General features: G+C 56.2%; 148 protein-coding genes and 1 non-coding gene across 149 annotated transcripts; 75 read left to right on the top strand and 74 right to left on the bottom strand.

The window, feature by feature from the left end:
* Positions 1 to 9,251: 9,251 nt before the first annotated feature.
* Positions 9,252 to 10,037, top strand: PLICBS_009864 (uncharacterized protein; the record flags this gene model as incomplete). The annotated part of the gene is made up of 1 exon (XM_065601733.1): positions 9,252 to 10,037. The coding sequence occupies one exon, from the start codon at positions 9,252 to 9,254 to the stop codon at positions 10,035 to 10,037; it is 786 nt and encodes a 261-aa protein (XP_065457805.1).
* A 9,217-nt stretch (positions 10,038 to 19,254) lies between these two features.
* Positions 19,255 to 20,214, top strand: PLICBS_009863 (reticulon-4-interacting protein 1, mitochondrial; the record flags this gene model as incomplete). Its single annotated transcript, XM_018328741.2, has 1 exon — positions 19,255 to 20,214. One exon carries the CDS (start codon positions 19,255 to 19,257, stop codon positions 20,212 to 20,214), a length of 960 nt encoding a protein of 319 aa, XP_018172675.1.
* Positions 20,215 to 21,281: 1,067 nt separating this feature from the next.
* On the bottom strand, positions 21,282 to 22,001 carry PLICBS_009862 (uncharacterized protein; the record flags this gene model as incomplete). Its single annotated transcript, XM_018328742.2, has 1 exon — positions 21,282 to 22,001. The coding sequence occupies one exon, from the start codon at positions 21,999 to 22,001 to the stop codon at positions 21,282 to 21,284; it is 720 nt and encodes a 239-aa protein (XP_018172676.2).
* A 24,663-nt stretch (positions 22,002 to 46,664) lies between these two features.
* PLICBS_009861 (uncharacterized protein) lies at positions 46,665 to 47,134 on the top strand (the record flags this gene model as incomplete). Its single annotated transcript, XM_065601732.1, has 1 exon — positions 46,665 to 47,134. A coding segment is annotated over one exon (470 nt), but the record flags the coding sequence as incomplete, so codon positions are not given.
* A 1,569-nt stretch (positions 47,135 to 48,703) lies between these two features.
* On the bottom strand, positions 48,704 to 49,054 carry PLICBS_009860 (uncharacterized protein; the record flags this gene model as incomplete). Its single annotated transcript, XM_018328819.2, has 1 exon — positions 48,704 to 49,054. One exon carries the CDS (start codon positions 49,052 to 49,054, stop codon positions 48,704 to 48,706), a length of 351 nt encoding a protein of 116 aa, XP_018172600.2.
* Positions 49,055 to 62,482: 13,428 nt separating this feature from the next.
* PLICBS_009859 (uncharacterized protein) lies at positions 62,483 to 63,230 on the top strand (the record flags this gene model as incomplete). The annotated part of the gene is made up of 3 exons (XM_065601731.1): positions 62,483 to 63,014; positions 63,086 to 63,154; positions 63,223 to 63,230. The coding sequence occupies 3 exons, from the start codon at positions 62,483 to 62,485 to the stop codon at positions 63,228 to 63,230; spliced, it is 609 nt and encodes a 202-aa protein (XP_065457803.1).
* Positions 63,231 to 63,776: 546 nt separating this feature from the next.
* Positions 63,777 to 64,937, bottom strand: PLICBS_009858 (uncharacterized protein; the record flags this gene model as incomplete). Its single annotated transcript, XM_018328592.2, has 1 exon — positions 63,777 to 64,937. One exon carries the CDS (start codon positions 64,935 to 64,937, stop codon positions 63,777 to 63,779), a length of 1,161 nt encoding a protein of 386 aa, XP_018172812.1.
* Positions 64,938 to 73,024: 8,087 nt separating this feature from the next.
* On the top strand, positions 73,025 to 74,281 carry PLICBS_009857 (uncharacterized protein; the record flags this gene model as incomplete). Its single annotated transcript, XM_018328596.2, has 1 exon — positions 73,025 to 74,281. One exon carries the CDS (start codon positions 73,025 to 73,027, stop codon positions 74,279 to 74,281), a length of 1,257 nt encoding a protein of 418 aa, XP_018172816.1.
* A 1,163-nt stretch (positions 74,282 to 75,444) lies between these two features.
* Positions 75,445 to 77,468, top strand: PLICBS_009856 (uncharacterized protein; the record flags this gene model as incomplete). The annotated part of the gene is made up of 2 exons (XM_018328597.2): positions 75,445 to 77,094; positions 77,160 to 77,468. The coding sequence occupies 2 exons, from the start codon at positions 75,445 to 75,447 to the stop codon at positions 77,466 to 77,468; spliced, it is 1,959 nt and encodes a 652-aa protein (XP_018172817.2).
* A 376-nt stretch (positions 77,469 to 77,844) lies between these two features.
* On the bottom strand, positions 77,845 to 78,466 carry PLICBS_009855 (uncharacterized protein; the record flags this gene model as incomplete). Its single annotated transcript, XM_018328598.2, has 2 exons — positions 77,845 to 78,330; positions 78,404 to 78,466. 2 exons carry the CDS (start codon positions 78,464 to 78,466, stop codon positions 77,845 to 77,847), a joined length of 549 nt encoding a protein of 182 aa, XP_018172818.2.
* Positions 78,467 to 80,631: 2,165 nt separating this feature from the next.
* On the top strand, positions 80,632 to 81,142 carry PLICBS_009854 (mitochondrial 37S ribosomal protein uS14m; the record flags this gene model as incomplete). Its single annotated transcript, XM_018328599.1, has 3 exons — positions 80,632 to 80,738; positions 80,855 to 81,026; positions 81,080 to 81,142. The coding sequence occupies 3 exons, from the start codon at positions 80,632 to 80,634 to the stop codon at positions 81,140 to 81,142; spliced, it is 342 nt and encodes a 113-aa protein (XP_018172819.1).
* Positions 81,143 to 81,937: 795 nt separating this feature from the next.
* Positions 81,938 to 83,209, top strand: PLICBS_009853 (RNA-splicing factor; the record flags this gene model as incomplete). The annotated part of the gene is made up of 1 exon (XM_018328600.2): positions 81,938 to 83,209. One exon carries the CDS (start codon positions 81,938 to 81,940, stop codon positions 83,207 to 83,209), a length of 1,272 nt encoding a protein of 423 aa, XP_018172820.2.
* A 1,538-nt stretch (positions 83,210 to 84,747) lies between these two features.
* Positions 84,748 to 85,714, top strand: PLICBS_009852 (Rho GTPase; the record flags this gene model as incomplete). The annotated part of the gene is made up of 5 exons (XM_018328601.2): positions 84,748 to 84,800; positions 84,877 to 84,927; positions 85,023 to 85,072; positions 85,145 to 85,234; positions 85,305 to 85,714. 5 exons carry the CDS (start codon positions 84,748 to 84,750, stop codon positions 85,712 to 85,714), a joined length of 654 nt encoding a protein of 217 aa, XP_018172821.1.
* A 1,118-nt stretch (positions 85,715 to 86,832) lies between these two features.
* On the top strand, positions 86,833 to 87,426 carry PLICBS_009851 (uncharacterized protein; the record flags this gene model as incomplete). Its single annotated transcript, XM_018328602.2, has 1 exon — positions 86,833 to 87,426. One exon carries the CDS (start codon positions 86,833 to 86,835, stop codon positions 87,424 to 87,426), a length of 594 nt encoding a protein of 197 aa, XP_018172822.1.
* A 587-nt stretch (positions 87,427 to 88,013) lies between these two features.
* On the top strand, positions 88,014 to 88,963 carry PLICBS_009850 (uncharacterized protein; the record flags this gene model as incomplete). The annotated part of the gene is made up of 2 exons (XM_018328603.2): positions 88,014 to 88,067; positions 88,124 to 88,963. 2 exons carry the CDS (start codon positions 88,014 to 88,016, stop codon positions 88,961 to 88,963), a joined length of 894 nt encoding a protein of 297 aa, XP_018172823.1.
* A 2,171-nt stretch (positions 88,964 to 91,134) lies between these two features.
* On the top strand, positions 91,135 to 92,752 carry PLICBS_009849 (uncharacterized protein; the record flags this gene model as incomplete). Its single annotated transcript, XM_018328604.2, has 2 exons — positions 91,135 to 91,934; positions 92,047 to 92,752. The coding sequence occupies 2 exons, from the start codon at positions 91,135 to 91,137 to the stop codon at positions 92,750 to 92,752; spliced, it is 1,506 nt and encodes a 501-aa protein (XP_018172824.1).
* Positions 92,753 to 93,608: 856 nt separating this feature from the next.
* On the top strand, positions 93,609 to 95,039 carry PLICBS_009848 (uncharacterized protein; the record flags this gene model as incomplete). Its single annotated transcript, XM_018328605.2, has 1 exon — positions 93,609 to 95,039. The coding sequence occupies one exon, from the start codon at positions 93,609 to 93,611 to the stop codon at positions 95,037 to 95,039; it is 1,431 nt and encodes a 476-aa protein (XP_018172825.2).
* Positions 95,040 to 97,019: 1,980 nt separating this feature from the next.
* PLICBS_009847 (uncharacterized protein) lies at positions 97,020 to 98,963 on the bottom strand (the record flags this gene model as incomplete). Its single annotated transcript, XM_018328606.2, has 7 exons — positions 97,020 to 97,226; positions 97,278 to 97,713; positions 97,772 to 98,014; positions 98,074 to 98,225; positions 98,281 to 98,547; positions 98,627 to 98,739; positions 98,789 to 98,963. 7 exons carry the CDS (start codon positions 98,961 to 98,963, stop codon positions 97,020 to 97,022), a joined length of 1,593 nt encoding a protein of 530 aa, XP_018172826.1.
* A 3,103-nt stretch (positions 98,964 to 102,066) lies between these two features.
* Positions 102,067 to 103,300, top strand: PLICBS_009846 (uncharacterized protein; the record flags this gene model as incomplete). Its single annotated transcript, XM_018328608.2, has 3 exons — positions 102,067 to 102,250; positions 102,300 to 102,664; positions 102,761 to 103,300. The coding sequence occupies 3 exons, from the start codon at positions 102,067 to 102,069 to the stop codon at positions 103,298 to 103,300; spliced, it is 1,089 nt and encodes a 362-aa protein (XP_018172828.1).
* Positions 103,301 to 103,460: 160 nt separating this feature from the next.
* On the bottom strand, positions 103,461 to 105,806 carry PLICBS_009845 (uncharacterized protein; the record flags this gene model as incomplete). Its single annotated transcript, XM_018328609.1, has 1 exon — positions 103,461 to 105,806. One exon carries the CDS (start codon positions 105,804 to 105,806, stop codon positions 103,461 to 103,463), a length of 2,346 nt encoding a protein of 781 aa, XP_018172829.1.
* Positions 105,807 to 107,699: 1,893 nt separating this feature from the next.
* Positions 107,700 to 109,496, top strand: PLICBS_009844 (uncharacterized protein; the record flags this gene model as incomplete). The annotated part of the gene is made up of 4 exons (XM_018328610.2): positions 107,700 to 107,895; positions 107,944 to 109,199; positions 109,251 to 109,349; positions 109,407 to 109,496. The coding sequence occupies 4 exons, from the start codon at positions 107,700 to 107,702 to the stop codon at positions 109,494 to 109,496; spliced, it is 1,641 nt and encodes a 546-aa protein (XP_018172830.1).
* A 951-nt stretch (positions 109,497 to 110,447) lies between these two features.
* On the top strand, positions 110,448 to 112,219 carry PLICBS_009843 (uncharacterized protein; the record flags this gene model as incomplete). The annotated part of the gene is made up of 6 exons (XM_018328341.2): positions 110,448 to 110,476; positions 110,531 to 110,642; positions 110,692 to 110,778; positions 110,831 to 110,981; positions 111,032 to 111,468; positions 111,533 to 112,219. 6 exons carry the CDS (start codon positions 110,448 to 110,450, stop codon positions 112,217 to 112,219), a joined length of 1,503 nt encoding a protein of 500 aa, XP_018173027.2.
* Positions 112,220 to 112,913: 694 nt separating this feature from the next.
* On the bottom strand, positions 112,914 to 114,338 carry PLICBS_009842 (uncharacterized protein; the record flags this gene model as incomplete). The annotated part of the gene is made up of 4 exons (XM_065601730.1): positions 112,914 to 113,150; positions 113,225 to 113,276; positions 113,333 to 114,159; positions 114,240 to 114,338. 4 exons carry the CDS (start codon positions 114,336 to 114,338, stop codon positions 112,914 to 112,916), a joined length of 1,215 nt encoding a protein of 404 aa, XP_065457802.1.
* Positions 114,339 to 117,522: 3,184 nt separating this feature from the next.
* On the top strand, positions 117,523 to 119,395 carry PLICBS_009841 (uncharacterized protein; the record flags this gene model as incomplete). The annotated part of the gene is made up of 5 exons (XM_065601729.1): positions 117,523 to 117,904; positions 118,165 to 118,607; positions 118,662 to 118,983; positions 119,043 to 119,091; positions 119,152 to 119,395. 5 exons carry the CDS (start codon positions 117,523 to 117,525, stop codon positions 119,393 to 119,395), a joined length of 1,440 nt encoding a protein of 479 aa, XP_065457801.1.
* A 442-nt stretch (positions 119,396 to 119,837) lies between these two features.
* PLICBS_009840 (uncharacterized protein) lies at positions 119,838 to 121,655 on the bottom strand (the record flags this gene model as incomplete). The annotated part of the gene is made up of 3 exons (XM_018328345.2): positions 119,838 to 120,577; positions 120,634 to 120,958; positions 121,026 to 121,655. 3 exons carry the CDS (start codon positions 121,653 to 121,655, stop codon positions 119,838 to 119,840), a joined length of 1,695 nt encoding a protein of 564 aa, XP_018173031.1.
* Positions 121,656 to 124,368: 2,713 nt separating this feature from the next.
* Positions 124,369 to 125,196, bottom strand: PLICBS_009839 (uncharacterized protein; the record flags this gene model as incomplete). Its single annotated transcript, XM_065601728.1, has 4 exons — positions 124,369 to 124,511; positions 124,580 to 124,874; positions 124,953 to 125,090; positions 125,155 to 125,196. 4 exons carry the CDS (start codon positions 125,194 to 125,196, stop codon positions 124,369 to 124,371), a joined length of 618 nt encoding a protein of 205 aa, XP_065457800.1.
* A 3,418-nt stretch (positions 125,197 to 128,614) lies between these two features.
* PLICBS_009838 (uncharacterized protein) lies at positions 128,615 to 130,230 on the top strand (the record flags this gene model as incomplete). The annotated part of the gene is made up of 4 exons (XM_018328349.1): positions 128,615 to 128,658; positions 128,712 to 128,781; positions 128,844 to 129,888; positions 129,962 to 130,230. The coding sequence occupies 4 exons, from the start codon at positions 128,615 to 128,617 to the stop codon at positions 130,228 to 130,230; spliced, it is 1,428 nt and encodes a 475-aa protein (XP_018173035.1).
* A 293-nt stretch (positions 130,231 to 130,523) lies between these two features.
* Positions 130,524 to 131,783, bottom strand: PLICBS_009837 (uncharacterized protein; the record flags this gene model as incomplete). The annotated part of the gene is made up of 1 exon (XM_065601727.1): positions 130,524 to 131,783. One exon carries the CDS (start codon positions 131,781 to 131,783, stop codon positions 130,524 to 130,526), a length of 1,260 nt encoding a protein of 419 aa, XP_065457799.1.
* Positions 131,784 to 133,748: 1,965 nt separating this feature from the next.
* PLICBS_009836 (uncharacterized protein) lies at positions 133,749 to 135,714 on the top strand (the record flags this gene model as incomplete). The annotated part of the gene is made up of 2 exons (XM_018328350.1): positions 133,749 to 134,114; positions 134,173 to 135,714. The coding sequence occupies 2 exons, from the start codon at positions 133,749 to 133,751 to the stop codon at positions 135,712 to 135,714; spliced, it is 1,908 nt and encodes a 635-aa protein (XP_018173036.1).
* Positions 135,715 to 136,416: 702 nt separating this feature from the next.
* Positions 136,417 to 137,757, top strand: PLICBS_009835 (uncharacterized protein; the record flags this gene model as incomplete). Its single annotated transcript, XM_065601726.1, has 4 exons — positions 136,417 to 136,477; positions 136,530 to 136,758; positions 136,824 to 137,335; positions 137,522 to 137,757. 4 exons carry the CDS (start codon positions 136,417 to 136,419, stop codon positions 137,755 to 137,757), a joined length of 1,038 nt encoding a protein of 345 aa, XP_065457798.1.
* A 1,671-nt stretch (positions 137,758 to 139,428) lies between these two features.
* Positions 139,429 to 140,864, top strand: PLICBS_009834 (uncharacterized protein; the record flags this gene model as incomplete). Its single annotated transcript, XM_065601725.1, has 6 exons — positions 139,429 to 139,541; positions 139,612 to 139,624; positions 139,687 to 139,746; positions 139,767 to 140,359; positions 140,411 to 140,588; positions 140,640 to 140,864. 6 exons carry the CDS (start codon positions 139,429 to 139,431, stop codon positions 140,862 to 140,864), a joined length of 1,182 nt encoding a protein of 393 aa, XP_065457797.1.
* A 454-nt stretch (positions 140,865 to 141,318) lies between these two features.
* PLICBS_009833 (uncharacterized protein) lies at positions 141,319 to 142,608 on the bottom strand (the record flags this gene model as incomplete). Its single annotated transcript, XM_018328352.2, has 5 exons — positions 141,319 to 141,585; positions 141,642 to 142,114; positions 142,189 to 142,266; positions 142,333 to 142,538; positions 142,592 to 142,608. The coding sequence occupies 5 exons, from the start codon at positions 142,606 to 142,608 to the stop codon at positions 141,319 to 141,321; spliced, it is 1,041 nt and encodes a 346-aa protein (XP_018173038.2).
* Positions 142,609 to 144,425: 1,817 nt separating this feature from the next.
* Positions 144,426 to 146,102, top strand: PLICBS_009832 (uncharacterized protein; the record flags this gene model as incomplete). The annotated part of the gene is made up of 1 exon (XM_018328355.2): positions 144,426 to 146,102. The coding sequence occupies one exon, from the start codon at positions 144,426 to 144,428 to the stop codon at positions 146,100 to 146,102; it is 1,677 nt and encodes a 558-aa protein (XP_018173041.2).
* An 82-nt stretch (positions 146,103 to 146,184) lies between these two features.
* Positions 146,185 to 147,241, bottom strand: PLICBS_009831 (uncharacterized protein; the record flags this gene model as incomplete). The annotated part of the gene is made up of 2 exons (XM_065601724.1): positions 146,185 to 146,813; positions 146,872 to 147,241. 2 exons carry the CDS (start codon positions 147,239 to 147,241, stop codon positions 146,185 to 146,187), a joined length of 999 nt encoding a protein of 332 aa, XP_065457796.1.
* A 697-nt stretch (positions 147,242 to 147,938) lies between these two features.
* PLICBS_009830 (uncharacterized protein) lies at positions 147,939 to 149,137 on the bottom strand (the record flags this gene model as incomplete). The annotated part of the gene is made up of 3 exons (XM_018328356.2): positions 147,939 to 148,372; positions 148,439 to 148,927; positions 149,113 to 149,137. The coding sequence occupies 3 exons, from the start codon at positions 149,135 to 149,137 to the stop codon at positions 147,939 to 147,941; spliced, it is 948 nt and encodes a 315-aa protein (XP_018173042.2).
* Positions 149,138 to 149,886: 749 nt separating this feature from the next.
* PLICBS_009829 (uncharacterized protein) lies at positions 149,887 to 151,160 on the top strand (the record flags this gene model as incomplete). Its single annotated transcript, XM_018328357.2, has 2 exons — positions 149,887 to 150,002; positions 150,062 to 151,160. The coding sequence occupies 2 exons, from the start codon at positions 149,887 to 149,889 to the stop codon at positions 151,158 to 151,160; spliced, it is 1,215 nt and encodes a 404-aa protein (XP_018173043.1).
* Positions 151,161 to 151,370: 210 nt separating this feature from the next.
* On the bottom strand, positions 151,371 to 152,211 carry PLICBS_009828 (uncharacterized protein; the record flags this gene model as incomplete). Its single annotated transcript, XM_018328358.2, has 2 exons — positions 151,371 to 151,545; positions 151,652 to 152,211. 2 exons carry the CDS (start codon positions 152,209 to 152,211, stop codon positions 151,371 to 151,373), a joined length of 735 nt encoding a protein of 244 aa, XP_018173044.1.
* Positions 152,212 to 153,044: 833 nt separating this feature from the next.
* Positions 153,045 to 155,485, bottom strand: PLICBS_009827 (uncharacterized protein; the record flags this gene model as incomplete). The annotated part of the gene is made up of 3 exons (XM_018328359.2): positions 153,045 to 154,298; positions 154,358 to 155,068; positions 155,144 to 155,485. The coding sequence occupies 3 exons, from the start codon at positions 155,483 to 155,485 to the stop codon at positions 153,045 to 153,047; spliced, it is 2,307 nt and encodes a 768-aa protein (XP_018173045.1).
* Positions 155,486 to 160,705: 5,220 nt separating this feature from the next.
* Positions 160,706 to 162,014, top strand: PLICBS_009826 (uncharacterized protein; the record flags this gene model as incomplete). Its single annotated transcript, XM_018328362.1, has 4 exons — positions 160,706 to 160,940; positions 161,142 to 161,197; positions 161,260 to 161,687; positions 161,768 to 162,014. 4 exons carry the CDS (start codon positions 160,706 to 160,708, stop codon positions 162,012 to 162,014), a joined length of 966 nt encoding a protein of 321 aa, XP_018173048.1.
* Positions 162,015 to 162,263: 249 nt separating this feature from the next.
* On the bottom strand, positions 162,264 to 163,958 carry PLICBS_009825 (uncharacterized protein; the record flags this gene model as incomplete). Its single annotated transcript, XM_018328363.2, has 4 exons — positions 162,264 to 162,442; positions 162,514 to 163,216; positions 163,301 to 163,686; positions 163,748 to 163,958. The coding sequence occupies 4 exons, from the start codon at positions 163,956 to 163,958 to the stop codon at positions 162,264 to 162,266; spliced, it is 1,479 nt and encodes a 492-aa protein (XP_018173049.2).
* Positions 163,959 to 166,465: 2,507 nt separating this feature from the next.
* PLICBS_009824 (uncharacterized protein) lies at positions 166,466 to 167,619 on the bottom strand (the record flags this gene model as incomplete). The annotated part of the gene is made up of 3 exons (XM_018328364.2): positions 166,466 to 166,875; positions 166,979 to 167,172; positions 167,303 to 167,619. 3 exons carry the CDS (start codon positions 167,617 to 167,619, stop codon positions 166,466 to 166,468), a joined length of 921 nt encoding a protein of 306 aa, XP_018173050.2.
* Positions 167,620 to 168,221: 602 nt separating this feature from the next.
* PLICBS_009823 (uncharacterized protein) lies at positions 168,222 to 170,599 on the bottom strand (the record flags this gene model as incomplete). Its single annotated transcript, XM_065601723.1, has 6 exons — positions 168,222 to 168,606; positions 168,672 to 169,342; positions 169,390 to 169,685; positions 169,747 to 170,165; positions 170,226 to 170,255; positions 170,583 to 170,599. The coding sequence occupies 6 exons, from the start codon at positions 170,597 to 170,599 to the stop codon at positions 168,222 to 168,224; spliced, it is 1,818 nt and encodes a 605-aa protein (XP_065457795.1).
* Positions 170,600 to 171,252: 653 nt separating this feature from the next.
* On the bottom strand, positions 171,253 to 172,890 carry PLICBS_009822 (uncharacterized protein; the record flags this gene model as incomplete). Its single annotated transcript, XM_018328366.2, has 1 exon — positions 171,253 to 172,890. The coding sequence occupies one exon, from the start codon at positions 172,888 to 172,890 to the stop codon at positions 171,253 to 171,255; it is 1,638 nt and encodes a 545-aa protein (XP_018173052.1).
* A 784-nt stretch (positions 172,891 to 173,674) lies between these two features.
* PLICBS_009821 (uncharacterized protein) lies at positions 173,675 to 174,625 on the top strand (the record flags this gene model as incomplete). The annotated part of the gene is made up of 1 exon (XM_018328367.2): positions 173,675 to 174,625. One exon carries the CDS (start codon positions 173,675 to 173,677, stop codon positions 174,623 to 174,625), a length of 951 nt encoding a protein of 316 aa, XP_018173053.2.
* Positions 174,626 to 174,833: 208 nt separating this feature from the next.
* On the bottom strand, positions 174,834 to 176,356 carry PLICBS_009820 (uncharacterized protein; the record flags this gene model as incomplete). The annotated part of the gene is made up of 2 exons (XM_018328368.2): positions 174,834 to 174,890; positions 174,953 to 176,356. The coding sequence occupies 2 exons, from the start codon at positions 176,354 to 176,356 to the stop codon at positions 174,834 to 174,836; spliced, it is 1,461 nt and encodes a 486-aa protein (XP_018173054.1).
* Positions 176,357 to 177,905: 1,549 nt separating this feature from the next.
* Positions 177,906 to 179,162, bottom strand: PLICBS_009819 (uncharacterized protein; the record flags this gene model as incomplete). Its single annotated transcript, XM_018328370.2, has 1 exon — positions 177,906 to 179,162. The coding sequence occupies one exon, from the start codon at positions 179,160 to 179,162 to the stop codon at positions 177,906 to 177,908; it is 1,257 nt and encodes a 418-aa protein (XP_018173056.2).
* Positions 179,163 to 181,184: 2,022 nt separating this feature from the next.
* On the bottom strand, positions 181,185 to 185,467 carry PLICBS_009818 (uncharacterized protein; the record flags this gene model as incomplete). Its single annotated transcript, XM_018328371.2, has 6 exons — positions 181,185 to 183,486; positions 183,545 to 183,734; positions 183,791 to 184,128; positions 184,191 to 184,749; positions 184,803 to 184,919; positions 184,978 to 185,467. The coding sequence occupies 6 exons, from the start codon at positions 185,465 to 185,467 to the stop codon at positions 181,185 to 181,187; spliced, it is 3,996 nt and encodes a 1,331-aa protein (XP_018173057.2).
* A 3,671-nt stretch (positions 185,468 to 189,138) lies between these two features.
* On the top strand, positions 189,139 to 190,398 carry PLICBS_009817 (uncharacterized protein; the record flags this gene model as incomplete). Its single annotated transcript, XM_018328372.2, has 1 exon — positions 189,139 to 190,398. One exon carries the CDS (start codon positions 189,139 to 189,141, stop codon positions 190,396 to 190,398), a length of 1,260 nt encoding a protein of 419 aa, XP_018173058.1.
* A 394-nt stretch (positions 190,399 to 190,792) lies between these two features.
* PLICBS_009816 (uncharacterized protein) lies at positions 190,793 to 191,467 on the bottom strand (the record flags this gene model as incomplete). The annotated part of the gene is made up of 1 exon (XM_018328373.2): positions 190,793 to 191,467. One exon carries the CDS (start codon positions 191,465 to 191,467, stop codon positions 190,793 to 190,795), a length of 675 nt encoding a protein of 224 aa, XP_018173059.1.
* A 2,556-nt stretch (positions 191,468 to 194,023) lies between these two features.
* Positions 194,024 to 195,582, top strand: PLICBS_009815 (uncharacterized protein; the record flags this gene model as incomplete). The annotated part of the gene is made up of 2 exons (XM_018328374.2): positions 194,024 to 195,121; positions 195,181 to 195,582. The coding sequence occupies 2 exons, from the start codon at positions 194,024 to 194,026 to the stop codon at positions 195,580 to 195,582; spliced, it is 1,500 nt and encodes a 499-aa protein (XP_018173060.2).
* Positions 195,583 to 196,347: 765 nt separating this feature from the next.
* PLICBS_009814 (uncharacterized protein) lies at positions 196,348 to 197,333 on the top strand (the record flags this gene model as incomplete). The annotated part of the gene is made up of 2 exons (XM_018328375.2): positions 196,348 to 196,733; positions 196,793 to 197,333. 2 exons carry the CDS (start codon positions 196,348 to 196,350, stop codon positions 197,331 to 197,333), a joined length of 927 nt encoding a protein of 308 aa, XP_018173061.2.
* A 910-nt stretch (positions 197,334 to 198,243) lies between these two features.
* Positions 198,244 to 199,755, top strand: PLICBS_009813 (uncharacterized protein; the record flags this gene model as incomplete). Its single annotated transcript, XM_018328376.2, has 1 exon — positions 198,244 to 199,755. The coding sequence occupies one exon, from the start codon at positions 198,244 to 198,246 to the stop codon at positions 199,753 to 199,755; it is 1,512 nt and encodes a 503-aa protein (XP_018173062.2).
* A 961-nt stretch (positions 199,756 to 200,716) lies between these two features.
* On the top strand, positions 200,717 to 202,680 carry PLICBS_009812 (uncharacterized protein; the record flags this gene model as incomplete). The annotated part of the gene is made up of 4 exons (XM_018328377.2): positions 200,717 to 200,967; positions 201,019 to 201,289; positions 201,350 to 201,692; positions 201,749 to 202,680. The coding sequence occupies 4 exons, from the start codon at positions 200,717 to 200,719 to the stop codon at positions 202,678 to 202,680; spliced, it is 1,797 nt and encodes a 598-aa protein (XP_018173063.2).
* A 4,802-nt stretch (positions 202,681 to 207,482) lies between these two features.
* Positions 207,483 to 210,181, top strand: PLICBS_009811 (uncharacterized protein; the record flags this gene model as incomplete). Its single annotated transcript, XM_018328379.2, has 6 exons — positions 207,483 to 207,770; positions 207,828 to 207,985; positions 208,045 to 208,239; positions 208,296 to 209,630; positions 209,688 to 209,914; positions 209,970 to 210,181. 6 exons carry the CDS (start codon positions 207,483 to 207,485, stop codon positions 210,179 to 210,181), a joined length of 2,415 nt encoding a protein of 804 aa, XP_018173065.1.
* A 108-nt stretch (positions 210,182 to 210,289) lies between these two features.
* PLICBS_009810 (uncharacterized protein) lies at positions 210,290 to 212,151 on the bottom strand (the record flags this gene model as incomplete). Its single annotated transcript, XM_018328380.2, has 3 exons — positions 210,290 to 210,491; positions 210,554 to 211,475; positions 211,530 to 212,151. 3 exons carry the CDS (start codon positions 212,149 to 212,151, stop codon positions 210,290 to 210,292), a joined length of 1,746 nt encoding a protein of 581 aa, XP_018173066.2.
* Positions 212,152 to 212,791: 640 nt separating this feature from the next.
* On the top strand, positions 212,792 to 214,238 carry PLICBS_009809 (uncharacterized protein; the record flags this gene model as incomplete). The annotated part of the gene is made up of 4 exons (XM_018328381.2): positions 212,792 to 213,068; positions 213,112 to 213,598; positions 213,656 to 213,964; positions 214,031 to 214,238. 4 exons carry the CDS (start codon positions 212,792 to 212,794, stop codon positions 214,236 to 214,238), a joined length of 1,281 nt encoding a protein of 426 aa, XP_018173067.2.
* Positions 214,239 to 216,162: 1,924 nt separating this feature from the next.
* On the top strand, positions 216,163 to 216,627 carry PLICBS_009808 (uncharacterized protein; the record flags this gene model as incomplete). The annotated part of the gene is made up of 1 exon (XM_018328382.2): positions 216,163 to 216,627. One exon carries the CDS (start codon positions 216,163 to 216,165, stop codon positions 216,625 to 216,627), a length of 465 nt encoding a protein of 154 aa, XP_018173068.1.
* Positions 216,628 to 217,586: 959 nt separating this feature from the next.
* On the top strand, positions 217,587 to 217,934 carry PLICBS_009807 (uncharacterized protein; the record flags this gene model as incomplete). The annotated part of the gene is made up of 1 exon (XM_018328383.2): positions 217,587 to 217,934. One exon carries the CDS (start codon positions 217,587 to 217,589, stop codon positions 217,932 to 217,934), a length of 348 nt encoding a protein of 115 aa, XP_018173069.2.
* Positions 217,935 to 218,293: 359 nt separating this feature from the next.
* On the bottom strand, positions 218,294 to 219,376 carry PLICBS_009806 (uncharacterized protein; the record flags this gene model as incomplete). Its single annotated transcript, XM_018328384.2, has 1 exon — positions 218,294 to 219,376. The coding sequence occupies one exon, from the start codon at positions 219,374 to 219,376 to the stop codon at positions 218,294 to 218,296; it is 1,083 nt and encodes a 360-aa protein (XP_018173070.2).
* A 999-nt stretch (positions 219,377 to 220,375) lies between these two features.
* PLICBS_009805 (uncharacterized protein) lies at positions 220,376 to 222,986 on the bottom strand (the record flags this gene model as incomplete). The annotated part of the gene is made up of 3 exons (XM_018328385.2): positions 220,376 to 221,054; positions 221,118 to 221,457; positions 221,516 to 222,986. 3 exons carry the CDS (start codon positions 222,984 to 222,986, stop codon positions 220,376 to 220,378), a joined length of 2,490 nt encoding a protein of 829 aa, XP_018173071.2.
* Positions 222,987 to 225,688: 2,702 nt separating this feature from the next.
* PLICBS_009804 (uncharacterized protein) lies at positions 225,689 to 228,708 on the top strand (the record flags this gene model as incomplete). The annotated part of the gene is made up of 4 exons (XM_018328386.2): positions 225,689 to 225,879; positions 225,935 to 226,012; positions 226,070 to 226,893; positions 226,946 to 228,708. 4 exons carry the CDS (start codon positions 225,689 to 225,691, stop codon positions 228,706 to 228,708), a joined length of 2,856 nt encoding a protein of 951 aa, XP_018173072.2.
* Positions 228,709 to 230,582: 1,874 nt separating this feature from the next.
* Positions 230,583 to 232,197, top strand: PLICBS_009803 (uncharacterized protein; the record flags this gene model as incomplete). Its single annotated transcript, XM_018328387.2, has 3 exons — positions 230,583 to 230,904; positions 230,967 to 231,458; positions 231,509 to 232,197. 3 exons carry the CDS (start codon positions 230,583 to 230,585, stop codon positions 232,195 to 232,197), a joined length of 1,503 nt encoding a protein of 500 aa, XP_018173073.2.
* Positions 232,198 to 236,970: 4,773 nt separating this feature from the next.
* PLICBS_009802 (amino-acid permease inda1) lies at positions 236,971 to 238,947 on the top strand (the record flags this gene model as incomplete). The annotated part of the gene is made up of 4 exons (XM_018328389.2): positions 236,971 to 237,273; positions 237,350 to 237,407; positions 237,488 to 238,608; positions 238,687 to 238,947. The coding sequence occupies 4 exons, from the start codon at positions 236,971 to 236,973 to the stop codon at positions 238,945 to 238,947; spliced, it is 1,743 nt and encodes a 580-aa protein (XP_018173075.1).
* A 5,662-nt stretch (positions 238,948 to 244,609) lies between these two features.
* PLICBS_009801 (uncharacterized protein) lies at positions 244,610 to 246,019 on the top strand (the record flags this gene model as incomplete). Its single annotated transcript, XM_065601722.1, has 2 exons — positions 244,610 to 245,135; positions 245,598 to 246,019. The coding sequence occupies 2 exons, from the start codon at positions 244,610 to 244,612 to the stop codon at positions 246,017 to 246,019; spliced, it is 948 nt and encodes a 315-aa protein (XP_065457794.1).
* An 826-nt stretch (positions 246,020 to 246,845) lies between these two features.
* Positions 246,846 to 248,393, bottom strand: PLICBS_009800 (uncharacterized protein; the record flags this gene model as incomplete). Its single annotated transcript, XM_065601721.1, has 7 exons — positions 246,846 to 246,878; positions 246,938 to 247,366; positions 247,423 to 247,447; positions 247,511 to 247,656; positions 247,712 to 247,786; positions 247,845 to 247,974; positions 248,026 to 248,393. 7 exons carry the CDS (start codon positions 248,391 to 248,393, stop codon positions 246,846 to 246,848), a joined length of 1,206 nt encoding a protein of 401 aa, XP_065457793.1.
* A 1,103-nt stretch (positions 248,394 to 249,496) lies between these two features.
* Positions 249,497 to 251,854, bottom strand: PLICBS_009799 (uncharacterized protein; the record flags this gene model as incomplete). The annotated part of the gene is made up of 1 exon (XM_018325423.2): positions 249,497 to 251,854. The coding sequence occupies one exon, from the start codon at positions 251,852 to 251,854 to the stop codon at positions 249,497 to 249,499; it is 2,358 nt and encodes a 785-aa protein (XP_018176817.2).
* A 537-nt stretch (positions 251,855 to 252,391) lies between these two features.
* PLICBS_009798 (uncharacterized protein) lies at positions 252,392 to 253,705 on the bottom strand (the record flags this gene model as incomplete). The annotated part of the gene is made up of 5 exons (XM_018325422.2): positions 252,392 to 252,867; positions 252,916 to 253,047; positions 253,110 to 253,280; positions 253,350 to 253,465; positions 253,518 to 253,705. The coding sequence occupies 5 exons, from the start codon at positions 253,703 to 253,705 to the stop codon at positions 252,392 to 252,394; spliced, it is 1,083 nt and encodes a 360-aa protein (XP_018176816.1).
* Positions 253,706 to 257,235: 3,530 nt separating this feature from the next.
* Positions 257,236 to 257,895, bottom strand: PLICBS_009797 (uncharacterized protein; the record flags this gene model as incomplete). Its single annotated transcript, XM_018325420.2, has 1 exon — positions 257,236 to 257,895. One exon carries the CDS (start codon positions 257,893 to 257,895, stop codon positions 257,236 to 257,238), a length of 660 nt encoding a protein of 219 aa, XP_018176814.2.
* A 790-nt stretch (positions 257,896 to 258,685) lies between these two features.
* PLICBS_009796 (uncharacterized protein) lies at positions 258,686 to 259,336 on the top strand (the record flags this gene model as incomplete). The annotated part of the gene is made up of 1 exon (XM_018325419.2): positions 258,686 to 259,336. One exon carries the CDS (start codon positions 258,686 to 258,688, stop codon positions 259,334 to 259,336), a length of 651 nt encoding a protein of 216 aa, XP_018176813.2.
* Positions 259,337 to 259,381: 45 nt separating this feature from the next.
* PLICBS_009795 (uncharacterized protein) lies at positions 259,382 to 261,210 on the bottom strand (the record flags this gene model as incomplete). The annotated part of the gene is made up of 4 exons (XM_018325418.2): positions 259,382 to 259,417; positions 259,521 to 260,772; positions 260,839 to 260,989; positions 261,036 to 261,210. 4 exons carry the CDS (start codon positions 261,208 to 261,210, stop codon positions 259,382 to 259,384), a joined length of 1,614 nt encoding a protein of 537 aa, XP_018176812.2.
* A 1,359-nt stretch (positions 261,211 to 262,569) lies between these two features.
* PLICBS_009794 (uncharacterized protein) lies at positions 262,570 to 263,734 on the top strand (the record flags this gene model as incomplete). Its single annotated transcript, XM_065601720.1, has 4 exons — positions 262,570 to 262,809; positions 262,864 to 262,988; positions 263,047 to 263,083; positions 263,132 to 263,734. 4 exons carry the CDS (start codon positions 262,570 to 262,572, stop codon positions 263,732 to 263,734), a joined length of 1,005 nt encoding a protein of 334 aa, XP_065457792.1.
* Positions 263,735 to 265,310: 1,576 nt separating this feature from the next.
* Positions 265,311 to 266,837, bottom strand: PLICBS_009793 (uncharacterized protein; the record flags this gene model as incomplete). Its single annotated transcript, XM_018325416.2, has 1 exon — positions 265,311 to 266,837. The coding sequence occupies one exon, from the start codon at positions 266,835 to 266,837 to the stop codon at positions 265,311 to 265,313; it is 1,527 nt and encodes a 508-aa protein (XP_018176810.2).
* A 485-nt stretch (positions 266,838 to 267,322) lies between these two features.
* PLICBS_009792 (uncharacterized protein) lies at positions 267,323 to 270,532 on the bottom strand (the record flags this gene model as incomplete). Its single annotated transcript, XM_018325415.2, has 8 exons — positions 267,323 to 267,596; positions 267,664 to 267,929; positions 267,991 to 268,062; positions 268,116 to 269,135; positions 269,196 to 269,411; positions 269,471 to 269,592; positions 269,665 to 270,112; positions 270,182 to 270,532. The coding sequence occupies 8 exons, from the start codon at positions 270,530 to 270,532 to the stop codon at positions 267,323 to 267,325; spliced, it is 2,769 nt and encodes a 922-aa protein (XP_018176809.1).
* Positions 270,533 to 273,269: 2,737 nt separating this feature from the next.
* PLICBS_009791 (uncharacterized protein) lies at positions 273,270 to 274,361 on the bottom strand (the record flags this gene model as incomplete). Its single annotated transcript, XM_018325414.2, has 1 exon — positions 273,270 to 274,361. One exon carries the CDS (start codon positions 274,359 to 274,361, stop codon positions 273,270 to 273,272), a length of 1,092 nt encoding a protein of 363 aa, XP_018176808.2.
* A 752-nt stretch (positions 274,362 to 275,113) lies between these two features.
* PLICBS_009790 (uncharacterized protein) lies at positions 275,114 to 275,956 on the bottom strand (the record flags this gene model as incomplete). The annotated part of the gene is made up of 1 exon (XM_018325413.2): positions 275,114 to 275,956. One exon carries the CDS (start codon positions 275,954 to 275,956, stop codon positions 275,114 to 275,116), a length of 843 nt encoding a protein of 280 aa, XP_018176807.2.
* A 1,306-nt stretch (positions 275,957 to 277,262) lies between these two features.
* On the bottom strand, positions 277,263 to 278,811 carry PLICBS_009789 (mevalonate kinase; the record flags this gene model as incomplete). Its single annotated transcript, XM_018325411.2, has 2 exons — positions 277,263 to 278,546; positions 278,623 to 278,811. The coding sequence occupies 2 exons, from the start codon at positions 278,809 to 278,811 to the stop codon at positions 277,263 to 277,265; spliced, it is 1,473 nt and encodes a 490-aa protein (XP_018176805.1).
* A 2,888-nt stretch (positions 278,812 to 281,699) lies between these two features.
* On the top strand, positions 281,700 to 282,329 carry PLICBS_009788 (uncharacterized protein; the record flags this gene model as incomplete). Its single annotated transcript, XM_018325410.2, has 1 exon — positions 281,700 to 282,329. The coding sequence occupies one exon, from the start codon at positions 281,700 to 281,702 to the stop codon at positions 282,327 to 282,329; it is 630 nt and encodes a 209-aa protein (XP_018176804.1).
* Positions 282,330 to 282,665: 336 nt separating this feature from the next.
* On the bottom strand, positions 282,666 to 283,196 carry PLICBS_009787 (60S ribosomal protein eL38; the record flags this gene model as incomplete). Its single annotated transcript, XM_018325409.1, has 4 exons — positions 282,666 to 282,703; positions 282,799 to 282,927; positions 283,050 to 283,083; positions 283,167 to 283,196. The coding sequence occupies 4 exons, from the start codon at positions 283,194 to 283,196 to the stop codon at positions 282,666 to 282,668; spliced, it is 231 nt and encodes a 76-aa protein (XP_018176803.1).
* Positions 283,197 to 284,452: 1,256 nt separating this feature from the next.
* On the top strand, positions 284,453 to 284,525 carry PLICBS_009786. The gene has a single exon. It is a non-coding gene; the product is annotated as a tRNA-Cys (tRNA).
* An 893-nt stretch (positions 284,526 to 285,418) lies between these two features.
* PLICBS_009785 (uncharacterized protein) lies at positions 285,419 to 286,777 on the top strand (the record flags this gene model as incomplete). Its single annotated transcript, XM_018325408.2, has 1 exon — positions 285,419 to 286,777. One exon carries the CDS (start codon positions 285,419 to 285,421, stop codon positions 286,775 to 286,777), a length of 1,359 nt encoding a protein of 452 aa, XP_018176802.2.
* Positions 286,778 to 288,230: 1,453 nt separating this feature from the next.
* Positions 288,231 to 289,286, top strand: PLICBS_009784 (uncharacterized protein; the record flags this gene model as incomplete). The annotated part of the gene is made up of 1 exon (XM_018325407.2): positions 288,231 to 289,286. The coding sequence occupies one exon, from the start codon at positions 288,231 to 288,233 to the stop codon at positions 289,284 to 289,286; it is 1,056 nt and encodes a 351-aa protein (XP_018176801.1).
* A 584-nt stretch (positions 289,287 to 289,870) lies between these two features.
* Positions 289,871 to 291,790, top strand: PLICBS_009783 (ATP-dependent RNA helicase; the record flags this gene model as incomplete). Its single annotated transcript, XM_018325406.2, has 4 exons — positions 289,871 to 290,281; positions 290,341 to 290,830; positions 290,885 to 291,246; positions 291,299 to 291,790. 4 exons carry the CDS (start codon positions 289,871 to 289,873, stop codon positions 291,788 to 291,790), a joined length of 1,755 nt encoding a protein of 584 aa, XP_018176800.2.
* A 643-nt stretch (positions 291,791 to 292,433) lies between these two features.
* On the top strand, positions 292,434 to 294,251 carry PLICBS_009782 (uncharacterized protein; the record flags this gene model as incomplete). The annotated part of the gene is made up of 1 exon (XM_018325405.2): positions 292,434 to 294,251. The coding sequence occupies one exon, from the start codon at positions 292,434 to 292,436 to the stop codon at positions 294,249 to 294,251; it is 1,818 nt and encodes a 605-aa protein (XP_018176799.2).
* Positions 294,252 to 295,871: 1,620 nt separating this feature from the next.
* PLICBS_009781 (uncharacterized protein) lies at positions 295,872 to 296,491 on the top strand (the record flags this gene model as incomplete). Its single annotated transcript, XM_018325404.2, has 2 exons — positions 295,872 to 296,080; positions 296,227 to 296,491. The coding sequence occupies 2 exons, from the start codon at positions 295,872 to 295,874 to the stop codon at positions 296,489 to 296,491; spliced, it is 474 nt and encodes a 157-aa protein (XP_018176798.1).
* Positions 296,492 to 297,598: 1,107 nt separating this feature from the next.
* Positions 297,599 to 298,108, top strand: PLICBS_009780 (uncharacterized protein; the record flags this gene model as incomplete). The annotated part of the gene is made up of 1 exon (XM_018325403.2): positions 297,599 to 298,108. One exon carries the CDS (start codon positions 297,599 to 297,601, stop codon positions 298,106 to 298,108), a length of 510 nt encoding a protein of 169 aa, XP_018176797.2.
* A 3,481-nt stretch (positions 298,109 to 301,589) lies between these two features.
* On the top strand, positions 301,590 to 304,617 carry PLICBS_009779 (uncharacterized protein; the record flags this gene model as incomplete). The annotated part of the gene is made up of 6 exons (XM_065601719.1): positions 301,590 to 302,241; positions 302,602 to 302,820; positions 303,115 to 303,597; positions 303,711 to 303,789; positions 303,876 to 304,306; positions 304,406 to 304,617. 6 exons carry the CDS (start codon positions 301,590 to 301,592, stop codon positions 304,615 to 304,617), a joined length of 2,076 nt encoding a protein of 691 aa, XP_065457791.1.
* A 2,053-nt stretch (positions 304,618 to 306,670) lies between these two features.
* On the top strand, positions 306,671 to 307,224 carry PLICBS_009778 (uncharacterized protein; the record flags this gene model as incomplete). The annotated part of the gene is made up of 2 exons (XM_065601718.1): positions 306,671 to 306,675; positions 306,705 to 307,224. 2 exons carry the CDS (start codon positions 306,671 to 306,673, stop codon positions 307,222 to 307,224), a joined length of 525 nt encoding a protein of 174 aa, XP_065457790.1.
* An 838-nt stretch (positions 307,225 to 308,062) lies between these two features.
* PLICBS_009777 (uncharacterized protein) lies at positions 308,063 to 309,582 on the top strand (the record flags this gene model as incomplete). The annotated part of the gene is made up of 4 exons (XM_065601717.1): positions 308,063 to 308,549; positions 308,658 to 308,673; positions 308,861 to 309,279; positions 309,374 to 309,582. The coding sequence occupies 4 exons, from the start codon at positions 308,063 to 308,065 to the stop codon at positions 309,580 to 309,582; spliced, it is 1,131 nt and encodes a 376-aa protein (XP_065457789.1).
* A 3,764-nt stretch (positions 309,583 to 313,346) lies between these two features.
* PLICBS_009776 (uncharacterized protein) lies at positions 313,347 to 316,009 on the top strand (the record flags this gene model as incomplete). Its single annotated transcript, XM_018325398.2, has 2 exons — positions 313,347 to 314,164; positions 314,248 to 316,009. The coding sequence occupies 2 exons, from the start codon at positions 313,347 to 313,349 to the stop codon at positions 316,007 to 316,009; spliced, it is 2,580 nt and encodes an 859-aa protein (XP_018176792.1).
* Positions 316,010 to 316,645: 636 nt separating this feature from the next.
* Positions 316,646 to 319,033, bottom strand: PLICBS_009775 (uncharacterized protein; the record flags this gene model as incomplete). Its single annotated transcript, XM_018325397.2, has 3 exons — positions 316,646 to 316,768; positions 316,918 to 318,213; positions 318,269 to 319,033. The coding sequence occupies 3 exons, from the start codon at positions 319,031 to 319,033 to the stop codon at positions 316,646 to 316,648; spliced, it is 2,184 nt and encodes a 727-aa protein (XP_018176791.2).
* Positions 319,034 to 320,049: 1,016 nt separating this feature from the next.
* On the bottom strand, positions 320,050 to 321,861 carry PLICBS_009774 (uncharacterized protein; the record flags this gene model as incomplete). The annotated part of the gene is made up of 3 exons (XM_018325396.2): positions 320,050 to 320,210; positions 320,276 to 320,302; positions 320,364 to 321,861. 3 exons carry the CDS (start codon positions 321,859 to 321,861, stop codon positions 320,050 to 320,052), a joined length of 1,686 nt encoding a protein of 561 aa, XP_018176790.2.
* A 10,187-nt stretch (positions 321,862 to 332,048) lies between these two features.
* PLICBS_009773 (uncharacterized protein) lies at positions 332,049 to 334,010 on the top strand (the record flags this gene model as incomplete). The annotated part of the gene is made up of 1 exon (XM_018325395.2): positions 332,049 to 334,010. One exon carries the CDS (start codon positions 332,049 to 332,051, stop codon positions 334,008 to 334,010), a length of 1,962 nt encoding a protein of 653 aa, XP_018176789.2.
* A 487-nt stretch (positions 334,011 to 334,497) lies between these two features.
* PLICBS_009772 (uncharacterized protein) lies at positions 334,498 to 339,954 on the bottom strand (the record flags this gene model as incomplete). The annotated part of the gene is made up of 2 exons (XM_018325394.2): positions 334,498 to 339,803; positions 339,900 to 339,954. The coding sequence occupies 2 exons, from the start codon at positions 339,952 to 339,954 to the stop codon at positions 334,498 to 334,500; spliced, it is 5,361 nt and encodes a 1,786-aa protein (XP_018176788.2).
* A 5,599-nt stretch (positions 339,955 to 345,553) lies between these two features.
* PLICBS_009771 (uncharacterized protein) lies at positions 345,554 to 345,963 on the bottom strand (the record flags this gene model as incomplete). The annotated part of the gene is made up of 3 exons (XM_018325392.2): positions 345,554 to 345,623; positions 345,691 to 345,751; positions 345,843 to 345,963. The coding sequence occupies 3 exons, from the start codon at positions 345,961 to 345,963 to the stop codon at positions 345,554 to 345,556; spliced, it is 252 nt and encodes an 83-aa protein (XP_018176786.2).
* A 1,200-nt stretch (positions 345,964 to 347,163) lies between these two features.
* PLICBS_009770 (uncharacterized protein) lies at positions 347,164 to 348,795 on the bottom strand (the record flags this gene model as incomplete). Its single annotated transcript, XM_018325391.2, has 1 exon — positions 347,164 to 348,795. One exon carries the CDS (start codon positions 348,793 to 348,795, stop codon positions 347,164 to 347,166), a length of 1,632 nt encoding a protein of 543 aa, XP_018176785.2.
* Positions 348,796 to 350,959: 2,164 nt separating this feature from the next.
* PLICBS_009769 (uncharacterized protein) lies at positions 350,960 to 351,865 on the top strand (the record flags this gene model as incomplete). The annotated part of the gene is made up of 1 exon (XM_018325390.2): positions 350,960 to 351,865. One exon carries the CDS (start codon positions 350,960 to 350,962, stop codon positions 351,863 to 351,865), a length of 906 nt encoding a protein of 301 aa, XP_018176784.2.
* A 119-nt stretch (positions 351,866 to 351,984) lies between these two features.
* PLICBS_009768 (mitochondrial 54S ribosomal protein uL1m) lies at positions 351,985 to 352,943 on the bottom strand (the record flags this gene model as incomplete). The annotated part of the gene is made up of 2 exons (XM_018325389.2): positions 351,985 to 352,648; positions 352,699 to 352,943. The coding sequence occupies 2 exons, from the start codon at positions 352,941 to 352,943 to the stop codon at positions 351,985 to 351,987; spliced, it is 909 nt and encodes a 302-aa protein (XP_018176783.1).
* Positions 352,944 to 353,307: 364 nt separating this feature from the next.
* Positions 353,308 to 355,243, top strand: PLICBS_009767 (uncharacterized protein; the record flags this gene model as incomplete). Its single annotated transcript, XM_018325388.2, has 2 exons — positions 353,308 to 353,669; positions 353,719 to 355,243. 2 exons carry the CDS (start codon positions 353,308 to 353,310, stop codon positions 355,241 to 355,243), a joined length of 1,887 nt encoding a protein of 628 aa, XP_018176782.1.
* Positions 355,244 to 356,152: 909 nt separating this feature from the next.
* PLICBS_009766 (uncharacterized protein) lies at positions 356,153 to 357,175 on the bottom strand (the record flags this gene model as incomplete). The annotated part of the gene is made up of 1 exon (XM_018325387.2): positions 356,153 to 357,175. One exon carries the CDS (start codon positions 357,173 to 357,175, stop codon positions 356,153 to 356,155), a length of 1,023 nt encoding a protein of 340 aa, XP_018176781.2.
* Positions 357,176 to 359,265: 2,090 nt separating this feature from the next.
* Positions 359,266 to 360,465, bottom strand: PLICBS_009765 (uncharacterized protein; the record flags this gene model as incomplete). The annotated part of the gene is made up of 2 exons (XM_018325386.2): positions 359,266 to 360,168; positions 360,406 to 360,465. 2 exons carry the CDS (start codon positions 360,463 to 360,465, stop codon positions 359,266 to 359,268), a joined length of 963 nt encoding a protein of 320 aa, XP_018176780.2.
* An 807-nt stretch (positions 360,466 to 361,272) lies between these two features.
* Positions 361,273 to 361,832, bottom strand: PLICBS_009764 (uncharacterized protein; the record flags this gene model as incomplete). Its single annotated transcript, XM_018325385.2, has 2 exons — positions 361,273 to 361,343; positions 361,451 to 361,832. 2 exons carry the CDS (start codon positions 361,830 to 361,832, stop codon positions 361,273 to 361,275), a joined length of 453 nt encoding a protein of 150 aa, XP_018176779.2.
* Positions 361,833 to 362,323: 491 nt separating this feature from the next.
* On the bottom strand, positions 362,324 to 363,354 carry PLICBS_009763 (uncharacterized protein; the record flags this gene model as incomplete). The annotated part of the gene is made up of 2 exons (XM_018325384.2): positions 362,324 to 362,689; positions 362,749 to 363,354. 2 exons carry the CDS (start codon positions 363,352 to 363,354, stop codon positions 362,324 to 362,326), a joined length of 972 nt encoding a protein of 323 aa, XP_018176778.2.
* Positions 363,355 to 364,424: 1,070 nt separating this feature from the next.
* PLICBS_009762 (GTP cyclohydrolase 1) lies at positions 364,425 to 365,609 on the top strand (the record flags this gene model as incomplete). Its single annotated transcript, XM_018325383.2, has 3 exons — positions 364,425 to 364,770; positions 364,850 to 365,154; positions 365,301 to 365,609. 3 exons carry the CDS (start codon positions 364,425 to 364,427, stop codon positions 365,607 to 365,609), a joined length of 960 nt encoding a protein of 319 aa, XP_018176777.2.
* A 1,059-nt stretch (positions 365,610 to 366,668) lies between these two features.
* Positions 366,669 to 372,139, bottom strand: PLICBS_009761 (uncharacterized protein; the record flags this gene model as incomplete). The annotated part of the gene is made up of 4 exons (XM_018325382.2): positions 366,669 to 367,833; positions 367,889 to 371,480; positions 371,558 to 371,606; positions 371,726 to 372,139. The coding sequence occupies 4 exons, from the start codon at positions 372,137 to 372,139 to the stop codon at positions 366,669 to 366,671; spliced, it is 5,220 nt and encodes a 1,739-aa protein (XP_018176776.1).
* A 2,769-nt stretch (positions 372,140 to 374,908) lies between these two features.
* Positions 374,909 to 376,048, bottom strand: PLICBS_009760 (Slx4p interacting protein; the record flags this gene model as incomplete). Its single annotated transcript, XM_065601716.1, has 2 exons — positions 374,909 to 375,671; positions 375,813 to 376,048. 2 exons carry the CDS (start codon positions 376,046 to 376,048, stop codon positions 374,909 to 374,911), a joined length of 999 nt encoding a protein of 332 aa, XP_065457788.1.
* A 393-nt stretch (positions 376,049 to 376,441) lies between these two features.
* On the bottom strand, positions 376,442 to 378,023 carry PLICBS_009759 (uncharacterized protein; the record flags this gene model as incomplete). Its single annotated transcript, XM_018325379.2, has 2 exons — positions 376,442 to 377,860; positions 377,931 to 378,023. 2 exons carry the CDS (start codon positions 378,021 to 378,023, stop codon positions 376,442 to 376,444), a joined length of 1,512 nt encoding a protein of 503 aa, XP_018176773.2.
* Positions 378,024 to 378,388: 365 nt separating this feature from the next.
* Positions 378,389 to 379,699, top strand: PLICBS_009758 (RNA helicase; the record flags this gene model as incomplete). Its single annotated transcript, XM_018325378.1, has 3 exons — positions 378,389 to 378,497; positions 378,550 to 379,590; positions 379,641 to 379,699. 3 exons carry the CDS (start codon positions 378,389 to 378,391, stop codon positions 379,697 to 379,699), a joined length of 1,209 nt encoding a protein of 402 aa, XP_018176772.1.
* Positions 379,700 to 380,446: 747 nt separating this feature from the next.
* Positions 380,447 to 380,761, top strand: PLICBS_009757 (uncharacterized protein; the record flags this gene model as incomplete). The annotated part of the gene is made up of 1 exon (XM_018325377.2): positions 380,447 to 380,761. The coding sequence occupies one exon, from the start codon at positions 380,447 to 380,449 to the stop codon at positions 380,759 to 380,761; it is 315 nt and encodes a 104-aa protein (XP_018176771.2).
* Positions 380,762 to 381,368: 607 nt separating this feature from the next.
* PLICBS_009756 (uncharacterized protein) lies at positions 381,369 to 382,676 on the bottom strand (the record flags this gene model as incomplete). Its single annotated transcript, XM_018325376.2, has 1 exon — positions 381,369 to 382,676. The coding sequence occupies one exon, from the start codon at positions 382,674 to 382,676 to the stop codon at positions 381,369 to 381,371; it is 1,308 nt and encodes a 435-aa protein (XP_018176770.2).
* Positions 382,677 to 384,035: 1,359 nt separating this feature from the next.
* PLICBS_009755 (uncharacterized protein) lies at positions 384,036 to 385,430 on the bottom strand (the record flags this gene model as incomplete). Its single annotated transcript, XM_018325375.2, has 1 exon — positions 384,036 to 385,430. The coding sequence occupies one exon, from the start codon at positions 385,428 to 385,430 to the stop codon at positions 384,036 to 384,038; it is 1,395 nt and encodes a 464-aa protein (XP_018176769.2).
* Positions 385,431 to 386,426: 996 nt separating this feature from the next.
* Positions 386,427 to 387,382, bottom strand: PLICBS_009754 (uncharacterized protein; the record flags this gene model as incomplete). Its single annotated transcript, XM_018325374.2, has 2 exons — positions 386,427 to 387,293; positions 387,350 to 387,382. 2 exons carry the CDS (start codon positions 387,380 to 387,382, stop codon positions 386,427 to 386,429), a joined length of 900 nt encoding a protein of 299 aa, XP_018176768.2.
* Positions 387,383 to 387,967: 585 nt separating this feature from the next.
* PLICBS_009753 (uncharacterized protein) lies at positions 387,968 to 389,914 on the top strand (the record flags this gene model as incomplete). Its single annotated transcript, XM_065601715.1, has 5 exons — positions 387,968 to 387,990; positions 388,046 to 388,251; positions 388,334 to 388,388; positions 388,530 to 389,611; positions 389,907 to 389,914. The coding sequence occupies 5 exons, from the start codon at positions 387,968 to 387,970 to the stop codon at positions 389,912 to 389,914; spliced, it is 1,374 nt and encodes a 457-aa protein (XP_065457787.1).
* A 4,622-nt stretch (positions 389,915 to 394,536) lies between these two features.
* On the top strand, positions 394,537 to 396,353 carry PLICBS_009752 (uncharacterized protein; the record flags this gene model as incomplete). Its single annotated transcript, XM_018325372.2, has 5 exons — positions 394,537 to 394,896; positions 395,014 to 395,289; positions 395,347 to 395,563; positions 395,618 to 396,210; positions 396,270 to 396,353. The coding sequence occupies 5 exons, from the start codon at positions 394,537 to 394,539 to the stop codon at positions 396,351 to 396,353; spliced, it is 1,530 nt and encodes a 509-aa protein (XP_018176766.2).
* A 482-nt stretch (positions 396,354 to 396,835) lies between these two features.
* PLICBS_009751 (mitochondrial inner membrane protein oxa1) lies at positions 396,836 to 399,629 on the bottom strand (the record flags this gene model as incomplete). The annotated part of the gene is made up of 3 exons (XM_065601714.1): positions 396,836 to 397,309; positions 397,373 to 398,290; positions 399,357 to 399,629. 3 exons carry the CDS (start codon positions 399,627 to 399,629, stop codon positions 396,836 to 396,838), a joined length of 1,665 nt encoding a protein of 554 aa, XP_065457786.1.
* A 580-nt stretch (positions 399,630 to 400,209) lies between these two features.
* On the top strand, positions 400,210 to 401,561 carry PLICBS_009750 (uncharacterized protein; the record flags this gene model as incomplete). The annotated part of the gene is made up of 3 exons (XM_018325370.2): positions 400,210 to 400,287; positions 400,348 to 400,763; positions 400,814 to 401,561. The coding sequence occupies 3 exons, from the start codon at positions 400,210 to 400,212 to the stop codon at positions 401,559 to 401,561; spliced, it is 1,242 nt and encodes a 413-aa protein (XP_018176764.2).
* Positions 401,562 to 401,867: 306 nt separating this feature from the next.
* Positions 401,868 to 403,163, bottom strand: PLICBS_009749 (GTP-binding protein gtr1; the record flags this gene model as incomplete). Its single annotated transcript, XM_018325369.2, has 2 exons — positions 401,868 to 402,768; positions 402,952 to 403,163. The coding sequence occupies 2 exons, from the start codon at positions 403,161 to 403,163 to the stop codon at positions 401,868 to 401,870; spliced, it is 1,113 nt and encodes a 370-aa protein (XP_018176763.1).
* Positions 403,164 to 404,007: 844 nt separating this feature from the next.
* Positions 404,008 to 405,699, bottom strand: PLICBS_009748 (uncharacterized protein; the record flags this gene model as incomplete). The annotated part of the gene is made up of 3 exons (XM_018325368.2): positions 404,008 to 404,849; positions 404,932 to 405,062; positions 405,140 to 405,699. 3 exons carry the CDS (start codon positions 405,697 to 405,699, stop codon positions 404,008 to 404,010), a joined length of 1,533 nt encoding a protein of 510 aa, XP_018176762.1.
* Positions 405,700 to 408,661: 2,962 nt separating this feature from the next.
* On the top strand, positions 408,662 to 408,931 carry PLICBS_009747 (uncharacterized protein; the record flags this gene model as incomplete). The annotated part of the gene is made up of 1 exon (XM_018325367.2): positions 408,662 to 408,931. The coding sequence occupies one exon, from the start codon at positions 408,662 to 408,664 to the stop codon at positions 408,929 to 408,931; it is 270 nt and encodes an 89-aa protein (XP_018176761.2).
* A 4,155-nt stretch (positions 408,932 to 413,086) lies between these two features.
* PLICBS_009746 (uncharacterized protein) lies at positions 413,087 to 415,785 on the bottom strand (the record flags this gene model as incomplete). The annotated part of the gene is made up of 2 exons (XM_018325366.2): positions 413,087 to 415,209; positions 415,275 to 415,785. The coding sequence occupies 2 exons, from the start codon at positions 415,783 to 415,785 to the stop codon at positions 413,087 to 413,089; spliced, it is 2,634 nt and encodes an 877-aa protein (XP_018176760.2).
* A 2,065-nt stretch (positions 415,786 to 417,850) lies between these two features.
* Positions 417,851 to 419,296, bottom strand: PLICBS_009745 (uncharacterized protein; the record flags this gene model as incomplete). The annotated part of the gene is made up of 1 exon (XM_018325365.2): positions 417,851 to 419,296. The coding sequence occupies one exon, from the start codon at positions 419,294 to 419,296 to the stop codon at positions 417,851 to 417,853; it is 1,446 nt and encodes a 481-aa protein (XP_018176759.2).
* A 1,647-nt stretch (positions 419,297 to 420,943) lies between these two features.
* On the top strand, positions 420,944 to 422,867 carry PLICBS_009744 (uncharacterized protein; the record flags this gene model as incomplete). Its single annotated transcript, XM_018325364.2, has 4 exons — positions 420,944 to 421,558; positions 421,620 to 421,732; positions 421,794 to 422,466; positions 422,526 to 422,867. The coding sequence occupies 4 exons, from the start codon at positions 420,944 to 420,946 to the stop codon at positions 422,865 to 422,867; spliced, it is 1,743 nt and encodes a 580-aa protein (XP_018176758.2).
* Positions 422,868 to 422,969: 102 nt separating this feature from the next.
* PLICBS_009743 (uncharacterized protein) lies at positions 422,970 to 423,632 on the bottom strand (the record flags this gene model as incomplete). The annotated part of the gene is made up of 1 exon (XM_018325363.2): positions 422,970 to 423,632. One exon carries the CDS (start codon positions 423,630 to 423,632, stop codon positions 422,970 to 422,972), a length of 663 nt encoding a protein of 220 aa, XP_018176757.2.
* Positions 423,633 to 423,999: 367 nt separating this feature from the next.
* PLICBS_009742 (uncharacterized protein) lies at positions 424,000 to 424,878 on the bottom strand (the record flags this gene model as incomplete). Its single annotated transcript, XM_018325362.2, has 2 exons — positions 424,000 to 424,592; positions 424,674 to 424,878. 2 exons carry the CDS (start codon positions 424,876 to 424,878, stop codon positions 424,000 to 424,002), a joined length of 798 nt encoding a protein of 265 aa, XP_018176756.2.
* A 10,232-nt stretch (positions 424,879 to 435,110) lies between these two features.
* Positions 435,111 to 442,704, bottom strand: PLICBS_009741 (type I Iterative Polyketide synthase (PKS); the record flags this gene model as incomplete). Its single annotated transcript, XM_065601713.1, has 5 exons — positions 435,111 to 441,661; positions 441,727 to 441,864; positions 441,922 to 442,102; positions 442,164 to 442,638; positions 442,700 to 442,704. 5 exons carry the CDS (start codon positions 442,702 to 442,704, stop codon positions 435,111 to 435,113), a joined length of 7,350 nt encoding a protein of 2,449 aa, XP_065457785.1.
* Positions 442,705 to 443,556: 852 nt separating this feature from the next.
* On the top strand, positions 443,557 to 444,657 carry PLICBS_009740 (uncharacterized protein; the record flags this gene model as incomplete). Its single annotated transcript, XM_018325357.2, has 2 exons — positions 443,557 to 444,065; positions 444,123 to 444,657. 2 exons carry the CDS (start codon positions 443,557 to 443,559, stop codon positions 444,655 to 444,657), a joined length of 1,044 nt encoding a protein of 347 aa, XP_018176751.2.
* Positions 444,658 to 445,394: 737 nt separating this feature from the next.
* PLICBS_009739 (uncharacterized protein) lies at positions 445,395 to 446,526 on the top strand (the record flags this gene model as incomplete). Its single annotated transcript, XM_018325356.2, has 4 exons — positions 445,395 to 445,514; positions 445,582 to 445,704; positions 445,773 to 445,912; positions 446,025 to 446,526. The coding sequence occupies 4 exons, from the start codon at positions 445,395 to 445,397 to the stop codon at positions 446,524 to 446,526; spliced, it is 885 nt and encodes a 294-aa protein (XP_018176750.2).
* Positions 446,527 to 447,120: 594 nt separating this feature from the next.
* PLICBS_009738 (uncharacterized protein) lies at positions 447,121 to 448,860 on the bottom strand (the record flags this gene model as incomplete). The annotated part of the gene is made up of 3 exons (XM_065601712.1): positions 447,121 to 447,669; positions 447,733 to 448,253; positions 448,290 to 448,860. The coding sequence occupies 3 exons, from the start codon at positions 448,858 to 448,860 to the stop codon at positions 447,121 to 447,123; spliced, it is 1,641 nt and encodes a 546-aa protein (XP_065457784.1).
* A 549-nt stretch (positions 448,861 to 449,409) lies between these two features.
* PLICBS_009737 (uncharacterized protein) lies at positions 449,410 to 450,099 on the top strand (the record flags this gene model as incomplete). The annotated part of the gene is made up of 3 exons (XM_065601711.1): positions 449,410 to 449,545; positions 449,635 to 449,863; positions 449,925 to 450,099. The coding sequence occupies 3 exons, from the start codon at positions 449,410 to 449,412 to the stop codon at positions 450,097 to 450,099; spliced, it is 540 nt and encodes a 179-aa protein (XP_065457783.1).
* Positions 450,100 to 450,523: 424 nt separating this feature from the next.
* PLICBS_009736 (uncharacterized protein) lies at positions 450,524 to 452,097 on the bottom strand (the record flags this gene model as incomplete). Its single annotated transcript, XM_018325354.2, has 4 exons — positions 450,524 to 450,953; positions 451,006 to 451,417; positions 451,485 to 451,766; positions 451,866 to 452,097. 4 exons carry the CDS (start codon positions 452,095 to 452,097, stop codon positions 450,524 to 450,526), a joined length of 1,356 nt encoding a protein of 451 aa, XP_018176748.2.
* An 898-nt stretch (positions 452,098 to 452,995) lies between these two features.
* PLICBS_009735 (uncharacterized protein) lies at positions 452,996 to 455,308 on the top strand (the record flags this gene model as incomplete). The annotated part of the gene is made up of 6 exons (XM_018325353.2): positions 452,996 to 453,506; positions 453,579 to 453,610; positions 453,678 to 454,008; positions 454,089 to 454,543; positions 454,625 to 455,084; positions 455,154 to 455,308. 6 exons carry the CDS (start codon positions 452,996 to 452,998, stop codon positions 455,306 to 455,308), a joined length of 1,944 nt encoding a protein of 647 aa, XP_018176747.2.
* Positions 455,309 to 455,541: 233 nt separating this feature from the next.
* PLICBS_009734 (uncharacterized protein) lies at positions 455,542 to 457,210 on the bottom strand (the record flags this gene model as incomplete). Its single annotated transcript, XM_018325352.2, has 2 exons — positions 455,542 to 457,057; positions 457,122 to 457,210. 2 exons carry the CDS (start codon positions 457,208 to 457,210, stop codon positions 455,542 to 455,544), a joined length of 1,605 nt encoding a protein of 534 aa, XP_018176746.2.
* Positions 457,211 to 458,848: 1,638 nt separating this feature from the next.
* Positions 458,849 to 460,576, top strand: PLICBS_009733 (uncharacterized protein; the record flags this gene model as incomplete). The annotated part of the gene is made up of 1 exon (XM_018325351.2): positions 458,849 to 460,576. The coding sequence occupies one exon, from the start codon at positions 458,849 to 458,851 to the stop codon at positions 460,574 to 460,576; it is 1,728 nt and encodes a 575-aa protein (XP_018176745.2).
* Positions 460,577 to 460,694: 118 nt separating this feature from the next.
* Positions 460,695 to 461,492, bottom strand: PLICBS_009732 (uncharacterized protein; the record flags this gene model as incomplete). The annotated part of the gene is made up of 1 exon (XM_018325350.2): positions 460,695 to 461,492. One exon carries the CDS (start codon positions 461,490 to 461,492, stop codon positions 460,695 to 460,697), a length of 798 nt encoding a protein of 265 aa, XP_018176744.2.
* A 674-nt stretch (positions 461,493 to 462,166) lies between these two features.
* On the bottom strand, positions 462,167 to 463,270 carry PLICBS_009731 (uncharacterized protein; the record flags this gene model as incomplete). The annotated part of the gene is made up of 1 exon (XM_018325349.2): positions 462,167 to 463,270. One exon carries the CDS (start codon positions 463,268 to 463,270, stop codon positions 462,167 to 462,169), a length of 1,104 nt encoding a protein of 367 aa, XP_018176743.2.
* A 1,867-nt stretch (positions 463,271 to 465,137) lies between these two features.
* On the top strand, positions 465,138 to 466,738 carry PLICBS_009730 (uncharacterized protein; the record flags this gene model as incomplete). Its single annotated transcript, XM_065601710.1, has 2 exons — positions 465,138 to 466,523; positions 466,574 to 466,738. 2 exons carry the CDS (start codon positions 465,138 to 465,140, stop codon positions 466,736 to 466,738), a joined length of 1,551 nt encoding a protein of 516 aa, XP_065457782.1.
* A 299-nt stretch (positions 466,739 to 467,037) lies between these two features.
* PLICBS_009729 (uncharacterized protein) lies at positions 467,038 to 468,505 on the bottom strand (the record flags this gene model as incomplete). Its single annotated transcript, XM_018325347.2, has 2 exons — positions 467,038 to 467,431; positions 467,496 to 468,505. The coding sequence occupies 2 exons, from the start codon at positions 468,503 to 468,505 to the stop codon at positions 467,038 to 467,040; spliced, it is 1,404 nt and encodes a 467-aa protein (XP_018176741.2).
* Positions 468,506 to 468,964: 459 nt separating this feature from the next.
* Positions 468,965 to 471,310, bottom strand: PLICBS_009728 (lanosterol synthase (Oxidosqualene--lanosterol cyclase); the record flags this gene model as incomplete). Its single annotated transcript, XM_018325346.2, has 3 exons — positions 468,965 to 469,258; positions 469,311 to 471,023; positions 471,080 to 471,310. 3 exons carry the CDS (start codon positions 471,308 to 471,310, stop codon positions 468,965 to 468,967), a joined length of 2,238 nt encoding a protein of 745 aa, XP_018176740.2.
* Positions 471,311 to 471,930: 620 nt separating this feature from the next.
* PLICBS_009727 (uncharacterized protein) lies at positions 471,931 to 472,522 on the top strand (the record flags this gene model as incomplete). Its single annotated transcript, XM_065601709.1, has 4 exons — positions 471,931 to 472,189; positions 472,252 to 472,318; positions 472,371 to 472,451; positions 472,504 to 472,522. The coding sequence occupies 4 exons, from the start codon at positions 471,931 to 471,933 to the stop codon at positions 472,520 to 472,522; spliced, it is 426 nt and encodes a 141-aa protein (XP_065457781.1).
* Positions 472,523 to 473,673: 1,151 nt separating this feature from the next.
* Positions 473,674 to 474,318, top strand: PLICBS_009726 (uncharacterized protein; the record flags this gene model as incomplete). The annotated part of the gene is made up of 2 exons (XM_018325345.2): positions 473,674 to 473,869; positions 473,945 to 474,318. The coding sequence occupies 2 exons, from the start codon at positions 473,674 to 473,676 to the stop codon at positions 474,316 to 474,318; spliced, it is 570 nt and encodes a 189-aa protein (XP_018176739.2).
* A 953-nt stretch (positions 474,319 to 475,271) lies between these two features.
* Positions 475,272 to 477,933, top strand: PLICBS_009725 (uncharacterized protein; the record flags this gene model as incomplete). Its single annotated transcript, XM_018325344.2, has 2 exons — positions 475,272 to 475,431; positions 475,505 to 477,933. The coding sequence occupies 2 exons, from the start codon at positions 475,272 to 475,274 to the stop codon at positions 477,931 to 477,933; spliced, it is 2,589 nt and encodes an 862-aa protein (XP_018176738.1).
* Positions 477,934 to 478,403: 470 nt separating this feature from the next.
* PLICBS_009724 (uncharacterized protein) lies at positions 478,404 to 479,371 on the top strand (the record flags this gene model as incomplete). The annotated part of the gene is made up of 3 exons (XM_018325343.2): positions 478,404 to 478,516; positions 478,608 to 478,773; positions 478,847 to 479,371. The coding sequence occupies 3 exons, from the start codon at positions 478,404 to 478,406 to the stop codon at positions 479,369 to 479,371; spliced, it is 804 nt and encodes a 267-aa protein (XP_018176737.2).
* A 331-nt stretch (positions 479,372 to 479,702) lies between these two features.
* PLICBS_009723 (uncharacterized protein) lies at positions 479,703 to 480,519 on the bottom strand (the record flags this gene model as incomplete). The annotated part of the gene is made up of 2 exons (XM_018325342.2): positions 479,703 to 480,236; positions 480,346 to 480,519. The coding sequence occupies 2 exons, from the start codon at positions 480,517 to 480,519 to the stop codon at positions 479,703 to 479,705; spliced, it is 708 nt and encodes a 235-aa protein (XP_018176736.2).
* A 912-nt stretch (positions 480,520 to 481,431) lies between these two features.
* On the bottom strand, positions 481,432 to 482,136 carry PLICBS_009722 (uncharacterized protein; the record flags this gene model as incomplete). The annotated part of the gene is made up of 1 exon (XM_018325341.2): positions 481,432 to 482,136. The coding sequence occupies one exon, from the start codon at positions 482,134 to 482,136 to the stop codon at positions 481,432 to 481,434; it is 705 nt and encodes a 234-aa protein (XP_018176735.2).
* Positions 482,137 to 485,219: 3,083 nt separating this feature from the next.
* Positions 485,220 to 486,525, bottom strand: PLICBS_009721 (uncharacterized protein; the record flags this gene model as incomplete). Its single annotated transcript, XM_018325340.2, has 2 exons — positions 485,220 to 486,200; positions 486,268 to 486,525. The coding sequence occupies 2 exons, from the start codon at positions 486,523 to 486,525 to the stop codon at positions 485,220 to 485,222; spliced, it is 1,239 nt and encodes a 412-aa protein (XP_018176734.2).
* A 2,459-nt stretch (positions 486,526 to 488,984) lies between these two features.
* PLICBS_009720 (uncharacterized protein) lies at positions 488,985 to 490,421 on the top strand (the record flags this gene model as incomplete). The annotated part of the gene is made up of 6 exons (XM_018325339.2): positions 488,985 to 489,177; positions 489,252 to 489,271; positions 489,327 to 489,363; positions 489,427 to 489,494; positions 489,575 to 490,047; positions 490,106 to 490,421. 6 exons carry the CDS (start codon positions 488,985 to 488,987, stop codon positions 490,419 to 490,421), a joined length of 1,107 nt encoding a protein of 368 aa, XP_018176733.2.
* Positions 490,422 to 490,803: 382 nt separating this feature from the next.
* PLICBS_009719 (uncharacterized protein) lies at positions 490,804 to 492,985 on the bottom strand (the record flags this gene model as incomplete). The annotated part of the gene is made up of 3 exons (XM_018325338.2): positions 490,804 to 492,554; positions 492,610 to 492,792; positions 492,850 to 492,985. The coding sequence occupies 3 exons, from the start codon at positions 492,983 to 492,985 to the stop codon at positions 490,804 to 490,806; spliced, it is 2,070 nt and encodes a 689-aa protein (XP_018176732.2).
* A 1,843-nt stretch (positions 492,986 to 494,828) lies between these two features.
* Positions 494,829 to 496,269, top strand: PLICBS_009718 (uncharacterized protein; the record flags this gene model as incomplete). Its single annotated transcript, XM_065601708.1, has 3 exons — positions 494,829 to 495,016; positions 495,089 to 495,462; positions 495,518 to 496,269. 3 exons carry the CDS (start codon positions 494,829 to 494,831, stop codon positions 496,267 to 496,269), a joined length of 1,314 nt encoding a protein of 437 aa, XP_065457780.1.
* A 146-nt stretch (positions 496,270 to 496,415) lies between these two features.
* PLICBS_009717 (uncharacterized protein) lies at positions 496,416 to 497,893 on the bottom strand (the record flags this gene model as incomplete). The annotated part of the gene is made up of 3 exons (XM_065601707.1): positions 496,416 to 496,736; positions 496,813 to 496,842; positions 497,240 to 497,893. The coding sequence occupies 3 exons, from the start codon at positions 497,891 to 497,893 to the stop codon at positions 496,416 to 496,418; spliced, it is 1,005 nt and encodes a 334-aa protein (XP_065457779.1).
* A 525-nt stretch (positions 497,894 to 498,418) lies between these two features.
* PLICBS_009716 (uncharacterized protein) lies at positions 498,419 to 500,183 on the bottom strand (the record flags this gene model as incomplete). Its single annotated transcript, XM_018325335.2, has 2 exons — positions 498,419 to 499,799; positions 499,861 to 500,183. The coding sequence occupies 2 exons, from the start codon at positions 500,181 to 500,183 to the stop codon at positions 498,419 to 498,421; spliced, it is 1,704 nt and encodes a 567-aa protein (XP_018176729.2).
* Positions 500,184 to 517,746: the final 17,563 nt, after the last annotated feature.

Raw genomic sequence — 517,746 nt, 5'->3', positions numbered from 1 at the left:
TAACCCTAACCCTAACCCTAACCCTAACCCTAACCCTAACCCTAACCCTAACCCTAACCCTAACCCTAACCCTAACCCTAACCCTAACCCTAACCCTAACCCTAACCCTAACCCTAACCCTAACCCTAAGCGTAAAACGAATTATAGTATTATATATAGTATTAAAGTATTTAAGGGGCAATAGGCTACTAAGGATATTAAAAATATCAGCGACTACCTTTTAAATCCTATCTTAAGAATATATTATAGCTACTTGCCGATGATTTTACGTTAAGTAGGTGCTTTAGAGAATTAGTATTAGAAGGCGGACGTTCGCGGCGATTAATATATAGGACCTAACGCTTCGGTAGCGGCCGGTGTCTGAATGTCTACTTTCTCTTATGGCTAGCTGGCTATGCATAAGGGAAACTCCTAGAGGGTAAGTACCTAGCGGCTAGACCTTTAAGCGCGTAGGAGTAGGCTATGAGATAAGTTAGTGCCCATAGTATATAAAGCCTATATTTCGCTACCGAGCTTCTAGAAGACTGCACTATATATAATAAGGTGTCGGCCTAAATGATAGATATATTACGGCGCCTAGGTGGTACTAATTACGGGATAAAGGGATGGTAGAAGAGCCCGTGCTAAAGAGATACGGATCGCAATTTCTTAGTAGACCGCTCGTCGCTACTTACCGACGGCATATAATATAGGTCCCCATACTATAGCAGCCCTAGTATTGCCGCAATCTTTACCTCTGTATTCCGCCGCATCTAATTAGTAAAGCCTAAATATTGAGGTAGGTACTAGATATCGGTTGTCCTATTACTTTTTAACCCTTAAGATATGTAGTAAAAGGATATTAGGCAGGAATAGGAAATAGCAAGAAGCCGCTATAGTGATAATTCAATACCCTACCTCTACGCGGCCGAACCCGCCCGTTGCGTCACTTCTTTAGTTAGAGATCGTATTCTGCTTAGGAGTGCCAGGCTATCATGTATGGCCGGGCTAAGAATTTTTCGGGTTCCGGCTTTCTCGAAGCAAATCTTCAATTATGGAACGTGCGCATTTGGGCAGTCTCAATGCTGTCGCGAGGCATTCCGGGGTCGTATTTCCTCTGCGTCGATGCCGCCGCAACATCAGCTGCGTGCTCCCGGTCAAGTGAACGAACCAGCATGTGAGAAAGGTGCTTAGTGTAAGCTCCGATCTCGTATCCTTGGTCAGGAGGAGACTCGCAAGTCCTGGACGGCGTCGCTGGCGCGAGGGGCTTGAGATTACGTGGGCTTGAATGAGCGTTGTGTGGGCGTGGCGCGGAAGGGAAAACGTTGCGCGGAAGGGAAAGCGTTGCGTGGAAGGGAAAGCGTTGCGTGGAAGGGAAAGCGTTGCGTGGAAGGGAAAGCGTTGCGTGGAAGGGAAAGCGTTGCGTGGAAGGGAAAATGTTGCGTTGCCTGGGAGATGTGGGTCCAAACCACTTCGTGCGCCCCGGGGTATGGTCCGTGAACTTCAGCGGGTGACAAGCGCCTATTTAGTGCGCCGACCCCGCCAGCACACGTGTACCTGCCTGACATGGCTGGTGCTTCGCGTGCAGGCATGTTATGTCCTGGACCTAACCAAACTCGTATATGTGAGGTTAGCTCCGTGATTGATGCATGTTGCGGAGCAGTCCCGGGAGAGCCTGAACCACATGCAGCCCGCTACTGTACCTTGTCTTCCGGTTCCTGACAAGCAGACCACACGATTGAAGTGTGGTCGGTTGTGGTAATCTGGCTCGCGCAATCAGAAAGAAGAATTTGGATATGGGGCTGTATCTAGATGAGGTGGTAGCATGATACTCCATGCCGCGCGTAGACGGTGTCGTCTAACTCGTGTTATGCTGCTCGCTGATTTGGATTCGCGTGGTCAGGGCTATGTGCTATGCGACGCTGCGGGTAGCCGTCTAGTTCTCGACATGTAGATTACTCTTTTAAGAGCGTGCGACTGTTCTTTTCTTTACGCGGCAGTTACCTACCGATCGTTGGCTGCTAGTCGCGCCGTTTGCCTGTATCTTACTTCATCCGCTCCCTGACGTGGTCGTTTAGTGGCCGGGAATATATAAGGGGATGCGGCGGCTGGGACCCGCTTCGGCCGATGCCTGACCCGCGGACTATTAAGGATAGGGACGTACGCTAACTAATTCTCTTTATATCGCGTTAATAGTATATATCGGTTTCTCGATATTAATATATAGCGGCAACTAGAATTTACTATATAGATCATTGCGAAATAAGGGAAGACTACTTTATCTAGTTTTTGCGTTACGTATAGTAGCTATAGTATATATTAGCTTCGTAACGTACTTATATAGTAATGGCTAATTCCGCTATATAGATTATTGCGGAATGATAGCGGCTATATCGTCTGCCTAAGCTATAGATATTTAGATCTAGTCGCTATATATAGTATAAAGACGGATAAGGTGCTGGTTCGTCTAATTCCTTTATATATATAGCGCCGTCCGGTTCTAGACCTACCGCTCTCTAACGTAGAGCCTATACTAAGCGTAGTTATAGGGGTATATACCGTCTAATTATCGACTATAGTAATATAAAGCTTAATAAGTAGATTACTATAGTATACGCGGTATTAATATAGTATATTCTTCGGGTATATACGCTACGTTAAAGCTTCCTAAGTTAGAGAGTACGCTAGGAGAGGAGCTTTAGGGATAGGGATTCGCTAGTAAAGCATTCCGCTATCTAGGAGTAGGTAGTAAGTTTTATCGTTATCTTCTCTTACTATAATACCGCCTCTTAGCGTAGCTTAAATAGCGCGCTCTAGCTTTAGAAAAGTATTTACTAGCCTATCTCGCCTCCTATCTACGACCTTAAGCCTAGGTAATAGGATCTTATTAGCGCTAGGACTCGTTTCGATACTATATACGTAACCTCTATTTATTTACTTTACGTAAAATGAAATATCTATATCATTTTAGAGGACGTAAAATATAGCGTATGCATACTTTTAGAGAGATGGCTCCGAGCGAGCTATATTAGATATTTACGACTTTATCGTCGATAGTCCCTTAGGAGAATCTACGGGCAGAATCTACTGGCAGAATTTATAGCAGAACCGATTAGTAGAATCTACTAGTAGAATCTACTAGTAGAATCCACTAGCAGGAATCTACTAGCAGAACCTACTAGTAGAATCTACTAGCAGAATTTATAGCAGAACCGATTGGCAGACTCTACTAGCAGAATCCACTAGCAGAATCCACTAGCAGGAATCCACTAGCAGAACCTACTAGTAGAATTAAGCACCCCTACATACTTCAGTAGAAACACTTAATGACGTAGACGGCGCTACTTACGCGCTTAGCAGTAGATGAGACTAAATGCAATCTATAGGCGTGCCTAGCCTACTAATAAGAAGCTTAATTCGCTAGCTACTGCCGTAGCTCGTAGTACGAGTCCTCCGATAGCGATGGTTTATAGGTTGAGGCGACGAACTATATTATCTTCGATAACTTCCGGTATAGTCTTTAACTACGCCAGATCGCGCGCCTGCTATTTATAAGTTTAGTACGGTATAGGATGCACTAGCCGCTAGCTACGGCCGATGTCGTGTTAAGTAGCAGAAAAGAGGATTACGTGCGTTCTACGCTAGGCATTAATGCGTTAAATACTATAGGGCAGCTCACCCGCTAGATCCCGTTGCGGAAACCGCGCCTTCTTAAATAGGATCTACGAACATATAAACTACTATAATATATCTAGCTCGAATATATCTATAAATATATTTACGCTAGCGTTATAATAACTTATTACTATATTTCTTTACCTATAGGTTCCCTATAAATTCCCTATAGATTTCCCGAGCTTATAGGGGTACTATCCGTTTTATAAGCTAATTAAAGTATAGATAAGGGTATTATCTAATTTATAAATTAATTAAAATATATATAATAAGGATACTATTAAATCGATATATACCGATTTTAAGCGTATATTAACTATCTCTACCTTAATAAAACTATTTTCCTTACCGTTTCGTACTCTCGTACTTTATATTTCCTTCTATAAGTAACTAAAATATAAAAAAACTAAAGTATACGATAGATAAGTTATTATCTTATAGTATATTAAAATTTTAAAGCGTATATTAAGGTATAGGGTAGGGAAATAAATCTCTAATAAAAATCCTTTATCGAACTAAACCGAAAATTTTCCTCTAAGTTTTTCCTAAACTACCTCTAACCTTACCCCTACGAGCAGTACTGATTAATATTTATATAAGGGCTTAACGCTATATTATTTCTTATATAGCGCTTATATATAAGAGTACTTAGACGACTTAATAGGAGCAAGCACCCTTTTTCTTCGAAAAGGGCGCTTATAATAGTAGTTAGTTTAATTAGTTACCTATCTACCGCCTGGCACCTCCGCCCGATTAATGCCTCTACTAACGTTAGCGAGCCAGTACAGCAGGTGCAGCACCAGCGCGCGGGACCAGGCAATAGTTCTAGCAAATAGCTCCGGCAAGATCAGCTCTGACAGCACCGGCTCCGGCGGCTCCACCTCTGGCAGCATCACCGCCGGCAGCATCGCTGGCTCTAGCAGCTCCACCTCCATCAGCTTTCGAGGACAAAATTTTCTTGCGGAACTCCTCCATTCCCCACTCTGCTAAATCAACCTCTTGGCTCATAGGACCCAGATGTATAAAGGGTGCCCATATGAGCGGCTCATCTAGGTACTCTTCTTTCAATTTAGAGACAGCGTGGTGCAAGGCCCAGGCAATAGCGTCGTTTCCTACCCCCCCGTGCTTGTCGGTGTGATCGTTCAGGAATTGGTAAAACTCGCGAGCGAGAGTTGGACAAACAAAGTTATAGACTGGCCAGAGCGAAGCAATGACGTGGGGAAATCCAGCTAATTGAAATGCGTTCCCAATTTGGAGACCCTCGTCAAGAAGTTCAGGTACTGATCCATAAGCTGTTGAGCAAGCGGCGAGGAAAGCCAAGACGGACTTATCCGCTACAGTGCTAGATATCTCCTTAACACTGAGCCTTGCTATGACAGGTTCGGATTCTGTAGCAGCCTCATCGAGCAGGATCAGATGACTGCGCGATGGATCAACTACATCTGTCTCGGCGTGAGAGTTGACATGCAAGTAGTTGCAGCTGGGAAGGACGTCAAGCAATTCCGCTTTCACAGCTCGTGACATTTGAACCCACTGGATAAACCGTGCAGCGTCCATGGCACTCGCCGCCTCTACATCTGCGGAAGGCAAGAAGTATTTTCTGATACCCTTAGGAAGTGATGCCCAAGACTTTGATGCCGTACTCACGACCACACCTTTGTTACCCGCAGTTTGAATGCCGCGGCTTCGTGATCGTACATGTTGCAGCATCCGGAAGCTGGCGATATACGAAGAAGTTATTCTTGCAGGTGCTGAGTCTGTAAGATTCCCATTGCTATAATCGCCGGCGGCATGCAATGGAATTTGGGCAAATATCCCCGTGGGAATCCATAGAACCCGTGGCGCAAATGGACAATCGGGGGTGGGAATATGCTCTTTCAGACCAAGGCCGCGACAGATATCCCCCACAATGAAAACCCAAGCAAACTCGAGCATCCGCGTCAGGTAGTGGTTCCGGACGTGGTGCGGTATACTTTGGTTGTGGATGTACTCTAAGAGCGGTTTGAAGATTTGTTCGACCCTTTGTGATCTATGCCCATTGATTGACATCGGCTCAAGAGAATAGAGTGGTATGACACCAACCCTGCCCCTCTTCAGGACGATGGCGTCTGTACGAAAAATGCTTGTATTGAGGACGGTGATATAGTCTTCGTCAGAAAGTTCAGTGATGTGGTGAGGCTCGAGTTTGGTAAGAAAATTGCGAAATCCTGGAACTGTTTCGCGGATCAACTTGACCACTCTATCCAGTCCTTCGATTGCGCTCATGCGGGGATCTGTCCAGGGCTTCTGTGATAGGCCCAGCGGATAGACAAGCTGAACTTGCTGTTCCGACGGACGCATGACTTCTTGCTGAAAATTTCGAAACTCCTCGTACAAATTCGGGGCTTTGCATTTCAGGTCGTCTAGTTCTCCGGAACCGCCGCGCAGATTTGTGGTCAATATCCCCCTTGCTTTTTCCAAGACGTAGAGCGCCTTGAGAGGAGGTACTCCAGCCGTCAGGCCAGCTGAGCAAGCTTCTGACCCAAGACCCGACAGTTGGGATATGATGTATTGTTGCCCCTCGGGGTCAAATTGAACTGCTGAAGCCGACGGTATATTTTCTACGGCTTCCCTGAGACAGTCCCATGCGTCCTCGTAGCGACGAAAGTCGTATAAAATAGCGCCAGCCTCTCTTGCAGCTTTTATCCTTTCTAGAGGTTGGACAACTGGCGACTCAGCACACTTGAGAAGAGTTTGCAAGGCAAACTCGATATCTGAACTATCTCTGTCTCTTTGGAGTAAAATGTGTGACGGTGACTTGTGATATTTTCGAGCGACGATTCTGCCAAGCGTCGTAAGAACTGGGCCTTGTTCGTCCGGCGAGAGATCCTTTAGCTTCGCCGCCTCGGAAGCTAGGTCGGCCGCCTTATTTATGTACTCCTCTGTTATGTCGCCAGTCGCGTCAAATAGCTGGTCAAATTTCTGTGCAAGATTAACAAGGTTGAAGCTTCTCCTCTCGATGTCCACAGACTGTTGGCCGTATAATACTGCCTCCTCGAGATATTTGATTGCGGGGTCATTATAGTTGGCGGAATAATACTTGGCTGACTTCCGCGTGCGTAGATAATAGGAATGCAAGGCGTTACTCAGCTGGTCCAGTAAAACTGCCTTGCTGGAGTCTCGTGTAGGATAGAGACGAACTGCTTCTCTGTGCGCTGATAATGCGGTTTCCAAGTCTTGCGGGCCGGGTTGCCGATCATACCTCAACATACAGTGTAATCCGAGATTGCTGAGGAATATTGCTCTCTGGGTAGGTGAAGCAACGTTTGCCTCCGTAGCCTTCCGGGTATACGCAATGGCCTTGTCGAGTCTCTCCAACCTCAAGGTGCTGAAGTATGATTCACGCAGCAGACCGACAATGGAGTGATAGATATGACAGAAGCTCGGACAATAGATATCCACAAGCTTCTCTGCCTCCATCAAGTGCCCCAGAGCATCCTGGAAGTCCTCCTCATCCTCGACTTTGTGTCGCTGAGACCACAGCCAGAGCCGATCTGCCCGCTTAGCATCCGGGGAATTGACATCTACACCAGGACTAACGTCTTTAGCCCGACGGAGACGTACATCAAATGGCATTGCGCTATGGTGCTCACGGTCTGCAGATAGCCGTGTGTCGAGATCAACTGGAGCCTGCTTGCTGGTTCCAATGTAGAGGTATTGCAGCTTTTGCGTTTGTGCTAGACACCTCATGAGGTTTGCATCATCGTAATGAGACAAAAGTTCCGACGCATTGCCAACATCAATGACATCATTGAACAGGCTCATACTCTCGTGGAGAAAGATTTCGTTATGGTCGTGCATGAAACGTTTGTTGAGAGACAGCATGAGCTGGATTTTTGGCATAGTGTCGTCCTTGTGCGCGACAACATACCGCCCGTAATAAACTGCCCTCGCAATATCATGGAGCTTGCCAGTCGATTCATACTGTTCACGGAAGAAAATCCCGCACTTTGATGCTGTAGCAAAGTGCTCGGGGTGTGTCCAAGGCAGCTGATCCAGCTCGGCGACCAAGCCATAGCGTCTTCTGTCTGGCGCTTGCAATGAACGGAATTGAGCGGGCTCAGACATCTTAAGCACAGGAGAGGCAGTGGACAACTCGCTGCACCGCCATGCACTGGACGGACCCCTGTCCGCTTCTCCACCGCTGCAGGGCCTTGATGAAGAACAACTCGTCCCCCCTCAAAGAAAGGAGAGATAAAACAAAGAGGAGGACCTGAACTGAGCTGAATTGGCCCGGCTCAGGTTTGTTGTCGTCCGTTTGTTACCGCCTGTGATCGGCGCGTCCAAAGTCCGTCCGTCTCTCGCGACCTGGTGCTGGTGCTGCTGGGCTGACGGCGTGCGGGCGCGCGGCGGTGGGAATAGCTCGACGTGCGGGATGGTGTTCCGGTCGATGGTGTGACAGGTCGCTTTAACGGCCAAAGATGCATGAGCAACGTCTCCAGTACGAGTCGGCGGGCGGGCGTGCGCGAACCACTGATGATGATGAGGCACTGCAACGTAACAAACCACCACACAACAACTGCTTGCTCCGAGGTGGCTGCTGCAACTACTGAAGGTGGGAGCTGCTGGTGCTGGAGGTTGCTGCTGCTACCACCACCCGAGCTGAGGCGCGCGAGCAGAGGCACTTGATTTAAGACGAGGTCGTTGGTCGGCGCGCGATGCTGAAGCTGCACCAAGACCAATAAGGTAGCGCTTGATGGGCCCGGTGCGATGCAAGACACACACGATGCTGATGCTGCCGCCCGCGACTCCGCAGACTGCCGACACAGACGGGGATTTATTGTGCGAGTGTCGATGGCCGTGCGCGCAGACGGGTCATTCGCTTGGCGTTGTGTGTGCGTCTCGTCTTGTCTGTTCTTGTCTGCTTCGTTCGCCCGTTGGCCCAGATAGCATGCGATATAATAAGATGCTGGCTGGCGGTGGCTCGTATCACGCCGTCCTGAACCGGGCTTCGCAGCTGCGGATTCCGCTTTGGAATTTGAATATCTTGTTGGTCCCACTGTAAATAGGATTCTTGTCGAGACGCAAAGAGGCGCTATGACGACATGTGTCCTCGCGTCCAAGGCTGCAGCGTCCCGGCACTTGTACAGTCTGTCCTACGAAGAGGGCATTCCCACGACCGATGAGGGTTCCGAGGGCATGAAATGGGGGTACGGTTTCCCCTTCAACGTGTCACCCCAGTCCGAACGATACCAGACCGGTGTCCGATCACAAGACAGCCGACCCTCAGCTGGGCATTTTGGGCAAGGCTTGATTGGTTCGGTGTCTGTTCAGCTGCTGGAACTGCTCGAGCAACCCTCAGATGATCTTAGTACAGTCGAGGCCGGCCCAGTACAGCCGAGACCGGCCCAGTACAGCCAAGACAGTCCCAGCACAGCCGAGACCTCCCCAGTATACCGGTCCAGGCCACACCCCCGCCCAAAGGATTCCGAGGGCCCCAATCGCTCCACGCAATGCGGGGATAGTTATATTCAAGCACAAACTCACATTTTGGAGGCCCCATCCCTGCGGGCTCATCGATATTGGTTTCTTTGCCGTCCCCAACCGACTATACAAACATGGGGAAGACTCTAATTTCCCTACTATCGTTTCCTTTGCCACTGGACGCTCTTGGTCTAGGCCGCCTCATCAACGACCAGAAGGATCCCAGAAGTGGCTTCTTCGATCCCACGATACTTCCAACCAAACCCAAACCTGCCGTCAGTTCTAGCGATATACACAATTTCACTGACATGGTCAAGTCGACCCATGCTGTGGATTTGGAGGCTTCCCTGACGCGATTTGCCTCAGCGTTCCTGCGCACGAAGGCCAAGAGCTTCGACGAATTAAAATCATGCCACGTAAAGGAATACATCCTTTCTAATGCCGACTCGTGGTACGACACCATCATCAGCGAGGAAGCGACACGGCAATGGATCGAGCGCTCCAAGATGCGCGGCAAAGATGTCTACCTCGTGACCGGATATCGAACTCTGCTAGATGCGACGCTCAGCACGAGCAGTTCAAGTGGTGTCCACGGCGGCGGAACAGCCCATGGACCGGTAGGAGCGTTGATAGGAAACCCGGATGACAGTCTTGACATGAAAGGGAAAGCTCAGGTGGATTCAGCTAAGTCTCACAACTTGTCTATGCTCGTTCCAGGGGAGAGGGTCTTTGCAGTGCAATACCTCAAAATCAAATTCAAGACTTTCTCTAGCGACAAGGTGGACTCTGCGTATCTAGCGTCTCACAACCGCTGGATTGAAATGCTAACTGTTCGAGGCGAGGAGGCTGAGAACGACGGCCTTGAAGCCGTGCTTGTTGAAGATTTCGATGATGGTGATGATACCTGCTACAGGTTTTAGAGACAACAATACAGATGCATTCTTATGCATCTGATCTACTGAGAAATATCAATTTAATCAATTCAATCAAAGCTGCGGGAGAAGAGTTGAGTGAATGAATTGAAATACTAGTAAAATCTGCAGCTAATCTCTGACCTGGAGGACGAGTATTCTACAACCTGGGATGACAGTACTGTACAGTAATGTCTCCAAAAAATACTTCGAACACCCGTATTGACATCACATCTTCACGGCTGCTTATTCTGACATCGGCGTCGCAGTGTGGTCACGTAGCACCTGGAGCGGCGTGCAGCATAACTAACTCATTCCGATGACTTCGGGAAATCAAGGGCCTCATCAATCGGTGCCATGATTGTTGAGCTATTGCCAATTGATGTCCTCTACGAAGTGACGGTGATCTGCCGGATCCGGTGATCACCTCAAAATCCCTTAATGAGGGTCATGTGCGTTATCTACATGGGTAGCCGCGGTTGGAAACAGGCCCCGCCCCGAGACAGAATAATAGAGCGGGAGGCCATTGGTAGTAGTTGCAACCGATGGCAGTAATGGTTTCTCCTTCGCCTCGTCTCTAAGTTAGGATACAAACTCCGTCTCAGATCGACCTAACATGGTTGCAGCTCGAAGTTTTGTTGGTTCAGCGTGGCTGGACTGTGTAGGTTAGAGTTGTCAGCTACGTAACAGCTTGGTAATACTCTTCGCCAGTCATCCGCTTCTTTCTAAAAATTGTCCAGCCGGGGCTGCACAGCACAGAAGTTAAGCGGGTCCCAGTCGGCATATTCCGTTGAAGGTAAGGCATAAAGCAATGTATAGAGTTCGCTTATTGAGTGAGAGTGGGAATGGTTGCAGTGATTGACTTCGCTTCATGTAGTGTAAACGAGTTGCGAGTCAGACCGACTAACTGCATATGCTCTACGGCCGCGGCCAGGACCTCGACCCCGCCACGCGAGCCCGACTACAGGTTGCATGCATAGCATACACTGACGCGGCTAGCTGTCTCGCTATAAGATAAAGGGCCTCTATAATCGTCGGCCGTAGAGATGGGCCCCTATTGTATCCTGCGCCCCTCGCGCCACTCCTCTACCAGGTTAAACACGGCCATAGCGTTCGTTATCTCCTACTAACAGACTAGCTTTCCGTGCTTTTATATTTCTCTTAACGACGGTTCAATCTAGAGTCGCTATAGGAATTAGTAACCTTTCTCTCGTCGAGACTAATCCATAGCTTCGGCGTTCGAGGCGGACTAAAGGACCGTCTTACAGCCATTACCCATATGCGCGAGCTATAGTTACGAGTCATTAGTTAAGCCCGACCTAGCCCTGCACGCTCCCTATTGGGGAGTGTAAAGTGGAGTTCCGCGAAGCAGCCAGGCGGAGATCCGCCTTGTTGTTATTACACTTGCCAGCTGCGTGTGTCAGAGGGAGCGCCTGCGGAACAGCTCGGCGGAAATCCGACTAACGTTATCACTAGTATCGCTTCTCTCCTGCCTGTGTCCGCGCTTGCTTGTCGGAGTTTGTGCGGAACGGAGTTTATGTGGGAACGCCAGCGCAGAGGTCCGACTTTCATCCCACCCATTCGACATATAAAGATTGAACTCCGGTTTTACTGTAACGGTGTGAAAACTACAGGGCCTGATTTCTTCATTCCTCTTTTAACTCACGTCCACGAGTCGAACATGTCTATCACGATACGCAAAGTACAATATGACAGCTTCGGCCCGCCTGAACTGCTGTATATCGCGCGAACTTCTATCCCTTCTCTTGCCTCTGGTAGTGTCTTGGTAAAGGTGCATGGGGCGAGTATTGGTGGCGGCGAGTCAGCCATTCGCGAAGGCAAGCTAGCGATTTTTATGGGCAGGAAGTTCCCGGCTGCTGTTGGGGTCGATTTCTCAGGGGTAGTTGAGGCTGTTGCGCCAGGTCCGGTGGGAATTTGGAAGCCGGGAGACAGAGTCTGGGGCGTCATGCCTCATGGTACGTTTGGAGCTCTTGCAGATTTTGTCGCCGTCCCCGAGAGTCGACTTTCTCGGGTCCCCCACAATCTCGGACTCATCGAAGCGGCCGCCTTGCCAGCTGCTGGCACTACCGTGATCAGAGCTTTATCCAAAGAGGCAAATCTGCAAAAAGGTGAACGCATCCTTATCCGAGGCGGTGCCGGCGGTGTTGGCAGTGCTGCTGTTCAGTACGCAAGGTCACTTAGTGGGCAGGTGGTCGTCCTGGCTAGCTCCGGTACCTTTGCCTGGCTGCGACAACTTGGCGCTAACGAAGTGGTCGACTACCGCTCCGTGTCGTTGCAGTCACTTGGCTCTTTTGACGTCATACTCGATGTTGTTGGTACGGATATGAGCACGCTGCGTCAAATGCTCTCGCCTGGTGGTCGGATGGTTGAGCTGGGATTCGATTCCGAGCGTCCTCTGCGGTCGATGCTCTACATGCTCAGTACGCAGTGCCTGGGCAGTCGACGCATACGGGCCTTCTCGAATAATCCGTCGTCATCTGAATTATCCCAGCTGTCTGCGCTCGTTGAAGACGGCGTGATCAAGCCGTTTGTAGATAGAGTTTGGGACATGGAGCAGGTGGTTGACGCTGTTAAGGCTGTTGAACGTGGCGGTGTCCGTGGGAAACACGTTTTACAATTAGCCTGAGGTTAAGTCTATAGAGCATCTCTTTCTGGGTAGAAGAGTTCTTTTAGAAACGCCATTATTAAAGTCGAAGTACATATAGTAGAAGGCACAATGAGTTTCGCATTGTGAATACTTCCAGTTTTAGTAGGCCTGGCATTTAAGGGGTTCGCCGTTACTGGCTTCCAGGTCCACAGAGCCAAAAGTGGCAGAGAAGGTAGTGCGACGCGGGAACGGCGGTCCCGTTACGAGAAACACGCCGGCCCGCTGACCCTCGCCCAGAAGCCAGGACTGGCTCGACAGTAAAGACTCGCCAAACAGCCAAGATTCGCCCAACATCTAAGGTTCACCAGGAAGCCAAGATTCGCCCGACAGCCAAGGTTTACTAGAAAGCCAAGTCTCGCCCGAGGTCAAATATTCATCAGACAGCCAAGACTCGCCTGATATCGAAGATCCACCGGACAGCCAAAGTTCCTCTGTCGGGTAGCCCTGCGTACCCCTGGCCACTTATCCCTCCGCAGCCTCCTGCGCAGCCTCGTCCGCGCCCGTGTAATCCACTCTTGGTAGGTTCAGCGCATTTCGGAGCCGCTCTCGCTTCAACAAACTTATGCCGGTGGGCTTCAAGCCCAGTAGATTAAGTGCCATATTCAGCGAGGCATCCGCCAGCGTCTAAGAGTGAGAAAGCGCTTCTCTTTATATATGCCTTATCTATGTAGCTTATAATATCTTTGCCCGCCGCGGTTTTCCTCCTTTAGGCCCTTACTGTAGGGCTAGCGCTCTTTCCCCAATAAACCAGCAGCCCGCGATAGCCTGATTGACTGCTGCAGCCTAGCAGCCCGCGATGCCTTCAGTCGCCCGCTGTAGCCCGTGCAGCCCGCAGCCGGGCGCTACGTGCGTAGACCGCTGGAAACGCACTGTAGCCCTCCGGCAGACCTATTTTTATTAATTGTAACAGTGGCTCTTAGTGGTCGTAAGGGCCTTAGTAGCAGAGATGTGTGAAAATAGAGAAATGCGTTATGAAAGACTACTCTAAAATAGAACGGCCGTTCTGAAATCCAGGGCGTTCTGATAACTTAAATAGCCACTTCTCTAAGTCAGGAAACTCGTCTAGACTAATGCCATCAGAATCTTTAGATAAGTATAATTAGTATCTATTATAATACAGATATCAAGAGTAAGGCAAGGCGAGTTACTTACTATGAGAGGAAACCCAGCCCCAGCATGCAATATCTGCAATAGTCAGGCGGTCACCGACGAGAAATCCATGAGACGACTTAGATAAGTGCGTCTCCATAGTGCGATAGAGGCGCCGTGTCTCCTGATCGTACCGTTTGATCGGATACTCGATCTTCTCCGCTGCGTATCCTGAGAGCAGTCAGCATCCGGTGGGGTAGCTGTGTGGGATGTTCTTGGCAACGAACTCCTGAAATGCTCGAGTTGCCCTTGCATGGGGCCCAATCCGCCAACCTGCCACATAAGCTAGTAACAGTGTTAACACAGAGTCCAAAGGGATGCATAGAGACTTGCAACGGACCCAACTCATTGTCTCCCAGTGTTCGCGAGAGTCTTTTGGATATGAGATCCTGTGATCTTTATCGTAGCGATCAACAAGGTACTCCATGATAGCCCCACTCTCAAAGACTCGGATCTGCCGCCCATCATAGTATATATCCGTGATTGCTGGAATACGACCATTTGGGTTGATATTGTCGAGGTACCATGGCTCTTTCTGCTCATTCTCCCTTAACTTCATGTGGTGCAGCTACTAAGAGTAAGCGCTTATTCATAGTTTATGACGCTCCAGTGTCACCCAGCATAGCACAGGTTTTCCAGCGTACCTTATACTCTAGTCCAAGCTCCGCAAGCAGGATTGGAACCTTGATCCCGTTTGGGGTTGCCGCGGTGTAGAGTGTAATGTCGGTCTTCTTGCTCATACTGATTGGTTGGCCCTTCTGTATAGAGAAACGCGTCGGACGGGTGACGGAAGATCTACAAAGCACAAACTTGAGCGGGTTGCGGACAAGACTGTTTCGTGCTAACGGGGTTGTCCAAGAGGCCATTCAGTGGGCAGCAACGTCGTTGTCACACCTCAGAGGCCTAGGCTTCAGTCTGTAGAAACTGTGGGAGAATAGCCCGGACCAATGTGTGTTTGGCCCTGGTGGCCATTTTATGCGGGGAGGGTAGTACGCGTGGAAAGGGTGAGTACTGGAATGCGGGATCAAGTTTCTCGGAAACGAAACTCAAAATCGCTAGTTCGCCCTTCCTTTGCGGAGACGGCGCACCTCCGCGGACATCGATTTGCCCGTCTACAAGGCGTATGTACTCGTATCATGCTTGCTTACGGAGTACTCTCACATTGGACGGGCACGTTGGATCTGGGACCCGTTCCTGATTGGCGAAAGTCGGGGTGATTGAGGAGTGGTTCCGCTCGTGTCAATGTGCTGAATGACCTGAATGAAGCTCGGAGACTCTGTTACATCCACACCACCACCACCGGTTGCCGGCCGAGTGACGAAAGGGGATATTGCTAATTGCGGTTTTATCCTCAAGCTGGGGTTGTCTGAATTGCCCATGCGTACGAAGTACTTCGTAGAAATGGCAGACGCTAGCACCGGAAACCCCGCACGGCCACGTCGTGGCTTGCACGACTCACATAAACGTTACGTCACTGGCAGTGCCCGACAAGGCTTGCGGTAGATTTGATGATGCATCACATTGCGTGAAACCATGTCGCGGTGTGGTTGGAATCGGCCCAACTGGAATCAAGTCTGTACCACCCTTGGATGAGCAGGACCATCAAGTCCCGAGTGGATTGCCGCAGCGGCCCGACGGAGCGAGGGATCGGCAACGCGGCGATACCGGGCTGGTGACGCGATGCTTTGTGGACAGGCCCCGAAACATGGCTTGTCCTGAACCATGCGGCTTGTGGCGCACCGGGCGGCTTGTGGCAGGAACCCTCGCCACCCCCCCCCCCCCCCCCCCCCTCTCTGCACAGCTCAGCCGACGTTTCCGTGGAGCTTACTGCAGCAGAGCTCCAGAACGCTAACACCATGAATAAGCCGACGGACCTGGAGCGATCCACTGCAATTTGATGCAAGCCTCGGAATGCCAAGACAGTTCTTGCTGATATAATTAACCGTTGATCAATAATCCCCCATGGAATACCAAAGGCGGTGTAAGACGTTGTGGGAATCATGGTCTTTAGCATGATAGAGGCGACCTGGTACTTAACCAGACACACTGCTGCTATAGACTCAACTCACTATAGTCAAGACTCAGTACAGTGTCCAGTGTCCACGATTGATCTTTCATCAGCTCAGCGCTACACTATTACAGGGAAATATACTCCTCCCATAATCGGCTTGTACATCATGGCTTGTCCCCAGGTCTGGCAAACAATCTACTTTATTCCGTAACTACTGACATAGGAAAATAGTTCACTCTGCATACCGACTTTGCCTCGCAGTGGGCTTATGTTGCGCACCTGGCAATAGACGAGAAAGGATACGATGCCAGTGAATACGATACCAAGCAAGTTGGCCTACGTAAGTAAACTTCTTATCATCTTAACGCATATTTAGGGTAAACTTCTAACTACAGGCAACAGTCCAGGGCGAGAATTTCGCTCCTGCCTACGTCAAAATTAATCCCAACGGCACCATTCCTTCCCTAACATCGCCTTCCCTTACGCAGCCTCTGACAGAGAGTGCGGATATTGCGAAATATATAGATGCTACTCGGCCCAACAGTCCTTTTCTATTCCCAACGGATCCTACGAAGCTGGCGAAAGTCGAGGAGTTGATTTCGCACGTCCATCAGGACAAGCTTTCGACAAACTTGGTCCTGCTGCAAGCTCGTGGCCCAGAAGAATGGGAGGCGAACAAAGCAGGCTCAGTGGAGACCTTCCTCGGCAATCGACAAGAAAAACTCATCACGTACGGTGCCGCAAACCCAGATATACCATTATATGCCTCTCGCACGCCTCTGAACGGGCATATATATGATCTCTACAGGGCCTCCAAGATTGGACCTGAACAGGAAGAGTTCTTCACGGCTACAGAGCAAGGGTACAAAGATTATGCTGCGGGGCTAAGGGAACTCGACTCTATGTTGGTACTCCCCTTCGCAGCTGGCGAAACAGTCACGGCTGCCGATCTACACATTGTGCCTTGGTTGGCTCATGCGATGTGGGCTGCTGGCGGAAGGGAAGTTGGCGACTTTGAACCCCTCACAGCACGAGTCAAGAAATCCGTTCCCGATTTCGAATTCGGCGAGAATACGAGGAGGTGGTGGGCTAATATCTCTGCCAGGGAGAGTTTCAAGAAGAATTACCCCAAGCTTCACTGAGCTTTCGCTTGTTTCTTTTCATCTCCCTCTATATTGACACTATATAATAACTGAGAGGGAAAATATAAGGCTGTCTCTCCACATGCACACACTGTCTCCCACCACACAATGCCGCTCGGTGCAGAGTGGTCTGCTGCGCGACAGGACTCCCGCTATTCGGAGAGTGCGGAGACTGCCGAGAACCGACTCCTGGTCATTGTTGAGTCACGTTCTCTTTGCGTCGATAATGACGATCTCTCTCGCTGCATGCGCAGGAATTAGTCACATGCTATGGCACCGTGAGAACAGGGCGAGGATCGGTGTACCGTGAGGTCCAATGCGTTAAGGACAGACGAAGGTAAATGATCCCAACGGTCAGCATCTTCTGAATTCTCTCCGCGACGCATATGTGACTGAGGTAAGTGGTCGAGTGTCTGCCTGGCGCTAATAATGTCGCAGCTACAGGTTTGTAGTCGAGAGAATTATACATCGACCTCTACAATCCGCTACCTTGCGTAACTGCTCGGAAATTTGGATAAATACTTATATCTGATACGCAAAACCGCTTCTTGGTATAATGTTTTTGGTAATGTGATTGCGATGTGAAAGCCCAACTTGGATATCATTGACCTCTATACTCCTCGTCAATTTGTACAAGTGCCTCGATTCCTCCTTTCTCTACAACCTCAGTGTCTACCACAAAGGTTGCTAGCAACTTAGCAGGTTCCGTAGAACTATAGTTGTCGCTTACTTTATGATGACATCCTGGTGCCTCAAAGAATGTCCCGCCCGCCTCAACTACGAATGTCGGGTCATTGTTCATCTTATTCAGCAAGGTACCTTCGAGAACAAGGGCCGAGACTGAAGCTCCGGCATGTCGATGCGGCGGGGTAGAGGAGTTTGGCGGAAATGTCACTAAGAGACTAACTGAGGACATCCCAGGACAATTGGGCAACTTGTTGTTGAAGGCAAGCTCAGTGATCGGCCGCGGCCGGCTGTTGACGTTCTATTAGCTGCGGCATCTTCCATCGGCGGTACGTTCTGAGCTTTGCTTGCATACCGGCGATCATACGGTGGTGGATCTGGCACGACTCTGCTAGCCATTGCAAATAGGTGAAAAAGCTGGTATGTGAGAAATGCTTGCTGTGTACACCGACAGTAGCAACGATCTGCTACCGCAAACCGTTGACTGGACTCATGGATGCAGGATATGTGGGTGAATAAATATAAACGGTGTCTTGTTAAACAATGGTGTAGCGAACGTCTACTAATCGTACCAGAGATGATTTACATCGGAAGAGTCGGGCTCAGTCGCCTCCTGGTTAACTTGGGTCAAGCGGTCGGGTCGGCGTTCGGGTCGGACACGTGCTGACTGTAAATATGCATATCGTCCTTTCTTGTTTAAGGAAACGATAACTCACGGATGATTAGCCGCACGTAGGGTCTGGTGGATCACCAAGGCGCACACCCTTGTCCAAGGCGGCCCCGGATGCTCGGAGGTGTGGATTGTCGATTTGCAGACGGGGCGGGGCGGCACATCCGGGGGCCGGGGCTAGGTCAAGTGCCCCCAGTTCTATCTTCGAATGGCGGGGTTTCCAGCCGCAGATCCTAACCAACCTGGGATGGTGCCACAATGCACAGCCAGGCTTCGAGCACTGCGACAACGGGCTGGCTTTCCACGGCGGCTGGCCTCGGCGTTGTCCGGGAAAAGGGATTGCTGCTGCCATGACCGCGAAAAGAATCCAGAAGCAATACTGACGTGGCTGCTTAATGTAAAACTTTAGCATGTGGTGATGCCAGCCAACTAACGGACCCGCCGCTCGCCCCGCTAGCGCTGTCAACCTAAAAAGTTGCGTCCAGCTGCGTTGCCCCATCAAAGCCGTCAAAGTCGCCTACAATAGCCGAGAGAAGTCGCTAGTTGCCTTCGCAGCAAGACGATTCATGCGTTGGACGCATGGGAAAATTCATGTCGCATAATTTCGCTGATTGAGCAGGGTAGTTTGGAATCATTGAGATTGCCTGACAGGTTGTAAAGATTCCGGGGCCTTCGGCAGTGCCTGTTCCTCACCGAGACCTCCCACGATTGACGCCTCCAAATCCTCTTAAAACTGGGCATGATTTGCTGCACTTTGCACCTTTGAATGGGATACCGAAAAGCATAAAAGCCTTCACACCTCCCATGAACTGGCTTGACAACTGCAAGTCCCGAAATACAACCACAGCAATCGTCAAGCGCTGCAACTTTGCACGATTTCAGATTTTTTGCACTTCTCTACCATGCAGGCGATACGCCATCACCCACCAGGCGGCACAGAAAAGCTCAAATTCGGCCGGGAAGACATACCAGATATCAAAGATGACGAAGTTCTTGTGAAAGTCCACGCCGCTAGCGTCATCTGGATGGAGCTCTACTGGGACATCTACAAGAAGGAAGATGGTACATATAAAGCCCCTATCCTTGGGGAGGACTACTCAGGCACTATTGCGAAGGTTGGACCCAAGGTACCCCCGCATAGCGGCCTGACAATCGGCTCCGAAGTAATGGTCTTCATGAGCAAGGCATTCCCTACCGACAGAAGCATTGATGGTGGCATGGCTGGCTATGCCAAAGCCCACTTCTCTAAGATGGTCCGTTCGCCTCGAAGTCTAAGCCTCACCGATGCTGCGTCGGTGCCACTTTCCGCTCTCACCGCGTGGCAGGGCCTGTTCGACCATGCAAAGCTTGCCGCTGGACAGACCGTGTTAATTCCGGGAGCGGCCGGTCCGACAGCAATCTGGGCTGTGCAGCTCGCCAAGATGGTTGGGGCTCGCGTTATTGGCACGGCATCGTCTAAGCAGAGTTTCGAGCTCCTCGAATCGTTCGGGGTGGACAAGGTCCTGAACTACAAGGAAGTGGAGCTGGATTCAATTCTTGAGAATGTCGACGTGGTATTCGACACCGTTGGCGGCGATACTGCGAAGAAGGCTCGGAAGGTGCTAAAGAAAGATGGCGTGCTGCTTTATCTTGTGGACCCATCAGGCCTTGATCTGAACAAAGAGCCTGGGCCCAGGGTGGACTTCTTCATTGTTGACATGAATGCGGAGCAGCTAGGCAAGATTGGAAGTTTGATCGACCAGGGGAAGCTCAGACCGGTCGTTGACTCTGTCTTTGAGTTCAACGATGTGGTAAAGGCATTCAAAAAGGGCGAAACAGGTCACGCTCATGGCAAGATTTTGCTCAGAGGGCCTCATGTATGAAAGGGGTCTGCATCTGCGGGGACCTAGCTAAGTAATAACTGGTCTTTAGCAGTGCCCACTACGGCTGATTGCTGTAAGTACCGAATTCTCGCACGCATTCATCGCCCTGGTCTCTTGGGCAGGGCTGGCGGGAATAATTCTGCTCCGGAAATGACATGTCTCTCACCGTACCGTGCCTTTGGCAGAACCCACCACTGTGAAGGGCGAACCTTCTATCGTCCCCAGACCGCCCCAGCTTTCACTACTGTCGTTATGGGATGTTGATTGTCAATGACTGTAGTGACGGGAGATGTGCCTTGTGGCGTCACAACTATTGCTTATGCTCAACAGCAGTTCACTCTGATGACAGCGACGTTAGGTGGTCTCCATCACACCCTCAATACGGATTGTCCCAACTCGACACCATCTTCGGGAGTGTGCCATATCAACGTGACGCGAGGCTCTGGTGATGAGAGCATTCCCTACGCAGCCTCGCGGATGGCATCAGGCTCAGCTTACCGGCGAGATTCTGTGGCTGCTCACTTAGCTCGCGGTTGGTAGGTGCCGTAGCCGTACAACCGTGCTGCTAGTAGTCAACGAAAGGAACGGTACGACGTGGCGTACCCCTAAAGGGCTAGCCGGCGGCATAACTGACAACTTGCAGCACCACAACAGAAGTTGATGAGTACATGTCCAACCCTCCGATCAATCAGAGTGTAAATGACACACCGGAAAAAAGGCGGTCGCATCACTCAGACGCAAACTGAACTCTCGCGACGTCTTCCGCGATGGAACGATACATAGATTTAACTACAGTGTCGACTAACGGCGAAAGCAAATTCGATACCGCTCCAAGCGGGACTGGGGCGATACATCCCGATGTCGGCGAGCGATAGATTAGGGGCCGATGAAGTGCGGCAATATATGGTACCGTAAAACCGATCGCAAGTATGGTTAGATAGGTCCTCGGTCTTAGCTGTGATATGAGACGAAGTCATGGGGATCGTATGTGAGATGTTGTGGGGGCGAGTGCTGAGTACATATATGTCGCGGCTTCCAAATCGGAGGCCATATGCGCGACGCGTCTATTAGGGCCTGGTTTCCTTGCTATGAAAGCCGATGTAGACAGTTGGGTCATTCAGACTCGTTACGAGGTCCGGGCCCTGTATTGACCGGATATCGGACTCGATGACATCCAGGTTTTGCATAGATAGAATGTCGCCTTCCATGGCATACTCGCTCTCAACGAACCCCTGATATAACACGTTGAGCCAGTAAAGCCCGTCATCAGGGTACTCGAAATGTATACTGCCGAGTTCGCTGCTCGGCGGCAAGCCAAACCATTTCTGGGGCTTCTGCTCATCCCGCTTAAGGAGAGAGAAGGAAGCGTCGTTGATGTCTATGGGCCGGTCCGGCTCGGAGCCGGTCGCTACCGAGATAACCGAGTGCAGCGACATAGCGACGCCTCTGTCGTTCCCAGGGGGATTGGACTGATGATCGAAACGTGGCGAAATACCGTCGATGTTGTAGCTTGATTGCTCAAATTCACACGATAGGGTGTCGCCGTCAAACTCCAGTTGAGACGACTGCTGCCGCTTTGGCTGTGGCTTGGTCTGCTTTTCTTCCAGCTGGCAGGCCAGCTCTGCCATTCCGGCCTTGTCCTCGGGAAACACTGAATGTATTGGTAGGTCAATATCTCCGTTGGGACAGATGCATCCGAGCATCTCGGCAATGTTGTGTATGACGGGCTGTCCGCAGGGATTGAGCCCTGGCTCGCCGAATGTCCAGGCCTGTGAGTTGCGGACCATAGTATAAAGCTTATCGATAGTAGCCACAAGTGCTAGTTGAGTGTTCTCGAGCACTTCTGCGTAACTATATTAGCCGCCGAGTCAGTAAGTTGGCATATAAAAGTAGCTGCCTTCAAAAGATTGGACATACCCTTTCGGGAGCTGCTTATATTCCACTTTCTTGCGGATACGCGCTGTACAGACAATAGCGTCGTCCCTGCAACGCGTGCACGGGAATTCAAGATCGCACTGTAGGCTATTAGGACACTGACCCTACTCCCTATATCCCCGAGTAATTAGGGTTGGCTGGTTGGATACCCTGGTTTTCTTCATCCTACACCGCTCGCAAGCCCTTAATACGCGCTTACGTCGGCCATCCCCGCCAGTAGTGTGGGTGCTGTGACTGTTCAGGCTGGGTAGGGTGATCCCCGAGGTCTCTTGTTTAAAGTCGAGTTCTGAGGGCTTACTGGCTTTCCTGCGCGATGTTGACGAGATGGTTTTTCCCCTTTTCCTCAGCTGGTCGCCTCCCACTGGCATCGTCTGTATACCATGTGACGCCATGGCAGGCACATCTAGGTCGCAGGGCCGTGAGATCGGGATATAGTAGGAGCTTTTGAGTGTGGTAGGCTCGTAGTCTGACGCATGGAGCAGCAGAAGCCTTCTGCATGACACACCCACATAGGATGCTGCTCAGTAGTGCTGATCTAATATAGGTGTTAGGGTTAGGGAAAGAGACAGAGAACGTGTTTTATAACATTAAAATATGAGAGGCCAGGGGGCGTAAGGAAGGCAGTAATGAGTTAGTGCCGCGCAATAATAAGTGCGAGATTGATCTAGGGGCATGCCGGTCGAATAAATACAAGAATATCAATTTGGGGCAGCTCGACGTTCGGAACTAGTTGACGGACAACTCGGAAGCCTGGTCATGTAAATACGGGTCGGGATGATGGACAATGCGTCAGACTGAAGGCCATAGTTCCCGTCTTGTGCGAGGGCCGGCTCCGGGCGCCAAGGCGGGTCTTAGGGGTTTAACCAAGTTTTGCCGTTCCGTCCGTGTGTATATGCTTCCCTTAATGTTCCCGCCAATGATTGCCTTCGTCTGGTCCACGCAACTACCTCTAGTTTCCGATGGTTAAGGGAGGAGGGGCGGATGGATATGATAATTCGGCTTAGGACTAAAGGTAACGCTGATTCAGATACTTGGCATTTTTGGCGGGCATGTAAGCTTGGAGAAACATGGGGATAGTCCGGGGACAAGAAGTCTCACAGCGACCACATTCCGCCAAGTGGCGGGCCGATGCAGATAAACAGGTCACCGCTACGTATCAGTGGACTACCGCGAGTACATACCCCTTACAGCATAGCCATAGAGAGGCCATTGTCTACGCGGACCTATAGTGAAAAACGCTGCTATCGCTTCACCCGGCGGGGTGGAGCCCGGCTTCATGGCTGTGCTAGAGTCGGACATCGAATCGACCGTGACGGCAAAAATCAAGTTTGTCGCATGTCATCACTACCGCGAGGCGAAATAGATATCAATGATTCCACATCACCAGCGCAACGATTACAAACCTCCATGTTCAAACCGCTTTTACGAGTGACATGCGTTTTCCCATGCATGAACTTCCTGCCCAAAGACACGATAGCGCCACGGAACGTGTCGCTTCGCTCCAGGCCAATTCGCCCCGGCAGGCAAGCATTGGCGTCGTAGGTAGGTTTAACCTTATGTTAGAGTTGTGCTATATACAACCGACCGCTCCGGGGCAGCTTCTGATTCCTCCGTGATTCGGGTGGTGGGAAGAACCCGCCACCGGCCGCGTCCTGCTCTACGTTTCGTTGCGGCTCAATCGGGCTTCCGGCAGGGGTTGAAAGATCGGCGTGCACGCCTTGGCGCCGAAACTTGCCATCGTCCTCTGCAGGGGCGTCAAGGTTGCGGGGTGATTACCCACAGGCCCACATGCCGGGTGGTGCCGCAATGTCATGCAGCCGCATGCTTCGCTGACCCACCCTCGTTGCGGTTGTGATCCTTTTCGATGCCCCCGAGCATCGACCCAGTTATACGAGTAGGTTATCACTTACTTGAACGGGAAAGGCCAAGCCGTTGGAAATTAACAGGCAAAGTTAGCAAATTCCCGACCCGGTCGCTAACCCGACCGTCGCCCGGTGCCTAGTCTTCTGTTTTAATACGGTATGGCGACCTGCTGCCCGCACTGAACCCTAAGATGCATCTCCCTACTCATGGTCGCTGGCCGCGATATGGGTCCAACAACTGCTGACCACACAGCGCCGGGAACCCTATACCCCAGTTGCAAGGAGTGAGACATTCGACGGCACTGCACCACCGGGAAACGTAGACAATCCCCCGCTGTGGTCGATAGGGCGTTCATCGTAGCGATGTAAATCGTAAATTTACGGCGGGGGATGGCGGGAAGGGGTCGTAAATAGTATCTAGATCTCTTATGGAATGAAACAACAGGCTTCCCAGCGTATTTTCCCTGTCATGGTCAGTTCGAGGCGATTCGACCGAAGGACTTCCTCTTTTACTCGTAGACTACCACACACTACACACGGTGGTAGCACAGACGAGAAAGACGCTAAGCACCATATTGCGTTCTAGTATGATACCAAAGGTATGTGATTCGGGATCTACCATCAGAGATTATATGCGGAGCCCTCAACTGAGACAACAACGCTGGGGTGCGCATTGGTGTATGGATTCAACACCGAAGACACATTGGATTTACCTGGAGGTCTCACTTTTCGTCGCCCCGTTGCGCTCCGGAAGTGTGCCTCGAGCCCCGTCCACTCAGCTGGAGTGTCAACCCACACCTCCCGGGCGTATCTGTCCATCGGCTCAGACTTCCATATTCCAGCTGACAGAGACTCCCTGAAGTCGTCGAATGTGCGGAGTACACGGTCGTGGCTTGCCAGGCTGCTTAAGTAGACTTGGAAAAACAGATCGGCAAACTCTCGTTGGCCTTCAGACGCCAGGACGGATAGGATTGCAACCCAGGTATCGAGTCGCATAGAGCGTAGCATGTTCCATGCGGCTGAGTTGTGAATATGTCGACGCATTGTCGTGAGGACGATGGGTAAGGGCGGCGAAACTGCCTGTTTATTCCGGCAAAGAAGAGCGAGGTAAGTCAGCAGGCAAAGGCACACAATGCACTCGACCGAGTTGGCAGTTGACTCGTGTCCCAGGATCCACCGGACACAGCTATCGATCATGATGGAAAAGAGGTCTTGTAGGTCGAGGGCGTCCCAGCCATAGCTGACAGGCGACGTTATCCAGGCTTCAATATCCTGGTTTAAGCACTCCGCACTTTTTATGATATCAACCAATTCCACATCAAAGCCCAGCCTGCGGCATGTGGATGATAGTGGAGAGGCCACGATATAGAACTGAGATGATGCAGGATAGTTGTAGAGTCGGCCCAGTAGACCGTTTGGCAGCAAGTAGGGTGTTTCGAATGACGCAACCCCTTGGACCGCGGAATGTCTGGCATCGGAGAGGGATGATTAGCGACTTATCACATCACCAAGGTTCCACACAGGTGTGCTGTGAGAGGCCGTAGTCAGCTGCAGAAGGAAAGTTGGGAAAACTTACCGCAGTAAGAAGGATCTCAAAGTCTTGGCATTGCTCATCGAGCCTAATCCTCCGCGTAACCCGATCATGCCTCGAAGCCCACGCATATGAGATCGCATTGCGGTCTCGTCAGGCCGCAGGTGTGTGCCAGCAAGATGTGCGAAGGATGGAAGCAGCAAGTTTTCTTCGACGCATAAAAGATTGAACACAGCGGCAAGGTTATTGTCGCTAAGAGCAGCCAGCGGATCCTCAAGATTCTGCTGTATTGCGACGACAGCCCGAACTCGGTGAAATATGGCCAGCAGTATATATTCAGGAGAGTTCGGCCGCAACATACTAAGTTGCACTGCTGTAAGGCACAGTATGGCGTGCATGAAGGCAGCGTGAGCAAACGATGGAGCTAACCATTGAAGCTGAACCACGTTAGGTTGCAGTATAGCCGCTATAGGGGTAATCTGGGGCGCAATGACGGTTTTAACTAAAGAATATAGTCAGCGAAACACTTAACGCTAACGAGAGCGATACGTCCGAAGACACACAATAGGAGAGAAGAACGCAGGTTCTGGTATCCAGGTTCACCGCGAAGCTGTTGAATGGATCCATTCCTGAGATTGAACGTGACACGAACGACATTGCACACCCTGTGCCTATCTGGCACATCATACACAGTCCCTTGGCGGTTGCTGGTATGCTGACAGCACCACGCGTGCGATGAGGCTGGTCGCACAGCATACACTTCCCCGTGTCATTGTTACGGGGTTCACGTAGCGCTTCTGCGACCTCTTTGTTGCCCACGAGGCCACCAGTCCCCTTGTTAGCAATTGACTTGTATAGATGAGCCAGGAGCTCCGTACCTCTGCCAAGCTGATCTGTCCCGAGTTGGACAGTTGCGGCATCGGACGCCCTAGCGCCCTGCTTGCCAAAGCCGCTCCGTCTGCGGTCGACCAACTTCAGGGTTTTGGTTGACCATGGCTTCTGATTACGGACCTTCCGCATAACAAAGGCCCGTGCTGTGCTGCTAGAGCCCTCATCACCGGACGGCAGGGAGTTCCAGGGGTTAACGAAGAGAAATCGTTTGGACGACATTGAGAGCAATCTTCACGTTCGACCTTCAGTCCGCGTCATTAGTTTGACCGTTCAGACCAATACCTGGATACTCGGTAGTCAGCAAAAGAATCATCAGAGCATTACCCGAATGAGAAGTACCCTATGAGCCGACAACATGAATCGTTCAGCCTTTGACGCATTCAAGGATTTTTCACCGGCGAAGGGCGATGATCCCAGTAGAATCCCGCCCAGTGAGATCTGGAGCGTTCAGAAAACTGCTGGTGCCTGAGGCACCACTCACAATCGTATTGTACTTCGATTCGGGTGATGGCTTTGGTTCCATTTGCGTATCGTTACGGCAGACGAACAAGACGACAGAAACGATGACGGCTGCTTCGAAAGGCGGTCAGAGGCCCACACAGTGAACTCAATTCTGACCGTCGCGAACTGGACCAAGAAGATGACAAGACCCGGCCGACTTACCGCGGCATTCTTCTTGAACCAGGCAGCCTCACACTCCGCAGCGGGTTGCTTGGAGAGATAATTGGTTCCCGATCCTGTAAATGGTCCAATCCACTGGATAAATGCAGGCCGGAGTACCAATACCACTACCGATATGTCTGGCATTGAGAGCGCCCGACCGAAAATGATGGCTGTAGATGCCGAGCGGTGGGCCGTGCACTCCACGTTCTTGTACGTTGGAGTTGAAATCCTACATGGCGTGTACATTAGTCCAGTCACAGCTATGCCCGTAGAGCGGGGTCCGGCTGTCAGCTGACGCGTGAACTCATGAAGCCACCCGTCCCACCTGGCCGATGTCACTCTGGTCACTGACTGATACACCTTGATTTGCCCTCGAACTGCCACTAACGGCTGCTGGGTACGGCGGTCTTCTACTATGATGCGACAATTTCATTTGATCAACCGTCATGATCGTCGCCGACAAGGAACAAAAACTTGCTGTTACTCAGTCAGTAAACTAATATTGGAGGAAATGGTCGATGTGGAACATGAAGCCTGAACATGAAGCTGGATCCCGAAGCATTAACACGGGAGTACTTCGTGCAAGCTCGGGTATTCGGCGACATGCCCTGGCCTAAGTGGGGCGACGGGATGATGTCAGGGGGGTGTGGAGCTGCTTCTCGAAGACGGGCAACTTTTTGCGCCGCATGCAACCATTACGCTAAAAGTTGCCGTGGCGGTGAGTTACGGAGTGAGGACTTATGTCCGGCAGTTTGCTTGCATCCGATTGAACCGAATCTTGAATCACATAAAGCGCAAAAAGTTGCTGATATAACGTGATAGCTTCACTAATGTTTTGAGCTGACCAAGTGCTGCAATCAAACCATTAGCAGAAGTCACCCCATACTCGCTTCGTCCTGCTGTTGATACATAAACGATTATCGTCCAGTCTCCATATCTCACCTACAAGACAAAGGCTTGCATCTTCCCGCTATGTATTCCACCACCCATTCGGGGTTTTGCTAAGACCGCTCCATCGGTTGATCGATGCAGCAGCGACAGCCATGTCTTGGACTGAAGAGCAGTGCACTGTCATCGATATGTCCCTGCCCTTCGTATCAACCTTTCCTTCGACGTCGTCGCCCTCCGCGGAGTCGAACAATTACACACCGCCGCAGGTCGCTGCTCTACATGTAATTCCCCTTCGTCACTCATCCTCCATCTAACATCACCACACCACATTCGGGTTCTCCCTCAGCCGTGTTCTTCATCTCCCGACCGGGCTTGCAGAGCCGTTGTCTTGGGTACACTTTTGAAGTGGATCCAGGGGCTAGGCTTGTGGCAAAACGGCGCGTAACCACGGCTTCTTTCCCAAGCCTCGTTACCGATGTCGCTTGTTTCGACCCACCGTCATGCGCACGAGCGTCGCATCCGTTTCACTAGATACATACACTGACTATGGTCCGTCACGAGTAGGACTTTTCCGAAATGTCCTCCGTTATGGACCCTTTCTATCTCTGCGATACATCTGCAGCCCTCGACGGCGGCAGTGTCAATCGCGACTTTAGAGGGCCGCTGTTCTCGGCAAACCCGTCCACCGTTGCAGCCAGTTATCCCTACTCTCAACATCATAAGCACTTGCAGCACCAACAGGCTGAGCGCGTGGTTCATCAACCCCAACTTGCCGACCCGACGTGCAGTAGCCCGGACGAAATCACGAAGACAGACGCGGGTGCCGACAGTTGCAATAATATGCGGAATGCCAGGGACAAGAGCAATTTGCCACTCATCAAGTTAAAGAGAAGAGCACAAAATCGAGCAGCGTACGTTCTCCGGGTCTCCTACTTCCGAGTATCCACCTGTGCGGCGAGAGCCAGGCTTCATAGCAGTCCTCCAAGAATGCTGTGGAAGCTGCCTTTGTGCATGCGCTGAGACTCTGAGAGATAGTCAGCAAACGTACCGGGATAGAAGAGCAAAGCACGTCAAGGACCTGGAAACCAAGCTTGCCACCCTCCACGCCGCCCAAGAGGATGTGTTGGTTGAGAACCAACGACTCAGGCAGGAAGTTCGGGATTTGTCGAGCAAGATAGAGATTCTGGGTGCAACTTCTACCAAGGCTAAAGGTGATTTAGGCTCAGATGTCACAAGGTCTTCGACGACCACTGGTGGGACCTCTACCCCGAGCCAAAACTGTCTGACCGACTTGAGCTCCGATGACAGGCAACGCCACTACAAAGACCATCCTTACTGCCGCAGAACTGCACCAATACCAGCAGATCGGTTGCTTCAGCCCGGGTCAACTTGGGACTTTATCGTCTCTCATGACCTCTTTCAACGCCGACTTGTTGATGTATGCAGGGTAGCCGAGCTCCTCGTCAGCTGCGCTCGCCGAGATGGCCAATGTTCTGGCTTTCCAGTGGCGGAGATAGTCAATGCTATAGAGCATAGCATAGCAGCCAGCTCGGACGACTTATTATAGACGCTGTCGTTGTCAGCATCCGCTCAGCGTGGACATTTATACGTATGTCGACACATTTTGTTAGTCGACTTTATATCAGGCCATCCGTTAATTTCACTCTCTGCCTAGGGGGTAGCTGTTACTGTCGCCAAGGCACAGCACTACGTGTGTTTACAGAACCCGCACGATGCAATGCAGCTCCAGGAGGTTCTTGCTCCTCAGATACTCCTTACCAATTGACTTATGCCAAACACGGGCTTCGTTGACCAAATCGTCTGACACTTTATCCCTCAGTGCATTCGTCAGAGCATGCATCATTTAATTACCCGATCGCTAGGGTGCGGTTGTCGACACTGCGACACTCGTTGCCATCGGTTGACGTGATTAGCACTTGGCGCCGTTGTGGAACGCTCAGACGACCCCCGAAGTTCCGAACCATGGTCTGCGGCTTTGCGCTCTAACACAGTAACACTCCTCCCACAAGCCATGGCTGCATGGAAGTCTCCGCCCACTCGCAAGCTCTTCCCCGAGGAACTCCAGCGGGATGCCCGACTTACTCCATCACGCGTCAATTACGTCCCTGCCCATCCGAGTATCCGACGTACCTTGCGATCGGAGAACAAAGAGCGAGGGCGAGTTGGTATGTGCTGGGCATTCCGATCGCTCTCACGCGTCGCAGTGTGCGGGCCCTCCGGGGCTGCCAGAGTTAAGCCATGTGGCCTACAAGCCTTACGTGCTTCAACACTTCGACACTGCACGCGCCACACCCCGCACCGTGGCACCGCCTCAACGTCACAATTGCATCAGGGGCAACAAGCAGAATGCTGGAGATTGCGGCGTTGCAGCGCCAGCTCCAGAGGACATGCGTAATGCAGGTCCGAAGCCGTGAACAGGGCTGACCTAGAAGAGGCTTGTTTGGAAGCTGCGCAGAGACTGCCGCTTGCTGCCTGCCGGTGAATTATCGCCTCACATTCGCCACGTTCAACTGCGTCGACGGCGCGGCTGATGCCCCACTTACGGCCGGGTGGCAGGGGGTGGTCGCCCCGTCAGAATTTCCGAAATACGGGCAGCTTTCGCCCCCAACAATTCTCACACTTCTCCAGTTATCGCCATGGGCAGCAGATTTCGGACAGATAAAACTGCCCGCGGGCGTCAGTCCAAATCTCCAACGCTCAGGTAGACAATAGACAGCCCGTGATCTTGGGCATGACTGGTACCCCGGGCTCCACAGCCGTTCGCCCGCTAAAGCGGTGTTGGAACTGCCGAGGTGAGCGACACTCATATGTCTCAAGCTTTCATCGTATCTAAATCCGCTGCAAAGCCCGCAAAAAGTCCTGCGACAGGGCGCAGCCATCCTGCGGTACCTGTTTGCGGAAAGACGAAGAGTGTCTAGGGTATGGCTTGCAGTTATCATGGCCCAGCGCAGCCAACAGCCGGCGTGCTGCTACGAGCTGCCGAACCCACCTGTTGGATGGGGACTATTCTAACGTGGACTTCATCAACACTTTAAGCAATGACATTGCCAGATTCTATGGCGTAAAAGTTGCTAAGGAAGCCTTTGCGAACGTCATCCTTCGGCATTCGCCATACCTATGGTCGCAACAGCCTGCTGTCGCCAAGGGGCTGGAGCTAGTCTCCATGAGCGCCGAGACCTTTGCCCCATTTCTGGTGTCAAACGGTATGGCAGTGAACAGTCTTAACAAGCAACGTTTGTGCTTACTTAAATCCTCTTTAGAGCACAGCCCTGTCTCACGGCTCGTATCCTGCAACTCAAGAGACCTATATGGTCTGCTGGTGAGGATGTCTCTGAGCAATGAGACGGCTCCGTCACTTGCTACGCGCCACGCAATAGCTGCATTGTGTTTTCAGCATCGGGGTATGGATGGTGTGGCTTTATCACACCAGACCCTAGCGATAAGGTCTCTTCAAGTGGCTCTCAACGATCCACTCGGGCCAACCGAAGCATTACAATCTCTGGCCGCCAGCAGACTCCTGAACATCTTCGAGGTTAGCTCCTACGACGTTCATGCCGTTACTCTTATTTCAGCTGACATGGGCCGTAGACCGTCAACGTCAATGCATCTGCCCAGAGTTGGGCATCATTCTTCTGTGGCACGAAGGAGCTTGCTAGAGTCGTCCACGAGTCAATAGGCTTTTCGGATACGGAGTGCAAAATGCTGCTGGATTGGTCCTATTATTGCGATATAATGTATAAGTTCAGCATCCGGCACTGGAGGGGACCACCCGCAGCTGGCAGTCTAATACAATGCCGAAAACTCCATCAGCTGAAAACTTCGGCTATCGTCGTTGCGTCGCCATCAAGACATCATGTGAGTTACATTAGACCTAGCACCTCATCTTTCGGTAGGAACTTCCTGACCTTGTCTAGACTGTTAATTACCTTGGTTACTGTTCAAGTGAACTCCTTGGCATCATTGGCCAAATGATCGACGCTGTGGTCGATCGAGACTACGCAAGACGTCCCGCCAGTATGCACCGAGCTACTATTAGTTGCCTTGAGAATCAACTAGTCACTCTGGAACCCTTCCGCATCAATACCCAAGTCAATTTTCCGGCGGCACCGCATTTCATTGAACTCGGAGAACTCTTTCGCTGCGCTGGATTGATCTACCTACATAGAGTACTCAAAGGAGAGCATCGACACTCTGAACCGGTTTCTCTTCTTCTTGACAAAGCATACAGTCTCCTTCAAGACCTGGAGGTATGCGAAGCGCCCTGGCCACTATTTATCATAGGCATGGAAGCCCGAACGGAGGATGACAGGAAGCTGGTATTATCTCTCCTGGGGGCATCAGTTAAAAGGCGTCCACTGGGTAATCTTGTTCAAGTGGAGCGCATGGTCAAGTCAGCATGGGTCCAGGAAGACCTCGGGGGAGAGCCAACTTTGGATGCGTTGGCTGCATACACCGAGGTGATTAGCGGCGCTCACATACCGCCACCTTTTATATAATAGGCCAGTGTGGCTAATATAGTGTCGGGAGTATTGCCTGTTTACCCCCTCGTGTTTTGCGAGTCACGAAGACGAACTCACAAATACACTCGGACATATGCGAGCAGATAGCACGTGCTACCTTCTGTATTATTGATCAATAGCCTTCCTAACGTTATATGACCATGCGCGGCTAGGTAGATGTCGCCTGTCTCTCAGGATGTTGAGCTAAAGTGTAATATTTGCCTGAGACGCCACCAGTCTAAACAGAACTGATATACAAATGATGTAAACTATTATGGGCTGAAGTAGATGCTCGCTGCGCCAGACTACATGCAACACGAACGCAGGTCTAAGAAGCTACTGAATGATTGCCAAGGCATGCAACGAGACCATGAGGTAATGCTACCCCTAACCGACTCCAAGAGCACTCAAAATCTGGAGGAACACAATACGGGCTCTAGTTCGCCTCGTTGAACTTGTAGACCGTGCCAGACGGACAGTCCCCACCACACTGAAATTGCAACCCTATTAGCTATCCAGCTTGCAATGGAGGTAGCAGGGGCATGTGTTAGAGTGAAACTTACCACCCACGTATAGCTGACATCACAGACGTTCCGGCCGCCGCATTGTCCGGTCTTGGAATTCACGGCATACTAGTAGGTCCCCGGCTTGCCCCCCCCGGGCCTTAGCCGGAAGTGTCGCAGAGACTTGCGGAGCTTTTCAATTGTTAGTTCGCGAGGCTTTTCGCAGTTGCCCTGTTATCTCATCAGCAATATGAAACTCCTTCTGGGGCACATTCAGGATTGGATAAGAATCATACTCCTGGTGGCTGACATACCTTGTTATCAGGGCAACTGGGCTTTGTTGGCTCTTGACAGTTATGACAATAAGTCTTGGTCTCTGCAGGCTCCGGGCAGTTGTGGCAACTAGGCTTGATCACTGTTGCATCGCAGCTGCTGGAGCTAGTTGTCGTGGTACGTGGAGTGGTGGCGGTGGTGCATGGAGTGGTGGTGTGGTTGGCCCTCGTGGGCTCCCAGGTGCTGGTCGTTATTAAAACCTAAGTATTTAGTGGTTGGGTCGGTCTTGGTGGACTCGTAAGTCGCCGATGGGGCATAAAGGGGTTGGGCCGCGGCGACGGTGGCCAGGGCCGTGATAGTAATAGCTATGAACTTTATTATTATAGAAGTGTATAGGTAGTATAGAAGGTGAATGTTGGCTGCTTTATTAGTCTGTATTATGTCTTGCTGTTTGCTAGTAATTGAATCCAAATCTCTAGAGTCGACAGAGCATCTACCTATTCCTCTCAGAACTGTATTCCTTGAGTCATTCAGAACATCGTTCTTAAGGCACAGCCCAGCTCTCGGCAGTAATCAGCGGCAAATACATGACCTATTTCTGACCAGTCAGGCTCGCGGCACGATGCAAGCTAGAGTGGGGTTTTAGGATTTAGCGCGGCATTGGCGGCTGCAAGTAAAACCCCCGCTATATGGCATGAAACCAACATTAACCGTTGGATATCGGGCCCTGATAAACGGCGCGGGGAGCGAGATAACCTCGTCGTCTTATCTTCACTTCGCGATAGACGAGGAGGAGGTAAAACCCAATATCGACCGCCGCCGACTATCACCGAAAGCCCACAGTCTAATTCATAACGTAGAATCTATAATGAGCAATACAGCAGACCCCAGGTTTCGGGAGGTAAAAGTGCGACAAGGCGGAGCACACATTCGCTCAGCAAACTTATTCCGCCTAGACGGTCGCACCATCATCAGTCAGTTCACTCCATAACATACGTATACAATTATCCTGACATAGCGTCATGAGTTACCGGCGGTGCCGGTTATCTCGGGATTGAGGTGGCAGGATCTATCTTGGAAGCTGGGGGAGACGTAATCTGCCTGGACATGATCGAGAAACCACCCGCAGAACGCTGGAGTAGGACCCCAAGTCACCAAATACTAGGTGAATCGCCTTTTGACATTTATCGGATAGACCAGCTCAACGATCTTGCCACGGAGTACGGCGGACAATTGTCTTACCAGCAGCTAGATGTCACTGATACAGTTGCCATCCCAGCAACGTTTGCGAGCTTCACCCCGGAATTGAGGCATCCGATCCGGGGATTCGTTGGTTGTGCTGGAGTGTCTGATAACGACCCTGCCCATACCTTCTCTGTTGAGCGGTTTCGTCGCCTGATGGAAATCAATGTAACTGGCACCTTCGCGGTCGCCCAGGCTGTGGCAATAGAGATGCAGAGGGCAAATGTCAACGGGAGCATGGTCCTTGTGGCCAGCATGAGCGGCACTGTTGTTAATAAGGTAATGGTTGGCCACTCGTTCTGCCTTTTGCGAGTGCCAGTTAGAGTACAAATTGTAGCTAATGGACACTCCAGGGCGTCGACACCACAGCATACAATACCTCCAAATCTGGAGTTCTTCAGCTTGCTCGTTCACTCGCGGCAGAATGGGGTTCACGGAAGGGAATGCCCCTGATTCGCGTTAACTCACTGTCGCCTGGCTACATTCGAACCCCAGCAACTACGGAATCGCTCAGCAAGCCTGGAATGGAGAGTCAGTGGACTGGAGATAATATGCTATATCGCCTCAGTCTTGTGGATGAGTATCGAGGGCCAGTTTTATTCCTGCTTAGTGACGCCAGTGGCTTTATGACAGCTGCTGATCTCAGGGTTGACGGCGGACACTGTGCTTGGTAGGGGTGGGAAATGAGGCGCAACTTAGTACCTCTATACTGTACTTCCTTATATATCAACTCCCGAAAATCAAACAGAGTTAGATGTCATCATTGCCGCCGGGTCATGGTCTAAGAAGCCTGTAGACATTTCCAGACGTACGTATGCGCTTGATATTGAAGTCGTTTGGTTCATCGTATAAAAATGCCATTACTGCCCCGTGCCTGGAAAGTCCATCTAGAACCGTCGAGATTTCATACGCGTAGACCATGGTTGATAGGCCCACGGACATGATATTATTGGATTCCAAGCGGGCCATTCAGCGTTACCTCCAGGAAATCAAGCCACCGCTGGCCGAGACACCCTTTAGTCCGACAATAATTTGCTGGTACGTCCGATGTGACGTAGCTCGGCTTCTCCAATTTGCAACTACCCAATCATCACTATATATGAGCCAACATGATATTGGTAGGATCAGCACAACTCCGACACCGGATTTCCCTTATCGCCCCGCATTCGTATATTGCTGGAGTACATCTCGGTGCAGGTGGTGCCGCCCAGGCGTGGAAGTCCCTACCCGTGTTGGGGGATTTTGTTGTGGATTCTCTCGAGGGCACATTACCGGAGGATTTAGCGAGTACGTGGGATTTTGATACCCATTCCGTGGCAAGAGACGAACCCGTCACTAGAATGGACATGAGCCACGAGAGCCATGGGATGTGGTCCGCAGCCGTCTCTAAGAACAGTGTCGAGGTGGAAGAAGCTGGAGCAAACGAATCGGCCAAGCAGCTGCGCCTGGCGTTTCAAGCATGTCAGGTGGAAGACAACTGTTTCCGTCACTTGGCAACACCGCTGGCAGGTGTTGTAGTAACCAGATTTGTCATCTGACGAGAATTGGATGCTGGTGTTCCCGTTGTCCTTGATGACACCTCCGGAGCTTAATAATTGATCGCGGACATGCGTGTTATTCACTCACATTCTACAGTTGCTAGGTAGTAGTGGGGTCTTATTATGCCGATGCATCCGTATCCGCAGACCCGCTGCGGCTATATCTTTAGCGCTGCCCCGAACGTGGAAGTCGATCCGGTGAGACCAATGGAAGACTGCATGCCCTAGATCGCACTACACCACCTTGGTAGCGCCGGGGTCCAGAGAGCGCCGGAAAACGACGGATCAACTCCTGGCCCTGGGTCATCATTTATTGGGGCTGTCTTCCAAATGTATTACAGAGCGAGGCGTCGGCGCGTTCTTTGCCTCGAATTTACCACGGCAAGTGGATTCGCATCAGGGCTAGTACGATGAACATGGTAGCTCTGAGTCTTGAGCCAACCGCAGTACCGCTTTTATTGCGGGTGCTATGTACATAGAGCGCTGAGGCTGGGCAGAAGTGACAAGTAAAATTTTCTGTGTATGTTCCCATGCTTTATACTGCTATCATATGTCAGCAAGCTTCCCTAATACAGGCCACGGAGGAAGAGGAAGCGAAGCTTCTATAACCGCTATATAAACTACGCGCCTCAGAAGTGTTTCTCTTCATTGGGGCTCCCTTAGGGGCTACGTTAAACTTAGCATTCACAGAATTGAATCGTTGTGGACATCCACCTATTATATCGACTACTATTAGGCTCGAAGGCGACATATCGCACCAGCAGAGAGCTTCAGCGCTTCCGCAAGGCCCTTTTCGTTTCGCCATCCTTATCCAGGAATCTGCAATTCTGGGCAAAACTCGGCGGCACTCTAATTCTAAGTGCCATCAGCTGTACAATGAAGTCACTTCTAATGAAGCTCGACTATTGTCCGCCCCGATGTCAGTGGGACAGCGAGCGCCCAACGCCCCTCAGCTGGGGTCTCTGCATTCTCTTTGCTCTTGTATTTGATGACCCTCAACTATCACGCGAATCAGATTCTAATATTCTGCAGGTTGGGGGCGTTACCCTCGGCAACATGTACTATAACAACCCCATCCTCAACGTCTTGGGTGAAAGTTTCGACGTAGCCCAGGAGAAGGCAGTACAAATTCCTACCTTAATGCAGGCTGGCTATGCCGCTGGGCTCTTATTTCTGTGCCCTATAGCGGATATTATACGACTAAGACCCTTCGTTCTGCTACTTGTCTTCACCACCACAAACACAGTAAGTGCATTAATCCCCAGGCAGTAAGGGTCTCTAATGAACGTCCCTAACTCTTCAAAGTGGCTTGGGCTCTGTCTTACGAATTCGTTCGGCATGTTCCAAGCCTTGTCCTTTCTGACAGCTGCTACTACGGTAACACCTCAAATCATTTTACCTCTAGTCGCCCAGCTCGCCCCAGCTACGCGCCGTGCAACTATGATCGCAGTTGTCTCCGGCGGGTTGTTTACGGGCATGCTCCTTGCACGCATTATTGCCGGGATCGTCACGGAATATGAAAATTGGAGAATCGTATACTGGATCGCGTTCGGCCTGCAGTATCTGATCTTCTTCGCCCTTCTTTTGTTTCTGCCCGACTACCCGGCGGTTAATGCCGACATCAGTTACTCCAAAATTCTCTATACAGTCATAACGATACCATTCCGACAGCCATTGCTAGTGCAAGCCAGCATGATAGCGTTCTTTGTCGGTGCAACATTTATCTCATACTGGACGGTGCTTACATTTCTGCTATCGTCGCCTACTTTCAATCTATCGACCCTAGTAATCGGTCTCTTCGCCTTTGTAGGGATGCCGCCATTCCTTATAAATGCCATCCTTTCGCGCCTTATTACAGATCGCTATCATCCGAGCTATAGCGCGATCCTAGCTATTATTGTCGGTCTCTTTGGAGTTATTATAGGCACCTTTGTCGGAACCTTCTCACTTGCCGGTCCCCTCATCCAAGGCTTGCTCGTCAACCTCAGTTTAATCTGGTCACAGACAGCCAACCGCGCACAACTCGCAACCGTGGAACCATCAGCTAGAAATCGTGTCAACACAGTATATACAGTCTGCACATTCTGTGGTATGCTCATGGGTACAGCAGTTGGAAACAACCTCTATACTCGGGGTGGGTGGCATTATAGTGGTGGAGCAAGTATTGCCTTCCTCGGATTTGCATTCATTGTCGCGGTGATTCGTGGACCTCACGAGAAAGGCTGGATAGGCTGGAGAGGCGGCTGGAGCTGTACCGTGGGAACTTACCAAGCGGGAGAGACAGAGATCGAGCATGACTAGATGCGATGAATGGTTGTAGGACTAAAGTCGTCGGTATTGAGATGCTGGACTGTGGGGAAGTAGTTGTTGGTAGTAAATACTGTGTATGACTCATAAAACCGTTGTCTGACTAGTTATAGGCCCCCTCAACTTGCTTCAACGGCGCATTATGGAGTTGCAGGGTGTGGTTTGCAGGCCCTAGTGAGGATACTTGGGGCCTGCTGAAGCAAGCAGCCACCAAATACGCATATGTGAATGGAAGACTTTAGCATAGAGTCCCATTCTGGGTTGCTACTTACACGAAGCGAAATCCTTTATAGTTTTCTGCCTTGGATTCCTCGCATCGTCTTCTAAACTCCGTCGCACTTCCCGCGTAGCGCGCAATATTCCTGACAGTCTTGCCTTCAACGTTCCTATTAACGCCTGTCATCCAGCTATCAACTTCGTTCAAAAGCCCACGACTGCCCGCATCAATGACATGATTGGTCCAGTCACGGGCCGCTTCTTCTGTCGCCTCAAAATAAGTGTAATGATTGTCCTTGCAGTACTCCAGCATGTCGCAAATAACTTCCACGACATGCTCAATGCTTCGCGTGGCATTGCCATATGGTTGATGAGGTCCGAGCACCATGAGCATGTTTGGTGTGCTTGGCGCTGCAATACCCAGGTATGTCTTTGGCCGGTCGTCTGCCCAGACTTCCTCTTGGTTGATATCAGTCCCTGCCCGCCTGGTGAGTGGACGTCCCCCTCTGCATTCCCACTCGATAGCACTGAAGGCACCAGTAATTGCGTTGAAACCAGTAGCACATATCAGAACATCTATCTCGTGCAAGGCTCCGTCCGAAGTGATGATACCGTGGGTTGAAATCTCTCGGATGGGTCTGGACTTCAGATCCACAAGGTGCACATGGGGCTTGTTGAATGCTTCAAAGTAGCCACTTTCGAGTGGCACGCGCCGCAGGCCAAACCCGTGGTCGGGAATGAGGCTATTTGCAACTGTTGGGTCCTGTACCCGATCGCGGATCTTGCCCTCCATCCAAGTCGTGTACAGCGCATTGGCTTCTCGATCAGTGTAGGTATCGCTGAATACTCCAAGCCATTTGCTGAAGCCTGGTTCATGATAGACTCGCTCCCAGAGAGCAATTCGCTCTTCTTGGCTGACCTCCACGGACTTTCGGGGATCTGCGTCGTGTAGGAAACATGACCAGGTCTCCGAGCAACGTTTAAAAATGTCACCGTATTGCTCGCGGTACCTAACCATTTGATCCTCCGATATCTCGGTATTCCAGAGTGGCGCGGCCCAGTTAGCGGTACGTTGAAATACAGTCAGAGACAGAATGTTGGGGACCTTTGAGAGCGCTGTGGTGGTTTGAATGCCGGTCGCGCCAGTTCCGATGATGCCAATGCGCCGGTCGGCAAAGTCATGGTCGACGTTAAGCGAAGCTGGCCAGCGAGAAGTGTGAAAATATTGCCCCTGGAAGCGATCGATCCCAGGAATTGCTGGCAGTGTCGGGGATGAGAGAAATCCGAGACAACTAACAAGAAATCGTGTCCGTAGTTGGTTGCCAGTTTCATCCGTGACAATCCAGTGCCGTGCTTCGTCGTTCCATTGTGCAGCTTTGACTGTTATATTGAATCGTATGTAATCGTACAGGCCATGCTTTCTTGCAAAATGCCGGATGTACTTGTAAGTTTCGGGTTGCGACGAGAACGTCTCTTTCCAGTGCCATTCGGCGAGCAGCTCTTTGTCGAAGGAGAAGCAGTACGACACCGACTCGGAGTCGAATCGACAGCCCGGGTAACGGTTCCAGTACCATGTGCCCCCGACGTCGGAGCCGGATTCCAGAGCCAGCACACGCCATGACGAGAAGCGATGCTTGACATGGTACAGGCTGCAGATTCCTGAAAGCCCAGCTCCTATAATCAAGACATCGAGCACGTCCTCACTTGTCGCAGCGGCCATGATCCTACAGTCGACGCTGATACAGCTGGGTTCCAGTGCTTCGTACTTCGTTTGGGGATCTTTCATTGTCTGGCTGTTGCTCCTGCGGCAACCAGCGGTCCCGGCCCACCAGCATTTATTCCTCAACTGGCCCTGTCGGGATCAGACTGCGCTCGGCATTCGGCGCCAGTCTCAGGGCCCCACGCGTGACTTTGGACGCCTTCTTTGCTCTGGGAAATTGGGCTTGCTTGTGCACCAAGAGGTACGCAGAGTTCTAGGCGCGCTACGGGTCTCTTGGTGCCACCCCTACGTCCCATATTAATTGATGTGGTTGCGCTTCCATCAAGTTCCCATAATAAATCGAACAAGGAAGGTTTTAGCGAAGCCTGGAGAACCCCCGCAATACCCCGCCAACCCCCGCAGTACCCCGCAATACCCCGCAGGAGAAACCTTCTACTTTTGGCCGTGTGGGGCTTGTGACTGACTGTTCCAGCTGCGTCGTGGTGGAGCAACACCGCTTTGCCTTCGCCGTTCTCCGCTGTGCTCTCACAATTGTGCCCAGCGACCGCACAGGCATAGTGCAGTACAAAAGCTAGTCAATCCTCTTACTGTTTTCGCGGTCTCTATTAATCAACATAGATTGCCTATACGGTTAGTCGCGAATTGCATCGGGGCGTAACGGTCGCTTGTCACTAGCCGCCTCGGTGCTCGTGCGCCGTTTATTTGAACCGTCTTGTCTCGCTTGCAAGCTATCTTTAATACGTCGCTCGACCAACGCAGGCATTTCGGTCGCTCTCGAGACCTTCGTTATCTTGACAGGATAACATCAAGTATGGATGTTTCTGGATATGCCCTGATCACCGGGGGAGCGTCTGGGATCGGCAAAGCCTGCGCTAAAGCCTTTGCCCTCGAAGGTTGTGCAGGCATTGCCCTCCTGGATGTTGACACGGAAGCTCTGGGTGAAGCCAAAATGGAGGTTGAGGGTTGTTTGGAGCCAGGTGCCCGTCGCGAACAATGTCCTATCCTGATCCACAATGTCGACGTCTCCGATGAGACACAGGTTAACAAAATCGTTGAGGAGGTCGCTCAAACGTTTGGCCGAATAGATTATGTTGTGAATGCAGCCGGCATCGCGTTGAAACACGTCGGCGGTACCGCTTTTGCAAAAACTGTCGATTGGAGTCGTACTGTCAATATCAACCTGACCGGGACATTCTTTGTCCTCAGGGCAGCGGCAAATGTCATGCTGCGTCAACGACCTATCATGTCCGACATAGATGGAAGGCCGCTCCAGCGGGGGTCGATCATTAATTTTGCCTCCATCCAAGGTGTTGTCGGTATAGAATTGTCGGCAGCATACACGGCGACAAAGCATGCCGTCATCGGGCTTACGCGGACGGCATCGTTGGACTTCAGAGGTGCTGAAGGCAATGGAAGAACGCGTTGGAACGGCCGTTCCAATGAGGCGAATGGGTGACCCCAAGGAAATAGCAGACGGTGTGCTGTACCTTGCGGGAGGCAGAAGCTCGTTTGTCACTGGATCGGCACTCATGGTGGACGGGGGCTACACGTCAAGGTGATGAGCGGCCTCTCTCTGGTGCATTTTTGCCACGGCAGTTCTTCTTTGGGCAGTGTAATGGCATTTGGATTTGAGTTACTTAAAAAACATCGACATGGGAAGTCTACAAATCTGTCCGACCCTACACCGATAGCCAATCCTGGGCAGGGCTACAAGCCTTTCGCTTAGCCGCTTTCTATAGGCCTTGTCCATGCGGCACCGGAGCACTAGCATACCCAGCCTCCATCCACGTTATACACTGCCCCAGTTACGAAGGATGCTTGGTTAGTAAGTAGAAATACGATGACATTCGCAACTTCGGTTGGCTCAGCTCGACGCTTTTGTATGGTTGCCTGTAAGCTGCGCTTAATGTCGTCTGGATCCTCATTACGAGACATCGAAGTATTGACAGAGCCTATCGCCGTCAGTTTACAAGCAATGACAAAGGGAGGCGCCTTGGTAAATGTCCTGTGGGAATGTCCCTGCAAATTGATGCGCCATACCTGGAGCTACGCAGTTGACCCGGATCTGAGGGTGTTCCTTCGCGCTGTTCGCGAAAGTCCTATAACAGCCGCCTTGCTGGCACAATATGCCGCGTTCCCAGGCTGGCCAAATTGGCCAAATACGCTGGCTGCAGAGACCTATGAACACATCGAGTGTCATAATGTCAGCGTGGCTTTCTCATTGTACCCGCTCAACAAGAATATTTTTGGCTAGGGATGACTGACAATGCTCCCACCTGGACAAACGTGCTCTAGCTCGGCTTTCAGGCAATTGAATATGCCTTTGACATTCACGGCAAACGTAAGGTCCCAATCATCCTCACTCGTCTCTGTGATTCGAGATGCTGGTCGGATGATGCCGGCCATGTTGACAGCACCATCCAATCTTCCAAAGGTCTGAACGGTGAAGCGAATCCATCTAAGAACAGCTTCACCCTTGGCAACATCGACCATTGTGCTGATATGCTGGAGTGGGCCATGTGTGGCAGGAAGAGATGCAAGGGCGGCCTTGAGTTGACCTTCGTTGATGTCGGCCAGAGAAAGAGTTGCGCCTCGAGAAGCAAGGAGCTGTGCCGTCGCCAGGCCCATTCCCGATGCGGCGCCAGTAATTGCTATCTGAATGGACAGTCAACTTGTGTGTGTGCATGTAGAAAGCCATTAAACGGACCACTTTGCCTTGAACGTCAGCCATGATACGGATTCAATTTGCCAGTTGAAGTCGTGCTCGATATCGGCATATCAGGCTGTGGTACAATCCGTGTCCACGGTATAAAACAACTTGGGAATTGTGGCCAGTGGGAGCTAATAAGCAGTTAGACGTTGGCTACAAAACATTCGTTTGCCCGTAAACGGACCCACCTGCTCTTTCTGAAAGAGGAAATGCACGTGTGTGTAGAACGGAGCACGTATCAGTCTTCGGCGCACCGGGTGATCCCGAGTGATTGCGTAAAACTTCACGTGACGAGACAAGCGAAGCGGCGATGGAGCACCATTATGATACGAGAAACTTTAAACAATGTTTCTTAAACTTTCGCAAAATTTAAACTTGTTCGCTGCACGCAATGGCTGATGCTCTTACGCACAGACAAAGTTGCTACTTCCCATCATGTCATTCCGTGAGGGTCCGGGCTGCATGGTACGTGACCGAGTCATCCAAAGTCGTTCAATGTCCTCTAGTTTCCTCATAAATAACCCTAACCCGCTGTGTCGTGCGGAATTATTGAACCAGTTGGAGAACGAAACCCGAACAGCAGCGTCTTCGGCTTCGCCCGCGGCGATGTATGCCGGCCAGAGCAGTCGGCAGTAGCTCTGCCCTAGGCCAATGTCGGTGGACTCGACCCGCAGTAGAAGATTGCGAATCGTAAGTACCTTTTCTTGAACTAAGCTTGAGTCGACTTCGTATACTCGCCGATAAAAGAATATTGCCAGAGCCTGCTGCATGGCATCAACCAAGATATCCAGCAAGCCGCGAGTGGTGGCCGCTTCATCGGTTTGACGGCCGGCCAGGCTCGACCAGGTCGGCAAAAGATTCAGGTTGTTGATGCACTGTTCCACCGCCCTCGCCCTGCGCAAAAACTCCCCCAGGCTTATCGCATCGGGGCAGTCTCGTTCGGCGAGCTCCTTTTCCCTTACGAGTCGAATGACGAGCGAAAGAAGAAGGAGCCAGGCCTCTGGTATACCGAAGATTTCCGGGTACAGAGTCGCTGCCCAAAGACCCGGTATTTCTAGATGAAGGTCGTTTTCACCCTCCTCTCTGCCCTTGACTTTGAGCATCTCTTGGTCAAGATTGTTCCAGCTGCCCAAGCGGAATGAGAGGCTATCTTGGCTGAATGAGGCAGCGCCACTCGACTCAACCGCCATGCGCACTTCTAAACGATGCCTTGAAGTTGTACCATCTCTGACGGTGCTCTCGTACAGGACACGCTCGAATGCGTAACAGTGGTGAAGAAGCCGGACCTTGCGAGATTTGCGCCGGTTAAGCCCCTTCAGACGAATAAACCTCTCGGCCTCCAAGAAGAAGAATTCCGTTCTTTCCGGGTTACAGGAGACCAGTGAGATCTGAAGCATGGTCAAAAGTGCAATCAAAGTCGTTTTGTACTTGGCGGCTTTGGGCAGGGTGTATGCTGAATACAGCATGAGCCTGGAGTGTTCTTGAGCCAGTGCCTCGTACTCGATTGCTTTCGTTAACCACCTCTGGGAGCCAGAAACCCCACTAAGGCTCGCAGCGCTGATAGTGAGGATGCCGTAGAAAGCGCACAAGCTGGCGTGGTCCAGGTTCTCACGCAAAGTGAGCCCGGCCAGGGTGCTTTTCGCGTGCGGGAGGAACAATATGTGCCAAGGTGTTTTGCTGTGCTTAAACGGGGTGAACAAGGCCAGAACTGTCGTTGAATAATGTTTCAGCAGATATACTGCGTCTTCTGGAAGGGGTACAATGGTTCGAATCCCCGGAGGGATCGACGATGGACCTGGTCTTGGAGGAGGGTTCGAATTGGGGCCTATCATGGGGTCAATAGGAGAGCAATCTGGAAGACACATTGACTCAATGGGCAAGAGTTCTAGTTCGAGCAACGCTGCATCATTGAACATTGCCTGGATCTGGCCATTATGGTTTATCGCAGGCTCCCAGCAGCTGGTCGACGGTTCCACCAGTGTGGGTTTCTCGCCGTGCTCAGTATATTCGGCCGGAAGTATTGGATGGTCGCCAGTTCCTTCGAAGGCGGTGTCGGCAGGCCCACAAGGTTCGTCGGAAGCAGGCTCATGACTTTCCACTTCCTCAGAGCTAGTGTCTGGCATTGTCGTCACCGTTGTGTGCATTAGCTCGGGCGTGAGGGAACCGACTAATCTGAAGGCACCAAACGGACCGCGGCAAACTTGAAGCTCGGGAGCCGCCGATGCCTCGCATGCGTCATCGATTCCAGTGATATGCCACAGAGCCAAGTGAGGAGGCACACTTGTAGTAAGCCAATCGCACATGCGAGCTCTTTCTTCGTCATCCAAGAACGGGCGCCGAAAACGCACCGCTCCCGTAGTCGTGTTATCTTCGGACGCAAAGACCAAACTCTTGTCGTACCCTGCACAAGAGACCTTGGACAAATGACACATTAGGCATCTGGGCCGACGTTCATCGCATTTCATCCGCCGGCTCCGACACTTTGCTGCAGTCAGCGCGGTGCAACAAAGCAGAAATCTGGCGATGGACATACTGTGGTGCAGCCACCAAAGGAGCGGGTTCGCCGCCCGCTGCGCGCTGTGTTGCTGGGGCTAGAATGGTGCGCCATGGTCCGAGGGGATCGAATCACATGTGATGCCTTACAAAACAAGTTTTTGGAAGTGCCAAAGGGGAGCGGTTGTGATTGCAAACGAGCGGCCCTGCTGCTGCTGCTTCGTTGCTGTCTGGGCAATTGATGCACACTGTTGGTGGAGCGAGCCGGAGTCACCAACGCCTCGGTGGGGTCAGCAAGGCCAGATCGGACTGTTGGCATCTCGTTATACATGTCCTGACCTGAGAAGTGGACTAACCGCGTTGGCCTTGGTCCGAAGGGGAAACCTGCCCAATTGAGGAGGCGATAGGTTCATTGGCTCGGCGCGTGCGGTGCAATGCAAAATGGATGCCGTTGGTTCTGAAGTTCTGTTGCCGTTGGTGGGGCTGAGTAATGGAAAGACGACTCCCTGAATTCTGACAGACAAGGTGGATGTGCAGAAGCTAGACCACATCGGGGGTGTTGGATAACCTCAGTAAAGAAGCAAGGTGGAAGTCACGTCCAGGGTCCAAGTCCGGAGACCCAGTGCGTGGACAATATATCGATTGCCCTGTCGCTCGCCGAGAGTCTATATCATGCGAGCGGTCCCGTCCTGAGGGAGGCACGCCACTACCCGCGCACACGTTTTCGCACATGGAAAATAGGTCTGTTCCAATTCTCCACAGTCATATCATCCCCAAATGATGATGCTATATTTGCTGACTACATTGCCACGGGAAGCAAATACTAGCTCGGCCATTCTTGCTTGTTCGCTCTTCACGCTGTTGACAATGGCCGCGGCCAAAACTCAAGAAATGACCACAAGGCATCCAGCGGAGAAGGAATACAAGGGCCATGCTGGGACAACACGCTCATCGAATCCTGCCATTGAAGCATGCAATGATATGCATGGCCTTTCCAACGGTACGCCACGCGGCACGAAGAGAAATATCAAGTCACGTCATGCCCAGATGATAGCCATTGGGGGGACGGTTGGGACCGGCTTGTTCGTCGGCTCTGGCCAAGCGCTGGCAGCCGGAGGACCAGCTTTGCTTTTCGTTTCATACTCGCTCACTTCCATGCTTGTATACGCCATTGCCACCGCTGTCATTGAGGTTGCAACGTTTCTGCCGATCCCGGGGGGTTCCATGGCGTATTGGGCGACACGCGACGTTTCTCGATCTCTCGGCTTTGCCCTCGGTTGGCTTTACTTCTACTCCTTCGGCATCCTCATTGCGTACGAGATTACGGCGGCAAGCATTGTCATCAGCTACTGGCCAAACAATATCCACATTGCGGTCTGGATCACTATTCTGCTGGTCGTCATCATCGGCCTTAACCTGTCTCCAGTTGGGGTTTTCGGGGAGACTGAGTTTTGGTTCGCCAGCATCAAAGTCATGATGATTATCGGGCTGCTTATAATATCGCTTGTCCTGATGCTAGGTGGCCGCCCCAGTCACGACCGTCTCGGATTCCGCTATTGGAATGATCCCGGTGCGGTCAAAGCCTACTTGCTCGATGGCACAACGGGACGTTTTACGGCATTCCTGTACGTCTGGGTTTTTGCCGGGTTCTCGTATTACTTCAGCCCCGAACTCATTGTCGTGACTGGCGGAGAGATGAGGAACCCTCGCAAAAATCTCCCAATTGCATGCCGACACTTTATATTACGACTGGCTGTCTTTTATGGATTGGGCAGCTTGGCGATTGGTGTCATCTGTGATTCAACTGCCTCTGGGCTCACTTCCGGGGCTAGCAATGCCAACGCCTCTCCTTGGGTGATTGCGATTCGCAATGCGGGTATCTCCGTCCTACCGTCTATCATCAATGCTGGTATTCTGACCAGCGGTTGGTCAGCCGGCAACTCCTACCTATACCTCTCAAGCCGGTCACTCTACTCACTCTCAGTGGCCGGAAATGCGCCTCGCATATTTTCGCGGTGCAACAGATATGGCTTGCCTATTTATGCAGTTTTGGCTTCTTGCTGCTTTGCTCCGCTGGCATACCTCAACGTTTCCAAACAGCCCAGTATCGTTTTCAACTGGTTTGTTAGCTTGACCAACACAGCTGGCTACACGTCGTGGATTGTTTGCGCAATCATTTTCCTTCGTTTTCGCAAAGCATGCAAAACTCAAGGAGTGTCAGTACCATATCAGTCAAGAATCCAGCCATATGCAGCCTGGATTTGCATCCCGTTGTTCGGGATCCTCTTGCTCGCCAATGGCTTTACAGTTTTTTATCCCGGCCAGTTCACTGTTGCTGGGTTTCTGACCACCTATCTGGGGATCCCCATATTCCTGACATTGTGGCTGGGACATAAGCTGCTGAGAGACAGAAACAGCTCGTGGGTGCATGCCCCGGAAGCAGTGGATCTAGTCTCTGGCTTGAGGGAAGTCGAGGATGAGGCACATCAATGGACTCTGCAAAAGGCCAACGAGTCTCAGAGAGGAAAAAAATGGTGGACAGCCATATTCTATATTTGGCAGTAGTGCTTGGCTGCGCAATTCAGGATCTCAAGCCGATATCCCTTACCATTGGTTATTGGTCTTAGTGATCGGCTGTATAGCAGCGAGCTGCCCAATACTGTTGCCTCGAGCAAGGCTAAATTGAGCGATTAGAACGTGGGGACCGTAAATCCTAAACGCAGGGGGCCGAGCAGATTCAACAAGTCGCTTAAGAAGGGATGGAGTGAATGGCGACACGCAGCCTGTGACACGAGAGAGCCAGCGTAATACGCTGCACAAGAGCCAAAGAGGCTACGTCTACGCACGCTCTCCCATATTTCGACAATGACGCGTCCACAGTCATGTCTCTGCCGCCGGCCTAGCATCGTGCCTCTCTATTCTTGTGGCTACACTTCAAGATATAAGCTTGCGTCTAAATCACATGGCGTCCATGCCTTGTCATTGGCTTTATACCTATTCCTTGTACTTCTATGGATATATTTCTTTACAGGATGGTAATTTCGGACCCCTTCTTCCCCATCAACTCTCCCCTCCTCTCCTTTAGAAGACATGTTCCGTTTATGGCAGCTCCAAACGTCACCAACGCTTCACGGCTCCGTGGCCATGGCCTTGTCGAGGTGTGTGCGTGTTTTGCTCGCTCTCAACACCAGCCCTCAGCTGAAGTTGTTCCAATTCGCTTTGTCATTGCTAGAGTATTGAGACGCGACGTTATCCAAGGTCTTCTGGATGGAATCAATGGCACTGCTGATGTCGTTGGCGGCGCCCTTGAGGCGTTGCACGGACCCGCCAAACTTGAGTTGACCAGCGATCCGCGAAGTCGCGTCGTCACCCGTAACTTGTTGGATCTGCCCCAGGACGGAATTGCGTAAGTTCCCGAGCTGTTGACTTAGCGCCGCAACTTCGGCATAGTTGATTTGCTGCTGGCGAGTAGAGGCGTCCGTGGGAGCGGCAAGCGTCGAGCTCAGCGTGATCGCAAATGCGATGAGAATGCTGAAGGCTTGCATGATAGTCTTTGGAGAGGAACAAAACGATAAATGAGGCACGTGACTTAAGCGGTCGCAGTTCGACTCAGCCAAGAGGATCAATTCACGGTGTGCCGTCGTGCATCTGACTTCTCAATGGAATTGCTCTGACTTAAGTACTACTTCTCAGCCTTGTTCAACTGCTCTTTAAATAGTACCAGGGGCGCAACTTCCCCTACGATAGGCTTCCGACAAGTAGGCGCCACTGGCCCACATTGCAAGCAGGGTGAATCCAGAGCCAGAAATTAATCGGAACGTGCGTGCTCAGCTATAAGCACTAAATATACATAACGGAGTGTCGCATCTTCTGCAGCTTTCAGCAAGGCGCTCTTCGTCGGTGGCGTTCTTGTCCTTGTGGGTACATCACGAAGTTTTACCACCAACCACAATGTTCGTGTCCGAGACCGAGTCACGACTTGTGTCATCGGTATCAATCGGTTCGCACCGGTACGGACTTGTAAATTCGTCTTAAAACTGGAATAGCGTCTCAAGCGCTTTCGTCCGCTCAACCTAGGTTTAATCTCCGTCGATTGCGTCCGAATTTTGCAGGCGTCCTTCTTAGCTGGCAGAGCACTACGAAGTACTCGCACGCTCGTTCACTCTCATAGGTTGAAGATTCAACCGTGGAATGGTTGACCCCTGCAACCAGCCAAGCCATGTCGACAGGGGTTAACCTTGTCTAAGAAGCCGCATTTGTGGAGCTGGCCCCTCATGATTCCTCATCGTGTCAGGGATGTTCATATTGTCGATGCGGCTGAAGCTACGTCGACTGCTGTGAAACAATACCATCATATTATAAGCTTAAAATGAACGTCAGCTCATGGCTCACGATCGTCTTACGCTGTTTGTCTGCACGAGCCTAACCCTATCAGTTACATGCTCCGGGCGTTGCCCAATTTTCTTTGAGTTTTGCTGATCAGGATTCGTGCCCAAATTAAGTAGTACTGCAGGAATTTCCTTGCACAGTATTTCATCATGAAAGGCCAGCGGTCCCAAGATCCAGACGATATCTCAGACCTGTGGCAAGGCAGCAAGAAAGCATCAAACCCTGGGAGCTCATATTGAGTGAAGCCCGGAAAGTTTGACACTCTGACCCCGTTGAAGACGTTGCGGTGCCATATGACATCTTAGGCTGAGTGTGCGTGGAGTCTAAATCGTCGGAAAGGACGTTTGACCACTGATGCGCCTTAGTAAGTAAGGTTTATGCGACAAATCCATTTATAGTACATATTACAGACGGGTATTGCCTCCCTGAATGCCATGCTTGGGGCATATATAGCCAGAAGTGCCGTCGCACTTTAATATTCTATCATTTTCGAAGTCATGATTCACTCCGAGAGGATCTGAGGTCAGCTTACGTGCTGTTCGCGATGGTCCGCAGATTTGTCAGAGTCATGGCACATAGCTGGTTGAGAGCCAGTAGGACTATATGGCAACGGAATTGCGCTGTATCCGGAGGAGCCGGAACACCGTCAGAGGACGCGAGCAATATAACATGTGGATGATGTCCCTGCGAATGCTCACACGAGTCCAAGACCCTTTCCTCAACATTACCCAGGGGTAACATATGTATTTTAGTCGTTTCTAAAATAACGTTTGGGTTAGCCATGTCGGGAGCTAGCATCAATAGCGCCATGGATGCCGCCTACTACGTCGATAAGCAGACCGGGTTTGTCCCTCGACAAATGACTCTCCAAGGGCTTCCGGAGCCCTGGGACATATGGGAGGCTACGTTAGATGGGCTCAAGAGAGGAGCGCTCATGCATAATGACAGTGTGCAATTCCTTGACTCGCACCAGAGAGCACGAGAGGAACTTAAAGCCAAGGCTTGGAGACGTGCGATTGAGGAAGTAGGAAATCGGATCTCGTTCATTTATTCGCTGCTAATCATTGTCTCTAGATGCCAGCATTGTGCACAAAAGGTCTTGCGAGATGCGAAAGATATCTCAGAAGGGCTCGCCATGTCTTGGCTTTCCTCGTTCAGATCCACGCACATACGATCCCCTCAGCAGATCCTGTTGTCATTCCCCGGTCGCTGTGTGTTCCTCTTCTTCGGATGTCTAAGATGCACCAGACCACGACCCCCCTTTTATCACTTACTTGACCACGCTCTGAACAACTGGACGTACATCGAAGGATGCAGCCATAAAGAAACGGCAATGCCATCATGCAATAACGTCACGGCACAGACAACGTTTACCTGAACAGTGGCAGAGAACGAGTTATACATGATCGATATTCGACTAGAGCTTGGGGGCGCCAACGCAGTAGAGGCTATGAGGCTTGCGACCGATGCAATTATTGATCGTGATAATCCCAACGCTGCACAGATTGCGATCTACCTCGGCACGGCAGCCAGGGCCATTGAGAAAATGACCCAAGTCCTCATGAGTACCACGAAGCTTGTGCCGCCTAAAACTTTCTTCCATGAAATCAGTCCATGGCTTCGGGGTTCCGACACTGACCCCCTCGGTAGATTTTGGGTCTGGCAAGGCGCGGAGGACGTGGAAGGCTCAACAGAGATGTTGAAAAAGACAAGCACCCCAACGGCTGCTCAAAGCCCATTGATTCCAGCACTCGACGCTTACCTTGGCTTAGACGAGAGCGAGGAGAAAGCCGGCTTCTTGAACCGCGTTTCCGCTTATATGATCCGGCAGCATCAGACATACCTACAGGAGATCCGGTCTGGCGGGCGTCCGATTCGAACCTTCGTGGAGCCATCGACAATAGACTCGAGTGGAGACCCATTGGTTGTATCAGAATATAATGCAGCTGCAGCGGCGATAAAGCGTTTCAGAGATGCACATTTGATGATCGTATCTAAGTACATCATAGTGCCCGACCGCAAAGCTAAGCCTGAGTTGACGAGGATGGGAAAGGGCGCCGTTACCTCCGCAGCAAGTGGCCAACATCGAGAGGGGGACAACCAAGGGGTCGGGAAACCCGCCGAAGTCGCTTCACTGATCGCAACTTTGAAAGCGTTTAGAGACCAGGCCGCGGCAATGCTTATCGAGTAGTAACATAGACAACCCCTGAAGCGCGGATCGATCGTTAAGGGTCGGTTTGTCGGCTTGGTCGGCATGCCATACTTGGGCAAGTGTTTCGTTAAGGCGTTGGTACGGGCACAGTTTTCTGCTGTTTTCCTCCCCGGCCTCTCTTTCTTTTTTCGCAAAGCATATCGGATCATGAAATAGCACACTAAGCTGAGTCTTTGCAAAGTTCCCATGCGACCGCGTATGCACGTGACGTAAGCCATTCCTTGACGATTTGCTTACTCTCAATTCTCGTGGATCAGCGCCGCCACGACTGTGGATGCATCATCGGGGTTTTAGTGGCTCCTCCACCCAGACTGACCCAGTAGTTAGCTCTAACGGCTCCGAGAATCGGATGTCAGACACAGTAGGTATAAAGACGACTCTGATCCTCCACCACTAGAGCGGTGACGCGCACGCAACACTTGCCAGCCACATTTCGCGACGGGAACATCACCGGCACTTAACCCCGAGCTCAACAAGTCACCCGATGCGAGCGGCTAGACAGCCGCTCTCGGCCAGAGAAATGGCCACAACACCGTTATCACAGCTCATCCATCGGCATCGTCCAGACACAAAGCCCCTCGAAGACCTCTACAAGCATCTGCACCAACATCCAGAACTTTCCAACCAGGAGTCCGAAACAGCCGCCACCATTGTCGCAAGACTTGAAGCAATAGCTCCTGCAGACCTGATCATTAAGTCTGGCATTGGCGGTCATGGAATAGCCGCGACCCTACGCAACAGTGACGGCCCTGTCGTGCTGCTTCGTGCCGATATCGACGCTCTCCCTGTAGAGGAGCGAACGGGCCTGGCTTATGCCAGCACCAAGCGAATGGTTCACGCCCCTACTGGAGTGGAGAAGCCGGTGATGCACGCTTGCGGTCACGATATGCACATTGTATGCTTGTTGGGTGCCGCAGAGGCACTTTTCTCATCACGGAAGCATTGGTCTGGAACTTTGGTGCTGGTCTTCCAACCAGCAGAGGAGCGAGGTACAGGGGCGCAAGCCATGGTGGATGACGGCCTGTATTCCACTCACGGGGTCCCGATCCCCGACATAGTGCTGGGGGGTCACGTCAGGCCCCTGCGAGCCGGCTCAATCGGCACATGCAGGGGCCTTGTCGCTACCAGCGCGGACAGCCTTCGAGTCACGATTCACGGCCAGGGTTCCCACGCAAGCATGCCACATACGTCAGTGGATCCAGTCGTCATTGCGGCCAGCACAATTCTGAAGCTGCAGACACTAGTAAGTCGGGAGACGGACCCAGCGGAATCCAGTGTCGTCACGGTCGCGACGGTGCATGCTGGTGATGCAGAAAATGTGATCCCAGACACGGCCGTGCTGGGCATAGACACGCGTTCAACAACTGTTGCAGCGCGTGAGCGTATAATGAATCGGATTCAGACTATTATTCACGCCGAATCGTCTTGCGCTGGGGCCCCTAAAGTCCCAGAGTTCGAACAGACACGTTCATTCCCACTAACTATCAATGACGAGGCGGTCACGCAGCAGATCGAGCAGGCCTTTGCTGGCCACTTCGGGGAAGGTCCAGGGCAATTCGATAAGTCAATGCCAAGGCTCAGCTTCAGTGAGGACTTCGCCATCTTGGCCACTTCCGTTGGCAAGCCGTATTGTTTCTTCACATATGGGTGCGTCGACGAAGAGTTGTGGGACAGGGCAGAGCGGGAGGGCAGCATTTCACAGACAGTGGCTGCCAATCACTCGTCAACATTTGCGCCAGTCATCATGCCAACGCTGAAAGTTGGAATGGACGGATATACACTTGGAGCGCTCTCGTTTTTGGTGAGTGCCACGACCAGAGCGGCCAGCTAAACCTATCTAAGCTGCGCCGATTGCTGTAGCCAGGCTCGCATCTCGATGCTCTTCATGAAGTAGCAAGCAATTGGATGCCCGTTGCGATAGATTTACCAAGAGTATAATCGCTCACATCATTGCGGACAACGTGAACCAAGATGTCAGTTCAAGCTTCCGTTATGCAGGCCGGCTTCACGTTGACTTTGAGCGTTCGGCTGATGCCACCGATCACTACTTGCAGCTATAAGAACCTGGCTTGTTACAAACCCTGGCTTGCTTAGCTCATAATCACTCAACCTAGTGCAATCACTTGTCCTTGTGATCGAACCAGTCGATCCGGCCCACTGGCAGCCCTTGTCCCGACGATAGTCAAGGTCCCAGCGCCAAGTGCACCGCATGCTAGCCCAAGTTGTTTGGAATCAAGGACATCCTATGGTTTGAGGCCATGGATTGCAGTTTGGTCTATTTCCCTCTTATCAGACCGTACCTAGGCCCACGTGATGGGCATGCGTCGGCCAAAAATCACGCTGTTCCACAAAAGACCATTCCGACTCAGGGCTCTGAAGATATAAGACCTACCCAGCAGCCCACGTTTTAATACGAACTATCTGCATTGCCAAGTCTATACGCCAACATGACCTATCCAAGTGTCAACCTGATTCTGGGCTCAGCCCTTGTTGTTTCCGCCAGTGCGGTACAAACGATCGTGATCAACGCCCCGGGTGTCGATCCAGCGACAAGACCCGGCTGCCTGACTATAACGCCAGTGATGCAAAAGTTATAGTAGCCAGGGATTTCAAGGGATGTTCTCCTAGGACGAGTTACGGAGACTTTTGTGGCTGGAACAATGCATGGGACAACCTTTGGGGTATCCGGGATAACATTTGCAATCACAACTTTGACACTTCCGGAGGGAAAGTTCAATAGGTCTATAACGCATGGGCCGGGTCTGGGGCAGCAGAGATCCAGGTTGGAATGACAAGCAAGTATTGCTGGGGCGGATTCTCGGACATCCTTTGGAACTGTTTTAATAGCGATCGGGGACCTGACCTTCTCCCTCAACGGCACTCAGTGGAACATGGGACAATAGTCACGAGTGGTACTGGTAAGGTGAGCCGAGTTACGAAAGTAGTTCTGACTAACACTGTTCCTACAAGCTGTGGGGTGACGAGCAATTTTTTGCCAGGAGGGATGGCGGAGGATTGTACAATTGCTGCAATAATAATCCTCCGGACTGCGTCAACTCGCATCTTCTGTGAGGGAGGGGAAATGGGGTGCTGCTGCTCACAGACAATGATATCTGTCTTTCTCGTCTATCAGCACTCAATCGGACATTTACTTGAGTTAATCCTTCGAACCAAGTCGAAATTGTACACAGGTAATGATGGTAGGCGCGACCAGCTGTGGGATGTAAGCTAGTGGTAGTTGCAGCATCCAAGCTAATGCAGGTTAGAGCTGCAGTATGAACTTATCGAGGCAGTTCGAGCCGGCTCATGTGGCCAAAGTTGGTTGGGTTCGCAAGAGGATACACGACCTAAATATCCTTGCTCGATCAGGGCCTGTGACCACATAGCCTCATTCTAAAACGCCGACGTCCCAACCGAGCCCATACCATGCAGAACGCGAGAACTCTCAAGGGGGGCATGTGTGGCTCGCAGCCATAGCGCCCCAGGATGTGGAATCATGTATCTAGTCTATCGAAACTTACGCTTCGTCAATCCTCTCTTCCGTGTCGCGACTGCATTCACCCTCATGATATCGGGCCATATGTCTGAGGCTGATGTCTGAAAGTGATCGATCGAAGGCCGTCGGTTGAAGGATTAAGATATGGGTAGCAGCAACAAGCGACCGTATTGAGCGTCAAGAGGACCCGTTCCACATTGACCCGAGCTATCCGACTGTCCAGACGTGTGTCACATGAATTCGAAACGCACAGCGAAAGACAATTCCTCCACAGACGTATCTCGCGCTCATGGCATTCACGAGGATGGGCAGGAATTTCCTGCATGCATTAAAGCCCTCACTTGCCCAAAGAAACTGTCTTAAGGCTTAATTGCTGGTAGCTTTTATAGTATGCGGGTGCTGGTTTAACTCCCTTTGCGAAGTGGTTTTCGCGACAGCACAGCAGTGTTTACACGAAGCCAATTCGCGGGCACCTGACATACCTTAGTTCCAGCCGCTGCACTAGCCTTATACAGGCAGGTCACTGATTCTCCAATACGCACATCATCCTTCCGTCAGCACGTGGTCTATAGTGACATGGCAATCATATTTGGAATCATGGCCACCTTGTCCGAGCGCGAGCCAATACGTGAAGAGGACGATATCCCGTGAGCAGTTCCAAGTGTTTCGAGTAGACGTAGCAGCTTTGTGCGGCGAAGTACACTTAGCAGGTTGACCCGAACTTCGTGGGAGTATAACTGCGCATTCATCTCGTCTGGAGTATGCCTGGAGTCTGTTTCCAGACTCCACGGCAGAGCCACTGCTTTCTTCAATCTATCCTCATTACCTTTATTTCTCGTCAGATCTGCTGCCGAAAATGCAGTTTATTCTCGCGATTCTGACCTTTGGATCACTGGCTATGGCCGCCCCAGTGGATTCCCGTGGGTTTGGATGCCCGCAGTGTCCACCGGACTACCGCATCTCTGTTCCAGAGTAACAGAGCTCAGACGCTGCCGGTGTTTCTGTTGTACGCTTTGCCCATCTCCGTTAGCTTCACCCTCGTCACTCAAACATTCCTTCAGTCTGCCCAGTAGCTTTCCTTCCGGCCTTCGTACCGACTCCGTTGTTCGTAAGTTACCAAGTATAATGGTTTAACAGGACATGGTATGACTGACAGTAATAGATTTGGCCACCAACGACACAGTCCCGGGCATCGACAGTTTCAAGTCCACGGGAACTATCACTGGACGCCAAATTGCGACTACGATATAAGACAATCTCGCCTGGTGCCATACACAGGGAAAACAGATACGTGGAGGTAAATAGGTCATCAGATATGAATGCAATTATTTCCATGAGCGTGACCAGGGCTCTGCTGTACCTTGGCTGCCCTTACCGACCGCAGCTTCATATTCTAATGAGGTCACATTGGTTATACATGGTTGGAGAAGCTAAGTTAGACCTATATAGTAAGCCGATGCTCCACGGCGGCCCACGGCGAGTTCACGGGGGACTTGGTAAACATAAGAATCGAGCTCATCATGCAGTCGTAGCAATACCACGATCCATTGATATTTTTGTCCAGTAGGCTCCAACATGTCCAGTGTTCAACTGGCTCAAGCCTTCATGATTATGCTAGAGTGTATACCGAAATCCATCCAAGGCTGCGACGGGTCTACCGCCACTTGCGGCGCGCTTGTTGGCCCTGCTCAGCTTCCAATCCAGCAGTAGCGTGATGATGATGATGAGAGCACTCGCAGCAATGGTAGCGTACATCCCCGGTCGGTATGTTGGTGAGTCTTGACTGCGAAACACTGTAGTTCCAACGATGCCTCCGATGCCACCGGTTCCAACAAGTGTGGCGGAGCAGAAGGCTCGCTTCCACTGACCTCGAATGTTGTTTGCCTGCCACGTCAAGATGCAAGGCACGTTCGCATTACATGCTGTAGTAGTAATAAATGCACCTAAGTAGCGAACACCTGTATTCTCCACAAAGCCGAGAAGTGGCAGGCCTGGTTCGTTCAGAGAGATGTTAAAGGACTCAGGGCCCACAGAGCTGCGCTCACCTATAAGCAGAAGACAGCCATTGAAAAGAATGAATGGAGACCTGACGCGATATTTATCACTTAGATAAGCAAACAAAAACATCGTCAGTCCAGCGGCGACGTAAGGTGGTGCAACGAGGCACTGCGATGCGGCAACACTAAAGCCCATTCCATTCCGCAGGATAAGAGGAAGAAAGTAAGCAATAGCATAGGTGTTGACCGTTGTAAGTCCAAAAAGAGCCGCAAAGCCCCATATTTTGATGTCCAATGCGTGGGATAAGTATTCGCGGAAATTGAACCTAGACGCTGTCAGTTATACGTGTAGACTATGTCAATGGGTGCAAGGGACAGACTTCTCGGGTGTCGCATCCTGTCGATCTAGCTCGATCCTCGCCACGACGAAAGCCGCCTCCCGGTTGCTGAGATGAAAACCGCAAGTGGTTTCTTTCACGTCCGGGAATCCCAACACTAGGATGTACGCGGCGAAGGCAATGATACAAGTCAGGGTGCCTTGTAGGATGAAAATCCACCGCCATCCAGATATACCGTCTCCCTTCGAATTACCACCACCTACCACGGCCTGGACTCGTCCCCACCACTGTGGCCCAGCCCCACGACCTTCCAACTGTGAGAACCCAAGCGCCAGTATGCCGCTGAAGGCCGATAGAGTTGTTCCGATCATGTAAAAGACGGCATTTCGCTTTTGCAAATCGTAACGAGGATACCAGCAACTCAACAGGTATGCGCAGCCTGGGTGATAGCGAAGGATAAGCAGCGTGCCTGTAACGTCGTGGAACTAGCCGTCGGCTTACCTGGAAAGAACCCAGCTTCACATGCCCCTAGGATAAGCCGCAAGGGAATCAAGTCGGACCAAGACTTCACAAAGCCCGATGCTATTGTGGCTAATCCCCATACGAGCGTAGTTGCTGCCAGAAACGGTTTCGGGCCAATTTTGCGAAGAAGAACCGTAGCAGGCGGTTGAAACAGGACATACGGAACAAAAAAAAGCAGCACTACTAGAGAGTACCGGTTTCCGATCATCTCCAAGTCGACTGACATACCAGCAATCATTGCAATTCCGGTATTGTTGCGGTCCATAAGAGACACAGCGTAGAGGAAGCCCAGAGTCGAGACAAGGCGACAGTCAATGCGGCGTATGATGCTTTTCTGCTCCGCAGGGGTGAATAAAGCAATGCACGACTCGTATTGGGATGCCATGGAATTTGACTGCTCTGTTTTCGCGATTTGGAGCTCGTGATCCTCCACTGAGGGTTCCTTGTGGGATTCCAGGTCGGTAGCCATCGTTGTGGGAAGACGGGAGACTTGTCCCCGAATTCTGTCGTGTTAAAGTCAGGGTTTTGAAAAGACCGTCGTTGCTGTCTACTACCATCGTTACATCTGTTCCTCCTTCTTATATGCGTGGCGGTGTTCGTGTCGAGCCAAGACTGGACGGATCCGAGCCGCACCAACCGCGATCACTTCGTCACGCAAGCCACGACGCGCGCCCAGGCAATTTTGCGCAGCCAGTTCAATTCAAGACTGAAATCGTCGCGCTACCGCTGTCTCACTTCTTGCTTGCCCTGTTTCGGTGGATTTACTCGAAGATGCCTATTGCGTTCGGATTGCCAATTTGATCTCGTCGGATCCGACCGCAGATGTTCCAGGCGCGGTCGACATCATCTAAAGCCTCTTGGTCAGCGCGCTACTAAGACCGTTTAGGCAACGGCTTGGACCTTGCATCGCAAGAGCGTGGGCTTCGCTAGGCTTTTCGCCGCATGGGGGGAAATGGCTCTAAAGTTCAGATAAAGTTGTCTGATGGCGACATCTTTACGCCGTCGGTTCCGATAACACGCACCCCGAACAGGCCGAGGGTTTTGTTCCGTCGCATTTCGCGACTGTCTGATGCAGGGATCTGTGCCATCGGATCCGATAATTACCATAGTAAGTGTACGCGGCCGACCAAGGAAGCCTCGTCATTTAGAGGCTGTGACCGCAGCTTGTGGTGCCCTCGTAAACTTGAAGTGTATGTCTCTAATCGAACCTGATCCTGATCGAAAGATTATCGTAATTCCACCGCCGCAGACGCGACCTAGGCAGGAGCACTTGGAAGCATGTCTTCCACAGGCAGTTTCTGCCTTGAACGTCAAATCTTTGATCCTACGGTCGTTTCCGACGCCTCACGAGCCTTCACCGATCGACTTCAAGTTCAGTCACGGACGGCCACCAGATGGTACGACGTAGGAGCCGCCGAATATCGTCAACTTCGAGCCAATGGCACTACAATACTTCCGGGGACAATTTATCTACCTGACGCTACCGATATCTCCATACCTTCTCGGGATAGAGACCGCTCTATACCATGTCGCATTCTCAGACCACAAACCGAGGCAGTCGTGGACGGCGTCCTCATGCACGTTCACGGTGGTGGCTGGTGTTTGGGTGACGAGAAGTCACAGGACACACTTCTCCAAGATGTTGCAAACGCCCACAACCTGGTCTGCATTTCTGTTGGCTATCGACTTGCACCCGAATTTCCTTTCCCGTCAGGACCGCAGGACTGCTTCGATGTCGCCGAATGGCTTGTTGATCATGCCCAGCAGCGCTTTGGTGCGCCTCTGTGCTTCGTTGGAGGTGAATCGGCTGGCGCACACCTATCCCTGCTCGTGGTGTTGTATATGTTACAGCATGGCATCGGGAGATACTCTGAGTTTCGCTTTAAGGGTCTCTTGCTTCACTATGGATGTTTTTCACTCCGCTGGCTGCCCAGCGTATATGAAGTTTCGAGGCGTGTTCCAAGTCTGGTACTAGATCTGCGGATACTGTCTGCGTTTCGTGATGCTTTCGTCCCGGGCTGGACAGATGCAACCCTCGACAAGGCGGAACTGAGCCCGTTGTACGCAGAGCTTGATAGACTCAGGGGTAAGCTGCCGCCGACGCTGTTCACTTGTGGCACCGAGGACTACCTCCTGGACGACACCCTGTTCATGAGCACTCGTTGGCTGGTTGCCGGTGGCGAGGTCACCGTAAAGATCATACCGGGTGCCCCTCATGGATTCATGTCGTTTCCCAGAGATACCGAGGGTAGTGGCTCTGCGGAAGGAAGAGACATAATGGACAGCTTCCTCGCAGCAAGGATGCACGGCTCTTAGGGGAGTTCCGTAGGAACTCTGCAGGGGCCTCCCCCAGGCTTTATAGAACCATCATACCCAGTATTTCCTCGAACACTGTTGACGATCCAGACGAAAAGCGTGGAGATTTCACTCGCTCCACTGCTGTCCGACGCCCATGCCCGAAGTTTCAAACTCCTTTTCTCGTGTTCTCTAGCTGCAGGTTCCACATCTCCTACATGACTTGCGTAATTTCCGAGAAAAGGTCCTTGCAGCTTCGACTGTACGCCGGAATTTCACGATAAGCTGTCTTGGCTGTCTCGGCTACCCACCACAACAATGTATGTTGCTGATTTCGAAGACGGACCGCTGATCGGCCCACAAAGGGGCCAGGTCAAGTGGCACCTCCCCACCAACAGATCTTGACTTCCCCGCAATCTTTGATGCAAGACGCTAGTCAAAGCGTGGCTTGTCGCCGAGAATCCACCATTTTCCAGATGCTGGACGCCAAAACGCGGGGTAGTTGATCCTCTGGAACATATCGCTTGAAACTCTTCGTGGCCCCTAACAGAATGTCCAATAACACGCCGGACGTGGATGATTCAACGCCTTTATGGTGCATTTCCGCACATGGAAGCGAAATAGAGGCTACGATCTCACAACCCGAGCTACCCCAGCATGTCTCTCAACACAGTTCTGTCTTATTTGGCGTGTGTAGTACCTCGACTGGCTACTTAAGTGTATGCCAAACACCTCATCCTGTTCCGATATTATCTCGCTAGCGCCATCTCATGGTTGAGGTTCGGATCCGTAGTGCGAGAGTTCGGCTCCAGTCGCTTCTTGGCCATGGTCTTGCAGATATTCGACCACAAGATGTACCAGAAAGTCCGTAGTACGGCATCATAGAACTACCGAGACCAGTTTTTGGTTGAACCTCGCGTGATCTCTCGACCATCAGATAGGAGTAAACGTGCCGATGAGGCAGCAAACCTAGCCGACAAAACAACATTCCGTCTGGTACCTCTGAGGCTGATTCTGCCTTCTCTCCGTCAGGAGTCGGTGGGCCTCACCCTGGCAAAAGGACATATGGTTACCTAAGTAAAGTGACCAACATGATTGGGGGATCTTAGGATAGCACAAAGTGGATGCCAGAAACCAAGGGAGCCCATGTTTTACAGGATTGACGCGGGGTAAGTCGTGGCGACTCTATATGCTTGTCGGATCCGAACCAGCAGATCACATGAGCTGGCGCTTGGTAGAATAGGCTTGCCCAAATGCTCCAGAGAGTAATAAATAGCTTGGGCCTACCTTCACGGGTTAGATGGAGATATGACAACTTATGCAAATCGATCCGTCTTTTGCAAACTTCAACGCGACCCCCAACGAGCTCCAGACGCTATCATGCATACCTTCGGCAGCAAGGCCTGCATTGTTTTGGTGGCCTTGTCATCAGTCGAAAATGCCATGGCGGTGGACCTTCCTTCATACAATGTCGACCCAGGTTCCGTATCTGTGTCCGGACTCTCATCTGGTGGCTTCATGGCGGCTCAGCTTGGCATTGCATATTCCGGCACTTTCCGCACCGGATTTGGTGTCTTTGCCGGCGGCCCTTTCGACTGTGCTCGAAATCAGCAGGTCAGTGGCTCTACGTTGCTCATAGACCTGCGCACAGCCTCTCACAAATGCCCCAGTACTCCATGTGTATGAACAACGGGAACCCTAATATCCAAACTCCAACGCAAAACATGAAAACATGGAGCGGAAGCCAGATTGATGATGTAGCGAATCTAAAGCAGCGCAAAATATTCATGGAAGTCGGCACATCAGACTTCACCGTCGGTCCAAACCCCATGAACGCCCTGAAACAACAGTTATCTGGCTTCTCGACGGCAGCAAACACTGCGTTTGTGTCCCGGTCTGGACAGGCACACACCTTTCCCACAGACTTTGACAGCAGTGGCAACAATGCCTGTGGATCTAGTTCGTCGCCATACATATCCAACTGCGGCTACGATGGCGCCGGCGCGGTTTTGAAGTGGATGTACGGCACTCTACAAGCTCGATCCTCTGCCGCCCAGGGAACGTTTGTCAATTTCGCCCAGTCAGGCAAGTACGGGTCTTCTGGCATGGGTCAGACAGGCTACCTGTACGTCCCTAAGTCCTGCCAAGACGGATCAAAGGTCTGCAAGCTGCACGTCTCTCTCCATGGGTGCTTGCAGACTATTGCAGACATCCAGAACAAGTACACGGTGAGCACCGGGTACAATTTGTGGGCAGGTGAGACATGGCGATATTGGCGTGCTATTACTTCGATAAACAGAGTCATGTGTGGCTAACAGTTCGTCAAGATGCAAATGACATCTTGATCCTGTATCCCCAAGCCGTTCACGACTCTACACCTCGACAGGCCTGGCAAGGTTTGCTCCCCAATCCAAACGGGTGCTGGGACTGGGTCGGTTGGTATGGCCAGAATGCAGACCAAAAGGGAGGTGAGAGAGACCCTGAAGCTTCGGGGCCATTCTGTTTGGAGCAACCAACTAAAATACCGGCTAGGCGTTCAGATGGCTGCTATTGTCAACCAAGTAAACCAGATCACCAGCGGCTTCAAGCCAGGTGGTGGAGGTTCTCCCTCAACTACAACCACACCCCTTACCACTTCAACCACTTCTCAAAACTTGCCTACGACAACTGTCACTGTTCCCAAAGCCCCGCTCTATGGTCAATGTGGAGGTTTAGGATGGACCGGGCCAACTGAATGTGAGCAGGGCGTTTGCACGGCATACAGCCCAATCTACGCGCAGTGTCTGTTGCCGGTCTAAAATATGGCATTAGTCGCGCAAGAGGCAATTTTGATGGCTGATTCTACTCTGAGACAGTTCCAGCCTTAAGCCTGTCAGGAAGTGTCTATGTTTCAACACGTGATGGATGGGTACGCTTCTCAGGCTTGACCAAACACACGATGGTTCGTAGACAAAAACCCTGGCGCCGACTATGATTGACAATGCGGCAATCCGTATCTGCCATGGCCAGACTAAAATCTCACGTGGTCCTCTTTTCGTCGGACCAAAGTCCTCCAATACGCCGCCGTGTCGTCTCCACCTTCTCGTCTCCCTGCGCCTTGGCCGCGTCGTATGCCCTGCGGAACACGCCGACGTTCTCATGAAATAGTGGACGCGAGTCAGTCCAGCCCGTTGCGGCGCGTATCTTCTTGCTATCCACCCATTGACTGTGTCCAAAGACGAAGTCGACGCCACTCAGTCGCTGGATCGCCGGTGGGAGCTCGTCGATCGATGCGACAAACGCCACGTCGGTGAAGCCATACTCTATGGCAAGGATAGCGGCAATTTCCTGAAGCGTCTCATAGCGTCGACCAGATATGTTGAACGCCTGACCAGCAAGGGCCGAACGGGCTGGGGTGTGGTCAGGACCCCGGCCGAAGAGGGCGGTAGTGGCGAGCGCGACATATGCATCTGCACAGTCGTCGACGTGGATCCCGTGGATTATGGTACGAGGAGACGATGGAATCTTGAGCACTTCCCCACTGCGTCCCGAATTTGCGACGTAGGCGTCCATGTAGTCGAGGAGCGCACCGTAGTAACTGCCGGTGTAGCCAAACAAGGGGGTTGCTCGCAGAATGGTCATGTCGAAGCCCGCCCCTCCTCCACCGTCCTGCGATTCCTCAAGCGAGCGTGTGGCACCTTTCATGCGCGCTTCAACAAGCGGGTGAGGGATCAAGGGTGAGTTTTCGGTATGAGGCAACAGTTCGGGGTCACCGTGAAGCTTCGTTGCACCGTAGTCCTTGCAGCCGGAGGACCAGAGTACCAATGGCCGAACGGGCGGCTCCGCCGATGACGACGCTGCAGCGATGCTCTTGAGGAATGACAGCATATCGCGCCAGTGCGTGTCCTCTGCGTCGCGACTGAGCTTCGACGGCTCGGTACATATGACGACAATGTCCCAGGTACGCGAGTGCGACAGCACCTTTGCAGCCAGAGCCTCCGGCTCAGACACAGAGCCCACGATGGGATTGACTTCCTCGGCGGCCAGTGCTGGGGCGGCAGACCCGCGTCTAACGATGCCGTGCACGCGGAAGAACGACAAGGGGGGAGTGTGAGCCCGGAGGAGGGCACGGCAAATCGCGGAGCCAAGATAGCCATTTGCGCCGACGACAAGCGCGTTGAGTGGTTTAGACGCGGCCATGTTTGAAGATGCTGATCCAATTGCGAGTCAGTTTTGCAAACACTAGGCAAAGGACAAGACTATAAATGCGGCGCGCTGTCGAAGTGCTCGACCTGCGCTCATCCATCGGGCGCAGCACCACGGCCTGGTCTTGGCAGTCGGAGCTCGGTGTCGGCTCGATTCGACATGCTCAATTAATAAACGGCGCCAGTCCACCGCTGGCGTGCCGGCGCAGATTGCCCCGATACGCCTGTCAATTTGTCAGCCGGGGTCGAAAGCGACCCGTGGTCGTCGTCGGCACATGCATCAGGAGGGATGGTGGTCGTGTTGTTCGAGGCACGCGCGGTCGGGCACTCGCGATGAGACATCGTCATCGTCGCCCGGCCGGGCATAAGCACAATGGTGTCATCTCCGTGGACACGAACCCGCGCTGGGGTTCTGAGGCTCCTTGCTCGCAAAGTTTGGGGAATTGACACGCCAGGGCGGCAGAAAGAGGATGTATTGATAGGAAGACTCTCTTCGGTGAAGAACACGGCGTCCTCAATTGACGACATGGATCGTCGCGGTGCCGTTTTGGAGCACCCGTACTACCACCAATGACCCGCTAAGACGCGCCCTGGCCCTTCGCTCAAACCGCTGCTCTTTCCAGCGTCAAGTCGGACAGCTTATTCACCCTCAAGAACTTGCACAAGAACTTGCACTGAGCACTATACATCGTTTCGGCAGGGGTCAGCAGGTGCGCCTGCGCTTGCGGTCTATGTTTTAACGCGCGTCAGTCTCGCCACTCTCTCACAGCGTGTCACTGGGGCCATTCCGTACCCATGGTGGCGCCCTCGGCGATGCTTTTGGTCTGGGGGGCCGGGCTGCCTTTATCGCCGGCAAGGGTCGACTTCAGAGATGCCAGCTTGCTGGACATATTGCGCGAGCCGTCTGGCGCGGCAATGTGCCCAGATGGCGGGGCGCCAGTGGAAACCGGAGTGAAAGACTCTTTGCCATTGCTTTTACCGTCTTTCTTCCAGCTGGGACTCGCTTCGCCAGGCCCGGTTGCCGCTGCAACGCCCCTTGCCGCATCAGGGTCGGGCTGGGCTTGGTCGGCAAGATATTCCGGGCGAGGCAGGCGCAGATCAAAGTTGCAAAGTTTCTGGAACTGCACTGCCGGCGGGTACTGGGCGCCCTTATCACTGAGCGAAGCGCAAAATTGAGGTCCAAGGCAGTACTTCGCGAAGCGTTCTGCCAAGGGATGCCTGCATTTTTCATCGGATCTGGAGATTCGTACGAGGATTCCTGCCATTCGATTCATCAGCATATGTGTCCCCAGCCATGTCGTCGAAAACAGTTTCTGTAGAACAGGGAGATGGGATTACCACACGTTCCGTGGCACCTAAACTGATCAGTGTCTTTTCGCCAGCCGTAATTAAACATTGATAGATCAAGATTGATGTTTGTCGATGATTGGGGTATATTCTCAAACGGGGCGGGGGGAAGAGTCCTCGTGACTGCGATCTGTCCGCGCTTCATCGGCCTGCCGCTCGCAAGAGGAGCCCCCGCAGCTGCGAGCAAAGCAATGACTGAGGACTGTTTCATATTGACGGTTCTGAGTTTAGTCTATAACCTTGTCACTCGAGCCGACAGCAGAGGAGATCTCGATTCAATACTTCCGGTGCTCGAGCAGAATGGCGAAAAGCAAGTTATTTCTACATGTAAAGGCACAAGGCATAGTTTTCCCATTGACAGTGCTTATGCACACAAGCATACAGAAGAGCCACCAAAGAATGTCAAGCTCAAATAAAACTTAATTCCACGCTATAGGTCAGAAGTCACGCGATGAGTGGATTGCGTCGTTCCTTCATCGTAAGGATCATGTCACGCTTGCGGTTTAATGTGTCACGCGAGCCACGGGCCTGAGGGCTATGAGATACCGAAAGCTCCTGAATTGCGGTTATTATGTACATCATAGTATGTACTGCATATACCAATGATTGTTTGACTGAACTGTCATTATTGCCTCTCTGCCTCGCAAGAGTAAGAATACATGCGCTGCCGCGTACCGTGGTTATGTTCAAACTCCACCCACAGTCATGCGGAACAACCCAGGCCGTATACCGTGCGTAATGTTAAGGTCCTCAAGCAGACAGCCACATGTTCCGTGTCATGCTGTACGACGCTTCAGACCTCAGCATGCAAAGCGGACTGCAAATGGCCTGGCTCGCCACAAGAAAAGGGAGTACGACTTACGGATCCGGGTGCGTTCTTTCTCTTCAGCCGAGGGCTTTGACCTACCTGAAGCCTCTTCAAATCGCTGTCAAAGGCCTGAAACCCTTGATAATGTGTGAAGACGAGGAGCTCGGCCGAACGGATCCAGAGAGATGAGGAATCGGCCCATCTGGGGAGACGATTTAGTAGCTTTTACAGTAGTCCATTCTTGTGCTACTTTGAGTTTTATGTGCATGAGTTGGCACACGGGCTGAAAGGCCAAGAGCAGGTTGGTCTTGTGACGACAAGCGTGTCCTTTTGTCATCGTTAGCTGGCCCAATTTCAGCCGCCGTACATCCTCTGAGTGCCACACTGACGACCGAGACGGCGGTTATTATATATGTCCTGATCTGCATTTTCCAAGGTGACACACTTGCTGCACAATATATTACACATACATCCGGCTTGACGCTCCTGTCCATACATCGTCCGCGCAAGATGCAAGCTAGGACAGTGTCCATCATCATCGCATTGGGAAGATTGTTCACTCATGCCATTGCACAAGATGGCCAGAGAGGTAGCAAACCTCCGAGCAAACCCTCAAATTCCCGAGTCATGGACGACACGATGGGCCCGGCGGGCATTATGTGGCCACCGGACCGACCGTGGTCTGCTGACATGGATACTCAGCCGCCTTGCGGCTCGCGTGCACCATCGGCAAACAGAACCAAGTTTCCTCTGAGTGCGTATCCCCCACAGCTGGAGTGCATGGCGGCTTACGCGTTTCCGTGTCAGCGGGCGGCGCGATTTCACTCACCGGCCAGGATGACTACTACAAAACCCGCATCAGCATCTCTTACTCCAACGGTATGAGCCCTCGTGCAGCAATGTGTGGACCCGAGCCGTGGCTCACTTTCTCATTTGTGGTGGCTTTCGTTCTGACATGGAACCTCCCAGATCCAAAGTCGAACACCGACTTCTCCCCTCTAGTCGACAGCGCAGATATTCACGATTTGGACCCTGGTCACACTTGCGTCAAGATTCCCGATGCGCCCCCGCGAGTCGTGGCCGGCGCAAACGCGACGCTCCAGATCACGTATAAGGCTGACTGGGATGCCCCTCATCTTCAGACTTTCTACGCTTGCGCTGACATTACATACGTGGCGGCGGCCGACTTCAATTTCCGGATTCCCTGCTTCAACCACACTGTTCCCGGTGAGGACAACGAGGCAGCGGCAAAGAGCGTAGGTGCTACGTCCAAACAGTCCGCCGCGGATAATCCGGAGCCGTCGGCGTCTGCGATTGTTGGTCATGGACAGCAGATGGGAGGGGCTGCCATGGCTGGCGCTAAGTCCCTGCACATAGATTCCGGCCACCCCCGCTTTTCGGCCACCCAGAAGGTAGCGCATCCCACACCGCTACTCCAGCTTTAAAGTCACCTAGCTCAACGAATCTAATCTCAATTGTTTTCAAACTTAGGGGAAATGGTCATTAATGCAGAATAGCCAAGTATACGGAGCTAGACGTTACTCTAGCCCTACAGGCAGTTATAAATAGCATGCCCATTAGGTAGGCTTCGAAATCTTAGGGTGTTCTAAGGGCAACTCTTTATGACCGTATGCACGGCTACGAATGCAGAAAAGATGTATTTTCTTCTCTTTAGAGGCTTTCCTAGACGCAAGAGAATTAGCTTACTGAGTGGATTTTTATCTAGGACGCTATAGGGCTCCCTCCTATGCACTCGCAGATCAGGCAGTTCGCATAGCGCATGCTGGCAGTTAAAGGAGACTACATATAGCTCGGAAAACACTAGATGTAAGCTTTTTTGAGACGTAATCCTATAGTTCGGACGCAAAAGTGCTATCATAGAGACTCTACGCGTATTAATGGCGTATCTACCGAGGTAATTCGGCCTTAGTTTAATAATTTCTTCCTTCCCGAGATCTAGGCTATTAAGCCCGAGAATAGGTATAATATGGATGAAGTAGGCATTATGGAAGGACTTAGTGAGAATGGACTGGTCGTTAGTAATGCCGAAAAACGATCTATCTAAAAGAAGACGCCTGGTTCTCGCGTCTAGACGTCGTTTATCGAGTGCGTGTCCGCTATAGGTACCTTCTTGCCTCCCTTAGTAATTTTTAAGGGGAAATCGGTCTAGCAATAATGGTTTCTATAAGATCTTAGTCTTTTTAGCGATTAGCAATTTACTGCGATAAAGAACGGGTAGACTTTAGACTAGACTGCGGTAGAATGGCTAGAAAAGGTATTCATTCCTAGGACCTAGCTATCCGACCCTTCAGAGCGAAGACTGCTTGTATTGGATGGCTACGGGAGCTACGAGATAGTTGACTTTATGTATCTATGCTATCAATATAAGATTCATCTTCTTTTTCTGCCTCCTCATACCTCTCATATATTGCAACCACTCGATTTATCCGTCTTCTCCCCTCTAAAGCACTACTACCGCAAACAGGTCGGGTTTCTCAGCCTTTTAACCGATTTAAGCCCGGTCGGCAAGCAAAACTTTCTTTCCTGCTACTAGAGAGCTCGCGAGCAAGCGCTCACGGCGTCCAACATCAAGGGTAGCTAGAAAGCGACGGGTTTATGGCCGGTATCGGTAGCGAAGCCACTTTTAAGCCCTCTCCTGCTAGAGAACAGCAACAACCGAAAGAAGGGCGGAAAAAATAGTCATAAACAAACCGGGAGCCCTTTTCCTACCAATAAATAGCAATCAGATACATCGCAGATCGCGTAGTCGACTCCGAGGCGGCCCCAAGATCTAAAGGTACAAGTGCTTCAGTTCAATCAGCTTAACGACAATATGCCCACGAAGCGGCTATTATTCAGGAAGATCACAAAAGGGTTTAATAAGAAGGATAGCCTCTTAGCCAAAGCCCAATTACATATCCAGGCTCTAGAAACACAGTTAGCGGCCGTGAAGCCAACGAAGAGGAAGAAGGTAGAAACGAGTCCAAATTCGAGGTTCGCCGACATTAAGGCAGTACGGCGGGCGCAAGCTAAGGTTAATATAGCTAAGAATGAAGACCCTAATGGAACCGAAGCTAAGCTATCTAATATCGGTAACGATTATATCGTAGTGCACGTTGGTGGGCAGTAACAAGCGATTAAATCAATGACCTTGAAAATGGAGCACGATTTTTGAGGTGGCCGATAACAGGGGGTGGCCGGAATCTATGTGCAGGGACTTATCGTTGGCTCGCTGGGTGGTGCCTCTGCGCTGGTGGCCATGGCAATCCTGCACAGGCGGAAGAAGCAGAAGGAGCGCAGTTTGCGGCTTGCGCGCATGGAAGAGAACGCACGCCGTGAGGCTTACCCAGGTGATAAGCCGGCGCCGTAGCTGCGGTCCGGAAGGGGGAGGTCGAAGCATCATGCACCCAGTGATGCTAATGTAGTACTGAATGAGCTCTACGGCGCCTACCTGGACGTCACCGCTGGGTTGTCCGCTCAATTGAGTCGAGTGGCAATTGAAGCGGTACCTGGAAGTAGTCTTGCCGCTGTGATGCCCTGATCTTGCCGCTACTATTGGATGTTACCGAGAGATGCAGAGCTCGACGGGGGCGGTGGTTAGACAGCCGGATCTTGGCGAGATCAAGGAGAAGGAGGGAGCGGATGTCCGTCAGCGGCGACGCTGAGCCAGGCGCCGCGTCCAGCATGCCAGCTTCCGGTTGTCTAATATGGCGGGGGCTTCTGGAGACTGAAGGCGGAGTCTAGGCCGTTTCGCGTAAGACCAAGACGGCTTCAACGGGTCGTCAAGGAGAACAAGCCAGCGAGATCCACCACGTCGCCGATGCGCTGCAGCAATTCGAAACGCACCGCTGAGCTTCCGTGGGTGTTGCTGTTGATGTCGATGTCAATGCCGATATTGTGAGAGGGGGGGCCTCAGCGCATGGATGTGCGTTAGGACTCAGGAGCACGGGCCGACGGGCCCAAGCAAGGCGCGGGCAGACAGACAGACATAAAGATGCAGCAGCGATCAACAAACAAGGCGCGAATTTGGCGACTCGATGGGCGGCGGCGGTTGGACGAGGGGAGCAACAAGCTCGGCACCTCAAACGCCAAGTCGAAAGGACGACTCCCACTCGGCGCGCGGGGACTAGGCAACTTGGGGCTACCGGGGAGAGTCGTCCGGGGAGCCCCGGCCTGGACAGAGCCGCCCGCCGTGGAAGGACATGGTGAGGGACAGCAACGTTTGATGCGGCATTTTTCCGCATCGCCCGTGGGCAAGGGACGGTCTCGTCGTCGTCGTCGTCGTCGCCGCCGCCGCCGCCGCCTCAGGCCGGGGCGAGACAACGGTCAGTCTTGACGAATCCCCAGCCCCAGGATCCGGGAATGTCGCGCCGGTGACGGCGGCAGGGAGAGACGAGGTCACGCGGCGGCCGCGGCTCCAACTCCCAAGGGTGCGCGCGGCCCCGGGCCCGACCGCCGCCACCGCAAGCCACTGGCGTGTGTGTCGTCAAAAGTGGCACGACGGCTGCCTCTCGGAAAGCCAAAAAGTTTGCTCTGGTTGCCCGGCGGCGTGCCGGCCAATGAGGCGGCCCATGATTCTCATCCGCCGAGCGAGCGGACGAATTGCTCGTAGCGATGCCCCCTGCGCCCCTGTGCCGCGATGCTGCCACTGCCGCGCGCCCTCCCAGGGCCTCGGGCTCGCTTCCCGCGGTGGGTGTGTTGAAGCCACGCGAGAAGGCGAGCCAGCCAGCCAGCCGCGGGCCGCTGAAGACGGCGACATGGCGCTGCACACGCGAAGAGTGCCAGCAGTAGCCAGAAGAATACTGCAATCCATCGTCACCTGCAGGTCGTGGACCAAACTCGCGGCGAGGAGGTTGCGCCCGCAGCGACGTGGCATGACTTCATGCGCCCCAGACGGCCGTGCCATGCGCGTGCCCTGCCGTGCTTCGTGCCAGTAGCTTGCAACACGGTCGACAAGCAACGAGCAGCGCGCCCTCGGACTCGGCAGCAAGCCAATGCCCGTTTGCTCTTGTCGTTATGCTTAATCCGAGAGCTGAGCCCTCGTGTCGCACCCGACGACGCATCCCCAACCCATGCGGATCGAGCGCCGCAACACGGTCGTCGGCAAACGTTCCCAGGGTCGCATGTCCCGAGGGCGCCGCCTGTCGGGCAACCATATGCTGTGGCTATTGATGGCACGACGCGGCGGCGACGGCGGCGCCAGGCATGAATCCCTCGACCACCCTCGGTAGACGCCACGAGAGGGTGACGAAGAGCGATCCCGGAAGCAGGGCAGCGACGGAACCAAAGGGAAGGCGCTCGCGCGCCCTGGAAGGCCAAGGCGAAGCCGCAACTAGTTATTATTACGGGTCCAGGCGCATGGCTCCCACCACGTTCCCGGCGCGCCGTCACGGTGGAGCCGCAAACCACCGTTCCGAATATTCCCTGCGCCGGGCCGTTGATATCAGCCCACTCGCTTGTCACCACCGGCGAAATCTCAGCTTCACAACCTGGGCCCCCGCAGGCCCGTCCGATGCCGTGCCTACTGTTGTCGACACACGTACATACATAGCTACATGACTTGCGTCTTTTCTTCCTGGACGCAGCATCTCCGGTTCTCCGGACGTCGGGCGCTCCTCCTACTGTCGACGGGCTCGTGGCGCCCTGTCGTGCGACGTTTGTAATGCGCGCCGGCCGCGGCCTGTGGCGAGCGAGCGAGCGACTTATAAGATGCGAGGGCGACGCTCGAGGGTCCGGCGCCGTTGTCGTGAGGGGTGAGACGGAGTAGACATCTTGGCCTCAGACAGAGTCAGACCAACAGCACACAGCACACAGCAACAGAATAACACACGCGTCTTGCTGTATACACTTCAGTTTCACTTGGCCATCGCGACCAGCAGCAGCAGCAGCAGCAGCAGCAGTATCAGCAGCACCTCCACCGCACCGCAATGGCGCTCACGGCAGAGCAAATCGCCATCGTCAAGTCGACGGCGCCCGTCGTCAAGCAGCACGGGCGCACCATCACCACCACCTTCTATGCCTCCATGCTCGGCGCGCACCCGGAGCTGCTCAACATCTTCTCGGTGCGCAACCAGCACACGGGCGCGCAGCAGGCAGCCCTCGCCGACGCCGTCTTTGCCTACGCCGCGCACATTGACGACCTGGCGGCCCTGCGCGGCGCCGTCGAGCGCATCGCCCACAAGCACGCCTCGCTCTTCGTCAAGCCCGAGCAGTACGCCATCGTCGGCGAGCACCTCGTCGGCGCCTTTGCCACCGTCCTGGGCGACGCCCTGACCGACGACGTCAAGGACGCCTGGATCGCCGCCTACGGCCAGCTGGCCGACGTCTTCATCCAGCGCGAGAAGCAGCTCTACGACGGCTCCGGCCCCGAGTGGCAGTCGTGGCGCAAGTTTGTCGTCGCCCGCCGCCGCGTCGAGTCTGACGACGTCGTCAGCCTGTACCTGCGGCCCAAGGACGGCACGCCCCTGCGCAGCTTCAAGCCAGGCCAGTACGTCAGCGTGCAGGTGCCCGTGCCGGAGCTCGACGGCGTGCTGCAGAGCCGGCAGTTCAGCATCAGCTCCGTCCCGGCCGAGGGCCTGCCGGAGCTGCGCGTCAGCGTCAAGCGCGAGCGCCTCCCCGACGGCGCCACCGCCCAGGACATGGCCGAGGGCCGCGTGCCGGGCCTCGTGTCCAACAAGCTGCACGACCAGTACCCCGAGGGCAGCGAGGTCGAGGTGAGCCCGCCGCACGGCGAGTTCTACTACGACGCCGCCGAGGTGAAGCCCGACGCGCCCGTCGTGCTGCTGTCGGTTGGCGTGGGCGCGACGCCCGTCGTGTCCATTCTCGAGACGATGTTGCGGGCCGGGGAGCGGCGGCCCATCAGCTACATCCATGGCGCGCGGCACGCGGGAGCGGTTCTCTTCGGCGACGAGGTCAGGGAGGCGACGGCCAAGCACGACAACGTGCGGCGCGTCGTCTTCGTCAAGACGGTGGCGGGCGGGGACCGCGTCGGCGACGACTACGACGTCGAGGGCCGCATGGACCTGGCCAAGGTGGGCGAGGAGCTGCACCTCGACAGCCCCGAGGCCGAGTACTACGTCTGCGGGCCCGAGGGCTGGATGCTCGAGACGCGCGACTGGCTCGCCGAGAGGGGCGTGCCGGCCGAGAGGCTGCACATGGAGCTGTTCCGGACGGGCAACCTCTGATGATGGATGGCCACGACGATAGCCTGTTGTGTCTGGTAGGGTACTGGTCGGATTGGCGTTTCGGGCGATTAACAGCGGAGGGTACGGAGTAATACCCCTGATAACTCAACTCGGATGTAGCACAATATCAAGCGTAGATGATGACGAGGAGCGAGATTGCGCAAGTGACATGAACAAGTTTTGGTGTTTTGTCGCGAACAACCTAGGGCGTTGGAGGTGTGCCAGCTGCGGATGCTGCGCGCTGGGCAGGCCTATCGGCGGTGGCCGGAGGGCGGGCATCCTCCCGTCCACGGGCTGGGAGGTCGGCAATTGCCCTGTGCTCAGCGCTGCCCTGCAGGGCTGCTTGTCGATCCGCAGATTCAATCGACACTGGCGGCGGGCATCCGAGACGCAGGGCTGCCACAGGCTCCGGGCTGTCTTCACCTCCAGCGCGCGCGTCGACCCCTACGCCGCCGCGCACAGCGGCTGGCAGCGCTCAAGCCCGCTGATTCCACTGTCCGGGTGCTGTTCCATGAGCTCCACCTAAACGCTCCATCTCTCTCCCCCCCGCCGAACGTTGAGCGATGGAAGCCAGCCACCGGGCGCTCAACTGAACGCCTCACGGCGGCTCGGTGGCGGCGGCACACCATCATTCCTACAGCGCGGCTCCAATCACCAAGTTAGTGGCCCGCCCACGGCGAGTCTGTGACGTCGTCCAACCCATCGTCAGCTGAGGGCCGAACCTACGGCCTATCGCCGAGCGAGTGCACGACGCGACGAACCGTCTGACCGCACCTCTCGCATCCGCTTCCGACCTCTTTCGTCGCCGAGACAATCTACCGCTCTGCTCGCCTATTGCGCCTCGACCGCCTCGACCGGCAAACAATCTCGCCCGGCCTGCGACCTGACCCAAGTCACCCAACCGAACCGAGACGGTGGCGTGCGCGTGTCGCAGCCTCATGGGCATGCATTCCGCACGCACCGCTGCCTCTGGCCCTCGTTGACCTCGTATCGTCTTCTCCTCGTCGCTCGAGGTTCTTCGCATCGCCTTGCTTGAGCTCCTCCTTTGCCTCCCGTCTCCGGACCTCCTCTTCATCCCACGCCGTCGACGTCGCCGACACCACCGCACGCGACCAGCTTCCTCCGTCCGCCTCGAACCTTCGTCCTCCTTCTTGACTTCGACCATGACACGCCCTCCGAAGCCCCGGCCGGGGGTCGGGCCCCTCTCCGGCGCCGCCGCTCCCGGGGCAGCCTCCGGCTCCCGCAGAACCTCCTCGTCCGCCTCCTTCCACGCCGGAGCCCCGATCCCGACCCTCACCACCTTCCGCCGCCTCTCCTCCTCCTCGGTCGTCTCCCCTTCGGTGCACCGCTACCAGACGTTTGCCGCGCCCAAGCTCGCCGTCGAGCCCGCCATCCCCTCGTCTCGCGCCTCCCCCGAGTCGTCTCGCTCGTCGGCCTCGTCCATCTCCTCGGCCGCATCATCCTCTGACGGCGACGGGAGGAGGCACGAGACGCCGCTCCCCGTCCGCCAGCTCCTCCTCCTCGCCTTCCTCTCCCTCTCGGAGCAGACGGCCCTCAACTCCATTTCTCCATACCTCCCCGAGATGGTCGTGTCCATGCCCGGCATCCCGCGAGATGACGTTGGCCTCTACGTCGGCATCCTTGCCTCAGCCTTCGCGCTGGCCCAACTGTCCACCAACTTCCTCTGGGGCTACGCCTCCGACCTGGTCGGCCGGAAACCCGTCCTGCTAGCCGGTACCGCCTTCCTCATGGCCTGCTTCTGCGTCTTCGGCTTCTGCCGCCAGTACTGGCAGGTTGTTGTCGTCCACGTCGCCATGGGCCTGCTCAACGGCAACGCCGCCTGCGTCCCCACCGTCCTCGGAGAAGTCACCGACCGCTCGAACCAGAGCAGAGCCTTCACTTACCTGCCCGTTATATACTCACTTGGCAGCATCACGGGGCCTGCGCTGGGCGGCATCCTCGTCGGAAAGGTGTGGGGCGATGCCTTTCCCTTCCTCGGACCCAACGTCCTCGGCGCCGCCATGCTGGCCGCGAGCGTCGTAGTCGTCGGCATTTGGTTCGAGGAGACGCTTGAGGACAGTGATGCCGACGATGGCCCTTGGCGACCGCAGTGGATCACCGCGCTCACGGCTTGGTTCCGTCGGCCTGCAAAGCGTCCGTCCCTGAACCGCAACTCGTGGAGCTCTCGGTGGCCCACAAATGGCCAGCTGCGCCAGCCGCTTCTACACGCCTCCTCACCGCCTGACTCTGACGACGAGGAACAGGATGAAGACGAGACCGAGGTGGCATCTGGTACTTCTGACTCGGCCGGCAAGCAGCAGTCGCCCTCGTCGTCATCGCCGGGCACACCCCGTGCCGACATGGCCAATGGTGACGGCAATGGTCAGCCCTGGCGCGAGATCCTCAACCGCACAACTCTCACACTTCTCGTCACCTATCTCGTCTTCCAGCTCTCCAACATCTCCTACAACTCACTCTACCCCATCTTTGCCTCCTCGCAGCCACCCACGGGCCGCGGCCTCTCCCCCGGTTTAATCGGGCTCAGCCTGAGTCTGGCGGGGGTAGCCACCATCGTATTCCAGGCTTTTCTGTACCAGCCCCTCAAGGCCCGCATCGGCAGCCTCGGCGCTTACCGGCTGTCTCTCTGGGGCATCGCCCTGAGCATGGTTCTCATGCCCTGGGTGGGATACACAGACGACGAACCGCTCTTTGGCGTCGGCAGCGCAAGGGGCTGGCTGTACGCAGAACTGGGCGTCGTGCTCATTCTGAAGAACATCTGCGCCGTTGGCGGCCTGTCGAGCGTGATGCTCCTCGTACGTCAAAACTCCATTCGAGCTTCGTCACTTGTCGTGACCGCAAGCTAACAGCGTACCCGCAGATTACCAACTCGGCGCCGTCGCATGCCAGCCTCGGTACGCTTAACGGCGTGGCGCAGACGCTCTCCGCCCTCGGCCGCAGCATCGGCCCCTTTGTCAGCGGCGGCCTCTTCACCCTCTCGACGGGCGTGCGCCCCAAGGGTGAGGCTCTTGCGTGGAGTGTCTTCGGCGGGCTCGCGCTCATCGGCGCCGTCGGTGCCCTCTTTATCCGCGGCGACGGGCTTGAGAGCGAGGACTGGGACAGCGAGGAAGAGGAGGACGAAGAGTCGGGCAATGAGCACCGCGGACGACGAAATGATGACAGCGTATAGACGCCATGACGTTACGAAGGATCTATCAGTGCGAAAGATCGTAAAAAGTTATATACGTTTAGAGGCAAATGACTGGGAAAGAGGAAAAGGGGCACAGCATCGAGTCAAGCCCCACGCGAGGCGTCGGCGTTGATGAATCAAGAGTCTGTTCTACCTCCCGTGCAAGCCGTGAAGTATAGGTAGCCAGACGGGCTCAAAGTAGGAACCTGAGCTGGTCCGCGAAATCGCAAACAAGATGTCAAAGCCCATTGGCTCCTTGCGCCAGGCCCCATCGGGCTCCAGCCCAAGAAGGCGTGCTTTTCTCACGCCCTTCCCAGAGAACTCCTTCGCAGCGAAGCATTGCCTCAGTCAATGTGCCTAAGCATGAGCACTTTGGTCAATACCAAGCCGGTGGCTGGTGCCAGTGCCGCAGCATCGTGTCCACGGCAGCCACCCACTCGCCTTCAAAGCACGCCGCCAGCCGGAGCACCTCTTCCTCGGCCGGCTGCCTGCCCGCCCACATCTCCGGGCGCGCCGCCTCCCTCGCCGCGTAGGCGCGCAGGAGCCCGTCGTCGCGCATGCGGCGCAGGCACAGCCAGGCCAGGTTCCAGCTGCGGTTGCTGTCCGGGTCGACGCGCACGCGGGTGTAGGCGTCGCGGACAACCTCGCCGCTGAAGGGGAACGAGGGCGTGAGGCCGCGCAGCTCGGTCAGCAGCTGGTGGCTCGTCACATAGTGGATCCATGCCGCCGTCATAGGCTGCTGGAAGGCACGCGCGTCGGCCTCGTCCTGGCACGCGGCTGCGATACGCTCGATGCGGCAGAGCTCCGTGAGGGTGTTGATGCGGTGTGTTGTGAGGCCCTCGATGAGCTGAAGGGTTGCTGCCTTGGGGGGCGGTCAGTCTGGCGGAACCCTGTGTTGAAACGCAAAGTGAGCTGGAGGTCCGGATGTGACTAACCTGAGGGCGGTCCGACTTGTTGCTGCCCTTGGAGCTCACACTGCCGCTACGGCCAGACGACATGGTGGCTGAAAGCGCTGTGCCGGAGATGCGGTTTCGTCTGAGTTGGCGCGGTGGCTGCTGTCTACCGAACCGCAGAACGGCCACGGACAGGATGTCTTCTTATATATTACAGGGAACTGTCAAGAGTTGAGGCTCCCTTCTCCAGCGCTGCCTCGCCCCCATTCTCACTCGCCTCACGACCAAGGCTGCCGCGCCGGAGCAAGGAGGTGCGCCGATTGGAAGGGCTTGAGTCTCGCAGCTTCGGATGAGCAGACGGAGACTTGAGTCGGGGTCCAGAGGCACCCTACCAGGCTCCGCCAACACGTGGAAATTAGCGGAGGGTTGGTCGTGGGCGTGCGCTGCGTGGGAGCGGACCAAGATATGCCTCGACTAGGGAGCCGCGCCGTGTGTGAGGGTGAGGGTCCTCCTATATGTGCTCATGAGATGTGACGGTTCGGTAGTCAGTAGTCAGACACCCCCGGCCGACTCTAGATGCACTTCTCCTGGGCAGGATACCGCATTGGGGCTCTCGATGCTGGGTATTAAGGCGCTATTCGTTGCATGCATGGCCAAGATGCCGGCCGGCCCCCGTCGGGTGGTTGGCTGGAGCAAGGCGCAGCTGGGAAGAAGCATGATTTGAAGGCGAGCCGTCGAGCTGGGGGGCTCTTACTTGGCAATGCTGGCCACTGACACAGAGGCTCGAGCCGGCAACAAGGTGGCGCAGGGAGCTCATGGCGGGGGATCAAGGACGCCATCGGATACCATGGGTCAAGATGGGTGAGATGCAAGCCGAGTCAGACACGCCAGACGGCAAAGTCCCGGTGGGAGATGCCATGTGCGCCTCTGCCGTCAACGCTCTCCGGCCACAACACACGCTCATGGCTGTCGAGGGACTTCTGGAAGCGAGCAAGACCAGGGCCGGGTCCCCGGAATAGGAATCAGCAACGAATCGAGTGTGGCTGGAGCGAGCTGCCATTGACCGCCTTGACGCGCGAGGGATGTCGATCCCTGCCGCCATGCTTGCCGATAAGCGCCGAGGCGCCGGGCGCCGCTGCTGTTTGGACGTGGTACGAAGCAGAGCAGGCCTGGCTGGGGGAGCTCACGATGCAGGCTGTTGGTGGTTACACGAAGCACGGCGTATTGCTCGCATTCGACACTCATGAGCAGACCCCAAGAGATGCGACTTTCTGTCCTCTCCCTCGTCGGCCTCGACAACGGAGAGAGCTCGTGGCAACGCGGCGGCGCGCTTATTAGATGACGCCGGCGTCGGCTCGCGCTTGTGGGCAGGCGGTGCAGAGTGCTGACGAGTGGGCTCAGGGCGACGGTCTGACAGGGGTGGCGCGGCACAGCCCGCGAAGACTGGGCGGGAGCATCGCGGCGGCTCTTTTTTTTCTTGTCGTTCCACCAACTCAGGCGGAGATCGAGGCGCTGCTCGACTATTCTTGGGGAAACGTCAGTCTCATCTCAGCGCCATCTCGCGCCCGCGTAGCGTAGACACGATGGGGGCAGCGAGGCGGACTGCGTTGCGCGCTCTCCACCCACTGGCGGCTGGCGCGCACGTGGACGGCGTGTCGCGAGCACGAGACACCTTGGTAAGGGACTGGAACTTGGCGTACAGACGCATCGCCGGCGGCTGCAATGCATGCTGCATGGTGGTGGTGGTGGTGGTGCGCGCGTGCAGCTGCCACGCCCGGCGTCGGCTCGGGACGGCGCACTCTTACCGGGGGTCCGCATGCATTGGCAGGCTGTTCGGCCTTGCCGCTGTCGTTGAAGCTGCTGTGGCCGACGCCTGAGGCGGTACGCGCATTGCCGAGCGTCGAGAGCGGCGGTTCCCGGCTTTTGACGTGCGAGAGCCAGCGTGAAGTGCGGCGTGTGAAGTTCCAGGTTGGAGACATGAGCACCAGGTGCGAAGTATTATGTACACACGGCAGGATCAGGTACCTACCTTACGATGAAGTACGGAGTACGTACTTCGGAGCTGCTGGCAGGGTCTGCCACACTTGCACCGCCACGCGAAGCTGTCAGCCTCTCACCACCCCCGCTGAGCCACCACGGATAAACTTCGGTGCCGCAGCCTCCGGGAATCGTCTCCATATTCTTGCTCCGGGTGGCAGGCTCGTCGCGATATCGTCCTCGACCTCGCCCGCCGCCGTTCGCCAACGTCGCAAACCCCGACCACCGCCAACATGTCCATGTTTCGCGCCAAGAAGCTCGACCTGGGCTGCTTCGTCAAGGCGCGAACCATTCGCGACCACACCAAGCGCAAGGTCTTTGAGCAGTTCGAGACCGAGAGGTGTGCATCTTCCTTTTCCTCCCCGTCCCGCCACTCAACTCCCGTCGCATCAACCCCCCGCGCAGCCTCCTTCCGCGTTGACGAACCAATGCTGACCCGGCGTGTCCCTCCGACAGGCAAGCGCTCCGATACATCATCCGCAACACGACGCTCGCGCCGCGCGTGCGCGCCGAGGCCCAGCTGCAGCTCACCCAGATGCACTGCTATACGCGCCCCACGCAGATCCGGAACCGATGCATCATGGGCGGCCAGGGAAGAGGTGTCCTGAGCGACTTTAAGATGACAAGAGTACGGATGCAATACTGCCACTCGACGGTGGCTCCGGGCTAACAGACTCGCAGTTCAACTTTCGCATGGAAGCCATGGCTGGGAACCTGCCCGGCGTGAAGCGGGCAAGCTGGTAGTGCCCAGGGCTGTACGAATACGGAGCGGGAAATCTTGCCTTGTACATTTACGGAGCGTGTATCATCTCAAATAGACCTTCTACCACAACCGATCGGTTGGCCAGACTCTGCGCCGTTTACGGTGCTTCTTCGCCGCGGGTCGGCACGCCCTCCCAGATGATTCTTCACGGTACCCCGAATACTAGTTAACGGTTTCGGGGGCCGGATATCTACGCACTCTGGTCTTGTTCCCATGCAAAGTTTCTGATATCCTATCACCTTCAGCGCCGCGACATTGCTATCAGGGGCAAGCCTCCATCTGCACTCAGGTGGAAGTTAGGCCGCGACCCCCAATCCCACACAACCTCGAGGGCCATTCGTGGTGCGCCACATAGACACCATAGCTATGCGACAACGGCTCTGTGCTGGCTATTTGGTCCTTGCAATGCTGGTTCCAGGCTTCCAGCATCATTAGCCATGTGCTGCCGCGGTGAGACAAGCCGCACAAACTTGCTGCTCAATCGCCCTCGGCTCCAGTCCAATGTCGCATAGAGCAGGCACATAGGCTAAATGTACCTCTTGATTTTATTGAAAGCCTCACAACAAGTTGGCGTGTGCAATTGCCCGTGCGGCCTGAGACTTGTCGACGTTCGAGATTGGCCCCCGAGTTTAGGGTAGGTAAATTGTGAACGGAGAAAAGTGGGGCGAGTGTGACCTCGATTTACCTCCAGCCTCCCACGTTATCGCCACCCCGCTGGTGCCTCATCTCTGCATCAACACCATCGTCATTCCAGCCAGCGCGAACCGACCGTCAAGATGGGAGGCGGAGATCTTAACCTCAAGAAGTCGTTCCACCCGACGCTGCGACGGAACCAGGCAGCCGTCTACGACGAAGAACAGAAAGCCTTGGCCGAGCGCAAGCGCACCCAGCAACGCATCAATGAGATCAAGGAGGAGCGCGCCAAAGAGGAGCTGCAGCGGCAGCTCGAGGCCGCGGGCGGCAAGAAGCGCGTAGACCGCGTCGATTGGATGTACCAAGGTCCGACGGACGGGCAGGCCGGCACGAGCGAAGAGACGGAGGCGTACTTGCTGGGCAAGCGGCGCATCGACAACCTGATCAAGGGCACGGAACACAAACAACTGGAGAAGGCCGCCGGGCAAGAGAGTTTCATGGCGCTGCAGAACGCGAACAGCGCCCGCGATACAGCATCCAAGATCCGCGATGACCCGCTGCTGGCCATCAAGCGGCAGGAACAGGCGGCCTACGAGGCCATGATGAACGACCCAATCAAGCGACGCCAGCTTCTGTCGTCGATGGGCATCGAGGACAAGAAAGAACGGGACCAGGACAGCAGGCACAGAAAGCATCGCCACCGACATCGGAGCCGGGATCGCGACCGCAACCACGACCACGACCACGAGAGACGACACAGGCGGCACAGATCGTACTCACGGTCGCGATCGCCACGACGGCGCCGGCGCGACGACTCGGAGGACGAGTATAAACACAGGCACAGGCGAGCCAGAGATACGGACGAGCGCAGTCCGCCACGACGCGACAGAGACCGATCAGAAGACCGCCACGGCCACGGACATAGTGACTCCCGTCGTCGCCACGAAGACAAGCAGCGGCGCGGATCGGGCTCCGAGGAGCGGCAGCGGCGGAGGAGTCCGTCTTTAGAGGACAGGCGACGAAGCCATGGACGCAGAGACGACGAAGCGAGAGATGGAAGCAGGTACAAGCACCGTGACGCGAGACAGCGGGACGAGAGGCGGAACGGGAACCACCGAGATGGTCGATACCCCCCGAGAGACACAAATGGCGATTCGAAAAAGGACGAGGAAGCGGAGCGGGCGAGGAGGCTCGCGACGATGCAGTCTGCGGCATCGGAGCTGGATCAAGACCGCGACGCGCGGCTACGACAACTGGAGGAACGAGAGCGGGCGGCGCGAGAGGCCGACGACCGGGCGAGGGACCGGGCGGGCGACCGGGGATTCATCAACGGGCTGCACAAGCAGGCGGGCAACATGGCGCTCTCGGAGCGGATGGGGAGAGCGCGGCAGGGATACCAGAGAGACGACGATTAGCTGGCTGGAGGGGAGACCTCGTGTTGGTTGCGCTGGGGTTTGGCATCGATGCGGTTGGGCTGCGAACCCCTGGATCGATTAGGCGTTTTGTCGTGGTCGGGTACCCATGTAGACATGCATATGTCTTGAGGCGGCAACATCGTGGATTCATAACGAATGCCGAACATTTGGGTGGCAGCCATTTCGTGTCGTGATGGGACAGGCTGATGAGGCTATTCGCGACGGGAATTACAGCCATCAGCTGGAGCCAGCCAGTGACGACAGGCTACCCACTACCACGGCCAGGTACAGTACAGGGGACGTAATAACGTGGTTGGAATGCAGACAACCTTACTTGGTCGAGCCAACGGGCCACCCTGCACTTCGTACGTAGGAGTAATCAGAATCCCATTCCCGGGCGCTTCCATGATGCATGCCCAGGTGCAGGTGGTGTCGTGTCTGGCGGGTGCGCTATAAATACGACGGGATCCATGGATGCCCCTCTCAGCGGGCACAGACGGTGAGCCTGGGTCCCGTCCAGGTGGGATTGAATGCAAGTGGCGCCTCCAGGGCGCTGCAGGTACCTCTAGTACTGCTGCAGCGCCCCCAGTGGTGAGATGATGAGCGACGCCAGCCTACGAAGTAGTGGACGCCGGGCAGTGATGGGGCTCTCCACCCAGCGACGGCGCCCGACATCCAGCATGAACCACCTTGCAACTACCTGGTCCGAGCATTTCGGCAGAGGCACTCTGCTTCAGTGACTAGGCGTGACTGACAAAGTGGGCGCTTCCCGCCGTCGTCTTCATCAATTGACCTTCTGCGCCGGGGGCACCCATCGTCATGGGCCTGCCTAGGGTTGCGCAAACGAGCAGTTTGGCTACCAGGCTATTACTAGGTAGTACCTGTAGGTATCCGCCCGGGCGTACACTGCAGGGCAGTGACCACCCAGGCCCAGGGGACAGCCCACCTGGCACCCGGACAGCTGGAAGCCCCCAGGCCCCAGCCCGCCGGGCTCCAGGCTCATGTTAGTGGGCTGCTAGCGGACGGGCTGGATTGGCCCGGACCTGGAACCTCCCGCGTCCAGTCCAGCCCAGCTGGGTCCACCCCGCTGGGTTCAGCAGGGCAGGTTCCATCATCCATTTTGGATTGGATCCGCCGTCGCTCATCCTCCACCTCGTGCATTTCCGACTCCTGGCTTCGATTCGGCCTTTCCTTCACCCATCCCACCGCGCACGCATTCGCCCTCTCTCCACGTCGTGCTCCAGCCGCCGCACCTCGCCCGATTGTCCTTTGTCGCCGCGACATTCACGCTCTCGTTGACCTGCGACCTCGACTGCCGCCGCCCCCTTACTGTCGCTCGACCGGCGTCCGACGACGACGACGACCTTACCATCGTGTCCACTTCAGGGACTTCGAATCTCGAGACCCAACCACTCCCCGCCGTATCGCCGCAGCCTCGGGTGCCCTTCTCGCTCGAGGCACATACAAGAGACGTGGGCTTCCTTCGACTCGCTCATTGCACTTTGCGCGACAACCCTCGGTGACTGCCGACGTTCGCCATGCCTGCTTTATGCGGCGGATCTAAGACGGTCCAGCGCAAGCTGGTGTTGCTGTGGGTGCCCGCCTCGCCGACGCTTATGACAGTCGTGGCCGATGCAGGCAAGCAGAAGCTGACATGCGCACGACAGTGGCGATGGTGCCAGCGGCAAGACGTCTCTGCTCAATGTCTTCACCAGAGGGTGCGTTTCCAACTGCCGACGCGCGTCGCAGATGGCGGCGCCAGGGCCAGGCTCAGGCCCGCGGCGCACTAATGCTGACTGACATTGCATTGCAGCTACTTCCCTACCGTCTACGAGCCGACCGTGTTTGAGAATTATGTTCATGGTGCGTCGTGGAAAGCCAACAAGAGGGTCAGGGGGTCAAGTGGCTGGCAAGGCTGACGCGTGGCGCCAACAGACATCTTCGTCGACAACGTGCACATTGAGCTGTCGCTATGGGACACGGCAGGCCAAGAAGAGTTTGACCGCCTGCGGTCCCTTTCATACGGTGCGCATCACCCCTCGGCGGGCTTCGAGAAGGGACCTGACTTGGTGTACTGACGCAACCCAACCCGCAGACGACACGGACCTCATCATGCTGTGCTACTCGGTCGAAAGCAAAGATTCGCTGGAAAACGTCGAGTCCAAGTGGGTGGGCGAGATCGCCGACAACTGTCCCGGCGTGAAGCTGGTGCTCGTGGCGCTCAAGTGCGACCTCCGCGAGCAGGGCGGCGAGGACGATGACGCCAATGCCGACGCCGGCGGGGAGGGCAGCAATCCGGCCGCCGCGGACGGGCAGCCGCGCGAAAAGGGCCCGACCATCAACTACGACCAGGGACTCGAGGTGGCACGGCGGATAGGCGCGTCGCGGTACCTGGAGTGCTCGGCCATGAAGAACCGGGGCGTCAACGAGGCCTTTACCGAGGCGGCGCGCGTTGCTCTGAGCGTCAAGAAGGAGCGCGAGGATAACAAGTGCACCGTCATGTGAGGGAGCAGGAAACGAACGAGGCCCCACCGGCGTTCCATTACGAAGCAGGGAGGGCACGTACGATGCGACGACGCGGCCCTTCCCCATAATACCTCAAGGATTCCCCTTTGTGTTTTGCGCGGTTTTGTCTCCCCCAATACTCTTTCGATTCTTATGACACTACTTTCTTTTCGCTTCACGCATGTACATACTAGGCGGCGGTTGGCCAGACAGGCAGGGGACAGGGTTTGCGCGTTCTGATCTGCATACATCCGAGGAGAAGAGTGCGCAAGTGGCAGAAGAATGGGAGCAGGAGAAGCGGAAGAGGAGAGGCTAGAGGGGCACTATGTGCCAGGGGCACGTGCGCGAGAGTAGAGACACCGGCGCGAGTTAGGTGAAGGAGGAGAAGAGAGACTGGGGGCGTGTCGTATGCCTTGTAATCTTTTGCTTTGACGAACAGGCGGCCATGGCCAGAGGCGGAGCGAAGGTGCTCGGGCTGCTACTACTACCAACCGTACAAAGTAGGCTTCTGTTTTCCCACCACGGAGGGGCTTAGATGGACGGTGCCTTCAAGGTTGACCCGAGAGCGCAGTCATGCATCCACGAGTCTTGCGGCTCTCCCCCGCACCGCGGCCGCGATGATGCCATCACGATCCGCCGTCGACGTAAGAGTCTTCTTAGTCGTCGTCCAAAAACTTCCTCAGGGTCCGACCCCTGACAGCGCTCAGTTTCAGTGATTGGCCGCGCGCTGTGCGAGGGAGGGCTGCATGCGCCCGGCGCGGTGTGGCTGGCTGGGGTTCGTGGTGGTGAGCAGCGTGAGTGTGCAGCGGTTTGACGTCATGAGGCCGATCGACAGCGCAAACCGGTTTCGACGCCAGAATCGAGGGCCTCCCAACGATGCGGCGAGGCAGCCCAAGAAAGCGAAGGGACTTGGTCTGTGTGTCTCGTCGATGCCGTTGATAAATAAGGGGTCTTCGTGCGTGTCTCTTGGCAGAGGGTCCATGCTTCTTGGCTCTCTTCACGTTTCCACTTGTCCTCCGCAACATTGACAACCAGCCGTTACACTACTACAGACTGCTACGCAGGCCCACGACGACGACAAGGCCATAAACCCAGAAGAACAGAGAACACATAACACGATGCCCCTCTTTGGTTCCAGACGCGAGCCCTCGCCCGAGGTGGTTCCCGTGCACGACACGGCCGCGGCCCCGCGCAAGCACAACTCCCTCTTCCACCGGCACGAGCCGGCCCCGGCCCCGGCGCCCGTGCCGGCGACGACCCACCACAAGACGGGCACCGGCGGCGGACTCTTCCACCGCAACCGCACGCCGTCTCCGCCCGCCACCACCACCACGCACGGCTCCTCCTCTCTCCTGCACCACAGCCGCACGAGCCACTCCATCTCGTCGCGCAGCAGCGCCGACTCCTCGCATCACCGGCACAGCAGCGGCAGCAAGCCGGGCCTGCTGTCGCGGGCCATGGGCCGCCACGGCGATGACGACGTCGACCCGTCGATCCTGCAGGCGCGCGAGCGCGTCATGGACGCGGAGCAGGCCGAGGTGCAGGCCGATCGCGCGCTCGAGGAGGCACGCCTACGGGTGCGCGAGGCCCGTGAGCATGCCCGCCGCGTCGAGGCCGAGGCCGAGGAGGATGCCCGCCGCGCGAGAGTCAAGCAGCGCCACGCAAAGGAGGTGACGAAGCGGGGCAAGGGCCTGGGGCGACACGGCATTTGAGGGATCTGAGAAATCCATGTTTGCCGAGTGTGACGGTTTGCCTGCGTCTTGTCTGAGTTGGGGTGACGGGAAATGTACGAGTGGTGGTTTCGTTGCGTGCGATTCGGAGTTCTCTGCGCCTGATTGATTGACTGAAGAAATGACGATACCTGTATCATAGCAGCGCGCATGACAGATGAAAACTCAGAGTAGCGAAAAGAATAATGAATTCAACATGAAATCAAGTCTACAACTGAAGTCCGTCATTGCCGACAACGTCGCCCCGCGACGGTGCATTGGGAGAGGCTTCGGAGGCTACCCTGTGCCACGCATCATTAGACATGGACGACAGCAGCCAAGAGCGGCACTTGACTTTGGACCCTAGGCCACGAGGTCGAGCTGGTCCAACCGTCGCTGTGGACCCCAGGAACGGTACGAAATACGGCATCATGCACTAGCCACGTAGCCTGACATCTGGCGTTGAGTTCGGGGGCCGGCGGTTACCCCACACTTTTACCTCGGCATGTGTTTGGCGACGTTGGGGCATCCTGAACGCTGCATGAGACGGGGGACTTGAGTCTTGCAAGCACCGTCACACATCCGTCATCATGGCCACCAGCTCGTTGCCTCTCGTCGTCGACGTGTGGGCCAACCCAACGGGGGTACATAAATGCAAAGGCTTCATCAGCGACCCGGAGGGCACGCTGACCTGCGATAGCTTCACATCCCCGAGGTCCAGCGGCTCTTCGAGCAGAGCCATGCAGACCCGTCGCTCTCGGCCCGCCGGCTGAGCCCGGACGAGCTCATCGCGCTCATGGACGAGGCGGGCGTGTCGCAAATCTGCCTCGCGGCGTGGCACCGCCCTGGCGCGACGCTCTTCTCCAACGCCACCGTGGCCGAGTACACGCGGGCCTACCCGACGCGCATCTTCGGCCTCGCGTCGGTGGACCTGCACGACCCGGTCGCGGCGGTGCACGAGCTGGAGCACTACGTGCGCGTCGAGGGCTTCAAGGGCCTGCGGGTGGTGCCGTGGCTGTGGAACCTACCGCCGACGGATGCGCACTACTGGCCGCTCTTCGTCAAGTGCGTCGAGCTCGACGTGCCGTTCTGCACGCAGGCCGGGCACACGGGACCGCTGTGCCCGAGCGAGGTCGGGCGGCCGATTCCGTACGTCGACGAAGTGGCGCTCAAGTTCCCGGACCTCAAGATCGTGTGCGGGCACGTCGGGTACCCGTGGACGGCGGAAATGGTGGCCGTGGCGTGGAAGCACGCCAACGTCTACATCGACACGAGCGCCTGGTCGCCACGCTACTACCCGCAGGAGCTCATGGCGTTTGCCAGCACGACGGGCCGTAAGAAGGTCATGTTTGGGACCAACTTTCCGCAGCTGGGGTGGAAGGCCTGCGTGGACAAGGTGTACAAGCACCACGGGCAGGGGGTGCGGGGGACGCTCCGGAAAGAGGTGCTGGCGGATTTCATGGGGGGCAACGCCAAGAGGGTGTTTAAGTTGCCCGACGTGGCGGCAGCGGAGGGGAAGAAGACGCAGCCGAGGCTTTGATCGTTGACGCGAGTGTTGTCGGTTGTTGTTGATCAGGATGAACGCGAGAAGTGGCTCCATCACCATGACGGGGCATTGCGCCCTGCGTCTGGAGCAGTACTCGGTGTCGGTATAGCACTGCGATAAGACGAGACGAGACGAGACGTGTGGTATCGCTCGTCTTGTTGTTCTGCAAGGGAACAAAAGTGTCGCTCGATCTCGATGCTTGGCCACAAACAAAGGACGCGAGCGCGTGTGCGTGTGCGTGTGCGTGTGCGTATGCCGTCCGTCTGCCGGTGACGCCGTCGCGTGCTGCGCCAGGACCGACATGTGCATTGTCTCGATTCATTCCTTGGTACGAAGTAGCGCGTGTCGTTTGGGCATCGGACCCAGGAGTGACTTGTTAGTGATACTGTACCCATCCAAGTCATCCAAGTGCGACCTGCGTATCTGCCAGGGGCGGCTCGGCAGCCGGTCGGTTTTTGGTGCTGGGAAAGGTTACATTTGTCGACCGATTGCTGCGCCGGCTACGTCACAAGAGCCTGGCGGCGAGAGGCACAGACAGGCGCACGCAGAGGGGATCCATGGCTGTTGATATTAAATCGACGACGCTGTTGATTGAGCAGCGGATGCGACCGACATGGGCGGCCAACGCCAAGCACGACGCGACGAGTCGAGTGTCTCACACAGGCCAGCAGGGGGGGTTCTGTGCCCCTGCAGAAGTCGAGTGTGTGTGTGTGCGTGTGTGCCGGCATTTCCCTCGACGCCCTGCTGGAACTTGAATGGAACCTGAATGGACGGATGGTGGGCGCTGGGACGGCGGTGTCACGGTGTCAATCGAGGCGGGCGGTGGGAGAGGAGAAGGAAGGTGGAGAGATGGGTGTGGATTCATTCCATGCCCTTGCCCAGCCTTGCCCCCTTTTCCTCTCGGGAGCCTGGCGAGGGCAATTCCATCCATCGTGCCTGCCTCCTGTTTTTGCGTCGCACGACGCAGCGGCCAGAGCGGCATCGATACGCAATCGGGACATGGCGCGGCCCCTGACTGGCTGGGTGATTGTGGGACATGCAAGGCACCCGCTGGCCGACGAGATGCGCTAGCCGGAGTCACCTAACCTGCTGGGGGGGGGGGGGGGGGGGGGGGGGGCGCTTCCAATCCAGCGTAGGGGTTGTTGGTTCCTGGCAGAAGCATTTTATTGTCGGTGGTTGCTCGCTCCATTCTTTCGTGGGCGGCAGGCCCACGGGGAGCAGCGCACTAATCGCGCATTATCCCTTCAAGTTCATGAGGTGAGCGCTGGCTTGGCCAGCGCGCAACTGTTCCATGCCCGGGGGTGGTTCGAACTGCAGCACCAAGGCCACCGTAGGTAGCGGAGGTTTCCCGTCCGGGCCTCCCCTGGGGGGGCTTTCAGGACCTAGGTACTGCTAATGCCGGCTCCAAGGTACCTAACTTAGTTGGTGGGGAGGGGGAGGACGGCGGGGAGCCAACCTGGAAGGGGGTCCCGCCGCCAGTACCGCCACCAACTGGAGCCCAGGGACATCCGGCATGGATGGAACCTGTGCCTAGTAGCATCGTTGGACGCCCACTGGAGTCTGCTGGGTAGGGAACGGGCCACACCGCTGGGGCCGCAATTTCCACTCCTGATCGGGTGAGTGAGAGTCCCTGGCGCGCCCTGGGCCATGGCAGAAGGATGGGCGAGACGGCCCGTCGCACGACTCGCTGGCTGCCGGCCTAGGGCGAGACACGGGCCTTGCAGAAGGTCACTGGCCGTGGTTCAATTGGGCCTCCGGACGGCACCTCTCTCCTGTCGCCGCCGCCGCCGGCACCTCCTCCTCCTCCTGGTCTTCTTGCTTCCTCCTCCTTGTCCTGCTCCATTCAACCCATTGTCGCTCCTTTTTGATCGAATTTGCGCCCCCCCCATCTGCCGGAGATCCTCGTCTCCCGGCGTCCGCTCCCTATCTGCTACTTACCGTTGCCGAAAGACCGTTCCTTCACCACATTCCTTTAGTCCCCGACGCATGTACTCGACCGACTGACCACGACCCCGTTTGACCGCTCGCCGGCCGGCCATCGCGTATACCTCACTCCTTTGCCGCCTTTTCCCTCAAATCGACGCCACGCCCTCTGCTGGCTCAGAGGCGGCCACGATCCTCGCCCGAACGACCCCCAAACCAAAACTCCCTCGTCGTTGCCCCCAATGCGCTTCCCCAAGCTCGCCCTCGCGGCCGCCGCGCTGCTGGGCCACCACGTCCGCGCCCAGGTTCACACCGACTGCAACCCGCTCGAGAAGGACTGTCCTGCCAATCCCGCCTGGGGCACATCGCACCTCTTCAGCTTCAACGCCACGCCCTCCAACGACCTCTGGGAGACGACGGCCGGCAAAGTCACCTTCGACGCCGACAAGGGCGCCGGCTTCACCATCACCAAGCAGGGCGACTCCCCCACCATCCGCACAAAGTTCTACTTCTTCTTCGGCCGCACCGAGATCCTCCTCAAGGTCGCCCCCGGCCGTGGCATCGTCAGCTCCATGATGTGGCTCAGCGACGACCTCGACGAGGTCGACTGGGAGTTTCTCGGCTCAAACACCACCTTTGCCACAACAAACTACTTTGGCAAGGGCCGCCAGGACTGGCGCAACGGCGGCGCTCACCCCATGACGGGCATGCAGGACGACTACCACAACTACACGACCGTCTGGACCAAGGAGCAGATCGACTGGTTCATCGATGGCAACCACGTTCGCACCCTTGTCGCGAAGGACGCAAACAACACCGAAAACTACCCCCAGACCCCAATGCGCATGAGCGTCGGCATCTGGGCCGGCGGCGACCCCTCCCTGCCCGAGGGCACCCGCAAGTGGGCTGGTGGCGACACCGACTATGCCTCGGGGCCCTACACCATGTATCTCAAGGCTGCCCGCGTTACCGACTTTTCCTCCGGCAAGGAGTACTCGTACGGAGACAGATCCGGCAGCTGGAAGAGCATCAACATCGCCGCGTGAGTAGACCAACTCCCAGAGGTGTGACCTGGTGTTCCATGGTGTTCCATGACGTGCCACAGGACGACAAGAATGTTGGAGAGCAGCATGCTAACAAGAAAACCCCGGCAGCGGCAACTCGACCGCCTTCGAGGCCCTCAACAAGGAACCTGAAAAGACCGTCAGCGAGAAGTGGGCCGCCCTGCCGTCCGGCACCAAGATTGGCATCTACGCCGGAGCCGGTGGCTTCGTTGCCCTTGCCGGCGGCGCGCTGCTCTTCTACTTCCTTCGCCAGCGTCGCAGGGGCGCCAAGGAAGCCCGCCTTGCCGAAGAACGTGCTGCCGCGGAGCGCCACGAGATGGAGCACTTCCAGAAAAAGGGCATCAACCCCGACGGCTTTTCCGAGTACGGCCACGAGTACGACGCCCACGAGATGCGCAAGGGCGGCTTCGGCGATGCCGACTCGTACCATGTCCCCGAGACGACGGCCGCAGGCCCTTTAGGTGACGGCGCGTGGGGAGCCGCGTCGGCGGCTGGCGGCATGCACGCGCAGAATCATCGCATGGCCAGCCCTGCGCCCTCGGCTCGCGGGCCTGGAAGCCCGCGCGGCTTCGACTTTGGCGTACCGCCCAGCCCGGGTCCGTCTCCTTCGGGGCCCCTGCCATCCCCAAGCCGGAGCCAGATGCGGAGCGAATCGGGGCCGGGTGCATATGGCCGGATGGGATCGCCAGGTCCCCAGAATATGGCGCGCATGCAGAGCCCCGGGCCTCCCCCGGCGCGGAGCTTCACGGACATACAGAGGGGTCCGAGCCCCGGCAATCACCGGGGCGGATTCTGATGAGGACCTTGTACCGTGTCGTGCATATTTTCGATCGGGTTCTGGAAAGGGCGCTTAGGTGTTTTGTGCTCAGGCCGTGACGGCGCTGATGAAGTTGGCTGATTGTCTCTTGAATTGCCTGAATCTGCTCTGCCTGGGCTCTACTTTTGTCTTCTTTTTTTTTTTTATCTTGGGGCTATCTCTGCGATCGAACCTCCGACAAAACAAGCTCTGGAATCGATTTCGTTTTTACGCGCATGATCGCTGCATTTCCAGTGCAAGTGTGAAAGGCGAGGATGGCCGCTGATATTGCTGCGGTGAAGTGCCAGCGTTCGAGACCTAGTCGCAATGTGATCGCTGGACGTCTGAGTCTGAGCTGCCGGGCACCGGCAGGTGGGCGGACACGGCCAGTCGCAGGCTTACATGGGCGGCCCGCCCAAGCAGATTACTGGAGGTAAATCTCGGGATCTGATGCAGCTAACGGTCTCAATTGATGCAGCTAAGCTCGTGGTGGATGGACTACCTGGCTGGTGGGCGGACGTCAGTGGTCGTCCTCGCCATTTATTATACTTTGTTGTTGAAGCCACAAACGCTTGCAGCTCGGCAGCGACGGAACATCGCTCGGCGTCTCAACGGTTCCCCGCACAGCGTGCGTCGAAACTCTTGGTGTGCATTGGAGCTTGATTGATATACAAAGCCGAGTGGGCAGCAGTTGCAGCGTCGCGTCGCGTCCCCCGCTCGTCTCTCTCACGCCCAGTCTCATCAATTCGTGCAGTTCGAGTTGTTGAATTGATATCACATGCCATTCGCGACAGTCCTGACACGATTGCCCCAGAAATCGCTTGGCTCGCTCCTCCTTCGGCGCAGATACATCGCCATGTCTAAAAACTACGCAGCCGTGGTGATCGGGTCGGGCCAGGGCGGCACGCCGCTCAGCATGGCCTTTGCGCAGGCCGGCCACAAGACGGCCTTGATCGAGAGCACCCACGTCGGCGGCTGCTGCGTCAACGAGGGCTGCACCCCGACCAAGACCATGATCGCCTCCGGGCGGGTCGCCTACCTCGCCCGACGCGGCAAGGACTACGGCGTGACCGTGGGCGGCGGCAACGAGGTGCAGGTGGCCATGGAAAAAGTGAGGCAGCGCAAGCGCGACATTGTCGACAGCTTCCGCTCCGGCAGCGAGCGCAGGGTCCGCGACGCCGGCGTCGAGCTCATCAGGGGCGAGGCGAGCTTTGAGGATGACCATACGCTCCGCGTGCGCACCAACGACGGCGCGGAGGCGACGCTGACGGCGGACCGCATCTTCATTTGTGCCGGGGAGCGACCCGCTACTCCCAAGATTGACGGCTTCGACGCATCGTCGTTCCCCCCCGGTGTCGTCCTCAACTCGACGTCCATCCAGGAGCTGGGCGAGGTGCCGTCGCATCTCGTCGTCATCGGCGGCGGCTACATCGGCCTCGAGTTTGGTCAGCTGTTCCGTCGTCTGGGCGCCGAGGTGACCATCCTGCAGCGCGGGAAGCAGCTGCTGCCACGCGAGGACCCCGAGGTGGCCGAGGCAATGCTCAAGATTGTGCAGGAGGACGGCATCAAGGTCCTGCTCAACACGTCGCCGACGGCCGTCCGTGCCGGTGCCGGTGACCGCACGGCAGCCGTGTCCGTCTCCACCACTGGTTCCGGACCGGACGCCGAGCTGCGCGGATCGCACGTCCTCTTCGCCGCTGGCCGCGTCCCCAACACCGACCGGCTCAACCTCCCAGCCGCAGGCATCGAGACGACGGCGCGCGGCCACGTCACGGTCGACGCGCAGCTGCGCACCACCAACGCGCGTGTGTGGGCGCTCGGCGATGTCAAGGGCCCGCCTGCCTTCACGCACGTCTCGTACGACGACTTCCGGCTGCTGCGCGCCAACCTTCTCGAGAAAGCCGCGACGCCGCTGACGGCCGCGGGCCGGATCCTGCCCTACGTCGTCTACACGGACCCGCAGCTGGGCCACGTTGGCTTGCACGAGCACGAGGCGCGGCGCGACCTGGCGCCGGGCCGCACCATCCAGGTCGCCAGCATGCCCATGTCGTACGTGGCGCGCGCGCTCGAGACGGACGAGACGCGCGGCCTGATGCGCGCCGTCGTCGACGCCGACTCGCAACAGATCCTCGGCTTCACCTGCCTGGGCCTCGAGGGCGGCGAGATCATGAGCGTTGTGCAGATGGCCATGGTTGGGCGCGTCAAGTGGACGGCCCTGCGCGATGCCGTCTGGGCGCACCCGTCGCTGGCCGAGAGCCTGAATAACCTCTGGGGCTTCTTGAAGTGACGGACCGGCTCATGAGTTTGAGATGGTCAATGTCTGTCGTGTGTGGCAATTGAAGCCCCCGTGCATGTGCGCGCCGCGCTGTACGGCGACTGGGGACGCCAGGACTCGCAGAGCGCGACAGAAAAGTACAATCGTGAAATGTCAATTAATAAATTTCGACAAACAGAAAGCCACGACTGCTCCATTTCCGTTTCAGCGTTCTTGCGCCCCGCCCGCCCTGTTCGTGGTGTCGCCCCAGACTGCTGGCGAACAGCGCCCAATCTGCCCCCGAAATGCAGCTACATCATTGCATTAGGTGTTCCCTCGCAGTGGTATTGTCATCGTCGCTGAATCAAGTCTTCGCGAACACGCTGCGAGTGGCACAAAGGCCACTGAACGACGCCTTGCGGGCTGAAAGGCGCCGCCCCCGAGCTCTCGCGACGAGGGCCCAACCCTTCCCTCCACAATCTGAAGACCCCAGGGCAGGTCGGTCTCTGCCGAGCCCAAAGATCTCGCCTGTGAATACAGAGTGGTTAAAAACTCACCTGCCTCCCGGCTCCCCAAGCCGTTCTATTCTTAATCGAATTGACCCAACTTGGTGCGGCGCAACATGGCCTGCTCTCAGTCCTGCACGGGCGTCGATCTCGTCTCAGGCAACCATGGAACAGACCAAGCGCGCCCGCCCAGCGCAACATATTCTTGACTCCCATCTCGTGAGTCGTAACAGACTCCGTGGCCAAAGCGTAAAGCAGTTTGTAGCGAAAGCCATAATAAAGCGCCAACTGCCCGAAATGCACTCGATCGTGGTAACAAGTTTCCAGTCAGCGCAATCACCCAAACAACCGTGAACCTCATCGCAACCGCCGGCGGCGATGAGGTGTAACGGTGCAATCCTCGCCGCTCTGGCACCCATCACGCTGGTATGTCACGATAAGAGCTGCGAGTAGACTGGGCGAAGCTCACGATCCGTTTCATTCAGGTGATTGCCCTTGTCCCTGCACAAGCACAACATGACGATGCGCTCCCTTTCTTGGCAGGTTACCCACCATCGCCCGACAGTGGCGCCGCAACTCCCCAGGGCGCGAGAGCGGACATCTACGTGAAGGCCTCCAAGCCGGTTTCGAGCCGTAATTCCGAATCCAAGGCGACTGGCTTCGTTACTTCGCAGCCACAGAACGATGTCCTCTCCCCAGCAGCGACAGAACACCCACCGTCACCCAATAGCCGCCACTCAAGTCCCCAAGCCTCCAGAGCAGACATCTACGTTAAGAGCTTAAAGCCGGATTTGAGCGGAAACCCCGAATCTGCAACAGATGGTGACAGGGTTCCTAGGCCTCATGAGCGGCGAGAATCCAAGTTCTAGGACAAGTACGACGTCAACTGCACATTCAACCCACGACGTCCCCTCGTCTACAACGATGCAATTCAGAAGCACATCGAATGGTTGCAAGGAACACTCGCCAACAACTACTACATGTACTACCCTACAGCTCCTGGCAAATGCAAACGAGAGACGTGCAAGTACGAATCTGCTGTATGGTTGTGCAATAAGGTAAAATACTGCCCACGCTCCTGATCCAAGCCCACTCTGATCAAATCCCTGATGGACCACGTGCGGGCTCTAAAGGCTGACGTGCAGTGAAGAGCGGCCAGACCAGGTACTTGAGTCGGGGGAAATATTTAGGCGAAGGCGCGGACATTGTGCGGAAAAGGTGCCATCCCAAGGAAAAAGACGCCCGAGTTGGTTGGAGGAGAGGTGTGGCGAAACGACGGGGTCGGCATCAGGGTGACGGCCGCTCGTAACTGCGATGGCAAGCCAGAAGTTTATTGGGATGAGGACTGATATCGAATCGATTTACAGCGAGAGAGAGTACTCGAGGTCCACTCGACATCAACCCTGCTTCTATTCCAGGGAGTCAAGGCAGCGACTCATGTCCATAATTCTGTGTACGAGTAGTGAGATACAAGATCGATGCGTTTAGCCGACAGCCGCTCGCTCTACTATGCCGCCCCAGTCGCGCTTTTCTCGACCTCTACGTCTGCCAGTATCTTCTTCACCCTCAAGCTCTCTTTGCGAGGGTTCTTCGCCTCGAAAATTACGTCCAGCTCCTCCAGAGTCATGCCCTTTGTCTCCACGAAGAAAAGGTACATAAAGATCACCTCCAATGAGTCCCAACCAACAAAGAAGACGTAGAACCAGTAGCCAATCTGTTCGGTTGTCAGCATCGTTGCGGTTGACGACTCAGGAGTCCGACTCACGTTCGACAATGCTATTGGCCCCACGAAGGTATTGAGGAAGCCCGCAGCGCCGGCAGTCAGCTTGAACACGCCCATGGACTTGGCCCGCATCTTGTTGCTGACAACTTCAGCGGGGTAGATTGGCTGCATGGGCGTGAAGCCGGCGGAAAAGATGGCGCCAAAGAGGAAGATGAAGACGATGGACACTGTCGAGGCGGTTTCGTTCTTGTAGTCGGTATACCCGGCGGCGCAGCCTGCCACAATGGCCAAGCACACGGTCATGCCGCAAGTGCTCCCAATGAGCATCTTGCGACGGCCAACGACGTCGTGGAATCGGGAACCAGCCGATGCGAACACCCATCCGACAACGGAGTACACGATGTTGAGGACCAGGGCTGTGTCTGTGCTGGTTATGCCGATGCCCTTGAGCATGATGGGGAGGTAATATGATATGATGCTGCGATAGTCAGCGCCATTCCTCGGCCAAAGGTAGCCACGGCACGACAATCACTCACTTGTTTCCACTGAATTGCCCGAACCAGCTAAAAGTGATGTTGAGCATGATACGGTACCGGCTTGACCTCGACTCGAAGAGGACGCGCAGATCAAACAGATCTTTCCAGGTAAGAGCCTTGCTATCCATGGAAGCAATCATTTCCGACATTTGGAGCTTGACTAAAGGATGATCTTGGTCGCCATTAGCGTGGTACTTGGACAGAATCGCTTTGGCCTCTTCATGTCGATCCTTAGCCACGAGCCTAGCTACGTGTCAGTCGCACCGATGCACTGTTGTTGGGTTGCGCCAAAGGGATCGCACCAGCGCGGAGACTCAGGGAACGTCTTGATCACCAGACACACGATCCCGGGGCAGACCATTTGAAGCCACAGTGGGATCTTCCAGTCCAGGTTTCCATGGCCGCTCAGGTGCTTGTGGCAGGCGTAGACACTGGCCGTCGCCAGAATTGACCCCTAGTCATAGTAGGCGTCAGACTGTGCCGAGATGCGCCCGGTTACGGCGACGTACCACATAGTAGAATGTATTGTATAAGCCAGCTACCGTGCCGCGGTAGGCAGCTGGCGCAATCTCGACCAAATACAGCGGCGCGGCGGTATGGGCGCATGTCGCGGCAAAAGACAGGATGAAGCGGCCTCCAATGAGCATGGGGAGACTTGTAGAAAGCGACGTAACGATTGTCCCGATGCACACGCCCAAACACCCGAAGAAGATGTGCCACGTGCGTCCGTACCAGTCAGACATCCAGATGAACAGAGCACCGCACATCTGGCCAATCTTTTGGACGAAGAGCCAAGGGTCAGCCCGATGCCCCGTATGACAAGCCTCGAAGGGCGGACGAGTTGGTGAAGCATACCTGGAAAATGGAAAAGACAAGCCCCGTACTGGCGTTCCCGGTCTCCGGCAGTCCGAAGTAGCTGGTGTAGTTGGGCAGGGCATTAATTGAACCCATCAGGGCGCTGTCAAATCCTAGGCGCATGTAAGTGGCTGTGTGCAATAGCTCGGCGCGCTGTCGTACCGTTCATGGTCGAGCAAAGGAAGATGACGGAGGCGAGCATGTATAGCTTCAGATAACCCGGCCCGCGCGGGTTGGGCTTGTTTGTGGCCATGATGGCCGCATACGTTTCGGGGCTTGGCTCCATGTCCTCGACCTCCTCGAGCGACAGCTTCCGCTCGTGTCGTGTTGGTGCCATGCTGATCTATCAGTGCGTGTTGCCGGTACGATCGCGGCTCGTCTGCGATACATGCGGGGGCCTTTAAGTTGTTCGCTCACACAGGAGTATCCATCAAGTCTATTTATCAATATCATTACGGCCTGCCCGGGAACAGCTTTAATTTAAGCCCTTGCACTCCGTGGGGGTCTATAGTGCGATGTCGTTCCTTCGGGCGAGGTAGCTCTGCGACAGTCTGTCACCGCGCTTACATGTTTCCGGGAACCCCTCACTGCATAGCCGCGACGGCGGCTATTGCTATGAAAGACGATGTGGCTCGACCTGAAGTCGGCAATTGAAGTGCAGATCTTTTGAAAATGGACCTTTTATTTCACATGCAAAGGCACGCCGCATGTCTGATCCCATGATCGCTGCGAATAACTGGAGCGGGACGCGCAGTGGCGCTTTCTAAATGGATCTAAGCTGACCTCTTACAGCTTTGCGCCAAGCTCTCTGTCAACCACGTCCAAACCAGCTTCCCCATCGAAAAGCAAGTCGTTCAACTTGGCCGTGGAGATCTGCACAAAGAATTAGCGTCTTCCTCGATGCTTCCAAGATTGATGTTTATCGCACATGTCTTGGCCCAAGTTCAGAGACGCGGTTCACGCCGAGCAACCGCATAGCGTTCATGGTCTCTTCAGCCAGTACTGATTGTGCGCATGTCAGCTTCTCTTGCCTCATAGACAAGCCACTTAAGTGAAGACACCTACTTTCCAGCGTCCTTTCAACTCCCGCCTGGCCCGCTAGAGCGAGGCCGTATAGCGCCGCCCTCCCGATGCCGACAGCCTTTGCGCCGAGCGCAAGAGCCTTTACGACATCGGTGCCACGCCGAATACCGCCGTCAATCATGACTTCCACCTTGTCGAGTACTTGCGGACAGAACTTTCTAATCTCCAAGAGTACCTGCACTGGACTCGGGGCAGTGTCAAGTGCCCTGCCGCCGTGATTTGACAAGATAATGCCCTTGACCGAGGGGAACTTCGTGGCTGCATACGCATCCTCATGGCACTGGATGCCTTTTAGTACAATTGGAAGACTTGTCTGGGTTGACAGCCACTTCAGAGTCCTTCGCCAAGTGAGGCTACCCTCTGTCCCCCATACTTGTGGAGGGGAAGATCCTGCCATCTCCCCCATCTTGAAACGGACGTCCGCTTCTCTTTTCCCTGGGAACGGGGCATCGAGAGTCAAGACGATAAACCTGATCTGAGGGATTGCTCTTATTTGCGCAAGAGTTCTTTCCGTTGCCGAGATGTCCTTCAAGACGTATAGTTGCCAGGCATAGACAGATTGAGCACCAGCGCCGACGATTGAAGGGACCGATATCGACGCGTTCTTGCTTATAATTTGCAGGGCATTGAAGGTGGAGCATGCAGCTGCGATGCCTCGTTCGCCAGAGGGGTGGGCTAGCTTCGCCATAGCCGCAGGTGATACGAAGATTGGCAGGCCAACGCTCTCGCCTAGAATCATTGTGGAAAGATCGCAGGACGTGCAGTCCACAAAGACCCGTGGACGCAAGGAGATGGATCTGAAGATGGCGCTGTTGTGTCTCATGGTAAGCTCATCATCTGTGCCTGAGGCGTAGTATGAGACAGCTTTCGGGCTGAGTTGGCGGAGCGCGCTTGCCTCCATCTCTGGGAGGCTGAGCATTTGTTCGAGAGGCACCAAAGTTGCCAGGTCTTCTTCATTACCAGCATGTTGACGAGACTTTGATGCGCTGTCAGGAGGCATGTCGGCTGATGAGTGTTTCGCCAATAAGGCACCCATGATCTGGACCGATTCGACGTATTCGTCCAGTATCTCTATAGGATGTACTGAGTCAAAGGAAGCGGTAGCGTCTTGACCAGCGTTCCTCAGGAGAATAGCTTGGCCGCCTGGATGAATTGGAACGAATGCTGTCACCTGCAAGCCAAAGTCAACCACCTGAGTCTAGCTCTACACTCCAGTCTCGCCAGTTCTCTTACATCGTACACCTTTCCATGGATTGCCATCCAGCAGTCTTCTGCGTGGTTATGTAATGCCACTTAATGTTGTTAGAACCTGCCAAGTTTGGCGGAGTTCTCTGTTGGGACCGATTACCTTCGTCTAAAGACCATTGTCGCTCCATGTTTGAGCGCATGGCATGGGTTACCGGATGTGTGCAGATGCTCTGGTGACATTTGACTCCGTGCGGCGCGAAACAGGATTTGGAGCAGTCGTATCGAAGGAATTGCCTCCGTCCCGGACCCAGATCAAAGGCCGAACGGAAATTTGCGTCACGGATGTTGAATCGAGGGATGAGCCGACGGCACTATAAAAGCCCACACTAGTCAACCTTGAAACCGCCGGCCATAGCGTCACAACGTAGGAGGCAATTGATCCACGGCTAATGACGCTCAATGGATTACTGCACAGTTTCTTCTAGTTAACTTACCATAGCAAACTAATATACTTCTCGAGCAGGGGTGTTTAGCGAAGGCCTGGCCTCCGGCGTGCTCCGCATCGCGTTGTCCCTTCGTCGCAAAGTCTGGGGTCCCCGTACGCCCCCACACATACATACAGCGTGAGGTCCCGGCAACGACCCTGATGGGTCTGCCTGCGTACCAGGGCCGCGCGATGAGAGTGCATTTCGTCGTAATCTAAGGTTACTACTTTCATGCCATGGGCTGGTAGTAAGTCCCCGACAACGTCAAGGGCTACCGTGAGTTTGGCCGAGGCGGCCTTTTAAACCGCCGGGTGTGGCAAGACGCCATGCTCGTCTGGTGCTACCCCACAAAGGCATCTACTGTGACTACCGTCAATCCTTTCCCAGAACAGAAAATATGAGAGTGCTTGTCCACTCAGAGGCGACCCTATCGTGCATTATGAAGGATGTGGGAGTGAATCCTGGGGTACACACATGGCACCCCGCACGGCACTTCCACAACCCGGGGGTTAATGAGAGTCAAGACAAGAGCTATGCAACGCTATGCGACGCCTGGGGACTTCACCATGCGGACATGATCGAGCCTATTGCTCATTGATATAAAAGGGCCATGGAACTTCGACTAGAACACCGTCCATCAACCAAGCCCCACTCAAGACAGAAGCATTCAGACATCGGAAGACAATGAAGTTCAGCTCTCTCTTCAACGGGGGGTTGGCTCTTATTAGCCTGCCACTCGCCCTGGCAGCGAACTCCTTTTCGGCGTCAAATCTTTACTATGCTGCGGGATTGACTGTCGACCAACAGCACACGCTCCTGTCTGGTCTCCAAAGTGCCGGAGTCAAGGTGCTGCGAGTGTGGCTTGATGGTAAGTTCACACTCTGTAACACTAAGCTAGCTATAGCTGACAGGTCAAGGACAATCTGGGACTGTCAAGGGCACTCCGATCAATGGCTTCAATGGCCTTGAAGGCAGTAGCCCGGCTAGTTGGGACGACACTGTTCTGAATCGGTTGGATGACTTCATGGCCAACGCCCATGGCTACGGCATCAAGTTGCTTGTGTCGATCCACAGTTACAACGCCCTCGCAGCAAATGTCGACTTCTACGGGAAATGGTACGGAACCGGGGACTTCTATACTAACGGCGACGCCATCCAATACTTCAAGAATCGGATCGCTCATGTCATGGCCCATGTCAATCCTCACAATGGCAAGCCTTGGAGCCAAAGCTCGGAGTACATCTTCGCGTTTGAAGCTCAGAATGAGGCTATGCATGACCAGGTTAGTACACAGCGGGTTCAATTGCTTCTCGTACCTTCACAATGAACGCATTTGATGCAATGTACGTACGGGGGGCGGCGCAGCTAACACCTCCAGGCAAATCCCTCGGCCCTGCAGTCATGGCAGTGCACCATGGCACAGGCAATCAAGGACAACTTGAAGGGCAGCACCGCAATCCTAGTTTCCACCGGTGGTGGTGCCTGGCTGGCTAACTCTCTTTTGGATGGTTACTTCTCCTGCGCCGCGCTGGATGTGCTCGCCATTCATGCTTATGGTGTCGGAGACTTCGCAACAAGCGCGCTCAAACCATACGTGACCCGGGCACAGCAGGCCGGTAAGAAGCTCATCATGCAGGAATGGGGAGCATGCTATACCACCGCATCCAACAACAACTGCAACGGTGGCAGCCCGCTCAACTCCGGTACGCGCGACAACAACATCAAGAACTGGGCGGCCAGCATCACCGCCGCCGGCATTCCTTGGTTCTACTGGCAGATCCTGCCCAACGAGGATCCACACCAGGGATGGGACTACGAAGTCGGTATCAATGGCGTCAACTGGAACTCCTTGAAGGCGGCCGGCCTGGCTGCTGGACAGGCGCAGGCTGCCTTCGACTTCAGTAAATGGCTCCTGTGAGGTGCCTTGGACCATAGACTATGAGCGCCCTATGCAAAGCGTGGTTTTACTGAATGCGCTCTTGAACTCGTCTATAGTGAAAGAAGTCTATCACACACGTCTACTGCTAGTTCCGTGCCGCCCTGCTTGGATACCCTTTCTAGCATGGTAGAGACCAACTCTATAGCGTCTTGATTGAGACTGGAGCATCGCCTTCCAGGCTGCGACCCATTTTCGTGAAGGTAACCTTCCCTGACAGCTGAGAGGTGCCTTTGATGTTCCCATTCTCTTCAGCCACGAGTTGCGTAACAACATCGCCGTTTGCATCAACGATGGCAGCTGCCGCACCAGGTACCACCTGGTACAAACAGACCTCGACATCTGTGGCATAATCGTAAACGGGGCCTGATTGGCCCCGTTTACCTAGGACCAGTATCGTGTTCTCGCGCACATAGAGGGGCAGCGTTCCAAAGCCGTGCTTCTCCTTGAACCAGCCAGGGCCGCTCTTGGTCTCGTTTGTAAAGTAGGATGTCCATGTACCCCTGGGAAGGTAGAACTCGACTTCTCCCGACTCCTCGAAAACGGGGGCGGCCAACAGACGTGAGCCAACCATGAACTGGCGGTCGAGGAACCACGACGTCGGGTCGTCGGGAAACTCGACGGCGACAGATCGAAGAGAGAGTGGCAGGCCATTCTCAATGGATTCCATGGCCTCAGCGTAAAGATAAGGCATGAGGCGGTTCTTCAGCGCTGCCCATTTTGCCAGTGTAGTGGAGCAACCTTCCTCCGACCGGTCATCATCGTCGATGAGCCAAGGTACACGGTACGAGTTGCTTCCGTGGAGCCGGCTGTGGCTGCAGAGAAGTCCCATAGCCACCCATCTCTTGTAGATCCACGGAGGCGGGGAGCCTTCGAAGCCACCAATGTCGCAGCTCCAGAAGGAGAACCCGCTCAGTCCCATAGACAGGCCTCCGCGGACGGATTCGGCCAATGCCTCAGGGGTAGACTCGCAGTCGCCACCCCACTGCAGCGGGAAACGCTGTGTACCCGCGCAGGCAGCCCTAGCATACAGAACAGCTTCGTCTTTGCCGAACCGTTGTTGGAGAGCCTCGTAGACGATACGGTTGTACGCGAATGCGTAGTAGTTGTGCATTTTGTGCGCGTCAACGCTGGAGTCGTGCCATTTGACATCTTCTGTCGGAATGCGTTCACCGAAATCGGTCTTGATCGCATCGACCCCCTTGTCAAACAGCTCATTGAGGCACTTGGTATACCAGCGCACGGCTTCTGGATTGGTAACGTCCAGGAGACCCATTCCAGCCTGCCAGAGGTCCCATTGCCAGACGTCTCCGTTTGTCCGCTTGAGAAGATAGCCTTTAGCTGCCGCGGTCTTGAATGCGGCACCATGCTGGGCGATATAAGGGTTGATCCAGACGCAAACCTTCTTGCAAAGCCCGTCTTTCTTGAGGCGTGAGATCTGGGCTTTCGGGTCTGGGAAACGTTCGCTATCGAAGACAAAGTCTGTCCACGTGAAGGCTTTCATCCAGAAGCAGTCGTAGTGAAAGACGTCGACCGGTGCGCCGCGTTCCTTCATTCCTTCGAGGAATGAGCGCACCGTTCCTTCATCATAGTTGGTGGTGAAGCTTGTCGTCAGCCACAAGCCGAAACTCCAGTTTGGCACTTTGCCGGCTTTGCCCGTGAGAGTCGTATATCTTTTGAGCACCTCTTTGGGACTCGGCCCGTAGATGATGTAAATTTTGAGGCGCTGAGACTCGACGACGCTCTGAACGCGACAGGTTCGTTCACTGCCAATTTCCATGTCCACCTTGCCAGGCGTGTCGATGAAGACACCGTAACCGCGATTGCTCATCCAGAAGGAGATATTCTTGTACGCCTGGTCGCTGGAGGTGCCGCCGTCGGCGTTCCAGAGAGAGACAGCCTGGCCAACTTTGTTCCAGGCACCGAACCGCTCGCCCAGACCATGGACCGACTCGCCCACAGACAATCCTGTCTGCATGAACATGTAGTGCTTGAAGTCCTTCATGTTGGCGAGCTGCATGGGTGTGCTCGGCGCAGGGCTGTAAGCGAATCCGACACTTCGATTGCCCAGGCTGGTGAGGTGATGAGAGCCGTCCGTGCTATGGAACTGAATGTCGAAGGTATGAGGATCAGGATGAATAGTGGCGGAGAGAGAACCGGACTGGAGGGTGGTTCCATTGTCGCCGCGAACAATTTTGCCATTGCTGGCAGGCTTGCCGTCGGGGAAGAGCTCGAAATGAGGACCGTTGTTCTGTGCGCCATCCCAGTGCGTTGCTTCAATGGATATGACACCATCAATCTCGGCGGCAACCTCAAGCGTCAGGGTGGGTTGATTGAGAGTATCACCCCGCGAGTGGATGTGCTTGGTCGGGCACAGCAAGCTCAGCGCCTGTTCATCCTTGCTCGGTGTGATGGTGTAGACATCCTCGGCATACTCAGTTCGTATGCCCTCCGCCGGGAGCCACATGCCATCGCGAAGGCGCACCATGATGGTTGCTCAGGTATGTCAACACGTCTCTGTCGGATTGGACGCTTCAGCTGCAAGCGAGGACACCTGCAGGGGTTCAAGCAAGCTTGGAATCGTCAAAATGCCCTTTGAGCAATAATCACCCGGAGTCAAACGCTTTTTGTGCTTTTCCTGGCGCATAAAAATGTTGTAGGCGTTCTGAACGAACAGCTCGGCCCTATTGGGTTTCTTCCCGGTCATCCGATCGCGAGTGCATTCACCCGTGCTGGTGGCACGACCCCTCTGAGTCTGGAGTCTGCATTGTGCCTCGACTCCCTCGAGGCTCGTCCCGGCACTGCCCCGCAACTCCACTCCCGGCCTTCAAGCGAAGGCTCGCTTGTGCTTAGGTCTTGCTGTGGCGGGTGGAGGCATGCGACTGCAATGGCTTTCATGCAGAAAACATGGCATGCTGCACAACGTTGGTGATGTGGCAATGCACTTCCGGACCAGCCGGTAGCCCATTGGCGAAAGAGCCGCGTTCCGTGGTAAGCTGGGAGCAAAATGATACGAGCATGAGCCCGTCACGGGATCAAGAATACTCTGATTCCATTCTCTGGCCGCGAAGGTCTACTTGGCATTGGAAACACATACAGCCACGGCGTTTGTCTGCGTACGTATTGTCAGTCAACTCAATTCGGTTCTTGGATGCCGGCATTCCTGAAATCATCCACGGACGCGATGCAGCGGGGCCGGCTAAATCCAGTCGCTGCTTGAAGCCCTTCAATTCGCTCGGCAATGCAAGGTATTGTGCCTGAACCCGACTGCCATCCCGCCGATTGCTTAACCGCTGAGAATACCCGGTCGCTGTGGAATGCGGGTGAGGCGGGGGTCAGCACTCAGGGGTGGGCTGACCTGGCCAGGGTATGGGGAGACCTCCTCGTCCCGTACTTGGATCATACGAACCACCGAGCAATGGCTTCAGTGCCCTGTATTTCGGGACAATTTGCCGCGAGAGACCGTTGGCCCCGGCCTGTTGCACGCTATTGATCTCGACCCGTTCTAACCGAGGGACGGGCGTGGCACTCTGCGAGGCCCGGCCAGAGCTGTTCAGCCGTCTTGCTCAACGCTGACACCTGCGTAAGACTCTTGCGACACCTCACCACACAATTCCGAAACTGCGACTCTGTGGCGACAAGGCAAGAACGGTGGCCTGCAGTCCACCTCAAATGCCAATCCTCAATCGATGAGAATTAACTCATCGCAATGCTGATTAGACGACATCATGACTCGGCATTGCCCTGAGTGTCGCCGTTCACCACAATCAGCCGGCCATGCATGATCATGGCAACCGCCACTACACCCATGCTAACCGGGCCTTCTCCACACTCCCAAGACTCCACTGTGCGTCGGCGGCTGGTCTGGCCCATCCAGAGCTGTCAGATTCGGTCAAGCGTAGATCCAACCCCAGATTTTCGTCACCAACCCCGGACTGCGCCTGTTCGTCCTGGACCCTTCCAAGCCTCCTATTGATCCTGAGCCATCACGGTCTCGAATCTGTCACGGCCAAGAGGGACGCGTCAGGGCTCTTTGGAAGAATAGCCGGCAGCTCGACCACACACGGCCAAGCCCTCTTCCTACATAGCAATATATCTCGGAGCGCTTCCCGAATTGCCGGTTAAAACTTGCGGTCCGTCAATCTAATACACGTGAAAGCTGTGCCCGGTGCCGGCTTGCAGGCCAAGCCTCACTTGGAGTGCAATCGTATTGGCTGAAATCAGCGCCACAGCCAGCGACTTCAGGAAGACACGGCGTGCACAAGTATTTCATAAGACTCAACGATAAATACTGACGTGCCTACCCATAGAACTGCACGGGCTCTCCGGCCACCTACCCTCAATTTACTCTTTTGCAGAGCGAGCCTCGCCTCTTCTCAACATGGCTGACACAGGGAAGCCTGCCCCGGAGGACCTGCACGTCGAAACAACTGACGAAGGACTGAGCCATCTACACAATGCTGGGCTTCATGACAAGGCGCTGGCCAACGCTGCACTGGAGGCTACGGTGCAAGAACACAACATCGGAGTGTTCCAGGCCTTCAAGACGTACAAACGGGCCGCATTCTGGTCCATACGTATGTCCCTCCTGGCTCCCCGGAAACGCGTCGCGCTAATCAGACCAGTCATATCGACGACGGTAATCATGGAGGGCTACGATGTCACCCTCTTGAGCTCGTTCTATGGTTATCCTAGCTTCAGAGAGAAATATGGAGATTGGTTGGACGACACGAACGGATATCAAATCTCAGCAGACTGGCAACAGCGGTTCAACTGCCTTGGCGCGTTGGCCAACATTATCGGCGCGATCATGAACGGATGGGCAACTGCTAAATGGGGCCACCGCAAAGTTCTCATGGTAAGCCTTGTCTTCTTGACAGGCTTCATCTTCATCGTGTTCTTCGCCCCGTCCATTGAAGTCATGCTGGCCGGCCAGTTTCTGTGCAACATTCCTTGGGGAGTGTTCGCCACGACTGGTCCTGCATACGCTGCCGAGGTAACGCCACTCGCCATTCGCGGATACTTGACGGCCTACGTCAATCTTTGCTGGTGCATTGGACAGTTCATCTCAGCGGGCGTCTTGAAGGGCCTCGTTGACAACCCTACGCAGTGGAGCTACAAGGTGCCGTTCGCGATCCAGTGGATATGGCCCGTCCCCTTATTCCTGGCTGCCTGGTTTGCACCAGAGTCACCATGGTACCTCGTGCGACAAGGCCAACTGGAGAAAGCCAAGCACTCTCTCGCACGGCTCTCGGAACCTGAACATCAAGTCGATCTTGACGCCACAATTGCCATGATGGTTCACACGGACAAGCTGGAGATCCAGGAGCGAGAAGGCGTCAGCTACTGGGATGCATTCCGTGGGACCAATCGCCGTCGAACCGAGATCGCTTGCATGGGGTTTCTATCTCAAATAACGAACGGCGGTGCGCTGTGCTATAGCGGATCGTTCTTCTTCCAGCAAACTGGCATATCAGCTAGTGCCTCCTATGGGATCAGTCTGGGCGGAACCGGAATCGCTTTTGTTGGCACTCTTATCTCCTGGTTCTACATCTACCGATGGGGCCGAAGAACGATCTGGCTGGTTGGGTTTTCTATTCTTGTCGTCATCCTTTGGATCATAGGGTTCTTGGCTTTGCCAACTCAGACCAAAGGCTTAGCCTGGGGCCAGTCCCTTCTCTGCATCGTCTGGCTAGGGGCGTACTCCATGTCGGTCGGACCCATCATCTACACCCTCGTGGCGGAAATCGGATCGACCCGCCTTCGAACGCAAACTGTGGTGTTGGCCCGCAGCACTTACTATGTCGGCAACATCATCTGTGGTGGACTGATTCAACCCAAGCTGATCTCCCCTGGAGCATGGAACGCCAAGGGCAAGACAGTACGCCTATCTCATTATAGAAGTCCCGGGCACCGCTAACCCTTGCGCCAGGCATTCTTCTGGGCGGTACTCGCCACCCTCACTCTGGTCTGGGGCTACTTTAGGCTGTTTGAGACCAAAGATCGAACATTTGGAGAGATGGATCACATGGTGAGTCTCAGAGACAGGCAAATAAAGACGCACGATCATAACTAACTCTATACACAGTTCCAGAAAAACGTTTCGGCACGGCAGTCCTCAAAGTACAAGATAAACGAAGACGAGGTGTATGCTGCGGAAGAGATGGAACAGAAGTAATATGGCTCTTGGGCATCTAGGCAGCCCGAACAGAGCTAGGAAAGCCATCTCAATATGAACCCTCTAAAAGAAGTTTAGTCAATGCCACGTAGGCTAAGCTTTTGGCCAGGCTCTGGAGAGCAGGTAATTGTAAAGCTTTTCGGCCGTATGCTGATACCCTCCACTGCCTTTGGGCGTATGTAGCTGGCGCGTTCGTGACCCGTTGACATAACACAAACAGAAGGAATATCTTGCTGAGTGCGCTGCGACCACGGGGTTACGGGGCCACTATCGCAGCGTCAACGCCGTTGCAGCACGTCATCTTGGTGTAGTACAGCATAGTGTACGTACGGCAAGCTGATTGGAATTAGCTCAACAGTGAAGCGCACCTCCCCAGGGGTGCGCAGTCGGACGCCCATGTAGCGGTCGGAGCTCGTCGAAATTGCAAGTGCATGGACTTCAGACTCGCCGTCCGTGATCTCGGCCCTCTCTGCCGACTACCGGATTTGAACGAATTGTCGCATCGCCATTCGTGGAGAAAACAGTCGGCCTTAATCAGGCTAAATGGTTGCGATGCTTGCTGTCTTCCATTTTCGGTCCCGTCCGCGTCTCAGAATCGTCTTTGGTGTGGTTGTGACGCACAACAGAAGGTGAGGGTAAGAATTATTGGCTACAGGTGAAGTGCGGGGGAACTCCAACTTCGCAACGGGACAGCTGTTGCCGAAGCCCTGTTCGGGGTCCTGCAGGCGTAATCTGCTGACAGGCTACCTATGATTTGGCCATACTGCGGCAAAGGCATGTTGACACTGGATCTCGGGAAGTCTTTCCGTCTTGGCCAATGCATTTAAGCCTGCTCGCAGCGCCATACGTACCATGTAATGAGCATGCTGAACAGATCTACTCCTTCAGTCTATGAAGCAGCTAGAACATTGACCTTGAGCACCTAGAGCTTGCGTGAAGACGATCAGCACAATGGTGTCCAAGACTAGATTGTACAACTGGTAAGTTCTACGGGAGATAAATAGGAGTGGAAGTGGCTCACAGGAATCCTCCAGGTACATATCGCTGGTTGCAGCGATGGCCATGGTGCTATATGGGTATGATGCGTCGGTCTTCAACTCGGTCCAGGGCTCTGACAACTGGCTCAACTGGTTTGGCCTCGACATTGTTCGTATTTGAGTCGCTGAAAGAGAACCATCCTAACGACCGGTAACAGAAAAACGACGCGTACCTTATCGGCCTGGTCAATACGGCGTACACGATTGGAGCCATCGTTGCCGGATTCTTCATCGGCGGCCCTACCGTGCGACACTTCGTCTTTAGAGCCAAGTCGAGTGATACTAACAATCTTCTAGGCAGATTTTCTGGGCCGAAGATGGGGCATCGGCATAGGCTGTTTTGTCACCATCGTTGCCACATTCATGCAGACGTTCGCGCCTTATCGTGCACTCGGGTGCTTCATTGCTGGTCGAGTGCTAGTTGGGCTGGGACAAGGTATCGCGTTGAGTATGCTTCCCCCAGACTTGTTCTGCGTCATGATGGCTTAGCAATTACAGCCGCTGGACCGGTGTACATCGGCGAAATGGCACCATCACACATCCGTGGCTACATCATGGGTTTCTGGCAGCTTTTCTACTCCGTGGGCTCCTTCATCGCATACTGGATCAACTATGCCTGTGCTAAGCGCCGCCAAAGTCTCGGTGAATGGGATTGGAAGATGGTTGTCATCTTCCAGATGCTCGTCCCGACTCTCATCATAGTGCTCCTTCCGTGGCAACCCGAGACACCGCGCTGGCACATTCAGCGCCATGGTGATGTGGATGCCGCCAAGGCATCATTGAGAAAAGTTCGCGACACTGAAGAGGAGGTGGAAGCAGAGGTTATCACCATTCGAGAGGCAATTGAGTATGAGAAGGAAATCTCAGGTGTCGGCTACAAGGCTCTCTTCAAGGAGCCATCAATTCGCAAACGACTCTTGCTCGCATTTATTCTCGTGAGTACACCAGAGAATCAACTATGGAAAGAAATGGAACCAGCGCTTACTTTGTATGTTGCAGAATATTGGTCAGCAACTCACCGGTCAGGGCACCCTCAACTCCTATAGCACCGCCATCTACAAGAAAGTGTGGCCATCCACAGATACGATCAACCTCATCAATGCGCTGAATGCGACCTTCGGTATCATATTCACTCTGAATGCTGTATGGACTGCAGACCGGTTTGGTCGCCGATGGCTGCTTCTCCTCGGCGCGGGTGGCATGGCACTGTCCATGCTCATTGTCTCCCTAGTTGGGCTGCTAACACCCACGGGAGCGGACGGAACCAAGAGCCAGCCCGCAGGTATCGCCATCGTGTTTGGCCTCTTCCTATTCATCTTCTTTTATAAGCCTTCCTGGGGTGCGACTACCTGGATCTGGACCTCTGAGGTCTTCTCGATGAACGTTCGAGCGCAGGCCGTGGGCATGTGCTCGCAGATGCAGAACGTCGCCAACACAATTTTCCAGCAGTTCTTCCCGATCTTCCTGCAGAAGACTGGGTTGAAGTGTTTGTTCTTCTTTATGGCGATGAACGTCGTTCTCGCTGCCTATGTCTACTTCTTCATTCCCGAGACGCGCCAGATTCCTTTGGAGGAGATGGACGAGCTGTTTGGAGACAAGAATCACACTGTGAAAGGGGCTCAACTGCTGGGAATAGTGAACACACAGACCGAAACGATAGATATCGAGGGGAAGCAGGTTCGGTAGCTGTGGCGACTGCGCTCTACGCTGCGCGTCCACTGGGCAGAATGATGAAGGCTTAGCAGTTGAGCTCAACATAATGAGTGGACGATCCTACTATGGCTACCATGGCGCATAGTTTCGATAGGATGCCGCGCCAAATTTCGAGATGAGTCGCAATTACAGATACTACTCAGCATGCTCCTCAATGACCCTGAGCCATACATGTAATCCCGTTCGTGACTAGGAACTCGGAGCCGTGCCTGACATCTTTGCGTGCATCGCCATACCATTTCTTGGAGAGGCTCCCATTTTGAGCTCTTGGAAAGCAAGATCCCCGATCTTCGTATCCCAGTCAGTGTATGACACTCTTGGCTCCTTGCTGATACTTTCGGGTCTCACAACTGCCTCGAGATCAAACCACCTGACCGTCATTAAAAGGATGATTCGCATTTCGTCCATTGCCAGTTCTTGTCCCATGCAGGCACGAGGTCCTCTCTCAAAGGGACGCCATGCGAACCGATGGGGCTTGGGTCCGTCATATGAGCTCAGAAAGCGATCAGGCACAAAGGATGATGGCTCGACATAATTTTTAGGATCGAAGTGAGTGGCGTGTTGACAGAGAACGATCATCTGGCCGGCCGTCGGGAATGAACGCGATTTGAACTGCAGATTCGGCCTAAATGGTGCGTCAGCAAGCCCAAGAGTGCTCAAAGTCTCATCAAGCCCGCCACTTAACATACTCATTTGGGGGTGACTCGCGGATAGAGAATCCCACGGGGAAGATGCGCAACGTCTCCATGATCACGGCTGACGTGTACTCAAGCTCGTTTGTCTTGGCAGGATTGTCCTGCAATATCTTGCGTGTTGCTGTAAGACTGGGAGCAAATACTTGGTCATGTTCTTGGCGCAATCGTTGCAGAACTTCTGGGTGAAGACCAAGCATCATGTATACAAACTTGGATAACGGGAAGTTTAGCCGAAACAATCTCCCTGCATATCGCCTCTAGAGAGTTTCACGCAGCGTCTTACCGATAGAGTATCCGTCGTGGTTCCATGACCACCAATGAGTAGAGCCTTCAGGCTTAAGCACTTGGTTAGCTGGGGTCAATGTAAGGCAGCTAGTCTTGGGCAACGTACTTATTTACCGCAAGTTCCAAGAAGTCCTGGCCCAGGGGCTGCTCGACAGCGTCACCGTTGTTCTCAATTCGCTCCAGCAGAATCCGGTCAAGAATACTTCTGGCACTTTGCCTGGTTGGGATATTCTTCTCGTTCTTCATGACTCGATATCTCTCCACGAGTCGCTTTTGCAGAAAAATATCGGAGCGCTTGATCGCCTGCCGCCTTGACCACCATGCCTGGATCTTTGTTATAGGATTCCAGCTTTCTCTAATTAGTTGTGATAAGCTCAGTACTGCTCTGAGGTCGTCCAGAATGAGAGACCCAGATCGCTGGGCGTTGAACGAGACTCCGAACACGATGCCACCAATGACGTCGAAACTGAGTTTCGACAGCTCTTCTTCCATAGAGAACACGTCGCCCGCTTTGGCAAGCTCTCGCAATCTGCCATGAAATAGCATAACCTCGTCTGCGATGGTACTAAGAAGTGTCTTGACGTATCTAGGTGTGAATGCAGGTGCCATCATATGGTGTAATTTCTTCCATAGGGGCCCGTTAGTTGCCGCGATGACATTGTCTCCGATCATTGGAGCCAAGAAGCGGTTGACTTCTGGGTGCATCGGATATGATCGGATGGCGGTGACCTGTGCAGCGGCATCGGGTCCGGTAATCACGACCTGCTGGGGCCCAATCGGCCGTAAATCGACATACCAGACATCGGGAAGTGAGTATTTGCGGGAGAGATAGGTGTAGAAGTATTGAGGATGGGTCCCTGCCGGAAACAATTTGACGATATCGCCGAATAACTTTAGATGACCAAACAGAATCGAGTGGCCAGGGGGTTTTGGCTACAATTTTTGGTAAGTCATTAGCATCTAGTGCATCAAGGCCAAGAGCAGCTCGAAGCAATGGATCATGCAGCACATACCAAGTTTGCGTAGAATCTGCGATGCTCAATGAGCTTGAAGGCTGCATACACGATCACGGCCAGGCTTGCCGATGACGCAATGTAGAGGTACGAGGCCATCGTCAATGCTGAGAGTTGCAGGTCGTGCGGCATCAATGGGTTGTAGGGCTGCAAGGCTGACTATGGTCAAGGCGGGTTCGCCGAGGCCATGTCTACCCGCACATGGATTTGAACTTGTATATAGCTGTAGCTGAGGCCGATTATTGAGTTGGAAATTGTTACGACTTCACAGTGGCTCAGCGGACGGCACCAATCTATTTAAATCATCGCAGCGGCAATCCCGGTCGCCCTTAGCGTAAGCTGACAGGCTGCCACCGAACCTGGGCTGGCTGTGTGGGAGGGCTTTTCGCCCTATAAGGCAGTAACTTCAGGCTAGCAAGTCCACCGATTAGGCGATCTAGAGACGAACCAGCGCATGGTAGTAAGCCCGACCTGCGTGGCGGGCAGATCATCAGCGATCCTCGAGGACAACTACCCCGCTGAATGCCCTGGCACCGTGAGGAGAAGTCGCTTGTCGTGGAAAGCAGTCGCCCTGTTGGCCACGTAGTCAAAGATCCTTGACGCTGGGGACCGGACGGCTGGAAGTGGGTGGTCGATATCAACATTCGCAATCGAGGCGCAAGCCAGCTGCCGAATGTGCCAAGATATTGCTCGCGGATTAGCGCCTGTTGGCGCCACACGTTCCGGGGGCCACCCAATACCAAGGCTCTGATTCCACACCACGAAATGGAGCCAGGCTCTTGCGAGGAGTCCAACATCAGCCCCAGAGCATGCACGCTCTGCACTTACATGGAGAGTCTGGTCACCGATGCGTGCCCGAAAGAGAGCAGAGCCTCCTTGCGCGACATCCCCCGCGACATCCCCCGGGCTCACCAATGATGATGCAAAAGACAAGGGGCATGGTCGGCAAGCGCTGTTTGCGTTATGCACTGTCATGGGGTGAAGGCACCCGTGTAAGCACATAAAACTGTCCCCGTACCATGCACAGTGTCTCCATCTTGCAGTGTCAATCTCGGGCTCAAGGGCAGCCGGAAATTGTGGGATGACGTTCAAGCGACGACGGCTACTACGCATATATCACAAAAGCGCATCTCAAACTCGTACATTTATTACATGGTGGCAGTGTCGAACCCTGACTGTGCACATGTGCGGTCACAGCAGATGCCCCTCGCCAGGCACCGATGTGCACCTCGCTCAAGGCCTAGATCTTCTGTTCAACATTGAGCGAGGCAAGAAAATTCCTTTGAACAAATTTGGTGAGACACGGCGCACCTGCTCAGGCCGACTGATGCAATTAAACGGTTGCTGAACCTCATTAGCATAATCTCGCAGCATCAACGCCGGGGCTCAACTTCAAGTCCCTCAGCGTGGGCCACAACGCACTGTTGCATGAGTATCGCGACAGACCATCGGCAAGACGTTGCGCATGTCACTGAGCCTTTCTCTTGCCTGAGTGAGGCAGGATGCACCGGACAGTAGCGGAAATACGGTCGCTCACAAGCAATTATCCTAATTCTTGCCCCAAGTATTCTGTAAAAGTGAGGTTCAGTCCAAGACGTAAAATGTACCATCTAACAACCCAGGCCCAGTTCGGCAAAGTCGGGTGGCTCAAGAGTCGAGCCTGGCCACTGCTGACGCGGGCGGCATTGTGAAACGGCAGGGTTGTGTGCCCGTACCGTTGGTCTGCACGCACTGGCGGCGTGCAACACGAATGGACATGAATGAATATGGTAGCCATTGGACTTGCCATGATACTGATACCTCGCTCGAGCCGCTTCACTTCCGTAACGCACGAAGGGCGGCTAGCGTCGTGCGCGCGCGTTGTCGGTCGGAACGCACGCGAGGCTCAGGGACCGCAAGTATTGGCCCGCTGTGGATGCTTGGTAGTGGTGGCAGTGGGAGCTCCCAGGTGATCGTGAGCGCCGGGGCCGCAATTCCCCACGAGGAGGTTGGAGCGGCTACCCACGCGTGGTCTTCCCGAAGGTTTGACATGAACGCGAGAGCCGCCACCGTTCTTGCATGTTGTTTGTATGCCTTGGGTCCGTCGGGCCTTGAATCCGACACTGCCTGCGACTGCCCCTCCATTGTGCGCAACACGCATAGCGAAAGCTGCCAGCAATTGAGCTGCCCGGCCGACGTTACCCGACTGTTGGGCGTGCCAACTCTGACGTAGAAACACCAGCGCAGGAAACACAGCGTGGCGACATGGAACATAGAAAGAACAAGTATGTCGTTGAGTTGGGAAAGCGTGCATTACTGCGTGCGCAAGGACATGCAGATGGACCCAAGCAAGCGCTTTCATTGTCCCGTCGCCCCGACATCCTCGGATGGACAATCAACACTGGACAATGTCACGGCAGATCGACGAACGTCCAGCGCCAACCCAGTTGCCGGCATAAATGATGAAATAGCGCGAGCAAGCAAGGAAAAGATCGCTCGACTAATAACAAGTCGTACTAGCACGTAGAGTCGCGGGATAAAGTCACGGTGGTGTGAAGGTCCCGGCAATTGGTGAGGGCATCACTGAACGTCTCCAGGAGACCCCATGCGGAGGGCTCGTCAAGAGACAGGGTGCCGTAACCCCGGCTAAATGTCAAAACAGATCTCGACTCGTGCCATGCATGCTCTCCGGGGCATTTACTCGTTCTGCCATTCGAGCCGCGCTCCCCTGGATTTCCCAAACGGGCGAGAGCGGGACACACCACGGCGGTACCCTGTCCAGCATGGCCTGATGCTCAGAGTCAAAGCCCGGGTGCGTGACGTTAAGGATGTTGCCATCGCCTGAGACACAGGCGACCAGGAGAACACGTGCACGGCTTCGATCCCGTCTTTCCGATCCGTCAAGCATCTGCCCAGCCTCCGGTGTAGAGTACACAGGCCGACTTCTGATCGTACCCCGGATTGACCTTTCGTACTCTCCCAGATGCCCCAGCTGCCAACATCGTGACGGTGCGGGCGGGGTTCTTGCTACTGAGGACGAGTCGGGCAACGAGAACAACTGGGGCGTTGTCCTTGCTACACTTCTCGCCGCTCCCACATTGAGTGATCGTGGCTGAGACTGCCACCACGATGCAACCACGACTCAACGTATATAAGCCGTCCCGGAACCACATTCTCAGCGAAGAGTGCAAAACGGCAGTATCACAATATTCGACGCCTGAACATCATCTACACGAACTTGCATCACATCCCCCTTGCCCTCGTCGCCGGGAAGTCAGTCTGACAAGTGAGAACAGTTGCCACAATGGTCAACCTGGGGACATCCAATGCCGCCGCACCAGCCGCCGCGCCCAAATTCGAGCATGTAACGTGGTACAAAGAGCCGCATTTGCGGCGGCTTTACTTCCTCAGTTTCTTCCTGCTCATCGGGTCTGCGACCACGGGCTTTGACGGCATGCTCCAGAACACCTCGCAGCAGATGGACTATTGGAAGTCCTATTTTCCCGAGTATAACGACCCGAACAAACTGGGAATCCTAATCAACATGTACAATATTGGCTCTATCATTGCGTATTTCATCTCGCCGTATATAGTCGACACTTCAGGCCGGAGGCCAGCCATTATGGCAGGCTGCTTTTTCATGATCGCCGGGGCGTGCCTAACGGCATCTGCTCAGAATTTCGGGAGTAAGTTCATGCCCTCTCGCAGGTTCATTAATGGCTTCTATATTTACACCAAGGTAGTGTTCATTGGAGGACGCTTTGTCCTTGGTTTCGGCAACGCGCTATCACAAATTTCCTCTCCGATGCTTCTGACCGAGATCTGCCACCCGCAGCACCGTGGACCTTTAACGACAGTCTATAACTGCCTTTTCAGCGTTGGAGCCCTATGTAAAAAGCACACTCGCCTACAACTTGGTTATTTACAGACTGCTAACGGCACGCAGTTGTCTCGCTGGTCGGCTGGGGTGTCGCATCTATACCTAGCAACTGGTCTTGGCGCTCCATTACCTTCATGCAATGCCTTCCATCCGTCATTCAAATCACAGGCATCTGGTGGGTACCAGAGTCTCCGCGTTTGCTCGTTCATAGGGATCGTTCCGAGGAGGCCCTCGCCATGCTGGTGAAGCATCATGGCGGCGGTGACCCAAATAATGCCACTGTCCTATTCGAGTATCGAGAGATGAAGCAAGCCATCGAAGAAGCCCGCACTAGCAAGGGTTCCGCTAGCTACTTCGACTTCCTAAAGACGAAGGGAAATAGATGGAGGCTGGCAATAGTCATCTCATCCGGCGTCATATCGCAATACTCAGGGAATGCCCTTTTTTCTAATTATATTGACGTAATCTATGATGGCGCTGGAATCACAGAGCAGAACAAGAAGCTAGCGGTAAGTTGCTCGACCTGTTTTGGCTGCGCCATAACTGACCGATCTTGAACTTAGCTATCAGCGGGCAAGACCATAATGGATACGATCATTTCCATCACAGCAGCACTTTACGTCGATAGAATTGGCCGGCGACCTCTATTTCTTACTGGCATTTTTGGTATGGTCGTTGCCTTTGCTTGCTGGACCGTGTGTGGCGCAATATACGAGGAGTCTGGTGTCGAAGGCTCCGACGGTACAATGACCTATAACAACACTGCGTCAGGGTACGCCCAGGTGGCTTTTATCTGGCTATTTGGAGCGTTTTACGATATCGGGTTCGGAGGCCTTCTCGTTTCGTATTCGCTTGAGATTGTACCATTCCACCTCCGCGCGAAAGGTACGTATATCTGAGGCAAGCGGTGTTGGTCTGGAACGTGATGTAATAACCATCCACAGGTCTCGTCATTCTCAATCTTACGATACAGATTGTTCTTGCCATTGGGAAGTAAGCACACGCTTTATGTCATACATCTGCTGCTGCATGTACATGTGCTGACCTCGCCAGCCAAACGAATAAGGTTGCTTGGGAGAATCTTCCCCATCACTGGAATTTTATGCTATTCTACACCATTTGGGACTTTTGCGAGCTCATCTTCGTTTATTTCTTCTACATCGAGACAAAGGGGCCTACTCTTGAGGAAATTGCGCGTATTTTCGATGGCGACAGCGCACCGGCCCCAGTCACCCAAGAAGAAACGGAGAAGGAGGCAGCTCTGCATGTGGACGTCGCGCCCGAGAAAATGATTTGAAGGTAGAACACTTTATATTTTGAACAGTGATTACGGTATGCGCACTCGGAAACGTGAAACGGCGTTGGGAGGAGCCTTTGTGTTGAATGGGCAGTTCGTGATTCTCGAGCAAAACGCGAAACACTTAGTGCAAGGGACAGCAACTCTCGTCACACACCATCCCTGGAACTCGAGGATTGGAGAAAGCAATACGTCAGCTCGCGACGTTATTTAGCCATGAAAGAGCCAGACTGTGATTTGATGATTGACAGTTCGTGGGTCCGGATTATGTCCAGAAATGCAGGTTGCTTGTTCCATATTGCGGTCATGTCCAGGTCGTATTCCACTCATTTGTCTCGCGATGGCATAATGCCTGAAGTCTTATCTTGTCACTCGGCTAGCACATTGGGCATGGATGTTGTAAGTTATTGTACTTGTGTCAAGCCAGCCGTACCTGCCTTGTTCACAGCCTGGCATGGCCAAGAGCGTTGACAACTTCCTCGGCGCCCCTCGCCCCAGACCGGACTGCCCCATCCATATAGCCCTTCCACTCATACGCTGTCTCGGTGCCCACGAAGTGCAACTTGCCATGCGTCGATCTGAGGGCGCTTTCAAGGCGAACCATAGCCCCAGGCGGTGCGGCCGGGCAAGGGCATCCTTGCGCCCACTGATCGAATTGCCACTCATGCTCCTCAATACCCACAGGCTGTGGCGCTTTGCCAGCGGATCCCAGTGTCTTCTCTATGTGTTCCACGACGGCATCAAATCGCTTCTTCTGCGAGAGCTTCGATAGTTGGCGGCCCCAGTCGCCAACACAGAAGCATGTCAGTGAGAACTGGCCAAGCACATCAACGCTCGAGTCTCGTGTGACGGTCACTGGGCCTGCAAAAGATTGCAACATGCCGCAAAGCCCGTAGCCGCGCCACCAAGGGGTCGAATAACGGACCAAGACTTTGTTGGTGTAGCCGAGCCGATTGAGCTGACTTAGTTCGAGCTTATCGGCGGGTAGTTGGGGAGTGAAAGTGATTTCTTTGTACAGGGGCGTTGGGACTGATACAATGACACGCTTGCAAATATACTGCCGTCTGCTGGAGGAGACATATACTGCCGACTGCGTCTGCTCGATGGCTCGGACGGGTGAGCTCAGTGTAATTGTTCCTCGTTTGAGCAGACTTGCAAGACCACTGGAGATGCTTTGAGTCCCTATACGGATCAAGTTAGGTACGAAGTGTCACGATCGGGGACGGGGCAATACAGACCCTTCACCAGACGGAGATATTGACCTCCATCCTTTTGATCCGACCGCATTCGGACCAGGCCACCACCACTTTTGCAGTAATTGAGGAAGAACAGAGCGCTCATTTCCCGTGGCTCCATACCAAGCATAGCTCTTGTCCAGATTCTGGCCGATGCCATGGCTGATTCGCTCGATCCTGTAACAGACCTGACCCAGTCCTCGAAAGTCATGCTGTCGAGGTGGCTACCAGCATGTGCCGGAGAGCGAATGTCAAGGGCCTGGCAAGTCTCCTCGGCCTTGTTGCGCAAGATGATCATGTTCTCGACCCCATTTGCTTCAACTAGTTTCTGCTTCGAAGTCAGAAACATGCCGCTACGTTCTCGGATGTGCGCTGATATGTGTGAGTTTCTTTACCTCAGGCAAGCTTCCATACTTGAACTGTGATAGGCTGCCGTCGCTATCCTCCTGAATCACATTTCCTGTGGTGTTTTGCACCACTGTCTCCAGCCCGAGAGCTTGGACAAGTCGAAAAATTTCTGACTGATTTGTGTCGTTAATCCACGCGGCGCCTACGTCGACGAACTTGCCGGCATCCGTGCGGTCGGTCGACCAGGTCTTGCCCCCTATCCTGTCCCGAGCCTCAACCACTGCACACGAGTACCCCGCCTGCTGCACATCGTACGCAGCCTTGAGGCCGCTCAGGCCAGCTCCAATGACGACAACATCCACCTCTTGCAATGGCTGTTGGGGCAATGAGACGTAGGCTTCAACTTCAAACTTGTATTCGGGCTTGGCCAGCTTCGGCACAGGGGCCAAGGTCGTGGCGGGCCGGTGTCCGTTGAGAAAGTCAATGAGGGGTCTTGCGTGGTGTCTCCTGGTGTGATCGTAGTCGACTATGTAATAGACCAGCTTAACAATGTCAGTGACTGATGCGCCAACCGACTCAAGGCATTTCCTGAGGTTTGTGAAGGCCAGGCGAATCTGTTCCTCGATGTCTTGTGGGACTACGCCTCTCTCGTCGGCGCCGACCTGACCAGCGGTCATGATCACTCGGCCACCTGCGGCCGAGCAGGCCACATGAGAGAAAGTTGGCCGGCTGTCAAAGAGGCCATGCGGGTCAACTGCAATGACGTTTGACTTTGGACGAGATGGAGGAGACATTCTGTTGGTTTGAGTGCGGAGGAATGGAAGACAAGCCCGCAAGTGTGCAACCCAGGTGGCACACCAAATTGTGACGAGGCTGCCATTACACTTTTCTAACTCGGCCAATCTGCGTTTTTAAATAGCCTGCTTTGATACGAAGAACGTCGCATCGCAACTGAGAGTGCGGTCAAGTCTCCGTCCACAGCGCAACTGGTCGTTGGCCCCGGCGTTTGTTGGCCTCGAGTTCCGAGTTGCGACGCGCTCAGCTCCAAGCTCCGCTGGACCGAACATGCTGAACCAGCCTGGCCTAACTCCATTGGTCGCAGTGTCCTCGAAAAGTGGATTTTGACCCCTCCCCTCAGTCCTGTGAACAGCGGGAGTGTGAGAGCCAAGTCGGGGTACTTCAAAGTCGATGTAAATGTACCGAGCGCCGACAATTGTCAATTGTCAGCGTTGACCCTCATCAATTCCGCCGAGCCAAGATGCCTCATGGGCCCGCCCGGAGGCAGCAGATGCACTCGTGTGATGCATGCAGGCGCCGAAAGGTGCGATGCGACCGTGCCGACGTCGCGGAGTCCGCGCCATGTACCGCTTGTTCCAGAGCCAATGCCACTTGCGAGTATGTACAATCCATTCTTATGAACCATCGATGTGTCTCGCGTCCTTGACCTTTACATTGAGAACATTGTATTCTGACTATGCACGCCCGCTGCAGGTTTACGATCGGCTGGCGTCGAAAGAGAAAGGCCAAGTTTCGCCCTGCACCCTCTCCCACGGCCGCATCGCAAGGCGGCAGCAGTGCCGCCAGCGGTCGCTCACTGGTGACGCCCCTGGAATCGGCAGGAACACCACCGAGCGAGCGTTCACCACGAGACGCGACAGAGATTACAAGCAACGATACTCCGAACTCCGAGGAGGCAGTCGCGCTTGGACTGGCAAAGAACGGCCTCTTCCGGTTCTTCAAGGATGGCATCTCGTCTTCCACCTGGAACGTCTTTGACAGCTGGGATCGAATGAGAGTGGTTTATGTCGGCACACATGTGTCCAACATGACTCACCTCATCCACCTTGACCAGCCGAACTCCGCGTGCCTTGTCTTCCCATTCCCGCAGATTCACCCTCCACTGATGTTGAAGCCCGATGTCGCGCAGAGCGGTACTGCCGCAGACATCGTCCAGGATGTGACTTCTCTCCCTGCCAAGGACGTGCGAGACAGCCTCGTCGATTCCTACTTTGCTGACATCAACCCACTTTTTCCCGTCGTTGACGAGGCCGCTTTCCGAGCTCGATACGATGGTGCGGACGGGCAACCGCCGCTGATGCTCCTGCATGCAGTGCTGCTGGTTGGGGCACATGTATCAACACATCCTCACGTAGTGCCAGTGCGCTATATGCTCAAGGCGACTCTCTTTCGCCGCGCCAAACAGCTTTTTGATATGCGCCACGAGAGCGACCGGGTGCATCTGGTTCAAACTGCTTTGTTGTTTTCCTGGCATCTGCAAAATGGCGACACAGCAAGCTCAGGTGGCTATTTCTGGGCCGGCGTGGCCTGTCGCATTGCTTTTGGCATTGGCATGCACAGGAACCTTTCGGTCACCACCATGAGCCCAAATCAGAACAACATGCCCATCGAGGACCGGCGTCATTGGAGGCGCGTGTGGTGGACTTTATTCCAGGTGGATGCACTCTCGGCGCTGGAACACGGGCGGCCACCTATGATTCGGATTGAGGACTTTGACCAGGCGCCCTTGGCGGCTGATGACTTCATTGAGTCCAATGGCGTTCTGAACAGAAAGCTCAATCTCGACTACTGCGCCCGGAATATTGACCTTTGTTACATAGTTCTGGATATCGTCGGTCTCAGTGCGCCGCGCGTCTCCCAGCAAGCCAACCTTGTCGCACAGGCCTCATCACTGAATGCAAGACTGGTCTCCTGGATGCTGGATTTTCCACCATCAGCCAACACCGATACCTTTGCGGACCTGAATTTACGGCTACACTACCACACAGCAGTGCTCCATCTCTACAGACTCATGTCGGATGACGGTCCCTGTCCAGAACGCATCAGGCACGACTATCTAAGCATCGTGAGCGGCTCAACAACTGCAATCATCTCAACCTTTGAGACGGTTCGGGCGAAGAACATGGTTGGCCACTGCCACTTTACTGCTCTTGTAGCATTGACAGCGGCAGCTATACACACATCGAAAGAGATCCAGCGCCAGCTAGGGGACGCCTGTGTACTGGCTGCTCTCAACGATATGCATCTGTTGAACAGGGCATGCCTTGCTGCTGAACACTTGTCCGAATACTGGCCGAATGCAGAAGGGATCAGGAAGGTCTTTCGTAGCCTGCTGGACAGGTTCACGACCATCATCCACAACATTCAACAGCAGAATGACGCAAACCTCATTGAAACGTCCATAGCAAGCGAAGTACCGGAGTTTAGTCTACCTGCTATTCTAGATTCCTTCTGCCAACTGCCTGCGTGGCAAGACGACGACCCTCATTGGAACGCAGTTCCGTTTCAGTCATGATCAAGCTGACAACACAGCTAGCTAGATATGGTTCAATGACAGAGTTGCCATTGTGTCCCTTCTGAATGTCCGGCCTCCTATCCTTGCGATGTAGAACCGTTGTATATCTTGTCAACTTCAGCGGCAACTGCTATCAATTCCTCGTCCTTGTAGGGCGGCTTCACAATCTGCACGCACACCGGCTGGTTGCTCCAGAGCTGGGGGTCGTCTGTGAAGAAACCTGAGCAAAGGAAGCTAAAACACAGAGAACACACAGGGGGGGGGGGGGGGGGGGGGGGGGGGACTCACAGGCTTCCCAGTTCATCCTGTCAAACACATTGTCCTGGGGAACGTAGTCCATATTCTTGGCATCAAGGATTGGGTCGATTTGGAACGTCTTCAGTGGCATGATCACACTCGGGTGGTCCAAGAGGTTCCAGATGGAGAAATAACCCCACCAAACTGGGAAATCGTGAGGGAAGCCCGCCGAGGGTGCGCACGGACAGAGCAAGCCGTCGATCGGCCGCCCTGAGCCGGTGAGGTCTTTCGTGTCAGACCAGGCCCGGGCAAACTGGCGCTTGTACGCCGCTTGCTTGGCGTTCAACTATGAACGAGTATGTTATTAGAAACGGACCAATATCGAGGCACGGGGGGTGAGCAAGGAAGCATGTTGTGTGCTTACCTGGAATAGCTCAGGGACAGTGAGCGCTTGAATCTTGAAAGTGTCCAGGTACCATGAGAAGTTTGGAAGGGTGGGCTCGCCAGCCGATATTATCATGTCCCGAACCTCCTTGGCGCCGGTTTGGAAGTAAAGCTTCCACTATTGCTGGTTAGCGCGCCTGCTATGGATGAACTTAAAGTCCCAACAAATGAAATATACTTACCGTAACTTGCGATGCCTCCCACAGGTCAAATGGAGGGTCCATCTCGATCACTAATTCGTTTGCCAGTCCATGAGTCAATTGAAACACCTTTACTCGCAACCAGGGGCTACGAAGGCTTACCTTTGTGACCAGCAGCTTTCACACTCTCCACGAGCTCACTCAATGCTCGTGCAACTGGAGGCTGCGGTGTGACACAACCGTCCGTTCGAAGAACGCCAAAAACAAGCTTGTCTTGTACCTCGACCTTGTCTCGCCAGGCGAGGGGGGCGGCAGTTGGGTCAAAGCCAATATAGTCATAATGCGTTAACAGTAGCTTCGTTAACAGCCCCAAATCTCTTACGCTATGACAATTTGGTCCACAGGAGACCTTGATTGAGATCTGACCAAGTACAGGGGTGAGGAGTCCTGTTTTGGGTATTCTTTCTGAAGTTGGCCGTATTCCGTAAAGCCCATTGAAGGTCGCTGGGGCCCGAATGCTTCCACCAATGTCGGTTGATGGGCAGAAGGGGGACCCGTGCATGGCCACGAGGGCACCATCTCCGCCAGAGGAGCCACCTGCCGAAAAGTCTCTGTTGAAAGGGTTCTTGGTTCGACCCCAAAGGTTGCTTACTGTTTCGAGCAGCATCCCTGTTTGTGGCATAGTAGTTCGTGCAAAGATAACAGCTAAAGTGTCAGGAAGAAGATGGCGTGAGTGAACCATGACTACGCGCAATCGGGTTCTTATGGCGTGGCATACCTCCCGCGGCTTTAAGGAGCTTCACGATAGAAGCATCGCGTTGGCCCTTGTTGTCCCTCCAGGCCATTAGCCCAAAAGTACCAGCTTTACCCTCTAACTCAAAGGTGTCCTTTAATTTGCTGGTCAGTTGCTGAGTTCCAAGTCCATGTTCGAAGGTGGTCCATCGAGGCCCACCATGACCTACTTTTATGGCGATTGGAAGACCATGTAGCGGCCCAACGGGTTTTCCGGTATCCTTCAAGATGGCATCGAGTGCTGCGGCACGTGCGATGGACTCCTCGTAAAAGTATCCAGTAAGGCAATTTACCTAACACGTAGTTGTAGTCAGTTGAAGACTGCCATGTGCCGATTTGCTTACGCATTGATGCGCGATGGCTGCGCGTGCGCAGAAGGCCTCCGTAGCCTCTACGGCAGTCAGGCTACCGTTTCGTAGCTCCGATACGAGCTGCGTAGCTTCCTGTTCCGTGATGGCTAGCTGCTTCTCTGTTAAGAGTCCGCATTTCACCGGAATGTCACGGACATCTTTCACAGACGGGGCCGGTGTCTCTGCCAGTCGCCAGCGGACAGGAATGGCATCCAGAACAGCCGCTTGGTATGCCGAAGCAACATCCTGCCAGGAATCCATGGGTAGCCTTGGTGTAGAGTGGTGTGAACTGATTATCTTGGCAATGTACGCGAGCTCCTTACAGCACGGAGCAGGGAAAGATCAAAACGCAGTTCTGTTCGCAACGTATAGTGCATGACTACGAAAGAAGTGCACAAATAATACTCGACGTATTAGTACCAAGACACCAAAACTCCGAGGGTCGGAGAAGGTGCGGGGGATGTTTGCATTCGATCCGTTGGTGTGTCGGCCAACTGACTAGTGTCGTCGCTAGGAACTCGGCGTTCGCGTTGCGGCGGTCCGTCAAGGGGCCAAACGTCCATCTCGCGCAGCGAAGTCCACCCGAACGCCGAACGATCTGGCGGTTCATCTTTAGATGCTTGCCAGATAGCTATGTAAAGGGCGTTGCCCCGATGATATGTCTGCGAGCGTACAGCGCTTCAAGCTCGCTTGAGCAACATGGCGAGCAGCAGCCCACGTCGTCAAGACCCCTGCCAACTTCCTTGGGACCCCACCAATTCGGTGTTCCCCTCACGAAAACATCTGCCGAGAACCGAGGGAGCCCCCGCAGATGCAGCTTGGACGTGGGGAGCGGATGACAACCTGGGGAGGCTCAATCTACTGACTCCGTCACGAGTGGTGGCCGCCAAGGCCGAAATTCTGTCGGGCGAGATAGCAAGAGTCGATCTTCCGCTCGACGTGCCAAGGCAGCCAAGCTGGGGTCGGGAACGATTTCGACACACCATCAAGGTAGTCCAGGAAGGTATTGGCAACGATGACCTCTACGAACTGAACACGCAATCAAGCTCACAGTGGGACGGGTTTCGACACATGTCGCACGCGCCGACCAAGACGTTCTATAACAACACAAAGGCCTCCGACATTGCAGGGCCTCATGCCAATGATAGATGCAGCATTCATCACTGGTCGAGCCAGGGGATGACGGGTCGCGGCGTTCTCCTGGACTACCGCTCCTACGCGGAGAGCCAGGGATTTGCTTACAACTCGGCATCTCACCATGCCATTACATATGAAGAGCTTCGCCGGTGTGGGGATTGGCAAGGTCTCGACATCCGCCCAGCTAGCCAAGGGGGTGATATCCGGGTCGGCGACTTTCTCTTCATACGCTCGGGTTTCGTCAGGGACTATTATCTTGCGTCCGATGATGATAACGACGCGATTGGGCTGCGGGAGGAACCTACCTGGGCCGGAGTAAGTCAGGAGCCAGCCGTCGTGGACTGGCTACACGACTGCTACTTTGCGGCGGTGGCTGGCGATGCCCCTGCTTTTGAGGTATGGCCGTCACGAGAATCTTACAAGTTGCATGAGTACTTGTTGGCCTTGTGGGGTGTGCCGATCGGCGAAATGCTTGATTTGGAGAAGGTCAGTGAATTGGCTCGCAAACACGGTCGATGGACATTTTTCTTTTCCAGCGCACCGGCCAATTGCCCTGGTGGTGTCGGCAGCCAGGTGAATGGTACGGCTATATTCTAAGTCAAGCACAGAGTAACACCATCTACTCGTACATACGTACACGTTTCGCTCGCTTGTCCGTGAAACATCTGTGCTCTGTCCGTCGTGCTGTTTCGGCAGACAGCGAGTACGTACTTTGGCTATTCAACGTCAGGTTTGTGTGGCTCTTTGCCGACCCCTCGGCTGTTGGGTGAAACATCTGGCCGGCCAGGAGACGAGATGTGGGCGTGCGGGGAACGTTGCAATATCTCGGAACTCGCCCCTGACTGTGCCTTCGATGAGTTCCGATTGCAGAGTATACATTAAGTCATGGTCAGGTCCCCACCGAACCGGCGAAGGGATCATCAGTAGCACAGCGTCTTCGTCGGCCGCCAGGTGATCTTTTGTTTACACCCGATAGCAGACCTTGACTCTGGCTTGTCTGAGTACTTTAGCTGAGGGGTTTTTCTGGTCGTGCAGATCCAGCCCACTTTGCTACGCAGTCTCGGGTGTCCTGCCAGTAACACTCAACCACCCTGCCGCATGTCTCGGTGGTAATCCCGCGGCGACACACTGATATAATTGTCACGTGTGCGCTCTTCCGCTCTATGTACGACGCCAAATCTGAACATTGTGGACTTGACCCTGTCAAGTCATAACTGGCAACAATGGCCGAAGGAACAACAAAGCTGCCCTTTCTCCGGCGCAACAAGTACGTGGCTCGTATGAGGAGAGCAGCGTCAACCAGTTCTGACCCGAGAATAGCCCGTTCATACAGAACCTGATCGCATCATCATGCCTGTTCTGCAACCCCGGGCTATACTTGGCCATCACCGTACGTCGGGCACGCCCTTCATCATTGGAACAGCTCAGCTAATTCACTCTTGACTTCTATAGCTTCTGGGTGCCGGTGGAGGTCAGGTAACTTCGACGGCCATGGCCAATACTAGCAACGGCGTTCTGTACGGCGTCTTCGCCTTTTCCGCACTTATGGCAGGATCCGTGCTCAATACGCTGGGACCGCGACTGACGATGATGTTTGGCATTACTGGATACCCGCTGTACATCGGAGCGATGTGGTACTATGACACATACAGCAAATTGTGGTACCCAATCGTGGCCGGCGCATACCTTGGACTTACGGCAGGTTGCCTCTGGACTACGGCGGCCTATACAGCAAATGCGTACGCCGAAGAGAAAGACAAGGGCCTGTACCGAGCCATCCAGTGGACCTCAAACATAACCGGATCGGCGATTGGCGCGTCTGTGGCTCTCGGCTTGAGTTGGAATGCCACTTCCCTCAGCGTGCCGCACTCCGTTTACATAACCTTCATAATCATCCAATGCTTGTCTGTCAGTATGGCATTCCTCCTTCTTCCGCCAGACCAGTTGCGGCGGTCTGATGGGACAGCTTTGGCGTCCTTCGAGAAAATCACTCTGTGGGAGTCACTCAAGATGACAGGAAGGCTGTTCAAGGATTGGAGGATTGTCTTGATGATCCCTACTTTCTTCATCCCCGAGATGTTCTTCCCTTTCCAGTCATCCATGAACGCCTACGCGTTCAATCTCAGGACCCGAACGCTGAACTGTCTTCTCAACAACCTTATCCAGATTCCTACCACCATGATTATGGGCCTGCTACTCGACTCTCCCAAGATCAAGAGCCGCAAGAAGCGTGCTATCCTAGGAATCACCTTTGATGCCGTGTGGATAACGGCCGCATATATCGCACAGACTATTTGGCTTGCCAGCTGGAAGTTTGACCGAAAGATTGCCGGTCCTTCAATCGACTGCACAGACCCCGCATACGCAGGCGCTATTGTCATCTACATGGTGTATGCGGCGCAGTACGGCATGTTTCAGAACGTCGTGGTGTACGTGATGGGGACTTTGACCAACGACCCCTACATGTCTGCTTCCATTGCGGGACTTTTTGTTGCCTGTACGTCCTCACCTGCGAAGCTCTACCAAAGTTTAAAAATGCACCAACGTACTTACTCACTTCCTCCGTCTAGGGCTTAGCACTGGTACCGCCGTCTCTTTTGGCGTTGATGCCACCGAGCAGCCATATGAGAATGAGAACGCGGCGTACTTTGCGTTGACTACCTTGTGCTGGCCGATTCTCTACTTTGTGGCGTGGAAGTACACAAGTGATACCAACTACTTCAAGGAAGAAACGGTCATTGCGCCGCTTCATGTTAGGCCTGACAAGGCCATTGAGGGTGCTGGGTCGTCGCATGGAGATGCTGAGGCCCAATTGCCCGACACGAAGAACGACCTGTGAGTCCGGCTCGAGAATGTTGGACATTTGAGATCATGGCAAGATCCCCAGATATGTGACTGGTGCCCGTTGACGTTTGAGCGAGGATGTATATCGCATTGAGCTGGTCTGAACGCATGTATCTATTGAGCAAAGCTGCCTTGTGCTGTGTGCGGCTCATAGCTGATCAAGATTATGGATGGAAATTATCGTTTCACCGAGCCATCTACCTTTGCAAAGCCGCCATGTAGGGGGATCCGACTCAATTCAGCGAACGTGTATTCAGGGAGAGACCCCGACCCCGTGGTGCAACTTCGCTACTTCAATAGCCTCCACATGCGAAACGCACCTGCCTTGGTATGTGAGGTGTCACCCTTGATGAAGGCCTTGACCTTCCTCACTACACCATCACTATCCATCCCAAATCTCGCGAAGTTTTCTGTGCTCGAGCCTGAGTATCCGAACGAATCCATCGCCACTGAGGCGTTGCAGAATCGGGCCCAGATCGTTGATACATATGCTTCCACGGAGATGACGTGCCTTGATGAGGACAGAACCTCTTCCTGGTATTCCAGCGGTTGCTTCTCAAACCGTTCAATGCAGGGCATGCTCACAACCCGTGTCAGTACGCCCTCTTCGTTGAGTCGCAGCGCAGCCTCTGCTGCAAACTGCAGGTCAGACCCACAGGATATCAACGTTACCAGCGCCTTTTGGCCTGCCTTCGGCTCGGATAAGACGTAACCTCCCATCCTTACCTTCCATCGGTCCGTACCAGACAGCCCATGCAAGGGTGGATCACGGGCGAGCGAAATGATAGTCGGTGTTCGTTCCGCCTCCAAAGCGGTGGCCCATGCCCCAATCACCTCCTCCGGGTCAGCGGGGCGGATATACAGCAAGTTTGGCATTGCGCGATACAGGCTGTCCAACTCAACTGGCTGGTGTGTTGGCCCGTTCTGGCCCTCGCCGATGGAGTCGTGTGTGGCGATGTGTACTACCCTGAGGTCGCTCAAGGCACCCATGCGCACTGCCGGGCCTGCGTACAGGTAAAACATGAAGAATGTCGCGGTGACCGGGAGGAAGCAGCCTTGCTGATACGCTGCAATTCCGTTGGAGATTGCCGCCATGGCGTGCTCGCGAATACCATAGCGGATGACCCTACCAGACGGCCGGCAGCGGTCGAAGATCCCATGGGCCGCATCGCTCATGTTGGTGGCATTCCACAGATCCGCTCCGCCCGCGATCATGGCCGGAATGCCAGACATCAAGTGGTTAAAGACGATTCCATTGAACTGTCTGGTCGCCATGAGTGAGTCAGGGACATTGATTGAACCCAGCAGATTACCTGGATGAAGGTCGGCCGCGCCTCGCATACGTTGATCGAGGGCGGCGGCGAGGCCTGGGTGGATCATGGAATATTGGGTTATAAGGTCGTTCCATTTCGTTTCCAGGTCGCTGCCCTTGGTCACAAGCTCCGCGAAGTAATTCTTGGTCGCAGAGGAGATCGTGTGTGTGGTGAACTCTCCAGCTGGACAGTATTGTGCTGCATCCTCTTCAGTGTACGTTCCATGGTGAGACATGGCGCTTCCTGCTTTCGAAGTTCCGTAGCCTATCGTAGTCCGGACATTGACAAAGGTTGGCTTCCCTTTCAGGCTTTTCGCCTCAACCAGCGCCGCGGCAATTCGGGACACAGCAAGTTCCCCGTCACCGTCCAGGACATCGATCACATGCCACCCCAATGCTTTCATCTTCGCATTTGTATCTTCCGACATCGTCCACTCAAGAGGGCCATCACAAGTGATCTGATTGTTGTCGTATATTAAGGTCAGGTTGTCGAGTCCTAGATTCCCGGCAATGGCCGTGGCTTCGCACGCTACCCCTTCCTGGAGACAGCCATCTCCGGTGACGCAGTAGATGTGGGATCCGATCACCTCGTGGCCAGGTTTGTTGAAAGTCGCTGCCAGATTGCGCGATGCGATTGCGAGCCCTACGGCGTTGGCGATTCCTTGCCCGAGTGGTCCCGTTGTCACTTCGACGCCAGGCACATGGATCTCTGGGTGACCAAGACATATTGTCGACTTCCAGTTGCCCGTAGCTCTATCTACAGGCTTCGTACTGGCATACATCTTGAGTTCGTCCATAGACATATGTGGGTAGCCAGAGATGTGAAGCATGACATAGAGGAGGGCAGCTGCGTGTCCATTTGACAGCACGAATCTGTCTCTGTCAAACCACTGATACAACGGCCCACCAGACATCAGCCCGTGACAAGTGAAACGTTATAACTCGACAAGCAACGTACCTCCGGGTTTAGGGGATTATATCGCATAACATGCCTCCAAAGGGAGACCGCAATAGGTGCCATGCCGATCGCAGATCCGCCATGGCCACCATTGTTCTGGCGGCAGAGGTCGATGATGAGTTTTCTAATGTCCCTGACCGCTTGCAGGTCTTCCATGCTACTGCAGGGACCAATCTGATGCAGATTGTCAAATCCCTTCTTGTCACCCATGTTGTATAATGAACCGTGCCACCGAGAGATGAGGAAATGTGAAAAAGGCACCGCAACGAAGTTGGTTGGCATTCAATCGGGCTGGCCGGAAACTGGCTGACGTTGCTCCATCGAACATCGCCTTTCAGAACATCAAAGCATCTCTTATAAGTAGCAATACCTGCGCACGCGCGTGCGCGCGGATTGTGCGGCTCGCGCAGGTCTCGCAGGCGCTGAGCCCGTTCGTCCCAGACGCGGACGGAACCCGGAACCGAACAACACACACCAACGGAACTGACGGGCGCCTCACCGAGAAGAGCTCGGAACTCAGGGCGCCCGACAGCCAGATCTTGGACAGGCACGGTGTTTCTTTCTCGGCATGATGCGACGCGCTGCAATAGCTAGGATTGCTAGCCGACTCTCGGGGGCTCTTTTAACTTGTCTTGCGGCCTTGGGTGTGGCAACGCTAGGTGCGTCACCGAGCGCCGGGAGACTGGACCTTGCAGTTGCTCGCCGAGACTTCGGTATGCTCACGCCCAGAAAAGCGACTAGCTGACCAGTGGGTCGGGCATGGAGCGCAGGATTACACGAAGCAGAAGTCGAACTCTAGTGGTAGTGAGCGGTGGAAGGCAGTGGGCCACGGCCGGGTTGTGATGGCGCTGAGAATCGGCGGACCAGCTGCAATCGGCGGGCCAGCTAGAGGGGAACTCAAGCCGTCCGGTTAGACCCCGAGAACAAGGCGCTCAACGACGGGTTGCGGGATTGGCATATGTTCTGAAACAAGCTACGGCATTGCATTCGTTTATGGGGACGGCGGTACGGGCGGAGAGTTGAGCGCAGGTCGTTGTAGATGGTGTGATTGTGGGGGAGCATTGACGTGCTCACCCTGTGCCATGGCGACACGCTGACCGGTGGGTTTCATGTTCGAGCGAAGCAAATCGCATGGAGAGCATCCAGATAAATATACCAAGGAGTCATTCGCGTGACTTCATGTTGCTGCCCTGATCTCGCGACCAAGCCCATCAGCGCGGTTCTAACAGGTTCATGTTCCATGATGGCGACCTTGGTAGCGGACCCCAGCGACGTGCCTGGCTTTACAGGGACCCAAGCATACAGCCAACCCGATTCCAGCAAAGACACGCGATCCGAGCCCTTGCCGAACAACGGCGCCCGTACCCAGCCCGAAGCTTCCACGATAATCAGGTCTGATTCGAGACTATCCAACGATGCGGACAAGCCCAAGGCCACGCCTCATGCGCAGAACTCAGGGGTCGCAATCATCGACCGCTTCATCGATGAGCCCCGCCAAATAGGTGTTGCCGTCATTGGAGGGGGACTTGCAGGCATCCTAGCTGGCGTTCTCCTACCCACCAAGGTCCCAGGCATTAAATTGACCATTTTCGAGAAGAATGCAGACTTTGTATGGGAACAGTGGCCTGGGTAGGTTCAGTAGTGCATGCTAATCGGTCTCGTCGCAGGGCGGTACATGGCTAGAAAATGTGTATCCCGGAGTGCAATGCGACATCCCATCCCACGTGTATCAGTCGACCTTTGCGCCAAAGAAAGATTGGTCGGATCAGTTCGCCTCCGGAGAAGAGATCAAAAACTATTGGCAGTCCGTGGCTCGCAGATACGACGTTTATCGTCATGCGAAGTTCCATCACCGCGTCGCTGCTGCTACATGGAACGCTGAGAAGGGCAAATGGCGATTGGATGCCAGCAACCTTGAGACAGGGAGCGCGTCTAGCGACGAGTTTGACGTTGTCCTCACCTGCAACGGACGTTTCAACGACTGGCGACTGCCCCAGTACCCTGGGATCTCGGAATATCAAGGCCTACTTCGGCACACCTCCAATTGGGACCCATCCTTCAATCCCGAGGGGAAAAGAGTAGCGGTCATTGGTAATGGCGCAAGCGGTATTCAGGTCGTGGCAAACCTGCAAAAAGTGGTCGGGCGCCTGGATCACTACGCTCGAAACAAGACCTGGATCGCGGCGTCGTGGGCGGGAGACGATCGCACGCTTGAGCCTCAGCCAATTCCAGAAGAGCAGCAAAAGAGCTTCGCGGATCCCGCAACTTACCTTGCCTTTAGGAAACAAATGGAGGACAAGTACTGGCGACGCTTCGAAGCGTTTCTGCGGGGAACGGAAGAAAACACGAAGCTCAAGGCAACCTTTACCGACATCATGAGGAAGCGCCTAGTCAAGAAGCCTGAATTGCTGGAGCACATTATACCAGATTTCTCACCGAATTGTCGCCGTCTCACACCTGGTCCTGGTTACCTCGAGGCTATCACAGAGGACAACGTGGACTTTATTCAGACGCCAATCAAGCGGTTCACCGCCACGGGGATTCAAACCATGGACGGAGTGCACAGGGAAGTAGATGCTGTGTTCTGTGCGACCGGGGCCAAGTCGGACTTAGTCCCAAGCTTCCCCATCCGGGCTGGAGGAAAGGATTTGGGTGACCTTTGGAAGCCAGATGGAGAGCATGGTTTTCCGTACACTTACATGGGGTTAGCCACTCCGGGGTTTCCCAACCTGTTCTTTGTCCATGGCCCTCACGGAACGGGGCCATCTGGCACGGTCCCGCAGAGCGTGGAGACCCAATTGACCTACTTGGCTAAGCTCTTGAGGAAAGTATCAAGAGAAGGGATCAAGTCTATCGAGGCGACATCCGAGGCTACCGACGATTTCGTCGCCTACTCTGACGCGTTCTTCAAAAACACAGTCTTGTCCGATCACTGCAGCTCGTGGTACAATGGCGGTCGGCCTGGGGCTCGAATCCATGGGATCTGGCCTGGCAGCGCCGCACACTTGACCGCTGTCCGACGCGAACCGAGATGGGAGGATTGGAACTACAAATACTTGTCTAGCACGGGCAACAGGTTTCTATGGTATTTTGGAAACGGGTGGACGAGGCGCGAGGCTGATCCGGAGTCGGACATGACTCCATACCTAAAGGCCAGCGATGACATAGACTTGCGGGACATTCACGAGAGCTGGTGGAGTGTGCCGTGAGGGCTTTCTTTCACATATCGGTTCATACAACGCGAAAGAGTCGTGTTCAAGTCCGCCAGCTTCTCAACAGTCCCTGATTATACCCGGGACCAGTCCCGGTGAGTGATGGGCCATATTGTCAACGCCGGGCTTAAGCAATGGAATGGCTATCGTGGTCTGTGGAAGATACACGTGGCCTACCGCCATACGCATTTCCATGCTACTCCTCTTACAGCAGTGCCGGGAGCCATGCCCGGCTTCGACGATGCGGGGACTCGCCAAACCCTCAATGCCCTGGAGGTTAGCCAACGGAGCGACAGGGTTTGGCCGCGCTCACCCTGGAATCAATACCCGAATGACCATGGCGCAGTCCAAAGACGGTTCCGGAACCGGCATTTCATCATCAATGTCATCCTCCGAATCTCGGCTACACACCGAATTCGAGCCCTCTGCGAGCAGTGGCCATGACCCTGAGCGTGCCTTGTTGGCTAGCAGGGATTGCCATGTGGTGCAACTCCGTCGCAATGGCGTGCTCGTGTAAGTCGGAGGGCACATCACTGGAGAGCGGGTCACCACAGCAGAGCGACATCAACGGCTAAATGACTTCTTGTCCCTTATCATGGGGATATTCAGTCGTTGAGTTGATGCGAATTGTCTCTGTTTTGGCAAACTCCCGTCCAAGAAGTCATTACTCCAGGCCGCAAGCAAAGCGAAGACCGCACGATGTCGAACTCCAGCCACAACGACAGCGACTCCACAACGCGGTTAGATGAACGCAAAAAAGGTCATCATTGAAAGACATTTCATCTCCCAAGTAAATGCTCATCTTTTCGCAGTGAAATGGTACCGATCAACCTTCTACAACATCACGATCCTCGGCCTGTGCAACTTGTCGGCGCCTGGAATATGGGGAGCCATGAACTCACTGGGGGCGGGCGGTGCCCAGAGGCCATATCTCGTCAACACCGCCAATGCGCTCACATTCTGCCTCATGGTCGTATCCTGCTGGCTATCCAGCGCCCTAGTGCGGGTGATTGGGATTAAAGGCGCGCTGATATTCGGAACGTAAGGCTTGAACGCTCTAGACGCTCCGTGTAAGTCGCCTGGCCAGTGCTGACGCTCAGGACTAGGCTCGGATACGCGCCGTATGCAGCCGGCCTCTACACAAACAATCGCTTCGGCACAGAGTGGCTTGTCATCCTGGGTGCGGCACTTTGCGGCATCTCAGCCGGCGTGTTTTGGATGGCTGAGGCGGCCATTGCCATCGCCTACCCCGAGCCCTGGAATCGCGGGAAGGCACTCGGTTTCTGGCTGACGTTCCGCGTCAGCGGTCAGATCCTCGGCGGTGCAATCAATCTGGGCCTGAACACGGACCGTGACCAGGCAGGCAAGGTTTCATACACGGTTTTCCTCATCTTTATCGCCCTGCAGTGTCTTGGACCGGCGGTCGCGCTCTGCCTTACGCCTCCCGACAAGGTCGAGCGACAGGATGGCAAAAAGGTTGACCTGTCGATTCTGAACAATCCTTGGTTCGAGATCAAGCAAACAACACGGCTCTTTTTCACGAAGAAGTTCTTGTTGATTGTCTTGTTCATCGGGCAGGCTGTCTTTGCCGAGGCAGTATTCTTCACGTACCTTTCCTGTACGTGCTTGAGAACGACGCGCTTGTTAGATCTGTCACTGACAGCAGATAGTATGGTTCACTGTTAGGGCCCGCGCCTTAGGTTCCTTCCTCTCAGGCATCGTCGCTGTAATTGGCGGCAACATTCTAGGGGTAAGGCGCCAGAATTTCCGACGCTTTTCATTGTCTTTTGCTTTTTGCTGAGAGGTTCGGTGCAGTACTGGCTTGACCGGACACGAGTGCCTCTAAAGGTGCGGGCGCGGTCCTCGTTCTGGACCATTGTGACGCTCCAGGGAGCGTGGTGGGTGTGGGCGACAATTCTCGTCACCAGATATGATCGCACGCATCCGACACACGACTGGTCCAGCGCGGGCTTCGGATCCGGCTTCGCGGTGTTCCTATTCTTGCTGCTTGGCTTTCAGCTAAACTACCTCTTCCTGTGAGTTCGGCGGTCGCCGTCAAGTTTTCGAGGCAGAAGGTACTGATTCCACGATCCCAGCTACTTCATCATACAGAATCTGTCCGAGTCCAAGGAAGAAATCATTCGGTATTCCGCTCTTCTTCGTGGGACAGAATCCGCCTGGCAAGCTGTCAGCTACGGTCTCGAAGCCGTGCCGGTTATGGCGCATGTCGGTGGTGTTTACTTGAACTTTGCACTCTGGGGGCTGGCAATTTTTCCAGCGTGGCTTGTTCTCAGGCGCTTTGGTGCCGCTGGGGAAAACGGCAGTGGCCAGGGCCCTTATAACACCACCCCGGCGAGTGACGGTGATGTTGAGACCGTCAAAGCACCAGCTGGCACGGAAAAGGCTGTTTAGGACCAGACTCGACATGACGCCCTACAGAAATATCATGCTGCATTAGACTAGTCTAAGCGACATTCCCATTTCGTAGTTAGAGATCCCAGTGCCGCACTGTACTGTATCTACACGACTGAATTGGCGAACAGCTCCGTCGCTCCTTCGTTTCCCGATACAAGTAGCTCCGTCGTCACATGCTGTGGTCGGGTACTATTTGCATAATGCTAATCCCGCGCGAGCCAGGCCCCGCGAACCTGATGCGACATGACTTGCAATGGACGCGTGAATGCTTCGAAAACACGCCATTTCGGGGCTCAAGCTAGGCAGCCGCTCAAGCTCCCACAGTGGCCGGGAGCTTCAACCTGGGCGATGGCTTGCGGAGCCCGGCATCGGAGGCTCATCCAGGCGTTCTGGCGAACTTGTCCGGGTAAAAGCAAAATAATTGCAGCCGATCGCCAACATGCCTGATGCCGGGATATGGCAACGAGCTTTGCAAGATGCGGACGAGATTGCGCCATTGCTGGGGGATACTATCTACGTAGTGACTGCGCAGGTCTCCAGCGAAGGGTTGGCCCACTGACTGCGCCGTCCTGCCCCGCACGCAGCGACTCGCAGGCGGGCCAGCGGGCAATCCGCGGGGAGGGTGCGCGGTCCAGTATGCCTCCGCCGTCGAGTATAAGCAGCTCGCAATCTGCCTCCAGTGATCACGCAATTGTTGCATGGACATTCGGCCGACCTTGTCTGGCTTTCTTGGAGTACATCAAGGCACTTGCGAAAAGCGACAAACTCGACAGTAACTCCCGGGTCCAGTCACCCGTCACCGTCTCTGCGCCTGGTCCACCTTCTCAAACAGCACTGTTTCATCCAAGTGTCGCTGCAAGACAGAACGCAAACATGGCGGAAAATACCAATCCCGATGTTGAAAAGAAGAGCCTTATACTCAACGCCTTTGTGATGATGTGTTCGTCAACGCCGTACATGATCTACCACAACACACACCAGTAGCTGACTTGGCTGCAGGCAGTGGCCACCAATCACCGGGGCTATGGCGACATCCGAGTGACAAGTCCTGGAAGTTCAAAGACACGGAGCATTGGGTTGAGCTAGCCAAGCTATTGGATCAGGCGAAGTTTCACGGGATCTTTATCGCAGACGTTCTCGGTGAGGTCAATGTTCAGCATTCAACCGTAACCGTTGAGACCCTTGCCTCGTCTAACCAGATCAGGTGGCTACGATGTCTATTCCAAGTCTCTTGAGCCCTCGATCACCTCCGGAGCTCAGTGGCCTGTAACTGAGCCGCTTTCGGTAATCCCTGCCATGGCGGCAGCAACTAAGAGCATTGGATTTGGCGTCACTGTGTCGACTACCTATGAGCAGCCGTACCATCTCGCGAGAAGGCTTTCCACAGTCGACCATCTCACAAAGGGAAGGTTAGTCGTTGGCTTCATTACCAACATTAAACTCCACGTGGTCGTTTCAAGGATGCTAACATGGGTCTAGAGTCGGGTGGAATGTAAAGCCTCCGCTCATTGCTGTCCCCAGGTCGATTCGTACGCTGACGCCAGGCCACAACAGATTGTCACGAGCTATCTCGAATCGGCAGCAAAGAACCTCGGCCGCACTGAGCAGCTTGGCGTAAGTAGTGAATACTACAGACCTTGATCAAAACGGCCGACTCTGACTACGTCCAGCACGATGAGCGATATGCGCAAGCTGAAGAGTACATGACGGTCATATACAAGCTACTGCAGTCTTCCTGGAGAGATGATGCCGTTTTGCTCGACCGCGAGCGTGGAATCTACACCGATCCGCGCCTGGTACGGAAGATTAACCACGAAGGGAAGTATTTCTCAGTTCCCGGGCCTCACATCGTGGACCCGAGCCCGCAGCGAACTCCCCTTCTGCTCCAGGCGGGCGCCTCGAAAGCCGGCAAGCTCTTTGCTGCCCAACATGCCGAAGCCATCTTCACCTCTGCTCACGCCCCGGCCGTGTGCGCCAAAAACATTGCTGAGATCCGACAAACCGCCAAAGATGTTTTTGGAAGAGACCCGAAGAGCATTAAGGTCCTGGCGCTAGTCACAACCATACTTGGCAGGACCGAGGAAGAGGCTCTGGCAAAGTACAACGACTACAAGCAGTATGCGTCGCTCGAAGGAGCCCTCTCGCTCTTTGGTGGTTGGACGGGCATCGATCTTAATGAATATGGAGATGATGAAGAGCTCCGGCAAGTCGAGAGCAATGCCGTCAGGTAGGTTCAGTCTACAGCGTAGCCTCCATGGCGACGATTAACAGCATTCAGGTCGACCGTCGAGGGCTATGCCAAGTTCTCTCCCGCAAACTCAAAGTGGACAAAGCACACTGTAGCGGAGCACGTTAGCATCGGTGGCAACGGCCCTCTCTTTGTCGGCACTCCATCTCAAGTAGCGGACAGCCTCGAGACATGGGTTCGAGAGGCCGACGTCGACGGCTTCAATCTTGTAAGTCGCTAAGTTCTATTGCTTCTCTTGTGGGGTTTTAACCATGAGTAGGCATACGTGTTGTTCCCCCAGTCATTCGAAGACATCATTGAGCTTCTCGTCCCTGAGCTTCGAAAGAGAGGCTTATTCTGGGATGACTATGCTGTGCCGGGTGGCACTTATCGGGAGAACTTTTACCAGAAGCCAGGGCAAAAGCACCCTCCTGCCGAGCATGTCGCGGCAAAGCATCACTGGGCAGCCGGGGTGGATGCGGACCAGTATCAGGCACCGCAATGAGTACCTCGTTGTGCTCGGACTGGCGGAAGTGGCGTCAACGTGGCAGCGAGTGTCGAGTCTTCGACTGTGGCTGTTAGCCAGCAACAATGAGCGCTAATGCTGGGTCCCCAGGCGCTGGGTGCTCTGCGGTATCCATGTCGCCTTCGAGATCACGTCAGCGCGCATGTACTAGGGCATCGATTCATCTTGTATGAACAGCCTAGTTTCATGGATGACAGTGGGGTCCTATTCCGGGGAAATAGAGAATACGTATACAAGTTGTTGTTGTGAACGTTTTATTGCTTGCCCAAATCCAGTCGGGTCGTGGACTCTGGCGCGCTACAGCTGGAGGGTGCTTTGCAACCCGCCTGACAGTGTCCCCAACCCAGGTTCTTCCGCTGATCCAAACGGGACACGACGACTTCTTTGAACCTCGACGCAGGAGCACAGTCGATTGCTGTATATATCAGATGACTCAAGCCTTGCCTAAAGACTTGGCCGCCTCGTCGACAGCTCGCGGAATCTCTTCTTCCAGACCCGTCTTGCCGAATCGCGGGCTCCAGCCAAGCAGCTCCCTTGCCCGCCTTGCTGAACCTCTAGCATTCGTTCCGTACAGTACGCGACCATGCGACAATGCCTTGTCAGCTTCGTCACCGGGCACCTGATCGACGGCCTTGCCGTCGGGTATGTAGCCCTTGGAGGCGGCTGAGCTGGCGACGCGGCTCGATATCTCGCTGAATGGCTGCATCGTGTCAGAGACCTGTGCGCGATACTCAGTGCCATAACCTGGGGACTTACCAGCTCGCCGACTCCCGTCAAATACAACCCATTCGTATTCCACAGCTGCGAATTTGCTTCGGCGTGGGCGAGCGCCTTTTCAACGAGCGCAACAAAGAGCGACCCAACGTCCTGTACGTGGACGTCTGCCCAGCGGCTCAGGCCCTGGCCGACCTGAACGCCCCGCCCTCTCTGGATCACCGCCTTCGCCAGGTTCGGAATCTGGATGCTTCTCTGGTTGACGGGACCTTGACCTTGGCCGTAGATGATGCCGGGGAAAACGAGAGCCGTGTTTACCTGCGGGCTGCTTGCGGCGACATCGAGCACATAGTTGTCGACTGCGCGGGAGGCGTGAGCCTTGATGACGGCGATGATGTCCGACACGCCGTCGAGGTCATCGAAAATAGCGTCGCTGGGTGACCCTGGGACGTAGGAGGCATCGGCGAGCTCGCCGGCGGCCAGGGCGCTGGCTCCAGAGATCTGTAACCAGTACGCTGCAGCGCGTCAGTAAGAGCCATGCTTCAGTCATCAATTGCAAGTAATAGACTCGCGAGACATCTGGCCTTACCCGGGTTGTCTGCCGATCTCGCCTGCAACGCTTCGTGAATTGTCTGCACACTCTTGAGATGCCCCGTTGCAGCAAGGTCTACGCGGAACCGTCAGCACCAGGCCATTGAGCGCTGTCAGGCGGGGAACATGAGGGGCCGCGTACGAAGTACAATGTCTGCCTGCTTCACCTCCTCCGTTATAACGGCCGCATTGTCAAGGTCGCCGGAGACTGTCTCGACGCTTGGGAAGGCCGCAGATATCGCTTTCGCGCTTTGTTCACTGCGAACCAAGGCGCGGACTCGCACGTCAAGTCGCGCGGCGACCAAGTCGTGCAAGACTTGCCCGCCAATGTACCCCGATGCACCGGTGCTGTCTCGGGTGAGCTTGGTGTCGAGAACGCGACGGGAACTGGACATACTTACATAAAGATTCTCGACATGATGAAGGGGAGTGTTGAAATCGGAGCTGAGCCGTGTTCCAACAGCACTGTAAGAGGGGGCGACGACGTGCCGCTTTATAGCTCCCACGTTCAACCCATCAAGTCTAGTTGATGGGCCATGGCCCCCAAATCTCCTGGCCGTCCCAGGCGAGCCGCGTTCCCAGCCTAACCTGTCGTAGTGGGCGGTAGATCGTGATGCAAGCCGCAATTCTAGCAAGATCTGTAGCTACGTAATGGTGCACATGTCAGCGACCAGTTTTCAGATCTCCAGATGAGGGTTGGCGTGCCGTGTCCAGTTCTTTCTGCTGGACTGCTGAAGCAGCGCGTTGCATTAATAATGTCTCGACGACTCCAGCGCGCCCTGGGCTGAATTGGCCCCGCCATTCCCCCAGAGCATGTCGTCGCAGCTTGGTGGCGGTGGAGACTGCGGCGCGCCCTTGGAGCGGGCCAGGGGAGGAGCGTCGAAGGTGGCCATGTTGAAAGTATGGGGTCATAGCCTTATAGGGTCCATCGATGAGGCGATGTTGGGCCCTTTCGCCGGGTCACGTCTCGGAGTTGTCGTTTCCATTGCGCGCGCAACCGCGGGAGGGTCGCGATGGGAGCTGGTCGGGCCAGTGCGACAGGAGAGCGCATCACCGCTGCAGGTGATCTTGGCATTCCGGGCTGGGCAGTTCTTCCTGCTGCGGATGGCTCTCAAAGCGCCACTTTGAGAACCACGCCCGGGCCCTGCGGCAACGACCGACGTTCAATGAATTGAGTCCCCGAGGCCGGGCCGGAGCCGAGGCAGGGAGCCCGCCCCGAAGCAAGCGGTCGTCAGCGCCGGATTGCATCGACGACACAGTCTCTCCCCTCCGCCCCGCGTCATCTGCTCGCGTCGCCGAGCGCGTTCTGTCGCTCTTCTTCATGCACTTCGTCTGTCTCTACCGAGTCGCTTCAAATGCTATCCCACATGCAAAACACGAACCCCTTCCTCCCCGCGGGAAACGACCTGGAAAAAGCGATGCCGTTACGGATCAGGACATACGTAAGAATGGAGAGTCGGCTTGCGCTGAGTGTTAGGTCCTGAGGGCCGAGGGGCGCGGACCCAGCCCGTATGTAAGTGCTGGCTCCTCGTATCCTCGCAGATCCGACTGAGAGTGAGTATCCATGGTTTGCCAATGAGAGGGTGTCCTGGCTTCATCAGGCACGGCTAACACCATCCATTACATTTCACGGGCCTGTTGGCCGACGAGCCGAGCCTGTATGTTGGCATGGATCATCCTCCTCCAGTTTGCCGCTCCTCTGGCGCCGCGGACCGTATCGCCAGAGCACCGATCACAACCCCGTCCAGCCAACAATACTAATGTAGGTTCTCCTTTTAGCCCAGGATTGCGTGGTGAGCAGGACGGCTTCTCGCTGCGACATGCACCGAGATAGACAAGCTCCCATTGTCCAAGGACCCATGGCCAGACCCCGCGTGCCACCAAATTGGCATTAAACTTGCATTAGTCCTCTCATCGACACCGGCGATGGTCAGACGTCGGCGTACATGCGGCTTCTCCGCATGTTCAAGTGCGGGGGATGAGAGCGGCGTAGCACGATGGTCTGCCGATCTCGCATGGCCCAACGTTGGTCTGACGCTTCCGTGGGGGGCTTCTGTGATAAAGACGTCTTGAACCCCTCTCTCGTGAATCCTTCGTCGGGCAATTCACGCTCGTCCTCGCTGGGGCAGTGTTTCGTTGCGCTGCTTGCGACTGTCTCGGGCGGCCGCGATACTCGTGACGCCGACGACTGGGCCTAATTGCTGCGGGCGACGACTTACACACTACGCACCAAGCATGGCTCACAACATCCAGTCCCAGGACGTCGAGTCCCAACAGCAGGACGACGCAATAAAGCCGCAGGCAACTCACGGAGACGGCACTTCCATCGCGTTCGACGAGAAGCAATCTGATGCTGAAACGCGCAGCCTCGGAACGCTGGAGCGGCGGCTCAAGTCGCGACATGTTCAATTCCTCGCCCTCTCCGGCGCCATCGGCACGGGCCTCTTCGTCGGCAGCGGGCAGGTGCTCTCGCTGGCGGGCCCGCTGTCGGCCTTCATCTGCTACGCCGCGACGGGGTTCAATCTGTACTGCGTCATCGTGTCGCTCGGCGAGATGGCGGCGTGGCTGCCCATCCCCGGTGCGGTGCCCGTCTTCGCCGCGCGCTACGTCGACCCGGCGCTGGGCTTCACCCTTGGCTGGAACTACTGGTACCAATTCGCCATCGGGGTGCCCATCGAGGTGACGGCCTGCGCCGTCGTCGTCGACTACTGGGAAAACAGCCTGCCCAAGGCGGCGCTCATAACGCTCTTCTTCTTCACCATGGTGCTCGTCAACTGCCTCCCCGTGCGCATCTACGGCGAAGCCGAGTTCTTCTTCGGCGCCATCAAGCTCACCACCATTGTCGGCCTCATCATCCTCATGTTCGTGCTTACCGTCGGGGGCGGTCCCTCGCACGAGACCATTGGCTTCCGCTACTGGCGCGATCCGGGACCCATGAACGAGTACCTCAAGGAGGGCAGCCTGGGCCGGTTTCTGGCTTTCTGGAAGGTCTTCATCCAGGCGACGTTTTCGTACGGCGGCAGCGAGATGGTTGTCGTCGCGTCGGGCGAGACGGAGAACCCGCGCCGCAACATCCCCAAGGCCATTCGCCGCGTCTTCTGGCGCATCGCCATCTTCTACGTGCTCTCCATCTTCCTCGTCGGGCTGTGCGTCTCGTCCAAGGACCCCAACCTCCTAAACGCCATCAGCAGCTCTGCCCCCGGCGCCGCACAGAGCCCCTTTGTCATCGCCATCGCCAACGCCGGGATTCGCACACTGCCGTCCATCATCAATGCCGTCGTCCTCTCGTCGGCGTGGTCTGCGGGCAATTCGTTCTTCTATGCGTCGACGCGCGTGCTGTACTCGGCCGCGCTGGACGGCAAGGCGCCTCGGATCCTGCGGTGGGAGCGCTTCGGCGTACCATACGGCTGCGTCGCCGCGACTACGGCACTGAGTTGCCTCGTCTACCTCAACGTCAATAATCGCTCCTCGGAAGTGTTCTTCTGGATCAGCAACCTCAGCGCCGTGAGCACGCTGATCGTGTGGGCGAGCGTGTCGTACACGTACCTGCGCTTCTACTACGGCCTGCGGTACAACGGCGTCTCGCGCGACACCCTGCCGTACAAGTCGCCGCTGCAGCCGTTCCTTGCCTACTTTGCCATTGTGTTTTGTCTCGTGGTCGCCTTCTTCAACGGCTTCGATGCCTTCTTCCCCGGCAAGTTCAGTGCCAAGTCATTTATCCCGCCGTACATCGACATTCCCATCTTCTTGTCTCTGTTTTTCGGGTACAAGCTGGTCAAGAGGACGAGCTTCGTGAAGCTCGCCGACATGGATATTTGGTCGGGCAAGGCTGAGATTGACCGGCTGGAGCCGACGTGGAAGGTGGTCAAGCCGCGCAACTGGCTGGAGAGGATCTGGTTCTGGATTGCGTGAGCTACAAACAGCTGCGCTTTCATTGCTGCGTTGGTTTGTTTCTTGCCGGTGCGGACCAAGTGAGCCTTTGCACCTTACAGTCTTAAGCCTCCTGATCGAAGTCATAGCTGTTGCCAAAGCCGCGGTTCATGTACCTGTCCAATGCTTCATCGCGTGACACCCAATCCACCGGCACTTCCAGCCCCAGCTCGCCTCGGGCCTCCAGGTCCTCAAGCAGCGGCTTCACATCGTCGCCCAATTCCAGCCTCATTCCGTTCCGGTACCACGGCGCAAAGTGTATCATGGCCAGCATAATGCGCACATCCTGCGACGAGTTCGGCATTCCGGCATGCCACAGCCTCAGGTCGCGAATCACCACCGCCCCCCTGTCGATCTTGGGCTGCACCGGCTTGAAGCTGCCGTCCCTCAGCAGTGGCTCCTTGATGCGCCCACTCGCGCGCTCACCGTGAGCGCCTTCTTGCGCCGACACGTCTTGGGTGTGCGTCCCCAGCCAGATTTCCGTAGACCCATTCCGTGCATCCATGGAAATGAGCGGCACGTTCACGACGAGCGCAAATGGGTGCGACGGAAACGCAAAGTCGGCATCCGAGTGGACGGGCTGTCTCTGCGGAGACGCGCCGGGCAGAGGGGGCATTGCGGCGTTGGCAGAGCAAAAGGTCCATTTTGGACGCGGCCCGAGGACAGACGAGGTTATCTGAGTTGCGATGCTGTCTGATTGCACGACGGTTAGTCTGGTGCTACCCACAAGCCTGAGAGGAACGCGACGAACTGGTAAAGATTGACGGAAAGAAGAACTCCGCCACGGGAGGCGCATCGAGCTGCAAGTTGCCCTGGTTGTAGTTGAACGGCCCCTTGTCGCCGCGGGCTTGAAGCTCTCTCGCGTCCTTGACCATGCGCGCGTTGAGAATGTCCAGCTCGGCGTGAGGCGCAACTCCATTCACCACGACGAGTCCGTCCAGGTGGACATGACGGACGGCCCGCTCGAGGTTCCGCGCGTCGAGACGCTTGTTTGCGATCTCCTGCGCGGATGGAGTGATGACGATGGGGAGCCGCGGCGCCGCGGCGGTTGTGTAAGTCGACTTGGTGAGGCCGAGCGACCGCACGGCGGCGCGGCGTGCCAGTGGATAGAGGGACAGCATCTCGACACCCGTTGGAATGGCTCGGCTACTCTTGTATGCCTTGAAAGGATAAGATCGCGGAAAAGGGAAATGGTGTCGTCGTCGCCCTCTTCTTATAGCCAGCAGGTCGCGGTCTCGTCGAGGATGCGATTTCCGCCTGTCGGGTTTGGGTGCTGAAACCGGCCTAGAGGGCTTCAGGGCGCCACCACCCCACGTCTCGCATCTTCAGTTGGCTGTCCCCCTACAGCCACTTACACAGCGGGCGGGCAGCAACAGAGGATATCATCCTCCCGTCGTCGTCCACGCTGCCTTCAAGTCGTCCATCAGCCTCCCCACCGGCCATCCAATAACCCTCTTACAACCCGTCAAGTTGCCCAGGACGCCCTGCCGTACAGCTTCATTCCGAATGTATTTGGCGCCTGTGACATGTCAGCGCGAACATCCCCAAACGTCCGTCAACATCGCTCCGCTGATCTCACTGTAAGATATCGGCCCAAAGGCATTCACGAGCACCGACGGGATGCGCGTCGTAAAGGCAATGGCGCAAATCTCTGAGGCATAGCCATCGAGCAAGTCTTCCCTACTCTGACCGGAAATACTGACCCCGCTGTGCAGAGGCGGGAGATGGGTGAGCCGTTCCGGTAACGCAGATATCGCGAGGATACAGAAAATGGTCAAAAAGTAGTGCATCGCAGACGCTATGAGACTCAGCATCGCTTCACTCGGCAGTGATGGTATACTTACCGTGTGAGTCCTCCAGGAACCACACCTTGGCCAATTCTCCAGCAGCGCCCTCTATCCGACCAAACGGCTTCTGCGCTGCGGACAGGCTTTGGTACCACGCTGTCGTGGCATTCATCAGCTCCATCCATTCTTCGTCCTCGACCGGCCGCTCGAATGCAGCGTTGATCAACCGCCCGAGAATAAGCGACGCGGTGTGGAGATGACCTGGTGGGAGGGCATGTGACGGGACGACGACCTCGCTCAGGTCCATCTTGAGAGGGCAGCCCTCGAACAGGCTAAACGTAATGTCTTCGCGGAGATAGTTCCAGAAGCCTGCCGTGAAGAGCTGGCTGGACATGTCGTTGAGCAATCCGCGGCGCGAGGCCAGCGAGTACGCGCCCTGCAGATGCCGGTTCGGGTCGACGTCCTCTGTCGCAGTCAGTCAGCCATCAGCGCCATGGCAGAGTTCAGATCAAACAGGCATCTCGGCATTACCATCAAGAATCTCATAAGACCGCAGCAGACAAACCGTCGCAAGCGCAACCCCATTCTCCAGCAGTGCGCTCCCCTCCCCCAAGGCAATCAGCCTGCCCACGCACTCAGCGTGATACATCCTCGCAGTGGCCAGGGTCGCCTTCGCCCCAGTCGTCGTCTTGCCGAGGTGCATCGCCGCGACGGCCACCGCCCCGCTGAACAGGAGCGGCTCGTCCAGCGCCAGCCTCGGGACGACGGTGGCGAACTGGCGCGACGGGTCGCCGAGGTCGTACCAGGCGGCGATGGCGGATATGTAGTGATGGAAGGCGCCCGCGACGTCGGCCTGGGCCAGCGCATCGTGGGGACTTGACGCGACGGCGATGGCCGGCTCCGGGTCGGCATGTTTGCGCTTGGACGGGCCGTGCTGGATGAAGGTGACGGGCTTCTCGGAGCGGGTGCAGAACAGGCCCTTGCTGCTGCACAGGCCGCACACCGGGCGGACCTCATCGCCTGAAGAGCTATCAGCGAGATAGTTTCGGTGCTGGTGAGATGCAGACGGACATTTCACCTTGCGCTTGCGACAAGTGTCGCTGATGGCTGCTCAGCACAACCACTGGTCATTAATGGCGGTTGGTCTCACCAGGCTCGTGTGAATGTTAGCAGCGTCCTCGCCATCGGATTCAACGTGAACTCACCTTCTTTGTTATACACACGCGGCATGGCCCATTAGCGCAGAGAGTCGTCGCCGCTCGAGTCTACTGAGGACACAGTTGGGGGGCCATCATCCGGGGAGTTGAGGGGAGACAGAGTGAAGCCCGCAGTGGATGGATGCGAGTTTAAGTCTCAGCTCACCCCACATTCAGCTCCCCCACGAGCAGCCTCTCCTCTTGCCCTCAGCTGTCTCGGCGCCTCAAACAACCGTCTCACGACATGTCGTCCTGCTCCAATCTGAACCGAGGCTGTCTCGGTGCTCTTTTTCAGTCTTTGTATCATTCACTCATTCACCGTCCGCAACGAGCGACCCATCATGCCAAGTAGTTTACGCCTTTAAACTCCAGGCATTGGGGCAGTAGCTCGCCCAAGCTCTAGCACACGTCAGGCGCATGAACCTTGGCGCAACGCATCGCTGGACCCTGCGCCAAGGGCTACACAAGCAAGCAACGACCCAACAGACAGCTGACACATTCATGCAAACACCCACGGCATGAACGCCACGTCCGTGCTGCTTGTTCCCGCGACGATCCCATCCCAGGACATGGATCTCCCTGGTGATTCATGCGCGCCCGGGGTGTTGTGCCACCCACAAGGCTGATTCCCCCACGGGCCACTCGACCCTGGTCCCGGCGCACGTGTCCACCCACTTACACGCCCTGGTGAACACGATATAAACGCGGCAGAGCCCAGATCGTCGCATCCTCGATCATGTTGTCACCCTTCATCAGCCGAGCTCTAGGGCTCGCTCGCACATCATGGCCGGGAACGTGCCACTGCAAGAACTCAGACGCCGTCGCAGGGTCGTCACCTGTCCGGCATGTCGCCAGACCGCCCTCACGGTGCGCATCCGCGAGCCGTATCGGAAAGTCGAGTGCGCAGCCTGACCGTCAGTCTCCCATTCTTTCTCTGAGCTGATATGAGTGACCGCAGTATGTTCATGATGATCTATCTCGGCATCTTGCTCTTTCCCATATATGAGCACTTCCGTGGCCCAGGCGGCGCCTGGGTGACACATTACTGCTCGCGCTGCGGCCTACGGCTCGTCGTCTACCTCTCCGGACCACGGGGTCACTATATCCACGCCAAGGAGGCGACGCTGCAGCCGCTCCCTTCAAGTAACCACAATACAACAGATATGAGGCAGCATCGAGAGCCGAAAAGCGAACGTTCCGGCGTCCGGTATTGTCCATCCCCATTAGGTCCGCCCGGCCCGGTAGACAAATCGTTGATCGCGAATCACACCCACCGCTACCAACATCTTCGAAGCTCGACGACACTCCACGTTGATCCAGACTCTACGGACGGCATTCCCAGTGCGGTGTGGAACGCAGCGAGGACCCAGAAGCTGCATCGCATCGACCGCCTGAACGCCTTCGAGCCCAACGGCGCCTTCCACGCGCGGTTCCTCTGGCCAGGCAAATTCGACGCGTCCGAGCTCATCCCGCGGCGCTGGGCCTTTGCCAACTCGTGCCTTTCCGTGGTCGACGCCCGTACCAGTCGATGTGTCGGTGCGGGCCAGCTCACGCAACAGTCGTGGGACACCGTCATATACCTCCCACGGCAGGACAGCAACAACCCGTCACCGGCCTCGACCCCGCCGTTTCTGTCGTATGACTGTAAAGTTGGCCAAGACAGACAAGTTTTCTCCCGTCAGTGCCCACAGTTCTTCGTGCCCGGCCCGCAGGGCAGCAGCAGCACCCTGCTCTGGACAGTCCGCCGCATCATCACGGCCGACGACGTCGAGGAAGGCCGACCAGGAGGCGCGACGACAGCGCGCCCCAAGCCCATAGCGCGGTTCGTCCTGCTGGACGGCTACGACCGCCTCATAGCCGCAAATGACGGGGCATGGAGCACGAGGAAGAGCTCTGGCGCGGGCTCGGGGACGCGACGCGACGTGCTGCGCGTGTATGCCCCGGCAGACGACGACGGCGATGCACTGGTGGGCGCGGTGGTGACGAGCTATGCGGTGCTGTGCGCGCAGCTGGTGCGGAGGATGCAGTGGAACGACATCCTCAAGAATGAGGACTAGTTGGTTGATGGACTTGTTGCGACATTGACAGTGAGCGAGCTGTTTCTATACGAAGCGTGTATGTGTATGTTGCTCTATCCTCAACGCGCGCCCTGCCATGGATCCAAGCAGGCAGCCCCTCAACGAAGCGTGTATATATGCCTTTCTTTCTAATTTTGCTCACTCTGTCCGCGATTGTCGTCTATGCATGTATGTACTCCAGCGCCCAAGTTAGTTCTTGCTCTCGCCCCTGCACTCCTCCAACTTCCTCTTCTGCACGCCCTGCTCGTCAAAGTTGTCGTCGGCGAGCCACGCGTCGAACCCGTGCTTGACGGCCGGCCACTCCTCGTCCGTGATGCTAAAGTAGGCCGTGTCCCTCTCGCGGCCCTTGACGACCATGTGTTTTCTGCCGTGGCAACATCAGTCATGCTCCTCTCATCCTGCTCTTCATCCAGCCACCCGCCGAAGACAGCGAACATGAAAGTGGGAGAGAGGGCGTTTCAAAAACTCACCGGAAGATGCCCTCAAAGGTGAACCCCAGCCGCCGCGCCGCTTTCAGGCTCCTCGCATTAAAGGCATTCGCCTTCCACTCGACGCGCAGATACCCGAGCGCAAACGCACTCTCCACGAGCAGCGCGTACGCCTCCGTCCCGACCCTGCTCCCCTTCGCCGCGTCGCCCAGGATCACAGACCCAATCTCGATGCGCCGATGCGCCGGCACGACGCTCAGGTACGACATCATGCCCACTGCCTCGCCGCTGCTCTGCTTGACCACGGCGTAGAACTGCGGATCCGTGCCCTTGCTCCACGCCTCGCACGCTTCCTCGCACTCCCGCCCGTCGCGCCACCCCGCCGACATCATGTACGTCCACCGCCAGAGGTTCTCCTCGCCGCCGAGGTGCGCGTACAGCGACGCCGCGTGCGCGCCCGCCGAGAGCGGCACCAGCGACACCGTCTTGCCGACGAGCGCCTCGTGCGGCGGGAAGGGGACCGGCGCGTCGCGGTCCCGCGCGGGGGCCGGGGGGCCGACCGGCTGGCCGTGCTCGAGGTGCTGCTGCTTCTGCTGCGTCATGATGGGCGGAGCCTTTTTGATCGATCGGCACGTTTTCCCGCGTCGGTAGAGGGAAGCCGCTCGTGTCCTGGCTCGCTCAATTGATGAGTGTTGATGAAAGCAATTTGTTGGTTACAGATGGCTCGGCGCTCACCGGGCTTTTGTGGGATCCATCCGGCGATGACACACTGGGGTCGGGCCGGCCTCCGCAATCGGGCGACGACATGGTGCGCCCTTTGCGTGGAGTGAGCACCAGTCCGTCCAAACAAGTGAACGGCAAGCGGCGGCTCTTGTTTGGCAATGTAATGGCACTGAATGGTGTGCTTTGAGCCGACTTCATGCATGCTGCACACTCAACACGATGCTTCACCAATTTCGCGCGCAGTGGCGCGTCCCGTCTGCGACGACTCACCCTACACCGGTCAAGGGGACAAAACTCTCACCTCAACAATCATTTGTGCCTAATAATGCCCGTGCCATTATCTCACAGTAAATGCTACACGCCATATCTGGCGGAATAAGTGCAGACGACAAAGCGTCGCCCGCGCAACGATAGCCGCAAATGCCCATGCCGTGCCGTTTGTTACCTGCCCCAACATGTTCATCAATCACAAAAGCCAACCCGTGACGCCGTCCCAGCAATTGCAAAGTCTAAGTGTGTGTCCCGCCATGTCGTCGCCTCCTTCAGGCTCATCTATGTAACGAACCGATCGTGTACGTGTGGTTCCATCTTGCGCCGCCCGCATGAAATCGTCGCCGTCGAGCACGCCGCGGCTCGTGTTTCGTCGTTTGCCGACGCCACCTCGGCCAGAGGTGGACGCCGCATCAAAGTTCCGCGTCATCTGTCAAGTCCCCTAGAAAAAGAATGAGGCGACAAAAATCAGGCACGTGTACAGTGTCGAAAACGTGAGCTCAAACTCGAACCACGCCGCCTGTCCGCCAAACGCAATCTTCTTGCTCTTGCGCGTCGGGTGCGCCACCAGCGTCTTAGGGTCGCGCTCCAACAACTGCTCGCGGTCCGGCATCATCGGCGGGTCGATGGCATAGGCAACCGGCGTCCAGAGCGAGCTGCAGATGAAGATGAATGTCAACGGCGGCCAGAAGGCGTGCGTGATGAGGCACTGCAGCAGGTCTCGGGTGCTCTCCTGCAGCGCAAAGCAGCGGAACGACGTCAGCACCACCGCCACCAGCGTCAGGTACACAAACGCCAGGTGGAAAATGGCCATGTAGTTGACCAGGATCGCCCAGAGACGGCGCAGCATGTTCTTCTTGAGCACCGGGTCACGCTCATTGAGCGCCGACGCCAGCGAACCTGTCGGCTTGAACGCCTGGACCTCACCGCCGAGCCACTTGGGCAGAACAAAGGCCCGGATCAGGCACAGCGCGATGTAGGGAGACATCCACAGCTGGTAGCGCGAGCCGCGCTGGCCCGTGTGGTAGCCCGCGGGGATGAAAAGGACAAACTCGCACAGTCGGTTCGAAATTGTGGCCGCAAAGCACGTTCGCACGAGCCAGCGCAGCTGCTCCTGCGTCGCGTACGCAACCAGCTGCTTGCCCATGATGAGAATGATGGGGATGGCGAAGAGCGAAATCGTAAGCAGGATCGTATACATGCTGAGCGATGCGTACAGGAAGCCCGAGAAGCGCTGCGCAAACGTCATCTGCCGCACCTTCTCGCCCCAGAGGCAGAACTTGAGCTTGAACGACGTGTCGACGGTTCCAATGGCCCACCGCGTGCGCTGCTTCAGGTGGCTGCCGAAATCCTCGGGGACCGTACCGAACTGGAGAGGCTCATGCACGTAAGCCGTCTTCCAGCCCTTGCCGAGCATGAGCGTCGAGGTGGCCACATCCTCGGCAAGAGACCCGAGCGGGAAGTTGCCGATTTCCTCGAGGGCCTCGCGGCGCACGACGTAGCCGGATCCGGTGCACCAGGCGACGCCGAGCGTGTCCTTGATGGGCTCGATAACGTGGACGAAGAAGTCAAGGCTCTGCGCGAGCGGATCCGACGGAGGCGTGTTGTAGAAGAGCTGGGGCGGGCAGGCGAGAGCCATCTTGGAATCCACCATGAGATGGGGCAAAACGGCGCGAAGCCAGTCACGCTCGGGAATCTGTGATCTGTCAGTATTTACGCAGAAGAACGCACGCATCGCCACGAGGCCGAACTTACCATGTCGGCGTCCAATGCGGCCATGAACTGGCCGGCGCCACCGGGAAGCAGATTCGACTGCTCGAGTCCAAAGTTGAGGTTGCCGGCCTTGAAGTGGTGCGGCTGTCCGGGGATCTTCTCACGGGCCATGTAGAAGAGATTCGGGCACATCGCGCTGAGGCGAGAGCAAGCGGCCTCGAGCGGCGCGGACCTAGCATCGTCGAGAACAATGACGCGAAAGCGGTCGGAGGGGTAGTCCACGTCGCAGGCAGCACGAACCGTGTCCAGAACGAGATCGTCATCCTCGCCGCAGCACGTCACAAACACATCGACTGTGGGAACGTCGGTGCCCTTGAGGCGCAGCCTTTGCCTCCGGCGCTTCTTCATTGACATCATGGTCCAGCTGTTGTGCATGAGCGACGGTATGGCAACGGCGATCTCGACCGCGATGAAGATCCAGGCAGCGGCAAAGGTCGTGTGGTAGTCATTCTGGGCCCAGATGACGCAGGCGATGCGCAAACCCAGATACAGCAGGTACAGGGCCGTGTTGGTGAACGTCAAGACCGGCACCAGCTTGTACAGGTAGCGCTTCCAGCCCTTCCAGATCTCGGCATCGTCGCGCTCGTCAATGACCTGGATCGTGGCCTCGGTCGACGAAACGCTCCAGTCCTTACTGGGCGGGTGCTGCGGGCCACCGGGCAGCAGCGCGGCGAGGCTGATGTGGCTCTGATTCTGTTGAAGGTTTGGTTAGCACTGTCTGCGGCTCGCCCGTTTACAAGGGACGCAGTGGAGTTTATGCAGTCGTACCATGGGCGTCGTGGGACCCGAATCGGCAAACGGCAGGTATCTCGGCGAGGCAGACGAATCGACTGGTGTCTGGTTTCCTGTCCGCCACGACCGCAGGCTCGCACGAGACTCGTGGCCGTCGACCAGCGTCTGCGAATCGGACCGGCCCGCAATGGACGGGGGCCAGCTGGGCGAGACGGTATCCTCGGGGAGCTGGTTGAAAGACGAGGGCCTCGGGTACCGGGCGTTCGGCCGTACTGGCCGCGTGAACTGGGAGTGATAGTCTTCTGGAGGAGATGGCTGGTTTCGGCGCTGGAAGGTGCCGATCTCCAGCATCTCTTCCTCCTCAGGGTAGCCCTTCATGGCGGCGGTAGCGACGCTGCGCAGCGTCCACCGGTGTTTTTAAGCGAGTGGATTGCTGGATGAGACGGCCAGATCAGGGGCGGGAAAGAAGGTTGCGTCTGCTGTGGGAAGCGAACGGAGGAGCTCGACGGAAATTAAAGAGATTGCTGAAGCTGCCGAGCCGGCCGGGCAGGAGGAGCAATCTCAAGGCGGCGATAACGAGAGAGGCCGTGCTGCGAGGAGCTGTACGGCGCAACCGTTGCTCGGTTGAGGCGGAGAAGGAGCAGCAGCAGAGCAGTGAGGCGTGGTGTGGTGTAAGGTGTAACGAACGAATTGGGCGGGAGAAGGAGGTCGAGAGTGCGCCGTCGGGAGCGAGTATGACGGAAGAGGTTTCGGATGGGTAAAAACGAGTGTACCTGGTGAACGAGAGTGGGAGAGGAATGCGTGAGCGTCGACCGAGTGAAAGACGGATGGACTGAGACGGACGGGGTGGACGGAAGCTGCTGGGCGGGCTACCAAGTGCGGTGGAGAGTGGAGCCGCCACTGCGCCTTTGGGGGGGTCCCAGGCAGGTACGGAGCTGTATGAAAGAAAGGTACTTGCTACTAGGTACTTTGAAACGAGCTTTTCCTTGCAGCTGGTGCAGTGCCCAGTGGGCAGCCTATCCGCCGTACAGTGCCGTTCAGAGCTGCACCCTTGGTGAAGGAGACGGGACGGATCCAGTACTACTGTACAAGTCCCTGCGTTGCACCAGTGAGCGAGTGGGTGGTGGCACTGCCCATGCCCGCCTGGGCCGCCTGTGCTGCCTGTCGCGGCGGCGGCGGCGGGCGGACTTCAGCGGCGTCGGCGTGTTCGCATTGGGCGGCCAGTGGGGGGGACCGGCGACCAGCGGCGGGGCATCGAGGTACCCGCAACCTCGACGGGCTGGTTTCGCAACGCCCAGCACAGCGTTCGAACCTGCCAAGTGCGGGTGGAGGTCCCGTCGCCTAGGCGTACCTGGGTACCAGCACTCCCCGGGCAGTCAGCTTCAGCGAAGAGCCCTGCCCGTGTGGCCTGGCTGGCTCACCGGGGCAACATCACCACCACCAAACGAACGACGAATCCCATGAGTTACTGCAGAAGCAGCAGCACGGTCGTCGATGATCTTCCCGTCCCTCGACCACCCGGGCGTCACATCGTCCCGCCTCCCGCTGGCTGGCCCTACCGCCGCCCATTGGCCCGGTGGCACGGCCTGCATAGCGGTCGGGGGGCAACTGGGCGGTTAAAGGCGAACGAACAAGCAGGCAATGCAGGCAAGCAACCAAGCAGGCAAGCGAGAGGGCGCAATTGCTACCTGAATGAGTGACGGAGCGACTGACTCTGTCCACAATGGCAACACGAGGTGCCGCAGGGTGGCGCCGCGGGGAGCAACGCCGAGTTGGGCAAGGCCGTGTCATCCATCATCAGGTGGTGGCCAGACCAGCAGCAGCCCGGCGCGACGCATACGAGCGTCCGATTCACAGCCCAGCCATGTTGATGCGTCCCGTGGTGCCGGCGCTGCCGGGGGGGGCCTCCCAGGGAAGCCAATTCCATCCGTCCAAGCCTGCGGAGAAGTTACCCGCTGGGACAGGCAGACGCTGCGCCGCTGGAATCAATCCACGGCGACTGCAGGGGGGGTTCCTGGTCCTGCGCTCGCGCCCGCTGTCCGAGCTCCCGTCTTTCTTCAGCGCCGTTGACGAGAGCCACGGTGTGGGACGCTGTGTGTTGTTGGTCCACCGAGGCGAGGCAAGGGGCAATGGGCGCATCGTGCGTCGGAGCCAGCGTGGCGGATCGCACGCGCGATGCCCAGATCACGCTGACCAACACAATAAGATCCATGAGCGCGAGAGCGTGCAAGGATTTGGATTCGGATTTGTTGGCTCGGCACGACGCAGCACGACAGCGACAACGTGACGTGAGGCGAAGCAGCCCAGCCCGCCCACCTCGAAAAACGTCCATTCTTGGGAGACGTGCTAGTTGCGGACGGACGTCGTCCGCGCCATTACACAAAGCGACTAATCCGTCCATCCATCTGCCGGAGAATGCTGCGAAAATTCAAACCCAGGTGCTGCTGCCCATGGTGTTATTCTCCTATTCTCCTCTGCTATCCCAATCCTTCAGCCGCAGCCTCTGCCTCTCCCTGACCGGCCGGCGACTGACGGTGGCCGCCGCGGCGGCAACGGCGGGGCGGCTCGTTTACAAGGCCCGGCGGCGACGGATAAGTGAGGTACGTACCCCGTAGCTCCAGACAAATACGATGCAGAGCCGGCGTCCCATTGGGTGGCGCCGCGGCAGCTCGGTGTTTTGGGCGTCTTTGGCTGCACCTTTTTTTAGGCCGGCTGGCAAATTCGTGTTTTTTTTTTTCTTCCATCCATCCATCCACCCATCCACATCTTCTCGACCCCTTGCCTGCCATCTGGAACCCCTCCCCGCCCGCCCGCCGCCCGGGGTGTGCGTCTTGGGTGGTGTGTGTGTGTGCGTGTGTGCGCGTCTGGCCCCATCGCAACGCTTCGCAGCGCAAGCAACGCTGTACCCCTGCTCCCGGCAGGGCTCCCTTGGTCGCCATGGTTCGTTATCCGTCCGGTCCGACTGGGCCAGGCCGCCTCGACGGGCACAGGGGCATGTTGATGCTATGCTAGGTGAGGCTGTGACTTCGTATCAAGCCTGGCTGTCGTCGTCACCTGGACCGTTCGCCGTGCCGCCTCCGCAACGCACCGAAATGCAGTCCATGCATGCCATGCAATGCCATTGCTGTTCCCGTGCGTCCCGCCCCATCCTTCACAGCTGCGTTCCCCTCTTCTCTGGCCCGGCCAAGCTCCAGCTCCATCCCAGCGCGCAGCACGAACGCGGGCTAGCTCCAAACTCTGAGGCAGAGAGCAGAGCTCACAAGGTTCAAAAGCACAACAACCACACGCGATCGTCGCGCGCCCGCCCGTCGGGCCGGCCGCTTCTGGCTGGTCTGGAGGCTGCGGCTACGGAGGCAAAATGCGCAGGGGGGCGGAGACGGCGGCTCTCTCTGGCGGCGGGCATGGTCTGGCACACAAAACACCCGGCCGATGCCACCGGGCCCCATCGCGCGTGGGCACTGGCAGCGCAATCGCCAGCAAATCAACGTGCGCCGCCAACGCAATCGGGACGTGAGGGTCGGTTCGCCGGCAGTGCAGCGCTAGTCAGGGGGTTCGCGTCCAGGCCGAGGCGACTCTGCTGGTGCCAGCTCCATGGCGAGAGTGAAGATGTTGCGACGATTCAGCTGGCGGCGCCTTGGCTGGCAAGCCAGTCTCCTCCTTCATTTCGCGAAGCCCGGTTTTTTTCAGCCGTGGCCGGCCTCGACAGCTGATCTGGGAAGGGGGAGCTGGGCTTTGGCTCGGCCTGGGATGCTCGACGAGGATGCGGTCGCCGTCTGCCGAGCTCACGATCGGCGCCAGACTTAGCACGGGCGCTTGTGCTCGATATGGTTTTCCGCGATCAATTCTTTGATGAGTTGATTCACTGATAGCGGGAGCCCCGTCGAGTCCTGTGATTAAGCCTCATCGAGTGTCTCGGCCAGGCACACGTTTGCGGGTGTCTCTGGATCGGAGACAGCGTCAACGTTGCAGCTGCTGACTGCCGTGTCGCCATGGCGTGCTGAGTCGCGCCACGATGGCCCTGCAGCGTGCTCCATCACACGACAGGAACATGACAGGAACCTGATGGGAACCCGACAAGACAGAGATTGCTGCTGCCCCTGTCTCGTCTTGTTCCTCTCCTGCACGACTCGCTCAAATCTGTCTCGCTCCCGTCTTGCACATGCCCCTTTTCATCTGCCGGCCCCGGTGACGTCGTCGACTGCGGCCGCGGCAGCCCATGTGGCTTCAAGCCCGCAGCCGCCAACCGTCGTCGTTGGCTGCTTGCAGCTTGAGGGCCGGTGCAACCGTCCGCGATCGACACAGTACTCACCACACCGCAACACCGTGCAGCCCAGCACTGTGTGTGCCGCACAGCGCCGTGCACAAGAAAGACCAAGTAATAGACGCAACGAGAGAGAGAAAGAAAAAAAAAAAAGAGGCTGCTGTTACGCTGTTTCCACTCCATCGCCGGCGCCGGGCGTGGCGCAAGCCGCCCAAAAGGGGCAAGGCCGCGCCGCTGGCGGCAAACGGCGATTCCAGTCGGCTTCTGCCAAGCCAAACAGAGTTTCCAGCCGGCGGCCAGTTTCATTCTCGAGCACGAATCGACGTACGGGCCTTTGTTGGCTGGCCACCAGAGTTTTGCGCGCAGCCAGACTGGCCAGCGAGCCAGAGAGCAGAGGATCGGGTGGATGAGGTGGATGAGTGGGTAGCGACCGAAACGCAGTGGCCCCATTGCCCCTCCGGCGGGTCGCTCGGGTGTGGCTCGCTGCTTTGCCTAGCAGCGGCCGTGCCCGGTGCCTGAGCTGGAGCGCTGCACGAGCAGGCAGCCTGTTGCATGCGCTGACGTCGCTAACGAGGTGGTGTGTTGCCGCTGTGCTGCGGCCGGAGTATTGGTGGAGCGCTGGGGCACAGGGCTATTTTGGAGGTATCGTGATCCCCTGGGGCCTGGTCCCGGGTTCCATCGCCGCCAGCTCGCCCTGTAATGTCCCCGCCAGCGATCCGGTTTTAGTGGTATTGGCTCGTACAGGCATGCCCCGTAACGGAGCCCTCAGGCCCCCTTGAGGTACCCTCCCGTAGAGCACCGTAGCAGCTGGACGCCTCAGCAGGGGCACGCGGGCAGGGCAGTGCTCGGGCACCTCCGGTCTGCCCGTCCGGTGAAGAATGGCACGGGGCATTGCCTGGGAACACTCTACCGTTGTGGGGCGGCGCTTCAGTTCTTCCAGCGACCTGACAGAGAAGCACAGTAGGCGCTGCACCTGGATGGAAGTCTTCCGCACACCTCACTGCACTCGCTGCACTTCGTCACGAACCAACAACACCCTTTGACAACCACACAACAAAGACGACGGCGACGACGACGCCCGTCCTCGACGACTGATCGATCGCTCCGGCGCGCTCTCACTCGTTTCGCGCGCCTGCACCCGATTGACCGCTCTCACTGCGTCCTCTCGCTTCTCCTCCTCGGCGTCCGCTCGCTCGATCCGTCCGATCCGCCCTCGCTGCCCGTCCGTTCCACCCGTCGTCGTTCGCTTGCCTCGCTCGCTCGCAACACCAACACCACAAAAGCCTGATCGCCGTGCCTCGATCCAGCGGCGGCAGTCCGCCCGCCAGCTCGCCACCATGCTTCGCTGGCTCGTCAACTTCGGCTTCCTGGCCCTTCCCATAGGTGTCACCATCGGCATCCTGCTCGGCCTCCAAGCACAGCGACACGCCACCGGCGGACCGCCCTTGTTCCAGCCTCCCGACCAGCCTGGCGGCGCGCCCCCCGTCAACAACAAGCTCACCTACGTCCAGTCCTGCAGGAAGGAGGATGGCATACATCCCAAGGTCAAGGATGGCTACCAAGAATTCACACGTGAGTTTTACCGCCCCGTAATCCGGCGCAATGGCCCGATTGTTGCACAGACTCGACGGTGGGCACGTATCCGTGCTCCCTCGTCGCGTCATCTCCTGGCTTTTGGGGATCCGTGTTCTGCATGAACCCGTTCGCCAAGGCGCCCTGGAACCTTGGCCTGTTCGCCATCACAACTTGCATCTTGCTGACCCTTGTTCCCAGTGAATCCCAATCAGTGGGGTACCAAGGCGGGAGACCCCGGCTTTTTGTGCATGAACGTACGTCTCAGCCAGAACCTTCAGCGTTCAGCCTCGCGGTTTGCTAAGATGTTGCGCTCTAGGTGACTACGTTCAACAACCAGACATATCCTACCAAGCACACGGCGCCAGAGTGGACCATCTGGTGGCAGTATGACCCTATTAGCGGCTCGGGAAACAATGTGCACGCCTTCCCCAACGTTAAGGTCGATGGCAACGTGTTCCCGCAGGCCGTCAAGGATGTGTCCCAGATCGACTTCGACATGCAGTGGCGGATGAGACTGGACAATGAGACCGGCCCAACGGACACGGACGCATTGACAAAGGGAAACGTCAACGCCAACGTGGCAGTCGACATGTTCTTGGATACAGACAAGGCCTCGGCGCAGTCGAGCGAAAAGGCCAAGTTCGAAATCATGATCTGGTTTGCCGCCCTCGGTGCGGGAACCAAGGCTGTAAATGAGCAGGCCGGCAACGAGGTTGCAAAGTACACGTTCAACGGCACGGATTTGTGAGTAGCCCCGGGTCACCCTCGTTGCCCTGCAGATTCATTGCCCTTGATGTCCCTTGCTGACCACGGTCCTCCTTCAGCGATCTGTTCGCCGGCAAGAACGGAAATGGGCAGATGGTGCTCACGTGGAAAGCGCAGAAGACCATGGATGACTTCCACGGCAACCTGTACCCCTTCATCGAGGAGATCCTGAAGCTCAAGAACGCCGACTACATCACCGACAGCCACTACCTGGGATACCTCAGTTTCGGCTCCGAGGCGTACTTTTCCGCCGACCCCGTCACATTCCATGTACCATCAATGGCGATTAACGTACAGAAAGCATAATGGCAACGGCGCAATGATTCGATGATTTGGGAGTTTGTGTATTTAATAGAGAACATATCAAGAGCAGCGCATTTTCTTTCATTTTTTTTTTTTTTGGAACGCTTCCGTCTGTGGCGACTGGCCTATGGAGAGTTTGGAGAGATGTAACCCGGACTAATGCTGCGATCACTGACTCTGGCGCGAGCAGCAGGCTTTTTGCTGCGCCTCCCGTGTCATCCGGACTCGGTGGTCATACTAATATGACTTCAACTACGCCGCTTGGATCAGACACCGTCCGCCAGACGGGCCAGAGAGGAAATGGATCTTGGGCTCCATGTCCCGGTCCGACATGCCCTCGAGCGACGACATCTGGGCATCCGGGAAGGTGAGGAAGAAGCGCGCGGTGGCGAGCCGCAGTTCAATCTTGGCGAGGTGTTGCCCGATGCACACTGGGCAGCGTCCGTCAGCAGAGTTCCCGACCATCGTCAACTCAAGCAAAGAGGCGAGGAGCAAGTCTCACCACGCGAGCCGCGGCCAAACGGCATGTACGAGTCCTTCATGGCCTTTGTGGGTTCCGCCCACCGCGACGGGATGAAGGCGTCTGGCTGCGGGAATACGACGGGATCCCGATGCATACTGTAAGCCTGGGTGCTGACAGTCGTGCCCTCGTCGAACCAATATCCCGCCAGCTGGCATCCACCGGAGGGTACCACGCGCGGCAGTCCCGACGGCGCCGCAGAGTAGAGCCGCAGCGTCTCATCAATGACCTTCTCCAGATACGGCAGGTCTCGCAGCTGCGCCTCGGTGTAGTCCTCCGGCAGCGTGCGCAGCTCCTTCACCAGGGCGTCACGGATGGACGGGTGGCGGCAGACGGCCCACGTCAGGTACGTCATGGAGTTGGCCGTGGTGTCGCTCCCCGCGACGATGTACGACTGGGCCTCGTCGCGGACTTCGCGGAAGGGCATCTTCTCGTCCTCCTCGGCCTTGAAGACCTTGGTGAAGAGCGTCTGCTGCACGAACGTCGTATCGTTCTCGACAACGCGGCGGTAGCGGTTGAGCGAGTCTGTCGCGTAGCGCGTCATGTTGCGGCTGGCTTCTACGGCGGCTTGGAAGACGGGTAGGCGGAAGGGCGTCTGGTATGCGAGGCGGACGATGGAGGGGAAGGAGGCGCGAATGGCGCCTATGCGGCCAACTCGTTCCAGCTCATGCGCGTACTCGTTTTTCTACACGGCGTGTTAGTCAGTCCATCAGTCCATCTCGGGATACAGGAGGTGCCAGTCAGTGGGCATTGTTCGGCGGGCACTCACACGTCCAAGCTCGAGCATGCGAAACGAGTCCCCAAAGGTCAGCTGGCCGATGATATCCGTCGCCATAAAGAGCCACCACTTGAGCACGTCCGCGGACCCGCGCGTCTTCATCTCCTCCTCGATGCGCTGCACGGCGAGGTCGGACAGGGCGCGGATCTGCGGCATGACGGCCTTGAGCGACGACTCGGACATGGGCGAGGCGAGCAGCCGGCGGTGGCGCCGGTGGAAGTCGATGCTGACGGTGCTGAACATGGACTCAGACCCGGGCGACACGATGCGCCGGTAGAACTGCGACTTGACAAACGTCTCCTTGACCGTGTATATCGTCTTGACGGCCTCGAGGTCCGTGATGTCCACCTCGTTGGGGGCGATGCGCACGACGGGGCCTTGAACACCACGTCAGTCAGTCGTTCAAGCTCGCCTTGACCATACTGTGAGTGATCTCACCATATTGTTCGTGCAAGGCATGCACGTAAAAGCTCCTCGTTCCGTACAGGAAATGGAGATCAAGCACAAGGCTCGTCCAGTTGGAGTACCACGGTCCGGGGACCTTGGATGCCGACGAACGGGCGACCTGGACGACGGTCCGGGCAAGCACCAGCGCCAGAACCGCCCCGACGAGGGCGATTATGCCGCCGCTCACTGTAACAATAGCCATGGTGTGATTTCTTTCGACTTCTGACCTTTCGTTCACACTCGTCTCTTGGTGGACTGTCGATGGCGATGTTGGGTCTGAATGCTTCCCCTCTGCCTCAACCGTCCACGCAACCCCTCAGAAGACTGTTACATGGGGCGCCTTTATTATACGCCACGGCAACACCACATACGAGTAGTCAACTGTAGCAGCGGCAAGGGGGCCATCGGCCTCTCGTGTCCCGGACATGCCACCCATCACCTGCACGCAGAACAGGGTCCTGGTGGATGGCCGGCGGCATCGTTTGGGGGCGCGACGCGAATGCAACGCCAAACGGGGATTTGGCCGGCACGTCGCTTGTCAGACCTTGTGGAAGCAAAGTCCGGGACAGGAACATCACGAGAGCACGGCGTACGTCATTTCCGGCTCCGACGGCGCGAACGGCCCCCCTTCGGTCTTCTCCAAGCTTCTCTACGTGCCGGGTCGGAGAGTCGGGGACGCGAAGGGTGTCAGTGAGGATGGGATGCGAGAGACGGCGCGAGTGAGTTGCATGAAAGTGGTGCCTCGTCGTGGCGGCGGACCGGGCAGGCAGGCACCATGTGACGCTGCAGTCGCTCGTGGCGGAGGGTCACGTCGTTGTGTAGTACGCGGTGTGCGTCTCGCAAACAGGCGACCCGGCGCGCGCAGTATAGGGGAATTGGATGGAGTGGTCGGTTGTCGAGGCGGCAAGGTCGACTAGCCCGCACGTCTAATACGTGCGTACATGTACGCCATGCGCGATGTGCCGTGCCGTCGGCCGAGAGCGGGAACAATGAGTGCCGAGGGACGGGAAGCGATCGGTCATCGCACAGCACCCCCGCCCGCGGGATCCATAGCGGCATGAGAGAACAACAAGTAGCAGACAAGTCATTGACCATCGTGCATCCTTGGTGTTAGCAACGGGCATTGTTCGATAGGCTGCAGAGGGTTGTCAACCAGTGGAGAGAAGGCGGAAGCGTGGAGACCGGCGGCCGCAGCGGCGGTGGAGGGGACGAGGAGACAGGCTGTAACGCTCTTAACGGCCGATGAGCAGCAGCGCGCGGTGCGAGTGCATGTGCGGGGGCCGGGCGGCAGAGCGGGAGGGCCGGAGGGGCGCAGATCGGCCCGCCGTCACTGTCTTCCATGCAGGTTGATGAATGTTTCGATCTACGAAGTAGGGGAGATATTCCCGTGTCCATGGAGACTCCACGCGGTGCGGGACGTAGCGAGCGGCGGACAAAGTGCGGAGATGCCAGGCCGCCGCGATGGCGATCCGGCTGGGGGTGGGACAGGGCAGAGAGGACAATGGGACAAGGGGGTTGGTCCTGTTGTCGTGCGACGATATCGGTTGAAGTGGTGCGTGAATGAATGGAGAGTTGTTTGCGACTGGAAAGCCTGAAGGGCATGGATAATAATGGGTGATTCTAGCCTGCGGCGGGCGATGCCGGTGTAAGTGGTGTACATGAAGGAATGTGCCGTGCTTCGATTCCGGGCATCTTGGGGAGAGCCGTTGGCCGCCATGCCCACAGAGGGCCAAATACACAAGACCCCCGGATTCTGACGGCCTTTACTATGGAAACCTGCTTTATCCTTGTGAACTCTTGCGATTGGGTGCCAATGTGTGTTTTGAAGTTTGCGAGGATTGACAGTTCCGGCTTTTATCCCGGCTTACACGCGGGACATGGACGCGAGATGACACGGAGCTGCCATGTACAGACACGCAATATTGTGCACGCAATAGATGCCGCGTAGCTTAGCCAAACTCGAGACACCTTTCATGCAAGGGTAATGTATGGCAACGGCCACAATTATTCCCAATCGTGCCTACCGACTGCGCTTCTTCTTTATCACGCACTTCAGGTGCGATGCAGGGTAGCTTGAATCACCAGCACCAAGGATGGCCATGTCTGCCACGAGGAACAGAATTAAACCCCGCAAAGCAGTCTTCAATCACATCAATGACGATTGCTAGCGGCTTAAGAATTGTCCTGTACGACAGCTGGAGGCTGGGCGTCGAGGTTGTGTCGTACTGCCGCGCCCGCACGCGGCGCGCTCGCTGCGTGTAGCTGCCTGCCGCTCGGTGGATACACAGTTACACACGTCACCAGAGCCTGGATGCAGCCCGCGTGCATGACTCGATGGCGGTTTCAGCAGAGACACAATAATAGCGTCAATACTGCTTGTTCCGGAAGGTCTGGCCCCGGCGCCGCTGAGTCAACGGAACAATTGCCGTCTGCTTTCGCCGGTCGTCCCCCGTTGTGCCGGCAACATTGACGTGCGTTGGAATGGGACACCCGCGACATGGCTCGGGTCAAGTGGAGTGTCTCGGTGCTGCGCCTGCGTGGATGACGACAAGGTACAGTAGTATTAATATCAGTACTGAGTTAGTGACACGTACTGTACAGCAACCGAGGAATTCAGAAGTCCGGTCTCCCAGCAGCTTGCCCGGAATTCCATTGTGCCATCATCACCAATGCATCCTGCAGCACGCTCCTGCATTCCGCGTCTATCCGCTAAATGGGCGTCATCGGGGCCACAGGTCCCATGATGCTCTCCCCAAACGCCGCCGCCGTCTTGCCGCAGTCCGCAACAATGTTCTGGCCGTTGACTGCGGCCGCCAGGTCCGACGCCAGGAAGACGCCGAGGCTGGCCACCTCTCCCGGCTCCGGGATGCGGTCGTAGTAGTACGGCGACTTGCCGGCACCGCCCTGCCGCCCGAGCGTCGCGTCGAACTGCCGCAGCGCCTCCTCCTTGCTCAGCGGCGGCGTCTGCTCCTGCGTCTTGCCCTCGGTCGCCGCCTGCGACGTCGCCATGATGCTCGTCCGGATGAAGCCCGGCGCCATGGCGTTGACGCGCACGTGTGTCGAGGATAAGTGCACCGACGCCGACTTGACCATGTGGCTCACGGCGGCTTTGGCGGACGCTGTCCGTCGCGTGTGAGCCAACATCCCTCCTTACATGCAACGTCCAGTAGACGCGCGAGGTCCGCAGGGCGATATCGGACACACACGGTGATGTGAACTTACCATACGAGATGTCGGCCACCCCTCCCGAAACCCCGGCCATCGAGCTGGTGACCACGATGGAACCTCCCGGGCTCGTCTTCTCCGCCGAAAGGTTGCTCATACCCTGGCCGGCATAGCGAATGGCGAGGAAGAAGGACCGCTGCATCACCGCATTGACGCGGTCGTAGTATGCGGCGTTGGTATCCTGCAGCGTCCTGCAGTCGCGCACCGGGGCGCTCAGTCAGCGCCACACGTTTTCACAAGTCGGTGCTCCATCTCGGCGAAAAGGGAGGGGTCGACGAGCCGGTTGGAGATATCAAGAGAGGAGTTCGGCGGCAAACTGACCTGAAGCCTCCAATGCCCGCGTTCGCAAAATAAAAGTCCAGTCGGCCATGGTCCGCGATGGCCTTCTTGACCACGCTAATGGTTTGCTCCTCGGACGACACGTCCAAGATCTGTCCGTGAACCTTGCACGCCGACCCCGCGGCGCGCACCTCTTCTTGTAGGGAAGGGACGTTGGCCAGGGTGAGGTCCGTGGCGTAGACGGCTCGTGCGCCGGCAGCGGCGAGCGAGAGGACCAGGGAGCGCCCGATGCCGTGAGGGGATCCCGCCCCCGTGACGATGCCCACCTTGCCGGCGAGGAGCTTTGAAGAAAAGGCCATGACGACAACGAGCTAAAGCCGAGGCCGGACAGTGAGCCAAATTGAGCAGTTGGTTGTACAATATGTCAGTCTGGGAGATGTTGTTCAACCACCAGACACAGAGCTCTACTCAGTCTGCGGTGCCTGCGTCTTGTGTACGAAGCGCGGTTTCGTTGCGGGGTGCATGAAGCGTCGTCAACAAGCGGGGGAGATTAATAACCGCCAGGCTCACGCTTCGCCTTCAAAGCCAATAGCTTCATGCTCGTTCAGGAACGCTGCGCGAGCCCAACACTCAGGGTCCGGGCTCCAAGAAGAACCCGGACGCTGCCACGGAACCCGCGGCAGCTACGCAATGACTGGGGTCGCGGAAGCCGGACGCCAAGCGCCTTGCCGCACGGCCGGCCACGTTAAAGGGGCAACTGACGATACATGATGGTATTTAATGACTTTATACGATTATATACGGTATGTACGGATGACTGCAGTATGTACTATGGGTGAGTGTTTTGGCTGGCGGGAGAAAATCCGTAGATGAAGACAAGTCGTAGATGGAGTCATTTCGCCAACGCCCATAAACCGACGACAATAGAAGGGGGACTGGCGCAAAGTGCGGCAGCCTGCAGTCAGTTGGCATGGCTGTCAATGCGGCTACCGAGCGTAAAAGACCCCGTGTTAAGCGCCTGGCCACTCCACTCATCCAAGGTGGACTGAAAGTAGCTCCAACTGCAATCGTCAATGAGCGGATTTTGCAAGGATAAGGTGAGCGCGGCATCCAGTTGTGGCGCTGCCCTGCCCAGATCCATGGATCGCGACTCGATGAATGCCTCGGCGATGCGCAGCAACGACTGGCAGAGCTCGTACTGCGGTTTGCACGACTCGACTGTGGAGGCAATCTGCTCGATGGAGTCCAGGACCCTGCGCAACAGCGTGAGGTCGGCGGCATCCGAGTTCCCGATGCAGTGCAGGAACGTCACGATGTAGGGGGTGAAGGAGGTGAACAGCAGGATCCTGGCTGAAGGTCAGCGGGACTAGATGCTGAGCGGCAAACACACGCTGGCGAGGGGATCACCCACCAGTCTGCATACATGGACACCGCATTTGGGCCCAGATTGACCGCACGGGGATAAAACACCAGGTGTGCCTCGAGCCCCTGCTTGGCCGCCTTGAAACACTCAGGCGATATGTCGACAATGGCGTTCGACGAGGTCGCACCTCGATGAAGCAACGTCAACACCGAGTAATACGTGACGTCTACGCCAGAAAAGGTTGTCTTGAATATATGGCTGTGGTAGGCGCTCGAAAAGTCGATCTTGTGCCAATCGGCATACCACTGCCGCAACTTCTCCGCGAGGCTCATCACGATGTGCTGCCGCTCGACAGTGTCGGTGTTGCGCGACATGGGCGAGTACAGCTGCCGGTAGATGTTGGTCTGTATCGACGAAAACTGCACAAAGGACACAAAGGCCTCGTCCCAGGGGGCGCGCTTGGGGTCCTTGGACACGGTGAGAGGCGGCGTATCTACGTCGTACTCTTGGATAATGGGCGCGCGACCAAGTGTCAGCGACAGGCTCGCGTCGGACATGAAGACGTGCCAGAAGAGGCGGCGCATCGTTTCGGACTCGGAGAACGGCAGGTTGTTGAAAGTGTCTCTGCGGTGATAGCCCAGGGCGAGGCAGTGCTTGGCCGCGGCGGAGACGAGGTTCCATTGCAGCATCTTCTTGCCCCGTAACTGCGAGTCGAGGGCCTGTCATCGTCAGCCGTCTGCTGTGGAAGAGGAGTGGATAAGCATACCGCCATGGTCAAGGCCAGCGTATTCTCATACGTCGGAATGGCCGCCAGCTCGTGCGTGTCGAGGCCGGCCTGAAAGTTTGTCCAGCAGATGTCGCGGTATCGCTGTACCTCGTCCGGCGACAGGCCCGAGCCCGGGGTGCACTGCAGCTCCCACATGGAGAAGTAGAGCATGCCGTGGAAGAGCGTCAACTCTCCGGTGGAGAGCGGGTTGACGGGAAAGTAGATGCGCTGGCACAAAGTCTCCAGCTGTGCGAGGTCATGTACGGGGTGGAAGAGGAAGAGCAGCGACTGCGTCTCTGAGGCGACGGAGTCAGCGTTGGGTCTCGCGCGGCAGCTCATTCGAGGCTCTGTACAAACCTCTGAGCACTCTGAACAATCGCAAGACAAATTCCGAGGGTATCAGCTCCATATTGAGCTGGCTTGAATTCTGTTTGCCGCCAACCGGTCGGTCGACGGGTCTTTGCTCCTGTATCACATTGCGCAGCGCCTTGAGCTCATCCATGATCGTAGGCGAGCTGGCGGCTTCGGGCGATGTGAGTTCCGAGATCTGGCTGGCGAGGTAGGCTTGACGACCAAACGACGACTCGCCCTCGAACGGGATCGTGCGGTTCGCGGATGGAACATGGTGACTGGATTGCACCTTTTGAGAGAAGCTTTCGTGTTGGGGCTGTTGCGGCGAGACATCCTGCCTCGCATTCTGTGCCAGGACTTTCTCAAGCGTTTCTTCTAGCCTGGCGAGGCGCTTTTGAAGAGTATCTAGTTCAGGATTGTTGTTGCTGGCGACAAGTTATTAGCCACGGAAATTCGAGGCTCTGAGTGGAAAGGTCACTACTCACTCGCTCTTGGTGGGCGCAGGAGGCAGAGGCCTGTCCGAGACGATCCGCTTCGTCCCTGCCGACTTTGAGTGTCCTACGGCGTGGCAGGGAATACTAGAGGTCACGCAATTGGAGCATGGCACCTGGCGATTGCACCGTATCTGCAGAGGCCATCAATCAACAATGGCGTCCCGGCTTCCGATAAAGACCCTGTCTCGGATCATCACACTGTACTTCGTACCTTGCGGATGCGACAGTTTTGACACTGACGGCGAGCAAATCAGCGGTCGAGACCCTTCAAGTTTCCGTGCCGCCAAGCAACGGAGAGTAGATTGGCATGGGGTTGTTTCGATCTCGAAAACCTGGGGTAAAGCTTACTGCACGGGGTATGACATTGTTGGTTCCCATGGCGCATCATCAAGGGACCACGCATGCATTGATCTTGTGCCCAGATGCCGGTCCGCGTGGTGCGTGGCCGCGGGCTTTCATACCGGGCGGCCGCCCCGGATCTCTGAGCCGCGGGATCCGCGCGTGCCGCGGCGCACTTGGTGTTGGCGTCGGGCCTCGCCGGCGCTGGCGGCGCCACACATTCTCCTGCGGTTTTTGACTTCGGGGTCGGGGTCGGCGGACACTGCGAAACTGCGACCGCGGAACGGGGTGCTGAAAGTTCAGCAAACCTGTGATGGCAATTACAGCGCGGCCCCTGCTGGAGGGACAAGTCTCGACGGGCTCCATGTCACTGTTCAAACCATCCGACATTTGATCTGCAGCATCAAAGCCAGCGGATTGTGAAGTTGGTATACATGTGCTCAAGTTCACATTGGTGATGTACATGCTGCATTCCAACTTTCCCCAAGCTGCAACGAGTGGGTGGATTCGGGTGCAATCTCACAAGCTTCTCTTGTTTGCCTGCCCATGTCATTGTCACTCTGCATCGCAGTTGATGGCTGTGACGCAGCGAGTTACGTGTCACATGAAGAGCAGATTTCGACCTCAAGGATTCTGAGTTGACTTCATAATCATACGTCTCAATTGACAGCGGCCGATGCTAGTTCGATCGCACCACGGTGAACTTGGACCAGTCCTTGAGCGCGTCGTTACAAGCCTCCCACCAGCCCTTGACGCCCCCAAACCAAACCAGCGGCTCCTGTCGCTTCCCGGGAATATTCGAGCCGTTATACCACGACGGCGTCTCGTGATGCAGCACCACCTGGAAGATCTGGTACGAGAGCTCCGCCCAAGCCGCCGCCGCCGCGGGTGACGTCTCGAGAGCGCAGACCCCGTCGTCCTTCATCCGCTGCAGGACCTTGGTCACCCACTCGACCTGAAGCTCCAAAAAGGGCGGCCCGTTTGCGAGCGACGTGGGTGCCTGCGGGCCGTACAGGAAAAAGGCATTAGGAATATCCGGCACCATCATACCTAGATGGGTCTTGATTCCGTCCTTCCACTTCTTCTGCAGGACCACGCCGCTCTTGTCGTGGATGTTCATGTCGTACAGGCTTCCTGTCACGGAATCGTAGCCTGTTGCGAACACGACCACGTCGAGTTCGTGAAGCTTGCCGTCCTCAGTCGTCGCGCCGTTGGCCACAAACTCTCGAATGGGCGTCTTCTTCAAGTCCACAAGCTTGACATTCGGCCGGTCAATCATCTCGTAGTAGTCCATTTCCAAGCTGGGCCGCTTCGCGCAAATCCACTGGAATTGCTTGAGAGGCGCCATGATGTCGCGCTTCTCGGGGTCCGAGATGCGCGCGCGGACCTTGCTCGCCCAGAAGTCGTACACTTCTGCATTGGCTGTCTTGTTCATCATGTAGTCGGGAAACAGCGAGGAGAAGAACGCGTATCCTCCTCTGGCCCAGAGCCGCTCGTACAGCTCATGGCGCTCGTCCCGCGTGAGGTCGTTGAACGAGAACGGGCAGTCGTTGTACGCATAGCAGTGACCGCTTGCGTACTTGGCTTTCTGCCAGAGGCTCCCGTAGAGGCTTTTGAGCTCCTCGGCTTCGTTCCGGGGGATATCGCGCTGGCCCATTGGGATCGCTGTGCACGGGTTGCGCACAAAGACTGTCAGTTCGCAGTCCGTCTTGGCTAGCTCCTGGACAATCTGCAGCCCGGACGCCCCCTGACCGATCACACCAATCTTTTTGCCATTGAGATCGAGGTTCTCCGGCCACGCCGCAGGGTGAACCGCCTCGCCCTGGAAGTCACTGAGCTTCGGGAAGTCGGGGATGTAGCGTTTGTTGCTGCTCCCAGCGGCGAAGATGACATAGCGACATGTTGCTGTTACACCCGAAGCGGTGGTGAGAGTCCAAGTATTTGTTGTTGAGTCATGCTCGACCTTGGCCACCCTGGCGTTGAAGATTGTGTCCTTTCTCAGATCCAGAGTCTTGTCCAAGTGCGCAAAGTAATCCCGAATCTCATCACTACCGGGGAAGCGCTCGGTAAAGGAAAAGTTGTCGTAGACCTGCGGCAGGCCAAGCTGGTAGAGAGGCGTTTCCGAGTCCACTCGCGCGCCCGGATACTTATTGAAGTGCCAGACCCCGCCAAAGTCTTGCCCAGACTCGAGTATCTTGGCTGTGTAGCCCTGGCGCCGGACCTCGTGAAGAGCATAGCATCCTCCGAATCCCGCACCGACGATGATGACGTCTGCGGTGACGGACGTCTCACCGTTCGTGGACGTTGTTGCTGGCATGATTGTGACTCTGGGGGCGAGCAGGTTGACGATGGTTCAGCAACGGTTATGACAGTGCTATAATTCTCGGAAAACACGTTGGTCGAGGAGAATGCTTTCGTCTCTTCTTTGTCACGCTCGGAGCCCGTTGTCCAAATGTATGTAATTATATGTTGTTGGCTCGACGATCCGGCCAACCGCCCAACATGAAGGCTGGTTTCAGGTTTTATCCTGGCCCTTCTTTCGCTTAACATTCGCCCGGGTCAAAGCGAAGAGACAGCATTGGCACAAGTGATCGCAGTGGAACCGCCTCCCATGCCTAGCGACCGCCAACCGTTGGTGTTGGTGTCGTTGGATGCGCGTCGTTCATTTGCATTTGCGCGGGACCCGCGGCGTGAGCTTCGGCCGCGGAGTGCCTGCTCGCGTTGATGGCCCGCCTTGGCCAGCCACGCCAACACAGGCTGATGTGCCGGGCGCACGGAGATGACAAGACACCGCTTTGGTGGTTGCTGCTTCGTCGCTAATCGTCCCTGTGCGCGGGAAGGCCAAAGTCCGTCGGCTTGAGGCGGCGATATGGACGGGCGCGCGGGGTGCAATGCGCATCCCAACCGACGGAGGTACGGAGTACCTTCTGCACTCATAAATGGGAACCGCTGGGAGTACCGAGGCCTCCCAGACGCAGTCAAGTGAAGATCTCCGTCGTTGGTCAATTACACTCTTCCTCTGCAGTCCCTTGCATTTCGCGTCAAGCCAGTAGCACATCAGTCATAGGCCACGAGATAGTCTTACCAGACAGTCCGCCAGGATGATCGACGCTCAGTTCGCCGCGGCCATTGCGCCAATAATGCAGTTCCTGGGCAGCATGGAGCGGCCCAAGGTCCACGACGTCGAGACGAGGCGAAAGGTGTTGGCCGGCCTCGTCCCAGCGCAAAGGCCTGCCATCCCGGACGAGGTCCAACACTCCGCCGTCAGCATCTCTACACCAGACGGAGCGCAGATCCGCGTCCTCCGCTACCAAAAGAAGGGCACAGAGCCTGACTCTGCTGGCCCCGCCGTCATCCATATGCACGGCGGTGGCTTCATCTCATTGAGTGCGGATGTGGGCATCCCCACCGTCTGCCAGTACGTGGTCGCGAGCGGAGTGCAGTTCTTCTCGGTCGACTACCGCCTCGCGCCCGAGCACCCATACCCGACTCCACTGGAAGACTGCTGGACCGCGTTGCAATGGGTCGTTCGCAACGCTGTCGAGTTTGGCGTCGACACCGCCCGTATCGGCGTCATGGGTGACAGTGCAGGTGGGGGACTCGCCGCTGCGCTCGCCATCCTTGCGCGGGACCGTGGCCTCAGCCCGCCGCTGAAGCGACAAATCCTTCTCTACCCGATGCTCGACGACCGAACTGCTGTGGAGACGGAGCCCGGGGAGTTCACCGTGTGGACGCTCGAAGACAACATCACCGGTTGGACGGCATATCTCGGCGACAAGGTTGGAGGAGGCGGGGTGCCCGCCACTGCTGCGCCAGCAAGGGTCGACGATGTGAGAGGGCTTCCACCGCTGTACATGGATATAGGCCAGGCCGACATCTTTACGTTGGAGAATCATGCGTATCTGGGCAAGTTCCTGGCCGCCGGGGTCGAGGCCGAGTTCCATTTATACCCGGGATTGCCACACGGCTTTGACGGACTGGCAAGCCAGCACTTTGCTGCCGTAGCTCTCAACGATAACAGATGTCGCCAGCTCAAGAAGCTGTTCGACTGAAACGGAATCTGCGTTTTGCTTGTCTTCAAATAGCAACGCAGACGCGAGCCAGCAGACGGACATCGCTTCAGCATAACATCCGATCATGGCCAATCGCGGGAAACTGCAACGGAGGCAAGATGCCAGTGAAAGCTATAACTTTTCGCTTCGTGCGCGTCATATCCATGAAAATATACATATATGTCTATCGAATGATGCTGGTCGCTCGCTAACTCCGTCGGCATGCAAAGGGCTCATGAGCAGTTCCATCGCGAGTCATCTTAATCTGAAAACAGCGTCAGCAAACGGCACGCCACTTCCTCCTCGCTGATGGAAAGGGGGACTCACGATGTCGTCAATGGTCGCGTAGGTACCCGCACCTAGCGTCACCACTCCCACGATAAAGGCCAGGATGCAGCCCAAGCTGATGAGGCAGTTCTCCCTGGAGAACCAATGGCCCTTGCAGAGCAGCTTGAACCACATGATAGCAGGGATCCAGAATGAGAATCCCGACACAAACAATGCCGAGGCGAGGGAAAGCAGGTCCGAAAAGATGGGAATTGCCTCAGCAATGACCCACGCGATAATCGTGAACACAGTCACCTCGCCAATCCATGCGGCCCATCCCTTCGACGTGTTGATGTACCGCACAATAGACTTCTTCCACACGCGCCCGTGGATATAGCGCAGCGCCACGGTCGAATTAATCGAGCCGGAAATGAAGATGACGGGGAGGGCAACTCCGAAGGCGACCTTCGAGATGGTCGGGCCCGCCGACAAGAGCGCGGGAGACTGGACGCTATTGCCCACAAAGGCATAGCAGAGCGCGCCAGTCAGGGTATAGATGGCGATCTGGGCAAAGCCGGATGCCCAGATGGACTTCATGTAATGCTTAGGCGTGTGCATCTCGTCCATGAAGGAAAACTGTCCGATCGCAAAGCTAAAGGCAAAGATGATGTTGCTCACAGCGACGAAAGCCTTGGTGAAGCTAACATCCTCCTTGGGCCAGGCGGACCATTCCACCCCTGAGAGGCCACCCGGGGCATCGTGGGCCTGAATGCCAGTTGCGATGATGGTGATGGCGACGGCCGCAAGGATAGATCCAAAGTCGATGTAGCCCAGGATGGCGACCTCGGTGAAGGAGGGCGGAATTGCGAGAATCAGGAGAATGACGGCCGAAATGGCGGAGAAGGCGATGGAGCAGACATGTCCGCCATTGAGGTTGCTCAGCGCGATGCTGCCGGTAAGTGCGTGGGAGCCGACCACCATGACCAGCTCGAGAACGAGGCCAGCGCCAAACAATTCGTAGCCGAAGCGGCCGAAAAGAACCCGTCCGGCATCGGCGTAGTGTGAAATCTCGGGGTACGCCAGTTTGACCTGGCCGACGATGTAGGCCGTGAAGATGGCGAGCATGCCCAGCGTAATGGTGAGGAACACGCCAGGGAACATGCCGAGCGTAGCATACGCCGAGGGCAGGCTGAGGGCGCCAAGGGCAACGGCCTCAACGATGGTGACAATCGCAAGACGCTTCCAGCCAAGGCGATGGAAGTGCGCATTGCCCTCGGCCGCGATCTGCTTCAGCCTGTCGTCGCGGAGCTCGTCGCTCGTCTCGCCAAGGATGTCGTTGTCGGTCGATTCGCCCGAGGCCGGCTGCGCGCGATGGACCTCTGCCGACGGCTTGCGAGTGCTCTCCTGCCCATCCTTGGGGTTCTCGGCGGCACCAGCCGGCGTAGTGGTGATGCGGTCGAGCATGGCGACGGGACCTTCGAGTGAGACCGGGTGGCCTCGTTCGACAACAGAAGCGACGTGGGCGAAGCGTTCACGGCCAGCAACAACAGTGACAGATGCTAGATGGAGTGCGGTTGACGCTAAAGGTGAAAGATGATGGATGGAAAGTGGAAACGAAAAGCACGAAAGCCGGGGGCACGCCAGGAGTTTGTTCACCTCCGGGCTCACCGACCGAGCACCGGCGGTTTCTTCGCTCTCCTTATCAGCCACCCGCCGGATAGACGAGGCAAGAGCCGGCCTGGGCAGGCACGGGGGTCCACATGGCAAAGGCCCTTATCTGTCGTATTTGCTCCGGGTCACGGCTGGCTGGGATGGCGGACGAGCGACGGCAGTCTCGTGATGCTCCTCCACACGTGTAACCTGCCATCGACCGTCAACGCCGCATGCGGCGCTGTCGCACAACGCAGCTTGCCCTTCCCCATGAGTTACACATCACTCCCCCCGCAACCTTTCTGAAGTCTCAGATCCATCGAGCAGGCGCGAGTCCGTATTGCTGGGGAAGCCGCTGGGGAAAAGGCCCGCCGCAGGGACTGACCGGCGAGGTGGCCCTTCGGGCGGAGCGCGTCGCAGTGTTTCCGTGTCGTAATGGATGGAAAGCTTCTAGAAAAGCTTGAGTCATGGCGCGGCCGAGAAAAATTTCGCCCCTGGCGGTGGAGCTGAGGGAGCGGCTTGGGGCCACTCAGCGAGGGCGCGGTGGCCATATGCAGACTTTTGTCCCCGGATCATGCCAGCCCAGATGGGCCGCTATTACGAAGAGGCCGTTGTTGTTTGGCGAGAGAGGGGCCACGGGCGTAATGGAGTGACGGTGCTTATCTCGAGGCTGATGTTGAAGTTGAAGCTGCAGGCCGCTCCCGTAAACATGGCTGTCGCAAACGTTGCAGTTTGAAGACCGCATTCCATCCTCGCTTGACGTCTGGCCTGGGCCGGCACTCGGCACCTGCTCGTCAGCCCTGCAGGCCAGCCAAGCCCAGTCCAAGCGGCCCGGAATCTGCAGGACAGCGGCAGTGGCGTCCTCCAAGCCTGACTGCCAGCAGGTGGAGCCCGGCATTGGGGCGCCTCCCTTCGCCTTCGCCTCCCCTCGCTTTGCTGCCGAAATCGGTAGTGGCTGTGCCGGGTGAGGAAAAACCCTTTCATTCCACAAGCCCCGGCCGTTCTGCCGCTTGCCCGCGGGAGCCGTTCAGCTTGCGTGAACCCCCCAAACCCCCAACCAGCAGCAGGGCACCTTGCCAGTGTCCCCATACGGTCCCAGCGCCGCTTGCCATCTTCCCGGGATCTCTTCATCATGCGATAGGCCGGATAACCAGGTGGTACAGGAACGCCGAGAGCTGGAGACCCCAAGGACCCCAGTCTCCAAACGCCCACTCCACATCGACCCTTAGCGCGGTCATCGCTCCGGCACGGAGGGTATCAACAAATTAAGATTTCGCTGGCAAGCTACCTATTAATGCTGAGCAGCATGATGCACCCATTCCCCTTATCGTACACGTACACGGCAGCCGTGGTATTCCGTCTCTCATATCAACAGTCGCCGAATCTTGATGTTGGCCACGTGCATCACCGCCGCCGCTTGCCGCAGCAGCGAGGATCCCCCCGGCAGGACGACGTACAGCTCCGACGACTGCGACTCGTCGGGATGGAACTTGTTGTTGTAAGTCCGCTTTCCGCCGAGCTGCGCCGAGTCCACCACCCGGTGGAACATGTCGCGAGCCACGCGCGCCTTTAAGCCGTCTTGGTTCGGCATGTCGCCCAGATCGAGGAACGGCTCATGGCCAAGGCATAGGTACGACACGCCCGAGTCGCGAAGCAGCTGCATTGCCGTGACGATGAGCAGGTCGGTGATGCCGCGCGGCGCCGTCGGCGACGCGATGCACGGGTCGAGGTGGAAGCCATTCTTCGCGCCAACGTTTCGCAGTGCGGCGAAACCGTTGACGTGCCCTTCGCGGTCGCTTGTGTAGAGGAAGAAGGTGATGTTCCGTCGACAAAAGAGATCGTATACCGTGACGAATGTTTGCAGGTCCTTCTCTTTCTTGCAGTTGCGCTCCACGCGCCACTGGTCGTAGATGACTTGTAATTGGACTTCCATTGATCGGTCGATGCCATTGATGCCCGGCGCATAAATGCCAATGCTGATGCCCTCGCGTTTCGGATCCAACAGTCGCCGGTTCTGGGCAAGCATCCGCTTTCCTGCACCCTGATTGGAAAGGATCTTGTTGGTCATTGGATTGAGCACCCGCTCTCGACCGAATCTCACTGGGATCCAGTTTCGCTTCTGTGCATACATGGCGAATGTCTCGCTGACGCCCATGAAAGCAATCTTGAGGCGGTTCTTCTTGCGGAACTGGGCAAGTTCCTCTAGCAGCGGCTCGAAGTGCTCCGGCGCAGCCAGCGGGTCTCCAGATACCACCAGTGTCCCGTCTTGGACCGTGTACACGACCGCGCCGTAGCCGTTCTGGCTCGTAAAGGTCTGGTACTCCGGGTCGAGGACTCCCATGTGCGCTGTTTGACTGTGTTGCTGGTATGCTCTGTCGAATTCGTCGCTCTCAAACACATCGAAGAGGGTGCTGTCGCTGGAGTCTGCTCGGCCGGACGAGCCGTCCGACAATATGTCCTGAGATAATGTGACGACGCTGCCATCGGAAGAGAAGCGGCTAGTAGACACAAGATGCTTGGTCTCGTGGCAAGGCAGCATGCGTTGAACAATGTCATGTGCTCCAACATCCAAGCGCGCACCGGGCAGCCTTGGGGTGTCTGTTCGCCGGAAAGTAGCCATTATGGTCGAATTGAACTCGTCAACAACGCGGTTTCACTGTTTAGACAACATGAGAGCCTCAACAGGGGACAAGCTGGTCTCAGCGGACGTATTTATCACCAGCACATCGGCACTCAGGGGGCCCGGACTCTGTCCGGTCCGCAGCCGACAGAGGCGCATCTGATGTGCCGCCAACGTCTAAATGGCTTGCGGGCATCGAGGCTGAGGCGCGGAGATCCAAGTTACTCATACAGATAGGCTCAGCAGGCCGAGTCCGAACAACCGACATTGCGCCTCACGCGAGCTGGCTTGGTACCAATCTCGCAACCGCAAGCACGCGCGACACTGCCACGTAAGAGACGTCACTCGGGCGAGTCCGCTGGCGCGGCCCCAGGGAGCCCGCAACCTTCTGGAAGTCTGGAGGTGCCGTCATGTTCGATGCTAGCGCCATTGGGTCCTTGATACTGCGGGCTGCATGTGCTCGCATGCCCCATCGTGGTCTGTTTAACGGGGGCGGGCTCTGGGCTTCCCTCATTCGGATTTGGAATCTCGTCGGTTTCCTCTTTGAACAAGGTTCTAGATGTCACCAGCGGCCAGCCTTGCGTCGGTCGCATTGCGCAAGATGGGCGCGTGGAAGGGAGGATGACGCGAGCATGGCCGCATCATAACACGAGATACGGCGTACAATTGCCACACTTGCGCACTTCTCAATGGGCCTCAGCCGGGCCCCAATGCAGACCGGACGGATTCTACTCGTTCTCTGAGCGCGACTTCATGTTCAGTTCCGCGTCGCCGATCCGACCGCAACCGCGCATTGCCGCCCAAATTTGAATGCTGTGCCTTCTCGGTCGAGCGCTGTCTCGGGTGTGACGGCCCCGGCGAGTGATGGAAAGGGCGGACGGCCTCGCTCGGTAGATTCCCGAAGAGCCCCCCACAACCACCCAGCGTGGCGGACCTTCGGACTCTCGGTGGCTCCTGAGTCTCGGCACTGCCCTGCCGGCCGGTCCTACGGCGATGGTGTCTCGTTTCCCCAAAACGGCAATAGTTGTGCGAGCTCTCCACGAGGCTGCCGTTCACTCCTGGCGGAGATCAAGCAGGCAAGGAGCATTACAAGCGCAAGCTGAAGCTGACCAGTTGCTATTCCTTTAACTTGGGCTCCAGTCACAACGTACACGACTCGTTCCTGCAATGCGTCTCCATCTGCACCGCATCGACGGCTGCACAGCGCCGGAACCGGGGCGTCGTTCTGGGCACCGTTAGATCTGGGTCGGCTGTGCAATTACGGCGGCGCAACGGCGGCGCAGGGGTGCGAGGTCCACATCAACAGACCAACAAAAGTACTGGTGTGAAAGGTCCTGGTGTGTTGCAAAAGCAATAAGACGGCTGCAATGCGACAGACGCGCTGCGCCCATCTGCCCTTGGCTACTGTCTGCCGTCGAGTCTGCCTCGCGCGCGACTGTACGTTGCTTTGGTGGAGCCGCAACTGATCATCTCGAATCTCGACGCCCTCGCGGGGAGGCTGGGCATTCATCGCCAACATCATGATTCGGATCCCTTTCTCACCGGAATTGAACGCCTTTGATGTTAGCTCCATTGTCACTTCGTGTCAAAGCACACGTGGTCATGACACAGCAAACGCTTTGACGCCAACGCCGAAGTGCCTGGTTCAGTGAACGGATTGAGAGAGGCATGTGCACAACGCTTTACAACGGGCGAAATAAACGACAAAGGCCATGAAGACTATCGATTGGATCGTCGCCCATGTCTGGGGAGGTCTTTGTGCAGCTACCTGTCCCCTCTGCCCGACACTCACAGTTCGGGACAGTCACACGAGGATAATGAGACGCGCGCAGAAAACGTCAGCGCATGACTTTCGCGCAGCTGACCAGCACAGCAACAGGTCGTTGTCGCAATCATCGGGTTATTCTGGCTGCTTGCTTGCCTACTAACTTCGTACGTGAAATGCTGCAGCTTTCCGCCCGACGACGTGGCGCTTGCCTTCTGCTGTCCGCCCTGTCACATTCCAGAAGACGTCGCGCCCATTCAATTTAGCTGCTTCTCAGCCTCGACCATGGCAGTAAACCTGTCGTTGGGCTGACGAAACACGTACTCGTCACCGCGGACAACGCGGTCAACCTCCTCGCGCACGAATGGATACACATCCCGCCACGCGTTCACCCCCATCCAGCAGTCGAGGTGGCCGTATCCCTCGACGCTCCTCCGGCGATATTGCACCCCTGCCCCATCGACACCCGCCGATACGCCAAAAGTCGCAAGTAGCGTGTTGTAAGTCTCGTCTGCAGCCTTGGGGCTGAGAACCGAGCTGTCCGCGCCATTGAATAACAGAAATGGAATCCCCCGGAGCCTCTGAATATTTTCTGGTGTTACGAGGGGCTCGTACGCAGGCGCGTTGCTGGTAACGGCACCGCGCGTGCCCATGTGCATGAGAAGGTGCATGAGATTAACATTGGCACCGCCAAACACGCGATCAATCTGCGAGTGAGTAGCCTCATTGAGGTTGTGGTGGCTCCAACATCGTCCAAATAAGAAGGTAGTGCGGAGACAAACTGCGTTGTTGCACATCTCGTGCCGCTCCTGGGGATACAGCCGCAGGAACTGGTTCAAGACCTGGTGCACAAGTTTGTCGTCGACTGATGTCGAGCAGTCAAAGAATGGGCCTGCCAACTTTGAGAAAAGCCAGTCGAGGGGTATGGGAGACTTGGCTTTGAGCGTGTTCACCGTGCTCCAGACCGGGTTCATGAAGACCTGGCTGCAGGTGATGCCGAGAATCCACTCGGCGGGGATTGTGCCGTCCAGAAGCCCGCAAGCAAATGCCACGGAGCCCATACAGTGGGCGATTGTGTAGATCTTTTGCCGGCCATGTAGCGTGCGTATGATCTCGAGGCACGCCTTGATATCGAGGCGGGCATCATACGTTGTCCAGGAACTGTGCGCCGTCTCCAGACGGCCGATACGGTGGACGGTCACAAAGACGCGGTAGCCGGCGCGCGTCAGGTAATTGACCGCGTTGAATGGGATTGTCGCAAGAGCAAAAATTTGATGGTCGACACTTGCGCCTGGAATCATGAAGAGGTCTTTCACGGGTACAGGCGCGCCGTGTTCGTCTCTGGCGACGGCACAGGGATCTGGCTCCCACATGTGCAGCTTGGAGGCCACTCCATCGCTTGCTACAACGGTAAACGTTCGCGATGGAGGTGTAAAGTTGATGCATCCGACTTGCTCGTCAAGAGGGTACTGTAGCGGCATGAAAGGGGTAAGGAACAGCTGAAGCGGCTGTCGCCACAATCTCTCGAGGTATGTCGATAGCTTGGCCGCTCTGTCGACGAAATTCGCACCGCTTGCTGTCAAAGTCCGTGCGGCAGGTAGCAAGTCGGCGAAGTGAACGTTGATGATGCCCATGGCGATTGGCGATCGGTGCGGCCGGAGATATGGCCCATTCATTTGATTCGTGACAATACACCTCGGCGAGGCCGTCGTGGTCCGAGCAGCGATCATCGCCTTATCGGTGGTCTGGCCTGGGTCCATGCCTGGGTCCGTGATGCTCACGTACAATGTTGTCGTTGCTTGCCATAGCCGTGATGGCCGAAGCGTGATGGATGGGTCGGTGACCTTGTATCCGTGGAAATGGAGTCGTTTCCCGTTAACGCCCAGCATCTCGAAGTCGTAAACCAGCTTTCCGCTGCCGCTTACGCTGTCGTCTGACTCAAAGACGCCGAATTTGCTTCGCAAGATGGTAAAAGGTGAGCCGCGAAGGCTGGGACAGGTAAAGGTGCCCGTCATGATGCCAGGATAGTCTGTTCCGGCGGTGTCTGCTTCAGAGCACGGCACGGTGACACTGACAAATAGCCTCGCCGTCTCGTCTCGGCACTTTCCCAAGTGGTGTGCCAACTCGTACGTCCTTTTGTCGTCGCGTGTGAGAACACGCCCAGGATGCACGAACCCGGACATCAGCTCTGTGAAGCTGACGGTCGGCTCTCTCTGTCCAACAGCATCGCACAGAGAGGCCACCAGTGGCTCAACCGTTCCCCCCTCGGGGAATATTTGTTCACTTCGGCAGATCGGCGGCTTTTCGTACAGGTCAAGAATGCCATTGCGCGTTTTGTCGATGACCAGACCATTCTGCGCTGCGTAATTGGCAACGGCACGCTCCGCGAGAGCGGTAATGGTGGCGAGGGGGTTAACACCCAACGCCCGCGGTATGGCTGCGGCGTCCGTGACCACCAGGCCGGGATAGGTCTCCGCGGTGGCGTTGCCGACAAAGACCTCGCCAACGTGGTTTGTCACGCCACGAGCGCCGGAGCCGTCGCTGGTCATTCCCGCGCCGCTGATACAAACAAGGTCAGCTCTTGAGCCAGCGAAGAAGGAACACGAGCTACACTCACCCAAGGGGATGAACAGTGACGAGCTGTTTACCCATCAGAGAATATAAAGGGGTCGGGATCAACACAGCCCCGATGGCTTCGGAGATTTTGCTGAGAAATGCGTGGACCTTGCGAACTCTGTCATTGCGACCGGCTCCGGCAAAGTTAAAGACGGGCTTGTCGTTCTCAAGGCACAGTGAGCCCTGATTGCCTTTGCCAAAGTTAGGTCCATTTTCACCATGCTGGCTTTATGCGCGGGAAACGTACTGTCGTGCAACATCGCAACAAATGCCTGCGTTCTATGCAGCGCTCCAGTGTTGAAGACACATCCCATGAGAATGCCCTTCAACCAGGCCATGATTGCGTGGAGCCGCTGCGTGAATGTCCTACCGTAGCCAGATTGGAAGGCGGGGAGGAATTGCAAGAGGATCTGGAAGAATGCACCCAGACCCTGTGGAATAGCTCCGTCTTGCACGACGAAGCCATCCAGGGGGTTCGCATGGCCACCTCGGCAGTCTATCATGCTCGTGATTGTCGGCCCAACTGCATTGAAGCGACTCGGTCGTTCTGAGCCAACGGCGTTGACTTCACTCCGGGAATTGTATCTGCGATCCTGTTAGAGTCACATCGCGAGCCCGAATAATGCCCTCAGCACGGGAAGACGAACCCAAAGGCCAGTATGTTGCCGTTCCCACTCATGTTTCGCCCAACCTGGTCGCTCATGCGCAAGCCCATGTCCCTGCTTCGCAGCAGGAGTTCTGTAGTGCCCATGGCTCCTCCTCCAAGGAAAACGGCGTTCTTTGCATAAACCCACATCAACTCGGACCGGAAGTTATGCGAGAACTGTTGGCGATTTCGGCCGTGCCAGGCAAAATAGACAATGTAGCCTCCACGCTCGTCTTGGACTTTCTCAATGTACCTCGCTTCACACTCGCAGAATAGCTCTGCGCCCCAGTTCCAGGCGTCAGCGAGGTATGTCACGAGAGTAGAGGACTTCGACCAGTCGTTAACGCCTGTGCAATCCTGGCCCGACGATGTAGAGGCAGACATGTTGACGCCTGTGCTGTTCGGTCCAGATCGAAAGCGCGTTGTTTGAGGGGCTCTGATGAACTTCTGACCGAGGCCCAATGATTTGGCCTGGCTCTCGAAGACCTTCATCTTGCGCAGCTCTGGCCAATTCGCTGGATACGCCTCCGGCTCCAGGACGTCCCTCACCATATCGTAGTCTGCGCAAACTTGGTCACTATCGGCATAAAAGGCTGACTTTCGACGTGCTTACATTCTGACAAACACCCAGGGTTGTCACGTATCTCCTTCGGCCAAGATGGCATCGCCAAGACCTCCTTGGTAGTCTCGAGGAAGATGTTCCCATTCAACAGGCTGCCGCCTCCCAGGCCTGTGCAATAATTGTGTTAGCGTCAGTCAGACGTGGCACTCAAAGAGCTTTCTCTCACCATTGCACACAAAAACGCTCTGGTCATGACCAAACATGAGGTGGTAGAGCCCAGTGTCTTTGTGGTTGTCGACATCGTGAAGGGTGACTGGCCCGGCTTTGAATCGACCGGACACGTGAAACTCCTTTGAGATCTCGCCGAAGCTAACAGGATACTCTCCTGGCCACTTCTCCCTTCCTTTCTCCAGGAGGCAGACTGACTGGCCGGCCCGCGCCATTCGAGAGGCAGCAACGCCTCCGCCATATCCCGACCCGATCACGACGCAGTCGTAGGATGGAAGAATTAGCTCGACCGGTTTTGAGATGCGAGGAGGCCCCGAGCATTCTGTGCTTGCTCTCTTTCTCGTCTCAGAGCATGGCTGTCGCTGCTGGGCAAAGTACGTGCCGCTGGTGTTCCGCGTTGCTGAATTGGCGTCGGCATCTCCGACCGGGCAGGCCGAGCGCGTGTGCTTGAGGTTTGTGGCACTGTTCTGGTGCCCGATGATCTTCATCGTGTCATGTTGATCGATTCTTCTTGCGTTGAAGAGATGCTACTTGATGATGACGTCGAAGTTTCAGTTGATGTAGCTGACTGGAAAGCGCCAAGCCGTGATATCGTTAAGGAACGGCGCAGACTGACGTGCATAACTGGAACTTCATCACTTGCGCAGAGTAGCAAACATGGCGAACTTAAACATCACTCAGCTGCTTCGTCTTGAGCTGGGCGGGCCCATAGTATTCTTTGGATTCTTCAGTCCAACATGGCTTCAGGCAGGATACCGAGTGCATCATGATGTGTCACAGGTAGCTAGACGACCGTTGTCGCGCACACAGCGCGAGGCGAGTTGGATCCTGTATTGTGGCCATTGTGGGTGACATGCCAGGCCGCAAAGAACATGGACGTTCCATTTGAAATCCCGAATCACAGGTCCCATGGGTTTGTTTGCTATTTGATCCCACGAAAAGAACGGTATGTGCGCGCGACGCCCGCAAGACCCTCCCGTCCTATCAAAGCAAGGGCACATTGTGTGGCACGACTGGGACACTCGGACGAAAGGTCAGTGCGTCGTCGCCGGCGACGGGCCGACGGAACCCAGAGGCTTGGGACAAGCAAGATCCAGTGTTGGGTACGTGCCTACATGTACGTGACAGCCCGATATGGGTGTGCATGTGAGCTTCAAGAACAAGGATAGGCATGGACAAACGTGTGGGAACGAATCACAGGTGATCTAAGCTAAACCTGGCAAGATGTTGAAGGAAAGGCAAACCGCAGGGCACCTGGCGTAGAGGGCGTACTCAGACCGGCCTCTCGCTGGCTCGCGGGTGTGGAACACATCTCAGGGCGCTGACTTCATGGGGTTTCATCCTGACTTCGTATATGAAGTTCAGATGGGCCGCATCTTCGGGAAGTACGCGCTCACTGCAGTCGACCTGTGAAACACCGCAATTCAGTTTATGAATGGCTTCTACCACCATCCAAAATTTTCTGAGGCATGCAGTCGCTCGTAGTCATTCTGTGCGTGGACGGGCAGCTCTGATGATTGAGCCAAAAACGCGGGAAGAACGATTGGCGGGAAAGGAGGCTTACGAAGAGCTGCATTTATTGTGGTGGGCAAACATCACTCGATTGTCGTGCTTATACATCATGTTCCCTGCAGCCAACTCAACATATACGTACCATTCTTGGTAGCGGACGTGGTTGGTTCTTGATGACTTGCAGAATGTGCATGGGCACTTCGTAATGAGAGCCTATCTCCTGATCTCCTGAACAAGTGACCGTTGGGGTGCGGCGGAGTGGATGCGACGCGTCCATGGATATTCAATGGCATGGGCATTCAGAGAGATCAATTCCGTGAAACACATTAGTGGAACTGCTCTCTCAATCGCCCGCCACGTGGAGCTCACGACATTCACACAAAGCGTCCCGATCTACTTTCATTGACAAGCGGAGCAGGCAGACAAGAGTGGCTCCTGGGGCGGCGGGTGGTCCTCGACCCCATTGTTTACGAGAAAACGTATTGACCGCCACAACTCACCAAACTTGCCTGTGAAGCTCCCCTTCAACCTGAGTAACTGCGGGCGTCTGCAGATGGCGCAATCATGCGGTTTTTTTTTTGATCTCTTAAACCGGCAAACTCTGGGAATTATGTCTGGTGATCATGACGATTCCCTGATCGTTACCAGTTGCGCACGAGCGGCTGGCGGCAATGCACCGGCTGCATGGGCTGCGGCAAAGCTCGGCATTCACTAGGCTACCAAGCTATCGCAGAAGTTTGCTCCCTGCCGGCTGATCGGGCGCGTGTTCCCGTTGTAGGTGTGCCTCGCGACCGTTGCGCCAATCTCGCATTTCCGCGTTGGTCCCTCATCAGATGGCCTGAGCAGCAAGGGTCCCCTGTGAGTGAGTGGTCCCACGCTGTTGGCTCCAGTCGACCCTGTTCTCCCGACCGGGAGCGACCGATCTTGTAGGGTCTGTCATGTGCTTAATACGAGAATAGGCTCCGTACATTATCTAAAGCCCGCTGAGTCGGCCATGCCCGTGGGACTTGGGCGGCTGGCAGCCGGGGTCGGGGTTGGGGTGAAGGACCTGTCACACAGGCGGCTCGGGTGGGTGCAAGGGGGGTCAGCATTCGTAAAGCATGGTGATTGCAGGCTGTGCCCGGGCCGCCTTCCCATAGACGCGGAGGTCCAACTGCAGCAATATGGCCCCTGGTGGATCGATGGTTGGGCCCCGTGGGGGCCGCAGTTCAATGTTGCTCAGGAACAGTGACCTCATTGTTGATGATGGCGAGACTTCTACACTCACAGTCAGGACTTGGCATTGTTTTGACGTCACAGATGATGTCTCGATGCTTCTTTTCGAGAGTATTGACAATTGCTCTCCCATATTGTTGCTCCATTGCCTCCATTGCGTCTGGTCGTTCACTTCTTGTCTGGTCAATCAGGAGACCGCCCGGCACGGCAAACAAGGTTGGAAGCTCCCGGCTCCCTCTGACTTGCCACGTTGAGAATACCAGCGAGTCCGTTGCCCGTCACCTAAAAGTCCCCAAAGGAACCGGGGTCTCGGCGGGGCTGCCGCAATTAGCGTCTCCAGGGCAGCACAATATCAGCCCATGCTTCCCGGCTCTACGCGTAGCGGCGTCATCGCGACCTTTCGACGCACATGGCTGGCAGTAGACGAAATTTCGGGCCCGAATATTTTTTTTGGCTCTGCCGCCTCTTCCTTGCATGTGGATGGCTTGCCGTGCCGTTTAATTTTCGTCTTTGGCGTCTTTGCCTTCTGCTTCTGCGCTCAACTGGCTGGCGTAAAAACCCCTGAACATGGCCGGTGAGGCACGGGCGGACTGTAGGTGTCGTGCCGTTAGAGCCGCATGTTGATGCACGCACACTTCATGCTAATCTCGTGGACATCAGGTTGTTGGGGGCCAAGCCACGCAAATTGGCGGTTTCCCAGTGCCGGCCGATTCGTGGTGCATGTACGATGTGGTATACGGGCTCATCTAGCCGTTCATGCGAGAGCCGGCCAGCCGTTTGCATGCCGCTGCATTGAACTTGATCGACTCAGGTAATCGGCATGAAGCGGAGAGGCAACGACTCAATCGATGGTAACGTAACTGCCCGGCGGCTGCGGCCAGACAACGCGACGGAGCCCGCGGCGTCGAGGAACCGAAGCCGAGTGGGGGTTTCCTCATTCTAGAGAGACCAAACGCCGGCTCTCCGCCCATGATCTTCGCCCCGTAATGGCGACGCGCTTAGAGGACCCCGAGGTCCCCAACTGCCCCAGGCATTGCCGAGAATCATACGACGTGTTGGTGGGCCGGACAGTTGGCATTGGCGCCGGAGAGCGCTCCCGCGCGGACGGACGCCCCGGGTCGGCAACATCACAACGTGGCAGTGGGGCCGCAATGCTAATAACTCCATGTCCTTGACCGTCTCGTGGCCTACCGCCATGCTGATTTGCGGGAGTCTGGTGTGCAAATCTGAAGTTTCCGTACTGTGGATTTGGGAAAGGTTTATCGGGGGGCAAACAGTCTGTCGCGTGTTAGTAGGAAATAGTATATAGGTGCCCCATGTTCCTACGTGATCCGCCCATGCTGCGCAGCGAAACAGCGACGAAGCAGCCCCTCTTGCCGTTGTGTTCCCGCCCGTGTTCCCCCCTACACATCAAAGGCCTTGCCCTGTCACAATGGCGTTGACATACAAAGAGAGCCAGAAAATCAGGGCCACGATCCCAGCCCTGACAGAGCACGGCGAGCTGGTTGTCACAGTGTTCTACCGCAACCTCTTGCGCAACCACCCGGAGCTCAAGAACTATTTCAACACCGCCAACCAAGTAAATGGCTTCCAGCCTCGTGCGCTCGCATCCATCATCCTGCAGTTCGCCAAGAACATCAATCACATCTACGAGATTGTGCCAAAACTGGAAAGAGTCTGTCAGAAACACTGCTCGCTCGGCGTTCAGCCAGAACACTACGGTATTCTGGGGAAACACCTCCTCGAATCATTCTCCGAAGTTTTGGGCCACGCCATGACTCCAGAAGCCCTACAGGCGTGGAATAAGGCGTACACAATCCTCGCCAACATGCTTATCGGGCGCGAAAAACAGCTTTATCGCAGCTTCGGCCGGTGGACTGGGTGGCGACAGTTCCACGTGGTCGAACGAGTGCCTGAGAGCGCGGACGTTTGCTCGTTCTTCCTCAGTCCGGTAGACGGGCAACCTCTACCAGACTTCATGCCGGGACAGTACATATCCGTGCGCGTCGACGTCCCTGGAAAGGAATACAAACAGATCCGGCAATATTCCCTTAGCGATGCGCCTCGCGCCGGCTACTACCGCGTTACGATCAAACGTGATGATGGCACCAAGTTTAAGCCTTCCAAAGCGCTTCGTTGTCCGTATGCGCCAAACCCTGGTGTTGTTTCCAATCAACTCCTCGACAGTCTTTTCGCCGGCGACACCATCGAGGCCAGCCACCCGACGGGACAATTTTATCTGGACACCAACAACCTGTCCAGCGAGCCGGTGGTACTCATCTCAGCAGGCATTGGCGCGACGCCAGTCGTGTCAATCCTCAACTACATCGTCGAGAATCAGCCCTCACGGCCGATATCATGGGTTCATGGCGCCCGTACCGAAGTGCCATTCCACGCGCAAATCGCCAAGCTGCAGCGGGAGAAGCCCAACTTCCAGAGCAAGGTGTTCAAAACTCATCTTGCTGATGCAGACCTCGCTGGTGTGACCTACGATTACGACTACCGCCTGGACCTGGCGAAGCTGACCCCGGAGGATTTATGTCTGGCGCGAAGCTCTACAGAGTACTACGTGTGTGGGCCGGAGCAATTCATGCTAGAGACGGCCGATTACTTGCAGTCTCAGAACGTCGACCCTGTGAGAATCAAGTTTGAACTCTTCGCAACCGGAGAGCGAGCTGCTTCACCGTCGTGAAGTGAGACGGGATACGGCAGCATTATGTCAATGATGTCTGGCAATTGGAGAAAAGCGACTACGACCATGCGGCAGAGGACATGGCGATGTTTGCGGCGGACCGGTAATGCAAAATGGGAAGGAACTTATACACGGTACATTTTTATCTGATCACCAAACATATTGGTGGGTTTGAAGCATGTTGGTGGCTCAAGTTTGAGGGCTTCGGCTCTGTACAATGACAGAGTGTATGTATAACGAGGAATAGATCGCTGTGCCCGCACGCGACGGGTAGCGCTGGACATATTTTCGCCCACAATACCAGCTGCGATACCTGCCCAGAATTGATGGTGCCTATCCGAGTGCCCAATCCAGTCGATCAGATGCAATTTGAGAAGCGACGCCTTTGAGAGGCCTATTGCGGTGGGAAGTACAGCTTCTTCTCCTCAATTGCGGCAACTCGCTTGATCGACTCCTTTGCCTCCATCCGTTTGATCAAGCCCGCGTAACGGGGAAACTTATCTAGCGACAGACCGATTTCGCGGCCCCAGTACCAGAAAATGACCAGGTTGTAGTCAACAACGGTCTCTTTTTCCCCAACCGGAAAGACCTTTCCGTCAAGAAGCTTGTCAATCCGGGAGAAGCCAGCGTCGACAAGCGACTTGCCCCGCTCTCGCACCGTTTCGTGAAGATTTTCGTCATTGGTAAACCTGGCCGGCCTGAAGCGCATCCCAAAACCCATGCCGTGAAGCGAACCCGACAGCCACGCAAGCCATTCGAGTACCTTCGCACGTTGAACCAGGCTGTCGCCAGAGAGGCCGCGCTCTGGAGCCAAGGAAGAGATGAGCGTCAGAATAGCTGGCATTTCCGTTATTATGTCCTCATTATTGACTCGTAAAGCCGGCACGTAACCCATGTGGTGGATGGTGTTGCGGTACTCGGCGTTGGTGAGGCTGCCATCGGCGGCGTCGAAGCCATCGGGACCACGCTTGAGGAGAACGGTGGTGAAATCTATGCCTAACTCCTCAAGAATGGCATGAGGAACAAAGGAGCAGGCTCCATTGGCGCGGTACAAAGTCAGCTGTGGCATCGTGAGTCCTTTGAGCGAGTTGACCTCTGGGTCGGTGCCTTGAGCGTGGCTGTGATCTTGGTACAGCGCAGGCTGTCACTCGCATCCGACAAAGCGGCCTTGCTCTTATATCGCACCGACCGTCTATTGACCCCGCGCGAATTCGTAATCCGACTCAATTCAGTGTTCCACGACACGCCCTTCGCGTCTCAAACGGGCAACACCATGACACTGCTGACAAACGATGCCGGCTCTGCCACCTGTCTTGATCTCGATTGCTCACGGCAATCGGTGGTCGATCCTCAGCGTAAAATATTTTAACGCCGAGGCCCTGATATTTCTTGTCCTGTACTACCGTAAGACTTGGTCTTGATGGCCATCACACCGTTGTGTTGCACGAATGATGAGTTCGGCAGAGCCAACACAGGCTTCAGCGTGCGTAGCCCTGGAGCTGCCCCTAAGTAAATGTGGTGTTAGCTCGGCATCCCACTTCAACCGCAACATTTGTGGAGTGGCTTCTTATTAGCGGTCGATCGCTTACAGGTGCAAATGCCCGTCTGACTGATGTCACGGGACCAAGCATCGCCCTGAAAGAAGGAGAATGCGGACTGAAGGCGTTAAACAGGAGGCGACGCAACCTCATTGCTGAGACCATGCGGGTTCCATGTTGGGCGCTGGAAGGGGATCAATGACACGTCGACGACACGGGCGGGGTGGGGAACACACTGCGTGTTAACGGAAGCCCTCAACGGATAAGTGCGACACGGTCGCAAGGCTCCTATAGAGAGCGTAATGTAGTGAGATGTGAGCAAGAGGGTAGCAATCTTAACAACAGCATATTAAAAATGATGCAGCTCAAGGCCACAATCACTTGCTCCTGGAACAGCGGTCGAGGGACAAAACTGGCCCTGGCGCCGCCCTGGATCAACCCTCGGCCTCTACTGCAGTCCCTGTGTACCAATGTCGTCCGCCACAGCTCCAGCCGGCAAATCCAGCTCTGGGCACGCTGGCCACCATTGGGCGGGCCCTCCGTCTGGTCGGAAGATAATACCCGCGCGCAGCCATGACTGTTGGTTCTGCCGTGTCATTCAGACGCGATGAGTGCCTGTTGCTCCAGGGCCTCAGTTGATCCTGCGCCGATTGTATGATGGGAGTTCCCTGCTGACGGCGCGCCATAGCCCGGTATGGGCCAGGCACCGAGTCTGTAAGGTGCGCAGGGTTTTCTCCCAGACCTATCACACCGATGGCGACAAATGCGAAGAGCATGAACAGTAATTGCCAGCGCGTTTCAGGACGCCGCCCGGCAAGCCTAATCCCACTACCCTCCGGAGTAAGTCCCACTGTGTACGACACCCGAATAGGCAACCCGGAACGGTTCAACACAGTGCTCTTAGAGGAAGCAGCTGGTCTTCGAAGCCGACCTCAATCCTCGCAACAGATATCGTAGCAAGTATTAAGACGGACATTTTTGGCGGCCTCGTTAGGTCTCGCGTAACCGGTCCAGAGGCTACCTTATAGCTAGTCGCGAAGACGCCTCGTAGCCAGCCAGTCTCGCAGCTATATTCACGCGATCAATTTTCGCGGCGCAGTCTTCATAGCATAGTCTCCGCAGCGCAATCTTTTATCGCAGCGCAGTCTCGTAGCGCACCTCGTTTCCCTATCAATAATAATTGAACCATTCGATTGTGTTACCCACCGCGTCTCGGTGCCCTTCGAATTGTATGGTAGCACTCATAAGCTTGGGACGACCTGAACTGCCTAAAATGGTGCAGGGCACAGTGGGATTAACTCTGGAGGGCAGTGGGATTAGGGTAGATGCCTTAGAGAGGGGAGGGTCGACTTGCAGGTTGAATTTGGACATGGATGCGCGTTGATCATTTCAGGGAGACCCGAAGGTGCCTAAGACACCGGACAATAACCTCCATGCTTGTGCGTTGAGCGTACATCCTCTCGCTGCAGCGCATCCAGAGGAATGTGCTGTTGGGCCGGCTTGTGTCGTGCCCGGAATTCGGTGAAGTGAGATGGTTCCGGTGACGATGAGCTCACCGGTCTGGGGCTCTCGGCCCGCAGCAGCATCAGCAACCAGGCGTATGGCTGCCGACGCGACCGAATGGAATTGCTTCGCATAATGTACCCAGCACAATGCTTCGCATATGGTTTCTTTTGGCCCCCGTAGATAGACTGAACACGAAACGTGTCGGATGGCCTGAAGCGCACAGTGAGACCCCAAGGGCGCTAGATGCCTGGCTGATGCGCGATGGCGTGCGATGCAGACGCATTGGCGCCATGCCGCCTGGCACTGCGCTGGCATGCCACGGAAACTGGAGCAGGTGCGTCTCCCGTGCAGATGAGAAATCACTCCAATCACGCAAACGCGTGGCCACTTGACGGCAAGATAGGTACGTCTCGCCAGGGGTGAGGTACGTAGCATGTCTCGGGAGCCCAGGACAAGGCATCCGCGGTGCCGAAACAGGGAAGACATGGAACGGTTTCGAACAAAAGGATTGAGGCCGCGCAGCAACTGATAAAGTGTAGCCGCCAGACGGACTTGGAAACAACACATTGAGCCATCGCAAGATGACCACATCGACTGACCCAGAGCGACGGCCGCTTCTGCCGGGCCTCACCAGCTTCCAAAAGAACGGCTCCAACGTCGACATTGAGAGTGAGCCGCCGAATGGCGGCATCCCTTCGCGCGCCGTGGAAGATGATGTGCTTCCCGAGGCATCAACGCTGGGGCGTAATATTACATGGCAAAGCGCCTACATCATAGTAATGTCCAGAGTCATCGGCAGCGGCATATTTGCGACACCGGGCGCCATCTTGCGATCTGTCGGAAGCCCTGGGCTTTCACTACTTATATGGATTGCGGGCGCAGTCATCTCAGCCTGCGGGCTGGCCGTGTCACTCGAGTACGGCTGCATGCTGCCTCGCTCAGGAGGTCAGAAGGTCTATCTGGAGTTCACGTACAGACACCCACGATTCCTCGCGTCGACTCTCGTGGCCATCAACGCCGTGCTCCTGGGACTCACGGCAAGCAACTGTGTCATTTTCTCTCAATACATCCTCTTTGCTTTCAAGGCCGATCATGTCAGCGACGTGGTTCGCAAGCTTGTCGGGGCGGGTCTGTTGACGGTCGCGACCATCATTCATGCTGTGACACCGAGGTTCGGCGTCGGCATCCAAAACGTCCTTGGCTGGGCAAAGATTGGAATTGTTGTTTTCATGGTTCTCTCTGGCATCTACGTCGTCATATTTCGACCCGCGATAGGCGATGACATGAGCCTGGGCCCGACGATTTCCCTCCAAGGATGGGATCATTTATGGCACGGCAGCATATGGAACTGGGGCGCGATTGCGACGGCCCTTTTCCAGGTCTTCTACTCATACGCCGGCCTGGACAACCTCAGCAATGTCCTCAACGAAGTCAAGGACCCGGTTCGTACTCTGCGATCAGCGACACTTACAGCGCTGTTCACCACGTGTGCGATCTTCTTCCTCATCAACGTGGCCTACTTCCTCGTGGTGCCCATTGACGAGATCAGGGAGAGCGGCGAGCTTGTTGCTGCTCTCTTTTTTGAGCGTGTATTTGGAGGGGCCTTTGGCCGGCGATTCTTGCCACTTGCCGTCGCGTTGTCCGCGGCTGGTAATGTCTTAGTCGTCATCTTTGCCATGGTAGGTGGTCGAAGTCCCTCGCTCGTGAAATGCGCTCCAGTATTGACAACATCACACAGGCAAGGCTCAAGCAAGAGATAGCCAGACAAGGCCTCCTCCCATTCTCTGAGCAGCTGTCGTCTACCAAGCCCTTCAACTCGCCACTTGGAGGACTCTTGCTCAACTACGTCCCATCGCTGCTGGTCATTGTGCTTCCGCCGTCCAAAGAGGTGTTCTCATTTATCCTCGAGACCGAGGGCTACTCGGGGCAAATTTTCGGTCTGCTCATCGGAGGCGGCCTGATTTGGCTGCGATTCAAACGCCCAGATCTCAAGAGGCCATTCAAGGCATGGACGTCGGCGGTCGTGCTACGGCTATTACTTGGGGTTGCGCTGCTCGCAGCTCCATTCTTCCCTCCATCAAAACAGCCCGCAGGCGGGTTTTACTACGCGACTTATGCTATTGTTGGTGTCGCCATGTAAGTGTCGCGAGATATGTGCATCGCCATGAAGTATTATGCTAATTCCCACATGCAGTTTTGTCGGCAGCCTGTTGTATTGGTATGTGTGGACGGTGCTGCTGCCTCGCATCCGCGCGTATACTCTAGAGGAGGAGACTGCAGTGCTGCGGGATGGGACAGCAGTGACGAGGATCGTGCACAAACAACGAGTACTGTAAAACTATGGCTGATGCCATGAAAGCGTTCACTTGAGCACATTGAGCTCCAGGCTGTATTTCCATGCGCTCTTCCATTGGTCTACGCAGACAGTGCGGTCTGGTGTCCTCGCAAGTACGTCAATCGTGCTTGATCGCAAGTCACCGGCCGCATTGGGCACTGTGGAGGGCGGGTGACCGTATGTCGTCATTGCCGTACGAATGCCGGATCCGAGGCTGTTGACTGACCCGCGACACGGATTTCGCCCTGCGCCCGATCCGCGTCAGGTCCGGCCGCAGCGCCAACGCTCGATAGCCAGTCGATTTCCAAGCATGATCACCCAGTCCGTGGTGCAGCGTCCGGATTGACAATTGCGCCTTTGCGTTTGACTTCAGCGTCTCCCATTGGCTATGCTTATCAATCCGGTGCGATGAACGTGGTGTCGAGGATGGCGTGCTCGCGGGGTGAACCACCTATATATCAGGCCAATTGAGGATGATGATGGATGGTTATATGAAGGCACATCTAGTACTATCGGCATTCAACGGGTTCTTCGTAGACATCAAAATTCCACCTTCAAGCGACGAGCAACATGGCTGCCACCGCCGTCCACAACCCTGTATCGGTTCCCTCCTTCGCGCCTGGTCAAGGCGACGCTGCATCGCCTCGTCTGGGCCAAAGCGTTAAGAGCCGCGCCGTGCCGAAGCATGATGTTGAGACGGTCCTGAACTACTTCAAAGATAACGAGGATGGCTCTCCTCCCCATCCCACCTACATTGACAGACCGGAGACGTATGATCGTCCGGTGGAGCGACACACCGTGACCATCACCGACATTGCCGGCGACGAGAGCAAGTATACCCTCGACAAGAACGGGTTTCAGATATACAATCGCGAAGCCAATGAGAAGGCTTTCCTGGACGACGATGCGATAAAGTCGGGGTACTACGCGGAAACAGAACAGCTGCTGAAGGATGTGTATGTCATCGATTCAGACGCTCCCTCCGTGGCCGCCGGGGACTAACAACGCGCTGTAGCACAGGTGCTTCGCGGGTCTTCATCTTCGACCATACGATCCGCCGCAAGCTCCCGGAGGCTGGACCGGGAACAAGGACAGCGCGCGGGCCCGTTCAGCGAGTGCACATTGATCAGTCCTACAGCGCAGCCCTGTCCCGCGTCCCTCATCACCTCCCGGAAGATGCCGAGGAACTCGTGAAGGGCCGCGTCCAGATCATCAACGTTTGGAGGCCAATCAAGACGGTCGAGCGCGATCCGCTCGCCGTAGCCGAGGCGAACTCAGTGGCCGAATCAGACCTCGTCGTGACGGAGCTGATCTACCCGAACCGCCGCGGAGAGACCTACGCCGTGCGGTACAACGACGGCCACAAATGGTTCTACAGGTCGGGGTTGTCGCCCGACGAAGTGATTCTTATCAAGTGCTTCGACAGCAAGACGGACGGTCGAGCACGCCGGGTGCCTCACACCGCGTTCGAGGACGCGACTGCAAGCCCCGATGCGCCTGCTCGAGAGAGCATCGAAGTGCGTGCCTTGGTCTTCCACCCGGATGACAGAGACTAGAGCGCCAAATATTCTGATGCGCGAGGAAATGGCAGCATCAGGGCCCGGGAAAGATGATGCCAGCGTCTTTGTTTGATCTCATCTGTCACTCTCTTGATGTGTACTGTATTGTAAACATTGGCATGATTCACAATTCACTCATTCTATGACGTGTGCTGGTCTCGAAAACCGCTGTAGAGGTTCGGCCGCCCAGTGTTCACTGGCATGGCAGCCCTTTGCAGCCTCTCTTGTTAGCTCAGACGGGAACAGTGAAGAACCAGCTGCCGCTACATGTAGCTGACCAGCGCTGCTGGTTTCCGTTCCAAAGAGTGTGTGCATAGCCTTCACGGTCAATCGACGCCCGAGGTTTGGTCTTCAATTAGCTGTTACATCCATTGTCAGCTTCATTGATCCCTCAGTCGTCGGCACTCGACGTATATAATTGAAAGCCATCTCGGAAGCTCGGGTAGTTCCGTGGCTCGACTCGCTTGGTCGTTCGAACACGAGCATTCTAGGTTGGTACGGAATATGAAACTGAAGCTGAGTGACTCGCCGTCAAGATGAACCTATCGGTGAGCATCACAAGTTACCGTCAATGTCACACAGCTACTCCAAAGCTTGATTTACTTCATGGCCTCGGCACGGACTAGCCTACTACGCCAATGCCAAGGACGTCGCGTCGCAAGCCGCGCCTAGGCGGCACTTCAGGACGATCGTCGACAGCGGCACATCAGCCCCTGTCCAAATCAGGTCAATTGAAGCGCCGGCAACGGTTTGTACGCGGATGACATCAATGCCCAGCCAAGTCGAGTCAGCAGCTGTATGAACACTTTGTCCCGTCTATAGTATTTATATGTCTGACCATTTCTGAATGACCCTCTCATTCTCCGTTGTCACGAGTGAGGTGCCAAACTCACAGCCCCGTCCAACAATGTCCTCTCTGGCATGGGAAACCACCCACGGGGTGTCGCAAAGACGGCTCGACGTCCTTGAAGTCTTCTTCAAGCTTCTCTCGGAAAGGGGCGCTCCCATCAACCGCGAACACTGGGCCGTCTCCTTGGCTCTCCAGCTCTCGTTCCCGAGCTTTATCGCGGACCCAACGCCGTACGTTCGCAAGGCCTGGCTTACAACACGCCGCCTGCATCCAACCATTGCAGGCGCCGTGGCTGCTTCATCTAACGACGCGGCTGATCTGAGCGACACCGTTCGCATCCTATCCGTTGGTCCGCTGGATGATGAGGCATGGCTTGCTACAACTTTCAGGACCTTTGCGCCCGGAGAAACCGACGTCACCAACTCCACCAAGCTCCTGGCTCACGGATCGCTTCGACCGTACGAAAAAGCTATGTGTCACTGGATTGCCGCCTCTTCCGAGATATGCATCCGCGCGGCACATTGGCGCATCGACAGCATTGGCATGCTCATGCTGGCACAGACTTTCCTCTCGGCGGTCGCCTCGATCATCCGCCTCGGGTTAGATGCAGACTCCGATACCAACGAGCTTGAGGTGTCAGCAGCCGATGGCTCGCTCACACCGAGCTTGCATGAGCTGGTTTCGGCCCCCGCAGACGAGCAGTCGACCCCTCCGACGTTCAAAGCTCGGGCAGACTCCATGATCCAGGACTTGACTCAAGGTATGCCTAGCATATCAGTTCCTCCTACGCCCGGGTCCGAGTCAGCTGCCCCTGGGGCCACATTGCGTGATACTGTCACTCTGGATGCCACTGTCACTGCCTCGGTCATCGCCGCCTGCAAGGCTCGGGGCATCAGCGTCACCAGCGCCATCCACGCGGCCATAGTACGCGTCGTCGCTGGTTTCCCGCAGCACCCACTCGCGAAGTCTTACGCGGCTATGTGTCCGGCCGACATGCGACGTTACCTGTCGAGCCCGTACAGCGGGGAGGCATACGCTGTAGGATGCTACTGCTCTGGGCAACCTATCTGCATAGCAAGTTTGTACGACGGGAACAGTGGAAATTTAAAGGGTTTTGATGCTATTGCAACAGAGTTCAATAGTGTGTATCGGCGAGATCTCAACAGCATGGCCACGGACGAGAATGGCAACTCGATAAGTATGATGGAGCTTCTCGGTCCCTTCATACGGCGCGCCGCAAAACTGGTCAGCACACCGCCACCGCCTGAGCTGCCACCAGTGCAGAACGCGGATTTGAGCAGTTTTGGCATAATCGAGCGATATCTGCAGCGCGACTTCGCATCAAGTCCGAGTAGCGGGGAGACGCTTGAGCTGTCGGACATGTGGATGGGCGTAGAGCTGGCCGATCGATCAGTCCAGTGCCACCTCTGGACATTTCGAGACCGAATGACGATACAGGCGTGCTACAACGAGAGCTATTACGAGAAAGACTTCATTGCCAAGCTACTTGGGAACATCGTTCAGGAACTCCTCGTCGGTCTCGGTGTTGCGAAACGGTCTCGCGGTTAAGCCTAGTCCGAGAGCCCTAGGACTCGTGGGTCGAGGCGCGTTTACCGCTGTGCGGAGTCAATCACACGCATTGACACGGGAGACTTTCCAATTCGAATCAACTATTCGGTAGAGCGTAAGATTCTCATGATGCCACAGGCTGGCATGGATTTGCAAATCTGTCTGTGGGTGAATGTTGGAGGGCTACCTTCCCAACGCTCAGGTGCGTCGCTAAGATGTGGAGAGGATGGGCTTCAGTATGGGCTTCACGGCCGATTATTACCGGCAGGGTCCATCCATTGGGCTTTTGGTAGCTGCCTCAGCTCAGGGGCTTTCCCGGCACCGACCGGGCCATGTGACGCACGGTTTTTGCTGTCCGCTAAGTCAGTTTATAGCAGTCATGCTTCGGGTCAATTCGGCAACGAGACGGAAATCGTTAGTTCCAATAGTTCGCCTCACTTCCTGGCCAGCACGAAGTTTTCTTTTAACCGTGACCCAAAGGTGGAGTGGGTTGTGTGGACTTTTGGCGATGAAGTGGTCGGAGGAGCGACGAAAAACCCTCTCTTTTCATGTTCCAGGGCTGCCTGCCGGACAGAAAAACAGCGGAACCAGTCGGTCCCTGGTCCTTGGCATTCAACCGTTGGTGTGCCGTTCATCCGCCATCGAATTGGCCGAAAGACTTGGCCATGGACACTTGATGCAGGCTATCAATCAATCAGGTCATCTAATCTTATCAGATTTTGCACTACGGGCCCTACCAGCACGTTTATTCGTGACATCGCAGCCCTAGTCGGTAAACGAGCCCGCTAGTAGTGGGGGTTGGCCGATGGAGCTGACAGAACCGGACCTGGTCGGCCACAGGCTTGTGGACAGGGAACTGTCGGGAATATGTAGAAAAGAAGGACGATCTCCGCGAGATCTTTGAGTGCGATTTCGCTTTTGCGAACTTTCGACATCTGTGCGTGACCTGCTCTGAGAAACCATGGCTGGCTTCTCCAAGTTCCGACCGGGCTTTCGTCGCGCCGCGACAGACGCAGCACCCGAGCCTGTCGTCATTCAAGAGCTCACGAAAGATGAGAATGGTGATGCCGTTGAGACCCAAAATGGCGCTACGGGACCAAACGGAGAGCCGCTGGAGGTTGTCCCCAGCGAAGACGCCCAGCGTGGTGTCCGGGACGTCGAGGCCGTGACTTTGACATGGTCCAAGAAGACGCTGGCTGCGGTCTTCTTCTGGTATGTCCCATTTGCAAGTACTATTAAACGTTGACTGACTGTCTTCTGCAGCATGTTCATGCTGTACTTTGTCAATGCGTTCCAAACCGCGGTTGTGTACAGCCTGATGCCGTATGCGACAAGCGACTTCGAGAGCCACTCCCTCCTCACCGTCATCAACATTGTCGCAAATGCCATGTCTGCGGCAGTATACATTCCTCTGGCCAAGATGCTGGATCTCTGGGGCCGTGCTGAGGGTTTCCTTCTCATGATTGCCTTTGCCACTTTGGGTCTGATCCTCATGGCTGCATCGAACGGCCTCGCTACATTCTGCGCGGCTCAGGTAAGGACTGCAACGGTTCCTTCGGGCAAGGGCTATCACAGCTTCTAACACGCCAGTCAGGTCTTTTACACCGTTGGATTTGGCGGTATGACTTACAGCATCGACGTGATAACGGCCGACACATCGAAGCTGCGAAACCGAGCGCTGGCCTTCGCCTTTACATCTTCTCCCAACATGATCACGGCCTTCGCGGGCCCGAAAGCGTCTGAGGAATTTCTCGCCCATGTCAATTGGCGATGGGGCATTGGGTGCTTCGCCATCATCCTCCCATTCGTCGCCGCGCCTCTCTACATCCTGATGAAGCTCAATCTGCACAAGGCTGAGAAGCAGGGCCTTACGGCGAGGGCGAAGAGTGGCCGCACATTGCTGGAAAATGTTTGGTATTACGTGTTGGAGTTTGACGGTAAGTAGTGCTATTGACTTACCCCGACTCGTGGTCTCTGTGCTAACACGCGACAGCTCCTGGCGTCATTCTCTTTGCGGGAGGTTTGACCGTCTTCTTGCTTCCCTTCACTCTGGCGGACACTGCCCCGAACGGATGGTCTTCCGGCTACATCATCGCCATGATTGTCGTGGGATTCGTCGTGCTGGTCTTATTCGGCCTCTACGAGTCGTTCTTGGCCCCGGTGCCATTCCTCAACGCCAAGCTTCTGACTGACCGAACCGTCGTTGGCGCCTGCATATTGGACGCGACCTACCAGGTCTCATACTACTGCTGGAACACGTACTTCACTTCGTTCTTGCAGGTGGTCAACAACCTCACTGTCGCCGAAGCTGGCTACGTCTCGCACACCTTTGACGTGGTGTCAGGCGTCCTCCTGTTCGCCGTAGGTTTCCTGATTCGCAAGACCGGCTACTTCAAGTGGCTCCTGTTCGTCGCAGTGCCACTGTACATCTTTGCGCAAGGTCTGATGATCTACTTTCGCCAACCCAACGGCTACATTGGCTACATCGTCATGTGCCAGGTGTTCATCTCCGTCGGCGGCGCAATCTTCATCCTGTGCGAGCAGCTCGCCATCCTGGCGGCTGTTGAGCACAGATACGTCGCACCCATCATGGCGCTTCTCTACGTTGCCGGCAATGTTGGCGGCGCTATTGGAAACACCATTTCGGGAGCAATCTGGACCAACACGTTCGAGAAGTCGCTCGAGCGTAACCTGCCCGAGTCGGCCTTGCCTGATATCGAGGATATCTACAACAACTTGGACACGCAACTCAGCTACCCTGTGGGCGATCCTGTTCGGTTGGCAATCCAGCAGGCCTACGGTTACGCGCAGACGCGAATGTTGGCCGCGGGCACCGGCATCATGGCGCTGACGTTCATCTCGGTGCTTCTGATCAGAAACATCAATGTGATCAAGGTCACACAAAATAAGGGCACTCTCTTCTAGAGTAGGAGCCGATTGTCCTGATGGCTAGTTCTCGATGTCATGTATAGTGGTAGGTGACGAACATTTGGGTTTAAATTTTTCACAGTCTGCCTGTACGATAGAGTCAGGCGCTGGGCGCTGCGTGAAAAAGGTGTGGACATACCCGTAGCAACCTCGAGTCAAGGTTGCAATGCAAACTCGATTAGTATTACCGCGACTCGTTGTCAAGACTTAACGGCTTTGTGACTGAAAGATATGGTGCTTCATTGCCCGCCTGCAACTGCGCGTGCGTAACATGCAGGCGGCCATCCTTCAATCGTCCACGTGGTTGAGAGAGGAGGCAACGAAAGCGGTGTGACAGCTGAAGGCACATGTCGTAGGCGCAACGACACGCATCTGACGACAGATGACAGATATTGCAAATACAATGCAGTTTCTCCTCTCTATTGATCTTATACATATCATCAAACCCCAGCAGCAGCCCACATAGAGGCGAGGTTGCTGCACCGTGGACATGGGCACAAGTGCCTGCTACGTATCCGACAACCATGTCGAGAGGTCCAAGCACCGGCATTACCGTGACTTCACAAGGAGCTGCCTTTACCGTGATAACAAGGATCAGTCTGGCGTAAGATCTTCTTTGTCGAAGCCGAGTACCTTCTTACGTACCACCACCCGTTGGTACAGGTAGGCAAATGATACCACATGGGCTGGAGCGGCCTGTCGTTTGTCTCCAGAGGAGGCGAGACTAATGCTTCAAACTCTAGACCATTGGTGGGCCGAGCCATCGGCGCCACCCCTCATCTCTTCAGTCGCAAAGATTCCGCGGCCCAAGATATAGCATGGCTAGGGTTGGCGAGCACGTCTCCAGGATGGGTGGTCAGATATTGCCGTGCATGTGGCAAGACTACTTCCCTCAGTATCGGGCCCAATGGCCATCTGCACCACACCACCGGGCTCGACGCGGGTTTTCAACCTTGACCCATGATCTCAGATAAAGCCCAGATAATTTGAGCTCTTCTTCAGCTGCCTCAGCATATCATCGTTCAGCATATACACAAGTAAGTCTGGTGCCTTACGAGATTATTAAGCGGGGATACCCCAAAGTCCGCGCAATTTGAGTGCCCCCATGCCACTATTCAGCCTTTCAGTTTCTAGAGCCATACTAACAACTACATGGAAGGTGATGGGGCCCATGTGGCACGCCCCTGAATGTATGTATCGCAGGACGGCGCCACTCGCCAGCCCGTGCTGTGGTCGAGGCTTGCAAGACCATGCACGAAGACAGGCATGTCCACAAAACGCTAATGGCAAATAAGCTGTACAAAACCTGGCTTACAGGATCTTTGGCGCCGTGCTTTGGCAATGGGTGTGCGGCCTGATGGCCAGTGATGTGGGACACCAGGTTGGGCGGCCAGGCGGCCGAAGGACTTTCGCCACGCACCTTCGCGGCGCCGACGATGGCAAGACGGCAGGTTTTCCCCGCCAATTGCAAGTGAGGATATATCCGGGGTGAGTTCATGGCACCCGGAAAATTAGACTCCTGGATGAATCCACAATGCCGCCTCTTGCCGGCAAGGCGGTCGCCACAGGCACTCGAGTTGGCTCATGTTGCATTGGACGACCCCAATATGCCTCTGCTCGGTTTCAGCCGCGGCCGGCGGATTCCTTCGCCAAGTGAGCCCTGGCGAATCTTTCCAAAAGTGCCACCATGGTCCCCTGGGCGAATATCAACCCCATGGGGAGGCCTGGGGCATTACGTGATGAAATGTGGTCGGCCTCGACGAGCGGGGAAACCTGCGATGGAGCGGTTGGGGTTAAGTTCAAGCGGGCGTCAATGATGTCAATGATGGCATGATGCGGCGCAGGCGAGCGTTGCAGAATCCGTCACTCAGTCCGCCCTGAGCGACTTGTGGACGTTCTGGAGCTAAATGCAGGGAACTCTTGAAGTCGACAACCGCGGGCATGGCCAATAGCTCCAGTCGTGAGCGAACGATAGGCTCCAGACAGATAGTGCGCCCTGCTCGAGTCTTGACCATCGTCTCCAGACCATATCGCAGAGTACGAGTATTGGCCTTCCAAATGGCACGTCGGGGCCGATAAACCAAAGCTCCTGTCATTTACGGTTAGTCCCACAAGATGCTTCCCGGAACTTTTTCCTGGCTCTGGGCCCAGGTGGGTGTGGCCGCCCCGGCCCATGCCACCACCACATACCGACGAGACTAATTCTAGCTCGCTAGCACGGGTAGTCTGCTGTACGGCACGTCCGTTGTCGGTTGCGTCCGCCTGACCTGCCAATCTGCCTGCCAAAACTGCCTCGGCCTGGCGAGTCCCAGAACTTCTGTCTCGCGCGCGCGCGCGGGCTTTGGACAGCCCATGCCCCATCCTATCTCGGGGGCGAGTGACGGATCTGGCGGCGGACTATCCGGCGCAAATATGGGGAAGGGCCAGCTGCGATGACGGGCCCAACCGCGCGCAGTGGAGTCGTCGGTGAAACTCAGCGGACAATGGATGAATGGGACGCAAGCTGGCCCGCGTGCTACCATTACTCCTGGCAAATCCAGGGACCGCACAGCAGCACAGGCCCTTGGCGTCATAATGCCCACTGATCAGCAAGATTCATGCAAAAGGGATCCTCGTCGCACGTTGGCACATAAGATGGCATATTTGGCCCGTCCCTTTGCGATGTGAATCCAGGGTCCGGCACTCAGGCTGTGAGCCAAGTGCCCAGAGCGCCTCGTGCGCCTCCCGTCGGGAATAGGCGTCGTGGCGGGCCAAGACGCGAGGGGCGTTCAGTCATCTGGGACTCTGGGGCACTGGGGCAGCCACAGCAGATGCCGGTCGTGCCGATGGCCGTCAGGCCGTCTTGGCGAGCGTATGGGCGTTACTTGGCAGTCGCGGCGCAGATGAGGCGAGACTCGCAGACACGGCACAACATCGGGGCACGCGGAGCGGACATGGAACCAAGTTCAACCAACAGCATGAACACTATCCCGTCGAGGGATGGTTCCAAGCACATTGCGAGCAAGCCAACCACGATGTGTCCTTTGGAGTGTGAGGGATGTGTCCAGTAGTACTCCGTAGTGAGCAAAGGTGAGATACAAAGCACTGTTGGGTCCAGGGTCGGTGGAACAGGTGGGTGGCTGGTATGATGGTGTCTCACCCCGCTACTGTAGGCGCCTGCCAGCGGGTGCGTTGCGTTGGGGGCAGCGGCGGATGCGGACGCAATCGTCAACGGATGCGGGAGTGACCGCCCGCGAACGCGACCGGGGAGCAACCCGCCCCGAGTAAGCTCAGCCAGCCCAACAATGGCAGCACACGACTGGGTGGCATGTATGTGGTGACAAGAATAGCCGAGAGTACAGCATCTTCAGGCACATCTGGCCGTCCTTTTTCAGAAAATGTTTTCATGTTGTGTTGCGCAAGCAGGAGACGTTTCATCGACCTCCAGCAATATGAATCAAATTGACGCGTCAATTGTGATGTTTTCGGCGGCGTCTCGCTCCTACCCTGGAGTTGTTGGCTCTGCCATGTCGAAGCTGGTTTATCTTGTTCTGCCGACATCACCACCATCACGCCATTGACAGCGAATGAAGATTGCCCCGTTTGAAGAAGGGATGTCTTGGCAACGGCGTTCTGCACACCTTGATGCCATTTCCCGAATGAGAAGGACGAGATACCAAGAGACCGTCATGCGGCAGGCAATTGGCAAACCCGGCTGCTCGGATCTATTGATACGACGGAGCGAGGAATTCGGCGCACGCTGTATCTAGCAGGAGACAGCCCAAGGCGTCGGCGAAACTCTTTTGCTGGGGACGAAGCAAGGGAACTTTGTACACGCGACAGCTGCCAAGCAACCACCCCCAGCCTGCGGATATGCGCTGGTGACAGACGCACCTGCTAGCAACCCGTACAGTAGCAGCAGTTGCTAACGTTAGTACGAGGAAGCCGCCAGTCGCTCCATGTCTGTCTCATGCGAGCTCCCAGCGCTATCGCGAGTCGCGCCCGCCGCACGCGCGGGAACAAAAGTTCATGCGCCTGCTTGTCCAACGAGACAAGTCGGCTTATCAAACCGTGGTCGGAGAGGGGACTCGGTAGTGTATCCTGCCCCTTCTAGTGGCCACAGCCGGAGGCCCTCGCCTCCGGTGCTAGGGGCGCCATTGGGGGGGAGGCGCGTGGTTGCAGTTCCGCTTTCGGTGACGATCCACGTCTTGGGTGGCAATCCCCCGGCCGCGGCTCCGCACCTTGGAAAGGGGTGCGGGTGCGAGGCCAGGGCCTTTTGGACAATCCACATCTGACCACGCCCGGACGGGCATAGCATCGAACGGGGGCAAAGGTTCCCACGAGCAAACGGGAAGGCGACCATTGCATCGCGAATGGCACGGACCTGACGTGACGGCTTCACATGGACGTGGACAGGAACAGCGCGCGCGCCCGCGGGCAAGCTCAAGGTTCGCCCCCCGGATGGCGCCCAAGGCCCAAGGGGCCGCCCGCCGGCTGCCCCGTCTGGGCACTCTGTCTCGCCTCTCAGCTCCCACCCCCGTCCCCGTGGTGTCGCACACACCCCCGTCCGGGCTCGTCGATCGCCTGTGCTGTGCGAGGTCACAGACGAGAGCGGTGCTTGCAGAGTCGTATCATCGCGCGGGCGGCCCTTGCCAGAGCGCTCGATCTCATAAACGCTCGTTCCCGCACCTGTCTGTGCATGGCTCTTTCCCTTCTCCCATGTCTCTGTAGCGCACATTGTCAGATCGATCCCGGTACGGACCACACTGCGATCAGCACCCTCCAGCTGTGGTGCTGTGAGACATCTACCCACCGCCGCCATGGGCCTCAAGGACAGACTCGGCGTCCGCTCGCGCGAGACGACCGACCCTGACGCTGGTGCTACGACCACCACGGGAGCTGAGATTCTCCCCAGCGTTTCTGCCAACCATGACCCCGACCGCGAGCTGCGCCGCTTTCGCAAGCAGCACAAGTGGGATCCTTTCCTCGACATTGACAAGCTCGACAACATTGACGATGCTCTCGCGTCTGGCAATGCCGAGAAGGAGGCCGCCATTGACGAGTCCTTGATCCAGGAGGACTCGCCGTACCCGGAAGTTCGGGCATCGGTAAGTTGGCTGCCAGGGCTATTTCTGGACAAAGCAGTATCTGACTGGACGAACTAGGTCCCTCCCACCGACAAGGAGATGCCCGTCAACACGGTCCGCGCCTGGGTCATCGGCAGCATTCTTTGCACTATTGTGGCAGCGTGTAACATCCTGCTCAACCTTCGTCGTACTCCCATTTCTATCAACTCCACCGTCGTCCAGTTGATTGCCTACCCGTACGTCCCCCTTTCATGGTGATCTCATTATGGCATCTGTGTCGCTAACGTGGCTCAAGATTGGGTCTCGGATGGGCCAAGTACATGCCCGAAGCCTCGTTCAGGCTCTTCGGCCACACGATCGAGCTGAACCCCGGTCCCTTCAATGTCAAGGAGCACACCATCATCACGATGATGACTGCCGCAGGCAGCAGTATCAGCTACTCGATCGACATTCTTCTTGCACAGGAGATCTTCTATAAGCAGTACTTCAAGTTCGTCTTCCTCTCTAGACGTCACCCCTAGGGACCACGCTGACTCTGTGACTTAGATGGGGATTCCAGATCCTGCTCATGCTCTCGACCCAGGCCATGGGCTTTGGCGTTGCTGGAGTCGCACGCCGATTCCTCATCTGGCCGTCCTCGATGGTGTGGCCTGCGACCCTCATTACGTGTACCGTCATGTACTCTCTCCACGATCACAGGGCGTCCGACCCCTCGCAGACGAACGGCTGGAAGATTGGCCGATATAGCTTCTTCCTGCTCGTCGCTTTGCTGACCTTTGCGTGGGAGTGGTTCCCCTTGGTTATTGCCCCTTTCCTCAGCTACTTCATGTGGGCTACGTGGATTGCGCCCGAGAACGTTGTTGTCAACCAGCTCTTTGGCGGCAACACCGGTCTGGGCCTGATCCCAATCTCTTTCGATTGGTCCAGTGTCACAGCCTTCTTGAGCAGCCCGCTGCAGACGCCTGCTTTCGCTATCGGCAACGTTGCTGTCGGTCTTTTGCTCTCAACACTCGGTGCGATCGGCCTTGCCTATGGCGGACCCGAGTACTATAGGTACCTGCCCATGAGCGCCAACTCCAACTTCGATCGTTTCGCACAGCCGTACAACACGTCTCGCATTTTGAACGCCGACTTCACCGTCAACGAGACCGCCTATAAGGAGTATTCACCTATTCTTTTGGGACCGACCTTCTCGCTGTCGTACGGATTGTCGTTCGCAACGCTGATTTCCACCATCACTCATGTTGCTCTCTTCTACGGAGCTGACGTCTGGCACCGCGCCTGGGATTCGAAGTACGAGGAGCCTGACGTGCATCTCAAGCTCATGCGCCGCTACAAGGAGGCACCTGAGTGGTGGTTCGCTACCATCTTCGTCGTTAGCTTCGCCTTCGGTATGATTGCATGCCAGGTCTGGAAGACGCACCTGCCCTGGTGGGCATACATCATCTGCATCCTTATCGGCGTTGTCCTGTTCGTTCCTATTGGCATGGTCCAGGCTATTACCAACCAGCAGACCGGTCTGAACGTCATCACCGAAATGGTCGTCGGCTACATGATCCCAGGCCGACCCGTCGCCATGATGCTGTTCAAGTCCTGGGGATACATGCTTTCCTACAACGGCTTGACGTACATTTCCGACATGAAGGTTGGTCACTACATGAAGATCCCACCTCGCAGCATGTTTGCTGCTCAGGCATTCGCTGTGATTTGGCTGTCTTTCGTGCAAGTCGCTACCTATAACTTCCTCCGAGGAAACATCAAGGAGATCTGCACGCCTCACCAGACCCAAGGATTGACCTGCCCCAACGCGCGAACATTCTACAATGCCAGTGTCATTTGGGGTGCCATTGGACCGAAGCGAGTCTTCGGTGCGGGCGCGATGTGAGTATTCTCGTCAACTGAGGCAGCAAGATGTGCAAAGTGCTAACGTGTATGCAGTTACTCTTGGACGAACTGGTTCTGGTTCATCGGTTTCGCTATTCCTGTGATCCAGTTCTTTGTCGCCCGGCGCTATCCCCGCAGCTGGACTCGTTACATCATCACCCCGGCCATCTTTGGTGCTGCTGGACAGATTCCTCCCGCTACCCTCTACTTCCTGTTGCAGTGGGTCATCATCGGCCTCATCTTTAACGGTCTGATCCGCCGCAAGTTCTTTGGCTGGTGGAGTACGTGCAATGAATCTACACCCCTTAGTAGAACATTAAACTGACATCTAGATAGGCCGATACAACTATGCCATGTCCGGCGCGCTCGACATTGGCACCGCTCTGTGCACTGTCATTTCAGGCCTTGGACTTGGACTTAGCGAGACAAACTTCCCTGACTGGTGGGGAACCCTCGTCTGGCAGAACACGCTCGACTACAACGGGACTGCGGTCACGAGGCAGTTTATCGAGAATGTGACGGAACCTCTGGGCCCAAGCTCTTGGTAGACGGCGGTACATATCTTGGGAACTTTGTGATGGCAGATTTAATGTAGTTCGCGGAGGAGAGATGAATATGATGCCTTAACGACTGTAACCTTACATACCCTGTGTTTGTTAGTATCGTGCCTGACGCGGCAACCCCGATTCATCGTGTTCCGCATCCCACTGGTCAAGCTCGTTGAGCGGGACTTTGACAAGACGATGCGTGTTGGCACCGTCATGGTCGATCTCCAAGATTTCCGTTCGGATCTTATACTTCCGCCATCTCGGGATGAGATACATCCAAAAGACGTAGTAGATACCGCAAAGTATCATCCTAAGAAGTTAGTGGACGTTCTGGTATGTTCGTCGATGCGTTTGAAGGCATCTGGCACTTACACTCCAATTCCCGTGATGCAGTAAGTGGCGTAAAAGAAAGAGACATCCCCAGCGTAGATCCCGCCCTTTGGTGGCCACCACGGCATGACCAAGATGTAAACTTGGATCAGGTTGAAAAATATCAAGAACCCATCCCACACGCGGAATTGAGACGGCGGGAACTTGTTGCGGCTGCGACGCCGACGCACCAGCCACAGGCCGATGGCCAAAGCGAAGTGGAACATGGCCTCGGGGTACGTTTTGAGGCTGACGACGAAAGTGAACGCGTCCCCGGCTGGCGGAGCAGCAATCATGACAAAGGTCATGGCCCATTTGAGGACGTACGGCCCCAGAGGAGTTCCAAATGGCTTTGTTGAGACCCAAAATGGCGTAAAGGGTAGGACCCCTTGGCGGCCGATCTCGCGAATCAGGCGGGATTGGCCCACTAACACGGCGAGAAGGTTGCCGTACGCGCTCAGCAACACCAGCACATTGAGAGCCGTCTCAGCGCCTCCCTTGCCAAAAACGGTCCTGAAGAAGATAGACGCTGCGATCTCCTTGGAAGCACTGAACTCGGCTTTGTCAACAGCGGCGAAGTATGCAATGTTGCAAAGCACGTATAAAACGGCAACCACCAGAATGGAGAGCAGACCGTGCCTCTTGATTGTAGGAATCGGATTCTTAATCTCGTTGACGACGTTGAAGGCGTTGGAGTAACCAGTGTAGGAGAAGACAATGCTGACTAGAGCTGTGGCCAGGTCGTTGCCGCTGTTAGTCGTGCCCTGGAATGAGTTTTGGAAGTTGTGCCCCGGATGTGACACTCGGGAGACATGGCCACCAAGCACGACGAATCCAGTGATGCTGATGAAGATGAGAGTGAGTATCTTCAGGGCGCCGAGGACATTCACAGCCCAAAGCGAGTACTTGTTGTGGGCGATGACACCTGCAGGTTCAATTGTCAGTGACAGGTCGGGGGAGGCTGGGAGGAGATACGAACAGATGACTGCTAGAGTATACGCAGCGATAGCCACACCCTTCATCTGCCAATCCGTCGGAGTCTGTCCAGCAATGCGCCACAGATATCTCGAGAGCACGACGGCGTTGCTACTACTGAACGACAGAACGACGGATTGGACAGCGAAAGCGATTGGGAGAAAGAATCGTGGCCGCGGGTATGCTTGCTCAAGGTACACGACCTCGGAACCGCTTCGGTTGGGAAAGTAGCTGGCATACTCGAGGTAGACGCCGAACCCAGCAAAGGCCATGACCGCACCGATGGACCAGTAGATCAGCGACAGACCGACCGATCCCGTTGCCTTGAGGATGCTGCCGGGTACCGAAAAGATTCCTGTACCAATCATCTGATTCACGTTGAGAAAGATGATGGTGAGGGATCCGACGTGGTAGCCCAGAGGGGACGTGGACTCAACCGGAGCGCCGACCGCCTCCTGGTAAGTCGCTCCAGATCCATTGCCGCCCTTGACTCTGGTGAAGGCAAGACTGCCATCGTGGACGATATCCGGTTGAGGGTCCGAGTCGTATTGGTACTCCCCGCCCAGCTCAACTGCGGCCGGCTCGGGGCTCGACTTGCGCCGAAACGACGACAACCAGGGGCTCATCGCTGCGAGTGCAGGTCAATGCCACGTTTTGTTGTCGGGTTGCACGAGAAACAGATGACTGCGAGAAAGCCCAGCGTCAAATTAAACTTTTATCATTGTTCAGGCGCCACCGTAGTCCTTATGAGCCGTACTCAATTACCGTGTTTGGGCTTGCTGCTACGCCTACACGTAACGCCAAGGTCTTCTCTCATAGATGCATGCAATGTCGCAACTTGGAAAGTCAGGGTCGTCCCCGCTCCTTTGGCCACATGCGGTCAGGTTCCCCGTTGGTATCGATGATGCATGGCATGTCTGCTTGCCTCAGACGAACACCTCTCCACCAAGATTTGCCTTGGGCAGCTCCCCTCTCGGTTTGGCTCATGCGGCAGATCTACATGGAGTCTTTATACGGCCTCAGTCATTGGTTCATGTTCTCCAAGCCTGTGATAACAGACCTCCCAGTGGCCGCTAGTGCTGGGGGAGACAGCAGTTGCGCCATTTCGAACGCAGATCTCGCGATCGATCCCACGTGGTATATCAAGGAGCAGCCCCTTGGAAAAGCACCCTTGGCCATGTCGCTACCCCGCACTAAGACGAGCATACCGCGGTTATCTCATTTAACAATTGGAATTGCTTGCGCTCCAACGCATCATTGTAAAACATGGCGAAGGTGGCTGTGAACTCAACTGGGCCGCCCGGCCAGCCAGATATTGCATACACGCCAGATTGGGAGAAGTACCAGGCACGGGTCGAGAGGCGTCGCGCTAGCGAAGATCTGGCGCAAACCTTACCTGATGCCTTCCCGGCGAGACTCGATTCGACCCTGGCCTGGGACGGCGCCACTGTCGCCGAGCATTACGACTATGCCTACCATCTGACGGAGGCGGATCTTGGTGAAATCGATGGAGCAGTGGCGCACTTCAAATGCAAGTATTCGAGTTATTCTTCAAATATTTCCGGTGTCGTTCTGACCGGCATCAGCACTGGGAAAGCCCCTCGGCGAGTTGAGCCAGCAAACCTTCCCCCTGCAAGACCTGCATGCAACTCTGCGGGGCGTGTCCAAAGACGTTCATGATGGGTACGGCTTCAAGGTCGTCCGTGGGGTGCCAATTCACAAATACTCGCGCGAGGAAAACATCATCATTTACGCTGGCCTGGCAGCGCATGTCGCTTCCACGCGCGGGCGACAGGACCACCAGTTTAATGGCAAACCCGCCGACGTGGTGCTCGCGCACATCAAGGACTTGTCGCGAGAGTTCGACGCGCAGAGCATCGGCTCACCCGCGTACACGACAGAGAAGCAAGTTTTCCACACCGACAGCGGAGACATCATTGCTCTTTTCGCATTGAGCGCCGCAGAAGAAGGCGGCGAGAGCTACCTGTCGAGCAGCTGGACGGTCTACAACGAGCTGGCCGCAACGCGTCCCGACCTGATCAGGACCCTGGCCGAGCCGTGGGATGTTGACGAGTAAGTTCTTTGTGCGACGCCCAAAAGTTCTTCAGCATGACTGACTGGCTCCAACAGATTCGGCAAGACCGGGCCTCCAGGTTTCACGCGGCGGCCGCTGCTGTACCACCAACCTGCCACCGGCAGTGACCCGGAGCGACTGCTCATTCAGTATGCCCGGCGGGCGTTTGTCGGGTACTGGGGCCTGCCCCGAAGCGCAAACATCCCCGCAAAAACGGAGGCTCAGGCAGAGGCGCTGGATGCACTGCATTATACTGCCGAGAAGCATGCAGTTGCGCTCGAGTTCCGCCCGGGCGATATCCAATTCGCCAACAATCTCAGCATCTTCCACGCGCGGGGCTCTTTCCGAGATTCCGCCCAGAAGCAGTGAGCATCTCCGATAGGACACCACCGTTGTGAATCTTTTCTGCCATCTAACCATTTACTCGCTAGACGCCATCTCGTTAGGCTGTGGCTCCGCGACGATGAGCTTGCTTGGAAGATACCCGAGGCTCTCAAGAGTAGATGGGATCGTGTGTATGAGGGCGTGACGGCAGAGAAGCAGGTGTTCCCACTGGAGCCCTCCATTCGGTCTGCATCTTCGGGAAAGCCGGCACAGCCGATTGTGCAGCAGCCTGCAGCCGTTGCGGCATCTGCTTGAATGGCGTGGAAATGTGTTCCCGCCATTTTTTATGGCACCACGTGGGGGTTGGCTCGGAGAGTAATGCGAAAGGCAGGCAAGCCGGTCGCCAGTGCATGCAAGACAGTTAATACTGCCAATCTCGCAAGTTATCGATGCTCTCACACTGTGGTCCGAAGACGGACGCAGCTCCATGTCATTCGGCTTAGATCAACGCGAACAGGTCAGACACCACGCCACTTTGCCGTTGGCCATGCATTGCAACGCTCCTGTAGTAATAATAGAGTAGTGTTCGCGCTTCAATTGCGCACGTAAGAATGATATTTTATACCCAAATGTTGATGGAAGACTACTCTCAGCACCTTGGAAATGCCCAGCAACCGTGCCCAGGGCGTTGAGGGCTATCAGGCAGAATTGCGCAGGGTCGGGCATTACTATGAGAGGCAGCCTGATGTTCGGACGAACCAGTGCCAATGCCCTGACTTCTGGGCCGGTTTCACGACATCAAAACCCGCCAGCTATGTCCAACATACGAAGCATGTCCTGGTGGTATTGCCGCGGGGCTCGGAGAGATTCTCGGTCATGAGTATGCAACGACCGGCCTATCCAGTGCCTGCGCACTACACGACATGCTTGTGAAGAGGAATGAGACTCCAATCACTCCATTCACCAAGCTCCCGGTAACAGGACCCACTGCCAGGACCCTGTCCACTCACGTTGATGTGACTCTGGGTGATCGACAACGGAACATTGAGGGCACTGCTGCGGCAGGTGGCCTGACATTCTTCTCGGATAGGAGTCAGCATCGCCTCCATGTCAGAATACGTGCACTTGTTGAAATAACTTTAATCGTATACTCACGCGGACGCATTTTTGTCTAGTCTCGTTGACGGCATGGGCCAGTATTCTGATGACGCACTTCGTTCTATTTTAGTAGGCAGGGTACCGGGTCAACCGAGGCCGACGCACAGCGGAAGCCCACAGCCAAACATGGCATTGGAATGGATATGCCCTCCAAGCGGCAAAGTTCCCCGCCACCAGACTGTACGTGTATACGTAGCGGAACCTGACATGAACTGGCACAGCACCGCGGCCATGAGCTTCTGTGTGCCAGTCGCATCGAGGATTACAACCCGTTTCTGAACGCCGCGCGGTATCTAAGGAGGGAACCCAGATGAGAGTCTCCGCATTTTGCACACAAAAGCGAAACTGCCTTGACAGCAGAAGTCCCGGCTGCATGCCGTGAATGGCGTGGTGAGCATTCAGGCGTTCAGCTCGCACGAAACCGCACAGATCTTGCCGACAGAGCCGCCCCGAACGAGCAATTCGTAGTCATGCATGTTAACAAGCTATCCACGTATGCGCGGCGGCGCGTCCTGCCGTCCATGGTTCCACGGGTGGCTGACAGGACAGGTTAGGCTTTCCCCGGACGTTTCTGGACGCGGCAGAGCCAATATTGCGGCGCTCGTGCAGAACGGCCGATCGGGCTGAGCCGTGATGAAGTAATCCCTGCCCTGGGGGCTGCACGCTGAATGGCCACGACGTGCCGTAAGCTCGTATTATGCTCGGCACCTGACTTCATTCTTTCCCGTCACCGTCATTTTGCTGCGTTTACACTTCTCGTATTTTGTGCGCGTTGTGCTTGGCCCGTCGATCTTGTCCGAATCCCCGAATGAGGCTCTCCCCGCAAGGCTTCACGGCTCGAGTAAGCATGCTCGCGCTCGTCGTCTCATTCGCGATTCGACAATGAGTCGGCCCAACACTGAGCCGGCCAGCACAGCGGCGACAATGAGCTGGCTCGAGACGACGAGAGAGCCTGCGCAGTATAAAAAGGGTTCTCGATGTCGTCTCATCTCGACTCCATCTGAAGTAGAAGGCAGCAGCACCTTTGTCTCTACCCTTGAAGCATTCATACCTCGACCAAAGCAAGAACAACAGCTTCAAAATGTTGAACAAGCTCAGCCTCCTTGCCGTTGGTGCCGCTCTGGCCCAGCTCACCTCTGCCGTGGGCAACGCGCGTGTCAAGAACAACTGCCCCTTTGCCGTGACTGCTTGGTCGGTCGGCAGCGACATCTCGGATCCTCACACCCTGAGCACTGGCAAGTCCTACGGCGAGCCTTTCAGCCGTGACCCCAAGACCGGCGGCCGGGCAATTAAGGTGACGATCGATCCCGATGGCCTGTGGACTGGCAAGCCGCAGACCATCTACGCCTACAACCTGGATGGCAACACGGTCTGGTACGACTTGAGCGATGTATTTGGAGACGCTTTCAAGGGCCACAAGCTCAAGGTGGCGTCTGCCGACCCGGCTTGCCCCTCGATCGTTTGGGAGGACGGTGTGCCCCCGGCTGGCAGCCAGGTGAAGAACTGCGGTTCCGGAGCTGATGTCACTCTGACTCTTTGTGCATGAGGTGTCGAGCTGGGCTGAGGCCGCCGTTCGTCGGTAAACTTGTCGGATTCGATGCTTTTGCTTCGGAACTGCCTTGACAGGATAGGATAAAGTTCTGCTCTTCATGTTTTATATTACAACAATGAAAACGACGTTTTTACCTTTACCCTCCCCATTGGCAGAGCCGGGCAGCGCCGGTCTTGCTGATTAAGTCATAAACGGGCAGAGCTAGGCAACATGAAGCTTGGCTGCTTGACTGGCCGGGTGAAGTGATGCGGTCAGGATATGACTGCCAATTGGTGTGGTCGGGGTGGTGCATCTCCCCAGTGCCTTGTTGTGCGGATCGCACAAGCACGTCAGCCGCTCAACATGCTACGTATGTCGTTCAACACTGAGTGTGACGAAGCTCATTCATTTATTAGGTCATCAATTGTTGAGTTGGGCCATGAAACAAATGAGGATGGCATCGCGCTCCTTGTCCCATTGTGATGGTCGCGCATTGTCAAAACGCCGCCAAAATCACGACACCGGCCAAGGTGAGACATTCACTGGCAACGCAACGACCTCAATGTCACCCTCGGCATTTGATCGTACCAGGACTCGGCAGTATTTATAGAGGCAAGATGCAGCCTATAGCGCCAGTCAGTGCCGTCGCTGTTGCCCATTAATTGAGATCAGCGGCCATGGCGCATGGCATCATACACGCTACAATGTCGTCGCGCAGTTGCGCCCTCAGCTGAAAGGACGCGGGAGGCAAACACCACTGCCAGGACGACCTTAGGCAATCACAACTGCAATTATAAGAACTCTCCGCCAGTTTCTGAAGTCCATCGCGTGCTGCACAATTGCTCATTGTTCTTTTTGCTCTGAACATTCTCGGTGTCGTCCTTCGAATAAATCGCGTTGTCACCTTCCTTGCAGCAAGCCGCATTCACACAAACTTACACCAAGTCCTGCACAAACCTCACCACACATCCACGATGAAGTACTTCACTGCCACGCTCTTGGCTGCCCTAGTGGCTGGCGCTGCTGCCGCACCTGCCATCGTTCCTGGTCTTCCCGAAGGGGACTCATCGCTCACCAAGACCTTGACCGATCTTCCCGAGGTTATGAGTGGTCTCACTGGCGGTCTCGGCAAGCGAGACGTGCCCGTTGTCGATGAAATCGTCGACGTAGTCCAAGAGGAGACCGAGGGCACCCCCGTCAAAGGCCGTGATGTCCCTCTTCTTGGCGGCCACTCCGGCCTTCTCCAAGGTCTCGGAGAAACGCTCGACTCCGTCGAGAAGATTGTTCCCGTCCTCGGAGGTCGTTCCTCCGACGCCGAGTAAACAACCATCGCGCACCTACAATCCATCGATGCACCAATAATACGCGAATTGCTGCTTGGTCCGGGTCGCAAACAGAGCGGAAGCAAACATGAATTGATCCAAACCGCGACGCGGAGAGTTTGGCTAGGGACAAAACACAAACTGGAAGGGCAGAATATATTCCGCTTGTACATATCTTCAGTCATTGAACATTTCTTAAATACGTGTAATTAGTCAATATACTGCGCATCCGCAGCGGTTACATGCCCATGCGCATAGCCGCTGTCGAAAGCGTGCGTCCTCCTGATATGATCTTGGGAGGGGACTCGTGAAAAAGAAGCGGCCTGGGCCGCGCATCGCCTGAGTTCGAGTAAAAAGAATTACAGAATATCCTCCGGCTTGACAATGACCCAGTTCTTGTCAGCCGTCACGGGCAACCCCTCTTCTTTTTGCTCCTTAGCATACTGCTTGATCATGCCATTCAGCTGGTTCATGGACTTCTCCTTTCGGTTGATCCAGAGATGTATACCGCCTCGCGCGACGTCGACTCCATGGAACAGCATGGGCCCGTCACTGGCAGGTGTGTCTCCGCCGACAAGGATCGGCTTTCTCCAGTTGCTAATATAAGACAGCACGGCAGCCCACTTTCCAGTTTGCCACGTGTTCGGCGTCCAAAGCGTAGGAGTCATGACAAGATCCAAGGTCGCTGACATGTCGTAGGTGCCGTCGGCAATTTGCGACCGTACGGATGTTATGGCACCCGAGGTTTGGTTCTTCAACAGTAGCGAAACGCCAATGACGTTTTCCGGCTTCATGTTGTAACCGTACTTGGGGTCCGTGACCATCAGTCGCACGAGCTCCTCAGCCGACGCGCTCATGATGTAAACCTCAATCCCATTGTTTTGGAGCTTATTGTACAGCTCGACCTGGCCCCGGAAGATTCGAGGCGGGTTTACAGTCGTGTTTGTCGGCACGCCGTCCACGTATTCCGTTGTCGGGATTGATGAGTTGAGAGCCAGGAGCTCGTCGATGTAGACTTTGAGTTGTCGGAGCGGGATGTTGCTGAACACTTCGGCCGAGAAAGGATAACAGAGGATGTCATCAATGTCGCATAGCCGGTTGTAGTAGCTGTATAGGCTCTCTTTGTATGTGGGTGTGTCTTTGAACGGAATGATCTTGAGAGACGGATCAATCGTGTCGCGCGAGATGACCCCCTTGTTCTCTAAGAACGGGATCATCGACTCCTCAATATCGTACTGGTAGCTCGTATTGTCCATGTCAAACACGGCATAACGTCCGGAGTGCGCATTGGCTGCGATCATGGCATTCAGAGCCCTGGCAGCGGCGGGAGGCCAATGTTTCAGCGCCGGGCCGGCAGTACACTTCTTGGCCGCCGCCGCCGCCGCAGCAGCGGGCCCAGCGAGCGCCAACGACAGCAGCGAAACGAGCGCGAGGGGTGCCATGGCGGAGGACAGAGTCTGGGCCGGGACAATTGTTTGTGGAGAAGTCGGGGTGAGATCGTTCCCGCGTCCCGGGAGCGTGGACACGCGGGTTTATATAATGTGGAATGCTCACAATGAACCCCTGTCACCATGGTGTCCAGAATGTCTCCAACGGTTCATCGGCGTTGGCCCCGAGTAACCTGGGCTCGGCGATTGAGCCGAATGCTGGGGGGAGAGGGGTCGATGGGCCAAATTGGCGCGGCTACAGGAGGGGAACAATTTGGCGCGGCAGGCGGTTCACATTGCAATTGGCTCGATAACACAGATGCGCGTTGGCGTGGCCCTTGTTTGTACGGTGGCCAACTGCTCCCGTACTTCGTAATAACTGAGCGAACCGCACCAGCGCACTGGCCCATGGCGGCGGTCTGACTGCCCGTGGACGCCTGCCGTCTGAATGATGGAAATACTCGAGACGGGCGCGGTCCGCACGGAGTAGGACATCATCGTCAGTTTGGCACACTGACCTGTTTATCACTTCCATCGCTTGAACAGTTAGTGGAGTGGGTGCCCATGTCACTAAGCGAGCCCATCGTGATGAATCCACAGATTACAGGATGAACTAGTCAGCTGTGATCCGCAATCACCTCCACTGGGACACCGACACCCGAGATGCTCAGCGGGCCGAAATGTCCATTGCCAAGCCCCTGCCAATCTGGGGTATTGGTTCCACCGCCCCGTTTCCCTCGCTTCCTGTCCCAGCCACCCAGGACCAGCAAGGTGTCGCGTGAGCAACCGATCGCGGAGAGGGAGGCCGGTTGCCGCGCTGTTGTCGGATCGGCTGCAGGCTGACCTACGTACGGAAGAAGTTGGCAGGATGGTACTGTCAGGCTATGGCACAGTTCAGGCAAGCAAGGACTAAATAAACCACACATTCGCGAAACACCTGACAGCACGTGGCAACGGGTAGAAGGTATGGTAAGGCCAACAATATTGCACAGGCGTAGCCAGAGTGCTCACTGGCTAGCTACTGCTTCCTCCAGGGCCAAAGTAGCTCCGGTAGGCCAAAGAACCGCCAGCGACGCCAGTTTCCACGTCTCTGGCTGATCGTGCGCCATTAGTCTCGGAGTACCGTCCCAGAGTGGGCGGTCTGTCCCGGACGGTTGTTCCCCATTTGCTCTCCTTGCTTCCAAGAGTGAGCACGAGCTCCTTGCCCTCCGTGAAGAAGGAGTGGTCGACCCAATTCTTGTCGTAGCGCTTGCCGTTCAAAGTCGCCTTCTGGATGTAGACGTTCTTGTATGTCGGGTCAAAGTTGACGTTGCGGATCCTGGCTGTTTTCCCCGTAGTGGGATGCGTGATGTTGACGCTCTCAAAGTACGGCGGTATGATCAGGTACACGTTCTGGCCAGGGTTGGGGAATAGGCCCATCATGCTGAAGGCGAGGAACGACCCCATGGCACCGCTGTCATCGTTGCCAGGCAGCCCGGGGGGCGTTGGTTCGAAGAACTTGGGAATGTAGAAGTGGCTCCGCAGTGCCGAGAGCGCAGGGCGCCCAGCGTAGTGGTACTGGAAGACGGTGAGGAAGGCCGGCTCATTGCCGATGTAGGTGATGCCATGGTCGTGAAGGTAGTCCAACCGGCGCACGAAGCCGTCGGATCCACCGTACAGGTCGATAAGCTCCGCTTGGGCGTGTGGCACGAAGCTGCAGCGAATGCATCATTAGCCTTCTTCGACTTCACCTTTATGCAACGTGGATAATACTCACAAGCCGTACTCCCAAATGCTACTCTCAAAAGTCTCCGGGCCATTGTTCTGAAGCGAGCAGACGCTCTTGTCGTCAATGTTGCTGCAGTTGAGCGGATTCTGGTAGCCCCATGTCTGATTCAGGTACCTGGGCTGGAAGAAGCCGGTGAACCCCGTGTCAGTGCCGTTGGGGTAGGCTGAGGTCTGGTCCTCTCGGTACAGGTTCTTCCAATTGCCGCTGGAAGCAATGTACTTTTCCTGTTCGCCTCTCTTGCCGAGGCCGCCGGCAAGCTGCGAAATGCAAAAGTCGTTGTACGCATACTCCAAGGTCCGGCTGATGCTGCGCGTCATGGTTCCGAAGCCTGCAGGACACGGAAACGTCAGAATTGCATGCATAGAGGCAGAGGAATGGGTACTCACCACGGAAGTCGAAATCCTGCACAGGGATGTATCCGAGTTTTTTCCAGGAGTCAATTCCACCGCGGCCGTGGCAGCACCAGTCATATGGTTCGACTTCGGCGTCCTTCTTGACCGCCTCGTACCCCTTGTTCCAATCAATCCCTCCCTTGATGCCCTTTAGGAAAACGTCGGCAAGCACGTTGTCCGCATTGGATCCACCTTGTGTGTATCCTCTGTTGAGGCTCATTCGACAGTCGGGCAACCAGCCGTCGTGCTCGTACGTCGAGATGAGGGAGCGGACCATTTGCTCGACCGCGTCAGGGTCGACAAGGGTAAGGAAAGGGAACTGAGAACGGAACAAGTCCCAGATGCAGTAGAACGAGTCAAAGTACGGCTCACTGCCGCCCCAAAGAGGATTCTCCCCGGTGTAGTTCTGTGGGTTGACCATGGTACGGTAGAAGCCAGAGTAAAAGTTGGTGATGAAGGAGGCATTGACGCCCTTGGTGTCGACGACAATCGGCGACAGCTTCTCCCGCCACGCGTCGGTCGCGTCTTTCGTATGCTTGTCAAAGTCGAAGTCGGGAACCTCCTTTTCAGCGTTGGAGCATGCCTGCTCCTTACTGATGAAGCTGAGGCCCACCCGAACAAGGACGGGGTTGTCTGCATTGGCGAAGCGCACAAAGGCACCGCCAGGCAGGGGGTAGCCGTTGATGCCCTTGGAAATCTTGAGGTCCTTCACCTCGGTGCTCGCGCGGCTGTCGACAAAGATGCCGCTGTCAGCGATCGCCGCCCCGTGGAAGTCCGTACAAAAGTACGCTGTATAGCGGCCTTGACCAAAGCTGGGGGCGAACACGCCGTCGCCTGTAATGCGACCGGAGGTTTCGTCGACGTGAACAGTAGCATTGTCCTGACGAGAGTTGGATAGGTCGGTCAAGTCTTGCAAGATGAGTGGCTTCTGCCCCTGGTCGCTTTTGGAAAAGTTAAAGCGGAACAGAGCAGTGTGATGAGTGGCCGTCATCTCGACACGCGGTCCGTTGTTGAGTGCTATCGCAAAGTATCCGGGTTTCGCCTTGACCGTGTCATTCCCGAAGTGGCCGAACCTGGCCCTCGTGCGCTTCGGGAACGCGCACCGATTGACGTCGTCGTCCGCGCAAGCATTGTAGCCAAAGAGCGGGAAGTTTCCCAGAGACGGCTCGCCGCCGGTTCCCGAGTCGTGCAAGGCGCTGAAACCGGTGACGGCAGCGCCGTCGAGCGTGAAGCCACCCTGGTTGCTGCCGCTGTCCGTGTCGGCGACCGCCTTGGCCACGCCGTACGGCACGGTCGCGCCTGGGAAGACGTTGCCGCCATTGCTTGCGCCGATGAGCTGGTCGACGTACTGCAGAGGGTCGAAGGCAGCAGGCCCGCTTGGAGTCTGGCCCTGGGCGTGTGCGAGAGTCGCGACAAGAAGCGCTGGGAGCCAGCCCATGGCCTTGGCTCTGCAAAGCAGCGTCATTGCATGAGAAGACGGAGATCCTTGACTGCAGGAGCAGAAGAAGTGATAGAAACGCGAGGCAAAAAGGAGCGGGTTACGTGCCAAGGGAGGCCGGGAATGCCAGACGCCGCTTCACCTTTGCACATGCCACAGGGCAGCGAGGGAGAGTCGCTCGCATTTTATCGCCCCGGTGGTATGCGGCCGCCCGCCTCCCCCATCATGAGCCTATTAAAGCCGGCCAACATCTAATGAAGCAAGTCATCTGCCTAGCCGTTTGCCGTGTTGCATCGCGTCGGTCGTGCTGCGGCCTGATCACTCGGTGGTGATTTCGTGGGCGAGATGGTGTTCATCCAGAGTCGATGAGCCGCTTGCCGATCACGATAAGTTGCACCGCGCAGGGGCTCGAGTATGCAATGTATGTACGCCCCTGTGCCGCGGCCGAGCTAGCGCAGGGGCCCGCCACTCGGGCGCGGAGATGGGCTGCATTTCCCGCTGCTCTCTCTGTCCAACACAACGACGGATGACGCTGGGAGATGGACATGGACCGAGATGCGAGGCTGCCGGGCAGGTAAGTTACGCGGCGCTCCGCAGCTGCGAAGTAGATGCACCCTAAGCCCGCCCGCGCCCAGTCACTTGACAATGGCCCATGATATGTACCATACTGTGGCCTTAGCGTGCCCATCGTTGAGGCTTGATCGAAGAGGAAGCTCGGGCGCGGGAGTTGTGGCATCGTCGACTGTCGCGCGCCCGGCTAAGGAGCCCGAAGGCACAGGGGCAGCACCACTCACCAATGCAAGCGGGATCAGAAGAGGCTCACGCGCCATGCCGTGCGCCACCTGACTTTTCGAGACTGCCGTGCCCCGCCTGACCCCTGGGGCGAGCGCTCCGTCACCAACCTGCCGCCCAACCACAACACCCAACTTCCAAGTGTCCAGTCATGAATGGGGACAAGCTCATGCCGCCTTCCTCCTACCGAGAAACTAGACAAATATGTGAAAAGGATGCGCAATCATTCCCGGCACGGCGGGACAGAGAAGCCAGAGCACCTGTATATTGGTTCAAATGACTGAGTCACTGTGCTAAGAGGCGCTGTGCCTGAGATGGCGCTTCGACAATCATGGATGGCTCTCCCAGGGAACGCCTGTCTCCTTGGAAGCAGTAAGCGGTGTAGACGAAAAGGCTGAGGCCAGCGTCTCTTCCACATGATGGACGACTGTTTCATGGTCGAAAGCTGCTCCCGGAATGCGGTGGCCGGTCTGCTTGGGCTCTTTTGTAACTTGAACAGGCGCCGGAGCCCAGCAGTGTCGGCAATAAACCGTCACCCTGCGGCTGTTTCATGCCGACGCCCCAGTCCAGCGCTCCACGTGCCACGGAAGCTCGAGCCTGCCAACCTGCGTCCTTGACTCCTTGCTGTTGGAGGGATGTCGCGTTTTGCAATGCACACGGATTGCCTGTCGCCCTTTAGTCCCTTGAGTCTATTTGCAGTGTCAGTGTGCGACGCAACCGCTCGTCTGGGAATGGCCATCTTGCCATTTTTGGAGAGGAGGATACGCAATCATATTGGATCTCATATAAAGCCTGGCTGCACCGCCCGACTACTAGCTATGGCCATGGCCAGCGTGGGCTTGCGGAACACCCCCGACGCCATGCACGTCTCCATCGTTGTCGCCGGGCTCGCCGCCATGTGCAAGGCTGCCACCACCCCAGCAGCTGCCGCAGGTGGCAACTCCACTGCCGGCCGGGTCGACCGTCGAATTAGCAAACAATTCAACCCTTACACAGGATACAACCCTTACACAGGTCCTCCCCTTCGACCGTCACATGCAGGGTACTCTGCCCCCAATTGGCCTTTATACCACTGCGGCTGCAACAACAAACTCGATGAACGGGACCTTCGACTCGCAAAGCACGGCTTTTATGACCAACTACATGTATCCGGGTCGGGCCTCAAGTTTACCGGCAAATCCATGTACAGCATTAGTGGCTCCTGCGTCGTGTTCGCGTGTCGATGGAATGATACCAACAAGGAGGCGGTGACCACCGACATTATTACCCAGGCTATGATGGACATTTGGGGCCAATGTGGTGGTAACACAGCCGGGACGGTTTCCGTTGTTCACAACGACAAAAAGCCACAGGACGGCTATGGGTTTTGGTTAGGATATATGCGATACGAGAAGGGTCTCGACTTTTGCAAAGGCGCCGACTCTTCGCCTGCACGCGACTGCTTTCGCCGACCGAAAAGCACCCCCATAGCGTCAGCAAAGCAACAGCACGATCCACGATGACGTGCTTTCTGGTGGCCCATTTCATGCCCACGTCAACTGGTCTCCTAAACTAGACTGACATGGTGCCTGTGGCACAGGGGTACACTTTATGTTTGTTGTTTTTCGGCCAGTGCAAGACGACGTTGATAAAATTGTGGCGCTAAAGGCTGTGATATGGACTCCGATATGACTCGGGAAAAGAAGAAATATCCAACGGGTAAACGGGAGACAAGAGACCGTCGGCAACTGCAAGTGCTACGTCACATCACCAGTGCTACCAGCGCATAAGACGCGGGGAAGGACTGCCGATCACGGCCTGCCGGCATTACAAAACCGCGGGCGATCATTTGAACGCCACTTCTTGGCATCTACATAATGCTCTTGCACGAGAATTGAGGAATATTTGCCTGTTCGGTTCGTTTCATCTCTTCTTGCGTTGACGAGGCTCTAAGGATGATGTCGTGCATCTCTGTTGTCGTCGCGATCGCCGCCACTGCGCTGTGGCAGGGCGCCGCGGCTGGCCACACGCTCGATCTCTCAGACCAAGCCTGGCAGTTGCAAAACCTGCCGCTGAACATTTCGGTACCTGGACAAGTGCCTTCGCATGTGCATCTTGATCTACACGATGCTCAGGTCATTGGCGATCCGTAAGTATAGGCAACCAGCAACGCTCGCTTCAAGCCAGGCATCTTACAAAGGTAGTTACTTTGGACTGAATGACTTCAATTTGCGCTGGGTTGCGTTGGCGAATTGGACTTATACGACCAAAATCACAGGCCTGTAAGTGTCGATGCTCCCGGGAAATAATGCACACCTGCCTGACAGCGCGCGGCACAGTAAGAGGGCCAACACGAGCGACGACCTTTTGACCTACATCCTGTTCAATGGCCTCGATACCTTTGCAGATATTTCATTTTGCGGCAAGCACATCGCGAGCACGGATAATCAGTTCAGGCAGTGGCGATTCGACGTTTCCGGCGCAGTAAGGTCGTGTGCTAGCGAGGAGCCAGAGCTGGAAGTGTCCTTCGCGAGTGCGCCGAGCATGGCGGAGTATCTGGCATCGCAACCGGGCGCTGAAACGTGGCCTTGGGGCATAGAGGGCTGGTTCGAGTTCCCACACCGCGCCTTCATCAGGAAAGAACAATCAGACTTTGGCTGGGATTGGGGACCGGCATTCGCCCCTGCAGGAATCTGGCAAAAGGCTTGGATTGTCCAATTGGCGCCGGACGAGGTGTACGTGCCAAACTCTGCATTGGACCTTTACCGCCACGGTCAGATGAACAATTTACCGCCGGACCAGACTGCGGACTGGGTGCTCAACTGCAGCATAGACGCGCTGAACAGCTTCCCAAAAGACGCCGAGATGAGGTTCACGGTAAAAGACGCGACAGGCAGTACTATCAGCACTGGCCACCTCACTAACATCACCAATGCTGGCGACGTCATCACTGGCTCTGCCACACTGGACGCAGAGAAATACAAGCTGTGGTGGCCGGCCGGCATGGGTGCCCAGAACCTGTACAACATCACTGTAGATGTTGTCAAGCAGAACAAGGCACTGGCATCTGTTACCAAAAGAACTGGGTTCAGAACCATTGTCCTCAACATGGGCGAAATAACCGATGAGCAACTTGCGCAGGGTATCGCACCTGGAAACAATTGTAGGTCACAGCATTTGCCCTGCACGGCTGCCCCCAATTAATCCGTCGCCAGGGCACTTTGAGATCAATGGCCACGAGTTCTACGCCAAGGGCAGCAACTTCATTCCCCCAGACGCATTTTGGCCGCGGGTCACGCCTGATCGCATTCGCACCCTCTTCGGATCCGTCGTTGCCGGGAACCAGAACATGCTGCGCGTTTGGGCCAGCGGAGCCTACTCCCCGGACTTCATGTACGATGCCGCCGACGAAATGGGGATCCTGCTTTGGAGTGAGTTCGAGTTCGGCGACGCACTCTACCCCGTCACAGAGGATTTCCTGGAGAATGTCCGCCAGGAAGCCGTTTATCAGGTTCGACGCACAAATCACCATCCCTCACTGGCGCTTTGGGCGGGCGGCAACGAGCTGGAGAGCTTGGAGCTTCCGGGCGTCAATGCCAGCGCCCCAGAAGAATACCATAGGTACCTGCACGAGTACGAGACGCTCTTCATCGAGACACTCCTGCCGGCCGTTTACGGCAACAGCCGCAGCATAACATACATACCAAGCAGCACGGAAAACGGATACCTTTCCTTCAATTGGTCTCGGCCGATCCCAATCATCGAACGGTACAACAACAAGACAGAGGGGTCCTTATACGGCGACACTGATCATTACAACTACAACTACCGTCAGGCTTTCAATATCAGCACATACCCTGTCGGGCGATTTGCCAATGAGTTTGGATTCCACTCCATGCCGAGCCTTGCGACTTGGAGAGAAGCTCTGCCAGAGGATGAGCTCTACTTCAACAGTTCGACAATAATGCTGCGGAACCATCATTACCCCGCCGGCGGGCTCAACATCACAAACTACGATAATTCCAGCAAGGGCATGGCCGAGATGACGCTCGCCGTGACCGAATACTACCCGCTGCCCGACAAGGCCGACCCCATTGCCAACTTTTCGTCCTGGTGCCACGCAACGCAAATCTTCCAGGCCGACTTTTACAAGTCCCAGATCCAGTTCTATCGCGCGGGCTCTGGTGGCCGCGAGAGGCAGTTGGGCAGCCTGTACTGGCAGCTGGAAGACATCTGGCAGGCCCCGACTTGGGCCGGCATCGAGTACTCTGGACGCTGGAAGGTCCTTCACTACGTCGCCAAGGACATCTATGAGTCGGTAATCTTGGCGCCCATTTTCAACCAAAGCTCCGGAATCCTGGATGTGTACGCGATTAGCGATTTGTGGAACGAAGTCAAGGGTTCGGCGACACTCGGTTGGGTAGGTTGGGACGGTCGGCTCTTGAACCACACCATAGGGGAATCCGAGAGCACGACGGGCGTGCCACCATCCCAGGTCGGACAAAAAGACGTGCAATTCACGATTGGCGCAATCAACTCGACACTTCTTACCTCATTTAACATGACGAAGCTTGCCGAATCGGAAAGCTTCAACGCCACGGAGTGTCTATTCGTGGCCAACCTCACCGCCATCGGCACGCCCATAAACAGCGAAGCCACGAAAACGTATCGGCACACAAACACATTCACCCCAACACCGTTGTCATCTGCAGCGCTAGTTGATCCTGGATTGAGTATCGTTCACAAGAAAGGCGACGGCGCATTCGAGGTCACGGCCAAGCAGGGTGTAAGTGCTTGGACGTGGCTCAGCGTCTCTGACAAGGACGCGTCGATTATCGTCTCATTCGAAGAGAATGCTTTTCTTCTGAACAAGGGGCAAACTAAACTGATCAAGTACTCTATCATCAGTGGTAGCTCGCCTGGCTGGGAGGACAGGGTGACTGCAGACAGCATCTACGGGCAGGGGCAGCGGGATTAATTTCTCTAGTTTGTGAGTACTATCTTGCTACCAGCATTTTTCCGAAAGAATCCATAGCCTTTATGTAGAGTCAAATGCTATGTTGTGCACTCCCTCTCCTAAATGAAGCACAAGGGTTGCATCGTGCTCCCCCGGCTGTGACTCAAGATCTCCCGAGGTGACTTCCGAGCCGTTCACCCTGATGACTTCACCCTGTTGTCCACCTCGTTGTACACAAAGTGTCCCACTTGTCCCATTAGGGGCCTGTGTGATGAAAGACACTTGGCTCTTTGCGTTGGAGCTAAGTTTGGACTAGCTGACCTCCAGTCCGCCGTGTGCAGTTAGAATCTCCCCTTTGGCCCACGAAACATCTCCAAAGTCAACTGTCGGACAGATCCTCCAGCGCTTGAAGCCGAGCTCCATTGGATGGACACCTAAAACAAAATTGCCTCTGCTTTTAGTCAGTATCGCTTCCAACGGTGCAGCTGGGCCGACGTACATGCTTGCGGGCGGAATCCATCCATCAGCGCACTGTTGTAGGTAGAGCCAGATCCTCGAGAACATTTTCTCGTGGATTCCGCGGGGTCATGCGACAGGCAGGATGTCAATGAAGCGACCGCCAAGTCACCCACGTATGGATCCTGATCACGTGTGGCGCTATCAAGCAGTACTTGCTTTCCTTCTAAGCTCGGATTGCTGGCACTGCGAGGTTCGGCATCATTTGCTAGAAATACGTCGGTTCCGAGGTCGACGGTGTACACGCCATCGTACCACCATTTTGGTGAGATGTTTATATTTGTTTCCCGCAGACTTATTTTCGGACAGTGTGTATAAACCAACCGCTTCAGATTAGCTTCATCTACCCGGATGTATTGAGATAAGCTTGTTTCAACTTGGGCTGTGCGGGGCCGGGCATTGAGCTTGACCTGCCGTAGCCAACGTCCATTCTCCACGATCATGTGATTCTTGATGTGCCACTTTGCATCCTGCTTTACATCATTGACTACGAGATCTTCCTAGGCGGCTGCTACGTGACCGGTGGCTCGCTATTCCCTTAACATGAACTACGGCTCAACTGGATAAGAGCCTCTCCTCGCCGTCTGGCAAGGTATGTCTTTTGCCGAAGTGAGCCAATGCCTTTTTCCTCGGACGTAATGCGACTAGATGTTGCGTCTCACTTCCTGCAAGCTTCAATAAATTGAATTACGTTCAAGAAGATGCTTTGTACCGTCTGCTGTTTGCCCGGCTCTCAAGAAGCCCGGGTCGACTGACTTGGAGCAAACGCGGTACCTGGGAATCCGTTTGTGACAAGCATGCCTCGCCATGTCCAATCGAGAGAATACTGGGAACAGCCAACATGCGGGGAGAGGGTCCAAGTAATCAGAGTCTATTCGCTCGCACGACGCTCCCCGGGCCTGAGGGGACTGTTGGTCTGCACCAACCTTTGACCTGTTGGACTGTCCCACGCGAGGACATATGGACGGCCAACGCCAACGAATAGCAGACCAGATATCCAATTGGGATGACACCGGTAAGCCGCCTCACTAGAGGATCTGTTGGATTCACCACTTGTAGAGCCGGACAGTCTTGCTCCGATACCTGGCACGGCCCGCGTCGTACAGCATCCAGACTCTGCACAGACGTCGACTCGATGCGGCGGGAGCGTTGCCTCCTAGTCACACCAGGGGTAGACCCTGTACGCCAAGCAATAACAGCTGCGCAGGAGAGCAACCACAAAGGTATGATCCTGACTGTATAGGCTACCAAACATATATAGGCTATAAAGCATGACTACATATAGCACATAATACACCAGGCGTCGCTTTCTGGTCAGAGACGACGGAAGTGTCGGCCTATCTGCAGAATAACTGAGCGCACTTTAGCAGCCTGCTACCATGGATGCTGTCGGCCTCTCTGAGATGAAAGCGCAAGGCTCGACGCCTCCGGTCGAACAGCCCCGGGCGGAGCACCGTGAATGTTCGGCCGTGGAGCAGGCAATCAGCTCGGAATCTCCAAACCATGCCGATCGCATCAAGGAACGAAACCGAATCATACGGAAGCTTGACAAGCACCTTCTGCCTCAAATCTTTGTCATGTACTCCTTCTCTGTACTTGATCGCAGCAACCTCGGCAACGCCCGAATCGCCGGGATGGAGGACGAGATTGACATTTCGGGACGACGGTACGACTGGCTCGGTACAGCATTCTACATTGCATGTGAGAGTCTCCCCATTATCGCAGGAGCGGAAGACGGAAGAGGCTGACATCATTTTCTACAGACATTCTTTCTCAGTGGCTGTGCATCGGCTGGCAGGTCTTCCCTCCACATGTATGGGTTGCATTTTGCGCGTTTGCTTGGGGTCTCGTATCGACCTTGCAGGCAGTGTGTACCACGTGGACTGGACTCATGATCTCCCGAGTGTTCTTGGGTATTATGGAAGCTTGCTATGCGCCTGGAGTTACTCTCTACCTCTCGTATTTCTATCCTCGCGAGAAGGCAGGCTTCCGAGTAGGAATCTTCCTCTCTGGCTCCGCCGCAGCCAACGCCTATGGCGGTGTTTTGGCCTACGGAATATCTCAAGCACGAGGAGCTATTGCTCCTTGGCGGACCCTTTTCATCGTCGAAGGTATACCCACCTGCCTGCTGGCTATTGTGACCTGGTTCTTCCTCCCCGATGGACCCGGAAGCGCACGATTCCTCTCAAATCATGAGAAGGGGATCGCCACGCAGTTCAATGCGCAAGAAATGGGCCCCAGGCCTGGAATAAGAGGTAACCGTCCCCTGATCTCGTGGTTCCAAACAGCTCGCTGACTTGGGCAGCCTTACAAAAGAAGGAAGCTTTGAGGGCGGTACTGGACTATCGCACCTATCTGCCTGCTCTCATGTACTTTGGCTCTAATGTTGCATTTGCATCGCTGCCGCTCTTCTCCCCAACCATTATTTCGCAGATGGGAGTCTTCACGAAGGTCCAGTCTCAAGGTCTATCTGCCCCGCCATACGTCATCTGCTTCCTCATGATTGTCCTTTGCACATCGCTTTCCGACCGATATAAAGTCCGAGGCCCTTTCATCGTTGGTGAGGCGTTGCTCGCCGCTATTGGTTTTATTATCCTCGCAACTACGACAGGTGTGGCATCTCGATACTTCGGGCTAGTTCTGGGGACGCAGATGTTCGTATGCGCTGCGCTTGTGCTGACCTGGGTGAGCAACACCCACGAAAATGACTCGCAAAGAGCGGTCGCCCTCGCTATCTTAGCTACGGGCGGACAGCTGGGCCCCGTGGTCGGGACCAACATCTTCCCCATCAAGGACAAGCCGTTCTACCGAAGAGGCATGTGGGTATCTTGCGGGTCTGCCCTTATTGTGGCTGCCGCTGCCAGCCTTCAGATGTTTGTTCTGCACCGCACCAACAAGAAGTGGGATCGGGAGAATGAGGCCAGGAATGAAGCAGAGGACAACGACCAGGCTGCTGAATTGCAAAAAGACAAGAAATTTCGCTATATCCTGTGACACGGGAGCGCTGACCGCAGGCAACGGCTGGGAGATCTGTCACAAATTGATGTATCCCTTTGAGAGCCTCCGAAAGCCTGCTGAGGAGACAGAGTGCGACGAGGCAAGTGGAGGGCTGGTCTTGAGTTTTCGGCTTCTACAATTTAATAGCGTTTATGAAACAACTTGCAAACGATTCGCGACTCTTTCACTTGCGTACCCGTGACACTGCGCGCACTGCCCGAGGTCCTTGTTTGAGCATTCGAACTAGCCGGTGAAGGTGGCAGGCGTGCCCAAGAAAGCCGACCACTCCAGTGCGATGGATGAGACCGTGATTGAACCCACGGATAATGTGTACAACACGTCCTCGAGGAGCGCAAGGAGCCAACATGCACGGCGCATCAGAAGCCCCGGTGGGTTGGTTGTTTTCTCGCCATCTCCCGGTACCTCGTTGCCAACGACGCTCGTGACTTCTTCCCCCATATGAGCAGTAGAACCGGAATGAGTAGAATGCAAAAGGAAATTGCTGATACCAGGATGTGCATGTCCCTCAGGCCCATGCCGTCGATCCAGGGCGAGAGTGAGAATAGAACTACCACAGAAAGAACGTTGCGAGTAAATACGACCCCGACGAGGGCATTGCCGATGACCTGTTGAGTGCGCGGTTAACTAGGGCTGGAGGGATCTCTCAAGAGGAAAATTCCAGGAGTTGATTGACGTTTTTCTCATCCCCGCTTAGCAGACGAGAGTGGCAAACTTACATCATGGTAGCAGTCCATGGCGTACGACAGAGCAATGCTGCCCGTGACTCCAAGGTTGAAGCCAAAAAGACCAAAGCCAACGGCGAGAAGTGGCCAAGGGGCGGTCTACACAGTAAAGGTCAGCACTGCTGCTCACGCGTGTGCAGTCTGGCCCGCGCAGCAGTGAAGCGTAGCAAGAAATAAAGACTCACATAAGCTAACCCTACTCCAAGCATTAAAACACTGCCAGGCGTGAGAATTGCCGAAGGCAAGGCCAGCCAGAGCCGCATCTCTGGTTCATAGATGCCACCATTTCGTTTCGCCAGCCAGACAATTGACTTGTCGTTAAGGTAACCCCCTATTATGATACCTGGCAGATGTCCTATGAACGGAGCAAGGTTCATCAATCCAACCCCCGATGCAGAGAAATTGTATGGCGGTTCGAACAAATAGATTGCCTGGACAGAGGTCAAGATCGAAAACTCGGCTAAAGCGGTCCCGTACGTGATGGCGGTATACGCAATGGCTGGAAATGTGAAAAGTAGTACAATAGGCTGGAAAAGGTGATGTAGAATAGGCCCCTCTGTGTTGGTGATGAAGGCTAGACGCTGACGGTATGACTTAAGCGGGATGGTCTCGTCAAGAAGAACATTGGACTGCGTTCGTTCGACCAAGCCATATTTGCCCTGGACGGAGGCGTCCGGAGGATCACTGTCTCTCGTCTTCTTTCGCTCAATGTGCATCTTGTCTGCAACTCCGTCCGGCGTCGCGGTGCACGGGACTCGAGCTTCGAGTACAGGCGTATACTTTGACTCCTCAAAGAGAAGCACCGTAAATATCAGACCAACACCAAAGAGGATCACACACCACCACCATATCCACCTCCACCCTTGGTTGTCGACGATGTAGCCGGATGCCACCGGGCCGAGAAAGGCGCCAACGGCAACAAAAAGGAGGTAGCAGCCATTGAGCGCTGCATGGTTGTGGACGAAAAAGAGATCTGCGATGGTAATTTGGACAATAGTCTCGCTTGTCGCGCCGCCGAGACCCGATAGCAGGCTGCTGATCCAAAGGTCTACCGGACGCTTCATCGATGCGAACCAAACGCAGGATGCAAGCTGGATGACGGTGCTGACGATATACGAAGGGCGTCGTCCATATTTGTGCACGAGCGGGACGAAGAAGAAACAGCCGATGGCTAGGCCAGCGTATTGCAAGGCGACGCCGCCGTTCAAGAGACTGACCGAGAATCCGAGCTCATGCTGATACTGCCCCCAAGCTGTATATCCAATGTCGAGCTGGACAAAAGTCATCAAGACATAGAAAGAGACGAGCGCGAAGTTGACACATTTGCGTTTGGTGGACCAGTTCAGGGGGTCGTTGGGATCGGACGTAGGAATTGGATGGAGGATGATTTTGTTGCTAAACTCTTGCACTGCACAGCACTCAGTCAGCCAGCTCGCCCTGAACAATGGACTCGACCGCTCACACGTACACTCTTCAAGGTTTACGGTGCCAGGGGCCCAGAATGAATCATGCTGAACATCATTGGAACGGCCTGTCATGTTTAGTTGAGGCGGTCGGCATGCGCCATGAATCTCCACATTCGCAACGTTAATGGGTACGACCGTTGTCGAGTAGGCGCAAGTTACTCATTCGTATGACAGATTGTGTGGAGGCGAAGGCTTTAAATAAAGACTTTTCCAGCGTGGCATTAGATGCAACATCGCCTTCAAGTTCCGGTGGAAATGCTTGCCGTACCATGGTGCAACTCTGGTGCTGCGACGTGGGCTGCACGGCATCCCACAGTTTATCAGTCACTTCGATGCTGTTAATTCCGTTATCTCGAACCGGGGCCTGCGACACGTCCGTCTCATTGGGCTGCTGCTCGTTTCAAAAGCCACAATGCGGAACTCGGAAACCGGGATCTGGCCGGATGGTGCGTGAAGTCGGCAGCTTCCACGGCATCTGTGTGTCGATGATCGGCCAATTGACGTCTCGAAAGCTCAGCGCACGGACAGGTCATGTCGTGGCGGAACATTGGCGTTCCCCGCAGAGCCATCGTGCAGGTCCGTTGTTCCGAATACAAGCCCCAGCGCCCACCGCGCTTCGACTTGTTACCACCGCGAGCACAGGGAGATCACCACAAGACGAGAGGGTTCTGCTTCAAGTGCGCGGTTTGGCTGATGGTGGGAATTGATGCTTCATATTGTCAAGCAAGGCCCACTGCCACGATTGTCTCATGGTTGCAAGACATCAGGCTTCGGAACTGGGTCCATTTCCGGGGTCAATCGTGGAGACGGGCTGGTTTGCCTCAGTGCTCCACGATCTTCCCCAGCGCAATGCCCACATCCCCGCAGCGACCACGGTCGGCACGCCCACTTGGCTAGTCTTGGCAGGACAGGGTGTCTTTCAGCCGTGTAGCACTCTGTTCTTGCATGGCTGACAGCATCAAGCAACGGTCTTTTCAGCATGTGACCCGAGGCGCACCGTTCGCATTGCCCAGTTTGTTTTGCTGTCGTGGCTGAGGCCATCGCCCTTAGGTGTGCGTATCCGATGTTAACCGCGGACCGTCAGTGTCAGCTCGACCCTCACTCGTGCTCATTTCACCAGGTTTCTGGCGCGACGCAGCTGTCCATGGCTTGTTACCGTGCCGTGGCCTGCATTTTCTTTTCTCTTCTAGCCATCTCTCGCTGGGTTCAAGTACCTGGGATTGTGCAGAGGCTACGTGCACACGCGTTGCGCGATCTGGGCGTTTGCTGATGAGCCAAACAGCGCAGGGCTTAAATTGCGCTCCGGAGGGTTTGGTGCAGTCATTCTCTGCTGTTGCGGCCGGTGTGGAGCCACTGACAACGTTCATTTTTTCCATGCACAGAACGAAGCTGGGCGCTCGGGGACGGCCGAGGTGGCTGACCTAGGGAGCCTCCGCGCCAAGCCCATCGTGCATGCTCGGTCAGCCTCCCGATCCGTGGCTGTTCCTCATATAACTTGCCTTCTTGCTCTCACCTTCAGCCTGCCCTCTCGCAAAGACGTCCCTCAACGCAGTCCGCGAGACCAGGCGCAGGGACTTTGGGAGCCCACGTGCCACTCTACGATAAGCTCGGGCCGATGGTCCACTGCTGCAGGAATCTGGTTGCAAAGGTGGAAACTCTGGAACCTGGGGTGGTGGGAGGGAACCCGCACCGGTTTCTGGTTCATCCATGGAAGGTGGAGAGCGGACCACGCAACTAAACACCAAGCGCACAACCACGTTGGAATCCATGCCAGTCATGCCGTGTTTCCTGCAGCTGCTTAACCAGATGGCAGGTACCAAACATGGGAGGAGCTGGCCGGACGGACTTGACTAAAGCATCTTTAATGCTCCTCGCAAATGACGGGCGGCGAGCTGGCTCACGCGGTCATCCGACGCTACCAAGGTTGCTACAGTGCTAATGTGAGAGGGCGCGGCACTGATTCGCCCGGTCATTTGCTCTCGGCCCCCGTGTCTCCAGTTTTCACGTCTCGTATCTGACGGCTAGATTGGGCAGCGGCCGATGGGCACGCCGTTCGTTGCAAGGAGCATGCGAGCGATTAACCTAGAGATTAAGGCGACGCGACTAGACGTTGAGCAACGCCGGCGACTGGCCAGTCATGGCTTCGCTTCCCGCGCTGGCCCGCCCGGGGCGACTCGCGCGGCCCACTTCTCCATTATCCCCGGGGCCGTCTGATCCGATGGTATCGAACAAAAGTCCCATCTACCAATGGTGCCGCAAAGAGATCATGGTGGTTGCATGTACCAGACTTCAGCTGACGGGACCAGTACCCCGTCCGTCTGCAGGTGGCCACGCTGATCCCGGCCGAATGCAGATCTCCTGATGAATCCTTCCAGAAGCCTGTCTGTTCGGTTCGCCCCCTTAAATAGAGCCATGGAGCGTGTCCCCCGCGCATGTCGCGTCTCTTGGTCTTGGTCCCCCAGCTGCTCCCCCCGTGGCATCTCCCCGTCCTGCCCTTTGTGGTGTAATTCAAGTCAACTTCCTCGCCGAAAGAGTTCCTACTCCGTGGGAAAGCCGCAAACATGGCTGCAAAAGACGAAGTCTTGCAGTCGAGCCCCTCGGATGCCGAGAAGGGTGGCAATGGGGGCACCTATGAGGGCACAAGCCAAGTCATCGGCAAGCAGGAGTCGACCGTCTGCGTTCCTCATGAGAATTACATGACGCGCAATGGACTCAACCTCGATTCTTTCAGGAAGGCTCACTATGGCCTTGGCATCGTTGAGCTGGAGCGGCCCATGCGAGGTCGCCATTTGCACATGATTGCCATTGGCGGCTCCATTGGTGCCGGTTTCTTCGTCGGCTCTGGAGGTGCCCTTAGCAAAGGTGTACGTGTTGAACCATTACCCTACCAGCACAGCGGCCGCTGTGAATTTGCCATCATACGTTGCTGACATTGAAAAGGGCCCTGGCAGCTTGTTTATCGATTTCCTCATTATCGGCATCATGATGTTCAACGTCGGTGAGTTTTCCAGCCTGTGTCTTACAATAGCCTTGTGCCACCACTCTCGGTCTATTGAACACGTGCTGAACTATAGGCAGTGTACGCGCTCGGTGAGCTTGCCGTTATGTATCCCGTGTCCGGTGGCTTCTATACCTACTCTGCCCGCTTCATCGATCCCTCCTGGGGCTTTGCCATGGGCTGGAACTACGTCTTCCAATGGGCGGCAGTCTTACCCCTGGAGCTTACTGTCTGTGGCATCACGATTCAATACTGGAACCCAGACATCTCGGTCGGAGTTTGGATCGCGCTCTTCCTCGTCGTCATCATTATCATCAACGTTTTTGGTGCTCTAGGATACGCCGAGGAGGAATTCTGGGCATCTGCCTTCAAGCTGACCGCAACCGTCATTTTCATGATTATTGCTCTCGTCCTTGTCTGCGGTGGCGGCCCCTCTGGCGGTCGCTATGATGAATACTGGGGCGCCAGACTCTGGTATGATCCCGGGGCATTTAAGAACGGTTTCAAGGGATTTTGCGCTGTGTTTGTCACGGCTGCGTTCTCGTTCTCTGGCACTGAGCTGGTCGGTCTCGCTGCCGCTGAATCCCGCAACCCGGTCAAGTCTATGCCAGGCGCTATTAAGCAGGTGTTTTGGCGAATCACTCTCTTCTACATCCTCGGTCTCTTCTTTGTCGGCCTGCTTATCGACTGCAACGACCCTGCGCTGCTTTCGGAGAGCGCCTACGCTGACCCCAAGGCCTCACCTTTCGTCCTTGTTGGCAAGTACGCCGGCCTTAAGGGATTTGATCATTTCATGAACCTTGTCATTCTCGTTTCCGTCCTGTCGATTGGTGTATCCGGTGTCTACGGCGGTTCTCGCACCCTCACTGCCCTCGCGCAGCAGGGCTACGCACCCAAGCTCTTCACTTATATCGACAAGTCTGGTCGCCCTCTGCCGTCGGTTATCGTTCTCATTCTGTTCGGCTTCGTTGCTTTCGTCAGTCTGAGTGCCTCCGGACCTACTGTTTTCGACTGGCTCCAGGCTTTATCTGGTCTCGCCGCACTGTTCACCTGGGGCTCCGTCTGTCTGGCACACATCCGATTCCGTAAGGCTTGGAAGTACCACGGACATACACTGGACGAAATCCCTTTCAAGGCTGCCGGAGGCGTGTACGGTTCCTATCTCGGTCTCTTCCTCTGCATTATCGTGCTCATTGCACAGGTAAGTACAAGCTTATGTTCTGCTCCACTGCAGCATTTCCTATCAGTAGATTTACGGATGCTAACTGCTTGTTATCAGTTCTATACCGCAGTTGCCGCACCTCCTGGCAAGCCCGGCGTTGGCACGGCCGAGAGCTTCTTCAAGCAGTACCTTGCTGCACCTGTTGTTATCGCGTTCTGGCTGATTGGCTACCTTTGGAAGCGTGAGGGCTGGCTGAGGACCTCTCAAATGGACGTCGATACTGGCCGCCGTGAGCTGGACTGGGATGAGATCAACGCGTACAGGGCCAAGGTCGCGGCGTGGCCTGCTTGGAGACGCGCGTTGAACATCATCATGTAAACTCGACGCCCGATGTAGATTAGGAAGACGTACTTCGTACACGAGATAACCTCTCGCATCCACACATCCACATTGGTCATTGAAGCCAAGTCCGCCAGGTAGTTTCCCTGCCAAATAAATGCCAATATCAGGGCCCAGCCGTCGTACTCTATCACTCTCTTGAAGTACGGTGGATCAGGTCAAATGGTGATACTCATATTTGTCTATATAGTTTAAGCTTTGCCTGCCTGACAGCTCTGCCGCGCGTTATGGAGCATTAACACATGTGTTTTGTCAGTCGCATTCTTGCAAAGCTATTGTAACATTTCGTGCAAATCTTTAGCATGCTGTTGAGCTGCTGACGGGAACTTGACGTTGCATACGCGCAGCCTGTGGATTTGGCGATCGAGTAGGACAGCATCCGGATTCCTGATTTCTCAAATTAGGGCCATGCGACTTGGTCGTTTTCGATCGCAGATCTGCGTGGTGACAGCCTGCCAACATGACAGGGGGCTGTGCCTCGCGGGAGTGATACTTTGGTTAGTTACTTGGTGGAGCGGCCCGGACAGCGTCTCAAACCCACCATTGTGTCGAGGCTTCCCGCCTCCCCGGCGGGCTGGATTGATGGCCTATAGCAAGTAGGCAAATGGCAAAAATTACCGACCAACGTACGAAGAAAATGCGCCCAACCATCCAGCAAGCGCCATCGGCGGCAGATGCTTTGCGCGTACCCAACGATGTTGATTGTTCGGCGGACTTTCAGCTGGACGACGCCTCAAATCTCGCCTGCAGGGGTCCCATCAGCGCCTCACACTGAAAAGGCTCCTCGTGATGGTGGCAGAGCACGGACAAACCCAAGCCCGCTAGCCCCTTTTCGTCGCGGCTGAAGTGAACGGCGCGGGGTTTATAATTGGGAGAATGCCCATGAAACAGAGCAGCTTCGGAATTATGGCTTTTTCGCAACCTACAACAGACGCCAAATATGTCGGTTGAAGAGCGCGCTCAGGCATCAATCCCGCCGCAATGTCTCTCGATTCCCTCCCAGCCTGTGTGAAGAAATGCCTGCAGGACGCCGCCAAGAGCGCCGGCTGCGGCATCAACGATGTCAAATGCATCTGCACTAAGGATGTATCGACGTCAGACGGATCGACGCTCATGAGTTGTGTCATTTCGTCATGCGACACAAGTGATGTTATCTGTGAGTATCTCACGTACCACTGCCTCGTTAGGGCGATCAGCGGTGCCTCTCGTTAATGCCCTCTCAACCGCATCCTAACAAACGTGCACAGCGGCCGGGAGTGACCTGGTGAAGGTTTGCGCGCAAGCCACAGGGACTGCTTCTCCGACTGGCACAACCAACCCGACCGCACTTGCATCAACTTCAGGCACCACGTCGCCAGCTACAACCAGCGCTACGTCTACCAGTACCTCTACTACTACAAATAGCGGAAGGCCCGATGCCGCCGACTCGACAGGCTCGAGCACGGCCCCGACCGCAGGTGCTGGGCCAACGGGCTCGGGAGGGCTCTCCACCGGGGCAAAGGCAGGGATTGGTGTCGGGGCAGCTGTCGTGGTGATTCTGCTGATACTCGGGGCATATCTACTGGGAAGGAAGAAGCGACGAGGGGCTGGTGCAGCGGTTCCTGCGCAACAGGGAAGCCCCGAAAGCAAGATGGACGCCCAGGTGCTATCAAACGAGAAGCCACATCCAGTCACGGAATTGGAGGGGGCGCGGTGGGTTCCTGAGCTGTCGGATCATGGCACACACCAAGTGGTCGAGCTTGAAGCCCATAACCACTACGGCCAACAACCAAGGTATTAGAAAAGACATTCGATGATGATTATATGTACATGTAGTTCTATAGTACAGCATTGTCTTTTCTATCAGTCGAACGAATGCCATCTACGCAGTATAGTCTATCTCGGTTTTGAACGCCCTCTACATGCAGCCACGGTTTTGCGCTCAGTGCAGCACCCAGGCCGTGAACCACTCATTTTCTATACAAACGCCGACCCGTATGCGCTTTCTCGGTTATTATTACCTGCAAGTAGAAGCGAGCAACCCAATTCCCAAGAATGCAGATTCAGAATCGGTCTAGTCGCTCACACTACGCTGTAATATGGCATGGATTTTGCCCTCCAAGGGACCCGGCTGACCCGATCCATTCCTGTCCGGCTCGAGGCTCCATGCCTACCGCGGACTCCAGTTCCGATATGCTTCCCGAGCAGACCAGATCGTAGCGCCGCAGCTACGCCAAGAGCAAGTGCCAGGCAGCCCACGACCAAGGTCCCAACCAAGACATAATGCCGGCTGAGGAAAATGGCGACAGCGGCGTCCCAACTGTGCCAGCTGCTGGCGCCGCCATGGGCAAAGAGCGGCGTTATGATCTTCCCGCGCAGCATATGTGGATCAACGTTGAGTTCCTGATCGCCAAGTATGTATACTCTCTCTGCCTCCGACACGTTCTGGCCTTTTTTCGCTAGATCTTTCACGTAACGGAACCATTCCAGCGATATGTAAAGGCATCCCGTGCTGAGCATGTTTTCCACGTAGGGTATCCGCAACGGGAGTGTCCAACGCAGATTATGGCTAGGGACATGCGCCAAAACCTGGGTGAGCAGGGGATGCCCTAGTTGAGTCGCGATGAAGGCATTATTTATCCCCGCGGGGAAAGCAGCCGGCGTAACCCACGGCAGAGTCACGATGTCTGTCTCGTCGAGCGAGATAAGGCAAGTGACGTCGAGGTCGAGGTAGACGCCTCCAAACGTATGAAGGACTGCATATCTGAGGATATTTGCGCGCTGGATATCCTGGAAATAGCTCAACCAATGAGGAAGAATGTCGGGGTAGTTCGCCGCAAGGAACTCGGTGGCGGTCTCGTCAGTCCATAGGACATGTTGCCAGTCAGGGTGAGCCTCTCGACAGGATTGTATGGCTTGAGCATGTTTTGTAAGATTGGCATTCCCGAGAGCGATTTGGTGAATGATCCTGGGTACATGGATCGGGGGAGTCGGGGATTGGACACTCAGTGAAGTGGCCGACTTTGATAGAAAGGCGTCCGGTGCCGGGTAAGGATGAATAAGGCTTGGCTGGTGTCGTAGGGCGGTTTTAAACGTTGAGAACAGCCTTGCAGTCTCAGCAAGTTCTTGGATGTGGTAGCGCCATAGGTACATCGACATACACCAAGCGGCCAAGGTAACCCATCTTCGGGCCCGCATCGCTGCGAATGAACCTCTGTACAGTATAATGTAGACCAGTTCTCAATGCGGCGCAGTCAAACTCAACGGGCCTCAGCGCTCAATCAATCGAGAGAGCGACGTGTATTTATGAGTGCATCGTTTTTGTTGAGGGCAATGTAGCAGGTTATCATGCCACGTTCCACTGCGGGTTGGGTGACCACCGTATGATGTGGGCTTGGCCAGCGCGCCTCACGTATAGTAACGGAAGGCTCGGTAATGATATACAACTGAGCAGCTTACCCGGCCGAGACGCGTCTCATCGCTTATTTATGGGCAAAAGCGTCTGGCCATTTGTTGGCGTGACTGTAACTAGATGCCTGCTATCGTCGCGGTCTAGCAGTTTTGGGGAAACCCGCGATTGATGTCTGTACTCCGTCGTTTCCGAGGGCCATCATGGGAACATACGATTACTCGCCTGGGAAAGGGCTTTTAGGCCGCCTGAGGAGATCTTGACGGGATGCCTCGGCATTGTGCCTCGTTCTCGGCACGAGGTTTATATTTTCGCACTCCGTCCCAGCCGCCAGGCAGTCGAATCTGGCGGTGCGCTACGCCTTGTCACCTGCGATTTGTAATGCCTGGAACACTACATTGCTATTCCGGTACCGCTTTTCTTTTGTAATATTCTGCGCGCATATAATTGCTCTCGTATCCGGTATCGCGACCAGGTATCAGTGCACAGGTAGCGAACAAAGACTTGAGCGTGCGCCTTGCGCAAGCCTGGCGGCACATGAGATCCGCATGCTCCATGTTTATCGTGCGGATGGTTATCGAGGCAAGTCATTTTTGCGTCTGGCTGGGACAAATGAGTGCGAGATGCTATCGTCGACAGTTTATAGACAGACTGATAACCCCCTATTCTTACATCAGACGCCAGAAACCAAGCGCCCCTATCTAGTTCCCCAGTATTAGAAACGAGAAAACTCATTGACTCTTATGGTGTTCACTCACAGCGCATCGAACAAGCCCGTCGAGACAACATAGCCAAGTTGTGGCTCGGCGCATGTGTCCAACCAACTCGCCTGCATGTACCATTGCCTAGGTTCAATGACAGGCTTTCATCAGCGGCGCCGTCACCGTCCCTCAACCGCTCAAAATCTGCTCTTAGTATGGTTCTCATAGACACCCCTGCAATTGTGTTTCTTGATGAGTCGTGATCAGATGGTATGTCGATGCATCATGCGAACATTGAAACACGCTCCTCGGTGCGACCTTTGGCTGCTCGACCTCCGTCACAACACATTGCCTTGATGAAGTGGAGATGGTGGCTCATAGGGCAGGCATACTGACATGCTCAATGATCGCTGCCTGCGCTCCTGAGCATATCTCCAGTGGCGCGGGAGATACTTTAAATGCTCGTCTCATCCCGGCTACAGCCCCCCGTGTCCAACCGGGGGAGGGTCGGCGAATGATGAGCGGAATCGCTTGCCCATTTGCCTGTGCTTCATGGGGGATCTCCACCCGAACATTCATCATGGCCAGTTCCGAGCCTCTATCATTCTGCTGCGTGTTATCGCTGTATCGGAGAAAAACTTTTAAGCACGACAACAGCTCGAGGCGAGGCGCTGCCATTGGGCAGTTGGTCGTATTCCTCAACAAGAACAAGGTTCGCCTCCGAGTCTGATCAGCGTCCACACCCAACAACATCAAGTCAGGCGTTCCTGAGCATCGTGGGCAAATATGAGATCAGGGGGGATGCAAGTATCGCTGATGGCTGCTAAAGGCAGGTAAAGCTGTCAGCTGCCGCTTCGGGCGCATGAAACGGCAATTGGTGGAAGGTACGGCGAAGCAATGCTAGAGTTGTCGCGACTCGCGATGTCGGTGATGCGGCTCGCCGGAGAAGTCCGCTCGAACACGAGATGCCCTTCATGTGGGGTTTTGCTGTCCTTCCATGCGTGCGCAGTCGTGCGCAGTGGCACAGCCGCATCCGCTTCATGACTTGCGATCCTCGAGCTGCATAAGCGCACACGCAGACCGCCTGAATAAGACAGGAGAGGAACATGAAGTGACCGACAATAGGCCATGCTCGTGCTCGAACAAAAGACAGACCAGATGGGCATCGCAACACACATTTAGACACTTACCAACGATTCAAATCCCTTTTTCTGGTTTCTACTGCACATGGAAGAATTGGGGCGAGGGGGCCAAGGTCGCTGTCGCGGGCGGCGATGCACGCGATGGCCGCCACGGCTGGAATGCGTGGTGACCCAACGAGATGAAGAGTAAACAACGACAAGTTCGCCGGCCAATTGCACTCCCACGAACGTCTCACACCAGTGTTTCACACATTTAGCGATGCCAGGTGTGATTAGGAAGCCTGCCCGTATAACAGCATGCACGTCTCTTCGACGATTCACCCCCGTGTATCGCTGCACTTCGCGATGCTTGTCTCCTAGCACCTGCTTGGGATGCAGAGCCATCACCAAGCCGAGAAGTCGTCGCCATCATGGACCCCAGCAAGCTGACCGAACTGACGCTCCTGTCCAAGTACATCGTCGAAACATACGCGGCCGCTCCGCTGGCACAATTACACTTGGGCGTGGATCAGGATGGCAACTTGAAGCCCTCGGGGCTCACGCTCGTATCCAAATTCTACCCCGTGGGCACCTCCGGCAGCAGCCTCGACGGCAGCTCCGTGACCCATGCAGTGGCCAATTACTCCTACCCACGAAATGACAGTGCGGCGGCGTATACGACCGACCGGCCGTCGACGGGCAAGTCGGCCAGGTCGTCAGTGGGGTCTAATGGGTCGTCGCCGGGCCTGACGGACGATCGTACGATATCCGAGGTGTCGTTCGACGACGACTACCAATGCCATACATATACCTCGCGGCTCTGGGACGGCTTCTGGACCCAAGAGGCCTTGCAGAGATCCATGGAACAGCCTGGGGTGCCGTCCAAGAACCACTATCCAGCCACGATACCACCACCCCTTAACCCTTCCCGGCGACAATTACCTGCAGGCAACCAGGGTCAACCGTGGCCATTACCCGAAAGCGAGCACTGGGGACGCCAGATGTATTCGGCACCTGTTCGTCCGCCATCCCCGCGAACCGAATCGCCAAGTATATACTCCGGCCGGTCAGACACCACCCGATTGTCCCCCGAAACTACATCGAGCGAGGCGGCTTTCCGAAGCCGCCGGGAGCCACCATCGCAGCAGGGCCCACGACCAATCCGCCCTCCGCGTCCAAACCATGGCCTTCTTGCTCCGAGTGGGTATCGCTCTGCCGTCAGTCAGGGACACAATGCTTCCCTGGGTACCTCCGCGCCCAAGAACGTGCATCTTGTCCCGCCTCTGGCCATGAAATCGAGGGCATTGCAACCCATGGCACCTCGTACACGCCGGCCATCCGATGGGCGACCCGGGGCGCTCCATGCACCGAAACCGAGCATGTATAACATGGCGACGTCATCCTGCACCAAACTCGCAGTGCCCGATGTCAAGACCCCTGCCACACGTCGACCGCGTCAACACAAGTCCATGACCGACCTCCTCAACCGTCCGCTGCCCCCACTACCCGAGCCTGACCCAGAACCACGATCAGTGTTTGAGGACGACTCTTCTGACGAAGACCAAGATAGTGAGCGCCACCGCTCTTTCTATCTCTTTCACGGGCGCTCTTCCAGCGACAACCGCCGTCCTTCCAAGAGCACGGGTTCGACCACGACAGGGACAGGACAACGAAACCGGGCCCTCCCTGGGGTCCCGCCTCCCGTGCCGCCAAAGCGACAGCAGCCACACCAGCAGCATCAACAACAGCCGAACTATCATTTCAAGAAACCATCTTCGGAGTGGAAGAGGCAGGATTCCAACGTATTCGGTCGTGTATTTGGACACGCGCAACGCCATTGATGACAGCCCGTACAGCGACACCAACATGAAGCGGGCTCTTTCGACACAGTCAAACTGCACCATTCACTGCATTGTATTGGATCACCGATGTTCCTGTATCAGGCTTCTGCAATTCAAGTCATTTACTTCCAATCTCTTTTCTTCTGCCTCCTACCATTGAGAGTATAGACTTTGGATCGGGCATTGTCTTTGGCGTTCTGGTCTTTCACGAATATGAGACATTCGACCGGCCTGGGCCAGGAACATGTTGGAGTGCAAAGTACTGCTTGCCGAGCATACACGGTAAAAGGGTGCCCGCAGGAGATTTACATGGCGGCACAGCTCGTGAATGAATATACAATTTCGCCCTCGCGCGGTTATTATGCTCCTAGCTCGCCATTCCATCGGTCCCATGTTGGCAGTACTATATTAGTGGCAGTGGGCCATCGGCACCTCGTCGCCCATGGTCGACCCGCCTCGGCCCATTCCAGCGCGTGAGACATCAACAGCTCCCCCAGCACCCGGGGCCCGGGCAATTCGGGTCATGATGCCTTAATTCCCGTGAAGTTCAAGATCGGCCGGCCCTTGTAAAGCTACTTATTGTGCCTGGACGCTGCCCGCCACTCGCAGCTCGGGCCTTGTGAGTGCACATGTGGGCCGCCTCCAGAGATCAGAGGCGGCCCAGCTGTGTCACTACTGACGTCGATGCACAACGATGTTTTCTTCCGCCGACAATTTTTACATCATCTCAATACAACTTCCTATATTTACGAGCGTATATAATGTGAAGCGGTGACACACATGCAATCACACCTGGCTACTTGTCGCTATGAAAATGAAGAGTGCATCAGTCCACACACTGCTTCGGGTTCCAGTCGACCTGCCAACAAGCCGTCAGTAACAACGATCAACTTGTCTTTCCAGACTCGCAGCACTTACAAAATTGTCGTTGATTTCCCGGAGATCCGGGCACCCGAGATTCGCAGCATCCAGGGCGATCTCCTTCTTCAACTGCCTGATGAGTTGCTCCACGCCCTCTTGGCCGAAAATGTTGGCGAACATGAAGGGACGGCCAACGCCGACCGCCTTGACTCCGAGAGCTAGCAGCTTGAGCACATCCGTGCCGTATCGGACGCCGCCATCTGCAAGGATGTCCATCTTCTTGAAGATCTCGGGATCTTTCTGGTGGATCTCGATGGCAACCTCTAGTGATGTTGGTGCTCCATCAAGCTGTCGGGCGCCGTGGTTTGACAGAATAATTCCGGCGACCTTGTACTTGATGGCTAATTGCACGTCTGCAAATGACATGACGCCCTTCAGAATGATGGGAAGTTTTGTCATGGTGGTGAGTTTCACGTAATACTCCCACTGCTACCAGTCAGCAGGCAGTACAAAAGCGCATTCACAACTATAATGTGACGTACCGTGAATGCCGAGTATGAAGAATCGCTGTCGCTCACAGTTAGATAGAGCCATGGGGAGCACGATAAACTGATGGTCGACCACACTTACGCTGAGCCGACGTCATATCGGGCGGCGCGATGCCGATTTCCATCAGCAGCAGAGTCCACTGTGAATACGATGGCTTTTGCACCAGCCTTCTCCGTCCTTCTGATGAGTTCTTCTGTCTCGGTATCATTTGTAGCAGACAAGTACAGCTAATGGTCAGTTAGCACAGGAACTCGGCCTGAGCACTGGTCAGTAAGAAATCACCTGTTGGAACAAGACCTGTCCTTCCGCCTTTGCTTCCGCAATCTCCTCGATGGTGCGAGTCGCAAACAGTGCAGGCTGCGGGCGCATGTCAGCTAAGACTTTGGACTCAGTCGGGCATGGAAGACTGCCGCACCATGTACAGGATGTTCTCTTTGGCGGCAGCCTTGACAAAGTTGATCTCAGCGTTGGGGTGAGCCATCCCAGCCTGCGCGCAGGGGCTGATGTAGAATGGCGCTGAGAAGTTGTAACCCAAGATGGTGGTCCTTTTGCCGCGTCAAAATTGAGTTTCTGAGTGGTCTTGGTGAAGTGCTTACGACAGGGTTGATTCGATCTTGGATATGTCTACCAGGATGCGAGGTCGAAAGGTATACTGATGGAAGATTGCGAGATTTCTGCGGTACGTATACTCTCCAGCGGCGCCATTGCGATAGTAGGTATAGTTACGGGCCGGCAAGCACTTTCTGGCAATGGCCTCGTAGTCCGGAAGACCCTTCGCGATGTTGATATCGGGCAGGCATCCCTCTGCTCCGCCTTGAGACTGGGGCGTTGATGGCACGGGGCATTCGTCGGTTGCATTTTGGCCAAAGAGGAAAGGGTTGAGGCCCGTGTCTGGCTCGTTCAGAAAGGGCCGAGCCGCGAGGGCTCGGGCAGCCAGGACTGCCAACAGGAGAAGCGACCGCATGGTTAGTCAAGGTGACTGCGTAACTACTTATCCGGACATCCCTGGGCCTAGCGTCTGACGAGCAGGCACTTCTTGACTTATATAGCCGCTTCATCTAAGGATCGTCACAGAGGCCATCTGACAGTTGAGCCTATACCCTGGAGCCGTCAATGCGAGTGGAATGCGCTCATCCAATCCGTCGGTGACGCGGTGTCGGCGCCCGTCTGCCAAGCACCATTACGCAGCTTCTCATGCCCTTCTGGGCCAAGATCGCGCGATTATCAGATTCGGCCCGCGTACTCTTAACCCATGTATCCAGGTAGGCGCGAGCGGCCGCCAGCCTATGCCAGCCTGCGCTTGAAGGTGCATGACTCGACGACACGCTGTACACTTGGGTCGATGACTTGGCCGTCCGGTATTTGACCCTGCGCCCACTGCGATGTGCCGCGTGCATTTAGTCAGCGATTGCAGATAGATTAAACGCGGCGTCCGGTGGCCGTCCCCGTTGATGGACGATTCATCCGTATGCGCTACTGCCTTTTTGGGGCAAAAGCAGTTCATGCAAGCCGCGAGTTAACAGGATATTCGCCGGTGGGATGCCGTGGATTCTCCACACATCTCGGAGTGCCGAGCTGATAAACTCGCTGCTGTCCCACTTTGCCCCTTGCTCATCAAGTGTTATGGCAGGGCAGTTCTTGGCTCCCGATCATGCTGGAACTGAGCCGTCACCCGTCTGCACGGCTATTATGAAGATCAAGACGCTGAACCGTCGTCAGATCTACGACGCTGAAGCTTGTACGGTGAATACCTGACTGCGACAGCTGTCTGCGGTTGTGTCACGTATTTCATGGCAGGCAGTATGCCTGTTGCAGGCACCCGTGTTAGATGCTGTGAGGTCTAGCGTATCAGTGTCGGTCGGTTCCATTAACTACCAAGCATTACCTGGCCAACGTCGGCAATTCGAACTAAGAAACAACAGCTCTGTGCGTTCTGAGTTCCAATCGCATGGCGTCATGGCAGTCAACACGGAGCCACAGGAGGCCGTGACCCACGGTCCGCGACATCTGAACGCCATCAAAGTTCTTATGCGCTTTTCGTCCATCCTGACTCAGACCGACATCTGCTTAACAACGACTCGAGTATTTAATCTGGAAGACCCAGCAAAACTTGTCGGCAGCAACCATTTCTTTGGTGACCTCGATTGTCAATTGGCCCGCGTCAGAGATGCTCCATTCAACGTCTCTTTCCTTGTCCATCCCCAGGGCCGTAATCTTGTCGCCAGCCACAATAGGAACCTTGGATTGAATCGACATGGAGCCCTGGGCGGGCTCTTTCAGACTTAGGATGTAAAAGGCGTCGTTTGTCTGTGTAAATCGCAGGTCCACCTCTTCCGGCGTCACGTACCAGTAGGTCGTGTTGAAGATGGCCGCGCCATGGCGATTGATCCAGGTACCGGCCTCGCGCAGGTGGTCCATCATTTTCTGGTGGATAGTCCCGTCCGGACGCGGCCCAACGTTAAGCAGCAGGTTTCCGTTCTTGCTCACAATGTCGACCAGGTTGTGCACCAGCGTTGTGGCGTTCATGTACTCGTCCGCGTTGGTCGCGCGATTGAAGCCGTAGCTGAACGGGTCCATGCCTTGGTTGCTCTCCCACTTTCGAGTCTGCGCAACGCTAAAGGTAGCATACTCGGGTGTGTCGAAGTCTGCGGCCCATGGACTTCCGCATCGGTCGTTGATGGCAACTTGCCTGCCTTGCGATCGCGCCCAGTTGAACCACTCGGCGGCAAAGACATCGGTGCCGTTGGAGGCACCGGCATCGCACCACATTATGTCGGTGTCATACTCATACGCGAGCGTCTTCATTTGAGGAACCATGAGATCGTCGATAAAGTCTCCAATCGGCAGACGCCCGGTGTAAGGCTCGTTCTTTCCTGTGTATGGGTTCCTCGCGATAATGCCGGGGTGCGACGTGGACGTTACCCGATCGAACTGAGTGAACCCGTAGTTGCCCCAGTCGGGGTTGAACCATTCCGGCAAAGAAAAGTACGTCCCGCGCTTCAAATGCGGTTGGTACTTTTTCGCAGCCTCGAACAACTCGCCAAGGAGATCTCGGCGTGGCCCGTAGTGCAGCGACGAGCGGTTAGTGCTGGCTCCCGTGTCGAAATTGGCGAATCCATCGTGATGCTTCGTCGTGAAGACAAAGTATTTCGCCCCAGAGTCGGCAAAAAGGTCTACCCACTCTTTTGGTTCGTACTTGGAAGCCGTGTAGTTCTCAAAAAAGTCATCATAGTTGAGGTCCGGTCCAAAGGTGCGAAGGCGATACGCGTTGAAACCCGATCGGTCTGCCGCGGCGTGCTCCTTGACCCTGGTAGAGTACCACCAGAACCATTCCGCGTAGCTTTCGTAGGGCGTGGAGTTGCCCCATCCAGGAACCGAATACGGTCCCCAGTGGATGAAGATGCCGAATTTCGCGCCATCATACCACTCGGGTGCTTCGTGCTTGACTAGGCTCTTGGATTGGCTGTTCCATTCGCGTAGCCCGAAATCCACATTGTCGAAGCTTGCCTCGATGAGAGGCTGCTTCCTAGCTTTAAGGGAGACCTTTACGGTAGCGCCAGATGCGGTACCCTTGACAGCAACCAGGATCCTCTTTTGGTCGCCGGAGCAGAGCCTCTTGACAATCGCAGGCGTTGGTGTCTTGATTCCACGGCTTTCAATTGCGACAGCCATATTAGAGATGCAGCCGCTTCCAGCGTGGTCTACCACGACCTCGACCAACTGGCGCCCATGGCCGTCGGTATTCTGGGTAGGCCGTACGTGCTGTATCTGGAGCCCAGCAGTCTTTGTCTCCCACAGCGACAGGGAAAACAGATGGAGGCGACCGGTAGTGGTGTTGGTTGTGTCGGGTAGAACAATCCCCTGCAGCCTCTTGCCCGGCTCGAGGATCACCGACCGCTCGTAGATATGAGACGCGTTGTGATTGGTGTCATTGTGCGTGAAAAAATACGGGAAAGTGATTTCTCCGCGTCGGATTGCCAGGAACCACCAGAACGCATGAGCTCTGACCTCGGCCGTCGACGTTGTGTTGTCCGTGTACAGCAAGGTGACGTTGCCCGAGACAGTAGTCGATCGCGTATCCGACACAAGGAGCATAGAAGCCGCAAAGTAGGAGTCCGATGGGTCGACGTCAACTGTCTGCCCTGCGCAGATGACGTTGTCCTTGGCACTCTTGTCGGGATTGTAGCCGGGGAAGAGGTATGAGATGCCCGTGTCGGTGGATTGGTACACGCCATCGACCCCGACCGGGTCGGCGGGATAGGATTCGTTGAGGATGTTAAGGGATGCTTCACCGGGAGATGCGCCGAAGGCCTTGTTATTAAACCATGATCCCAATGGGACGTGTACCGAGCGGCCGTTAGTCCATTTTCCCGAGGTGAATGGGAGAACGGTCAGGACCGCGAACAACACTTTGGGCTTCACCATCGTGTCCGTGCTGGCTGACCATGCAAAAAGGCACAAGAAGTACTACCCGGGCATCTCTCTCAGTGTTTGAGATGGGCGTGACATGAAGGGTAGAGGACCAAATTATATAGTGTCCGGCCGGTCTCGGGGCTTGACTGCCGAAGAGCTCGCTTCAACGTCTACCACTTCCGACGGGTATCAGCACCTGGAATCTCTCGACCCGGCGGATATTGATCTCAATCTACCGACTTGGACTGATAATGCCTGAACGGAGCGCATTAACAGCCGCCAAGGCTCCCCTTGACTGCGGGGACGGAGGGCTTAAACGGCTGCTGACCCCCACGATGGGGCGATGCGCGGGTGTCGATGGCTTGGAAGACCCACGATCTGCGGGGTGTAAGATCATGGTGGGGTTGGGTTGGCGAGGAGCAAGCTTGCCGGCGGCATCATCCGGGGTGTCGACTTAATGTCGTGTACTAGGATAAATTACAGTCTATCTTGGTATCTCGGGAATAAACTTGCCCTTGGCCCCGCGTACAATCGAGGGCTACCGCTGGGCTAAACCCTGACAACCTCAAACACCGTCTTCCCCAGCCCACCCTTGCCCTTGTATGTCAGCTCGCACGCCTCGCGCACCTTGTTGATGTCCCTCAAGTCGACCCTTGCGCCGACCACCGGCCTCAGCTTCCCCTCCTCGACATAGCCCCTCAGGGTATCCAGGTCCTCGCCAGTCGGGTCCAAGAACCAGTACATGTACTCCACGCCCCAGCGCCACGCTCGCAGCTTACGCAGTGAGTCTCCTCCATTGAGGAACACGCGCCCGAACCACGGAATGCGAGGGTTGTCGGGGCGTCTCATGACGCTCGAGGCCTGGAGCGTCGTGGCGGAGGGCTTGGTGGAGATGGATACGATGAGACTCGTCGACGGGACCATGAGGGAGAGGAACTGCATCGCTTGGCCGGTGGTGTCGAAGAAGAAGTCGACCGAGCGTGCGGGAATGACCTCGGCGGGATCTTGCTTGGTGTAGTCAATGACTGGAGACGGTCAGCTTAGGAGCTTCGAGCGGCAGGGCGAGCACCTACTTTGGTCCACAACTCCTTCACCGAGGAGCTCGGGGACCTTGGGAATCTTGGACGTCGACACCGTTGTGATGACCTTGCCGGCATTGAAGACATTTTTGGCGAGTTGGCACGCATACGCACCGGTACCGCTCACTTTAATACACAGGTCAGTACGCCAAGATCGGCCAGCACAAGCTAGAGCATGGCAAACATACATCCTGCCGGTACAAAGACGGTCTTGCCTTCCAGCGACCCCTTGTACTTTCTCAATACCTGCAGCGCCGTGACGCCAGCGAGCGGCAGTGATGCGGCATCGCTAAAGGACAGGTTCTTGGGCTTGATGGAAACGTAGCGCTCGGCGCATTTCACGTACTCGCTCCAGGAGCCTGATGGAGCATTGTTACTGTAGGTTCATCGCCGCTGCCATTCAGCGATCACGGACAGGGGGATCCAACCTCGACCAACCTCGGGCAATCGCGTGTAGACCTCGTCACCGACTTTGAGGCTCTTCACCCCCTCGCCAACCTCGGCGACAACACCCGCGGCATCGTACCCGATCTTATATGGGAATCTTGCACCAAACTCAGCGCACGGTTCGGAGAACAGATTGGTAGGCTACTCACTGTTCCTTGACGGCAATCTTGAAGACTCCGTCCGCCTTCTTCACATCCACAGGGTTAATGCTCGCTGCATGTACCCGGATGACCACGTCGTCTTTTTCCGTGACCGTTGGCCGGGGCACCGTAGAAAGCTCGTAGCGAGACGGGTCTGTGTAGGTGGGCGCCGTGACTGCGAGCATTTCCGCGGCCATGGTTGCGACTGGTTGTACAAATCTCAAGTGTAGATGCGACGCGTCGAGATGGAGTTACTGAAAAGTACAGACACGCGACTGAGGTTGCGGATCCGAGACAAAGGCACCAGGGCAAATATGTATTTGGATTCAATTTTAGTGACCATGGAAGCAAGCCATCGACGTTTGCGACCGCCCACAGCACACAGCAAGGCCCGCCACAGTGGCCGAGGGACGCTGGCGGAGCGGCAAGCCCGAGTGGGGCCGCAAGGCCGATCCCTGCAGGCCCCGAATTCGCCGAACGCCGCCCGTCAATCCCGCAAGCGGACTTGAGGTCGGCGGCAGCGGCGGCCACGGACTTTATCGCAATTCTTTCTTCGAGAAGCTTCACGTCTCGTTGCGCCTCTTCCTATGCTCCTCAGTCTTTAGGTAACAAATTCCAGGCGAATTGCAATCGCATTGTTTCAGTTCCTGGCCTCCACCCGAAGCAGCAATTCTGCCACCCCGTTCTGGCCAGCGCGCAGCGCTGAGGCTCGCCGTATGCACGCCGTCGCCGCCGTCGTTCCCGTCGTCCATACGCGGTCATGGAAGGACCAAGACTTGGATCGGGCGCGAAAGCAGAAGTCATTGAGGAAACCACATAGCGACAAGCCACTTGCTGGAGGCCATGGATGCACTTGTGTCCGGCGCTTTGGCTGGGCCGCTACCTGCACACTGCACAACACCGCGGGTGTCGAATCGCTCGACAAGTCAAGCCCAAAACGACCACGGAATGCGTCCAAGGCATCGCTACCACTAGAACCAGGCGGGCAACCACAGCCCACCCTCGATCCATCAGATCTCATCAGCAAAGGTGAGATGAACGGGGATGTCGTGTCTCATGCGGAGACCCAAATTCTCAATCAGCTTGGGGCGGTTGAGAGCGAGCGTCAGCATCTCTGCGAGTACTTTTACGGCGATGCAGGCGCGGGCGGGGGGCCTCGAGTGCAGGATGAGGCGGAATACCAGAGGTGGCTGTGGCAGTCCTTCAACGAGTGGATTGAGTACATGTACCCCGACGCCAGTCGTGAATGCGACTAGACAATTGGAAGTCATGCGCGATTGCAAAGTTGTTGATACAGCGGGCTGGTGGTGTTCTTCAGGTAACTTGCATTGATGTCTGGTGGTGTTCTCCAGGTAGCTTGCATTGATGTCCCTCTGTCGTAGGGCGAATCCGTCACAACCACGTACCCTGACTACTGCGACACAGTCCCATAGAGCTATCATTGTGATAAGCACATGTCAGTTACTCTACGTCCTTGCCCCATTTCGCTCCTCACGATTGGTGTCGCCGTGTCGCGCAAGGTTGTGACGTAGCATTGCTGGAGGACGGCACGGCTCCCGTAGGCTTCGACAGTTTGTCATGCACTAAAATGCACCAATCTTCAAGCTCAAGCCCCGGTCGCCACCCCGAATCTTCACTGACAAGTCCCGAGGGACAGTGGGTCCGGGAACAGTCCTGGGGCGGCGCGATCGACCCGCGTCCGGCCCCGGGATAGCATTTATAAGCCCCCTAAACCCGTAGGGCGGTGGAACGCTGAGCTTGGCTTGGCTCCCGATGGCTTCTTTTCTACACGGCCGGGCGGACTTCAAGGTGGCAGTGGACTTTGATCGCCGTGCCCAAATCACAGTAGATTGCAAATCACTTTAGCGTTGCTTGATGCCTCGGTTGGCGGGAACTGTCAACCCTCCCAGGGCTGTCCACTTACCGCGGTGAAAAGCGTTGGCGGTGTCGCACACATGAGACCAGACATGTTCACGGTTTCTGTAGGTGCACAACGCGTGAAACCTCCCTGTCGCGTTGCTTGATTCGTGTCTTTCAGTCTCGCTCCAGCTTTCTAACATATCGCCTGGTATCTTTCAGTCGCCCTTAACTTTTCCTCTGAACGTCAATGTAGCGCCTCGCCCAGCGGTTGTGCTCACATTCAAGACCCGCACACTGCAAGGACTCTGCCTCCGTCCAGCTGCGCAAGCCTGCACGAACCCAGGTTATTCGCACTCCAGGGGCACTACACGATCTCTTCCATCAGCCACCTAGAACACATATTGTTCGAAGACTAGACTGCGCAGCCGTCTTCGGGATCAATTACTTACGGCAACGTCGCACTGCACAGACAGCCATACTTCCCTGATACCCAACCTGCCGGAGTCGTGTCTCCCATTGAGCCTCAGCTCCTTGTAGTGGCACATCTGACTATGATGTTCACAGCTCTGTATGGATGTTAGAACCTTGAACATTGAGCAACAAGGTGGATTGACCGCTGGCCAATGACTTACACCGCTCTGCATAAACGCCTGGTTTTGCGCCTCCACGTAGCATTTTGCCTCGTCGGGGTCGAAGAACTCGGGGTGCCTCGATCGCGGGGTCATACTCGTGGGGTTGTATGCTGGCATCGTCGGCCTAGAAGTCCCCTAGCAACTGCGTTTCCTCTGGTGCATTCTTTTCATGGTCATCTACCTCCGTCGGGTGGTTTAAGTACTGTAGAGGAATGACCAGAAGCTCGACCCCTCCACACAGATAGAGAGTCTCCGCTCACGGCATCATCGAAACATTGAGCGCAGTGCGCTACGCACACTGCATGTGATGACCTGTGTCCTGCCGTTTCTTCAAACGCGCACGGTTCCAGAACCGGCGCGGGGCATGACGATACGAGCCTGCACGTCAACGTCGCCAGCCGCCGAAGCCACTTGCAGGCGTTGCGCCACCGCATGCAATGCATGTGTCCCGTGGGCATTGCGGAAAGTCCCGCAAGGACGGTGAAGCACCGCATCAGCAGTGTTCGCTACGGGGTTCCTTGTCGCCCCCTTGTTGGAAAGGTGCGGCGCTTACACAACACATCAATACAGTCAGGCCAGACCGGTTTGGTCGATGCCGCGCGAAGCTATTGGGTATAACACTGGCGGGGGCGTCGTGGCTTGGTCTCACGTTTCTTAACTGGGTGCGTGTTGGTGTGGGCGCTGGCACACCCCTCAATCCAAGGTCTGGCAGTGTTGGTAGGCGCACTTCTCCAACGCTCGGTCCCACGATCCCGAACAGGGCTTCGGACCCGAAAATATAGCGTAACGATGGCTTGTGTGGTGGTCTGTCGCCAAGCATCTCGGTGCTCGGTGTCCGGTGGATGCCATTGACAACATGAACGTGAAGACAGGGGCGGTGACCTAATCACCGATACAGCGCCGGAATATGACGCAAAAGCAGGTCACTCTATTCCTTTCGTTCAAATCGTAGTCTGTCATTTGTCGCAAGCTCATATAGACATCTTCCTGGTGTGCGTAGCAGTATCCTTGCCAACCTGGTGCACGTAGCAGTATCCCGCCAACGAACTCATTTGGACTCCTCAGTGCAGCATTCATCGCACGGCGGTCTTGTCTTCCTCCATTAATCGCTTAAGAGTCATGATTTTCCAATCCGTCACGCCGATTTGTGCCCATCACGCCTGCCTGTTCATGTCGTAACCGGTTCGCCATAAGCAATATGTTTCGCTCCCATCACATCGATCAACGCCCCGCGCTCATTTGACCTGGTACGGCGACATGGTGTAGTCCCAGGCGTTCCACATCCACCGTGCAAACTCGCGGCTCTCCTGGTCGTATGAAGTCTTGTCGACCGGCATCGAGTCCCCGTTGGGGCCGACGCATCGCCGCTTGTAGGGGTGCGCGAGGTTCTCCTGCTCGACGGGGCGAGGCGCGGGCTCGGGCGCGGCCCACTGCTGCTGGCCGTGGAGGAACTGGTGCAGCGACGCCCGCTCGTCGTCCGTCGTGCCGAGGTGGCCCAGGATCCACAGGTGGCCCGACATGTCGTTGACGTCTAATGACTCGAAGAGACGCGCTGTGTTGCACTCGCACCCGTCTTGCTCGGCACCGGTCTTCGCTCCGCCCGGTGACGTTGCGGCGGAATGGTCGTAGCAGGCTGCTGTTGTTGTTGATGATGATGATGATGATGTGCCGCGGCCATGATACGACTCGCCGAAGCAGTTGTGCGAGCTGTCGTCTGGGTGCATCCCGCACGAGCTGCTCATTTGGAGATGGCGCTGGCAGCCGCAGGCGCCTTCGGCAGTGCTGGGGCGCCGATCGCCGCGGACCATGGAGCGGTTGCGGTACGCCTCCATGACAGTCGTTGCGCGCGCGTTCCACAGCGGCGTGTGTTGAACAAGGACTGTTTGCCTAACCATTATGGACGACTTGAAGCTATCCTCGACTGGAGAGGTAAAAACTCGCAAACGTTCGACGATTTGGCAAAGAGAAGTGCCGAAGCTATGTGGCTATGGAAGGGGGCACGGGTGCAGGGGCAGCGGTGTGGTTTATAGAGCAGCCCACCTTGAGCCCCCCCGCGGGGCCCCTCTGATCTTCAACAGTTGGAGATCGGCCTTGCCGGCGACAGACAACATTCTGGGCCTGTTCCAACCTTCAACCGCAGGGTTTCATTGGGCTGTGCCCTGCTGGTTGGCTACATGGCTGGCGGGCTGCCTCATCACGGCCCGCGAAGGTGCTTACTGATCCCCAATGCGGAACAACAAGCACCACCCACGCAGAGCTAACTCCTAACGCCGCTGGGCCTCAAGGTGGGAAAGAAAAAAGAGAGGGGCCAGAGGCCTGGAAACCGAGGGAAAGTTGGGGACGGACGCCGCTCTGAATGGCTCGCGGGCCTTGTGGCGCTTCTCCTGTGGTGAAGAAGGCTTTCGGCACTCCGTCCGTGGCGGCCAAGCGTCCGCTGGCGTCCGACTCCACGCGACCGAGGACCCGGAAATTGCCGTTGGAGGGCAAGCTCGTTCCTCAGCCCATGGGACGCCATCCACGCCAACCTGCATCCCCAGATGTTTCACTTTCCGCCCTGGGGGAACGTGTTCCGCACCGCCCACACGCACGCAGCCTCTGACGTACGAAGGAGGACACACACCAGAACGTCCATTCATTCATGTTGACGCCCCAGCTCTGTTCTCAGCCCGCCATTGACAGACAAGCATGCAGAGGCTCCCGGCCCTGCGCCTCATGCCCCTCGGCGGCTCCATCACGTACGGGCAGGGCTCCTCCCATGGCAACGGCTACCGACAGGCGCTGCGAGAGCTGCTCGTCGCGGACGGGCACCGCGTCCAGATGGTCGGGTCGCGCACCGCGGGGACCATGACGGACAATTGCAACGAGGGCTGGCGGGGCTTCACCGTCAAGCAGATTGAGGCCAAGGCGCGGAGGTCTGTCCCGCGGGCGCTGCCCAACTTGTTCACCGTCAATGCCGGCTCGAATGACTGCATTCAAGACCTGGACCTGCGGTCTGCGAGCCAGCGCGTGACCGATTTGCTCGAGTTTCTGTGGGGGGCATCACCGAATTCCACCATCATACTGTCTACACTCCTCGTCAGCTGTGACGACAAGACACAATCGCGGGTGGTTCGCTGGAATGACGCCCTGCATGAGCTGGTACGGCAGGATGGCTTCCAGAACAAGAGACTAGTGCTCGTCGACATGCACGGCCCGGACGGTCCACAACGCGACGATCTGGCAGACGGGACGCATCCCAACGACGACGGCTACGTCAAGATGGCAAACATCTGGCACCACGGAGTTGGAGTCGCCATGGCCAAGGGGTTCCTGCAACCGCCACAAGCACCATGCTGAAACGGGAGGTCGAGCAGCAGTGGCACACAAAGAGGCTTTTGTTATCTATGCTCGCTTTGTAAAGACAAGGGGGCATTCGTCCTGGCATCATGTTAGCGCGCAACCTTGCATATTTTTGCTGCACGGCATTGTTCGCCGGCCGGCGCAGCCCGCATCCGATTTGATGTGTCAAAATATAACGTACCATAGGAAACAAGGTGGCAAACACTTTAATCTCGTCGGACCGGTCCGTCGCGTGGTGCACCCAGTCCAGCTCCAGAGCCGCCTTGCCAATCATGGCCGCCATCGTCAGCGGCACATACCTGCGCGCCAGACAGTCGTGCGGCCCGGCGCCAAAGACGAGCCAGTTGCGCGTCTTGGACTCTGCGTCGCCCGTGATCCAGCGCTCCGGGTCAAACACGTCCGGGTTCGGGTACGCCTCCGGGTCGTGCAGCGCCGGGTAGCACGACGGCACGACCATGGCGCCCTTGGGCACCGTGTAGTCGGGCGTGACGGGGAAGGCCTTGGTCGCGAGGTACGGCACGAAGATGACGGGCGGGCGGTAGCGCAGCAGCTCCTTGACCACGGCGTTGGTGTAGGGCAGCGACGACTCCAGCATGCCGAGCTCAAAGGGGCGCGTCTTGTCGCCGCCGCGCGCCGCGAGGTTCTCCTCCCGCAGCCGGTCGAGCACGTCGGGCCGCTGTGCGAGGATCTGGAAGAGCCACGTCGTGGCGCTGCTGGACGCATCCTGCGACGCGAAGAGAAACGTGAATATCGTCTGGCCAATCTCCTCGTCGCTGAACTCGCGGATTAGGTTGATTGGCTTCTCCGCCTCCGTCTCCCCGGCGGCAATCTTTTCGTTGTACGCCTTGGACTCCATCATGTGCACCACCCACTGGTCGACGATGCACATGGGCTCCGCCCCAGACGCCATGTTGGCCTTGCACGCGGCGGCACACCTCGTAAACTCGTCCAGCACAGCGTCCGCGATGCGCTTCCCCCGCCAGCACTTCGTAAAGGGGATATACATGGAGAAGGGAACGTTGACGAGCTCCAACGCCGCGGTAACGAGATAAAAGTCGTCGGCAATCTTCTTGACCGCCTCCTGCGAGATGTAGTCGCCAAAGAACGTCCGGCACGAGAGCGCGCAGTTGATCTCCCGGAAGAGCCCCATGAACTTGATGGGCTTACCGCCATTGGCCCTGCTCGCCTCGACAAACTTGTCAAAGTAATCGGCGTAGACGCTCTCCTGCACGGGAAGATAGGTGCTAAGGGCGCGGTTCGTGAAAAGGCCCGTCAGCCCGCGGCGGAACTCGGCGTGGGCCTTGCCGGTGAGAAACACCCACGAGGTCGGGCGCATGATGTCGATGGCGATGGGGACGAGGCAGGGCCGGGCGAAGGCGGGCGACTTGAACACCTTGTGTGCAATGTCCCGGTCCGATGCCAGGACGACGAACCTGTTGGGGGATGTTGTCAGTCGTCCGGAGGCGTGCCTGGTACGTGTAAGAAGGTGGCCGGCTCACTTGTGGAAGACGGAGATGCAGCTGAGCGGCCCGCTGGCGAACTGGGCGAGGTAGGCGTCGAAGTTTGGGTAGAGGGCCTGCAGGAAGGGTCCCATGAACGGGATCTTGAACGTAGGCCCCGCGATGGATCCCTTGCGGATGATGTAGGCGACTGCAAGCGTGAGCCGTTGGTCTGTTGCCATGATGAAATGGCGTACCTTGATCGTATGTCATCAGCACGAGAAGTATCGTGATGGAGATTTGCAGGCCACTCCAGTTCGACAAGTAGCCCGACAGCAGACCATCGACCTGGGGCTGTGTGCCATTGTGCGAAAGGTCGGGCACGCCATTGCCGGCAGCCAGATGGCCGTTAGCTTCTACTACTGTTGCCATGCTGGACTCAAAGGAAACCTTGGGCGTTCTCTCATATGAACGTCTCTAAGCCGAAACGGACGCGGGCTCGAGGGGGTCTTATACATGCCATGGAGCATCAAGAGAACCCCCGGCAACACAGGCGTCAGATGAAGTGGCGTGGCCCTACGGGTTCTGCGCCCGTTCTACCGCCGGAATCATCGCTCATTAAACGAATCACAACACGTCCATATGCCCAACCCGGTGATGATGCACCACTCTTCCCGCCATGCAGCCCTGGCCTCCGCATGTTCGTCTCAGTGGCATATGCCGTAAGCGTACTAGACTCCGGACGAGGGCTCAGGCTTGACTTGGAGGGTTGGAACTTGACGGGATGGATGCATTGGTGGGGTCCCACACTGTTTAAACGCCGAAATCGCCAGGAACCGCCTCTGTGGGTGCGCTGACGGAAACGCCAGCCGGAGCAGCACCAACACCAGCAACAGCCAAGCTTGCAGCACGACACGTTGGGCCCCGGTTCACGTTGCGGAGTCTAGTCCTCTTTGGGGCTAGTCTCCAGACGCCCCTGCCGCGCCGTTGCGACCCGTCTGGACTCTCTGGATGTTGCGTCCGAAACTACGACATGTCACGACTCACCACTACCACCAACATCCAGTCTCTGAGCCGAGCCCTCCGTGCCGCCGCCGCATGTCATCGCGAACGCCTCTCTCTCTCCTTTTTCCCACTTCATCTTTCCCCCCTCCAAGCCATTCAAGCCGTCCGAAAATATCTGCACAGGGGCAGGCCCGGGCGCGACAACACCGCCTGCAACTTGTCCATGTCTTCTTGTCCTCCTCCGGCCTAGCCGCGATGCCCCGTGCTTCACGCCGCCCCAGCTAGAGCCTGGATCAGCCCACGCAGAGACATGCGCGCAACCCTCCGCAGATCTTGCGACGCCTGTGCAAAGGCTAAGCATAGCTGTGACCTGCGCTCTCCGCGATGCTCCCGCTGCATCAGGAGGGGTGTCAGGTGTAATTATGTCAATGAGCCACTGACGGCGTCGGCGCATGCGCCGTCCCCCGCGCGCAACGTGAAGCTTCTGGGTATCAAGCGCACACCTCCGCCCACCAACAACAACGCGGCCCGAACTCTGCCCTCAACGCCCGTGTCCGCCGCTTCTATAGGCGGCTCAATAGGCCTCTTGGCGCCGGCCGACGCGGCGTTTGATCCCTTCGACTCGTATCCGGCAACGAGGCTCCCGCGCGTCCATGTACAGCGCCTCATGCAGCACTGTAATCCCTCCCCCTTCCACGGACCAACTAAGTCACTTCGTCGACAGCGTTACTAACACCATCAGTCTTATCTACGATTGCCTTCCAGTATTACCCGCTAGATCTAAACATGGAGTCCAACCCGTTCGTCGTGGCGTGGTGGCCCCTGGCGCTCGCCGACCCGGCCCTATTCCACGTCTCGATACAGACGGCGTCCCTGGACGAGGAACTGCGAGCGCAGCGCGGGTTTCCCATCTCGGAGCTACTGATGGCGGACTCGGTGTCCCTGGTCCGACGGAAGATTGCGGACTCGTCATTGGCGGTCCAGGATGAGACCATGAATGCGGTGGTGACGCTTGCTGCGATTGAGGTACGCCTTCCATTGACTCATGCAAGCGCATCGTTCTCAATCTCACATCTGTAGCACGGCAAGGGCAACTTTGAAGCGAGTCAGATGCACATCGATGGTGTGAAGCGCATGGTCGACGTCAGGGGAGGCATCAGTCAGGTGAAGCGGACGAGCCCCCTGACGGCAAGGATGGTTCCTTGGTGAGTAGAAAGTATACTTGTCTGTAGCAGTGATTGCCGCGCCACTGACGCAGCGCAGGGTATCTCTGCTCGTAACGGGATCTCCCCAATTCCCAGTTCAGGACGATGATGGTTTTGGAGACGGACTGAGTCCGATAACACAGTGGCGGCTGGCTCCAAGCACTACAGGGTTCGGCACGGGCCCGTTCAGCGATGCGGCCATCGACCACGACGTAGCCCACATCCTCAGTCGCCTACGTTACATATTCGAACCTCTCGAGCAGCCACGGCTGACCAACGCCGACTTGCACGACTTGACATGCTTTGCAGTACACAAGCTCTTGCTATTGCCCGAAACGCCGTCAGGGGGTGGGGCTGGAGAATCGAGCAGGCCCGCAGTATCCGAATGCCTCCGGTACGCCATGGTCCTGTACATGCTAGTCCTGCATGGCACGACATATTACTCTCACGTCCATCTAGTCATGGCCGTGGTACAGCAACTTCAGAAGCAGATCGAAGCGCTGGCCGAGTCGCCGCATCTGCACGGACCCCTGGGAATCTGGGCCGTGTCGGTCGGCATGGCGTCTGCAGCAGACATGGACGACGCCTGCGCGTGGTTCATGGAGCAGGGCCGCTTCCTTGCCCGCGAGCTCGATCTGGTCACTTGGGACGATGTGCTCATGCAGCTGCAAAGCGTTCTTTGGTCGGAGGGGAACGAACCTCTTTTCCGGCGCCAGTGGATCAGACTGTTTGATACGATACCGTGACGCCAAAGAGCTGCTCTTAACATCCCTCGCAATCACACCTTCCGATCCCGAAACGTCGCCCGATCGGCCAGGATAAGGCCAAGTTAACGGGTCACGCTGGAGGGGGACAGGTGGCATCTTCGCCAGGCCATCTTGATCGGGCCTGTCGAGACAACGCATGTTGCAGAACCGTCGGTCAATGGACAATCTACAGCTGCGCACCGAGACACCAAAGAGCATTCGTTGAAAAGCTGGAGTGCAGGCCATATTGCTGGAAGAACACGCGTCTCTGTCACCCAGTAATGCGAACTCATCAGGAGTTGAGCAACCTTTTTTTTAGCAGCAGGTGGTCTCTAAACATCATCATATCGCCGCGCCTCCCTACGACGACACCAAAAAGGGCCGCCGCGCAACGAAAAACCACTACGCATACCACTCCATATCCTGAGTGACTTGTCGCCTCCCGTCCTGCTGCCAACACCCTTCGTCAAGGCCGAGCGGCCACCGCCCTGCTACTGGCACAGCGTCCAGGCATCACTGAACCAGCAGTTCGATCCCTGCGCAGAACACTACCATACATCGCCCACACTGGTCAGTCAACAGGTACATACCGCCTACCAGCAGCCAAGCACGGTGTCGTCGACGCCGCGCACGAGTTTTGTGCAGGAACAAGCAACGTACCTGGCCGTGCGAGCAGGGCATCCAGTAGAAGTTCCGAGCCGGGCATCCGTACTTCGCCGCCTCGGCAGCGTCATGCGACTCAGCGCATATATCCCGGCCACCGACGGTCACGCACATCTACATGCACACCATCAGCGTCTGTCTTGATCCAAGTCAGGGGTGGGACTGTCTGCAAGCTTACGCCTTGAATGCCCGCCGCTTCGACGTTCATTGGGGTTGCGTGGCTGCCGCCACTCAGCGCGAGCAGCACAGGGACGGCTATAAGAGTACGACGAAGAAGCATCCTGGAGTTCGAGTTGGATGAGCAGGCAGGTAGGGTAGGCAGCTAAAGAAGCGCAAAAGGAAAGGTCTTTAAGGGGGGGGAGAGGCAGGGTCTGAGTCGAGTGTTTGGCGTCACTTCTCATACCTCGCATCCTCGTCCTCCCTCACTCTATTTATTCGATTCTCCCATCATGCTCCGTCTCTTCACTTGACGTATTCACAGCTGGCCAGCTGCCCTAGCGGTACGTAAATAGGCAGCCTTATATTAGCAATAGATCGATCGCCGCTTCACAAGTTGTCTGTGCCACAAGCTGCTTCGGTTGTGGTCCGAGCATGTTCCCAGGGTGTTCTCCTGCCCTTGGCTCGCGCCTATGCCAGTCCGCGACGCCGGATCTCAGGCCCCCAGCTACAGTCACGCTGAACCAGTGGTCTAGGATTGTCCAACACTTTCTTGCCATGGCCGAGTGCAGGTCGTTGGCCGGGTGCCACTTTAGGGCCGCAGGAGCTGCATGACATGAAAGACGGGAGAAGACAAGGGAGAAACCAACAGCCTCAAGCCATTGCGGCTAATCCGAGAAGGGACTGCCTGTGACTTGTACGTAAAGCGGCAACCAACTTCACGAGAATTCTCAATGGTCATCATGCCGGACGTGATTCAATTCAAAAACATTCGCAGATTCCCGCCGACGTGCTCCAGGTCCAGCAAAAACGTGTCGTGCCCAAACAGGCTCATCTCCTCGCTCAGTTCCATATGCGTCACGTTGCGGTTGCCCGCCAGGCGCACCGCCTCGGCGACCTCGCGCTGCTGCCACGCCGGGAAGAGGATGTCGCTCGCCACGCCCATGACGAGCGTGGGGATATCCCGCAGAGGGGCGAGGCCGAGCACCAGGTCGTAGGGCGGGCGCGACGAAGACGGTCCGATGGGCCCGTCAGCGTCGACCTGCGACCCGGGCTGCTCCTCGTACGGTGTGGCGGGCAGCGTCAGGTTGCACTGCGCATCGGCGGGCGTGCAGGCACCGGCCGCGATGTCGCGCTGGCGGGCGGCGCGGCGGGCCTGGGCGGCGACTTGATTCTCACGTCCCAGGTCGAACAGGTCCATGGCCTTGCTCACGTAGAGCAGGCTGTTGGGATCGTACGTAAGGCACCACTTCTCGCCGGCGTGGTCGAGGTACGTCTCGATGAGAAAGTCCGGGCACAGGGCCGGGGGCTTGCTGGGGTCGGCCCGCCGCCTGCCGAAGCGCTGCTCCCACTCAGGGCCGGAGCGGTAGGTGACAGTGGCGATCTCGCGGGCGAGCTTCATGCCGGCGTGAGGCGGGATCTTGTCGTAGTAGAAGCCGCGGTTCCAGTTGGGGTCCATCATGAGCACCTGGCGCTGGGTGTGGCGCATGGCAATGCTGTAGGGGTGGCTGCGTGCGCAGCCGCTGATGGAGGCGATGCGGCCGACGCGCGACGGGAAGAGCACACCGGCGGCGAGCGACTGCATGCCGCCCATGCTGGAGCCGACGCTGGCGTAGAGGCGATCGACGCCGAGCCCGTCGAGGAGGCGGAACTGGGCGCGCACCATGTCCTGCATGGTCAGGACGGGGAAGCGCGTGGCATAGCGCTCGCCGTTGGCCGGGTCGATACTGCTGGGGCCTGTCGAGCCGTAGCAGCCGCCGATGACATTTGTGCAGATGACGTGGTACTTGTCCGTGTCGAGGGGCCCGCCAGGGCCGATGAACTTTTCCCACCAGCCGGGCTGCGGGTTCGCGGCCGTCGAGTGGGCGTGTGAAGACGCCGACAAGCCCGTGTGCAAGAGAATTACGTTGGACTTGTCGGCGTTCATCTCGCCCCAGGACTCGTAGGCGATGGTAAACTCGGGCAAGACGCCGCCCCAGTCCAGCTCCAGGGGCTCCTTGCAGTGGTAGGTCTGGGTCGCGCCCGACGTGTACGAGGGTTCGGGCCCGGACCCGGACGACGACGACGACCTGCCAGCCTGGAGCGTCTGAGAGCGCGTCTCCATGGCGTCGAGGCAGGGAAAGGCCATGGCCGGGTTGGATGGCGATGCGCCGGACCGTCGGGCTGGGGCGGCGTGGAAGCAGCGAGGAGCCGCCGCCGCGAAGCCCGCCCTCGCAGGCGTTGCTGCGGCCAGCGACCTCGTCAACCGGCGGGCCGGCGCCGCCAGTGACCGCGAAGACGCCATGGTGATTTTTGGAGTGAATTGGCACGAGCTGGAGCGAGCATCTCGTCGTCTTTAAAGAGGCGTTTGTAATCGTCGACTTCCGGGGGCGATGTCGGGCGGTCCCGCGCTTACTCATCCTCGCACACCATTTCACGTGCCCGCCTCCAAATGTGTCTCTCCTGCCTCAGTCGCCGATACATTCTCTCACTCGCTCACTCACTCACCCACTCTCACTCAGCTTCAACCTCGCCTTCCCTGGCAACGCCACAAAACGCCGCTGCCGCCCGAGCAGCACCCGGCACTCGCCGCATCACTCATCAATCAATCACCAACGAGCCTGCGCATGCTGTGTCCTAACACAGTAACTATTACGAATGACAAACTTTTTACACCCGGTCCTGTTGGAGAACCGCTTCCGCCCGTGTTGAACCTCTGTTGCTTTGCCCCTTCTCCGTTCGTCCAGTCCGTGTCCCGGACCAGGTCGACGACCATCGAATTTCCCGCACTTACAGCCACGTCTTGAAGATGCGCTTGTAAATGACCTTGACAATCTGCACCTCGAGCGAGTAGCCCACGAGCTCCGCCACCAGGAAGCCCACAAACGACGGCGCCGGCCGCGAGAAGCCAAGAGCGGACCGGAACGGCGGCACCCACGGGATGACAAAGCCAATCACCATGATGGCGCACGTCGAAAGCGCCAGAGGCATCGCGGGCCGCGACTGCAGGTAGGGGATCTTGGCCGTTCGCAGCATGTGCACGATGAGCGTCTGCGTGAGAAGTCTGGGTTCGGTCAGCATCCATCTGTCAATCACACGTAGTCGAGGAACGGTCGAGTCGCATCACGTACCCCTGCCAGAACCAGTGTGCCTGGGCCATGCCAACCATGTAGTCGCTGTCGTCCGTCTTCACGCCGTAGTAGAAGTAGTTGAGCGAGTACGTGCACATGTCGAAGACGGAGCTCGTCGGGCCCAGCACGAGCGTGAACTTGAGCAGGTCCCACGAGTCCCAGCGCTTGGGCGTCGTCAGGTACTCTTCATCCATGCGGTCCCACGGGATGGCGATTTGGCTGATATCGTAGAGCAGGTTCTGCATCAGGATCTGCAGCGAAGACATCTGCACACCGCGGGTGTCAGTAAGGAACTCAGGAGCAGCAACAACATGAAGGAAGACGAACCGGTTCATACGGAAGCCAGGCGCTCGAGACGAGAACAGAGAAGACGTTGCCAAAGTTGGACGACGTGACCATCTGCAAGACCAGTTAGCCAAGTCCAGGGCATCAAGTCGCGAGTGCTCCCTCACCTTGATGTACTTGATGGTGTTGCCGTGCGTCAGGCGGCCGACGCGCACACTCGACACGACAATGTCCAGTCCCTTCTCGGTCAGGATCAAGTCGGCGCAGTCCTTGGCCACACTCGCGCCCGAGTCGACCGAGATACCCACGTCCGCCCTCCGCAGCGCCATGCAGTCGTTGATGCCGTCGCCCAGCATCCCCACGCAGTGGCCGTCCTTCTCTCGCAGCGTGCCCACGACCGAAGCCTTTTGCTGCGGCGTCAGCTTCGCAAACACCTTGCACCGACGGACGGCCTCTTCGAAGGCCTCGCCGTCGCCCAGCTGCGCGAGCTCCGGTCCCGTAATGGCCTGGACATCGTCACCCTCGGTCACCTCGGAGGGGCTAACGAGGTGCAGCGCCTGGCACACGTTGAGAGCGACGGCCAGGCTGTCTCCTGTGAGCACCTTGATCTCGACGTTGAGCTCCTTGAGCTGCGCAATGGCCGCGGCGGCGTCCTCCTTGGGCGGGTCGATGAAGGTGAGCATGCCCTCGAGCGTCATCTCGCCCTCGAGCTGGTGCAGGCCGTCCTCGTCGTGCAGCTCCGCGCCCACGAGCTTCTTCTGCGCCACGAGGAGCACACGGTAGCCCTGTCGGTTGAACTCCTCGGCGCGACGCTCAATGTCGAGCTTCTTGGCGACGTCCATGGCGACACAGATGCCGCCCTCGCGCACGCTCGAGCACAGCGAGACCACTTCCTCGAGGGCGCCCTTGACGATGAGAAGATTCTGGCCCGTGACACCGCGGACGACACACGCGCTGCGACGACGTTCGAACGTGAAGGGAATGGCAGCGACCTTGGTGTACTGCGCAACGGGGATAGGCTCGCCGTCGGACCCGCGGTGCGCAACGATGGCGGCATCGATGTTGTTTCCGTTGCTGCCCTGGATATGCGCGTCGACGGTGGCCAGCTGGAGGACCGCCACATTGTCGGCACCAGTGCAGTCAACATGGCTGCAGAGGTGTATCTCGTCCTTGGTGAGAGTTCCTGTCTGTCCAGTGGTCAGCAACCTCCGACAATTAAAACACCACGGCGCAATGGTGGATCGCACCTTGTCACTGCAAAGCACAGACATGGCGCCAATATTCTGAACCGCATCCAGTCGCCTGGCAATGGCCTTCATCTTGGACAGCACGTACGCTCCGCGAGCCAAGTTGCCTTGGACGATGGCGGGAAGCATCTCGGGCACGAGGCCGACGGCAACACTGACGCTGAAGATGGCGGCCTGGCCCCAGTCACTCTTGGTCACTGCGTTGATGACGAGAACCTGTCCCTTGTCAGACACCTTTCGCGCAGCGTGAGAGTTGAAGGGGAGTGGCAACTCACAACGGGGATCATGACAACCATGAAGCCGATGAGCATCCAGCTCACGTTGCGGATACCCTTTTGGAAGGCATTCTTCTCGCGCTTCTTCTCCAAGTCTTTGGCCATGTTGGCAATGAGGACGTCTGTGTGTCATGTCGGGTCAGCTCACGCCCGTCTAATTTCCTTGGCCTTCACCTCTGTCGTCGTCGACTTACCTTTGCCAGTTCGCAGCACAAGTGCGACGCCATTGCCCGAGACCACGCTCGTGCCCATGACGGCAATGTTTTCCTGGTCAAACAGCCCAGTCTCCTTGCCGCCGCCGACGCCGGCGACCTTGGCAACGGGCTCGCTCTCGCCGGTCCACGTCGACTGGCTGATGCGCAGGAAGGTTGACTCGAGGATCATGCAGTCGGCGGGGACAACGGAGCCAGGCGGCAGGTGGATGATGTCACCGGGAACAAGGTCCATCTCGGCGACCGTCTGGACATCGGACGAGTGCGTCTTGCCGGTGACGACATCGACGCTCGGCGGCAGACGGCGCACGCGGACGGGCTTGCTGACGGACGACTGCAGGCGGAAGACCTTGACGTTGCTGCGGTACTCCTGCCAGAAGCGGACACCGACGGAGACGGAGATCATGATCCACATGACGACGAAGCCGGCCTATGTTCCCCATCATGTCAGTCACCCGGGCATCTTTGGCATCTTGGGGGTCCGGCTGGGCAAGCTTACCCAATCTCCACCAGGCATGGCGACCTGAATAATGGCCAGGAAGAAGAGCAGGGCGTTGAAGGGGTTCGGGATGGCGCGCAGAAAGGTCATGATCCAGGAGGGCGCCTTGTGCATGGGCAGGACGTTGGCACCCTTGAGCTCGCGGCGGGCGTCGGCCTCGAACTCGCTCAGGCCGTCGCGCTGCGTCTGCAGGTGGTTGAGGGCCGCCTCGGTCGTCATGCCGGCAAAGGCGCCGAGCACGCTCTCGGCGGAGGCATCGCGCGCAAGCGGCGGCAGCTCGGCCCAGGACGCGCCCGAGGGCCACGAGCCGGTGCGCCGGCCGCTCAGGGACTTGCCGCCGAGGGTGAACATGGTGGACGACGTCGAGGGGTTGGACCTGCTGCGCGTGGAGGCGAAGGCGTCTTCATGCCAGTATAAGCGTGTTTCTGTCTTATTTACCGGAGGTGAGACGACGAGGGATTCTCAAAAAGAGAATGCTGATGGTTTGTGTTGTTGTTTTTCTCTCTACCCTGATCAGATCAAAGAGTCTTTCGTTTTCTTTCTATCTGCTCTTTGCACCAGAGTGTGTGAGTGTTGTGTTTGCCAGGCAAGGGGGGGACCCTATGGCGGCCGGAACCGTGTCGGTGCCAGCGTCGTCGCAGTCGCCGCCACGACTGCGTTTGCAAGTAGGAAGAGAGTAGTCTCCAGCTTCGTGGTATTCGGGGCAGCTCACGTCGCAGTGAGCTACTACAAAGAACAAGCAGAGAGGTATTTGCTTCGAGCCGACGACGCGCTTCGAGCAAAGAATGAAGTGTGACGATTAGACGACAAAAGGTCTTTTGCACCAGGAAGGAGGATCAACGCTGGTATAAGACAATTTTGGCAGCAGAGGTAGTCTCGTACACCGTGGATACACCAGACAAGCAGCAGAGATTGAGCTGGGAAAGCAGCGCAAGGTCGAGTATCGTCAACGCGTGCGATTGGCGGTGATTGATGGGAAGACGAGGTGAAGAGAAAAAAGTCAAAGGTGCAAACTCTGTCCTAGATGGCAAGACAATTCACACGGGATGGGGCAGGCCGAGGGGGAGCATTGTATGTAGTCTTCCGCGTGGCAAGCTATGGCTACAGTACCTACTCATCGGGGCCCTGGTGTCAACAAGCCAGCCGTTGGGGGGGGGGGGGGGGGGGGGGGGGGGCAGATTGCCTCGTTCCGGGCCACCGGTCTCGCCAAGAGGGAATGGGCGGGCGGGCCAAGGGTCTGTCGTGGCCTGATGTCTCGCCAGCCCCAAAAGGCAAAATATCACAGGCCAGTGACTCAAGACACAGCCTCCCTCTCCTCGTCTCGTCTCGTTTGTCGCGCAAATGCCTCATCATCATCAGCGACAACGGGCGGGATCGCATTGCCGCCGTCACATTGTGACGGGGGACGCAGATCCCCGGTCTGGGCGGGCGGGCTAGCTTTGTGTCGTGTCTCGCTCGCTTGTTGCCGAGATAAGCCTGCGGTGTAAGTCGCATTGTACGTGCCCACCAAAAAGGCGTGTAAGTGAACCTAGCATATGATCGCAACGGCAGACACAAATGATGCATGGCCCGACCTCCCACTCCGTCTTTCGTCTCCCTGCTCTCTTTTCCCCCGTGCCTTGTGCGCTTTTTCCTGCCACCCACGCGTGTCGGATGAGAATCCCAGGTCACGACCGCACGACATGGTGTTGTTGCATCCATCGTGGAGGAGGAATTTTTCTGCCCTTCCCCCCCATCCCCTTCCCTTCCCCATCGTGGCAGTGCTCGGATGTTGCCCAGCATCTCGCAACGCACGGTTCATGTCGGCGGCCGGTCCCCACGCCCGGGTCTCCAACCTCTCTCCCGCATTGCCGCAGCGCAAGGAAAGCAGCCAGCAGCTTGGCGCCGCCCCAGGTCCTCCCCTCAAAAACTCCACCCGCGTCGGCTGTCGCAGTCATACAGCACGTACTCGTACGTGAGACGCGGATGCTGCTGCCAGTCTCGAGAGCCAGGCACCACAGAAAAAGTTGCTGCAGCGGCGGCTGCGCGGGCAACGTCCGGCGCCAGAGGGCCGGAACAAGGCGCGCGGCAGGCCCGGCGGCCACCTTGATGGCAGCGGCCGGATGGAGCAGAATGTGGGTATCGAGTGTCTACGGGTGCTGTGCCTTTTTGCCTGCCTGTCTGTCTGCCCGACGGATCGATACGGTGCAGCATCGCAGGAAACAAAAGAACATCGAACATCGTCATCCGATGCCCGTCCGTCTCCACCCGCGCTTCATTCCTTGTCTTCCAGAATTCGCTTCCACTTACACAAGCAGGCTCCTCCTCCAAGGCTTGTCCTCCCACCGCCCTTCTCTCACAGTCACGATCCTCCTGATCCGACGGGCGCGGCTCCATCTACAGCTGCTTCGCCCCGATGCGAACCGGGCATAAACCTTGGCAAGTCTGCGCTCGACTTCTTCCTCATCTTCCTCGTCCGTTTTTTTTTTCTCCTTTTTTTCTTCGTTTCCCTCGATCCTTCACGCGTGCTCGTAACCGCCCGCGGGGCCCGCCCCCGTGGCGCCAAGCGGGTGATGCCCGTCCATTCATTCGGTGGATGACTGGCTACGTTACTAGACAGAAACTCTATCCCAAGCCTCGGGCGTCTGGTGCCTGGGCGCGCGCCAAACAGATGGCACGGAACGACCCGCGGGATAATACATGCGTCAGTCGTATCTGTCGCGCCGGCGCATCGCGTGCTTTTTCTCTCCTTCGATGGTGCTTCTCGGCGCCCAGATCCCGTGTGGCGCCAGCGCGTAACAGAAAGTGGCCTGTGAAGTTTGATACGCGCCCGGTTCCGCATGAAACCAACAAGTCCGTCAGTACAACACAGTTTTGTGGTCCCTTGCAAACAAGTTACAACGATTGCCATTCATCATCTAGCATCATCATCATAAGGCCCTTCCCATGGTGGTATTAGTCACGGGAAGAGTAATAGTCGGTGCACGCGCGTCTTGGCGTCGTCGGCCAAGATGGCTTGGAAGGGCGACTTTTGCTTCCAGACCGGACGCCACCCCAGCGCGCCCGTTGACCGCGGCCCGGAGACCGGAGACACATTTGACACGGTTGGTCACTTGCCGGAAGCCTTTCCGCCGGCCAGGCTCCGCAGCAAGTCGATGGCTCCCGGCGTCTCGTACCACGACGCAAAGTTGTACCCGACCATGAGCAAGGCCTCGTCGCGCGACTGCTGGCCGTAGGGCCCGGCCGGCCGCTCCAGCACGCCCGCGTCGGGCTTCTCCACCAGTATTTTCCAGAAGTGAGGGCTGTACTTGTCGACCGCGTCGTACAGCTTCCTGACCTGCCCGCGTACTGTGTCCGCGAGCCGCGCCGTCTCCTCGGGCCCGGCCAGTAGGACGTCGCGGCGCGCGCCGACCACGCTGCCGACGAGCTGGCCGCGGATGAGCTCAACTATCTCGTCGGGCACGGCGCCGCGCAGCGCCACGCCTGCGTTCTGGATGGCGCGCAGGTCGAGCAGGATCCGCACCTTGATGAGCGTCACGGCCACGGCGTGGCTCAGGGGCAGCCAGGGGCTTCTCAGCCAGCGCTCGGGCGGCTCCTCCAACGCGTTGGCGTCCTTGGTGTCGAGAAACGGGAGACTCATATCGCCCCAGTCAAAGTCGCTGTCCTCGCTCTTGGCCGTATGCCAGCTAATAAAGTCATATGCGTCCTGATCGCGGCCGAGGCGGATGTACAGGCCGGGCACGACCTGGCGCACCCCCATGTTGTCGCCGCGGCACAGGCGCATCATGTCGAGCAGGTGGTCGAGACACATCTGCACGACGTCGACGGGGCCTCCCGGTGTGCCGTAGCTCAGCAGCAGGGCGTCGACGAGGCCGTAGCGGGCGCGCATATAAGGCCGCGTCTCGAGGATGCCCCAGAAGTGGCCGACCTCGTTCTCGAACATTTTCTCGGGCGTGAGCATGTCGCCGGGCATGTCGCGCAGCTTAACGTACTCGCTCTCGTAGTGGACGCGCGCCTTCTTGATGACTTTGCAGGGGATCTTGTGGTCATCGCGGTCGGCCGCCTGGCACTCGCGCCCGCAGTAGTAGACGGCCTGGCAGGCGGTGCAGCGCTTGACGTCGTCGCGGCGGTGGCACAGCTCGCAGGCCCGCGGCGCGAGGCCGTTGAGCTTGTCGAGCTCGGCGTTCATTATGAGCGGCATCTTGGGTGTGCTTCTGCCGTTGCGTGGATGGAGGAAAGGTCAAAGTCAAACGTGGCCCAGACGCGTGCGACAGGAGACGCGTCGCGATTAATTGAACACGGCGCTTTTAGGCGTTAGGTGGTGCTAGTGGTTGTGCCTGGACCCCTGAAGGCTATTATCTCAGCGGAGAGGCACGCTAACTCAGGTTCCTCTAGCACTTACCCCACAGTGAGCCTCTCAACTGCCGGGCCCGTCATCCGAAGCCCGGGGTGGAACACCTGAAGACACCTGGACCCTGCAACACCACCTCCTCAACTCCATCGCCCGCTGGCCATGTTTGAAGTTGTCATCACGGCGGATTCCTCTCCTCGCCCATGCCTTTTGACACATAACGGCAAACGCTCAAGAATACTCTCGAGGACACGAGCTATTACTACCGCAGAGTTACGCAGCCGCCATTCACATCCGCGGTTTGGCAAGACCGAGTCAGACTACGACATCAGTATACCGGGACTTCATCACACTTGCTGCTCTGCAAAGGGTCAAAGGTGCGTCTTAATTGAGAACGAATACTCTTACTCCTGTACAGACCTCACGCATATGGCCAGCCGTCCGTCTTTCGCAAAACGCCAAACAAATGCCCAACAAACGCCATGCCATGCCATCCCATACACCCGGTGAAAACGCCGTCCGTCCATCCAACTTTGTCCGTCCCACGTTTCCAACGCCTACAATGCCGCGCTCTAGGTGAGAAAAAGCACGCCGCGCCGCGCCTAGTCAAAATTAAAGTCGATCGGCTCGGCCGCCTCGCCCTCCAATGTCGTCGGGTCAAAGTTCATCATCTCCTCCATGTCGTCGCCAAAGTCGAGCCACTTCTCGTAGTCAAAGTCCGGCTCCGCGCCCTTGTACGGCTCGCGGAACACGACGCCCTGCAACAGCAGCGAGGGCTTCCATCCGCGCTCGGCGCGCAGGCCCTCGAGCGCCGCCGCCATCTCCTCCATCTTGCCGCTCGCCAGGGCCGCCAGCTCCGGGAGCGCCATGGGCTCGCCGCCCGCGCCCATCTCCTCGATGGTCATCTCGGGCGCCACCCAGCCGTGCAGCGCGTCCATGCCCGTGCCCAGGCACGCGACGGCCACTTCGGCGCCCGGCACGCCCGTCGCGCGCGCCTCCTCGGTGAGTCGGCGCAGCAGCCGCTCCGCGACGCAGCGCCCGCACGCGCGGCCAATCTTCTCCCAGCCGAGCTTGAGCATGCCGGGCTCCAAGGGCGGCTTGGTGCCCGCCGGGACGCTCGCGAAGGGCACGCAGTGCGCGCACTCGGTCAGCGACGAGGGGGCCCAGGTGCTGCGTCGCCAGATGCACGATCCGCAGCGGTCGCACTCGGACGCCTCGTCGTAGGGCGCCGCCGCGTCGAAGCAGCGCTGGCAGAGGATGTGGCCGCACGGGAACACGTACTGGAACTTGCACGGGTTTTCCTTGGCCTCGGCCCGCTCGACGAGGTTGCCGTGGCAGCGGAGACAGGCCTTGGCCCGGTGGTAGATGCGCTGCGCCATGGAGTGCTTTTGACGGAGGCGTCGCTGATTCTTGCTCAATGTCAGTGCCTCCTCTGGAGCACTCATGACGGCGAGCTTCGTCGTGGATCTCTCGCTGTGGACAATAAGACGCACTCACGTTGATCCTTGCGCTGATCGTATCCCAGGCTACCAAAAGGCCGGTCGAATAGATATGTCTTTGCTCGCGTCAGGGCCAGGGTGGTTGACCAGTGCGCTAGATCGTCCTGAGGTTCGCGAAATCCCGATAAATCTCCTTTGCCTGTGCAGTCTGCGTGAGCAACAGCTTCTTGCTCCATGGAAACCGGAGGAAACAAACCTTGTTTGTAGAGGCGATAGTCTGTGCCGCGAGTTCGATGTCGGTATCGACGCTGATAGTGACGATAATGACGATGAGGTCCAGTCAGGCTTCAGGCTTTCTCAGATTCGTGAAGCTTCCAACACACGTTGGTGTTTTCGCTCGCTGTGTTGCGTTTGTTTCGTCTGCTTCCGATCTGTTTTCTTCCCAGGTCGCTCCTTGGATCGAACGGGAGAAGAACGAGGTGGAATCGATCAAAGAAACGAGGAGAGACGGCCGTCAGGGGTAATATATCCTCAGCTCGCGTTTCGTACCGGATATGACTCCTGGTGACTGATTCACTGTCTGCGCGTAGCGTTGTGTTACGTTTGTGAGAATGCAAGAGAGAGGGAGAGTGGGAGAGAGGGCGGGAGAACGCAGGAGAACTGGGGAGAGGTTGCGGGAGTGAACAACGGGAAACGCGTCGCCTGGCCCTCCGCGAGGGACAAAACAAATTCACGCGCGGAGGGGGGACTGGGCTGAACGGACGGAACGGACGGAACATGAACATGAACAGCTGCGCGCGGCTGGCTGCGGTTCGCCCGGGGCAACGCCAGGCAGCCCTCACGGCAGAAGGGCTGGACATGAACAGCTGTGCCCCGCTGTTCGCCCGGTGTAATCACATAGTCCACGGGTTCTTGAACATGAAGATGAGCAGCCACCTGTAGCCAGCTGCGCAGTCACCGTTTGCTCCCCGCCCTCCTGAGCCGTCACTCTCTCCTCGTCAGTAAATCACTGGTGAACACGATCAGTAACTGCATGGCAAACGCTAAGTATATACCTGGAAATTTGAGCGAGCAGTACTTCCATCGTAGCACCGTAAGGTAACCCTCTAGTGATATCCCACCCATACCTAACCATGAGGGTCGTCCCAATCAATCCCATTAGTGACCCAATGACAACACCTTTGCCCTCCCGCCCGCTATTCCTTCCCGCCCAGGAGATGATGATGATGATGATGATGATGATGCGGAGTGGTGGTCAAACCCGGTAATTTCACAGCGGTGGCCGCGCTGCGGTGTCGTGCCTGTGTCCAGACTACCGGTTCTCGACGCGCCAAAACTTCCAGCCCTCGCGCTCGCCGCCGTCGCCGTGGACGCCGACCAGGCTCTCGACGCCCTTGGTCCCCTCGGCATTGAGGAATTTTTCGACATCAATCTCCATGCCGCCCTCTCGGTCCTCCTCGGTGCCGTTCTTCAGGACCGCCGGCCAGAGCACGCCGACGCCATCGCCGCCCAGAGTCGTCTCAAACTTTTGGTAGTTTTCGTCCACAAGCTGCTTCTCGAGCCGGCGCAGCTTCTCCGGAGACACGTTTGGTCGCATGAGTGTGATGGAGCACCCGCCGCCACCGGCACCGGTCAGCTTAGTCCATCCGATGCCCTGGTGGTCGACCAGCTCCCTCACCCTCTCCAGACGCGGATGTGACACGCCCAGCGAGACCAAAAGGCCGTGGTTGATGGTCATGAGCTCGCCCACCCTCCTCAGCGACTCTTCCTCCTCCTCGTCAAAGTCGTCGTGCTCGATGAGCTCGGCCGCGCTTCCGGTGACCTTGTCCATCGCCTCTAGGATGGTGCCCACCAGCTTAGGGTGCGTCTCCTTGAGCTTGAGGACCTTGGCGACCTCGTGCTCGGTCGACTTTGGCTGTCGTGTGTCGACCAGCAGGAGGGAGAGCTCGGGGAAGTCCCACAGCGGTCGCACCGACGGGGGCTCGTTATAGTCTGTCCGCCGAAAGACAACGGCCTTGCCTTGGGTCGCGACGGTGTTGTCCACGCCCGAGGGGTTGCCGTGGATGCACATCTCGGCGACAAAGGCCCACCTGTTGATGCGCTCGATCTGCAGCCGCGCCTCCTCGTGCGGCTGGTCCGGGTGCGGCCCAGACAACGTCCGCAGCTGGATGAGCAGGGCGGCGGACAGACAGACGGACACGGACGCGCTGCTGCCGAGGCCGGCGCTGACTGGTATGGTGGATCGGAGGGTATACAGACATCCGGGGAAGGAGGGCGACCCGAGCGAGAGGAAGAGGTAGAGGAAGGCGAAGGCGGAGTTGCGCTGGACCTTGCGAATCTCATCGGGCAGGTCGGCGCCCACGACGCCAATGTGCGGCTGCAGGGCGGAGACGAGTTCGGGGTCGAGCTCGGTGACGAGGGAGTAGTACGACTTCTTCTTGGAGGGTTGTTGGAAGACATTCCACGGCAAGTCGTCAATGTTCCAGGTATGGATGAGGTCTATGTCGGGGAATCGCAGCGAGACGGTCCGCTTCGACTTGGAGAGAGTCGTGACGTGGAGGTACGAGCGAAGGGAGATGGCGGCGGCAATGGCAGCCTGCAGGGGCGCGTCAGTAACGTCCCAGCGTCGCACAGTCCGGGCCCGACAGCGGCCGGCTTCGTGGGCAGCTCACCTTGCCGTGGACGACCGAGTGCTCGCCAAACACAATGACCTTGCCCGGCGCGGACACCATAAAGGCCGGGGCCATGGGGCTCGATTGCTTGCGGTCCATCTTGAGGCGGTGGGAAAGGGGGCCGTTGCCGTTCACGTACGACGTCCCATTGCTGGAGGAGCCGCGGGAGTCGGCGGCGCCGTTGAGCATCTTTGGCTGCCGGACGGACATTCGGCAACCGGCGTGACGGGCGGATGTGTACTCGCGCAGGTGATGCGACTCGGGCCGGTTCTATCGTATCGCGAGGAGGGAGTCCAGGCGCGGGTCGCGGGTCGCGAGCGAGGTGTCGTCGCAAAGGCGGGGATAGCGGCACCGCCCTTCGTATCAGTCCTCGTGGTGATCGCCTTCTCGTCGTCGTCGTCGTCCTCGCCGCAGTCGTCCTTGGTCACCGTCGGGCACAGGCAATGGGGAATGTAAGTCAGGAGGGGGCCACGCATGGAGGTGGCAGAAGGGAACCTATGGGACATAAAAGTGGTGATAAATGGGGGGCGGTGCAGGGGGTCCGCTGGTCGCTGCAGAGCCACCCACCACCCATGCTGACGGGCATGGCATGGCATGGCAGGCCGCCCGGGCCCAGGCACGGCGCCCAAAAGGGGACCAGGTCGCATTAGGCCAATCCAGCGGCGCCGTCGCGCATCACAGAAAAAATGGAAGTTGCCGTTCCATTCTTCTGTTCTTTGCCCCCGCACTGGTCACGCCCAACAACAGGCAGACCACGGTAAGTCAGTAGCCGAATACAGACACGCATCATCATCACCGTGGCGTTGCACAGAGAGAGAAACAAAAGAGAGCGCCCGCCCCTTCTACAGCACACCTCACTAGTCCTGGAAAGACCTCAATCTGAAGGTCCTGTGTCGCGCCTGCTTGCAAGGGGATCCGGCCGGCCAGGTTTGTAATTGCAGGCGTTCGATTGGGGGCGCTTCCGGGGATGTGGGTGGGCGGCTTTGGTGGAGGAGGAGCCGTAATACTCAATCGCCCGTCCCGTCGTTTGGGCCTCGACACCAAGTAGTCGACGAGGCGTCGTGCTACGCTATCGTATGAGCTGTTTCTTTGCTTGGGACACAATGTTTCAATCCGATGCCCGGCGGGCAAATCAACGGATGCGATGCGCGTCAGCGTGTGTCTCTCTCACTCACTTATGCCGTCAGACATCCATCCACGGTCCTTCCTTCCCCCAACCCACAACCACAACCAGCTGCTGCCACCACACCACCACCACAACCAGCAAACGACGCGTCAACGGCAGCGCCCCCGCGGCCGTCTCGGCAGCGCTAGCGCGAGTTCCTCGACGCCCTCTCCTGATCGCCCCCCCGGCGCCGACGTCCTGGGACTCGGCTGGCTGTCCTGCTTCCCATTACGCACGCCGGCGTCCCGGTGCCGCAGCGGGGGCTGATGCAACACAACGCAACGCAATGCTGCATTGGAAGAGTGCCTGGAGCACCGGCCGCCGGGAGGCCTGCGCTGGCTCGAATGCAGGACCCCATCGTGCGATGGCTGTTGCAGTGAAGAGGCACCGCACGCACACATGGACGATGCTCCACTCCAGACAAGCCCTGACATGTTGTTGCGTTGTTGGCGGCTCGGAGGCATGGTCCGTTATTTAGTTAGTCGTCGTCGCCCAGCGGGCGCATTGTTGGCGGCCGCTCGCTCAGCTGCGCATACGCAAACGGCATCCCATGAAACTCTGCTCCCTTCAGCCCGCTCAGCAGCAGCGACGTCACCCAACTTTCCAATCAACGCACTGCAACGCCGTCGTACGAAGTACAGTATCCTCTGGGTATGAGAGCCCTCTGTACATACGTGTAAATATTGTAGGTCCGCATAAAACGCCTGGGTTTCCACGGGGAAGCTGCCCCGGTGACCCGCGGACGGCCCAACTCAGGCCCGATTCATCAGCATCACAAAACCCAAGCCATCCCGCCGTGGGCAAAAACTCGTGCGACGCGGGAGGCTTGATGCCGCCGACCCAGCAAGGGCCAAGCATCAGATTCGCCCCGGCCGTCGTCGACGCGCGCCTGAATGGTCAGCGAGCGAGGGGGGGATCGAACAGGCACCCGACTCGCCCTCTTTGGCCACCCACGTTCTGACGAGGATGCGGGGAAGCCTATTGACGTCCTGGGACGGCCGCATCTCAGAGTGTAGGTAGAAGGCACCGAATCGGTCCGCCCGTCCATGATGCGCACACTCCCGCTGCTCCGGCCAGCACGCACGTGGGCAGCGTGAACAGGCAGGTCCCAATACCCGCCTGAAACGGAACGCAGGAACGGCAGCAGCAGCAGCAGCAGCAGCAGCAATAATAAGCCCCGGCTGGGCCCGCCTGCGTCCGTGTCAAGTCGTCAACCGCCTCCCGGATGCCGGCATGACCCCACGAGTGCGGCTGGCCGCAGCTGGAGCATCATGGCATTTGGGCCCCGGGCTTTATCAGCAGCTGCTGCTACGGCGGGTGTTGCGTGACGGGACGCCTGGAAAGCAGACGCCACACTGTCCCTCCGCCTCGACGCTCCCGCCTTTGGGCGCTAAAAAAGTCAAACTGCACTTAGCCAGCAAATAGAAGCACCCCGACGGCTCTGCATCCGTTGAACGCTGCGTTGCGAGCGAGCGCGCGGGGTGGGTAGGATGCGCCAACGGCCGCGCTGGGGAGGCGATCTGCTGCTGCTCCTCCTGCTGCTCGGCGGCGGCGTCGTTGCGTGCGAGCACAGCCCTGGAGGCTCAAAGGCAATTGTGTCTGTAGCAGGTGACGGTCGGTGAGGTACCAGAGGCAGCCCCCTCCGCGTGGGCTGCGACGTCATTCCAACGTTGCCTGCGGTAGGTATAACTACCTTGCGGTACCGTCGCCCGGCGCGGCAGCGCCCACACCTTGCGCGTACCATTGATTTGCGACGGCCCACGATACCCATACCTGACTTCACTTTACTTGCGTACCTACGGCTCGCCCGCGTCTTCCTTTCTACTCGTCAGTCAAGCCGCCGTCCGATCGACCCGAGACTCTATAGCGCCAGCAGCAAGCAGCAGCAGCAGCAGCAGGAAACTCGCCCGCGATGCCCGTCACGGAGCTCGCCATCCTCAAGCTGAGGGGCGGCCACGACCAGCTCGAGTTCCTCGAGGCCCTGATGGAGGTGCAGGAGCTGCAGGACGAATGGATACACGAGAACAAGCCGTGCCACCTCGAGCCCAACACCAACCTCAGCAGCATGTACATCGAGGAGGCCGACCCGCCCTCGCTGCTCATCACCGCCCCCTGGGACTCGCCCGAGGCGCACGGCGAGTGGATCCAGAGCCGCGAGAACCAGGACTGCAACGGCAAGCTGTCGCAGTACATCCGCCCGGGCTGCGACTCGGTCCTCATGTTCCACATGGACGCGGCCGGCGGCGCCCGCAAGCAGATGCGCCGCCCCTTTGAGAACCAGCGCAGCTTCAACGTCTGCCGCCTCAGCGTCGACCCGGCCAAGCGCGACGCCCTGCAAAAGGCCTACCGCCACCTCGAGGAGCAGTCGCGCGTCGAGCCCGGCGCCGAGCCCAAGGTCTGGGGCGGCTGGCGGATCGAGAAGTCGGGCGAGAATGAGGACCTGGTCGTCTTTTGGAGCGACGAGGTGCCCCACGACCGCCTCAAGCCCCTCATGAGCTTCACCGACGACATTATCTGTCGCCGCTTCACGCACGTGGTGTAGACGGCCACGTGGACAACGGAGGGAACGCTTGGATCAATGCTGGGATTAGCAACCTGGGGAGGGGAGGGTTCTTTTTCACGGGGGACGGTCGACGATGCTTGGCTTCGATGATATCCTGCGCAGACGGGGGAGGGCAGAGCAGAGCTGGCGTTTGTTGCGTATGTGTATGTGTGTGCCTCAAAATCGTTCTTTTCAACTCTATTCGAGAGCGCGTTCTGAGAACATGAAATGCAAGGTATCCCGAGACGCCTATTCGTGCATGTTTGGTTTCCTCCTCCCACGCCCCAGATTCACCTCCGCCATTTTCGCCCGTCGCTACCGCATGTCGTCGACCCCTTAGTTCTTCTTGGAGGAGACGTCGGCGATGTGCAGGTCTACCAGAAGTGTCAGCAATCTAACGTCCCAAATCAATTGCCTCTGTCGTCGTCGCGGTCGATGACGAGGGCGTAATCGGAGGGGCCGCGCATACTGGGAGGCAGGCTCTGCTTCAACTTCTCGGCCTTCTCGGTGTCCTTGAGCACCAGGGTGTACAGGTGCTTCTGGCAGCGGACCTTGAACTTGACGTTGTTGGCCTTCTTGTTCTTCTTGATCCGCGCGGCTGTATGGGGAAAAAACATCCGTTAGAATTCCTCGTTCTTTTCTTCTCGTTTCGCAATCGTCGGCGCAATTCTCGCGGACTCGCGTTCGCCGGCGGCGGATTCGGGGCAGCAAAAAACCTACAGGAAGCGTCCTTCCGACGGCAGATCTCGATGAACTGGAGACACGCAAAAATGTCAGTACCGCGTCCTGAATTGGCAAAAGGCCGCACCGAGCATAGGCAAGATCGTGAGCCCGTACCTTCTTGATATCAGCGACCTCCTTAGGCATTTTGGCGGTGGTTCGACGGGACTGTTGGGGAGGACAGGGTCTTGAGCAGCGGGAGTTGCGATTTGGGATAGATTTTGGGAATTTCGTTTTGTGTGCGCAGCTTTTCGCGGGGCGGGGCGCACGGGCCACCTGTCTGTGGCTGGGGCGGCTGGCCGGCAAGCCACACCCCGGTGCAGGCAGGCATGCATGCAGGATCGGGGGATGAGTCGCCGCGTCACTGTGGCGTGGCCTCAACGGCGTCCAAAGGTCGACTGAACACCTTTCATGTGAAGAGCATACGTACGTCGAGCAATAAGGCCGGTATATAATCAGCCGGCGAGTACGACGGATCTCCGTTATTCTCGCTTGCTCCATCGCTTCCAAGGATTGAACTGCAGACGGAGAGCCGTTTCACGCACCGCCACACAACTACCCTGTACAAGATGCCGACCGCCATGGATCACGCCATGAAGTCCAAGGTACGTCGATTCAGGGCTCGGAAAGCTAAGACATAGATTGGAGTATTATCTGTGCTAATACGTTGGTCATTGTTGTGTAGAACATGGTTCTAGGTTGGTGTCCTTGGGTGAAGTATCACGAGCTGTATGACTGATATGTCCCAGCTTTCGGTGGAGTCATTGCCGCAGCAGCAGCTTGGACAATCTGGGGAGGCGACATGTTTCCAAGGGAGCCGGACCCTAAAGGAGACCCAGAGACCTGGACGAGAGAGGAAATGAGACGATGGCTGGCGGCGGTACGCGTGCTCCTCGCGCCGAAGACTGATCATATGGTACTGACGATATTGGCAGCGGAACCTTTTCCCCAATGGAGACGACACGAGAGAGGAGCTTCTAGCACGAGTGTTGGCCAACATGAGGGCACCAAGGAAGTGAGAGACACAATAAACACGGTTTATGTCAATCACTCGATCTGGAAGCATGCTTCACGAGCACTGGCGACTGTTTGATGATAGAGAGCACCTCTGCCAAGTCCACCTGGAGCAGCGACTTCAGATCAGGCAGCGTCGTTTCGAGACAGCCACGCACTGAACAGGGGAATACCCATTTTGCACATAATCTTCGGGCCAGTCCATCTTTGGCACCATCCCTCCACGTTGACCCAGCTATGGGCAGCATTGTTCTCACAAGCCCATCGCTGCTGCATGTCGCAGAAAACAGCTGGCTTTTACTTGGTGGAGCCTTGGGGGTGAGGGGCGAGCGCCTTGATGTGGGGAAACCTGGAAGGACTATAAGGGAAAATAGTTCAGCGCTTACCAAGCTCGAGTGACGCAGCGGTTAGCGTGTGAGATTGCAGATCTTAAAGTCGCTGGTTCGAATCCGGCCTCGAGCTTACCAACTTTCTTTTTTTGCGTTTTCTGCCTCTGGCTCTGGCTCAGCTTCCATGCTGGTTGTGGGGGGGGTCTTCTTTTTTGGTGTAGCCGGGTGATGAGTGTGTCCGGCCAGCAATGCAATGGGTTGCAGCGGAGGAGGGCCTGAGTAAGGACAGGCGGTGCATTCGTGACACAGCACCGACAAATCGCAGCCCCTACCTTGGGTGATCCTACTGCGCTGAATGGCGGCGGCGGGTGTCCTGGCGTTGGCTCGCAGCTTGTTTTTGGCATTAAGTTTGGTTGGGCCGCCCATTGTCACCTCCCGTAGCTTTTGGCTGCACCGCTTTTTCGGCGCTGCATGCGCAGCTTGTTGTGAACATGGAACCTACAACTCTGCGCTTCTACACTCTGCCCTGCTTCCTATAACAGCTCATTCCGTCCCTGCTGGCCCCTGCGCATACCGATACTGTTTATCCCATTGCAAGGAGAGGCTGGGATCCGGCGCGCCCGGACCTTGAAGACTGGGGCTGACGGCTCGATCAAATCAACAACGCCGGGGCGGTCCTAGCCGTATTGATCCATCCATCCATCCCATCGCACGTGCCGCTGACGGCAGACGGGCGGCGGTGCGACACCTCAACTGATCAGCGGCGGGCACGGCAGCCTCGACGCTGCTTCGTTCCATTCACTCTCATCTCTGCGCCCCGACCGTCGCCGCCGTGTGCCACGCCCGCCCGCGCCCGCGGTATCATGCAGCGCTGGCTTCGGCGTCCGACGCAGACAGAACCGCCCTCGACGACTCAATCGCACAGCGACGCCGGCCGTCGCCGTACATGACCGCCGCGAGCGTCGTCGCCCGGACAGGCGTGACGGCCACCACCACGACCACCACCGACCGCCATCGACCTCAATCATGGCGTTCCTCGAGGACCCGCGGCTGCGGCAGCGCTGGAACCAAATCGCCCACGACGCCGAGGCCGTGACGGAGAACGCCGCCGCGGGCATCTGGTCCTTCCAGCACAACTACATCAACCCGTGCTTCGGCTCCATCGCCGACTCCATCGAGCAGTGCACGACGGTCTGCCTCGGCGACCCGGAGGAGCGCCTGCGCCGGCGGCGCGAGCGCGAGCGCACCCACGGCGCGGCCGAGTACAGCTTCGACTTCTACGACGACTGGTACGAGGAGGAGAACGGCGCTGGCGGCGGCGGCGGAGGCCTGCTCGGCAGCTGGGGCGGCGAGGACTGGGACCGCCTCCTCGCGGGGACGGGCAGCGCGCGCAAGCATGCCGGCGGCGAGACGACGGAGCAGCCGCGCCGGAAACGAGGCATGAGCTACGGCACCAGAGGCCCTCGCAGGAAGACGACTGAGCAGGACCCGACCATCATCCCCAGCACCCAGCCCATCGGCTTCCTCAGCAAGCTACCGTGGAAGATGGGCGGCACCCTGCGGTACAAACCGAGCGCCGCCGACCTGCAGGAGCATCCCGGGAAGCACGATCACGATCACGGCCACGGGCTCGCCGAGTCGGAACCCCTTCTGGGGCCCGACACCAGCTCGGATTATCGTCCGCTACACGTGGCGCGCCAGCGCAGCGGGACGACTGGCTCCGGGGACACGTCTGATTCGTACCGCTCCCGCGGCGACCTGTTTCCGAGCGACGGCGAGGGCGACGAAGACGCCGTGCCCCTAGACGACGAAGTAACCTACGACATGATACGAAAGGACGACCGCAGCAGTGGCAAGACGTCACGGACGCGCAGCAGCAAAGGCAAGCGACCGGCGGAGGGTCTGGCCACATCGAGGACGGTCTCGAGGACCACGCTGGGTTCCAGCATATCGGGCGAGTCGCCCGAGCTGGACCGCACGTTGAGGTCCCTACCTGTCACGCCCGACGTCGAGAACGTACCGTCACTGGAGGACCTCGAGCGGGAAGAGGAGCGGCTACGACAAGAAGAAGAAGAGGAGGTCGCTCGGAGAAAGGAAGCGGCAAGGCAACTGGCAGCCCAGAAGGGGTTGGGAACCGATCCTGGAAGTCATACCAGACCGGGGGCGAACGCCGACTTCTCCGAAGGAGTGCCCGAACCCGAGCCTCTTGTACATCAGCAGGACATCAACGGGCAAGGCCCGGAAGACCGAGGCCGCAGGAAACCTGATGATGATACCCACACCCGGACGCCAGTAGGAGATGACGTTGGGCGACGAGGTGGCGAGACGAAAGCGGCACCACGGGAGCCCGTCTTCCACGCCGCGCGGCTGCCCAACTTTGGGTGAGGCGGAACAACATTTCGCGTCTTTTTTTTCATTCGATGGTGTATTAATTGGCGGCTGCCCTCGTGCAGGACTTGATTTGATGCAATGCGATGCGATACGGCATGGCTGGCTATGGGCTTGGGTGCCTTGTACGACATGAAGGCACGACGACGACGACACGTGGGGGCGGAGGGAGCACCGCGTTTGATACCATAGCGCGCACATGCTTGCGGAAATGATGAAATAGACGAGTTGGAAATATTGGATCGTTGGTCGTGAGAAGTGCTGCGGCTGGTGCTGCTGCTGCTTGCCGTGTTTGCCGGGCGTCCCGCGCCGTTGAGTGACTGGCGATGGTGTTGGAGTCTTGACAGCTGATGTGAGGTCGGGTGAAGCTCGTGACGGGTCCGTGCTGCGATGCGGTCGGCTGTGCGCCATGTCTCATTGTTGCCGATGCCGCAGGAGACAGTGCATGACATGCTCTCATCACAGAGCAGCTGTTGGCAGGCCACGGTGAATGCACGTACACACGCACTTTGCACGTACAGGCGTATGTATGTACTGTACGCCACCGGCACGTCATGACGGGTTTCATGTACACGCGGCGAGGCGTTGCCGAACAACCTAGAAGAGTGCATGTATAATGGCTGTCGATGGCATGTGGAGATGGTCCGGGCCCCAGCTGCAGCTGTCGTCGTGTGGACAAACAGCCCGCTGGCGAGCGCTTGAGGTGGTGGGTTGGGGGACGCGGTCCGGGGGTTCGGGGCGCTGTCAGCACCCGCCCGGGGGGCGTCACTGACACTGCCGTGGGCTCCAGCTGCCATCAATTGTCCGAACAGCCCTGGGGGCACACCTGTGGACATCAGTGGCTGTCCCCTCCCCCGTGCGCGGGCAGCCGCACCACCTGCACCACCAACGCACGTCGCCAGCGGCCGACCTGCCGAGGCAAAGCCTCGGTTCCCCGCACCCTGGGCCGCCTCCCCCAGCGCCCCCAGGCCCCCGTCCCCGCTCCAGGCTGAGTGTCTGCTGCCCTGGCCCTGAAAGCGGGCAGCGTCCCATGCACGTCTTCAGTGAGGTGCGGGAGCGGCTCGTACGGATTGCGTGGTCACTCCGTCCGCCCCGTTCGCCGATGCGCGCGATGCAACGGGCGTTGCACGAGCAAGTTGTTGAAGAAACCGAACCGCGAACCCTGCTGGGCGGGGCGAGCAATGCTACCTACTTTACTTCATATGATTGCCGCCGTCGCTCGCAACTGCCCTCCTCCCGTTCTGCATCATATTTTGCTCTAATCTTTTCGCACCTTTGATACGTAAGTGTTTTCGTCGCCATCATTGCTCGACTGTCTTGGGCGGCGCTCTAACAAGGAAACAACAGCCAGAACCCACCCCAATATCGTCAAGCCGTTGCGCGCCGCCCTCCTCCTCCCGTCCTCCTTCCACCCACCCCCCTTTCGTCCTCTCAGTTGAAAACAGCAAGCATGGCGCCCTCCGGCCCCATCACGACGCCCTTCACCCAGCTGATGGGCATCAAGCACCCGGTCGTGCTCGCCGGCATGGCGCGCACGTCGGGCGGCGAGCTCGCGGCGGCCGTGTCCAACGCGGGCGGCCTGGGCGTCATCGGCGGGTTCCAGTACACGCCGGACCAGCTGCGCGAGATCGTGGCGGAGCTCAAGGAGAACCTCAAGAGCCCGGACCTGCCGTTCGGCGTGGACCTGGCCCTGCCGCAGATCGGCGGCAGCGCGCGCAAGACCAACCACGACTACACGGGCGGCAAGCTCGACGAGCTCATCGACATCACCATTGAGAGCGGCGCCAAGCTCTTTGTGTGCGCCATCGGCGTGTGCCCCAAGCCCGTGACGGAGCGCCTGCACAAGCACGGCATCCTCGTCATGAACATGGTCGGCCACCCCAAGCACGCCGTCAAGGCGCTCGACGCCGGCGTCGACATGGTGTGCGCGCAGGGCACCGAGGGCGGCGGCCACACGGGCGACGTGGCCAACTCGGTGCTCATCCCGGCCGTCGTCGACGTCGCGCGGCGGTACAAGCCGCCCATGCTCAAGGGGTCCACGGCGCTGGTGCTCGCCGCCGGCGGCATCCACAACGGGCGCGGCCTCGCCAGCTCGCTCATGCAGGGCGCGACGGGCGTCTGGGTCGGCACGCGCTTCGTCGCCTCGGTCGAGGCCAGCAGCAGCGACGAGCACAAGCAGGCCATTGTCGAGTGCGGCCACGGCGAGACGGAGCGCACCCTCGTCATCAGCGGCCGGCCCATCCGCGTCCGCCCCAACGACTACATCCGCCGCTGGCACGCCCAGCCCGAGCGCATCAAGGAGCTGTGCGACAAGGGTGTCGTCCCTATCGAGCACGACCTCGAGAGCGAAGTCGACGACATTGACCTGCCCCACCTCATGGGTCAGGTCGCCGGCTCCATCACAAAGGTGCAGCCCGCGGGCGAGATTGTGGACGAGATGGTCGCCGAGGCCGTCGACACGCTCAAGACGGGCTACACGTACCTGACAGACAAGAGTAAGCTGTGAGGAAGCGAGGCTGGTTGGAATGGACACTGTAACAATGTATATGCGGGATCAGACAGCCAAGCAGGCTTTGAAGGCTTCTTCGCGTGCATTTGCATATGCGGCACGAAGTTTGTTCAACATCTTGACAGTCCGCCGGGCGCTTGAATAGCCCATGAAGAAAAAAAAAGCACAGAAATTGAGACGATTGACGCTACGCATGCTATGGACAATCATAAACAGCCTTTGACATGTGAAGATGATGACACCAAGGGTCAGTAGTGATTCATCGCCAGTGCTGCTGATGGTGTTTTGGCGCAGAAAATCGTTCCCGTCCTCTCCAGTGGATGGACGGACCCTGGCTGCACGGACCAGGTGGCGTCCCACTCGCACCAATACAATTTAATGTGGGGCGCCGCCCGCATGTCCGTCCTCTCTGAGGCGGGCGGCGGCGTGGGAACTTTTTTTTTCTTATCCGCCAGTCTCGCTATCGCCGTCGACCTCAACCACCGCCAACTTTTTTCCTTAGCATCTTGTCTGCGCCAGCGTACGAGCATCTTCGCACCTAAACGACTCGACGGCCGAACGAGATCCACGATACGCACACAATGGGCGACCTCGCCGCCACGAAGAAGCGCAAGCGCAATGGCGTGGACGCTGTCGCCGACGCCGCTGCGGCCACCAAAAAGTCGAAGAAGGTGAAGGCCCCGCCGCCAAAGGAAGTCGAGGAGTCCGAGGAGGAGTCCGAGGACGAGGATGAGAACGAGGAAGAGGTGGAGGGGGACGACGAGGACGGCTCTGAGGGTGCCGACAACAGCCAAGACGAGGATGGGTCGGAAGCGTCCGACGAGGAACAGGGCAGCGACCTCAGGGCCGACAGAGTCCTTCCCGCCGATGCGACGCCGCTGGTGCCCCTTGCCAGCGACTCTCAGACATTCGACGAGTTGAAACTCTCCGACAAGACGATGAAGGCGATTGGGGAAATGGGATTCACAAAGATGACGACGATTCAGCGCAGCGTATGTTTTGCCATCTCCATCGCAGTCAATCCCGATTGCATTCTCTGACTTCTCCACAGGCCATTCCCCCTCTGCTCGCCGGCAAGGACGTGCTCGGTGCGGCCAAGACGGGTTCCGGCAAGACGCTCGCCTTCCTCATCCCAGCCATCGAGATCCTCAGCGCCCTGCGGTTCAAGCCGCGTAACGGCACCGGCGTCATCGTCGTCTCCCCGACCCGAGAGCTCGCGCTGCAAATCTTCGGAGTCGCCCGCGAGCTCATGAAGCACCACTCGCAGACGTACGGCATCGTCATCGGCGGCGCCAACCGCAAGGCCGAGGCGGAGAAGCTGTCCAAGGGCGTCAACCTGCTCATCGCCACGCCCGGCCGCCTTCTCGACCACCTCCTCAACACACCGTTTGTCTTCAAGAACCTCAAGTCTCTCGTCATCGACGAGGCCGACCGGATATTGGAGGTCGGTTTCGAGGATGAGATTCGGAAGATTGTCCAGGTCCTCAAGAACGACAACCGCCAGACGATGCTGTTTTCGGCTACGCAGACGACCAAAGTCGGTATGTGCAAGAAAGAAACCCTGGGTGGGAGAGGCAAACGCTAACACCAAGCAGAGGACCTTGCGAGAATCTCGCTGCGGCCCGGCCCCCTGTATATCAACGTGGACGAGGAGAAGCAGTACAGCACCGTCGAGGGCCTCGAGCAGGGCTACGTGCTGTGCGAGGCCGACAAGCGGTTCATCCTCCTCTTCTCGTTCCTGCAGCGGATGCAGGCCAAGAAGAAGAAGGTCATTGTCTTCTTCAGTAGCTGCAACTCGGTCAAGTACTACGCCGAGCTGCTCAACTACATCGACTGCCCCGTGCTGGACCTGCACGGCAAGCAGAAGCAGCAGAAGCGGACCAACACCTTTTTCGAGTTTAGCAACGCATCGCACGGCGTGCTGATTTGCACGGATGTCGCTGCCCGTGGTCTTGATGTAAGCGTCAACTCTTGCTGAGACGTGTTGAGCGTCAGCTAACCAGGACTAGATCCCCGCCGTCGACTTCATCGTCCAGTTCGATCCGCCGGACAACACGCGCGACTACATCCACCGGGTCGGCCGAACGGCGCGAGGCGCCGACGGCAAGGGCCGCAGCCTCATGTTCCTGCAGCCCAACGAGGTCGGGTTCCTGTCGCACCTCAAGGCGGCGCGTGTGCCGGTGGTGGAGTTTGACTTTCCGACCAAGAAGATCCTCAACGTGCAGTCGCAGCTCGAGAAGCTGATTGGCAAGAACTACTACCTGCAGCAGAGCGCCAAGGAGGCGTTCAAGTCGTATCTGCACGCGTACGCCAGCCACAGCCTGCGGTCCGTCTACGACATCAACAAGCTGGACCTGGCCAAGGTGGCCAAGAGCTTCGGCTTCACGACGCCGCCGCGCGTGGACATTACTCTGGGCCAGTCGATGAGCCGAGACAGGGTGCAGGGCAGGAGGTCGTACGGGAGCCAGCCTCGCCAGGCGACGAGGGGTGGACGGAGGTAGAGGGGGGGAGCCGGTTGAAGATGGGGAAGGGCGAGACATACACTCTCGATGGCTTGATGTCTGGGATACGCCTTGTAGATGCGCGCGCCGCAGATGACGGTGCATAGATGCATATCTCGAACGGCCGACGGCTGCGAATTTGTTGTACTTGGGCGTTGTGGCATTTGCTAGAGGGATTCAAAAAGTAATTTGCACAGACATGCATGGCCTGAGTTTGAGAGACTGCACGGCGACGACGAGATGGTATGCATGTGACACGACTTGAACCAATTGAGTGACCTACGGCGGGAGACGAGATGTGAATGGACGGATGGATGAATTGGATGGATTGAATGAATGAATGAATGTCAGAGGTCGAAAGAAGTAATCTTGATCCTGGGCGCACACCGGCGGCGGGCTCGGCGGGCGACGAGGGGGGCGGAGCACGCGCGGCGCGTCAACCCGTGAGCGTCATCTCGGCTCGGCAGCTGCGAAAACCTCATCAACTCCATACTTCGTGCATCACCGCCGCCGCGCCGTGCCCGCCCTCATTGCATTGTGATTCCAGCGCATTCATTTTTGGTTAGTTCAGACGGAGGCGCGGGGCACGCCGATAAACTACGAGAAGAGTAGAGGATACAGTCGAGGAGGAAGGATAGCGACCATGAGCGGCGACAGCGCCAGCAACGGCGATGGCAAGCCGACCACCACCACCGCATCACCACCACCACCGCCTGTCAGCGCCTCCGCCATGGACGCGCACAACGCCGCCGTCGCGCGCATCGCCGCCCAGGTGCAGTCCTTCCACGCCCGCCAGGCGCCCTTCCGCATCTACCACGGCTCGACCAACAGCACGCGGCACTCCGCCCGGCGCGCCGACAACACCATCGACACGAGCCGCCTCACGCACGTCCTGTCCATCTCCGTCGACGACTCCTCGCGCGGCGGCACCGCCCTCGTCGAGCCCAACGTGCCCATGGACGCCCTCGTCCGCGCCACGCTCCCGCACGGGCTCGTGCCCCCCGTCGTCATGGAGCTCCCCGGCATCACCGCGGGGGGCGGCTTCTCCGGCACGTCTGGCGAGAGCAGCTCCTTCCGCTACGGGGCGTTCGACGCGACGGTGCGCTCCGTCGAGCTGGTGACGCCCGAGGGGCGCGTCGAGCGCGCGGGCAAGCACGGCCCCAAGCAGGACCTGTTCTGGGGCGCGGCGTCGGCGTTTGGCACCCTCGGCGTCGTGACGCTGCTCGAGGTGGAGCTGCGCCCGGCGTGCAGGTACGTCCGCTTGGAGTACTCGCTGGCGAGGGGCGCGGCGGAGACGGTGCGCGTGATGAGTGCGGAGTGTGAGCGCGCGGAGAATGACTATGTGGATGGCATTGTGTTTTCCATGGATGAGACGGTGGTGTGCGTGGGACGGCTGACGGACGAGGTGCATGTGGAGGAGGGCGCGAGTGGCAGTGCCGCAAAGACCAAGATTCGGCGGTTCACGAGGCGGCACGATCCGTGGTTCTATATTCGCGCGCGCGACGTGCTCAAGACGCTGCGCAAGAAGGAGAAGCAGCAGCAATCTTCGCCGTCACAGCAGCAGCAGCGAGACCAACCACAGGAGCCCGCGGCAGCAGCAGCCACCGTCGTCGACACCATCCCCCTCGAAGACTACCTCTTCCGCTACGACCGCGGCGGCTTCTGGGTCGCGCGCTACGCCTTCAACTACTTCATCACGCCCTTCAACCGCGTCACGCGCTTCCTGCTGGACCGCTACATGCACGCGCGCGTCATGTACCGCGCCCTGCACAAGAGCGGCCTCGGCGACTACTACATGGTCCAGGACGTCGGCGTGCCGTACGACCGCGTCCCCGAGTTCCAAGCCTGGCTCGACGGCAGCCTGGACATCTACCCGCTCTGGCTGTGCCCCCTGCGCGTGCGCCGCCCCGGCGGGCCCTCCGCCGCGCACGGCCTGCACGCCGAGTTCGCCGACCCGGACCGCGCGCCCGACCTCATGAACTTTGGCGTCTGGGGCCCCGTGCGGGGCGACCGCCGGGCCGTGGTGGCGCAGAACCGCGCCCTCGAGCAGAAAGTGCAGGAGCTGGGCGGGAAGAAGTGGCTGTACGCGCACGCGTACTACACAGAGGAGGAGTTCTGGGCGCATTATGACAGGGCGTCGTATGATGCGCTGCGGGAGCGCTACGGCGCGGGATACCTCCCCAGCGTGTACGACAAGGTGCGCGTCGACGTCGACGCCGAGGAGGCGGCGAGGAACCGCACTTGGAAGACGCGCGCCAAGGCGAGGGTCAAGGGCGTGTGGCCGTTGCGGGGGCTGTACGGGTTTGCGGCCGCGGCGGTGGGCGCCGAGTACCTGCTGCAGAAGAAGGACAAGGGGGAGGGTGAGAAGGTGACGGAGAAGAAGGCGGAGGCGAAGGCGAATACAGAGCCGGCGGGGGAGGAGCCGAGGAGCGAGCAAGAGGCGGAGACGGAGAAAAAGTAGAAGGTGCCTTTGACAACCGGGGGCTCTCATTTGGAAAGCGTGGTATTGTTGGGCATTGTTCTTCAGGACGAGCGAGCAAGAAGCATGTCAGTTTATAAATTACAGTAGAGCAGGACGAGAGGGAGACGAGAGGCGATAATGGCAGTCGACGACGGGGAAGCTGCCTCGTTTGTATTGCGTTGTGGTATCAGGCCTTCTCGGTCAAGCAGTAGGAGTCTGTTTACCACCGTGACTCACCTTCCCTCTGTACATGTTCCTTCCTTCTGTTTGAATGTCGTTCGTCTCGCACCTCGTGTCGTCTCGTCCCGCACCTCGATCTTCTCGCACCTCGATGGTCCCGCATCATCACTCGTCTCGCAGGACCATCCGCATTTCCCAAATCCAACACCATCTTCCCCAAGCCTCATCATTTTATGTCACAAGTATCATTAACATTATCTTTGACATCATCACTATTCTGTTCTTTTTGGACGATCATCATTCCTACCAACTTTCAGCACCATCAGCCTAAAGCATGGCTTCTTAAGTTTTCACAGAAGAAGCCCTATCGTTTCTGGACGGCCGGCTCTCATCACGGGTCTGGGCTCACGGGGTTTCCCCGTCGGCGTACAGCGAGACGACCTTCGGCGACGGAGAGCAGCCATTTCATTGGGAACCAGCCGCCCGGGCGGCGCCACCAAAGAAGGCTACGGCGGCTGGCCGCAGGACACCGCGACGGGCCTGCGGGCTGTGCAATTGAAGGCATCGCGACATACCGGTTTTGTCTCTCTGGGCGGGATTGGCACCTAGCATGGTGGCCAAGATAACAAGTAGGTGTCCTCCAATTAACTCGTCCCCGACGGCGAACCTGTTGGAACGCCTGAAGCTTACCCTTATCGACTTCAGAAGTGAGGTTGCTCAAGTCATCTGGCGAGCCTGGAGTGCCCGGACGGACAGGGACAATTGGGTCATACACGACACTTGTGACTACGTACATCCGCCCGAGGGCGGGAAGCTTGATGCGGTGTCGCAAGCCGACGACGGGGGTACTGCACTTAATCATCTGGAGGAGAAGAGCTGTTTGAACGTCAGCCCATTGATATTCGGCTGCCACGAGAAAGGGCATTTTCAGGCACCGGCGACAGCAACGACAGCAACGACATTGATGGGAGCAACGGGAGAAACAAGGGCAACGAGGGTAAATTTAGCAGCAAACGCAGTGGTGATGACCAAATAGAAAAGCACCAATGTTCAGACGCCTTTCCCTCGTGTCTCCCGTGTCTCCCGATGAGCCTCATCTCAAACCACAAGCATAACCGGTTGACCATTTGGCCATTTGACCCCTCCTCTCAGGCACCGGCGTCAGGTCACGCCACAAATGGCCGTCCGCTGGATGCTCTGGTGTGGGCTGCGCGCAGTGCAGGCGCGACTGGCTGCGACCCCAGCTCAAAGTGTGGTGCCGGCAGCGTCATGCACACATCATAGCTGGCCCGGCCTGAAGTCATCCAATCGAGATACAAAACAGCGCCTGCTTCAACGTCTCAGCTCCCTCTCAGCTGGCTGCCTTTCGATTTTATCAATCGGGGTTACACTTTTCGTCCTCCGAATCACCACGAAATTCTTGTTCTTGAAATACCCATCATGGCCATCCTCCGAGCATCGAGCGGCGGCCTGCTCCGTGCCGCCGCCGGGCGCCGCGCGGCCCCACCCGGCCGCTCCGTGCTGGCGGCGACGGCTGCGACGACTCCGCGGCTTCACGTCCGCGGTGTGAAAGACGACCTCGGCGGGCCGGGCGGACAGGAGCCCCCGCCGGAGAAGCCCAGCGGAACTGATGCGATCCGCAGGAACTGGTAGCCTCTCCCCCTTCATTCCCCCAATTCCCCCCAGTTCACATTGCTGCCATCGGACTCGCCACAAGAGCTCGCACAGACGCATGCATGTATACACTATAGTGGCTACCGACAGGTATCGCTGACACACGGTCGAAACGAATCAGGGTCCCCCTCGGCGGCGCCGCGCTTCTCCTCGTCGGCGCCTACGCCTACCTCACCGGCGGGCCCACCAAGCCGACGGGCGTGCCCGTCATCCCCCCCGAGACCGAGACGGCCGTGGGCGTCGGCGTCGGCAAGGATGCGAGCCCCGGAGCGGAGCAGCACGCCGTCGCCAAGCTGGCCAAGAAGCTCGAGGACAAGGAGTCGGAGAGCCTGGCGCAGCTGAGCGGCCGCAAGAAGTCTGAGTTTGGGCCCTTTCGATCTGAGTGAGCGGAGGTAACGTGAAGGCGACAAAGGAGGCCCGGTGGGATGAGTACGGGAGGGCAACGTGAATCAACTGCCGAGTTGCGCTGAAAAACTTGACGGGAAGGTTGCGGGCATATTCGGGCGTTTATTGGGAACTACTGTAATTCTAGTACATTTGCATGATGTTTGGTTGCTGGACTTGGCCAGCGCAAGACCCGAATTGAGAAATCGTTTCGTGTTTCGCTGCGGCAGGGCGGCAGGCGTGTGCATGTCCTGTTGATCGCTGCACTGCGTGCTAACAATCGCGGGCGACAAACCCACGAGCAGCAGGCGTCGCAATGCCACGACAGTCGTTGAGACTTGCGCTGTACCGTGCGGGTGGTTCAGGACCCGAAACCCCGAAACCCCGTTCAATTACGAGCACACGAAGTACCTTCATCGCTCATGCTCTCCGTTGGCCAATGTGGCATTACGAGTTACGAGTCGGGGCGTAAGCGGGCAGCCGAAACGGACGAAAATCCCCACGGCCGTTACTCGCGAGTCTTTGCCTCAGCGGATTTTGCGTCGTTATGCAGCGACCAGCACCGCTGCAGCCTGCAGGGCTGCGCCAGTGTTTGGAGGCGGCACTTTGCGCCCGCCCGTCACAAGCAGGAAACATGATGAGGATGCGAACCCAGGAGGGCTGTCTTGTGAGACGGCTTTATTATGTACATGGAAATGGTGGCCTCGGGGACTGAGTCCAACAGTCAGACACCACCAGGCGTACGCCGTCGTGCTGGTCTGCCATTACATGGCGACAACCCCTCCTCGTTCCGCTTCGCATGCGCTTTTAACACCCTTGGCTGAACAATCTTAATCTCATAGGGCGGAGGCTAATCTAGGAGGCTCACTTGCAGATGTTGCCGCCCGGGTTGCGATCGCATTCCGCCTCACCCATGTTTGAGGGGTCAACGGGGCTGAAGCTGAACATGCTGAACCTCGTTATGCTTGCCCGTTATGCACCTACAGCACCGTCAACTTATATAGAGCCGCAACCGTCTAGTCGGGCAAAAGAAAACGATATGAACATACAGAATATTTCACTCAAAGCCAATTCATACCGTTCCATCAAGCAAAACAAAGAAAACATCCATGTCTGACGCCAGCGCACCCCTCATCGACACCATGGGCAACCAGCAGCACCAAACCCCCCAACCACCATCCGGCCTCACCACCACCTCCATCGCCGCCCTCTCCGCCATCAAAATCGCCCTCGGCGCATCCTCCATCCTCGCGCCGCAGCTCGCATACAGCCTCTTCCTCTTCGAGCTGAAGCCCAACGCCGTCGTCGTCGCGCGCCTCTTCGGCTCCAGCTGCGCGGCCCTCGGCGCCGCGACCTGGGCCCTCAACCGGCGCGTCTCCCGCGCTGGCGCCTATCGCCAGGGCGACGGCAGCGGGAGCCGCAACGCTGAACTAGAGGCGGAGCGCCGCGCGGATCTCAAAAAGGTGGTCGCGTTCAACCTCGCCGCCGACTCGGTGGACGTGGTCAGCTGCGTCATCGGGTACTCGGCGGGCATGTATGGCTTGGGCGCCTTTGGTATGCTGGGCGGAGGTTGTGCGGCGCTTGCGCTGCTGGGCGCCGTGGGTTTGAGCGGGCTTTAGATGGAGTGGTTCAAACTGCCGCAAAGGCTGTCCGGCGAGAGGAGTCCCCGTCGAGTTGTTGCACGTAAAAGAGTATTTATGTTAGAAGACAACTTCTTGCCTTGTCGGAGCCTGTATATTTTGAAGTAGAACAATTGAGCTGATTGGAGATTTCCCCAAGTTACTTAGCCTCTATATTCTATACTCTCGTTGCTCTCGTTGCTCTCGTTGCTCTCGTTGCTCTCGTTGCTCTCGTTGCTCTCGTTGCTCTCGTTGCTCTCGTTGCTCTCGTTGCTCTCGTTGCTCTCGTTGCTCTCGTTGCTCTCGTTGCTCTCGTTGCTCTCGTTGCTCTCGTTGCTCTCGTTGCTCTCGTTGCTCTCGTTGCTCTCGTTGCTCTCGTTGCTCTCGTTCCTCCCGTGGCTCCCCAGCGTTCCCCGTCATGGCCCTCCTGGCATCCATCTTGCGCTTACATGTACACCGGTTAGCCTGGCTTAGGCGAGACTGGTGCGCGAACTTTGGAAATGTGGCTTGTATGGCGGAAGCTACCTGCAAGCAGTAACTCTCCTGTTTTGGCTTTAATTGCTACGCGCCCGCTCACACACAAGGAGCAGACCTTTTATGACTCACTGCAGACACTTTCTATATATCAATGCAAGTGGCCGGTTGAAATAATCTGTGCTATGTTCGCGCGCAAACTTCCAGCAAGTCCGATACACGTCGACAAGCTGCACCTGATCCCAGCAGTAATGATGAGGCAAACCATTTCTCTCCGTCGTGAGGACGTCACGGACGACATGCTCCTCGATGCAGCAGCCTTATTCAGCGAGAACTACGGCATCTGGGGCCAGGCCGCGGCTGGCGGCAAGCCAGGCAAGTTCAACTTTACGGGACGCGCTGTGGACGATCCTAACTGCCTTCGACGCAGGCAAGCGAGTCAGAATGAACGCCTCTCGTCTGCGGGAGCAGAGTCTTCCCGATGGGTCCGACAGCATATACACTCGAGAAATAATTGACGGCGTTCTCGTTGGTCATGCGTTTGCCTGTCGATGGAAGTATCAGGATCGCAACGTCCTGTGGGTCACCCAGCTGGTAGTTCGTTCCGACTTTCGCCAACGCCGGATTGCAACTTCCCTCCTTCCGAACTGCCTCGGCGAGAACGATGATGTATTCGGCATCATGAGCTCTCACCCAGCCGCCTGCAAAGCTCTTGCGAAAGCTCTCGGTGGTATGCATGCTCTCGCAGGAATGTATGAATCCTTCTGACGGGACAGCACAGGTGTCTCATGCGCGGACATCCCACTCAACTTTGCCAAGGAGCATGCCCCTGGCGTCCTAGGAAGCTCGCCAATCCAATACATTCGGGACGCCGAGCTTTGTGGAAACGCCTTTGATGCAAAGGATTCAACAGGCATGGTCATAGGAGCAAACTCTCACTTCTTCGTTGACCATTCCGAGCCACTGGAGGTGCTTCGGTCGCTCCAAGATGGGGAATGGCCGCTGGGTGATCTCCCTGAGGGACATGAATTCATGCTTTTGTTTGAACGGCCGCAGCGGAAGCATAGCCACGACTCTTTGCAGCGGCGCTGTTAATAGAAGCGGAATTGCTGAGACGTCAGCTACTCCACGCTTGGCCCCTCAATCCTTCAGGCACTCTCCAACGAAAAGCGGAAGCAGCTAGCCGGCGAAGGCGGGGATCCATGTCTGCGATATAAAATCACAGATCTCCCGTTGGGGCCACGAGACAACGTTACCTTGTCCATAGAGGTTGGCGTGATTGGGTGACCTGGAGGATGCACAGTGTGCCGACAATGGCGGAGCACCGCTTTGCTGCCGAGCGTTGAGTATTCGCGTGCTCGCTATGAGGCAGCTTGACCGCCAGTACATACCGTGCCGTGCACCCGCTCAGTGGACCGGGCTGGGGTCGATACGGACACCGACAGGAGTGAGGCCGTGTGTCAATGGTAGAGCCTGCCCCATAGTTTAGCTTTGGAAGGGCCTTGATAATAGCGAACAGCCATGAGGATGACTCCTTGCATCTTAAGACTTATCTATGAGTGTAGCTATATTGCAACTGGATACACAAGTCTTCCAAAGAGTAAGATAGTAGTCCCCATCAATAATATAGCTAGCTGTTCTCTCAATAGCAAAAATGGCCACGTTGCATGGTTGGGGTACTGGAGTCTCCCGCGCAGCACATGTAGCTTGGCGACAGCCTTTAGCCACAGGCTAGCACGACAGGACGCCGGTGGCCAACTGGGTTTCCATGCCCAGGGCCGCCAATATATCGAGTGCCTAGTCACGACAAGAAGTGGCTTGGCCATCGACGGTACGTCAGGTCAGTTTGGCCACATGCAATTGAGACCGCTTCAACCAATGATGTCCAGAGACGTTAACCTCCCGGCCAAGTCGTACACATACGACGGCGGCGCGAGCACTGTAAGCTACGGATTGACTTGGACGTAACGCAAGAACGTTCTACAATCCCCGATTCGGCCAGAAGCTTCAGGCCGTCAACGGAGAAGCTAGACAAATGCACACCGAGTCTTCCACGCACGTCCCGTGTGCATCAACCTGGACATGGCACACCTCGGTATGCCCTTGTATTGGCTTCAATAACATAAGTTGATGACAGCATCATATTGCCAGCGTATAAACATTAAGTTTCGCTTATTATCAATTGGCATCTCACTTCCCAACGGGGGCAGGTGGTGTCGGTATGCCTTTCAGCTCAATTACATCTTCAGCCTGATTACCGCCTGCAAGCCGAGAAATATAGTTGCTGCCCATGCATGAGGCCAAGAATAGACCAGGGTTTTCAAGCTTGTAGTCAAGTTTGACCTAAGTTCTGCCGTGTAAGCTGCATTGTCCATCGTCTTGGAGTTTATGCCTCTCTTTCATTCGCATACCCCATCCCCTTCACCAGCTTTATCAGGCGTTTTATCACATCTCACTCGAGCTATGGCGGCTGTGAGGCCGTAGAAGTGACATCTGTTAATACCAAGTCCGCTTTTGATCAGAACTCTCTGGCATGAATTGAAGCTCCCGGACGCCTTATGACTATCATGCATTCGAGTAACACCTCGATGGTTTGTATTACTCTACTATTGCTGCTAGTGCAAAGCGTATCCATAATCGCAATGCAATGGCACTTCAGTTGAAGCTTGAGAAGGAGCATTGAAGAGCTCTATTGGTAGACGACACCTGCACGATAAATAAGAGTGCGAGTCTCTAGAAGCAGAAAGTGATACTAGGAACAAGCCGCCAGGGTCTCAGACATTTTCGAGAAGGCCTCGTCTCCAGTTTCTCACCACTCACCTGTCGGCAGTTTCCTGGAAAGCCCATGCCGGCAACCAGACCAACGGTCGCAATGCGGATGCGGATGATGAGCTCAGGCACGCGTCTGCTACTGGCGTGGATCTTTCTGCAACTGTGGGCGAGACAGAGCCATGCCGTGAGACCGACACCAAGCCCGCCACGACGGGAAATGATTTTTAATCACGCCATGGGCGAACACGATGTAGTCTACTTTTTGGCCACGCCTCGACTTGTCCATGGTCCGCTCGTTCATTTTCCGACTACTACGCCCGCGCAAGTGCAGAGGATAGGTGGAATCCAAGACCTAGACGACAATTCTTTGCCCAATTTTATCCTTACCAGTACCGATCTCCACGAGATGCACGCTGAAGGCTCGGGGCACCCAGGTTCGTGGATCTACCAAATTTCCACCGGACCTCATATGGTGCAGATAGAAAACTGGCAGCCCGATCAGGACGCAGAGCCTAGGCACTACATGACTGTTGGAGCCGTTATGTGGTCGCAGATTATGGCATTTGCCGTGACAAACGGAACCGATCAGGTGGATGACCTCGTCTGGCAAAGTAATCCTGAATACAATAGGACTTGGGAGCAGTTTGGCGGCAGCCCGTGGCAGCCGATGTTTGGGCCGGTCGGCCCAGGGACAAGAGAGCAGATGCGTCGGTTTCACCGGCTGGCTCAGGACGACACTGACCCATATGGCGAGTTCCTCGATGAACTTACCATATACCCCAACCCAGCTCTAGACGAGGGACATCGTTATATCATCCGGGCTCTGTTCGACTGGGACCGGAGAATGGAGCCTGAGCGCGGTTTCCCCTTAGCCCGCCTCAATCGCCGTACGTACACAACCCATGCCCGGCAAGGCTGCCTACCAGACTGCTCAGCTCGAGAGCGCACAACTAAAAATGTACAGAGCCTCATGAGATCACGGTGGCCGCTCTGGGTATATACTGGGCCGCCTTGAAGGTCCCGCCACGTCTCCGACTGATTATGGAAGGGGGCCTTCCAACGCCTGACCAAATTGCCCAGGTGCTGAGGTTCTTTGCAGGACCGCACTATTCAGGGCTCAGGTATACGGCGGCGTTTGAAGGCTTTGATCCCAGAGGCGAGTAGAGCCCGGATTGACCTGCAAAGCGCATCAGTGCTTCAGCAGAGACCATGGGCCGAAGCGCCACGGAGTAGCTGACAAGTAGCAGGAGTCAACGTGGCTGAGGAAGGCTGGCTGCCTACTGATGAAGCCCGCAGGAGGCGCGAGGAATGCGAAGAGGAAGTCGGGCGGTTGGTAGAAGAGTTGCTCAATTCGTCTGCTGATGAAAGCGAGGGTGGAGAAGATCACCACGACCGCGGGGTGCCGCAGATGGAAGAACACGCGCGGCGACGTCTTTGCCGCGCATCGTCATCATCCAGCGATAGTGGTAAGTTCCGACAGCTTACGAGTCCCCCTTGTACGCCTCGAACCTTCCCAGTCCCCTTTGCCTCTCCCTCCCAGAAGCTGCCTCAGGCATGGAAGCCCGTTATCTGACACCCAAAATCGTTCTGGATGAATTTAGATGGCTGCATGGACCTGGTCAGGCAAGCTCTGAATGATCAAGCCAGCCCAAGTCACGGCGACGGTCGTGACCGCTCGCGGCTCAGAAGTAATATGAACTGGTTGAAGCACAAGGAGCAGAACCGTCGCTGCCATCAGAGCCAACTTACAACAACGCCAGCGTCTTCCTCGGAGGACGGCGCCGGGGAAGCGAACATGACCTTGTCATATGATGGCCCGACCCGCCAGAGGCAGTGGGCACAGTTCGCGCAGGAGGCGGCCGCAGCCGACATGGACGAGGACACGTTGATGCAGCACCTAGACAGGGGCATCGTCTCGTTCGGACGGCTGTTTCCCAGCCTCTACGAGGCGCTGGTGCGCCAGTTCCCCGCAGTCTACAACGCCCTCCACATCGCGGCCGGGCTTGGCATAAGCTTCCGTGCCTGCAGCCGCGACCCCCTGGGGCCCGGCCCCTCCGGGCAGAGGAAGAGGAAGAAGAGGTCTGACGAGGTTCATGCTCTGGTGCCACGGACGACAAACCGGAACGGCGACAAGTGCCAGGCGCTGCACGACATGGGCAAGCTGTACTCGAACGTCTACGTTTGCAGCGGCATCAGATTCGGCGCCCCGTGCGTGTGGGTTGATGCACCTCTGGGGCATTGCGGTACGTCCCGGGCCGCACGAGCAAGACCTGTGTCGATTCTAACCACCTGTCGCCCTCGAATGTATCGATATTGGTGACACGGCCACGTCTGGAAGGCTAATTGTTCTGTTCAGTCAATCTACCCGGGGAGCTGATGGTGGATGCGTCCTCTTTCCGCCCAAACGGGGCTGCTGGCTCCTGCAAGCTGTACGAGTAAGACTACCTGCCTACCCTACCCGGCTTCGCTACCGAAGTGTACTGCCATATCATCGTCGGGAAGCCTGACCGTTCATCTTCAGCAAGGTGTCTTGTGCGGGACTCGACGTCGAGATCGACGGCCCTGTAGAGTTTTTCGCACCGGGTGGCCAGTCCGCAAACTGGAACGACCGGGCGCGCTCTCTCCGTTGTCACGGCCCTCCGAAGAAAGAACACCGAGATTCCCCGTCCCCGCTCCATGCTCAGGGTCCACCGACCCAGCCGTGCGACATCATAAACAAGTTGACCATTCACTTCGAGATGGGAGGTCATGGCACGTGGGATAGAATCGACGGCGTCATGGAAAAGGCAACCTTTTTGCTAGCATCAGGCCCCCGAGGAGACTACAAGACCACGAGAGACATCAGTCTCCACGAAGCCTTCGGCACCGGCGAAGTGGCCCTGAAGGACATAAATTGGTTTGGCGTTACGTCGACGAAACAATCCCTCCTTGGTATGGCATGGAACATAGGTGGTACGTGAGGTCTTCCTTGAGGTTGTTTCCCTATTACGGCAGGCCAGGAAGCCGAGAGCCGTCGTATTCCTTCCTTACTGAGCGAGGCTGATGTATCAGGCGTCACACTCACCGCGAAATGCGCCGATTCGGATGACGAGATGATCTGGGATAAATACGCGAGCTTCGACAGCGGCTACCTCGGTAGGAACTCTGGCGAAGTCAAGATGGTCTGGGGTGTCCGGATCTATCTGCGCGACTGGCACAATGATGGAGCGGCGGCGGTAGCAAGCCAAAACGTGGAGACAAAGCCCAAGCACGATGAGCACTGAGATCGATGAAGCTGGACGCTTGACCGAGCCACACATTAACACGCACGGAGAGAAGAGAAAGAAAGAAATGCAAATGAACATGGAGTGAGCACCTCTGCGCGACGTTGGACATCGGAACGAAACTTCCATCATTTGATGCATTCATACGACCAGACATCGACGGTCCTTTTTCCCGGCCTTCTAGGCCTTGACGTGCACAGGCATGTCATTCCTCACTATGGGCGCTGATGTAGATTGGTTGAACTTTGACATGGCGATGCTGTGCCCTCGCAACTGGAGTTTTTACGACAGCCGTGTCATGGAAGTTGTGTTATACTGCCTAGCTCCGGTGAGGCGCTACACCAGACGGCATCATGCGAGACGTGGACTTGTTGCTCCGTGTCGGCTGTCCACGTCGTGCTTCAATACTACTTCCTTCACTGCTACTTCTTAGGCTGCTTAAACTCCCGTTGCTGTCTGACTTGCCTTCGCATGAGAATCTGGCGCCTGCATATACGTGCATCCAGGTTGGCGGGGCCACAGCTAAAGACTTTGTGACCATAGCTTGTGTGTCGGCATGCTACGTTGCAAAAGGACCACTCAAAATCTACAAATGGCAATCCGCTATTAACACAAGCATGCATATGAGGTGATTATACTGCCCCTCTTTTGAACTGCAATAACCCCAGCCGCCACGTTGCATAGCCGAAGCTCTGTAAGCGCACCTTGGCAATGGTCTTGTTTTAACAGTAGATGCAGTGACCAACTGGCCATTTCATGCTCAGAGCCGCCAAGCCAAAAGGTCACCAAGGATAGTAAACCAGGAAGAGAGTACCAGGACTTGACATAAACTGCCCATCTGGTCACGTGTCTGAGGTTTCATACACAAACATTTCTACGACAACATTGAAGCGGACGTCGTGTATATTCGAGGAACGTGTTGCGCGGGCAGTCTTAGCCACTGCCAGGCTTTATTGAAGGCACCGAAATAGCGCCTTTGCCATGCTCAAACTCAGTCAAAGTCCTTTGACTCGCGAAGGAATCGCGGCCTGGCCGAAGACCCGCGTCCGGTATCCCACGCGCATCGACAAGGTCCCTATAGAGTGGCATCACATGTTCAACTTCAACGTAGCACGACGCAAGAATCATCATTGTGCTGCTGCCTTACTGCGCAAGCTCCGTGCATATATAGTGTACCTCGTATATGGCTGCAGTGGCGGCCATCCCTCCAGGTCAAGTATGCAACACCGCTATCGTGAACATCCGAAGCTGTATTGGCCCCTCAATACGTGCATGTATTTGTAAGTTGCCTTGGATTGTGATGCTTGTCTTCGACCGGGGAGCTTATACTGCTTAATCAATTACTCCCAAGGCCTCCGACGTATATAATGCATGAAACCTTGCTTCGAAGCGCCCATAGCACTCCGATTTCATCCGTGGACCGGCTATGTGCGTGAGTGAATAGTAGGTCTCGTGCATGACATCTCATGCTCCTTCATTGCTGCCCGTGGTAGTGCTCGACTACAAGTCGTAATGGAGTCAGTTTGAGTTTGGAGCAGGCGGCAAGAAGGGGCCACAAGCAAAGGCGGTGTCTTTTAAATAGGTTGAGAGCCGGCAAGGGGGGAGAGGGTTTTCAGAGCACATGCAGTCTCAGAACCTTTCGAGAAACACCCAACTTCTCACTCACACACGTCAATGGTCCCGAGGGCTTCTTTCAAAAGTCGCGGCAGGCAACTCACAATGCAGGCGATCGTTAAAAGTGCAGGAGACACGGGTCTGCTGTCACTGATATGGATCTCCCTATTGTTGTGGGCTAAGGGCACGTATGGGAATGAGACGCCGGCTATTCCGGCGACCGGGCCATGGGCAGTTGGACCGCCAACAAGGCATTTCATATTCCATCATGGTATGAGCCTACATGACGTTGGCTATCACATCGCGTTACCCGAAGACGTTCAAGATACGCAGACATCGCCGCCGACTTTGACTCCTGCACAGGTATTCAGGAACGGCGGCATCCAACGCCTGGATGAGAACAGGCTACCCGACTTACTCAATGTTTCCACCGACCTTGATGAGGTGCTTCGTCTAGCCGCGAACCGTCCAAGCGGGCAGCCCCAGGGTGCGTGGGTCTACCGAGTGGCCACGGGGCCTCACATGATCAACCTGGCTTCCAACGTGTACGGCGGCCAGGGGCCGAGACATTATTGGACCGTTGGGGCCTTGCTCTGGTCGCAAATTATCGCCTTTGCTGTCACGACCGGGTCAGATAGCGCGGAGGACCTGGTGTGGCAGTCCAACCACGAATATGACAGGGCTTGGGAGGCATTCGGAGCCAGCCCGTGGCAGCCGCTGTTTGGAGCTCTGGGGCAGGACAGAAGGGCGCAGGCGAGGGCATTCTATGAGTTTGCCAGCGATGACACCGACCCTTACGGCGAGTTTCTTGACGAACTGACGACTGACGCGAACCCAATGCTTGATATCGAATCGCGTCTTGTTCTTCGCGCACTGCTCGACTGGGACCGGGCCCAGTTCCCCGACCGCAACTTTCCCTTGGCTAGCGTCCAGCGTCGTATGTATATACACAACCCCGTCTCGCGACAGGGCGGCCGCACCGGCCAGAGCTGACCAGAGCGTGAAGCCCTTACAACCATCACAATGTCGGCGCTGGGGATAGATTGGAGTGGATGGGACATCCCGCTGCGCACCCGGCTGATCATGCAGGGGGGACTCCCGGGCGAACGCCAGATCGGCGAGGTTCTCAGATTCATCGCGGGCTCGCAGTACTCGGGCGCCAGGGTCCAGTCAAGGATGGACGGCGCCGAAAGCGCAGGCAAGTGACGACACCTGTCACATGGTTGTGCCACAGCATGCGGAGCCGCCGGCACCAGGTGTATCAGGGTCGCCGCTGACGAGTAGAGGCAGGAACAAGAACGAACCGGGATACCTGGCTGTCCAACCTTGAAGGGATCAGGAAACGGCAGGAATGCGAAGATGAGGTCGGCCGCCTGGTAGACGAGCTGCTCCGGGAACCAGCAGCGTCGACTGGCCACATGGCGGCGGACGGCGAGCCAGAGGACAAACGCACGACACAACAGTTGCTGGGTCAGGCTCGGACAGGGCTCTGCGTGGCATCGTCAGCAACCGAGTCAGGTACGTTACGCCGCCTCCATCCCCCCCCCCCCCCCCCCCCCCCCCCCCCCCCGGGGCTCCCGTCCCAACCCGGACCGAGTGCTCATCCGTGTGTCGAGCCTCGGCCGCTGACGTCCAGCCACGCTCTCCCGGTGCTGCAGAAGCCTGCATACGCCTCGTGAGGCAGGCCCTAGAGCCCCCCTCGGACAGCATCTTGACTCCATCGCAGCAACGCCGCGACACAAGGCTCCGAAACCAACTGCTCTTGGTCAAGCGCAGAGAGCGGCGGCGCAGATGCCACCAACGCTTCGACACGCCGGCGTCCACCGGCCGAATGAGGGAACCGACGGGCAACGAGGACGTTTACAACGACCAGGACCGCCGCAGCCAATGGACCGACTTCGTGGCGCTGGCCAGCTCCCACATCGCCGAGGAGGAGCTGCTGCAGCAGCTGGACAGAGGCATCGGGCAGTTCGGTTGGCGGTATCCCGCGCTCTATGAGGCGCTGTTTCGTCAGTTCCCCGCCGTATACTACATGCTGGAGCGTGCGAGGACCCTCGGCATAACGTTTGGCTCTTGCATGGCTGGCAGCAGCTCTCGGCGGCAGAGCCACATCAAGAGAGCCGCCCGCGCTCATGCTCTGACGCCGCGGAACGCAACGGCGGGTGGCAATGGCGGCGGCGGCGGCGGCGGCGACGACGACGACGACGCGTGCCCTGCGCTCCTGGTCATGGCCGGGATGCAGCCCACCATGTTCATCTGCAAAGATGCCAACTTTGGCGCGCCCTGTATAAAGCTTGAAGTACCTCCTGGGATGTGCGGTACGTCTCCATGTTCTTTCTCTTTGGACTCCAGCCAGCGTCCTGCCTATCACCCTTCGGGCCGTGGCGCAACATGGAGGGGCTGACTTAACCCTGACTATCTGATAGTTGACATACCCGAGCCGTATACACAACAAGGATCCTCTTTTCAACCGAATGAGGCGGCCGGCTCCTGCATGCTATATGAGTATGACTCGCCCTACCGCCTGTCCAGCCCGGCTCCCCCTCGAGCTACCCGACCCGTCTTCACTCGAGTCGTGCACATTCCTCGCGCGGGAAAATGAAAACTAACCTTTGTTTCCCCTATCCAGCGGACCGCAGTGCTCAGGGCTCAACATTGCCATCACGAGCAGTGTGACGCAGTTCGAACAGGGCCCCGACGACGGTATCAACTGGAACGACCGAGGCTACTCACTCCTCTGCAAAGTGGCCCCAGACCTTGCGCCCGCAGCGCCGCTGCCGCCGCCCATGGCAGAATGCGAGAAAATCAACAGGCTGACCATCTTCTTCAAGCTAGGGAGCTTCGGCACGCCGGACAGACTCGACGCCAACATTGGCGGCGTGCCCTTCTGGCTTGCGACGAATCCCGCGGGGTACCTCAAGGTGTGGAAGACGGTCGACCTCAAGCAGGCCTTCAACAGTGCCAATATTCCCCTCAAGGATATCTCCGCCATCGGAATCCAAGCCACGCAAGAGAAGCTGATATTCTCGCGATCCTTCAAACTGGGCGGTGAGTGCCGAAAAAAAAAGGGGGGGGGGGGGTACAACAAGGCACAACTACATGTAGACGAGGTTCCTGACAAGCACGGGCGACCGACACTTAGGTATCTCACTCGCCGCAACATGTTCGGGCTCCGGCCAAGAGATCGTCTGGGACAGATGGGCCAACTCCGAGTCCGGCTGGATCGGCCGGAGCCCTACCTTGGTCAGCCAGCAGGTCTGGAGCACCAAGATCGCCCTCGGCGAGTGGCACCCATCCGGAGGCTCGAGCCGCGAAGCGTACGGGCCAAAGGTCGGAAAGGACGAGCACTAGCAATGAGAGCACTGGGGCGTCGGCGGATGAGCCTGCGCCCAAATACTTCCTAGTAGGGTAGGCGCTTTAGGACGTAGGGTTCCTATTCGTAGTAATACTTCTCATCTGGACAAGCCGGGAGCATACGGAGTGGCATAGTTGCTGCAGGCTCCGTTCCGCGTGCTTCGAGCTGTCCGTCTCCAACCCTGGTTATTGGTGTTGGTCCACGTCCATGGCATCGGCCAACGTGCGGGTCAAATCCAAGTCAAAGTCACGCAACCCCGTTGCACAGAGGGGGACAAAAAAAGAACAGTAATACAGTACTTACAGTAAGTACAGTACTCTACCTAGGACGACAAAGTACATACTAGTAAAAAACGGGGAGGCTGGAGCCTGCATCTGGGCACCCAGCACAGCGCAGCGCGGCCCAACAGAGAGGGGGGAAGCGGTGATGGTGATGCCCGAACCTGGCGGGTCAACGGGCCCGCGCGGCCCCATGTCGAACGGGAAACGGGGTTTGTTGGCCGGCGGCGATTGGGCTCGTTCCGTCGGACAGCAGGAGGACCCTTGCACCTCGTGATGCCAAAAATCACCAGTCGCATGGAGCGGGCCGGGGCTCGGGTGTGGCTTTGTGGAGTCTGCGATCCCTGGTCCGCGCTCACCGCTGCGATGGTCTGGCTGCGTTGAGACACGACACGACAAGGCAAGACAAGGCAGGCGCACGCACAACACGCAGAGAGAGAGAGAGAGAGAGAGAGACAAAGGGCCATGCATGCGTCGTCCGTCCATCCGTTGGCAGGTCACCCGTCTACGTGACCCCCAATCATCGTGGATGAATGGCCGACGGGATGGGCCCCCCGCCACCGCTCGCGGGCCTCAAATAGCCCTCGCGGCCGCCCCTGGGCTCGTCCTTCTTTCTCTTCTCTTTTCCCCTTCTTCCCTCCCCAGGCGACTTGGCGGGGCTGGTCCATCGGAAGGATGGGCGCCCGCAGACTCAACTTCGTGGCGCTCGTGGCGGTGATGGTGATGGCCAGCGTGGCCGTCGCCAACACCGCTGCGGGCGCCGGCGCGGCGGTCTTGTTCCTCGCGGAGGAGGGCCAGGCCCGGTCGATCTCTCGGCCGCCTGGCCTCCGGACCGTGGAGCTGGCGGCGAGCGACCACCCTTTACTACTGTACGTTGCGACATGTCCTCACTGCGTGTGTGACCTTGTGGGTGTGGGTGCTAACAGGCAGGTGAAGCGGCATGAGTTTCGACTGCATCCTGTCGGATGCCTCGTCGGCCAAGTGTGCCCCGGTCACACGCGGCGGCGGGCCCGACCTAGTTCATTTCTTGGAGCGGGCGTTTGTTTTCGCATCTTTTTACGGAGAGGAGGAGAAGCACGAGGCCCGCCTGGCGCCGGCGACCATGAAAGCTGGTCCGGAGCAACCTGTCGCCCGTACGGCTGCGACTGCGACAACATCATTGTCGCATGGACGCAGGCGCACGGCGGCACTGGTCTTGGAAACGGCTGGACGGAGGCTGGCACCCGGCACGATCGTCGGCTTCTCGGCTGATAGACTGGTTTTGGATGACGACACACGGCTTGAACGACCGGCACCGACGCCGACGGCACAGGCCGCGGGTCCGAGCAGCAGCATGTTCGCAGCAGAGCACGGAGCGAAGAGGAGGAAGATACCGACAGAGGACGACGACGACAATGACGCCGACGCCGACCACGGTCGCACGACTTCCCTAGTACTTTCGGCCCCGTTGGCGGACTGGCTTGGTGGTGGCGCGAAGCAGAGCCCGCACGGCTCTGCGATGGCGCTGCTGCTGGGTCGAGTGTTCGGGCTCGCGGCAGCCCCGAGTGTTGGTGTGGTTCTCTAGCATCGGTGAAGAGGCAGTGTCTGTCTGGGTCACATGGCATCGTACGCATCGCATCGCGCCGTATCGCATGCCGTTGTGACGATCCGCGGGCAGACGCAGGCCTTGGTAGCCATTGCTGGATCAAGTCGCTCTTTACCAATTCAAGTCTCCTTTGTCAAATTCGGAATGGGGCGCAGACTGGTCGCGGCAGCGGAGGGACGAGAGAGTCTCGACGCGAATGTCCGAGGCCGGGATGGCTGCCCCGGCGGCGGTGGTGACGAACGTCGAAGCCGCCGTCGCGTTATGAGATATGCTATATGATGATGCGCACACGAAAAACCACAAAAACAGTAACGATTCTAGAGGCGCAGGGAGGACGTTGGTCGATTAGTTGTTCAGATAGAATGGCGAAAGAGACTGGGTGCTCCTTGCTGCATGAACTGCGCTCGTTTGCGGTCGCCGATGTCGTGAAGTCGTACCGTTGAAATGCCGCGATGCTGGCAATGGCCCTCGAGATTGCAGCTTCTGAATGACTGCCGTCTTCAACAGACACACACAGGTCGAGGTGTTGAAGGAGTCAAGTCGATGGCGCGATGCAGGTGAGAATCGATAATATGGCGGGAGTCGGGACGGGAGTCGGGGAACCGGGGTCAGTGGAGGGGGGCTAAAGGCGGGAGTGCGGGGGGCGTCAGTAGCGGGAATGGGGGCCAGCGACGGTCCGACTTCCGCAGCAGCACCGCCGAGCTGAGTGCTCTGTATTATGGCAGCGTTGTCTTCACCGCAGCCCACCATGTGGGTATACCACAAGGGGACGTGAGGGATGCAGCGCCGTTGTGCCACCGCGACCCGCCCGTGAACAAGCTTAACTTGTCCTCCCGACACGTGTTGGAGGCGCACGTCCGAATCGGCAGTCCGTACGACGCGGCGGCGTTGCACAGCGTGCGGCACAGCACAGCGGCAGCAGCACAGGCTCGTCAGCGGCTGGGCGCGGGCTCATGCCCCGGAGCTGCGGTGCAACCGAGGAGGGCGAATCTCGATCGGCTGGCGGGTGATGATGATAGTGGATGTGTCGTCGAGGCATGGTAGGGGGGGTTATGTCGCTCTCCCTTCGCTCCGCCTCGAGATGGATGTGACGGCTCGTGCGTTGCGTGCGTGCGTTGCGGGTGGATGGGCGGGTCGCCGTGTCGCGTGCCGAACAATGGACGGATGAGTGAGACATGTCGCGCAGCTAGCTAGCTGAAGCTGGTGTCTCTCGCCGTCCGTCTTCTCGTGGGGTGGTGACGGCGACATGTTGTCGATGCTCTCTCCCAAGAATTGACGGAAGGAAGGAAGAACTTGGTCATGTCATTCGGCATGCTTCGGGCCATCGGCCGCCGGTCATCGGGCCCCCAGGGGCCGCTAGCCCGCTGCAGCGGTAGCGCAGGCGGGCGCCCTCCATCTTCTCTCCAGTTTATTCCCACCACGTCAGAGGCAGGTCACTGTACAGCGCAGGCCCCCTCAGCCCTCGTCCGCCAGCACACCTCAGTTGGGTAATTGTCTTGCTCAGCGCGCCTTCCTCAGCGTCCAGGAGTGCCCGCCGCCAAGCCGTCTTTCAGGTGGGCCCGCCCCCCCCATCAGGCCGTTCTGCCGCGTTCGAGGTGCCTGTGATGCCCGTATGCCAGCCCGGCCTCTGCCTGAAGGTCCGGGTGCCTCCACCCGCTGCGCATGTGTGAGTCGAACCGACCGGAGGCACCTGAGCTGAGGTACAGGTACCTTGCCTTGTAGCGCGACAATCCACCGCCCCCCCCGGAGGGAGCAGGCATGAACTCTTCGAAATTCTCCCCCGCCACTCAACCGCCGCTCACGTCTCACCCTCAGACTCGACCGCACACACCGTCACTCGCCGTCACTCGCCGCCCGCCCGCCCCGCGGCACTCGCCCGTGACTCCCGACTCACCCCATGCCCACGGCGACCTCGTTGACGACTGCGCCCACGCGCCTCACCGCGCATCCGCCCGCCCTCGCCGTCCCCTTGCTCCGTCCCCAGAACTTCGCCCCGGCTCGTCGCTCCTCGGCACTCGAGCGACGACCCGAGCCTGTCTCGGTCATGGACCTGGACTCCGACTCGCCGCCTCCCGCCTCAAACCCCCGTGCCTTTGACGCCCACGCCGCCTCGCTCTCTACCTCTGCGTCGTCGGCATCGCATTCCCGCCCCCCGGTCTTGGACGTCGGTGCGGCCGCCTCTCACCATCACCAGCACGGCCTCGCTCATCAGTTCCCGCCCTCGCGCCTCGACGGCGCCTCCTCCTCCCACGGCAACGTCTCGCCCGGCCACCGCCCCAAGAAGTCGCCCTCGACATGCAGCACCTGTCGCATGCGCAAGGTCCGCTGCAACGGCGCTCGCCCCCTCTGCTCCAATTGCCAGCGCCTCGGCTTCCCCTGCTCCTATGACGATGGCGAGTCCGAGGCATGGGGCCTCGCCCTGCCCCGCCGTCGCGTCAAGCAGGCCTGCCTCAACTGCCACAGCCGCAAGGCCAGGTGCTCGGGCCACGAGCCCTCGTGCGATCGCTGCCGCGCTCAGGGGCTGGACTGCGTCTACCGGCCGAGCAAGCGCGCGCGAGCCTCGGCGCGTGGAAGCTGTAGCGATGTCAGGAGCCCCCAGAGTCACGACGACGGCGACAAGGACCGCGACAGGCTCCACGATGATGCCCACGACAGCGACGCTGCCCTGACCGACCGCCAGGGCACCGTCACCCCCAGCAACTCCAACCCCGACGTGTACGTTGCTTTTGTCCCTCTTCTGTTCCTCTTTCCCTCCATCTGATGGATGAGATGGATGCTGACCCTCCACGCCCCTTTAGACCCTGTCCCGACGAGTCCCTGGACGCACTCATCGGTCGCACCCTCGACCAGTACTTTCGCCATGTCCATCACATCCCCATGTACTCCTTCCTGCATCGAGCCTCGCTCATGGAGCAGTACAACGCCGGCAAGGTCGACAAGGCGCTGCTGCTCGCCCTCATCGGCATCACCTCGTGCCTCACCGACATGGGCCCTGGCGTGCGCGAGTATGGCGACCGCTGCATCGACAACGCCGAGGCGCTCGTCTTTGCCGACTACAAGCGCCCCTCGGCCTTCAAGGTTCAGGCCCTCGTCTTCATGATCAAGCACCGCATCCTCTCCAACAAGTTCTCCAGCGCCTTTGTCCTCTTTAGCCTCGCCTCCCGCTACGCCGCCGCCTTGCGTCTCAACTACGACAGCCCCAACCTATGTTTCCTCGCCCAAGAATCGCGGCGCCGCCTCATGTGGTCGCTCTACTGCATGGATTCAGGCATATCCAGCGGCTACCGCGACTTTTCCCTGTGGCGGCCGGAAAAGATTCACGTGCCGCTGCCCTGCAACGAGCGCAACTTTGAATTCGACCTGCCGCAGCCCACCGAGAAGCTGGTGCCCGAGTCGGCCGGGCCGCAGCCCCAGCATCCCGAGGATGTCGGCAGCAACGCCCTGCACATCCGCATCTTTCACACGCGGCAGAAGATCAGCGAGTTTACCAAGGACGTGCTCGTCAGCCGCAACGTCAACACCACCGAGCTGCAAACCACGGTCCTGTCATTGCATAATGAACTCGAGGACTTTGCCAACCGCCTCCCCGCATCATTCCAATTCTCCGAAAACTCTCTCCGCCTGCGAGCCTACTCGCCCCGAATATGCGTCTTCATCATGATACACGTGTGGTGGCGCCAATGCCACTGCGATCTCTACCGCATCGCCCTGTCCGGGTTCCGCGACGCGCTGCCCAAACCGATCCTCGACTCGCTCGACGACAGCTTCATCCAGCACTGCCAACGGCAGTGTCTTGACCACTCCCTCGCCATGGTCAGCATCTTCTCCACCATGCAGAAGCTCGGCGCGAAGCCCGTCGCCGATCTCGACCTCGCGCTGTGTGCGTACCAATGCGCCCGCATGCTCAAGTATGCGTTCCACGTCAACGGCGACAAGTTTGGCCTCACCGCCGACGGCGTCACCGAGCAGGCCAAGGTGTGCCTGCGCACAATTAAGCAGTGCTGCAAGGGGCCCGCCGCCGCGGCCATTGTCGCCGAGCTCGAGTCCCTGATAGCCAGGGGCCTCGGCGCGCCCGCCTCACCAGCCAACATATCCAGCCCCGACACCTTTCGGATCAACGGCATGCCGAACGGGCAGTCATCGGGGCGCAACGCCGTGTTGAGGAGCATCGAGGTTACCGACGACCCAGACGTCGTGTCCCACACCAACGGCAACTTCACCTCGTCGTCCAGCAACAACAACAACAAGATGACCCGGCTGTCGCTACCCGCCGCCATGATAGGTGACCCCTGGGCAGCGGAAAGCACAGGCAACAGCAACAACAACAACGGCAGCAATAACTTCGCCAGCGTCGCCCCGCCAATATCCGACGTGGCCGCCCGCAGCGCAGACGACTACACCACGTCGGAGCTCAACAACGCGTACGAGGGCGCGCTCGACGGGCTGGGGCTCGATAACGGGCTCGACCACGCCATGGGCATCGACCTGTCGCCGTGGCCGCCCACGACGAGCGGCGAGTTTGTGTGGCCCGAGTTTCTCAACGGCGGGGTGGGCGTGTAGCTACCCACGACCTGACTAGTTGACGGGGATCTCGACATGACGTGGATGAGTATCTATCTTGTCTGGACGGGAACAAGAGAGGGAGAAAGGAAGGGCTTGTGTATTTAGGGCGGGTAAGAATCTAGGCGAGCATGGGAAGGACGAAGCTGGATATACCCCCCACACGTCACGATGAACGAACGGAACTCTGTACGAACACGACATGATGATGGGAACACCTACAATAGAGAAAGCGCGCGCGCTGCGTCTTAGAAAAACTATCACAAACGCACTGTTGGCAAAAAAGGAAGTGATCCATATTTCTACACCGGGCGATGATGGAGCCCGTGACCAAAATGCATACATACACAACTAGCTAGGGAAAGGTAGCTAATCCCTGCTGGTCCAGTATGCATGGCAAACACGCACGCAGGCTAATACGCGGCAAGCAAATGCCCCGGAAAGCAAAAGGAGAGACGCACCCATGTTACAAACGCCCCCTACGGCACGCCCAAACCGTTTTTGTGCGCCCGCGTCGCTCGCTTTCGCCCTGTGCCCTGTAGACTGGCACATGAAACCACGACAAAAAACAGCAACGACAAACCGCATCGCCATGCAAACCGTCTAGTAGAACAAACGACAGACAGACATGCACACTCAGAGTTTCACGTGGAACAGGTACCGAAGCTTGACCTGCGCGACGTCGTAGCAGATGTACTCGTTGTAGAAGAGCGTCGTGTTGGGGACATTGGTGTCGCCGGTCTTGATGCCGGGGTCGGGCTGCGAGGGGAGGTATGTTAGCATCGACTGTTGTTACGTGCGGTTTGTTTGCCGGTTCCCGCCTCCAGCGCGTCAGAAGAATGACGAAGTGTAGAGAGAAAGGGAGAAGCGGGAGGGGATGGGGGATTGAAGGAAAGAGCCTGTCTTACCATGCGGATGCCCTTGAGGCTCTCGTGCACCACGCCCGCGTCCTGCCACTTGCTCGGTCCCATGCTCCCCTGGCCGAGGGTGCTCCACATGCCGTTCTTGGCCGCGTCCTCGCCCGCGTGGTAGCTCGAGTGCGTGAGCCTCTGGAGGGGGTCTCCCAGCTCGGCCTCGCAGAGCAGCAGCAGGGCGTGGCCGTTGGAGTTGCCAGAGCAGCAGTACCCGGCCGACTTGGACGACATGTCGGCGAGGTAGATGCCCTTGCCGAACATGTACCCCGAGACGGGCGCCTCGGGGGGCGCGATGCGCAGGCCCTGGCTGAGGATGCCGCCGAAGTTGGTCACGCGCGAGCCGTGCCACAGCAGGCGCCGGTCCGAGGGGATGTTGGCGAACTTGGACTCGCGGAGGCGCAGGTCCTCGCCGCGGCGCTCAATGCGGAAAATGTTCTGCACCTTGTAGCTGTAGCTGTGCGTCGAGCCCTTGGACCCGTTGAGGTAGTCGCGCAGCTGGCCGAACTCGGCGCCGTCGTGCGCGAGCGGCGTCATCTCCTCCATGCCGAGGCTCTGGAACTGGCGGTCCAGCGCGTGCACCTCCTGGGCGCTCCGGCTGCTGCGGTCCATCTTGAGCAGATCGGCGGCGTCCTTCATGTCCGACAAGCTCTCGAGGAGTTCTATCTCCTTCTTGAGCTGCGGGTCACTGTTGATGATGGGGGGCCGGTTGCGCCCAAAGGCGTGCGGGATGAGCGAGTAGTACGTGTTGGACAGGTGCTCCGTGGCGGCGGCCATCGTCATGTCCCACTTGCTCTTCGCCAGCGTTGGATCGTCGATGAGGGCGGCCAGATCCTTGAGCTGCTGGAAGCCGCGCAGGATGGTAGCCTTGCTGAGCTTGCCCAGCGGCAGCTTGTTGGCGTCGTAGTTGAGCGATGCCATGGTGTCCCGGAAGTACGCTTGATTGAATATGATCTCCATGAGGTCCTGGACGGGCTTGGGGAGCGTGCAGTCCGGTGTAGACGCCTCTTCGCCATCCTCTGTCTTAACGCCCGGTTTGTCGTCAGCGTCGTCCATCTCCTCGTCCGAGTCGTCGTCATTGTAGCTGCGCTCGACAAAGGCGTACTTGCCCGGCTTGGGGTTGTCGCCACGCTTATCCCATGGCAGCCCAGACTTGTCCTTGAACTTCTTCTCAAAGTTCTTGAGCGCATCCTGGAATGTGCCGTTGCCGAGGACGGCATTTTGGCCGGCCTCGCCGACACGGCCCCATCGAGTCCACGTCTTGAAAGAGCCGCTGGTGGTTTCCCGCAGGATCTGCAACGTGTCAGGAGATTCATGCAACCCGACCAAGAGATGAGTCTCTGCTTACCTGGAGACGGTAGAATTTGTTGTGGTTGTTGGTTGAGCTCGACTGGTTCAGGGAGGCGTCGTAGATCATGCCCGAGTCGGGATCTACGTAGACTTGGTAGTTGGCGAGCTGGCAGTACTCGTCCAACGGGATCGTGAGGCCCTTTTTCTTCATGAACTGACCCTCCGCCACGACCTTTTCTTCCTTGACGGCATCTTCGTCCGTGACAGCGGCGGCGGCCTTGGCCTTTGTCGTGCCATTGGCCTTTTGCTTCTTGGCCTGGGGCTTTGCGTCGACGTCGTGCGCATCCTCATCCTCGTCATCGGCTGCAGCATTTGCTCTTTTGCTACCGCTGCTGCTGGTACCATTCGTCGCCGGCAGCGCGGACCCCTTCTTCGTCGGCGCCGGAACGTTAAAGTTGGCGTTCGCCCAGAGATAATCGTCGTCCGAGACGGGCTTCCCCTGCTTCTCAGACTCGAGCAGCCACTCGGGCTGGACGATTTTAACGCTGGCGTCTTTGGCGGCCTTGACCTTGCCGTCGTTTCCCTGCCTGTAATCGAGCTGCGTGCACACGAGATGCGTAGCATCCTTGCTCACCGTCTTCATGGCCCGGCCGCCAAGGGTGCGCACCAGGGCCTCGAACGACGTCTGCGTGTGACCCCAGGGCGTGAACTTGCCGCAGAAGCTGACGACGCAGCCGGCGAGGGGCGGCGTCGCGGGCTGCTGGGCCTGGGCCTGCTTTTTGGCGGCGGTGGCGGCCGCGGCGGACCTGCTCCGTGTGGGCATTGTGTGGGGGGTTGTTGAGGATGGAATGTGAGTGACGAGATGAGGCTCTGCGGGAGCGGTGGTGGTGGTGACGATGTCTCGGTTCCGCTGCACAACGTACCTAACGACTGGGTGGAAGACGACGGCGCAACTTTCCTCAAACGCCGAGTAGATGCAATTGAGTGACGGCCAGGCAATTGACCAAACGCACAAAGGAATTGCAGAACACAAGGGGGGAAATGGAGATGAGGAAGAGGCCGTGTTCTGGACAAAGGACGGGGGCTCGTTTTATTTCACGGGCTCAGCTGGGCAGAGCTAACGACAGGTACAGCAAGCTCCGAGGCGGAGGGGACGGGAGGGGCCAGAGCTGCCTGGGGCGGCCGTTTGTGCCACTGGCTCACAGTGGCTCCGCAGCCAGTCGACACCTGAGGTGCCTGTGGGCGCCCCCACCCGTGGCCCCTGGCTTGCCTGGGCCGCCTGCCACCTACCTCAGCTGGCCCGCTTCCACGGCACCGCCTCCAGGCACCAGCGCGCCAAGGCCTCCGCCGGCCGCGCATCATCGTCAGTCCGAGTCGCGAACGTCTCGCGTCGTCACGTGCACCCATCAAACGACGCCGCAACTGATCACCGTCCCACCCCAACATCTTGCCTGATGGTGAAAATCGGAGCGATCCATGGATGCTGCCTGGACGACTCCTCGGTGCGGGAGATGAGCCCATGGCCTGTCACTTCACATCATTCCACAGTTTCCCGAACCTCTGCGACCAAGACGTGGTGCGTATCGTGGCCGACCCCGTGCCCAGGCCGCGGTGGTAAATTATTACATCTCACTCTTGCATCCGGATAGAGCCTGTGGTGACAGCTCACCGGCGCGGCCGCCAATCCCTTGACGCTATCATCGATATCTGCCAGAACACGACCCGGTTGGAGGGTCCCGTCTATGCAACTTTCGTGGTGTTGAACATGCCACCCAGCCGTCCATCCTCTTCCCCATAGCGGTTTCGTGCCTCCATTCCTCCAATGTAACAAGCGCTCGCTCAATAGTCCCATGGGTTCCCAAAGCCGTAGGCGCCCTGCTGCCCCATAAACGCTTCATGCTCCTCCTCTGCCTGTGCCATGAGTTCCTGGATCAGCAACTCCGCCGCGGGTGGTATCGTCCCTGGTGCAAAATCTTCCATCAGCGCCGCCAAGTCCATACCTGCTCGGCAGTATTAGCAACGCTAAACGTGCTTCATCCGTCAACGTCCGTGGAGTCGTCTTCACCGTCGAGTTCCTCCGATTCGCCTGTAGCTGTAGTCCGTGTTAGCCGCCTGTCCCGAGTCCGTACCAGGTCCCGCGCCGCTAGACGTACCATCTTCCAAAGCCGACAGCTCATCCGCGAGATCGTCATCGTCGTCGCCGTCGTCCGAGTGCTCGCTCTCCGGAGTGAGCCTGCGAGGCCACTTAATGTCCAGCAGCGGCGTCACCTCGTCCACAAAGTCCTTCCAGTGCCGCCCCGTGTACTGCGCCTCTACGCCACGGTTCTTGAACGACACGTGGTGCTCCGGCCGGTGCAGGTACGCCTGCTTCAGCGCCCCGAGTTTGATGTGGCGGAGGTCCAGCCCCGAAATCTGCCGTAGCTGGTTCATAAAGTCGGTCCAAAACATGACTCTGGGAGGATCGCTTGGGTCGCTTCCCGGCGGCAGCGGCATCACCAGCGTCATCTTCCACAGCTCCAGCCCGCGCAGCGACGGAGCAAGCTTGCGCAGGATCTTGATCAGTGGCGCGACGGGGACGCTCATCCAGCCGAGGCTGAGGTCCTCCAGCTTGTCCAACGCAGGCGGCGGCGCCGGCATGGCAGCCCTGCCATTGCCGCCCTTGGATCCATTGGGCGTGGCATTTGGGTCCCCGGCAAGCCATGTGAGCAGGTCCGTCATGGCGGTGGGTGAATCGTGGCACTCGTTGATGCGCAGGTCCTTGAGATTCGTGCACTGGCAAAGGAACTGGCGGAGCATGGTGTCGGGTGCCGTCGCGGCGACCTGGGTCCACGGAGCGCTCTGCGCCCTCCAGCCAAGATTAATGGAGAGGTGCAGCCTCTCGAGCCTGTGCAGGACAGGCAAGATGGTGGGCGCGCTGAATTTGGGGATGTTGAAGGCAAAGTCGCGAAGCTGGTTGCCGTTTTTGGCCATGACCTCGATGCCCTTGAGGCTGGTGATGTTGGCAACGCCTAGGGCGTGCGTGACCAGAGCAAACACCTGGCTGCTAAACTGGAAGTTGGTGTTGGAGTTCCAGCCAGCGATTGTCGCCTGACTGAGGCGGATGCCTGTCTCGTCAAAAATAGTCGGCGCACCGTAGCTGGACCACTCGGCGCGGGCGCCCTCTCTGGTGCGCTTGCGAGAATTGTAGTCGCGGATAACGACGCTCTCTAGGTTGGGGAGGTGCTTGAAGGCCTCGACCAGCATGTCGCGGTGGCAGCCCGTGTTCCAGAGACTGAAGTGGTCGGCATAGCGCTGCCTGAACTTGCGTTCCTTGTCGTCGTCGGGCAGCGGGCGCTGGAAGTTGTCGGGGAAGCGGTCCAGGCCGATGTGCAGATGGCGCAGGTGCGGGCCTAACCTGCTTTTTGAGATGTCGATGAGGGCCTGCAGGCTGATGTCTGCAATCATGAACTGTTTGCGAGTGAAGAACTCGTTGGTGAAGGTGACGTAGAGGAGCTGCTCGATGGCGCGGCAGGTGAGGCGAAAGGAGCAGAGGTCCGTGGTCATGAGGTCGTTGGAGATGCGGATAAGGACCTCGAGAGGCAGCTGCTTGATACGACAGCTGCTGGCCGTGTCGCCGGAGCTCCAGGCCGCAACCCAGGTAGGGTCGGCCATGGCTGGCGACGAACGGGCGACGGACGAGCGCCGGCCGGGCGGTGATGGTGGTGCGACAAGTGATCCGGTCAAACAGAATGCGTGCCTCCTATTGGGACGGCGATGACACGATGGCACGTCACTCCAGCGTGAGCGCTCCAGGCTCTAGCGGCGCGGCGCGGGCAGCGACTGGAGACGCACTCGCTTGCGGGGTACCGGCGCGGTCTGGCGGCAGAAGAAACGAGAATGGCGAGGCGCGTCGTGACGATGCATTCAGTCGTTTTAAGACGGGAGCGGACACGAGGATGGCCGGTCGGGCAAGCAGGCCTGGGCGCCAGGCAGCTGGCTGGCGCCTGCTGAGGGGTGGGTATTGATATGGATTATTGAAATGATGGACGGGCACGAAGTGGAGGAGCTCCAACACAGGCCGGCGGCGGGCTGCAATGGTCAGCAGGTTCGTTTTGTTAGGACACTGGCTTCTTCACCGAGCCGCAGCTTGGGCCTCGGGGCGGCCAGGCGAGCACTGGCGACAAAGGGGTGGGAATGCGGCGGGCGCCTGCGCATGGACGCGTTGGCGATGGGGAGACGATGCCCGGGCGTTACCTTTTGATGCAGATGTCGTCGTCGTGTCGTCGTCTCCTCTCCGTGGGCGAGGATCTGCGGATGTGGCAAAGCGGAAAAGGGAAATCGGCCACCTCACCGCAGTGAGCCGGGCACAGGTCAAGGTTATCGGGCTGTGGCCTGTCGCCTGGCCAATCCTGTGGCGCGCATGCCTGGCGCCGGGCACTGAACGCGCCCCTACAGGCGTGGGGTGATGGCCCCGGGGGAGGTCCACAGGGCCCGGGCCGGCTTGCCGTGGCGGGTGAGGTCACTGAGGCGTCACTGACAAACCGCCCGGGCGGTGCTGGAGAGCTTCCAGGTTTCCGGACCCTGTCACCGGATACCACCACAGGCGGGAGGCGAGTCGAGTGTACCTATACAACCTTGAAGGCGCCCCTGCCACCGAAGGTTCCAAATTCTTAACGATGTAAATGCTGCAGGGCCCCATCAAGGCCCCAGCGCACAGCCCCAGACTTTACTACATGTACAATCCAACTGCACCAGGCTTACAGGCCGTGTGCTTGTCATGGATTTAGCCAAAGCGTTTGAGACACATGTCTGACCTTGGAGAGGTACGAACCTACATCGACGACCTGGGAGTGCAGCCTGTGAGTATCACAAGGCAGAACACAACTTAAGGAGCCATCATTATGGCCCGATCCAACGTAGAGCCTCTCAACTCGAGCCAACTGCTCAATGTAATGACTGAGATTTATGTACATAATAGAAACTCATTCGGCTAGCCTTATACTCGGTGCAACCAAATGGGTATGAGCAAGGTGCACATCATGCAGTCCCGCAGCCCGTTCCCGGCTTGGCGGAAATGAGATGATACGAGGCGTGTGAGAGTACAATGGGCGGGCATCCTCTCTCTGTCGGCACCGAGACGCAGAGTTGGATATAATTCACCGCCACCACGCCACCCACCAGGTCGCTGCCGATTGGACCAGCTCATCACCCAGACAAAACCCCGTTGCTCCTGCACGGAGGCATCTCCAGGTTGAAGACCGAGCACGTACATACGACTGGAAGCAGTAGCAAGCCGAACTTCCACGGACAAGTAGTTGGTTGTCCAGTCAGCCGTCGAGACCCTGGTTGAGTTCTGTGCGTTGTGACTTCGCAATGGGATATCCGTCGAATGAAAAACTGCATCGCGATCAAGTGCGGTTCATACCGCCGGGTTGGTGTTGGCGATTTGAGGAACCGGCAAACAGTCTCCATGTCCCTAGGCATCCCGGCCACCTCCCACCCAGGTTCGTTCTGGAAAACCAGGACCCCATCTTCTCGCACGTACCACGAACTTCATGTTGGCTGTCTGTAGGAGAACCTTGACTCACCGAGAACAGGACCTGGCAGCTTCAACCGCGTCACAAAGCTTGAGGGTCAGGTACCACGCGGGACCCCCCCCTCGTTAAACACTTCAAACATGCCGCGAGGCCGTGCCTCAGTTTGACTTACCGACGCGGAGTCTTGACGGAGAGCGAGAACCTCGCGAAGCTCAAGATTTGGCCAGCGGCTGGACGCTTCATGTTGCGATCCTGGAACGTAAACATACATGTCATGTTGGTGAGCCGCAACATTGGGCGGCAAGTCCCGACCAATATTTCCCTTCCAGTCATTCTGAGATCTGTCCGCTTCCAAGGGCCAGGCTCCCTGTAACGGGTGCCCGGCTGCAGGAACCAACAGTTAACGAGGCAGCTTAGATGAGCACTAGCACCCGTGGAGCCAACGCAGATGGCGCACGACTCGGCTGTTGAAGGCCGATGACTCGGGTATTGACGAGTCGCCGAGGAAGCTCGGTGCTTCCAGGGACGGAGTTGGTTGAGCGCCCGAGCCACATTTACCTTCAGATACCAATGTTCAAGCACGGACCAGTCTGCTTCGTGTCTGGTACGGAGCTCTCAAGTGCTCACTTGGAACATTGAATGCGACTGGAGTGAACCAGACCGGGCTCTTCCACTTGACGTCTGGCGCGCAACATGAAGCACACAGCCAACACTTCCCGAGGCTGTCGTCCCATCCCTCCCGGTTCTGACAAGCCACAAACAGCAATGTCGCCCCCCTGCCCTTCAACAGCTGTTTGTCTGCGACGACCAGATCCCTGAGTGTGCGATTGACGGGTGGCTTGACCCAACGCCTAACCCCAAGCCCCCCATGTCCCCCGCCATTCACGCCGGATGGCACCACGGTGATGAATCTCCTGTTGCCCTTTCGGACAAAATCTAACCAGACCAACCGAGGACGGACGACGCTACAGCCGCTCCCTGCCCGCCGTCCCCTCACGCGGGGGAGCTGGTGAGCCCGATTCCTGCTCTGCGGAGCACACAGCGCGGATACGCATCAGAGTTGTTGAGCGTGACACTGCAAACTGCAATCTGTGTTGCTGTAGGATCGTGCTCTTCGTTGTCTATACGCCTTCGATGGATGAGGCCGTGCGGCCTTGCAATGAAGTCTTACGCCGAGTGGCACCGTCGGCTGCCTGAATCACGGCGCCGGGCCTCTCTGCTCGGACACCTCATGGCGCCTCACAACTCCTGTCGTGCTCACCATGATAACATACCCAGATGCCGGGAGGCCACGCCATGTACCAGCCTCAAACCTCCGGTGGAAGCGCAGGCAAGCACGACTCCGACCGGCCTCACCCAACTCAAACGAAATACCCAACGTAACATGTAGGCTGGCCTCAGGCAAACCGATCCTTGCTTTTCTGGCCACAACTCGCCGCGTGGCTGAGATGGAGTGAGTTGGTGACGAAAATGTCTTCCTTCAGGCGTCCAGACAACAAAGCTACGAAAGACGTGCAGCAGCCACAGTGCAGCATACAGTGCAGCACCAACCCACGCGCTGGGCGACGACCACGACATAACAAGTTAGTACTCTTGCTGCGCCGCCATCCCGGTTGCACCTCATCGGGCGGCCAATCAGGCACTGCGACGCGCCTGCGACGCATTGAGTGCCGGAGGCATCTCCAGAGTCCAGATTGCATCTCAGGATGGGGGCCCCGTGATAGGTGCAGCCCCTGGCCATGCCAGCCCACTGGCGAACCTAGTCAAGTCGAATGTGTTGCTGCCAAAGAGGCGAGCATTGGCCGGAAATCTGCCTCGCGATCCACGCGGCCCAGTTGGTGGTGGGAGATTTGATGATGACACGGCGAACACGGTCGGGACTGGGCCGTTTCTGGAAGGGAAGAAGCCACAGAGAAGGTGTGGAGTCTACGGTCCTGCCGCACGAGTACCAAATGTTGGCTCACCGAGGAGATCCTCGAGCTCAAGAGCCAGAGACATTACGTCGACCCACGCATCCAAGCATACCGTGGCACGCCCATCAGGGCCAGGACAAGGATGGGCAGTTGCCGTGCGGAGCGGACGCGCAACATGGGAGCAGCCGGTCTCCATATGTCCACTCTTGCAGGCAAACGACGCGCGCTTGACGCGCCACCACGACAAGCTTTATCCTTCCGTCCATCTCGCAGTTTCGGGAAGGCGCCGCGTTGGAAGAGCCAAGGCCCCGCACAACCCCCTGTACGAAGTACTTTGTTACCAAGTATTTGCTGTGGGAGGGCCGTTCATGAGTGGACATGGAAGGCCGTTGGCCTCAGGCGGGGAGGCGCGCCCCCGAAGGCTGCTGGAGGTCGACGGAGCCCGTGGAGCCCATCAGCCGGCACAGGCCGCCTCGGCGACTCAGGCGATGCCGAGTCGTTGGGTGTTCGCCCCGTTCCGGGTTCAAGTTGAGTGCCCCAGCCAGATGTTCTTCTCAAGCTGTCAGACGCAGGCTGCTTCGGCTCCAGCATACTAGAACCAAGGTTCCCAGGTTCCCAGCCTCCGAGGGCTCACGAGTGTTCGATTGGACGCTGGCGGGAGTTCGCGGGACCCTGTGGCGCTTGTGCCTTCAATCAAGCACGCACACGGCCCTCCAGAGTCAATCCCGACCCGTAACTCTCGTCCCGTCCCTCCCGGCGATGTGGCTGGCTTGCCCGAAGCCGGGTGGCCCCCCACTCCTCCAGACTCCAGAGCCCCAAAGGACCACCGTTTTGCCCTTTGACGGGCCCCTTGCCTCCCCGCCCCATGCCACCCTAGCAGCCGTTTCGTTGTGAGGGCGAAATCCTTGGACACACCCTCTCCAGTCGTGGCGGCGCCACTAAAGACTGCTGACGCGCCCTCTCCAAAGCCCTGACTCCGGCATTCGACCCAGCTTTTCCCTCGCCCTTCCGGACTTAAGTCCTCCTCCAAGCCACGACGCCGGGATTTGACATCCACCCCCCTCCCCACCGGCCCTACGATGCGGGGGACGGCACGTTGGAGAAGAGATCCACAACCGCGGGCACCAACCTGCGGCGCGCAGATCTGCAATCTTTGGAGGAGGACTGTCAGAATGTCCTGGCGTTCGACAGTACTAGCGTTTGAAGTGGAACGGCTCAAGCCGCGTCACGACCATCTGATGTTCTCTGTAATGACGAAGCGCGCCTTGCAGAATGAGTCTGGTGGATTTCAGCATGCTCTACGACGTAACGACAAGCACCGGCAAGTGAGGATCATGGCCAAAGAGCCGGTGCTGCGCGCGAAGACTCCACCGGTAACGATCATTCCGGGAGGGCGAAGTACGCGCAAGTCCGACGACCTGCCACACCAGCCCTTTCCACACAGAAAGGTCGCCAACAGCCAGCCACAAGGGCACGGTCACAGACCTGAGAGTCACGGCGACGGACGTACTGGGGACCCGCCGCGCCCTCGTTCGACGGACATGCCGGGCATTACTTCATGTTGGCTGAGGCGCAGAGAAGCCATAACCAGGTGGCCCGATCCCCACACCAACAGCCAAGCCAGCTTGGTCCGCCTGAGGGAAGTGGTTGAGAGCGTGCGCGAAGTCAGCCCGGTACCCAATCCCCAATCAAGGCCCGCGCTTCCTCATCCATACATGTGCGGCCGCCGTCGAGTCGAGTCGGCCGCGAACAGGCGCGAGGCGCGAAGCGACGCCCTCCCATGGACGACCCCTGCAGGGCGGGAGAACCTGGACAGATCTTGCGCTTACGCCCGACCCTAAGGCGAACGGGTTTAACTCCAAATAGTGCTGAGCCCACCCCCTCAACACCCTCGTCTTGACATTGAAGCTGCCCCGTTGGAACCCACCGGCTGCCTTTTCAGATGGTCAGTGCTGCAGCGCCTCCCGACCCAACGCCACCATTGTCGTGCAGGTTCCAAGTCGTCACGGTCGACGACATGCACCCCCTCACCAGACATCAAAGCCCTGAACCTGATCCTGGTCAACTAGCTGCAGCGGCTCTCCACAGTCGCGACTCGCGAACTGGGATCCGTGCCATAGTTAGCAAGCGCAGGGCCAATGGGGTAAAGGGGCACCCCTGTGATTCGATTCGAACTCGGTCGTGATTGAAGTCAGGCAAACCAAGCCAGAAATGGCACAGTCTATTGTTGCAATCTGGTACGAGGCGCATCCCCCCGTTCCATCTCCAGCAGACAAGGCAACGCAACTCCCAAAGAGGCGCAATTAGTCTCAAGGGTGTCAAGGTGTCTCCCACTGCATGTGTTATCCAGTCCTTAAGCCCCCCCTGATCCCGGCCGGCACGCTCGGTGCGTGCGTGCGTGCGTGCCATGGCTTACATTGAGGCGTCCCTCTGCCACGCAACCGAGTAAAGGATTGTCGAAGCACTGGGGGCGCGGGTTCGCTCAGCATGGGTAGCGACCGGTTGCAAGGACCCCGCCGCTGGTCGAGTCGGCGTAGTGGCAGTCCACCTCGAAGAGACGCTGACGCCTACTTGGCCGCACAAATGGACACTACTTCCACCATCCCTCGTTTTACACCACGCAACAAACCTGTCCACCGAGTGCTCCAACGCACCACTTTTATGGCACTGAGCAGAAATTCGAGTTGGCCGAGCTCAAGTATATAAGATGGCGTCCCGAGCGCTTCCCCAAGTCCAACCAAGCACTTGTTGGTGCGGTACGTGAGGAGATCCTCTCCTGCCTCTGAGCCTTCCTTCCTTCCTTCCCTTCCTTCCTTCAAACTTCCTGCTCCTTTCACCTCTGTCTCGTCCAACATTACATCTCTGCCTTGCTGTCCATACTGTCGTGGCAATGGGCAGCAAGTCGCCCTCGTCAATGGTTGTGGAGACGGGACATGAGCCTACCGTCGATGAGGCGACTGCCAACACTCAGGCCCAAACTTCCGCAGGGTATATCTCTCCGAGTTGCATTAAAGTCATTGTATTGTCTGTCCCTGTACTAAAGCCAAAGCTTGACTAGGGGTTACGGGCAGCAACACACTGCATGTGCATATACCGGCAATGTCGCCTCTGTTCCGGTTGAAGCGGTATCGATGCTCGACCTATACATCCACGAAACAAGGACTAGCGAGATTAGTCTGGCAGAGAGACTCATGCAGTCCAGCAGCCGCGATTGACTGCTGCCATTGGACGCATGTAACAGGCTCGCACGCGTTCCTTCCGAATATGCTGCGATTCAACATCCGCGGCTGCGATTTCAGCTACTCATCACATCCATGTCGGTACCAAGAAGCATCAAAGACGTCCACGAAGTTCTGTCGCGGCACATGCGTCGACCTTGCCGAGTCATCCTCATGCTATCGGGAGTGTGCTGCACGTGTACCCTCTTCAGTAAAAGTAGCAATAAAATCGCCTCAACTCAGCCATGACTTCGTGATTGTTCGTAATGCATGTCATTCCCGGTTGAACTGCCAGAACTTGAACACATACTTCGTTCCTTGTGAAGTGACTTTGAGACCAGCATTCAAGGAGCAAGCGTAGGGGCCGAACATGCTCCATTCTCACCGGTGCCTTGACTCGTGGCTGAGCCGTAATTACTTGCAGCATGCGAACGGTGGTTAAAGGGTCGTCCGCATTCGATATCAGCGACGGTGTAGCCTTTTGGAGACTATGTACCGTGCTCCTTCCGCTCATGCTCAATGGCTCTCCCTGACAGCCCTACAGTTTGCAGTGTCAGCTGAACGGTTGAGGCGCCAGGACGGCGTGTGAGTCGACCTGCCTTTTCCCCTTCTGCACATAGTGGAAGGGGGGTGGGGTGGATGCCAAAAGGCGGCAGAGGAGGTGGATGGGAAATCTCGGAGCCGAGACCGTCGGAGCCGGGACGGGGGGAACAAGTTGGTGTGGAGGTGACGCTTGGCAGACGCCCCGACACGAAATCACATGTAATACAATGTAACATAGCGAGTACCTATGCACTGTATGAAGTTGACCCGGCGTGAGTTACCCCAGCGAGTGCTCGTCTAAGATCAATCACGAGGCCCTGGCCAGAAAGGCAGGCTTGGGGTTGACAAGTCGTGGTCAGCAAGGGTGTTAAAGACCCATGCAAGCGCCAAAGTCAAGCCTTCCTGACTCGCACGCTGCCAGACCCGGTGGTCCCTGCGCCTGCTTTGACTCGCTGCGATACAAGTGGTCGTCGACTCGCGTGGAGCTTGCATGTGATGTGGTGCCTATCAGATACATGTAGATATGCGAGTGCGTGCAATGAATGTTTGAATTGGCTGAGGTCAAAGTGCCTTCTTGCTCGGGGTAGGCAAGACCCCTGTCCCGGCGAACACATCAAGTGCTCCATGTCAGCAGACTCCGTGTCGTCCTCACTTCGAAATCAACTAACCTACCTCGGAGCATGGCTTTCCGTGCTATCACTGAACCAAGAACGCAATACCAAGACCTCGCAGACATCAAATATTGGCTCGCAGGCGTGCACGTCCTGCTTAATTGACCTAGATACAGCCCTCCTACGTCCACGCAGCCACCGAGAGCGATCAACCAACAGACCGTACTTGCATGGATACAGGTTGCCGTCACTGAGACCAGACCCTTACTCGCGCCCCCAGAACTAAGCCAGTACAGGATTTGATGTGCATCTAGGTAGAGCTCCGCCTGGAGCGATTGTGGCAGGAGCCACCGCCTCAGACTTTCGAGAACAGCGGCCTCCTGAACTTTTGCAAGGGTTTCTACATGTACTCCGAAATCGTGCAAATGCCGATGTTTCCATGTCCTCACGGTTGAGGTTCCTCACCGCGCTCTTCGGAATCAATACCCACGCGAGAGAGACGACGGAAGGCGACAGGCTCCGCCTGAGTCCAACACTTCATCGAGTCCAGAACATGACTCTTTCTATTCGAGAGTCACCTTTTAGTGCCTGATATGGTCGTACCAGCGCCTCTTGTCGCCAACCTGCTGACCAGCCAAATGCTGCGCACTTACACGCAGACGGCCACCGAATCTCTGGATCTTATAGGGAGTTTTGTCACCGAACCACGGAATGTGTAATTGGCTCGTCTTGGATTCAGCACAAGTATGCGTAGGGGATGGAGAGGTAAAGGAGCAACATCCTCCTGATCATATCCGTTCAAATGTTGAAACGCGTTGACATGCTACTCTGGGCGGTCTTACACCGCAACTGATCGTTGGAAAATGGAGCTGGCCTACAAATCCAAATCGGCAGAGTCTCCCCGAGGATGGTCGCTCCAGATGTTGTGCACCCCACGGCAGCTGAACCCCGCGTTATAAAGTAAATGTAACACGATGACATTTGTCCTTGTGTTGCATTTCAGGTCAAGGGTTGTCTGAAACATCGTAACTATAACGCACGGCTTGCAACCATGTTTCGTTTGTTCAATGTCAATGAATAGCGAGAGAGCAGAGAAACTCATGTCTTTTACCCTCGTCGAGGGCCTCCAAGACCATCTCCCACAATAGCAAAGTACGGGAACTCACGTTGCAGAAGTGACACGGCGAGTCAGACGTATCGCATGGTACACGCAGCGACGCGTACGAAGGAGAGGCTGGTTGCACTCCCCGATCGGTCGCGGGGTGAGTTACACTACATTGGATACGGTGCACCGCAGCAACATGTACGACAAACCCCGCCCTCAGTATTGAATTCAAATGACATGGACTGAAGCTGTCACCCACAACCGCGAAGCTAACTTCATAGTCTGTCACGTCACAAAAAACTACATCCCTGAAGATCGACGACGCCGGGTTACAACTCCCGCAGCCCCAAGTGCGCTGAGCAGAGACTGGATTCTGCTTCGTGCTTTTAAGCGAGCCGCGTTGCAGCACCCTGTGGCTGTCTGAAAAGTTGCGCTTGAACCAATGAAGGAGGCCGTGGTCGTCGCTCAGCTGGCCTTGACAGGTCGCATTTGCACGCCGGTGAGTCTGCAGCAGCGGCACGCTGCGTATGCAGGAGCGGCATCTGTTCCGCCTTCTCTCATATTTACCCGCTTCCATGGGTGTCTTCCAGAGCTGTGCTGTGACGAGTACACATGCATGCACGACGACAAGAGTGCAGTTTTGCTTTGTGAGAGCGCACGAAGAATCCAACGCAGGCGCAATGAGGGGGACTTGTGTTGCCTTGACAAAGAGGAGGAGGCTCTCCTCGACTCTCCCAAGTATAAATACCAGGACATCCGACGCCCAGAATGAACGAACCTGACCAGACACCAGGCCAGTACACGAGCGGCACAGGAAACGACACTTCAAGGGATCTCTAAGACAACCGATCGTTACAGAGAGCTGCCCAACCTTTTGTTTCGAAACCTCAGTATTTACGACCACGAGAACACTTTAACCCCCAACCGCAACCATGGCCATCACCATCTCTACCACCGCCGTGGACGAAAACAACCACGACTTCGAGTTCGCCCAGCGCGGCCTCGTCGCCACCTTCCAAGACCCCGTCATCATGTCCGACTCCGGCCACACCGTCGTCTGGGACACGCAAGCCTACGACTTCCTCCAGGACTCCTGCCCGGACACGGCCAACCCCTCGCTCTGGCGGCAGGGCCAGCTCTGCAGCGCCACCCCCGGCCTGTACCACGTCGTCGACGGCATCTACCAGGTCCGCGGCCTCGACCTCGCCAACATGACCATCGTGCGCGTGCCCCGCACCAACGGCATCGTCATCATCGACTGCCTCACGTCCGTGGAAACGGCCCGCCGCGCCCTCGAGCTCTACCAGGAGTTCCACCGCGAGAGCCTCGGGGGTACAGATGCAGAGATCAAGGCGCTCATCTACACGCACTGCCACGCGGACCACTTCGGCGGCGCGCAGGCCATCAAGGACGCCGCCGGGCCGGCGAACAACCTCCGCATCCTCGGCCCGGACGGCTTCCTCTCGCACGCCGTGAGCGAAAACATCTACGCAGGGGCGGCCATGTCCCGCCGCGCCGTGTACATGTACGGCGAGCGGCTCGACAAGTCGCCCACGGGGCAGATCGGCGCCGGGCTCGGCCAGGCGCTCTCCTCGGGGACGGGCTCGCTGCTCGCCCCGACGCAGAGCATCACCGCCGACGGCGCGCTGGAGCCCGCCATCGAGGGGCTGGAGATCGTGTGCCAGCTCACGCCGGGGACGGAGGCCCCCGCCGAGGTCAACTTCTACTTCCCGCAGTATCGCGCGCTGTGCATGGCCGAGAACGCCACGCACACGCTGCACAACATCCAGACGCTGCGGGGCGCGCCCGTGCGTGATGCGAGGCTGTGGTCGCGCTACATGGACGAGTCGATTGCGCTGTTCGGCGACAAGTCGGACGTGGTGTTTTCGAGCCACCACTGGCCGACGTGGAACAACAGCTCTGACGAAGATGACGGCAACCTCATCGTGACGTTCCTGTCGGAGCAGCGCGACTACTACGCCTACCTGCACAACGAAACCCTCCGGCAGCTCAACGACGGCCAAACGCCCCTCGAGATCGCCGAGTCCATCACCATGCCCCCCAGCCTCAGCACGCGCACCAACCTCCGCGGGTACTACGGCTCGGTGAGCCACAACGTCAAGGGCGTGTACGACCGGTACATGGGCTGGTTCGACGGCAACCCGGCCAACCTGTGGCGGCACGCGCCCGCCGACGAGGCGGCGCGCTACGTGGCGTGCATGGGCGGGCGGGAGGCTACGCTGGCCAAGGCGCGGGAGTGGCGCGAGGGAGGAGACCTGCGCTTCGCGGCGACACTGCTCAACCAGCTCGTCTTCTCGGATGGCAATGGTAAAGACGTGGCGGCGAGGGAGGAGCTCGCGTCTGTGTATACGGAGTTGGGGAGGGGCGCCGAGAACGGCACCTGGCGGAATATTTACCTGACGGGTGCGCACGAGCTGCTCCACGGACCCGAGGCGGGCACGGAGGCGATGTCGCCCGAGTCGCTCATGGCGTTGAACCTGGATGAGTTGTTCGACACCATGGCCATCCGCATCAACGGCCCCAAGGCAGTGCTGCACAAAGGCGTTACGATCGACTTCATGGTGGAGGGCATGCAAGTCGACCCAAAGATATCCGCCAAGGGCGCAGGATGGCATCTGCGTCTAAGCAACGGGGCGCTGACGGGCCGTGCCGTCGAGTACGTGGCGCATCCAAAGCGGCGAGACAGCAACGTCGACCTCACGGTCTGGGTTTCGCACGTTGGCCTCGTGGCCCTCGTCGGGAGCGCAACGTTGGGCACCCCCAAGAGCCTCGACTCCGTCAAAGCCGTCACCGCCGGAGATGCCGGAGTTTGGGATGCTGTCACGTCCCTCATTGTCGTTCCAAACCCGGCGTTCAACATCGTTACACCATGATATCGATTCAGCATTGATACAGACCAACAGGTCTGTCCATAATATCAGCGCTGGCGGTCGAAGAAGCGTTCTAAGCGTCGCAGTTTGTGGTGACCTATTGCGGCGGCTGGAGGACATGAAGCCAACAATGTCGGCCATACGCAGCGCATGTCACTCAAGTCACCACCCTGCGAACGAAATCCTGACAATTTGCATGTGAGGATGAACAGATCTTCCCGTCATGCCAACGTAGCATCGTCTATCCTGCGTGACCCGTTGAGACAGTACGCCTTGTATATCCTCCGACCCAGTCCCGAGGGTTCAATGACGCCAATGACCCATGCCAGATCCATGCCCGCAATCTATCCGCTTCCGACCTGCCAACAGCCCATGTATATATACGTAGATATCATATAGTGTCCCCGAGCGCGCTCTCTGATATGAACACTCTCCTGCTCGCTCGCTCGCTCGTACATGAACGCATAAATCATGAGCAAATCCGTCAACATCAAGGCAGACCCGCAAACTCGTTCTGCCGCAGGAAGCTCGTCGCCAGCTCGTCGCCGCCCTGCTCGGCTGCTTCCATCCAGTGCACCGCCACACACATGAGGCCCGCGTCGTTCCTGACGTCCCCTTCGTTGGTGCCCATGGCTGGCCCGTCTGCGGGGTTGGCCGAAACGCCTTGTGGGCGCATGGCTCCGCTGCCACCGCCCATCCCGCCCACGTTAGGCCCTCCCATGTTGCCTCGCACTCGTTCACTGCGTCCGTACTTCTCCATGACGACCTGCTTGAAAACCTCCCTGGGTTTGGACAGCGGGAGCGTCGTCCTCTCCACAAACTCGGGGTTCGCCAGGTAGAAGAGAGCCAGCTCACGCTGCGCCGTGGCGTACCCCTCCTTGGCCGTGATCGCCCACATCTTGCCCGCATCGTCCAGCTTGTATGTGCTTGACGGAGGCGGCGGTGTGCCCGTCGCAGAAGGGACCGCCTCTGCCACGGGCACGCCCCCCTCCCCTGCCGATTTGCGCGTGTGCGCACGAGCGGCGATAATCTCGTCGGCCATCTCCACCATGGTCCGACATACCTCCGACTTCACCTTCAGAGCCGCCAACCCCGTGTTCCAAAACGCCTTGCCCTTGTCCGATCTGTCTAGGATGCTGGGTGGGACAAAAGAAGCAATCATCTGAAGGTCGCGGAACAAAGACTTTGGCCGAATGGACGGATCGCGAAAGAGCATCTGCAGTTCCTTTGTGATTGCATCCGTATTCGTCGCACCCCCCGACAAGATGGAGCGCGTTTCCGAGTTAGACTGGCGAGACTGGTAGACCAGGCCCGTCGACGGGAGAGCCGATTGCAGAGCCTGGGAGCGGCGCTCCTTGACGTTATCGATTGTGCCTTCCAGTTGCGCATGGCGGTTGGTGCCTCCGCCATCTTCAACAACGCTCGAGCCAGCATCTGATCGACTCGCTCTCATTCTCTTCGACCCGTTGGACAGCAACGATGCCACGATGAGGTGCTCCAGCTCGTTGAGCGCATTGAGCTTGGCATAAGGGTTCGGGTGGACGGAAAACATGTTGAGTAGTCTTTGAAACGCCTTCTTGAACGGAAAGTCGGGAGCACTTTCTTTTGGCACCGGCCAGCCATGACCATCACCACTGCCGAGAGTTTGGGGATCATGCTCGACTTTCGCCGTTATTTCGGGTGTGGCTGAAGAGCGCTCGCCTGTTCCGTCTCCAACGCCGCGCAGGTTGTTGCAGCTCTTCTTCTTCTCGATGACCCTCGGCCTAGGAGAGCTTTTGCTCTGCCTTTCCTTGTCCCTTCTCTCGGACCGGCGGCGGGCACGTCGATCGAGCGCCTCTTTCCTATCGATGCACTGCTGACCAAGGTTGTCGAACCAGACGTCTGTCTCGGATCCCCGGGCAAGTACAAGGTTCCCAAGGTCGGACAGCAATAAGCTCGTTACCGACTGCCTCAGCTCGTTCAGAAAGCGGCTCTTTTCGTCTTCAGCTCTCAGGGGGAAGACAGTCTCGTTGGACGACGCCGATGTGGTCGGTCGCCCAAAAGAAACACTGGAGCTTGATGGCAGCTGTGAGTGGTACAGTGGTCCCGAAAACGTCGTCGAGAGGTTGGTGAGGCTGGTCGTTGGAGAGTAGGCTCGCGAAGCCATCGAGCCGGGGGACATGGCAGGTTGAAATGGTGACCAGAACGTGCTGGCGGAGTCAATGGTATGGATTGGCGATGCCTTCTCAAAGTATTCCTGGCCGTCCACGATGTCGGAAAGATGAGCGCCGGCTCTGTGGCCACCAGCGCGGGCCGAGTCATGATGGTGCGGGCTGCTAACGCCCCTGAGATCCCGCGCATACGCGCCATGACGGTTCAAGGACGAGTGGAAGCGGCGGTCACCGTCGCTAAGGAGACTCGAATTGTCGTCCGCTGCGGCGGTCTGCTCGCGCTCGCGAATTCGCATCCGGTCGTACACGATCTTATCGCGCTTGTACAGCTCGCTCGACCACAGCACCGGCGCCTCGCGGATCGTTTCGCCAATCAGTTGCGATATGCAGCGGTCGACCTCACAGCAGAACCGGTGGATTCTTTCTTCGCCCTGACAAAAGTTTTCCACATTGTACTGCTGGAGCCACAGCGCAGTCTTCTCGGCTTGGTCGTCGCTGAGCTTGTTCGGCCCGCCCTGCTCTTCAGAGGCTGCCAAGAGGTCCATGACCTGCGATTCGGTGCGGTAGAGGTAGGAGGCGCTGTGCCCGCGAGCAGTGTTTGTCCGCGATCGTTGAAACGAGCTCCACCGCCTGGGCATCCCCATTGTCTTGAGCGCCTGGCAGACATCGCGGCTGTGTGCGTACTCTCTGGAGTTCCGGACATCCGTGACAAACCACATCTTGTCTCGCATAGCCCGGACGCGTTTCATCATCTGGTCGATGAGGCCCTCATGCCGCTCTTGGCTCTGCTTGAGCCAAACCAGCCACGCATCGTACTCCTCAATGGCAGCCGCAGACCTACGTATCGAGTCCTTGGGCCCACGGGAAAATATGTTGATGAGTACGGCGAATCCATTCTCACGGAGAGACTGCGAGCCCAACGCATTGAGTTGTTTCAGGGTCTTCCAGTATGCGTGGGCCGAGACAAAGTCCGCCTGAGCCTTGGACCGTGCGGAAGCGGCCTTGAGCATGGTGATTAGGACGGGATCCAGATCGTCGTCAACGCCGTCCGCGGCAGTCGGGGTGGGCTCCTTGGCCACGTGGTTTCGGTACGGATTTCTGCTTGACATTGTCTTCTCCGGGGTGATGATCTTTGTCTTCGACTTGTACCTCTTGAGCCTCGAAGCTCGATTGCTCAGTTGAGCCCTCTCGCTGTCGGGTTCTAGGCTGCGTGGTATCTCGTAGTCCTCAACCAGCCTGAGGATGGAGTCTCGGAGTTGGTGGTAGTCCTTGTCGAGCTCTGGGCCGCTCTCGCCATCCTCGTCATCCGTGTCGACGCTCGAGGAATTATCCTCTTCATCACGCTCATCGTCTGGATCATAGGTCATGTTCATAGACAACGCACGCCCATTAGAGGATATGAAGAGAACAGCCCACCGTTCTGCGCAGGGGTGGCAGGCTCCTCGGAGATTCTCGGGCCCGAGGTTCTGGCTCAGCTCGTGAAGCGCAAGCCGCAGACGATACCCATCGTCCTCGTACTTGTTCAGGCGCCTTTGGGCCTCGGGGTCAACGGACGGGGGGCTATAGCGTTGTGGTGTAGCCGTATTGTGGTCATCGGAAAGGCCCTCGCGAGAAGCGGCGCCATCGCTGAGCGCCGACGAGACGCTCGTGCTTATAATGGACGCTGTCTCGAAGTTGGCCCTGTTACCCGCCATGGCTATGGGCTGTGAGATGGCCGACAAGCCAGAAATGGAAGCCTGGCCGGACCGCATGCTCGAGCCGGCCGAGAGTGGTCTCTTCTCAGGGAACAGGGCATTCACCAAAGTCAGCAAGTCCGCGGGGCTGATGACCAAATATGGATGGACCTCGACGGTTTCTCTCAAAGACGTGATGGACCTGGCGGGAAGCAGCTTGGCAGCGGGCACCTTGGACCGTGCGCCTTGGAATCTGGCCAGTATCCCTTCGACGTGGGCCTTGATCTTGGGCGGTACCTGGACGGGGACACAGGTGGCCGAAGGCTTACCGCTCCACATGCTGGAAACGTATTCATGGGCCTTCATGGCAACCTTTTTCAAGATCTTCTCCCGGGCATAGGGCGTGATGTGATATTCGGCCAGCATACCGTACGACTCTGGATGGACAATGACTCCGAGGAGGAAGACAAAGAAGAGACATCTCCAAACAAACCATTTGGACGTGTTTTCGACGTATTTGTTGTCAAGCTTGGTGATGATGGCGTTGCCGAGCTCCAGCAGGCCTTCGGGTATGCCAGTTGCGTCTTCGTCATCCACGAGCCCGAAGAGCTCGTCCACGGCCTTGTCATAGAAGGCCTTGGCGGCGAGTTCGTCGGACTGGTTCCAATCCGAGAGGTTGAACCTGGTTCCGTGCTGGTCCTCGGCCCTGTCCAGGAGAAAAGCGCCGTCTTCGAGGATCTTCATGAGATACCACTCCATGTTGGATTTGCCGGACCATTCCCGCATGGCAGTCCAAATGTTCAAGACGGATATGAGAAAATGCTCACTGCTCGATTTGGGCTGCTGGATAAGCCTTGCCAAGACGGTGGACCAGATATCGGTCCTTCGCTGGTCCTCTGAGCTGTCTGGCCCCGCCGAGTTAGCAAAGCAAGTATGGATCAGGATAGACAGCGGGTCGTGCCGCTGGAAGGAAAGCAGCCGCTCAATGTCGGCATTATGCCCGTTGCGTCCAGATGCGCCAGAGTGGGAGCGGGTGGCAGAACGACCATGGAAGGGTAGCACCGACTCAACCGGCTCCAGGCCCTTGTGGAAGCTGAGGAACGCGTTCAGCTCGGAGCTAGTTAGTGCGCATATCCGGGTGGCCAAGTAGTCCGGGTTGGTGCGAAGCTGGGACAAGAAATCAAGGAACGTTTCTCTGGCCGAGGCAGATATATCATGCAGGAAGGGGGCAATGGAGCGAAGCGGTCCGACGCCGATTACGGAATTAGTCAGCGTGTCCAAGCTGTCAGAGGAAGCCAAGGCCGGGGAGGAAAGGGACTCCATCTCGGGCTCCAGCAGCGCGTATCGACGCAGCTCGTCGCAGCTCTTCCGGACATCGTGAATGGCATTGTACAGCAGGGCGAAGCTATCCTTGTCATCCTTGCGAAAGTTGTCAACCAAGTTGCGGTGAGCAATCTCGCCGCATCTCGTCAGCCGGGCACTGAGGGCGGTAGAGACTAGGCTCCTATGTAAGCGGATGCGGGTGTTGGCGCGCTTGCGCTCCTGGTATTTGGACAGGCGGACGACGTGGGCCAGCTCTTCGAGCGTGGTGCTCTCGTTGTCGCGGGTTAGATGCGGGTTCGTGTACAGGGAAAGGTCGTCCAACAGGGGCTTGGACCGGGCCTGCGGGATCTTGTCGGCCTGGGCACGGGGAGGCGTGGCGGACCGGTCCCTGACATCGCGGCGGGCGCCGGCAGGCGAGGGTGTCGTGGGCTGTGCGACAAGCGGGCGTCGAAACGTCGCCGTCGGGCTCTGGCGATGGGCGCGGCCGCGGCGCTGGGGCTCCTCGCCGCGTCGCAGCGGTAGAATCTGGGTGGCGTCGGACGCACGGGACGGGCTGCGCGACCGTTGGCGCCTAGGCTTGGGAGCGGTAGCATGGCCGTCGGGCGACGGGGTGGGAGAGGTCGAGATGTGTGCAACGGTGGGTGACACGGCTACAGGAGTGGCATGAAAGGTTAGCAACACAAGGCCGTCGCGAGGGAGTGCAGTGGAGGAAGAGGCGCGCGCGCGCGCGTGCGACAGCAACGTACGGGGAGAGGAACGTGTGCAGACAGGCGAGGACAAGGAGCGCTGCATGGGCATCATAGTGATCCCATGAGGAGGTCGAGCGCCAGCGCCCCAACAGCTCGCGACGTAGCTTCGCTCGGCGGGAAGCTACCTCTCGAGGCCGCCGTGCAGGGGCTGCTGGGTGACGGCTTGCACAAAGGAGAGGCGCCGACGCCAGCGGTGATGGACAGCAGCAAGGAGCTGTGCCGAGGCGGGACGGCTCTGGGAAGCGGCGCCGTGGCTAGGTTGAGGTCGACGTCGAGGTAGAGGGACGGGACTAGGGATCGAGGCCAGCCTCGACGAGAGCCACGGTGGTTGAGGGGCTCTGGGGGTGCGCGGGCCAGGGCGACGCAGCGAGCGCGGCGGGATGAAAAGGCACCGTGACAAGATGGAAACGACGGCGTCGCTAGCTGGCCCAGGCGAGGAGGAAGGCGAAGAGAAGAGGAGGGTCGCCCGCGGGAGAGGTTTGGAGGGAAAAAGTAGAAGAGGAAGGAGGGAGTGAAGGGGAAGAAGTCGCTCCTCGTGACGAGAAGACGACGAGACGAGATGGCCACTGGCTGGCGGTGGTGGTGCGCGGCGAATGGCTCGAGACGACGACTTCTTGGTACGATGGATGGAACCTCAATGTACTAACTCGTACTCGGACGGGAGCTAATGCTGGCCTGTACCCGTGCAGACTGGCACTGCTGGTCTTGCAGCAGCTTGGAGGCAGGCATGTCCCTGCCCGCGCTTGCATGTGAGGTGAGGTGTGAGGTTGTCCGCAACGATGGGGATGCGACAGGACCTGACGGATGGGATGCGAGCCGTGAGCTGGAGAAAAGGTACCTGACGCAGCACCCTGACGACGCCAGCACGACAATAGCGACTGGGCTGGGATGACGTGGGAGGAGCAGAGGACAGACGCCCGAGTCAGTGAACATCCAAAGTACCGCTGACGTTCCAGCAGTTGGGAGGATGGATGCCCTGAACCTGTGCTGGACGCCCGCCAGCGCAGCCGAGCCGGGGTCGGCGCTAATGCGCGCGATGCACAGGGGCACCCCCGGAGCGCCGCCCGAGGAACGAACCGCCTGAGGCGGGGGACGCACAGCGGGCAAACGGCCCCGTCGCCAATCGAGACTCGCTCTGCCGGGGCTTCCAGGTTCCAGGTTGTCGTGCGTGCCCGTGCGCAAGAAGCAAGCAAGGAAGCAATCAAGCATGGGGAAGCAAGCGTTTAGTCCTGGATTCGAGATCCAGAGCCCACGGTCACGGTGCAGTAGGTAAGGCACTAGGTATCTGCTCGTATGTACTGTATGTGCTACCGTACTTTCTTGGGTGCGCATGCAAGGACACAAAAAGCCAACACGCGCCGAGATGGATCCTCCCGGCTCGTCCGTCTCGTCCCGTCTCGTCTCGTCTCCCGTTCGTGTGGTCCTGTGTTCCGTGGCCCAAGCGAGCGGCCCACTGGATGGATGGGAGCACCAGCCCGGCGGGATCAGACAGACGGCCTGGATGGATGGAATGGATCGACCCTCACCTCCAGCTCAGCTCACGCAGCGTCGGTTCCGTCCCAGGGCGAGGCCAGATGGAACTTGGGAGGCTCTCAGCGGCCCTCGGCCCACTGGATGCGTTGTCAGTCGGGGACCCTTGGCCCGCCAGAAACCACCCAAGAAGGAGCACCCAGTGGGCCTCACCGCACAGACGGGACGGGCCTGGAGCCACCCGGAACTCCACTGCCTCCAGCTGCGCTGCGCTGTTCGAGTCTCCCCCGACCATCCCATCCAAGCCGGGGCTGGCGGTCGAGCCATCTATCATTCTGTCCACGGCCCCGTCCCATCGCCGACCAGGCCACCGCCGCCGCCGCCGCCGCCATCGCCGCCGTCATGCAGGAATGCCGGCCATCCTCGGCAGCCTGTCGACAGGCGGTCGAGCAGCCGACATGCTGGCTTCCCGTCCTCGTGCGACGCAACACGCAGCGACATCGCAACGACAGTTACCCATCAACACCACCACTACCACCACCAAAGCATCGCCGCCACGGCGCGGTCAGCAGCTTCGTCACGCGGCAAACGCCAGCCGCCCCCTTTGCAAGAGGCGGCCGCCGCGTCGTTTCTCGGGGTCCCGGTCGCAGGGCAGGCCAGGGCAGGCGCAGGGTGAGATGGATGAGTTGGCACTGCATGGTCGATGCATCGCCAGACAGAGGCCAAAGCCTCGCCAATCCACGCCATCCACGAGACGGCTTCCCGCCCTCGCGCCAATCTCCATCGTCCACGCCATATGCATGCACGCGAGGGGGGGTGGTGTGCCAGCTCACGCCTGGGTCCAATCGCACCTCGCTCCCCTGCCCTCCTGAGCCCTCTGGATCCCGCCGAAGCCACTCGCGAGCCTCCGCCGCCTCTGGAGCGTCCCGATGCCACCATCGCCATTCGACCCTGCGTTCCCCATCAAAGCCCAGCAAAGCCCAGCAAAGCCCAGCCTCGTCGCCTGGTTCGTCTGCAGACCGTCCCCTTGGCTTCTTCTCACCGACGTCTCGACTTGCTCGCCCGCCCGCCAGCCAGTCTCGCTCGCCAATGTCGCCCCCGCGTTAACGCCCCCTTGGACCAGCTACGTGGATCGACGAAACCGGAGTCGACGAGGGCCACGCGTGGTTGGCTGGCTGGTTCCTCCCAGTGCCGGACCGACATCCATCCATCCCTCCTCCACCCCATCTCGACAAGCTCACAGCCCAGCGCCGCCGAGTCACATGAGTGCCGGCACGGCATGTCGTGTCGCTCTTGTCCAGCCCTTCCCGCCAGTCCTCCGCTCAATCTTTGCGCTAGGCGGCGGTGCGAGTACGGATGCCATGACAGGTGCCATGCCCTGCCATGCCACGCCATGCACGAAATTGTCCGACCGATGAACGGCTCGTGTCTCAATTGCCCACGGCTACTACAGCATGTACTCGAGTACGAGTACCCCCATCCACGCGACCGCCTCTCACTCGTCCACCACCTGCACGCTCAGCAACGAGCCAGGTCGGCACGCCCGGTCTCGCAGTGCTCGTCGCAGGGACACGTGGAGCGACGGGAATCTTGAGATTCCATGCAAGGTCCCGTGACGCACGCCCTCATGTCGCTGCTGGCAGCTCATGTCCGCGACGACGTGGGCGACGGCTACACGCGCATGATGCGTAAGGCTCTGCGCTGTCAAGTCCAGATGCATAGGCGGCCTCGGGTGGATCGTCTCGACGCCGCCAAGCACCGCCTTACAGTGCTACCTTATGCATAGGACGTACCAGGTATCGACACTCAGCAACACCAGCTTTGCCATTGCCAGCTCCTCGACGCATATAGCGCCGCGGGCACCAATCGACGCTGTCGCCAGAGGTGGACTTGAGCCAGGCCGGATCGTCTCTTCCTGCGTCGGTTGCCCCTTTGGTGCCAGCGTTGACCGTTCTGTGTCCGCCGAGTCCAAAAGGGGATTCTGCTGCGTTGTCGCGTTGTTCATCAGCCCGCCAATCGCCACAAAAATGGAGGACGACTTCATACCCAGGATTCTTTCGCCGCGTGTTCGAAAGACAACAGCCGCGAGTGCGTCGGGCGATGCTCACGTGCAATCGCAATTGCCTGCGAAATGCAAGGCGGTCTGACAGACACTCGAGCTGCGGGCGACTTATACGAGTGCCTATTGTTGTTGGTGTACCATCGAGTCTCGCCCACACCTAACCGCAAGAGTATGTTTTCTTGCGGAATAGACGAGGTGCGTGCGTCTCACGTCGGACATGGCTTACCACGGGCGTACGGTTGGAGTGTCCCAGTTTTGCGACAACACACTTGCTCTTGTGCCCTCTACCGGCAGGGGCGTTGATCCTCCAGTACTCTGCATCGATATCCACGTAAGGGGTGCGTGCTTATCGTAGAACCAGACGCTCTGTGATGCTTTCGCTCTGCGTAGTTTGCTCAGAATGTAGTGCTTCTCGTACAACGCCACCACGGAGTCTTCCGAGCCGGGTTTTGACGGAGTCAGCGCTGGTACGGAGGCAACCTGCCACGTCACAGAGCCTACGAGGGTCCGTCGTGTAAATCAGTCAGAGACCGAGACGTGGAGGGCACAGGCCCGGTGCCCGGGCTGCCGCGCGCACTTGCCCCAGGGTAGTAGCCGTATCAGATTGCCCGGTTGCCACGTGCTGCGGCCCGATCCAAGCCATTGAAGACGATGTTGACCAGGTTGTAATACCAGACGCATTGACCGCACGGAGTCCTTGCTGCCAGACAGGATTGAACATCGCGACGGCTGCCGTTGGTCCTGCAAGGGGTCTGATCCGCAAGACGCGGTAACCGAACTATTCGAGCAAATGCTAACTTACCAGCGCTTTGATCGTTCTACTTATGTTCGTTTTTCCGTAGGTGTAAGTGAGCTTTCGATGCCAATGGCACTGGGGAGGCTCTGATAGATGATGAGCAGACATTAAAGGGAGCACAGCACGGCACATGGGCAAGGGCCGGGCCTCGCAGCACCACGTTCGCAGGCTACTAGTCATATGTTTCCCCCATGAATGAAACAAAGGGGCGGTCTGAAGACCTTCAACCTTCAGCGACACATTGAGTAATGAGTCGAGATGCCCGAGCTAAGCAGTAGCGTCGTGAGGAAATAATGGCCAAAGAGTTTGGCTATGTGGATTGCAGTCGCCTGCACCAAGAACGCAGTTTCGGGGTGAATCTTCGCCATTCATAAACATAGACGTGCCCGGGCAAGCACAAGTCCCTCCATACACATCGTTATCGCCCGCACAGCACGTCGTCACGTCCGGTCAAAGTAAACCGTCCGCCTCCGCCCGCACGTCCGCCTGTCCAGATAAGACCTCCCTCGTTCTTACCACTCGCCCGTCATGAAGTTGCAGCACATCGTCTTCTTCTGCATCACGCACGCATTCTTAGCCGCGGGCATGCCATGCGATATGCTCGAGGGTGTAAGTTCCACTGCCGTTCACACGCCCCCAACGGCCTACACAAATCCCTGACCCCAAATCGCACAAGACACTTCATACTGACTACCATTGCGCGGGGTTTTGAAGGAATGCAGCGTGCATGGCTCACCTTCGGGTGTTTGTAACATTCTGACTCCGGGGGGCGTGACGGAGTACGTCAGCGTCGCCTGCAGTGAACATCGCTCGGTAAGTAACCCATTAACCAGACGTGCCGCTAACGAGGATTGGTTTGGGGGTTGGGGAGAGAGCTGGAGCGGGGGGTGCGGGTAAGTGATATGAATGAGAGACGCGGATTCTGACTGTTCGCGCTTGTTATAGTGTTCGGGAGAAGGCCATATGTGCTACTGGAGACGTGGGAGTGAGGAAGTCGTATGCATGTAGGCAGCCTGGCAGGCAACTACATGTTTCAGCCGCCAGGGAGGCGAAAAGCTGGCAATTATACTCCAGTGCGATTGAGTGAGGACATGACAGGGCGTATCATCGGCAAAGGGGATAATTCCCTACATTCACGGTCCGTTACGGGGGAATGAAAGAGCTCGTGAGAATCGTCGTCCAGTTTGTCAATTATCGTCACCGCCACAACTCGTGCGCCTTGCTAGTATGTCGCCTCGCTTGCAGTAACTCTCGAGTGCACAACAACACGCCCTCCTCGAAGTAGGTGATGAAAATGCCAGCCAGCTTCTTTAGCTCTGCTATCTACATGTTATCCAGGCGCTCCTTGGCGCTCTCCTTGGCCTCCTCCGAGACGTTCGGGTTCTTCAGAGTACTGCGCACATGTCAGTTGTGACACTTTCTTCGACGTATTCTCGGAATGGTAGATGGGAGTCACTCACGCCTTGAGCCCGCCGACGACGTTGCCGGGGTTCTTATTCTCATTGTCGCCCGACTTGGGGACTACACACATCAATGTCAGCACCATGCCCGTACACATGCGCAGATGGCACTATTGATGATGCCGGAGGCCCGGCAGGCACGGAAAACTCACCGTCTCCGCCGTTGAACTCATTCTCGAGGACCTGGCGCGAGTGCTCCTTGGCCTCGTCCGACACGTTCGGGTTGTTGAGCGTAGCCTTGTGGCCGCCAGCGATCTGAGCTTCGGTAGGCATGGTGTTTGTTGTTGGTGGGGTTTTGACTTCGAAAGAAGATTGTTAAAAAGTTGAGGTGAGTTTAGTGGTGAAGTTGTGGTGATGGTTTGAATGCTTGCTGGATTGATGCCCTTCGAAAAGATCCCCCATCACGGGCATTGATGCCGACTTATATACCTGTTTCCACCTCCATTGACATCCATTGAGGCGATGGTGAGGATAGAAACCCGTTACGATTGCTCGTTGTGCCAAAGGTCGGCGCTGGCTGTCCTCCTCGATCCGATGATTCATGACGGCCCTGTGGTGTTTCACCCTCTTCGCCCTCGCACCGCACGATCACGCACGATCACCACCCCTGCAACGGCGATGAATGACGCGCCCATGAGTCCATAGTGTAGTCCGTCCATCTGCACGCCCGTTTTCCTCCCCAGCAACCCAACCCAATCCCATTGCAACGGAACAAAAAGAAAAGAAAAGCCACAGGCTCTCGCCGCTGTACCCCTGACCATGCATGCCACCCCTCCCGCGGGCCGGAGCACATCGTCCGCCACAGAGCCGCACAGAGAGTCGCGTGCGCTTGCGCGCTTCGATCTACCTACGACATAACGTACTGACGTACTACCAACTAGTAACTTAATAAACCCCACTCACTGTCCCTTGTCCCCTTTCTTCACGCACCGTCGCAGCGCAACAAAGGAATGGGGCCGGCTGGAGAGGGGATCGGTTGATCTGCCGGCGCAGCCGATGAGTGCCCAATTGCTTGATCTTGGGGAAAAGTCCTCGGCTGAGGCTTGTTTGATCTTCTCCAAGCATGTAGGTGTCGGCGACTGGAAATCTGTGCTTGGAGGCGCCGAGGCGTGAAGGCGGTCAAGTAGTGCCTACGAGTCGACGGGACCGTGAATCTGGCGGTCTGAAAGTGCAGTACAGAAGCACAATGCAAGCTCAGCACAAGCACGACAGTCGAGAATACGGATCCCGTCAAGGCAGTCGCGCAAACTCGCAGCACTTGAGCAACGTTTGGATTGTCCCATGTTACACTGATACAAACATACTAGGCACGCCAAACGCGGCGAAGCCGCCTCCCAAACATGGAGGTCATCGGCGCCCTGTCCGCACATTTATACATGACCCTGCGCGTGATGACATGAACATTGTGCGCATCAACATAAATCATCGGGGTTATTGTTTGCCCCATGCCATTCATTGCAAATCATCCAGGCTCTAGCACTCCCGGCCGAACCGCACGTCAAACTCCTTCAGCACGCTCATGATGCTCGCTGCCTCTACCTCGATAGCTTGCCGGCCGCGCTGCACCCCGGGCCGGCTAGGCGTGGGCGTGGAAGCCTTGAGCTTCGGTAGCCACGAGCTAATTTCGTCGGCAGCGCGGTCAAAATGCCGATGGCTGGAGAGGGTCTGATACGCCTCGGCGCAGCTCAGACCCAGGCTGGGCAAACTAGGGAGAGTGATCTTCTGGCTCTCTGGGCCACCAGACTTGCAGCAGCCACCCCCAGCACCCTTACCGCCACAGCAGCCGCCTCCCGCCGAGCCCGATTCGCGGTCAAACTTGGCGGCCATGAGGCGGCAGAAGAGGCCAGACTTTGGATCAGCCTGGCACTGGGCACAGGTACCCGGGCCGTTGGCGCCGCAGCCCTTGGTGTTGTTCTTTGTGGGCTTCTTGTGCGGCTTCTGCGTCCGGCGAGGAAGCTTGACGGCGCCGTCAGCAGTCATCTCCATCACCAGTGGCGATGGGATGATGTCCGGCTCGCTCGGTGGCGGCGTCTGTGTTTGATGGGAAATTGGTGGCAGGATCTCGGCGGTTGGCGTCATGGCCGGTGTGGCCATCGCCGCTGCCTCCTCCGCACACATGCAGTAGGTGCCGTCTTTGCAGAAGCCGCAGCTATCCTTGAACGACATCGAGTCCGTAGACAGCTGGCTCTCCGAGTGCAGCTCGTACGGAGACTGCTGCGGGGCGCTCGCGACGGATGTGCGAGAGAACATGGCCGTAAAGTCCGTCTCAGTCTCCAACACGCCGCGTGCGTCAGACCGCAGGCGTTTTCCATCCGACGAGGGGTTTGACGGGGACACCGGCCGCTTCAGGGACTGGCCTTGGCTGACTGAGGCGGTGATCTCGTCGAGACACTGGCAATGGGAGCCGAAGCCACACTTGCCACATCCGCTGGCAGCAGAGGCCAACACCTCGTCGGCACAGGCACAGGGGCCCGAGGGCGAGCAGTTGCCGCACGTAAGGGTTGCCTCTGAATCACTGCTGTTTGTGCCTACAGTGTCTGGGGGAGTGATGATGTGAGAGATAGAAAGGTTCCTGCCGCCATGATGCATCTGGTGTGCATCGGACACGCTGTGTCTTTGGTGGTGGCGGGTTGGACTGGGCTGCTGGCTGCGGCTGTGACGATGGGACGCGCTCATGCTTTGGGGTCGAAAAAAGTCATCGCCGCGACGGCGTTTGAGCGTTTCGGCCTGCGTCTCGGCCCGGATACGTTCCTGGCGCTCGCGGTCGAGCATGTTCTCCAAGAGCATGCAGCGGGAGCGGAATGATTGGAGGTCCAGCTCGAGGCCGTGGATCTTTTCTTTGAGGTCGGCCTCGGTCTTTTCGTGCACCTCGCGCTGCTCGTCCAGCTGAATCTCGAGCTCCCCGACTCTCGCGGCACGGCGCTCGCGGAATGCTCGCTGAGCGGCACGGTTCTGTGCCTTGCGCTTCGTTGGAGGCGTGTCCGTTGCCGGCTTGCGACCGGGCTTGGGCCTCGGAGGAATGACCCATTCCTTGGACGTCATGGACGTCTTCGGCGCGAGCGCCTCCGGGGCGGGACTGGGGCTGATGACGGCAGCCATGGTCATCTTGTCGACGGGAGGGACAGAGAGCCGCGGAAGAGGGGCCGGAGCAACGGCGGCGGCAGTCTTTGCCGGCACGGCGCCCTTCGGCTGTCTGGTCGGGAGAGGGGCTCGGGCCGGCGCGGCGGAACCGGACGGAGCCGCAACGGCAGCGGCGGCGGCGGTAGCGGACGACGGAGCGGGTGCCTTACCCTTGACCGACGAGGTGCGGGAGGCGATCTGCGGGCGAGTGGTTTCGCCGGGCTTGGTGGTGTTGGGCTGACCAGCAGGAGAGGGAGCGGGAGCGGTGGAGGAGGAAGAAGCGTTCATGGTGGTGGCAGCGGCGGTGGCAGCGGCAATGGTGGTGTGGGTTTGGCTATTGGTGGGCTGAGGGGGGCGGATCCGCCTCGTGATTCGTCACCTCGGAGCTCCGAGTCGGGTCTCCCGCATGTGCCTCCGGCGATAGCAGCGAGCAGCCGGGTTGCCCTGAAATTCAATTCGTGTTTTGTCCGAGGATGCCTGGATTGATCTGGATATGCCGGCGAGATATAAATGTCAAGAAATCTCGCGCGATTGCCAATTGGTTTGGGTTGGTTGGTGACAGAGAGGAGGCGGGAGAAGGGGGGTTACCGCGCAGGAAGCGGCGGCGGCTTATCAGATTCTGCCGGGGCTGGAGGGCGGACGGAGGGGAAATGAGCAGTACCCGGCCTGCTGACTGCAGGAGGAAACACTGTGAGTGCAATTCCGCGGGTATCAGTCTGCGACGCGCACGGTCTTCGTTGCAACGAGGCAGATTGCCGTGCTTGCAGATGTGAGCTCGAGAGTGCCGTGCCGTGCAGAGCCGCGATGCAGAGGAAAGGGAAAACACGGGAAAACTCGAGCTGGCGGGATCGGAGGCGAGACGCGGGGTTTGAGAGAATTTGCAAAGTGCGGCGGCCGCCCTTTTGTGCCAAAGCCAGTGTGGTCCGATTTCAGGAGGAGGGCAAGAGATTGTGGGCCTTGATCGATTGATAAGATTTGATTGATAAAATCTTTCGCGCTAACTGGCCTAGCAGGTGCCCAGTCACACACTAAAGGAGCAACCTGTGTGGTGCAGGTTGCGTGCTGGGGAGTGGGCGCCTGCAGCGAGTCCCCATCGGATCAAGAGCACGAGGCCTGTCGAAGTAGATATTCTGCTGGGCCAGCCCTGCCCTACCCTGGCCGAGGGCTTGATCCATGTCCATCGTCACGGTCCGCAGCAGTTGGGATTTCGGCACCTCGCCGCGGCGGCAGCACAGCGGCAGCCCAACCTCGCAGCCGCTGTGCCGGCGTCAGCACAGGACCGTGGCCTGAAGCACCCTCTGAAAGATACCTTGGAATTTTACCGGCACAACGGCCACCGCGCGTAGGTAATCATGACCACCCTTCCGAGCCACCAAACGAGCTCACCGTGCCCAGCGTCCATTTTGCCATTTTACATTCCGCCTGCCCGCTCGGTATTGCCCGTTTGAGCCAATGGTGAGTGGATGGCCTGCAGGGCCGTCGGATGGGCATCTGCCGCGACAGCCCCCCCGGACCCTGACCGCGACTCGCAAACCCCTCCCCGCACATGACGAAAATACCACGGACGGCGTCGGTTGTTTGAAGCGCGACTGGACGATGGCCCCAAGAGACGATGGGAGGCTGGAGCAGGCCAACTGAGATCCGCATGCGCCGATCTGCGTCGCCAGGAGCCCGTACTCGCAACCCGTTTGTAGATCACGAAGCCGGGCGGCCAATTCTAGCAGCAGTGTTCCCACGGCAGACGGCTCGTCGTCTTCCGGGCTCGCATGATTCGTGAATGGACCATTCTTGGGTCCCTTTTACGTCGTACGTAATGTGTGGGTGCGATTGTGGACCAAACCAGAGTTGGCTGCCCGGCGTGGATGCGTGGATGGTTGACGGACCACCGCCAAGGCCAAGGGACTGCCATGCAGTTAAGGAGGTTATGCACCAAGACAGTGCCACCTTGTTGCCCACCACCACCACCAGTCCACCACCACGGCACCCAGTCAGCCCAGTCCAGCACAGCTGTTCGGGACGACCATCGACAGCTCCACCACAGGCCCAATCCATGCCACCGCCAGCATACTAAAGAACCCCAGGGCAGCAGACCGCATCACATGTGATCACAGACTCACTCGCCTTGCTCCCCTGCTCATCCCTCGCCAGTATGGCACACCTCGCGCCCGCCTCCCACGCCCGCCCCACCTCGTCCAGCTCGGCCACCTTCAACCTGGCCCCCTCGTCCGAGTCGTCGTCGGACGCCGGCGCCGGCGACGACGATGCCCCTCTGCCGTTTCCCACCGCGCTGCCCCGGTCCGACTTCCTCGCCCCCGACTTCCAGCCCGCCGCCTACCTGTCCGCGCTGCCGCACCGCCACCAGACCCTCGAGGACCTGCGCTCCGACCTGCGCGACCGCAGCGCCGCCATCAGCGCCGAGCTCCTCGAGCTCGTCAACTCCAACTACACGGCCTTCCTGTCGCTCGGCTCCGAATTGCGCGGCGGCGACGAAAAGGTCGAGGGCATCAAGGTCGCGCTGCTGGGCTTCCGGCGCGCCGTCGAGGATGTCAAGGCAAAGGTCGCGTCGCGGCGGGGCGAGACGGAGCGGCTCAGCGGCGAGCTCGGCGACGTACGCTCGGACATTGAGCAGGGCCGCAAGATGCTCGAGGTGTCGGACAGGCTATCGGCGCTGGAGGAGCGGCTTGCGGTAGATAGCCTGCCGGCGAACGGGGACGCGGAGTGGGACTCGGACGACACAGACGAAAACGACGAGGACGAGGATGAACACATACAGGGCCTCGTCGGGAGCTCCCCAGCGAGGTTACTACAGTCCGCGCGCGAATGCCGGCAAATAACGCTCTTGCAGCAGAGCCTCGACCCGCAACACCCTTTCTTCATCAAGCTGGAAGAGCGCCTGACCAGATGTCGCAACACGCTACTTCTGGACCTGGGCAACGCGCTCAAGGAGGCGAGAGGGGCTGGCGCACGAGGCCAGGGCCGGGTGATGAGATATCTGGAGATATACCGGATGCTGGATGCACAAAACGAGGCCGTCAAGGCACTGCGCAAAGCATAGAGGCTGCGAAGCCGTAAATGATACCCGAATAAGCCATAAATTCAACTGGCCCGCCTCGAGCTTCTTCGCAGCGACTCGGCCAAAATATTGTACAATAATACACGCCGTCTATGGCATTTCTACATGACATTGGACAACGCTTCCGGCGTGACCTGATCCTCTGCGTCCCTCAGCTTCCCGTTGAGGCTCAGCGCAGGGCCGTGCGTGGTGCTGAGAATGACCTCGTGCACCTCCTTGGACACCTCCTCCGAGATCTCGGCGCACTCCGACTTGATCTTCTTGAGGAGCGCCTGGATGTTGGCCTTGAGCTGGTCCGGGGTGTAACCCAGCTGCCCAATGGCCATGCGAACGACGCCCTGGCGCTCGCGGTAGTCGGCGGCGCCGGCAGAGTCCCTGATCGACTTGGGCACGTCACTGACGATGGTCTTCATCCGCTTGCTCGGCATCAACCCCTTAGGGCCGAGGATCTTGCCCAGCCCGGCCTTGTTGAGCGCCTTCTCGCTGGATTCATGGCATATGAGTCGGTCAAAGTCGATTTTCTCTTGGCGGATGGCCTCGAAGAGCGTCTCCTCGCCGACGGCGACGGCGCCGGCTGCGGTGGCCGCAGTGGCGATCTCGCTGCCCTCGGGGCAGATGACGGCAATCTGCCAGTCGCTCTGGACGGGATGCGGCAGGCGGATGCTGTTCTTGATGACGGGTCCGTTTCGCGCAGTCTTGAGGTTGATGTGGATTTCGTACTTGACCGACGCAGGGGGCTCGCCGACCTCGACGGCGCGAAGGACGCTGGCAGTCGTTAGCATGCAAGTCAGACATTAGAGTTACAGTGTGCGCACCGCATCGCCTCGCATAATGAAAACTGAGGGAATTGTCTCTTCTCCAGGTTGTGGCGCTTAAAGTCCTTGGGGATCGGGCGCTTCTTCTTGGTCTTCTTGATCCTGACCACCGAGGCCTGGCGGCTCTGCACGAGGGCAGGCGCCAGGAAGCGCGGTATCGACGTCGCTGACGGTCGGGCGACCTGTGAGAACTGTGAGAGGCTGAGCCTGGCCATGGAGGCCAGGCACCGGTCGATTGGCGGCATGGTCGGGGTGGTTGACGGAGCTCCTGGGGACCGTGATGCTCCAGCCAGACGCGCAAAAAGTCCAGGATGGACGCTCACTAACGGACAGGCTTGGCTTGGCTGACTGCCTGGGAACTCAGGCGGCGAAAAATTGACGGGCCGGCGCGCTTATCGATAAGCCCCGTCGCTCTGGGCGGGCTTGCGGCGTTGGTGGCGGGTGCCAGGTGGGCGCACCGCTGTTTCCAGCTAGAGGTCGTCTGTCCAGTCCAGTGTGCGGCCCCTCCAGCCCAAACCCCTCCATTCCCCCACCACCGAAAATCCATTGACTCACCAAGCTGCTTCATCTACAGTTTACTCTCGACGATTCGACGAGAGTGCCGCCACAATGAAGCACGACGAGCTCGAGACCCTCGCTTCCAAGCTCTCCGGGGACTTCCGGTCCATCGAGCCCCATCTCAGGGACCTCGACAAGCACCTCACGCTGAGGACCTACCTGGAGGGGTACAGCTTGACGGACCTCGAGAAGCAGGTCTGGCAGACGCTCAAGGCCAACAAGGCTGCCCTGGGCTTTATCCGCCGCAACGGGCTGCCCAACGTCACCCGATGGTTCACCTTTGTCGAGCAGTCTCACCCTGAGATCCAGGAGGACACCAAGGGCGGCGAGGCCAAGAAGGCCGGCGCCAACTACAACCTCGCCCTTCAGGACACCGACAAGGGCGTCGTGACCCGATTCCTGCCCGAGCCCTCGTACGTCAATCCTTTACACCAAATTGGGACATACCACTGACTCTAGTAGCGGCTACCTGCACATTGGGCACGCCAAGGCTGCCCTTCTCAGCGACTACTTTGGCCATGTAGCCTACAAGGGCCAGATGCGCCTGCGACTCGACGACACGAACCCCGCCAAGGAGAGCGAGGAGTTCCAGGATGCCATTGTCGAGGATCTCGCCCTCATGGGCATCAAGGCCGACACCCTGACCTACACCTCGGACTACTTCGACTACCTGTACGACATGTGCAAGAAGCTCATCTCGATGGGCAAGGCCTACGCCGACGATACGGACCAGGAGACGATGCGTGCCCAGCGAATGGACGGCATTCCCTCCAAGCGCCGCGACCGATCTGTCGAAGAGAACCTGCGCATCTTTGAGGAGATGAAGAAGGGCTCCCCTGAGGGCCTGACGCACTGCATCCGCGCCAAGATCTCCTTCGACGACCCCAACAAGGCCATGCGCGACCCCGTCATCTACCGGTGCAACATCAACGACGCCCACCACCGCACCGGACGCAAGTGGAACATGTACCCCATGTACGACTTTGCGTGCCCCGTCGTCGACAGCCACGAGGGCGTCACCCACGCGCTGCGCTCCACCGAGTACACGGATCGCAACCCCCAGTACCAGTGGTTCCTCGACACGCTGGGCCTCCGCCAGGTTCACATGTGGGACTTTGCGCGCATGAACTTCATCCGCACGTTCCTCTCCAAGCGCAAGCTGGCCAAGCTGGTCGACACGGGCAAGGTGTGGGGCTGGGACGACCCGAGAATGCCCACCGTCCGAGGCGTGCGCCGCCGCGGCATGTCGGTGGCTGCGCTGCGAGACTTCATCATCCGCCAGGGCCCGAGCCGAAATGTCGTCGTCATGGACTGGACGAGCTTCTGGAACGCCAACAAGAAGGAGATTGACCCCGTCGTCCCTCGGCACACGGCCCTGCTCCAGAAGGACTTGGTCAAGGCCAAGCTGATCGGCGCCGAGGCCCCCACGGGCGTCGTTGTCGAGCAGCGCGCCAAGCACCCCAAGAACCCCAGCGTCGGCATGAAGGACGTCGTCTTCTCGCCGGAGATCTACATCGACCAGGCCGATGCCAAGAGCTTCAAGGTCAACGAGGAGGTGACGCTCATGGGCTGGGGCAACGGATTCGTCCGTGAGCTCCCCGCCGAGGACCCCATCAAGAGCATGACGGTTGAGCTCAACCTCAAGGGCGACTTCAAGGCCACGGACAAGAAGATCACCTGGCTGTCAGCCCAGGGCTTCGACCTGGTGCCGGCCGAGCTGTGGGACTTTGACTACCTCATCACGAAGGACAAGCTCGAGGAGGACGACAACGTGGAGGACTTCCTCAACCCCAACACCTCTAGCGTCGAGGACGCGTGGTGCGACGCCGGCGTGGGCAAGCTCAAGGCTGACGACATCATCCAGCTGGAGCGACGCGGCTTCTACCGGGTAGACAAGGGCCTGAATGACTGGAAGCAGGGCGAGGCCGGGCTCAAGGGCCCGAGGGTGGTGCTGTTCAACATCCCGACCGGCAAGGCATCAAAATAGGCGATCAGTTTTAGAAACGTGGAATCCAACGGCAGGTTTCGCGACAAAAACTCTCGAGCGGGCAACGTTCTTTCCCTTAAGTGACTTTATTCGTGCGTGGATGTCCCGCCGGACTTGAGCAAGCGGCATCACGAATCTCACTCATGAGTGTGCCTTTATATCCGGTTCTCACGTGGCGCTTTTTACTGATGAGGAAACATTCCTTGCTAGTTCGATGGCGGCCGTCAGACGCTGTGGCTGAGCGCGTTCTACATGTCGTTTCGCAGTGCTGATTGTGGTTGCCGGTTGACGGCACAGGAGGCACAGCCCGTAAGCACAGCATCGGACTTGCAAAGAAATAAGAGATTTTGGACCGCGGAGGTCAGCAAGTAAGTATATACTTGTACGGAAACATTCCCCTCATAAGTAAACAATATTTCGAAAACCTGGCACTTCCTTCTCCTATTCCCTTCTCTTTCGTGTAACACTGCTTCCCCACGTTCCCCATAATCCTGACAAAGAACAAAGTACCCAGCGCGAAACCGAAAAGCACCCATCCGCCGCAGCGAAGTCATGGGCTTCGCACTGGTTCCTGATGTCGGCGGCGCGGCGCTCTCAGTCCCGGCCGCGATCGTCCTCGTGCTCCTCCGCTGGTGGATCAAACTCACGTCGGCGCGGGGCCCAGTTGTCAACAAAACGCCGGCCGAATATCTGCGTGAGGCGCGTGATCGGGCGGCCTGCGACCCGGGGACGGGACGTCGCCGGATACACACCCCACCACTGCCGGCGGCGTCGCAGAAATGCTGACCTAGTCCAAGTTCTTCCTCGCCGCTCGCTCTTGGGTCCGCAATCAAGGCGACTCGACGAAACAACAAGCAACTCAGCAAACAAGGCATAGCGATATATCTTCGGGTCGTGGACGTCGTGAGACTAGTCGAGGGGTGGCGGCGAGCCGATATCACTGGGTCCCCAACAGCCAGGACACTCTTCTTCGTCCTCGTTGTAGGGCTCGGCGCAATACCACAAGTGGCCAAGCTTCTCCAGCAACGTCTTGTGCACGCTGATGCCCTCAGTCTTCAGGTGCACGGCCCCAATGGCGCTGACGGAGATTTGACACTGGTTCGGCTGCCGGAGGTGAACCCAGTCGCCAAGAAGCCTCGTGCGGTTGCAGTGCCTAATCTGAGCGCCCCAACTGTCGCCCCATTGGCGGCGGTGCGTCATCACCCACTTGAACTTGTCCGGGTGGTCGCACCCGTTCGTCGTCGGCGGGAAGTTGACGGCGAGGAAGACGCTCGGCGGGAGGAGCGGGTCGCCGCCCGCCGCGAGCTCGTTGATCAACCGCGCAGCCAGCTTGGGGTAGATGTGGTTATACGGCTCCGTTTCCGTGTCGTTCCAGGCAATCGACTTGCCGCCCTGGTGCGAGCCGAAGGCAATACCTGGAAAGCCATGGTTGGCCGCCCAGGCCGCGGCGTAGGCCGTGGAGGACCACTCGCTCCACCTTCCAAAGTCGAAGAACCTGGTGGGCGAGCTGCTGGGCCCTGCGATGCCCAGCTGCGCCGTCTGGTTCATCCAGCTGTCGGGCTTGGGGTAGTGCTTCTTTAGGCTTGCGCCCGAGTGCATGCACGTCTGGGGGTGCGCGTTGAGCCACTGCAGCGTCGGGTCGGTCTCGTTGAAGCCAAAGACGGAGTTGGCGCCGGCCGGGCAGGAGCCGAACTGGCACGCCTCGGTAAGGACCTTCGGGTCGTCGTCGGTAGAGCCGCTGTTGGTGCAGTGCTTGGTCGGGCCGAGGAGCACGACGCTGTGGTTGGACGCGGTGAGCTCCGCGTGGAGGTTGCGCACCGTGAGGTCGGCCCAGCTCTCCTGCGACGTCTGCAGGATGCGGAGGCCGTGCGCGGGGCCGACGACGGCGCTGGCGGCCACGACGGCGGCGGATACGGAGATGGGGGTCTTCATGGTGAAGGGAGGCTATGAACGGGTAGGACGGAAGGATTTTCGGAGGAGATGGTTGGCACAAGGGGGGGAAGGCGGTCCTCGTTGGTAAAACTGGGCTTTCGGATGTGGTTGTGAGGTTGCTACGACGAGAGAATACAAGGGTGGGAGAGTCTGCCTTTTATACGGTCGGGGAGTGAGTTGCACTGGTGGCCATGTGTGCTAGCGAGCGAGCTATCAATTACACAAACTTAAGAGGCCAAACAACTCTCTTGGTCGTGAGTTTGAGGCGCGGCGTGCTCTTACTCGCACCTACTTGGGGGAAATAGATCCGTTGTCAAAGAAAGGCTTATGCTAGGGTTTGAGCTAGCTTTCCAACCAGCAAACTGTGACGATCGGCTTTGAGAGTCTCCGTCTTTTCTCTCGTGGTAGAAATCTGGGGTACAATGCATAGACAGTCACCCCCCTTATGTCTTGACACCAGACATCGGCGCGAGGCGCAAGGAGGGGAGTGCATCAGACGCGCGAGAGAGAGAGATCCAAGAAAACACGAGAGGGGCAAGTTATCGTTGTATGCAAGTAAACATTTCACTTCACAACAATGCTTCTTCCGCCATGCGAGCTTAGTTTACTCAGTCGCGTCCGTTAATTAAGCTTTTGCATATAAACAACGCCCTCTCGATCACGACGTCAACAAAGCAATAACCCGCGCGCCCATACCTACGTATCTTGCCCACTTATACTACCTAGGCAACTCTTAACGCATCGAGCCGACCGCGACCGACTGAAATGGCCCCCCTTCTTGGGCGCGCGCACATGTCTTTTCGCCGGGCGCGCCAAAGCCTGTCGCCCCGAGCACAGCGATGCATCGTCCCATGGACGACATATCATGACCGATACCGATATGAGACTGGTACCTTCGTGGAGGGAGGGGTAAGAGTATGTATGTATGCCGGGCGGATCGCTGGTATGTGTGTGTGTTAGCGATCGACCCTCTCAGCAGCTCGAGGAAAGATATCTCAAGGGCTCGAAAGCACCTTTTTGCTTCAATTGTACAAGAATCCCCCTTGATATGGCGTTGCGGTAGGTGCGTCGTCGTCGTCGTTGCACGAGGCATTGACACGAGAGCCAATCAGAGGCGCAGGATGACGAACATGTCCCGATTGGGACGTCCTGCGGCCTCGCTTTTGACGAGGCTGGATGCTGGGCTTCTCACCTCGCGCGCTCGCCTGGCCATGGGCGTCTAACAATAGAGCTCAATGATGGTCTCTTCTGGCACCGCATGGCGATGTAGAAGGCGCCTAGAATTGTTTTCAACGTTTATTTGGTTTAGCCCATAGCTTGTACGCTAGGCGTGAGAGTAGCTGCTTGAATTAGATTTATTTGTCGCTGGCTCAAAATGCCTATAATGATGGTACTGTTTCGCTTTTTCTTGCCATGTGCGGCGATTTCCATGTCCTGTTCCCGAGTATTCCATTGGCTTGCCGTGGCGCTATTATAGCCGGGCCGCGGCGAGCGGGCGCCGTCTTTCCTGCCGTCAACCTTTTCATACCACATTAAACCTGGTCCCATGCGAAAGCCTCCAAGACAAGCACTGGGCCCTTTAATCGTAAGCCCGTAAGCTCGTACTTCGTGAGCTCAGCCCGTCTCCTAGGTAGGCGCGGTGCTCCTCTCTACTGCGTAAATGCCGGACCGTCCTGCCAGCTGCCAGCTTGCTTACAGGCTCGCCTGCCTGCCGTGCCTGTTACGGCAAGGCGGACATGCATTGGCTAGCCCGAGGGACCTCAACACAGTGCTGTGCTATGCAAAACACATTGCGCTCGTGACTCGTAGCCGGCCATGCCCCATGCCTGTCAGCCTGGATTGCTTGACGGCAATCTTGTCCGTTAGCTCGACACCTCTTGTAGTGCCCCAGAGCTGAGTTCGGCGCCAATGGCATCACAGGGCCTATGTTGCCAGATGGCCCCGGAGCACAAAGGTGGTGGAGACGAGAGCAGGCAGCGTGCACGGCGCATGCTGCAGTTCAGGAAGCAGCATGCCCACTTCATGGAAGCGGCATTGAGCTGCCGCCGTCAAGGACCAGCATGAAGATTCGATCGTCCACCCCCAGTCGATCAAAAATTGCTGTTGTTCTCGAGTATTTGAAAGAGAACCGTATTTTTGACGAGGCACTCGGCCTGACCGTTGCAGCCGAGCTTCTCCCTCGTCGCGTCACGGTCACGCTCGCCGCCACCGCCGCTGTAGCCTTGCATCTCGGCGATGATCTGCGCCGCCGCGTTGCACGACATCTCCATGGGCGACCCAAACGCCTGGTCGCTGGGAGAGAGCGGGTGGTGCGGCCCGCCCGAGGACGACGGGGTGACGGCGCCCGGGCTGGGACCGACGGTGGAGGGGCTGTTGGCGCGCGAGTTGGCCGACGAGGCGGGCAGGATGCACTGGGTGCGGCCGTCGCAGCAGCCCTGCTGGACGCTGGCCGAGGCCAGCACGTCGAGCTTGTCAAAGGGCGTGACGGGCGGAAGGGCGTAGTGCGTCGCGCCGGCAGAGGCTGCTCTATGGCCAGGGGCCGGATGGCTGTGTATAGATGGCATATGTTCGGCCGCCGACGGGTCCGTGCCGTGTGACGGGCGGCATCCGTCCTCTTGCCTCGCCGGCTCAGTCTTGACAACAGCTGTAGTGGTGTCGTCGCCCTGCTGCTGGCGGCCCTGCCAGCGCACGCTTTCGAGCGCCCTCGCGGCGTCATGCTCCTGCGACGACTGGAGATAGGCCTCGACGTCGGCGTCGGAGGCGCCCATGCGGGCCAGCATGGCACGCAGGCGTGCGTTCTCGAGGGCGACGGTGCGTGCAGCCGTCTGCATCTCGAGCGTGGCTTCGACGCGGCCCTTCTCGTACTCGTGGACCTTGCGCTCGAGGCCCTCGACGTACTCCTTGCGGCGGGCGCGCGACCGGCGCTGGTTCTCTCGTATGCGTATGGCCGACGCTGATGTCGACGACGCCGCGGCGGCTGCTGTGGTCGTTGTCTGTGGAAACACGGAGCACAAGCCCCAAATGTCAGCGCCGATGCCATGCATGAAGAAGCGGGTGGTGCTTGTGGTCGTGGTTGTGGTGGCTGTCTGGGGGGGGACGTGCAACGGCGTGGTGCGTGGTGTGCGAGCCCGTTGAAAATGCATGCATGTCACTGCTTTTGCAGCGGATGCACGCCCTGCCTCCAACGCCTAGAGCTGCACAGACGAAACGACAAACAGTTCAAAACTCACCTTTGCTCCCGCCATGATTGTCCCGCAAAAGCCCTCGCTCTCCTTCACCTTGAGACCCATTGGGCGAGAAGGCAGCTGCAATGCAAAGGGGGATCTTTGGAGTAAAGGTCAGGTCGTGAGGGATGGTGGGTGGTGTGGGATGGATGGATGTGTGGTGTGGAGGGGAATCCGTCCGGCCAACAATTTCCACAGAGGAAAAAAAATGACTTGCATGATGGGCTGGTGGAGCTGCTGCTGCTCTCTTTTTTTTTTCTCTCTCTCTTTTCCAGCGCTTGGCGGGCGGGCAGGCGGGCAGGCGGGGGCCAGTGACAGCACGCATCGACGCGCCCCAGTGCCGGCAGCCGGGCAGGGTCCAGTGGGCCAGGGGGGGATCCATGGATGTTCGCTTCTGTATTTCCAACCGCTGTGATTTGACGCGGCGCCACTGGAGTGGAGGCTTTAGTTGGGTCGTGACCGCCTGTGCCGCGGCGCTTGTTCCTGGCGCCGCCGCCGCAGGGGCACAGCACAACAGTGAGGTGGACCCCTCTTGGGCGATAGTGTCACTATTTGCCAGGACAACTGCTGCCCGCTTACCCTGGGCTTGTTTGTGAGGCGCAGATGCGAGAAGCTGAATGCCCAGCGCGATAATTGCCATTGACTACCGTGAAGAAATTGTAGGAATTGAAGTACAATCATCACCCAAGCCGTTGTCGTTTTGCCGAGACCGGGGAGGGCCATTGAATGGGAGTACAACTTTTATGTCTCTTGCAACATTGTGATGGCATCAGCCACAACCTCGGCGACAACCAGACCACGGAGACGACCTCGCGCGATTCCCTCGTAGCTCTGTGAAAATGGCGCTTGCTACCATGATCCAAATCCCTTTTGTTACTCTTTGGCCTGGTTCAGAAAACACACGACCTCAATGTTGTTGCCGTCCGGATCCAACACATACGCCGCTGCATCGTCACAATCATGACCCTTCAGTTAGCCAGGCTCGTCCCAGGAAGCACAACACCACAAGCCAACCCCTCATGTTCAATCATCCAGCACATTCAGCACTCACCGTAATATCCCTTGAACCACGGCCTCTCCCCCGGCCCGCCATTGTCACTCCCCCCCGCGCGCACCCCCTCCGCATGGAACTCGTCCACGAGCGCCGCCTCGCCCGCGTAGAAGGAGACGTGCACGGGCGTCGGCCTCGCGGCGTGCCCGTTTTGCGGACCGGGCGTGTACTGGCGCAGCCAAAAGTCGGGGATGGGACCCGCTGCCGTCGACGTGGTGGTAGTGCCGGAGGCGGCGGAGGAGGTGGAAGGTGCTGGTGCTGGCCCGAGGCCGACGACGCCGTCGAAGCGCGTCGCCTCGTAGCGCAGGGGCGCCAGCGCGGCGAGGTAGAACCGCACCGAGGCCTCGAGGTCTGACACGCGGATGGAGACGTGGCCTGGCATCGTTGCAGGTTTTCGTGGTTGGGATGCAGACACAAAAGTTGATATGTCACTCTCGGTATGGCAATGCTGTTCCTTTTGAACAAGGCACGTTATCATGAATATGAAGCTACGAACTGCATTGCGACTCCTTTGCCTTGTATAATCAAGTGGGTTGTTGAGTCGGCAGTCGCCCAGAGCGTGAATCTGCACGCCGTGGAGCACTCGTATGGCGCACGCAGACGCACCTTCGCGGCACATCACCAAGGATCGGCACCTATCCGCGGAAGATGCCGCAACTCAGACGGCGCAACCTTTCGCCCGTAACAGCCAATTCAGACGCAGCTTATGGCACGGCTCTCGACAGGGGCACCTGGTTCTGCAGCGAGTTCATATCAAACAGTATGCTTTATCCTCCTATGGTCTATGGATGGACAAAGCATGGGTATCATAACAAATTTGTTCCAACAACCTCCCTCGCTCTCCCGTGAAGCAATCAATGCCAAAAACGGCCCTCATTTGAAGAGCCGCTTGCCGGTTCGAGTCGAGAACCGCTCCACACCGTCTCCTTGTTGCGCGTGCCACAGCTGCTGCATGCCCACGCCACGGCTCTCACCTCCGCTCCTGTATCGCCTCCACGCCTCTCGCAGGTGATCGGGCCGCAAGGGGCCGCGCTTCAAATCTGGCTCCTCCTCGCTGGCGGCGTCCTTGGCCGACGGGGGCGGCGTCGGGAGGTCGCTCTGCTTTTCGCCCGCCGTGATCCACTCGGCCTGCACGTTGCGAGCCGATTCGATGATTTCTCCGGCAAACAGCTTGGCGACGGCCTTGACGGCGGTGCTGACCATTTGCGGAACCGATTGTGATACCGTCGCGTTGACCACCTAGAATAGAAACTGTCAGTACCGTGAGGGCTGTGAATGACTGCGGCAGTGAGACCGACTCTCTTCACGACGGCATCCGATAGCTTGGCCGCCCGCCACAGCTCGTACCGGTTGTACTGCTCGCTGTCAAAGGCCTCGACGAGCATGGCGCGCAGCCGAATCTCCTCCTGCTTCTGCTCCTGTGTCCGCGCGACGCCCTCCTCGAGGGCCATCTCCTGGTTCTCGTCATCATCGTCGTCGTCGGCGCCTGCGTCCTTGTCGCCTCCGCCCTGGCCGCTAACAGTCGTGGGCGCCTTGCCGCCGACAAGGCTGGGCGTCTGCTCGGCCGACTCGTCGCCGGGGCGCGGGTTCTTGGCTTTGCGTCCGCGCTTCTTCTTGGGCGCGCCGCTGGCAGTGACGCCGCTGGCCGCACTGCCGCTAACAATGGACGTGGCATCGACTGACGGGGAGCGCGCGTAGGGGGAGCGGCCGCCCTCGGGGGGAAAGGATGTTTGGCGAAGGGGGTGCACGGGGCCCGACTGCGAGAGGTTGGAAGGCTTGCGGCGCTTAACCGGCGGAGCGTTGACGTCGAGAGTCGAGGACCGCTTCTTGTTGGGGAGCTGCGCGGGAGACGGGTTGGGCGGCGACATGGCCAGCGGCGACGAGGCGTAGGGCGGCGACGCCATGACGCGGGAGGTGAGGTGTGTTGTGCGCGAGGTGCGCGTTGGAGAGGATGCGTTGGTCCCTTTGAAGCTGGCGGAAGGGGCGTGGGAAGCGCCCTCGGTTGGGGGCGAAGGTGCAGTGCCGGGGCGGGTGGATGGCGGAGGGAGAGGGGCTTTGGATGGATGTTCGATGGAGGTGGTTGATGCTCGCGTGCAGTTGCAACACGTACGGCTCGTCAGTCTGCAGCTTCCGGGCGCCAGATCACATGACCGGCCACTAGGCGGGCCGGCTGCGAGTCTCACGCAGGTTCGCCTGCCGCTGCACGCCGAAGTACTTGCGGTACATGCGTTCGACGTCAACGCAGGTCACCAAGCCACATTGCCCCGATAAGATGACGCCTCAAAACCCCGAACGGCAGGCAGGACGAATCAGACGTACTGGCGGCTCACATTTTGGGAGAGTTTTTGCGTTCCCTTCGTTTGGAACGGATACGAGTACGCACGTACATTTCCCACGGCGTGTTAGGGGCCGACCGGAGCCGCCGCAGGCTCGTTCTAACTAACTAACCGGGGGCACGGCGGCATACTTTGCACTGACAGGAAGGCGGCCGGCGTGCACGGCGCTAGCATGACCAAGTACCACCGCCGGTACGAAATACTTTGCACGCCAAGTTATACCGACCCGGGGCAGGCGGGCTTCCGTCCCTCCTTCCTCTCATGTAAGAAATTCGCACCCCGCAATCCCCATCCAAGACCGACGCCGTGCCGCCGCCGAACGCCGACGTCGCTCGTGGCCTGAGCCTCGCATCATCTTTTTTTCTCTCAACCCGTCATCCATCCCGCCTTGCCCATCTCTCGACAGCCGGGGGACGTTCTCTACATATACATACCCTTGCCACCCTCGTTCGTGTCGCCTACTTTGCATAACACATACGAGAGGCCATCCCGCCCGTTGCCTTTTTCTCGCCCTTATCGCCCGCCAGCCGCATCTGCGCCGCGCCGCGCCGCGCAGAGCATCATCACCGACCGTCAACTCGGCGATAGACCGATTTGCACGCAAGCAAGAGAACCAGAGACACAGACGACGCGCGCAAATGGCACAGAGCGAAGTCATCGACATGGCCGCCACCAAGAAGCGCTCCCTCGACTCGGCCAGCGTCTCGGGCTCCTCCACCAGCGATGAGTCCACCCGCAAGCGCCGGCGCAACAGGAACCGGAGCCGCAAGTCTCGCAGCCCCAACGGCGACGTCGCCGTCGTCAATGGCACCGCCTCTGCGCGCCGCCCCAGCGCATTTGACCAGCGCCGCAACAGCCTGGGCAAGGCCGCCCGCGACCCGAGGGACGAGCCGCCCCCCAAGAAGCGCGCCCCCGTCGCCGGCCAGGGCCAAAAGGTCCGCCCGCCGAGCCCCGTCATCGACTACGATGGCCTGAGCAGGCCGAGTAAGCAGCAACCTCCCCCGAGAGAGAAGTCAAGCCAGACGCTTTGCCAGGCCATTCGCTAACATCCCGCGCCCCCCAGCCCGCGGCACGCGCGAACGCCGAGAGGAAGACGCCGACCAGGCCGAGAAGCGCCTCGACAAGATGCGCGGCGCCGTGCGCACCCTCCTCGAGTGCGTCGGCGAGGACCCGGACCGCGAGGGCCTCCTCGACACGCCCTCGCGCTACGCCAAGGCCCTCCTCTTCCTCACAAAGGGCTACCAGGTCAACGTCGAGGACATTGTCAACAACGCCCTCTTCCACGAGGGCCACAACGAGATGGTCATTGTCAAGGACATTGAGATCCACAGCCTCTGCGAGCACCACCTCGTGCCCTTTATCGGCAAGGTACGTTTGTTTGTCGAAAGCTTGATCCCCAAACAGGCTCGGACAGTCAGCCATGGCCCGCGCGCCGTGCCCGCTCCCCGGCCTGTGACTCCTCGCCGTCCTCCTCCTCCTCGTCCCCGCAGCTACTGACTCACCCGCTCATGCAGATGCACATCGGCTACATCCCCTCCGACACCGTCATCGGCCTCTCCAAGCTGCCCCGCATCGCCGAGATGTACGCCCGCCGCCTGCAGATCCAGGAGCGCCTCACCAAGGAGGTGGCCCACGCCATCATGGAGATCCTCAAGCCCCAGGGCGTCGCCGTCGTCATGGAGTCGAGCCACCTCTGCATGGTCATGCGCGGCGTCCAGCAGACGTCCACCTCGACAATCACCAGCTGCGTTCTCGGCTGCTTCGAGCGCAAGTCCAAGACGCGCAACGAGTTTCTGAGCCTCGTCGGCGTCAACCGGACATGAGCTGCTGCCACCTCCCCGACATCTTCTTCATCATCCAGCTCTATTCCACTCCCCACACACTTTACATCCGTCTTGCCGCTGCGCGTTTCGGATACGCAACACCCAATCTCTGCATTTTCAACGGCGTTTTTACCGGATCGACACACAAACAACTTATATCTCCGAAAAGAAGAAATCGAGAATAGATCTACCATCTCTTCTCTCATTTTCTCTTCTTAGTCTCCTTCTTCTTTTCCTCCCCCCCCCTTTCGGGTTGGTTTTTGGGATTTTGTTATGTTTTCGCTTCAGCAAAAGAATTGGAAGGTGGTCATGTGCATTCAACAACGCATTCAACAAACTTGACTTGGTCGATGATGACGTCTTATTTTATTCTTTCACAATCATGAAACACACACACACACACACACACACACACACACACACACACACACACACACACACACACACACACACACACACAAGCACGGTTGGCCTTCTTCTCGGGCGCGGACGCGATATATGAGAGACAGACAGACACTCGATCAACCAGTGTACGGCGGCATGCAGGCAGGCCGACAGGCAAGACAGGCAGGCAGGTGCAGGGGCTGCAGCAAGACGGCCCCTTGCAGAAAACTGGTTCACCACGGCTGCATACCTACCATTAGTATAGACGTTCTGGGCTCAACGCCCTGAAGACACAGAGAGAAAGAGCGCGAGGTCGCGACAGAAATGACATGAACATGGAACACGACGTTGCTTTTCCGTGCAAATGCAATGCACTGCAATGCAATGCGACGCAGTGCAACTCGAGGCATCTGAATTATTGAGCTAAATAAGTGAGTCTGTGACCTGTGACCGTCTTCTTGCCCCCGCTCTCTGAGAAACGCCTCGTCTAGCTGTGACATGGCACGCCACACGCGCAGTAATGTTACATTTTCCCTTTGGTACATCCCTTGTCAAGCAAGCAACCGGTAATGACCTGCGCCAAATCGCACCCCGTTCCTGCGAACAATCAGAAAATAGTGGAAAGATGCACGCCTCCCTGTCCCCGGTGACTCCTTGAAAGCAACCCTTCTCTAACTACTCGCCATCTAACAGCGCGTCCATGCCATTTCTCTCGCTCTCGAGAGATTCCGCCGTAACGGGGCCGTTCGCGACGCTCTCCTTCTTCTTCTGCTCGTCTTCGTCGTCCTGGTTCGTCATGTCCTTGAACATCTGGTCCACGTTGCCCTGGTCTTGCTTCATCATGTCGTCTTCCGCGCCGCTGGGCGTCATCGACCGGTCCTGGGCGCTCATGGATCGCCGGTTCGAGCCCCACACGTTCCCACCAAATATGCGCTCGGCTTCTCTCCTCCCCGCTTCGGTACGGCCGAGGATCTCGAGGGCCTTGCTCTTCCCGGCCTCGGTTTGCAAGTCCATGCGGTCTTCCTGTCCCTGCAGCAGGCGTTCTTCCAACGACAGAACAGAACTGTCCATGAGCACTTGAGGTCCGAACCCGGGATGCAGAATGCTGCTGCCCCCAGACTTCGCCCTGTCCTTATCCAGCGGCGAGCCCGACTTGGCACCGTGGTCGCCCGATGGACCCGACGCGTCCAGTCCACCCGCGTGAGGGCCTCGGGAGTAGAATGCCGGGCCACCGTAAGCAGAATTGCTGGATGGAGGCAGGATGACTCCGGCAGGGGTGTGCGAGGCTGCGGCAGCGGCCTCGGCATTTGCCGCCTTCCGGCGCAGGCTGTTCGCCTTGCCCCTGGCATGCTCGGGTAGGTCATCCGGGTTATCAACGCCGTATTCGAGAAGCATCTTCTGCAGCTTAGTGGGCCGGGGCTTGCGAGTGCTCAGTGACACCTCGAGGATTGGCGGCGCCTCGGGCGCCACGGGGCACCACTTGTGAAGCTCCTGCCGGAAAAAGTTGGTCTCGTAGGCGAGAAGCACCTCGGCACCCTCGAGCTTTCGCAGGTAGAATCGCTGTGTCTCTGCCTCTGCCTCCGTAGAGAGAAGAGGATTGCAGTAGCGCGCGATGTGGTCTCGGAATGTCTGTGCGTTGTCGATGATGCGCGAGAGGACGTCTTCTTCATCAGGCTGGAACGGTAGGCCCGAGATCTCATCAGACAGGGCCACGAGGTCTTCGAGCTTGGGCCTTGCAGCGTCCCGAGGAATCTTCATCCGCCAGTCGCAGATCGGGCACGTGTACTTGTCGTCCTCCTTGACCTTGCCGCGCGCAATCTTCAAGCACTTGTAGTGATACCTATTGAGCCGCATTAGCCAGCTGTCCAAGTCACTTCTTCCCGTGCTTCGCTTACCATTCATGGCACAGTTCGCATTCAATCATCATACCGGCCTCAATCTTTCTGCAGATGCAAAATACCTGCCTGGAGCGAGGATCTTCCCAGCGATTGCCGCCTTGCTCGGGGCTGGCCTCGCGCGATACCGGCTCACCGGGAAGCCGGGGAGTGTCGTGGTCCACATCGAAGCAATCCGAGTTGCGCTCGAGGACATACTCGAGGTGGCTTTTGAGGATGTGAAGCGGCGCATTAGACTTTCCGAAGAGTTTCTTGCCTTTGCGCATCCAGTCCTCGTGCCTCTTCTTCTCGTTCTCCAGATCGAGCGTGCCGTTCGGCTTCGAGTTCAGGTCCTCCAGCTTCTTGGAAATGTCGACAGCCTCCGAGTACTTTGGCCGTTTCGTGTAGTCCGGATTGCGACACCTCTCCGTGATGTCGAGGATCTGACGGTGCGCCTCACGCTGCTTGTGAAGAATCTGATCAACGCTAGCCAGCGTCTCCCGCGAGACCGGCAGCGCGTTGACCTGCACTTGGTTAGACAGGGCTTCGAGCTGAGGATAGTGGACAATCTCCGCGTCGATGAGCTCCCGTGCCTTCCTCTCCCAAGCTTCGCCGGCAAGCATCTGGTCGCAGTAGAACTTGAGGTGGTCGTTGTAGCTTGGGATTTCAAGCCGCTTGCCCTCCTCGATAAGGTCCTGGACCTCCTTCAAAGACAGGAAGGCGCCGCGGCTAGATCGAGCCTTTTCGTTCCAGCGCATCTGCTCCTGCACCCTCGACAGCCTGTCGACCTCGGGCGTATCCACATTAAAGCCACGGCCCTCCTCGAGAAGCTCTTCGACGGTTTCCATGGACATGCTGTTGCTGTTTTCGAGAGCCGCTGCGGCGCGCACTTGGAATTCCTTGACCGCAGTCGCACGCTCTTGGAGCTGCGCAATCTCGGGACAATCGAAGCCGATGTGTTCCGCCTCTCTCAGAAGCCGATAGATGTTGGAAACATTGCGCGAATCGCGCTCCTTCTGGTCCTGGTAGGAATTGCCAATCGACTTCCGCATACCGCTCTGCCAGGCCTTCTCGTTCTTACGCCGGTTCTGCTGCTTTCGAACAATGTAGTTTGTCGCTTCCTCGACCCATTCGTTGCATCTATCGACAAACTCCTTAAGAATCGGCAGTGATGCCAAGTCGTATGGGATGCGTTCGCCTTCATGGAGCAAGGCGCGGAGAGTTTTTAGCGACGGCGTTGCTTCTTCTTCGAGTGTCTTGGCGTACTTTTCTTCCCATAGCTCTGGGGTGCGAGCCTTTTCAATGACCTTGTCATGAGCAGCGACCATGTCGTCTTCGGTCTTCCGATAAATCAGGCTGTGGCCTTCGCCGGCGAGTCTCTGCTGCTCGGTCATCTCGCAGCAGGGGTGTGTTCCGGCGTGAAGAATGCACACGACCTTGCCGGACTGCTGGCACTTGAAGCGTGACAGGTACGCGAATGCCTTGCAGTAGCTGCAGCATTGCTCATCCTCGTCGAGTACGTCCTCGTCCTCGACCTTGAAAGTCAATGGGCAGTCGCCCTCACCCGAATTGCCTGAAAGCGGGCACTTGTGCGTTGATGCCTCCTCGTGCCTGGTGACAAAATCCGCCCGCTGAGTCCTTTCACGCTTATGTATGCGATCCAGGGCTGGAGCGAGCCACTTTGCAGTCTCAATGGTGAGGCTCGACGCAGCGCTTCCTTCCGCTGCGGTCCACAAAAGTTCGTCGTGGGAAAAGCATGGCTGGCGCCGGAAGATCTGAGTTCTCTCAACGCTGGCTAGACCAAAAGGCTCCCAGTCGGAAGGGGCAAAGTTGACGGCCTCGTTGAAGTTGAAACCGTGGTTGAAACCGGCGTGGTAAGCTTGCGGGAACGTAATGACAAACTGGCCAGCCCTCTGGTCCAAGGCATACACACGCACTCCGGCCTTCTTCAGCTGCTCTGGAGTGAGCAGTGTGACGAGCTGGAACAGCAAATCTGGCTGCGTTTCGAACAGCTCGGGCACTGCCTCCTTCATGGCCTCCTCGAATTTCTCGGCGTCCTCGCCGGGGATACCATACCAAGTCTTCGTGGCGCCGAAATGCTGATAGTTGGCCGAGTACGCATAGTGGTCCTCGTTGTGCCAGCAGAATGTGGAGAAGATCATGCCAACGTACACCCAGGGCACTGTCATGCCAGATATGTCCGACTTGATGTGCCTGAAAAGGCTGTCGGGGTGAAACGGAAGGACGTTAAGATTCCACGGATCGGTCGCAAATGGGCTGTTCGGGTTCTTCTCGACTGTGGGAAAGCCCGAGCCATGGGTCGTGCAGTGGATGTCGGCACCGTATTCCACCTCCACTGTTTCTTCCAGATCGGCAACAAGGCGCCAGAACTCAACCTCGACGTCCTCCTCCGTCACTGGCCGATGGCAATTGAGGGTGTGGTCGAAGGGCATCTTTTTCTCAAAGTAGCCCTGCTTGAAGTCGTTGGCCTTTTGCTGGAACTGCTTCAGTGAGTATAAGCCTCCCTCCTCGAACCCGAACTGTCCGTCGCCGACGAGACACCGGGCGCAGTTCCACTCGGCGTCTGGCTTGCGCTTCAGAGGCGGATCGAGGCAGGAGCCATGATAAGAATGGTCGCACGATTCGCAGACGAGCAGAGGGCCTGTATCGTCGCCCTTTCCGCAGTTCTCGCATTTGTCGCCGGCAGTGGCAGCCTCATCCCGTGGGATGCGGGGAACGGAGGGTCTGAAAGGCGTCATGTGGGACCCGGCCACGGTTGGGACGGCCTCCTTCTTTAGCCGCTTGCTTCGGCGACTGCTGCTGTCCCCCTCTTCCCTGTCCGCGTCGGTATCCTTCTTCGCGGAGTCAGAGGAGCTCTCACAGCTGAGCTGCCGCTTGAGAGCAGCGGCAGCGGCAAGCCCGATCGGACGACTCTCCGGCGTGTTCTTGGCAGAGGAGCCTGGGGTATCGAACCGCTTCGGATCAGGTGTAAAGCTCTTGCTTTCGCCATTCGCGGTTCGGCTGGCGGAGTTAGATGCAGCGTTGACGGCGGTGAAACCTCCTGAATTGATGGCCGTAAAGCCCCCTGGCGTGCTCGCTGAGGTTGGTGCCGGCGGAGCGTCAAGCATTGGCGTATCCCGATCCGTCTCCTTTTTCAAGCTGCTAAAGCTGGACTGCAAAGCGTCGGACGCCTGGCGGGTCGGCGAGTCGCCTTTGGCGCTCGAGGGCGTGTTCACATTCGATCGCTTGGGCGGAGTCGGGGCCGGGCTCGGCGTCAGTGGTCCGCCATACTCTTGCTCCAGCTGCTGGTGAACGCCAGGCTTGGCGAGGCGCAGATATTCCTCATAAGGGCAGAGCCATCGCTGATACGAGTTCTTGAGCGATGTCGACAGCGATGACATGATCTTGCCACTGTAGCCGAGGTCTCGACCGATCTCGGCCCATTTCTTCAGCTTGCAGACCTTGTCGAAACCGCCGCGAGACTCGACCGCCTTTTTCAGGCGATACAAGTCCAAGGGCTTCTTGTCAACATAGGGCAGCCGAAGCAGGTGATTGCCCTGCTGCTTGTGGAACTTGGCCAGGCCGTCGAGGTAGGTCAGGTTGGCACGGGTGCCTGCAGAAGAGGGACAGGGTCAGCATACGCAGTTGCACCGCGGCAAAAGTCACCACGGGGTCCGCAAGAAGACTCACTCCCTTCCACAGAATTCAGCTCCTGCTTTCGAGTCCGGAAATGAAATTTCTGTATCGACCATGTCAGAAAATGCTCACGAGAAGGGCATTGCGCGCAGATGAGGAGACGTGGATGAGTAATGGAGCTTCAACGCCAGGTTCGAGATGAACCGGCCAGGGTGTGCGTACCTCGGTGTCGATTGCAAAATCGGGATTCCATGAGTCTGGTGGTATGATTTTGCACATGCCGTATTGAGACGCCTCCTGGGCAATGCTCTTGATGTATTCGAGCGGGTCGCGCCATTCGTCCTCATTCGGGCAGTACGTCGGGGCATCCGAGATGCCGTGGAGGCGGTCCTTCTTCTTGAGAGGCTCGCGCACCGCAGTGGGCTGGCCGCGGCGCTCGACCGACGTCAGGTCCAGCCCCGTGCTGACCATGGCGCTCAAGGGGACCGTCGTGTTGGCGGGGTGGTAGCCGTTGGTGTTGACCTTGCGTTTTGGCCTCGTCGAGGCCTGGGTCGGCGTCGACCTCGGGGCTGGGGAATTGCGGGCGCTGGCATTTGTGCTGCTGGCGACGCCGCCGGCGCTGGGGACCGACACCATGGCGCGGGTGGGTGATGTGGGATTATGGTGTCAAAGGGGGGACGCTGCAGTCGTATGCGTCGCGGGTGGTTCTCATTCAAGACTTGGAGGTCTATTTCGACGTGCTCACGGGATGGTGGTCGTCGAGTTATTCCAAGGGCTATAGCGACAGTGGCATCGTATCGGCGGTTCGGGGTGGTGACGGGCGTCGTCGGGAAGGCCGTCGAGAGGGAAGCCGTCGTCTTGGAGTAATTTGAAACGAACCGTGGCGGTTTAAAAGGCCACGAGAGCGGGAGTCTGGCAGCGGGCTAAAGGTTTGGCCTCATCAGCATGAAAAGCTAAAACCGGCGCCGACGAACATGGCGGGCGTCGACTAACACCAGGGAGACAAAAACGCACGTATAAAAAGGCCGTTCAATCAGAGATTGAACAGTGGGCGAATGCGCAGACGGGCCGCACGGGGTGTTGGGCCGTCGAAATCGGCGGCGCGCGAGGCATGCAACGGCGGTGGTGGTCGGGGGCCGTGGTGTAGTAGATGTTGGAGAGAGAAGAGATGGAGGGCGGGCGAGGAGGAATGGGTCGCGGCGCCAGACGTGAGAGCGTGAAGGTGCGGCAGAGGTTCCTGCTGCTGCTGTCGGGTGCGGGTGCGGGTGCAGGTGGTGCGTGAGGTGGGCGTGGGTGGGCGCCCGTGGGTGCAGCCCGGAACGCCGCCGCCTCCCAGCAGGCCAAGAGACAAGTGGTGCAGGAACAAAAGGTAGACGGTACCGCCTCGGTACCCACTCGCGGAGGCGCAGGTAGTGTCCCGGTGGTGGGTGTCTGGGCACGCTGGACCCGGGCAGCCTCGCAGGGCGACGGGGCCCGCCGCGGGAGGACGCTGCTGGGGGTCTCGCCGGGCGCACAGCTCGCCGTGGCATCAGGCATGCGCGGCACCGCCGGTGGAGGTGGGTCGTCGCCAGCCCAGCCCAGTGGTCCGTCTCCACGACAGAGGTAGCGCGACTGGTTCCCGTCAAGTACCCTATACATGCAGAGTTGGCGTGAGCGCTCAAGACGACCTAGCCTGCAGTGCCCAGTGGCAGGCTAGGTAGTCCCCAGCAGTGAGCAACCAGCTACCAGCAGCAACAGCGCCAGGTAGGTGGGCGGATCCGCTCCACCTCTTTCCAGGTTCCTGCCAAATCCACGATCTCGGGTGTCATAAGCCTCAGGGCCCAGGCCAGCCTGCTTCTCTTCCCGGCCTCGGCCCTCTGAGCCTCGTCGTTTTCCATTCTCATCGACAATCATCAAGCCGGGAATCTTCTTCAAAATTCGTACAAAACACTCGCGCAACACGCATGCTTGATTGGCGCTTGCCCAGACGGCCGACCGGGGGGCCACAAGAGACATTGGCAATAACCAGCCCTGCTTGCCCTGACACGCAGGGGGGGAGTCTGGAGAGATGGACAGCGGCCGCAGGCGCTGGGATCCACCTGCGACGACGTCCGGCCAGCCATGCGACCGACCGCCGACGACCTTGCGCCGCGACGGACTCGGGCCGAGCGAGACGCACCGCCCGCCGCCCTCGTGGCAGCTCGATTGTCCATGGACGGACACATCGCTATCGGATGCCAACCCGCGCGGCCGCAGGGCATCGATCTTGCGAGGCGCCCACATAGGGCGGCGGGAAGGGCGGGTGACGCGAATTGCCCAGATGGAGCCGACAAGGACGAGGCACCCCGGGCCCGGACGGCTGGCTGGCTGGCTGGCTGACTGACTGAGTGTGTCACGCAACGCGATGCCCACACCGAGGAGGGTGTTGGGGGTACCCTGCCGACAGCCAAGCAGCTCAGGTAGGCGATGGGATGCTGCTGCGAGGGATGTCATGACATGCGCCATCTCCAGGGCGGCCGTCCGCACCACCTCCGCAATGGGTAAGACGACAGTCGACAGCGCCCAATCGCGTGGGACGAGGGGCCGTGAAAAGAATGGGCGGGTGCGAGGCCATCTTCTTGGGAGGACCGGCGTCCGAATGCGGCAATTCAGCGAGCGACGGCAACCCGAACCCCCGAGGCATCCTTCTCGGCAGCAACAGATTTCAGTAGGCTATCACGCGCGCACTCACGACGCAGGCACACACACCAAAAACGAACGAGCCCGGCCAGAGCAGGCAGCGAGTCGTGGTCACTGCACCAGCACCCGCGCCCGCGCCCGCCGCCGCGCTCTGATATCGCTCGCCGCACTTGCAGGGGCCCGGCCGATGCTGGCGACCTGCCGGGCCAATCAGCGGCCGATGAAGTTGGAAAAGTGTGTGTCTCGTAAGTTTTTTCTTCCCTCGGGCCAAGAGGGCACCCCCGTCTCGTGCCCCCCATGCACCCCCTGGCCAGGCTAACCAGTGGGGGGAGAACCTGGAGCGGAGCCCCGTCCAGTCGGCGAGGGCGCTCGCAGCCACTCCGCCCCGGTCGTCATCCCACATGGCAGGTCATTTGGGCATGGGAAATAAAACGCTGCACGGTCCTGATGATGATGATGATGTTGGTGATGATGTGGATGATGTTGCTCATGACGACGAGAAGGGGACGTGGCGTTTGTCGCTTCGCGTACCGAGCTATCGAGTATCCACGAATGTATGTGCGCGTATGCCTCGACGCAAACCTTCTAGAAGGTCCACAACACACATCATCATCAACAACCTTCCGTGACGTATAGAAGCAGCTTGTGTAGATGAGCATGGCATATACATCGTGCCTCGTAATGTAGAAATCACAAACCGTATCCTAAGACGCCAAGCTAATGTCCCAAGACCCGTCAAGTAGCCCTTCACGCTGTTGTCGTCGTCGTCGTCGCTGCCGCCTTTTTTGTCGTCTTCTTCTTGAGCAGCTTGTCCACCTCCTTTGCGCCCCGAACCCGGAGACTCAACTCCTTCATCATGTCGCCCCAGCGCACCTCGCCCCCACACGACGGACACTTGCAAAGGTCGGGAATCACTTCGCCGTCGCCATCGCCAGACAGCGCGTGCCTGCTCCAGCAATCGAGGTGGCCCATGCCTGTGCACCCGTCGTTGGGGCACATTGCGTGCAGCCCCCTCCCCGACGCGAGCTCCTCGCCGCAGTGCACGCACGCCCCCTCGCGCTCAAACGACACCACCTCGTTTGCCTTTTCGACGTACGCCTTGATGGGCTTGTAGTCCAGCGGGAGGCTGTATATGCCCCGCTGCGAGACCTCTGCCGCTGCCTCTGTCTCCGTCGCCGTATCGCCGTCTCTGACAGCGTTGTCCCTCGTCGGCGGCGGCGCTGGCCCGTCTTCGTAGTCTGTCAGGACGCGCAGCCCAGGCCTGCTGGGCTTGCCCGACGTCGCGAGCCAGGTCCTCCACGCGACGTGCGGCTCTCTCGCCAGGAAGTGCAGGCTTAGCGGCCAGCGCGCGAAGCTCGGCACGCCGGTCAGCAGGTGCAGGTTCGAGACGACCGACTTGAGGCTGTGCGGCGGGCGCCTGGGCATGCCGTTCCTCTTGCGCTGCGTGGCGACGGCGAGGCGCGACTCGTCGGGTATGTGCAGCGACAGGTGCGGGTTCGTGAGCGCCCATCTTGCAATCGCCAAGTCAGTTAGTCCTCCTGCGTCTGCCTGCCCGCCTACATACTTCTTTCTATCTTTTCGCGTGCGCTAGTACAGCGCAGAGAGAAGAAAGAGTGGCGGGGGGTGAAAGGGGGGAAGGGTATCTGCTCACTCAAACTTGAGCGCGGCAATCATGCTGGGGAAGCCCGACACGAGGACAATCATCTCCCACGGCCGCAGGGTGTGCCGCGAGGTGCGCGCCGCGCCGCCCTTGACGTCGCCATTGTGCTGCTTGAGCCGCCGCGGCGGGTTCGGCGTCGACCCGATGTACAGCGACGCGTGCCGCACCGTCGAGCGCAGGACGTAGACCGTGTACAGGGCCGGAAGGGGCTTCGTTACTTGGCTCATGCCTGGTGTAGGCGCGCGGTGGTGGTGGTATGGCTCATGGCATTGTTCACGGTTGATGTTTGTTGCTGTGAGGTGAGATGCTGGCGCTAACTGGCGATTGGAGCTCAGCACTGTCAGGCGTTGTTGTCGCCCCGGCAGCCTCTGGAGCTTGGCTTGTCGGGGCCGACGACAATGACTAATCATGCATCGATGACCTTCGAAGCCATGCAGGCAACGCAACCTCGAGGATGTCACGTCATCACGATGGCTGCATCCCTCAATGGCAAAAGGGTGTTCCGACACTGGTATTCGATATACACACGTGGCTGTATCGTCGAGGCCACATCTAAAGCACATCTAGTTGTACGCCGCCGCTCTTCCCATGAACCACCCTGAACCACCTTAGACCACCGCTTACAATAGGCCTTGCTTCTGTAAATCCAGGTAAACCTTCTCAGGCATGACATTGCCCTCACTGTCCTCCATTTGCACGATGCTGCCGTCGTCGACCCTCGACTTCTTCTGCTCCTGCTGGATCCTGTCCCACAGCCTCAACGCCTCTTCGATCTTCGTAATATCTCGGAACAGCGTGACGTTGGTGATGCCCAGGCACTTGAGGCCGTAGATGTGCCGCGGCTCGCTAAAGTGTTTGTCAAATGCCCGGCGTCCCATGTAGACAAAGTTGCCGCAAATCTCGCAGTTAAACTCTGCGCCCAGGCCGTGGAGTCGGTACAGCCAGAAGGGAATCGGCTTGCCGTCCCATGCGAGCGGCAGCTTGAGCGGGTTGTAGATCTTCTCGTCTCCCTCCTCGCCTTCCTCTTGACCGTTCTCTTCGGTCTCTCTCGGCTCCTCGGATATGTTGTTGATGTTCTCGAGCTCCTGCTGGCGCTCGCGCTCCGTCATACCCTGCTTGCGCTCGACGTTGACCCGGGTGTCGCTGCGCTCCGTGCTCATTGCGCTGGCGAGCCGCTTGACGCGATGCTCACGTTCGGCCACGGCCCGCTCCTTGATGCGTTTTGTCGAAAGAGCACCCTTTGCTGGACCGGTTTCGCCACCGCTGCCGCCCTCCTTCTGCTGCTTTTTGGCCTCGGCGGCCTTGATGTGCTTTCGCCCAGTCAAGTGGCTCTTGTAGACGTTTTCGTTCTTGAACTCCTTCTCGCAGTCGTCGCACCAGACAGCATCGGGGCTGCTGAGATTGTTGGGGCCTCCATTCGCGGATCCCTCCTCCGACTGCCATCCTTGCACCTCGTCCTTTTTCCATGCCTCGGCAAACTCCGCGTCAAACTCAGTCAAGACCTTGTCGACATCCTCGAGGGGCTTGGTGCGCTTGCGGAACGAAGTGAGATACTCGGCCAAGTCTCCGACGTACTTGAAGTACTGGTCGGTGAGCTTCTCGGCTCGCTTCACTCCGCCGTGGTTGGGAGCGAAGTTGTCGAACTCTTCGAGGTATTGCAGGTAGGAAAGATGCTTGACGCTGGGCAGGCTGAGGAATTCGTCGTGGCAGGTGTTGAGGTCAAAGTATTTGCCGTAGCCCTCTTCTCCAGAGAAGAGCGAGTCGACGATGGAGGCGGTCGCGCCCGTGTAGTCGTGTTTGAGTCGATAGCGCTGCTCGAGGTTCTCGGCTTGCTCGTTCGGGTATCGGTTGTGATGCTCGCGGAGGCTGTCCATTTGACCGTAGAATTTGCTGAAAGGATCGCCGGTGCTCAGATCCTCCACGGCTTGCGCGGTGAAGCCGACGTCATCGTTAAGAATCTCAATCAGGCTGGTTGCCTGCTTCTGGATCTCGCCGAGCAGCTGCGCAACCTCGTGATCTCTATTCAGAATGTTGCGGATCTTTGCATCAGTGGTCAGCACCAGAGCGTTTGCGCGGATAGAGGAGTGGAGGGGATTCATAAGCACATACATGCTTGGGCTCTTCCCGGACGCGGTCCGCGATGCCCTGTTCGAGGCGCTCGAGGTCCTCGCGGATGTTCCGCGCTGCCTCCACGGCAGACATTGCGAGGTGGGAATCGACAGGGGCACTCGGTAGATGTTGGCTATGCGACGGGGGATGCTGAGGAAGATTCGTGGCGCGGGTGTTTGGGGATGACAGAGGCAGGCTCTGGAAGTCGTCGGGCTGATGGTGGCTGCACGGAAAAAGTTCCAGGTTCCAGCGGCCGACGCCACCTGGGCAGCTGGCGCGCGAACACAGGCGACTGTCGCGCGCCACCGGTGCCTGTTGTGGTCAGCCGAAGTATTCCCGGCGCTGGAGTTTGTTTGCTACACTCTAAGATCAACGACCTGGAAACTTTTCTGCCAGCTTCCGCAACCCTGTTGCATCTCCCTTCTGCACACACGACTTTCCACCGAAACATCGCAATCATGGCTGAAGGCGCAGGAGGTATCGACCGCAAGGCGGATGAGAGGATGGAGTTTTCCACCTCCAAGGAGGTCACGGTCCACCCTACATTCGAGTCCATGTCGCTCAAAGGTACCTTCGGATGACCTCGATCTTCCCGTGCATTGTTGACACGCTTGACTAGAGAGCCTGCTTCGCGGCATCTACGCGTATGGATACGAGACCCCATCTGCCGTTCAATCCCGAGCCATCGTCCAAGTCTGCAAGGGCCGCGATACTATCGCCCAGGCCCAGTCTGGCACTGGCAAGACGGCAACCTTCTCCATCAGCATGCTGCAGGTCATCGATACGGCTGTGCGCGAGACCCAGGCCCTGGTGCTTTCGCCCACGCGCGAATTGGCGACCCAGATCCAGAGCGTTGTCATGGCCCTGGGAGACTACATGAACGTTCAGTGCCACGCCTGCATCGGAGGCACCAACGTCGGCGAGGACATTCGCAAGCTCGACTACGGCCAGCACATCGTCTCTGGTACCCCCGGCCGTGTGGCCGACATGATTCGGCGCCGCCACTTGCGCACAAGACACATCAAGATGCTGGTTCTGGACGAGGCCGACGAGCTGCTTAACAAGGGCTTCCGCGAGCAAATCTACGACGTCTACCGCTACCTGCCGCCAGCGACTCAAGTCGTCGTCGTCAGCGCCACACTGCCGTACGACGTGCTCGACATGACGACCAAGTTCATGACCGATCCCGTACGCATCCTCGTCAAGCGTGACGAGCTGACCCTCGAGGGTCTGAAGCAGTACTTCATTGCCGTGGAGAAGGAGGACTGGAAGTTTGATACCCTTTGCGATCTTTACGACACCCTCACCATTACGCAGGCAGTCATTTTCTGCAACACGCGCCGCAAGGTCGACTGGTTGACGGACAAGATGCGCGAGGCCAACTTCACGGTGAGCAGCATGCATGGCGACATGCCGCAGAAGGAGCGCGACAGCATCATGCAGGACTTCAGACAGGGCAACAGCCGCGTTCTGATCTCGACTGATGTCTGGGCACGCGGAATCGACGTCCAGCAGGTCAGCTTGGTCATCAACTACGACCTGCCGAGCAACCGCGAGAACTACATTCACCGCATTGGTCGTAGTGGCCGTTTCGGCCGCAAGGGCGTGGCAATCAACTTTGTCACCACCGAAGATGTGCGCATCCTTCGCGATATTGAGCGTTAGTGATCCCCTCCTGTTCAGTCTGGCTATAAAGCTGACCCCCCACAGTGTACTACTCGACCCAGATCGACGAGATGCCGATGAATGTTGCCGATCTCATCGCCTAGTGACCGCGAGCTGAAGACGCAAATTGCGTCCCGGAGTGAATCTGAAATGAAAGTCTAAAAGGCCGCCTCGTGGGGAGCAGGCCAAATTGAGTGGAGGAAATGGGTATGGCGTAGGATTAGGTCGGTGCTTCGCCCTCGCATCAGGCGGTCTGCAAGCTAACGTGGACTCCGATAGATTGACGCAACGAAGGTGCATTGACCTGCCGGTCCTACATACTACAGCGACTCAAACATGGAAATCAAGGAGGCTAGGAATGCTCGCCATCAAGAGTCTAGCTTTTGACTGCACGAAAGTCTTGCACAGCTTGGATTTGGTTGTTCCTTGTTCCAATGGCGTGGAACGGGTAGCTGTGCTGGGATGTCGGCCACCATCCGGGGATAAGACTAGGCTCACCTCCACAGAGGTGATGAGAAGCCTTGGAATCCAGCTCCGCCCCCTACGAGGCCCCCCGCTCATCTTTATATTTCATCCAAAGGTGTTGAAATTGAGTTGTCTGCCCACAGTCGTTCCACAATGCGAATCGTTCTTTCCAAGTCGTTGTTTCACTGCTGGTTGCCACAACCTATATAACGCAGGAGCTGTCGAAAATGTCTCCGAGGATGCTCTTCCCATTAGACTGGAACAGAGCAGCATCGCCATCGCTCCTGACAACTTCCCTCGAGCCCTCCGCCCCAGACTCCCGTAGAGCTAACGACGCCATCCCCGTGCCCATCCCCGTAGCCGTCCCCTTTAGCCCACCGCCCAAAATGATGGAAATCGACTTCTTGCGCACGCATGCCTTCCAGTGCCACGCCATCGTCCGCAACGGCAGCCGTTGCCAGGAGATCACGGGCCTGACCCAGCAGACGTGGAACCCGCCGTGCAAGAAATGCGGCTTGCGGCCCAAGGCCGGCGACTACTCGGTCAAGTACGTGCCGATGCCGGGCCCGATGGTGCAGCAGACCATCAACGGGGACTGGGTGAGCAGCTCCAAGGTGGTGTACAGGTGGAGCTTCGACGAGGAGCTGCAGCGGGAGGACACGCAGGAGAAGATCATTGAGGAGGTGCTTCGGAAGGACTGAGCGGATGGGGATGGGTTCTGATGTGATTTTGAGGCATGAGCATCAACGTGGGCGTAGCGTGGAGTAATGGCTAGGGGAAGCACCAGATATCTCTGAACACGGGCATTTCATTGCTGCCACTAGATTCGTCTTTCTGTGAACTTTTCTTCTCGGCTGTTACTCCAGCCGTGTACACCGACCTCCTGTCAGAGTCGCCGCCCGAGCACGATTCAGATACAGCCTGGTCCAATTATGATACAAGCCCGCAGGACGATCAGTCAAGCCATTTGACGGACTGCAAGTAGTGGGCACAATCATGATATTGCTATCAAGTATCTCGTACATGTCATACACGCATCCATATGCTGTCAGAATCGCACGCCTCATTACCCTTCTCGCCATGCTCCAGTCACAATCAATATATCCGCAGACAAGCAAGGCATACCAAACAACCCCGTGTAGAACGACAGTTCGGTATTCATCAAGCGTGGCATCTCATCTAGCCAATACGTCAAGGGATCATCTCCGAGAAGTGAAAATGTTCAGGCATGAGGCTCATTGTCCTTATTAAATCCGCTGACACGTAACCTAAGACACCATTACATGAAGCGACAAGATCTCAGGTCGTTCACAGCCACGCGAAGCCTGCAAAGACGGCGACAGCGCCAGCCACGAGGCCGGTGCTCCGCTGAAGCATGGCAGCGGCGGCGGTGACGGCGGGAGGAGGCGACGACGTGACGGTCGAGTTGCCGCCGGGGACACCAGGGCCAGGCGTGACCTGGGTAGGGATCGGCTGGCTGGTCGGGATAGGCAGCTCAGTCTGCGTCTCGGCAGGCGGGCCCGTGGGGATGGGGATCTCGGTCTGGGTCTCGCCCGGCTGGCTGGTCGGGACAGGCGCCTCGGTCTCCGTCTCAGCGGGAGGGCCGGTTGGGATGGGGACCACGGTCTCGGTCTCGCCAGGCTGGGTCGTGGGCGCAGGGACCTCCGTCTCGGGGCACCAGGTCGTGGTGGTGACGATGGTCTCCGTGACCTCGTGTCCGCCGGTAGGGCATGCAGTGACGGTAGGGGGGCACGACGTGATGGTGTGCACCTTGGTGGTGGTGTAGGTCGACGTCAGGGTGATGGGCTTGGAGGACGAGGGGACGGGCGTGGAGGTCGTGGTCGAGTTGGACCAGGTGGTCGTGCTCGTCTCGCTGGCCGTGGCCGAAGTCTCCGAAGACGTCACGGAGTGAGTCTTGGTGTGGCTCTTGGTGTGGGAAGTATGGCTCTTGGTGTGCGAGGTGTGGCTCTTGGTGTGAGAGGTGTGAGACGTGTGCGAGGTGTGCGAGGTGTGGCTGGAAGTCTTGGTGGTCCTCGTCTTGGTGGTCGTCGTCGTCGTCTTGCCACCGTTCACACAGTCGCACCAGTTCCGGAGCGGAGGGAACACAGGCCCCTCACCCTTGCAGGCCTTGGCAACACATTCGGCCGAGCCCTTGATGATCTTCTCCAGGTTCTCCGGCGCACATCCGCACTTCAAGTCACCCTTCTCGCAAATCTTGTACGCCTCCTCGTTGACGCAGGCCGTCGCGCACTTGGGCACCTTGGACACCTCCGCCGCGCAGGTCGGCGTCGGCGTCGGCTTCTTGGTGGTGGTCGTCGCCGAGGGCTTGCCGACGACGCACTGGCACCAGGTGCGCAGCGGGGGGAAGACGGGGCCCTGGCCCTTGCAGGCGTTGGCGACGCAGGTGGCCGAGTCGGCGATGATCTTCTCAATGGTCTTGGGCGCGCAGCCGCAGTCGAGGTCGCCGGGCGTGCAGTACTGCTTGGCCGCGCCGTTGACGCAGGGCTGGGCGCAGATGGGGATCTTCTTCTCCAGGGCGTCGCACTTGTCGGCCTTGTTGTGCGCCGAGGCGAGAGTCGCGAAGGTCGCCAGAGCGACGGGGACGAGGAACTTCATCCTGACGGTATAAGTGCAGTTCAAAAGAGCGACTGAGACAATGTCAAACGAGTGGATATCCTCAAAAAACGAGGTAAGAGGGTTGTCAAGACACGTTAAAGTGAAACCAGGAGGCGTCTGGATTGAGAAGAGAAGGCCCAGCCTTATACCTCTTCTCAACTCCTCTCTTCTCGCATCCAGGTACCCGTTGCCGGCGTCAGCCACCATGTCAGGTACGCCCAGTCCACGTTGTCCTTAGTTGAGCTAAATTAAGCCAAACTGCACGAAGTGTGTCCTTCCGCCTGCCCATGTGCCTCATTTCCGAATGAGCCTCCTCCTCTTCCAGGCGTTTAGCCTTTCTGTGCAGGGCCATCCAAGTACCGGAGGCTCTTTCACAACCCTGGACGAACAAGGGTCGGGTAGACATTTCCACCGACAACCCCCTGACGCGTCCGACAAAGTGTCCGCGAAAAGATTCGTTCACCAGTAAGCAACGACGATGTTTTCTCGGCTGAAGTCTGCAGGACGGGGACAGGGCTGGTTTCGGGTGGTCGGAGCTGACCGCCCCCGTGGTGGTGCCCGTGAGTAAGCCGGAGCGACGTGAGGCCGGGCGATATGTTTTTTTGCGGCAATGATGTGCCTGCCAAGTCGAATTTACCCCAGACGCCCGCATGAACGGTTTTGTCTTGGCAGTTGAGCTGAGCCGTCCGAATGAGGTAACCAGTGCTTTCTGGCAAGGCCGACGGGCCGGAACACCGCTCTGCTGATGGCTTTGTTGTCGCTCTGACTGCGTTCCGAGGAGATGTCAGAGGACCACTCGACAGCCAGTTCCGTTTTCCTTCCCACGCTTGAACACGTCAATATTAGTCTTCTGGACCCCACGGATCGCAGCCCGACGATTTCCGCCTGCCTTGAGCCCTCCGTTGCCATTGTTTGGAGACGTCTGAACGGCGTCTGATCATGCTGTTTTGCATCCTCAAAACCCTTCAGCAGCGCTTCTAAGCAGACATCATCGTCGCGAAAATCCACAGAAATAGGGTCATGAAAGAAACGGAGCGGGCGAAGGGAGCAAGGCGGATTGCACCCCCCCACAAAGCCGAGCTGACAGTATGACGCTCCAACTTCTTCCCGGGAGTTGCTTGCCGTCTCTCAACCTTCTCGGACCGGCCCCCACCTACACCACAGGCTTGGGCAACTTCAATGCACAGCCGCCAGCACAACTGAGCTCACTGTGAAGCTTTGAGCGGTTCCGGAGCACATTTCGCATGACGAATAAGTCTATCATTCCACGAGAGCGAGAGCCCTCCCCCAGCAGCGCGTGGTGACCCGGCGCCGTCCAACCTCTGAACAGTCATGATAGGTCAACTGATGTCACTGTCTCTATTTGTCCTTTTCCGTCGAGTTTCGGACATCCACGGACTCATCGTCTCCTTCCTCAGCGACGACAAAATACTCATCGTTCTGGAGGGGAACCAATTGCTCCTCCTCCTCGCCTTGCGCCACAGCTTTGGACTTTGCAATGATGCTATTGCGACGACGAACCCACAAAGCCAACGTCACGCCTCCGATGACAATATAAGCCGCAATAATCGCCATCCACAACCGCGAGTATCCGCTTAGAGCAAGACCCAGGAGAACGTTGACAGAGCCGCCGATCATGAAGAGTCGACCGGCCCAGAGATGAGCATATGAGATCCATGTTCGCCGTCGGATCCGAACGAAGTCCACGTGGTGCCTCCACCCGAGATAGATCTGCACCAGGACTATGCCGGCAAGGGATACCCCGACAACTTGATGGACCGTGCTGATCTCCGGATGCATCCGCAGGCCCGCAGCCAAACCACCTGCCATGGCTGTTGAGGCCGTGACCTGGATAACCCAGTGGTATTTGAACGACCGCGGCGACCCTGACCGAATCGCAAAGACTCCCAGTGGTAAGAGCAACAGGAACGCGATCATCATGAGCAAGCCATGAAGGCGCATGACAATGACATGGAATGACATGGGCTTTTGTTTGCCTTTCGAAGAATCCTTGGGGCTCTCGTAAGTGCCAATCGCAGCGACTCCAGGGCTGATGGCTGGCAGTGACGGCGCCTCCGGTCCCGAAGTCTCAGCTTGTGCCATGTCGACATAGAAACGCCCCCAGCCACCGCTATCAGGCCGAGGCTCATGCATGGCAAGGTGCTCGTTGTCCGTGAAAGTCGCAAACTCCTGGGCCTTGTTCCATGCCCAGATCCATGGCTGCGAGGTTGTCGATGCGGAGATGGACTCGTCTGGCCACAGCGTGCAAGAGTAGCAGACGAGCGACACGATTGCTGTCGCGGACCCTCCTTGCGTCTTATCGGTAAGCCATTCGGCGTGCACGACTTCCAAATCCCCGCCATTCATCCGATCTCTCACCACCATGGTGGGATGAGAGTGGCCTGTGGCCGTGCGTATGCTCACAGCAGGCTGCTCACCCGACGCCGGGTCGCCGTAAATGATGAACATCAAAGCTCCCCTCATTGCTCGGCCGATGCCGACGGCCGTCCACCCGACGGCGGAGTGCAGCGGCCGCGTGTGCGTCAGCGTGATGTAGGCATTGTGCGCGTCCGTGGAGGCGTTTCGATAGAGTGACAGGCCGACACAAAAGTTCACGCCATCTTTGTCGTTCGTCGAGTTCCCGAACTTGCAGTACTGGACCGCCTCGGCGGCGCCGGAGAGCGGAAACAGGAAGCAGAGTAGGGCCGTCAACGGCAGTAAGGCCCGCAGGAGCTTCCGTGGAGCGAGCTCCATTGCATGAGGTCCGCGACCAGCGCGCAGCGCCCAACAGCTCCCGTTGTAGTGTGCCCGAGTCCAGAACGCCTTGTCGTGTCCTAGTTTGAATGAATGGCTTTGAAAGTAATTAGCGGTCCGCAGCAAACGAGAGCGTAACTCGGCAGCCAGTAGATGAGGGGTCGCAGGATGACAGGAGGATGCACAAAAGAATGGCGGGGAGAGCAGGAGCGGACGGAACTTCTTCATTAGCGGTTGGACTTTTGGACTCAAGAGTGGATGAGTACTGTATGAGCGTGAGCAGCACAATGCCTGCTAGTCGCACGGACTGGGCCAACAAATGACAATTCATGTTTGACTTGGAAGCCCATGATTGATGCCCGCAGCGGTCTGGCCCGGCATCCCGGCCACCGACTGCTCCTGCGAGTGCGGCACGGTCATGCATGCGCACGTTTCTTAAAATCTGACCTATCTGGGGAGCCCGTCAGCCGATGTCTCGGGTGTCACAGCACTGATCCGCGGCGCCAACAACCCGTGTTGGGCAACGGCCGACTATGTTCACAATTGACGGTCAGAAAAGCTCTGCCCAACTAGACCCGTGGTGGAATTTAGCAAAGCTGCGTGCTGCGTCAATTAGGACCTGACCAGTAGCATCGGACTTCAATGTAGCGCCGCTGAAAGTTGTCTCTTGTCATGAAGACTGGTCGTAGCGCGACCGCGGCCGGTGTGGTGTCGTGGGTGGTGAGCAATTTGTTTCAGACATTGAGGTGATGGATCGACGCTGCCAGCTTATCTCCTTGCAGCGCCAAAAGGACTACGATTGCCCCCGACAGACTGCAATGACTGGGAGGTGGAGCGTTGAGGGCGAATCCGTGAGGCGGTCTGCGGAGTTTTCACGGAGCGAATGAAGATGGACGAGCGCTAGGTGTCACACTTTGCACGGCAAGCTGAGTATTCTATAAATGATATCAGACGACCCAGTAGAAAATGCAGGCCTGTTCAATCGCTGGCTGCAAATCAGCTCAACGCGGAAGCCACTCTCGCCTTGAGGTCATCCTCAGTAAGCGTCCTCACCCCGAGAAGGTCATTGTCAAGCTGGCCAAACTGCGCCTTGAACTGTCCAGACAAGAGCGTCGCCACGATGAGTGCCATAATCGTGGACATCTCCGGCTTCTGCAGTACGGCCTGGAGACGGTTCTCGAACTCGGCGTTCGGATCCTCAAACTTGGCCACCGTCCACTCCGTGCCGGCGGGCGCAATCTCCTTGCCGAGGGCCAAGATCTTAGCCTGCGAAACAGCCAGCTCATGGACGAAGACGGCGCGATTCTTGGTCTCCTCCGGATTCTTGAGCACCGCGGCCACGGCCCTGGCCGCTGCCGCGAGACTCGTCGCCGAAACAGGGTGGTCGCCCTCTCCCCACAGCTGCGCGGACTTTTCCTTCAAATTCACAGCGAAGCCGTAATCGATCAGAAACTCCAGAAAGACACCCGTAGCAACAATGGTGTACTCCAATCGTCCTGCCTGCGCGTAGTCCTGCAGGTGCGTCTGTACGGCCTTGAGGGGCAGATGCTGCGGAAGCTGGGCTGCCGTGGGGTCGGTTGAGAAGCTGGTGTAGTCGGCCGGAATGAAGCGCTTGACGCCAGCTGTGACGGCCGCATCAATCATCGGCTTCTGTGCGAGGATGGAGTCGAAGCCAATGGTCGAGACGATGGCGTCTTGGCCCCGGAACGCCTCTGTCATGCTGTCCACCGACTCGTAGTCCACTTTGGCATGCGCGACATCGGCAGGGAGGGCATCCTTGTTCTTCTCGGACCGACTGAAGACGGTAACGTTAAAGCCCGCGTCTACCAGTGCGGGAAGGACGGCGGAGCCGAACAGTCCTTTCTAATCCGGGGTCAGTGAAAGACCTGGGAGACAGTTCATGTTGTGGATAGACGCACCCCGATGAGGGCGACGTTCTTGATCAAGGCCATGACGGTATGTGGATGATTCAAGTTATTAGCTTTGTGGCCAATAGATTGCGTATTAAGAGTCTCAAATGGTGGTTAATCGAGTTGCAGAGCTGGAAAATTGGCACGAGAGCTGGTCTACTCTTATAACGTATCCGTCGCCCACCCGGATCCAAAGCGCAACAATGCCGCTGAGAAATACAGCAGAGCACTATCCAAAGTGAAGCCCAAGCCGCCATTCTCAATTACAAACTTGAACTGTAAGCTTCATGCTCGGGTTATAGCTTGGGTGCGGCCGGAGACCTCCGCATGGCTCCACAACCCTTGACAAGCTAACGCAAAGCCACCAAAGGATGTGGACTTGACCAAAAGCAGAGCTTATTCACTCCAATAAGTGCGGATACTAAGTGTTTCCGCTCCCTACTGCTGATCGCGTCTCTTTGTTGCTCCGTCATCATCACTCAACAACCCGCCAGACTTTGATCAACCCCGTTCTAGTAATGCCCGACAACGGCAACTCCCACGGAGGGCACCCACCCACAAAAGGACGGAAGCGCATCTTTAACGTAAGCAATCTCGTATTAGAGTGAGAAGAGCTATTTGGCGACCATGGGTAAGGGTGTCTTGAAGCGGTAGCGATAGGAACGACAGCAACGACAGCAACGACAGGAACGACAGGAACGACAGGAACGACAGCAACGACAGCAACGACAGCAACGACAGCAACGACAGCAACGACAGCAACGACAGCAACGACAGCAACGACAGCAACGACAGCAACGACAGCAACGACAGCAACGACAGCAACGACAGCAACGACAGCAACGACAGCAACGACAGCAACGACAGCAACGACAGCAACGACAGCAACGACAGCAACGACAGCAACGACAGTAGCGGAACGGCACCAGTAGTTTTGTCCGAATGGCTCTTCTCAGGTGAATCTAAGCAGGACTGTGCTAATACAATTCTCAGGCGTGTCAGTCGTGTCAAAGACGGAAAAGACGCTGCGACGGCGCGAGGCCCCGTTGTGCGGAGTGCTCGCGGGTCGACACCACCTGCACATATAATGCCGCCAGGAGACTCCGCGGCAAGGGGAAAACGTATAGGCCTCCTACTCTCCTATGGATGCATGTGCTTTGTCTGTCCCTTGTGACTGACCTATCCGTAGCCAAGAACACCTCCGAGCCCTTGAAGAGAGGTTAAAGAAGCTCGAGTCCAAGCAGCACCATAAAGAGGATGGCCTCGACGAGACGCATCAACATGAAGCATCGCCCGAACCAGAAGACGATGACCAGGACACTTCGACAGACATGCCCAGCATTCCGAAGACAGTCAGAGACAGGCTATCGACGATATTTACTGAGCTGCAAAGCCTCCAGTTCTCAGTGGACAATAGTCCATTCCAGCGAAGGATATTCGTGCCGCTGCCGAATCAACATGTCTTGTCTCGAATCATGCAGTCACAGCTGGAGTCTCTCCAGATCCATGGCGTGGTCTTCAGCACAAGCCCGATCCTCGCCCTCATCGATGAGCAGTTCCTCGACGGAGGCAAAAGCTCGACTGATGATCCCTCTCGGTGGGCCTTGATCAATGCCCTCCTGGCAAGCACCATGCTGTGCAAGGTCACCAACGAGTACCCCGAGGCTTACACGCGGCCGGTCTGGGGTTTGTTCAAGAACGCCTTTGCTCTGTTTCCAGAGCTCATGATTCAGAAGCCAACGCTGCAGACTTGTGAGGCGCTCATCGCCATGGTATTCTTCATGCAGGGTCATGCAGATGCACGTACAATGGTGCAGCTTATTACAGCACTGTCAAGAATTGTACAAGAACTGGGCCTTGGCAAACAAGTGCGGTCTGCGAAACTGGCGGCAGACGAAGCGACCCGGGTGAAGCACATCTTGTGGGCAACGTACATCTTCACCGCTGATGTTGCAGACTCCCTCGGTCTTCCGCCACTCCTTGGACGGCGGGATGTCATTATTGACAAGACTTGGATCTTCGAGGACGACCCAGAAGTCCAGGGCATATCCGTGGGGCAAAGCGATACAGAAACGCCCGACGTTCTTCGCTGCAGGGCGACACTAGCGGCCATCCAACTGCAAATCCACGAGGATATATGTGAAGCGTCACTTCACGATGACAACACACTGGATGCGATTCAGACTGTCACCCATCTGGACGAAATACTACAGGGTTGGCGCTCGTCAAACGATGCCATTATCCGCCGCCGCCCTCAAGGTTCCGACGAAAGTGCGCTCTTGCCATGGATCCTCGTGAACTTCATTTATACCACGTGCCAGATCAAGATCTCGACTGCCTTGTCCCACTTGGCAGCACGAGGCCAACTTGCAAACAAAGCAGGCTTGGCTGCAACATCGGTACGGGAGTTGAGGCGCAAGCAGAAAGAATACCGGACGGACTATACTCGCAAAGCACGTAGCATCATTGACATGCTTGATGCCATGCCAACACATCCATTTTTCCAAATCTGGTAATGAGCCATCCACCGCTCTCTTGTCATTAACTGACCCCCAGCTACATGTAGGAGATTGATCAGCTATCCGCTGGCAGCAGTGTTGGTGCTTCTTTCCGCTGTGCTCGAGCAGCCTCATTCCCATGACGCGACAGACCATCTCCATGCCATACAGCGGTTCATTGACTACCTTGTGCGGCTCAAAGAGGATGGCTGCCACGTCGACAGGATGATCGAGGGATGCTCCAAACTTCATCGTGTGCCTAGCCATGCCGTAAAGTCGTCAACACAACGCAATCTACCAGATGGCGCCAGCATGGCATCCCGCATTGAGGTGAACGACCCCAGCTCGCCCGCCCAGCCCGCTATGCATTCAAAGCTAACGATTGTGAACCAAGGCACTCAGCCCAAAGTTGGCATCAGTCACCAATTGGCTACAACTTTCCCAGGGCTTACTCACGAACCATTCCATGGCGCGACTGAAGGCCCGCGAGGTCTTTGCGTCGGTACTGGGGGCGGATGTGTGGGATGACGAGGATGGCTACGGGCCCTTTGCTCCTGACGTTTTGAAGTCATCCAAGAACAACTTTTTGTATGCGTAGTGTATGTCTAGATGATACAGACGTGAACATGCACGGGCGAAGCCTAACATGAGTTAATGAATGGTTTAGATGAAAGGACGCATAAAAGGAGGCATCTTGATGATCTGATCCGAATGTGGCTGCGCGCCCCGAAGGCCAATCGCAATGACGTTGCCCCTGGATTCGAGGCACGTCGGAGCCGGGAATGCATGAAGCAACGGACGAAAAGCAGGGAACAAGAGCGTGAGCAACCAATCGCTCGACATAGTTAGGGTTTATTTGGTCGTCCGCACATATTATGTATTCTACATCTAACCACTCGCAATTAATCCTATTTATGAGGCGTCCGTTTCCTGTGAGCACGTGGTTTTGGTGCACGCGGGCTCCATTGTGCTCGACGTAGGTGTGAAGATATTTATCATCGTGTGCATCCGCACTGTGAATTAGTTACCGGCCTCTCTTTTTGCGCGGATGCAGCGGTTATCTGAATCAACAGCGTTCTTCACCGATTGACGCTGACGAAGAGCCACATGCACGATAGCTTGTGTGCAATCTGCAAATGACACGGGTAGTTTTGTCACAAACACGACCATCCGTGTGAGTACTGTTCAGCGGGTGCTTTGAGAGGAAACGCAAGGGTCTCTGCACAATCGGCACGCAAGAGGTGTGGCAAGCAGGCATGGGACTGGGGCTTACTTGGCCCGCTGAATTGGAGGCGGTTACCAGAGCAGGGCCTCAGTCGGTGGCATCCCTGGCCACAAATCATGCAGACGACAAGCCGTGCAACAGGTCGGGAACAAGCATCGTCGCTGACCATCGGCCTTTTTGCCGTCGTTGCACTTCTCCGGAGAATGATTTGTACGCGCAAAGTCATTGCCCCCCATAAGCAGCCCGAACCCTGGTGCTGATGCAACGTGCGATGACCTGCGGCACAGCCAGGGTTTGCCATTGCAGCCTGATCAGGTGCGGAGGGGAAGGAAAGCTCACCTAATTGGACTCCTACCGCTCCGGTTGAAATCCCATCTGCGTTTGACGGAACTGGACGTTGTCCATTGGGCGGCATGAGTGCCGTCTCCACGACATGTGGCCCGGATCAGCTGAGGTTGGATTTTGCAAGAGTTCTCGTCAGGAGCGAATGCAAAGATCGATATTCGCCCGGTGGCCACCGTCGCTTCGAGACCATTGGATCGTTACCACGGCGTGCAGATTGACGGACCGATGGCGAGCATGTCTGCAACGAGCTAGCAGGGGCCACGGTTCCAGAAGACTGGTTCGGTCAGCTAAACATGGAGGAAGACAGGGGAGGTCTTCACGTACACCAGACGCATGCCCCGCTTGCGGGCTAGGGGAACAAGGTGAACGGGGCCGCGTTGCCTCTTGTCGGGACGATTGGGAGGGGCAGGCGTTGAAGCCTGCAAGTGCTGGTGTCGCGACGGATAGTTCGGATAGACTGTTGCAACGGCTCGGCTGCTCCCAAAGGACGGCCCGAACCGCGACCAATGATTCCGCGCCTGTATCATCGACGCTGTGGGAATCGTGGTGCTCGTTGAGCACCGGGACAGCGCGAGTAATGTTGGCCGTCGACGAGCAGGACTGTCCCTCTGCCTCGTGGGCGCTCTAAGCCGAAGGAGGAGATCGGCCGCAGGCGATTCGCGGCGCATCGCCCTCAACCTTATCCCGATTCCTGCAAAGCCATCTGTTGGTCCGAGTCGCAGTCGACATGCATGTCCCTGGCTAAAGGCCCCAGTGGCGTCGGTACCTTGCAGGCCCTCTAGACTAGCTTCCCAAAGAGTCCAGGAACCACATTGCAAGTGGCAGGTGCTCCGCGAGGACTAGCCAGGCCAGCGGTTGCGGAGGGCCGGCGAACTCGCCTGGTCAAGGACGCCTCGGGGGGCTGCATCTGATGAACGAAGCACTCCATGCGCACGCTAGGTACGGGCCCCGCCAGCCGCTGGCGACCAGCCGCCGCCTCGAGGAGGGTCGGTGGCTCGGGTGGGTTCCTGCCCGCTTGCTCGGCGGAGCTGGTGAGTGCGGGATGGGTCTCGTCGCGTCGAAGACGAGCAGGGCGAGTTTGTTGGAGTGCTCGCTGAGTCGTGACCCTGAGTTGGAGTGTGTGCCAATGTTTGCCTGGGAAACAACTCCGACAGGTCAGGGCGGTGCGCCCCTGGTAGGGCAGGTGAATGGGGGGGGCATGTTGGCCTTCACTTTCGAGGCTCGAGGACAAAGGCAGCGAGCGGTTCATTCGCATGAGCCGGGTTTCGATAACGCGATGGACGAGGGCAAAGCATTGAATGTGATGAGGGCGGGCGGACGCGAGGCTCGAGAGGGGTGCTGAGCTGAGTCTGCTTTCCGTCGCGGCAAGAGCTGTGCCGTGTCGTGATTGCCCATCCAGGAAGCGACGCATCGCGCGCGACGAGTAATATCATGGCAATCCCGCGGTCGCGGTCGCACCTGCCTCGCAACAAGTACGAGTAGGTACCGCCCACAAGCAGTTCGGAAGGCAAGTACCGCAGGCCAGTGCAGGTAGCTGCTGCCCGTTTTGCGACATCCGTTTCTCACCTCATGGGTGTGATTACTCTAGCTCAGTTTTTGGCAGGCAGACTGGCCCTCGACGACTCGAGATCCCCTCACCCCAGCCCGACAGCCTGCCAACAGCCCACTCCGTTCGCAACGCTGTCCCGCAATTCCAAAAACAAGCACAAAAAAAGCATCACAGCCGTTTATTTCGGATCTGCGTCCCTCCTCCTCCCTTTTTTCGGTGCTTTTCCGTTGCAACCAGGGCCTGTGTTTGTCTCGCTATCAGCTCGGTCCCGGCAGCCCCAAGACCACCGAAAGAGCTCGGAAGGAGAGCAGGCAGAGAGCCAGCGTCCGCGCTCGGATTGACACGGACAGAGATCCGGTGCAAGGAAGACGGTGAGTCGTGCCCCTCCCGGCCCGGATCGCAGCCACTACGAAAAGGCACTGCACCGTGCGTCCCATGCGTGGCATCGTTGCGCAAATGCTCCGACACGGCCCTGGCCTGTCTGTCTTGCGGATCGCCTGCACATGCTTCCGCGCCATCATTGCATGGTCGGTTGACCTGGCAAGCCCCACGTGCCGTAGGCCCCTCTCGGGCCCCCTTCTGAGGTCTGAGGCAATGAGGTCCCTGGATATGTTGGCGGCGGGCGGGGAAGCTAACGAAGATCAGGGCCGCCACGAGTCTGCTCACCAACGCGCCGCTTTGACTGCACTGACTCGATGGCTTGAATTAGGTCATTTCGCGCCTGTGCGATCGACGCCCAACCGCTCGACTGGTACTGCAGTTAGCCCGTGCCACCGCGACCCATCCTCGACAGCAGGTGAGCATGCCCTCAATTTTGTGTACCTGGCTTGCCTGGGCGGATTTCACCCTGCCGTCGCGCGTCAAGGTGGGGTGCTTGGCTGCTTGGTCGTGTGTGGGCGTCGTGACAGGCACGGAAAGCGAGATGGCCTGGGCTGCTGACATGGCAGACGCACAAGAGACGAGAGGACTCGTGGCTAACGAGGCAATCTAACAGCGAGCAGCCTTTGCCTGATCGGACCTCCTCGCTGTGCCTAACGCACCCAGTTCGCTGGCCCGTCGCCAATCGGCACCGTAGCCGCCCCAGACGACTTGCAATTGACGCCTCGGCCGGCGCCAGGACAACAAGAGAACGAACCCCCCGGTCTCCCAAGCTCGAGGTCCAAACCGCGCCCCGGCACCACCCTGGACTGGACCTGCCTGCACGCTTGTCCGCCCCCGCAGACCCCTGCCTATCGCTCTGGGCCTGTCGAGAACCCGCTGCGTCTCCTCAAAAGCGCCCCGTCGCCCTTTCGAACTCCTGAGGGGGAGTGAAGTCGTTTTTGGACGTCAACCCGTCAACTCGTCGCGCACTGCGAATCCATTCCACTTCGCTGCAGCATCGTACGGCGCCTTTGCGAGACCCTTCTATCCCGAGACCCCCTCCGAGCCGCCGTTGCATCCTCGCCATCTGCTGGTTCCCGAGAGCCAGTCACCTGTCACCTGCGGGCTTACCTTAGCGACAGCGACCTCTCCCCGCACCCCGCCCTCCTCCGTCACCTGCGCCCGCGGCGGCTTGTCCACGCCCAAGGAGCCAACCAGAATGGGCATCTTCTCTCGGAAAGAGAAGGCCCCCAAGGGAAACTCTTCCCTGGCCACTTCTCAGTCCACAGCCAGCGTCAATTCCAACAACTCGCGAGGCATCCCCAGTCGAACATCAGCAGGCAGCGCAACGCCGGGCACCCCAATGTCCCCCATGTCACCAGTCAAGCTTCCCAAGGTCGATCTCCCTCGCCCTCCCGACCCGCAGCTGGACCCGACCGGCTACCTCCGAAGCCTGGGGGCTGTGAGGGAAAGGAGCAAGATCATCTACGACAAGGCCCTTCGCAACGAGCTAAACCACTTCGACGTCGATCTTAACAAGCTCCCGGACGTGGTCAGCTTCGTGTCCGGCCTGATCAAGGTATGTTCTGCATGATTGAGCTCCCCATGTATTCGGAGATTGCCGACGGCCGTGTCTGGTATCAGCACAGCTTGGTTTCTCGTCATGTTCAACAGGACTGACCCGCGACAACTATAGCGAGATTACGACGCCCCGTTCAACACGATCCCCGGCCATGGCCGATACCAACACTTCTGCGTGGGCGGCCGCGACCGCATCGCCGACATGCTCTCTACTTGGCCTGAAGGCGTCGATAACACCGAGCGCTGTCGCCGCATGATCGATCTTTTCCTCGTCAGTGTCCTCCTTGATGCCGGTGCCGGTACCCAGTGGAGCTACAAGAGCGGCGAGAATGGACGCGTCTACCGACGCTCCGAGGGCCTAGCCATCGCTAGTTTGGAAATGTTCAAATCGGTGAGTGGGCCACTCCGATTCACGGATAGCCAGCCAAATCTAACAAACTACGCATAGGGCGTCTTCTCTGGCAATCCGTCCAACAAGACACAAGTTGACAAGGTCGGCTTGCAATCACTAACTGTGGAGAAGCTGGAGGCCGGCCTCCAGTCACGCCCCGGCAACGAGCTCGCTGGTCTGGAGGGTCGCACGGAGCTTCTCACCAGATTGGCGAAAGCTCTAGGCAACAATGAAGAGTTCTTTGGCAAGGATGGCCGCCCCGGTAACATGATCGGTGGGTACCCTATTCCTCCGGCACCAGTGCGTCCCGGCACTAACGTGTATACAGATCACCTGTTGTCCCACCCGTCGACTCAGGCCTCTTCCATGCTTATTGTCCCACTGCCTGTGTTGTGGAACGTCCTTATGACTGGGCTTGCCAGCATCTGGCCGCCATCCCGAACCTCCGTTAATGGGGTGTCGCTGGGTGATGCGTGGCCGTGCAAGGCGATGCCCAAGGCTGGCAGCGCCTCGTGGGAATCCATCCTACCATTCCACAAGCTGACGCAATGGCTCACGTATTCCCTCATGCAACCGATGCAGTCGCTTCTCAACATGCACTTCGCAGGCACGGAGCTGCTGACGGGGCTTCCGGAGTATCGAAATGGCGGCCTCTTTGTTGACATGGGGGTGCTCACGCTGAAGCCCAATGATGTCGAACGAGGCCTGCAACATTACGCGGAATACAGCCGACGAACCGGCAGTAAGGGGATCGAGGTTGCTCCGATGTTCGAACCCGGTGATGACGTGGTGGTGGAATGGAGAGGAGCGACGGTTGGACTCCTGGACAAACTGCTAGAGGAGGTCAACAAATTCCTCAAGGCGGAACTGGCCGGGAACGAGATGACTTTGCCGCAGTTGCTAGAGGCAGGCAGCTGGAAGGTCAGTGCTCGCATCGTTCAACCATCACGACAATGTATGGCAAGGCTAACAGAGACCAGGGCGGCCGCGAGATTGCCGAGATTCACCGCCCGAATACAAAGGAGCCGCCGATTTTAATCGAGAGCGATGGCACAGTCTTTTGAGGCACGACAATGATGAGAGCAGGTTGAGCCGCTGGAATGATGCAGCGTCGAGGAGATACCAGAGCCTCTTAGGCTGCGTTGATTCTGAAATTTGCGACAAATGCATAGACGGCCGGAAGGACTTGCTGAGGCCGGGCTGCAGGCCCGTGACGATACATATTTTTATCTCGTCTGCATGAATGAGACAGGGGCCTGATCATGGAGTATGCTACACCACCTTGCTGAGCACGTTTCCGCGTTATGGCTTGGTGAGGATAGACGCCGCACCATGAGCCTGATCCATTTCCTGGGGGAGTGGCTCTACCCTTGTCTACTATTGTACATGATCTTTTCCTTCGGACCTGGTCCGCAGGCCTTGCCACTATTGGACCCATTCTAGGTGATTTTACACATGGTCGCAGCCGCGCATGGGTAGATGTACAAGACTGACCGTCTCACGGTCTTCCTCTGGAGTCACGTCGACAATGGCTAGTCAACAGGGCTCACCGTCTGCCCTTGTACTTCTTCTCAAACTCGTCGCGCTCCTGATCCTTGCGCGTCTCCTCGAGCTTGCGGATCAAGTCCTTGCGCTTGCGCTCCGCCTTCTCGGCCTCGGTGCCCTGGTACTGGCCCGTATAGTTGGTGACCTGCTCGGAGAAGCCCTTCTTCATGTCGTCGAGGCTGCTTGTCATGCGCTCGCGGATGCCCTGAGGGGCGGCGGCGGCGGCTCCCCGCGGCGCCTCGTAGGTGACCGTCTTGGGGGTCTCGGCGGGTGCGGGTGGCAGGTTAAAGATGGAGCGGACGGCGGGGATGTTGAGGATGATGGATTGGAGGAGGGTGGAGGCGCCGAGGGCGACGGTCATGAGGTTGACGGCGGAGGAGAGGAAGGTGGTGCCGACGAAGCCGACGACGCCGAAGACGTAGGTCATGTTCTTGAGCATCTTTCTTTGCGCCTCGGGGGTGTACTTGGCGTTGAGCTGGTCGAGGAGCGTTAGCTGCTAGGTTGACACGGGTAATACAGTTACAATGGGGGGAATTACCGCGAGAGCGCTGATCATGAGACCAGTACCGAGGGCCGGAAGCACAAAGTAAGGGTCCGTGGCCGTCAGGTCGGTGAACCAGAGGTAGCCGGCCGTCTCGAGGGACGGGACGGGGACGTGGGTCATGCCGCTGACGATGCGGAACAGGCCAAAGGTGAAGGGGATCTGCATAAAGGACCACAGCATGCCCCAGTTGCTGGCGCCGTACTGCTCCTTGAGCATCTTGTTGAGGTACTGGCCCTTCTGACGCATCTCCATGTCGCGCTCCTGGAAGCCCTGTTGGATGAGCTTCATGGCCTCCTGGGCGCGGGGGTCCTTGCGCATCTTCTGCATGACGCCGTTGAACTGCAGGCTGCGGACCTGCGGGTAGAACATGACGAGGCGGAGCAGGACGGCCGTGGCCATGACGGAGGCGCCCCAGCCGAGACCGGTCCAGACGTGCACGTGCTCGAGCACCCACTGCATGACCGACGTCGGCCCCAAGCCGTAGTCGAGGCCGATGGCGTGTAGGTAGCCGAGCTGCTCGGGCATGTTGAGGATGTCCTCCCCGTTGACGATGTCGGAGATGGACGACGGGAGGTTGACGTCGGAGGCGGCCACGGCGGGCTCGGTCGGCGGCGTGGGGATCGCGTTCTCGGGCGTCGGGTCGACGGGTCGGACGGCCTCGGAGGCGACGACGGGTTGTTGGGCGGGCGCGCTGGCGGCGGCTGCGGGTTGCTCTACCGGCGCGGCGTCCTTCCTGCCGCCGCCCCAGCCCCAGAGAGAAAAGGCGCGCGAGGAGGAGGCCATGCCGCCGAGCACGATGGGCGCGCCCAGGTTACGGCTGCGCAGCGGGGAGCTGCTCCCAGACGAGCTGATGACTGTGCCAAACTGCCGTCCATTACGAAGGCGCTGCGACAATGCGCTCGGAGGAGATTGCTGCAGAGGGAGCCATGTCAGCGCCTGAACTTTTCCTACGTCTCAACGGGTTGTGAAGCGCCCGTCCCACGATGCGCGCCGCCGTCGAGGAATTGAGGAACGAGGGAGGGGCATTCATACTGTCCACCGGCTCTGGATCTGCCGCCTCGCCCCGGCCGAGGGCAGGGACCGCGCGATTCCCCTGCTTGGAAGCATGGCAGCGGATGTGTGGTTTGGGGGGAGGGTGGGTGGATGCTTCACGGTCGGTCGAGGAGGCACGCGAATGCCGTCCGGCTGGGCGGTTTTTTGGGGGTTTGGCGGTGCCGGCCAATTTTTTTTGGGTCGGGCCTGGGCCGCCGCCGGGCCAGGTACCACCGGATAAACATCGGGTGGGGTGGCGGTTGGTGGCGCTCTGCCGTTCCGTTCCTCCAGTGGCGGGCTGCCTGCCCCCAACGAGCTTGAGCTGGCTGCTGCGGAGGAGCGGCAAGGGTCCACGCCGGCGCCGGGGGAACCCGCCGAGCGTCGGCTCGCCGAAGAGCTGGCTGATGATGCACGCGTTGACCTCTGGGTCGTGGGTTGAGCTGGGAGAAATACAGTCATTGTTCTATGTATACCGAGTATTTCGTACATCCCAGTCGAATTGTCGACAAGACGATGCAATCGCCACGCCATCCCCGACGCCGTCTAATGGACTCATCATGGCCCTCCCCGGCCGACCTTCGCACGATGCCCATGGGTGTCATGACCCTGCTACCGACATCAGATCAGGATGCGGACCACCAAGACTGCAACTCCTCTGTGCGCCATGTCGCGGATATTGTGTTGCGTTGTGATTGAGTAGATGTTTTGCCCTGAGATGCCCTGCGCCCTCCTTACTCCAGACTGGCATAGTCGCTCAACGACACGCCCGGCTTCTCGCGCCGCTCTCTAACCTCGATGCCCGGGCCGATGGGGTGTGTTCTCCGTCGCGATGTGGGGAAAACCTTTATTCAGTCAGATACAATGTCAGGGAATGAAAAAGGGGCCGATGGGCGTTGAGCCATGCCAGCGGCCGATGTTGCGCCTCAACCCCCCTCATACTACTAACCTTGGTGCCGCCCCAACCTAACCTAAACGCAGCCTCGTGGGCGAACAGCTCTCCAAAGCCCAGCATCATGCCGTTGATGAACGGCAGGAGCAGGTTGATGGCGGCGCCGCGCACCAGCGACCACAGGGTGGGCGGCTTGTAGAGGATGACGGGCGAGCCCGAGGACGGCGGCGACGTCGACAGCTCCTCGCCGGGGGAGTACTGCTCGCTGTCGGAGTGCATCGTGATGCCGGACTCGGCGAGGTTGTGGGACGAGGAGTCTTCGGAAGCCATGGCCGCGATCTCTGCCCCGCGTCGTCGTCGTCGTCGTCGTCGTCGTCGTCGTTCCGCGGCGGGCGTGGTCGTTGTCGTCGTCGGCGGCGGCGGTTGGGGGCGGTCGGAGACGGTCCACAAGCCGGGGAGCATCAACGTCAAGCTGGGGCGGCGGTAGCATCGTAGAAACTGTTATGTAAGCATGATGCAGTGGTTCACTGGCAGGCCCGGCGCCGGCACATTGCTGATCCGGTGGGGTGTTGAGTGCCACCTCGCCCACTGCGAGTGCGTGTGTGCCTGTGCAGGTGGGCTGGAGCTCTGGCCAGCACGCGGTTGCGGTGACCAGTGACCTCAGCCTGCTGGAGCATGACGAGGTCGGCGCTGCCTGTCTTTAGGTTCTGTCTCACATCCAGCACCTCCAGCTAACTCGATCAACCAACCTTGTTCCCCTCCACGAGCAAAAGAATCTCTGCCTTTTGCAACACGGCTCGCAGCGGATATTCAACATCTTTTCCCCAACTTCATCAGGCCCGGGAGATTTCCTGCACGCACCTCTCCAAGCTTGAGCGCCGCGCGTTCGCGAGACGCCCGCCTCCCCGCCATGGCCGGCAGTGACGCTGTCGACAAGCAGAAGCTTGTCAAGGACTTTTGCTCGGCCACCGCCGCCACCGAGGATGTGGTGCGTACATTCCAGCCATGTCTGCGTACCCTTGCCATTTGCTGACGTGCTTCCTCCCAGGCTGTCCAGTATCTCGACGCCCACCACTGGGACTACGTCTCCGCCGTGAACAGCTACTTTGCCGATGACGACGACAAGGATATCGCGGGGGCCAGCGCGGCCGCCGAACCAGCATACACCGGCCCTCGAACCCTTGATGGCCGGCCGGCCCCTCAGTCGTACCAGCGATCCGCCCGCGGCGCCACCTCGCAGCCCAAGAGAAAAGGCGTCGCGACGCTGGGCTCGCTAGGAGGCAGCTCCTCCCACCATCACGACGACGATGACGAAGACGACGACGACTACAGCGATGGCGATGACGATGGCCGAGGCAATCTCTTCGCCGGCGGCGAAAAGTCCGGCCTGGCCGTGCAGGACCCGAAGCAGGAGGGCAGTGGATCGCGCGGCATCATCAACGACATCTTGGCCAAGGCCCGAGCGTAAGTGTTACCGCCATACGCACATCGGACAGTTCCCTAACGTCAAGCAGTAACTCTTCGCGGCCCGAAACCTCCGACCCAGAGGCTGGCCCGTCCCGTCCGTCCCGATTCCGCGGCACAGGCATGACCCTTGGCGGCGAGGGCGTCGAGAGCCGAAGCATCCCCGATCCTCTCGGACCCGTCCGCCCCAGCAACGCGGAACCTCAGGAGCGAGTCTTGCACATCTGGCAAGACGGCTTCAGCATCGACGACGGCGACCTGCGCCGCTTCGACGACCCGGCCAACCAGGCAGACCTTGCTATGATACGGTCCGGCAGAGCGCCCCTGCACCTCATGAACGTGCAGCATGACCAGCCCGTCGACGTCAAGCTCCACCAGCACGACACCCCGTACACGCCGCAGCCGAGGAAGTACAGGCCCTTTGGAGGTAGCGGACAGCGGCTCGGCAGTCCCGTGCCGGGTGCGGGCAGCAGCCAGGCGTCCACCCGGGCTCCAACATCGGGCACCGCGCCGACCGCCTCAACCTCTGACGCTGCTCCCACAGTGGACAGCTCGCAGCCAACCATCATGATCCGCATCCAGATGCCCGATGGCACCAGGCTCCCCGCCCGTTTCAACACGACGCACACCGTCGGCGATGTATATGGCTTTGTTCAGGGCGCGTCGCCCGAGACTCGAAGCCGCCCTTGGGTCCTCGCGACCACGTTTCCCAACAAGGACCACACGGACAAGGACCTGGTGTTGGGAGAGGTCCCCGAGTTCAAGAAGGGCGGAACGGCCGTGGTCAAGTGGGCATAGATTGCGGTGGCAGCTGCGGTTGGAATGCGGGAAAACATGGCTACAGATCAGGGAGCAAAGTAGCAACGTAGACAGGGCCTGTCAATGAGATCAGGCGATTGCCAATTGAAGCAATCATCAACTGCATAGGGCTTTATATCGTGATGACACGGGGACATGTACAAGTGGTTTTCATAACGTCGTGCCCGAGGCGTAGTGGCTCTGTTCCAACATCCCCAACACACGCCATACAACAAGGTATCGCTAAACCCAAACGCCAGACTGAAACAATCATTGGGGCCAGGAACTGCGTGCGTTCGGTACTCGCTAAGCCGCCGCAGCAGGCGCGGGAGCTCCCGAAGCCTGGCTCACGGGCCCGTCGAGGAACTTGAAGTGCTCGATGGCGATTTGGCAGTTGAGCATGGCGGCGTTGAAGCGGGCCTCTCCCGGCGGGAGGACGACCATGAGGTACGTGTTTGTGGTGAACTTGAGGATAAAGAGGTTGAAGCGCATGCCGGCCTTGTGCTCCATGCGGATGAACTGCTCGGCGTTTCTTGGCGTGCCCGTGAAGCGCGAGATGCTCTGCTTGAAGTGCTTCATAATGTTGGACATGCGCTCGAGGCGGTCCTCTGTCGGGTTGCGGTGGCCCTCGGGCGAAGTCCAGCTGGAGACGGCGAGGAAGGACGTGCGCTCAAAGAGCAGCAGCTCCTCTGCCTCTATGGCGACGCCGAGGTTGGCGAGGTTGCGCTCGATGACGGGCAGGTTGGGGACGAGGTCGTGTATGATGGAGGCCCAAGCCTTGTAGAGGCTCTGGTCCCAGATGGAGGTAGCAAAGGGTGTGAGGTCGACGCCGGCGATGTCGCCGCCGACCGAGGCGACGTACTCGGCCGTCTTCTGCTTGACGAGGCGGACGCGCTCGTCGTAGACGGACTCGCGGGCCGAGGGCACGACCAGGTCCATCTTGTGGATGAGGACGTAGATGTTGGCCGAGGGGGAGAACTGCAGCAGCGCGGAGAGGATGGAGACGTAGGTGGCGAGGTCGCGGTCGACGTCGCGCGACTCAATGTCGAAGACGTAGATGAGGACGCCGACGTTGGAGAAGACGTGCACGCGCTGCTGCGAGAGGTAGTTCTCCATGAAGGCCTCCTGCCCGCCGCAGTCCCAGAGGTTGAGCGTCAGGTTGCCGAGGAACTTGACGTGCGAGAGGTCGATGTCGATGGTGGCGCCCCTATTCATTCACAAGAACGTCCCACCAGAGTCAGCGACTGTCTTTTTTTGCCCTTGCGCCAGGGGGAGTATCGTCGCCACCGCCAGCAGCAAAGGGCGTCACGACGTATGCCTCTCCCCCACCGCCCAAATGGAGGGACGGGGAGAGGGAACGGTGGTGGGGGGAAGGGTGGTTCAGGCTCACAGGCGGCGCGTGTCGCGGGCTATGTAGTTGCTAAAGATGATGCTGCGCATGCTCGACTTGCCGGAGCCCGACTTGCCCATGAGCAGCACCTTTTTCTTCTTGGGCTTCTTGACCTCGTTGCGCACCTCGGCGGCGGGCGCCGCGGCGGCGCTGCCGCCGGTGAGGCCGTCGGCGGCCGAGGAGCTGTCGTGCTGCGGCGGTTGTGACGCCATCGCGCTGGCTTGCTCGCTGGCTTGCTAGCTTGCCGGCTCGCTGGCTTGAGGGAGGAGAGCAATCGGCGCGGACGGGCGGGCGGGCGGTGGGCGGGAGGGAGGTCGGAGCTGGGACGGGTCGGGTGTGGTTGTGTGTGTGAAGTCGGGATTGAGGCTCCCAGTGGACGGACGCAGTGGGCAGGCAAGGCAGGTTATCGGCGGTTGCGGCGTGGGGCCGCCCGGTACCTAGCTCATTAGGTCGCAGGCGTACCCGCCGTAGCGCCCGCCAAGCTGTGGGGAGCTGCCCTGAGGAGGCTGGAGCATCACAAGAGGCACCTATCTTTGTCGCCATGACACGGCATGCTAGCAAAAGCTTTGTCATAATTAAGCCTTGGGCGAAATATTTACGGACTGTAGTAAGTTGGTCACATTGCTACGACGGCTAATTTGCTCGATAGTAGTCCAATTCGCTGTCCGCGACTGATTTGTGATCTTTGAAGCAGCTTCAGCTTGAACAACGGGCGAGGCGCTGCACGTGGATCGCGGACGGAGCTTGCCAATATAGAAGACATATTCAAAGTCTTGTAGAAATGAGACGCAGACAAGCCAATTGATATCGAAAAGTCGAGACCGAAGCTCTTGGAGGCTCATTCGGACAACTACGGGTAACCGGCGAATCGGCGGGCTATAGGGTAAGCAGCTCTTGCAGCAGTACACGGCTCTACGACTGTGATGCGCGACGCTGCACTACATCTACACCATCATCGAGTCTTTACACAGCAGCACATTGTCAAGCCAATCTCTCGCAGCATGGAATGATTCGTCAATGCTCATGGCATAAACTACATGACGCATATGCAGCAGACTACTTCTTCTCCTCGAGCTCCACACGGCCGCCCTTTTCCTCGTCGGCAGCCTCCTCGTCGAGGACCTTGCTCGACACATCGCTGTCCACGCCGGCGACCTTGTGCTCAAAGTCGCGGCCGCGCCGCTCGGGCCCAAACATGGTGGTGACGATGATGCCGAGCGCAATGATGACGGTGGCGATGCCCATGGTCGGCCCGTAGGCCTCGACCCTGTCGCCCGTCTTCTTGGCCGTGACAAACGTCTTCTCGGCGATGGCGTTGACGATCTGCGCCGACGGCGACGAGATCATGTTGCCGACCTGGTACGTCACGCCGGGGAACGTGGAGCGGTACGCCACGGGCGACAGCTCGTTGAGGTGGATGGGGATGACGCCCCACGCGCCCTGCACGAAGAACTGCATGAAGAAGCCCGTCGCGCTGAGCGCGCGCTCGCCCTCGGGCAGGATCCACGCGGGGATGAGGATCGCCGACGTCAGCGCCGACACGATGATGGCGCGCCGCCGCCCGACGAACTGGCTGAGGTAGCCGATGATGCAGCCGCCGACGCAGGCGCCCGCCTTCATGAGGATGGACGCCCGCGACGCGCCCGCATTGTCCAGCTCCTTCTGCGTGAGCATAAACGTCGTGTACGAGTCCTGCGACGTGTGCGAGTAGTAGTTGAACCACGTCATGAGGATGACGCAGTAGACGCACATCTTCCACTCCTGCGCGAGCATCTTCTTGGTCTCGCGCCAGAAGGCCCCCGGGGAGGTGGCCTTTTTGCCCGCCTTCTTCGCCTCGAGGAACTGCTTCGACTCGGGGAACGGGATGCGCACGAGGCCGACCGCGATGGAGATGCCGGCTGTGATCGTCGTCTTCTTGTCAGCACACGATATACTTCCGCTGGTGTTTACAAGGAGTTGCAGGACAACGCCAAGACATACCGCCGATCCAAAAGACCGTCTTCCACGAGTCGACGCTACCGCCCACGCCAAGGTTGGCGCACGCAGCCAAGACGTAGCCGAATGAGTAGCCCTGCTGCAGGATACCGGACATGAGGCCACGCGCATTAGCCCTATAAGTGACGTACGTTTTAGCACATCTCCTACATGGCTGAAACGAAACATCAGTCAAACTCTCCAGGTAACTTACGGGCACTGCTCCAGAGCCATGGCAATGGCGTTGCCGTACACGCCACCCATAAAGAGCCCAAAGAGGCTGCGCACGGCGAGGAACTGGGAGAAGGTGGAGCTGTAGATGGTGGCAATCTGCAGCAAGCCCAGGATAATCATGTTGGCGACCATGGGCCACTTGCGGCCCCATTTGTCGCCCGCGAGGCCAAAGACGGCGGCGCCTACGGACCGCAGCAGCAGCGTAAGGGTGATGGCGGTGCTGATGTCCGTCTTGGAGCGCGAGTAGTACTTGGACAGCTTCACGGTCTGGATGGAGAGGGCGTGGAAGTCGAAGGCATCGGCGGTCCAGGAGACGAAGCCGACGAGGAAGAAGACCCAGTCGCGCGCCGATAGCTGTGCCATGAGGCTGATGGGGTTGACGAAGCGGTCGGCCTCGTGCCACTCGCAGCGCGTCTCGCCATATTCGTTGGACACGACGACGCGCTTCTTCCAGATGAAGAGGTCGCGCAGGGACTGCTTGGCCGTCGCCAAGGTGCCCTTGGCGAGGTCGTCGGCCTGCTCAACCTGCCCCGTCGACATGGTGGAAGAGAGCAATGTTGTTGGCGGGAGGGGGGCTGCAATGACAGACAGTCGTGAAGATCTGTCAATGTCTTTGGGAAGGGAAAAAGAGAGAACGGAGAGAGGGAGTACGTATGCGGAAGAGCTCAGAGCGGCATCTGGCGCATGGCACGCGGGGTGTACGACGTGTTTATATAAACAGGAACAGAGATCCTACATGGCTCGTACATCGTCTTGCCTCGGGCCGGTCGCACGACATGTTCCAGAACGGGTGGGATGTACGGTACCGTACCAAGTCACTCACTCATCCATCCACTACTCGCTCACCGTGGGCTCGAGCTCGCAGCCAGCAGCCCACGCACAGCGGCGTCACCGGACGAGTTTACGACATTTTCCGAGGCACGAACAGGGATGTCAAGCCGTGGTGTGCGCGACCAACACCGCGCGAAACGCCAACACCGGCTGCAGGGCAAAGGAAGGGGAGAGCAAACGGCCCCCCGGATCCGATGGCGGGGGGTATCGCGATGCCGGACTGTGAGAGAGCTCCATCTCGGAGCAAGAGGACCAGTGGTGTGAGTGAGTGAGTGACGGAGGTGGATGAACAGCAAAGGTGGCCAACAGACATGCTGCTGCACATATGCAGCCACGCCCCCGGAAACGGGCTGCCCGGCCCACCAACAGGGTTCAAGGGCGTGGCACCCACAGGGCCGAGCTGCGATCCGCGGCGGGCGACCTTCTGCGTTGGGCCAAGCCGAGGAGCAGATCTGGGGGCCGGCGAGGTGGCTGCCGGGAACGCGAGGTGCCTGTCTGGTGGTTCCTTGGTGGAGGTGAAGGAGGAGGAGGAGCAAGAAGTGCGGTCATCCTTCCATGCGGCGCTGGAGCTCCAACTAGTCCCCATCCCCCCCCACCATCCTGTTTTGTGGAGTGAGCTATTACACGCACCTCACGTCCGTACTGTACTTTCGAGGTGGGTGAGGAGGGATCTGGGGAATGGAGGAGACATTTGTGGAGGGCCGTCCTGGGGGCTCCAGCACGCGAAGCGCGAAGGTACACATGTGCACTGGACCGGGAGCAGGGAGGAGTGTCAGGCCAGTGACATGTCGTCGCGCCTGGGATGTCTTTGCTGGAGGGGGGAGAGAACCCTCGGCAGGCAAGACGTTTCTCAGGCAGGGAATCTATTTCTGACGTGCCTGGCTGTCTCACGGCCGGGCTTTCGCCACGGGATTTGCACGGGGTGCCAGGAAACTGAAGCAGTGGTGCTGAAGAGGCCGGCGACAGGGTCATCCCCGCGACAGCGGGTGTTTGTTGCGGGCGGTGTGACGATCTGGAGGGACCGCGGCAGGGGAGCGGCTGTCGATTTCACAGGCCCTTGGTCTGTGCCGGTCCCTGGAACCGCGCTGCTCAGGTCAGGCGGCTGCACGCACATGGCCCGTCGAGCCGTGTCATGTGGTGAAACCCAGTGCTGACGGCGCATATGCATAAGAAATATGGCCCATTGAACGCTTCGTATCTGCTTGGGCGGACCACTGTTAGCCCCATCTTTGCCGCTGGTGCTCTGTCTCGCGTGCTAGGTTTAGGGGTGATTTGCAGTGAAATGTGTTTTGGCTCAGCAATAGGCTTACCTGCACGCTTAACATTAACCTTAGCCGGCGAGGTTAACGTTAAAAACCCCGTGCGGGACCAGACACCAACCCACCCACCACCAGCAGCAGGGCGTCGCGCATCCCACGTCAGCGCTGGTTCGCTGGAGATTGACCGAGACACAGCAGGTGTTGGGCAGGCAAGCATGGGTATGGGTGGTGGTGGATGGGGACTGCCCCCCGCACGAGGTGGTGAGAGGGGGGAAGATCCTTGGAGTCTCTGGGGCAGCAGGCACACACACCAGCCAGACACACAGTGTTTACGGGCCGGTGGAGGTGAGGACGGGCAAGAGTGAGAGAGGTCCTCAGCGGGATGTGGAGATGAGTGTTAGCGCATCGCAGGGGCGCTCTCCATTTTACGGGGCCGTGGATGCGCGCCTGCCGGGTCTGGATCCGGTTCTCTCGTTCTCTGCCTGCCGAGTCGTCGTACTACTACTCCTACAACCCGGGGGGCCTGCATTTATTGCAGCGCCATGAGTACGACAAGTAAACGCACCGTAGCATCCCGAAGCGGAGGTGTCAAAAATCACGCCAGTGCGCTGCAGAAAACCCCGGGTTCTCCGCGGTGACATGACTCGCATCAAAAGTGAGCCCGGGGGAGATCGTGACTGCACAGACTGGAGAAGAATGGCGCGCCCATGACAGATGGGCGGAGGAATTTTTGTCCATCCAGGGCGCCTTGTGTAGGGTTGACTACGTGAGGTGGGCAGACGCCCGAAAGCATTGACCTCAGTGGCGCAAGGGGGCGACGACCCGGGCCAAACCGCAGCGGTTGTTTGCGTTTCTTTACACCAAATGAGCCAGTGACGTTATGGAAACGCGCAGATTCAGCAAAGACTCGATAGCTTTGCGTTTCATATGTACAAATTACGCAAACAAACAGGTATTCAGGGCAACAGTGGCTGTTGAGGCCCTCGTTGCCGCTCGGTCATGATTAGCTGTCTGGCTCCGCAATTGTTGTATAGTTGGTCACGCCGGTCGAATATTCTTGGTCAATTGACAGCATGACCTTTGTTCTCTAGCTTTGAACCGGTCCGCGAAGCCATTTTTTTGGCATCATATAAGTTACGTGTTGGGCATTCATCTCTCCAGTCGACGGCCAGAGCAGCAGCAGCGGACTACGACGTAAAACACTTGGACGGCACCGAGGCATAGCTCTCCAGAACCACTCGGTAGACTAAATGTATAAATTGGATCTCCGGGCCGCCGGCAAGGGTGCTTCTTCAATATAGACTCACTCGATTCGATCATCACCATCTCGCCTCGGCCTCTCGCGGCGACACTTATCTGCGTATATCCCTACTTCCCGTCAAACGGCAGTGTAACCCTATCCATCAGACACCATGGCCGGCAATGGCTTCGAGTGCCCCCACGGGACGTGCGACCCGCGCCAGATCACACAGCAGAAGGGCTCGCCCTGCCCCAAGTGCGGCACCTCTCGCGACTTCCCAGTCTCGGAGCACCCAACCGTCCCGCCGGGCCCGGACATGTGGTACCCGCTGCCCGGAGGCGGCAAGTACTACCTCGACGAGCAGAAGCGCAAGTACACCAAGGGGCCGAACGGCGAACACCACCTCTTGCGGCGGCGTCGCGCCCTGGGGTGGTTCGCATAGATGGATCGATGCCTATGCTGGGCATGTAGGTGGACCTATTCCGGTCACCTCGAGGAGCGAATGGGGGTGAGGCCTCGAGGAGCCCTGTAGCTTGTTTGAGAGAGCATGATTCGCATGAAAATAGACATTGATGGAAAGCTTTGCGCATGTGTCCCACGTGAACTGCATGTGACCGATACGCGACAATGAGCCTCAAAGCCTTGGCGTTTACGAGACCGCCTCGAGTATGAGTATCAAACATACGGAAACGTCTACAAAGGTACACGATACGCGCACCGCGTGACCAAAATTAGCTCTTCCAGATCGAATCGTTTCTTTGAGTTTGAGACTGCGCATCATACTCGTCTACGATCCTTGTGCGACAGGTTCATGCGACCGACCAGCCGCCGCGGCAAAGCTCCCCAAACTCGTTGAACCACCGCCCAGCATCGTTGGTCGCTGGACCTTGACCGAAACAGTGGAGGCCGGGGGGTGCTGTGGCCCACAGCCGCTTCATGCCAGGGGTCATCCTGGTCCTTCCTCCTCCTCCTGCTCCGCCTAGCCACAGTGCGGAGACATTGTCTGCGGGGGGGCCGGGACAAGCATCCCAGGTGAAGGTCCGTGGAAGCTCCCTTGGCCCCTCCCGATGCGTGCGGCGCTGGGCGCGGTGGCTGGCCGGGGACATGGGTCTTCGGCAGACGTGCGCGGGAGAGCACACGCGATGCAGTGCGCTGCGGTGCTGTGGATTCGCCCGCCGGGCCGGACATAAAGGGCATACAGGAGAAGGATTCGGGGTGCGGAGGAGAAGGAAAGCCGCCAATGGCGAGGGGGCAAGTAGGCACTGCGCTGTGGCGCCATCTCGAGACGGCGCGTCCATCGGTGAGTTGGTCGCTGACACGATCGAGTGTTGGTGGTGTGGTGTTTGCTGTGCGCGCCTTTTGCTCGTCTCCTCCTGTCCTTGCCCTTCATCCCCCCTGCCCCCTCCAGTTAAGGCCAGACGGCAGCATCATGTCCGTCAGACAGAACGCGTTGCGACCGTTGCAACCGAACTGGGTAGGGCTGTTTCGAAACATGCCATTCTGACAGGCCGTCCGTCTGTGCAATAGTGTGCTGCGTTAGACAGCTTTGACATCGCCAACGGCGTTGCATCCCCCTATAGTTCCGGCTCGCCTCGTCGCAGCGACCGTTTGTTGTCTCGCATGGCAGTGTCGCAGCAGCGCCAGGCCAGTTGCTCCATTTTTGCCGAATTGTCTCTCCATTTCATCCAAGCGGGCAGCAGCGCGCGGGGGTGGGATGAGTGGGTGTGTGTGCGGCTGCCGATCACGACATGATGGAGTCCTGGTTCTGGGTCTGGCGGTATCAGTGCATGCTCCGTACAGGACCTTCTCGGGCAGACGGAGTCAGGCCATGCCTTTTAGGAGGCTTTTCTGTGCTCGTTGGTCTCTCCACCAACCAAGCAATAACCACCTTGGAGGCATGCATGCCGGCGCGTGCAAAACAGCAGAGCAGCAGCTCCGAGACGAGCCACGTGCCGGTGCTGTGCGTGCTTCTTGCAGGCCGCCCAACAGTTTGCTACTCACTCATGGTCCAGTGCTCTCTCCCTCGCGTCTGGTGCGCTGCCAACTGCCGGCTCTCATTCTCACATAACCAAAGGGACGATGCACCTCCTTGAGTACTGCTCAACCGAGGGAACAGAACGCTGGGTGAAACCGGAGAGCAATCATGGTGAAAGGAGCGGACGGATGCCCGCGCCCGAGTCAGTCAGTCCGTCACCGAAGCGCCACGCCGCGATTCCTTCCGTCCAGGGTGAAGACAGACAAACACCACCAACCAAACCCCAACACCACGCCCACCACCATCCACCCCAAAGCCACCGCCGCGTCCCCCTCCTTCTTGTCCCGCAAGCCCGCCGGCTTGGCCTGTGGGGGTTCCCCCCAGGGCCTCTGATCCTCTCACAACCGCGGAGCCACCGCGGCCAGAGGATCCCAAGCCAAGAGGCCCGAAGCGGCAATGTGGGCGCCACCAGGAAAGCCACTCTTTCTCTCCCCTGCCCTGCCCCCCCGTCCCCGTCCCCCCTCCCCACAGCGTCCTGCGGGATCTGGGATTCCAGAGCCCTCACCAGAGCTAACACCACCTCCCCAAAACGCTGGTGTCTGGAGAGCAGACAAGCAGATACGCAAGCCAAGAATTCAGCAGAGGCGTCCCCCCGCGCACCCGGGCTGCCAAGCCAACGAGAGCATCCCACACCCAACGCCCGCCCTTCGCGTGGCTTGCACGGACTGCTGCCGAACCTGTGTCTTTATCAGTGGGCTTGCTGCAGAAGGCGGCGGCGGCGCTGCAGCCGTCGACATCATGGCGTCGTCAACGCATGCGAAATTGCCGAGTCTCCGACAAAGGTGGTCTTGGCGTGAGCGAGGCCCTGCACTTGGGGATCATGATCCCTGGACGGCGGGGTCTGCGTGGCGGCTGTGTGCGTGCGTCTAACTGCTGTCGGACCCGCGCTGTGCGTGTTGTGCGTGCTGTCGCGGATGCACGTTGCCACAATTTAGCCACAGCAGTGGGTGACCTCCTCGACTTCTTCGATTCGCTAAGACGGCAAAGAAGCAATCGGCTTCCCCAAGATGGATTCCAACTCGTACAGCAGGCTGTAATGCTCCCGTACGGCGCATGTCGCTTGGATCCTTCTTGCGGCCTGGCCGGTGGGTTGGGGTTTTTGCTCGGTGATGCTTCGTGATTGCGCGGCCGCTCGTGTAAGTGGGCTCGCGTTGACTTGGCGAACGTTAACAACTCCTCCCTCATCTCCCGCCACGGGCACTCGCTCTGGATATCTGCGAACACTCTGCAACCGGCGAGTTGTTTTCGTCTTGAACCGGGACCGAATCAGACTATACTGTATTCTACGGTCTTTTATGGACCGCCTTGCTTGGCTGTTGTGTGATTTGACCGAGATGGAAACAAACATCCCCGTCGAACGGCGCCACGAGGCTGGGACCTGAGGCACTTCCGACCGCCAGCGCCCGAAGGATGAACCGCCGTTCGTTCTCACCCGAATCTCCCCGGACTCTCCTCCCCGGACCGTCCACCTCTAGAGTCTCCCCGGCAGGGATTCGGTGGCACGGAAGTTGTTGCTGACCACGGCGCGCGGGAGGGAGACGAATGTAACCGGCGGCGCATGCATTGACGCTCGTTGCAGGGATGAGGTCCGGAGCTCGCTGCCCACGTGCGTGCGGTGCACCCAGCAAACAGCCGCATCAAATAGGCCACATGAGGAACGAATACAACCTTAAGGGCATGCAGCATAGAGGGAACGATGCGGTGAGCGAATTTCGACACCACCGTCCCGTCAACTATTTCTTCCCAGGGCTGAACCCGTCGGAAGGAAGGGCGGTTCTGTTTCCGGGATGTGAACTCGGCCTGCCCCAGGCTTGGTAGATTTCCGGCGTCACATCGCGCCTCGAACGGATCATTCCGCTACCTATGCCTCCAGGCTTTCAGGTCCCGTTCCAGAACCTTGGATCCCACGAAGAACGCGGTCTAGAACCATGGGGTTGTCCCCATCCGTACAAATGTAGATTCGCATGTACTTCGTATAGACGGCAGATTTGTCGAACGTCAGGTAGCAGCAGCTCTGTGACTTTACCTGCTGCTATTTAGAGCTCGTCTCCAAGATAGCATCCGAGTCGTAGCGTCATCGTCATCGTCATCTCCAAACGATAAGCACAAACACGACCGCTGCACCCCGCGTTTGAGAAAGCCCCCGCCCAATGGCCCGCAAGACATGTGGAAGCAAGAACAATGTAGCCTCAAACCTGCATGGGAGGGAGCTTGCTAGCGCTCCGGTAAGCAGTTGCACGGCGATTCACCACCAGGACGGCGCTCCAAACGGCAACTGCGGCTTCGGAAACCGAGGCTGCACGGTAGACCTCCAAGAAAGGTGATGAGTATGTCCAGGTTCAAGTTCAATGTCAATGTGTCAATCTTTGGTGCTGCGCTATGATTCTGACTAAAGTGAAAACTTTGGCTCGACGCTGGTGTGCCGTGGGAAATCGTGACGAAGACGCTTGTGTTAGAATGAACCACGTTTCGACCTTGGCAATCTGCAAAATATAAGCCAACACCTTCGCCCACCTGAGTCACGGCCACCACGAGCCGTCTGGAATCTGCCTCTCTGCACTTCTAAGGGAACGTGCCCTTCTCAGGGCCAAAATATCCACGCGCTGGAATAGGCAACCTTCCAATCTGCTTGCCATCCATGCCGGCGCCGCTGACTGTATTCCCCCACCACTTCAGGGTCTTGGGGTGATAAGACACGGCGAAGAACATGACGAGAGCGCAGACAGCGACTCCGACCTGGAGCGCCGCTGACAGAGTGTAGTTGTACTTGGACCACCAGGCCAGCCGACGTCTCGGCATCCAGTACATGAAAATGTAGGAGAGGATGAAACCTGGGGTCTTGTACGACATATTGGACGGCGCCCAGTGCTGAACTCCTTGAATGACGAGGATGGGGTTCAGCCACAACAACGAAGCCACGAAGGGAAACAGCGTCTTGTCCAGCTTTGCAAATGTGTTCGGGCGGAGCGACCGACGCAGCTTCTCCTTGACCTGCGGGAGGTACTTTGGCCCGTAGTTCTGGCCCACGAGGAAGACGAGCGCGATGAGCGCGCCGATGAGGAAACACCACTTCAGGATTGGGTACAAGTGGCCAAACATGCGATCCGACCCGAGAAGCCCCCACATGAGTGAGTTGGCATAGAGCGGCGCGCCGTCGTTGGCACACGTAAACCTGCTCGGTTGGTCTGGAGTGCAGAGTCCTTCGACGTTGTTGAGGATAAAGTTCTGCGTTCCAACGGCGACGAAGCAAGTGATGATGATGGTGCCAATTTGGGAGCGGAAAACGGCTCGCGGTGCCATCTTGGTGTAGTGAGCCATCTTTTGATCTTGCACATAGTTGTCGCCGTAGCCCGCCAGTGCCCACGAGCCAAGGGTCTGTCCGAAGAGGAAGGCGTTCGGGTTGTTGGGCAGGAGGTAGCCTGTGATGATCTGAATGAGAGTGCCAAGACTCAGGTTAGTGCCCGTGGTCGCAGAAAGCAGGGACAAGGGCACCGCGAAAACGAGGTTGATGCCGATGATGAGGAAGACGAGCCACACGGGCGTGTCCAGCGGGTAGACACTGACGAAAACACACGACAGGATAATGGCACCAAAAAGGATGACAAGGAACCACCAGTCGGGCACCTCCTTGTATTTGGCCATGGTGCGGCTGTGCACGTCCATTGCATCCTCGTAGTTGCCCTTGCCATAGCGAAGGCCCTTGTAAAAGTCAACGTAGGCCTTGGATACCGTCTTCCACTGGTTGAACATCATGTAGAGAAAATAGACGGGGTAAAAGACGAAGTTGGCGGCGACGGTGAGGATGTAGCCTGCCGAGTACAAAGGCATCGAGTACGCTTGGTACTTGTCGAAGTCAAGCTTGTTGTTTGTGACGACATTCTGAACCTTGTATGGTGTCCCGTCGTTGGCAAATGCTGACGACGAATTAATCGGGATGTAGCCTGTGTTGTAGGCGTTCTTGTAGAAGATGGCCAGGATGATGAGCCCGCCAAAGATGCTGCCAAAGTACATGGTGCACGTGCAAAAGAAGGGCTGTGACAGCGCTTGATACGACGAGGTGGCGACATTCCAATCAAAGGTGGTGATGGGGTTGAAGTAGCCGAGACCCATGTTGGAGCCCGTCAGCAGGGCAAGGAGGAAGTTGTCGGGGGCGATCCACGTCATCCAGTTGAACTGCGACAATGCGGTGAAGAGGTAACCGGGTAGCCAGTAGTAAATGAACATGCCGGCGGCGGTGTATAGGAAGAACCTGAACCGGGAGATGGTCCAGCCGTTGATGTTCTCGCGCGGCTCTGCCTTGGTGAGAGCCCTGTTCATGGCGATGATGGGCAGCAGGGTGGGCCACAGGGCCTTGACAGGGTACACACTGAAGCGACGGAGGTAGCCGGCGAAACCCATGCCCATGAGCTGGGTGAAGAGGGTAAGCATCAGCTGGTACCCGAAGTGGATGAAGTCGAGGCCATAATAAACGGGAGAGCGCTGGACAAGGATCATGCCGTAGGCGTTGGTTGTGTAGATGGCAATGTTGTAGGTGATGGTGGCAAACATCTGCTCCTTGAACGTCCAGGGCCCAGGGTTGAGCGTATGACGCGAGCCAAACGCAGTGAAGCCCCAGTCAGGGAGAACCTTCTCAAGGAACTTGCCGCACGGGAACAAGAAGATCTGGATGACATAGCTGCCGAGGCCTGGAAAAGAAACCTTCAGCATCTCATCTCACGCCGCTGGGTCCCTCCGTGTGGATTGAACTCACTGATGCCAGGGAAACGCGAGTTGAAGAAGGTCGCGATAAAGGTGCCAATGATGGCCCAGCCTATGCCCAGAAAGTAGGCGCGGAACGTTTCAATGGGCACCTCATCATCGATGGGGCTGGCGACAGCACGGACACCGGGGTAGGGCGACGAGTACTTCATCATGGTTGCATCAATGCGCAGGTCGCGGTCGTAGAACTCTCCGTAGGCCTTGGGCCCCAGAAGGAGCTTCTGCATGCGCTCACGCATATCCGAGGGGAAGTTCCAGTCGTCCGAGTGAAATTCGAGCGACTCGGTGATGATGGCGATGGCTTCGTCTTCGGACATGTTGTTGATCTTGTCGAGGATATACTCGGCCTCGCCGTTGGGAGCAAGCGTCTCCATCATCTCATGAGGGATCTGGTCGCCGTAGCGGCTCATAATGCGGCTCAAGGTCGGCTTCTCCTCAGAGACGGTCTGGATGGCGGGGGAGCTGTCGACATCATCGACAGCTTCGACCCTGGCGCGGGCCATGATGTTGGAGAGGGAGCAGGAGCTGGGATGGACAAGAGGGGAACGACCCAGTGCTTCAATGGGTCGACAGCAGGACGCTTTGCGACACACAAGGGAACGACGAGCTGGCCAAGCCGTCTGGATATATTATATCAAGTGCAGGACGGGAAGTGGGTGACGAGAAAGGGCATGAGGGGTGGCATGGAGGTGTCGTGCTGTTATACCTTTTATATCTTACCCCGGCTTCGACCAAGTACAACAGGGACGGTACGTTATGGCTCCATGCAACAGTACGCGGTCAGTACTTGCAAGCGATGCGGAGAGTCTTGCAGCGCGACTGGAGGAACAGGGTGTGCTTCGTGCTGGGAAAGTAAAATGCGTAGGGAAGGTACTCCCGTTCGAGGTACCTGTGCAGGTACTTTGTCGGAGCACTACGGGAGGGAGGCAGGTACCGCACCTTGGCAGGCACGAACGTGAACTCGCGAGCTGGTGGGCTCGAGATGGTGGCTCCTTCCTGTCTCAGTCGCGCCTCCTGCCTCCTGCCACCTGCCACCTGCCACCGTGCCGCGGCCGGCCCATGGCATGGCCGCGCATTGCCGCCGTGCAGTGCGGGCAAGCGGGCAAGAACGCCAGAGGGCGGGAGGGGCTGCAAGCTGGAGCCCACCTTGGATACTCTGGCTCGTCTACCGTCCGGACTGGGCAACACGCAGGTAAGTACATGGGGTACGTACGATGGCTACAAGCTTGGAAAAAATGGCAGCGCAGGACAGCACGAGGGACGGGCAAGAGCGACGTGGGCGTTTCCCCGACGCGGAGCCCGCGACGTGCCCAGAGCGAGCAACCCCCCCCCCACAGGGGTCCCAGAAGGGCTCCCCTCGCCTGTTCGCGCTGCCCGGGGCGGCCAGTGAGCGGCGGCCGGTGCGGTGGCCGCAGCAGTGGAGGTGGCCACTGTCGGCCGACCCCTGGCCCCTCCCTCCCCGCTGTTTACAGCGTGCCTTGCCCCGGCCCAGTGGCTGAAGCAGTGGCCAGATGCCGCGAGCCGAATCCCGACTTCGAGAAGAACAGGCCACGACAGAACCCCGGGTTCTCCCCGAACAAACAAACCACCGCCCCTCCTTCTCCCCCGCAGAGCATCGACGAGTTAGGCATGGCACGCAGCCCATCACCTGTGCCGCCGCGTTATACCCATTTGCGCCCGTCTGCGCTCGCAGCCGGCGGGCGGCCATTGGCGGGCTGGCCCCGTCACTCCACGCCACGCCACGGCCCCGTCCATGCATGGCTGGCGGAATGCAGGTCAGCTAACCGCGACGGCCAACCCACCAGCCCTCGCGCGAGCAGCACATCATGAGATGCGGGCGAACAGCGCAGCGCAAGCTCCTCTTCTAGTGTAACCTACCATTGCCGTCGAAACTCACTGCTCGGGCACTCCTTGCCGCTCGCTCATCTCAGGCTGGGCGGCGCGTGTGTTGCCGTTGAGTAGACAATCTGGGCTGCAAGGACTCGACAAGGACCACCGGGCATGCACGATCGATCTGCCAGGGGCTAGACGTTGAACACTGACACACAGCACAAATGCCACGTCCCGCCGCTGCAGGTGCACGGGTGCCCCGCGCGCGCGCCAGGTACCGGGGAATCGCAAGTCAGTTGCTGACTCCGCCATCACACTGCCGCCTCTTGGGACAGCGCACGATCCGACACGTACCAACTCGGGTAAGTTGCCCAACCATCCCTTCAGAGCTGGCCAATGTTACATCCAAACCTTACAGACAATACGGGAATATTTATGTCCGATAGTGTTCAGTCCAACCCGAGGTTGGTCTGACCACTCACCGCAGCCATCACTCTGCCACGATGGCCTCACCTGGTGGATGCTCGCCATCTCGAGCTGTTGGATCCGGCTCGTGAAGCCGTCCTGCACTGTAGACTGCCTGCATCTGCACCGCTGCGTGCGTCGAACCGAATCACGGCAACCTTCGCCCCACTTGGCGACAACATCGTCACAAGGTCGCTCCACGATATTGGCTGTCAGAGACAACGACACATGTATTGGGCCGTTGCGAGGCTCTCCGACTGTTGTTACATCCTGTCATGGATTCCAAGGTTTGCAGCACACTTGCCTAGCCAGTCTGTCCATCTCTCGCACGATACCTCGCATCTCGTCCACACCCAGGGAGGGACTAATGGCACACAGCCGCATGACAACTACTCCGCGCAGCTTTGTCGTGAGTATCCCCGCAGTATTCTCGGCGACAAGGCGCTTAGAGATGGCAACGTTTAGCTCGTTCCGCTCAGCGTCCGCTGTGTCACTCGGCGCGAAGCGGAAAGCGAGAATAGCCAAGCTGGCTGGGCTCACAATTTCCCAGTCTGGCAACTTGCCCAGTTCCTCCTCCGCTGCCTCTGCCAGAGAGAACCCGTGGTCTATCATCTCACCGAAGCGCTTCTCCCCGAGCACTCGGAGGGTGAACCACAACCTTGTCGCGCGGTCCCCTCGCGTGAGCTCGAGGCCGCAGTCCCAGAAGTTGGGCACTTCGTCGTCTGCCAACGCATCGCGGAGGTAGTCACCCTGTGACGCGAAGCTCTCGAGCAGCGTTGTCTTGTCCCTAACAAGTAAGATACCGCAGTTGTACGTCTGGAACAGCCACTTGTGTGCATCCCAGGAGATGCTGTCCGCGTGACAAAGCCCCGCCGTCAAGTGACTGTGCGTAGCGGACAGAGATGCAGACGCTCCGTAGGCTCCATCCACATGTAGCCATATGCCTTTCCTCTTGCACAACTCCGCGATCTCGGCCAGGGGGTCGATGGCGCCCGTGTTCGTCGTGCCGCAGGAAGCGACAACGACAAATGGGGCGAGTCCGGCATCACGATCGGCCTGTATCGCCTGGGCTAACTTGACAGGATCCAGCCTGAAGGTTTCATCGGATGGAACTTGATGAATTTGAGAGCTGTGAAAGCCAAGGATGCGGAGGCCCTTGCTAACAGAGTGATGCGTCTGCTCGGAGACATAGATGACCCCAGAAGACTGCTGTCCACGTGGGAGCCGGTGATCTCTTGCCAGTGCCATGGCCAAGAGGTTGCCCATGGAACCCCCGGAAACGAAGACGCCGCCGGCAGTCGTCTCTGGCAACCCGACCTTGGCCGCAAGCCAGTCAATCATTGTCTTCTCCACGATGCTCGAGCCGGAACCTTGCAACCGAGACCCGGCGAACGTGTTGAAGGCACTGGCCAAGACATCGCCAAGCCAAGCATACGGGGATACTGGCGACGGGATAAATGCCATGGCCCGTGGATGGCTCATCCGCGCGCGGAAATCGGCAATGGCGAACGCATCGTCAATGACCTGGTTGATATCGCTGGGCGGCCCCGGCGTGCTGAGTTGACGCAAGTGCGCATAATCGGATTTTTGGGCGACCTTGAATAGTGGCTGGTTCTTGACGTTGTGAGTTGCGGTGAGGAGGCGGGGCAGGATGGACTGCAGGGTTGTGCAGAGAGCATCCAAGTCTTCCCCGAGGGGTGATGGTTGTGAGGAGCCCATGCTCAGAGTACAGTGCAGACCACCGTACAGGCTCGTGATGCGGCGTGATGTTTCTTCGGGTAATTGACCGTTGACCGTCCCCTCGTCACCACATCACCCAACGCCGTCGCAGGAGGCTGTCGTGCCCTTGTTATATCCCCTCACGCGGCAGTTCGACATGGAACAGTGGGTCGTTGGGCTTTAGCTTGACAAGCTGGCAAGGCGTGCGCCGCATTGAACTAGTTTGACATCGCCAAAATGGTCTCGACCATTTGATTGCTTTTGTCCGTGTCGTTGAGACATTGTAGGCCGCAACTCAATTGTCAATTGGAATTGCTGGAACTACCAGCGGTTTTGAAGAGAAGCATTTTCGAAGATTCTCTCTTCAAGCCTGACGAACTCGTTAAGTCTCAAAACCGTCCGTTCGGCCGGGGTTGCGTGTTTGCAGAAGGCGAGCTTGCGCCAAGAAGGGGGGGGGGGGGGGGGGGGGGGGGGGGGGCCATTGTCATGACAAGACATTGCCACAAGGCGCGCCCCACTTGCATCAACGACATGCCGACAGCCCGATCTCCGGCAGCCGGCCGCGTTGAGGATGACTGATACCTAATGCCGTTCTTCCTGAGTCAGTGAATCTGCATAGTTTTGGCCGCTGGCGATTGTGGAGATGGACGGGACTCGGCTGATGACCCTGAACTCACCGCCGTCTTTGCTCCGTCGTTTCTGTTGGGCGGCGGTTCAGACGCACGGATGACGGTGCAGGCCTGCAGGGTGCACACTGCACAGTACGGATAATCTCCACGAGTGAGGGGATGAACGGACGGGTGGTTCCAGGAACCGAGCAATTGGAGCGTCACAAAAACGGGGCGAACTCGTACCTTGCATGTCACATTTCCTCCCGTTCCGACGACCCTGCCAGCCGGTTCGATACCTCCTATCACCCGTATGGATGTGGATCGCCAACATGAACTAGATTCCCCGCTACGGTGTCTGAACAGCAACACGGCATAGTCGCTGGGCTTTGAGGAGTGAGTCAAGCTTTGAGCCCGAGACGTGTAATTCATTGCACAGTCAGTATCTACCTCTGCAAGCGGACAGTTGGGAGGCTGGAGCCCGGATGCGCTGATCGCCACGCATGCTTGCTTCGGCCCTTCCTACGAAACGAAGTAAGGTGAGCATGTTTTCTTGTACAAGGCAATCACCGGTAATTTTCGGACACAGACTATGATGTCGCCGCACGGCCAGGCGCAATTAACAACGATCCACCTCACAAACACTTGTTGGGGCACAGCAGCACTCATTGGCCGTAGCACAGCGCTGGATGGCGCAAAGCCACACGCCAGTTGGATCGATGGCGAGTGATGGAGTTACAGGTTATTATACTGTGCCACTCTGGAGCAGAACACAGGACAGACCACAGCGCAGCCAACAAGACAGACAAAACCGCCCGTAGCACAGTCTGAGCAAGACAGAAAACCTGCCAACCCGTTTTGCGACTGGTCTTCGGCCCAATCTGACGGAAATTTTGCGGAAATGTTCAGTCTGTGGGGAAGTCCTTGAAGAAGTCTTGGCTGCCTCGCTCAACAGACGTGCCGGTCACCATGCGCTGAACACAAACACTCAAACGATTTGAGGGGACGCTGATTCAGGCTCGCATTGCTCAGCAACAAAATGGGGGAGACAGACCTTGGGCGCATTGTCAACGACGGCGAGCGTTTCTGCCCCGGACAGCTTCTGCCCACAGAGGACACGCTGCGAGATTTGCGCGACAAGTTCCTATCCGTCTTTGACGTCCCCACCGTCCTCGAGACGCAAACACTGCCGTGGTATTATATCCACCGCGACTTCATCAGCTCAGACCCGGAGAGGGCGCCGTCGGGGCCAATTCCCGGAAACGACTTCCACGCCACAGATCCACGCATCACGGCGCGTCTTGCCGCTTGGGGCGCTCAACTCCAATTTGACATCTCGTCGGCCGACGCAGATGCCCCTCACCCAAAGCCACTCCTCGTGCCGCTCAAACACATCAGCAGCCACCCCGATCCTGGCCCAGGCGGAATAGCAATTGTGGAAAAGGCGGCGAAGCTCGTCGAACAACTCTGGCCTGATGCGCTGATCGGGCCGTCACGGCGGCGACATGTCGGTCTCCAGCTGACGGATGTCACTGCTCCTGAATACCACATCTTCCACTGGCTTGCTTCGAAGCAGTTGAACGCGGAAGGCGTAGCTTTGTGTCTTCTTTCTCGAAATAGTCATGGGAAACTAGTCTGTTCCAGCCAGAGCTACGTGAGCGACAGTCTGACTCACCTTGTGCGGCTCAAGCTTGGCTGATCTAGTTCTAATGCAGGCTTTTACAGCCATCCGCGACCGATCAGCCCAAGAACTTGAAGCTTCCGCCATCCCAGCATCCCCATCGGGTACTGTACTGCAGGGCAAGCCGTTCTCTTCGGGTCAGATATGGTTAGTGAAGAGCCTCACGAGCTGAGACGACTGCGTCCTGACTAAAAGTGGTTATCCCCAGGTCATTCACTCGGACTCAGATTCAGCCATTGTCGTTACCGATAATAAGCGCCATTCTGTGCCTCTTGTCCGATCCTACGAAGAGCCGACTGCGCGTTCACGACCCGTTCGCCGACCGGGACATGTCGTGGTGTCTGGATGGTCTCCATGGGTTCAGCCGCGAAGCAAAGCCCGAACAAGGACCTGCCCACGTCAGCGATGAGAAGAGCCTATCGTCGGTGCTCGGCACGTCGTCCAATTTCTGGATACATTTCCACGTGGTGTTGCACTTTTATGGCGTGGACGACCCTTGGCCGTCGTGGGCGTACGGAGCGAAGACGGGTTCCGGGGTGCGCGTCGACCGTGGCCGATTCACCCTTCCTATTCGGTTCGGGCACAAATCGCGCAGTATGGCATTCATAGAGTGCCGGACCTGGGTCGCCATGAGAATCGCGACACCTTACCAGCGCCATAATCCGGCCGCGTCGCCAGCGGTGGTAGGCGTCATTGTCGGGGATACGGGCCACCGTCGACTGAACGTGACAGAGCAGTCGTGGGATGAGCGCGGCTTACAATCTCCAGCTGGGGCAGGAGGAGTTGCCCTATTCCAAATGGTGCTCTGGTCGGTGCTAGACGACTGGGAGAAGGGTTGGAGTCGCACACTCGACCGGGTCGAGCAGACATTCAAGATCCGAGTTCGTCATTCTTCAAGTGCAGACGCTGATGATGAGTGCTAACGCACCTCTGTGAGCAGCTCGATAGCCAAAGAGACGTCCCGCGGCTGGATCAGCTGCTATCCGACACGACACACGAGAGCTCTAGGACGTGTTCCAAACTCATTTTACTGCTCAATAGCTTCCGGTCACACATTGACATTGTAGTGGAGTCAATAAGTAATGTCAGCGAAGAGTGGTCGAAGACGTACCCGGGCAAGTATACAGTAAGGTTGGAGCGGTTCGACGTTGAGACTCAAGAAGTGCTGCTGCAGAACTGGAAGAAGGTGCTGGCTCACCTGAATGTGATTCAAACGCGACTACACGGACGAATAGCGAGCTCGGTTGAGGAACTTCGAGTATTGCGAGAAGGGTTCATCTGAGAAGGAGGGAGAGCAAGCAGTAAAATTCGCAGGAATTCAAGTCTCATAGGGAAAATGACATGCTCAATGACAACGCTCAAGCCCAGAGCCGGCAAGGCCGGTCTAAATATCCCGGTTCAACACTGCCACACACGTCGACAGTGCAACCACAGCATCCAGCTGTCTGTCATCAAGAACCAGCACGCAGCAGTTCTTGAACCAGTTCTTGGCGACAAACTGGGCAACCGGCACACGCTTCTCAAACTCGACAGTCTTGTACAGAACGCCGCCCTTTCCGCCCATGGACATGTCCCACAGGTACGGCACCGAGTCCTTGACGAACGTCTCCTGCTTCTTCCAAATGCTCACGGGGCGCACCTCGACGTCGTGGCTCGAGTGCGGGGACCCTTCCGGGAAGCGCACCTTCCAGACGCTGTAGTGCTTGAGGACGGGCATGTCGAGCTCCGCGGCGACGGCGCCGCCGGCGGACGCGTCGTGGAATTCCATGGTAGAGGAGAAGGTACCTCGCGTGAGCTCAAAGGACCAGGCGGAACGATCATTTTTCTGTTCCGAGGCGGCGCGCTCGACTTCGTCGCGGAGGCTGTCTGGAATGGGGCTTGTGCTGGAGCACGGCGATAGTGTGACATTGGACGTCAGGTCGAGGACGTGCAGCTCGTCGGAGAAGTCTCCACTTGATGAGTTGATGAAAAAGACCTTTGTTGGTGTGAAAGATGGTTGCTCATCAACGGCGAGCGTTTGTGTCTTCTCGGTCATTGTGGCAGACATGGTTGTGAGGCTTGGGGGGAGGTCGTGTGCTGTGGTGGGGTGTGGGGACGTCCACAGCTTGAGGTGTGCAGCAACAGGTGCAATTGTATGGCGGCAATTGTAACAAAGACTGTTATTTCTCGAAGAAAGAAGAATGACAAGTTCCTGGAGAAATCCGAGGAAAAGCTTTCCCCCCTTTATACTCAAGCAATGCTCGTGGCAGATATATCCATCGTCTCTCGTTTATGTCGCGTTCAAGGGTCCCGGGCACCTCGCAGCATCATTCCCAATCCGGTAATCGCAGCATCATTCCCAATCCGGTAATCGCAGCATCATCCCCAATCTGGTAATCGCAACACCCACAACCCACTACTTAGCCTCTTGGCAGCTACCGCGCATTCCCAGCAAGTTCCCACCTGGGCGTGCCTCGCCCATCATCGTAACCCGGCGGGTAGGAACTCAGCTCCGAGGCAGGGTGCTGGTGCTGCGTTTGCGTCTGGCCTGGCAATTCGGACCCATGCCCGGCTACCGGCGCCATGGTGTACTGTCCTTGAGTTGCGATGGTGGTGGACCGGCTGACAGGACTGGTTGGAGCTGGAGGCGCGAATTGGCTGTTGAGCTCCTGCGGCCGGTTGTCGCCTCCTGTGACCCCTTTTGACTGCGAGACGGGCGAGACTGTCGGCGCTGGCACCGCCTTCCTGACTACTCCGGCAGCGCCCTGGGTGTAATTCTGGTAATCCTGTGGTTGCTGCTGGGGTGGCGGCGGCTGCTGATAGTAGTTCTGCTGCATCGGTGGCTGCGCGTGGCCAGGACCCGCGTTGTAGTTGCGTTGACGCCGCCTCATCCATAGCCAGAAGCCAAGCCCGAATGCAAGCAGCGCCGCGACAGGAACCGCAACACCAACTCCAATCTTAACTGCACTGTTGTCCTTGGGCTCCGGTGTCGAGGTGGCGAACACGGTTACGGTTGCTGCTCCTGTCGCTGCAAGCAATGAGCATAAGTTGGAGTCATTCAAATCGGAACGTTTAGAAGAGCAGACGACACCTAAAAGAATAGACTTACGTTGCGACTTGGTGGCTACGCCACCTCCCGAGGTCTCTTCGGTTTGGGTCGGCACCGAGTTGGGACCTCCTGTCTCTGAAGGCCTGGAAGCCTCCGCCCGAGTAGAACTAGGCGAATCCGCCGTCGCAACAGCCGGCACCCACGAAGATATCCCAGGCTGCGTGTACCCGGCTCCCAGGCAGTACGCGCCGTATATGCTCCGCATGATCGACCGGTCTTTCGAGGCGTCGCCGCCCGCGCACGCTGTGCTGACGCATTTGTCGATGAAGGCGCTCGCGACACTCACGGACGCGCTGGCCGTTGCGCAGTAACAGTCGTTGTCAAGTGGGGAGCCGCATGCCATCGCCTTGCCCAGATTGTAGTAGGATTGGACGAGGCACCCGCCGACGCAGTCGTGCGCATTGTCGGGTACGTTACTTCGGATGCTGACCTGGCTGGCCGTCGCGAGACGTGTTAGGAGGGCCAGGAGGAGGACGCGTTGAGCAAAGACGGGCTGGGGTCTTTGAAACGCCATGGCGGGCTTCATTGAGAGTGGTATTGTTGGAGGCCAGAGATCTACTGTCTGTACGGAGTTGAAGGTGATGCCCCAAGTTGGGCGGACGGATACCGTTTAGTGAGTGAAAGGTGCAAACCGGGTCGCGATCTGTCCTAGTTGCTCAACGGAGGGGACAAGACCATTGCTTCAAGCACCAGGAATCTCCTTGCCCGGGTAAAGCACCCAGACAACACCAAACTCTCCCCTCATCTTCTCTGCATGGCTGGCCCCTTCACCCATCAGCCTGGCCTCCCTTCGGAACCCAACCCGTTGAGCCGGCCATGCTCAGGATGACGGCTGGAAGCGACATCCGCCGGTCTCGGCAAGCCACAAGCGCGGGCGGGGTGTCGTGACTGTAGAAACCTAGTCCTGGTGATGCGACCGCCAGCTTTGGATCTTAGCGATGTCGAGCTTCGACCCGCAATGCTTGCCTGGTTGAGGCAGGGCTTCCCCGTGCTTTGAGTTAAGCTCCCTGCTTCAACTGCACGCGGGCACGCGCCGTCCCTAGCCTAGCGCGCCTCCCGAGAGCCGGACCGCAAGTGAAACTCCAACCAGGAGCAGAGGAGCCGCGATTGCGTCTTGGCGACCAATGGCACTGCGAGTCCCCCTGGCTGCGGCTGAAAAATGCAGAAATAACTGCCAATAACACGGCCGAGGACCCTGCAGCTGTCTGCAGTTTGTGATGCCGCCATTGAGTCTAGCCCAGCGCTTTTGAGAGGATCAGGGTTCGTGGGAGGAGGTTTTCCTGGTTCTTGCTGGCCTCCGTACCCGGGGAGATTCGATTTGATGAGGGGGACGAAAAGAGACTCTTGACTTGGCGGTTGCGCATTTCCAGACATAGTGGCGTTGCTTCCGAGGCGAAACATGTGAAGTTGTTCCGCGGGGAACTGATGGGAGTATGGCTCCTATTTATGTTATTGGGCTCACAGACCGTATTAGCGAGCAGACGAAACCCCTGGTTACTACTTCGAATGAGGTATTGTGTAGAGTCAGCAATGTCGTCGGCTCCTTGCGGCCCTTGCATGAGCCCTTTGCTGGGGGCACTCCGAAAGGGCGGCTAATCAGCGTGAACTCCGCGATAAACTTGTACAGTGGGTTCAAAGTAATTTCGAAACACCGGTACCCCGCACCTAACCTAGACCTACTATAATATCTTAGAAATTTAATTACTAGCGCTATATAAGAGCTATAAGTTTATAAAAGTATTTATTATATAGCTAGATTTATATATTATCTATAAGTAATTTTTTTAGAGGCTTATATATAAAGATCTTTTATTTACTTTTAATTTAAATTAAGAAGTAATATTATACTTTAAATATAACCTATTATCTTTTATAATTTATTTTAGAAAATAATTATATTATAGTAATATTTATAATATTTTTTTTAATTATAATATTTATTAAAGTTTATAAAAATAATAGTTTTATTAATTTTTATATTAACTTTCTATATAAAACTTTTATTAATAAGTAATATATATATTTATTAATTATTACTATAAAATACTATATATTAATTAATTTATAAAAGCTATAATATAGCTTAATAAATATTATATATATTTTAATATATAATAATATAGATTAAAGTATATAATTAAAATATAAAATAAATTATATATACTTTATATAAAGTATAAATAATTAATAAAGATAGGGCTATTAATATACTTTATAGAGTATATTTTACCTTAACTTAAATAATTTCTATAATTATAGAAATATTTTTTTAAGTCTTATATTTATATATTAAGTAACTTTACTTAATAATTTAATAAAATAAAATATTTTAGGAAATTAAATAAAATATTATATAGTATATTTAAAGTACTTAAAACTATAGGTATATTTTATAGTATTTAAAGTACTATATCTTTAACTAGAAGTTTTACCTTATATATAATGAAAAAAAATATCTTTAAAAATTATATTATATAATTAAAGACTTATATATATAAATATAGTCTTAGTATTAATTTTAAAGCTATATTACGTAAGTTATGAAAGGTTAAAGTTATAGGTACGTAGTTTTATATGTGGGGCATGTCGACTGTTTCGAAATTAAATTGTCCCCACTGTATCTCGCCTTCTTCCCCGGAGCTTTCTCGGCCCCATCAAACATGATGGTCGCATCCTTACATGTATTGTTAGGGAATGCCCGGTGATCTGTATCAGCCATCATGGAAAAGGAATGAGCAACTTCTGTCGTTGGGTCGCTGCTTCGTCACACCTTCTTCTCTCAAGCCTTTACTTGGGTCTTAAGGTCCAAAGTCGATGTCTGAACATCACTTCAGCCCCTACGAGAATGACATAATAGCCATAAGGGCCGTTCGCAAGCTGACCTGAGAGGAGAGGCTTCTCGAACTTGCTCCCGTGATCCAGTAGCGTTCATGCTTGACACGCAAAGAGCCGAGGATAACATAGGCTCAGGCAGCACGACAGGCCTATCTGCCCCAGCTCCTCGAGACCGCGCAAAAAGAAAGATGATATGGAATGTGCCAATGCCATGTTGTACAGCACCTCGTCGAGCCTTGTTGACTACATGCTCTCCTCTGCGAGAAGAGCTAGTCAAGCTGGTGCCGAGTCATCGGCTTCCGTGCGTCAGGCTGAAATTCCTCAAGGCCATACAGAGTTCGCTCATTGAATCATGGACATTCGGACTCTCGAAGCTCGTTTCTCAAATAGTAGGTAGACATGGAGCGTAGATCCCTACTTTGAGTCTGGCATGCATCTGGAACAGCACGGCCTGCACCTCAAAGACCTTGGGCAAGGTGATTTGTGAGCTTCAGATCAATTATGCCAACTATAGTTGACGTGTCGGATACATGTACTTACATCGACTTGTGCAGTCATGGAAGTACGGTTTCGGTGACCTCGTCTTGGTCGGCAGTTGGCTCCCGGCTGTTCGGAGCTTTCACGTGAGCATTTGAAAGGGCAGAGAGGGCTGAGTACGGGAGGGCATGGGCTCTGGCGGAAATGAGAGCCCGCGTTCGCCCATTGAGTATGTTCGACCTAGATGCTTTTGCTCCGCCGGCTTATGTAGAGGATGATAACGAACTCGATATCGTCAATCCCAGATATCGTACACTCCTAAAACACTGTTTTGCCAGCAGTTTACAAGCAACATAGCGACAAACATCGTAGCATAACTAACCTGCCGGCCCGACGAGGCCAACGATGCCAGCGGGACCGGAGGTGCGTCATCATGATACGAGGCGAAAAGGCCGTACATGCATGTGGGAATCACTGTGACCGTGAATAAGTCGCTAGACGGGGGCACACGAGCGCTTTGTAGAATCCATGACCGTTGGCTACTTGCATCTTGGCATGGGACGGGGAACGTTGGCTTGGCACCAGGCCGCATGGCGATCCGAAACGAGTCGGCAATGCGCCCCGTCCAGCGCCAAGCCAGACGCTCGAGACACAGTGCATGTGCATCCTAGCTCCTTGGCAGCCGGGGATGATCCAAGTCTGAATCGTGAACTACACGTATGATGGCAGCTCACTGTCTGTGCGCAATTACATGCACTCGAAAGTCAGATGCGTGAACCCTATCGCCGAGAGTCGATCGTCAGCGAGATGACAATTCTTTATGTACACGAAGTGTGACAGCCTTACCCGAATATATAAGGATATCAAGTACCTCCAACTATACAAGCGCTCTACATACCTGGTCTCTTCGACATATTTCTATCCAAGAACACTAATATTCTGCCTTCGCTTCGGAACATGAAGAGACGGAAAGTGCATATCTTGTGAGCCACGTTAGGGATGTCGTACACATCAAGTCTAGTCGCACATCCGCTCCAAAGCAGTCACAGCCCTGTAAGTCATCCTTTGATGACATGGAGGTTGCGAGATTTTGACTGGGAAGTATCCAGCCATACAACTCGCGGGTATCGGTAGTGTAGTCACTGATCCCAAGTCGCAGCTACGGCTGCATTCGCATACCACGTACCAGACCCCCAAAGCCTAAATTTGACGTTGCGAAAAGGCTGAAGACCTGGCGTAACCTGCTGAACGAAACACGGGGACGCCTTGTCTTTGGAATCAAGCGGGATTCCATGGCTCAATAAGCAAGTGGCTTGCAAGTATCTCGCTTTTAGCCAGTACATCACGTTCAAGTACGCATTCGTGCCAGTGAGTGCCTGGCCGCTTGACTGTACATGTGATGCATAGCTCGGTTATCGCGGCCACCGCTTGCTCGCACAGGCATGACCAGCGGTGCGTGCCCAAAGGTCTACGAGATGGCTTCTGAGGAAGAACCCCCTCTTCGGAAACCCCTGTCCGGCCGCGTGGCGGCTGAATGGCGACGGCTTGGTGTTCGTGTTCCCAGTGCCATTTGGAAGGGCAAGATGGAGTGCGGCGCCGTCACTATTTCCACCATAGAGGTCGCTGGACGGGGGGTTCGACGACAGTTGCACAGTGACTTTAGTCAACTCAGAAAGGAAGGTTGGCTGGTGGTTCAGCTTGGAGGGGTAGCTCGGACACTCCATCCATGTCCCCGCGTCCCCATTCCGTCATAGGGGCAAGGGACCACCCCTATTCGTTCCTTCAACGGGATTATCACGAAAGCGGTAGCCCCCGCTATCGCGTCGGATCCTGCAGGCGCTTGACGCAACGTCGGGTATTTTCCCCGGGTGGCGGCCACGTATCGTTGACCGGCGTTCCGTCAGCCTCGGCAGTCGTATCAACGATACCAAGCCCGCGTATTGGTCGAAACTCGAACCTCGCCTCATGCGTTATGCGAAGCCTGCGACAACGGAGTCCGAGAGATCGCATACGCAAGCATGCGGCGGCATGATGCGATGCGCAAAGAATCATGCAGGGCTTACTTCGTCCGTTCCGGTGAGATCCTATGTACCATCAATGTGTGGGGGTGCTTGTTGCCTCGTGTGAAGAGTTGCGTCGACCCTTGGCCTCACATTGAATGTAACCTCGAATGCAATGCTGTATCTGTTGTACTGTGCTGCTGGTCAGCAACGTGGGCAATTAGGCCGGCTTATTCGCCTCCTGCATATGCCATCTATGGATCGGCGAGCCTCGTGGCTTTCGGTGGAAGCTGGAGTGTCATCGTCCGCTCGTAGTAAGAGAAGTCCGCATTCGCATAGTAACAGATTATGTCCGCGCGGTGCTGACGCTTTGTTGGCCCGAGTCTGGCTCGGCCAACTGCCGCTTTCCCGTGGTTCAACTGCGGAAGCCTTGGCGCTCCTGCGGAGGGTGCCTTTGCCGTCCTGCAGTAGTGGCAACGCCACCATCATTGAAACGTAAGATATGGCAGATGCCAAGATGGAGAATGAAAATAATCTCGCTCATCCCCGGGCCACGTTGCCCGCTCCAAAAATTAGTCCCTGAGCCTGGCGTCTCGGCAGGCGAGGTACGGTGGCGCCGAGAATCCATGCTGAATGAGACGGCAATACAGGAAGCCATGCTCGGTGGCTTGCCTGAAGTGGTTACCGGAGCTCCGGCTCGTGCTTACCAGACGGCGCCACAATCGCGATGATGCGATTCTCATCGATCGCCAGCCGAGTCGAACGGTTGCAGCTGTCCGGACATGCCCGCATGCGAACATAGCGGAAGGCACCCTTATGGCTGGGCTGGAGTTTGACCACCGGGGACTGATTCCTGTTTGAAGCCGAGGTCGGCAGAAGCCGGCTTTGCCGGTTGACGATGCTGGTTTGGCACTTCACCTGGGCGCGGCGACTGCTGGATAAGGCCAAGGAGTCGAGTAACGTCAATCATACAAGGTATCAAGCAGTAGATACGCAGGTTTCTTACGAGTGGTCGCCACCAGTAAGTTGGTGTCAACGCGATGCGCTTGTAAATTTGGAGATTAGCTCTCGGAAAAGCGGACGCTGGACTCGGGCGCGGGAGGGACCGCGGGGGGGGGGGGGGGGGGGGGGGGGGGGTGGCGCCACTGGCGATCCCACGCTAGTCGTGATTTAGCTGTTGAGAGACGGCCCGCGGCAGGTTGACCAAATGTCTTGGACCCTGCAAGCCTGATCATGTCGGTTTGTCAACTGTCCAAGAGTGTTCCAAGCCAAAGAGCTGCATTGGCGTGCCGTCGTTTCTGACACTGAAGTATTTTACCTGTGACGAGTGTCGAGGTTCCGCGGGGATCGTGTCGTTGACCTGCGTTCTGGACAGTTTGCTGGGATGGACGAAGTTGGATGTTACCGATCGCAATTTGAAACGGACATTCCAGCATCGGCGCGTTGAGAAGTTTCTGCCGAAGATCTTGAGACTCGCAAGACTTGTTTCACGTCGCAGCTGGCTTGATGATGACAAGCGATAAGCATGAAGATTGGTTCGATTCGTCCAGTCTAATGCGGTATGCTACACGCACATGTACATACTAGAGGCGAGCCGATAAGTGCCTCAATACGATGTCGTGATCGTTCGGCTTTTTATCGTGTCGAAACTGCCTGAGTCCGTCCGCGACCATAGGCAGGGAAAGTATGCGTTCGCAGGCCAGCCTAAACCCTGTTCAGATGGGCGTGCAGGATCTAGCTATCCCACGCGCAGGCAAGTAGGTATCCTAAAGCCTGCGAGGACCAGGTCAAGTAGCCTATCCAGGGGTCAACCATCCGCTGCTGTGATTCCATGACATTGAAGGCCCAAAGTCACGCCCTCCAAAAACAAGCCCGCTGGGATAGGCGTTTCGAATGCTGCCCGCCAACTGCGGCCGCGCCGTTGAAGCGCAATATCCTGCCAAACCCAGCGCCAAGGACGATGTAACGCTATGTAGCGCTACCTGTGGATCGGATATAATAGGGTAGCCAGTCGTCGGCCGATCCCCAGGCACTCCGTAACTATGTCCACCTGCTCCGCTCCAGTCCGCTTCTGAGCCGCTCTTGATCCGCAGCCCGCTTCGGATCAGTTGTCTATCATCTGCGTCTGCTTGGGGGTTTATCTTCGTCCGCTTACTTGTTTGACGGTCATTCGGCAACGAGGCTGTCAAGAGGCAAATTGACGCGTAATCGCCTGCGCTGAGCGTTTTTGTGCTACCGACATCTCGCAGCATGTATTGACGTCGTTGTCATTCACGAAGCTGTTGGACTACCTCACCTTGCTTCACATGACATGTCGCCACTACTCACATGCATCCAAAGACGTCGGGGACTTGACGTCGGCGGCCGGAATCCGCAGGTACCTGGACCCCCACCCCCGGATCCCAGCCGCTTCGCTGCAAGGATTCTGTACAACCCTCCGATTCTCCTCGCAGTCTGATTGTCAGGGTCCATGATGCCAGCAGCGGCACCACCCAGCCGGATTGGTCATCTTTGATGCTACAGCTGTCATCACTCGCTCTCACTGCGGTTCAAAACATAAGCTGTTCAGTAAACCTCGTCAAATAAAGTCCCACGTCGTCAGCATTTCGGTACAAAGAAGATGGCACTGGGCATCATTGATCCCGGATGATGGTGAATGCGCGACCTGTAAGTCTGCCAACATTTATGTTCGCGACTCGCGATGTGTTATAGGTCCGTGCCTGGACCCCGTCGCCTCCCATGCTTTCTCGTCTCGTCCACTTCAATTTTGCTCTGGCTTTCGCATGTCCCATCTCCAGTCGCTACCCAGCTCTGGATTATATCATGCTCCATGCAAATATGCCGTTTGACGACTCCTGCTCTCCACTCTTCCAGATGCGCTCTAGGTCGCCATCAACGCAAGGGGCCTGTCTGTACACTTCGGCCTCGTCGTAGAATAAAGATGCTGTTTCCCCGCCCTGAGCCTTCCTCCTCGCTCCTGGGTGGTTGTTTTGTACCACTCAGACATGGATGCAGGCGGTATCGTCAATGTTTCTCGTATTGTTTGTGACACCCGCTGTCTCTGTGTCTCGTATGCGAATACTTGCATGCCGTGGTTGTAGCCTAAAACGCCTGGCACGCAGTGAAGCTCATCAGCCAGGTGGTTTTCAGTGCATCTTCATTGGCCGCAGCGTAAGAGCGCCACGATCCTGCTGCAAAGGCGGTTGCAAATCGGGCGGCAACCCGACAACGAGTTGTTGGATTCGTCCGCTTGGGTCGGGGGACTTTTGCGCCGTAGTCCGCCCTGAACGATTCCCCCGACCACCAGATTGCCGAATCAGGCAGACCCCGGCCACCAAAAACCACGCTCACATATAAGAGCCATGCAGCACGTTTGTCAACCGAGCAAGATCCACAAGTAGGAGAACATGAGGGAGCAAAAAGAGGCGCGCATAATGTCGCATCGGCAGTCGTGTGACCGCTGTCGTCAACAAAAGGTGCGATGCCTTCGAGACGAGGCTCAACAAGAGAACAGCAATCCGACCTCCCCAGGCCGAGCTTCCCTTTCTCAATGCGAGCGATGTGCGAAGGCAGGTGTGGATTGTGTCTACAGCTGTATGTTGTTGCACCACCTCCCCGTGCGTGTTGTGCTCTGTTGCACTGTCAAGCCAGAATGGATTGAGTCTGATTCTGGCTGATCCAAAGCTCACACTTGCTTTCTCGGCACAGTAAAACAGCGATCCGCTCGTCGCTCTGTCCAGCACACGACGCGAATAGACGCCGGCCCAGAGCCTGGCAACCGGAGCGGCACGCCGTGGTTCGAGCAAGGACTTGCCGCAGGGTTGTATCAAGGCGGGCCGTCTCTGGGAAGTGACTTTGCCGATCTGGTGGGACACTTCCCTGGTGTTGACGAGAACGGGTCCGTGGCCGGACTCATGCAAGGCTGGGACGCAAACCTCCAGCCATTTTCACCAACTTCATTGAGCTCCCTACCAGCACCATCCGCAACAGAGGTAGCTCTAATGACCCGTGCACGACCCACCACCGGCCGCGACGAAGACAGCGAAGACGACGACGCCTACGATAACGACGACATAGACACCACAGACGCCTTGTCATCCCAGCTCATATCTTTGAGCCAAAGAGCCACGCGGACCATGCGCCGTCTTGCCCGCCCTGGGCGTGTGCCCCTAACCGTATCATCTCCGGAGGTGAATGAGGCGTTGGAGGACACAAATACATTGATTCGCATTATCAATGACATCACCGCGCCGGATCGCGATGATAGTACACTCGACCCGACCACCACCGACCACGGGCTCGCCTTTTCCGCCCTTGCTTGCCATCAACATCTCGTTGCCCTGTTCCGAGCCATTTGCGACGCCATACATCGCTGCCTAGAAGCCAAGAAAGAGCATCAGGAACAGCACCACCGAAGCCGACAACACAGCGATATAGGGCCATCATCGGTTGCCCAGTTTGTCATGGTGCTTCAGCTGCTGATGCATTTGATCAACCGCATGGACCGCACCCTCTTCCAAGGCAATCCATCAATGTGGCAGAGCGCCAGATCGTCTACTGATGGCAATATCACTCCTGAGACTCCAAATTTGGCGAGCCAACATGAATTACACTCCATACAAGCCGAGGCAGCGTCGGGAGGATCATCGCCGCAGGGTGGCATTCTCGTACTTGTGCAGTACATTACTGGGACGATACCTAGCGAGCATGAGAGGCTGAGACAGGTCATTCAGAAGCTTCAGACAGAAATGGAACACTCGGAGCTTCACTGACACAGTGGACGAGGAGTGGTCCGGGAGAACCTGGTGTTTCATGTTTGACGCTTCGGCCAGAGCTATGTACGTAGAAGTAGAGGAGAGGAGCAAAGTAGACTATCCTGTACCGAGCATTTCTCATTTCGTGGCGAAAAGCGGCTTATCGTCGCCGAAATGTAACTTACTTAGGACGTGGCGAACAACATTTGAACCATTGATCCGGCATCTCTGTCGACAGAAGAAATCGCCCTACACCCACCAACGGGATGCAGATAATCCACCCTGATTGTGTACCAATTGTCCAGTGCCTTCTATCAGCCTCCTTCCTCCAGAGAGGGCGGGCCTTCCCCGCCTTGCCGCGTCTTTTCTATCTAAGACTTGTTTTGCTTTCGCCAGTCCACAAGCACATCGTCACACATGCGCGACATGGAGTAGTTATCCGACATGACCTTCAACACAGGCACATCAACTCCCATTTCCTTGAGGAACCACTCCCGGATCCGGATGGCGACGAGGGAGTCAATGCCTAAGCTGGCGACAGGCCTGCTGCTGTCCAGCTGCTCAGGGTCGATCTCGAGCAAGTTGCCCAAGGCCAGGGCAAAGCAGTTCTCCAGTATGACCAAGCACTCGGCGGGATCCTCGGCAGCTGCGAGCTGAGCCTTGACACTGATGGACCCGGCAGCCTGCCCTTGGGACGAGTCGTCCTGTAGCTGCTGCTGGCCGCTGTAGCAAGAGAGCCGGGGGTCGTCGCGCCACTCACCCTGGAACACTGTTCTAATGCCGGTGATGAGCTCGGCGGTCTGGCCCGAGCCTGGCCGTCCGCAGACTATGGCCTCTGCCAGCATCTCGTGTAGGTCGGTTTCCGACTGCCTGTCGAACCGCGGGAGGATGGCCTTGTAAATAGTCTCGGCATGCTCCGCATCGCGACGGAAGATATATCCAAAGCCTGTCAAAATGGCGATGTGAATGACCGAGCCGGCCAGACCCCGATTTCGTCGTTGCTGAACGAGACTTGCCATATAATGATTCGCGGCTGCGTAGGCGGACTGTCCGATGCTTCCGACGATTGAGGTCGTGGACGAGAAGCAGATGAAGAAGTCCAGCTGTTCGTCTCCAAAGACTTCGTCCAGGTTTCTTGATCCCACCATCTTAGGGGCCAGAACGGCTGCAAAGTCCTCCCAGGGCAAATGGTGGAAAAGACGGTCCTGAAGCACCATGGCGGCGTTCATGACGCCCCCGACGGGTGGCATGCTGGACTTGATGGTGGCGTAGGCGGCGCGGACAGAGTCAATGTTTGCAATGTCTACGGCCATCGGCCGCACGTTGGCTCCCTTGCGCGACAAGTAGTCGAGCACATCGGGGGACACCTTAGGGTTTCGACTGGTCAAGACAACATTGCGAGCTCCGTGTTCCACCATCCACAGACACACCGAAATGCCCAGGTCTCCTGTCATGCCACACAGAAGATACGTCTTGTCGGCAACAAACAGGCCGTAGTGCTCAAGAGGACGGACCAGGGCACCGACAGCATCTGCAGTGTTCCAGTCGAGTATGGCTGTCGGCGCCAGCTCCCCTCTTCTCACTGTTGAGATCTTGTCGACTGCCACAACCTCAGTGCTCTCGGTGGGAACCTTCGTGTCGCTCGAAAGGTGTTTCTGCGCCAATCTGCGGAGCTCAGAGAGGCTCAAGACCACGGCCAGGCTGTCGACCTCCTTGTCCACAAGGGCCAACGCAGGGAACGAAGCGCGAATCAAGGCAGACAAGTCCCCGCCGTCGGTGCGGGCTAGGTTGACAAAGCTCTGAAGGTCTTTGGTGCGAACATTTTCCAATGCGCCCTTACTCGCGTAGGGATGGATAAAATTGGCGTCTGAACTTCTCGCCAAATCGGACGTGGTTTGGAAGACGGCTACGCCATGTTCGTGGGCAACATCTTCAATGGCCTCGGTGAGGTCGTGCGACGCGCCGTGTATCCAGACGGGCCCCTGTACGTCACGAAGCAAACCTGCAGCCAGTGTCTTGGCCAGGAAGGATCGCAGCAGTGCCGTAGCTTCGGCTGCTGTTTCGTTGGGCTGCCAACGATGCAAGACCTGATCCTCGGAAACCTTGACCAGGGAGCCGCTCACAGCCGAGAGGGCAAGAACTTTGTCTCCCGAGGCTAGGTCGCGACCAATGCATACAAATGCCGGCTCGTGCTGGTTGATAAGCAGCGTTCGAAGCGAAGAAGCCGCGACTCGCAAGTGTATCTCATCTCCAGTAGCACTACCGACCGGAACGGCCTGCAATTCAAATGCGCCCTGTCGATCGTCGAGCACAACAGCCGTGCTTTCGGAGTCAACCTTGGCCGTCTGCGTGACTTGTCGGATCCTCGCCGCGGAGCGACTGTTGACGGTGTCCAGAGACAGTACTCTGGGTATGTAGATGGCGCCATCCTTCAGAGCAAGCTCAGGCTCCTGGTTCCACAGCAATTCATCGGTCTCGGAAGGATCCTGGAGGGCGAGTCGAAGGAGCATCTTTGCCAGCAAATCTGGGTTAAGAGACGACGGCCTGTCGACATCAAGGAATTGAAGCCTGAGATCCATGCGCTCCGCCCGCAACGTGCTGGATAATCCCAGAGTGATGTTGGCGTCGGGGTCCTCGCCGGACTTTGCCCCCGAAGTTACCCAGAGAACCACTTGTGCGGTCTCCATGATGTCCTGTAGTCCCCTGAATCTCTTCTGGTTCATGCCGCGGAACACCGGGCTGTCCAGATCGCTAAGACAGAGCACGGATGCTCCTTTAGGCACCTGGATACCCTCGAGCCCAGCCAGAACGGTGACAGTTGCGGAGGGAGCAGCAGCCCGCAAAATTGTCTGAGTCTGCAATGTGAGCTCGGAACTGGCATCACCACCAACAATGAGGATGTCGCCCAGAGGCGGCAGCGTCGCTGGGGCGACTGCAAGTGGTTCTCGGAGGAGTTGAGCCGTCTCGTCGACTGCCTGCGCAACGATAACAGAGCAGAAGGACGGCGTCGAGCTAATGTCAACACCGGAGAACCCGTTGGCCTTGAGCAGCTCGTCCCATCGTTCAACGCTGACGGTAGGTGCCCAGACTCGCCCGTCGTCTATGCCCAGGAACCATCCTGGGAGCGTCGACATGACCAGCTGCGTAGGCAGGAAGTCTCGAGTAATCTCGAGCAATACTAGGCGGCCGCCAGGTCGGAGCAGCTGTCGGCAGTGGCGCAGAGTCTCTCCCAGGCTCCGGGTCGCGTGCAAACAGTTCGAGGAAACTACCATGTCGAACGTTCCGTCGGTGAATCCCTGATCCGCCGGATTATTCTCGATATTGAGTGTCTTGAAGACAAGTTTGCTGCCATGATGACCGAACACGGTGCGAGCGTTGTCAAAGAAACCTGTGGATATGTCCGTGTATGTGTAGGACGTGTACTGATTCCCAAGGGCGTCTAGGACTGCCCGCGTGGTGCCGCCCGTACCAGCTCCCACTTCGACGATCCGCATGCGCGGGTGCTGATGCGAAAGCTGCTTTACCATGGCGGCAAGGTCAACATTTCCATCTTGGGCACCAAGACCTTCCACGTACAGACGGTCAAGCATGCCATCCTGCGTGAGCACTCTGAGGGGAGGGGTCGTTCCGCGGACAATGTCGACTAGGTTCTTCCCCATGGCATGGAGGATGTTCATGTCGTTGTTGTCCGCTGGTTGGCTTGCACGCCATTCCTGCACCATCTCGAGCGTGTCATCCTTCCACTCGGCTCGGATTTCAGGGTGCTCGCCCGCTTCGATCTGCGGTAGCAGATGCTTGAGGACCCAAGTCATCATGTGCTTGCGGTGCTTGCCCATCAGCATCAGTTCTTGAGGCAGAATCTTCTTGCGAAGCTGTCGCAGGTAAAAGTAGGCTGTGCGCGAAAGCTGCTCATATAGCACCCAGTCTGCTTCCGAGAGTTTGGCCCCAAGGCCGGGCTCAATGCCGTAGCTGGCATCCCTCATCCACGTCGTACCTGCGTAGAGCCAGGGGTCTCGGCGCTGACCGACCGCGGTAAGGCGAACCCCACGGATTTGAACCTCGGTGCGCGCAGTCGCTGCGTCGAACAGGTCCACATCGCCTGTAAAAGTGGCTTTGCCCGTCGATGTGACTGTCGCGTCGGCAGTGAGCACAGACGCAGGCAACTCGGAGGGCAACATGCTAATTCTGACGCACTCAACGCGCGTTGGCAGGTAAATAGTTCCGACGCGACCATCTCCAGGGAAAGAAAAGCCGGCTAGCAGACCTTGGAATGCCGTGTCGACGGGAGCCGGGTGCATGCATGCGCGTATTGAAGACGGCTCAGGAGGTGAGGAAACTGTTACCACCGCGCGGTTGAGCCGCCGGAGCATCGACTTGGCCTGGAACCTTTCGGTATAGTTGAAGCCTTCTTTAGAAAGAGCTGAGTAGAGCTCTTCCACGTCCAAAGTGTCCATGGGAAGCAGAGGCTTGGTCCGTGGAGGCAAAGCGTCCTCGTGTGGCTGGCCCAGCAAGAGTCGTATACCAGCGGTGAAATGGGCAGTGAGGCCAGCTTGAGGAGCATCCAAGGGCTCGACCGAGTCGACCGAACCGCTGTAGCAGGCGGCCTCGGCGGTAATACAGTCATCGGACTGACTCGTCACACGAACAGTAAAGACAACCTCAAGACCTGAAGAATCTTCTTCCAGACGCATGGCGCGCACAATGTCGACGTCATGCAGTTCCACGAGACGCAGGGATTTCTGGTCGTCGACAAGGCGGGTGGCGGCCTCGTATGTCATCGACAGGTAGCCAGACGCAGGGAATAGAACTTCGCCTTGAATTCTGTGCCCGACCAACCATGGTAGTTCGTTGAGCCTGATGAGCTGCTTCCAATGCACCTCGCGCTTGTCGCGTTCGCCGTGCGTCACGCAATGACCCAGAAGCTCGTGACGAGGTTGACTTTGGGCACGGAAGATGCGAGACGATCTCGACTCCTTCCAGATGAGACTAGGATGGTCCCACGAGTAAGCTGGGAGGCCTTTCAGAATAGCCAGTCTCTTAGGCTTGCCGCTGGCGAAAGCCCGGCGTACTCCATCAAACTTGATCATGGGGAATGACGACGGAAAAGACTTCCACAGGAGGCCCAGGGCGTCGGCAAAAGACTCCACCGCGCTCTGCCCACGTTTCAATACTCCCGAGTACGGGAGCGAGAGACCCGTCAACATTTTGATGGTTTCGGAGCTCGGACCTTTGAGCGCGGGATGAGGGCCGACTTCGAGGGCAAGGTCAAAGAACTGGTCCTCGTTGAGGGCTCTTGCAAGTGCCTGGCTGAAGAGTACCGCTTGCGTCATATTGTCGACCCAGTACTGGCCCTCGAGGAGCTTGGCGTCAGCCCGCTTGAACGACCGGCTGCGGCCATTCGATCCCCAAACGCTTGAGTACCACTGGCAATGCTTGTTGCCCTTCTGGACTTTGACCACACACTGCTTCATCGACTCGAGATATCGGGTGCTGCATGCCTTCATGTGGTGGGAGTGATACGCCGTGTCGACCTGCAGCACGCGGGCGAACGTACCCTTCTCCTGCAGCAGAGCGTGGGCTTGGTCAATGGCTTCAGCATCGCCTGCTAGAGTGCAGCTCGTCTGCGAGTTGCTGGCAGCCACAGCTAGCACTCCACCGAAGTCGCCGCAGAATGCAGTCGCTTGGGTCAGAGACATGCCGACGGCCATCATCTTGCCGCGCTTCCCTCCGGGCCCCTGCGCGAGACGGGAGTGGACGCCTCTGTAGTATGCTATCCGGATCGCATCGGTGGCGTCCAGGTATCCCGCAGCGAACGCAGCGGCGATTTCTCCCGACGAGTGTCCAACAACGGCGGAGAACTCGACGCCGGCGGCGCGCAGGACGGTGACCAGAGCGACTTGGAGAGCCGTGCAGAGCGGCTGCGACACTGCGGCTTCGCCGACACGAGACGTCTCTGATGGTGCTTCGAGCTGGTCGACGAGGGACCAGTCGGGGCGGTCGTCTGCAGGAAGCGAATTAAGACTTCGTTGCATCTGATCTATGGCGTTACGGAACAGGTCCGAAGCGGCATAGAGCTCCTTGCCCATGGTAGCCCATTGCGCGCCCTGGCCGGTAAAGACGCCTAAGATTCGAGGGGGAAGGACCTCGGGAATGGTAGCAGTGCGCGAGCTGCTCTTGAGAGAGTCACTGCCACTCTCAAGCTTGTCGGCAAGCTGCTCCGCGGAGGTGCCAGAGAAGGCGGCTCGGAACGGGAAACTTGTCCTCCGGAAAAGAGTGTAGGCGAGCCTGTCGAGATCCGTGCTTGGATGGGCACGAAGGTAGCTGGCGAGCGCTTTAGCACTTGCGGCCAGGGCCGGGCCTGAGTTGGCAGATAGAACGAAGGGTCCTGCAAGGTGAGCTTTCAGGGAGTGCCCATTGAGCTTGTGCCCATTCAATGCGTGGCCGTTAAGTGTGCTGCCGTTCTCAGCGTGGCCGTTAAGTGTGTGACCGTTCGCGCCGTGCCCGTTGAGCGAGTGGCCGTTGACAGCATGGCCATTGCTTGTAATGCCATTCGACGCGTGGCCGTTGACAAGGGCTCCTGGGCCATCCCAGCTCTCAATGATGGCGTGTGCATTGGTGCCACCGAAGCCGAAGCTGTTGACACTTACACGACGTGGTGATCCTTGCGGAATGTCGGGCCACGGGATCGTCTCGGTCGGAATGCGGAGGTTATTGTAAAACGGCCTGATCTTGGGGTTGAGCTTGTTGAAATGCAGGTTCGCCGGGATCTGGCCGTGTTGAACTGCCAGCGACGCCTTGAGCACACCAGCGACTCCAGCAGTGCCTTCCGTGTGTCCGATGACGGTCTTGATGCTGCCGACTAGGAGCTGGCCGTCCTTTCCGTCGGGAAAAAAGACACTTTGGATGGCTCGGGCCTCGATAGCTAAGGCGATTGATGTCAGCGCGAATGGTCGGGGAGGAGATGAAGCGACCCAAAATGCCACTTACGGTCGCCAGCCTGAGTGCCCGTGCCGTGGGCCTCAAAGTACTGTGGGCGGTCGGATTCACGAGCCGGGTCTAGCCCGCACCTGGCGTACGTGTCTCGAATAAGTCGTGCCTGCGACTCAGAGCTCGGCATTGTGATGCCTGAGACTTGGTAAGCGTTCTGCAAGAAACAGCATGGGTTCAAATCGGCAGACATACCTGGCGTCTTGCCATCCGAGTTAACACCTGTCTCGCGGACAATGCATTCAATGTGGTCACCGTCAGCGATGGCTTGGCTGAGGGTCTTGAGGAAGATGGCGGAAAAGCCCTCTCCTCGGGTGTACCCATCCGCGGCGGCATCCCACATGAAGGATCGGCCATTGGGGGACAGCATGTTGAGCTTTGCGTGTCATCTGTTAACTTCTGCTAATTCCTCAGTGCCGGGAAGCTATTTCACCAACCTTGGACTCGCTAACGAATGGCTCAGGTCCGATAATGAGATTTGAGCCTGCCGCGACAGCCATTTCGGCCTCTCCATTTCGCAGGGCAGATACTGCCTGGTGCAGCGCCACCAGACTAGACGAACAGGCTGTGTCGATGGCCACTGACGGGCCCCGCCAGTCGTAGAAATACGACACGCGGTTGGCCAAGATGGACGCGGCAGTACCAGTTCCGTGATATTGCGGTAGGCTGTCGATGCCTCGTATGGCAGTGAACTGGTAATCGAAGCTCATGCATCCAACGAAGACGGCGGTAGATGAGCCCCGAAGCTGTTGCAATGAGTAGCCGGTCGACTCAAGGCCCTCGTAGACTGTCTCGAGAAGCATGCGTTGCTGGGGATCCATGGCCTCAGCCTCCTTTGGGTTGATGGAGAAGAAATCGCGATCAAAGGCACGAGGATCTTCATCAAGAAGATACGCGTGTTTGACGTTCGTGCTCTATTGACAAAGTCCCATGAGTCAAGCTTCCCATGCCAGATATGGGGGCATGAACTTACTCCATGGTGCTGGCTGTTTGGGTGATGGAACGCCTTGACATTGAACCGGCTTGCTGGAATTTCCTGCAACACATCCCGCGGATTCTCCAACAACTCCCAAAGCTTAGATGGAGATGTGGCACCGCCGGGGAAACGGCAGCTGCTGCCCACTATGGCAATGGGCTCGCGGGAGAAGTAGGCATAGTTGCCCTCTGTCGCTTGGCTCCCCATTGCGAATGTCTCGATATGAGTGAAGGGCGAAGAAGAGAGAAGCCCGACAAGAACTGGCGGGTTCAATGTCTCATAGGCAAGTAAGTATTGTAATGGCGCGGACTGGGAGATATAGGATGAGATCGTTACCCGATAACCTCGAGTAGTCACATGAATGCCGAGACGAAGCCCTGTTTGTGATCTTATCAGTCCCTTACTGCAATGTGTTAGTGGCTCAGTCCCCTGCCAATGCCAGCTCTGAATGCGAAGTAACTTGAAGTGGGCTGAGTTGCCCAAAGAGACTTCAAGCTCGTCCGGTCGCTAGGTAGTTCTGACTGGTGTCGTATCTCGTCAGACTCGCTCCGAGGTCCGCTGCCGGGGCCGGGTGTCCGGATGTACATCGGCACCGGTGGTTACGATATGACACGGCCTCCGGCCTCCGATCCGCCTCGCCACATGATATCGGGTTTCTTCGTATTGGATATCCCGAATGCACCGACACGAGTCCACAAGGTCATTCCCTGGGGACACCAACCAATACGCAACTGAGGCAGACTTGATAGTTCGGGTTTAAAGTCGAAGGTTTCATATTGGTTGGTACTCGCCTGCGTCTGCCACTAGTTTCTCTCAACTCTTGCGCAGTAAATCGAGTCAATCTCTTGCCCACTATGAAAGCTCTTGTTGGCGCTGAATCGGGCGGCTATCGCCTCGCCGACAATGTCGACATTCCCGCCCCGCATCGAGGCTCGATACTAGTCCGTGTACATGCGATCGCTTTGAACCCACGGGATGCGAAGATCGTTGACTACTCCAACGCTCCAGGGTCCGTAGGTGGCTGTGACTTTGCCGGCGTTGTGGCACAGGTGGGCGAAGGAGTTACGCGGTTCAAGGAGGGTGATCGAGTGCTCGCTGTCACCTTTGGCTCTGATGCATTGGACAAGACGAAGGGTGCCTTCGCCGAGTTTGCCTTGGCGGAGGAGGACATTAGCTGCCACATCCCCGAGGGCTTCTCTTTTACGCAAGCATGTTCGATTGGGCTTTCGCTGGCTACAGCCGGGCTGGCTCTTTTCCATGCGCCCGGACTGGAGCTGCCAATCCATGGGGGTACGGATGAGACTGTGCTTGTCTCGGGAGGTGCCACGGCCACAGGCGTCATGGCAACACAGCTGTTGAAGTTGTAAGTGCACCTGCTAAACGGTCTCAGCGCCATCTTTCTCACACCTTTCGCTCGCAGGGCCGGCTATACACCCATCGTCACCTGCTCGCCCGCCAACAACTCTCTGTGCGAGTCTTATGGCGCAGCAGCCTGCTTCGACTACCATTCTCCCGCTTGCGGTGCTGATATTCGCGTGCACACTGACAACTGTCTGAAATACGTCTTAGACTGCGTCACCGACGCCGCTACCATGAAAATGTGCTACGGAGCCATCGGTTCTTCTGGAGGAAGTTACATCGCCCTCGAAACTATCGCCACCACTGTGAAGTACACGCGGAGGGATGTCCGTGCTGATTGGTTTCTGGCCGACGCCATTATGGGCGACGGGGTACACATGGCTGGGACTTATGGGCGCCCTCCCTCAGCCGAGCATAGGCAGTTTGGCAAGCAATTATTTGCGCTGGCCGAGAACTGGCTGCACAATGGGAGCATTAGACATCATCCCCTGGAAATTCAGGATGGCGGACTGGCAAACGTGCCAAACATTATGGAAGATATGAAGCTTGGGAAGGTGCACGGCAAGAAGCTGGTGATGCCACTGCTGGGGCATTAGACTGAGGAAAGCATACAGTACAAAGTAGTTGTATGCATGTACATAATGGGAATGCTGGTTTGACGAGGCCGCGAGCTTACTGTGACTTCCGCCACGCTCATAATACAGGGTAAACAACCAAGAGATGACGCTATGCTTTCGCTGTTGATGGCGTGCCTCCACTGCCGGCCCCTGAGAAATGTGGCACCTGCAGCTTTGGCACCACATGCATGCCGGTCGTCTTAGTCGATGGCCCAATGCCAGCTTCTGGCAAATATTTCTCGCAACGTGCACTCGAAAACACTGCATTGGCCGCTGCCGAGGCTGCTGTGCCGCCTCTAGTCAGTTGCGAGGATGCCGTGAGTCTGCGATGCATGTGCATCGGAGTAAGCGCAACGCCGACTTATGGACCCACAGTCGCCGGCCCGACCGACCGGACCCCGACTCCGACCTGGGCCCCACAACCGCTGACCCGCCTCCGACTCCGAAGTCGCGGGGCCCGACTCGATCGGTTCGCCCAGCGAAACGCCAAGCCTCCGCCGCGGCTTCGCAATTCGAAACCTTCGGATCCCCAGGTGTGGACCAAGCTGGTGGACTAATCACTGACCGCATCATGCTGTATCAGTACTTGCCTAGGGTTTACTGCTTGTTTCGCGCTTCTTTCTTATACAATCGCGCTGTGTCAGTGCCATTGCCAGCACGCATCGCCGTCCGGGCCTCCTTTCCAGTCTCCAGCTTTCTCTTTCAAGAAGACCAAGATGACGGAAACGGCTTTACCTCGCGCCGATGTCGAGTTCACGACCCTCGACGGTCTGACTCTGCGCGGCTGGGTGTTTCCCGCCGCAAAACGCGGCCCAGGCATGATCATGTCCCCAGGAGTACGCACCCTTGCTACTAGCCGTGTGTTGGCTACAACGAGACACTCATTGACTGACGTGTGAGCAGTTTAACATGCCCAAGGATGCCATATTGCCCGATATCGCAAAGTGGTTTCAGGAGCAAGGCATCACCTGCCTCCTCTGTGATCCTCGCGGCATAGGCGCCAGTGACGGAGAGCCAAGGAACGACGTGAGTCTTGCAAGCGGTGTCGATTTTAAGCTGGACAATCGTATCCTAATATCCATGAACGAGCACAGATAGACGCAAGGCAGCAGACCGAGCACCTCCACGACGCCCTGACCTGGTTCAAGGAGAATCCTTTGGTCGATGAAACGAAGATTGCACTCTGGGGTCTGTGCTTCGGTGGCAACGTCACTCTTGCGGCGGCAGCTTTCGAGTACGTTTTCCATTCGTGCTTATACTTAGGGGGCCCCTTCTCTTTCACTGTTCCATGGCGAGCTTCACCGCTATTTCTTGTTCCCAACAGCTAACGACGGATCAAATTGCAGTAAACGAATCGCCGCTGCAATCTCAGTTGCTCCCTTGATTGACTCAACTGGCAACCCGGAAAGACGGCAGCCAATTCTTGAGCTTGCCATGCACGATCGTGCAAGCCGTTTGGCCGGTGAAGGGCCCATGTATCTGCCCTATGTCAACGAGGATGGCAGCATCCCCAACGGCCTCCAGCTCGCTGCCGAGATGATGCCCGCCCTCCAGCGCCTCGGTATCCCCGTCGAGAACCGCATTTCCGTTCAGACCTACTACAAAAGCCTGTCGTGGAACATCCTGAACGTCGTCCAGTATATTTCTCCGACGCCTGTCATGATGGTGACGCCCGAGTTTGACGTATCGTGCCCTACAGAGGAGCAGCTTGGATGCTTTGAGCAACTGAAGGAGCCTAAGGAGCTTGACATCTTGAAGGGCAAGGGCCATCTTGACTGGATCTTCGGGGATGTGGAGAGCATTCTGAACAGGCAGCTGGACTTTTTGAAGCGACGCATGGCCTTCTGAGTGGCTTTGGTGACAGTTTCTATCCTACATCCATAGGGGTGAAGTAACATATGGTTGAGCTGTGAAGAAAGCGTCGAAGTAACATGTAAACGAGTGGTCGTCCCCGCTCTTGCCTGTCTTCACTAATTCCAGCTGGACAGTCCGCAAGTCTTTACCTCTTCTTCCAACCGTCTTTGCCTACTTTTCTGTAGCAAAATCCACAGTACTCAGTGACACAGATATACCCCCGAAGCTGACTTGGCCAAACGAGCTGCGCAGAGCCAGGCCGTGTCCATGTCAAAGAATTTACGGGTGAATATATCATCCACATGTGTTTGTTTGCAAGTTACATGCTCATGACTCTGGGGGCCTGGTGTATCGAACCAGACATTATTGCCAACTACGCAAGATGCCAGGCTCTCGCGATTATTCGTGGACAGAGGAATTTTGGACATCCTTGCAACATGAAGCCAAGGTAAGACGTCATTTATCCAGTGAATAAAGTTCTTTTGACTAGCAAGCAACATATTTCAGGGTTGCGAGAGTCAGGGGATGGTAGACTATCTCGGATTGTGTCACTCGGCTGAGGGTCCGTCGGATCCAGACCTCCTATGCCTACTTGTACAGGCCCCCCTCCCAGCCCATCATCTCTGCCTCGATCTCATAGGTCTCAGAGTAGTGGTTCATGATATCCTCCTTGGAGCGCCCGTCCCTCAGTTTCAGGACGACATCAAAATCCTTGGGGTGCAAGGCGATTTCCTGGATGAAGCCAGTCTCCAGGCTCAGGTCAATCTCCTTCCCCTCGGGCGGCAGAACGTCAAATGCCCAGAGAACCTTAGCCAGACCAAGGAGCAAATTTTGCTTCGCCGAATGCATCCCGGGGCATATTCTCCTCCCAGCGCCAAAGTCGTAGGTGACCCGCGACCTCGCCGCCTCCAAGTGAGCCGGGTCGTGCGCCTCGTCCTGCCGCATTCCGAACGGGTGCTGTAGGAAACGCTCCGGGATGAACTCGTCGGGATCGTCGTAGTCTTCCTCGGAGTGGTGGATATGCCAGACGTTCATGAGCACGGCAGTGCCCTTGGGGATGCGATAGCCGTTGTAAACGTCGTCCTGGGATGGGGCGTGGGCGACAGCTTGCGGGGCAACAGGACGCCATCGGTGGGCCTGGGAGACAGTTTGTCAGTATTCTAGATCTCCAGGTGTCTTGAGATCAGGCAATAGATGTACCTCGTTCCAAAAGGCCTCCGTATACTTCAAGTTCGGCACATCGGTAGCCTTGGGCACCGCGCCTCCTGAAACCTCAAGTACCTCATTCCTGACTCGTTGCTGAAGCTCTGGGTACTTTGCCAGGATCATCAGCATGATCGAGAACACCGCTAGCGACGTATTTGTAGCGGCTGACACTATGTGGAATGCGGTGTTGCCAAGGTCTGTCACTGTGAACATGTCATCTTTCTTTTCACGCTGCTCCCTCAGCATCTTTGCCAGCACGCTCTCCCATGCAATCGGCTTGCCCGCATCTAGAGCCGCGCGCTGTTCCTTGGCGGTACTCAGAAACTGAGCGCCGGTCTCAAGTACTCCTGCCCTGACCGCTCGAGCCCTTTCCTTCCACTCGGCCATGCCGAAGAACTCGGGAAGGTAGCGCAAGAAAGGGAACAAGTCGCCGGCATTGGGTGCGACCAGGGCGGCGTACTCGTCACTACAACGCCGGAACTGCTTGATCTCGAAGCCGTGGTCACCCATAGAGTCTGGACGCCTGCCACACACGCCCAAACATGGCACACTCATCATCCAGCATACGAGGATGGCTTCCAAGTCCACCGTCCTCGCGACTGGGGACTCCAGCAACTTGACAAGAAGCCTGGCCGACTCGGCCTCGTAGGCCGGACGGAGCCTTGTGATGGCGGTCGTGCCGAAACTGTTGTTAAATTCCCTGCGCCAGCGGGTGAGCCAAGTGGAGTTGTTCTGGAAAATGGCAGCTCTCAGGTCATCTTTGAAGACCCATGTGTTATTCATGAACTGCCAGGGGCGGTCACTGTAAACAGCCCCACGCTTTTCGAAAAGTTCGCGGACCGCACGACCACTGTTCAATACGACAACGTTGCTGGCGCCCTTCTTCACCCCCAGTGGAGTGTCGCTGCCATAGCTTTTGGCCCAGATGCCGTAAGTGAGAAACGGAAAGGCCCTATCGACCTGAAGCAGGTTGCCAAGCCCAGGAAGCCCTCGCGGCCCGGGGGGGAAGGCTTTCGGACGGAGTGTGTTGAGGATGAAGACAACGATATTTCCGACTATGAACAGCAAGGGAGGATAGATGAGAAACGCTGGGGAAAGGTAAATTTCTGCAAAAGTCGCCATTTTGTCGTGCGAATGATGATGTTGATGTTGAAGGGTGGCGGAAATCGAATCCCCACGAGCAATTGATCAAAGCCAAGTCGGGATGCGTAGTCCAGACCCTTTCACGAGCTACCGGGCGTAGTGGATGTGACTGAAACCAAAAAGTCTGACGGGCGTGATATGCCGCCGGCGAATCTCAGTTTGAGGACCTGTTGCTTCCCGAGGCAAGACACATCAGATGATCACGCACAATGCGACTTTCACACAATTCAACATTGGGAAACTGACATTGCCGAGTCAGACTGCGCCACTCTGGATGATTTGGTGGTGTATGTGGCGGCAATGTCTTCCTGGAATAGCAGTCGGCGTGACAACCGGAGGTTCACTGCAACCGTCGGTCGGAGGGTCGGTCGGAGCGCCAGTCGGGTGCCGGTCGGGCCGTCAGGCGTGCGTCGGTCGGAGTGTCGGCCTGAGCGCCAGGATACTTGGTCCGACTCGGTCTAAGCGCCGCCTCTCATGTCGCTAATGCTGATGGAAGAAGCAGCCGACTCAGGATAGAGACTCTGTGCCATGCAGCTAGTCACGTTGATATGGGCTCTCGATAATTCTCCAAACCATCACCCGTACGCCAACATTGGAGCGACCAAAGTGACATTTCAGCAAATACAACTGGATAATCTTGAAAAGATGACTCTCATTCACCTAGGTAGGTGTGCAGAAGTTTACTTGCTCTGATGCACGCTACAGCATTCATACGTGCTATAGCTCCATTTCACTAACATACTGAGAACTCAGTCCTGCTCAAGTTCAAGAGCGATGTAACCCAAGAACACAAAGACACGTTCCTGCGTGAGGTCAGGGCGCTCAAGAACTTGCCATCTGTGAAAGACGGTCGCCTACTCGTTGGCGGGCCTTCGTTGACGGATCCCATTCGGTGGAGCAAGGGGTTCGAGTTGGCCCTCGTAAGCTATCACGAGAACCTAGCGGCGCTGAGGGAATACCAAGCAAGCAAGGAACATCACCGGTATGAGAAGCTTGGTCATGTAGCTGGCTGCTCCTGATCTTCCGGCTAACCGTCTGCAAAGTGTAACGTCGACATACATGTTCCCCTTTGATGAAGATCTCTGCAGTTTCGACTTTGAGGTCGATCCCGCGGACGAGTATATGTGCGCATTTGGACCCCTTTCGGTTTTAGCCGGGAAGAATTCGGGAAAGGACATCCCCATCATTGGGAAGAACAAACAAATTGGTAGCCCGTGAAGGAGGAGTTAGAAACAGAACAGTTAGTATAAGTGATTTGTATTAATTTGGTATCATTGGTCCATAAATAAAAAATTGTTACAAACTGTGCGTCTCTCGTTCTATAGAGTCTTATTAGTTGACCTTTTGTGTTCTGGCATAGTGGTCATAACTGTGCCATGCTGCCGCCCGTGATTGAGTGTGTCCTCCTGTGTACGTACAGAAACCAGACATTGCATGTGGGTGGGGATCACCACAACTGACTTTTGTAAAGGAAGAGCCAATGCCAATTTGTCGTAGTCTAGTCCAAGGAGATCGTGCATGTCGAGAAACGGTAACGTTGAGTACCTCTACCTCTAGACCAACCCGTAGTACGCCATAGCACATGGAGGCCCTCAGGACACTCTGTATGCCCCAAGGAGTGTCGAGTGCGCCATTGCGGCATTCAAAACACCTTGAAAAGCTTCTTGTCGGTGTACAGAAGCCTGGCCACCAGAATAATGGCCGACCCTGCGAGGCACATGACGCCACCGAAGATCTTGACGTTCAGCCAGCCGTTGGCAGATGCCTGGAGGATGGCTCCGCCGATGGGGGCCATGGTGAGGGCGGGGATAGAGATGGCCAGGAAAACCACACCAAGTCGGTAGCCGACCTCGGGCAGGGGAGACACCGAGACAGGAAGAGCGCCGGAAAGACCTATGAAGGCCCCTGAAGCGAAACCGAACATGACTGCAAAGCCGATGGCAACGGACGCGCGCGTGGCGGGGATCCAGACTGCAAACTCGGTGATTCCAGAAAGGGTACAGGCGATGATGAACATGTTCCATCTTCCGATGATGTCGGCGCCATATCCAGAGGCCAGACGCCCGAACAGACTGAGCATGGTGGTCAGCGTTAGGCTTGCAGCAGGACTTCATGTCTACATACCTTGCACCGTTGAATATGGCCACCAGGTATTGCGCCATCTCCTCCGACATGTGCGCCTCCTTGTAGCCCTGCGAAGCCAGGTAGTCGATGGGGATGAAGATGCCATAGGTCAAGACAAAGATGCCGACGAGCAACATGACGAACGGGAACTCCTTGAAAGGTGCTGCAAAGCGGCCGACGGGCATCTTCTTGGGTACAGGCTTCACTCGCGGGCGAACCGTGAAGATTGCAATGATTTGCAGTCCGAGGATGACAAAGGCGCCAGTTCTCATGGCCCAAGGGTACCCGACGCTCGAGATCATGCGGCTGATCATGATGGGGAAGATGACGCCACCGACTGATGAGCCGGTAACCATGATTCCCATGGCTGCTCCGCGCTTCTTGGCAAACCAGGTCGAGAGACAGGCGAGGGCTTCATTGCACAGGGCTCGTTAGCATGGGGCGTCATGCTGTAGGAAGGGGGAGTAGGTCAAACTTACCAGGGGAGTACAAGCACGCAACACCGAGGGCGCTGCACACTCCCTGTGACAAGAGGAACTGATAGTACGTTTTTGCCAGCGACGCCATCATCAGCCCAAAGACGTGAAGAAAGGTCCCGCCAATGATAAGCGGCCTCGGTCCGTAGTTGTCGAATATGATGCCGACGATGGGCCCCAACGCGAACAGGAAGAATATTTGCAGCGACGGAATCCAGGCAATGGTACTGGCGGAATAGTCTTGGAGAGGTCCGACCTCGTAATACTGCTGGAAGCTGCCGACGCCTGTTGAAGAGCATTGGCGTTAGTCCGTTGCGTCGGTGCAGAATAGGATGCCCGCATTGCAGTGACCTAGGAGGGCATTGGAAAGAGGAGGACACGTACTGTTGATCCAGCCTGGGCTGGAGAATGAGCAGCACCATGCGCCCAAGACGACCAACCAGGCAGCGGCACCTCCGTCAGGAGGGCCGGCGTCTTCCACCTTCGCAGCATCGGCTGGCGTCGCGTTGTCTTCAGGAATGGGTTGTCTGGCATCTTTGCTCTCCCGCTCCGTGTCACCGCCGAGATCAGACTCTGGCCGCGCAGTTTTTTCGATGTCGGGATGCGGGTGTTGCATGTGAGCGGTATTGTCGGCACCGTCCGTGCTGCCCATGGTGAATGACTTACACGACGCCACTGGGGAAACAGTTCAGGCGCTAATCAAGTGTAGGAAAGCGGCTCAAGCGGTTCAATATTGATTGCAGACGAAGCGAGCAGCTCGAGATGCAGCGGCCCGTCCAATTCCAGTACGGTCAACCGTGGGACGCATTCTTTATACGTACATCACTTCATGTCCGCTTTCTAATACACAATGGTCCCTGCCCGCCGGGGACTGCGGATATTTGTCGCCCAACCTCCAACAACGGAGCGGACGATCGGTGGGGTCATGCGGACGGTCAGCAGACTTATGATTGGTGTGTCCGCTGCGGACGGCTGACGAGCGGGCGGCCAACATGCAGCGATCACCGATGATGCTCCGCGCCCGAGACGCGGGAATGAGGCTCATTACTGTTTCGCTCTTATACCTGCCGATTCTTGTCTCCCACCGTCCGGCGGCCCTCTCAATTTCGCTGCGGAGGACGACGCTTCCCTGCGGACCCGAACCCGAACCCGCGCAGAAAGGATGAGTTTTCCCGATCGATCTCCAGTGCTGCTCCGCCCTCACCCAGGCCGGAGGCGCGACAAGCCGCAGCTGTCGTGCAACTCCTGCCGCCTGCGAAAGTACGTATGGTTTCATTGCTTGTGTTTTGTGTTTCATCCGGCTGCTCCGTAGAAGAAATATGTGTGCCTCTTTTGATTTCAAATGCACAATGATAATAGACGGAGCTGACGAAGCGAGCACTATAGGCGAAAGTGTGACCGCCAGAAGCCGTGTTCTCATTGCATTGTGAGTGGCGCGTCCTGCTGTTGCGTTGCGTGTCGACTCTCTTGCCCCATCCTGCTGAGGAAGACGAGCAACAACATTTGAAAGGATCATGAAGCTCACTACTTTATGCGACGTTGACCAGAAACACCACCGCGAGCCGACATGCACCTACGCAGACTCGCCGACGCCGTCCTCTCCTTCCAAGGAACTGCGCGCTCTGTCCCCAGCGACGGAGCACCCCGCCGAGGATAGCGGCGTATCTGTCAGCGGGGGGTTAGGCGGGTTGGCGACGCCCAGCAGCTCACACGCAGCTTCATATTCCGTTCCGTCGCCCGAACCTTCCGACTTGAAACTGACCAAGTCCGGGACCGGCTTTAAAGACTCGACGCACTGGACCTCTGTCCTGAGCGGCGTGACGGAGGCGAAGGCGCGGGATGATTCGGCCGGCGCGATCCAACCCGAGACGACGTTTGATGACGGGCTGCCCTCGCTGGAGCAGAATGTCCTGCTCTTCGAGGGGTGCAAGCACCCTACCGACCAGGAGCTCTTCGCCTCGATGCCGCCGAGGAGAGAAGCCGATGGCTTGGTCGCATTCTACTTCCGAGCTCAGGAGTACCGATGTAAGTGCCTGTGCTTTCCGGGGTGCAGAGCGCGCAGTCATACATCCTCGACGAAGCTCTAACGTTTGACAGCTGTGATACATCCCACTGAGTTCTTGAAGAGGGTGAGGCTCCCCCTCTCCCACACGCCGCTCCATAGAAGACGACTAACCACAAACCGCACTCATCAAGTACAATGCCTTCTGGGAGAATCCCAGCGCTACCTCCGTCACATGGCTCGGCCTCTTGTACAGCATCTTCTGCCTCACGAGCCAGGTTCAGTGTCAGGAGAGCTTGCGCTCGCGAGCACAGAGCAATTCCTCCTCCGCCTGGTCACCGCCAGCCACGTACCAGATCCTGGACTATCGAGAAAAGGTGGTGCAGTGCCTCGTCCGAGGCCAGTTCGCCAAGGGTGGTCCTGACATTATGGAAACCCTGGTCCACTATTGCTTGATCGAGAACTATCTGAACAGGGACTCCAACATTGGGGTGTGGCTCTTGATGGGCAACATTGTCCAAATAGGTGCGTTTCATGTTTGACTCGGCCAGGGTTTTGTAGTCCCTATCATCCCGAATCAAGATTTCTAACGAGAGACCGGGCAGCTATCCGCATGGGCTACCATCGAGATCCGCAGCACTTCAAGTCCCTCTCCCCGTACCAGGGCGAGATGAGACGACGCATGTGGGCCATGATATACTCGCTCGACATAGGCTTCTCAACCCAGATGGGCCTCCCAGGCAACATCAAGCACTCACTCAGCGACACGATGCCACCTCGGAACCTCCAGGACCGAGACTTTGACGCCAGTTCAACCGAGCTGCCACCGGCGAGGCCCATTGATGAACTCACCTCGAGCACCGTAATCCTCGCCAAGCTCCACCTCGCCAGCAACATGGGCGTCGTGTCCGACATGGTCTGCAATCCCTTGCCGCTGTCGTACGAGGACCTGGTCGCGGCGAACACAAGGCTCGATGTGATGCAAGCGACCATGCCCGACCCTTGCAAGTTCCGCCCCTTGTCCGAATCTCTGCTGGACCCCCCGCCCGTCGTATTTCAGGTCAGTGCTGTCACCATTCATTCCCTTTCGCACGAGTGACGTTCCTCGCAGTGTACTAACCACTGCGTCTTTCCACAACAGCGTATAAACTTTTACATGCACTACCAAAGGGCCCGCATCCTCATCAACTGGAAGTTCCTCGGCACCGCCAAGGACACGGCCCAGAGCACCCACTGCTGGAGCATCGTCATGGAGGCGACGCTCGAGATCATGCGGCTGCAGCACCTCATGGCGGAAGAGTCCAACGTCCTGGAAGCGCTGCGCCCCACGGGCATGGTCGACTCGTGCTTCATGAACAACGGCTACTTCCTCGCCGCGAGCATCGCGTGCTTCCTGCTGCAGCATCGCAAGGAGCGCCTGTCCGCCCAGGACCTGTGGGAGGTGCGCGGCCTGCTGGAGAAGAGCCTGGCGATTTGGAGCCGCACGAATGACTTGTCGAGGGAGGCAAGCAGGGTGGTTACGGCGCTGAGGGTCGTGCTGGAGAAGCCGGAGGAGCCTGGTGCGCGGATGGATACCCGAACGGAGCCTCGAGGAGGCGGAGGTGAGAACTCAATGCGTCACTCATGTTGTAAAGATTCGGGTCGAGCTAACCGAGGTCAACATGTCCCAGATTCCTTTGGCAGAAGTCAGGTGTCGGCTTCTAGTTTCGCTTCCTTCTTTGAGGACCTGCCTTTGATGATGACGGATGTTGACACTGCGTCGTTTCCTTCACTGCCCTCGATACCCATGATAGACTACTGGCCGCATGTGGACAAGAACAGTTAGGATCGAGTTAGGTTGCCGCAGCCGTCGGCGCTCGGCTCATGTTAGGTAAGGCAACTCCGGGAGTCTAGGCCGGTCGACTCACACAATCGCAGACACTTCTCTGCGAGGCTTACGTGCATGTCGGGGCCGATTGTCGGTTGAATACGTCAAAGTTGTAAAGGTGTGCCATCTGAGGGCGAGATATATATATATATACCCAATATCACGATCGCCGCGGCGCTGCTTGCAACCGCCTAGTCTAGTCGGTCTTTGCTCGACCGCCTGCCTCTTTCTAATTCGGGAGTCCGCGACCCCCGTGTCGGTTGCTTGTTGGTCAAATCAACAACAGACGTGTCGAGCCGGACGTGAAACGTCTTTCCCCGCCAGTTCACTGTGGTGCCAAGAAGCACAGCCCATGTCCAGATCGGTAACGCCAAGAACTCCCTCCCAATCCAAGCCAAGATCCATTCGCCGAAGGAACGCCTCGGCATCCCCGCATGGTGGGAAGTTCCTCGCGCCCAGTGCGGCGTGTCCTGGTCAACATCGACAGTCTGCCCGGAGTGGATGAGACGAAACGTGAACCAGTCGACGCACATCCAGGTGAGAACGGCCACGACCCATGTCGACGCCATAGCACCCCAGGTGTGGGGGATACCAGTCTTCTCATGAACCCAAGGTAGCGTGGTGAGAGCAAAAGCCAGGTAGGCGCAGCAAAGCAGGGACTCGACACCGGGCTCAACCAGTGTCGCTGCAAGAACGGTAAACTTACGTGCACGTAGCCAGCGCACGCGACGCCCAATGTATGCCATGACCGACATGCCTGCTTGGGGCTGAAGCGCCAGGTCGCCCCACACGAGGCCGTGGTTCCAGTGTCCGGGGATGTCGGATCGCCAAAGCAGGTCGCCTATCAAATGGTCTTCGCATATGTTGTATGAGAAGTGGTCGACGCCCGTGAGTTTGTTCTCACCCTTCTTGAGGATGGGATTTTGCGACTCAGTGGTCACTTGGTCGAGATGCGACTTGCGAAACATGTTGCTCTTCCCTACGATGCAGGGCGCAATGCCAACGGCGTTGATGGCCCCATAGAACTTGACGTGGGTCGTGGCCATGAACATCTCGTCTAGTCTTCCACCCCCGTTACGAGAGATGCGGGTGAGCAGGTCGTCTGCCGCTCCGGCCATCAACTCTGGGCTGGAGGGTCTCTCGGAGGTAGATGACAACAGCGCCTGGCGAGAGGCGGACGTCGGCTCGGTATAGTCGATGGTGTCGACGACAAGGGGCATTTGGTGGACGAACTTGTATGGTGTCGTCCGTGCCTTCTCGGCTCCGAAGCCCATCAACTTGTCTACCATGCGGCCGAGCGCCCCACTGGCCGCCCAGACATTGCAGTCCATGACCCATATGATGTCGCCCTTGGCTTCTCGGTACGCTCGGCTCATGTTGCGAACCTTGGGGTTCGGACCGAGCTTGAGGTGCGCATTCGGCCCATGGAGGGCGGGGTCTTGGGCCTCGACGAGGATCTGGGCGTCGAAGCCAGGGAAGTCGCCGAGCACCTTCTGGAGGACTGGGTAGGAAGGGTCGGACTCATCGTCGACGCAGAGGCGAACAGAGATGCGGTCGCGGGGATAATCTTGTCGGAAGGTCGAGGCGATGCAGTCGTAGAGGTTAGGCTCGAGGCCCTTGACTGGACGGATGATGGTCACGAGGGGAGCATCATGCCCAAACTTTGAGGAGACGGAGGGGGGTGGCCGACGGGAGACATATCGAAAGCTGTATGAAGCATCATCTGTTAGCAACGCTACAGCCGGGGACGCTTCGTCCGAGTTGCACTCACCAGGCTGTGAGACCGATAATCTGGACCAGGAAGACAATGCCCACCCACACCAGACAAATCGTGGCGACGACGTTGACTACGTCTGACATGGCCACAAACCGGTGCGCTCGCCTGCTCAGTGGGCAGGACGTCGAACGTGCCCTCGCGCAAAGGTCAGGTATGCATGAGACAACAGCACAGCGGGCGGGCGAGAGGGGCGTGAGGGCGTGAAGGATGAGATATAAATCGCGAAAATGAAAGCCTCGCGGCCCCGCCGCCGGCTGACCCGGTCAGACGCTCGGTGTTCTCGTTGATGAGGGGCCAGACGATGGCGTGGTGTGACGGGCCGGCGGTGCCCCAATGGCTGGAGAAGGTCAGGACGGCGTGGCGGCCCACGGGCCGGGAGAGTCGGGAGCCCGTCCCGCGAGCAGTGCGTCGCACACGCGATGGAAGCCGCGAAAAATGACGACGGGCAGTGTGGGCTGTGGGCGAGATGTGGAGGCGAGGAGCCGTCGCGACAACGGTTGAGAGGAGTGCTTGGCGGGCGCGTCAACAGACGAACTGCAGGACGGAAAGCTTGAATTTTTTCTGGGCTCGGTTCAGGGTCAGTGGAGGTCATCATGTCAGCAGACGTCAGTGCTGCCGCTGGAGCTGGTGGTGCAAAGCCCAGGCAGGGTTCCACGTCCACGTCCACGTCCCCGTCCACGTCCACGGTTCGCGCGTCGGCCGGTGCAGTACCGTCCCGGCAGGTGTGATGAGCGTGAGTGTGCCGTGCCTTCAGGCTGCGGCTTGTGTGAGCCTGCGGAAGCAAACACTCCGTTGGAGGCTTGCCAGGATGAATGGAATCCGCCCGCGGGGCCTTGCATCCCGTCAGCCACTGTGGCATGCCAGTGCACTGGAATCGGCGGGAGGAGCCAAGTATGGCAGGCGACAGGAGCCGGAAGGGAGTGAGTGACACGGCGCTGGGGTGGGCACTGAGGTGGGCAGGGCTCGTGCCGGGGCCGCTGGAGCGTCGGGGCATTTTGGAGCCTGAGGTGGACGTGCGGGCCGTGCTGCGGGCACAGTCATGTTGGCGCCTTGCGACCCAGGCACCAAATCCAATTCCCCCCCGGCCCACACCCACGGGTGGGGGGGAAAGCTCTCTGTGTTACGTACCCTGTTCGTACTGTGAAAAAAAATTCCCGTGATCTGGAGCTTCCGTCCAAACTCTTGCTCTCCCACATCCCACAGCCAAAGGTGCTCTTGCGCGCCGCATCCTCGCAGCTCTATCCATCGCGGCCGCCGCGGCCCTTTTTTGGACAGACTCGATCGAAGAGGAGCCTGGTTCTGTTCCCTCTCGGATGACCCTTCCAAGACGCGTCTGTCCCCGGGCTCAAGCTGGCTGGTCCATGCCCTAGACAAGTAAGTCAGCGGCGTTGCCTCGAAATTTCCTGCCCGCGTCTCCCTCGGCGAAGTCGCCCCATGACGACCACCGCGACAGATGCGCCAATTTGGCCTACAATTGCTGCCTTCTGTTCCGGTATCGTCCCACGCTGCTACAATGATGACAACCTACCCACTGTGCATAGAGGATCCATTCACTTGGCCTCGGTGATTGCCCTTTGATTATAGACTACAACGGTATCTGATGCAGCTCCCCATTCGTCACTTCTTGCTTGTCTTGTTTCCTCAACCTTTCATGCAAGCTGCACCCTCGATGGAATGATGCTTACAGTCGTCGCTCCAGGTCAAAATGATACCCCAATGAAATGGCTGAAATAGACGCTTCTTCCTCCAAACCCGCCGGCCCAGCCGACGCAGCCCCAGCCACCCCGGGCACCACCGCGCCGTCATCCCAGAAGCGGGGGCCGTCCATCCACCAGATTTACGCCCTGCCAGCTCCGATACGGACGTTTCCCCTTCCCGCGTTCTACCCGAACAACCCACTGTCACTTTTCCACGTCCTCTCGGCATGGTTGAGCCAGACCTTTTCGCCGCCACCTGCGGAACCCGCAGTTGTCCACCAGGGCACCTGGTCCGACGTCACCACATCCGTCCACGTCACCGATGAAAAGTCGATGAGGGCCTTGTGGGAGCAAGGCTTCTACGGCAAGGGCAGCCTCAGTCGCAGCGAACCCAACTGGCTCAAGCGAGAAGAGGTTCGGAGGGGTCTCCAAGAGGCTCATGTCAGCGAACTCTTGACGGTCCAGCGCCGACAAGAACGTGCTCAGGCCAAGTGGGAGCGAGCAAGACTGGAGCAAGAAGCCATTCGGAGTACCAAGCTGGAAGAGGCACGTCTGGCCGCGGTCCGCAACCAGGCAGCCTTGGCCAACCTGCTCCCGCCCCGACCCGTCGCGGTGGCACCCGTCGGGCCAATGGAGCTTCTCCTGCTTCCAAACTCAGCAGCGGACCTGATGGCCACGCAATGCTCCCAACGGACCCGCGAGGATCCTTCAACGACCCATGGAACACCAGACGCACACGCCACCAGTGGACCTGTAGGCTGCCTTGGCGCGGCACCCGACATTGGACGCGTCGACGGTGGTGATGCACCGCATCCGAGACAGGAGGATGATGCAGACATGACCGATAAGGTCGCCGGTGGTACACTGGAGAGTGCACGATCAGACGATGCCGACACGCCGCGCACACCGTCCAAGTCGACCACCTCGTCAGACTCTTGCGGTGACAGCGTCGAATCCAAATCGCTGAAGCGTCAGAAGAGCGTCCGATTTTCTCCAAAGGTGGAATCAACAACCTTCCAGTTGTTTGATCCGCCAAGTCCGAATCACTCGTCGGCTGGGAAGGGCGACAACCCACTGGCAAACGGTGACGGCAAGCTTAAGACGCGAGATATCCCTACCATACCTCTGGTGGATGTGGGCGCAATTTCCAAGGGCAACACGCAGCCGATCGTGAACAAAGAGCATCTCCAGCTGACGCCTGAAGAGGCGTTCTTCTTGACATTTGGACTCGGGGCGCTAAGCGTCCTTGACGGAGCTTCTGGCCAGCCCATGTCTACTAAGGAGCTGTTCACGCTCTTCCGGCAGCACTCATACTTTCCACCTCGGATCGGGCCCGAAGAACCCGAGCTCGAGCCTGACGATGGGTTTCTCGTGCACTACGCTGTATATCACCATTTTCGATCCTTGGGATGGGTGCCACGTGCGGGCATCAAATTTGGCGTTGACTGGCTGTTGTACACGCGCGGGCCTGTGTTTGATCACGCCGAGTTCGGCTTGATGGTGGTGCCGTCATACTCGGATCCGTGGTGGAAGGAATCAGGGAAGAAGGCACCCCACCGGACGTGGGCATGGATGCACAGCATCGTGCGAGTACTATCGCACGTCACAAAAAGCCTGGTCCTAGTGTACGTCGACGTTCCTCCCCCTCCAAAGTTTGAGGAAGCTCTGGACAAGGGAATCGCGGAGGCACTCAGTCTGTACAAGGTCAGGGAGGTCATGGTCAAACGCTGGTCCAGCAACCGAAACAGGTGATGGTCGCGAAGGGTTGTACCGAGGTAGCCCAGGCATATGACAATGTAACAACAAGGAATACGCTGGCGACTTGTCAGGCCGAGGCGTTTTCTTCAAACTATTCTTGATTACGATGGCGTCAAGCTATGCCGTTCATCCAATCTTTCCGAAAGCCCCGACCCTTTCGAAATGGGCCTGGGATCCAGACATCATGGCCGGCTGATTCTTGCATGTCGGACGGAGCCCATCGCCTCAGCGTCTTCAAACTGATCCAGTCACGGAAGTCATGCATCTCCTCGTCAAGTTCCAGGCCCCTTTGCAGTACCCGACCCCATCTGTACGTGATTCTCCGCCAGGACCTCTCAAGCCGCTCCGTCGCCTGCGGGACAAACGCAGCATCAAACGCCCAGCCGGCATAGTACTTGACCCTCTTGAAGCTGTGCTCTGCGAGGACCCGCCGCCTCTCGTTGGTAGCCTCCAAGCTCTGTATCTGCACGGTGCCGGGCCAATCCGGCTGATCGGCGCCGTCGCCAAACGAGAGCTCCATGAAGAGCATCACCACGGAGTAGCGTCCGTACGCCTTGACCGCGATCTCGAGGTGGCGCCACAACCGGGCGTAGGCTGTGGCGTTGACGATGTGCGGGATCGTGATGGCGGACGGGTCGCGGCCGCGCGAGCGCAGGCATTCGTCGGCGCTGGTGATGGGCGAGCCGGCTTCGATCTCGTACCAGCGCCAGAAGCACCATGCTAGGCTTCCGATGCAGTCTTCGCGGATGCGTGCCTGCACGGGGGTTTCGGTCTTGTTGGCGATGGAGAAGACGCATGGTTCGGTGGAGGGCTCGAGGAAGGGCTGGGGGGGAGGGCTTGGGCTGTCGTCTTGTGAGGGGGCTGCGAGCGCTAGACTTGCGATTGTGACGAGTATAACGATGGCCTTCATGGTGGCGATGCGATACATAATTGGTATCTTGGGAAAAGACTATTAATAGTGTGCTGACTGGCTGCGTCTCAGGGTGCATGGCCATTCGCGTTCTTATACGGTTCCATGTCCAGTGAGGACGGCGCGGCGCATTGGCACCGGGCAGAGTAGCGAGTTGTCAACGTGCGATATAGATGTAGCCACTCGCCTACTTATATCTGGTTGCAAATACGACGCTATACAGTCTGCGGTAATGGTAAGTACATACATCATTGCTGTGTGTCCTATCCGGACGGCGGATACACAGCCTGCCCCCATCTTTCAGGCTCGGTATCACGTGGGACTGGGCACGAGAAGGGTGTATCTGGACGTTAAACGCAGTCAGGGTAGAACTGTCTTTTTAGAGTGAGGTGCAACAGCGTGCAGACCCAGATGGCGTGGTCTTGCCGGCTCTTATATCGCCTTTTATATCGCGTCTATTACAGAAATGGGAGCATCGTCTCTATAAACTACAAAGATAGTTGTGGTATAGCATAAGCGTTACCATCCATCGCCCGTCTTGCGCGCAGGGTTACATACGAAACACCGAGCGCGGCGCAACGATGGAAATGGGCCGTGGAGGTCTGCATACTAAAGCAAACCGACTCGTTGAACCTCACTGCTCGTTTAGTGGCAGGCGGCAGACGGCGGGTCGTTTACTGTGGCAACGTATAGTTCGGAGATTTGTAGAACTCCGAAAAGTTCAGGTCTACGTCCGACGCAAACAGGGGCATCAACTGCTGGCGCAGGTCGTGATGGAATTTTTGGTGGAGGGCGAGCACCAGACGTTCCGCCTCGGGGAAATCGCTCCCGAAAGCCAGCCGGGCAGATGCCTTTGCGAGCTTCAGCTCGAGTTGGATCCGGCGTATGCGCCGCTTTGCCGTGGCGTTGAGAGTCGCCACGAGGTGCCGGATCATGACCGTCATCTCGGGCGTCGCGTCCTCCATGTCGCGATCTGGGTTGGTCGAGTCCAGGAACTTGCCAGAGTACCTTTGCAGGCGCAGGATCAAGCGGGCCCGAAGCTCAATGGTCGCGATGGTCTCCAGCGAGCTACTCATTTCGTCCAGGGCCGTCTCGTTTCGCGGCTCAGGGTGGCTGATGGCGAAAATGTCCATGGCCTCGCTGGGGTTGAAACACGGCGACCGCAGCACCTCCTGTACGAAGCCGACGCTTCCCAGGTAGGCATGCATGACTGCGTGCCACGCGCTCTCTGCAAAGGGCGGCGCAAACGCTTGCCAGGCGAGGTCTCTGATGGAGACGACCAGTCGCGTTTCCTTGAAGCCGGCCATGCTTGCAACAGACAACCCCCGAACGAGTGCAGGGACCGTGGGATCCGGATCGTCCGGGATGGGATGCAGGTCGTTGACGTAGGACAGACGCGAGATCAACCTGGTACGATCGATCTGCCTGCTCAGGACCCGGAGCTTATTGTCGACCTCGTCTCTCGCCGTCCCGTTGATCAGGCTGTCGAGCGGCAGCTTGATGCGGCTCCTGTCGAACCCGCGTTTGACGGCGCAGGCGAACTCTGCCTCCTCCGGGCTCTGCTTCCCGCGCTGGCGCGCTCCGCCCGTGAAGCACCACACCAGGGTCCCGACGCACTTCTCGTCCCTGCTTGGGCGCCCGTACTTCCACGAGTACTGGCATTCCATGGTCCCGTTGTATATGGTGGGGGGCTCAAGAAGAGGTCCTGCGGAGGCAAGCCCGGAAAGGCAGGCGACTGTGATGGCGGCCTTCATGACGGCAACGAATACGCACTTCATGATGGGATCACTGTGGTCGGGTTTCGAAACTGACTGCTTGGCTGGCGTTTCCAGTGAGGCAGAGAGCGCATCGTCGTCTTTATATAGTCCAGCTAGAAGTGGTCACTTCGACCACCTCGCTTCGATGCGCTGGGAGGAAGGCCCGTGGTCGGTGCTCATGCTTCCGTCTAGGCATAGAAGTCATGTTGACAGTCCGTCTCGGCGCATAAAGCTCATGCATACTGTATGGGGTTGAAGGATCCGACCAAGATGCCAAGGGAGCAATAATGGAGGTGACATGCATGCCGTGCTCTCCACGAGAACACTCATTGTCACAATCCTTCCAAAACGCATTTAGGAAGACACACCACGTGTCCATCGTCGGGCAGATATCCATTGTGGGACTTTTCGCCGATGGTCTCTCACTTATGGATTGTTCCTTCGCAAGTCAAATAGTCGCCAATCCGTGTCGATGAGCGGCCGTTGATGGGTGGCGCCAAAAAGGACGTTCCCATCACAAGATCCGGGGGTCCTATAGCAGAGGCCCGCGCTTCAACACCTTGGAATGCTTCCTACAACCAAAGGGCTCCCATGGCCAGATCTCCATTTCACGCCTGATGCGGCAAAAATTTGGCCGCAAGATGCCTGCGATCGGTCTACCTCGCACGCCAAGTGAACCTGTGCCCGCGGCCAGCATGGCATTTTGCCATTTGACAATCTTGCTGCGACGATGAACCTTTACCAAACACTCGCCTCAATGTCAGGCCATCGCGCCCCAAGAGTCGGATGCAGCAGAACACGGGCGCCTTTTCAGGAAGGAACCAGAGCTCCCGGCACTGTGTGATGCGTGAGGATCGCCATGGTCTCGTGATGGCCTGGTATCCTTTTTGCCGTCATCGTGCTTGGCCGGCCGAGTCACCGCGCATTGGATACCGGAGCTGCCTCCGGCATTGCTCGAGAAACATCGAAGACTTGACTACAGGGCACGTTGTGCTCGAGAACACAGTCAGACTGCTTACATGCGCGCGCGAGCCTGACCGCCGATTGCCGCCGATTGAGCATGATGTGCATCAAGGATGGAGTTTCTCAGATTGAGCCCTGGGCCGCCTGCGGGGTCAAACGCAGGGTGCCAGAGACAGCGTGAAAAGCCGCCGCAGCCGCCGCAGGCGAGGGAAATGTGATTGATGGGTAATACAACGACACGGCCCTGGGCTGGACGCGAGCATTTGTGGGAGGGAGGGTCACTGTCATTCGTGGGGACTATTCCAAGACGAAGATTGGTGTTGAAGAGCAGAGCACCTCCTCTAGGTAGACTTGAGCACCCACCCCGCTAGCCGACCTGGTTGGTATAGGCGGGGTAGCTTCTCTGCTCTTGCCAATGCCAAAGATCCAACATTTGGTGGTGAGCTACTACGTGGTGTTTCCAAACGAATCGGCTGCAATTCCATGAGGCACTTAATGGCGTTTCGGAAACCGGACAAACCCGAGCGCAAATGTATGTCTGCTGATGTTGCTGCACGAGTTGCATGGATTAGACAGTAGCTGGATGGATGGATGGCTCGTCACAAGCTCGTCGCGTCGCATCCCGGGCAGGCGGAAGCGCGAGGGACGGCGGCCAACGCGGGGCAGCGGCGGCACCGGCCGAGGTCCCGACAGCTTGCCAGCCGAAAAAGTCGGCCCACGACGCCCGCCAGCATTTCCCGACGTCGCCCACCAGCACCAGCACCACCACACGCGCGCTGTCCACGTCCGTCGCCATGATATGATATAGCCACGCACCACCGTTCCGATATCCTCTCCCCGTCTCTCTCCCTTTTCTCTTTCTGGTGCACGGGGCATGAGAAGCTTCTAAACTCGCCGCGCCCTTCCACCCCGTCGACTCCCAAACATGATCTCGCCGTCCCGAATCGCCGCCGCGCCGCGGCTCCTCGCCCGAGCCGTTTCCGCCAAAGCCGCTCCCTCCCACGCGGCTGCGACAGCCTCCTCCTCCCCTCTCCTCTGCCAACGGGCCGCCCTCCACACGCAGCGCGGAGGCGGCTCCGCGGCCAAGGCAAACAACAACAACCCTCGCCCCGGGCGGGTGCTGGAGCGCTCGACGACCACGTCGGCGGAGCGCTACTGGCCCAAGTACGAGATCCCCGAGGGCGCGTCGCGGCTCGTCTACGACCTCAAGAGCTCGCCCGGCGGGCCCATCACCGTCGCCTGGACGCGCGACTTTCTCTTCGTCCAGGACAGCCCCGAGCGCGGCCGCCGCGCCCTCAAGCCCGCCACCCTGCGCGACAGCTGCGCGTGCCCCAAGTGCCGCGACCCGGCGTCGGGCCAAAAGTCGTTTGCCTCGATCGAGATCCCCGTCGACATTGGCATCGCCGACGTGCGCGCCGTGGACGCCGGCCTGGCCATCACCTTTGAGAACGACATGGAGCGCTACACGCGCGATGGCGGGCACGAAATGGTCCTGCCCTGGGCGTCGGTCGAGATGGCCCTCAAGCGCCGCTCCGCCAAGGACCTGCCGCTGCCGCGCAAGCGCTCCGTCCTGCGCCGCACGGGCGTGCAGTACTGGGACGCGGCGACGCTGGACCGCCACGTGCGCACCATCGACTACGACGAGTACATGAAGGGCGGCGAGGCCTTCTGGGACGCCGTCATCGACATCTGCCGCCTGGGCATCGTGTACCTCAAGAACGTGCCGCGCGACGAGGACGCCGTCGTGCGCATCACGACGCGCATCGCCAACATCCGCGAGACCTTCTACGGCCGCACCTTTGACGTGCGCGCCAAGCCCAACGCCGAGAACGTCGCCTACACGAGCGGATACCTCGGCCTGCACCAGGACCTCATGTACCTGGACCCGCCGCCCATGATCCAGGTGCTGCACTGCATGGACAACTCGTGCGCGGGGGGCGAGAGCCTCTTCAGCGACGGCGAGCGCGTCGGCCGCCTGCTCTGGCCGTTTGTCAACGCGAGCACGCGCATGGCGCCCCTCGCGGACCACCACATCCCCTACCAGTACGACAAGAACGGCTACCACTACTTCGCGTCGCGGTACGTCATCGACCACACCGAGGGGGGCGGCTTCGCGGGCGTGCACTGGAGCCCGCCGTTCCAGGGCAAGTACCTGAGCGCGGCCAAGGACCTACGCCCGTGGATCGAGCCGGCGCGCATCTTCGAGGGGCTCATCAACGATGAGAGTGCTGTGCACAGCCGCAAGATGGAGGCGGGCGAGTGCGTGCTGTTCGACAACTTGCGCACCATGCATGGGCGCACGGCGTTTGACGTCGGCTCCGGCGGCTCGCGCTGGCGCGGGGCGCGTACATCGCCGCCGAGGACTTCCTCAGCAGGGCGTCGTATATCCCCGCGGGGCAGGCTGAGGCGTATCGCGGCCCGGAGGAGTGGACGCCTGAGGGGGCGCAGCAGGAGCTGCGGCAGACGGCGTGGCACCAGGAGGTGCTGGACAAGGTCAGGAGGCTGGACCCCAGCGTTGCGGAATAGAGAGAACAACGCCATGATCGTGGAGAAGGGGTAGAGTTGGATAGAGAGCGCTGCATCATCGGCATAGCTGGCATTTGCGATGGCATGGCATGCAACTCATGATTGCTCAATTTTAAACGCCTTCAAGGCCACATTAGACTGGACGTCACATTAGACTGGCTACCAAAGTGGCGGATATCGTCCTCATCTTCCATCATCCCTATCATGCGAGCCCACCACCAGCAAAGCACGACCTTGGTTGCTTTCATGCCCCCCAAGCTCCCCCCACCAAAATCCACCTGCATTGCTTCCCCCCAAAATCACGACCACTTCTTGGCCTCGACGCCCTCAGGCGGCACCGTCTCCACCGTGCGTGACTTGACGTCGTTCCAGTCCGTGCTGAGCGACGTGCCACTGCTCTCCGTGAAGCTCTTCATCATGGCGCGCTGCTGCTCGGGCGTGGCGTTCTTGTAAAGATTCTTGAAAAAGCCGTTGACATCGCCCGCATCGTCGTCGCCGCCCTCTTCCTCGCCGATCTTGTCCCAGTTCTTCGGTCCGGAGCGGGAAGACGTGGGGTACGCCGGGCCTGCTGTCGTCGTCGCCGCCGTCGTCGTGGCGGACGCTGTCTTGGGCTCTGCTGTGGGCTGGGAAGCCGGGGCAGTCGGTGCTGCGGCCTCCTTCTTAGCGTCGCTGCTGGGCGTCTGAGTCTCAGAGCTGCGAGGCTGTGTTAGCTAGGCGGATACATCAACGCTCGGCCGGCCTTGCAGGTTATACTGACATCTGAGGAGCGGCTCCTGCCCCCATGCCCGCCTCGTCCTGGAGTTTCGCCCATGTGCCTGGCCACCTCTTCGCCAGCGTGAGCTCCACCTTGTTCGCCGTCACGGTGTACTTGGACGCCGCGGCATCGATTTCACCCCAAAGCTCCAGGATAAAGTCCTTTGCCTCTCCGTTAGGGTACACGACCGGGTTCAGGCGGACTGCAAACGGCGTAAACTCCACCTGGAGTTTCTCCTTGTTGTTGCCCTTGGAGAATATCGACACGTAAATGGTTTTAGCGTTTTGGAAATCTTGCAACCGTGGGGGCGTGTCGCTGGGAACGACGGGTTTGGGTGCGGGCTGGGCGGCTGCCAGCTCATCCGCCTCAGTAGCCAGAGCGGCAAGCTTCTTCTGCTCCGGCACCAGGCCAATCGTCACCTTCCTCGCAGGGTCGTCCTCGGGCAGGTTGCCCATGGTGCGCAGAATCTGCATGCGCAGGGTGCTCGCAAGCCGCCACTCCGACGTCTGAGATCGCGCCGTCACGGCTCCAGTAGCGAGGGACATGCCACTAGCCTTGTCCCCGACGTTGAAGTCATCCGTCTTGGCCTCATTCATGGCGTCCTCGAGCGTCGGCTTCCAGCGGCCCTGGTCGTCCACGAGCGCGAGCTTCGGATCCTCCTTCTCTTTAGCAGGGGACCCCTTGACGAGACGCATGGCGTAGACGCAGCAGCAGTCCGCGTTGGCGAGCTGGCCGAGGCGGTAGTAGGCGATGGCTCGGCGGTAGTGTGCCTCCACCAAAAGAGGACGCTTGTTGCGCTCGTAGGCCGCGTGCCAGGCGAGGTTGGCGTCGTCGAGGGCCTCGTTGAAGCGGTTGAGCCCTATGAGGGCCTTGGAGCGGCCGACGAGCCATGCCGGGTTGGGAGCCGCGCTGGGAGAGGCCTGCAGCGCCTTGGAGAGCTTGGTGACGGCGTCGTCCCACTGCTTGGCCTCGACGGTAGCGAGGCCCTCGTTGGCGAGGGTGATGTAGGACATTGCGTTTGGGAAATTTGACGGCGACGCAAGAGGTCAAGATCAAGGCAATGTATGCGTTCACACGATCCACGAATAATGGTGTGCTGGATTCGTGGTGATGAAGGCAAAGGAAGGCAAAGGAAGGCCAAAGATGCAGTGGTGAGCCCTGGCGGTATCTGAGGTGTGGAAGTGGAGGTTGGCCGCCCCGGCATTGCCAGCACAGTGGGTTTACCTTAACAGGCTGCCCACCAATGTGGAGCCTCAGGGACCTGCCCGGTGCCACCGTCAATGATACCACGAGCTCCCGCTCTCTACGTAAATCACTACAACTACATTGCTTCACGACCGTGAGTAGGCACCCAAGCATTTCGCCGCCGCGCCACGGCACGGCCATATTAACATTAATCATTAGTTGGAAGCTAAATTGCGTCTTTGCCGCCATCGTCCTGCGTGCAAACCCGCTCACCCGACTGAGTGTATCTAAACGTCCACCTTGACATCAGGATATTTTCTGGCAAACATTCCCAGCGCCTTCAGCGTAAAGGTGAACTTGTAGTTGGGGTACGAAATCATGCACGACTTGTTGAACACGCCCTCGATGGCCTCTTGGAGCCACTCGCCGTTTGGCTGCTGCCGGCGCATGATGAGCTCGATGCCCTTCTTCAGCGGCTCCACGTTGGGATAGTCGGCTTCCATGAGGCCGATCAGCGCCCAGGCCGTCTGCACCACGAGCGAGCCGTAGGGATGCTCGACATACTTCATGATTTCACAAGCCTGTAAGGCGTTAGCTCCTGCTTGCGGCTGCAACACGTGGAAAAAGACTTACCTTGTAGCTTTCCGACCAACCGCCGTCCTCGCGTTGCTTGGAGAGCAGAAACTCGCATCCGGCCTTGGAAATCTTGCTGTTCGAGTACGTCTCGCCAATGCTGGCCATGCTCTCCAGTGCAAACATGGTGGCATACGTGAAGCAGATACCCCAGCTGCCGTACCAGCTGCCGTCCAACCGCTGGTTGGATTTGATCCAGTTGGTAGCTCGCTTGATGAACAGCTTGATCTCGTCGGGTCGGTAGTCGGGCCAGTGCTTGTTGAAGAGCGACAGCGCCGTCACACACGCCGTTGTGCATTCCGGATAGTCGTACTCGATCATGATGCGCCCAAAGACCTCTGCCGCGTTCAGCATTTCCATGTACTCGCCGCCTCTACGCGCCTCGTAAGACGAACAGGCGCCATTGTCATTCTGATAGAGCAAAAGCGTATCGACGGCGTCAAAGATGCGCTGGTCGCTGAGAACCTTGGTAAGCCCACCAACGTTCTGCAGTAGGATGATGGCCTTGAGAGCCTCCGAGATGCAGTCGCTGACTCCGTATCCCTGGTCGCGGTTGCTGAATGCCCACCCGCCTTTGCGTGGCTGTCGGTAGCATTTCTCCTGGTCCTTGCAGTTTTCTCGGATCTGCTGGCGTTCAAGATAATTGAGCGAGCGCTCCAACATGGGTTTCCAGTTCTTGTCCTCCTGCAGCCCGGCTTCAAATACAGCCTGGATCAAGAAAGCAGTGTCCCAGCATTGCATGCCATTGGTACCATTGCACAGTATGCCCTCATCCTTGACCCACAGGAACTCTTGCAGACGTTCAATGTGCCTCTTGACGCTGAATGCGTCAGGGCCGTCGCGGACATAGCAGACAAGCGTGTTCATGGGCGCGTTGACGGGGGCCAAACAGGCATAATCGGTGTTCGCGTCTTCCATGTCGACCAGCTCGCTCACCCACGCTTCAGCCCTGTCCTTGATAAAGTTTGGCCGCAGATACGGGTTCCAGAGGTTCACCAGGAACCAGTTGGCCGTGTTCAAGAGCCACGACTTGGGATGATAGTTGTCGACGGCTGCGATGCTGTTTCGGTGCGCTGTCCAGTTGATCTCGGCGTGCGGCTGGACGAAGAGCTCTTCCTTGAGGCCGCGGATGATTTCCGTCTCTTCACAGCTCCACTTCTTGGAGTAGAGGTAACCCATGGGCAAGAATACCTGGCGGATGTGAATCCACCAGCGCCAGGGTGCGATCGGGACCCAGTCCGGCAACAGCCAAATCTCTGGCGGCACCGGATTGACGATATCCCAGTCCACAACGCCCAGGACGGCGAGCCAGAACTTGGCCCAGTGCGGAGAGTTGACTGCTCCTCCCAGTTTGTGCAGCGTGCCTCGGGCCTTGACCATCACCGGGTCTTCGGGGTCGACGCCGACGAGCCGAAGAACCGTATAGTTGAGGGTTGTTCCAAAGACCGTGCTCTCGCCTTCGATATGCAGGCCCCAGCCGCCGTCCTCGGGGTTTGCCCTCGCAAAGATATAGTTCTTGATCTCTGTCGCCCATGCCGATGAAATCGGTGTCTTCGTCGCGTACCAGGTGATGACGATGCCTGGGAGCAAGAACAAGGGTCCGCCGTCCTCGCAGCCCCAATGCCCCGAGGGCAATTGGAGCTTCTCAAAGAAGGTGAGGCCATTCTTGGTCGCTTCTAGTGGGGTCTTTGCTTTGGGGAGATCCGGAAGGCCCTGTTACGGGATCCAAGTCAGCGCCATGGCTTGGTTGTGGGAGACGGGAGCCGTACCAGAGGCAGATTGAGGTACCATTTTTCCGCGTAGCTCTGCGGCCACTCCTTGGCAGCTTTGGCGTCCGGTAGATAGTGCCAAGTATGCCTGCTGTCGTCGTCCTTCAACCTCCATCTGGCGGGGTCCGTTTTCGACTCGATTCTGGGCTTCTTGGGGAACCCCAGCTCCTCGTCGTTGGCTCGCTTTCGCGACCTCGCAGCGCGCGTGTCGCGACCCGTCGCGGTGGCCATTGTCGGCTGGCGGTTGCGTAGCTACTCGGGATGTAGGTACACGTCGTCAATGAAGGTGATTGCTAGAAGGTGTGTTGAATGCGGCGCGGGTGCGTTCCGTACAAGTACGTACGTGCGGGTTTGCAGTCGCAGCAAGGGGCGCGTGCCTGATCGTCGTTGACAGCGGCAGGTCGGACGGTTTGCCAGCTCCGGTCCCCAAGGGCTCCAATTAGGGGTTGCGCAGCCCCCTGTGCATGTCACCCCATTGCGCCTGGCGTGCTGTGCCGCAGCCGCCTTGTCCAGCTGAAGGGTGCCCGGAGAGCCGGTGGGGCCTGCACCCACCTGCAGCTGGAGGAACTCGGGCATTTCCAGACTTGCTCCAGCGCCATGCACCACTCACAAACGACCGCCGTACGGAACTATCCGTAGAACGATGTTGACGTCGGACGGGCAGGAGCGCCTCACAGTACTTGCCTGCTCAACTTCCCCGCGGGTGAGCGGCTGCGCCACGACCTGAGGCATCAAGACGACACTGGACGGGGAGCAAGGTCCTGCTAATCCTCGATTGACCATGTTCTCACACCGGCCTGGTATCGTTCGGGCACCGAACCCCGAGCTGTCTGCCGCAAGCCGTAGTCGCAATGCCTCCATCCTCTGAAGTCGCTGCCGCTCCCGCATACAATACCCGGTCCCACAGAGAGGGTGCATCCGCGTCACCCAGCTCAGCCACAAGCGGGGTTCTCATAGCCCGCATGGAAGGCATCTTGGAGTCTGTCGCCGATGCTTTGTCCAGCGGTCACGAGCTTCGGCTGGAGCTCATGACCCATGGAAGTCGACGCAGCCGCCGCATGCAGGAACTGCGCTTCCCGGGCAGGAGTCTGTCCGAGGGCCAGAAGTTTGGTACGCGGCCGATTGTGAGCTTCGAATGGCAATGGCAATATGCAAGTCGTCTAATCTTTCAGCTCGGTTGCTTCTGATGATCCAACTCTCCCATGACGCCCTTGTTTCTGGTAGGATCCTCACTAAACGGTACGGCATTCAACAGCCAGGCGGAGGTAGCACATTGGCTGACTCGAACCAGCCAAATCTACTACCAGCACCAAGAGTTGTTCGAAAAGCAGCGAGTCGTGGACGACCTTGTGGATGACCTTGCCGCAACCCTGTCGGTGCAGCGGCATGACTTGAACATTGTGCGACTCTTGCTAACATGGCAGCTTCACTTCTCTGCGCTAACACGGCCAGGTCGCCACGGCAAAGGGCCTTTGTTGTGGCCTATTGGTGATCCATTTACACGATGGCACGGATATTGATGCCTCGCTCGGGGACACTGTGCGTTCTCGGCCCTGAGCTAGACACAGCTCTGAATGTTGACCGAGTTAGGGGACGCCGATTCCGCTAGTGAGGAGCATTTCGGCCGTGGAGTGCCCGTCGATCCGCTGGGTTTTGGTGGTCGAAAAAGATGTTGGTTCTGGCGTGCAATCGTGGTGCACGGATACTGATGTCCCCAGGCTACGTTCCGGTCACTTGTGTCGACGAGCTTCTGGAAAACAAGTCTATGCGGACCGGGCTTGCTGATCACCGTGTGTGGAGCCCGCTCTCATCATTGACAAAGCGCCTGCCGTGCTAATCCTGCGCAGGCCAAGGGGTATCCCGATCTCATCACTCGAACGTTTGTGAACTTGCTCTGCTCCACGCGTCCAGATGTGCCGGTCGTGGTACTTGCCGATTTTGACCCCGATGGACTCAACATCTTTCGGTGTTATTGGCCGGACACCGAAAGTCCGGCCCCAAGCAGTGCTCGGCCTGACGGCCTTGGGTTGCGTTTGCTGGGAATCAAGTCGGACCATGTCATTGACTTGCAAGCTTCTGACTCCCGGCCAGCACTCACCAATCAAGTCTCTGCTTTTGACTTTCAATCGTCTTCAGCGAGCACACAGCACTCCGATTCCGCCATTTCAACGAGTGGTCGTTATCCGGCCCAGACTCTCTCCTCCCGTGATCGAAAACATGTTAGGGGGACGTTAAGCAGGGTCGTAGAGCGAGGTGGGTCCGACGCAGAAGTGGTCAGTCTCACACGAGAGCTTCAGGTTATGCTCATGATGGGAATTAAAGCGGAGATCCAGTTACTAGAGGACTCGGGGGACTTGACGCAATGGCTGGAAAACAACTTGACCAGGCTATTGTCTCCGTAGGCTTGCCTCACCTAAAGAAGATCGATACCTTTTGGCCTGGCCTCTCCATAGGTAGGCTACCCTAGACCGAGACTCCCGTACAGTGCGAAAGGTGCGGCGTTGCTTTCTGCACAGTCCCCTCCCTCAATTGAGGCCGGCTTAAAAATTTGAGGCTCGCTCAATGCCACTGAGAGCAGCACACATCCAATCGCCATGGCGCCTCAACTCACCGAAGACGAGATCGATGATCTCATTTACTTTGCCCGGGCGGGTGAGAATGAGGACATGAAGGAGACGCTGATATCGTTGGCGGAGCGGGAAAAGGTCACGCCCGCTGAGATCCTCGTCGCGGCCCGGGACGAGGCCAAGTCGACGACGTTGCACATGGCGACCGGCAACGGCCATCTGGGTGAGTCTTACTGGGCCTTCTCGATGACACAGGCCGGGAGCATGGCTTTGCGAAGTGTCGCTGACAAAGGACCAGAAATGGTGCGTCAGCTCGTCGATGCGTTCGAGGGCCGACCAAAGGAGGAGAAGCAGGCTTTTCTGGACGAGCCGAACGAGCATGGCAACACGGGGCTTCACTGGGCAGCACTCGGAGGCCACCTCGAGACGGTGAAGCTTCTTATGGAGCATGGCGCCTCGCCGGCTTTGGCAAACGAGCGCAACTACGTTCCTCTGGACCTCGCCAACTTCAACGACAAGCCCGAGATCGCCCAGTACTTTTTATCGGCTGCGGGGATGCTGGAGGAGAGCAACGGAGAGAGTGGTTTGAATGACGCGGCGGCGTCTATTGAGCTGGCGGACGGGGATGAAGTCAATAAGGACGGTTCAGGGCCATCGGAATCGACTGCATGAGCGCGACGAACCATGAAGCGTTCATTGCCGCCCACAAAGGCGCATTTGCGCCCAAGGAGCCTCACTCACCCAGGTCACGGGCATGATGGCTCTGGGGAGAGGGCACGTTACATTAGTGGCGCTAGGCGATGCCACGGCGATGGGAAGCATCCGTCTCCCGGAGTCGGTACCGAGATAAGCGTCAACGGCCCGCCTTGCAGGAACCGGGGAAATCGGCCATTTCACCGACACAGGAAGCGAGGACGGGAGAGAAAGAAAGCACGGCGCGGTGCAGCGACGCGTCTGTACACGCAACCGCCGCGGCGAAGGCGAGGCAGCGACGTCGCGCTGACAGACGACTCGGAGAACAATTCAGGAGACCGCCGAGATGACAGATAGAAGGCTGGGACCTGGCGTAACAATTGATACAGACTGGTTGACGGTCTGGTAACGTACCTCTTGCGTCGCATCTCTGGTCGGAGTCCAGGGACCTGTCGTTCCGATTGGAGTCGGGCATGGTCTGGAGATGGGGCCTGACAGGCCATTATATCTCTGGAGTCACCCGACGCAGGCCCCGGGGCATCGGTGCTCCCCAGATTCGGCCATCCGGTGGCATTACATCGCGCACGGCCGAGCCCTGATTGACGAGGGTCCAGACTGTCGACATCGGGGTGGCGCAACCCCCCACGCGACGCCTGCCCCTTCCGGGGTCCGACGGGCTCCAGTTCGTGGGGGTCACCCCGGATCCCCAACAACGTGGGAGGAAACGCACCCCGCGAACCCCATGCATCTCTGTTCCTCCTGCATCCAGCCCCCCGTGTCACTGTCTCGCCGTGGTAAATTAACCAGCGTCTCATTCGTCCCAGGGGTCGAGCTCGAGCTCGAAAGAAGCAATCGCGGCCTACATACCTGCGCGCGACCCCCATCGATCATCGGCGAGTCGTGCCGTGCCTTGCGCACAGAGACATGTCTTGATGGCGTCCCCGGAGGAGCCCACGACGAACGGCGGCAGCACGGCCGCGGGATACAAACGCGCGAGCCGGAAGGGAGCGCCGCGCCGTTTCACCTGCGAGCACCCGGGCTGCGACAAGATATACTCGCGGGCCGAGCACCTGCAGCGCCACCAGCTGAACCGTGAGCGTCCCCTTCCCGCGCGCTGCCTTCTCGCAACCGCGCTGACATGGCGCTCCTTTGCGCGACGACGCAGATAACCCCAAAGAGATTTTCCGCTGCGACATTGGCGACTGCGACCAAAAGTTTGTGCGCCTCGACCTGCTCGCGCGCCACAAGAAGCGTCATACCTCGTCCTATACCCCACGGAACAGAATACCAAGCTTCGACGCCCCGGGCGAGCGGACGAGACTATCAACGGCCACCGCGAAGGCGCGCCAAAATGGGCACACAAGAAGCTCCTTCTCCCATCACCCGCCCTCGGCCGGTCCGCACGATGCCGCCATCCTCTTGACGCCCGACTCGAACACGGCCGCAACACCAGCGCCCCTGCAACATCCGCTCTCTGGCAGGGCCGCCGGCCCCAATGCCACCTGGACGTCGCCGATAGATGAGCGCGCCCCGACGAACATGATACCTCACAGACAGAGCTTTTATGAGGGCGATACTACGGCGTTACCAGAGCCTTCCGCCATGGTCGCATTCTCCAACGTTGCATACCCCGCGGACGACCAGCTGGCGCAAGGCAACTTTGCCGCCTGGCTGTTCGATCCGCAGACCACCTACAACGACTTCAGTGTCGCTAGTCTACCCTTCCTCGAGGGCGGCCTGGAGTCGACTTTCAACAACAACATACACTATGACTACGAATCGTTAAACAGCTTGTCTCCAATGGAGCAAACCACCCGCCACTCCGATGCGTCCGACGACTGGATCACGGAGTCCCGTCGGCAAGACCTTCTGTACTGGTTCCAGATCTTCCGCAAGAAGCAACCGAGATACGAGACTCTGATGCCCAATCTCGTCCAAGAGAGTGGCGGCGACCTCCCAGCGCTCAATGTCGACATGATGCGAGACTGTTTGAAGGAGTTCTGGGACAATGTGTCGCCACGGCTTCCTATCATACATCAGCACACCTTCTCCGCAAACCGATGTCCCATATTTCTGCTGCTCGTCATGATCTCACTCGGTGCTGCGTCTCTCCGAAGCAGGGACAACACCGGGCGACTCTCCGAGTATGGCGCATTTGCCGACGTCATCATTGCTAGTGTTCGGTGGGAGATCCTCACATCCGACGACTCGGCGCCTCCGATAGGCTTGTGGGTTGCCCAGGCGTTGCTTCTGCTGGAGTTCTACGAGAAGCTGTACACGTCGAGAAAATTACACGAGAGGGCGCACATTTACCACCCGGCGTTTTTGACCCTCCTGCGCCGTGGAAGTCCGTTGATAGGAAGAAACGGCAGCGAGTCACCACCAGAGCCGGACGGCTTGGGTGCAGAGCGCGAGGCGCCAAGCATGGCGCTCGACTCGCGAACGTGGTGGATACGCTGGGCGGAGACAGAGTCGATGCATCGGGTGGTGTTCGCCGCCTTCATGCTTGACATTATACACGCCGCAATGTTTGGACATACAGCCGATATGGCGGCACACGAGATCCGACTGCCATTGCCGTGCGACGATAATCTGTGGACGGCGAGCAGCCCGGACGTCGTGCGCCAGCTCGATGCCAACTTCCGCATGTACGGCGTCAAGCAAGTGTCTTTCTTGGACGGCCTAAAGAGTGCATTGCATGGCAAGGAGGTCAAGACACACTCGTTTGGGCGCATGATTATCATCTCAGGGCTGCTGAGCGTGGGATGGCATCTCAGCCACAAGGAGACGCATCTTAAGTGGCTGGACCTGCGGACCCCGTCAACGGAGACCCAGGATAACTGGCGCAAGATGCTCCTCAAGGCGTTTGGAAACTGGAAGGAAAGCTTCGATGTGGCCATGTCTGATTCCATCACTGACGCGCCGGGTCATCGGCCGGTCCCCAATGGCCCGATCAACAGCGCCTCGCTGCTCTTCCACCTGGCGCACATCAGCCTCCATGCCGACATCGTGGACTGCCAAGTGTTCGCGGGCGCAAAGCGACTCCTCGGACGCAAGGTATCGGCGCGAGATTACACCAACGCGGTCAAGCGAATGAGCGCGTGGGCTAAGCAGGCGTCGACTCGGCACGCGATCCTGCACGCCTTCAAGCTACTCTACCGTGTGCTTGTGGACCCCCACCCAACGAGGCGTCGCAACAACAGCAGCCCGCACTCCCCGGACTCACCAGCGGTGCAATACTCGCTCCGCAACGAGACCGATCCGCACCGGCCGTGGATCATGTACTACGCTGTGCTGTCCATATGGGCATTTGTCCAGGCGGTCGGCCGACCGCCAGGCAAGGGATTTCCCCTGCGACCGTCGCAGATGGGACAGAGCACCTACGCGCGCATGGCAGAATACCTGTCCGGCGTTGCGATGCTGCCGGAGCTGGACGAGGCGACCGCGGCGATGCTGCACGAAGGGCTGCCGGAACTTTTGGATGTAATGGAGGGCATCTTAGAAGAGGCGGACACGGAGTTATTGGTGGAGGCTAGAGAACGGCTCAGCGTGTGCAGGGACATGCTCCTCGGCGGAACGAGGCGGACGGATTAGAGTCGAGCCAAAGTGTATCATACATGTAGTGATGACCATGACGGATGAGATGGCAATGATTGATAAAGTACATGATAGCGCGTGTCGCGGAACATGCGATGAACGTGAAGGACCCAAAGGCGATTCTACGCAGAGTGCTCATGCATGGCAGCCAGGCTCAGACTTGTACAAAATACGAATGACATCACTGGCCACGGCCACGGCACGATGCTCGGTCGAGATGGTAGCGACTGCGGTGAATCGCTCTAAACTTGCTAGAAGTGGAGAGCCGGCGAGTTTCCGGTGACATTTGGACTTTGTATATAGCGTGACGCTACGGGAGGCAATCGTCTCGGCCCCAAGCCGCGCCCATTCTCATTCCGAGCTCTATGAGATCAAGTATTCTACTCAATTGTTTCCTTTCAGTTACAGCGTCTTCTGCGGCGCATCGTCATAGTACTTGTCCGAATCAATCTGCCTCACTTGCAACCATGGCACACCATCAGTGTAGCCACAATCACCACGGGCATCACCATCACCACCACGTGCATTCCGATGAGAATGCGGACAAGACGCTCGGCGAAAAGAACAAGGAGCACTTTGAGTACGTGATTCCGTGAATGCTGGTACAACCCTGTTCGGCTTAAGCCAGTTCGACCCTGAACCCCTACGCAGACTGACAGCGGGAATTGCAGCCAAGTAGCGGCGACCATCTTCGACACGCCGTGGGTCGCAAAGCTCGGGGAACAAGTCTCGCGCGAACTTCGTGACAACTTTGCGTGGTTTGGCGTGAGGGCAAACAGCGCTGGCTCACCAACTAAGATGCTGGACTATGCCTGTGGCAGTGGTATCGTGTCTCGTGTAGGTCACAAGTGTTCCATTTCGTCTCGTTCGCCGCATGGTATCCGGGCTAGACTAAAACAGATCGCTTTAGGCCCTTTCGTCTGATGTGCCCGTCATTCGAGGAATAGACATTTCATCTGGCATGGTCACACAGTACAACACGCTCGCAGAGAAAGCAGGGTTCTCACCAGAGACGATGCGCGCCGTCCACGGCGACCTGCTCGACAGCAACGCCACCCCATCCGCAGAGCTTGCAACCGCCGAGTTCAATCACTTTGACCTAGCGGTGATGAGTCTCGCCCTCCACCACGTCTCAGACGTCGATGCGATGATCCAGAGCCTGGCGGATCGACTCCCCGAGGGCGGCGTGCTGGTCATTGTGGACTGGATGAGCGAGGAGGCGGGTAGCGACTGGAAGTTCCTGCAGTCGGACGACATGCCCGTGAGACATACAGTGAGCCGGATGGGCTTCAGCGAGGGCGCGCTGCGAGAGACGTTTGAGAAGGCGGGACTGAAGGGCTGGGGATGGAGGGCGTTCGCGGAGGAGTCGGAGGTGCCCTCCAAGTTTGGCGGCAGCATGCGCGGGTTTCTGGCCAGGGGCGTGAAGGGTGCGTGAATGGCGGCTTCGAGGTTGACAAATAGTCTACACGTCGCGCAAGGGACGATATGATGCCGGCACCCTCGGTCGTTTTTATCGGGCAAGTCGTGTGTAAGTTAAATGATATCTTGACTTGAGCGCAGCAGCCTACGCAATCTTCACCCTGCGCCGGGTGTAATGGTACGGGGTTCCAGAGCCGCGCATCGCAATTTGGACACATGAAGAAAGCTGAAAGCTCGTCTATTATATCGCTTGTGATATGTACATACTCGCAAGTGCCTGGTAATAAGACACAAAAGAGAGGACGCTCGGATCAGTTTGGACCGTTTTCGACCTAATCCCCGCCCCATCAGCCAGTAGCGAGCTTCTTCAGCGCCGCCGCGTCGCCGTTGAACCGGTCCGAGTCGCCACCCCAGGGGGCATGGTTGTTGTACTGCCAGATGGCGTGCTTCTTCCAGCCGCCGGGGAGGGGCCCAATCTCGCTCGCGTAGTGGGCGAGCACGAGGGGGGTCTTGTCCTTGAAGGCCTGGCTGTTGGCCGTGCAGGCCTTCCACCACGCCGGCCCCGTGTAGATCATGGGGTAGCGCTTCGTCGCCTTGTGGTACGTCTCGACGAACTCGGAGATCCACGCCACCATGGCCTTGGGCGAGAGGCCGTAGCACTGTGGGTGTCCGTTGGTTGCTTCCAGGTCGATCATGCCGGGCAGCGTGATGCCGTCCTTGGACCACCCGCCGCCGTGCTTGAGGAAGAAGTTGGCCTGCGTCGACGCCTTGGCCCCGTCGGGCCGGCAGAAGTGGTACCCCCCGCGGATGAGCTTGGCTTTCGTGGCCGCCGTGTAGAACTTGTTGAAGTTGGGGTCGACGAAGGTCGAGCCCTCGGTGGCCTGCATCATGTCAACACACACACATCCCGTGTAAGTCGTGTCCGCCTGGTCCGCTCGAGTCCGTCTGGTGGTGACGTGACCAGATGGTTTCGTCGATCGTCGCACGTACCTTCATGATAACAAAGCGCGCGCCATCCTTGTACGCCTTGTTGAAGTCGACCGACTTTTGATGATTCGAAATGTCGAAGCCCTTGACGCTGGCGGCGCGCTGCTCAATCGGTGTCGCAGCGGCGGAGCCAACCAGGGCGAGGAGCCCCGCGGCCAGAAAGCTCAAAGACTTCATCTTGTCAACGTTCTTGCTCAGATCTGTGCTAAGAAACGCCAAGGCTCACATTTCAAGTGTCCTCAATCGTCCTTTATATCGCAGCTTTTGTTTTTGTTGTGCCGACCCTTACGTCGAAGCTGACTGCTATTTTGGGAACGCCGGCCAGCAGCGCTTGTCCAGGTACCAAAGTCAGCTCGACGCACAGAGGATTGATCAACGGAAATTAGCAAGTGCGAGCCCAGCGTCGGCTCCGAAGGTGGCTGTTGGATCAGCTGCGATCGACAGTCCATTTGCCAGGGAAGGACAGCAATTCGACTGTTTTTGTGCGAGCACGAATGAGTGTCATGCATAATCCAGGCACCGGGTCGGTCGGACTCGGGCCCGTACGCATCCATGCTTACGGGGATGATGTTCAGTGCCTTCATGTTGCGGAGAAATCGGGGTCGTCATGTTGGGGGGGTGGGGGCAAGGGGAATTTGACGTCCACAGTGATGCACTCTGGCTTGAGTGTCGGTGACACAATTGCAGCCGTGGTAGCAAGCCTGTTTGCGAACTCGAGGGTGATATTGGCCGTTCTTGTGCGACACACATCCGCGTGTGCATGTGGAGTTAGTGGCACGCATCGCGCGTGGAGTTAGTGATACAGTTTCGCGGATTGATGCGTCGGTGACCGCCTGTGCTGTTTGGGTACCCTGTTTCACGTAACACAACAGTTGGGTCAACGCACAACATCCTCACGCCAAGCACGGCAGGGAGTCAATGCCGCAATGACACGACATTGATATTGAGCTCAGTGGTGGTTTCTGTCAACGCATGCTTGCAGTCTGTATGCTACAACCACCAATTACATACATTAAGTAGTATGTAGACGCATCAATGTTACAGCACCACGTCTTTTGGTTCCGGTTTAGGACATAGTGTTGCGGTGGCCTAACCATCAAATGCTTTGGCGAGAATTGGAGTCCAGCTTTCCAATATCTCGTACAACTTATCTGCCTCGTTGACCATGCCCAGCTGTATCGCCATGATTCGCAGCGTCACGAGCGAGACCCCGATGGAGTATGCACCCCGCTGCTGCTCTGAGAACGACCTGAAGCTTGGCACCTCAATCCTCCCGGGTATAAAAGACCCAAATGAAGCCTTGTGGTACGCTTGGTTGACCAGGGACATACATGCTGCGGTCTCCCCGCCACAGAACTCGCACTCGGGTAGCTCGCACCTCAAGCCGTGGGCCGGCTCTAGGGCTATCCAACACCAGCGAGCGATGCCACCGACGGTCATCCCCGTGCTCTCGGGGAGGGTTCCATACGGCCGGTTATTGCCCGGCGCCAGAATGGCCCACATGAATTCAACGCCGACGTTGGCTTCCAAACTCACCATCTTGTTCATGATCATGGCGTTGACCTGGATATAGCCCCTTTCAGGGAATGGGAAATCCGTGAATTCTATCGCCTTGCCGGGGCCGATGAAGGATAGGATGTCATCCTGAATCCAGGCCCTCACCTCGTTCGCCTTTCGAGGGTCCGCCAACTGTCTCAGAGTCTCGCACATGATGACAGGGCAGTAAGGGGCCTCTTCATCTTTGGACCGAGCCAACTGGCCGACAAGTCCCTGGTAGAGCTTGCGGAAAACCATTCTGGCCCGCCGAGGTCCTAGAGAGCTCTGGGTTTGTGAATAGGTAGTTTCGGTTGTACCTTGCGGTGTCGCCAACGATGTAACTTGAATTGAGGTGATAGCACGCCTTTGGCAATTGATGGCGAGTACTGCTTGGGTAACAAAATAGTAGGCTGGTAAGGAGAGATGCTAAGTCTTACAATAAGGGGTTCGTTTCCTGCGTATTTATAGGTTGCAAGATTTCATATTTTTGCGTCCGTGACTTGTGCCGTCAACAGATTGTCATTCACTTGCTCGGTCCAAATCAGACGCGAACTCAGGGTGCACAGCGGCATCTTTTCGCATAGTATTCTTTAAAGTGATCAACATACCTGATGATGCAACATTGAATGAAGGGCGTTTACGGAGTTATGCATCTGCTCTGATTCACGAAGGAAATTTAGAAACTGGTCGCGGACAGTACTATAAGACCAAAAGGCATCCATAGTCACGATACCTAAACAATGTCTTGAAGCGCGTGCTTTGACAGCAAGACCGAAGATGTGAAAGCCCTTTAGAGGAGTTTTTGTACATCTTTATGCAGGGCAGGCCTTGAGCAGGTGAGTGCTGCTGCGGCCCCACTCTCACGCTCAGGGCCTACGATGGCATGGAAAGACACGCCAAACCCCAACTGAACAGCAAGATGATGGTCGGCCACGTCCCGTGTCCAAATCATTGCTACATTTTGCATCAAAAGGATTGTGCTTTCGATCGGGTGGTGTCCGCCCGAAAGACAAAGACGCATAAATTCCCAAGATCGCACCCTGGTCCCAACGATAAGATTACTCACTTCTGAATATCGAAAGACGTGCCATCGATCGTATAGGATGCGTGGATGACACTGAGACATGTTTTTACGGACCAAGCCCAAGTCCGCCGCATTTGTTCGACCATGTTCGTGTGGTGCACGAAAACCTGGGACCAGGACCGACCACTTCGCCGGACAAATTCAAAGCTCGCTGTTGGTATCACTGACTGATGCTCCAGCTTCAAATGAACCTTGAATGGAACACCTCTGAGACACGAACACATGTATTTGTAGAAAGACGGCGTCGATTAAAGAGGGGAACGCAGAGAAATTACTATCCATACTCCCTCAATCCTCCTTTGGTGCAGCCTAGAGGACCTCTCCAGGCCTGAACTGCGGCGTGTTAGCCCTCGTGGGCTTTCCAAGCTGTCAAGAGGATTGGAAGCCAGCTGGCCAGGATGAGGCGAAGCTGATTCGCCGCTGCAGTCATGCTCAACTCCGTAGCAACAACTTGCAACGTTGCGAGCGTGACCGCTATCGAGAACGCTGCCCTCTGCTTCTCCGAGAACGAGTCGAACTTCGGCGTTTCCATCCTGTAGGCCAGGAAATCCCCGAAGGCTCTCTCGTATGATCTGTCCATCACGGCCGCACAATGTGAGGTCTGGCCCCCGCAAAAACGGCACGTGGGGGATTGGTCCGTCGGGAGAACCCCCGGAGTACCCATTATCCAGCACCAACGAGCGATACCGTCAACTGTCTGGCTCGTGCTCCTAGGTATACTCCGGTGCGGCTTCCTGTTAGTTGGGAGTTCACACCTCCAAGAGAAGAGAAAGCCATTCTGGATTTCTAGGATGTCCATGCTTTCTGCGAGGATGTTGTTGACCGTGCTGAAGTGCTTCTCGGGACGCCGGATTCCCTTGAGATCCGCCTCTTTGCCCGGCCCGAGGAGTCCAAGGACGTCCCTCTCGATCCATGTCTTCACGGCGCTTGCCTTCCGGGGGTCCGACAACTGCTTCAGGGTATAACATGTGACAACGGGACAATAGTACAACTCTTCGCCATCGCTGCTGTCATCCGAGCGGCCGGAACGCCCCCTGAAGAGTTTTTCGAGGACCATTCTGTACTCAGGCCAGCCAAATCCACGAAAACTGAGGTACCAAGAAGATGGGAGGAAGTAATGAGTTCAGGAAGATGGGAGGAAGTGATGAGTTCAGGAAGAAGATGGGAGAGTCAGATCGATAGTGAAGCATCCATCCGGTCATCCAGCTGGATTGATTCTGAGTATTTGTAGGTCAATCCACCCCATAGTCATCTTATCCGTTCCGTCAATGACACTGCATACGCTTTGTACAACCAAAGAACAGATGCATTGAGTGTTAGAGCCACATCGAATCAAGGGTTACCACAAGCAACGCTGGGTTCTGTTCGCCAAGCTTTCTGAGACACAACTGAACGAACCGTTTGATCTTGCGGCGCAATGTTTTTCACATCACAGAGCAGCAAGCTGATCAAGGAGAGAAACTGAACAGATGAACACCTCAAGGTGAGGACCCAGCCTTTGCTAAGAGTGATACATGGAAGCTGGGCGGAGAGATCCAGCAGAGTTGGGTCGCGTTCACTGCAGGATCTGTATCACTGAAAACCTTGGCTCTCAATGATTCCCGATGTCAAAAGAAGAAACAAAATGCTTTCTCTTGGTTCAGAGGACACGATATGTGTTGTTGCATTCAGGGTAGACCCTGTGGGTTGATCACCAGCAGACGTCCTGCGACCAGGCCAAAAGATCCAAGAGAACGGCGTAAGAGATGCCGCTGCCACAGTGCCCATATGACGACATTGTGTTCCCGCCTGCGTACCCACTGAGATCTTTTTCTCCAACATCGTTGATTCTCTGCCAGCCATTGTCCATCGAGAACAAAAGGGGCATAAATTGTGCGCCCCGCGCCCCTCGCCCGCAAAATCTGCATGTGGGTGATGTTGCGCAATTCAGAAGCAATGAGCTTCTCAGGTGAAGCAGGGTGGTGGAAATGAAAGGCTCCCCACGAACGACGAAGTAACCGGCAGGAGTGCGATTGTGCGTTGGGCGCACGGGGCTCTTGATCACGTCACAAAGGGAAGCTTTGGCAATTCCCCGCCGTTATGCAAAGAATCAGATCTATTCCAACCAACAATGTGGCTCTCGACATGGGTAAAAGTGCCCCGTGCGCTGGTAGCTGAAAAGACAGATGATAGACTATGTGACCAGAATCAACTTGCCCGGCGCGCCCGTGGCGCCCCAGGTTGAGACGGAAGACGCCCCCGAGCTCCGCGCAAAGCGTCAACGCCCCTCCTTGCTCTCTGCATATGTCGGGTAGTCCGTGTATCCAATCGTCGGGTCCTCGAAAGGCCCATAGAAGCGCGAGCGATCGTACATTGCAAGCGGCAGGCCGTTGCGTAGCCTATCCACCAGATCTGGGTTGCTGATGAAGTATCGCCCAAAGAGGAGGCCGTCGCACTGGCCGCTCTCCACCTGGCCCCAGGCGTTTGTATCGTTGAACCCGCCCGCGGAGAAGAAGGGCGTCTCACCCCAGATCTCGCGGAAGAGGGCGAGATCCACATTTGGCAGGCCCCACGAGTCCAGGAAACTTTGCTTTTCGGTCTCGGAGAATATCTGCTCGTAGCGTGGGACTACGAAGCTGACGTAGGATAGGCGAGGGAGGCGTTGCTTCAGCTCTCGGCAAAGATGGCCCCATGTCTCAACGCGCTGCTCTCCACGAGCTTGGTTGAAAAGACCGAAGGGGGTTAGGCGTATGGCCAGGTTATCTTCGCCAACAGTCTTGGCGAGAGCCTCCATCAGCTCGATGACGAAGGTACATCGCTTCTCTGGCGAGCCGCCATACTGGTCGTTGCGCTTGTTAGAGTTGGAACTCAGGAATTGCTCAGGCAGGTAGCCATTGCCGCCGTGGAGCTCGACACCATCGAAGCCCACGTCCATGGCCGTCTTGGCCGCATCACAAAAGTCCTTGATGGTCTTCTTGATGTGCTCGACGGTCAGCTCGATGGGGGGATGGTCCGCGAGTCTGACCTGGGATGCTGTGTGCGGCGGCGGGTATGGATACCGCTCCTCCGGGTCGTCCCAGGGGACGCTCGATGGCGCCACAATGGGAGTGCCTGTTAGGTGCGGGATGTTGGCCCGGCCAGAATGCCATAGCTGGGCGTAGATGTATCCACCTTTTGCGTGGACGGCCTCGACCACTTTCTTCCAGCCCTCAGCCTGCTCCGGGATGAAGATTCCGGGGACGCCAGGCATGCCATTGCCCTGGACAGCAGACAGTAGAGTCAGCCCTACTCCCGCCTTGTACGACAGGGGTCTTGGTGAATACTACCTCGAGCGAAGGTGGAAGGCCTTCGGAGATGAGCAAGCCTCCCTCCGTGGTGCGCTGCTCATAGTATTTGGCCACAATGTCATTGGGAATCCAAATACGGTTCGGGTTCTCTTCCGTCGACTCGGCACTCAAGGGCGTTCCGCGGTTCCGTGTGAGTGGCGCATGGATGACGCGGTGCTTTAGCTGGATTCTGCCATCGGCAATTGACAGGGGCTGGAACAGCCTCGAGTCGAGGCCGTTGTTGAACTGTTCTCCCATGGCGGGATCGTGGCCGGTATTGAGGCGCTCGCGCGGATGTGGATGTGACTGCCGCGAGATGCGGGTGATGCAGTCTGGTGCGAGTGCGACTGTCCAGAACCCTTCGGGGTGGAGTACGACGTAACAGGGTGTATTCAACGTTGGATCAGAGGATCAAGTGTCCGTAAGCACCCCCAAGACCTGTACGACGCGAGAAGCTCAGCTATGTAGCCTCGCTTGGTCCTCTTTTCAAATCTGACTACTCGGTATCAACGGTGCGATTTGTGTTCGATCTGCAGATACTAATAAGGAGGGCAGACGTGACAATTAGCGAGCTGAGTGATGCACCGAGGTTTCGCCACTCCCCCCTTCATCGGTCCGTCCGGGACGGGTTCATTTTAATAAACCAGACAGCAGGCACCGACTCCATGTCCATGTCGCCAGGGCGGTCGCGGGACCGCCACGGGAAGGCAAAGGGGGGGTGGGCAGGCGTGTTGGCAGCACAGCGGACAGGAGGGATGGGTTGACGTGCGTCTGTTGGTTGCACGACTTACCGGGGAGAGAATCACGTCAGTTGACAGTTGACAAGGCTTGTGCAACACAACAACGCAGAGACCTGACGGGATGCACAGTGCAACACACGTAGAAGACATGGAACGTTCAGAAGGGCCGCGGGAGATCGAATCGCACAAAAGGAGAAAATACGATGGGGATGGAGGCGGCGGACTCGATCGTCCCTCGGCTCTCTCAACCTGGTTGTGAAATTATGCCCCCCCGGCGCATAGACCAAGGTTCCCCATTGATAGTCGGCGAACCTGGTATCGAGAAACGGGCCAGGGGGTATTTGGCATTAGAGATTTCCGGGCTATGATTGCCCGACCGCAGGCTCCACGCCTCGCGTATTTACCGTACAAGCCCTGGCAAGTTCATGTAAATGCTCCGTACTAGCTTATCGAATGACGATCTTGGGCGAATGCGCTGCTAGCTCGGCACCGGCGGCGGGTCGCCGAAGACGGGTATCCGTCTGTCAAAACTCCACTCCCGTGTCATTCAGTCGACATCAGTCGCCGCTTCTACTCCACGGAGGGGGGGGCCGCCTTGGGGCGCGCTCTTGCGGCTTGAACTTGGCACTGCGAAAATCTCGCACTGGGAACCCGAAGCAATGGGGGTCGCCACGACGGCAACATCCCGGCCCCTTGCACCGCGCGCCGCCGCCGAGGCACTCTTGGCGGTACCATCCACTCTCTTGGGACAACGGTCTACGGCACCCGCACCCTTCGGGGCCCGCGCGGAGTGGCCCGTCGGATGCACATTTTTTGTGTGACCCAGGGCAGGGCAGGGCACCTCCTGACGATCTCCAAACACGCCACCGTTGGTTCTGTTGTTGGTCGCGCGTATGCGGGAGGCCCAGATGGTGCGAGTGTTGGTCGGGCTTTGACAGCCTTCAGGCCGTTGGTGACGGGCGGACCGGGGGGACTAGGAGGCGGGACCGGCCGGCAGTTCCTCCACTGAGTCCACTTGAGACAAACGGCGGCGGCGGTGCGGCGGGAACAGAAGTTTGGGTGTACGTACGAAGTACTGGATGCTTCTCGTCGGCGAATTTTGTGGCTGATGGCTTTCGAAGAGAGAGTGTAAAGGGAGAGTGCTTATGAGACGCAGCTGCGCGCCATCAATCTCGGTATATGCCGCCGGCTGATGCAGCCCGGGGCAGGTCCCGGCCGCCACCAAAGCCCAGATTCAGATCCATCTCTGTGGCGTCTACCGGGACGGCATATAGGTGAAAGTACCGTATGCCATGCCTCTCACATGAAAAGAGCAATGATACGTACTCGAACTAGCAAACCCCCTCCCCAGTTGACAACGGGCCGTGCGCGAAGCCAACGCGGAGTGGACCGCCACCAACATTTGAACACTGGCAATCCCAGCCGCCTTCAGGTCGAACCGGATTACAGCATTAATCGTAGGGCTCCCGGCACGGTTCCCCGGCCCCTGCTCCATGCTTCGCATCGGGAAAGTGATACATCGCCCAGTCGCCCGAGTCTAGATTGTGCCTCTCTTCGCCCTCAGCTCTTTTCGGGATTGACTGGTATCCTTCTTTCTGCGAACCGGTTCGCCAGCGATCGTTCTTGGGTTTACGTCTCGTGGTCTCGGGGCGTGGCGAACTGACACTCGAGCAAACGGAACCGCACACCCCTCCCTTGGGCCACGAACTAGTACTGGTGTCAAACTTGCACGGCTCGGATATAAGTTTCGAAGGTTGGACCCTTCATTCTCCAGGATCGTTTTGCCGAGATCGAGAACCTACGACCTGCATAAGACCTCGAACGACAGGAACCTGGGCGACGACGACGACGGCGACTTGACTGGAGCATCCCGCCTCGCAAGCTCCAGGTCCTGGCGGTCTATTAGGGCCAGCGCAAGCACCCTGGGACTCGAAAACAACAACAAGAAGCACGAGAACGAAAACATCGCACACAGATATGTCGTCCTCTTACCCGGGCGCCCTGCCGCCGCCGCCTGGCGTCACGGCAGACATCAACAACCCTCAGGATGTTTTGCGAACATGCCACTACGTCACGCAGGCCCTCACGCTCGTTTTTGTGTCAGTCTTTGTCGGCCTGCGGTTATACGCCAAGCGAAAGGTTCTGGTCAACTCGCTGACTACGGACGACTGTAAGTGATGTCGTCTCGTAAATACGCCAGGCCTTGGCGGTTTGGAGGACTGGATTGCTGACCACGCGAGACAGTTGCCATTTACTCTGCATATGTACGGACGCACGGTGATTGCGGCGCGTTAACTTGGCGCTGACTTTGTCGTACAGCTCTTCATGGTTGGGTACTGCATATGCGCCTTCTTCAGTATGCTACGGTCCATCCAAACCCGCTCATGATCTACCGACAGAGGCTGACTTGACTCTACAGTGGGTATTCATGGCGGAGGCCTCAACCAGTGGGATGTAGCCGTCACCCAGATTGAGCCTTTCTTCAAGGTAAGACTCGATGCGATCCAAGGCTCAGAGTACCTGTGGCAGTCCATGCAGTATCTAACGCGACTCGACAAACCCTCCAGGCATGCTACGCCGCCACCCTCTTCTACGCGCCCATGGCCTTCACCGTCAAGCTCGCCCTGCTCGTCATGATCGTGCGCGTCTTCGGCACCGTGCACCGCAAGACGCTCATCGGCATGTACATCCTCATCGCCGTCATCGTCGCCTACTACGTCTCGGGCTTCTTCATCAAGATCTTCATCTGCTGGCCCATCCCCGCCTACTGGCACGGCGAGAGCGACAAGTGCATGAACCAGAGCGCCATCATCACCGCCGACGCCATCATCTCCGTGATCAGCGATCTCGTTATCTTGTTCCTCCCCACGCCCCTCACCTGGTCTCTGCAGCTCCCTAAGCGCAAGCGTCTCCGCGTCGCTGGCCTGCTGTGTGCCGGAGGCATCGCTACGGCTTTCAGTATCTACCGTCTCGCGCTCATCATCACGGATAAGGCTTCCCACAATCAGACCATTGTCTTTACCAAGGTCGTCTTGTCTGGGTACGTACAATGCCCCAGATCAGGTCCCAGCTAGACATCGATGCTAATGCACGAAAAGCAACGCCGAAGTCGGCATCGGCCTGATTTGCGCCTGTCTCCCCGCCATCAACGCCATCTTCGTCCGCGCCAACAAGTCCGGTTACCTGGGGCAGCCGAGCCACAACAGCGAGGCCCGCGGACAGATTATGCTCACGCGCTCCTACCAGGTCGACCGCACGCAGGACGGCAAGAAGGTCCTCGAGATCGAAATGGAAGCCGGCGGTGACGAGGACGGTCTCATGTCGGGCGGTCAGGAACCCTCCATGCTTCACCGCCAGCCGTCAAACACGAACAGCCAGCCGCCGAGCTTGAGATCCGACGAGACTTACTGCTAAACACGGGTTGGAGATATGGGTTGGACACCAGGCCAGGGTTTTGTGCCTCATGCACTCCCCGCATTCTTCATGGCGGGGCACAGAAGCGACGTCCCGAAGCTGAACATGAAACACTGTCAGACTTGCTTTTGTTACCTGCAGATTATTCATGTCTTCAGAAGGACTTACAAGTACCCAGCCGTCAGGCATGGGCCACTTCATGTTCATCATGTTCTTACACGAGTCTCACGGTCAAACGTGCACTCAGCACACGATTGCGTACGCAGCCGAAGCCTTCTAGATATGTCTTATATAATGTAATATCTAAACTCCTGAGGCCGTAACAAGTCCCCGAGATTCCCTCTTATCCGTGTATTGCTCGCTTAATATGTCAGTTTATAGTCTACAGTGAGTGTCCCTCGACGCGAAGCACCGTTCTCAGATGCGAAAACGTCAGCTTCTCTCCCCTATGGCAAGCCAGCAAGTTGGCCGCCTTGAGCACGTTCTTGATCACCCGCCCGTTGAGCTCAAGTTTGCTCAGCGCCTCAATCTCCTCCGGGGTCACATCGTGCGCATCATCACCCCTGAGGTTGGCGTCGACGAGGCTGACCGTCCGCGCCAAGAAGGATCGCCACACGGCCGCGCGTGCCGCGATATCCAGGTCCGGATACTCGAGCGACACGTGGATCCGACTCTGGAACGCGGGGTCCATGTTCTTGACGCGGTTTGTTGTGAGGAACAGGATGCCCTCATAGTACTCGAGCGTGCGCAAGAAAATGGCCACGATGCGGTTTCGCTCCATGTCCTGCGGGGTGCGCTCCTCGAGGAACACGTCGCATTCGTCGAGGAGGAGAACGGCATTCCAGTTGGCGACCATGCCAAGGATCTTGCTCAGATTGTCCTCGACATCGTAGGCTGAGCTGCCGAGGTCGCCCGCACTCATCGCGTACAGCGGCACACGCATCTCCTCGGCCACAGACTCGGCCGTCAACGTCTTGCCAATGCCTGGTCCACCCGACAGGAGCATGATGATGCCCTTGCCCTTGCCGGAGATGACGTCGTCAAAGGCGTCCTTGTACTTGACCTGGCTCTGCGCGAAGGCGAGGATGAGCTCCTTCTTCTCCTCTTCCATGACCAGCGAGCTGAAGGCGTTTTCGTTGAATTGCACTTCAGAGACCTGGTCGATGTAAAACTCCATCCACCGCTTGTTCTGAAGAGCATAGCCACGAACTATCGGGCACGTGAACAGCCGCTGCTCGTCAGTCAAGGGTGCCCGCTTAACGGCTTCCCCGTCATCCTCGCCGGTATCCGAGTCCGCGTCACTCTCCATCGAGGAGGTGCTATAGCGCCGACCGCGTCCGTCGCCTTTGTGGAGAGCGCTGATATAGACCTGATGGTCGTAGTTTTCCTTCTCCCAATTCGCGCCGTCGACCACAATGCGTGACTGCACGTTCTCGCGGCGGGTCTTGTTGGCCTCCGGGTGCCACAGGCCGACGCCCTTGTACCAGCGGTAACAGTAGCCCGCGAGGCTGTCAAACTTCCGGCCGCGCTCAATGAGCATGGCCTTGACTGACTCGGCTTGAGGATGATAGTCCAGCGGGTAGGTGGGCAGGTCAGAGAAGGGCAGGGTGCCTGGGAACTGGGGGATCTGCATGTCGAGGCTGGTCCAGCCCATCCTGACTCCATCCCAGTCAATGATTTCGCATCGCAGAGCGTAGGTTTTGCCACATGGCGTCTGCGTATAAAAGCCCCGCTTGAACTTGGCCGCGACGGGCTTTCCGTTCTTGGACCCGAACACGGTGCATTCAGGTGGGAAGAGCGTCCAGGCGTGCTCCCAGGCAACGGCCTTGTTCTTGAAGTAGTCCTCACGCAATTGGATCACGTCGCCAAGCTCCTCTTGCAGGATCCTGTAGAGGAGCTCGATGTGCTCCTTCGCTGCGCCCTCGAGTGTCGGGTCATTTCGGGCAGCCTCGAATCGGTCCCATCGATGAACAAAGCACTCGAAGGGGGCGGTGAGCTTGAGGCGCGACAGGTTCGTGAGAATGCCGGGGTAGTTGTGTAATACTTCGGCCAAGACGGGCCTCAGATAGGGCGATTGGATAATGATGCTGTCGATGACGAGAGGCTTGCGTGAGTCTGCGTCTTCCGGCTTCTCTGCACCGTTGTTAGTGATTCGATCAAACGCATCACAACGGAACAAACGACTCACGTTTGCGGACGATGATGGCATATTTCTCCGTCTCCTCGTTTTCTGCTGCCTCCTCGAGGTCGTCGGGCTTCTTTTCCGTCCAGGACCTGTTGCCGTGCTGGTCGAGCTTGGCGTAGAGGTCCTTGCTCTCGGCGACGAGGCCGACCATCTGCTTCTCCTTCTTCTCTTCCTCGCTGTCGCCAGCTGTGGTGCTGTCAGCAGCGGCTCCCGCCGGATGTTTATTCCCGTTACCAGTCGTACCTTCATCGGCGTCGGGAGCGGCCGCGTCTTCCATTTTCTCGTCCCCGGCGACCGACGCAGCCTCGGCGGGGGTGACGACCACGACCGACACAGACTCGTCGTCGCTCTTCCGAGCCAGATCCGGAGTATCGGACATTGTCGCGGCTCGGAGGAAGCTTCGTAAAGTACGGGTGGACTGTTCGCAGAATCGCAGGTGCGGTCGGGCAGCACGATGATCGATACGAGGCCACCTTGATGGGTCACAAAATGAGAGCAGGAGGAAGCTGGTGGGCTGAGAGGAAGGAGCGAGGTGCGCAGAACTTCTCCAGGTATGAGGAGCAGGCAGGCTCACAGCCCGGTTTTATAAGCCCATCGCCACACCTCATCACTGACAGCAACCTGATGCATGCTCCCGCTTCCAGGCAGCATGCCAGGCAGGTCATCGCCACAAACGAGCGCAACTCCACAAAGCGCACACGCACAAACCATTCGATGCCTCGAAACCAGGCGAGTTACTCACGCCGCAGCCCGATTCCCCGCATCGTCTGCCAATCGTCGCGCAGGCAAGGGCCTGTGGACGTTGCACGACTGTGAAGGATCTCACCGCAGCGATCCTTTGCCGCTGGCGTTTTGGCGTTTCGCTGGCGGATCTGGCACAGCCACTTGAGCCTCATAGGGCCAGCTTCATGCACACCCCGGTCCGGCGCAGCAGGCAAACATTGGGGGCTGACGGCATGTCTCCATGTTCTCCATCGTGCAGGCAGCAGGTGGCCAGTCACAAGTCGCGATTGCTTCACTGCCAGGCTGCCTTGCGCAACTGCCTTGGGTCTGCCGAGGGAGTCACCGCCGCCCGCGGTGCACAGACGCGGAACGGAACTCTGTCCTTGCCAGTCCGCGCGCCGAGTCGAGAATGACAACAGCGCCCTGCCCCAGCGGTGATGGCCGCATTTGCCTTCAGACGACTCGCGGGCGCGTGGCCAGCCGACCTGAGCTCAGTGGCTGCATCACCCTGACCTTGTCTCACGTCTGACAATGTGCAGACTGCAGAGTCCTGTCTGCGGCTGAGAGTCAGACGCGAGTGGCAGAGGCCTCCACGGGCCATGCATGACCCACAGAGCCCGGGGCGCTCCCGCCGATGACTCCACGTTGCTCCGGCGCCCGCTCACCTTGATGCGGCCTCCGGAGCAGCCGGGTCCCTGCCGAAGCCGTGGTCCACCCCGGGGTCGTCGCCGCGGCCGACCGAGGTCCACTTCCAGTCGTCGGGGATCCAACTCCCGTCGACACGGACCACCACAGGAGCTTCCATCATACGCCCAACGCAGGTACGTAGAGCTTGGACGATGCTGAATAGCTGAATGAAGTACCCGTCCGACTTTCAATTGGTGGCGCGACCGTGTACCCACCTGACAATGGCGCATTGTGAATAGAACAGGCCCGATATACACTCAAACATCTCAAGTAAGGAACAAGGTCCCGTACCGGCCGTTAACAAGGTGCCGTCATAGATGCGGCTGCGTGTTGCGACGCACAATCTCACCGTACTATGCTGGGGTTTTGAGAGCGAGGACGTGGGCGTTACTCGGCCTGCCATCCGGCGATCCTGGGAGTCTCCCGGCCTGGCAGCCTCCATCGCGGGTTGTTACCCGGGCGAGCAGAACCAACACCAAGGCAATCACCAATAGACGTCCCGTCCCGTCGCAGCAAACCCCGGATCGCTTCCCGCTTCTCGAACCTCGGTTAAGGGATATGCGTGGACCAAGCACCCTTCGACGGCAGCGTCTCCCCCGATTTGCCGGGCATCGCCGCCGTGCGGGCTCACCCCCGCATCTGCAGGTTGACCTAAGCCCATTCATTGACGTTGGATGAGCGACGTGTTGAGATCCCACCGGATCAGGCACACAGTCGCGGGCCGCTCGGCTGCCGACTTTTCTCTCTCTCTCTCTCCCTCCTCTCCTCTCCTTCCGCAATGCTTCCAAAGTCTGGGGTGATACAGACGCGACATGGATCACTCAAAGGAGAAGCTGGATATTAGCACGTGCAGCCCGAGCACGGTGGGACATGAAGACTCCGAGCTGGGTGCACAAGAGACTGTCGAGTCGCCCGGTAATGACACGGATTCCATTCCGAATGGGGGGACGAAAGCGTGGATCCAAGTCGTTGGATCCTTTTTCATCTTCTTCAACACATGGTGAGTATCATAATTGAACGCGGGAGTTGACCGTCTAGAAGTATTCGGTGTCAAATGCTGATCGCGTGCCAGGGGAATCATCAACACGTTTGGCGCTTACCAGACATACTACGAGTCCGGCGAGCTGTTCACCGCATCATCCTCCAGCATATCCTGGATAGGCGCCATCCAGTCCTCGTTCTTGCTGCTTCTCGGCATAATCACTGGTCCACTCTACGATGCGGGCTACTTCCACACCCTTGTCTACGGCGGCATTCTCCTGTTGAACATTGGACAGATGATGCTGAGTCTCTGCACCAAGTACTACCAAGCGCTGCTCGCTCAAGGCTTCTGTATCGGTATCGGGGCTGGGACCGCGTACATCCCCGGTGTCGCCATCTTGTCGGGTTACTTTACCACCAATCTGGCCATTGCCAACGGCATTGCAACGGCTGGGAGCGGACTAGGTATGTTATTCATTGACTAGACATGAACAGGACTGACGTGGGTCCCTCTTCGCAGGCGGCATCCTGTACCCCATCATATTCCACAGACTGCTGGACCGCATCGGCTTCGCGTGGACCGTTCGCGCGCTGGGTTTTGTCATGTTCGCCACGTCCGCGATTCCGCTAATCATCTTCCGGCCGCGGCCCAAGCCTCCAACAAAGCGAAAGCTGGTGGACCTGTCGGCGTTCAAAGAGCCTGCCTACACGTCGTTTGTCATCGGCGCAGCCATGACCGCCATTACCATCAACATCCCGTTCTACTACATCCAGTACTACGCAATCAGCAACAGCATCGCCTCCCGCGAGCTGGGCTTTTATCTCCTCTCCATTATGCTCACAGGCTCGTTCTTCGGGCGCGTGCTGCCGAACCTGCTCGCCAACAGGATCGGCCCGTTCAACATCATATTCATCTGCACCGTCATGTCCGGGTGCCTGTGCCTGGCGTTTGTCAACAACTTTAGCCTCGCGGGCGTGACGGTTGCGGCGACGCTGTTTGGCTTCTTCTCGGGGGCGTACGTCTCGCTGCCGCCGACGTGCTACGTGCGGCTGTCGCCCACGCGCAGCGTCGTGGGGACGCGGATGGGCATGGGGTTTGCCATTGCCATGATTGGCAACTTGCTCGGGCCTCCGCTGGCGGGCCTGATTCTGAGAGAGAAGGGATGGAATTCGATGTGGATATTTGCGGGGGCGTCGTCGATGGTTGGGGCGTGTGGGATGATGGCGAGTCGGAATATCCAGGGGCAGTGGAAGCTGCTCGCCAAGTTATAGACTGGCACAAAGGACGCCTTTATGAGCCGGTATCATGTTATAATGTATATACGACAGCTGACGGTAGATACGCATCACGAATTGATGTTTTTTTTAGCATATTCAGCAACGGGCACCAGCATTTGGTGGTCATGAGTGCAAGTCCATCAACCCCTCACGCTGTTGAGAACCTCCATGACATTCTCAAACTCCATCTGCCTCTTCCCACCACCCCACACATCCGTCATGGTCTTGTCCGCAATCCTGCGCACCTCCTCGTCCGACACGACGCCCACGTCCCTCAGCGTCGTCGGGAGCCCGAGGCTCTTGACGAACCTCTCCACAGCGTCCGCGGCGGACGTCTCCTGCCAGCTCAGCGTCTCGTTGAAGATGCCGAGGATCTTGGCCTGCGTGGCTTTGTAGTGCGGGTTGCTGAGGTTGGCGGCCTGCCAGCGCAGCACGGGCGCGAGCATTATGCAGCTTGTTATCTGGGAGCTTGAGGTCAGTACTGTGTTTCAGTGCGCGGCGGATGGGATGGTTGGAGGCGGGGGGCGGTGGACGTACCCCGTGCATGACATTGGCGACAGCTCCGAGCTGGGTTAAGGGTTAGCATCAGACAGTTGAGGATAGTGAAGAACAAGTTGGAAGGCGAGGGCATTCCCACCTGATGCCCGATTGCATGGCTCGGACCCATAGGCACCCTCCAAATCAACAACCCCGTCAACGCCTCCCTCGAGCCATACTGACACTCCGATATCCCCTCCAGCAACAACTCCCTCCTCCTCCTCCTCTTCCTCCCACCCTCCTCCTCCTCCTCCTTCCCTTCTCCAACCCCATCCCCTTCCCTCACGCCCTTCGCCTCCTTATACTCCGTCAATCCCTTAATCATACACCGCAGCCCCCTCTCCGCATGCCCACCCACGCCCTCATACCCTACCTCACCACTCCTCGGATTGCACATGAGCTCCACGCAATGGTCCACGCACCGCACCCCGCTACTCAACCACAACCTCTCCGGACTCGTCGCCGCCAGCTCCGGATCCAGGAGTATCAGATCCGGCTGCCCGCCGTCGTCCCACCCTCCAAAATGCTGCTTCTTCCCCTGCGCATTGGTCGCCGAGCTGAGGGCGTTCCACTCCGACGCCGAGAGACTCGTCGGCACGGTCACGAGCCTGCACTTACGGCGCCGCAGGGCCGTCCCGTCCGCGCGCCGATCCGCGATGCCGCGCTCCCTGTCCACCAGCGCCTCCATGTCCGCCTCGTCAAACGACGCGGCGGGGTCAAAGTTGGCGGCGAGCAGGCAGCCGATCTTGCACGCGTCGCTGTAGGAGCAGCTCCCCACGCTGATGACGCAGTCTGCGCGGTGGCGCTGGATGCGCTGCGCAATGTCTCGCACGTCGGCGTAGGGCGAGTGGCTACCCACGCCGAGCTTCGTGTCGGCGAGCGTGGGGCCCAGGGCGGATTGCAGCGCGGAGATGTGCGAGCTGTTGGCGGCGAGTGCTTTGCTGGCGACGAGGAGGACGCGCGAGCTGCCCCATTGGGAGAGCGCGGCGGGGATGTCCTCGAGGAAGTTGGAGTTGAAGATGGCGTCGTAGCCCTTGCGGGAGGGGATGTCGAGTTGCTGCACGCGGTTCTTTTCCAGCATGGTGAGATTGGTCAAGAGATGTGAGTGCTATAGGTGAGCTGTAAGGGACAAGCGATAGACGTCACGACATAGCCATGTCCATCTGCAGCTCGTCTCGGTAATAAACGTAGATGAATACCACGGGATCTGCAATCGTGCTCCACCGCTTCGGCGCCGATAATCTGACGTCAGAACCACTATTCCCAGCAACGTCATAGCAGACGGAACTCGGCATCTCTCAGGACGCAAAGTGGAATGGCAATGCAATGGTGCTTGAATGGCTGTGTTGGGCCTCGGCTGGCTGTGAGTTGGACAAGTTAGCGGGAGATGCTCCGCATCCGTTCCACAGATGATCAAGAAAGTATGATATGCGCCTAGTTCAATTCGAAAAGTAAACAGTTCCGCTATGTAACCAATTACTCCACATATTCCCTTTCTTTGCCATCGTAAACGCCAACAGTCGCTTTAAATCCGAAACGTATATGCACAATAGATGTCGGGGTATCATCAAATATCCTCTCCATGTGGAGCAGAATCCACACCTCGTTAGGCGGCGCCCGCGCTCAGGGTGGCCGCAACGGGCGCAGGACTCTGCTCGCTGGGTTCCAGTTCACCCTTCATCTTCGACTCGCCCTCTTCGACCTTCTCGCTTGCGGATTTGCCCGTCTCCGACTCACCTGCCTCGCCGAGGCCGATCAAGTCGATCCACTTCCAGTGACCGACGACATCGTTCCCACTCCGATCGAAGATGGCCTTGTCATCGTTGACGCCGTCGTTGGAGGCAGGAACTCCTCCGTCCTTCTTCGGCGCATCAAGCTTGTCAACATGCGCGCCGTCGACGAGGTCGCCGGCATAAGTACGCCCAACGGGGATGCCGTTGGCGCGGAAGAGCTGCAGCTGGGCGCGGAGGTTCAGTCGCAGGGCCCGCTCCGGCTGCTCGGCGTCAAAGATCTTCTTGGTAAGCCAGGGGAAGAGGATGCCAAAGTCTGACTGGCTCAGGTGGGCCGAGTTGACCACGTAGAAGAAGTTGGGCTCTGGGAGCTTGATGCCGCTTGGGCGCTCGTACATTTGCGGCGTCACCAGCTTGGCCGAAGGATCGGGCGAGAGCAGCCGCGCCTTGACATGCAGGTGGTCTTTCCACTTGTAAAAGGCCTCGGACTCAACGGCCAACAACGCAGTGCCGCCCGGCGCCGAAGGAGTGTCGGCGTAGACGGGCAGCGGCAGGTTGAAGAGCGGCGCAGAATTGGGCGCAATCAGCGGGAAGCACCACATGTCGAGGAGCATCGTGACCGTCTTCTCCGTGATCTGTTTCCGAATGCTGCTGTCCGGCTTCGGTACAAACAAGGGCCGCTCCATTGCCGCCACCTCTGGCACGTCGGCGTAGTAGGTGCTCTTGAGGAACTGAACCGTGGTTGTCGCGCCGAAGCTGTGTCCGCCAAAAATGATGCGCCCGGGCTCCTGCACGTCCAATTGGCCCACAAACTGCTTGAGGCTCGGGGTCGACGTGTTCAGGTTGGTGAAGGAGCGGTCGCTGTCCATGGCCAGCAGGGCGTCGTGTATCAGGCCCATCTCCCACAGGCGGATGCGGAGCTGCGCCTCTCGAGCCTCGTGGACTTCGGGCGAAACGTCGTGCGAAATGCGGTTGTATGGGACAACGCGCCTCGAACTGGACGAAAAGTAGCGGCCAGACTCGTTGGGCTGTCGGATGAAGCTGATGACGGCGCTGCCATCACGGTGCTCGGGACAAACAACGACGATGCCATGCGAAGCAAGGGAGCCCGCCACGTAAGAGTACGAATTGCGGCCACCACCAAGCCCGTGTGAAAAGATCATTGTCGGCCACCGGCCGGCTGCCGTCTCGGCCTTGCTCAATTTGGCATTTTTGTGAACGGGGATCGAGGTGTAATGGAGATGCCGAGGCAGGAAGCTGCAGTAGACGGTTAGCGTGACCGTTGAAGGGGACGATGACACAACGGCGGGATGCGTACGACAGAAACTCGGCCAGGGTCGAGCCAACGCCGACAAACTTGGTATATGCCGAGACATGGTGGCGCTGGGGGTTCGGGAGCCAGCTGATGCGCTTCTCGTCCGATTCGGGCACGGCTGGATAGAAGACGCGGAACTGCACCGTCGGGATGTCGGCGGCGCCGTCCGGGGCGGCGCTCGCGGCGTTCAGATCGGACACGGGTATCTCGACATCGACGGTTCCGACCTTGTAGGGGCCTGTGTATTCAGGAAAGGCGGGCACCGGGCTCATGCGCGCCAGGTAGGCGGCGAGTTTGGACGTCGCCGAGGGGTCCGGGACGACCATGGCGAGGCGAGACAGTAAGCCGATTGTTGGAGTATCGTCGCTGCTCGGCCGGCGAGAGAGGATGATGCTGCTAGGTGATTCGTTTTTCAGGGACGCAGTGCAAACGGCTATTCATTTGGCAATGAACGTAGGAGAGAAGAAAAGAAGGACGGCAGCAATGAAGAGAGTGTCCAGGTTCTGGGCAGGCGCTGGAATCTGGGATGGGCGCTGCACTTGTACTGAGGCCGGAGGTGCCAGCCCTCCACTGAGCTGGCTGGAAAAGCTGGCGACGCTACTGGGTCCAAGTACCGGTACGGTGACGCAATGCGTTGACAAGCCACAGCCCTGCGGAGCCCGGTACTGGTGGCTTCAGGGGGCTTGTCTCGGTACCCGGCGCCGTATTACAGGGCATGGCGCACGCAGCTGGACGCCTCCAGAGCCGCCGCAATGCATTCCAGCCGACCTGAGCGATTGAAGACCTCAACGACCGCAACAACCAACTCGTCGCCGTCATGATTCCATCTCCAAGTCGCATTCTAAACCACTGTGCATGTACAGAGACGGAAGCCGTCACGCGATAAACCCCATCTCCAGTCAAAGAGTGCGCCGGGGGGTAGAAAAAACTCCTAAGCCCGTAGTGCCCTCTAAACCCGATTCGCGACCGAGACTGCCCCAGGCATTGGCGTGTGCCCAGTTGCCAAACTTGGTTGGCAGACAGATGGCAGAGGGGCGTCATGGCAACGAAGGTGGCGGCGACGGCAGCTGCGAAGACGGGGGTGCTACAGATCGCAAAAGGTGCTGCCCAAGCTTGTCGATGATTTCAGGGACCAAAAGATGACGCCACACGATCGCAGCCCTCCAGGTGGTAACTAGCACGGCACCCTGTACCCGCTGGAGGCACAAATCTAAAGGACTTGAGCATATGAGTGTTTGATGTAGTTTGAACTCTCCCGTGTTTTGAACACCATTACGAACCACCCCTTCTCCCGTCAATGTTGGTCTGCGCCTGATGAGAAGGATTTGGAACAGCAGTCTTCAAGAGTTGCAGGATCGATCCCCACTGGCTTACTTCAGGCCAGCTCAATGCTGCCGATCTTGAGGCTAGGCACATTAGACAGGCCCGGGGTGACGCTCCCATCAGAGTAGATCCGCGAGGGGCAGTAGACAGTCCTCGGTAAGTGCGCTATGATTTCAGAAAATTAGCCTCCGCCCGGCTGCGTGACGAGACCGTGCTCGATTCTCAATTGCCTCAAAGGAGGTATTTGTTGGCCATTTATTGCCGAACCATTCGACTATCATGCTCTTGGGCTGGCTGAGCAATTCTCTTGCCATAAATGATTTGCTTGACAAGCGGGGCGCCGGCCAATCGTCGAGGTTTTGTGGTCAGGCAACCTCAGCCTGAGCATTCCCTGCTCGGGGCCCAGAACGGTCCGCCTTTAAGAATAGTGTTACGACAAGCTATAGGGAAGAATATATTAAAACCTAAATGTCGATCTTAAACCTTATTAAGGATACCCTCTTCTAGCTATTAAATTTTCTATTAAGAGTTATATTTAATTATTATAATATAGGGGCATTTAACTTTAAATAGCTTTATATAGCTTAGACTAAACTTAGATATATAAATACTTAAGATATTAATTACTATTATAATATTCTCTTTTTAACTATTTCGCCTCTTATAAGCTAGCTAATAAATACTATTAAACTTATAGCTTAATATTTTATAAAGGTAGATATTATATATAAAGGATCTTATTAATATACTTAAGTATAAAGCTAAGATATCTTATTTAATTAAGATTATATTTAAAGTTATTTAAGAAAGATATGTAATAGCTAGATTTAATATATATCTAAAATATTAAGGCTATAATTATCTTTATCTATAAAAATAAGAGAGATAAGTAATATTTATATTATTAATATAATATAAGTATTATTAATAAGTATTATATATTTCTTACTTTTATATTTAATATTTATATAAGTTATATATATTTATTATAAATATATTAATACTTATTTTTTAATATAATCTTAATTATATTTATTTAATATATAAGCTTATTATATTATAGTTAAATTACTTACTTAATTAACTATAAATAAAGAATAATATTAATTAATTATATAAAGTTTTTTCTTAAAGTAATAAAGAAAAATTAAGTTTATTTTCTATTATTAAAGTAAAAAAGAAATATAAAAAGTAATAAAATTATATAATTAATTTATTAAATAATAAATTATATATTATATATTATATATATATATACTCTTTTAATATATATAATTTACTTTCCTCTTTATAATATTAATTAAAGCTCTTTTTTATTATTTTAAATAATATTTTCTTTATTATATTAAATTAATAACTTCTTTTATATTATTATTTATATTAAGTTTATAAATAAGAAAATATATTTATATTATAATTAATTATTTAAAATAATTATAAATACTATTAAAAAATAAATAAAAATATAATCTTTATTAAAATAAAGGTTAAAAATAATATCTTAATTTAATTATTAATTATAATAGTAAATAACATTATATTATCTTAAATAATAATTATATTCTCTTTATCTTTTAATATAACTCTTTTCTATATATTTATAGCCTTAATTTTTATTCGCTAAAGAAAAATTATTAATATTTAAGCTAAAAAATAAAATATACCTTTAATTATTATAATATAGTTTTTTTTAGTTAAATATAAAACTATATAAATAAATATACTCTTAATAAAAAAGATTATTAAAGAACTTACTTTAAATACTTATATTATATATATATTTAATTTAATATAGTAATTTATATTATATATAAATATACTCTATAATTTTATTAGTATAATAAAAGATAACTTTAAATACTTTTAAGTTAATTAAAAGTTATATTTTAATATTAAATATAATAAGTTATTAAATATAATAAGTTATTAAATATAATAAGTTATTAAATATAATAAGTTATTAAATATAATAAGTTATTAAATATAATAAGTTATTAAATATAATAAGTTATTAAATATAACTTAATTAATATTATTTATTAATTTTTTATATATTATAAACCTTTTTATTATTAATAATAAGCTTATACTTTATTTAATTTATTTATTTAATATTAATAAAGATAATAATAAGAGTATTTTAAATAAAAGAAATTATAAATTATTTATATAGTCTTTTTTATAGAAAGTTAAAAAGGAATAAGTTATAATAAATAAGATATTAATAAAGTAAAAATTTATTTATTTAATATTAACGTTAATAAAAATAAAGCTTAAATATAAAATAAAATAAAATAAAAGTCTTTAAGTATATAATATTAAAAAGAAAAAAGTATATTAATTATTTATTAAAATAAATCCTTAGTAATTTAAGTAATATTAATATTATTAATTTTAAATATTAATAATATAATAATATAAGAGATCTTTATAGACTTAATTATTAAATTTATAAATATATTAATAAGTATTAAAGGTCTATATATTATAATTACTTATAATAAAGTAAAAATAATATAGCTATTATTTATAATTAATTTATTTCTAAATATAACTATTTACTCCTAAAAGATATTATTTAAGCTATTTTCTCTTTTATATTAGCTTTATAATAATACTTATTATAAAATATACCCTTTCTTATATATATTAATATAATATAGTCTATAAAGATTAATATTTATATAATTAAAGAAAGTATAGGTTAATTAATTATATAAGTTATTATTTAAATTTTTAATAAATTAAATACTTATATACTTTTATTATCTCTTATAATAAATACTTATTAAGACTTAATTAAGTTTCTTTAAATACTTAAAGTAAAAGATAGAATTATTTAATTAAGATATCTTAAATATAACTTTATATATTATTATCTTAATAATTATAATATAATATATTAAATTACTTAAAGATATTATATTTATAATAACTTTAATTATAGATATAATAGCTATTTTAAAGCTAAATAAATTATTTATAATTATCTTAAATATAATTTATATATAAATATAAGATTATAATTTAATTAATAAAGATTATATTATTAAATTAGCTATTTTATATTAATTATATAAAGTATATTTATAATATATTAAAATAATTTATAAAAATAATTAAGATACTTAACTTATATATTATTTATTTATATATATATTTATAAGTTATTATTATTAACCCTTAATATAAATATTATAGATACTTTAATTAAAATATTAATAGTCTTAAAATATAATTAATTATATAATATTATTCTTTATAATTACTTAATTTTAAGATAAATTAAATAAAGATTAAAGATTAATATTATTTTATTATTATAGTTTAATTAAAATACTTATAATATTTATAATTAATATTAAAGGAGATAAATATATTATATAATAATATTTTAGTTTATACTTATTAAGAAATTATAATAAAATTAAGTAATATAATATAAATATATATTAAAATTTATATAAATCTTAAATCCTTATTACTTTAACTTAATATATATATTAATTAATTATATTTAATTAAGCTTAAATATATAAAAGTCTTAATAATTTAACTTAGCTTTATTTTAATTTTTAAATATATTCTTAAAAGTATATTATATAATATATATTATATAGATTATAATAGCTAATAATATAATATTATTAATATATATAAGTATATAAATATATTTACTTAATATTCTTAATATTACTTTATATCTTAAAGTTATACTTTAAATATAAACTCGCTTAATTAATTATATTAATATATAAAGACTTAAATTAATATTAATATAGTTTTATATTAAATTATATATATTTATTTTAACTTATATTAATAAAGATACCTTTTTATTATAAGTAAATTTATATATTCTTATTTAAGAGAACTTTATTAAAAAAGAATAAGTATATATATTTTTATATTATTAATATTATTAATATTCTTAATTATATTATAAAGCTATCTTTTAAATAAATTAAGATAAAGTATTTAATAATACTATAATTAAATATAATATTAAAAGTAATTAAATTATTATATTATAGCTTTATTTATTATATATTTAAGCTTTAAGCTTATTATAAATATACTTAAAATTAATTTATAATAAGGCATTAAATTATATATAGATATATTTAAATTAATATAAAATTATATAATTAAAACTTAATTTAAAGTATATAACTCTATAATTAATATTACTTATATTAATTATATATATTCTATTTATACTTAATTAAAGAGATATAATTATTTATATAAGTATATATATAATATTAAGTATATAATATATAAAACGTTTATTTATATCTAAAAAGTAAATATATAAAACTATATTAATAAAATATATAAATAGTATATAAAGAGGGGAAAAAACCCTATATATAAATATATAAGAAAAAAAACCTTTATATATTACTTAAGCTATTTATTCTTTTTATCCTCCTTTAAATTATTACTTTAAATACCTTTAATAAAGCTTAGCTAACCTCTATATATATTAGCGCTTATATTTATAAATATATTTATAAGAGTATTATAATTAAGAATTATATTTATAATAAATTAAATATACTTAAATATAAAAGTATTAAGAGATTTATACTTATTTAATAACTTATATTCTATAAGTATTATTATATAATAATATATTAGCTTATATATATCTTTATAAGATAGATTAAAATATATTAAATATAAATAAGTAAAAACTTAAATTATTAATATAATAATAATTAAAATAATTAAGATATATAAGTATAAAAATAATATAGCCCTTATATATATTATTTTTCTTATAGTAAATATTATATATATCTAAACTTTTCTTTTTTATTTTATATATAAACTTAATTAAAGTATTAATTAATTATAAGCGCTTAATATTAATAATAAATAAAGTTAGCTAAAAAAACTATTATTTTAGAGCTATATATAATTAAATAATAAAGCTAGAATATATAAATATTAATATATATTTATAAATATAAAAATAGAGATATACTTTATTATATTTATCTTTATTTTATAAGACTATTTAAGCCTTACTTAAATAATACTTAATTGCCTTTATTAAAAGGTATATAATATTAGCTATAGCTAATTTATCCTTAATAGATAGGTTTATAGTATTTAAAAGTATTATATCTATAAGTTAAGGTAAAAGGGAAATACCTTTATTAAGCGCTATAATATAAGTATATATAAGAATATATAAATATAGATAGAGAGGGAAAGTATTAATTTATAAGAAAATAAAATTATATAAAAGTAAAAGAAAGGTATAAATATAGTTAAGCTAAGAGTAATAATAAATACTAAAAAAAGAGGGAAAATAATAACTAGCTTATATATATATATATTCTATTTTAATATTTTCTAAATATAAAGAGCCTAGCCCTTATAGGTAATTATATATATATAAGAAAATATATAGACCTAATTATAATATTAGCTTAATTATACTTAATAAAGTGCTTATATACTTATAATAGCGTAATTATACTTAGATAGGGTACGCCTTAATTAACATTTAGGTTTTAATATATTCTTCCTTATAGCTTGCCGTAAGTGTCAGCTCCTACGCGGCATATATGCGGGTCATGACGCGGCCTAACGCAGAAGCCACGGTGCCTCTAAGGGAAGCGCCGCGATCAGAACATCTGCCCGGCCAGCAGATAATGGCCCTCATGATGTGATGGACTATGCACTCGCCAGATGTACCACGAAGCACTTAGGGTTATATCGGTTTGAACACAGGTAAGGATACTCCATATCATTGATTGTTGATTAACTCCGTTATCGATTGACTAGTATGCTCCAATTGGCATTCTGTGTACAACCCAAGTGATGCCTGGTAAGTGTTTGTCCCCAACGAACTGCAGCACCTGTTCTTTCGGCAATACGAGGTACGAACGGCCCATTCAAGCCCACTAGGTCTTCGTGCACATGAGGACATGGACCTGGCTGCCGGGGTCTGTGGATCATCCAATGCAGTTGAGTGTGCTAGAGAGAATTGGCTTCCACATCCGTCCAGCCCGCCGTGCACAAGGCGTTAGCCAACGCTAGAGCCGGCTGCACCGGGTGGTGGAACCGTCGGGCCGTTCGGCGCTAACGGAAGTGAGTCGTTGGTTGAAGAGTCTCAGCTTTTGCTGCAACACTTCTGGACACCAAGGGCCTCAGCCAGCCACCCCTGTTCAATGTGCATGGACTGCGCCCGTCAGCGTCGGGCACTCCATGTCAAGACGACGATCTTGTGCGTCGCCGTGATGCCATATCTCACCAAGAAGAGTCCATCCATTCGTTTCTCGAGCACAACCCCGCAAGGCTGAAACGTTTTAAACCAGTCTCAGCCCTTGGCAATGGTTGCAGAAGCAGCCGTCGGAATACCAGTCGTATGCCCGCAGCTGCACGGCTTATCATTTGACAGGGTTCACAACATGGGTCTGGCGGCTCGAGAACCAATATGCTCAATTGCAGCCCGGTTGCGGCTGCAGGGCACGGCCTCAGCCGTGTCTCCGAGCGTATCACACTGAGCCTTCCCGCGTTTCTGCAACGGCTGCCACCCCTCGCTGTACCAGGCCACGAGCTGCTTAAGAAGGCTGGATATCGCTTGCCGAGTGATGACACGCCAATTAGTCTTCCGAACTTGCAGACCCAACTACAAAACGTGTCACCGAGTCATACCTTCCACCTATCAGTTCTAAAGCTAGTCAACAGCTTGCAATTCCCCCGTATGGTTTCCTCCGTTCAACTTCGACGCTTTCAGTGACACCATGGCAAGTGGCAGCCAACAGAACGACAGCACCGGCTGGCGAAACCAGCCCAACGAACGTGGTACCTTTGATATCATCAAGACCTGCGTCGGCACTATACTTCTCTTATGTTGGTCCAGTGTCTGTCCAAACGTCCCCAAGCTACATAGTGGCCGCTGGTCGCAGATGGGGGGGCGCTTAGAGCTCTTCCTTCTCTCAATACTCGGCCCCGACTTTACCTTCATGGTTGCATTGGGCCAACTCAACATGGCACACCGGGACAAAAAGTCATTTCATGCCAAAGGCTACCAGTCGTGGACCCTAAGACACTGCTATTTCGTCAACATGGGTGGCCTTCATCTTGCCTTTCCGAGCCGAGTCGAGGATACCAAGCATCCAAGCTTCCCTGTGGACTGCCATCAGTTGCTTCAGCTGGTTGACGGCGGCCACATGGACATACCGGAAATTACCGAAGCAATGATCGAGGAACGAAACAAGACGGATGAGCTTGCTCGTGCAATCACTCTGATCCAGAGCGCATGGTTTACAGTTGAGACGCTTGCCAGGCTCGCGCAAGGGCTTCACACTACTACACTGGAGTTGACTACTCTCGCCTTTGTTTTCCTCATGGCCGGGTGCGCCATTTGCTGGTGGCGAAAGCCAATGGATATTTCCTTGCCGCATGTGATTAAGGTTGAAAAGGACCTAGCAGTCGTCATCGACGAATTGAGACTCAACGCTCCCGAACAGCCAAGTCGCCATGACCGCACACCACTCAGTTTCCTGAATCGCCACGAATGGTTCATGAGTCAATTTTGGTTTTACTATACCGAGTTGCTTCGGAGATTGAAACTTATGCCTAGACGAGCATGTCAACCTGGCGAAGCTGACCATTTTGAAACGGTTCAGTTTCCCGAGATCGACATAAAATTTGAAGTGTTCGGGGCTGGGCCAATGGTTATCGCTTACAGTGGCATCTTCATAGCGGGGTGGAATTTCGCATTTCCGACAGCACTCGAAAGAACGCTATGGCAGGCAGCCAGCATCATTTGTCTTGCCTACGGAGTCGTAGGATGCTTCCTGGCTTGGTCCTGGCACCATGCACCCGTTGTTAAAACGTGGGTAGCCAGAATTCGTCACACAATACGGCGAACGACTGGGTCACCATCGAATCCTACAGGACCAGAGTCAACAGAGTCAGCAGGGCATCACGGCGTTCGATCATCACTTAACAAAATCAATCATTGGTTCGACTGGATGCGGAACATTTCTCCAGAGGGAGACCCTGCACTTGCTGTCCCTGTGCGGCTTTGGACCCCCACGACTTTTCTTTGTGTCGCATATTGCCTGTCTCGGGGATACATTCTCGTCGAAGACTTTGTAGGGCTGAGATCCGTACCTAAGAGTGCTTATAGCACAGTCGATTGGGGCCAGTTTTCTCCAATTCTCTAGAATCTAGCATATAATAGCTCGATGATATAAAGGGCGCATAATATTCTGCGATCTTAATAATCATTTCGATAAATACTATATTTACTAAGACTAGCGTTTATACTCTTAAGTATACTACTTAAATAATATAAGTTAGCTATATATATCTAGCTATAAATAATTTACTCTAATAGTAATTAAATAAGACTAATAATAGTTATTTATTCTTTTATACTTATATAAAGGTAACTTAAATAAGTTTCTTTTTAAAGGAGAGTATAAAGCTAGAGTATAAAATAAATAAATTATATTAATATAATATTATAGCCCCCCTTCTTTATTATCTTAAAAATATAATTATAGTCTTTAATAATTAGCTTAGATTATTATTTAAGTATCTTTTATATATAGACTATAAGTATATATATTTAAAAGAAAGGTATTATAATTAAATTAAATACTATAATTTATAATAAAGTATAAGAAAGTAATATATAAATTAAAATAAATAGCTTTATAAAACTAATTATATATTAATTATTAAGGATTATAAATAAAATATATAGCTTTATAAATATAATTATTATTACTTAATACTTTAAAATAAAAATATATAATTATAATTTAAATAAATAATATAACTATTATTTTATAACTTATAAGCTTAATAATTAATAACTAAAAAGGTATAAGATTACTTTATTAATATATATATATATATATATATATATATATATATATATTAATTAAGTATAGTATTTTTATATAACTTTAAAGACTTACTTAAAATATAATAAATAAGTTAAAGTATTATATATTAAGCTTAATATATAATAAATAACTTAATATAAGTTTTATTAAAATACTTTAAACTTTATATTTTAAAGTAAATATTTAAATTATTATTAAAAATCTACTTATTTCTTTTAAAGTAATAATTAAAATAATTTAAATAGCTAATATTAATAATAATTAAGTTATATAGCTTATTTAATTATTTAAGTAAAGATAGCTATTTTATATATAATTTTAAGGCTTAAACTTATAACTATTAATTTTAAGATAAATTTAATATTACTTTTTTTAATAAAAGTAAATAAATATATAATATTTTAATTATTTATAAAGTTATTATAATTTTTAAAGCTTTTATAAATTATTTTAAAGATAATAATAATATTTATAAAAGATTCTTAAATTATTAATATTATATTAAATATAATTAAGGAGTATTAAGGGTATAATTATATTTTATTATATATATAATCTCTCTTTATATTTTTAAGTCCGCGCTTTATTACTAGCTCGCGCTAGCTAATTTTAATATATAAGTATAAAATAGTAATATTATATTATAATATATATTAATATCTTAACTAAATTATATTACTATAATATAGCTATAGCGCTATAGCATTAATAGAGCTTAAATCGCCTAAAAATATATTTCTATAGTTTCCTTATAATATTATAATATTAAAGGTATATTCTTTTAGTTTAAGTCTCTTTATTAAGTACCTTAACTATATTAAGCTTTAAGTATAATTACGGTTATAGCTATATAGCTAGGATAACCTTATCTTATAAGGCTAAGGTAAATATAGCTTATAATACTATTAATATAGCTTATAATACTATTAATATAGCTTATAATATTATTAAAGTAGTTTATAATATTATAGATTAGCTATAAATAGTAACGCTATTATAAGCCTAGCTATAACTACTTTATAATTCCCTTATTATCTATAACCCCTTTAAGGCTAGCTATAATACCTATAAGCTTCTTAAAGCTAGCTATAATACTTATAATGCCTATAATAGCTATAAGAGCTCGTCTTTAAGCTTAAACTATAAGCGGTTATTATAGATACTTAAGTTTAAAGGTTAAGTCCTTTAACTTATAGTTTAATTAAGTTAATAGCCTTAAGCCTTACCCTTACTTTTATTTTAGGTCTTTTATAAGCTTTAAGTTTACTTTAAGCTTTAACTTTATTATATAATATTAACTTTAATATTATTATTATTAATATTATTAATAATATTATTTTTAGTATTTTTAGTAAGCTTAAGATATTAAGCGACTTTAAGCTTTTTATTAATAGTATTAAAGTATAGCTAGCTATAGCTATTAGTTATAATATTAAGCTTATAAATATTAAAGTAGCTATTTTTAAGGTTTTATTAATAGTTAGTAAATAGGCCTAAAAGTAAGGTATTTAATAATATAAGGAGATAAACTAATAGCTTTCTAAGCTATTAACGGGCAGTAATTTAACTCTAGTAAAATAGCGTCTCTTTTATAAGATATTTAAAGATTATTTAACTATAAAGTAAGCTATATTAAAGCTCGAAGTTATTTATATATACCCTTAATAGTTAAGGCTCATATTAATTAAGTATTATAGTAAAGGTAAAGTAATATTACTTAATAAAAAAGTTAATTATTAAGTATATAAATTAATAACTTAACTTTCTAAGCTATATTTATTAGGTATATTTATAATACTATTTTTACTTAAATTTAATAACTATTTAATTATATATATAAGCTTTATTTATAAATATTATAAAAAGAGACTTATTAAGCTAAAAGAGGTCTATTATACTTATTATAAATTAGGACTTTCTATTTATATAAGTAGTCTTAATTAAATTATTAATCTTTTAGTTAAAGTTATAATATTAATTAATATAATACTTTATTTATTATTTATATTATAATATATACTTACTTTATATATATTATAAGATATACCCTTACTTATAGCTAAAGGTCTTAATAAGGGCTTTCTATAAGTCTTTAAAGGCATTATAATTAATAGTATAGATAATAGCTTAAAAAGCCTTATATATCCCTTAATAGTTATAATTATTATTAATTAAGTTAATAAGAGTCTCGAGACTTTTTTATACTTATTATATTTACTTAAAATCGAGTATAATACTTAAGTAAGGGGGAACCTTATTAAATATTATATATATATAATAAGCCCGATTAATAAGGTAAAAGGGCCTATCTTATTAATATTCCTTAAAGATTAAACTAATAAGCTTTAATCTTAATAAGAAGACTAAAATAAAGATCTAGTTTATGAATTAATTAATTAATTATTATACTCTTATTTAATTATCTTAAAGGGCTTATATAATTATTATAATTCTTAAAGCTTCCTTTTAGCTATATAAAAGATAGTGATAGTCTCTATAAAGAGCTATTAAACCGCTAGTACTATACTTAATATAATATAATAAAGGAATTACCTTATTATAAGTACTATAAAAGGATTTAATATTATATTAACTATAATTAGTTTTTTAGTAAAAGAATAAGCTAAAGTAATTAAAGTATAGATTAAATAACTTAAAGAACTATAAGTATTATAGGAAAAGGAGAGGGAACTATAGGAGTCCTTAAAGAAAGTAAGAAAGCTAAGTATAATATTACTATAAGATATAAAGTAAGCGTTTTAAGGGGTACTTAAGAAATACTATAAAGGTAAGAAAAAGATTATTTTTGCCTTAGATTATATATACGATAAAAGATAAATAAAATAGGATTAATACCTTAACGATTAGATCTTAAAATAGAGAGCTTATTTAAAGATAACTTAAATAGCTTTTAAAGACTAGACTTATACTTTATTTTATAACTTAATTAATTATAAGGTAGCCTTAATAGCTTAGTAATAAAAGGCTATATAAAGGGATTAATAATCCTTTATTAACTTTAATATTTACTTAAATTTAATAAAGAAATATTTTAAATATATTAATAAAATAGATTAGGCTTTTACTTTCTTTAAGAAGCTATATCCTAACCTTTAAAGGTAGATTAATTTATAGACTTTAATTAAAGATAAAATATATAAGAGGTTATATAGATTATATAATAAGTCTAAGACTTTATAGACTATTACTTAAAAAGAGAAGACTTATACTTAAGAGATATTAGCTATATAATTAAGTTTTAATAGTAAATTAAAACTAATTTACTATAAAAGGACTATTATAAGGTTTAAAATTAGACCCTTATAATAAGACTTAATATAGCTTTAACTTAATTAATATAAAAAGTAAGTAAATTATATTATTTTAATTATAATAATAAAAAATATTTATTATAAGCTTACTTAAAACCCTAAAAGAATTAAGGGCTGCCTTATATTTAAGGAAACTATAAGTAGCTAAGATAGACGCTTATACCCTAGCCTTAAGTATATATAAAAAGGCGATATAATACTTAATTATAAGAATAGTAATATTATTATAAAGAGCCTTAAAAATAAATATAAGGCTAGATACTTATTATAAAGTAGACTTTATAAGTATTAAGTTTATATATTAATAATAGTTAAGGAAGATTAAAGATATATTAATATACCTTATAACGCTTAAAGGTATAAATATTCTATAATATAGACTCTAAGAGGTACCCCTAACTTTAATAAATAGTAAGGGATAAGCTTAAAGCTTTATTTATTAATATATTATTATTAATTAAGACTTAAGGCTAAAGGGATATTCTCTCTTTTTAGGTATATCTATATTAATAGAGTATTATATCTACTTTATACTTATAAGTTAATAATAATAATTTAAATATTAATAAGCTAAGACTAAAGTTTTAGACTTTAAGAAGTTTATATAAAAATATTAAAATAAAGGATAAATATATATTATAGTCTTAAATAAGAATCTTACTTTAATATAAGACTATAGACTATATTATCGACTTTATAATAAGTATTATACCCTTATATAAACCCCTTTATTTACTTTCTTAAATAGAACTATAAGAATTATAGAAGTACCTTTAAGAGAATCTTAAGAATAAGTATATATAATATTTAAAGAGCCTTATAAGTATACCTATCCTTTTTATCCTTAAGAAAGATAAGACCTTATATTTATATATAGACTATTAAGGACTTAATTATATATTAATAAAGAATCGCTATATATTACCCTTTATATTAAAGATTATAGACTATTATAAAGGCTTAATACTTTTTAAAGATTAATATTAAAGATATATATTATTATATATAGATCTAAGAAAGAGATAAATAAAAGACTATTATTTATATATATTATAGATACTTTAAGTATTTAATTATATTATTTACCTTTATTAATATACTTATTATATTTTAGAATTATATCTATAAGGCATTAAAAGGGCTAATTAATACTATTTATATTATATATCTAAAAATATCTTAATCTTCTTAAAGATAAGAGAGGAATATATTAAATATATATTATAGATATTAAATACTATATATAAGGCTAAACTTTATACTTAATTAAGTATATTTTTTATTAAAGCTTTATTAAATTCTTAAGGTTTATCTTATTAATTAAAGGAGTATTAATAAACCCTTATTAAATATACGCTATTATATAATAATAAGAATTAAAGACTTTTTAAGAGATCTAAGTTTTCTTAGGCTTTTATAATTTCTATTATTAGTTTATTTAATAATATTCTTAAATTATAGCCTTATTTATAATATTATTAAAAGGGAGTAAAAAAGGTAAGAAATTAAATAAAGTAAAGCTAAATATTAATAAAGTATAAATATTTTAATAGCTTAAATAAGTATTTTAAGATATATTATTATTATATTATTTTAACTTTAATAGGCTAGTTTATATTAAGATAGATACCTTTAATTTTATAATAATTAAGATCTTATTATAATTAGACGATAAAAGTCGTTAATATCTTATAGTATTTTAGTCTTAGAAATTTAAAGATAGAGAAGTAAATTATAGAACCTTAAATAAAGAGCTATTTACTATTATTAAGTTATTTAAATATTAGCGTTATTATATTAAAGGAGTAGTAATATTAATAGAGGTCCTTTTAGATTACTATAATCTTTAAATATTTATAAATTAAATAAAGTTAAATAAGAGATAAATATAGTAATATATAACTCTTATATTATTTAACTTTATTATTAAATATAGATTAAAGAAGATTAATTTAAGAAATAGACTATCTTAAAGACTTAATTATAAATATAAGATACTATTAAATACTTACCTTTTACTAAATCTATATAAGAGGCTAATAGTAATATAAAAGGTTATTATAAAAATATATTAAAAAAGGAATAATAAAGGGTATTACTTTTATAACCTTAAATAAGGTAAAAAAATCTTAATTATATTATTAATAAATACTATAAGACTTAACTTTTAAGTAAAGAAATAAAGAAGATAAAATATATCTTTTTTATAAGTATAAGTTAAATAAGCTATAATAGCTAAAGTAGTTTTATAAGAACTATAAACTACCTTAAAGGAGCTTATTAAATAAGCTTAAAGATAAGATAAAAAGACTTAATAGTAAATTACTTTTATACTTAAAGGGTAAAGATATATTAAAGACTAAGTATAGAAAATAAGGTCTAATTAGTTATTATACTATAATAAATATATCTATATATTAATAAAAGAAATTATTTATTAAAAGCTCTTAAAAGTTTAGTATAATAATATTTTAGCTAAATACTTTAAAGTAAGATATATAATTAAATTTTAATAAAGGGTTTATTATTAATTAAGGTTAATTATAAATATATATTATTATATATAATTTTATATTATTTATTAAAGAATATTAATAAAAAAGTATTATTTTTATAATAAGCTAAAATTATTATTAATCTTTAAGTATTTTTAAGCTAAAATTATAATAGACTTTATTATAAGCTTATTATATATAAAAATAAATAATTAAAATTATAATATAATCTTAATAATTATAAATTAATATATTAAATATATATTTTTCTTTCTTTTTAAAATTAATATTAATATTATATAACTTATAAAAGTATTTTATAATAAAGTTAAGCTTAAATTTAAATATTATAATAAAACCTTATTAAATAAAAGATTAATCTTTATAAATAACTTTTAATTATAATTATATTAATATATATATATATTAAAAAGTATATATTAATAATATTTTACCTTTAAATTAATAGTTAAATTAAATAAATAAAATAAATATTAAAATATTACTTATATTATTTTATCTTTAAAGACTAAATAAATTAAATATAATTTATATATAATAATATAATTAATATAATAATTAATATTAATTTCTACCTTACTTTTATAAGCTATAATTTATCTTTTTATATTAACTTTAATAATATAATAATAAAATAGGAGATATTTAATACTTAAATAAAAATATATAAGCTAAGTATATTATAGATATACTTAAAAGAGTATTAATAAAGGGCTATTAAAGCTTAAATAAAATACTTTAATAAATAATATTAAAAGTTAAGACTTAAAATAAAGGACTTAATAAAGTTAATAATTAAGAACTTTAAACTTAAGGCTATTAAAAGAAAGTTATCCTTAAGATATATTAAGCTATTTTATATACTTTAATATATTAATACTTAAGTATATAAATTAAGACTTTTAAAAGAGTATATTTAACTCTATAATATATTCTATATAAGTTTATTAAAGCTTTAAGTATATAAAAGTAATAAATAAGACTATAATAAAAATATATTAATATTAAAACTAAAAGATAATAATAAATAATAAAAAGTAAAAGAGATTAAATAATAATATTATTAATATAAAATTATAGCTTACTTTATAAAATAAAAAGGCTAGCGCTTTAAATATAATTAATAAATAATAATAAAAGATATAAATACTTTAGATTTAATTTTATAATTTTAAAGAAAAATAAAGAAAGTTACTTATTATAAGAATTAAACTTTAATATAAAGGTAATTATATTAAATATAAGTATTTATTACTTAATTAATTAATTTTATTAAAGAACTTAAGATCTAAGAATTATAGCTATATTAAGCTTAATATCTTTATTTAATAAGACCTTTATATTATTAAAATTATTACTTTAATAAAGAAAGGGAAAATATAAAAAAAGTACTTATTATACTTATAGCTTATATATAATTTAAGCTATTTTAAATTTAATATTAAGTATAATTTAATATTTTATTTAAAGTAATAAAATTATATTTAAGCCTTAAATATAATAAGATAATTAAAGCTTTTATATTAAGCTTTATATAAGTTTATTAAATAGCTAAAGAGTTTTTAGAATTATTATAATTAAAACTCTTTTAAATAATATAAATTATAAGTAATACTTTATTGAGAAATACTCTTAAATAAAGTAAAGAATTAATAAAATAAGTAAAGATAAAAGGTTTAATTAAAAATAATAATAAAAAAGGTAATAAATATAAGAAATTAATATTTAATAATATACTTAAATTAAAGCCTTAAAAATAAATAATATAATAAAAAACCTTAAAGGAAATTAAATAAAAATTCTTTAATAAAGAGCTTAAAAATATTATTATAA

Source organism: Purpureocillium lilacinum, assembly GCF_023168085.1.
Source record: "Purpureocillium lilacinum CBS 284.36 DNA, scaffold_7, whole genome shotgun sequence".
NCBI classification, from domain to species: domain Eukaryota; kingdom Fungi; phylum Ascomycota; class Sordariomycetes; order Hypocreales; family Ophiocordycipitaceae; genus Purpureocillium; species Purpureocillium lilacinum.
This window is presented reverse-complemented; position numbering and strand designations above follow the sequence as displayed.